Source organism: Amblyomma americanum, chromosome 4 (assembly GCF_052857255.1).
Source record: "Amblyomma americanum isolate KBUSLIRL-KWMA chromosome 4, ASM5285725v1, whole genome shotgun sequence".
NCBI lineage: Eukaryota > Metazoa > Arthropoda > Arachnida > Ixodida > Ixodidae > Amblyomma > Amblyomma americanum.
Genome location: NC_135500.1, coordinates 105,689,499 through 106,266,214, shown reverse-complemented (window position 1 = coordinate 106,266,214; position 576,716 = coordinate 105,689,499). Strand labels below are relative to the sequence as shown.

Below are 576,716 nucleotides of genomic sequence, written 5' to 3'. Positions count from 1 at the left end.
CAAGCCTGGGTGCTCTATATGGTGTGCGCATACTGACCTCGAAAGCCGTGTCCGACTGGCGCGCCGGCGTCGACAGTATGCTGCGCTGGTAACTCTTGACATCTCGAAAGCATATGACACTGTCTAACATGGGCCTCTGATGTACAGACTACGTGCTCTGGGATTGCCAAGTTATTTTGTGGAATGGGTGTCAGCTTTCCTGGCTGACAGAGAATTTTATTGTTGTCAACGCGGAGTTTCTACAAGGAAATTTCATCAATCTAGAGGTGTGCCTCAAGGTGCAGTTCTCTCCCCTGTTCTATTCAACCTCTTACTCAGTTCGATTCCGACTTCCCCTGACGTGACTACGTACGTGTATGCAGACGATATAGCTTTCTTTGCTGCTGCGAGTGATTTACATTCTGTGTATATGGTTTTACAGTCATATTTAAATTCCCTTGACCGATGGTTATCTGAATTACACTTAAGTCTTAATGTAAACAAGTGCGCTTTATTACCTTTTCCGGTTACTCAACAGGTACACATTTCATTGTCTTATCGTCATCATGTCATTCCTCAGGTATGTTCCCTAAAGTATCTCGGGGTAACTTATGATTCCTCTCTCTCTTGGCGGCCACATATAGATCAGGTTGCTGCGAAAGGGATTCGGGCGGTAGGCCTTCTGCGAAGGATGAGTAGCCCTCGCTGCGGTTTGCGCAGACATGCTCTGCTGCTGATTTACAAAATGCATATCCGGCCAATCTTGGAATTCGGTTGCGTTTTGTTTTCTGGAGCAGCTGCATACAAAATGCGCCCACTTCTGCTCTTAGAGCGAGAAGCTCTGCGCCTGTGTTTGGGCCTCCCTAAATACGTGGCAAACAATGTTTTGTATCTGGAAGCGCGGGTGCCGTCTCTTACTGCAAGGTTTCGCCTTTTGACAGTACAAACGTTTTTAAAGTTTTGCGACTCGGACCAGCATGCATCCGCGTTGATCTTCCTAAGGCAGCGAGCGGAGTTCTTGGGTGTCGGATGGTCTCGCCTTCAAACTCCCCAAATCTGTTTCGTTGAATCTTTGCTGGGCCCACTGAATGTGCGAATACCTGAAATTGTTCCGGTGCGGTCCATCCCTGCAAATGTGTCTATCATCTACGATGATATTTATCCACGTAATGCAAAATTACTGCCTTTCTCATGGTTAAATGGTATGTTGCAGGATTATTTGTCGACCTTCAGCTCACATGTTGCAATTGCGACTGATGGCTCGGTGTGTGCAGAAAAGGCAGGTGTAGGTATTTACTCCCAGTCCCTTGACTGGTCTTTTTCTCTCCGTCTCCAAGATTTCACTCCTATCTATCTGGCTGAGTTTCTAGCAGTGGTTCTCGCTTTGCGAAAGGTACCAATTTCTTTATCAGCAGTAATAATAATTACGGACTCGTTATCTTTATGCACTTCCCTCTCGGCGTCCACTGAATCGCAGCTCTTTCGCATTCTAAAATTCCTGATCCCTCCACACATCACATTAATTCGATTTCTTTGGGTTCCTGGGCAGAGGGGTCTTCTATTAAATGAATCAGCTGATGCTTTAGCGAAGGCAGCCCTGAGTGGACCGATTGTTGACCCGCTTCCAAAAACTGCTTACATCACGGCGGCACGCTTTTGACGGTACACCGTAATGAACGAACTGGGTGCATCAGCGCTTACTTCCTTGGACGACTTCCAGCACCTACTGTTCCCATGGAGAAGCTCAGTCTGGCGATCGCGCAATCTTGAAGTTTCCTTCACGAGGCTTCGCTGCCGAGTACCGCAACTAAATTTTTACCTATACAGGCCTGGTCTGGCGATCTCCCCATTGTGTCCGTATTGTGCGGAGCCGGAAACAATAGAGCACTTTCTTCTTTTTTGCCGTCGTTACTCATCGATTAGGAGGCGACTATTAGAAGTTCCAATACAGAATCTCAGTTTGCGCCTGTCTTCTGTGATTGTTCTGTCTCTTGGCGCTTCTATGCTTGGCCATACCAATGGGAATGTTTGCTCTGCCGTTCAAAATTATCTACTGGAATCAAAACGTCTACCTTCATGATCTTTCGTCCTGCCCCTCCCATTATCAGCTTCTGTATTTCGGTTTTTACAACCACTTATAGTAATCCCTACCCCTTCTTTGCCTAAATTTTAGTTTGTATGCCCCCCTAACCTCCTGCAACCTCCTCGGCTACGAAAACTGTGCGATCCAAATTTTGGTAGGTCATCCCATGCTTGCCACATGCAACTGGTCATTTAAATAGCCACCGCCTGGTTATGGCCAATCCCCCTTGTGGGTATGTGCCATTGTGTGAGGTCAACAACAACAACAACAACAACAAAAATCGCACACTAAAAACAGAAGCGAACAGCAGTGTGCCCCATTAAACGTCACAATAGAAGGTTTGAAACAGCGACTCAGCAGCACAGCGGGAGCATGTAATCAGTTCCATCTGCACCTCTTCATTAAAAAAAAGGAAAAGGAATTAGCTACCATATCACCATATCACTGTACATTCATTATATATAAATTTGTATTTTTTCGCCGCAGTAACACCGCTATGGCGGTACGTTCACTTCTTGCTGCGGTGTTTAGGCATAAGTGAATTTCCGAGAAGGAACAAGGAACCGGAGACCAAAAGAGACGTGATTCGGAAGGATAAAATAGTTAATTATATTTGCATCTGCTTGCATTGCGGAACGGGAATATACAGAGTTGCTATGAGATTCGAAAGGGGAAGTGGGGACCGATCAAAAGCTTCGACGGTGTTATACAGGATTTTCTGGCTTCGTCCTTATTTAATCAAATCAGCAGGTGTTCTTGTTAGGAACCACTTGAATCACTTACTCTCGCCTGCGCCGATTATTCCAGTTTCTGTTAAGCCAGCATGTAATGTACAGGAGGATCTCCTTTATTCGACCGCAAGGCAAGAGCCATGACGTCAGCGCCGGCAACGAGTATGAACACGAAGCAGTCTTGCTTGGGGCCATCCTCGCTGCGACAAATTTATTGCGTGCTTGTATAACTGAACTTATTTGTTTGTGGAATCAAACAAAGCTACCGCGAGTCAACGTTAGTTACGCGCTTAGCGCGCTCCCGGGAGTTCGAGCCGATCGGCAGGCAGCTACGGGTGCTACGCCAGCGGGACAAGGGGGAGGGATAGTGGCGTGCGGTGACAGCAGCACTCCTTCCGGGAAGTCCAGAGGCGTGCGTCTTCTTGTAGGCTCGGGCTGCACGGACATTGCGGCGCACACCGGAAGCTAGGGGGGAACTGTGGCATCCGGTTGTCCAAACAGGGGAAACCGAACACCAAGCGTCATTGCCTGAACACTGCGGTGATGTGCTGCAACAGCGCTTCGGAAACGGCACTCGTCGGAGTAAGACGTGGCAACTGCAAAAAGTCCCGACCTCAAAACATCGACCTCACTGAATTACGACCTCACTCAACTTCAAACTTACGCGTGAGGTTGAGGTCTGATTTGCTGACCTCACTCACAAAATTTCGAGCCGTCGCCGACCTCACCTCAACCTCACCTCATGACGTGAGGTTGAGGTTATTTTGACGTTGAGGTCGGCCTCATGAGGTCGAAGCCTCATGAGGTTGACCACCTCCGGTACTAGCAGGCGCGCCGCCGTGTGACCTGTTCTGGCAGGCGTAGCCAGCGCTCTCACCGACTCCGCGGTTTCCGTTTCGCCGCTGGCGGTCGCAAAGGCACTTGCGCTTCACTGAACACGCGGTTGCATTTTATAAAATTCAAAAGGTGATATGGATATCGTACTTACAGTTGGCTACAAGCAACTCAATAAATGAGGGGGCTTCCTCTAATAGTTAAAAGTTAACCATTTTAGTTAATCAACCTGCTAGTCAACGCGTCTTAGCTATTTTCCGATGCACAGCACCGTTCACAATGTATTACCGAGGAAGGCGCGCTCTTATAACTAAAAAAGCTTACTTTAAAACAATTGCTCTCAGTCTTAGGTGAAAAACTCTTTATAGGGGTGCACTAGGCAGTCCAAAAGCCCCAATATGACCCAAGTTCCAATTTCTAGCCCGTGAGCATCCGCTGCCTTATTTAGCATACTGCTGGGTGGAAAACGATTGGCTATGAATACCTATCACATATTTCACCGTTTTTTTGTCAATTACCAACGAAAACCTTCCCTGGTTTAGAAGCTATTGTAGCGGCAGCAAAACTGCAAAATTCTTAAAGTTCAGTCAGCTACCTGTCCCCTTGAGTCACCCTTGAACTAGCCGCTGTGGCTATCGCTTTCTTGTTTTCGACAAGAAGGTGTAGCAGAATAATGTTCCAAGTGTCATGTGGGGAATGTGGATTGAGCGAAACATAAACTGCGTCATCCCGCGCAAATTATGATCACCTGCAAAATGTACGTATAGGTCACTTTAAAAAAATACTAAGTGCAAAACATGTTCACTCCAATTAACTGTACAATACTTGCCATTTGTTGAAAGATGCACAAAACAAGGGAGTACAGAGAGAGGAATTAATGGAAAAAATCCTCAGGAATGGGCCTGATAAATTTCGTTTGCTCCGTCCGAGCGTTGTGAACAGTGAAGGGAGTATCAATTGTAAGCTGCGACCGAATTTGCCGAGTAATAGAATATCCGGCTCGTGTGCAGGCTCTATTGGGTTCCAGTACGGCTACCGTCAGTCACCCGCCACTTTTATATACCGTGTCAAAACGCTGTCAAGTAATCATGAGAAGCATCCGTTAATAGCGTAGAAATAATTACATCCTTGGATACTTAAGTTACGGATGTAGAGTCCAATGCGGTTTAAAGGTGATCAGTTAAGACTTAACCTAATCAGGTAATCAGATGAAACTACACTAACACATATTCTTTTCGCAAGAACGGTGCAAAGAGAAAATGAGCTTAGCTGGCTTGAGAACTACTCTATCCTATACAGTCATGTTTGTTGCAGACTAAGTGATCGTGAGGCCGAGAAAAATTTTTTAGTTCAATTCAACCGTAACGATTGCGATAACTTTCAAATCGTGCTGGGCTATATAGTCAGTGGCGGTGAAAATTGAGCGTCGAGCGAGCTCGCTGCAAAATGGGCACCAAACTGCAGTCTTGGCTGAGGGGAACCTAGTGTACATTCGAAATATTGCGGCTACTAAAAATTTGCGAGCAGAAATGATCTTTTCAAGCGTCAGAATGAAGACTGAAAATTGAGCGTTTTAATGTGCAAAGTATTACAGGGCCTAGGTGGCATAAATCTACCGTCGAGTAAGTCCGCACAGAGAGCGCCGAGAGTGGAGAACGAGCAAGCGAAGAAAAGAGAACGCGTGCTCACGAGGGAGAGGAGGGGAGGCTGCAGGTGCGTAGAAGTCCGGCCTTGGCCAGTGTTAGAGCCTCGTGTGCTTCCGGCACCTTTAACTAGTCTGTAGCGGACGTGTTGGATCGCGCACAAGGGGTGTGGCTGTTCGTGTGTGGCAAAATGAATGTATAAAATGTTTCCGGATATATAAACCTTGCGTGTGTCACGCATTCACGTCGGATCGAACCATCGATCGGCCCGAGATTTCTTGTCAAATATGCCGGATGTTGTAGGGAACAGTTTAAAAAATCCACACACACACACACACACACACACACACACACACACACACACACACACACACACACACACACACACACACACACACACACACACACACACACACACACACACACACACACACACACACACACACACACACACACACACACACACACACACACACACACACACACACACACACACACACACACACACACACACACACACACACACACACACACACACACACACACACACACACACACACACACACACACACACACACACACACACACACACACACACACACACACACACACACACACACACACACACACACACACACACACACACACACACACACACACACACACACACACACACACACACACACACACACACACACACACACACACACACACACACACACACACACACACACACACACACACACACACACACACACACACACACACACACACACACACACACACACACACACACACACACACACACACACACACACACACACACACACACACACACACACACACACACACACACACACACACACACACACACACACACACACACACACACACACACACACACACACACACACACACACACACACACACACACACACACACACACACACACACACACACACACACACACACACACACACACACACACACACACACACACACACACACACACACACACACACACACACACACACACACACACACACACACACACACACACACACACACACACACACACACACACACACACACACACACACTTGCCAGCGCTGCGATTCCATATATAGAAAACGTTACGAATCAACTATGTGATTGAATTAAAACAATTTATTAGCTCTTAAGTTATCACTGTTTGGTGGCAACTACTAACCATGAGTTCTTAGCCACGACCAAGTCGATCCCATAACACTTTTTAAAACACCGAAAAAGCCATTCTGTAACGCCTTGCAGCGCGACGATATGCGGTGTTTTGTTTCGCACAAAACCAAAACTGACTGCATGGCGAAGGTATAAACTAGTCCAAACGCAGCGTCCTCTGGGAACGTGTTCTAGTGCCTACGGCGCCCAATTTCGTACTTCTCACGCCACTGTACCAGGACCGTTACATGTACTTCCACAATGAAAGGGAACACACTGTGAACATTAAACCAATGATTACTGTTCAGGTATCAGTCCGAGGATTTTTTTTTTGCTTTAAATAATTTTCCTCCGAATCAAGAAAAGCCATACACGGTCCTCAACTTCATTCCCAAAATAAGAAAAGGATTTTTTCTATTGGTCAAAGCCAATTAAGGTTCCCTTTCAGATTGTAGCTACCCGAACATCATTTTTCTTCGGCACTTGGTGCAAGGAAAAAACAATCATCGCCAACTACGTGGCCGCAGTTTTTGAGAGCAGGAAAGAAAAGGAAGCTCATGCCGTAGAGCAGTATAGCAGGCAGTTTAAATTAGGCACCGGATCGCAACACGTCATTTGTGGGTGTAGGTTTTGCACTGGACTTGGTGTGCGCCTTACGCCCTCAAGTCGAATTTGTGAGGAAAAGAACAGCGGATTTTTAGCACTCCAGTACTTTGCAGAGAGGACGCCACGGTGGCTAAGTGGTTATGGCGCTCGGCTGCTGACTCGGAAGACACGGGTTCGATCCCGGCTGCGGCGGTCGAATTTCGATGGAGGCAAAATTCTAGAGGCCTGTGTACTGTGCGATGTCAGTGCACGTTAAAGAACCCCAGGTGGTCGAGATTTCCGGAGACCTTCACTACGGCGTCCCTCATAGCCTGAGATGCTTTGGGACGTTAGACCCCCATAAACTAAACTAAACTAAACTTTACGGAGTGCTTCTTCTTTGTTTAAAGAACTGAGAATCTAGTGTCTAGTAGTCTATGGATACGAATTCACCGTTGCCATTAACCACCGCCCTGTGCCGGTTAAGAATATAACTTTGAATACTAGTATTCAACTAACTAGTAGCGGTGATTTTTAGGAAAACTGACGTGTGTCACGGCTGAGAGTTGTTTCCTGAAAGCATTTTCTTTTTATTGGCATCATCCTAGGTTTAGGGATTTCTGAAAGGGCTCGATGAAACACTCGGTATATAGGCATCGGCTTCGCAAGTAGAAACGTTTTATTGAGCTGTTGGGTTATATTTCTGTGTGCGGACCCCTGAAAGAAACTTTAAAAATTGACTCTCCGTGCAAACAATGTACGTATCTCTTGGAGTGGCTGTTGGACGGCCGCTCATGGTTTCCCATTCTTTTCACTTAGTCACCTGAAGCGAGCTGGATATTAAATGTCCCGTCCGTCTCGGTGACCGTGGATCAAGGCGGATTTTTCTCTGGTTTGAATATGATTTATCGATCACATTCCATGTTATGAGTAGAGAAAATATATTTTTATGTTTTTCAGGTATGTCGTTTTGAGCACTAATAAAGTGCACAGTTTGAAATGATATTCTGAAGAAAACCAGAGATGGGGGAAAGGAAGTCCTTACACAACAGAAACTTTTTAACTAGTAATTGTTAATCCTGAGCTGAAAGTTACGCCTCAGAAACTTTCGGTAAAGCTTGCCGGTAATGGGGAAGAATTGCTGTATGCCCTCTCGACACAGTGCACTCACGGGATGCGAATTACTTCAGATGAAAGCTGCACATCTCAGGGACTTTCTTTTGTGACCTCAAAACACAGAGGAAGGTTCATGTGGCTACGCTACCACCGGCACCACCGGCGGCTCCCCTGTGGCCACCCTGGCTCACAAGGCCCAAGGACCACTGTGCTTCACAGCCTGGTACCACCAGTTCGGCACGGACATCAGACCTGTCTTCTTCTCCATTCTGAGTGACAAAGGCATGTGCAGTGACTTCTACGCCAGCCAGCCGGAGGCTGGCGGACGATGGCATCGCGTGCGTTATTCGGAGAAACACACCGGGAATGTTGAGGTGAGTTCTCGCGATAAACGTTGCGCAACCGTCTTGCACATGATGTTGACCGTCAAGGAATTCGATAGCGTAGGAACGACACACCTGAGAAGGATAAAAGAACGAGGATTCTCGAAATTGTTTTCACCTCCGCTTTCGTTGACACATGTCTCGTCTAATGCGAAGTTTTTTTGAAGGCTTTTTTTTACCTGCTGGTATATAAACACTTGATTTAGCAGCAGTGTGCAGCGGTGCGTTGGTTCAATACCGCAAAATGGGAGTTGCACAGGATGTGCGACCTAATGGCTAGTCAGAAGTGCAGAATGACGTTTGTATGGCGCGACATCTAGAACTGATCCTTGTCTCTAGATGAAGTTAAGCTTCTTTTTCCCTGTGCATAACAGGCTATCAAAATACCGAGCCCACCTGCAGCTAGCTAGTTCTGTGGCATGCATCTGTTATGGAGTAGTGCTCGTGACTTTGGGGGCTGAGAGACTGCGGCCATTTGCCCCCACTGCGTGCGGATAACTAAGTTTTAGAATGCAACGGATCATAAAGCATAGCGCATTGAACAATTTCTAACAACACCGTCAGTACGTCACAGCGAGGCTCGCATTCAGCAAAATGGTTTTTCTCGGTACTTTTTGCGTGCTTGCGCGATAATCTTTATGCCGTCTATCGAACAAAGTTGCGTTTAAGGCGAGCCTCTTAGGGGGGACATAGGGATAAAATCGCGAAAAGCGAGAAGAGAATCGAATTTTAGAAAACACCAGATTTGTAATTCATAAAGTCTTTTAAACTGTATCCCGAGGAAGTTTCCCCGAAAACAGCGCAGAAGAAAATTAAAAAAAAATATTTTTGTGACCACGAGCCAAAAAAGAATAGGCTAAAGTCGGCGTGTAAATGCCCATATTGTTCGGTGCGTCCAAAGGCCTCGACCGTCGGCTACTGGCGACCTGTGGCCCGGAAGCTTCGATCAGCAGGAATCATTCGCCCATCTCTTTCATCGTGGCAGCCAGCACTTCACCACTCTCTCATTACTCTTCTACCATCTTCTCAAGCCCATCACCATTTCGCGCGTATCTTTGTCAACGATCGGGGCGATCGCTCGGCGGCCGCAGGCAGTGCCACGAAGAAGACGAAGCTGGCAGTGGCGCGGGACGGAGCGCTCGCGCTAGGGCGGCGGCCATTGAAGTCGTCTCATTGCTATCGGTCATCTCGTCCCATTTTTGGCTGGCCGCCACGTAAGAATATGACGATAATGAGTGCATTATGCAAGCGTGGATATAACATTCTGTATAGAAAAAATTAGGCCGCTAAGATATGCGGAGAATGTCACTGCATCAATCATTACTTTGGGTAAAACTTAAAAGTAACTGCAAGCTCCTACCATGCTTTGTTTTCACGCCATGCTTTGTGAAAATTTGGTATAGCAATTAAGCCTATAAAATTCATAAATGTCTGAACTTCTGAATGTGCTTCAGTGAAATTTTACATTTAAGCATTCAGTGAACTTCCCAATAAGCGTGCCAAATCTCACTGCTCTGACCCCCTCCGCCCCAAAAAAAGGAAAAAAAACCAGATTGGTTTGAGCATGGCTTGAACCTAGTTGTGCGAGCGAAAGCTCCGTAAAGCATGGTTAGCCTGTTGCCTGCGGCGAAAAGTTGACGTGCTCGTACAGGCGGGCGCTCCATCCAAGGCGAGACTGTGCGACAAGCGCTGGCAAAGCCGGTTTTAAATCCCCCTAGTCACGTGGTACCGCAGCGGCAATTCTCCGAGTAAGCGCAGCTGCGACGCCTGTCCGCATAGGTTCACGTGGTGTGACGTCACAGGACACACCACCGCTCCACCGGCTGAAGGTCAAATGTGCGCCAGTTTTGACCTTGGGAGTTTGCCTCAAGATGTAGAGCTTTCGCTCTGAAACCAACAATTTCTCTTCCGATCCCTGCTTCCATCTTTAACAATCTGCTGTACTCTACAAAATGAAGGCAGACAAAACGGCAGGTTGTATTCTGTTTATTACTTCTTCGCGCTGTTATCCTTACTCTATTGTGGGCGCTCTTTACGACATGAAACAAAGAACAGAGAAGAAACCGAACGGCATTCGCGGCAATTTGACTCGTCCAGCTTATGTTCAGCCACTGGCTCGAAACGCTGAGGCTAGCGAAAAGCCGTCGAATTTGGCTGAAGAAAGTGAAGCGATTTAAGGAAGAAATAATGGATGGGGTAACGCCAACAGGTAGAAAGATAAGCGTTTATTTCTCAGCTTGCTCGATTTAATAGTATCGTAATAGAAATCGACACGGATCCTCTGATAAGTTCGAGGAACACGTAGCGATGCCCCTTATAGCGACAATAGTTATTTTGAGAGACAAGCATCTGTTCATCTAGCCTAGCCTAGGCCAGCCTAGAATCAAATGTGGAGCTGTGTTAAAGAAGTTGGCAAAGAAAGGGTTTCCGCGCCAGGCGCAATACAGGGAGAACTGGATAGACGTCACCGCCTTGCAGTGTACGCGACCTGCTTGAAAATTGCGATCAGTAGGTATTATTGCGACACTGAGGAGAAATTGAAGTTAAGTTATATCGACAGACTAGCAGCTCCTAAGCACAAAATCACCACTCTTTCTGAAAATAAAGCTCTTGTAAGCTATAAATGACCAAGAACTAAAAGACAGGTATCGCCTCCACAGCCAGTCTCGCAAGTACAAGAACTACGATGAAATAGGTGATAAGCGCCACAGATCTCTGAGGCTGAAAAAACCTGTATGGAGGTTACGTGTTTGATAGATATTTAAATATATAAGCTTCGGTTTGAAACCACCAGCGCACTTTTATCACACGGGGAAGACGGAAGAAAGAACCTGAATGTTGGAGAACAGGCGGCCAGCTGAGTCCAGGCATGTTTTGGGGTGCTTCGTGGCTATGCGTTCTCCGTGCCCGCATGGTTTCGTTATGCGTCTTAATTTACAAGGGCGGAGCAGCAGAGGACCTACAAGGGCCTCTCTAAGTGCTCCTCGGACGAAGTTCGTGCAACTGCACGCAACTGGGACAAGGAAAAAAAGCTGTGTATAGCCAATGTTGAACACACCTCCACGTTAGCAAACGCACCGCTCGGCGCGTTCGCTTTGTCAACATACTACGACGCTTGGCTGCATAACCAGCCCTACGAGGACATTTATTACAGAATTTAACTATGCCCGCACGTACCAATTGCTACACATTAGTCGTGACGGTGGCTGGGTGGTGACAGCGACTTTGCCGACTCCTCGGCGCCTGGCATACTTGCAAGACCCGCAGCCTCAGCCCTCAAGAGCATCGCACGCCGGGGGTTGAGGTCGCTGAATGCAGGCCGCAGTTATTTGTGCGAAATTCTTTGCCGGAATTGGGAACGGGATCTATCGTAACGTTGGTGTAAACGTAAACGAGGCGACGACGGCTGATAGAGGCCTTCAACGTCCGGCCGGCAATAGTTTTGATTTCGGCTGCTGCTAGGCGGGAGCACAGCGCTTGCCGTCAGAAATAGAAGAGTACTTGTTTCCGTTTCCGCCGCTTTACGTCACTGTTGTCCTATTTCTTCATTACAGAATTCCGAGCTTGAATTGTAGTGGGGGGAAAAGTTTTTAAACTTAGAATAGAAATGTCTTTGCAATAAAAGCAGCTTTCCCTGCCGGACAAGCGGCAACAAAGCCATAAAATAACGAACTATCGGACTTTACTAACAACAAACTTGACAGTGTTGTCCTCAGGGCCCCTTTAAGACAGTTGAGGTAGGATAATAACAACTATGCAGCATAAAATTTCATTAGATTGAGACGAGTGACCTGTTGTCAAATTTTGGCTGAGATAGGTTCTTCTAGATTTGTTATCTGCTCAATCAACATGAACACTCCAAGTGCACCTATCCCATGTTCGAAATATCCTGCGTGCTTACCCGCTCTCGATAATTGTCGCGAAGTGATGAAACCTGCTTCCTCTGCGAGCTGGCAGTTAGCGCATGATGTAAGAACTGTACAATAATAATAATAATTGGTTTTTTAGGGAAAGGAAATGGCGCAGTATCTGTCTCATATATCATTGGATACCTGAACCGTGCCATAAGGGAAGGGGAAAGGAGGGAGTGAAAGAAGAAAGGAAGAATGAGGTGCCGTAGTGGAGGGCTCCGGGATAACTTCGACCACCTGGGGATTTTTAACGTGCACTGACATCGCACAGCACACGGGCGCCTTAGCGTTTTTCCTCCATAAAAACGTAGCCGCCGCGGTCGGGTTCGAATCCGGGAACTCCGGATCAGTAGTCGAGCGCCCTAACCACTGAGCCACCGCGGCGGGTCAGTACTGTACAGCAAATTGTAAGCTGAAGATGATATGGCACCACTGTGTAACTATGAAATGTCCTACAATAATAACAACAAGTGTACGATAAATTTAACTCCAGGAGGGACCTCAGCGGGGTTTAACTAACTTCCAGGGAAGGAACTCGGTGCGGCTGTATTTCAGAAACCTTTGATTACATGTCGGGTCCACGCGCCGTGAGCATCAAGGCAAGGAAGTGTAACGTTCATGGTGGGTGAACAGCGCAACAAGGCGGGACAAATGCAAGACAAAGGCTTTATCCCGCATTTGTAGCGCTGTACACCCACCATGAATGCTTACCAACTGGCTCAAATCTCAGATTTACTCGAAGTGTAACGTGGCGATCAGCGGCGCTATAGGCCCTGTTAGACATTCCGATGTGCGCCTTCGGTGCGTTCGGACGCTTCTTTGGGTTTTATCTCTTAACAGGCTTTGCGCGTAGCCATATGCGCATTAGCATGCAATAAGAAATAAAAAATGAGCTTCTGTTTCTTCAGCCGCCCTGAAATATCATTCATGGACGGCTATACTGAGATGAAGGTGGGAAAAAACGCGCTTTCATAATTTTCGAGCCGCGTCTTGCCAACACGTTGACCTCTGTCGCCTTTGCTGACAGAAAATCAGTGTTTGAGCGGAGAAAACAGCGAAGTACACGAAATGTGTTGTGTGCCGAAGCCGATACTTTGTTTCTCAAAATATGCAGATTCATCTGCGGTTCCATGTCAGTAACAGCTTGGAGAAAGGTGTCTTGGCCGTTGATGATTTGACTGTGGAAAGTGGGGAGTGTCCGCCAGGTAAGAGCTGCCAGCGAAAAGCGTGAGACAACGTTCTTACGTTGCAGTCTGCTGAACATTCACCATTCATTTTTTTTTGCATTTGAGAAATTTTCCGCTGTTATAGTTTAAATGAACACATTGTCGTCATTGGCGGAGTTGACGCACAGTTACATGGTGCTACAAGTTACTTCACACCATTACCCTTCAAAAAGAGTTGTTGGCTCTTTATAGCTGCAGTATGATGACAAGTTACGATAGTTGGGCGACGTTCATTTTTTTAGGAGAATACTCCGCTCGGACAAGAATGCAGTGCGAAGAATTAGAAGTGTTGTGTACTTCACATTTTGCGTCCTGCGATCTTGTTTGCGCTGGGTTGGTTCCCTCAATATCTTTAAAAATGGTTCGGTATCAAATAACAAGCTAATTTAATTTTGCTATTCACTTTTTCTCGCTATTAGTCCTACGATACTGGGCATTGACTGTAAGTCGAACAACAATTTCAGCGCAACAGAGCGAAAACGGTACGCAGAGACAGGTTTACATGCAAGCGCTTGTGTGTTAATTTGTCTGCTTGTGCCGACTGTTAAGTGTTGCGTAGCAATTCTTCGTCATGGATCAACAACTAGCCCGCCCCCTTACCCTAGTGATACTAAGTCCTCGTGGTAAGTTTGCAAGTGCGTTGAATAAAAAATTCGGTCCAAATAAATTCCTTCAGAACCGAAGGATGGTTCCTGCGACTTCGACTGGGGCGAAACTTGCGGCTACTCCTTCGGCGAAAATGGCACCCTGTGGAAACTCGAAAACCGTCAGGAAGGGTCCTCTCTGCGCGACTACTCTTCCGGAGGAATGCTTGGTGAGTACGCACGTGATGAACACTCAAAATGAATGCTTTTTCCAATCTCTATTGTTACCCTCCCTCAAAATGTGTCCAGCAGTCTCATCAAGTTGAAATCACCACCTAGTTCACAGCACGTTTCAGGAACGTCACTAAGGCACACCTTGGTAGTATTAATGACGGTAAAATTGTGGCAGCATGGCAACTAACAGCAAAGGAGATTTCGGCGACATCTCCGCCGGTGCGCTTTGGTAAATATTCGCGCCTATTTTGGTTTGTCTCAAAGTCCGCGGCACATATACATCTGAATTATAGCACTCCCTCGCTTGCGGCCTCCGTTGAAAGTATTGGATCCCCCAGGGCTCGGCACTTTCATTCGCGATGTCGTGCCGGCCGAAAAGCTTCTGCGAAAGCAGGGTCCGGTGTTTCAATGGCGCCTGGCGGGCTGAGCGTCTTTCAAATGGGTTTAGCATTGGTGAAGTGGTTTTTAGTTTTTATAGCGCGACACGTCGTGAACGCTGGGCCGGAGGCCAACCGCACGCGCCGAAGAGAAGGACGAAGGGGCTCTCCCTTGCCAGCGCTGGCACCGACCAATGGGCCGCTCATTTTCCAACCTCTCCCTCTCCAATTGCGGCCTGTCAACATCCCGCGGCTTACCTCAGACGCTTCTCCTCTGGTTCCTCGAAATTCATTCCTTTCTTTTCATTCCTTTACTTCTCGCTGTCACATTTACAAATATAGTAGTACCCTTCTTAGACGAGCGATATCAATGCCCATTGAGTCATGCAGTGGCTATCGGGATTTCCGACCGCCATCCTGATGCACCGCTGCCACACGGCGAATTTCAATTACAATTGTATAGTGAGCATGCGATGGGATAGATGACGCTAGGGGTAGCAGAACTGAGTAAGCATACAAAGTGATGCGAAGTAAAACGAGTTAATTTTTTTAATTGTAACTTTGCTCGGAAAAAAAAAAGTACTGCAATTCATAACTGTTCGGCACAGTCCAGGGACAGCGATGGCAGAGTGACGATGGGTAAGGATGAAACCTTCATACCATTGTCCCAGAAGCATTCATTTTTCGCTGGCGAAGCTGCCACGGATCGCTGGCCATCTTTGTAGCATTCATAGTTATTATATTGTTTCAGCAGTTGTGGGGAACTTCTTGGACACGGTTGCCGCAAAGCGCACTAGAGGTGAAAACGTGGGAAACAGAGCGGCGCGCCGCGCAACGTGAACGGGACTGGTTTGTTTCCTTCTGATCACCGGGCTGTCTGCGGAGCTGTCACTTAGGCTCTCGAAAATTATTTATTTGTGAACTGGTTATTATTATCTAAACCTTTGAAATTAAATAAAGGGATATTGCTCTTTATTTTGATTTTTATGGGTTACTTTTTCAACATATGGCGAGTGCGACGCTGTTCTCAATAGCCGTTGAGATTCCAATGGGCAATCGCGAACCTGTATTGAGTCGATGCTCATCGAGTTCAATGATCATTGAAAACAGCCGTGTGACCTTGTGTGGCATTGTGTGACATTCATTTCGATATTTAAATGATTAAATGACGATGGCTAAATGGACATTGAAAAAGCCCGTACGACAGGGGTACATTACTGGCACTAGAACAATCATAGGCCATTTTCTGCAGCCGTTTCTTTCATTTTCGTCCTTATCATGACGTCAATCTTTACGAAAGCAATAGGAGGTAAATTTAGATTCAGCATCGCCGCGAGCCACCCTACTGCCACCGGATTCAGTACAGGTATGCTGTAGGCGCCATAATCTGAAAATTGGTCGTTACAACAAGCGCGAACCTTTTCCCGAGGCGGACGCAGCGCAGAAAAAGTTTGTCAGGCATTCGAAACGTGTCACCTTGCTCTGTCACTCGTCAGCGGCCACGCAGGTCATACATTTTGTAGCGAGAGCTACACTGGGCTACCAGTCGAGCATTTCGCGGTGCACGGGAGCGGCCAGTTGTGCGCACGCGCAGTTACCATGGCAACCGGAGAGGAGCATGGTACAGCTCGGGCTTCGCCGTCGCCGCGGCCACGCGCCCGCTCCACCGTCGGAGCCGAGCGTGACTTCATGCGGATGAGTGGTTGTACGCATGCGCCGATACCATGCTAACTCCGAGAGACCCCTCGGCTGCGCCCCGTTTTTCGTTGCCGCCTCGCCGCATGCCGCTCTATTACCCGAACCGCGCTTCGCATGCGCAGCGTTGCGTATAAGAGGCGGATATGTAGTGGGAGTATGTATCAAAACATGACATGCATACAGAGAAGGAAAGTCCAGCCGCTGCTAAACGGCGGTATAGGAAAGAGAAGATTAACTCTTCCGATCTTGAGATAATCACCTGGCAGTTGGCTTGAACCAAATAAGAACGCTGGAGTCTATACGTGAAATAAGGTATCGCCGCCTTCAGACATCTCCCTTCGATCGCGGCGAATAATGGTGAAGTCTGCTGTGTTCAGCTTCTGGAGAACGGCATTATCATCCTAATCTACTTGGCCCCGGGAACATCTGTGAAGCAGACGATTCATGTGGTTGCCACGTGTATACCAGAATATCGGCACGGTTTCACAGCTGTGTGTGACTTTGGGTGATTTCAAAATGAAACAGGACTCTCTTAGTCAGGGTATGAAAGAAAAGTGACCAATTTAGCTTCGAACCCTCCAGTCCAGACTACACAATGGGGAACTGCTATAGACATTGTATACAAAAGAGACTCTACCAAAACGAAACACTGTATAGACAAAATTGAGACCAATGCATGCTGCTTCACAGATCATCGGGCAGTCTTCGTCTCTGTCAAGCAAAACGAATGTTTTGTTTATAGAGGTTTAACGTCCGAAAGCGTCTCAGGCTATATGGACGCCGTAGTGAAGGGTTCCGGAAATTTCTACCACCTGGGGTTCTTTAACGTGCACTGACATAGCGCAGTACACGAGCCTCTAGAATTTCGCCTCCATCGAAATTCGGCCGCTGCGGTCGGGATCGAACCTGTTTTTTTCGGGTCAGCAGCTGAGTGCCATAAACACTGAGCCACCGCGATGTGTATACAAAATGCCTCTCATTTCTAAACATAAAGGGGCCACGACAAGCTCAACCAGGGAAACGTACCTCTCGCTACGTGTATCCTGGTATAGCCGAGCTAAGCCGCTGCCAATTTTTTCCCCGGCAAACGCCAGCGGAAGCACATAGCCACAGCAGTGGGTCAAATGAAAGAGAAACTATACAAACCTTTATCAAATACGGTCTCTAACCCAGCCTTCTAGGATTAGAACAGATGAATTAATTTCAAAAGCTTTTATTACATACTTGAGGCCGTGCAGAAGCTGCGGTACACAAGCATATCATGCAGTTTCTTTGCTTCCCATTGTTGCCGTGAAGCAATGCTGTCGTCTTCAACTTTCCTAAAAATTTTCGCCGTGCCAACAAAGGGACACTATAAGCTTATACAACGTCTCGGAGTCAAAGTTTCTAGTTCAGAAAAATGCTTGTTTTATAATGCACAGACCTTTCATGCGGTAGAAAAAACATGTCGAAGCAAGGCCATTCTCGATTGTCTCCTAGCGTTCTGATAGCTAAATTAACCAAAGTTTTTCCAACTTGTTTGGACACATCAGCCATAAGTGATCGTTTTTACAATTCTAATTCTCAAGTTTAGGAAATGCAAGTTGTAATCAGTTGAGGCTTCTCAAGTAAACTGGAGTTCAAGCCATTTTCGAAAGCTATCAATTTAATAATCCTGCACCATGTCAAAGAAATTAGGTCCTGGAAATCTGAAATAAAAGATATATTATTTGCCGAGAAATAATAGAATAATCTGATTTTTATAGAGGCGTTTCAGTGACTTCTAAGCATTAAACAAAACTTAGTTTTTCTGTTAAGCACGCCTAAATGGAAATTCGGTTATCGTATTGTGTTTTTGCGATTATTTTAATAACCAAAACAAGTCTTTATGTTGCATTTTTCGTCGTAAAAGACTGTGTGTTATTTCATATCATTATCATTCCTTGTTATATGATGTCGAGTACAAAGTTACAAAATCACTGCCAAGGCGCTGCAATGTACTGCATAAATATTACGTAAGAATCGAAAAGCCATGCATTAACGATATTCGAAGATAATAATTTCCTAAAGGATTTCACGCTTTAGACCAACTTTCACTGTGCTCTTGCTGATGGGGTAGGGAATCCCAGAAAGAATTTTATTAAACTCTAGAAGAAGGGAATAGGCAAGTAGTATCAGAAATTTGTTTATGTACAATAGGCATGATGGCATAACCATGCTTAATCTACCCAGTGCGTAATATATTTGGGCACTTTATATAAAAGATAGTTAAATATTCTCACAGTAAAAGGTATTTTCTAAGAAAGGCGGGGAGTCGGGCCTGGTAAATAAATGACGCGAAGGCTCCTGAAGGGTATCAGTGCGAGGATTGTGAAATGATCATTCTCAAATGACTACATAATTTGGCAAGTGGAATGTCAAATACTGATACAATATATTGGCACACTACTTGTGTACTATCAGCTCCTAGTGCTGAAATTTCTGTAAATGCTGCTGCGGTTCCGTTTCAAGACGCTGATAACTGTGGTGAGGATGCCTGCGTCTGAAGGTCCGAACACGAGGCTCAATTTGAAGTAGGTAGAAGTTACAGTTACTGAGGCTGTTTGCAAATATCACGAACCGACTGTTACTTTTCTCACCACTACCTAGGCGCCGAAATGGCATCGTTGAAGTTTTGTGGGGCAAATACTTGGGCTCATGTGAAATCGAATTGTTTTACAAGGGGCTGACAACGAACGGCATGCGTGCATGGTGTGTTAGGTACAGTCAGCACATTTACCAGGACAAGAATTTGGTTGATATAATCCTTAGTAGCTGCTTTATTATTTAAATTTATGGAACCCTAGTACAGTGAAGAAACGACTACATGTTTTTGGTTTAATCGCCTCTTGCTTGTTTTCTTAAAATAGCATCACAACTAGTAAGGACAAGATGTCACAAATATAGATTTGATGCTACAGAAATATTTGTTTAAACTTTTTTCTTAGGCGGTTTTGCATACTTAGAAGCAAGTGGAAAGCATCCTGCCGAGAACATCCTGAAGGCACCGAAATTGCCGGGTCGGGCGGATGTGCAGTGCCTGCACTTCAAGTACTACATCTCAGAAAGTGCATCGACTGCGAAGAATGACTACCTACTAAAGGTCGCGTTAGCAGGTACCAGTATTGGAGCTTTAAGAAACAGATGAGAAATTCTTTTATTTCTATCGCTTATTCGTTTAGATTTTTTTTTAAACGCGAAAGGATTATATGTCCCATTAGCACAAAAGCAGCCGTCAGTCGCCGTCCATGGCAAAAAATTCAGATGACGTCAGAATATCAGTGTACGATTTAACAGCACATGTAAGCGAACATATGTGTAGTCATGAATGACGAAATGTGACGTATCAAAATCGACTCATGAATCAGCAATTCTGCAACGTCATGACTCAGCACTTTAGGAGTAACGTAATCTTAAGTGTATAGAGTGTGTACAAAGCATGCATAGACATGACCCGTAGTCGTTCTGTAACGTAGCATGATTCAGCACAAATGCTTTTGCATTCTCACAGAAATGCAGTCTCAAATGTCTCTCTCCCATTTTCTTCAGTACTCTTATAAAGACTTTTTGAAAACTTGTCGCCATAATTTGAACACGTTAGCATTCTTAAAGGCCTTTTGGAGGGCAACCACCTAAAATCTACGCCACTGTTGCGTCGTTAACTTGCCGTCCTTCTTAATGCTCACATAACTGAGCACTGCATTATGGCAGCTCTCACTATGTTGCTTGTCTCTCCCAGCTGGCCGGGAAGCGCATCAGCCGATCTGGCAGCGGTCGTCCAAAGAGTTGATCCGGGGTGTCTGGACCGCAGCGGACGCAGTGTTCAAGGAGGAGAGAAACTTTAACGTGAGGACCTGAAATAGGGTCAACTTGAGGGCGATGTGTGCGCTTTAGAAAATACCGGGAATCAGGCTCTCATCGACTGGTTGCACAATGGTTTATTGTGGGTGCGATTATGCTCTGGTTTATCTCGCACTGCTGCGTGCCAGAGAGTAGAGTGCTGAAGGGCTTTACAATACTTTCTTCTACGTAGTTTTCCTATGGCATTTAAGCAAATGACTCAAAGCGACTCCTTAATGCGGCTACTGTTACTTGGATGAAATCGGTCGCGTGCGAAAATGCGGGCATTTTTGCCTAGAAATCAGCATTCACAGACGAAATAAGCTGCTCGAAATAATCCGCTTCGTCAGTGGCAAGAGCGGGATAGGCTGCAGTGGAGGTACTGAATAATGAACTAGACGCGATTATATCAAAAGTGCCCTTCGCTTCTGATGCTCGACTGGCGTTTGTTAAAATACACCGAAGACGTGATCGCAAAGCACTTTCCATCTGGCACGTAGTCAAGGGGAACGCTTGCCCGACCCATTGGTTCGGTTGTATGAGTTCCGCAGCAGTGAACTAGCTCCGTATATTAATAGAATGGTGGCCGCGTTTCTCTTGTAGCTATGTCATGCATAACCCACTATCAAGTAAAGAGGCGCTGTAAATTAAAAACCGTAATTACCATAGAATAACATAAGGAAAAACAATTTACGAAATTATTTATACCGAAAATCTAGAACATGTCAGGTAATGCACCTACATTAAAAAAAAAAGATGGTTGATTGTAAAATTTGGTAGCACCGGCTCATTTTGAAAAACAGGCATATTGCAAGTTCTCCACAATGATCATACAGTAAATTTTGTGCAACTAGCAATACCTATGAAAAAAAAGGCTAACCCTGAGGGCTATTTTTTCGCTGGAAACCTTACGGACAGCTCTTCCTGCTGAGTTAGACGTTCACACTCGCGGATATCTATTTCGATGGTGCTCTGTGATCGCTCGCCCTTTGGTGCAGTGGCAACCGGAACTTCTCGTGCTTGTACTCTAGGCAAGTTAGCAAGTTATGATCACGCTTGCGCGACATTTGGAGTGCGTTACTTAGTTCAGAGTTTGTGCCGGACACACGAAGCTACCTTTTGGTGCCAGCACTTGAATTCCAGGTGATGATCCGGTAGCTTCGCAGTACTTGAATGAATGAATGAAAAACTTTATTGAATTCTTTTGGTCAGTTCCGGAGAGTCTCCTTGCAGCTGCGTCTTGGCGCTTGCCGCAGCCGCCGCCGCCGTCGGAGGCTCCTTAGCAAAGGTGGTCCCTCATTCCAGGGCTCCACTGGTCCTGGCGACCTCGCACGCGTGCTGCACCAATGCCCTTTGGGCGGTGAGCTCGCTGCTGGTGAGCAGGCCCTCCCATTGCTCCGCACTCGGGTTAGTCTGTTTGTGGAAGGTGTAATTGTGTTTACACTCCCATGTGACGTGGTAAAGTGTCGGGACGTCCCCGCACCAGGGGCAGCTGTCGCTGTACTGGGTGGGGAACATTTTGCTTAGGACGTGTAAGTTAAAGAAGGTGCCAGTCTGCAGCCTCCTCCAGCTGACTGCTTCTTGCTGTGTGATGAGTTTGTGGGGCGGGGGATACTTGAACCTGCAGCCTCTGTAGTGATTTAGGATGTCTGCGTACGTCGGGTCCACCATCGAAGGGTTCTCGAGGTCCTCCGTCAGCAAGGCTCGGTGCGTGATCTCGCGAACCTGGCTGTCAGCCCTCGAGTTGACCTCGACTCCGGTGTGTGCCGGTACCCAGAAGACCTTTTGCTTCGCTTTGAATCCCGAGGCTCTCGCGCCGAGGAGGATGCGTAGGGCCTCCCTGCAGATCCTTCCTTGCTGATATCGTCTGCAGGCCGTTTTGGAGTCCGGTATTATAATCTGTGGCTTGTTTCTGCGGTAGCCTTCGACCGCTGCAAGCGCCACAGCGATCTCCTCCCCTTCTGCCACCGTACGTCCTCTCGCGGATGCGCAGCTGATCGTGTCGCCCGTGTGGTCTACGACCGCCACCGCCACTCTCGTGATGTTGCGTCTATCCCTCGGATATAGTCCTGCGTCCGTGTACACCGTGTTTTCCTGCGTGGCTAGGTGTCTCTCCACGTATTCTGCTCTTGCTTGTCTTCTGGCCGCGTGTAGGTTGGGGTCCATGTTGCGCGGCAGTGGGCAGATTCTGAGGGTTTGCCGGATTTCGTCCGGAATGTTCTCGTTTGGATCTGCTGTGGTTTCCACTCTGTGGCCAAGTCTTCTCAGGAGTTGCCTGCCTGTTTCTGTAAGTTCTAGTCTTTCTAGCTGTGCGTTCAGCTGGGCCGCCGCCAACTCCTCGAAGGTGTTGTGGACTCCCAGCTGTAGTAGTTTGTCGTTCGGGGTGTTTCTCGGTAGGTTTAGTGCGGTCTTGTAGGCTTTCCTTATTAATGCCTCGATCTGTTCTTTTTCCCTCTTGATCGCCGGGTGGTAGGGGAGGGAGTACGTCACCCTACTGACTACCAGGCTCCTGACTAGTTTGAGGGTGTCCTCTTCCTTCATGCCGTGTCTTCTGCTGGAGGCTCTCTTTATCATTCTGCCGACTTGTTCGGTCGATTTCTGTAGCAGGCTGATCGTGTGGCTGCATTTGCCGCTGCTCTGCAGCCACATGCCCAGAATCCTTATGGTGCTTCTTTCTGGTATGTTTTGGCCTTCGAGCTTGATCTCTAGGCTCGCCTCCGTGGGTTTCCTCGCTAGACCCCTTGCCTTCACGTATTCTTCTATGCAGGTCGCGGCTCTCTGTAGTCTCTCTTGTTTTTCTCCTAGCGATCCACGGTTGGTCCACACCGTGATGTCGTCCGCATACATGGCATGTTGTGTGCCTTCGATTTCCCCCAATCTTTTGGCCAGGCCGATCATGGCTAGGTTGAAGAGCACGGGCGAAATCACCGACCCCTGTGGGGTTCCTTTGTGGGGGGTGTTAAAGGGTTGGCTTCTCACGTCTCCCAGCCCCACGGTGGCAGTTCTGCCAGCGAGAAAGGCCCTCACGTAGTTGTGAGTTCTTTCTCCGCAATTTATGTTCTGGAGGCCCTCCATTATTGCCGGGTGGCTGACGTTGTCAAAGGCCCTCTTGATGTCTAGGGCCATGACAACATTCTCTCCAGCCTTCGGGATGTTGGCGAGAACGTCCTCCTTGAGTTGTAGGAGAACGTCTTGCGTAGACAGCTTTGACCTGAATCCAAACATGCTGTGGGGATAGAGTTGTTCTCGCTCCATCCATAGCTGGATTCTTTTCGGAATTATTCTTTCGTACAGCTTTCCCAGGCACGAGGTGAGGGAGATCGGTCGTAGGTTTTCGATCTGCAGCTTTTTGCCCGGTTTGGGGATCATCACTACCTCCGCGTGTTTCCATTCGGCCGGAATCGAGCCCTCGGCCCAGAGTTGGTTGAGGTAGTCTGTCAGCTGGTTTACCGCTTCCTCACTGAGGTTGCGTATGAGGGAATTGCGTATCCTGTCTCCCCCAGCTGCCGTGTTCTTAGTGAGGGCCCCCATCGCCTCGTGCACTTCTGCCAGCGTGATCGGCCTGTCCATCTCGGGGTTTTCTTTGCCTTGATAGGTTCCTCTATATCCTTCGGGGCGTTCCTTCCCATAACACTTGCTTTTGAGGTCCTCTATCATTTGGTTCTCCGTTCCTTCGTACTGGTGGATCAGTCTTTGTATCGTTTTACTGCTTTCGGTCTTCGTCTTTCCCGGATCCATCATCGCTTTCAGAATTCGCCACGTTTTGGCCGTGTTCAGGGTGCCGTTTAGCGAGCTGCTGAACTGCTGCCACCCTTGCCTTGCCAGTTGTGTAGCGTATTCTTCTGCCTTGGCCGTGATTTCCGCTATCTTCTTCTTTAGCTTCCTGTTTAGCTTTTGTTTCCTCCATCGTTTGGTGAGCCCGCGCCTTGCCTCCCATAGCCTGAGCAGGCGCTTGTCCACCTCCGGTATTTGCTCGGTTCTGTCTACCTCTTGCGTGTAGGTCTCCTGTATCTGTTTGAGCTGTTGGCACCACTCTTTGATGTTTGTGATCTGCCCGGTCAGATCCCTGCTTCCTTGCCGAAAGGCGTCCCAGTCGGTGAGGCGCGCTTTCCCAAGTTTTCGTTTGGTGGACTCCGCTGCCATCGTGAGTTGGATTATGCAGTGGTTGCTCCCCAGGTTTTCTAGGGTGTTTTCTCACTCTACTTGGCTCGTGCCCTTCAAGAAGGTGAGGTCCGGGCACGTGTCTGCGCTGACGCTGTTGCCTATCCTTGTAGGTTGGTCTTCGTCCGTTACTAGTTCGTACCCCAGGTTCTCCGCGGCGTCCCATATGCCTTGGCCTTTGCGGTCGGACGATGGGTATCCCCAGTTCGGACTCTTGGCGTTAAAGTCTCCCGCTACCACGAGGGCGTTCGTTTTGGCCATCTTGCTTACTTCAGTAAACAGCTTTCCAAAATCGCCGTCCTTTTGTTTCGGGGAGCTGTATAGGTTCACTATGTACGTGCTCTTCGCGCTGAACTTCTTCTTTGGGATTATTTCGGTGATTACGTGTTCTATCCCTGTGCCCTCGATCTATTTGTGTGCTATGGTGGCTATTTTGTTGTTTACGAGGGTTGCGGCTCTTTTCCCGCCTTCCTGACATGTGTATCCCTTTAGCGTGGGTGTGCTGTTGGTTTCTTGTCGCAGAATTACGTCTGGCTGCTTCCCCTGGGAGTTTATGTACTGCTGCAGGAGGTTCTGCTTCCTCTTGTACCCCCTGCAGTTCCACTGCCAAATGCTTAGTTGCTGATGTCCTGCCATGATGAGTTACCGTTGTTGTTTGCCCCTTGGTTTTCTGATCCGCCGAAGCGTCTCTCGCAGAATAGTCTGTCTCTGGCCTCGTTAATGGCTCTGCTGTTTTGATTCTTGATGTAGCTGCGGAAGCTTTGGTCCTGCATAGCTTGTTTCTGCTGGAGTTCGTGCATTTGCTTCTGTACGGTCAGCATAAAACTTTTTATTTCGTTCCACCTTTGTTCTTCCGATTGTTTCTGTGCCTCCTCGGGCGGTGGCAAAGGGGGGGTCGGCCTGCTGTTGCCTGCCTCACTTCTGCCCTGTCGTTGCCATTGCAGTTCTCTGATGAGTTCGTCTAGCTTCTGCTTAATCCATCTAGTCTCCTCTCGGCTCTTTTCTAGCTCCTGCCTCAGAGCCCTGTTTTCTTCTTCTAGCTTTTTCTCTTTGCGTGAGGATGTGTTTGTGTTTGAGTGTGTGTTTGAGTGCGGAAAAAGCGACATGGGGGGGCTCGCTCCCCAGCTCACCTTGACTCCGCCGCTCTTCTTCTGCTGTTGTTGTTGCTGCTTCGGTCCGGGTCCCCCGGGCTTCACCAGCGGCGGGTAGGACTCGTCCCGCCGTCCGTCCCGGCTCTTGCTTCTCCCCCGGCTCCGGCTCCTCGACTTGCTTCCTCCGCTCCGTGGCTGGAAGGAGGAGTCCTCTTCCTCCCCAAACCACCTTGGCACGCGGCCTCTGCTGCGGCTCCTGCTTCGTCCCCGTCTCAGCAGCTGCTGTTGCTGCTGTCGGTTCCTGAAGGCAGGTCGCCCCCGCAGTTCCTCCGCTGACTTCAGTCTTTGTTTGCATTCCTTGGTGCCTGTTTTGTGGCCCTCGCCGCAGATCAGGCACTTCGGGGTGCATTGGTGTTCTTTGGTTGGGTCCTGCTCCCCACACTGCTTGCAGGCCTTGCTGTCCGGGGTCGGGCAGACGTCGGATCTGTGGCCCTGCTTGCAGCACACGTAGCAGACCTGGCGGGTGGGGAGGTATGGGTAGCACCACATCTCCCCTCCGTAGTACAGGACTTGTCTGGGCTTCGTGTGGCCGTCAAAGGTGATTACTGCCGTGCTCGACTTGCCCAGCATACGAGCGCTGTGGATCTTGACTTCCTGGGTGCGCACCCTCAGGTTGGCTTTCATTTCTTCAGGCGTCGTTCCGGGCACGATGCCGTGGACCACCCCTCGTATCGTGTCTTCCGGTACCGCCACGTGTGCGTTCACCGCGTAGGACGTCTCTCCGAACGTGAGGTGGGAGATGCGCCTCACGTGTTGGGCCGCCTCTTCGTTGTCGGTGCTCACGATGATTATGTTGGAGCCGTTTCGTAGTCTGATGATCAGGTCCTCGCCCTTGCACCTCGAGCCGGTCGCCGCGACCACCGCCCGAGCCACATGGTGGGTCTGCAGGTTTCTCACGGTGAGGCCTCTGGGTCTCCGAACGATTTTCAGGTCGTACTTGGGTAGGGGAGGAAGTCGTTTCCTCGCCGCTTCCCTGCGCTTCTCCTCGGCAGTGGCTTCCGTGTCGGGCCCGCTGACCGCGGGTCTCTGCGGTCCCGCTCGGCTTGCCGCTGCGCAGGCCGACTCGCTGGCGCCGCCGTTTCCTTGTTGTTGCTCTCGCAGGCGTCTCGCTTGCCTTCTCGACATTGCAATCTCCCAGTTTTGGTTGTCTTCCTCTTGTGTGCTTGGGTCGGATGAGGGGCTGCTTCTTCTCGGGACTTCGTTGCCGACCGAGCCGGTTAGGCCTAGGCCCTCGGCCTCGGTCGCCACGTGGTAGTCCATTTCCTGTGCGTCTGCCAGGTCCCTGGGTAGTCCCTCCATATTCTTTCTCGGTTCAGGGTGTTCGCGTGTCCGGGGGGAGGTCTCTTCGGGCCTCAGGTGCCCTCTCTGCCGCGGCCGGGCCGCCCGCAGTCCCCAGTACTCGTTAAGCTTAGGTTAGGCTTAAGTCTCGGCGGCCACGTGGGAGCACCAAAAGTCCGATAAAATCCAAAAAAGTGGACCCACCGGCTTGCTTTTGGTGTCCTTGTGCTCCGCTTCGGTTCTTCCTTTCCGCTCGAAAATTTCGGCGATCCGGTCGGAATTGTGGGTCAGAGACTTCGAAAATTGCGGAGTGCATGTGCGCACGTCCGCTCTCCTCGACAGCTCGCAGCGCCCCCCGCTGTACTTGAAGATAATGCTGCACTCATCGCTGAATCCTTAAGTAGCATGCCCGTGGCATCTTTCAGCTATGAAACGATCGTGGTCTAGGTGGAGCCGCGTTCACATAAAATGAATCAGCAAGGCACGTACACACACAGAAAACGATTATACTGAATTAAATGAAGTGTGAGACGACGTAGGCCTCCATTTCCCGAACCGAAGACCGAGAGGAAAACAAACGCTTTCAGCACGAGCGGCGCGCACGAAGCAGGAGCTGAACCACGAGGCCGTTTCTTCTTTTTAGCCGCACCGATGACGCTTGCGATGGTGCTGCTGCTTGGTAAATATCTGCGATATGAGGCAATACCGGCATGATAGATTCCTGGCAGATCAAACATAACAAATTTTGCAATTCTGACTTGCAGCTGCCAAATCTTGCATGTTTTCGAGAGGTTGTTGCTGTTCAGCGGACATTTGATGTACAAAGTGGTGCGCACTGCTGAGCTGAAGTTGCCTCAGTGGTGAATGTTGCCCGCTGTGACGATTAGAAATAGGATACGGCGGTGCTTGCCGGAATAACCGAAACGCCACCCGAACTGGTCGACATGGCTATGGCACCTGTTTGAATGTCAGGTCGGTAGCTTCCGTTCTCAAGTAAAGTTAGCCAGAAAACCTGCTTTCCTTTTGAGAGTTTCATTTCACTGCTTGCATTAACATGGTCACAGCGGAGACTGATAGGAACGATTGCGCTTTATCGTTCCTGTTGGTATTCGCTCTTTCTATGTGAATAGAAGCAGTGTAGCTCTCGTTAAAATGAATTTCCGACTAACCGAATTACTTCATATACTGCTTTTGTACATTCTCTTAAAGTGTCTCCTTGTGGCCAGCACAGCAAAGTATGCTGCAGAAAGGCATGAAGTTACCAGGACGAATTATTATCGGACAGGGCCTCACTTACATTAATTAAGAAAATAATTTATTCAAGTTGTGTGATATCGCCTGGCCATAAATGGACAAGAAACGAAAGACCAGTAGCTTATAAGTGAATGACACATTGTTCATTTTTGCTGTGAGGCATTCGTGCCATGGTCGCGACGACGTGAAACTATGGGTGTAACTGCCATTTGAAGTCCAGTGAAAATACGAGGGCATGCCGTGCCTGGAGCTCGAATGCCGATAAGATATGATATAATAGACTGGTACCAAACCAGAGCATGTATTCGAGGCGATCCGAAGAAACACATGAGCGTTTACTTCGAAAGCGTTAGAACGTATGGTAAGAAGCCCCACGGCGGGCTGCAGCGCTGATGAGATGCATTTGTTTCAGTGAAGTAGCGGCGGTGGTTTATTATAACACAAAAATACACATGGAAGTAAAAGATGGTACTGTCCAAGGGGATTGCTGTCTACTGACTTACACAATTATGCTGCAGATGGATCGTCAGGAGCGACCGCGTAAAAGGACGTGTAGATCTATATACGCTAGGTAATGTACATAATCACAATAGAAAAGGTGAGAAGGTAATGTAGCTCGGCCGCTAGTGTTCAGGCACAGTTGGGTTCAGTACTGCGCGTGAGGAACCGGTGCAACTACATGCACAAAAATATTTATGCACTGTATTCACAAACGGCGGGCTTGTCGTGTATTGTCACTTGTTCACGTGAGGGGTATACTACACAAGCAGACGGGTTAGGTTGCCAGAGGGAAATTAGTCCCAAAACAGCGCATTCTCATTCCTGGACACATTTCTTAGTGTGTAAATAGTTTGTGTATATTACCTCTCCCCCTGTCCCCTCACCTCTTTCATTTCATTTCTCCATTCTGGCTGCTATCCTTTATTTCCGCTGCCCCAGCTCAGGTGCTTCAGTATCGATGGCAAATGCCAGGGCTAGCAAAAATCTGTTCCTTCCTTTTTATTATTATTGTAATAAAAGAACAATTATGCGTCTCAGCAATAGCACGTACGCATTTCAAGAGCTACTACGCAAATCAACTCTCGTACTCTTAGGCTTCTTATTGAAAAAAAGGTCCCATACGTGAGAAATTCTTCCTACCTATAACAAGCAGCCAAGAAGAAAGCAATTAGTTGTGGTTAGCAACGCAGGTGTTGCATGAAAAGTGCCATTTCGCTGGCGTGCTTGGGCTGCGAAGGGATGTCTTATCAGAAGTCCGGCGAAAATTACACCAATCATTACCTCACGCATATTAAAAACAATTCCAGCGTTATGCACTCACCCGAATATGCTGTTAAATCAGGCTCTTGCAAATATTTGTTGGTATCTCCTGCGCAGATGTCATTTATATGCTCCACGAGGCCTGAGAATAAGGGAGAGAGATCCTTCTGTGCAATTGACGACATAAGGCTGGACGACTGCAAGGGCAAAAGATGTAAGTCCAAGTCTATACTTTTACTGTCCATTAGCTACGCAATCAGTCATATTGATAGACGCATTCTAGAGCTCGTAAATGGTGATAATTCTCGGCCAAATTATAAAATCGCGCAAGTGTTTGGTTTGTTAGAAACTATAGGTACAGGACTTTTCGTTATATAAAGTGGCACGGGTGGCTATTAGATTAGCAAAAAGCGTCTCAGACGGATTACAGAGTGCGTAGTACAGTCGTGAGTAAAATTGCGGAGTCAGTGGGAACGAAGGACTTTATCGTGCAAAAAGAAAGACAGAAGTCTGTGAGAGAGGAGGTCAGCTTACAAGGCAGGGCAGCCTCTGCCTATCTCAACAAGCGCAGTGCCGTCAGACACTGTTGGTATTCGGTAAGTACCCCCCCCCCCCCCTCGCTTGCTCTCTCCACTTTTGCTAGGCATCCAGCAGGGCTACGTCGCACTCTACCCAATTATTGCCGCATGCGAGCTAGCGTTAATTTTTCGCGTGAACAATTATACAATCGCCATAATTGTTTTGCCCCATGGTCAGAGTACGCATGTGGCCATGATGGTCTTCGAGCGCGTTCGAGAAATATCTTTACCGGGCTGGCAGGCTGGAAACACTGAGTGCTAACCTAACCGGACTAAGATCTAGTATCAAATATAATACTAATACACCCTTTGCTAAAATCCCGCCATCAGTTGTGCATAGTTTCATGTCACCGTACATAAGTGGATGAACACGCGCCAGGTTACTGCATTATTGACCACCTCTGTTGAAAAATTACAGAGGGAATCACTTGTCCTGGAATATACTGAACCGAAGGTTTTCTTTTCGGCTTTATTTTGCTTGAGATCCCGCATGAGCACTATGATAGACGGTTTTTAGTTCAGTGCAAACTTACTTTAGCATGTTATTAAAGAGGCAGAAGTGCTTGGCCCTGAGTTTGCACTGCATTACCCGTATTGCAGTTCAATGTTGTGCCTTTGACAATATTTTCCAAGTGCTGATGATAGATTAAAATTAAGTAAAAAATAAATAAAAGAAAATGAAATAGTGAGTATGACAATATTCTGCAATGATTCCCACTTAACCCCACTACACTGAGTATGCAGCGGGGCATAATTTTTGTTTCTGAATATTCCTGCTTTGCCCGATTTTCTTTCTTTTATGGTCGTTGTTATGTGACGCACCCAACAATTCTTTTGTAGTTTTATGGGGTTTCACATCCCAGAGCGACTCATGCTATGAGGGACCCCGTAGTGCAGGGCTCCGGATAATTTCGACCACCTGGGGTTCTTTAACGTGTACCGACGTCGCTCAGTACACGGGTGTTGCATTTCTCCACAATATAAATGCGACCATCGTGGCAGGGATCGAGCTCGCGTCTTTCGGGTCAGCAGCCCAGCACCATAACATCCGAGCCACCACGACACACACAATAATAAGAGACGCGCAATAATTCCTGCTTATTACCAACCTCGAGGCCCGATGAACGAAGTGAGAAATTTTTCACACCCGCGCGGTGAACGGTGCTGTCGTCCTACAACTCAGTGCACTCAGGTGCACACTACCTATGCGTTCTGCTGGTTACAGTGACTTAACATCACTCAAGTTTCCTAGCTCGAGAGGACCGCGGGGAGCAGCTTACCCGGCCTACGCAGATCTTAAATCTTCTTTCGTCCTGAAAGCTGTCACCTTCCACTGGCTATTTTGTTTGCGGAACGGAAAGAAAAGCCGGCTCACTCATTTCTGATTCAGACCACAACACTGTCCATTTAAAAAAAAAAGAAAGAAATCTTCGGGTTCAATAAGCGGCAATCAGAGTGGTCTTTCCATCTTCAGCGCAGTTTAATCGCGCCCATATGAAAGTGTTTCTCTCTTATTGGGGCAGCACAAGGTGACCGGAGTTGTGACTTCGAAGATGGCTGGTGCACATGGATGAACCGCCATTGTGCGGCAAATAAGTTTACCTGGCTTCTAGCCGGAGGAGATGTGAAGACAACACTGGCAAGGCCTAACCAGGACAAAACCTTGGGAAACGCCAGTGGTAAGATAATTTAGCGACAAAAGTTTAGCTCTTCGTGTACGAAGGATGTGGCCTTGATTACAAGCTCGTTCATTAGAAAACAATCATTTAGAAGTGCATTGCTCAGAATATAGCAGTTGTATTGCAAGGATTCAAATAACGAAAAAATTATTTTAGCTTAGGCTAAAATAGCTGAAAGAAGGGCCGTTTAATTATTACCCCTGTCACACGGCCAATTCTCTATCGCTATCGAACTCGAAGGGGTTGTGTCGTTGCTAAACGGTAAATTTCAATGGCCATTGAAATAGTTCTCGTATGTTGCGCCAAGCTTGAGTGGAGCCAGAATCGCTAGTTTAGATTTTGCGCAAATAACCAAAAATATTTGTTTTGTACACTTTTTGCGAGTAATAAGGGACTTTTAGTTATTAATAAAGACCAGTTGCGTTGTCTTGAAAGATACTGTCTTTATTACGATTTGATGTCGCAGTTTTGTAACGCTCTGGCAACACAGATACTGCTGGAATTTCCGTCGTCTGCGATTTAGAGTATAAAATTAATGCGCTTTAAACCAGACCGATATAATTTCTAAATTTGTGCAGACAAATATTTTACTGCTTCTATTAAAGTTTGAGATAATAATGTTTCTTCATGCTTTTGAATCCTTAACGTATCCGCTCGAAGCAACGCTAGCAACCTTGGGCAACACTCTAAGGCTCTCGAAATCTGGATATAGTTCCGCGCTGCTGCATTGACTCGATGGCCATTGAAACTGCCCGTGCAGCACCGCTCAATGGCCTTTGAGTCGATAGACTGTCTGTTCAAGGGCCTCTAAATGCCCGTGTGACACGGGTATAAAATAGACAGTGAGATAGATGGATAGATTGGTATATCTTATATGTGCCTTTCTTTGCCTATGCTGTTTCTGAAATTTCCTGAATGGCGTAATTGGTTCGCGAGGACTACCGGCAAATTACTCTGTCATTTTCCACGAAATTACGCTCTCCGAAAGCGGCAACCGCACAGCATCATCCAGCCTTTGTTCGATGCTTGTGAACAACTGGCAGTAATGTACGTAAACAACAAAATACGTTGAAACAATGCCGTATCTTAGGAAAGTTAAATAGCGTTCTATCATAAAACCATGCCTCGCATCAAAGTTCAGTATTCTGCGTATTACCAAAGCGAAACGTGTAATATTTGCAGAAAAAATCAGTACAGCCATGAATTAATAAAAAAGAACATTCTCTTCTCTCAACATCCGTTTGAACTACTACTATACCCGTACGGACGACATCTGCAGCTGTGAAAGGCGCTATTATTTATTTTGTGCGGGCTCTTAAGAAAACACGCAGCATAACTGAGAGAGTGGTGTGCGAAGCTATAGTAAAGAACAAGAGGCGAACCAATGTCGTGGACGGCGGCAGGAATATACTGTAAAATGATTGTTTGAAACTTTGCGCAAAATGTCAATGTGAAATTTAGTGTCAAACTATATAGTACATATACGTTGAAAGCGTATTTACAAACTCTAAAATGAATAAAGACGGCAAGGCAGCCCTAGAAAGAGCTACTACGATTCAATTCTTGGCGAAAATGTTTAATGGAGAGCGGCTAACAACTTTTTATTTTTTTTTGAGGTCGACGAGTTCGATGATGAGGTCCAGATAGCCAAAACTCGATGGCCAATGTGTATCAAGTCTTTTTGTTTCGCAATTCTAGACGTGCCTCGCACTACAGAGGCCATCTCCTAATAAATGGTGCACTAGGTCTCTCATTTTCTTTCAGTGTAGACGCAGCACTCTTGTATGCCCAGTGCAGAATTAATGAGCATAAGCATAACGTGCATAAGTTCTATGCATGACTCACTCACAGTGCTATGCATAGCAAGCTGAATGCAACGCATGGCAATATGACAAAGAGCTGGGATAAGGCGGCCGCAGCTGGCACAGGACCGGATTAACTGAAGAGGTATGGAAGAGGGCTTTTTCCTGCAGTAGGAGTAGCTAGACTGATGATAATTACGACGATTGGAACCAGTGGTACGAGTGGTCGTGACTGACGATTATCTTAAACCGGGCACAACAACTTTTTGGGGTGGTTTTAGAGGTACGTATCGGAGTAAAGACTTTTTGGGGCGGTTTTAGAGGTACGTATCAGAGTAAATAATTTTTTGCGCTATATCCGGCGAACCCCCGACTTCACAACGCTCAGTGTGTACAGTACAGTTTTAGAAACTGTAATTTCGAGGACGCTCTAAGTATGAACTGCCTAACAGAGAAAAACAACCCTGTTTCCAGAGAGGGCACTATGTAGCTCAAGAATTGTGCGCAGGCGATCATGAGTGAGGAATGTTTTCTTTACATAGCACTAGTGCATTAGTGGTATGCGTGCCAGGATTTACGCTCCTACACATTGCTTGAGTCCTTTCAAGCGCTGCTTCATTGCGTCGCGAAAAAGAGGAGTGTGGGCTACGGCCGATTTCGTTCTTTTCAGGTTCGTACCTGTTACTCAGCAACCACGAACGGAACGACGGAGACAAGGCTGATCTCATTGGCGAGATTCTGGCAAAGCACTTCATGCTAAAACAGTGCCTTACGTTTTGGAGCATAGTCTCTGGTGATGAAGACACGAGTCTCCAGGTACGATTGGGCTATCAACATCATTACCTCTTTGTCTGCTCAATAAACAGCAGGTAGCGCGTAATTTAGAGTCTATATAAAATTGATGGTCGATTTGCCCAGTTAGGACAAATGCGAATTAGGTTCTCTAGCAGTTCGGTTTTCCATACTGTTTCGGTGCTCAGATCCAGTGTTCACGAATGGCAACTGCAATTCATGACATTAAGCGATAATGGCTTAATGTCCGTATATGCTGAATTGTCATTTTTTTCCATTCTGTCCATTCATAGATCCCTAGGAGCATTCCTACCACTATCAATTATGGATTATGATTTCAAAAGCATTGTGTGGCTAATCGGCAACGAAATCCGGCGGCGTTGACCAGCAACCGTCGTATGAAAATTACTAAGTTACGTCCCCATACTAATGCATGCCGCAAGCAGTGCATTATCAGATAGAGAAGTTGAGAGCAAAGAAAAACAAAATTTATTGCGAAGTTGCGGGGAATTGAAGCCAGGACTTCCAGATTGCGAGGTGAGCATGTAACCTATGGGCCACAAAACCGCGTTTCTTCGATCGAACAAAGGTGAACTTTGCATATGCGTACCCTTACGACTTTATTCTAATGAGTGGGCGCGTCATTAGCAAGAAAAGAATCATTAGCGACCCTCTCAACAGAGCTCACGATGAGAGAATGCTTTCGCATTCAAAGCAAATAAGTAGTCTTAAATGCCTGCGGTATTTTTTTTTAAAGTTTGCAGAATTTTATTTTGAAAACTGTGAGACTTACGTCTGTGAAGTCGCTGCAGGCGGATCTTACAGCAAGCGCGGAAATCGCAGAGCTTAATAATTGGACGAATAATTATACAAAGTTTTCTTTTCTTTGACTTTGAAGTTTCTGTGGAAGCTGTAAAACTTTCCTTTGTAGCCGCATGGCTGCGCTTGGATCGATAGCAATGAGTAATTGCTTCCATATAACAAATCTACTCAACCTTGGGGAATTCCCGTAAACATCTGACCAAAGGAAATGCCGTATTTTGAAATTATTCTTATGCTATGCTGATAATGGGCTGATAATTATAATGTTTATAATGTGCCCTTTTTCATTGCGAGATCCCTGTAAATCACTATTGATGAGAGGAAAACTATTTATGAGCTTATTATACTGTATTTATAAGGGTTAGTTTGTTATATATTGCTGAAAGTAAGGCACAGAAGAAACTTGACAAAAACAATAATGAAAACATTGGATGCGGATAATGTGCGACGTAATTCCGCAGATGGAGCGCTTTTCTGGAAGCTCGCACGCGTGATTCTTGCGGGGCGACTGACGGAACTTCTCATATCACGAAGCATGTTACGCAATGGTTTCTTTTTGCATACCCAGGTGCTGACAACAGATCCAATGCGGGCGTCCCGCGCAGATGTACGGCTGTGGACTGTGCGGGGAGGTGGTCAAGTCTCTTGGGTGATGGGTCGTGTTGCAGCTCCTGCGGCCACTAGGGTAAACCAAATGCATCAACCGAGCTTTTATTAAAAGCTTGCGGATGAGCGACCTAAACGTCGTTTGATGGGTGGTCATGCTTCGTTTGTGAAGTGTAGCTATGTCAAATAAATTTCCTCGCGCTTTAAAATGCGATAGACGAGCGAGAATTGAATCTCCGAAATTTTTTGGCTTACATTATCGGTAAGAAATTCCGACATGGTAACTAGCGCTACGGACACGGACACAGAAAGAAGCAACAGGATACACGATAGACTTGCAAATGATAATTTATTGCTGAACGGGAATATTGATACCCTCGCACAGCTGGTGTCACCTATCCGCTGCGGTTGCGTCAAGTGATGATAATGACAGGCAACAATAACAAAAGGAAAGCCCAAGGTGAATGAAGAGACCAGTATTATACGCGAACATGAGTAAACCTGATAAAAGAAGATCTCCCCCCTCCAAAAAAAAAAATCAGAACAGTAACAATAAATGAACCTGTGAAATGAAGGAAGGAAAGGAACTCCTAAAAATGGGATAGAGGACTAGGTAAACAGTTAAAAACAGCGATAGAACTGAAAGACCATAAATTATGATTCGATAGTAGACTATAAAGGTCAGTTTTAGACATGTGTAAACGCTAAAAGCAATGAAGTTGTGCAGCAACTGAAGGTGGGCTCGGTGGAACATGCCTTCTTACGCACTAAAAGACATGGCGTTAAAAAATGACAAGGTAAGAATCAGGAAGCAACAGGCACATACTCCGTTTAAACACTCAACATGTGTAAAAATTAAAAGCATGATTCAAATGAGGTGCAACGAAACAATGCTACAATGCACACAGCATTGAGAATAAAGGCAGAATTGTAGTGGAAAGAATGAACGCCAAGAAATTGTTTTAAAACCAGGTGAAATAAAGCGACAAGACGGACAGGAAAAGCGCTAAGCTTTTTCGTGCTAAAACTTTCGCACCTACAGTATGAAATGACTTCGTACTGCTAAAGATATCGTGTTTGTAAGGATTTTCCTCTCTTTTTTCGTGCTCATCCTTCCCAATGCTACCGTATTCTGCCATTCAAGTGTGTATGCTGGTTTGTAAGAGCACCGCTTGCAGTGTTTGGCCTTGCAATCTTATGCCACCGCAAAGGCGCGGCGAGGATAAAGTTCACGAACGAGCTTCTCCTCGGCGACTGTTTTCAATTCCTGGATTCATGCCTTTGACTTGATGAACCTCAGCTGTGCTAGATGTATCGGTCCCGTTCAAAAAAAAAAAAAAACCTTATTCCTAGGCCCATTCCAAATTAGTAACAAATGAGCATAGTTTGGAACTGTATGCGAGGCACTCTCAATAAGTCTTGTTCTCGCAAGATTCAAGACAACCTCAAAGAGCACGTGGCACGGCTGAGAAAGTCAAGCTACCCTATGGCTGTTGTAGCCTTCATAGCCGAGGGCCTTCTAAAAGAGGTCTACAATGGCGTTAGCCCAAATGACACCGAAAGGACCAAGCCAAACAAATGGCGCGCAGCCTTTCCGTATATGTGCGGTTTTCACACCGGCTTTAAAAAGTAGCTGGAAGAAACGGCATCTCGGTGGTGCTGATTGCACCTAACAAGCTGGGTAAGCTGTGGCAGGACGTCAACGACGGTAAGTGTCTGCAGTATAAGACACCGGGCCTAAGCCGTCAAGTGACAGAAAGACGTCGTTTACAAGATCCCCTTGACCTGCGACAAACGCTGCCCGGGACAACCTGGCCGTTGCCTTAATGAAAGAGTACAAGAGCACCAAGTGAATGTTTCAGCCGTAGCTACAGATGGCCGCCTGTCCGAAAATCGCAAGCGGTGCCCTCACAAACCAGCATGTACATCAGAATGAAAATATAGGTTGGCATTGGGAAGGCTGAGCCCAAAAAGAGAGAGGGAATCCCTGCAGCCCTTAACAGAAAGGAGGCTGGTGACAAGTGCGTGAGCACGCCTTCTGTTGCACTTACAAAGAAAGAAACACGATATATTAAGCAGTACGTAGGTCAATTCTTACTGTGGGTGCGAAGATTTTAGCAGTAAACAGCGTAGTAGTAGTTTGTTTTTATTCTATGTCCTGAGGCTTTATTTAACCTTGTTTTAAACCTTTTTCGTATCTTTCATTCTTTCCACTTCAATTCTGCCTTTAGGCTATATACTGTGTGCCTTGTTGAATTGAGTCGTTGCACCTCATTTGAATGGAACCTGTATTTTTTTACACACGTTGACTGTTTAAGCGGCGTATTTACCTGTTGTTGCCTGTTTCTTACCTTCTCATTTTTTAACGCCATGTCTTTTAGTGTGTAAGAATGTATGTAATCCATCTTTAGGTACTGGACGACTTCATTGCTTGTAGCTTTTATACGTGTCTTTTTCTTCAAAGTTTCTTCAAATGCTATAGTCGGATACAACTTAAGTCTGCTGTGAAGCCCCGCCTTCATCCAAGACCTCGCCAGAGAATTCCTCCACGACGAAAAAGTAGTTCACCTTTGAAAGTTTTCTTCCTAAATAAGCAAGAAGCTTGTAAGAAGAATATAAACATAAGCTCTAGAATTTTGATGCTTGGCTTCTTCATTGTAGCCAGACATGAAAAAGATGATTCCGTTTACTGTAGCCATTGGCTAGCGGAGTAATACAGGTCGCTGCGGACCGTGGTCCAGCGTTAGCAACTGCTGTTTACTTAAGTTGTATGCAATTATAGTACACTGTCTTCGAATGGACTTTTCATTTGATTGCAATTTTCTGCTTCCATTAAAAGCAATTTTTATAACAGAACAAATGGCGATGCCTCGACGAGATGTCGAAAATAACCAGGTTTTGAGGCTCACGACACTGCCGCGCCAGGCTTGCCGTGAGCCTCCACACCATGCGCTGTACTGGAAGGTGGCGGAGCTTTGCAGTTCTGATTTGCTCCGCCACGCATTCCAGATCCCGCAAATATTCGCGGCTGACAACAGATGTAGCTTACGTAGGTAACTTCGAGGGAAGAAAAATGTGGAAAGCCACGAACTTTTAAATCCTGTGTAATTCTACTAAAACAATGCGTGCATTGTGGCGCATTAAATATTTTCTCGCTCTGCTAGCACAACCCGTAAACCTTCAGGCAATGCACCGTGCACATTTTCTCTTCTTGCGAGAAAATAACATTTCCCCAATCAATTGAAATTTCCCGAGCCTAGAGCAGGAGCGTCCAGTGGGGTTTTGCGCTGCAGACAGAAAAACAGAACTGCTGCAATGACTTAGGCACGGATTTTAGTGTTGTTCCATAATTTTCTCATTTTGAAACTGATTATTGATTTCAAGGCAGCATGGTTATGTGAGCAGTTTTGGAATCCTTTGCCTTCGATTAGGTCTTTAAAGAGTGTTTAATACGGTAGATTCGTGCTTGTTGCTTGGCCAAAAATTGGAAAGATCCACAGTGTCATAAACATTTTCTAATAGCATGTTATGAGTAAATGCCCCAATGGGTGAACGCGCTAAGTGTTGATTTTTTGGGAACACAGTTTAAAATAGCTAACAAGAGTGCCAACCGCACGGCGCTCATATTGCTCCGTGACCACAATGTCGCTCTCATTACCGAAATAAGCGAGTGGCGCGTAGCACTACCTTAATATGTCATTCGCCACTATCAAACATTAGCTTAATTCTTTGCACGAGCACCAATGGCATGTTTTGTGGCCTCTGATTCTCGTTATTTCAAACACAAATACGGCGGGAAAGATTTGAAAGGAGGTGCTTTACTGATTATGTGAAATGAACACAAGCCGCGGCTTAGATTTCCCTCATTACAATAATTTTGAGCTCACTGCATGTGCAGACTCACTTGTGTCGGAAACATAACCCTTCGCTTTGCTACGCTATCTTCTCTCTTGAAGCCCATTTTTCGTGGAATAGTTGGATCAGCGTCAAAGTCAGCCTATATTGCCCTTGACGACATCACCGTTTCGGAGAGCGACTGGTGCGACATCCTTCCGCGTGGCGCCGATGCCTTGGACGTAGGTGAGCTGTTCTGGGCGATGTTGGTGTGTCAGCAACTTGTGCTGGACTGGTTATTTATTTGGCGTCCGATTCGCGGGTGGTGCGGTGAACGTAGCGTGGGACTGCAGGGTGGAAGGATTATGTTAAGTCGTTTTGAGGTATAGCGGGGACAGGACTCACTCAGGAGAGGGTTAATTGGAGAGAATCGGGAGATACCTTTTTCATGGAGTAGATGCAAGCAGAGTAATGATGACAATAAATAAATTTTTATTCTGAACGGGTGAATGACCTGCTACGCAAAGTGAACCCAACACGTCCAGCTAGAGCCGAAAGAGAACCAGCAGTGGAGGCCCTGCTGATCACAAACCATCTGTTGAGGTACGGATAGGGACATACGGGCCTTCCGGGGATGTACGGACAGGGGAGCGAACGCTCTCTAGAGTAAACCATCGACGGATTTGCGTGCCTCGAAGGGGTTTTCTGTGACTTATGGCTCAGTCTGATCGGGATTGTGTTCGGGCTGCATGGCAGCACTGCAGTTCTTCATTACAGAACACTCTTTTTCTAGAAATCACGCACTATAGTTCGGTCTTGTAAAGGCGTAATTCCTCCATTCCATGACTCAGCTCGCAGGGCCCCACACGAATGAATATTACCTCGCGAAAGCGCGCAAGTTTGTGGTCTGCAAATAAAAAAAAGCTCCTGTTTTATCCCCGCGTCCTATACCGAATCGTATGATTATCAGTTACAGCTCATGTAGACCCAGAAGTTTGCTCACGCTGAGAGCCTCAAGCCAATTCCACTCTGCTCTGAATATATTTGAACGTATATAGCTGATTTCTATTTGCGTAGTTGAACACAGATTTCAACAGTTTTTATCTTCTGCACAGTGTCCCCAATAGCAAGCACTTTGCCTACGACCTTTGAGGAGCTCCTTCAGAAACTAGGATAAGTCGCGAAACCTGTTGCCATCTAATGATTTGAAAGCGAGTTTCGGCGATAATAAGGTTCCGCAAATGCAGTAGGTTTTTCACTATTGAATTTCGAAGCCTGAAGTTAATTCACAGAGTTAGCCTAGCATTCGCTAGCAGTGGGTGAAATCATGTAAAAAAAGTGGGTCGATAGCCTCAGCAACTGCTCTTATGTGTAGAGGTAATGCGATATTAGGGAGTTTTAGAATCGGGGGCCCCAAAGTTAGGGGCGTCAAAACGCGCATGCTCGGAACGTAAGGTACGCCTCGCGTCTTGGGTTAACGTTAACGGCGAACTCTATTTGCCTAAATAGCGTGCGCCCAACCGCCGCTCTACGTTCAGGCAACATAGCGGCGTCCGCCGAGGCGGGGACTCTCGCTTCACCGCCGATTCATCGTTGCCTCTACACTGTGTCTCACGTTCACAGCAAACGAAATGCGCACGAAGCTTTCGCTTCGTCTGAAATTGCCCGAACCACAAAGTGGCGTTATTACTTTCCCGAGTGTCGTGACGCACTACTGAGGCCCAAAAATGCAATGTTGAGCTCGGCCATCAGCAAAGTGTTCAAGGACCAGCGCAGTTTCGCCTAAAATCCTAATTTTTTTCTTCTTTGCACTCATAAATTAAAGTACCGGGTAAAACAAGCACGGTTCTATTTGAGAATGCATGTTAACCTCGTTTAAACATGTGTTCATTTAGGCGACTCAGGTGGAGGAAATTCCGCCAGACCACTGTAATGCCAATGCCACTTGTACATAAACACAACCGCACTGTATGCCAAGCTTGAATCAGAAAAACTGTTTTGTATGTTTCACCGTCGTTCTTTCTTTTTACCCATTCTAGGTGAATTGCTTAGCTGCAAGTTCGACAAAGGTGACCTCTGCCACTGGACCTCTGAGGGTGGCCCTTCAGGAGGGTGGATACTAGGGCCGCCTATGAATTCGACACTGGGCCCTTTGCAGCCGCCATACGGCACTGAAGGTTGGATTCCGCAACGATTCTGGTTGCTGGCCTTTTATTTCTATCTCTGTGCGAAATTTCTAGGAAAGTTCTTTCTGGCAATATCAAGCTACTGTTTACCAAGCAGCAAGAGAAGTGAGCACTTTTCTAGGACGGAAGAGAGTCATGTGGATGGTCTGTAATGTAGTTGCCTCGGATGGAGTAACTACAACTGGCCCGCAAATTAGCGTGGACTCCAATGAGTAAAAACTTCCTTAAGAAGACGAAAATCAGACTTCTAGGCTGGAAAACTGTGACTGCTCGAGGTCACCCAACGCCAGGCTTGTGTTAAATAATTTGCTGACAACCTCCCAAAGTGGCGAGTGAAGCAATACCTCACATAAGTGATGGGAAAGGCATAATTCAATGTCCTCCTGCCACTCCCTGTGTCCAGTTTCTGCATTATGATTAATGGTGTCCAGAAATTTATCGCAGGATGCGTTACACCCCACTTGTCGCACGCATATATCACGTTATTTTAAAACGCAGATAGTAATTGAGACAATTCGATCTGCAGATACGCGGAGCAGTGCAATTGAAAAAAGAATAGTAGTGAGAAATAAGTTTGACTGTATGCAGTCTCTTTAGTTATTGCTGCGTATCACCACTATACGCTTTGCGAATTTAGAGAACGAAGTATTGTGCTGTACAGGCGATACGCGAAAGGAATGCCTCCATGGTGCATTTTTGTAGAAAAATGAACACTACGCCTATACGTACACGTAGAGCGGAGTTGCAAGCGTTCTTAGTTACTGGTTTTTTTGCGCAAAAGACACGACACAAAAGAAACAAGGTAGACAGGACAAGCGCTTACTAACAACTCAGGTGTTTATTGATGGAACATTTGCTTAAATACAGCAGCTGCTCTTATCAAACAAGAAGAGGGAAAGAAGAGCCTTCGCATACATACATATCAGATCAGCACAGATCCCATCATCGCACGAGTGAAGGCATGTGTCGAGCTCCAATTCTGCGCAAGATAACTGATTTCTTTTTTTGAGAGCACAATTGGAGGATTGCTGACACACGAGTTACCCGATTTTCCTATCTCATTAGCCTCAATTATCTCTCTTCCAAGTTGTGTCTTGCACCGACGCAGTACTGACGTTTTTTCGAGCGCGGGAGTGCAGTTGCGGCAATTCCGAATATGGTCAATCATTTTGCTACCTGACTTGTTCTTGACATCTCTTGCGTGATCCCTCAGCCTTTCATTAAGGCACCTGCCAGTTTGGCCGATGTACTGCTTACCACAGGCAAGTGGTATCGAGTACACAACGCTCTTTTTACAGGCCACGAATCGCTGCTGGTGCCGCTTCGAACAAGCGACGGCCGCATCCTCCGCATTCACTCTCTTGCAAATCCTGGAGAGTTTTTCAGGAGCGTTAAAAACCACTCTAACACCAGCCCTAGCACCAATTTTCTTAATATTATGCGAAATTCCGTGAATGTACGGAATAACCGCCAATTTCGTCCGGTCAATTTGATCGGGTATGCTGGCTGGTTTCTTCAGCAGGTTCTCGGCAGTTGATGCCAGCAAGGCCGGCTGGCAGCCTGCGCTCGAAAGGCGCTGCAACTGGATGTCAAAGCTGCGTCCTACCAAATGCAGGCAGGATTTGCTCAGAGCGTTGGAAAGGCACGATTTCACAATGCCTCGTTTTACGGCTTTGGAGTGTGCCGAGCTGAAGGGAAGCAGGGGCTTGTTGCCTCTGGGCTCAAAGGCCCAACATACGTGTTCACTTGAAAAATGATGCCCTGTATCTAAAAACCTGATGAAATTAGCTTCCGGTAACTTCCGGTCTACCTCGTTTCTTTTGTGTCGTGTCTTTTGCGCAAAAAACCCAGAATGCTTAGGCACCAACTAGCCTGCAAAAACATACTCGCAAGTTCTTAGTTACCCCATAAATTCCTCTTGAAGAAGAGGTCGAATCCCTGTCCTTAGTTACACTTCTCGGCAGCGCACTTCGCGATTACAGCGACAGTTGCGGACCGCTATACAGGCACAACTCCAATGGGAGGGAAAAGAAATGCTGGACAAACGCACGGCCAATTTGTAATGGGACTAGGCTCCAAAGAGATAATATGAAAACTCGCCGTGATAGATCAGTGGCTTTGTCGTTCGGCTCGTGATGCCAAGGCTGCGGTTGCGCTCCCGCTTACGGCGGCTGCATTTTGATCACGGCGAACTGCGAAGATGTTTCACGACAGTCTGTTGTCAGCGCACGTTAAAAAAACACCAGATGGTCTAATTATATCCAGCAGAGCCCTTCCATACGGCGACACACATGGCCCATGTGTCGCCAAGGAACGCTAAAGCCCGGAAATTACAAGTTTTAGCTCTTTCAAAGTTTACTTGTCATGAGAACTTTGAGCAAAACAATGTGAAGCATGCAGTTTAGACTTTTCTCGACACGAACCTTTGTTGATTTGTCGCGCAGTCTCTCAATTCATGCCGGAAGCTGCTTTCAAACAGCTTGCTATATGTGTCATCGCCGTGCAGCCTTAAGCAAAAAGGGTAACTGCGAGAGAAACTCAGTCGGGTGGGTTCAGTGGATAGTGGTTTACAAATTGTGCGGAACGGAATTTCAGCCCAGTTCGCAAATCATGCGCCTAGACGGCACTAGTGGCCAGAAGATATCCTCCCTTCTTTGGCACTCGTGTAATGTGTCGGGGGTATAGCATATTTATTGCTACCAGCATGATTTGTCTCTTCATTTAGTATATTATGCCCTTTATATCTTTTTAATGCAGGATGGCATGGAACTAAGTTGTGTTAGGCCACAAAATATTCTAAGAAAATTAGCCAGAAATGTGTTCTGCTCGGCACAAAAACGTTACCTTGGACGACGTCTCTCGCATCGTGTACCCTGAAGGCTCGCGATCTGAGCTGCGATTAGTGTCGCGGTCACTCTTGAAGATTTTAGAGGGCACTGGCCTTATGGCTAATCCCACCTGCACATTTAAACCACCACCACCAGTACCGCTACGAAAATTAGTGTCATGACAGAGGGTGGGGTGATGTCAGGTTGTGCAGTTGGAGCGTTGGAAGTCACAGGGTACAGCCTTCATAAAAAACATACTGCACATCAGATAGCGTTCAAAACCATTTAGAGCAGTTCTTGTAGCGGCCTTGAAATTCCAACTTTGAAGAGCACTGAGGGGGATAGTTCCTTGGGACTTTGTTTCTAAAACCGCCGCTTGCAACGATTTGTAAGGCCGCCGATTCCAAACAAGCCTCACCCATGGACCCACACGCCGGTGAGGTGGTCTTGAATATTTTCGAAGCCACCGCGGTGGCTCAGTGGTTGTGTAACTCGCCTGGTGGCCCGAAAGACACGGGTTCGATTCCGGCCGCAGCGGTCGAATTTCGTTGGAGGCGAAATTCTAGAGCTCGTGTACTGTGCGATTTCAGTGCACGTTAAAAAACGCTAGGTAGTCGAAATTTCCGGAGCTCTTCACTACGGCGTCCCTCATAGCCTGAGCCGCTTTGGAGATCAAATCAAATAAAATATTTTCGTCAAAATATACAAAATAACCCAACCTGCATGCTCCTTAACATGACTGGCCCACATTGCAAGTGAACTTAGGTTTTGAAATATTACACGAAGGGAATTAGATTTGCTTCAGATTCACGATTTTTCACCACAGCGGAGGCTCTTGTGGAAAAAAATCAAAGAGAAAAGAAATTGTATGATGAGTTTTGGGTTTCCTGGGCAGTACGGTGGAGCGACCGCCTACAGGCCATAACGCTCGCTTTGAGGCTGCGTGGTGCCTTTAGGCCACAACTTTCAACGAAAGCCAGCAAGAGTACCGCTCTAGTATCAATGGTATGATTATCGCACAATACTGCAGAATGCTTGCTTCACACAAATCGTTACACTCGTGCTGCGTTTTCTGCCACAGTCATGTTCACCTTGAAGTGAGGCTTTTTCACAGGCTACGTGGTCCAACGTCTAGGAAATAAGTGCGTGCTTTATGTCTTCGTCTATCAAGCGTGCACACAATCGGGAGATCATGTTCGCGCCTTTAAACATACAGACAGGGAACCTCCACACAGTCCCTGCTATTAATAAAAATTGATTCTATGCCTATTTGTGGCTACCTTGATGTCTGTTCGGGAGCAAAAGCGCACTTGCTGTGGATGAAATTGAATTTAAAACAAAGAGCATTTTTACCCTCCATTCGATCCGAAAGTGTGACGATAAGAACGAGAACTATATGAGCATTCCTTGAATATGAATGGCTGCGTAACGTAGCCCCAGGGTGCCACCCTCAAGAACTGTCTCATTTTGTTAAAATTTGCTTGATAAAATATGATAGCTGAAATTTTAAAACGTCTAAAAGCTCTGTTTTATTCATGGATAACACTGTTTTCTCCAGACCTGGCTAATTTATCGAGACAGGCTAACTTCAGTTTATCCTCTGTGTCCTCTAACACCAAATTATTCAATTCCTGTGCAGGCGGCATGATCCACATCAATGGATCTGCCCTTGTGAAGAACGGTGGCTCCCTGCGGCTCTTTTCGCCCAGAATTGGCCGGCAAGCAGCCGCTTGCTTCTCGGTCTGGTTCCACATGTTCGGCGCCCGAGGAGTGCACATGAAACTCAGCATTAATAAAACCGATACTGCTGAGGGCTGGCACTGGCATTTGTTCCCGCTGCTGGAGCGCGTGGGCCGCACAGCGACCGACAGATGGTACAACGTGCGCCGGACAGTGAGCAGCCTCCACGGTCGGCATCATGAGGTACGCCAGTCTGCGTCAAATTTTGATACAATCGATCTATGACACGCTTGTTATCAGCGCGACACGGATGTCGATTCTCTATATTTGCAGTATACGAAGCGTTTATGAATATCAGGGCTTTCGACTAAAAGTTTAATGCGTTATCGGAGTGCCCTACATGCGGTTGAATTCGAAGTGCGGGCGCCCAAGGTGCACTGGTCAAACTCAGGAATCTATAGTCATATAGACGTTGCGAACACACTGTGATGAGGTGCCAATTATAATGGAGCAGGAAAGCCAACCTAGTACAACAAAAGGAATAAAAGAACTTTAAAGTTGCATGTTGTACATACATATGGGTCGTACCAACGTGTTGCCGTCGTTAAGCACAGATAACTGGATGAAGCCGGAGCTGGGCATGTAGATAGTGCGGTCCTTCAGCTATTTCTTCGCACCGTGCACATGTATTAAAAAAATACGCAGATATTGCGGGAGCTAGGCTTAATGTTTTGTGTCTAGAATCGCGCGTGAAATTGAGCATTCTACTGCGAGATAGTAACAGGTGCGTTAAACTTGAAAAATCTGGCTGCTCGCCTGGGAAATATTTTTCGCTCAGTGTTTAGTCGAGAAACTAATGACTACTTGGACACACAGGTGAAAGCGGTTTGTTTTGCACGTAGGGTGATAGCTGCTTTTCAATCCTTCTAGAAATCCCAATCAAAATATCCTGTTCACAGAAGATACAACAAAGAAATGCTGATTTGTGACTTTTCATCCTTGGCTTTCTCGAATGAGCCAAAGACATCAATGCGCTTACGGTTGTATTCGAATGCAAGGACAGTTTACCGAATACGAACGAAAAAAAGCTTCACAGGCCAGCGCGTCTGTTAGGACCATTGATTCAAGGGGGATGTTAGTGACTGTAAGCCTGATTGATGACTAAATTTTGCACCTTGATAGCCAAAAAAAAATGCACATTGCAGGTATAAGATAATCTTTGAATTCCATTGCAGTTTGTATTTGATCTGAAGATCACGGACGAAAGTCAAGACGCAGCGGTAGTGGCTTTGGGGCCACTAGATTTCAATATTGGTGCGTGCGACGTGCTGACGGATGCGAAGAGTAAGTGGAACCACTTTGTTTTTTTCTCAGCAGGTTGGCTGATATTGGCTTGAGCGACATTCTTCTTGGACGGGTGTTAAAGTCATAACCAAAGATGATCACGCAAACCAATGTGCAAACAAAAATTTCAGCGTTTCTTTATAGGAGAAATGAAGTAAATCGTAAAATATGTTGAGTGTTAATGAGGACTCTTTTGACGCGTTTTCGCATTAGAGCAGAAAGGCTGAGCGGTTAGACCTGAGAAGCCAAAGTGATATAAGATAGATAAACGGTTTTAGCATCGTCGATAGGCCCGTATTCCTCCGGTAGGCGCCAAAGATAAGCCAGGTGCCAATCAAGTCTTCTGCGTACAGCGCGAAAAATGAGCGTTTGGTTCAAGTTCAGTTTATTTGTTTTTTTGTAAAATTATAGACAAATTGTAGCAACATGAATGCCGTAAATATCAAACAATATGTGTATTCTGTTGCGAAATCGTCATTTTAAGTACAAACAGTTATTTTTTATCGGTAATTTACACATGAAATTCAAGATTTTATTGAAGTTTTGGCGAATACTTCTAACAGGGTGCTTATGACTTGAAACAAAATTAAGTTATTCTGAAAATGCAAAAAATGATGCCTTAATTTCGAAACCTACTGAGAGTTTCATTCCAATGACATAATAATAGTGATACCTACAAAATACCTTTGGCGGCTGAATAGAGAGCAGCTAAAGTTTGGGCGGATTAGGAATGTTGTTTCTCCAAAAATGTTCTTTGGAAGCACTAAAATATCTACACAATTATAAGAGCTATGCTTCCGAACGTTGAAAATTTGAAGAGTAAATATCAAATTGTATTGGAAAAAAGAATACTTGCATGAAAAAGTAATGAACATGACAGCAGAACATAGAAAGATGGGAAAATGTCTGAAAAAAAGGCAAATATATTTAGATGGACTGAACGTTTAGAATTCAAGAGGCTTACGGCTTTGCATAGAGGTAGAATATTTCTTGAAATATGCATTTAGTTGTGAAAGAAGATTTTAAATGTGAGATGTCTCACGTGCATGCCTGAAAAATTTAGTGCCAAGGAGACAAAGACGAAAGCAAGAGCACATGGACGAGCGCTCGCGTACCACTGACAGAAAAAGACTCTTAGAGAGGGAGAGAGAGAGGAGGTTCTTAATTGAAAAAACAGAAAATTTAGTTTACGTTTAAATCCGCTGACTCGCTACTCTGGGTGAAGAAGGGATTCGAAAAGAGAAAGATGGAAGAAGAGAGGTGTATGAAATGGGAAGACAATATTCACTGCATACAGATTGCGCTGTGAGAGTGCTGAACGGAGGGATGAGAGTTTATCTAGAGGACGAATGTCATTTTAATAATCAAATAAAAAGTCCATAGAGCATCTATGCTGCCTATGGGAAGCTAGGTGTCCTAATACACAAGAGAGTGTTAAGGCGCTTGAGTGAGTGATCCCATAAGATGATCATAATATGCGCGCTTTTCAGCATACGCTGGGCATTCTAGCAAAATATGGCCCACTGTTTGTACTAAGCCGCTGTTATCGCAATACGGACTTTTCGCCGGACCTAAACGGAACTGTAAGGGGACGCTTATTGTAACAGACACACAAACGTTCATATGCTCACAAGAGCACTAAACAGTGTCATGGACAATAACATGAGAAGAAGGAAGCCAGAAAACATGACTCTTCACTCCAGCAGAATTGGAGTCGCAGAAGCTCCACGATGCCCACGTAGACAAGTAAGCTGGGAAACGATTTGTGTTCTACGCGATCTCTTTTACAAGTCATTGTCTTTGGTATAAGGTTGCTTGCTGACAATCAGCATCTAAAGGCACATATTCATGGTGACTAAAATAATTGTGCATTTACTGAGACAGAAAGACCAAAAACTTCGATTTATCCTGAAATATGCTTAGTTTTACAACATGGCGCCCCAGCATTCACTGAAAAGCGCCAGCCATGGTTGCAGGATTCTTTTCTTATGCAGAAAGAGCATGCTTTGAAGAGAAGACATCGCCATTCCTTCACCATGATGACATGCTGTTATTATTACACATATTACTGCTAGCATCCCGAACACTTAGGAGAATCTTGTAAAAAAAATCAGTAGATTTGCTTCCCGAAGCTTGCCTTATGCCTTTGCCTTAGCTTGCCTAAATATTGTCAGTGTGCACATGTTATTCATTTTAATGCTTTAAAAAAGATAACTTGATCAATGCTGCGCAGGATACTGCGACTTCGAGGTTGACCTGTGCGGCTGGGTGGCCACCAAGGGCTGGAGCGTGAAAACAATTCTACATTCCTTTTTCGACCGAGATCCACATCTGCACTCCGGACCTATCACTTCAGGTAAAGAAACCTATTCAAATGCTTTCCGTTGTTTGCGTGCCGTTGCGAAGAGAAAAAGTAGGTGAGCAAGAGAAAAAAAAATCTCATGTAGCATTGCTAGCCCAGCCGTTTACTGGTCTATCTTGTGGGGCTGCACTGAACAAGGTTTCTGGCTTCTGGGAAGACACGACTTTTCGAGAATGCTCATCATATTAACGGGCGTTTTGATATATGTGCTTAAATCTTATCCGCAGTTGAAATGCATCGGCACCGGTTTGGCCTGTAGTTGTCATCCAGTTCTATATAGACGGTTGTGCCTAGCGTCTCAGTGCATGCCTCTAAAAGCACGGAAGACCGTCTTCCCCCTATTCCAGCTCTAATAGCGTTGAATGGAAAGTAAAGTCTAGCATAACTCAAGATTTCTGCCAAAACTCCTGAAATAAGCTTGTTTTCTATTTGCCTTCAAAGGGCATTCGTTCTGTTCGATCGCAGCAGCTCTCCCGGAACCATCCTGTGTCCCTTGTAATGTGTGCGCCTTGTTCCAACGTTTTTCAACTGCTATAGCTCATTCTCTTAATAAAAATGCTTCCTCGGAATGAATAAACTTCGATGAAAATAAAGCAATACTCCGAAGACTAATGTTACTTAGGAGCGAAGGGCGCAGATAAAAAGGAAACGAATGTTTAGTTATCTGCGTCTTGTGGCAGCGTACGTTCGCGGAAACGGCGATACCTTAGCAAGCCTCATGAAAGAAGGACGCGAATTCTCATTGCTGATATGAGATTTCCACTTTGTTAAATACACGCCTATTGCTTATAATTAGCACAGCATACTCTACGTGCCTAATGTGCACACTTCTTTGAAAACATAGAAGGAGAAGGGAGGTATTGATCGATGGCACCGCGGGTGCCCCCCAACGATCTGGTGACCCCCTGTGAATATCAGGGACGCTCGTATAAAAACTTGTATAAAACCAACTATGCCCTGTATAAAAACTAAACACCCAGCTAAGTACAAGGCGATATCCTAGTATTCACAGGACACCATTAACACGAGCTCGTGGGACAGGTCAGGAATCTTCAGCGCCTCGAGAGGACCAGCCGCTTTTTACGAGATTCCTTGGAAGTATCGTAGCCGCATGTGTAAAAAAAAAAAAAGAATCTCAGGGATCCATCGCTCACTGCAACATTGGGCGTTACCAGCGCACAGCGGCGATTTATAAAGCGTCACACGACATGTCAAATCTGTAAATAAGCCATGCAAAACTTGGTACGTGAACATCCCTGCACACACATGGGACCAAGTTTCGAGAGCAGGCTGCCGACTGTCACGTAACGATTTAATAGATGAATGCTGTCAGTGAATATTCAGCGTTAAGAGCACCACTGGCATGCAAAAAAGAACTTCAGTGGCTGTTGGGACATATTAAGGTTTAAGCTCATTAATAGGCGGCTTCAAGGCAGAGTCAGAAAACCCTTTTCCGCTACACCTTCCGCAGCTGTGAAGAACCACGCAGACGTTCCAGGTAATTATACTCGGCACGCAAAAAGCACCCGATTCTAAACTCGTGTCGCGACCTGTGGCCATCTCTTTTCGCTGTTTCATTGGTGCTTCTTTATGAGAAGTGGCAAGTCACTCTTGGTATCACCGCAGCATGCCTAAAACTGCTTGCCTTTAGTAGTTAATTTCTTGGATCCCTGAATCATAGATGCTTCATGAGGAGACCGCTTAAAAGAATAACTTAGCTATGCCGTCGAGTAAACAGAGGTGCATTTTGAGAATTCCAGCAATGTTACTGCGCACCGCTGCTCCTGTGCACGATAGGACAAACATGCCGCGTGGAATTCATGTTAAAGAATAGGCAGAAGTTAGTGTTCTTAAGAATATGGTAATGCAATCGAAAAAAAGGGATGCTTATACTGAGGGAAAACATACTGGACTTTTATTATATCGTTAGCTTGTGCTGGAATGTCACTTAATGAAGCGAACTCCGAGCCTGCGCATTATGTTAAGGAAAAAGCAGCGCTTGTATCGGCAACAGGCCCTACTCAAACCCCTCCACTTTTACGACAGCATCACCGAGGGCAGCAGTCTGAAGTTAGCTTGCGCTGGACTGTCATATGATGAAGGGAACTCAGAGCTCACGCATTACGTTAAGGAAAAAGCAGTGCTTGTAGCGGCAACAGACACTACTCATACCTCGATTTTTAAGAGAGCATCCTTAAGGGCAGGAGTCTGACGATAATAAAATTGTTTGGACTGAACATGCGAATGGTGCTGCTCGTAAATTTTTTGTTGCCCTCGTAGAGTACGGCCTGGTGACAAACCAATACTCTTGCCCCAAGTCAAACTGCACAGTGAAGAGCCCCATGTGGACGGGTCAGAGCGGTGCGCAGTGCCTCGAGTTCTGGTACTTGCCTGCCGAAAACGAAGACGCCCACCTGCAGGTAAGCCTAAAATCGTAAAGAAAACGCACTGAACTGCATCAGTAATAAACGAATCGCTGTGGAGTCGGTTTAATTGTGTCGGAGCAAAACTTCGTGAACACATCGCAAGCACAAGTTCATGCACGTCATGCAAAGGACCTCCATTTTTTTTTCGGCGCTGGGTGGCGCTGACGAAACCTAAACAACGAAAACATCTGGAAGGCTATTGGGCCTCATTATAACTTACTGTCTTGTTTCTTGAGAAATATGCGCCCACCAGGTTGATAAATATGTTCCTAGTAGGAAGCGTCATAGATCAGTACCCAACACAAACACAAACGTCATGGATCAGTGTAAGGGATGCTGTGAGCGTTCTGAAGAAATACAGACTCACTTCAAGATAAAAATGATGTATCAGACACAAGAAACAAACACAAGAAATTGAGAAATAGGTTTATGCGAAAAATATTTACAGTTTTCTAGGCGTCCATTATTAGCGCTCAAGCCTGTCGCCTGAGCGCAGGCTGTGCAGTCACGTATTTCTACAGAATACAGTTAGCTTAACACGCCTCGTCTCTTTTAATCTGCTATAGTGCGCACATGTGCTCTTCTGCTGAGTGCCATAAACGGCATACAATTCTTTTCTCTCAGGCGGAAGTGCTGGCGAACGGCAAGAGCAAAGTTCTGTGGAGCAGTTCAGTTCATTCGGACAGAGAATGGACGCTGGTGCGAGTGCAGTTCGTTCAGCAGGATGACTATGAGGTGAGGATAATTGCAAGCAAAACATAAAGCCACCCCTTTTCCGGGGTTTCTGTTTTTGCAGCGCAAGCATTCACGCGCAGGGAATGTAGTTGTAGGCGGGTTGATAAAACTGCCCCCTCCCCCCCCCCCCCGCAAAAAAGAAAAGAAAAAGAGGACTGAAATGAAGGCTGCCAACAAAATATGACAGGTTTTTGGTAGGAGTTCCTATAGCTGGAACAAGTGGTCGTGCCGGGTCCTTGCCGGGTCATGCCGGGTAGAATCGTCTTGCTAGCTCGTTGAGCGGAAGAATGGAACTTATGTCGCTTTAAGCGCTGCTTCTATCAACAGTTTTGCGGGAGCCACTGTGATAATGATGTGAGCTGTGCATCAGCCTCCTCTTCAAGTTCTTTGGAGAGAATAAGGTCAGCCCATTAAAAGCGTTCATCTCTCCGCGATCTAATCGCTCTTATAAAGAATAATGATTACACCATGACGCGGGCTGAAGCAATATTTTAGTACTGTTCCCCCATTTTACACTGACTTTTCTTTCTTTAACATAAACAATGTGCTTGAGTTGACCTTGTCTCTTACAGGTGTCAAGTGTCTCGCGTGGGAATGGCTGTATGTAAACATCAAAGCGCTTATAGCACTGTTTAGGAACTGGTATACACATGTGTAAAAATGAATTAGGTTAGCTAGAATTTCACGGCAAAATTCATCTCCTGCTAATGAGCATATTTCCGTAAAGACGGCGTCTGGCAATTTAAGATACATATATCTGTTTCAGATTTTAAAAAATTGTATCTCTGCACGCCGCTGAAGAAATTCTGCCTCTTCAGGCGTGTTAAACCGACTGAAGTGTATAGAATACCTCCCTACTGCGCAGTAGAGTGCACTAACAACATTTTCTAGTGTTGTTACCACCACCAGAATGCACTATTTTTTCCAGAGACTCTGGGCCGAGACGTGAGAATGTTCACTTTCTGTCGTGTCATGATAAAAGCTTACGGTACCCGTGCCTTCTGTGGAAGGGCACTCAGCCTACATATTGCCTACGCATGCTTGCAAAGTCGATGGTTGAAGGCGCCAGGTATAAAATGAATTTAGAATGTCAGCCATCTCTACGTTTGCGCGAGCGATACCCTTGTGCGGTGAGATGCCTTCTACATAAGGTTGGTGTGCTGCGCCTGGAACAAAGCTTTTGGACTCGCGAAGGAGTTCTTTATATACGGTCATTTTCTTCTGCGTCAGAAACGCTCTCGTCGGCTTCATTTCTTGAGACATCAGAGAAGCACTTCTCGGACGAGATGTTCGGCGGAGAAAAGGGCAAAACTCCTGAGGCTCACGGCGGCTGCTATAGAGTGCGATTTGAAGGTCGCTTCAGAGGTTTGAATTAAACACGTCCTTTGAATAGGACCAGTGGTTTGCGGGTCCATCTGCAGTAGCAGGACTGGGGTGCTGGCTCGCAATGCCAGTTAAGATTTCTCGATGATAGTAGCCTTTCCACTGTACCATCTTTAAAACAATGTGACATTCCTTGTGTGCTACGAGGTACATTCCTTGTGTGTGCTACGAGGTACATTCCTTGTGTGTGCTACGAGGTACATTCCTTGTGTGTGCTACGAGGTTCCGCGTTCGACGGCGCGGCGTAGACGGAGACCCAGATGACAGCGGCATCATCAATTACCCAGTCATGCTCTTTGAGTGACGACCAGAACGAAGGGACCCGCCGCCGTGACAGCGGCATCATCAATTACCCAGCCATGCTCTTTGAGTGACGACCAGAACGAAGGGACCCGCCGCCGCCGCCGCGGGGAAACAGGCTTTTATCCTCCCCAATTGGCGTGGCGGTTCCAGGGGCGGCCCTTCCGAGCACATTCCAGGACAAGGGAACTGTCAGCGATCCAGAGCGCGCCTTACCTTGAGGAGCGAGTGTCAGTTGATGGATGAAGAATGGAGGCCGGTGACCCGCGGGAACTGTCAGCGGGCCAGAGCGCGCCTTACCACAGCCGACGCTATGCGCTACCTCGAAGACAACATTCTTTCCCTCGGACTCAACACGTGAGGGGGGCGAGACAATAAGTGCGTTGGTATGTTTGTGCGCCCAAGTGAAAGCCCTAGCCCCCCTCCTTCCCCTCCGGCGTGGGCGTCCTCACCCTAGGGGGTGTGGAGAAGAGGATATAAAAATCGAGAAGCAGTACGGAAGGGAAACGCTCAGGACGACATCGTTCGCCAAGAGGGCCTTCAGCGCCGAAGCCCGACGGCGTGCAGCTTCTGCCAGCAACCGCTCGAGCCCAACTCCGGAGCCACTCCATCGCCCCCATGAAGTCGTCGGCACGTAAGCTCGGACGCCCCAGCCTCTGATGTATAATCTTAATCATGTGTAATTATTGAATATATCTGTTTGTTTAAACTGAGCCATACGGTGTCTTTTTGCCTCTCCGTCCCGTGTGGACCTGCGCATTATGGGGGTCATCACACTGGTGTCAGAAGTGGGGTCTCAAAGCAAATGTCCTCTGAATGCTGCGACATTCATGACTTCAAAATTGTAATCAAAAGGGAATCACGGGACTGATTGTGGGACTCTTACCCCCATTTGAGAGGCTTGAGGCACCGGAGGGCTTGAAAAAAAAATGTCTTTATCTGAGGGAGCTCCCACTCCACAGCCGTCGCTCGGAGCAAGCATGCTGGCATTAGGAAGCGTCATTCCGACGTTTACGGGAGATAAGACAGGGGTTCCAATCTGCGATTTCTTTTCCATGCTAGAAGAGATTGGGAAAATGGGGGGATGGTCCGATGCTCAAATGCTGGGAATGGCGAGGTGTAAGATGGCAGGAGCTGCTCATGATTTTGCATGGCGAGACGAAAAAGTAAAATCCACAAAATCATTTGCGGAATTTAAGAAGCTCGCGTTTGAGCATTTTGACACTGAACCACGTCACGTGCGAGTACAGAGGTTCCGTGACGCCGGACAGATGGTAGGGGAGGACGTGCGAACGTTTGCGTCGCGGCTTCAGCGCTTAGCGCGCGATACGTTAAGCAGGGAGGAGGAAGGAGACCAGCTTAAGAAGAAATACGCGGAGGATATACTTAAAGAGGAAATGACCGCTTTGTTCGTGGCTGGTCTGCAAGACCCCGTGCGCCGGTTCGTGCTCTCGCGCAAGCCGAGCAATTTCGACCAAGCCGTGGAGGCCGCATTAGATGAGGAACAAAATGAGGCGTTAACGACAGCCGCAGCGAGAGTACGCGTCATAGAGAGAGCGGTGCTCAACCCTGAGGTTGCTCTCTTGACAGAGCGGTTAGATCGCTTAGAACAGCTGCTATCTCAGCAGGTAGAATGCCAGGTTGAAGCGCGCGCTCAACAGCGCCCATTCGCTGGAAACCGGAGACCGCCACAAAGCTACAGGCGCGGTATGCGAGATTTTGAAGAAATCGTATGCTTCGCTTGCCAGGGTCGCGGACACATCGCCAGGTTCTGCCAAAACGTGCGCCGTGGGGAGCCACAAAGAGAAGCAGGCGAGACACGCCCTAAGCAAGCCTACAGCGGGGCTCCAGATACCGAGACAAAAAACTAGTTAGTCCTCCCCAGCCTGAGGAGCGTGGGGAGGGAGCAGTAGATGATGAGGTGGTGGTAGTTTGTGTGGCCGACGAGGCATGCCCTGTTGTGCGTTGGAAGGAAAATGGTTGTTGTATGGAATTGTTGATAGATACGGGGTCAAAGGTGACATTGCTTAAGGAGAGCAGTTTTAACACGCTTCGAAGGAAGGGGGACCGCGAGGTGTTGGAAGCGTCTGGTGGTATGGCAACCAAATTTGTAGGCATAACGGGGGATCCTCTTGGCATAAGTGGACTCTACCGGTTACACTTCTCTCTCGGCGGAATTGCATTGGAGCACCCCTGCTACGTATGCCCGGACACGGTGTCTCTGCCAAACGGAGTGTCAGGTATATTAGGGCAGGATTTTTTGAGAAAAGGGAAGGTAGTAGTCTCATTCTCTGAGGAAGAGGTTAATGCGGGCGGCTCAAAAGTTCCGTTTTTGAACAGGAGAGGGGCTGAGATTCGCATTACCGATATTGACACCCGTCAAACAGTGGGATCATTGGAGAAGTTATATTCGCGGGTTGCCGTCCGGCTGGTCGAGGAGGCGGTCGTCATTCCTTGGTCGGAGCACATTTTGTACGCGTTTGTGCCTTCAGATGTAGAGAGCGGCGCCGTGGGAGTGCTTGAGCCGGTCGACTCTCTCAGCAATGGCCTGAAGGCAGCCGCGTGCCTCGTGACAGTTAATGACAACCACAGAGTGCCCCTACGGGTGGTTAACTGTAGCCAGCAGCCACTGAGCCTTCCCAAGAACAAAACATTGGCTTTCTTCACCTCTGCGATAGAGCAACGTGAGCCCACCGATACGGTACTCGCAACTGTAGAGCATGCTAGTCCTTCGGCTGCTCCAAAGTTGTCGTTCGATCTTTCTCACGTAAAATCCAGGGAGAGGGAGGCTCTGGCTGGTTTGCTGAACGACTACTCGGAGGTATTCGCCGCGTCCAACCTGGATTTGGGCTGCTGTGGCGTTATAAAGCACAGGATAGAAACCGGCACTTCATCGCCCGTTTACCAGCGTGCGTACAGGATTCCTTACTCCCAACGTGAGGAGATGGAGCGGCAGGTGCAGGACCTGATTGATCGCAGCATTGTCGAACACTCAAAGTCACCCTGGGGAGCACCAGTACTATTGGTGGAAAAGCCAGATGGCTCGTATCGATTGGTAGTGGACTACCGCAAACTAAATGCCGTAACTCGCATCGATCCATACCCCATCCCCAATATACAGGAGACGCTTTCTCAGCTGGGCTCTGCCAGGTACTTCACGGTAGTGGACATGGCGGCGGGATTCTGGCAGATAGCAATGGATCCGGCAGATGCCGAGAAAACGGCATTCAACACGCCCTCAGGGCACTATGAATGAAAAAGAATGCCGATGGGTCTGGCCAACAGCCCTGCTGTCTGGCCGAGAACCGCTGATGTTATCCTGGCAGGTCTTCTGGGGAGGCTGTGCTTCGTGTATATGGATGACATTATCATATACAGTGACAGTTTTGATAACCATTTGCGCTATATTGAGCAGGTTTTGGTGCGACTAAGAGCAGCGGGTCTCAATCTGAAGCCCTCTAAGTGCCAATTCCTCAAAAACGAGGTGAAATACCTCGGGCACGTTGTTTCAGCTGACGGCGTGCGACCGGACCCTGAGAAACTAAGGTGTGTCTCGGATTTTCCATCCCCGACTAGCGTCCGCCAGGTCCGGCAGTTTCTCGGCCTGATCGGTTACTACCGAAGGCACATAGAGGAGTTCGCCAAGCTCGCTAAGCCACTCACCGCCTTAACAGCCAAAAATGTCGCCTTTCGCTGGGACGAAAACGCGGAGAATGCTTTTGGGGCCCTGAAAAGGAAGCTAATGAGTGCACCGCTGTTGCGCCACCCAGATTTTAGTTTGCCCTTCGTTATGGCCACAGATGCGTCAAAGTTCGCAGTTGGTGCCTTGCTATCTCAGGTTATCGAGGGCAAAGAACATCCCGTTGCTTTTGCTAGCCGACAGCTGAGCCCCACAGAGCAAAAGTACGGAGCTACGGAAAGGGAGTGCCTCGCCGTTGTCTGGGCAGTAAAGCACTTCAGATGCTACCTTTACGGCCGCAAATTCAAGCTAGTCACAGACTGCCATCCTCTGAAATGGGTGATGAGTGTCAGGGACCCTAGCTCGCGACTCGCTAGATGGAATCTACACCTGCAGGAATACTGCTTTGAAGTTGAGCACAAGTCAGGAAAGACACATCTGAATGCTGATGCACTCAGCCGCACAGCTGCCGTGGCAGCTATAGATGAGTTTGTCCCCGTAGTCGACCCCGCCGAATTACGCACAGAGCAGTGCAAAGATCCTGACCTGAAGCGAATAATCGAAAGCTTAGAGGGCGCACCGTCTCACCCCGAACAGCTAGGTTATTTCATTGGCAAAGACGGCACCCTGTGTCGGCGCACGAGGCCAACCAGGAAAGGGAGACCAGAGAAAACCGCTTGGGAGAGAGTCGTCATACCTCGGTCGTGGACAGAAAGGGTTCTTCGCGCGTTTCACGATGCGCCATGCGCCGGTCATTTTGGCGTAGCGAAGACACGCAGGCGTGTGGAGCGTTTGTACTTTTGGAGTGGCATGCGACAGGATGTTAGAGACTACTGTGCGAAGTGTCATTCCTGACTCGAAAGAAAAACATTCAAGGGACGAAGACCAGCTCCAATTCAGCCGTTCCCTGAGGTTTCGGCTCCCTTCGAGCGGACAGGTATGGACATAATGGGCCCATTGCCCACGACCACTTCCGGAAACAAGTACATTTTAGTATTTGTCGACCACCTTTCAAAATACGCGGAAGCGGTAGCACTCCCAGATCAGAAGGCAGACACGGTTGCAAGAGCATTTGTCGAACAGATCGTGCTCCGACATGGACCCCCGAGGCAACTCTTTACAGATCGGGGAACGAACTTCGTGTCGCAGCTAATGAGGAGAGTTTGCGAGCTGCTTAAGATCGCTAAGAAGCAGACAACACCGTACCATCCGGCTTGCAACGGCGCGGTGGAGCGACTGAACCAAACCGTGGCCGGGTTCCTGTCGCATTTTGTTTCGCGCGACCAGCGGGACTGGGACTTGTGGCTCCCGTATGCAATGTTTGCCTACAATTCCGCAGCACACGAGAGCACGGGCGAATCGCCATTCTTTCTTCTCTACGGCCGAGACCCGGACCAGCCTAGTGAAGTGCCAGAGGGCCCCCGTCGTGTCCCATACGCTTCACTGGGCGACTATAAGGTTGAGCTAGAATCGCGCTTGCAAGTGGCGAGGGACATCGCAAAGGAGGCCTTAAAGAAAGCGGCGAAGCGCAGGAAGGAGGTGCACGATCGCAGTGCTAGAGACGCGCCGTTTAATGTGGGGGACAGCGTGTACATTGAAAACTGCCAAAGGCAGATTGGGCTAGCTCGTAAGTTCCAGACGAAGTGGAGAGGACCGTGCGAGGTTGTCGAGAAGCTTTCTCCGGTAAACTTCAGAGTCCGAGACGTGAACCGGCGCTTGATAAGGATACACGCAAATCGCCTCAAGTCGGCACCGGTTCAGTATTCACGAAATGAGGAAAGGGAAAGCGCGGATTTTGATGGGGACAGAAGTGAAGCGGAGCGCGCAGATAGTTCGCAAGAAACGCCCTCTCCTGCATTTGTTCGGCAGGCGCCAGAGGTGACAGCCGGAATGCCACCGGATTTACTTCATGCATTGCTAGAAGAAGAAGCGCGCGAGGTTGCCGCGCAGATAACGCCAGGAGAGGCTCCTGCCACGAGCCCTCGCGAGTCCCAAAGCAGACAAAGGGTCACAGACTTACTTAGTATGACTCATGAAGGCCGATATCCGCTGCGAAATCGGAAAGCTAAGTCGGAATAATGGTGTAAACAGAGCGGAGTTGTGAACTGGTCAGAATTGTGTAATGCCGCAGCTCATAACATTGCTATATGCGTATGTGTTAAGGTATCGGAGTTAGTAGTTAAACCTTTCTGTCATTAAGTAACACCTTCACAGGAGAGCATGCGGAGCGCATGCAGAACCTGCCCTACTTCCTTTCGTTATCTATATTTTTGTCTGTGCCGTGATCGTGCTAGAAGTGGGAGCTACTTTGTAACTGTGGTAAATTTATTTCGTCCAGTTTGGACTAGAAAGGAGAGGCTTGGGTGCTGAGTTTCATGTTTATCTGTAAAAGAAGATCAGTGCTGCCCCTGGAGACGCCAGTTATGACAGCGGAGGCATATGGTGTTGTGCAGTGATGTTGAGTGCAGCGAAAAGTGTTTTGTCGGACGCACTGTGCGAGGCGATTCAGAAAGACAAGGGGAGCTGCAGGGACTCAAATGTTCGGAGAACATTCTTCTGGAGGGTGAGCGAGTGTGACATTCCTTGTGTGCTACGAGGTACATTCCTTGTGTGTGCTACGAGGTACATTCCTTGTGTGTGCTACGAGGTACATTCCTTGTGTGTGCTACGAGGTTCCGTGTTCAACGGCGCGGCGTAGACGGAGACCCAGATGACAGCGGCATCATCAATTACCCAGCCATGCTCTTTGAGTGACGACCAGAACGAAGGGACCCGCCGCCGTGACAGCGGCATCATCAATTACCCAGCCATGCTCTTTGAGTGACGACCAGAACGAAGGGACCCGCCGCCGCCGCCGCGGGGAAACAGGCTTTTATCCTCCCCAATTGGCGTGGCGGTTCCAGGGGCGGCCCTTCCGAGCACATTCCAGGACAAGGGAACTGTCAGCGATCCAGAGCGCGCCTTACCTTGAGGAGCGAGTGTCAGTTGATGGATGAAGAATGGAGGCCGGTGACCCGCGGGAACTGTCAGCGGGCCAGAGCGCGCCTTACCACAGCCGACGCTATGCGCTACCTCGAAGACAACATTCTTTCCCTCGGACTCAACACGTGAGGGGGGCGAGACAATAAGTGCGGTGGTATGTTTGTGCGCCCAAGTGAAAGCCCTAGCCCCCCTCCTTCCCCTCCGGCGTGGGCGTCCTCACCCTAGGGGGTGTGGAGAAGAGGATATAAAAATCGAGAAGCAGTACGGAAGGGAAACGCTCAGGACGACATCGTTCGCCAAGAGGGCCTTCAGCGCCGAAGCCCGACGGCGTGCAGCTTCTGCCAGCAACCGCTCGAGCCCAACTCCGGAGCCACTCCATCGCCCCCATGAAGTCGTCGGCACGTAAGCTCGGACGCCCCAGCCTCTGATGTATAATCTTAATCATGTGTAATTATTGAATATATCTGTTTGTTTAAACTGAGCCATACGGTGTCTCTTTGCCTCTCCGTCCCGTGTGGACCTGCGCATTATGGGGGTCATCACAACAACCTGCAACCTGCGAAGAATTTCTTCATGACTTCGAATAGGAGCGAACATGCGCGAAGCTTAATTTTTCTCCCGTCATGCCTTTTCCACGTTCTAGCACAGGACCACTTCAGTCGTACTTTATCCAGTTAACTTTGGCGACTGCACGTATGTCGTGTTCTAAAGGAATCTTTGATATTTTGTGTAAATTCAAGGTGGATACTGTTTGATGAGATCCAGGGATGTTCATTTTACGAGGTTCGTCAGTGGCAGAGTAGGAGCGTAGAGCACTACAGGCGCAGCCGCACACGAAGGTTAGGCTACTTAAGCCTCGACTGTTTTGAGTGGTAATAGCAAAAGATTTTTTTCAGCTCGTTTTTACGTGTTTGATAACAAAAGTACTCTAAAACAAATTACTGGTGCTTACTGTTGATGCTTAAGTAGGAAAAATCAGCAAGGTCTGAGATCTCGCTGGCCCCACAATGTCTTATACGGAGCATGAGTATTCAGTGGATAGTCAGGCAGGTTAGCACAAACTTGCATGCTGCACTCTTCCACGACACAAGGCCACTAGGAGCCGACGTCTGTGCCCCGGTGGCAGTGGAAGACGAAAGAGCCATTGGTCGTAGTGTTCATTTTCCAGACGCTTCAATCTGCGGATCTCACATGCAAAAGAACCTTTACTGACTAGCACTTCGATATCACGAAGCCATTGTTGCCGGCACTCGTTAGGCTCTCAATGCCTATATGCCCTGCGGTGAGTTTCGATGTAGACGGGAGTTGCACGGCGACTTACACCAGGCTACAATTCCATAGCACACTGTCGAGCAAAAACATGCTCAGCTGTCTGTGTGCAGCACGGGAAGACCGCGCTATGCAAAGAGTGTTGCTTATATATCACCGCTAAACGACAACTCGATGCGCAACGGTTGGACAGCGCCACCTCGAAACCCGCAGCGGTGACTCAGTTGTTTACACGCTTGGCTACTGATCCGGAGTTCCCGGGTTCGAACTCGACCTTGGCGGCCGCGCTTCGATAGAGGTGAAACGCAAAAGGCGCCCGTGTGCTGTGCGATGTCAGTGCACGTTAAATATCCCCAGGTGGTCGAAATTATTTCCGGAGACCTCCGCTGCGGCACAGTTTTCTTCCTTTCTTCTTTCTCTCACTCCTTTATCCCTTCCCTTACGGCGCGTTGGGGTCTCCATGCACCGACACAAATGAGACAATTATTGCACCATTTCCTGTACTCAAAAACTGATTTTCATTTTCATTTTCACCTCCAAGCTTAGCATTGTATGCAGCAACCTTGTGTGTTACGCGTCCACTGTGCAATGTAGGGTCAAGTGGATGAAAAATGCGCCAGCGCAATCTGTGGTGGATGAATATATGGATAGATTGATGAATATTCGGAGTGTCCTTTTTGAAATGAGGTGGCGACACGCGCTACCACGCACTGTATATTTTTGCTTTTATAATTTAACCTGTATGTCAAACTTACAGGTATTCCCTAAAATTTCTAATTTTTCTTCCAATGAAAATTATATCGACTTTACGCTTCAGCAGTTTTACCCTCGTATTCACAAACTGGTCTTACGTTTACCTTACTTTAACACGCAAAGCGACTTGCAGAAAGGTTACTGAACGTGAAAGGTAAGGGAAAGATCAAACGCGCTTCACAAATCCATCTTTCGGCAGCCTTACGAAAAGTGCCGTTACCCGCAGAAGTAAGAGGTATGGTAACGAGCATAAAGAAGTAATAATGCTTCCTTAATCAGTGAACGCACTAATTACTTGTTTGTACACTATAGAAAGTAGTTATGAACATTTATGTTGTAGCATATAGTGAGCAGTTATGGAACATATAATAAAGCTGTCATAATCATTCAATAGACAAAACTAACTAGCCTGACTCTAATTTTCGGCGTGCCGCCGAAGTTTTCGCACACATGTCTGCTGCTCTAGTTCGTGCCTATCTTCGGCTTAGGAAAACTTGACCAATGCCTGAAACAATGTTGGTGCAATGACGGCGGATACAGTCGATACCGCTGAAAATTGGCTTCCACTGACGATGTAGCCGGTGACAACTTGGAAGGTTCCCGCGCCGTAAAACCAGAGGGCGGTAAGCAGTCGCAGCCGCGGCGGCACGGGGCAACCTCGTCCGTCGGGGTAGCGGTGCAGAACAGCACAGACAAGAGTTTCAGCGCGGCAGGCTTCGAAAAGCGGTACCTAGTGAGTTACTCGTCGTCAAGCAGCTCCGTCGGGTACTGGTGATCCATGAGCACTCGCCGTCCCGGCTCCCCGCGATGGTTCACTTGGTCCTGATTGATTTCTTTCTTTAAGTCAGTTAACTTTATAAATCGGAACAGCGGTTGCCGTACACGGCTGCCATGTTGAATTGACGAAAGGAGCTCCTAAAGGTAGGCCAGGGGCTATCTTTGAGAACGTGCCCTTTCAGAGACCGACAGGGCAGCGAAAGGGGCTATTTAAGAGTAAGGTTGGTTTCTTGAAGCCGGAAAGGCGCAGCGAAGGTAAGGACCTTGAAAGGGAAGGTAAAGGTTGGTTTGTGATTACGGGGTCAGTCCTGAACTTCTGGAGCCACTAATCTTCCAAACATTTTTCGATAACGTCTGCCGCAGACTCAAATTACCTTTTTTATCGCTTAACCCTAGGGCCTCAGGGATGGTGACTGCGCTTGTGTCAAGATCTGGATTGGTACTGTTGCACTCCAGTAGGATATCTTCAATTGCTTCTACTGAGTTGGATTTGAAGATGACTAAGACCCCGAATTGCGAGGCTTTCAAGCCGAAAAAACGGCAGGAGTCGCCTGTTTACGCTTTCCGATTGCGGCGACTGCCCTCACTAAAATCACTTGTACATTTCGTGGAGGTGCGAGATTTTTATCCACCTCACACCGGAGCTTCAAAGCCGCCCCCTGCCGCCGCCATTAGCCATTCCCGAGGACGCCAGCCCGATTACCGCCCAGGACCCTCCACCTATCTTCTGTTTTGGTGCGCTCCGTTAGCCCAATTTTAGGATCTTTAGCGGCGTTGACAACCACGACGTCGACAGCTGGTAGTCATGCTATGAATACGTAAGCACCAAAAACCAATGGGACGATTCGACGTAGCTCGGCAACGTCCTTTCTATCTTGCTGACGTTTGCAACTTGTGGTTCCGGAACCATGAGGCAACCACATTGGCTTTTTTCAAGGCCAGTTTCTCAGGCGTATTTAGCTTCATTGCCTTCAGTAAGCTGCACGCAGAACAACGCTCCCATGCCCGCTATCAACAGGCTGTAGAGCCATTTATCAATTACATCGAGGTTGTTGTCGATCTGTGTAAACACATCTCAAGCCTCGATGCCTGAAGCTAACAAGAGTAACAATTTTGTAACAGAAATATCTGATGACACCTTCCACATGTTACTAGCCAAGGGTCCCTATACCACCGCCAATGTCATTAGGTTTTGTAAAAACTACGACGTCCTGAAGAAGCTGATGGCACCTACTCGCCATTCCTGCGTTCCTGACGAGTTCCTTGCCTAGTTGGCCTTTGGCGTTCTCCGCGGCGATCAGTCCCCGATAATCGTGGAGATCCAGTGTTGCATATGTGAAGAGGGCACCAGCTTTTCTACTGCCTGTTTCCGAGGAGTCTACGCCATCCTTCGCTCCCTCGATCCGGCGCGTCATCCAGGAGCAGGCATCACAGGCTTTGCCTTCGAGCCCTCATCAGTTATCCGTGGCTGCACCTTACGTACGCTGAAGCAGACGCCAGACCGACGTACAGGGCGCCGGCACCCCCCTTCGTTCCCCAAGCGCCGCCACCGTCTGCTTTTCTCATTTAACGCTTTCACGTCGCATTCATCAGAAAATCTGGCATTGGCATATTCGGCGTTGTGAGCGAAAAATCATGGGCATGGCTCTGGCCGGGGGCAGATGAAAGCTGACATGGCTGGACACAGATTTTCTCGTGAGGGTGCGCGGCAACGCAACAGATAAGCTTCGCTGGTCACTGCAAGAGACCACTATGTTATCTCCGCTTTTTCTTCTTTATTGCCGACTTCAATACGACACAATACTATCGCCACAGCCGATCACGCCTCGTGTTAAACTGATGCTGATGTCTTCAGGTTTATTGGCACATAACACAATCTCACGCTGTGCATTGCACATCGTCGTCTTTATCAACTTCCATCTGCGGCGCGAACAGATAAGATCACTTAAATCAGAGCTTAATCTGAGCCTACTATCGTCGCCAGACGTGCCGACGACCAAGCAAAGCAAGAACATGAGCCAACCAGGCTGAACACAGGCTTTCGCACGTCTACTCGGTTTAGCTACGTTAAATACCTACCACCTTTTTGCAGTAAAAAAGCTGTTTATTGAGGCAGTTTTCTCACGTATCGCAAGACTGCACCATAACAGTCAGTATATCTGCAGATGACTCCTCGGGGCGCTTGTAGTTTTCTGCTAGTTATGGTAAAAAACGCGCGCCATTGGTTTTCTATGGCACGCCTCTTGTGTTTGCACTACGCGGTGCGAACACAAGAGAAACTTTAAAAGCAATATTTTGATCCGCACCGGAAAGTTATAACCTATTCTCATCAGTATGTTCAGAACAATGTCTTACAATAATCCACAGTTGCCTCACAAATAAAAGTGATTACCAAGAAAGCTGGACTTTTACTCGTTAGTCGTTTGCGGGCAGTGTGAGTCAGAGTTTACAACTATTTAAGTACTTTTTATGTGCATCTGCTGAGCGGAATTTCAGCGCCAACTCGCGCTAAGCAGACTAAACTGGTGGCATGACGCTGCTCCGGATCTAAACTGTCCAAGAAACGGCTGTAGCCGAAAAACTCAAGTGCATGAAGTACAGCGGTTCAAACCAGCCTTCAGAATGGCAAACGGAACGGGCACTGGTCGGTAGGGAGCAGGCAAGTAGCTTGCGTGTTTCTCTCTCTCCTGGGCTACAACCGTAGCCATGGTGCAGTAGCTGCTGCCGCCTCGCCGAGCAGCTGTGATGGAAGTTAGTCAGCTGCGTCGAAGACATACCTTCTGTTCACGCAGCCCTTGTAGCCTTCCTTGCTGGTTGGTGGCTGCTTGCTGCGGTAGGGGTGCCCTGTTAAAGTGAAATCAAGTAACACGTAGCGCAAGATAAACAGGAGCTCGTGGCTGATAATACGGGCGCAATTTGACCGCCATGCTCTGCTTTAAAACGTTTTTTTAAAGCAGGAAAATTATGGATATCTACAGCCGGGGACAAAAATCAGAAGAATGCGTGAACGTGGCAACACAGGCTGGCATGGTAGATTTCAGCCAAAGCGTACTGCGGATCGCCAAAGAGCCGTAGCTTTGGTAGGTATGAAGAAGGTGTATCGATTTCATTCGCAAATGCAATATCTGCAGAGAAGAAATGTTGCCCCTTGAAGCTTATGTTGTGCCCCAGTAGCATTGGGTCGTGGCGAGTACCTTGTGAAATCAGAACTTCCGATATTCAGACAATAATATTTGGTTCCGTCTAAATGGTTCTTTTAAGTGTTTGATTATGACAAGCTACCTGACCTGCCATTTCAAATTTAGGCAACGAGCTTGCAATTAATGATTTGTCATCCTTCTCCTACCCATCCACTGGAATGAAGAAAGCCTCCTACCTCCAGAAGCCTGCATTTCAAAGTTTTTTAAACCTGGTCTGAAGCTTCTTGCGTATGCGCGCGTATGTGCGTGTGTTTGTGAGTGCGATAACGGGCCCTGTCTCTACATTGCTCAAATAAAAACTAAGCCAAGCACACGCAGAGTACCTGAATTCAACCTGTGAGTACAGTGCATTTCCGAGTTTGCTATTGCATCAGTTTTTTGAACAAATTTTTAAAAGTGTTTGTGGCACTGCACTTTGTTGCACTTGAGGCAAGAAACAATAGCGCCTACAAAGACAAACACAACGAAAAAACGACGCCGGACAAGTGAACGCACGATACGCATGAACTCCCTTGAGGGAGCGCAGTTTTTAGCTCTTAATGTTACCGAGGGCGAAGGTCATGTATATTGGCAGTATGCACTGCGAACACGGAAGGAGCTGTCACCTTACAATTCGGCTCATTCAAAAACACTAAAACGTGCCTTTGCTAGCCTTTGCCTGGAGTTTGCTCTAATGAAATCGTGTCACCTTGTTATGCAGGCGAGCTTTGACAAGCAAGTAGAACGGTTGGGGTCGGCAGGGTTCTCATGCTCGGTCATCACAGTTGGTGCTGAAGCCCTCCTACGAAAAATGGAAGGTGCCGTGTTTCTAAAGCCTTGTGAGCAAACAAATCAAGTTGAGGAAACAGAAGTCGTTCTGTATGTTCACAGTGTCGGCCAAAATGTTAAGAAGGTGGCGAATAGGCATGGCGTGCCAGTCGTGTTTTCGGCTCCATGACAGCCTGCACAGCTCTGCGCACGCATTGTGAGCGAGGATACGAAGAGCGGTTGCAATTGAAAAAAAAAACAAAACATGGCAAGCCGTTTGCGAAGTTCTCCACCCGTGTGGTGCATCAGATAGTACTTAATTTCGGGAAGGCATATGGGGTCCAAACGAGGCGTTGCGTGAATGAATGTGCAGCTGGACACTTGCGGTAACTAAAAGAAGTAGGAGGCGCGCACATTTTAGACCACTGTGCAGAATGTGATATGTGTCAGGACATTCGCCACTGAAAAAAATGCTTGCACTTCGGAAAGTGTGAACCACGGTTTTGTAAGATAAAGATTCCGGGCAGGAGCAACATGCTAAGGTACCGGAGGTTTTGGAACTCTTCCACAGAAGAGAGGAAAAATTGTGTTAGCAATACATTTGTGACCCCTTTTAAGACCGTGTTATCATATCTTGAACGGTTTGGTGGATTTTGTTTGGCCTTGGTTCAGCGCATGCCGTGGTTTTCCTTATATTTGCTGGCTTCGCAGCGAATGAAGTTAGATGAAGTTAGCGCTTGGCCTGCATCGTTCTTTCGTTGTGTGTGTCTTTGTAGGAGCTATTGTATCCTGTCTCAAGTACTATGCAGAATTTAGCCCAAATTGGAGTTCTTCTAAATTACTGCAAACGTCTTTGCAGTAATTACAGTTCCCATCAATTTGTGACATCGTTTGTCCTAGTTAACGGCCGTCAGTATAACTTCATGGATACCACTCAGGTACTGAATTTTATAAGCGATCTGCAAAAAGAAGCTCAACAGATGGAAACGTTCGTGCTCGATGATATCTGTCAAGGTAGGCTGCATTCTTACATCGTGCTTCGAAGATCCACTGATTATGAGCTCCTGTTGCCTTCTACCCCCTGCCTTCTTTTCTTTGGCATTGTCTCACACAGGTCGTGTTCCGAGCTGTACTTCCTGTCGAAGATTACCGTTCTTTGGCTGTGGACGACGTGTCACTACGACTTCAGCCATGCGTCCACCTTGTCGAGTGCAACTTCACTGACGGCTTTTGCGGCTACATCAACAAATTTACAGACGAATTCCGCTGGCTTGTCGGCAAAGGTCGTCTCGAAAATCCCAGTCTCAAGCCCAATGTTCCAATTCCTACAGGTATAAAAAAGCTTGAAACGGCTCAATCCATGGCGATGCAAGTACAGCGAAACGAAAGGCGCTTAGTCGACTTAGGAGCCACTGAATAAACGAACACTTTAAGTGAGACCAATTTAGCGGGAACTTTTCGGGGCCACTTCCGACGGTACTCTTCTTTTTCATGATGTCCACTTTGACACTTAATGAGTTTGTTGAGACTGCTCACGCATAATCAATACCAATTTTTCGTAGCTTCTCTCAATGTGTAGCTTTGAGACCAGCATAATCAAGCAATATTTGAATAATGTAAGATAAAAGGCTTCCAGTTGAAGATAATGTAATCAGTAACGTTACGTAAGTAGCCAAAACGCGCCATTAGCAACATAAGACAGCGCGCTTTGTTGTTCATGCAAGCGGTATTCTGCGCACTGTAAGCACGTGGAACTGGTGCAGATTTCTGGTTAAAAGCGAAGAAAAATGTAGACTGACAGCCACTGGAACTTATTTTCCTGGCTGAACTTCTCTAGTTACAGGTTCTGAATAGTGTTCTTTCAAATATGGTGATGGTCCTACAGCACCTTCAGTTCTCTGACCCAGTGTCGGAAATCAGTAAGCAAGCTTTACCCCTGAGCCACTGTCGAACCGTTAGGCCGAAAAACTAGGCATTCCTTAATCTTACATGAGCTCATCGATGCCACACCAGAGGTTTGATGCATGTCCCGCTAGCCCCTTTTCCCAATGAAGTCAACCGTGCACGCCGAACACTGCTCGAACACAAAGAAGATTTATGAGGGCCGCAATAGTTTTTCGTAAGGAAGTTGCGTTGGTTGTCCTTTTTTTAGACAAAGAAAGTTCGAAGAATGTATTCTGCAAATATTGCACTAGCCTGCTCAGGAGCGCCGCGTACATCCTTTCCGGACGGGTCCTTTTAGTACAGTGCAACTCAGTCCGTTATGGTGCGCAACGAAACAAACTATCTTGGGAAGAATTATACATTTACTTGGACATCAGGTGCTGATGTCGTAGGCAGCATTATTATAATAAAAACCATCAGCCTAAGAACATCCACTGCAGGGCGAATGCCTATGCTAAGGACAACACAACAGTGTCCTGTACCAGTTACTGCAGCTCTAAAACTGCGAATTTTTCTTCTTGACTTAATTATCTCAGATATCAGTAACTTCACTTTAAACCATTTGAGTTTAATGTGTAACGTAGAAAACTGGGAAAGGGTTGGAACAATGCAAAGTTAACTTTTGAAACACTATGGGCGCTAAAGAGAGTGTGCAGGGCTTGATGCTCTTGCGGTGTGCGGGAAACGCGTGAGACAAGTGCAGCCTTGAAAGGGGTGATCTGTGTCTGAGTCCACATTCTGCTGTGCAGACCAATCATCGTCGTTTGCATACCTCGACCTGACAGCAGGCAGAAAAACCGACCGGCTGGTTCCGAAGACCCTTCTGGCGAAGACAGTGGGTCTATTGAGTTCCCCATTTGATATCACAGATGACAAGATGAAGATTGTCGTCCAGTACTTTAGGAACGGGCCAGGTGAGTTGACTCCGTCTGATTTGTCACGGTTAATAAAAGTGTAACGATTGAAGAAATCCGTTGCACCACTGTGAGAAGCTACTCGTCACGATCTGTCACTGAAGCCGATCTTTCGGAATTTCGTGCGGTCCTTGACAATCGAAAAATCTTTCTTTGTGTAGGGCTTATTTTAAGCGACAACAAGAAAGGCTGCAGATCGTGCGAGTGGGCGAAACGCCATTCCTCGCACTCATTCGTTCAAATTATAATCATTGATTAAAAAAAAAACTATTATTGCCCTTGTAGGTAAACTGTGCTCGTGATTGAACTTGACCAATGAGGAGTGCGATTGCATGAACAGTACCGCTGCGAGGATTGAAATGTTATATTTGCTCATTTTGGCACCACTCAGTCACGTTATTCCAACTACCGACAGCGCAAACCGAGAAATTCTTAAAGATATACGCCTCAACTTCAGCGGATTATATTTTTTAAAATATTTCATATATGAAATGTTTATTTCACAGAATTGATAATAAAGCTTTTAGTCATGAAAATCGTTTTCCCAGCATCGGCTTTTGCGCTGTCTTATTTGTAGGGCACCTGGCAAATGCACTACCTATTACATGTGGTAAAGCTTGAGAAATTTGTCGTGGGCTCTAATGCCATATTTATAATCACGCTTTGTGGTCCTTTTATTCACAATATTCGAGTTTTGCTTGTTTTTCTTGCGCAACCGCAACGCAGTCGATGCGGTCGAATGTACTCACTACTTCCAGAGAAGAGTGGAAACTCTTTCGGGACGCACACAGTGCACAAAATTGAGCGCACACAACTCGAAGCTTCCACGGGAAACATTTAGAGCCTCTTGAACGTAAGATGGCGGCAAGAAGCTTATATGCACTAAATGTTTCAGTTGTTGTTCAAAAATGCGGTGTTCTACATATTGGACACTAGACATATGTGCATTAAGGCCATCATGGGCTCAGATCAATTAGTAGCGTCCCTGTTGATGTGCGCACATTCAGCAGTAACGAATTAGAATATCACATCTCCTGCTACGCTTGAGCTAAGTGCTTTAGGCTGTGAATAAACACCAGCAATTGTTTCCATTATTACCGGCAGGTAAAGGTTTTATGCCAAGAAATACGGAGAGGTCCGCTGTGGGAACGTCACTCCAGCCTACTACATCACCCTAGGCGAGAGAGGAACGCGCAGAGAAATCAATACGTGAAGATGCGAGGTGATATCACAATAATAATCACTAAAATATGTTTCCAAGACATAATGCATCAAAACAAAGAACGGCATGGAGGGGAGAAATTTCGTCGAGGTCTAAAAACGTGAAAAGCATCGTGAGTTCGCATCCACTTGCGATTTGATAAGGTAATTACGTTCAGTACTATAACTATTGATAACGCAATAAGGCTTGGGTCTTTAGCTACAAGGTATGATGGGAATACTAGTTCTTAGATACCTAGAAGAAAAAAAAAAGACTCCTGTAAGGTCCTATTGTCAGGAGAATTTTCTCGAAAGTGAGAGAGCTGGCAACGGGAACGAAGCTTTCAGTTACTTTTTAGCGCACTTTTAAGAGTGGACGAGAAATTACCTCGTGAAAACCCGTATGTGCTGTTGTCCTCAACAGCAGAGAAGCAGCCGTTGAGTTAACACATTGCGACACGCCTATAACTAGGCCTAGAAGGATGGGAATTTATTTATTTCAAGTACTCTCAGTATTGTACCGTAAATCAGTACTCTAAATAACCCAGTGGGAGGTGGTCTTACTCCAAATGATGGTTTAGTATCATTTCTTTTCTGTTAAGAAAGGGATAGCTTCACAAATATGCGCTGTGAGCACTGGAAGCCCTGATATATGTCGAGTGGCGCTGGAGGTATAATGTAACAAGAAGCTTCGACAGGAAGCTTCTGTTGCAGTGTGGACATTTTTATTGTTTTGAGAGTAAAAAATTCAAGAAACTGTTACACTCTGACAACACAGTCGCTTGTTGAAAATCATTTCGCCATTTGACAATGCGTTTTTTTTTGAGCAATGCCAAATTGGTAACGACGCAATTTGAAACAATGTATTTTCCAGACGGTCGCATTATTCGCAAGTAGGCGTTTGAATCGTTTATGCCAGTACTGTGATTTGCGCCCTTCTATCAAGAGAGGAGTTGATTTAAGAGTTACTTATATGTTATGATGCAGGAATAATTTTATTGCAGGGAATTAATTATTGGCTGCAGCAGAATGCCCTTATAGGAGTACGTTTCTACCTAGGCAAATTGATTTGCATGAACAAATAGTTTCTAACAATGCACGTTCCTAAATAGCTTTGAGTGTGGAAATTAGTCAGGAGCAGGCCACTCCAACGTGCGCCTAACAGCTACTGCCTCAGGTTTGCCAATTAAATACTGAACGCCGTTGACAGGACCGGTATCCATTCTTACAGTTATGCCGTGTTTCAATATTTGCAGTTTCAGATATCCTCACCTCAGAAAGTGTGAGAAATAAATTTACAGAAGCCTTATTTACGCGTATTTGCTCACAGTAGAGCACTGTTGTCCCTGGAGTTACTGTATTGCAGCTGCTGTAATAGTACCGCAAAGACCGTACTGCCTGTTGAATGCACAGCTGGACAGGTCATGAGCAATATATCAAGACTAAAAGGCAGTGCTGGTTTGAGCAAACAGATTGCTTGACAAACTTTGATTCACATCTGATCTTTGTGATAGTTTGTACATTGATTGTGTGCGCATTCCGGTATACCACTGATGCTTCAGAGAACTTGTTGGGCTAGAGGGTAACTGATCATTGTAATGTGGTTTTTGGCGCCTTTAAGTTACAATGACCAATAATGCTAGCAGCTGTGGAATCAAGTGGAGTCGAGATTGCGTCGAAGTGTGGTGTGCTTATACGGGGTGCTTCGTCTAAGATGTTCTGCAAATTTTAAAATGGCGATTTTTTTTCGGCATCAGAATATAGCTATGACGCGCTCAGAGGCCGGTTGGTTAGCGAATAATACTGAATAGTTAATTTTTAACTATTACTGAGCGGCTACTTATTTATTGGGAGGCATACAGCCTACCGTAGGTGATATATATATATATATATATATATATATATATATATATATATATATATATATATATATATATATATATATATATATATATATATATATATATATATATATATCAGTTATATCAGTTAAAAGAGTTCGGGAAACGAAGTTACCCTCGGAGCTGTGGCCCAACGAATATTTCCTACATTGTGCCAAAATACATGCGCTTACGAAAGCTTGCAGGCAAACCATCCCTTCCAGTGCCCGTAACTGGTCGAAATAGCCAAAATGTGGTTTGGCTACACGCCTCTCAATATACAAGGAGACTAACTGTAATAGTTGAAAACTTAACTATTGAATATTAGTCAAGCAGCATCAGCATGTTTTAGCTCTATTTTGATAAGATATATTTCTGAAAATGCTATAACGAGAAGAGCCCGCCTTGACTCAAAAAGGCAATTTTTCGAAACAGCAGAACATCATATGTGGAACACCCGGCATAGTTGAAAAGAAAGGTGGAGTGCTCATGCTTCGTCGTGCAACAAAACATGTTAGAGCTGCGCTTCCTCGAAGCTGACTTGTCTAGTAATTAATTACCAATTAAAGCTACTCAGTAAGCTATTAGTGTTCCCCGCTCTTCTTTTACATTCTACAGACATCGTAGCCGCAAAACTGTCCGTGGTGTGCTACGGGCGCGGCGCCTCGGTGGAAGGCGAAACGCAGTATTCTCGGGAGTTAGACGAAGTGTCGAAATGGACAGCGTTGGACGTGCCGCTCAAGCGCGGTAAAAACTGCCGGTTGGCAGTGGAAGTCACTCGAGGTGAAGGAACTAACGGAGCGATGGCCGTGGACAGCATCCAACACACTTCAGGTAACAGAGTTCATTTCTATAGCCTGGGCCTCTGCCGTATCCAGTAGCACTGCTCTAAGATGCTTATTGTCCAATCGCATTCATTTCACATTAGTTGCCCGTTATGCCTCGAAGGCCAAAAAAAAAAACGCTTATTGTGGGAGCTCCACGCGATTCTCGCCTGTACGTAAAGAACTGGAACTGGACCGCCAAAGAAATAGTTAGATAACGGTGCTTAGTTGCTTTCTAGGTTAAAAAGATACACTCTGGGGGAATGCGGTTTCTAGTATTGGAAAGTAGAATGCTTGGCACCATTCCGCCTTCCAGATCGCACAAAATGCTTCATGTTCTGCCACAACAGCCAACAATGCTATTGTGATTGCTGTATTTATTTTTGCTTTCTTCGTTGCTTACAAAGCTTGCTCCTGCAATGTTTTCGAAGTTTGCTAACGCACTTTCCTGGCTGGCACCAGAATGGCGTACATCCCCGTCAGAAGACGCTACTACTTCAGCGGCGACCAGTACGGCTCCCAGTCCCTTAACGCCGAAGCCCTCGGTGGAGTGTTCCCGCGGCCAGTTCAGCTGCCGTGACGGGGCGACCTGCATCCCAGCGGTGCTTCAGTGCGACGGCGTGCAGGACTGTCCCAACGGACTGGACGAAAACTGCGGTACGTAAGCGTCGGCCAAGAAAAAGACATTGTTTTTCATGACAGAGGTTTCTAACGCGAAAGTGCTTCGAACAAAGAGTGTCGATCATGCTGTAAAGGAGAACGAGTGCATAGAAAAGCACAAATGAGCACAGAAAATTACCCGGCGCTTTTTTGCCATTTTTACCAATGCTAGTTCAAGGTTTGCTCTGCTCACGCGGAATCTTAAGAACGGTACATTTATTTTAGTTTTTCGTTGTTTTTATACAGACCGCATTATTGGCGATGAAAGCCAGAGGGCGCGTTTGTGTTCGCGCGATAACACCCGGTTTCTGGCAAGAGGGAGATGCATGAGAAGATTTAGTTGTGTAAAATGCACAGTACTTTTCCGACTCTCTGCACTCCTCAAATGAATCAAGAGGGAACGTACGAAGCAGGGAGCGAAACAAAGGCAGAAAGAGATGTATCAGAGGGTTGTTGAAAATCTTCCCCCTGGGATACTTTAACGCTCACTTAGGTACATCGCAAAGCACTCGGGTGTCTGTTGTGCTTCACCTTAAAAGTAACATGGCCGTCGCGGCCGCTATTTTGTTCAGTAGGCGAACGCCGTGCAAGTCTGAAGGCGAAGGCGTCCGCTTCCGTCCTCACGCTCAGCAGCTTATTGCCGTAGAAGACGCTGCCTTGATGACAGCCAATAAGTTCGCATATTAACAACTCTGACACAAAATCAAGCACCAGCAATCAGACAGTATTGGACTTTAAAGGAACTCCGTAGTATCAATTGTACAAATTTGGTTATCACACTTGGGTTATCATGCGCCTATTAAGTGCAGTGAGATATTTAGTATGACGCCCGGCTATGTGTTCCGGCAGGGTGACTGTATAGCCTTCGTGCAGTGCCTGGGTTGTCGCGGGTATTTCTTTTCAGGAGACTGCAAGGGACAATAAATTTTGATCGTTGCGTTCAGGTGCGCTCGCTTCATTCAGCTTTGTGAACCAAGCGAATATAGGAGCTGCTTTTACTCTGGAGATTTCCGACTACAGCGAGCGGTTAATGAACGAGCAATGCGTCTTACTTCAAAACGCTTAGAGATGGCTGTTTACAGCGACCGAAGCAATAATATTCGACTAATTTAGGCCAATAATATGCGTAGGCCTTGATTCACCTGACTGTAAATAGCATAGCATCTGTGAGGAAATATAAATCGCACTGTAAGTTAACTAAACTACCAGTGGAAAGCTGGACTGAAACTAAACTGGATCACATAAGAAAAAAGGAGGAGTTACAAAATAATTAAAAATTAAAACACATACGTACTTCATACAACACATGCTAAGTGGGCCATCTGCAAGGTGCTTGGAAATAAGCACAAGTTTAACGTTATTTAACTTATTATATCGATTGCAACGACGACAGACGGCGCTGCGAATACCAACTGCCATCGACAAAGAAAAGACTCATGCTTGAAACTTATGCTCGCTTTCATGAACGCTAGTCGCAGGCAGGCGCAAATTGTCGTGCATCTGCTTTTAACGCCACAGCGTGAAAGGTCCCGCTCAGCTTAGAACCCGACGTGTCCATCGTCGCTAGTGTGTGTGGAAAAGCCGGATTTATTTAGTCGGTCGTGACGCCACGCGTGGAGCTGTAGAATTAAAAGCTATTAAAAACATTAAAAAACTGCTGATTAGAAGGTCTCACTATGACTGAAATGTCATCACGACATGCAAGTATATAATATAAATTATTAGTGCTGAAAGATACTTGGGGTAATTACGAATTGATCCCCTCATCCTTGGGTTGCGAGTGAGACACTCTTCCCCTAGTCCTCGCAGGCAAGTGTGTACGGCTTGGTTAAAGCTGTGCTTTACACGTACGACATGCGGTTTTTCACCTAGTGTGGAAAAGTGTCCGTGTCTGCGTGGGCAAGAGGGGCCATTGACGGGACCCACTAACTCTATCGCTTAAGGGCGGAGTTTAGGTGTCCCTCCAGATTTTCCCGTCTACCCCATAAATTTATGAACGGATTTCTCCACAATAGATGTCTCCTCTTCTCTAGCAGGTCGCAGCCGAAAACCTGCTACGCATTTCCCAGAAACAATGCTCTTCAGGGAGAAACTAGCATTAATGATACAAGCGCTGCTTTCGATAACTTGGCACCAGTTTTCATAAGTTTATGACGGCTTCGAAGTAGGCTTAGGGCCTTATATAGATAATGTTTTGAGTTCTTTGTTTAATGTTCGAATACGAAGAAAAGTTTGTTTTCTAATAAAATTTATTTTGATTAACCCATCAGCAGCGATAAGTATCGGGGTCTCTTGCCTTATCATGCAATATCTACCATCTTGAGGAAGTCACTACAAGCTGCTTCAAAATAGGTCTGATGGTTTTCAAGAGTGCGTGAGCTGTCATTATTGTATAATGATGCCGCAAAAAAAAATTGGGCTGTATAAAAAGACATTACCAACATGCCGGATCGAAGCCACGGGTCGAGGCCAGTGCTGCTTAGCAGGGTACTCATAGCAGCACTACATGCACAAATTGCCAAGCCTCGGCGAATTCTGCAGTATTATATTCGCTGATAATAGCTTAGTGTAACAAAAAAAAAATGGCACGGAAGTTGGTAATATCCGCATTTCGCACGAATTAAAGTTGCAGATATTAGCTTTAGGTAAGGAGAATACGTTGCCTGCACCACTATTGTATCGCGGGTAGAAAAAAGCCGATCATAAAATAAGTTAAACGGGTCTAGTGCCGAAAAGGATTATTTGAGAGAAAAACAATTAACCGGGAAGGGGGAGGGGAAGATGTTACCATCAGCAGCGACCCCAGCCAAGTGAATGGCCAGCGCTCAGGAGCATCTATTGATTGCCTTTTAGTATAACTTACTTGACTTTTCTGTCTTCTTTTTTTCCTCTGGTTCTTGCAATCCCACACCGTGGGTACGTGCCATCTTTTTTGAGACAACATCTTTCTGTTTATATGCGAAAATGGGATCATGGTTTCACGGCTGCGGCTCGAAGCAGTGCTTGTTGAACGTGCACAACCAGTCACATGAAGGTACCGCCGCGTTAAAAGCATGCCTAAAATAAGTGTATGCATAAGGGTAGGGCAGACTTTCAGTAGCTATGGTTGCTGCAAGATCTTGCCTTCTTCCGAGTCTCTTGACGATTTGCAGCGTTTTCTTACCCGAGACAGCACTGTTACAGACACGGCCGCTAATCATTTTTGGATTCTTGCGAAAACTTTGAATATGTCAGGTCACTTGGAGATGGAGGGTTATTTTTTTGATAGATTTTTCTTAAAATTTCTTCGCGCGTATACGCTGCCCTTCGAGTGCGCGAAAACCTTCAGGACGCCTGAGCAACAAATAAAAAAAAGTTTTTGTCATTAGCCGGTGCCTCGAAACCACATTCCACAGTCTGATAGTTCCCCTCTGGGACTTGAGGTGGTCCCTGGCAGGCTTGGGACCTGTGTACCGAGATCACTTTTTGCGCGTCCCGGGGAGTTCTGCCCCGAACAGCACAAGTGCACCAATAGTTCTGTTGAAAGTTCGTTTTATTGAAGCAACCATGACAGCTTCTTGAGGGGCACGCATAAACACAAAATCACTTTGTTTGCACATTTTTTTTTAAATTAGGACTAGGATGCCTTATTTTTTTGTTTCAACTTTAAAAGCGTGTTGATAGGCACTGTGTCCATTTTTCATACATCTATGCCAGGTATTAATTTCAAGCAGTATAATTGAAACTGCATTCAGAGGCTCTTACATTTTTACTGGAGCACTGCAAGTTTAAACGCATGCCGCTATAGTTCATAGTTTTAAGGAGAGACTGGAGGTCTTCGACATTTGCTTGGAAAAAGCACGACTGACATTTGCTGGCTGCTGTTGTTCAGTAGGAATCAAAAACTGCTGCTGTAAGATTAAAAATAACCACACCGTTGTGAATCTGTTTTTAATCTTCATATCGTTTAATGTTCTGTACACAGGAAGCGCCGACAAGTGCCAGGAAAACGAATTTTTCTGCGCTGGCGAAACATCCCCTTCGTGCCTTCCGCGTTCTCTTCTCTGCGACGGACAGGATGACTGCTTCGGCGGTGCGGATGAGTTCCTGTGTGGTGGTGGGTAAATAAATTTTTCTTTTGCAACGAGAGTTGGATTTAACTCCGCGCAGAAAATATTTCAAAGCACTGACTTGCAGGAACTCATTAAGCCTGAGTTTGATATTATAAATCATTATTAATTGCTAGCCCACTTTTTTGCGAAAATAATAATGACCTTAATAGGGACGGTGCTGTTCAACTCTGAAAAAGTTCTAAAGTATCGTCAACGTCATTTTCCGAATGTCCTACACTCAATGTTGATATTAATTACATGCACCTTCTCGTGCCTCCTTGTTCCAAAGTTTGTCTGTAAGGATCCCATATGTCATAGGATCCCATACAGCTCTTGCAAAGGAATTTTTAGCATTTTCACTGCGCTGTGACGTTAGTGTAACGCAGATCGCAGACTCGCAATCTGCCATTTGTGATTTATTAATACATTTACTTCCGGCTGCCTGTTAAATAAGATATTTAAAAATTTGGGTACGCCAACTGTTGCCCTTTAATTAGGAATGTTCTTGGACGCTTGGACTGAGCAGACCAAAGAAAGGCCCGCTCAATCGTGAAAAGGCTCCGAAAATATAAGCGTAAACATTGCAAATTCCTTCTATATTTTTCTTTCAAAACCTATGTTCTTCACTGCTGTTTTTAAATGACATATACGTTAAAGATATGTCAATGAATTTTAAAGTATTTAGGTGATAAGATTTCAGACAGCGCGAAGTGCAGTATTTGTGGTTGTAGAATATTAGTTTTGAAGGCTGAATACATTCGTATTTAACAGGAAGATTCGTGTGTTAAAATACAGAATTTTGAGCTTAAAAATGGCAGTGAAAGTTGCATAAGAAAAATATGACGCCTTCATAACCACAAGGTTAAAAAGAGAAAATGCGATAGACTTTGAAGTTCGCCCACCGCAAATATATCCGAAGGCCCCTAAAATTTTCGAAGTAGGCCGACCCCTGAAAACGGATTAAGATTGCTTGTTGCATGGATTAAAACGCACTATTGTGTGCATTGAGGTGGAGTAGTGGGGAGATTTGTGGGGATTTGTGGGTGGAATAATGTTGAAGAGTAAGTCACGTTAGTATACTCCCACATGATAATGCAATGAAATGTAGTCGAACATTCTACTCATCAGAGTTTCTAATTTGCCGATGCCGCTCACGTCACTACCCTCTCCATCAATCAGGGAATTTCGTTACAGAGAAGCCGAGTGTTTTTTTGCAAAACGGCAACATCAATCCTATCACATTTATAACTAGCCGCACCCTAGAATAATGGAAAATGCCGTCTAAAAATTTCAATGCATGTCCTTGCTAGACATTTTAATTTATTCATAACTGATGGTCTATTCAGATGTGCGGCGTCTAGTACAGCAGCAAAATTATGCGTCTGTGTTTTTAAATCATATATACAAATAAATATACCAGTTGCGTAACCTCGTATGTTCTACAGTTTTCAAAAATAGGCTTTTTGAGTTAAAAGAACGCTTTTTCAGCAGCGGTCTAGAGGTGCTGACTAGTAGGCTTGTTAATTATTATTGAACTTTCTTAACAGTTAGTCCCCTTATTTATTGAGAGTTGTGTAGCATACCGTTAGATTTTAGAAATTTGGGAATGAAGTTATCCTCGATGATGTGGCGCAACAAATTTTGCCTACACTGCGCCAAAATGCTTGCGCTTCCGAAAATCTTGTTGGTAAAGCAACCCCTAAAGCGCACGTAACACGCAGAAATGGCCAAAATATGTTTGTCCACAGCGCCGAGGGTAACTGCGTTATCGTTATTTTGTAAACTGATAAACATATTACTTACGGAGGGCTACCCACCTCCCGATAAGATTAACAGTTATAATAAAAAAGTTAAATATTCATTATTAGTTAACCAGCCAATAAGTTATCACGTTTTAACTGCGCTCTGATGTGCTGCACAGCTGACAAAGCTGTGCTGAAAAAAGAATGCGCTTCTAATTAAAAAAGTATATTTTAAAAAAATTGCAGAAAATCTTGGGTGAATATAGTATGTATATGATATGTAATATTTGAACTGTGGTCCAAATTGCCGCAAATATTTCTTTTTAACCGCTTTTCGATGTGCTTGGGCTTATGCGTTTTCTCGAAAGTTGCATAAAATTTTTTTCCGTGCAAAGATGTCGATGAATTTTATTTTGGGCCGTAATATGATCGTCAAGAATGGACCATTAAATATTTGCTCTTACAGCTTATTTCCCGTTTGAGATAAAGACCTCGGAAGTCAGCACACGAACTTTCCCCGTGATAAGTTCGCAAAATTTCAGTAAAAGGGGAACAATATTTCGAAACCGACAAATATACTTGGGCGAGCTCCGCGGCCTTCGCAGTATTTTTTTCTTACCTGTAAATAAAATTCGCGAAAATAATAACGCTCGTAAATGCAGGTGCCCACGTTCTAGTGATTTCGAGATATTTATTTCTGCGCAAAAACAATTGCAGATCTTTCAGATCTTTTTTTGCCACTCGTCAGCCAGTGAAATTTGAAATACTAGGTAAATCGAACATGTCGACGAGTGGCTGGGCTGTCGATCCTAACGACGTGGGTTCGATCCCGGTCGCGGCGGTCGCATTTCGATGCAGGTAGAATCTCAGTGACCTGTAGACTGTGCAATGTCATTGCGTTATAAAGAATCCCAGGTGGTCCATAATATACGGAGCACTTCACTACGGCTTCCCTCATAGCCCGAGTCGCTTTGGGAGTTTAAACTACACAAATAAAACAAAATAAATGAGATGGTGACCAAGCATTCAATGCATGATCTAATCTTGAATGCCCCTTAGCTAAACCGCGTTTCATACATCATGCGCAACGCTGTGAGTGGTACAGAAGCAGCCCGCATTGCAAAATGAAGGAAGGCGTGGTTCTCCGTTCTCGTTTTGTGGCGGCCGGGTGGTCTCAGGCCCGATGAAGCGGCAGCGTGCTGTCAGCAACAAGAGCCGACTTAATCAAGCTCATGAAAAATATATCATGTAACAAGCCTGGAGGCAAAACATTTACCATCTTTCGCTCGCCACAAAGTACGCACTACTTTTTGAAAAAGCGAAAAACAGTGCTAGCTTTGACGGCGTTGCACGTGATGTAGGAAACGGAGTATAGCCATGCTGGAAGGCACACACTGCTCGTTAGGCCGAGCTGTTCAAAAAACATAAAAATAACTGATATCCGGGATGTTGCTACAGAGCACGATATGCACGAAGTAGCGTAACAGTTATCCCCAACGGCTTCCTGCATTTCGGCGTACCGTATTTACTCACGCAATGAACGCGCTTACATAAACAATGAACCCCCCATTTTGGATTTCGAGAAGTGCATTTTTTTTTTCAATCGCGTACTAAATGTACTTTGCATTTTCAGCAAAACAACTAGGTAATACTACACAATTCTCTAAAGTGTCATCTGTTGAAGGCACTTGTTGCGATTTGGCTTCGCCTGAATGCAGTGAGCTGTGCTAGAGTTATGTTTTGTTCTGCTCTGTTTGGACAACATTAGGGACCACGAAGCAAGTTATAATTTCATGTTGAAGAGGAAAGTATTTGTCTATGCTTTCTCGCCCGAAAATCGCACTGAAGAGTTCGTTTCGTTTTGTTTATATATATATATATATATATATATATATATATATATATATATATATATATATATATATATATATATATATATATATATATATATATATATATATATATATATAAGGTGACTCGTGCCGCGTGAATCCTTCATTCCGTACCCTACTTTTTGTCCCTGTTAACCCGCTTCAAAATTTGCGCCGAATCTTTAACCACGCGCATTGAACGCACTCCCTTAGTTCTGACAGATTTTAGAAGAACGAAACGTGCGCTCTTTATGTGATTCAGTGTGGTATTACAAGCACGGTTGAACTCTTGAAAGGCTGCTCGGATTCCTCAATCGTCAATCTGGTGCCATATTTTGAGCCATGCCAGCCTGGTGCCCTTTAGGATGATCTTGTATCCTTGCCGTCCTCACCATTGTCGGAGTGCGTTTCGAAACGGCCAAGCGGGGGGAGTAGAATTTAGCGCTCTTTCTGCGCCCTCGAATCTCAAGGGCGAATCGGAGCTCATAGGAAGTCACTAAGCGCGCTTGTGCGCAGTAATGTACTGACAGTTAACAGCCGGAGCCACATGTTGCGTAGATCACTTCTTTTTAAAACTTAGTATTATGAGGCAATCATTCTTTTTTTTTATTTTGCTCTTCAGTTCAATTGCGAGACGAGCCTGGGAGCAAGCACTGTAGAGCGGAGTTTTGCAGTCTGAGCCTCAGTATAAAAACTTCTTGACAGGTCCTTTCAGCTACACCTGAAGAGTAAAAACTAAAGTATCTTAAAGAATGGTTCGCACGGCAGTTTCGAGTTTTATCACCTTGTCTTTAGGCTGCAAATTCTTATCCAACCAGGACTGATTTCGTAGTGAGATGGCTTTGGCAGTAACCTGATGTTCAGACATAAAACACACAGTTGTCAGGCTTTAGTTGCTGGTTCAGTGTTGGCCGCCATGTTTTGAACAACTTAAACTTTCTCTATAAGAACAGCATACACGAATCCAAGCAGACACGATTATGCTCCGAAATGTGGGCCGGGTAAGAGGGGAAAATGCAAGAACCTTAATTTAACGCAGTCGGCATAGCTGACGCAACAGCAAGCAGCGCGTATCTTCGGCTTAACCGCGGTCACGTTTTTCGTAGGCTATTGTTTGGCATAGCATATCTTGCCGTATCATTCCAGGAAGCATTGATCGTGCAGTAACCTGCCGGTCCTAACGCATGTGCTGTGATGCAGTGACGTAGATAAGGAGCCGGAAGCGGAGCCAGCTAGTCATTTGATCACACTTAGGTATAGATTGTTAACAACGTTTCCCAGATCTCGTATTTTGGGGATAATGTCTCGGATCACGGGGCTCCTATGGAAGTCGGTTCTTATTTTTAATGGCTGCACACAACGATAAATAAACTTGTTGGTACCTGCAAATCTTAGATAGAAAATGTTGAATACCTTAGAAGTGTTTCGTCAGATCTGTCTTGGTTCCAGTAAACGCAGCAGAACAACTTTTTTAGTTGGTGTTAATAAAATACATATCTTTTTCCTTCTCGCCTACCCACCAGTATGCCCAGACCGGCTGTGCTTGAATGGAGGCTCCTGCACATGGACTTATTATGGACGGAGCCCCGTATGTAACTGTTCTGAGGGCTACGCGGGCACGCGCTGCCAGCTGATCTCCAAGCCAGCAAGAGGCAAGGAGGCCGTCACAGGTAATATGACCACCATAGGATAGTCTCTTATCCCCAGTATTTCTTAAGGTCATGTTTTAATAAAGAACGCAGGGAGTGAAAGCAGAATTAGCAGGACACAACTCAGTAAAAAATCTTCCCCTAAGATAGCACGGCTCTCATGCAACTTTCTTGACTCCCACGCAAAGAACATGACAGGCAGTTTAAAGTCTTTCTCTTTTCAAAGCTGAAGCTTAGCGACGGCGCTCGTGTTTCATCTTCCAAGTCAGGCTTGACAGCCTCGGGAAAACTTCTCTAATATTGAACGCTCGCTGATTAAGCTTCGTGAATACAGAACAAAACCTCGGCGGAATTTGTTATACCTAGGATATTTATAATACAGTGATCTCTTTTATACTCCGGGCAAGCCTCACGCACTGATTTCATGTTATACCGTAGCTACTCTTGCACGTGCGAGCATGCAAGTCCGTCCATCATGCAGGCAAGTTTAACTCAAAACCATCTGATTTCCTGTGTCTAGTGAGCTGTGGTGTAGGGGGTGAGTAGAATAGGAAGAGAATAGAGGGAGGAGGGAGAGGATTAAGGTGGGGTTGTCATCTAACTAGTCGTATAAAGGTGTATTTTTCTCAGTTTTTTCCTACTGCTGAAACGTGGGGTGACCCTAATGATGTTCATTTACTCTCACAGTGCCTGTAACGCTATCCCATCATTTATTTCAAAATGGTTAACACGAAGTCATTTTTGGTATAACTGTCACGACTTTCAATCTGGTGTGTGTGTGCGTGCATGGGGGGATCAAAAATGATGTCTTCTAAGTAATGCAAGATTTTTTCACTGGGACCAATATCAACCTGGCCAACATTGGTAGAAACAGCCGCATGTCATGTTTACTAAGAACAAAATCTGTAGAAATATGTCCTCTGTCTTTTTGAGCGCCACTTGCAGCGGGCTGCTTTTCGGTAAAATAAATCTGCGATGTTCGTAAGGATGACATTGTCGATACTTGGCGATTGTTTCTGATCTTGCGCTCTTCAAATGAAGTTGTATTTTGTGTAAATATGATTTCATTGCTGCCGACAATATTAAATAATTTCATAACTTTGGTTAAAACACGGCACCTGACGAGTTTCGATTGGGCCCACCGCTCAGCCGTGATAAGAAGAGTCAAGTTGCTCGTGCAACAATCTGAAAGCCACCCTTAGTAAGGTACTGTGTTTTGTTAAAAAAGTTTTGCTAGCGATGCTAAATTTGCTTCTTCCGGAAATGATAATAATGTCGCGGGGTAATTTTTTTACGACCCTATGAGATGAAGGTATAAGCGGTTTTCGTATATACCGTGAAAGCGCAAAGATTACATGCGCTTGCAGCTGTCTTCCAAGCATCGCATGCACGTGCGAAACTTTTCTTTGTTCGCTTATTTTCTAGGTTCCAGCGCTACGACTCCTATTGTGACAAGCATTGTGGCGGTGTCAGCTGTGGCCGTTATCGGAGCTTTACTTGCTTTTTTACTCCTGAGACGCCGTGCCCAACATCGGTGAGTGTTATTACCACAGTGTAACACGTTATTCGCAGAGTTGAGGGACAAGATATTCATCACTTTTCATTATAAACACCGTTCCCACTTCGAGTTATCGAATAATTCGCCCTCGCCCTAGCATTTGCTAGCCGCCCTGGTGATCTCAGTTGGTAGAGCGATTGCTTCGGTGAAGGGTGGTCTCTGCTTCGAACCCTCGACCAGGTGGAATTTTCCTTGAACTACGAAATTTCAGTGGCAGCTGTATAGCTTTCTTTTGTAGCCGTATGGTTGAGCTTGGGTTGATGCAGATGAGTAATTTTCTCCCTTTTTACAAAAATAATCCGCCTTGGGGGATTTTTCCAAACAGTTGACCAATAATTTTTAATTACTGATTTTAATTATCGAAAATAATTACCTAATTTAAGTTCAATTATTATTTGTCCGCTTTCGGCCTCGTGGCTGTTGCTGACTTTTAAAAATGGATGGTGAGGCCTGTCACGCAGTCTATAGCTCGCTGCATTTTCTTCGCTACCCCCGTTTGTATGCAAGAACTGACATTTAAGACCTACTGACTCATTGAGCGATTGACTTATTGAGCGGTTAACTAATTGATTGTAATTTTTCGAGGAAATATGCCACTTGTAGCGACACTAAAACGCTATTAGACAAGAAGCGCTAGGTGACATAGTAGCAAAGAAAAGTCACGTCACCTCAAGAAGGATTTCTCATCAGCAGTGAGGGAGCGCTTCCATGTGCTTGCATGTTTACACCCGAATGGCCCCTGACGGATGGGGGTGTAATCAATTTAATCAGCAGTTTGCGAGAAGCGGTGAACAGGTACACGTACCTGCAATATAAAATGAAACATCAGGTATGCCCAGAATAATGAACAGTTCTGGTACTTTTGCACCGCAGAAGAAAATTCCTCCCGGGTATTATTGTTCCAGAAGAAAGCTAGTCACAAAAAAAGTTGAAAGTGTCGCTTTGTCTAATATATATATAGTGTTATCATTGGTTCAATGCTAATCATGTGTTTTTTTATGTTGTGGTGGTCTGAAAATTCTAGTGTTTCATGTTTTTATGCGCTGCCTTCTCGAGGTAGGCGGATTTATCTTGGAGGAAGAGGGTGGGGAGTGCCGCTTCAAACGTAAGCTACAGGGCTCCGAAAAGCTTCAGCTCGCAGCTTCGTGGTGTGCTACATTTTCAATATGTGTTTCGCTTCTTTTTTTTCTGCGCACAGTAAATATGAAGAAGTCCTCTTGCGTTATATGCAACTTTTAAAATCACATAGTTGATTCATCGAGACTTCTTCAAGCACCAGGGCCGATCGCAATCCTGCACGTTGGACTAATAATGCCTATATATCTGACGCCAGTGAAGGATCATTGTAAACCAGATATTACTTACATGTCGTTACACTAGTTAGATATAGCCTTTCCGTTAATAGTAATTGCAGAAATACGTTGAATTTTTATGAATAAAATTCAAAACGCGAAACATTGGTGTGCCACGAATGCGTCCCTCGAAAATTATGTAAGTTATCACCTTTCATCGTTATAACTGCATTCCCTGGATGCAAACAAGGCGTGAATATGGTGTTGGGTGTTAGTAAAAAAAGACATATTGTAGCAGGTATCACTTATTTTTACTCTACGCTCAAGCTTTCATTCTACATTGACTTTATTAACTAAAGTCCCAGTTAACGTTAGTGTGTACCCTATATTGAAAAAAAAAATGTGTTGCGAGGCCAAGTAAGCACGAAGTAGCTTTCAGTGGGTATCGGAAATCACAGCACTGTCTTGAGGAAACAACCGCAGTGAAGCCAACGGAATTGTGCGACTCTATAACTGGTTTTAACCAGCGGTTATAACCAGCGGCTGAGCTCATTCAGCCCCGACTTCTGAAGGTGATTGATCTGAGCAACGAAGAAGCTTAGGACGTCGTTTTCTGTGTTTTGAGGATGACAAGACAGATTTTGGGCCTCCGGTTTGGCTCAGTACCCAGGGCATTGTTGTGTTGGGAAAGAGTTGGGAAAGAGGACGCATGTTCAATACCGTGCACACGCGGTGAAGTAGAGAGCGAGGCAAAGCGATAAGAACAGTTGTGTGCACAATTGTTGGTGCGCGTTAAATCATCCCTTACGTATGAGATAAGGCGCATTCACACATGGCAGCCGTGGTCTTTATGCAAATGGCTTGGGCGATTCGTTGTTCCCTTACAAATGGTCTATAGACGGTCTGTAGACTTCTTATAGACTCTACTGAATTTCTATAGATATTTCTTTTTGTCTATTGATAGTATATAGACAGTCTACAGACCAAAGTCTACTAAAAGTGTATGGCCATATATCTGTAGACGGTCTCTAGACTGCCTATAGAAATTGTAGTGCCTATAGACTGTTTTCTGAGGTTTGTCTATTGAGACTCTATAGACTTTATGCAGAGAAGTCTATGGTCAGTCTATAGACTGCCTAAAGAAATTTTTGTAAGGGTGTTCGATCCTCACATTTCTAGTGCTCGAGGAGCGTAACCAATAGTCTGAAAGCGGCCAGGCGACGTCCGCGAACGGCTGTGAATGTGCTCTTAGTTAGCGGTTTTTGTACGCCTTACAAGCCGAGGGCCGATCTTTAGTACTTAAAAGGGAGTAATTATTCCCAGGCTTCTATGCTACCACCAGACTTCACACTGATGTCCTCAAATTACTTCTCCGAGAGCGGGAAAATCCTGCGTGCTATCTCAACAAGCATACATTGTCCGCTTTTAGATCAACCATTACTCCACATTGCACGACTCGCGGGAGGATAACTCGAACTGACGCTATCAGTGAATTAGAATCGTGTTCCTCCTGATAGTTTGGCTGGATGTAAACCAACTCACTGCATTTGCGCCGCCGCTCTACCACAGAGCACGGGCTCGGTGCACTTAGAGCTACCTCGGTGACTTTAGGATGGTTGAGGATCAAATGTAAAATTAACCATGGGTCATTCAGTGCCACTCCAGAAATAAGGACAGCCAGCATTCATTACTTTACGGTAATGAGTATCCAGCTCCAACAATGAAGGATATATTTTGAAAATCATCACATGAAAAAAAAAACACTGAAGCAACCAAAATTTTTCTCTTCTACCGCTATTCATTGTGCTCTGAAAGCCGGATTGCTACCAAAGATAAGATTTTTTTATTCAATGCGGAACATCCCGGGGTTGTGTCCTGCATAATCCACATGCAGCTTCAATCCAAGTAGACCATGCTGCGCACAAAATCAAGGTCGTCCATTTTAAAAAGCGAATTAATGTTTCCTGCGTTTGCTTACGGCGCAGTTAATTTCAGAAGTAGCGAATGAAGTAATGTGAGTGGATGTATTGTACACTGTTCGTCGTTCTCTTGCAGGCGCTCGGAAATGGTTTTCAGTGCAGCTGCGTATGATGCATCCATGCAGGAAACACGTGAGCGCTTCTGCCTATCGCTTTTCTACATGCCGGTCAAGTCGGAAAGTACAGAGACACTACTTTTACTACCAATGATATGTTGCTACACAAGCAGTACTACACTGAATTGCTGAAAGCAGTTGCTTATCTTTAACACGCATCGGTTCATTCGGCTTTGTTTCCTAACTATTGCACTATTTTCGGCACTATTGCATACGGCCCTTACTGATGCACTCTGTCAGCACCGGCTGATCGCTGTCAGCTGCCCGTGTATCATTCCGTAATCTCTCTTTCCTTAACGGGCCTGCCATCGTTAGATTCCGATCTAAAATATGCGCGAGTTGCGATAAGCATGCATTGCATCTTAGGAGGGTAGATGTGTAGGCCAGTTGGTGAGACATGAAGGAGCTAGACACCGCAGCGGACACGGGACACGGGACGACACACCGCCCTGTGTCGTCTTCTTTCTCTGTCCCGTGTCCGCTGCGGTGTCCAGCTCCTTCATGCATTGCATCGTTTGGTGAACTGAAGAATGTTTTTATAATAAAATAACCAGAAAAGCTAGAATTTTGCTTTCAGATTCCGTACGGCATCATTGTATCTTCACGTATATAATTGAAAACTCTCTTATAATAGTAATGTTGATTTTATTTCCAGAAATATAACTTTAGTATAAAGTTAATGTGCCGCTTTCTTAAAGCCAATCAGAAAGGTATTCGTACTGCTTAAACTAAACAGCGCGCTTTAAGCAACGAAAATTATTTTCAATTCCTCACGAAGTAGGGCAGTGAGGTGCGAACAATGCAACTGGAGGTCAAGAGCGTTTCTCGTGCGTTCAAAACTCATCGTAGTAATTTATGCTATCGTTTGATTTCTTTGCAGACTTTGCCAACTGACATGAAGGATCTGTATGCCACAATTATATTTCTGGAAGCACTGTGGCGTGTAGCTTGCTGAAAATCCAAACGTTTTCCTGGAGGAGTAAATTGTACAAGTTTATGTGCGCAATAAAAAGGATTATTTAAATGTTTCTTGCTTACATTCTTCTGTTCTGCTCTAGACCTTCTAAAAATGCTTCATATGTTCATTTTTAATGACTGAAAAAAAAACATTATCGGAGTGAACTCTTTGCTGTGAAAGAAAGGAACGACTGGCTTAATACAGGGGCGTTCAAGAAGCAAGCAATGTTACCTACGTGAGTAAGGTTTTTTCTTTCAGTGTTGCGAGTTATAAGAACGGGGGGAGCACATGTGGTAGGTTCTCTCAGGTCCGAATGGCAGTTTACCAATATCCCTTAAAAGTCTACAATATTTGTATCTCACCGGTACTCACCAAAAGGGCAGAAACGTGCGGGCTCAAAAAGGGTTCAGCTTAAGTTAAGGACAGCACAGCAAGCCATGGAAAGAGAAATGATAGGTGTAACGTTAACAGACCGGAAGCGGGCCGAGTGGGTGAGGGTATTAACACGGGTTAATGATATCCTAGTCAAAATAAAGGGGAAGAAATGGGCTTGGGCAAGGCAAGTAGTGCGAAGGCAGAATAACCGCTAGTCCTTAAGGGTAACGAAGTGGATTCCAAGAGAAGGTAAGCATAGCAGGTGGCGGAAGTAGGTTAGGTGGGCGGATGAGATTAAGAAGTTTGCTGGCAAAGGGTGGATGCAGCTGGCAAAGGACAGGGTTTATCGAGAGACATGGAAGAGGCCTTTGCCCTGCAGTGGGTGTAGTAAGGCTGATGATTATGTTGTGAAGACTAATCCTCTATCGCGAATATTTAGGGTAGTCAACCGGAATGCCATTCTGGTTAACCTCTCTTCCTTCTTCCTTCCCCCGTCAATGTCAAGCAACCTTTTCGCATAGCATTTCTTCTAGTGCCTAAAAAAATCGGGAATATAATTTGTACAACTTGGTTCAATTTGCCATAATTTCCCACAACATTTAGTGGTTGATGATTATATAGAAGAAGACTTGGTAATTTATACTCAACCCGTTTTTGTACGCTCACATTCAATTGCTGTATTGCATTCTGCCTTTGCTTTTCTGGACATACCGTATAAAATATAGAAGATCCTTCTATGCGAGCAAAATTGCTCGAGCTACATCTTTTTTTTTATAAAAATACGTTTACGCAGCGGGACTAATTCTTTAATATCAATGCATTACTTTTTTGAACAAAAGCTCAGGAATGAAATTCTTTGTTCTCTAGAATTTAATAACTATGGAAGTCAATGGCCACATGAATGTTTGCTTTGACAACTCCCCGTTCTCATATGATGCCGTACGTACTGCCTTCCACCGTGTCAAAGAAAGATAGTTAACAGTGTCCAACTAATAGGGACAGAACGACGACACGACAGAGATGAGCCCAGATACCAGTGTTAGTGATTCACCACACTGCAGAAAATGCTCACCGAAGGGAGACATATCATTGTTATTCTTAATTTCTGAAAAAAAGATCCTCTGGCCAGCGAATTAAGAGCATATGTGCGATAGATTAAGCCTCCGTGCGAAGACTTAGACACTTTACGAGTAATGAAAAGGATAAATAACTGCCCAAAAAGGACGAGACAAGAACGAGCGGAAGCGAGAGAGAGATTATCGAAGCATTGAAAATTTCGTGATTACGGCCTGACAAACGTGCTAGCGAGGCTTCTATACACCTGTACCGCAAGGAGTTGGAGTTTCTTGATTAGACGAGATGATTGGTTGGTGCGCATGCGCTTTGTTGTTGAAGAAAGGAGGTGTTGGTGCAATAAATCTGTTGTTAGCCTGCTTTTGTCCCGTGTGGTTCTTCTCTCTTGTCCCGTTCTTTCTGCGCAGTTATTCATTGTCTTCATAACGTGGAACCAACTTGCCGCTCACCGCACTCTTTCAGAGTTCACGGGTACTGGGCAAAGTTACTGATAATAAAGACATCTTTTGAGATTCTGCCGGTGTGCCAGTTGTTATGACCGGTATTGGTCGTCAAAGTGCAAGTTCGGCCCTCACAACCCAGGTGTTAGGGGCAATTCGCTGGAACAAGGCTGGGGTAGGCGCTGGTTCCTCCCAGAGGTCACTGCGCCACGATAAAAATTTTACGCCAGCACTAAGTTTCGCTGTGACAAAGATAGAAACTGATTTTACGAATTGGAAAAACAGCGCAATCAAAGACGAGATTGAGACGTCTTTGATTGCGCTGTTTTTCCAATTCGTAAAACATGTACCAACCAGCCCGTATTTGCCCTCTTCTGGAATAGAAACTGACACTATCTGGCACACACAAGGCCGCGAAGACTCAGCATAGGTAGCGCAGTAAGGGCACTGGGCGGCCCTATAGGACCATGCTGGTCTTAGCGCACTTGGCGAAAAAGACGTGCCAGTACGAGTAGCAAACTTCAATCTCACACTTTTAAAACACTTTTTAAATTTTGATGTGAATACTTAGCAAGCTACGTCTTATATTTTTGTTTTGTCTTTACAAGTGAACAACGAGCTTATCTCGTACTCGCATTGGTACGGCAAAGTTCCGTGACTACCCTGCCACAACCCAAACACCTTAGGAACCGTAGGAAATACATGACCTCGAAAGGTGAGTTGTTCTTTCAGAGCGCCGTGAAAAAAGATCAGGTGACTCATGATGAAGAGGTAACTTCACGCGAGAAAGCGGACAGTAATACCGATGTTTCAGAACAACACGCGAGGCGATCAACTACCAGACAAATAACTAGTGCGAGCGCTTCAGTTTAACCCTCAGTGACCTGCTGTCCACGTAAGTTAACTGCGACAACCCGAACCGGAACCACGCTCTTCTCTTCGTCACATACGTTTTTAACACTGCTACTAATATCATAACTGGATCCTCCCCGTTATTTGTTCTCTACGCACGTGAGCCAACCTTCACAAGAGATGCGTTTTTCGCTACCAGTCCGACATTGTGGAGGCCCGTCGTTGGCACTAACGCCACGACATTGTAGAATGCCGTGAGCTCGGCCGCTGGTTAACGGCCCAAAAAAAGGGGCACCAACAACATAGCCACGACCCCTGCGACACCTCCTCATTCAGATTCGCTTGTGTGGTTCCAAGTGCCTTCCCCCCTCCCCCCAAGATTTTTCAAAAAAGTTGCTTTCTGCCTCGTCCGTTAGCAAACCACTCTAGTAAATTAATAACTTGTCCCAGTCGTGTCCTTCCCGGACTCCCACTGCCTGGTGGCCGAGAAACTAACCACATCCAGCGCCGAAGGCGTTACTATGATCCTAATCTTTTTAATTCCACATAAGTCGCCAAGCTGCCGCCTTTTACAGTTGGTGTATTTTTCATCACGGAATTTTTCGGTGCAAACTTGACAAGCACAGAGAAAAAGGAGACAGAGAATAATAATAATAATAATAATAATAATAATTGGTTTTGGGGGAAAGGAAATGGCGCAGTACCTGTCTCATATATCGTTGGACACCTGAACCGCGCCGTAAGGGAAGGGATAAAGGAGGGAGTGAAAGAAAGGAAGAAAGAGGTGCCGTAGTGGAGGGCTCCGGAATAATTTCGACCACCTGGGGATCTTTAACGTGCACTGACATCGCACAGCACACGGGCGCCTTACCGTTTTTCCCCCATAAAAACGCAGCCGCCGCGGTCGGGTTCGAACCCGGGAACTCCGGATCAGTAGCCGAGCGCCCTAACCACTGAGCCACCGCGGCGGGTCAGAGAATATGCGCCGTTCTCAAAACTAGTTTGTTGGAAAGGCCGCGATTACTTGAATATGAAACAGCAACAGCAAAGGCGCTGCCCTCGACTAAGAGTGGGAAGCTCAGCCACAAACCAGCAATTGTCTAGGGTGGGGGGGGGGGGGGGGGGGGGGTAGCCGTTTGGTGCCCATCTTTTGCCGGTCATAAGCCAGAGCATAAGTCGGAGCCAAAGGTTCCCACACAAAACAAACTTGATATAGCAAAGGTATGATACAGAGGCTTTTCTAATCACTCGTAATAAGACATAGAAAGTGATTCCACAAAACAATGCAACACAAGCAAAGTAACACAAGAGGGAGACTACAATACAAGAGAGATTGCACCTAAAGTGCACTAACCCAAGAGAGAGACAAACAAGCACAACGTCATTTGTTCTCCGGGCACTGCGACAGTCCGATGACCGGATGATGACGACAGAACCGTCCCGCAGGCTGGCGCACGCTGCTTCGCTGGTGCGTGGCTGGCGAGTCGTCCAGGAGTCGTGCGGAGCAATACGGAAGTCGTGCGGGTGCGTTTCGCCGAAGCTTAGGCGGCGGCACGGGATGGAAGAAAGCGCTCAATGTCCTTTATATACATATTGGCGCGCGCCGTGTCTGTTCGCTTCTTCGCATCAAAGCAGGCGCGCACATGCACACAGCTTTAACCGTACATTTGCGCTCTCATCCTCGCGCTGGGTACGCTTCGCCATTGATCAAGCGTGTAGACTGGTTTTAAGAAAATTTCAGTTCTTTCTTCCGACCCGGCTCCGCCAGCACGCGAGCGCAGTAGAAAGGCATCGCTCAGCACGCCCAAGGCTACGCCCCTTCTGTCGGAAATGAGCAGTTGAACGTAATTGATTACTTGCTATTAATTATATTTTTGTGAAATTCTGTAATCAACTGATTACTTTTTTCAAACGGTAACGATTTCGGTAAGTCAGTTATTGTTTTTGTGTAATCGATTAGTGGTAATGAATTACCTCTTTGCAAAAAAGGCTACTGGTGCGAAGCGTTCGTGACGATGTGGTTGCGTCAAATATAGTCTGAATGCGTCAAACATAGTTCGGCCGCGCGCGAACGTGGTTGCGCTTTCCGCGGCATTAGTTGCTAGTGTTAACATACTGCCATGTCTGCTAAATGCGCTTTCTTTTAAAAATACTGCCCTAACAACCACCTCGTGCAAGGAGTTGTTATAATACTGTTTACTAACTCACCATTGCGCTTCTGAAGCAAATTAAATTTATTATTCCCTTGTTTAACTCATGTATGCATTTTTTTTTGTTACGGGAAGTACTTGTTGTGATCGTGTGTAATATTGCTTACCACTTATGTTTTGAAAGTCGTGTGACCCACTCTTTTGTTGCCAAAGTTAGTAACTGGGTGTCCGTGGCCTAGTCAAGCTGTCCAAGAGGCAGCTTTTAGTGTGGACATCCTGCCACCATGTACAATTGGGTGGTGAAATAAACATTACTATGATTATTATTATTGTTGTAGTTCATTGTAGTTTGTGTGAGTTTGTATTATGGTAATAAAGTTCAAAGAAAATTGGTAATGAATTACGGCTCTGTAGTTATTCAGTTACTTTCTGGGGCGGTATTTGAGCGCTGTAATCCCTTACATTTAAGATGTAGTAATTGTAATTTTAATCGGCTACTTATTTTCTGTAACAATTGTACAAGACTGGCAATGAGTAACATTTACTCCAAACTTCTCTAATTATCGATGGTGGGCGTGATCCTTTTTCCACCGCACCGGTGAGCGAAGGGGAGAAGGCAGCAGCACACACAAGGTTACGCGCACTCCAGGGTTCGTTTCCTCTAAAGGGCGGTTCACATGGAAGCGAATTCGCGAACAGAGCGAACTGCGGCGCGGCGGTACGAAGCAGTTCGCGAGCTCTCGTTTCACATGCTTCGCCGCTGCGCGTTTCCCACCGCTGCGAAAACCAATGTTGCTGGCAAAAGATATGCTCTTGCAACCAGTTTTGGTGGCCTGCAAACACAAAAAAGCGTAATATATAAGCATTATTTTGTCATTTCTTTTTACAGTTTATTTAAATAAATATAATTCTTGCGTTTTAAGCTTTAAACAGCCCTTTACATAATTTATTTTTTAAACAAAAGTTCATACGTGCGGCGTGCAAACTGGCGTGGCAACGCCGGGCCGTCATTTGTTGAGGTGCGGTGCTGCCGCGTCGCCGCCGCGAAAATTTCCAACTTGCCCGAACCTAGCCGCTCCAGCCGCTGGGGCTTTCTCCGCCGCTTGAGAGAGGGTGCATTCGCCGCGACGGCGGAATTCGCGAGCGGTTCGCTTGCATGTGAAACCAACTTTATGCTCCAGTACTGTATACGGCACGCGCCTGTGGTACCGCCTCCGCGCTGTGCCAGCCCTCAGAATGTGCGCGGAGATTTGTGACACCGCAATTCTTAGCGTGGCAACCGTCACCGTTTACACAAGCGGTGTAAATGCGCCGACGCTACGCGTGCTCCAAAGTCAAAGCACTTTCACTGCTATTTGTGTTGCCTAGGATTAAAGGCCCCTTCACACTACTGGCGGCCTGCACCGGCCAGACTGCTCCGATGTCAACTTTACGGTCATCGCCGCCGGGCGGCGAGTTCCGCGTCCCAGACAGAAAAGCTCCCCCCCCCCCCCCCCCCCCCCCCCCGCCGCAGCGCTGGTGAGCTGGAAGGGAAGGTGACCGTTACTAGCGTTCGGCTGCTCACAGACGGACAATACTAGTCCATAAATGCTATGACGAGAAGCATGAAACTTAAAATTGTTTGCATAAAAATAATTTGTCCACCCTAAGCTGGGGTATGCCTCTGCCATCTTGAACCCTGATCAAGTATGCTTGACGGATTTCTTAGAATCTGTAGAAAATGAAAGCGCCAAAGAGGACAACGCGGAGGAAGAGGCGACGAGACAGGCCCTACTTGCAGCGGTTTACTGAAACCAGAAGTGGCCGAATATGTAGAAATTAGGGGAGGGAGGCGGGGTGAAAAAATAACAGGTGCCTGATCACGCGCGGGATCATGGATAAGGCATGGTAGAAACACATGGAACACATACGTATGATCAATGATTTCTAAACCTATCTAACAATACACTTTGATTCGTGTGGATTATTAGAGATGGGGCGCTAACACATGGTTTTCCACTTTTGGTGATCTGGTGCGCCTCTACTTACAAAAAAGGGGTGACGCACTTAAAAAATAACGACACTTTTTGTCCTTTCGACTGTGAAGCTGTTTCTCACACTCGAAGGCGTCGACAAAGTTTGAGATCTCTTCCGGCGTCAGTTTGCTTTTTATGGTTAGCGTTCTGTCTAAATTAAATTGTACTTATGCCAACCAAAAAAAACAACAACAGAAAAGACGCGACATTTCGGAAGCTACTCAGTTCCCTATTCAGTTGTGACGGCGGGCGAGTTGCAGCCTGCCTTTTTAAGCCCTTGTTTAGTAAACCACTGAAACACTGCTGAATATGCCATGACTCAAGTGAGAGCCTTCTGTGCAGGCGCGGCTCGGTGTCCAGCACAGCTGTTCCCTGGAAGTCAGTCTTGTGCTCACATGCCTGGCAGTGTTCCGCCACCGCGATTCGATCCCTGTTAATTTGACAGCCGTTTTGTGCTGCTCCCTTCTTTCGGGGAATTTCTTGGTTTCGCTAATGTACGACGTCGAGCGGGGGACATTGTATATCACGCCTTGAGACTCTTCTTACGGGCGACGGGCTTTTTCTTTTTTTTTTCTTGGGGGGGGGGGGGGAAGAGGCGTCCGATGGTGGAAATCTGTTTATGTGCCGTTTGTGCCCCTTCCCTGCAGACAGCATGGGTCATGGTTTCACTGACGCCTTCTGCATAAGGACTGAAAATGCTGACGGCGTATTCTTTGGCCAGAGGTGAAATTATTTTTGCTTTCGATGAGTCTTTTGTGATTTTGAGTGATGCGCGAATGAAAGAGGTGGGTTATACGTTATTTTGGAGGTCCATGACAACTCGCTCATTTTCCCTCCTTTTTTTCTTCAGGACAGGCTGTCCACTGTCTTCAATAAAGTTCTTGTGACAGATGCCTTGTGGTTAGTGCAGTGGGTGCAGCCAAACTGGAGACACCTTCTCCTGTGGGTTGGCTGTATGTACGTACACCGAGAACCGTAAGCCTTTGTCGTGTATTGTGAGTAGAACGTCGAGAAATGGAAGGCTACCCTGCTGTTTCCGCTCGACAGTAAACTGCATTGGTGGTTAGGTTGGATTTAGAAGCAATCGTCTAGGAACATCTTTGGGTAAGGTTTGAAGGTGCGAAGCGTCGTGTTTTATCCTTTTTACGGTTAGGATTCTTTCTAAATTAAATTGTATATATGTATACAGTTGAGCCTATTTACAACAAGTTTGACGGTTGTGCGGATAGCGTCCGTTGTATCTGAAGTTAGTAGTTAGTGAACTTCCTATATTGCAGCCATATATGCCCACTCACAGAACTGTGACGTTTATGTTTCTTTTAAAGGCGCGCTGAGGAGGATCTGAACTCGTCTTTTTACGGCGTGAACTCGATCTACACGTTACAATCATTCTTAGAAACTGCAAATTATTGTCCACTGCGGCTGATTTCCCCAATTTAAATGGGCTTAAATGACCCTGCTCCCGCCTTTTTTTGAACTCCACGCGGTAGTTAGGCAGAGTCAACCAACGCGTGGAGTGCCTTGCAGCCAGTCCCGTAGCGGCTTCGCTTTCGCTTTTATTATGTTTTTTATGTTTATTTGAATAAATAGTTATAGTCGCAGACATCATAGCCGCAAATCAGGCCCACGGAAATAAAAATGCGCATAGAATCTTTGATTTACGTATCACTCCACCGTTGGCAGAGCGCCAAGCCCCACAGGACTCTCTGAAAGGCCCTCAACGCGTTGGTTGACTCCTCCTACCTTCAGCGTTGAGTTAAAAAAAAAGGCCGGAGCCGGGACGCTTAATTCGAATTAAATTAGGGAAATCGGCCGCATAGGAGAATAATTCGATGTTTCTAAGAATGTTCGGAACATGCAGATCGAGTTCCCACGGTAAGAAGACGAGTTCAGATACATATTTAGTGCACCTTTAAATCCGTTCAGGGTGTCAGTTTCTTGAAAACATACCTTAGCACTGGGCTTTAGAAGCTCTACAGCATGACCATATGCTCTTCGCCGAATTCCTTGCTGAAAAAAGCAGCTCTAGAGACGAAGCAGATGTAATTGCCGTTGATGCATTCACGGCAATGGATGGTCGTCGACTCTCTCGTCATCTTCATCATGAGGTAATTAGCAGTTGGGGATTGCTCGTATTGCATGTGGTTTCGTCAGTTAGTGGTTGTGCAATGTCGGCATCGTCATCCGCACGAATGAAATCATCTCAGGTGATATCAGGTCCGGCCAGCTCTGTTGGAAAGATGCGTTGTTACATTATCACACGCGTCATATCTTGTGATGCGCAGCGGATGTGCGGGCAGAACGCATCGAACGCCTGGTATTAACTGCCCTGTCTAGTTCAGGCTTTTGCCTGAAGGCGATGACAACGCAGAAGGTGGAGAAAAAGGCATGCCACGTGACTGGCTTCCGAAGGTTTGGAATGACTGACTTTGGTTGACCAATAATTGTGCGACTTAGTTATACTTTCAATGCTGTCGCTGTCCCACACCAACCACGCTTTTCCGTGCAATTCAGACGCTCTGCCTGCTAGGCACACACGGATGCAAGGTTTAACCGTTGACGCGCTTTTGGCCGGCAGTTACCAATAGTGTTATTCTGTCTATTAATGCTTTTTTTTTTTGGAAGGGCATGTTCTTTCCGGGGTTGTGTCACGGGTCCCGGGAGACGCAATTGGGTCTATGCGCTTGCAGGAAGCGAGAGTTTTTCTATGATTAAGGAGAACTATTGTTAATGCTTCACGTTTTGAACCGATTTTTGCATCGCTTCGCATCACTCTCCTTCCGCAAATCATTGAATCTATACTATTGAGGCGGTATAAAAGAACTATTCGACAAAATAATCCATTTATGATGCACCTGTCGAACTTAAAATGTAAAGAACGGAAGTATGCCACCCGTACTCGATTCACATGGTTCGTGCTAAAAACTCGAACGAATTCTGGTCGCCAAATGCTTTCATCCACTCTTCCGTGCTCCTTAAATAAGGCATCTAAATTGATGTACACTTAAGTACCGTCGGCACATCGAGCAACTGAGATTTATACTTATGATTTGTTTTTTTTCTCTTGTGCTTAGATGTCGCCTTATTTCATACCCATATTCACGTAGTGATCCTGTTATGAATGTATGCCACACGCTGTATGCCATTATGATGCTTTCAAGTCATTGTAGGGTGCGTCGACCCCTGTCAAGCCTTTTCTCTGGCTTTTTGTCGACGCACCCAACATCCTCAAGATGTTGAATAAAATTGAATTGAATTGAATTGATGGCATCTCTTCGTTCGCTGTATTCAAGTTTTGCGGTCACAGTTGTTCGATACGCCCGAGGGCTAGTGCCACTGCCGTAATTCATATGTTAAAGTAGCACCCCCTCGCTCAGAGGACGTGAGCTTCCATTTTCGTAATAATTACGGCCATTGTAGTGAGCTCGACTGTACATATAACATGACGCCCACAAAGAGGCTTCGGCAAACGCGACGACAAAAAAATACAGGCTCATTCTCGAACACGTACGCAAGCGGATCCAGCTGGCATCAATCGGACGTCCTCCGTTCAATAAACCCCAGCTTGTAACAATTCAGTGGAGAGACGAGTGTCGATCGCCGTACCTCTCGCACACGCCTGATACCAGGGACCCGTAGTCAGCTCCCTTACGCCATCTTTTATCGGCATCGAATAAAAGCGTGACGCCACCTCCGACTCACCGCGAGCACCGACCTCCATCTCCCCCGTTGTCGTTCCCTGTCGCTTCCGCCGGAAAGCTAGTCGGCGCGAGCAAGGGGTGACGTCGTTGGATGTCCGCTGCACGGTACTCTCGTCTGTATAGTTACATTAAGGATCAAAGTTCATGTGCTCGTTGATGGTGTACGTGCCAGTTGAGTCTGAAGCCACTGTTTCCTTTATGAGCTCCGGGTGTGAGCGCATTCTTGAACATAAAGTAGCATTTCAGTCGGACAAAAATGTAGAGTTTTGTGGAATGATCGGCGAGCCGTTGTATCCTGTTGAAGCTTGTAGTGTCAAATTTTCCTTAGGTTGTGAAGTATTTAGCACAAAATTGGTGGTGATCGCCCGATCTGCACATGACGTCATTCCTGGCACCTATATGTCACTCCCACTCGGCAGTCGATGCCAAACACACATTTTTAGCTTGTGAATCAAGCATCTGGAAAGTATCAAAGTAATTAGTCAGAGAGAATAAAGAAGGCTTATCACTTTAAAGAAATTTAAGCAAAACAACAAAATTATTAATCGATTCTGCGTCATTTCCCGCCCGACGCAGGCGTTCATGCAGGTTCTAGCAGCGGAGTAGTAAAATTTACATAAAAGCACTCCAAGACGATACGATATACTTAGGTCATTGACTCCTCACACCATTACCTAGACAGCCAGGCTTGAAGACCAAATGGGCAGCAGAGGCCCCGTGGAGAGATTTGGCGCCTTCCATGTAGATCGCTTGCTGTTCGTTCGTTCTCAAGCCGACGCAAAGGGCAGAGATTTCTGTTTCTGCCATCGTTACTGAGCAAAGTTCTGCTGCGAACAAAATGAAAAATTTTGTAGCAGAAATTATAATAAAGTTGGCTTGCTTAGATGGGGAGGATATCTTTAGCTGCTTGTCAAATACTGATTTTGTTAGGTTTTTACTCAGAAAAGGCTTCTACAAAAAACACTTGCGCAATGATTATATCTGTTAGTTGAGGATTTTCATGAGACAGAAGCAAATTCCGTCATCAAAAAAGCTATCCCTCCATTACTCGGCATCGTCTTCAAGGAAGCAGCATCGAACACTAGCTGTGGAGAAAACGGCAATCACAGCAACTTTTTATTCAAAATATATTCGTGATTTATCACAAAAACAATATTCGCGCTTTATTGTCACCAAGAGCTAGGTTTAAACATTAAACACAATAAATCCTAATGACAAACAGGAATGCATTTGACTGAGGAATATCAGAACTCACTCTCCGAGAAACAGCCCACACGTTTGTGACGTACCAGTGCGAAGGAGGAGCATGGCGAACGGCTTAGAGTTTCGCATCTTTTATTAACTCATGTCATGCTGGTTTCAGTGCGCAAAGCCGTTGTTCGCATTGCGAAACGTGCCGTCTTGAAGCTGGCTGAAAGATCTGCGTGGTAACCTAGATGAGATTGCGTGGGTTGCTAAGGGAGAACTGGGAAGCGCCGTCAAAGACGAAGTTTCGAAAAAAAAAATACAGCTTAAAATCTTGTGCATTAGAACAATACATTATTGAGTCATGCTGACCAAGATAAGCGCGTTTATGCGGTATACTGTTCCAAACACGATTATGGGCAATACCGTAGTTTTTAATTAAAGGTAGTAGGATTTGGAGTCAATTCCCACGCCCGCACAAAAAGGGATATCTTCACAGTTTGCAAAAAAAGGAAAAAAAGTGTGAAGGTTTTAACTTGGTTATACACAGCGCGAGAACGAGTTGCAGTTTAAGAGGCCAACAACAACAACAACAACAACAACAACAACAACAACAACAACAACAACAACAACAACAACAACAACAACAACAACAACAACAACAACAACAACAACAACAACAACAACAACAACAACAACAACAACAACAACAACAACAACAACAACAACAACAACAACAACAACAACAACAACAACAACAACAACAACAACAACAACAACAACAACAACAACAACAACAACAACAACAACAACAACAACAACAACAACAACAACAACACGAGGTGTGGGTATGTGGCCTCGTTTTGGAGGCAACCATAAAAACAACACGAGGCGTGTTCCGCTGCGGCCATTGCGTAAAAAGTCCAATCAGCATCAAGAGATCCCGTAGTCTCAGAACACGCAAGAACCTTATTGTGTAAGGTGGCACCTCAATGTCCTTTTTGATTGTCCGCTGAGGTATCTCCCAGAAAAACACTGCGCCGTGGCACCACACAAAGCAATGATCGTTCGTCTCTGGTTGGTCGCACAGGCGACATATCACCGACCGTGGCACAAAAGTTCTTTGACGCGAAGTCAGGACTTGACGGGTACAGTCGAAGAGCGGAGTGTAAAAAAAAAAGGTTTTTGGAGCTGATTGGAGCCATTAATTTTTTTTCTGATTGAATATAAATTCATTGAGCTCACTTCAATACACTAGAATCTATAAAACCAAGGTAAGGCTGCTGATTCGTAAGGAAAGAGAATAGATATTCCATTAGTACTTTTGTCATCTGCCTTCTTGAAAGGTCGAATAAATATTGCAACGAAAAGCGAACAGTCAGAAAATCACAGGTGTCTTCAGCAATCTCCTTCAGGACGCCCCACAAAGCTGCCTCACAGCCGCGAGCCGTCAAAGCCGCATGATGGATCGATACGCAGAACCCCCTCATTCATCTAAGTCTCTCTTCAGTGAACACTGCGCTTTGGTGCAGGCAGTTTATGCCCCGCAGGACCGGTCGCCTGAATGGTTGCCGGTTCTTGAAGCATATGTATGTCTCCCGCAATTTTGATGTAGAGATTGTTGTACAAAGACATGGAAGTGTGTGTCTGCATTGCGGAACAGTACACGTGTAGGTAAAAAATTTGGTATCTCAGAGGCATTTATTTCCATGCACTAAAAAACGAACTGCGGCGATAGCTCAGTGCTCTCGTGTAAAGGCCGGCGAAGATTAACGGTTCGCGCCGCAGCGGCTGGACTCCCATGCAGTCATGTATATTGATTTCATTTCTTCTTAATTCAACATGGCGTCGCGCTGTTCCCAGGCAATGCACAAAACCTTACGATGAGAAGATTCTTGGTCGGTGTTGGAGAGCGTATGAGTGCGCTCGTCCTGAATTGAAATGTATCAGTTTAGCCGTGCTTAAAGGCGCACAGACTCTAATATTTTGGGTGTCTGTCTTTTGCCTTGAAAGAGGCCTGCGGGCTAGTAATGACGGCAGTGAGCTCTAAGAACCGCCGCGCAGAGTTAACAATTGAATTACAAACTATTTTGTTCCTGCAGTTACGGTCTTGGTCGGCACCAGCGCTGAAGTGCGCATTGACGCCCCAGTTCACCCGCCAACTTGGACGGCCACGTTCCCATGACGTCGAGATCACTGGCAAGCACTGGTTGTTCCTGAGAACAACCAGCGTGTTCGGTGACGTCAGAGTAATTGGGGAAAGTGAGAACTGCACTTTGACGTCACTCGATGCGAGTGGAAATGACTAGCGGCTCTTAGAATAACATTCAAAACCATAATCACAAAGTAAGTAAGGGGGGAGGGCACGGAGCAAGACTATATAGGACGTGAAACTCCCGTCAGCGCGAGCGTGCGCAGGCGACCAGATAAAGTCACATTTGTATGCGCCGTATGCAGTGGCGGCGCCGTGCGGCGCCTCGTAGAAGCCACAGGGAAAAAAAAATCCAGCACGCGCTCAAAGCAGACGACAAGCAGGCGACACGGGTGTTGGCGTCAGCGGGCAAGCCGTGACATTGTATTTCTGTGCCCTTAAGTCAAACAGCAACAGTTCTTGTCGGTGTCTGTGCTCAAATGGTTGAAGCGTAGCACCAGTTGCTCTTCGGGTTACCAGCGGTAAAGAAGCGCGCGAGAGTGCCCTCAATAGAAGGCAGGCGCGCGCGGCCGAACGGGAGCAACACGCTGGTTGCCTTGGCAACCGAAACGGCAGTAGTTTCTTTCCAGGTCGCCAGGCGCCGCCAGCATGATAGAGGCTCCGCGGGCTTGTGGCCTTTTCTGGTCGCCGCAAACAGCGGAGTTTCCACTCCTATATAGTCTTCCTCCGTGGGGGAGGGGGAGGAAGGCTCAGTGTGCTTGCAACAACAAGAGAATTAACATAATCAATACTACGTTATGTTACACGCAAGGTCTGCGACTGGAACCTGCTTGAAGGCATCTCCTTAGCCCTTGAATAGATCCTATAGTCGGCGTTCGAAATTTTATGTCTGTACCGCATTAACTCAGAAAACCTTTGGGATGCCGAGATCCGCCCTCGCGGTCATAGCATGCTAAATCCTTATGAATGTCAGTATATAGCAGGCGACCACAAATTCACTTTTTTCTTTTTCGCAAGCTTGTCTAGTGTTTAATTTTTTTACGCTCTTCTACGTTTTCCTACTCGTCGGTACTGAGGCAGCGACAATTTATTCTCATAATAATAATAATTGGTTTTGGGGGAAAGGAAATGGCGCAGTATCTGTCTCATATATTGTTGGACACCTGAACCGCGCCGTAAGGAAAGGGATAGAGGAGGGTGTGAAAGAAGAAACGAAGAAGAGGTGCCGTAGTGGAGGGCTCCGGAATAAGTTCGACCACCTGGGGAACTTTAACGTGCACTGACATCGCACAGCACACGGGGGCCTTAGCGTTTTTCCTCCATAAAAACGCAGCCGCTGCGGACGGGTTCGAACCCGGGAACTCCGGATCAGTAGTCGAGCGCCCTAACCACTGAGCCACCGCGGCGGGACATTATTCTCATTTAATTTCTTTTTTTACCGTGATTCGCATTAAAACCATACAGACGGGAGTGGCGTAAGAAAATAATGAACAATTAGACGCATACGCGGAAGGAACACAAAGGTTATGTTTACAAAATAAAATTATTTACAGAGCTAAAATACACGCTGTCGCGTTCACACATCTCACTCGCTTATTGGCACACTCGACGACTTTACACGCACTCTCCTCTAGAACACAATGTTAAAAAGAGAGACAGTAGTGGGCCCTGCTATAAGCACGATAAGAGATCCGCTGAGAGAGAAAATATTTAATGCGATAACGTATCTCATGCTGACTGCAGAAACATCGACGTTTGCTGAGTTTCACCCTTTTTCAGTCAATTTGCAACAAAGGATATAATGCTAAAGGCAGCAGCATGAAAGTACATTGACACCAGTACTGAGTGATGTGATCCCGGATAAAATGTAATAGCACCGGAACATATAACCTTTTGGATTTCTGAAGCCAACGACAGAATGCTCTAGTACTTTCATCACATCGCTAAGGGCAGAGAATAATCACATTCCAGTGGATGTATGATCGGATCTCATGATGATATGAGTCCACATACCGCCGACCTTCCTTTAATGCCTGTGCCAGATGAGCCGCGACTGCAAGTTTCTGAATGCCAAAGAACAAAAGAACGGCCTGCGCGAAAAATTGCAGAATAGTAGAAAATTGCAAAAAAAAGTTTCCTAACCACGGCCTAGAAAAACTGAACTGCGTGTCCATGTTCATGGGCCGTATTCGGATTGCAGTGCTGGCCATTTGACGAAAAAAAAATTGTATTGTTTTTGTTTACATTTTTCACTCACAATAAACGAATGCACGGTGCTTAATTAAAACCTAGTCGGAAGATGCTCTTTACTTGGACGTTGGGCATCTTCTCATACGGTCTCCTTGCTCAATCGGCGCGTTGAGACCAATATGAAGTCAAACGAACTAGCCCCGTTTGAAGTCGCACTTACCAATCAAAATATCTTGCTGGTTTGCAGCCTTGAAACCTGCCAACCTATATCATTTTAAACCAAATCGAAACTGAGGTACAAGGCTTCACCCGTCATGGTTTATTTTATTATAGCCATATGAAGAAGATGGTATATGTGCCACTGGGCATGGTGGCGTGTAAATATGATCCGAAAAGAAAAAAAAATTGGTGAACGCAACGCATACAAGTGTCTTTGCGCAACGCTTATGTTTTGCTCCTAGCGGGCTGTGGACAATATTACATCCTTTGCATTCTATTCAGTGTTACACCTCTTCCGTTTTGTTGTCATGCACGTGCACGCAGGGTTTTAGGTAAACAGATCTTTATGCGCTCATTATGTTGCGCCTGTTTTTTCCTGCCGTCGGCCTGGACGGTCACTATTGATCAGCGTCAAGTGAATTGCCGTCTAAGCTTGCTTCTTAGCCAAGTGCAGAAGGGCGTCTTGAAGACTTGGCTGGAACACATGCAAAAGAGGTCATTAGCGGAGTTTACATGGCTCCGGCAGAGTCGCAGCCCAAACAGTTTTCATCGCGTTTACGCTATGTACATTATTATTATTAGCGGCTTTTCTATTATAAAATAACAATGAATGAAAAAGACGTTGCTCGCCGCGGCACCTATCGCCGAAATGTGAAGTACCTGAGCTGCGGCTACAGTGAGAAAAAGGACAGGGACAGGGAAAGGAAGGATAAGGGTAGGGCGCCAATGTACATTAAATACAAACAGAATATGCAAAATACATGTCGGGTGCGGCACCCGAGCATGGCTGCCGGCTCAGTTCGCTACGGTGTCGTAGCGGAGTTGCAGCGGAGTGGCTGCGCAAGTAAGTGATAGATCGACTCTATACTGCGCCTTTCAGAAATGCATCTATATCCGGATGTGCATCGCAACGAAGACAGGGACGACTCGGGCTATTGTGGGAGCGATGGACTAGGGTAGAAGCCCTTGTACGCACGTAGTGGTGTTTTCAAACATAGCGGGCGTAGTTCGTAGGAGCCTATGTCTGCGCAAGGGCGTCGGCATCAAATGCCACAGAGAAACCGAAAAACGCAGACACCGGAAGCAGAAGGGGACGAGCCGCAGCGGCCTAACTTCCTGCTCCGACAAAAGGCGGTGGTTTTGCTATCGTGTGCACGTTTAGGTGGGCAAATATTCACCGACACGGTGAGGAGAATATCCAGGCACTATTTTTATTCCTGCACTAAAATCAAACCAACAAAGGATCTCGAACCGGTCAATGAGGTTTTGAGAACGAACTAAGCTCGGAGTAAGAAATGATGTCCCTGTCGGGTGGTAGTGTGCTTTAAACACATCTCGTGTTGGTGCCTTCACCGGCAGTTTAGAGGGAAGCTACCAAAGGCTGCAAAGACATTTATGACACCAAACGTGCACCACATATGTTTTTGCGGCTACCATGTCTTTTAGAGTTCCCTCGAGTGGACAGTTTTTTGCACAAAGCACAGAGAAGCACACAAGACGAATGCTTAGTAGCGACTGTTTATTTTTCGAGCGGCTAAAGGCATTTTGTTTGAAAAAATGATGGGCAGATAAAATGGCATTGTTTTCCAGCAACGATTGCGTGTGCCTCTTCCGTTTTCTGATAAAGTGCCTTTTTCTGCCCGAAAAATAAACAGTTGCAGCTAAGCACTCGTCCTGTGGTGTTTATCTGTAGTTCAGCTAAAAAACTGTCCCTTTTAGTGCCGTCGAATCGCCCCAATCTTCAATATTGAGTGACCTTATCCTTTCACCGCCCTGTACAATAATACTGGCAGGCTGATCATTCTTCCACTAAAAAAAACTCTGCATGTTGGATGCTGCCGCAAATGAATTTTCCAAAGTATTACGAAACTGTTTCGTTCTTTTACCTCCAGAGACCATATTTCCATCTTGGTAGTTGGCGACATCCCGTATTTTCGACTGCATAAGCCGTCGTGGTACCTCAGTGGTTATGGTGCTTGGCAGCTGACCTCAAAGACGCGGGTTTGATGCTGTCCGCGTTGGTCGCATTTCGATGGAGGTGAAATGCAAGAGGCCCGTGTACTGCCCGACGTAAGTGCACGTTAAACAACTCCAGATGGCCGGGGTCACCCGGAGCTCACCACTACGATGTCTTTAGTCGGTTTGGGTCGTTGAACTTCATAAAACCATAAAATCGTATTTTCGGCTGTGAAGTGAGAGCTGGGAATATTACACAAATTTTCTGATTTGTTGAGATCTTGTTCACTGCTCAAGAAGGGTTTATATCGTGAACTGCGGAGTACAGAAAAGACCGGATGGACTTAACAGCGTCGTCATCCTATTGTCAATCTATCGCAGATAGCTAGAGCCCTTGAGTGATGGAACATATTGCGCTTTTCTGTGTTTTTGGCAGAAAATGGTGGCAATGATACAGTTTTATAAAGCCAGCGCAATGCATAACAATATTCGAGCTTTGGCTAAAACGCTCTCTTCCTGTAGAACAATGTTTGCGTCGATGTTTTTAAGTGCTGCACGTTGGCGTCGCCGATTGAGAAGCCTTTAACAGTATCCCAAAAGGCGCGATTATATTATTACCAATTGCTCCCAGCTTTTCGCTGTGGACTCGGTTTGCGCGTGTTTTACGGCGTGAATTTAAGAAACGCTTCTAGTTACGTCTTGACATGTTTCTAATCATGTACAAGGCTTTTGCAATGCAATAAGTTCGCTTTCCTATGCACTCGAAAATTCATTGCGCGTCATTCTTAGTGAAATTCAAAGGAAAATTAGACTGAATAGATGTGGTGTGGCGCTGGGAATACTAGCCAGTTATTCACTTGGTAGCATGCGTAACGCAGCAGTTGAGGTTGGTAATGAAAACGGGCCATACTATTCGCTTGATATCTACACTTGGTGACAAACGACTACGGCAGAAAGGAGACGATCGAAAAGGGACAGTGAGCAGAGGAACCTCATCTGTGCGAATGTTTTGATCGGAAGTGACATGCTTAAAATGTCACACTTCTTTGTCAAATTATCATACCATACCGGGAAACGCAAGGCCAATTCCAAGATTCTCCGCCAAGTCTCTGATGTAAAAACGCACCTGATTGCGCTGGATGCTACACCAGCACAGCAAAATGCCGTATTCGGTCTACGGGATGTGGGCCGTATTGCATCTGTTCGATAAGGCTGAGTAACTTCTCTTACGTATTTCGGAAGCTGACGAAATGTGTCGGCTCCTGGCGAGAGTAGGAAGTGCACAAAAGAAGGCAGAGCGGGACTTCCGGTGGGTCGATGCGCAAGTATATACGCTACTCCGGATGCCCGAGTATCGAGACACCGTGCGCCACTGCCCCTGTAAACGTTGCGCGTGAGAAGAACTGACGCCGGCTACGATCAGGGCACGGGAGAATGAAAGTTTGAACGTGTGAGTACATCACAGATGATTTTCCGCAGCACCGATGCCAATTTGTGCAATGGAGTGCCATTATCGAACAACCGTCACTAGCGGTGAAGGCTTGCAACTTTAAATATTTTTGTTCTCGCTTAGAAGAAGAAGGGCTCAGAAAAAATCACTGAGCGTGATTACTATCATATTAGCTATGCAATGCCTGACATTTTCTATTTTTCACTAGCACTAGTTCATTATAGCTTTTAAGCTTAATACACGAAAAAGCGCACTCTTTGCAACTTAAAATTTTCTTTCCTTAACTGATTCTATTCCATTCAAAATCTAACTTTCTCGCCATGCAATACGTCTTGACAGCCTAAGAAGCGTTTGATACTGCTCACGAAGGTCGCTTATGTTTTTCCGAAAAAAATTGTAAAATGACACCTTTCGGGCAGAACTAAAAAAAAATCCAAAACTTTCCTACTGGCAGTTTTTTCTCGTCTAATAAAAAGTGCAGTGCTTTTGTATTGTTCAAAATATTTTAAGCGAAATAAAGGAACAAATTTTTGATGTTATTCATGTGAACTATTTTTGCACTCGTCTGGAAAACTCAAGGCGCTGTCACATGAGCGGACAATTTTTGTTTTTGGCAAAAATATTAATGAAAATTACTTTCAACAGTGCGCCAAACTGCCATGAATTTTCAATTAGAAATAGGGGAGTGTCGAGAACACACTTAGGCGCGCTTGCCATAAAGTGACCCCTACAAAAGCCCCGAGCGCATTTCCTTTTGCTCGAAAAAAATTACTTCACCGCTTTTTTCTTCGCAGAACGAATGAGTGTACCTGGTGGAGCATGCGCGACCGTTTGGAAATATTTGTTTGCATCTACAGCTGAAGGTGGCAGTTCGCTATATAAACATATAGGATGACTATGCCAGTATTGTGTAAAAACTCGGATCACCAGATGCAATTCCAGAAACTAACGAACATCTTACACCATTCCCAATAATCATCAATGCATAAAACCTTTCTGAGGGCGTCATCGGCCTCGTTACTTAACTTGAGAAAAAAAAATCGCGGAGTTTGACTCTCTGCACTTCAGTGTCCATAGGAAGCAGCGATGAAATGCTATTCTTGGGAACTTTAGGAACAGATTCGACTAGGTGAGAGACAGGCTGGCGTAAGGTTTGTTTTGGAATTGCTGTCAAAGAGACTTCAGGATTGTCAGAAAGAGCGAATGCAGCTTCCCCTACCTCCAAGCCGCGTAATGTCTTGGGTTCCATGTCAACGTTGCGGCTTAACTGAACGCGAGTTGCGGCTATGTATGCGCCTGGCATATTTGTTACTTTCTCTACACGGAACGTGTAAAGGAAAAAAAAAAATATGCGCCCACTGAAAATAAAAATTGCACCCTTTTCGCTAAACCAGATGAACACCGGTATTCTCGATGTCTGCCTTATATTTGTTATTGCTTTTATTGTGAAAAGTGCTTACAAGCTTAGCCTCAATATCGAGAAAGTCGATAAGTTTTGGTGGTTACAGAGCGCGAACGAACCAAATTATGCGCACCTGACATTGCACGCCTGCATTAGATTTGGGACAGAAACTATCTATGGTGAAATAAAGATGCGCTTACCAATGGGCAGAAATCCCTGCTTCTGTTAAAGCACGGACTTCGCATGCAATAAACGCACGATATGCTCCTTCCGGTCATGGCCAGACATCCTGCTGAGCAATCACATTGTTGCGATAAGAGGCGGTGCAATTACATTGAGAGAAGGAAAATTACATTAATCACTAACAAATAGTCTCCGGCGGCGTCGTCTGCAGTCCCATGAGCCCTATCTCTTTATCGTTATCAAAACAGGGGAATAATTTAGCTGCCCAGACAAATATGTGGTACAGTTCCAGGAGACCAGCGAATGCCATTGTTTCACACAAACGACATTATCAAGTGCCGCTCCCTATTGGCACTGACTTCATCATGATGCCCGTGTTTGAACTAAAGATGCGACAGATACGCCATCACGCTTTGCTTATCAGTGAGGGGTAAGCAGCGGACGCCAGGGCTGACACGTTGTATATCTACCGTCCTGCGTCAGGCGCCCGGCATACCATCCACGTGTTGGGCAGCTGGTGACGAGAAGCCGGCGAGTCTGTATGCATCAGGCGTTGTGAGCCACGCAAAGTGCGGCAAAGATGTCGCTCTGCATACGAACGTTGATCAGCGCTTTTCTCCTCCTCTGGGCGGTGACCTCGACTGCCTCAGCAGGTAAGTGTCTCATGGTTAGAGAACTCACCGCCGTTTTTGTAAATAGATATTGCGAACTACTTAGTTGTGTTATTTCTTTTTAGTAAAAAATAACGCAAAAAATTGTGGCCTCTCGGTTTCGCGTTTGATAGTCAGCCGACCCACGCATTATAAATTGCGGAACCGGTCGGTGATGGAAACACCTGCATTCCGTTTTCTAGCATTTCAGAGCTCATAAAAGCCAACTGTCCGGTAAAAATGGCCTCTTGATTGATTAGAAGATTAGATCATGGGATCTTCTCAATACATCCCAACTTCTGTTCGTACTCAGCGTTCCTTTAAGACTGAATTAACCTTATCCACTACGTTGCAAAAACCTATACTACACATTCAGACACGGTTTTTTCGGTAGTTGCATGAGGGAGCACTTAAAATTTCCAGCGAAACCTGTCTATGTGGAGTGATCACCGCGAGCATGGCATTCAAGGTGGATTTTTCGTCTAGCGCCGACAATGATCAGCGCCGGTGGTGTTGTCGCGACTCCGGGACATCGGCACTATACTTAGTAGATGCAAGCGACAGCTTTGTACGCAAGGATAACATCGATTCATCAGATTTTTGTTCTGAAAGAGACCAGTGCTCCGCGGGCCTAGCCAGGACTATCGGCGGGTGCCCGTCCGTAACCTTCGTTTTCGGCGTTGTAAAGCAGATTCACTACGTTCTGAGCTCCTCTGATGGTAGCGGGCATGTTGTTTACAATTCCGTGATACCAGCACTGAGCGGACCGAGCTTTCTCCAAGATGGTCCGGAATCGACCTCGGCTCGGCACTCTGTTGCACACCAAAGGGCTTCACGCCAGCATATCTGTTTTTTTTTTAATCGGAAAGTTTAGCACGAAAAGCACTACAACTGCGGCAACAACAGTACTGTAACCCCTTAAAAGCCAGACACTAAAATTCTCTTTGTCCTTAAAAATACTCCCTTTTCCCTCACTCGCCACATTTGTGTAACGCCACTGGCAGCAACACGTCGAGCACGGCATCGTCACGCTGACTTTCTCTCAGCAACTGCGGGACTAACGGTTGCAAACAATCTTTTTTACCGCGCACTATTGCGGATTGGATCAACTTACCCGAGAAGCTACTAATCAGTATTGATTCTATACAACAAATGAATTGTGGACATCACTGATATCTAGTGAAATATTCTTACCCAATTTGTCATTCCATTATTGTTTGCATATCTCGTTAAACTTTATTAATGGTTCATTGCTACACGTAATCTGTTCTTTGTTTAGTGGGCTCTTGCATTACTTGGACGATTAATTGCTTTCCTTGCTTTATTGTCACAGCTAGTAGACCTGGTTCGTATTCTGTGCTCTGTTAATGTTGTTTTTTGCGTCCGCTACTGTCATTGCGTTGTTTTAATATTTGTATGCCACTCCTGCTTGGGTACACCGTGGCCCGTAGTATTGTGTAAATAAATCAATGAATGAATAAATAAATAAATAAATAAATAAATAAATAAATAAATAAATAAAGAAAGAAATAATAAATAAATAAATAAATAAACAATAAACAAATTGATAAATAAATAAATAAATTGATAAATAAATAAATAAATAATAAATAAAAATAAAGAAAGGAACTTTCGGTAGCAGTACCTGACATACAGACACGTAAAACATATATTCTGGACAATTTATTTTGTTATTTACTAACAGAATGTATTACATATTGTCGGAAATTTTTGCAAGCGTCTCTCAGACGTTGGTATGAAAGATTTTTCTTCTCTAAGCAATGCATATCCGCTTTTCTTCTCTTTATGCAGTTAAAAAGGGATTTGTTAGCTACCCTATGATATGCTAGCATGTCATAGAATAGCTAAAAAAAGGCAAATGTTTAACATTTATGGGTGAATGAATTTCTTACGAGCATCACTCTGAAATTGGTTGGTTTCCCGCGCTGAGCAGAGTTAAGCCGCATATATTTTCAAGTGAGTTGAGATACTGGCATCACGAGAAAACGCGCAATCAAGAAATATATCTTCCCGCACATTTATTCTTATTGTCAAATTTGTATGTTTTGCCGAGCTTACTGTGTGCAGCATTAGAGGGCGGAAATCGATACTTACTGTCCAAGTCGTAGTGTGCGAGCATACGTCTTAACTAAAACGACCATTAGAAATTCCTAAAGATGCCGTCGTTCTGTGACAGCTTTTAAACCTAATCCGTCCGGCAGAAATACGTGCTTTTAAATTATCGTGAAAAATGGGCTATCCAAGCTTAATTCTGAGCACATGTGGCACAAAAATATCCCCAGTCTCCACTCTCCCACCCAATTTTTACGTACTGGGCGTCGTGGCTCGCTCAGGTGGCTCCCGTAGACTATAGTCACCCTTCATATTCTTATCTGATTACCATGTCTAGGGTGGTTATTTGATCGCCGTGAAAGTATTCTTCTTGCTACTTTGTTTTACCTACAGATGAGCCTGAAGTTTTAAGTTAAGGACTTGAGTTAGTGATGTTGCTGCCTATACAGTGCAAAGAGAATTTTTTTACTTCAAGGATTCTGTTAGTCTGACCATTCCTGTGGAGTACCCGCTTTCTCTACTGAGAAGGAACTTGAGGCTAAGTGACCTGACTGCATGTGATTTCCTGTGATCACACCCTTTAAGCGAAGGACTGCGGAATCTGCATGCGAAAATGTCAGTTCGTATCATGCTGTAATAAAAACCACCAATCCTTATCACATAATCCATGCCACTGATCAGAAATAGACTTTGCGAATAGTATCCTAGAGTATGTGCTGTCACATGCGGCAGTTATGCCATCGTGACTTCTGCGTTTCCCATAGAGCTCAGGGATCCGAGTAGCTTTTATAGACAACGAAAAATAAATGCCCTCAGACTACATCTTCCCGAGCTAACGGCTGCCCTTGCCAGCCTCGATATCAATCGAGATGTGGAGCTTTGTTAATGTTATTTACTAGGAAGCGCAAAAAACAAAAAAAACAGACGATGGATGGAGTAGGGGACACAAAAACAAGTTCAAAAGCGCTGTCCCTTACTCCGTTACTCGTCCGTTTTTTGCTCTTCCTAGTAAACAACATGCATCACGAACTAGCCTGGCAGCTTGCTTTTCTGATTTGTTAATGCTATTCTACTTTGTTTCCAGTTTTATTTTCACTCCAAGAGGCGAATAAAAGTTTACAGCTTTGAATCTTCCGGATCTGATGCGCCTTTTGAGTTTTTACCCACGAAATTTGCTCAAGAGCATTTTTTTGTTTAGTAAATAGTTATCATCGTCTTCAAGGCCGCTCTTGCAATGGCCGCATTTCATAAACGGGGACGAAAGACTTGAAGGTACGCACGACGAGCGCTTGCGCTCGTCACGTGTGCCTTCAGGTAACTGCTCCAGCGTCTTTATGAATTATTTCTAATATATTCATATTCAATTGAAGGCACACACCCACAAAAGTCAAAAACGAAACCAGGATTGTAACCATGAGTATGCTAGATCAAGCCACGTAAATATGAACCAGATTTTATACAATTTAAGTGGGGTTGCATTGCTTTTGCTTTATAAAGAAAGAAAGCGAGTTTTTTAGAACCCCTTTCGTTATCAATCCTTAAGTGCTGCAGAGAACTTTGTCCACCGCAATTCGATTATGGTTGCGCGCACACAGGCACGCACACACGCTGTTGAGCTTTTGATTACCTGGCGAGATGTGCTTTTCTCCCATTTTCGTTTCAACTAAACAATACACGAGAGGTAGGACTGTTCAGCTTTGTCGGGTTTGGAAAAAATGACAGTTTTTAAATGAGTTTTCGAAAGCGGGAAATGTCATGCCTGTGTAAGTAAGTTTAAAGCCCCTCGTTTGCTATACAAGTGCTAAGCATGCTCTGACAGGATATAGTGCTATTTAGCCTGCCTGTTTCGTACCAATTTCTCAAAAAAGAAAGAAGCCGGCAGGAAATGCAAGTCATGCAATCTTTTGAATCATAAAGGACAGGGCGAACACATATGCTTGAATGTTGTTATTCCAGTCTTACAAAAACAAAGCTGCCTATTCCTCGAATTAGAAGGCGTTCATTTGACCAGCTTCAGGCAGAGGCATGCGCTAGTGCCGTTGCAGTAGAGAACAACGCTTATTGACGAAGAACATGACCAGAACACAAAAATTAGGCCATACATGGAAAAGGCGACAAGCGACACTGATCGAACACAATGCATCTGAGTCGCAAATATGCACAGATTTATACTGAATTTAATGGTGCGTGATGAAATAAAGAAGCCAATGTAACGCATATATCTGGTGGGAGCGTGTTCTGTGAAAATTCTAGCAAGCAATGAAGAGCGAACTATAAATACTCTAATAAAGCAAAACAGTTTGCACTCACTATACAGTGCTTATCGACCCCTGCACAAACTACTTCAGTTTCTCACGTAAGAGGACGCCTAAGTTAAATGATGAGTCACCAGGGTAGCTCAGTGGTAATGGTGTTCTGCTGCTGACCTGTAACACGCGGTATCTAGCCCAGCCGAGGCGGTCGTATTAGGATGCAGGCGAAGTGTTAGAAGCGCGTGCAGGGCGATGTATTTGCGCGTTAAAAAAAACTCCATGCGGCCGAAATTATGTGGAGTCCTCTACTACATCGTCCCTCGTAGCCTGAGCTACTTTGAGACGTTAAACCTTGTAAACCAAACAAAAGCGACTGAAAGTATGCGCAGTCTCTCTAGGATACATAAGCACAGTGTTTCTAGCCAAGAATAAAATAAACCGTGCCACGCCCATGCAATTAAACAAGAGAAGATGAAAATTTTTTAAAGCTCTGCGTCGTGACCCGTGGCTGGAGGCACGTCTCAGTGGGATATAAGGTTGTGCGACTAGAAGGAGAATGCGATATACGCTTGTTGTCTTAGGAATCAAAGGAAGAAATGACGCAGGCTTTGGGGCCTGCATATTTGACAAATAAAAAAAAATGAACAAAGTTGTTAGCCAGTTGGCAGGCACTATCCATTTCTGCCAGAAATAGTGATCAAATACTGATTGGGTGTCTTAAGCACACCATCGTTCCGGCAGCTACAAACAAAACGGGACACTAGCGCTCTCGATTGCTTTTCTCCAAGCCAGTGAGAGTGAAGTCCATCCTTATGAAGGAACACAGCGCTAAAGGAACGGGACAGAAAAGAACAAACACACTCTGCCCTGTGTGTTCTATTCGGTCCCGTTTCCTTTGCGCTGTGTTCCTTCATAACGTTCACTCACCAACTCGCCCAAAAACATACCTTAGTGCAAATCTGTATTCGCTTTTTATTTCCCTCTTTTCCTTATCTCTTGTCCTGAGTGGTTTCTTTTAAACGAACAATGTTATCAGCGCTGACCTCTTAGACAGCGTGCGATCATTTTATCAGCTCTCATTCTCCTGTTGGCATGATAAAAATACGAAGTGATTCATTCATCTGTCAGTGCTGATATTTTTGGCTTGCAATACATTTATATAGCATGAGACAAGGATCCGGTATGCATCTGAAGAGTAAAAGAGACCGGAAATGGTTTACAAAACATTATAAATGACAAGATGACGTATGTTGAGCTATACAGAAACAAAGTGAGGGATTTATTTTTGGTGCCCAGCAGTACCACGCAGTAGTGTGCGTTTGTCTCGACCAGTAGCGGCGCCGAGTGGAGGTAGCATGAAAAGCATTGATAACCCAGCTGAGTTGGAAAGCTGCAAGCGGCGATACCCACGGCGAGCAGTCAACACTCGTTGATGAGCGTCTATTTCAGCCGCACACGCCGCACGTTGAATACAGAGTGTGTCTGAGGTGGGCGGAGCTCTGGACGTCATGGAATTTTGTAACAATGTGGCCACGATGGCTATGAAAAGATTGCAGCTGTTCTTGAGAAACTTTATTTCGAAATAAGAAAGAGAAGCAAAAAGAGAAATGAACAAAGGCTCGATACAAAATTTTTACTGTAACGCTGATCGCCTCATTATGCATTCTGAATAGGGACAGCACACCCGGTTAGGTATTGAAAGCAGCGTAGAAAAAAATGAATAATCTGGAATAATTTTCACCTGCTGCAACTTGAGAACGCGCAGCAAGTGTTGCTTAAAGACAACAAGTTGCACCCTTTTCATGCTTAGCCATCTGGACCACCCCTGAGATCTTTACCATGGCTAAGGAATGTTTGCTGCCTTACATGGGTGCGCATCCAAAATATGCCTTAAAGAGAATGCCCAAGCGGTTTACAAAATCCCCTACTCGGAGCGCTCGGTTCGCTAAATAAAAAATTTGCGCGAAAGAATGAAGCAGCACGAAGCTGGTGACAGACAAATGGACAGGGACCGAAGCGCGGTGGCCGAGCGTAGTGAAGAACGTGACTGCAGGATTGATGTATTTCTACAGAACCATTGTGCTGGAGACTGAAGAGCGCCTGCACATGCGGCTCTTGCGTTATGTGGCTCATTCAACGGACGCGGAGGATTGTTAGCCGCCTACCGGAACGATTACTCATTCCTACAATCACACTTTACGTTCAATGACCCGGTGGTTGGCTGTACTACAGCTTATAAAGCCAAGCTGCAACTCGCCCGCTGTCACACCTGATGGTGGAACCGAGTAGGTACCAAAGCGTCATGTTATCTGAATTTAGGATGGAGTTCTTTTCTCACTACACTTAAACTCACTTTCCCATCAGGGAGACCTCTGTCGATTGTTTTCTTTTCAGCGCGTTTTTCTTTACCGCATCTATTGCAAAGAAATTCATCATCATCAGCCTGACTACGTCCATTGCATGCAAAGGCATCTCACATACCTCTCCAAAAAATTATGTTGTACATAGCTTCTAGAATGCTGTAGAAGCCATGAAGAAGCGACATCAAATTGAATCGCATAAAACAAACCTCTCTCATCTATCGCCATCAGGATAATACCAGTCTTTCTAACAGGTATTTCCATGCAATACCTGACTGCCATCTCCGCAAGAGCCACCCGCAAGAGTGCAGGTCGTCACACTGAAAACATGCGGTAGTTTAAGCTTAAAGGACATTGCTATACTAGGGGACAGCTTCTGGTGGCTCTGCAGTGCAAGCTACGAGCGCGCGCCGCTGGCTCACCGTCTCGTGACTTTGGATCGTGCGCGCGTGCGAACAGCACGCTTGTGGAATCCAGCGTCTGAGGCTTCTTGCTTCTATTACTTAGCCACTGAAAGCTGTCCCCGAGTAGAGTGACTATGTGGAAACTCAGGAGGCGAGGGTACCACTTCATGAACGCAAAAGGCTTAAAATATTCTAATCTGTTGCGGCCCTCCTGCATATAAGGCACGACCATCCCGCGCGCCAATGTGCAGGGCGGTCGCTGTACTCCGCATGCTGACGAGGGTAGGTTTATTAGAAAGCTAGCAAGGGTCTCTCAAATCAACTACGCTACGTCGACGGGACGCTGGACATTAAAAGAACTCGTGGTAAAGGGAACGACCGTTAAAGATGTCACATTGAATGCTATCGGGGAGAAACAACTCGGTGGTGTCCGGCACCTGTCTTAAAATTCGCTGTATGGTTGACAGATTGTGTGAGGTCATGAGACCACGTGACAAGGGCGAGTCTGCCGGTGTATTTAGTTGTGTGCAGGCGTGTGTAGAGAACTTCGCGTATGAGGTAGCAATGGAGCTACAATAAACTTCGTAATGAAAAATCCCCGCAAGCGGCGAGGGAAACCACGGAAGTGTGTCACTGAATGGGGCGTATTGGCCACCTCCTTTTTCCAATGCTGCATTCGTTACTTTTTAAACCTAAATTCTTTTTGTAAATTGCAGCCTTTGGCGCGTGACAAAGTTCTGAACGAAACTACCTTGAATGACGTTTACGAAAAGGCTGCACATTCGCTGTTGCGCTTTGGGTCTATGAAAAGAGGTTTGCCACCGGAAGGTTTTCCAACGCTCTAAGCGTGTTTGAAATCCAGGATTCGATGTTCGATGGAAACCCATTTGGTCGGGTAGGTTCACGGCGGAAGTGCTTCAAGCGCCGGCCAATCGTTTAAAAAAATGACGTTTCGGGGGCCTTGTTCACTAACAAACAAGGACCCCGCCGGGGCCGAAACGTCATATTTTAAATGATTGCCGGCAGAGGTAAGCAACCTCATGATGTTTCGACCTCATGAGGTCGACCTAGAGCTCAAAATTACCGCAACCGCACGTCGTGAGGTGAGGTTGAGGTGAGGTCGGCGATGGCTCGAAATTTTGTGAGTGAGGTCAGCAAATCAGACCTCAACCTCACGCGTGAGTTTGAAGTTGAGTGAAGTCGTCATTCAGTGAGGTCGAAGTTTTGAGGTCGGGACTTTTTGCAGTTACCACGCCTTACTCCGACGAGTGCCGCTTCCGAAGCGGTGTTGCAGCACATCACCGCAGTGTTCATGCAATGACGCTTGGTGTTCGGTTTCCCCTGTTTGGACAACCGGATGCCACAATTCCCCCTCAGTTTCCGTCCGGTGCTGCGCCGCAATATCCGTGCAGCCCGATCCTACAGGAAGACGCACGCCTCTGGTCTTCCCGGAAGGAGTGCTGCTGTCACCGCACGCCACTCTCCCTCCCCCTTGTCCCGCTGGCGTAGCACCCGTAGCTGCCTGCCGGTCGGCTCGAACTCCCGGGAGCGCGCTAAGCGCGTAACTAACGTTGACTGACGGTAGCTTTGTTTGAAGCTGCCAACAAATAAGTTCAGTCCAACAAGCACGCAATAAATTCGTCGCAGCGCGGATGGCCCCAAGCAAGATTGCTTCGTGTTCATGCTCGTTGTCGGCGCTGACGTCATGGCTCTTGCCATGCTGTCGAATAAAGGGGATCCTGCTGTACATTACAAGCTCGCTTAACAGAAACTGCAGTAGTCGGCACAGGCGAGAGAATGTGATTCATGTGGTTCCTAACAAGGACACCTGCTGATTTGATTATAAAAACACGAAGCCAGAAAATCCTGTATAACACCGTCGAAGCTTTCGATCGCTTCCCCCCCCCCCCCCCCCTTCCCCTTTCGAATCTCATACCAATTCTGTATATTCCCGTTCCGTAATGCAAGCAGATTCAAATATAATTTAACTATTTTATCCTTCCGAATAACCTCTCTTTTGGTCTGCGGGTCCTTGTTCCTTCTAAGAAATTCGTTTATTATGCAGAAACACCACAACACGAGGCGAATGCACCAGCATAGCGGTGTTGCAGTGGCGAAAAAATGCAAAACTATAATGAATGTATGGTGATGCGGCAGCTGACCTTTTTCGTTTTTTTCAATGAAGATATGTGAATGGAACTGATTACATGCTCGCGCTGTGCTGCTGAGTCGCTGTTTCAAAACTTCTAATATGACGTTTAATGGGGCACACTGTTCTTCCCTTCTGTTTTTAGTGTGCGATTTTTTGTTTGTATGTTTTTAATCAACCTCTTTTTTTTTCTCGTATGAGATCAGTTAGGTTTGCGGCTTGCCTTGCAGATGACCAGGCACTACGCGTTATCTTTCGTGCAACTATTTTGCAGAGACCCATCGTTCACCTTAAGCGGCTTCGCAGAATGCTCGCGTGGTGCTCGCGGGTAGAAAACATCGAGGATGCTGGCGTACCATTGATTAATTCAGTTTTGAAAGAAAACGAGTGATTGACATTAAATCAGCTTGTCTCAGACTGGTTGACGAAATGGTACCCAGAATTCGGTTGAGACATATGAGTACTTAGGTGTTTTTTTCCCCCCGCGGTGGGGAGGGGCTCGGAAAAAGATTTCGCCTCGGGAAAATTTTAGCGGAGAGCCATGGTGCTATTGGCAGAGAGAGGTTCACGCTGCCCACTCAAGGCCAGTTGTTTTGACCCATGTGCTTTTAATAGTTGGCACAGTGTTCAAAGACATAATCTAGCCCTTTCTTCCAAAATGCCGCGGGTTCATCGAGTCATCGGAGAATTCGCAGTATTTCGAAACCATTGCCATCGCCACATGGATGGAAGTGGCGGAAACGGGGGAGGGTCTTGACCTTCCAGTAACATCAATATCATCATCCTTAATTATTAGCTTCAGGAAATCCTATTTTCCCGCATATATATTGTCTTCGGTTGCTGGGTTAGGTAAAATATTTAATCAATATTCTGACAACATTTAATTTGGGAGCGGTATATAAGGTTTCCCCGGGCTCATAACGGTGCATCATCATCGCCATCATCTCGAGAGTCAAAGGCATGTGTCATTGCATGATCTTTGCAGTATGTCATACATGAGAACTGGCGGGTTTACCTGCTGGACGATCTGAATGTCGTTAATGTGGACCGGGTTGTGAGCACTCTTTGTAATGCGTCATGGGCGCATGTGCAGTAATGACGGATCCATATGAACCTTGAGGTGGGGGTGGAAGGGGGTGGATGGCGGTCTGGTATGACGAGAAATTACATCATTGTCACGTGAGTTGGTGTGATGTCATATTACAGCGTCGTCACGTGAATAGGTTTGATGGCACATTACATCGTTGTCATGTGACCTGGTATGACGGCACATTCATACTAATTAATCTTAGTGTCATCTAATTATATAAATTAGTATTAATTAAGTGCTTGATGGCAGCATCATCGTCGCGTGACACGTCGGCTCGTGACGTTGCTTGGCGCTGTTTCTTTCCGACAACTTTTTCCGGATATAACCTTGAAAGTGACCATCTAATGCTTTTGCAATAATAAAAGAAGCCGCTCGCTTCTACACAGACATGAATACAACGTGCCATTGTTGGTGTGCGACAGTCGCAGTTAAGTGTTTTCAACATACAGAGGACTGAAAAGAGAAGTTTCGCTATGCCGGATAGAGCTAGAAAATGGAAATATATACTGATATGTGTCTGCATAATCATCACATTGGAAAGTATATCGACGACCAGTTTCTTTATATTCGGTAACTATTCTCAAACCTGAAAAAAGTATCGTGACTATCTCCCCCCCCCCCCCCCCCCCCCTCCTCCCAATTTCTGGTAGATGGTGTAGAACGTCTGTGTTGGTGTATTGCCGGTTCGTGCGTGAATGAGCGAGAGGCTTCCAATACGAACAAGTATACACGAAGCAGGCTACCAAATATTGACACATATAAAGTACTCACCGACCTACTGATGGTAACCACGTATGGGACACCCCTGCCCGAAGGCCATATACTCTCTGAGGGTTCATACCAGATTATACGCTTCTCCTATGGCGTGCACAATAATAGTATCTGTGCACACCTTATTACAAATACCATCATTTTATCTTCCTGTCTGACAGGAATCTCGGAATTGTTTTTAACTGAAGAACTTCTTAATCGCTTTTGTTTCTCGTTTTTTTTTTCTGAGGTCAAGCACCGACCTCAACCTCACAATTTGAGGTTGAGGTGAGGTTGAGTGAGGTCAGCAGTTGCCTCAGGAAAAGTGAGGTTGAGGTTGAGTGAGGTCGGCAAATTCTTTTTGAGGTTTAGGTGAGGTCCAGATTTTTGAGGTGAAATTCCCACCTCTGTTGGTCAGCGCTTTAAGAAATTCCGCCTCGGCGTGTTTGCCAGAATCACGCTTCGTCAGTGGGAATAGAAATGAAACTCTATCATCAACCGGCCTGATCCAAGAGAGAAAATATGTTGAGCGCAAGCGAGGCAAATGAAAGTTAAACTGAAAATCCTATTGCAGGAAGTCGCGGGGAAAAAAGATTAGCACTGTGACTTGCCACCGGAGCTGAAAATAGCAACGCTCGGCGCTGCGATTACGAACATGCCGATAACAAATGCGCCATGCGTGTTCGCCACACATGGCCCTGCTCCAGACGAACGGCGCGATTTTCTTTGCTTCGTTGACCTCATTGCGGCAATATTTGTTCGTGGCGACGGTACTTGTTTAACTTTAAGAAAGGATTCGCAAATATATGCCGACAGTATAGAGACCTTAAGCTGCTTCGGTTTAAGGAATTTTCAGTAATTTATTTATTTATTTATTCGAAATACCCCCAAAGGCCCTCATTCGAGGGTATTACATGAGGGGGGGGGGAAGTGGGTACAAGGCATTGGCTACATGTTATAATAATGCACTAGAATAAGACAAAGAGGAATCACAAATATTAATGAAAAATAGGCATCCAAAAAAGAGTGTAAATAATGTACATGTACATTGCTGGAAAATTTTAGGAGTAAATGACACAACACCGCAAGAAAAAGAAAACGTCGGAAAAAGTCCGCTGAAGCAAAAGTTAACAAAAAAGGAAGACAAGGTCGGAAAAGAGTACGCTGAAATAAGTACAGCCGAAAAAAAAGCCTTTTCAGTAGTTAAAAGATGAGTGAATAAAATGTTGGAATTTACTTATGTCAGATTCTGTGGCAATGTCTGATGGTGGACCGTTCCATTCAGTTATTGTGCGCGATAAAAAAGAATATGCATAATGGATGACTTGCAGTTTATGCGTTGAACTTTCTATATTTTCTATATTTTCAAGAAAAGCGGTTCTTAAACTCTAATTACATTTTCTTTAAAATTTAACGAAAGCACATTTAATGTATAACATACTGTTTCATTCTTACCGAGAAGTGCCCAGTGCGCAGGATCGATTAAACTGAGCCAGGTCTCGTACTGTGGGTGCGAAATGTTTTGCGCAGACTGGATTCAGTTCTCATTTCACGTGCTCTTAGAAAGTGGCATTACACTTTGAAATCACCACATATATGAGCCGTACGAAACGAACGCCAAAATGTAACACGATAGCAGGTCGATGCCAGGAAACATTAAGAGACAAAGCAGACCAAGATAGGCAATATATTAATTTTACTGAATTTTTCAAGTTAACAAAAATAATTGAAATTGTTTATGGCGTGCGTGCATTAGTGCTGTTTCTGCTGAAGTCAGAGCCGACCGCATTCACACCTATGCAATTACCCTGGCATTAGTCAGCGTCCTATTGTCCCCTATTCACTGGCAGCGGCAGTAGTGCGAATATCTTTGGCGAAATCCTTATCGCTCTAACTGATCAGGGCAATGAAAAGATATTTCATGGCGGAATATGAGCGATAGTGTTATTGCAGGGAAGACGTAGGAATGCGAGTTTTCTAAGCTATCTTCATCAGGTTCATCGTACTTTGCCTCTCGATGGATTTTATCGTGGGGTCGTTTGCTTTTGGTGTTTGAGTGAACAGCAACAAGAGAAGAATATTTTTATGAAACAAGATTTTTATGAAAGCTTGTTAAACAACACCCAAAGAGTATAAAATCAGTGTACGCCTTTCGGGTGAATAAGCAAGTGGGACTATTATACGGGGTGTTTCACTTAACTTGATCCAAGGATTTAAAAAAATGGTAAACCGCAGCCCGCTGAAATCAATGACACATTGTTTGCCATCATGTGGCGCTCCTCAGAATATGCATTTATATTCCTCTTAATTAGGGAATCAACTAAAATGAATTATGCAAATTTTCAAATATTCAATTCGCTGTCAAGAGCGTTACGTAAGGTTGTAAGCAGGTTCAGAAACAACCAATCTATTTTATTGTACCGTTGTATTTCCTACGAGGTCCTTTTTTCGGCATCTAAAGAAAGCCACACACACACACACACACACACACACACACACACACACACACACACACACACACACACACACACACACACACACACACACACACACACACACACACACACACACACACACACACACACACACACACACACACACACACACACACACACACACACACACACACACACACACACACACACACACACACACACACACACACACACACACACACACACACACACACACACACACACACACACACACACACACACACACACACACACACACACACACACACACACACACACACACACACACACACACACACACACACACACACACACACACACACACACACACACGCACACACGCGCGCGCACACACACACACACGCACACACGCGCGCGCGCACGCGCACGCGCACACACACACACACACACACACACACACACACACACACACACACACACACACACACACACACACACACACACACACACACACACACACACACACACACACACACACACGCACGCACACGCACACGCACACGCACACGCACACACACACACACACACACACGCACACACACACACACGCACACACACACACACACACACACACACACACACACACACACACACACACACACACACACACACACACACACACACACACACACACACACACACACACACACACACACACACACACACACACACACACACACACACACACACACACACACACACACACACCTCTCTCTCGAACAATAACAGCCAAAGCCTCCCCCTACCCCATTAATACCTGTTCAGAGAAAAGGCGGCAACGTGCAGAAAAATTGAAGCAAATTCATTGCCAAACCTTTATAAGTACAGTAGAATGTACTCAACACATTACCCGTGCGCCCGCCTCTAGTGTAGCGGCCGACCCACACTGTCCCACATTTCGTGGGGTGCGGGAGCAAACCCGAAAACCTAAAGACGCCAAACACGTCATTTGAGTAGTGGGAGGCACCGCTGACCTGTGACATCCTGGAGGGTGAAGAGAACCACATCCAGCAGGTTCTCCAGGCGGCTTAGTCCAGTCGAGTCGTGGAATGAGGATGAGGCTGCTTGGGAAGAGCAGCCTGGATCGCAACCCAACTCAAGCAACCCATATCCGACACATGGTAGCAGCTGACATATAAGGCAGTGGAGCATGGCTTGACTTGCAGCAGGAGCGGTAGGAAGACTCCCAGGGATCTATGAATGAAGATAATCACCAATTGCGAGCACAAGGACATTAACCCATTATCACAATCGCAAAAACTACCATCCGTGAACACTGCATCTAAACACCGGAACCGAAGTGAAAACCGAACTGCTAGCACACCTAATTCGCATTTGGCCTAACTACGCAAATCAACGATCTGTTTTTGTAGCGATAGCTACATTACGGTAGCATTTAGAACCTTCACCGTGGCGGCGCCGCCATGCTGTCACGTGGTTGGTCACGTGACCAAGTTCCACTTGGCCAGCTGTAGCTATCGCGTCACTCCAGGTACAACCAGAGCTAAACCACCGTCAATATTTTGTTTTTCTTTTTATTGCTGCTTGGCAGAACCCCTAACAGCAATTCAATAGAGTACGCATTACTCTATTGTGTGTACTTTCCCAGATACGTGCACATTCGAGAATGGCCACTGCGACCAGTGGGTCTCCAGCGACTGCAGCCAAGGGGCTTGCTTCGAGGTACGCAAGGTGTCCGAAATGAGCAACGGTCCCACTGTAGACCACACAACACACACAGGTGAGTATGCTAAGGCAGCAACTTTCATATCTTGCGTACCACCATGGATACAAGGGATAAATGTGGACGCAACGAAAGTTCTTATTCCTCAAAATAATCTATTCATTGATTTTAATTTTTATAACTTGATTCCTTGCAGCTTCCTCAGCTTTATTTAATTTTTGTAGCTTGGTGTTCATTAATCTGAAAAGGAATTAGAGTAATTCGCAAAAAAAAAGAACACCGAGCACATAAATACCGGACAAGATTGTATAATAACAACTACAGAAAACTGCACAAAACATTGATGCTAGAATGATTAAAAACCGACGCTTTGTCTATAGCATGCCCCAGCTAAAAATTACCAAACTTTAGAAAGCGAAAGAGTGTCCAATGCGAGTGAAATCAACTGTGTGCTGTTATTTAAAGAACCGTGGCTTCATCAGCGATATTTTGTCGGTTCTGAAATTGTCATTGCTAGGTAAGACAAGAAAAAACGTCTTAAAAGCCGAAACTTTATTTCTCTAGAGACATCTCAGATAGCAAAGTATATACGCTTTTGTCCAGAGCGGTGTCAACGACGGGGCTCTGCGTGCACGTGGACTGGGCGCCAGCAGCTGTCAAGCGGTAGCTGTTGTATATTGTGAGGTTTATTACGGCCGGTGAATAAATATGTGTAAATTGTAATTGATGCAAAAATTGCCGCAAGCTGTCTTTCAAGACGACCTGTACTATTTGAATTAACACTGTTGGACTTAGTATCGAGGAGGTTAAGGAGGCTCCCAGGAAGTGCTGCGCCTGCCTGGTAAGTGTAGGGGCCGCATGAGATGCGATCCAAAGTTCACGCGTCTAAATAGCGGATGGGAATAGCTTCTCATATGCACCAATGTCAGTCCTCTCCCCTCGATCGGTCAGAAGTACTTCTTACGAGGTTGAAAACCAGCACCTTGACACGCCGACGTTGTTGACACATTGGGGATCCTGTTTTTTGTGCACCCATTACTTCGCTTAAGACAGTGCCGCGTTCAGTCACGTCGCATTTAGCAGCACCGGAACCAGTGTGCAGAGATGAAAAGTGTTAATATAAATCCTCGCAGTTGTCTATTTGGGCTTTATTTCTGAAGCTACGAATGAAAGTGTCGACACAATATCAGTCAGAATATCTGTGCAGAAGAATTCAGAAAAAGGATAAATCGAGAATTCAAAATTTACTCACTCAACATGTGGGCGCTACTGCAGTAAACTCAGTAGAATTTAAAAGCAGACTATTTGAAGACCATTTTCTTTCGCCTAAAAAAAATGCAGAGGAAGGTTCATGCGCCTACGCTACAACTGGCACCGCTGCCTCCAACGGCTCCCGCGTGGCCACGCTCTTGCACAAGGCCCAAGGACCGCTGTGCTTCACGGCCTGGTACCACCAGTTTGGCACGGACCGCAGCCAGGTAGTTTTCTCCGCAGAGGCAGACGACGGTGTCCGCACCGACTTCTACGCCACCCAGCCCGAGGCTGCTGGCCGGTGGCATCGCGTGCGTTACTCGGAGAAGAACGCAGGCAAAGTTGAGGTGGGTGCCAGTATTGATGGCGTTTATCGCACACTGCATGCCACCACTGCGCGCGGAGAAACACGCAAAGAAATTCGAGAGAGAGAGAGAGAGAGAGAGAGAGAGCAATCGAGCGAAGGATTGGATGTATTATATGAAAGAATGAAGGAACTTGATATTTTACACCTTGTTTTTTCATCTCTACATCTGTGGAGGCCTGGCGGGGTCTATGAGAGCAATGAATCGCAGATTTTGTTTCCCCTGTGGAGCAAGTGAAACTTGAGTTTTAAATCGGAGGACGCCACATTGACAATGGCTTTCTATGAGTTTGAATGCGTTGGGAAAGGAAGAGGCTCTTACAGACCGAGGCCCTGTGGGCGGGACAGGAGCTGAGGAAAGTCTGCCTGACGTTGAACACTCAGCATTGCTGCAGGTCGTGGATCCGGTATGAGAGAATACGGTAAACAAAGCCCACGTATAACAAGCGTTGGTTTCTTGATTTTGACACGCTTATTCAGGGCCGTATACGGTGTAATTTCTATATCGTTCTTGCGATTAAATTTTATACCCTTCGCCATCAGTATTTTATGTACACGCCAACAAAAACAACCACTTTAGAGAGACACCGACATGCAGACTCTTAATCCGTCAGCTCCCGGAAGACGGACGGTCGGCGCCCCACCGGCGCACTAATAAAATCGTTTCCCGCCAAGAATCCCTTGAAACATGATTTTTTCTACATTTTAATACACCCCATGTTTTCCGGCCAGAAAAGACTGAAGCCGGAGCTTCCGTTCCTTTTCACATCCCGCCACTTTTCGCACCAAAACTGCGAATTCACCCAATATGCCAACTTTATCTATGTCAGAGGGCCTATAGTCAAATTTTGGGGGCGAGCCAAGTGCCAAATTTTGGTTGCGTTCCTGTTCTCATCACACCAATTTTCGCACCACTTTATCTATGTCAGAGGGCCTATAGTCAAATTTTGGGAGTGGGCCAAGTGCGAAACGTTGGAGGCCGACCAAATGAAAAAATATGGCTTTAGTCCAACTGCCAAATTTTGGCGGTGGACCACCTGTTACATTTTTAGGAGGTGGGCCAGCTCAGAAAAGTTGAAATGTTCCAGTGCTAAATTCTGTTGGTTGGTCAACTATCAAATTTTCCTAGCTTCGCCGAAAAGCCAAATTTTTGGTGTCTCTTTGGAATTTCAAACTTGACGGTGCTCTATGCCAGTGTAGCAGTGGCAAATTTTTGGAGTCCATCAGAATTTCAAGTTTGACAGTGCTGTCTGGTTCCTAATGATTTACGCGACTCGTATGACATCAGCTCCCAACTGACCAATCAGAGAATGTCCTTACGAAGAATCCGGGTGGTTTTTGCAAGTCTGCCACCTCATGCGGTCGCATTAAAGATGGGAAACCCAGCATGTTCCGGACAGTACATTATCTGCGCTAAAATCTGAAAAAATTGATGCCTTGTGCAAATATCTGGAGACCAAGAGTTAGTGTGCGCTCTTTTATGAGGTGTTGTTTGCGACAGCCAGGAAAGACCTTCACCATGATGTGAGATAGTGCTGTGACATTCCTTGTGTGTGCTACGAGGTACATTCCTTGTGTGTGCTACGAGGTACATTCCTTGTGTGTGCTACGAGGTTCCGCGTTCGACGGCGCGGCGTAGACGGAGACCCAGATGACAGCGGCATCATCAATTACCCAGCCATGCTCTTTGAGTGACGACCAGAACGAAGGGACCCGCCGCCGTCGCCGCGGGGAAACGGGCTTATCCTCCCCAATTGGCGTGGCGGTTCCAGGGGCGGCTCTCCCGAGCACATTCCAGGACAAGGGAACTGTCAGCGGGCCAGAGCGCGCCTTACCTTGAGGAGCGAGTGTCAGTTGATGGATGGAGAATGGAGGCCGGTGACCCGCGGGAACTGTCAGCGGGCCAGAGTGCGCCTTACCACAGCCGACGCTATGCGCTACCTCGAAGACAACATTCTTTCCCTCGGACTCAACACGTGAGGGGGGCGAGACAATAAGTGCGGCGGTATGTTTGTGCGCCCAAGTGAAAGCCCTAGCCCCCCTCCTTCCCCTCCGGCGTGGGCGTCCTCACCCTAGGGAGTGTGGAGAAGAGGATATAAAAATCGAGAAGCAGTACGGAAGAAGGACGCTCAGGACGACATCGTTCGCCAAGAGGGCCTTCAGCGCCGAAACCCGACGGCGTGCAGCTACCACCAGCAACCGCTCGAGCCCAACTCCGGAGCCACTCCATCGCCCCCTTGAAGTCGTCGGCACGTAAGCTCGGACGCCCCAGCCTCTGAATCTTAATCATGTATAATTATTGAATATATCTGTTTGTTTAAACTGAGCCATACGGTGTCTCTTTGCCTCTCCGTCCCGTGTGGACCTGCGCATTATGGGGGTCATCACACTGGTGTCAGAAGTGGGGTCTCAAAAGCAAATGTCCTCTGAATGCTGCGACATTCATGACTTCAAAATTGTAATCAAAAGGGAATCACGGGACTGATTGTGGGACTTTTACACCCATTTGAGAGGCTTGAGGCACCGGAGGGCTTGAAAAAAAAAATGTCTTTATCTGAGGGAGCTCCCACTCCACAGCCGTCGCTCGGAGCAAGCATGCTGGCATTAGGAAGCGTCATTCCGACGTTTACGGGAGATAAGACAGGGGTTCCAATCTGCGATTTCTTTTCCATGCTAGAAGAGATTGGGAAAATGGGGGGATGGTCCGATGCTCAAATGCTATGAATGGCGAGGTGTAAGATGGCAGGAGCTGCTCATGATTTTGCATGGCGAGACGAAAAAGTAAAATCCACAAAATCATTTGCGGAATTTAAGAAGCTCGCGTTTGAGCATTTTGACACTGAACCACGTCACGTGCGAGTACAGAGGTTCCGTGACGCCGGACAGATGGTAGGGGAGGACGTGTGAACGTTTGCGTCGCGGCTTCAGCGCTTAGCGCGCGATACGTTAAGCAGGGAGGAGGAAGGAGACCAGCTTAAGAAGAAATACGCGGAGGATATACTTAAAGAGGAAATGACCGCTTTGTTCGTGGCTGGTCTGCAAGACCCCGTGCGCCGATTCGTGCTCTCGCGCAAGCCGAGCAATTTCGACCAAGCCGTGGAGGCCGCATTGGATGAAGAACAAAATGAGGCGTTAACGACAGCCGCAGCGAGAGTACGCGTCATAGAGAGAGCGGTGCTCAACCCTGAGGTTGCTCTCTTGACAGAGCGGTTAGATCGCTTAGAACAGCTGCAATCTCAGCAGGTAGAACGCCAGGTTGAAGCGCGCGCTCAACAGCGCCCATTCGCTGGAAACCGGAGACCGCCACAAAGCTACAGGCGCGGTATGCGAGATTTTGAAGAAATCGTATGCTTCGCTTGCCAGGGTCGCGGACACATCGCCAGGTTCTGCCAAAACGTGCGCCGTGGGGAGCCACAAAGGGAAGCAGGCGAGACACGCCCTAAGCAAGCCTACAGCGGGGCTCCAGATACCGAGACAAAAAACTAGATAGTCCTCCCCAGCCTGAGGAGCGTGGGGAGGGAGCAGTGGATGATGAGGTGGTGGTAGTTTGTGTGGCCGACGAGGCATGCCCTGATGTGCGTTGCAAGTTAAATGGTTGTTGCATGGAATTGTTGATAGATACGGGGTCAAAGGTGACATTGCTTAAGGAGAGCAGTTTTAACACGCTTCGAAGGAAGGGGGACCGCGAGGTGTTGGAAGCGTCTGGTGGTATGGAAACCAAATTTGTAGGCATAACGGGGGATCCTCTTGGCATAAGTGGACTCTACCGGTTACACTTCTCTCTCGGCGGAATTGCATTGGAGCACCCCTGCTACGTATGCCCGGACACGGTGTCTCTGCCAAACGGAGTGTCAGGTATATTAGGGCAGGATTTTTTGAGAAAAGGGAAGGTAGTAGTCTCATTCTCTGAGGAAGAGGTTAATGCGGGCGGATCAAAAGTTCCGTTTTTGAACAGGAGAGGGGCTGAGATTCGCATTACCGATATTGACACCCGTCAAACAGTGGGATCATTGGAGAAGGTATATTCGCGGGTTGCCGTCAGGCTGGTCGATGAGGCGGTCGTCCTTCCTTGGTCGGAGCACATTTTGTACGCGTTTGTGCCTTCAGATGTAGAGAGCGGCGCCGTGGGAGTGCTTGAGCCGGTCGACTCTCTCAGCAATGGCCTGAAGGCAGCCGCGTGCCTCGTGACAGTTAATGACGCCCACAGAGTGCCCCTACGGGTGGTTAACTGTAGCCAGCAGCCACTGAGCCTTCCCAAGAACAAAACATTGGCTTTCTTCACCTCTGCGATAGAGAAACGTGAGCCCACAGATACGGTACTCGCAACTGTAGAGCATGCTAGTCCTTCGGCTGCTCCAAAGGTGTCGTTCGATCTTTCTCACGTAAAATCCAGAGAGAGGGAGGCTCTGGCTGGTTTGCTGAACGACTACTCGGAAGTATTCGCCGCGTCCAACCTGGATTTGGGCTGCTGTGGCGTTATAAAGCACAGGATAGAAACCGGCACTTCATCGCCCGTTTACCAGCGTGCGTACAGGATTCCTTACTCCCAACGTGAGGAGATGGAGCGGCAGGTGCAGGACCTGATTGATCACGGCATTGTCGTACATTCAAAGTCACCCTGGGGAGCACCAGCACTATTGGTGGAAAAGCCAGATGGCTCGTATCGATTGGTAGTGGACTACCGCAAACTAAATGCCGTAACTCGCATCGATCCATACCCCATCCCCAATATACAGGAGACGCTTTCTCAGCTGGGCTCTGCCAGGTACTTCACGGTAGTGGACATGGCGGCGGGATTCTGGCAGATAGCAATGGATCCGGCAGATGCCGAGAAAACGGCATTCAACACGCCCTCAGGGCACTATGAATGGAAAAGAATGCCGATGGGTCTGGCCAACAGCCCTGCTGTCTGGCAGAGAACCGCTGATGTTATCCTGGCAGGTCTTCTGGGGAGGCTGTGCTTCGTGTATATGGATGACATTATCATATACAGTGACAGTTTTGAGAACCATTTGCGCGATATTGAGCAGGTTTTGGTGCGACTAAGAGCAGCGGGTCTCAAGCTGAAGCCCTCTAAGTGCCAATTCCTCAAAAACGAGGTGAAATACCTCGGGCACGTTGTTTCAGCTGACGGCGTGCGACCGGACCCTGAGAAACTAAGGTGTGTCTCGGATTTTCCATCCCCGACTAGCGTCCGCCAGGTCCGGCATTTTCTCGGCCTGATCGGTTACTACCGAAGGCACATAGAGGAGTTCGCCAAGCTCGCTAAGCCGCTCACCGCCTTAACCGCCAAAAATGTCGCCTTTCGCTGGGACGAAAACGCGGAGAATGCTTTTGGGGCCCCGAAAAGGAAGCTAATGAGTGCCCCGCTGTTGCGCCACCCGGATTTTAATTTGCCCTTCGTTATGGCCACAGATGCGTCAAAGTTCGCAGTTGGTGCCGTGCTATCTCAGGTTATCGAGGGCAAAGAACATCCCGTTGCTTTTGCTAGCCGACAGCTGAGCCCCACAGAGCAAAAGTACGGAGCTACGGAAAGGGAGTGCCTCGCCGTTGTCTGGGCAGTAAAGCACTTCAGATGCTACCTTTACGGCCGCAAATTCAAGCTAGTCACAGACTGCCATCCTCTGAAATGGGTGATGAGTGTCAGGGACCCTAGCTCGCGACTCGCTAGATGGAATCTACACCTGCAGGAATACTGCTTTGAAGTTGAGCACAAGTCAGGAAAGACACATCTGAATGCTGATGCACTCAGCCGCACAGCTGCCGTGGCAGCTATAGATGAGTTTGTCCCCGTAGTCGACCCCGCCGAATTACGCACAGAGCAGTGCAAAGATCCTGACCTGAAGCGAATAATCGAAAGCTTAGAAGGCGCACCGTCTCACCCCGAACAGCTAGGTTATTTCATTGACAAAGACGGCACCCTGTGTCGGCGCACGAGGCCAACCAGGAAAGGGAGACCAGAGAAAACCGCTTGGGAGAGAGTCGTCATACCTCTGTCGTGGACAGAAAGGGTTCTTCGCGCGTTTCACGATGCGCCATGCGCCGGTCATTTTGGCGTAGCGAAGACACGCAGGCGTGTGGAGCGTTTGTACTTTTGGAGTGGCATGCGACAGGATGTTAGAGACTACTGTGCGAAGTGTCATTCCTGTCTCGAAAGAAAAACACCCAAGGGACGAAGACCAGCTCCAATTCAGCCGTTCTCTGAGGTTTCGGCTCCCTTCGAGCGGACAGGTATGGACATAATGGGCCCATTGCCCACGACCACTTCCGGAAACAAGTACATTTTAGTATTTGTCGATCACCTTTCAAAATACGCGGAAGCGGTAGCACTCCCAGATCAGAAGGCAGACACGGTTGCAAGAGCATTTGTCGAACAGATCGTGCTCCGACATGGACCCCCGAGGCAACTCTTGACAGATCGGGGAACGAACTTCCTGTCGCAGCTAATGAGGAGAGTTTGCGAGCTGCTTAAGATCGCTAAGAAGCAGACAACACCGTACCATCCGGCTTGCAACGGCGCGGTGGAGCGACTGAACCAAACCGTGGCCGGGTTCCTGTCGCATTTTGTTTCGCGCGACCAGCGGGACTGGGACTTGTGGCTCCCGTATGCAATGTTTGCCTACAATTACGCAGCACACGAGAGTACGGGCGAATCGCCATTCTTTCTTCTCGACGGCCGAGACCCGGACCAGCCTAGTGAAGTGCCAGAGGGACCCCGTCGTGTCCCATACGCTTCACTGGACGACTATAAGGTTGAGCTAGAATCGCGCTTGCAAGTGGCGAGGGACATCGCAAAAGAGGCCTTAAAGAAAGCGGCGAAGCGCAGGAAGGAGGTGCACGATCGCAGTGCTAGAGACGCGCCGTTTAATGTGAGGGACAGCGTGTACATTGAAAACTGCCAAATGCAGATTGGGCTAGCTCGTAAGTTCCAGATGAAGTGGAGAGGACCGTGCGAGGTTGTCGAGAAGCTTTCTCCGGTAAACTTCAGAATCCGAGACGTGAACCGGCGCTTGATAAGGATACACGCAAATCGCCTCAAGTCGGCACCGGTTCAGTATTCACGAAATGAGGAAAGGGAAAGCGCGGATTTTGATGGGGACAGAAGTGAAGCGGAGCGCGCAGATAGTTCGCAAGAAACGCCCTCTCCTGCATTTGTTCGGCAGGCGCCAGAGGTGACGGCCGGAATGCCACCGGATTTACTTCATGCATTGCTAGAAGAAGAAGCGCGCGAGGTTGCCGCGCAGATAACGCCAGGGGAGGCTCCTGCCACGAGCCCTCGCGAGTCCCAAAGCAGACAAAGGGTCACAGACTTACTTAGTATGACTCATGAAGGCCGATATCCGCTGCGAAATCGGAAAGCTAAGTCGGACTAATGGCGTAAACAGAGCGGAGTTTTGAACTGGTTAGAATTGTGTAATGCCACAGCTCATAACATTGCTATGTGCTTATGTGTTAAGTTATCGGAGTTGGTAGTTAAACCTTTCTGTCATTAAGTAACACCTTCACAGGAGAGCATGCGGAGCGCATGCAGAACCTGCCCTACTTCCTTTCGTTATCTATATTTTTGTCTGTGCCGTGATCGTGCTAGAAGTGGGAGCTCCTTTGTAACTGTGGTAAATTTATTTCGTCCAGTTTGGACTAGAAAGGAGAGGCTTGGGTGCTGAGTTTCATGTTTATCTGTAAAAGAAGATCAGTGCTGCCCCTGGAGACGCCAGTTATGACAGCGGAGGCATAAGGTGTTGTGCAGTGGTGTTGAGTGCAACGAAAAGTGTTTTGTCGGACGCACTGTGCGAGGCGATTCAGAAAGACAAGGGGAGCTGCGTGGACTCAAATGTTCGGAGAACATTCTTCTGGAGGGTGAGCGAGTGTGACATTCCTTGTGTGTGCTACGAGGTACATTCCTTGTGTGTGCTACGAGGTTCCGCGTTCGACGGCGCGGCGTAGACGGAGACCCAGATGACAGCGGCATCATCAATTACCCAGCCATGCTCTTTGAGTGACGACCAGAATGAAGGGACCCGCCGCCGTCGCCGCGGGGAAACGGGCTTATCCTCCCCAATTGGCGTGGCGGTTCCAGGGGCGGCTCTTTCGAGCACATTCCAGGACAAGGGAACTGTCAGCGGGCCAGAGCGCGCCTTACCTTGAGGAGCGAGTGTCAGTTGATGGATGGAGAATGGAGGCCGGTGACCCGCGGGAACTGTCAGCGGGCCAGAGCGCGCCTTACCACAGCCGACGCTATGCGCTACCTCGAAGACAACATTCTTTCCCTCGGACTCAACACGTGAGGGGGGCGAGACAATAAGTGCGGTGGTATGTTTGTGCGCCCAAGTGAAAGCCCTAGCCCCCCCTCCTTCCCCTCCGGCGTGGGCGTCCTCACCCTAGGGAGTGTGGAGAAGAGGATATAAAAATCGAGAAGCAGTACGGAAGAAGGACGCTCAGGACGACATCGTTCGCCAAGAGGGCCTTCAGCGCCGAAACCCGACGGCGTGCAGCTACCACCAGCAACCGCTCGAGCCCAACTCCGGAGCCACTCCATCGCCCCCATGAAGTCGTCGGCACGTAAGCTCGGACGCCCCAGCCTCTGAATCTTAATCATGTATAATTATTGAATATATCTGTTTGTTTAAACTGAGCCATACGGTGTCTCTTTGCCTCTCCGTCCCGTGTGGACCTGCGCATTATGGGGGTCATCACAGTGCACAGTCGGGCAAAGTAGTCTCCCAGTAATTAAGCTTAACCGGCCCTTCTGCCATCGTCTTGCAGCTGCAAACTTTGTAGCCTCATCACACTATTTAATTCTCCGCCGCCACCGAGTACTTTGAATTCCCCGGTCTTCTGCGTGTCCTGAGCTGTTACTGCACCTGTACAAATCCGGCGGCAGTACAACGGTTTTGCTCTGCGCATTGCACGTGTGACCTATTTCCCATCGCCCTCACCTAAGCTAATCATTTTACATGAGATAGCTATACTGACTAAACTTTTTCCCGCAAAAACTGTCCAAGACATGAATGATTCACGTGGGACCGGCCCCACAGCTACCGCCTCAAGGACACAACCATATATCCCGCACTGCTGCAACACCGGCATCAGCTGCACAAGGCTTCACGGCCGTTTATCCGTACTTTCGTGCCCCTCTATATTCCGTCGCTCTCCACACGCTATGCTGGCACCGGAGTGCAGATCCGCATGTAATATTGCTGTGCTTCTGGGTCGCAGTCTCTTTCTCAGCGTAGCTCTAACCTTACAGAGAAAAATGCACACTGAGATGTAGCTTTGAGCTATCAATATTAGAACACTGTCGGCTTTATAGTCGTCTTCGAAACGTTTATTTATTCCTCTCAATTGTGCTTGCCAAGTAACAAGTGGCTCTAATTGTTCTGCGGCAACATGTTGTAGGCTAGAGGAGTACTGTCCGCTGTTAAAATCTTCCTGGATTTGGTCGCACAGCAAAGCCAACTCTATTTTTCTTCAAAATGCGCAGATAGATCCAATTACGCTTCCCCGTGAGTGACACCTCGGAAAAGGCATCTTTGGCCGCGGATGATTTGACCGTGGAAAGCGGGGAGTGCCCAAGCGGTAAGAGGAGCAGGCGGAGAATGTGATGCACTTGAGATTATCTTACAGCAACTGAAGACTACTAGATACTTCCGATTTACCTGCATTGTTGTGACATTTAGTACTGCTCCTTTAACTTCTGAACGTATTTTCGACAGCAGGCTTCCAAGACTATACATGCTGTAGTTTAAGATCATTACAAACCTTGTTTGGCTTGCTCAGTGTTTCTATATCACACGTCAGCGAGTTGATTAACGAGTGATATTAGCCTGTTGTCATCGCCTTGCTAGTGCCCTCAGTAATTCTGATTTCGGGATTAACTTCAGAGCCACAGGACGGTTCCTGCGACTTCGACTGGGGCGAAACTTGCGGCTACATATTTGACAAGCCTTCCGTGTTGTGGAAGCTCGGTGATCATCGAAAAAGGTTCTTCCTTCCCGACTACTCGTCTGGCGGAATGCTTGGTGAGTAGCCTCTCCTCCTGAATCACAAACAGCTCGTTTTTTGGCATAGTTATAGTTTTGCGTTGGTGCGCATCAGTGTAATATTGTTCCTTGCGAGTCTTACTGCGGCTGTAGGGTACCGCCAGACTCTATAAAATGCCTCTAGGACGCCGCTCGTAGCTGGGTCTGCAGAGCCCGGAAACATGTGGCAAATAACACACACACACACACACACACACACACACACACACACACACACACACACACACACACACACACACACACACACACACACACACACACACACACACACACACACACACACACACACACACACACACACACACACACACACACACACACACACACACACACACACACACACACACACACACACACACACACACACACACACACACACACACACACACACACACACACACACACACACACACACACGCACGCACGCACGCACGCACGCACGCACGCACGCACGCACGCACGCACACACACACGCACACACACACACACACACACACACACACACACACACACACACACACACACACACACACACACACACACACACACACACACACACACACACACACACACACACACACACACACACACACACACACACACACACACACACACGCACGCAAGCACGCACGCACGCACGCACACACACACGCACGCACACACACACAAAGGGCGTTGTTCCTGTTGCTCCAGCGATTGTTGCTCTTTTCACGACCTTTGTTTTTTTGCATTGACAATTCACTTCTAGGGATATTTCGTGGTGAACTACTCACTTTCAATACATCCCGGCCGCGGCGGTCGAATTTCGATGGAGGCGAAATTCTAGAGGCCTCTGTACTGTGCGATGTCAGTGCACGTTAAAGAACCCCAGGTGGTCGAAATTTCCGGAGCCCTTCTCTACGGCATCTCCCATAGCCTGAGTCGCTTTGGGACGTTAAACCCCCTTAGACCAAATCAAACCAACTTTCAATACGCCGTAAGAGTTCAGGTGGCGTTGCCTCAGTGCAACGCGAGATGAGTTGATGGTGCTGAGGGCGATGCAGGTCTGAAAGTGAGCTGAGGGAAATGGTACGTGACATTGTGAAGCCATTTGACCAATATACATAGTAACTATTACTTGTCGCTGCTTTTATCTCTGTTGCCGCAGTGTTGCTGAAGCGCCGTGCGAGACTCGCTTTTGCAAAGTAGAGAATCTAATGGCATAAATAAGCCAAAACCAAATATTAAGCGCTAGTAAAACATTGCTGTTATATTGTGAATGTTTTTAAGGAGAAAATTATATAAAAAAGAAACGCTTAGATGTGACTGTGCTGTTTTCATTGAATCGTGGTATAGCAGGTGTGCTCTACAGCTTTAGATTTTGACAGGGAACTATTTGTTAATGCACAGCAATATTCCAAAGCAGTCAGAACTTATATTACAAAATATATTGCCTCTAATTTCAGCTTTGCGGATATGTATTAATATCGCTCCACGGCCATTTCGGCGATTTCCCGTTTCTTGCTGTTATAATACGCTTTAATGCCTTGCGATTAAAGGTCGCATGGTATAAAAAACCGGTAGCCTGTGCAATATATTTCCAAAAGCATAAATTATGTATTGGGTGCTTGGCGATTGATTTGTTCTCCCCACAGGTGGTCTCGCATACCTAGAAGCAAGAGATCGTGCGGTCGAAAGCATTCTTTCGTCACCAGGGCTACCTGGCCGGTCGGCTGTACAGTGCCTCAGGTTTCAATACTATATTCCCGAAAGTCCACTCACAGCGGAGAACTACCGAATGAAAGTCCAAACAGCAGGTAATGACGATACATCTGGTGACATTCATTCGCAAAGTCCTTTAATATGATAATTTCTTTTCTGGTGGTGTTCATCTAGGGTCCATCGCTTTCGGGTGAAACCCGATTTTACCCAATTCTTGCACCCCGAGCATATTGTTTAAAAATGGGTTACACCCGATTTCTACGTCTAAAAAAGGCCTTGTAGGCGATGCTGGTTTTCTACTGAAAAAAGAAGACACCGCAAGTTCTTTTGGGATATCTATTGCTTATTCCAGAGGGCGCATTCAGTCAACGGAGGATCATAAACTTCCTTTAACCATAGTTTTCTTGAGGCGGATGAATTGGGGTATACGCCCGAAAAGGACCGTTTAAAGCCAGACGGTGAATCATGGCTACAGACGAGATGTCTTATAAAAGTCACCATTAAGCACGATCCACGCCAACGACACCCACATCCAAGGACCTTGTGCGTTTGAAATGTTCGCTGTGATGGTGAATGTTTTCGTTTTGCACAAAAAAGAACAGTCCTGTCTTGTGAAGATGTGGAAGGGCCTCACAATAAATTGATATGGTATGGAATGCAATATTTGTAATAAATTAAAAAATAAAATCTTAATCGGTAGACTATCTTTTAGGAACCGGCGATTTTAATGCTTGTTTTGAAACAATGAGCGAAAAAAAACAGCATTTTCTGTTGAGGAAAAAAAAAGAGCTGTTCTAGTTAACTGTAATGTGCTTAAAAGATAACCGAAAAAACCCACTCTACATAAAAAATTTTCTGAATTGAGCTTAACCCGAATTTGAGCTCATAAAATATCCACTGAAAATACCTGCGGTGCAACGACGACAACAGAAGAAAGAAAAGGACAACGCATGCGCACACTAGCGCCTGCTCATTTGAAGAAAAGGTGCACATTTATAACCCTCACTCATGCATGTGACAGCGCTCTACTACTCTCAACCCAGCCAGTAACAAGTAATCTGTAAATGACAAGGCTACACACTAATCCAAGAACGCTCTACCCAGCATTTAGAGCACTAGCTTCTATCAAAGGTTATGAAAATAAACCAAACAAATCTTGGCAATAGCAGAGTCAGCCAACGTAGCAAAAGCAATATTGACTGCTATTGCTTCGAATGTATGACAGTTCTTTTGCTACGTTTGACTGACATTGCTATTGCCAAGATTTGTTTGGTTTATTTTCATAACGTTTGTTAAAAGCTTGTACTTTAAGTGCTGGGTAGACGCGCTCTGGGATGAGTGTGTGGTCTTGTCATTTGCAGATTACTTGTTACTGGCTGGGTTGAGAGTGATAGAGCACTGTCACATTCATGAGTGAGCGTTACAAATGTGCACCTTTTCTTCAAATGAACAGGCGCTATTGTGTGCCATCTGTTGTCCTTTTCTTTCTTATGGTGTCGTTGCGCCGGAGTATTTTCAGTCATGCACCAACTTGCCCCACAGGCTTTAATTCTAATAATGAAGGAATATCGCCCGATTTCACCTCTAAATTCCAGAAATAATCAAAACCGTAAATGAAGGGGCGTGTGGTTAATCAGCATAAGTTTATAAACGCCTTATTCCTAGAAACTACCACCATGGATTAATGATTCAAAAAGTTGTGATACGACTTTCTTGGCAACTGTTAAAACTCCGTGGACACCCAGCTGCTTAAAGTGTCTAGAAAACCCGGTTGTCAAATATAACTTTGTCCATTTTGTCGGCTGGCTTACAGCTGGCCCAAAATATTATCAGACGATTTGGAAGCGGCCCTCCAAAGAGTTGATCCGGGGCGCTTGGACTGCAGTGGACCTCACGTTCATGGAGGAAAGACGCTTTCACGTAAGTATCCGTCCAAGCCCAGCTTGATGAAGGCCTTTGTAACTCAGAAAACTCCATGATTTACGAGACCTCTCTCGCTCCCCAGGACGAATTTTAATAAAATTATTCATTTTTAAACGGTGGTGTCCGTCGGTTTACTACCCAGAAAACAAGTATTAGAGTAATATGTGAGGATGCTCGGCGTGATTTGGGGCCCAAGGCTGGTTGCCCGGGTGAGGCAAAAACACGTCACACGGATTTCTCCTAGTGACGTAAAAGTTAATGGCAAAAAAGTTGGCGAAACCAGTTAGTGCCTGCCGAGGTAGTACGCCGTAGATAATTTTATTGAAATACTTGAATCCATTAAGCATAAGGTGGCACCAAAGATCATCTGACAAAATATGGAATACTTGCGAACATAGAAAACAGAAGCAGTCTGAGGAAGAAACCGTTGTGCATGACGCTGGAAGTCTAGGATTTCTCGCTGCCTCCTCGTTGCCAGCTTGGGAGTACTGATGGTTGCTAAGACAGTACCTTGAGAATTTCTGCAACGTCGATGATTTTTGGGCCAAATTTCTCACATGCAGCAGACCTTACGAACTACCTCAAAGCATATGTATAACGGACGGTCAGTACGTGAAGTTTTCTTTTTCTACCTCTTTAAGTGTGCGGCTCATTAGACTGACATCTTTGTAAGCTGTACTGCCTTTCCCAAAGCTATGTTGGTCTGGTATGACAGGTAGACTATAACGTCAAGATGTTATGGCGTGAATCACCATCCGAAATGTTTTTGGAGAGCAAAGAAGACATGCAGGCCTCTAATTTTTGTCGTAGGGGCTCTGATCAGACTTGTCAACAGGAACGACAATAACAACGTTTTGCTTAGTATCATCTTGACGTGTTTACGCAAGAAGTATGTACTGAAACTGATATCGCTGCAAGGACCGAGTCGAAATGATTGACGATAGCCTTAGCAATTCATTTCGGGCTGCAAAGTATGACGTAACATGTTCATGAGTTCCGGTTCCTCTCCGCTAAACGAAAGCCTGCATATTGCTGGGTCCAATCAATGTCCAGGTCCTCCCGTCTGCGAAAAAAGAGTGAATTTGGATTTAACGCTCTTTTTCGACAACTTTCACTATGTTTCTGGTGTATAAAAAATATTTTCCTTTTCCGCTGCTTTTTTCTTAGTGTTACATATCTATATCAATTGTAATCTCCTCTAAAACAGTTGTGACAACCATGTAACAGAATTAGAATGCATTCTCTAGTGCCCAAGTCCGTACCTCCTTTCTGTTCAGTAACATCGCATCCTTTCAACATTCACGCACGTCAAAGAGTTCCGTGGGAAAAAAGTAAGTAGGAGGTCCTGATGATATTAATGGCCTAGTAGCTGTCTCACTCTCAACGGATGGTTCATCCTCGCAGCTAGATACGTAGTAAATAGGGATGAATAAAAGCAAGAAACAAAGTAAGTAGCAGGTCAGAAACCACGCATGACTGGGAGCATAAGTTATACCGCATGGGACGCCTGCACGCTCAGAAACCACGAGGAAGAAGAAAGCACCAAACACTTCAAAAACGGGGCCAGCGAGCGGCTGATGCCGCAGACAAGTTACTGTTCAACCACTTTTGGTCTTTTAGTTAAGATTGCTGCAAGTGAAGATACAAATGTAAAAAATAAAATATTGAGTACAGAATTAAGGTTTCCTGCCAACCTTGGGTGAAATCGTTTGCGCAGTTGCTCTTCACATGCTACATGAGAGGAAACAACATCCCAACAAAATCCTTCTGTGCCATAGATGATATCAGGCTGGACGACTGCAATGGCAAAAGAGGTAAGTCCTCATCAACACTCTCCTTCTGATAAATTCTTCAAGAAGTCGAATGCAGGAGTCTGACATATTTACTATAGAGCTGGAAAATAACGTTACTGACCGATCCACAGACGCACCAGAGGGATTTTGTCATAAGGGGCTCTCATCTAAAAGCCTACCTTGTGCTAATAAATAGCACTGACAACTCCGCTCAGGGCTGTCAAAAACCTCCTGTGTATGTATCACAGACAGTTCACATGAATATTTTGTACAGATGGCTATAGCGTCCGTTGACCAGGAAAGTTTCCCTACTTTTCTTCAACCTATGTTTTCTGGCACTGGAAATGTTTATTATCCCTTTGGTTCTACTGAGGCGTCCTCCCAAACTATGCAATATTTATTCTGCACTGAGGTAAATTTCCTCGTGCTCATTTTTAGTGATTTTGCATTCGGGGTACAGCATACCCAGGGATTCTTGAAAAAAAAAAGCTTTTTTGAGCGGGAAACAGTTTATGAACGCATTTTTGTCATATAATTTAATATTTCACTAAAAAAATCAACAGGTCTGTTCATAACCCGACTGAAGTTTTGAATTTTTTTCTGTTAACGTTCTTGCTATCGTCAAAAGCTTTCTCAGTCGGTTTCTATTGGAGTCTTAAATGTTCGATGCGATCGATGGATACATTTTAAAAGGAAGATTTTGTTACATATCAGAAGAGTGGACCATTATCTTCAATATTAGTGTAAAATGATCCTACAATTTATCAATTTTCAAAAGTTTTCTACAAAATTGCTGGACATGGTTCGTTTTGCAGCCAATTTCAGGTGTAGAACTTGGGGAAAAGAATTTCTATACCGTTCCAGAGTGTTTTGAGAACCAAAATGGTTTGACGTTCTTGGCGATGTTTCAGGCTGCTTCTCGAAAAAAAGGCTTCAAATAAAAATTTTACGCTTACTTTAGGAATTTTGTCGCGGCATGAAAAATCACTGGCTTACTTCCTCTAAATCCCTATTAACTTCAATTTATTGTTTAGCCTACGATGTCCGTTTTTTTTTTGCCTTCTCTAAAGTTTGGTTAATTTTCTCTCCTTTCGTTTCTTCGATGATCTCATATCCTATGATTAAGCAAGAGCGGCTTTTAGCTCCAATTAGCGGAAAATTTTGGTGAACATCGGGTGGAAACCACAACAAACATGAAACTAAACATGAAGTTGAACGTTCTTGCGGGCTAGCTTGTTCATTGCGGATATAAAGTTGGACTGCGCGAATGGGCCAGGATAGCTGATGAGGAACGAAAAAGACAACACAGGTGCAGACTCGTACTTGTGGCGGCACTAACTTGCGTTTTAAGCAGGACACAGGACTGACATGTGATCAGAGCGATGAGGTTTATACACATAAATGCAACGTCATGTTTCGTTTCCACACAGAGAGTAGAGCCCACGGTGGAAGCAATGTGATGTAATGGAACGTTATTGCGGGCTAGCTGGTTCAACCAACACGCACATATAACATCTTAAAATCCCCAACGTCTAGGTTTGATGTCGATACATAAACTTTCACTTGTATCATTCCGTGCCTTTTATTTGCCTACAACGGCCCTCACTTTCCTGCAAATGCTTAGGGTTTCTTCAGTGCTGCTAGCTATATCTCGGCCAGTAATGAACCCTACATGTCCTGCTTCGTGTCCTGCATGGCACCAGACCAGCAAGTAAACCAGGTGTATTGATCTCAAGCCTTATAAATTACTTACCCTTCCAAATTCGTTCAACCTTAAGTCACTCAATTTTATTAACGGCTGATAGCATAGAAAACGACATGCTCAGACTAGCTTTCCTGGAAAAGGCACTTGCATTATTGGCTACCAGGTTCCTTTTAGACTCTATTTCACTACCATTCACCGAGCCTATTTTCTACGGTGTTTTCATTTATGCACGAAAACAGAAACATGGAAAGATTGAGAATGCCCAAAATGAAACAGAGACGCGATTTGGAGGTCCCTCCTTTTGATTTATTTCGCTTATTCAAGGAATAAGCAAAATATTAAAGCATCCAGCCAAATATGGGTGCAGGCTACAATGTCAGTGCATCGTTAGTTTTGTTTGGTGCGCATCTGCCGCACTATTCGAGCTATGCAGCATTCGCCTGCATCTTTGAGTCCGCTGCATTAACTCGATAAAAACAAAAAATCCATTTCTAAGTTCCTTAAAACATAACGAATTTGCTTTGGTTCTTGGTGAGCATTTCAAATGTGTTGTTATATTTTAGGTCTCAGCTCAGTGCAGTTTGGCTAACTTTAAAGAACCGGTGCAGTATTACACCTGCATCAGCTTGGGCACATCATTTGAAGATCCTCTCAAAACAATCTTACAGTTCCAGCCTATGTGGGCCTAATTCCTAACGGGATAATTTTTTTATGCAGAATGATTGAAAATCTTCTTTTCACGATGAGTAATTTAGTGAAACGTACATCCGTGTTGTGGATAAGTTGTCTTTTTGCCAGCTTTGAAGTGGTATTCTACTCTTTTCTTGCAGTGCCAGGTGACCGACGCTGCGACTTCGAAGACGGCTGGTGCACCTGGAAGAATGTGCAGAACTCGAGAAACCAATTCGTCTGGCAGCTCTTTGGGGGAGATTCGAAGACAACGCTGCAAAGCCCAAGCCGAGACAACACGTACGGAAACGCCACTGGTGAGAAATTGCTGTTTTTAGATGACCAGCTTGCATTAAACATGTACAAAGCATCGTATTCGTCGCTTTCTGTAAAATGTTAATTTAGAGAAGCATATATTGCTTTCAATATTACTTGAAGTGACACTAATGTCAATAGCAAACTACACTTCAACTTCAAATGTAAAACTTCCTGACGAGCCAATCAGAGTGCAGAAAAAAGGTTTGTTATCGCTTCCGAAAAATAATGAGAAAAAAACCCCACAAAAATATCTTTATCCAAAAACCAAGTTTATGTGGGTGAGCTGTGGTCTATACATAGGTTTTGACTTAGGAATTATAAGGAATTTGGCGCTTTTATTCGAGCGTTACAGCCTGGTTGTAAAATGAATACCTTAGCTTCTGAAGCAATGCTTGGAAACCATACTTAAAGGATATGATTTCCAGCTGCATCGAAAGTGCATAAAGCCTCAGTATATTGCTCTAGGGTTGCAAAGAATGTACAGTTAAAAAAAATTAACACAACCGTTTGAAAGAACAAAGCACACAGTGATAAATAGTATGGATCAGAATTCAATCCATAGGATGAAGAAACATCAGAAACTGTTCAACAATCCAAAAACAATCCAAAAAAATTTTGGAAAACATTATCACCTTCCGAAACTTCTTCAGATTTTACGTTGATTGATGAGGCTGGAGACCCCATTGCTCAAGACGAACGCCCTCAGACTTTCAATAACTTTTTCGCCAATATGTTCACGAAGGAAGACTATTCCAATATTCCATCGCCATCAGAATATGACTATGACTACATGAGCCCAATAGACGTTACTGTTGATGGCGTTGCGACATTGATTAACAATCTGAAATTAAGTACTTCATGTGGTATTAACGGGATTAATTCGAAAATTTTGAAACATACCGTGGCTCATTCCAGCGTCATACTCACTTATATATTTCGGCAATCACTTTCAACAGGCGAGATACCATACGAGTGGAAAATTGGAAAAGTTATTCCAATTTTCAAATCCGGTGACCGAACTGACGTTGCTAACTATCGCCCAATATCTCTGACATGTATATCTTGCAAACTTCTCGAACACATCATTGCATCTAACACGGCATTACATTTAGAAGGCAACGGTTTCTTCTTTTCAAAACAACATGGGTTCAGAAAAGGGTTATCATGTGAAACACAACTACTCGAATTTACTAATGAGCTTTTTCACGGTATGGACGAAAATCTTCAAATCGACTGTATATTCCTATACTATGCTAAAGCCTTTGACCGCGTTCCACACTGTCGTTTAATAGCGAAACTCTCATCATTGCGCCTCGATTCATTAACAATTTCTTGGATAAGAAACTTTTTATCATTTCGAAAACAATTCACTTCTATTGATAACCATTCATCCCATTTAATTGATGTAACATCAGGCGTACCGCAAGGTAGTGTAATAGGCCCGTTACTTTTTCTGATTTACATCAATGACCTCCCATTAGGCATTACCTCAACACTCAGAATGTTTGCAGATGATTGCGTTATTTATCGCAAAATCCGCTCCTTTAATGACCACATCGCCCTTCAAGAAGATCTACATCGCATTAATAACTGGTGCTCATCGTGGCTAATGTCCCTTAACACTGATAAATGCCAGTTAATGACATTTAGCCGTAAACGGTCTAATTACCTTTTCACTTACTCGCTTAACAACAGTCCAGTCACTCTTGCGTCATCGTACAAGTACCTTGGCGTTCACTTTTTATCTAATCTCTCATGGAAAACCCACATAGAAAAAATTGCTGCCAAAGCTAGCCGTACATTAGGTTATTTAAAGCGTAACCTCAGAGGTGCGCCTTCTTCCACACGCCAGCTCGCATATCAGACATTCGTCCGCCCTCAAATTGAATACGCATCTTCCATTTGGTCACCTCACCAACAGTACCTAATTAATTCCCTAGAGCGCGTACAAAATCGTGCCGCTCGCTTCATTTCTCGCAACTATTGCCGATATTCCAGTATAACTAACATTAAGGCTTCGTTATCCCTTCCATCTTTAGAATCTCGCAGAACAATAGCACTTATCTGCCTCTTCCATAAAATTGTTTACAGCCATCATTCCTTCACACTACCCCTTACAAAACCGGCCCGCACATCTCACCGATTGCATAATCACCTCAGTTTTAAGCGCCTTTCGGGAAGGACCACTGCATTCAACTCATCAGCCCTGCCCCGTGCAATCATTTATTGGAATAGTCTTCCTGATAACATTGTTCACATCTCAGATCATGTTATTTTCAAAGAAAAATAAGTAGCATTTTCTTCTGAAGTGTGTTCTGTAGGGCGTTTTTCAATTTAGTTTTTCAATTTAGTTCTATTTTCTGGTTGGTTGTTTGTTCTTTGTATAACGATGTTAAAAAAACCATGTTCTACTTGCTTCTTTTTCCCACCCCAGTTATGTAACCCCCCTCACATAATACTCCAGTCGCAGCCCGTGAGGTATTTGAATAAATAAATAAATAAATAAATAAATAAATAAATAAATAAATAAATAAATAAATAAATAAATAAATAAATAAATAAATAAATAAATAAACATATGGCCGAGTAAGAAAAATCATGTTGTAAAAGCAGACAAATGAACTCATCAAATACCCAATACTGTTGTTGGCATGAAGAGGTCAGATTATTTAGTGCATGACGCATGGGTTAAGGAAAGTAATGAACGCAGCATACTATGCTGCAAATTTTAAAACGCTCCGTAACTCACAGGTTCTCTCTACCTCAAGGGAGGATTCCTACATGCTTCCTTAACTGAATGAAGCATTTAAGGGAGCCATGTGAGGTAAGAAGGTGCCCAGAGCGACGAGGAGCCGCTTGTACGCGTCTGCTGACGAGAAAATATACCATATACCAGATATATATACTTGCTTAAACAAAAAAGAAAACAGGCACAGAACTATCCCAATTTGGTTACAGCTACGTGCGCCTATGTGTACACGTTTTGCATTTTTTGCGGGTTATTTCAATGAGCTATATGACTTGGCAGGAAAGCATAGGTTATTTGGCAACAAAAAATTGTTAACAGAGAAGCGGCAGGATTTACTGCTCGCACGTGATGGTCGGAGGCGGATACGCACGCACATCGCCATTTGGAAACTCAGCCCCACGGAAAACAAATCTAACGAAGTCATCGAAACTGCACGCTGTGCATACGAAGAGCAGCATGGCGGAGGCCGGCGTTTAGATCTCAGCGGCTGGAATAGCTCTACCGCGAAAACGCAGAGCGTCTGGTTGTGCAGTAATGCATGAGTTCAGATCAGGCAGCGCGATAAGGAAATGTGAAGGTAGCTTGGGGCCTACCCCTACAACAACGACAACAAAAATGATCTATGGGAGGCCTCACTAATAGGTGCTTTGTACGGCGTGTTCAAAATTTACCTATGATAGTCGAACCGATTTTAAGGCATCCTCAGTGAGGGAAGAGGCGCACTAAGCTTTCGCCTCGCATATTTAGATGTATTACTTGTTCCTTGACAGTGCCATCTTACTGGTTAGCGTAGTATATGTAACGCAATGAGGTGCACGCGACAAATTGAATCCCAGACTAAAAGTACAACTGCTTGCATTTCCGCGGAGACTCCGCAATAAATTAACGTTTCTTGGATAAATGCAAGTTTAATTCAAAAACATCTGCGTTGTCTTTGGGATGTACCCGAAATCCACAGAGCCTAGTTACACCACGTGTACGGAAAGAAAAGCAACATAATCGTCAAATAACCGAAGTAAATGGCTTACGCGCTCCTTACTACAAGTTCACCAGAAAAATTGGTATCCCATTTTTTAGATTATTTCCTGAATTATTCCAATAAATTCGTGCAATGAACGCTGAATATACCATTTATTACAAACCTCAATAACGTAAACTTGCGAACAAATGCTTTATACTGCAGCATCAAAGTTAAAAAAAAAACCTTGTGCTACTCAGTTACCAACAAACTACATTCAGTTGCGACATTTCGTCGAAGACAACTACCGAAGTTCATCACATGTTACTTTGATCAGAAAAACCGAACCAACATTACTTCTAAGCAGATGACCTGGAAGAGTTCATTGTTTACAGATATAATTCAAAAAATGGCCTGCATGCAGGCATGCCTGGTATGTAGTCTGCAAGACCTGCGTGCGCTCAAATTGGAATATCTAGGAATTTAAGCCATATAAAATAAATTCAGTGCTTAAATGAATCGACAAATACTAGCTCATTTACAGCGCAGAAGCCCGAATTTGATACCAGCGTAAAAGGCGTTTACTTTGATGCCAAAGCTGTTTTTTTTTACGATGCTTCTTGTCTTCTGCTGAAATCTGCAGTACAGATACAAGCAAGATGCACTAAGGTATGAAAGAAAAACATACATTCATGCGCTTTCTTGCAAAATGATAAGTTGTGTTTGCACTGCGGTCGTTTCTGGCACTGCACTTGAAGAGTTAGGCTACTGTTAACGGAGCACAAATACCTTGAAATATGCAAGCAAGGACGGTCGCCACCGTAACTTGGTTGGCACGGGACAACATGCTGCAAGGGGAAAACATCAGGTCCTCTTCGGACAGCACATTGTTGCCTTTCCTGCTTCTTTGTTAAATAACTGACCGCCTGAAAAGATCACCCGGCAACTTTCCGTCCCTGAAAGAGAAAGAACAAACGGCATAAAAATAGTGGTTTTTGAGGGTAGGAAATTGCGCAACTGTCTCACTATTCGGTAGAGACCTCAACCGCGCCGTGAGGGAAGGGAAGAAGGTGGGAGTGAAAGAGGAGAGGGAAAACGGTCCCGTAGTGGAGGGCTTCGAAATAATTTCGACCACCTGGGTACCTTTAACGTGCACTGACGTCGCATAGCCCATGGACAACTTTAACGTTTCGCTTCCACCGAAACGCGGCCGCGTTTCACTCCCACCTTCCTCCCTTCCCTTACGACGCGCGTCTCACTACAGCGTTGTAACGGTTTCCGATAGGATTTATTTTCTGCAACACCAGTTGTGATTTCTCGCAGGTAATACTTTATTCGCCCCTCCATAACATACAGTCGGAAGTTGGGGGTAAAACTACAGAAGCATTATATTGCCTACTTATCATCTCGAAACATGAACAAAAGAGATTGCAGCCAGGGCGGTACAGTGAAAACGCTTGAACAATTCCGCCTAATGCTCTGTGCGGTTATTGGATAAAGTGTGGTCAACGTTGTACTCGCAGCCTTCGAGGTTTTTTCGATACGAGGACAGCCCACATAGTAAAAATTTTGCCCCACATATTCTCCTTCGGGTATTTGTCTTAATACAGGGAATCAATAATCGTAATCACCTTTTTTTTGTAATAAACCAGGCACCCCGAGTGTCACGTTCCTTTTGAAATTCTGTTGCGTTCTCAATGCCGCATGTATTCAGTGAATTCATTAGACACAATGCATAGTTAAGAGTAATGAATAGCGCAAGTGCTGTGTATACTAGAGGCGTTCAGAAATAGGATCTACGCAAGTGCGAGAATGAGTGCGACGAGAAAGTGTCGCAGAGATCCTGGCGAGCGGAACTTTTATATTTGTCGGTCCGTATCAGAATGAACACTGGTGCTGGGACAAAAGCCTCTGCACTGCTTATACTATGTGCAAAATGATAGGTGCAAATAAAGCGTACGCAGAACACAGAATAGTTAAAACGGATAAAAAAAACTTCAGTTGCCACCTGAACGCTGAAGATGTTTTGGGCAGACGTGTGTACTTGTTTCCGAAGGTAATGCTTCCTGATTAGTCACGTCCGCACCATGCAGCGGGTGTCGCTGCGCAACAGGTGAATTCTTTCATGCACGCCGTAATAACGCCAACAGAATAAGATGACTTCGGTCGACTGTTTACTTCCAGGCTCGTACCTTTTCTTGAGCAACCACGAGCGGAACGACGGAGACTCAGCCGAAATTATTGGCGACATTCTACCCAGAGCCAGCTGGAAAACGCAGTGCCTTACGTTCTGGAGCATCATCTCCAGTGATAGCGACACGAACCTCCAGGTATGGGTTGGCGGTAACCGTCATTATTTGTTTGCCTGGTTGACAAAAAGTATAGCATTGCCCGCGCAGATATCTGTAAGGGCGCACCTATTTGAAATCCTCGCTCGTCGACTTTGAGTACTCAATGAAATGTCATCAGTAGGACGCCTTATATGCATTTGGTAAGAGTTACCTGGGTTAAGGTCATCCGGCGCTAAGAACAAGCGTTAAGACGAACTCGACCCAGTAAAGCCAACCTATTTGAGATCCCAGGCAGCACGTGGCATATAAGGAGGCAACACGAGCGGCCTGACAGGGCCTTCAAGATAGCGCCGCAGTAGGGATCTTCAGAAATGCAGTCGTTCGAGTAGCGCAGAGGTCCGAGCTCCTTTGTCCACTCGTTTTAATCTTCCTGGAACTAAAGTGCGCGGAACCTGTCAAGTGTTTGAACGTATAGGCACCGCTGGCTGTTTAACAAATTCGGCCCCTCGAATTGTGCCCTGCTTTAGCCGCGAGCATTTATTTACGTGATACTGAAAACTGGTTGTTCAGTGAACACAAGCGCAAAAGAGCCGCCGCGGTGGCAGAGTGGTTACGGCGCTCGGCTCTTGGCCCAAAAGGCGCGGGTTCGACCCCGGCCGCGGCGGTCGAATTTCGATGGAGGCGAAATTCTAGAGGCCCGTGTGCTGTGCAATGTCAGTGCACGTTAAAGAACCCCAGTTGGTCGAAATTTCCGGAGCTCTTCTTTACGGCGTCTCCCATAGCCTGAGTCGCTTTGGGACGTTAAAACCCCCATAAACCAAACAAGCGCTAAAGTGAGCTCGTTCTTATCGGTGTAAAAAGAACTTGGTCATGTTTTGTTTGAGCGAGGCCGTGCAAAACTGAAAGCTAAGCTCTACCTTAGGTTGTAAGGGACCGGTTTCAGAAAGCTAATATCACGAGATAAAATATTCTCCGTTGTGCGGAGTCGATGCGTTTTCTGAACCAGTATATAATCAATAGATACCAAAGTGCCAAGACAGCGAACATTGGCAAAATATTGGTGGACTTGTATATACGGGTCCTGCTTAGCTGTAGCCACGAAGGCGACAACTGCTTATTGTTCCTTTCGTTGCCTGCCAAGACTAAATTATCATGACTGCTTATGCAAGGGTACTTCATGACGGGACTTATATACATCAGCTGAACCGGCGGCAATCATTAGCTTCGAACAGGTCATTGAACTTAACGTCTCCGGTTTCACAGAAAGAAAAAGGAGAACAAAGGACTGCTGACAGTCGTTAATTTGAATGACTGAATTCATTTAGGCTCTGGTGGACGATGGGAGTGATTAACAGTTCGTTTTTACACCCAGGTGCTGAGCCTAGATCCACAGCGGGAGAACCACAGGAGTATGCCCCTCTGGGTGGAGCGCGGTGGTGGCCGAGTCGCTTGGAAAATGGGTCGCGTCGCAGTACCTCCCGGTAACAGGGTGAGTCATCGTGCAGTGAGTACTGGAAGCCCCAACTGCTTTGATATGAACACCGTTTATCAGGTAGTCAGTTTTCGTTACGGCTGCAAGGGTAAAGAAATTAGTTAACAGCTAACTTTTCGATAGGAACGCCCGCAATAATTCAGTATCTGCTAGGGCATAATAGAGATTATTGGAAAAGATTTTTAACCATATATTCGTGCCTCAGCTTTGACTCTTATCTGCAATGATAACTATAACAACAAAGGTTTCAGAAAAGTAGGTTTTAAAAACAATTTAAACAGACAGTGTCCTGTCTACTTCGAAAAATTCGACGGAAGGTCGAATAATTACATTGTGGACTTGGCTGTGATCCTGACTTTATTATTAAATGAGCTTCGCGGTCTTACGTAAAATTATTATCCCGACAGCGCGAGTAATTCTGAATCATTTTTATCTTGACAGCCCGCCGGCAGGCCCAAGGATTCAAAATGGCATGCACATTCAACGTAGATTTTGAGCTAGATATATTTTGCAGATACCCCAGGACAATGGTTCACCCAAGATCACGCCAATATAAGGCGTTCTTGGAGAGTATTATTGTTGGAGGAAAACTTCTGCTTTACGGAAAGGTTTTGCAGGAGGAAATGTTACCCGCCGCGGTAGCTCAGTGGTTAGGGCGCTCGACTACTGATCTCGAGTTCCCGGGTTCGAACCCGACCGCGGCGGCTGCGTTTTTATGGAGGAAAAAACGCTAAGGCGCCCGTGTGCTGTGCGATGTCAGTGCACGTTAAAGATCCCCAGGTGGTCGAAATTATTCCGGAGCCCTCCACTACGGCACTTTCTTCCTTTCCTCTTTCACTCCCTCCCTTATCCCTTCCTTTACGGCGCGGTTCAGGTGTCCAACGATATATGAGACAGATACTGCGCCATTTCCTTCCCCAAAAAAAAACAAGTATTATTAGGAGGAAATGTCTTTCCCCCTGGAGCTGGAAAGGTGGAAAAAATAAACATTTCCGCGTTTCCTCTTGTATCAATCTTGTTTTAGACGCCCCTCTTGAACACAGCGTAAAACACCTCTTAAACGTGGACCATACGATAGCAGTAATTCATAAAAAAGGAGACGTCAAAAACTTGAAAATTACAACCCGATCAACTTACAGTACGTTGCCTACAAGGTATTTACTAAGGTAATCACTAATAGAGTCAGGACAACCTTACAGTTCAATTGACCAAATGATAAGGTTTCAAGGGTGCCCAACATTATACCATATTCACACTATCAATCAGGTGTAAGAGAAATGCGCAGAAAATAACCCACCCCTATATATAGCCTTCCTTGATTACGAGAAAGCGTTTGAGTCAGTGGGAACCTCAGCAGAAGCATTGCGGAATCAGGGTGCATAAGATTCTTATGTGAAAATACTAGATGTCTATAACGACTGCCCAGCTAGAATAGTCCTCCATAAAGTCAGAAATAAAATTCCAATAAGGAAGAGCGTCAGGCAGGGAGACACGATCTAGCCAATGCTATTCATAGCCTGTTTACGGGAGGTCTTTCGAGGCTTGAACTTGGAACAGTTGGGGATGAGAGTTAATAGAGAATACCTAAATAATCTACGATTCACTGACGACATTGCTTTGATGAGGCACACAGGAGATTAACTGCAAAGCATGACCAATGATTTAGACAGGCAGAGCAGAATGGTGGGTCTAGAATTTAACATGTAGAAAACTGAAGTAATATTCAACAGTCTAGCAAGGGCATAGCAGTTCACAATTGGTAGCCAGGTGCTGGAAGTAATAAGTGAATACGTCTACTTAGGGCAGGTATTGACCGCTGATCTGGATCATGAGAGGGAAGTAACTTGAAGAATTAGAATGGGGTGGTGCGCATATAGCAGGTTCTCTCATATAATGAATGGCAGTTTAGCAGCGGTGGCTCAGTGGTTAGGGTGGTCGGCTACTGATCCGGAGTTCCCGGGCTCGAACCCGACCACGGCGGCTGCATTTTTATGCAGGCAAAACTCTAAGGCGCCCGTGTGCTGTGCGATGTCACTGCACGTTAAAGATCCCCAGGTGGTCGAAACTATTCCGGAGCCCTCCACTACGCCACCTCTTTCTTCCTTTCTTCTTTCACTCCCTCCTTTATGCCTTCCTTTACGGCGTGGTTCAGGAGTCCAACGATATATGAAATAGATACTGCGCCATTTCCTTTCCTGAAAAAAAGAAAACAATTATTTTTATTATTATCCCTCCAGAGAAAAGTATACAACAGCTGTACCTTAGTGGTACTTATTTATGGGGCAGAAACGTGGAGGCTAACGAAAAGGTTTCAGCTTAAGGACAACGCAGCGAGCTACGGAAATAAAAATGATGGGTGTAATGTTAAGAGACCGGAAGCGGGCAGAGTGGGTGAGGAAACCAAAGCGGGTTAATGACATCTTTGTCGAAATCAGGAGGATTATATGGGCTTGGGCAGGGCATGTGATGAGAAGGAAATATGAGTGCTGGTCCTTAAGGGTAACCGAGTGGATCCGAAAAGAAGGCAAGCGTATACGAGGGGGTGGCAGAAAGTTAGGTGGGCAGATGAGACTAAGAAGTTGGCGGGAATAGAGTGGGACCAGCTGGCAAAGGACAGGGTTAATTGGAGAGACATGGGAGAGGTCTTTGCCCTGCAGTGGATGTAGTCAGGCTGATGATGATGATGATAATCGAAAAGGAGGCTCACAGAGAATCGTTTCGCGCGTAATTAGGCTTCGGTTGTGCTCGTTTATTACACGACCTTCTTTTAGCACCATTTTGATCCTGTTTACGTCCACTGGAGGACAAAGCCTTTTCCCATACCTTTCCTTATTAACCCACCCCTGCGGCATCCATGGCCCCAATATGTCAATGCTCTTCTATTCGCCAAGAGAGGGCAGAGTGTGACGCTGCTGCCTTCTACTGCGCTTATCTGCACTTAAAATTCACTCCTTTACCGAAAAGCACTGTCGAATTGCTTACCTCGTTTTCGATTTCGGGCTCATGACCATTTCCTCTACTTAATGTCAGCAATTTCAGCAACTCACATTCCTTCTTAATCGAATCTGCTCTGTTGCTCCTTAACGTTTCATGCATCATTTTCATCATCATAGCCCGAAGCGTTATCTAGAAATGCATTTCATGCCTTTTCGTTATCCTCAAAGCTGCATCGACTAACAGTCTGCATCAAAGCGTGCTTAAATTGGCTTACGAAATTGTGCATTTGTGAGCCACAAGGTCGCCGAGTTTCGAAATTTAGCTACATGTGCGCATAAAGCTGGCTGTCTGCCGTCTCTGGTGTTCTTGCTTCACATATAGCAATGATGAGACAGGCAATGTCAGGTCGCCTGTAATTTTTAAGGACATTGCCCTTTCACTCGTACTCAAGCGCCTTGTGTAGAACATTCTTCAAGTGCTTAGTGGCGAAACGATACCATCTTTATTCGTTTTTCACTTCGCCTTTCACCTGTACGTTTGATTGAGCTTGCGCATATTATGATAGGTATTTGTTCAAACTTACGAAGAGAACAAAGTGTGTCCGCGCAAGGGTGCAATGAAAGGAGGCGAAGAATCCTTATTGTCAAGCATTTTCTGAACGTTGGGCAGTGGAGGCACTGAACTGGAAGGAAAATAAACAGCGCGGCAGAAGAGGAAAACAAAACACGCTAAAAATTGTGAACGGCGTTCATAGTGGATAGGCTAAGCAAGAAAACGATTAGTTGTAAGGAATAAAAAGCAGAACCGCATTGTATATATTCCGTGGTCGTAAAGAATGCGCTTTATGAAATGAAACGCTCTGATACTCTATAGCAGAAAGCGAAATTTTGCCCTAACCTGGACAACAACGAGACGCCTAGACGTGCCCATACGTATAATTCGCGTGGCTGGCCGGAATGTACCAGGGCGGGATGTGGCAGAGTAGCCTTGTTTTTCATTAGGTATCTGGTTTGCAATATGTGGTAATATTCTGTTTTATGTGTTTATTTCTTCTATAGACTCAATCACGGCCATGAATTCATAAACTACTATGCGGCCACAATCTTTAGTTCTGCAAATATGTATATTGCAATCCTTGCTCTATTTGCAGTAATTTAGTCCTGGGTGCATGGCGGCTTCACCTGCTCATGGGGCGTAAAACGAGACACAACATGAAATGTTATTTTATTGAAACAGAACTTTTGGTAATGAAATGGAAATTATTTAGCATGTGTCGGCCACACGAATTGTTTGCTTCTGCTCTTTCTGAAGGGTGCACGGACTTCAACGCTCAGCACAGACACACACGTACTGCTCACCATCTGCCTATATACGCTGTGCAGAAAGCGTCAGGTTAACGCAAACGAGTTTTCACATCACCCGACCAGCCCAGTTTTAGTGCCGAAATTCTACTCACTGCGTCAAGTTGCTGGAGAAATCCAGTTGGCTGTTGCATGGATTATTAGCAAGGAGTACTCGCGGGATAACCACAGCGACGTTTCCAAATGAGTGAAAGCGTTGGTATCACAGATAAATTTAAAACGGCCACAAGAATGACACAAGGCGTTGTGCTGACAGCCTGTGCCTGCAGATCAGAATCACATGGGCATGCAGTTCGCCCAGTGTGCCGTCAATGGGCTGCACAAGCGCAGATATCTATCCCACTATCGCGGCCGGCTTTACTGAACCTCGACAGCAAACGCTGCATGCGTGGTGCCGAGTGTAAGAATTTCTCGCTCGCTCCTTAGTGTAAACATTTCTGTCAGCACGTTAGAGAAATGCTATAATTTGTTTAATACACATTAGAGAAGTTGTCAACTAAAAGCCGTGTGTTCAAGATAGGTTGCAATTTTTTAGGCATAGTGTTGCTGAATGTAGTTGTTTACCGCATGGCATTCACTTCATTCACAGAGAGAGGACGCCAGAATAAGCGGTCTAAAAGTTCATCTGCAGATCCCGACGCCCCTTCCGGAAACTAGTAGGATATTTTTAAGACGTAGGCTTGCGGAAAGTGGCGAGCGTGCGAAGCTAACCACCTTTCCAAACTCTCTGGCCGTAAAATTTTCGGTGTTGGGCTTTCGACTCAAGATGTGCTGCTGTATTAACGCTATAAATATATTGAGTTAGGCTATGTTCATTGGAATATACGTTTAATACCTCGTTACTATAGTTTATAGCTGCGTTCCACCACATGGACATGCTTACCTATTCCATTTTTGGAAAATTACATCTGTACGAGCAAAATAAACTCCCGACGGCACAACGCGGGTAGAGCTGGGTTGGCAATTATGGGACATTTATTTTATCAAAAGCACAATTGTGAGTTCATTTAAGCTTCGCGCTGATTTTCAAGATCACGTTCTATGACAGAGCATTACTGATAAGAAATCGCGGATAACAAATCGGTTCAGATGATTTTTTACTTTTATATACTCTGAACTCCGGTCAATGCAAAATTCGTCTGACGCCAAGCGAAAGCGCTCACCTCTATTTTTTTTGTTCTTTTTTGAAGATCATATTTCGAGGCACAGTCGGACCGGCGTCAAAACCAGCCTACATAGCACTTGACGATATCGCCATCGAAGAGAACGACCAGTGCCGGATCGTTCCGCATGGAGCCGATGAATTACCTGCTGGTGAGTTCACCTTGCTTGCGTTGCCTTATCATCGCTTTGAACTGGCTTTCTTTCGTGCCTTAACGTGGTGGTTGGTGTAGGCAACCTGCAGAGCCCAGGCGGAGCTGCAATTGTTTTAATCAACGCCAAAAAACTGCTGCCGTCAACGGCTGGTGGCCGCTAAAGACGTGACAGCACATTTTTAACGATTAGAGGGGCGCGTTTGGCTGACAACACTCCTTGCTTTGTCTTGACGTGGCGTATAGCGGAAGCACGCCACACGTGGCTTTGACAGAGCCCGGAAGCCCAAGCTTATAAGCGCAGGCAAGGGGGTGGAAAAGCACTACGGGAGAGCCTAAAAAATGCTTGCTCCTCTCGCTAGCCTGTGTGTTGCGGCGCTACTACGATCGGCTCGGTAACCTTCATTGCAGGTTGCCGATATCTCTGAAGGCTTTCAGTACTCGGCTCCTGCAGAAAGTACTGTAAGCCTGACATCCACCTGGTGTACGCAGCGTGCAATACGGACATTGCGGTCGCTGCGAGGCTACCTATACTTTGGCGTGACGACTTGTGTCCAACTCGGTTTGCCTTGTCGTCCAGCAGCTGCTAGGCGCAATGGTCGCACACAGTCGCTTGGAAAATTGCCAGCGTTCTCTTCACTATCAAAGCAACGAAAGATAAAGCAGATAAACGGCTTGAATGAAAGCGGCGTGTGAAGGGACTGAAAGACGAAGCAGCCGAATGGAAGCAGCCAGCACATGCTTGCACGCACCTCGCGTTAAAAGCGAGGCGTCGCAAGCCCTCTCATCTTCTCGAAGCCTTCCTGTCTCGAAGCCTTCTGCACGTGACCGCAACCGAGGCCTGTCGCTCTGAGCCACTACTGGTTACTTATGTAAAATTACAGCAGTATAGCGAGCTCTCTAACAATTATTAATGGTCCTCTCAGAGGGCAAACACTTTGGTGTTGAGTCACTAAAGAAAGTATGCTCTTATTACATTCATAAAAGACGCGAAATCGTCGATTGATTGGTAGTTTTTAGGCCGGATTTACTGATCTTTCATAGCCTTAACGTGGTTAACAACTTCTCATTTTTCACAAGCATAAGTACTTACCAGACAGGTGGGCCTGTTTTGTGGAGCAGTGAGTTGTAGAGTTACTTCTGCCGAAAGTTTTGTTGAAGATCCTTTTCAAATATTTAGACACTTTACGAGCTTTGCTTTTTGTGAATGATGCACTGTCAGCTTGAAATGAAACGCCAACAAATATAGAATACTCTTCGACATCTAATGCTTTGTAAACTCATGACGCGTGTACGTTTACCAAACATAAGACTGCTGGACAAATGCAAGTGCGACTATACGGATCTCATTATGTGTGCCTACGGTAGAACTAAAGTCCCCTGCATTAAGAAACTGAAGAAAGCTTGCATATCCTTGATCATCCACTGTTTCAAGAGAAAGTTCATCATGCAATTATCATTACAAAGCAACGAGATCTCACTGGTGAAATCTTTTATATCAACATTGCTATGAATGACATATATGACTGCTCGATATCACCGCCAAAAGGAGGATAATTTCCTCGGATCGACTCACAAATTCTAAAGCTATAAATTTACACCTACGTTTATTTTCTACAAACATGATTTGACGTCTATATATTTAACAAACCTCACCCGACTCTTCAGCCTCGCGTCGTGTACAGGGTGTTTCTCGTAAGACTTCACAGAATACATAAAAATGCACTTTTCGAGATAAAAGAGAGCTTTTTTCGGCATGGTATTTTCAGTGGAATAGTACGCAACATCGATGACGTTGTTGGTTCCGAGTCTCGCTGCGCACACTGCCACGTCTTGCTTGATTTTATCAAAGAGACAACCGCGGATACAATGATGACAACCGCGGCATAAATGTCCGTGTACTTTGAGCTTGCAAGGAAGTGATACCATTGTATTTTTTCGCGGATCGACCGGGTAAATCCACGTCCCGATAGTTGGAGCACCAAGGTCCTAACGATGGATCTTCTCTGGATGAGGCCTTTTCTGTGTGCCCATTCGTATCCGACTTTGAGGACCGGGATGGCGGGAAAAAACAGTTCGTTAAAGTTTCACATAATCGTTCACATCTGTCTTGGTAGCGAGAAAAGAGAGGACGAAGAAACGTTGTTGTGGTGACATGATTGGGAGCGGACTCTGTGTACGTAGGCAGCGCGTAGCGAGAGAGCTCTGTTAAGGATTATCCAGCAGATGAGGCCTTTTCTGTGTGCCCATTCGTATCCGACGTTGAGGACCGGGATGGCGGGAAAAAACAGTTCGTTAAAGCTTCACAGAATCGTTCACATCTGTCTTGGTAGCGAGAAAAGAGAGGACGAAGAAAAGTTGTTGTGGTGACATGATTGGGAGCGGACTCTGTGTACGTAGGCAGCGCGTAGCGAGAGGAACTTGCCACTGATAGCTATAGCGCTGTTAAGGATGATCCCAGCAGTGGCGTTGAGTCATGTGGTGAATTGCCTGACTCGCACACCATCTTATTTACTTTTTTCACGATGTTAGTGGGCGTCCGTGGGTTTTTGGATTGCTTTTGCAGCAGACGCAGACCACTAGTCGTAGTATTAGTGCTTCCTAGATCACATTCGACTGTTTCGACATTAACGACAGTGCAGGGACACTATTTCTTCTGAATGCTGTTACGAGCATAGCGCTCCACTGTATAAGGGAGTGAATATCTCGTTGCTTTTTGCAATCGAGAAGGAATGAGATGCGCAGTGCACGATCCATAATTATTTTAGGTTCCTCTTTGCACATTCATAATAAAACCATAGGTTAAAGAAGGAGGGCGTTCTACCAGTTGTTATTTCGTATCGGTAACGCTCTGCTGTGGCTCTCACAGGCTCAACGTATTGTCGTTCCGCTGTTCACCCATTTCAGATTACCTGCTGAGTTGTAAATTCGACGAAGGAGATCTCTGCCACTGGACCTCCGAGGGTGGCCTGTCCGGAAGATGGACCCTGGGGCCCCCTGCGGGCTCAACTCTGGGACCTGTGCTGCCCCCAGACGTTGCTCAAGGTTTGAAACTTCAGAATTCTTCACCATTGAAAATGCAGTTTTAAGCAAAATCAAAACTAACACATCAGCAGCGGACACAAGCCTGAAAACACTGGGGGTGTCAAAACAGAATGTAAGAATTCTACGAAACAACTCAGAAATTGAAACAACATAGCTTATGACGTAGAAACAAAGCATCTTACAATGAAAAAGAATTATGATTGCAATTAAAGTTCAAAATGTGGGAAGTAATTATGACTGTCGCTTAAGTTTACAAGACCATGCGGCGCGAGCCAACGCCCCGATCTAAAGGGGATGCCAATAAGATTAATCCATTCGTTGAATGTATCACTAAGGGCAGTCCAAAGCAAAATGCTCTTCCAGTCCATTTTGGAGTGAAACCTTTGGCTGGTGCCCTGATTTAAAGCTCTCTTTATACAACATACCCGTAAAAAGCAGAAAAGAAAAAGAAGTGCGGTCTACAGCGGCTATGAGCTTGATGAGTGAAGCCACTTGGTTACAAAATTTGGTGGCCGTAGGCAATTAAATGGTCTTTGGTTGTCTCTTTATATTCACTGGACACATAAATGTATGTCTCATTCGACAAGAACTACAAAGCAAACAGCACAGTTCTTGAAAGATGAATTAAGATTGCATATGTTACCCAACCCAGCAGTCTCCGACACTGAAATGCACGTGAAAAGTCGATTGTGGGCTCATTTGCTGGTGTAATTTCTTTGATAAAATTTCACTCTTGAAAAAAAAGAAAAATATTGTTGAGATTGCTTGCCAACAAGGTAGTGCATGGCGTTCTGAGCATTATTCAGTGGAATGCCGTAAAAGTTGCTTTCGTTACCAGTAAAGAGCACCCAGTAGGAAATTATTTCTAACGATTCAGTTCCTTGAAGCTTCCGGTGGTACAAAGATGATTTACCAAGGAAATGGTATTAAGAACAAACTGACGGAATCTTGGAGAAGTAGTAAGAAATAATATTACTAGCTGAATATTGGTGGTATAGCGAGCTCTATACTTATTCCTGTGCACGCCAAGACAAGGTCTCTTTCTAGTTTTGCGAGTTCTGTAAGGAGGAGTCCAGCTAAATTGGAAATATGCAAGCCAGTATCTCCATAGAACACTTTAGCGGAGTGGTGAAATCGCTTTCCAGGGAGATAGGTCTGTAAGAAGACAAAAGTAACGGAAAAAGAGGAAGATTTCAAGAAAACAAGCATTAAAACACCGGTGGTGAGGCTGCTATGTTAAGAAGCAGGTAGTGGCTACGATGGGGCGCTATGGTCGCTGCCCATATCATAGCCCACTTTAATGACGAAGAGCGCCTACAATGCGAAATGCAATACATAGAGCAGCTCCGGCGGTCCTAGAAAAAGGCTGTATTTTGGGAAGAGGCTTTGAGAAAGTAAAGCAATGATTCGTTAGCGAATAGGGAGGACAATTCAGTATATACATACTGTATTTTGCTGACGAGGGCGGTTCCTTAGGCAGTTTTTAGCAGGGTAGTTTAGAGGATACAAGGATGAAGATTACTTCGTGCTAGTTAGATATATGTGGGTTCGAGGTGGCTGATAGCTGCAGAAGGGTCGAGTTAAGAGGCGGGATAAATGTGATTTTCTGGCAATAGAAACGGGTTTTTCGAAGAGATGTCGTGAATGAAGGCACGTGCCTCTTCGGTCCCTCCGCTAATCGCATGACTCGGGCGCCTTCAAGAAAGACGCGCATTTAGAGGTGCTCGAGATCTAGGCCTTCAGGTTTCTATACAGGTGTGTCAGGAACAAACAGGTAATACACTTACAAAGGGCACCCTGGCAGTTCCTGCAATACGTGGTGATTTTTTATTTGTGACGGTGGAAAACGACAGCTTCTGCTTCGGTTGCTGCGGAGCTAGGAATGCCGGTGCGACGGTGACCACTCTGTTACTTTCTAGTGACTGCTAGTCTATTAGCGCTTCATCGGTCAGAGCCACATCAGTAAAGTTGCTCTAGGATCCCACTCATTGATCGTTGTCCGTGTGCTTGCACTCCACTGCGAACGCCCTGAGTCTAATTAATCGCAATGGTTCTCGTTCTTGGTGTGGATGACATCCGTTTAAATGGGCACCCACTTAGCTTGCTTGTAATGTTCAATCTTCGAGTACCTTTCTGATCTTGCGAAACAAAGCAAATTGCAATCTGGCTTGAAATGCAATGACTTTCCCAAAAGCTTTTTCTTTCTGTAACAGAGAGCCTAGCAGTCCTCCTTGCTACGCGTGAAGCGGCAAGAAGGCCAGAGACCACAAGTTTTTCAGCTGCGCATGGTGTAGCTCACAAAGTTGGTCGCGTTCTAAAGGAATGCCAGGACTGGTGGGCCTGAACCAGCCACTGTTTGAGATAGCATATCCATGCTGCTCTGCCTACCCACCAACACAAAATGATGCAAAGGCACGCGCGCTGTTTCTAGAGATGATCGGCCTATCAGAATCAGAATCCCTTAGTTTTAAGCTGCAAAATCGTGAGCGCGTCTTTGAACAATATGTCCTTTCTCACTTTACTTTTTCATCCTTCATGCTATGAAGCCGTGCAAACCATGCAGATTCAAATTTTCCCAGCGTCTCTGCTTTCTTGTTGTCTCACTTTAATGCTATCTCTTTACAGTTTCAAGTAAGCTTCAAAAATAAAAAAGTTATGATACGGAAGGAAGGCGGTGGTTTTTTCCGCGGATTGGTGTATAACGCTAGAACTATGCTCATTTTTCCTCTCAGTCGAATACATCACATGCCTTCCAGAGGCCCCTAGGTCGCATCAGCAAGCATTATGCATTTATTCGCGGCAGGTGTTTTTCAGCTGGCACATACAGGTGGCCTGAGTTTTTGAGCGAGCATTTCCTCTGCGTTGATATAAGCAGTAATTGATGCCCTGCAAATATTTTAATGAGCGAGGCAATGGCTATAAGCGGCGGTTGCTTCCAAAACAGGGGGAGAGAACAGACGTGCATTATGGCGCCGAAATACGCTGTGGTATAGAAGCGATGAAATTCACAATGTATGGTAATTTGAGAGCTGCGAGGGTGAAAAACAGCCTGCATATTTGGGCAACAAGACTACATGCTACTTTGGTTGGGATTTGAGCCGATTAGCAAAAGTAACAATGGGGACGTATATAAATTTGTCTAAGTTTCCATGCAGCCGGTACGCTGAGAAGCATAAAAAAGTGCATTTTTCTGCTCAAAAAGAGGTTCAAAATACTTGCAGCTTTAACCCTGGAAGAACTAAATATGCGAAGGTGTACGTAGATGGAACGTTGGAGTTAGCACCTATATTCGACCTCCTCCGCGAGAGGGAGGGAGTTCTGCGAATAAAACTCCAGCCTTCTTCAAGAAGAAACACCGAACTTACCAGAAGTATACGATCGAACAGTTTAATGAGCAGTGCAAGGACAAAATCTATGGCACGCTGTGTCGGATCCTAGTACCAACAGTACAACATATGCAAAGGAAAAAGAGGAGACTCAACTGCGATACAGTGCTGCTATTTCATTTTACTCGTGCTTGCGCTTGAAAACGTAACTATGGGGCATGTTTTCGTCACCAACCTACCACCCTGTTCTTGTGCAGGCGGCGTGATCCACGCCAATGGTTCTACCATTGCAAACAACGGTGGCGTTCTGCAGTTATCTTCGCACACGGTGCGCCGGCAGGAACCCGCTTGCTTTTCCTTCTGGTACCACATGTTCGGCGGCAAAGGAGTGCAGCTGGTGGTGAAAGTTAAAGCAGCGGACAGTGGGCCGTTCAAACACTGGCGTTCGCTGCAGCTGTTGCAACGCGAGGGCCGCACAACGACCGACAGATGGTACAATGTACGCCGGACCGTGTACCTCTACGATGTAGAGAATAAGGTACGCCAGATTACATTTTTATGCTCAATAATCTTTAATTAGGTGCCTTTAGCATTATACCCTCCCGATAAAGTTTATTTCCGCCTTTTGCGCTAGAGCAGTGCTCACGAATATGCATAGTAGCGCACATCGCAGTGTAGGTTATGAATACTGGAGCTAGCGAAGACAAATGAAGTTTTATGATATGCGACTAATTGTTTGCTTCTTGTTTTACCGTTAAGTGTATAATCACTTTGCCGAATGAATTCTTATGTTTTATGAGGCCTACAATTGTTATTGATTTGCTCTCATACGTAATTCGTCTTATGTCTCCTTTCCTGCACTTCATAGTATTACATTCAATGAGCCATGCTCTAAGTAGCGTGTTAGATGGTGTACGCATTTTTCTTAATTACAGTTTCTTCATGCATGCTCCCCTTTCATGAAATTTACGCATGAGATTGCGTTAAGGTAATGTTGATTAAATAAGCAAAGAAGTAAATAAATCTTTAGAGAAGTACCTACCATTCGCTTCCACTGAAGGCTGGGGCGCCGAATTGGCGCCGGCCAAAGGTGTTTATCATTTGTTTGCAAGACATTGCCTTTGTGAAGAGGCCACAGTCAAGACGGCTTTAGGTATGGCGGCACGTAAATGACGGAGAGCGTCATGAAGCGATTCAGGAAGAAAGCAATCCAGCCACAAAATATAGGCTTTCGTTCGAGGCATGTTACAAAAAACACCACGGCATGTTTTTAGCCGAGATCATGCGTCACATCTGCAGCACCAGTGCTCCGCTTGAGGAAAGTGAGAAAAAAAATGAGCACATATTTGGTTCTTAACTGGAGTCTATACTTTAGTGCATGCACATTAAGTAAACGAAGCTAAGGTTGAAATCGCGCAGTCTATTCGCTGACTTGCTCATTCTGCACCGCCCTCGCTACTACTTTTAAAATCCACTCTTGTCTAGCCGACTTTGAGCATTTCAAAATGGAACAAGAATGATGCCGATTTCATTTCAAAACCTTATTAATCGGCTTTCACGTTCTCAGCGTTTTTAATATACGTTTCTCGTGGGAAATATTTTCCCATTCACGACATTTGGTAAGTTTCAGTTTGAGAACATTTGTACACATAGGACAAAAGCCGTTGTGCGACGTAGTTTTGAGGGTGACCGCTTGCACAATGCAGTTCTAAACATGTATTCTTTAATCGGCGTGTCAAATACGAATTTCCGCCTAATTAACGCGCTACCACTGGCGTTTCATAGGGCCCCGTAGTTAAAGAGTAATTTCCTGAATTATTCTGTAGTGCAAACGTGATGATGATGATGATGATGATGATGATGATGATGATGATGACATTCGTGGTGGATTTTATTGGCTCAAAGGCCGATCCCGCACCAAGCGGAACGATGGAAGACATATTTCATCTACACAAGGTATGGTTAAGCACCCATTTTTCAAGCCATTCACCGAAGACAAGTCGAGAACTGTGCCAGGGTAAAGCTTCTACCTGATCGGAACTGTTGGGTACCCAGAGGCACTGGGCGTGGAACCCCGCACCTTCCGAGTACGAAGCGGATGCTGTAAGCCACCGCAGCGGTTATATAAACATGGTAGTTCAGGATGCAACGTGTGCAGTTGAGTTCGCTCCCCGCTACCGAAGGAATAATAATTTTATATCAGACGTGAGGTAATACTTACATGCACTTTTATTCGCAGATTGAATTTCAGTTGAAGAGCACAGATAACCGGCAAGCTGCTGCCGTAATGGCTTTGGGACCAATAGATTTCACACCCGGTGCATGTGATGTGCTGACGGACGCGAAAGGTGAGCCTCGGTGGATTGTTTTGCTTCTTCAGTTTCGATTGCTTGTAATGTTTACGACGTAGTTAGGGAATTATGGAAAAGATATGCTAAGGAAATGAAGGTGGTGATAGTGCGAAAACGTTTAATTTAATGACAGAACCTGCTGTAACACTTTCTGGCGGGCTTGTTGGTTCATGACAGTGAAATATGCATGCCCTAACTCGGCGACGTGACAGGAGATGAAAGATGTCCTCTCATTTTGTCACCTTCATTGTCGTTATCCCTTCAGCGCATGCGCATTTCATAGTCATGATGCCTGTTTACGAATTGCCTTCTGCGGAAATGAGGCTGGTCACATCGTACCTTGAGGTGGGCGGCGAATTGCCGTCTTAGAAATGATGTCAACACAGTTATATTCGGCCGCTATATGAAGGCAAATTTGAGCGGTACCACTAAAAGGAATAATGCACTAATTTATAAATTTTAAAAGTAGATATTAACGTACCGATTGGCGGGACAAGATCAAAAAGGAGAAGGGAAGAAAATAGCCGGCTGGTTATCAATGACCTCTCGCAGAACATGTCATGACGTCCCATCATTTTGCCTACGTTTGGTTTGTTTTTATGCGGTTTAACGTCCCAAAGTGACTCAGGCTTTGAGGGACAGCGTAGAGGGCTCTGGAAACTTCGACAACCTGGGTTTTTTTTTTTAACTACCACTTACATCACACTGTTACACGGGCCTCTTACGTTTCAACGAAATTTATGTTACGGTGCATTTAGTCCAAACAAAGCCTAGGCTTTTCTTCTTTCCGCTCGCGTGTGCCTGTGCCCCATTGTTTCAGCCTATGCTCACCTTCTGACCGTCGGCCGGCGTCCAGTTTTTGCACAGTTCAGTTTTCCTAGGCATACGGAGTCTTTAAAAAGGACTGGTCCGAAGAGAAGGCATACCGTTGGCACGATGGCATATTTTAGAAGTAGAATCTTGTCAGAGTGCAGTTTTTGTAGAAATTAATCAAGGTCATTTGATTTAATTGGAGAAAAGGCCAAACAGCATCGTGAATAACACTGGTCGCCTACATCAAGTCGGTGCTACGAGGTTGATGTTTCCTAAAGGACTCAAAAGAAAACATTTGACAGAAGTCTTTCTGGTTGGGAAAATTAATTTATTAGAAAGATGACTGACGCCAACCAGGTTAATTTTTGAAAAACATGACGTTTCGGGACCGGCTCGGTCCCTTCTTCACGGTGTGACTACGGGCGAGGCGCAGCTTGGCTTTTTAAGCCCTCGTGTTGAATACCTCCGGGTCAATGGCGTAAACCATGGATGTAAGACGAAGGAAGTGTCCCCAGGGAGCGATTAACATTCCTTCGTGTCTGTTGTATGTGCCACGACACCAGAAGAAGCCTCCTGCGCTGGTTAGCTTCGGTCTCCAGTAGAATAGTGGCGTCAAAGTCAATTCGGTGGTCACATTCCTCGCAGTGTTCGGCCACCGCGCTGCGCTGACGGTTCATTTGTCGGACGTCCTCTTTGTGGTGCCTCATTATTTCGGCGACGTTCTTCGTTTTCCCCACGTACGAGGCCGGGCAGACTTAGCAGGGAATCTTGTATTTAACTCCTTGGGCTTTTTCTTTTGGGTGACGGTCTTTCAGGCGGGGGAGCAAGCGTCCGATGGTGGTAGCCGGTTTGTGCGTTGTTAGCACCCCTTCTTTACCGATAATTCGAGCCAGTTTCTCGCTCACGCCTTTCACGTATGGTATGCAAACACGTTTCCGGTTCTGGCGTGTGCTTGCAGAAGGAATAGAGCTGTTTTTGTTTTTTCTTTTTTGCTTTTGGCTGACGCGTCGGATGAATGAACTGGGGTACCCATTTTTTTGCAGATCGGAGACTACTCGGTTGTTCTCGGTTCTTTTTTCTTCATGTGGAGAACATATGGTATCGGCTCTCTTCAATAAAGATGTAATGACAGATGCCTTATGGGGAGTGGGATGATTCGAGTTGAAATGGAGGTACCGCCCGTGTGGGTTGGTTTTCTGTATACCGAGAACCGCAAGCCTTTGTCGTGCCTTGTGACTAGAACGTCGAGAAAAGGCAGACTGCCCTGCTGCTCACGTTCAGCTGTAAATTGTATGGCCGGTTCAGTTGAATTTAGATGGATTAGGAGGTTTTCTACTTCTGACGTTTTCCCCACACAAAAGCAGTCGTCTACATATCGAAGGAACAACATTGGCTTGGGATTGAAGGTGGCAAGCGCCTGGCTTTCGACGTCTTCCATGTTTAAATTAACCATTGTGACCGATATCGACGCCCCCATTGCAGTTCCGGTTGTTTGCTTGAAAAATTCTCCTTTATCGGTGAAATAAGTACTGCGAAGGCAGAAATCAAGAAGGCGGCATACCTCTTCGACACTGAGTGGCGTTCTCTCGTGCAGGGTTTGGTCGTTTTGGAGTGAGTGGTGAGCAACGGCCACAGCTAGGGGCCGTTGCTCGAGGGCTTAAAAAGCCAAGCTGCGCCTCCCCCGTAGTCACACCGTGAAGAAGGGACCGAGCCGGTACCGAAACGTCGTGTTCTTCAAGAATTAACCTGGATGGCGTCAGTCATCTTTCTACTAAATTCCTAAAGGGCTGTATTCTGGTATAAGCGCACGGAGGCACAAGTTTTTCATCAAGTTTCTCGTCGAGCAGCCTCATTGTGCACCCGTTGCTTTAGCCAGCAATATGTGGTTACAGCCATCTGTCAGCACTCAGTAATGCTTCCAGCCTGGAGGACATGCTGACGTTAGCAATAGTATGCTACGTGTAAATAAAAATGGTTCCTGAAGATAAGGTATCGCAGAAAAAAAAAACTGTTGTTCAGATTAGAAAGGATAACCGCTGTAAAGGCCGAACATTAGGCTGAAAAGAGAGCATGTCATGCAAGAAAACATTCCAATTAATTTATTCATTAAGTGTAATTCGTCCGTCAATGCCCAGGTTACTGCGACTTTGAGTTCGACCAGTGCGGCTGGGTGAACGCCAATGGGTGGGACCGAAAAACGAGGCCATATTCATCTCACGAGCCGGATCAACATGTTCGCTCTGGACCTGTCAATTCAGGTAAGAGAATACGTCGATATTCTTCAATCCCTTTTGTCGTTGTACAGGAGGAAGCCATGCCACCGCTTAGAGGAGGGAAGTAAAAGAAAGATAGAAATGCTAATCCAGTGAAGGGCCGGATTTCTAGCCGTGCGCAAATGGCGTAGACAGAAGGAGGGATGAAAAGAAAGAGGGAGAGAATAAAAGCTTAGCAAGCACTGATGGAGCCATGTACTCATTTGAGATCATTCGTTTTAAATAACTATTCACTGTAAGCGAAACTGCTTGAACTTGGTTGAACTCTGTAGAATCAGCACAATTTTGTTCCTGTTGATTCTTCAAAACCATTAACGCAAGGAGGAAAGTCTTCTTTTGGGCTCCATCATTCGAGCCAAATGGAGTATCTTTTTTTCCCTTTTCTTCCATACCACTGGAGTAAATGTTGCATGGAATGCAATCTCCATCATTCGAGCCAAATGGAGTATTTTTTTTCCTTTTTCTTTTATACCACTGGAGTAAACGTTTTATGGAACGCAATCTGAGGAGAGATGGCAGCCATTGAAACTCACAGTCTGAGTGAGCTTTTTTTTCTTTACAGTGTAGCCGGCAGAAAAAAAAAAAACCAGCCCCGAGCAGGACTCGTACCATCGCACGGGCGGAAAGTGCAGTTTCATTTTCTGGGGCTTTTAGAGAATTCTGCCATCGTCTAAGCCTTTCATGTGGAGTGTTAAAACTGGTCGCTCATCAGATTCCCAATTGCAAATTGGCTTCTTCATCTATTTTCCTTTCATTCGGCGCTTTCAAACGCTTTCGACGTGTTCGTGCAAGCAAGACGGATTATCTAAAAGACAGAAATACTGAGCTATGTCGCGAATGTCAACTTTATATAGACGCACAATTATGTGAGAAGGCGTCCAAGCCAACTAAGGGCGCTGCTAATGAAAGCCGAACAGGAGTCCACATGGGAGACAACATCCACATGTGGTACATTTGAGCTTGAGCTTCAATAATCCTGTTTGGTTTGGAGGGCAGCTTGTCTAACAGCTGTTACCCGGATCCCTCTGAGTGCTTCCGGTCAGCTAAATTAGCAGCGCTTCACGAGTGCGCGGTGACTAGTAAACAGTTACAGCGCACCTGGTGTGCTGAGCCTACTCCTGGTCAGGCAGTAGATCAGCCACCTGGTCCCAGTCGAAGATGAGCAATTAATTGCAATGCTGAAGACATTCTTTAACACTATGCTTGTGCTGGTTACCAGCTTGCACACGCCAGCTGCACAGAATGCGCAGCAGGTGCTGGATATCTTCAATCCAGTCCTTGAAGCTCTCTCCTAGCTGACGCAATGCCTTCTCCAGTCTCATAGGTCTGAGTAGAAGTCGGGATGTCTTACGTTGTCATCCACAACATCAACCGCAACGACAAGCAGCTTTTCTTCACAGTAGAACGTCTGCGCTGCGTGACTGCCCTGTGTTAGTCATGGAGGCCGGTCGATGTGTTCTACCAGGTTGAAGCGTTCGGCAGACCTCAAGGTGTGCAGGATATAGCTGCAGCAGCCTGTGACTTTCTGGGCTTTTGTCATAACCTGTCGTGCTCGCAACCGACCGCATTGCTCTACTTCATCTTGTCCTTGTACGCCCCCTCATCCCTCTCCCCCGGTGCAGGGTAGCCAACGGCAAATCTTTTCAGGTTAACCTCCCTGCCTTTCCTCTGCCAGTTTCCTCTCTCGTTCACTAGTCCGCACGACCAATTTCGGACATGAATTTTTCGATGAGCCACAGAGCATGAATTATATGGAATGGTTTTCTAACAATGTACTTCCCAAGCAGGGTTGCCGCATGAGATTTAAATCGTTATTATACACCGATCCGTGTTAGTGTACACGAAACTTCAGGGCTGATCCGAACAATCACATTGGCAACGTGTTGTGCTGACTGGCAGAACATTTTTTTTACGTGTGGGTGTGTATTGAAACAAATAAAAATAACCCTACATATGAGATCTCTGGCACAGGCTTGCTTTCATGCATAATCTGTACGAATTACTCATGACCGCAGACTGTCAGGTGATGAAGCAACAGAATGGAGGCGATACTAGCATTCCCCTTTTGGTTTTAGTCCTGAAAGTACTTCGCGTGCGTGATGTAAGTCGGATAATCTGAAATTAATAAACAAGAAAAGTCTCCTAACGACTATGACTTAATTAATTAAGATCAATTAGCAAAATAAAAACGAGAATATGCAGCAGTGCCTATTGAAGTGGTTGAGTAAAATCTACAGTCTTTCTGTAACCAATTTCATTTCCCCACCCTGTCACCGGTGGCTTCATAGGCGTAAGCATTCCTCAACACTAATATAGATTTCAAGGCTGCCAGTTTTATGAAGTAATAAGCTTATTTTCTTTCTACTTACCCAGGATGCATAAAATTGCCGGGCCACCGATACGCTTTTCTCGTGTAATCATTTGCCTGTTCGCTTGAAATGTGTGTGCTTCAATAGCTGCCATAAAATGTAGTAGTTGCAAAAAGGCCAATCGAACAGAACTGCACTCTCCCAGCTTCAAGAAACCTACTGTGCAACTCTGCGCCTTTGCATGTTGCAAGATAAGATTGGAAATACTGAAATCCAAAGGAAACGCAACGTGTATATCCTTGTAATCGATAAGGAAGTAATGTATGGAAGAATCCCACAACTGCAATGCCAACCGTTACGTTCACAGAAACCGGCATATCCCTTCTAATAGATAAATTAAAATTTTCTTCATCCACCGGCATTGATGGAATTACCACAAAAGTCCTAAAGAACACTCGCCATGCATCTGCCAAGTTCTTATGCTTACTGTTCGCGCAGTCCATTTCAACGGGTTTCATACCTCACGACTGGAAAGTGGGGAAGGTCGTTCCAGTCCACAAGTCGGGTAAAAAAGATTCGCCACTTAACTACCGCCCCATATCACTAACCAGCATACCCTGCAAGCTCATGGAATACGTCATTTACTCTTTAACAATGCAGTTTCTGGACTCAAATAATTTCTTCCATTCATCACAACACGGATTTCGTAAAGGATACTCCTGTGAAACGCAATTAGCTATCTTCGTTCATGACCTGCATGCCAACCTTGACGCTAACCTCCAAACCGACGCAATCTTCCTCGACTTTGCTAAGGCTTTTGACAAGGTACCCCACAACCGCCTATTTCTGAAACTTTCCTGCCTAAGCTTGCATCCTGACATACTAGCATGGATAAAAGAATTTTTGACTCACCGTTCCCAATCAGTCGTCATTAATAATCAAATGTTTAACTTATTACCAGTTTCCTCAGGGGTGCCCCAAGGATCCGTCCTAGGGCCTCTTTTGTTTCTAATTTATATTAACGACCTACCTCAGAAATTAGATTGCCATATTCGGATGTTTGCCGACGATTGCGTTATTTACAAAACAGTTACTGACTCCGTTAACCAGCAATCCCTACAAGATAACCTAAATCTGGTACAAAACTGGTGCAACGACTGGCTAATGACACTTAATATAAACAAATGCAAGTATATATCTTTCAACCGTCGCAGTAATCCTCTCCTGTTCCCCTACTCTATCTCTAACGTTCCTATCGACCCTGTCCAATCATATAAATATCTCGGTGTTCATCTTAGTCATGACCTCACGTGGAATAGCCATATCGCGAACATAATTTCATCTGCTAACAAAACGCTTGGCTTCTTGAAGCGTCATCTCCACTCTGCCCCCCAGCATGTTAAGCTACTCGCATACAAATCACTAGTTCGATCAAAATTAGAATACGCATCGCCCATCTTGTCTCCGAAACAAGTATACCTTACTAACTCACTTGAATCAGTTCAAAATAGGGCAACTAGATTCATTCATTCCTCATACTCTTTTGATATCAGCATATCAGCTCTGAAATCGCAGTCCAATCTACTTACTCTGGCACTTCGTCGCCACATTGCTAGTTTATCCCTATTTCATAAATTCTTTTATTCCGAGCTATCACAGGAACCCTATATCTGCCCTCCCCCACCGCGCTTTTCTCTTCGCACCGGACATCAGCAGCAGGTATCTCGGCCACGAGCACGCACAACTTTTTCTTCATCATTCTTTCCCCGGACTGCTAGCGACTGGAACGGCCTTCCCCATGAACTTGCTGCCATCACATGCCAAACTATGTTTCTTAACCAAATTACGCGTTTGCTTGCATCACGATAATCATTTTTCTTTGTATAACTCGTTCAAGTTTTGTGTACTTTTTCTGTTGTTAATCTATATGTGTCCCACCCCTTATGTAATACCCTCACACGAGGGTCTTTAAGGAAATAAAGTGAAGTGAAGTGAAATCCAACACTCACTGAAAAGAAGGAAGGTAAAACAGAATGTGTTTGTTTACATGTAGGTAGTAATCGGAGTGGATAATTATGTGTGGAATTATTTCCAATATAACATACTTTCTGAATTACATGAATACAAAAAAGCGCTGGTGAACACATTTAAGGTTAGGCTACACCATCATAAATATTTTCGTAAGACGATAGGGCGTGAGCCGCAGCCGCAGCTTAGTTGATAAAGCACCGTATGCTACATAAGAAGGCAATGAGTTCGAGCCTCACCAGCGGCATTGGGTGACTTTATATACTTTCGTAAAAAAACTCGTCCACCTGAAATTATTATTGCAGTTAATTTCTTACTGAGATCAACACCTCTCAAAACACAATTCCGCGGGATTTGCTTTATTTCAGTGGTTATTAACTTGTTCTCATATGTGTCTTAGCTATTCTCAATCTCCCTGCCATCGTCGGCTTATATAACCGCAATATGATACCAAGACACGTTTCCAATAGGATGACTTTACAAATTATTCTTCGGCGCTACGTAGGATATTAGCAGAGATGGTGGTACTTGCACCTTTAACCGAACTAACAAAATAACACCGCGTTTAATGGCTATCAGAACACGCGCATTCACTGTTTGCGATGGTATGCATTTGGATGGTAGTCTGACCATGAGAAAATATTTTGCCGTTGTCACAAGACAACGGCACTGCTAGCCTGTTTTTGCCGTTTTCCCGCAGCTTTCGTCTTGACAACCAAGCAGTCCTCATGCGTCGACTCTGACTGCACGGTAAACAGCCCCTTGTGGACGGGACAGAGGGGGCCGCAGTGTCTCGAGTTCTGGTATCTGCCAGCCGCAAGTCAAGACGCCATACTAAAGGTGAGTGTAGTGCTTCATAAACTACGGCAGTAACGTAATCGGGTAAAGTTCAATGCTGCGTGCACCATTGTATTCTTTCAAGCAAGAAATGAGGATAACTTTTATAATGTTTTTAGTGCATCAGCACTAAACCTCCCACTCACTGATTTCGCCACTGTAAATCTGACGATGGGGGTTGCTTAAGAAGAACAACCTGGGTCGCACAAGCACCACCGGTGGCAGCACCTGCCATGCAGGGCAGTGGTGCGTCCCTAAACCGGTGCAGCATTTCCCAGGAGCCGTATGAGGACTCCAAGCGATCGATGTATATGAAGTTGAGAATGACCGATTCCGAATAGATGTCTATTATTCCACTAGCGATATCGTGTCATTCCTTTAAGGAGAAGCTAAAGTTTCCATTCTAGCTTCAATGCGCTAGCACTAAGGCCCCTACTCAGAGATTCGCCGATCTTTGAAGCGTGCTTGACCTTGAAAACCTAGCCTGTAACTGAAACCGAAGTGAAAGCCGAAGTGCTAGCGCACCTAATTCGCACCTGGCCTAACAACGCTACATAACTATGTCTTTTATTTCTACGGACGTTCACTGGTGTCGCGTGCAGGTGACTGAAACATGAAAAAGGAAAACTAAGTGTGCCCACAGGAACGAAATTTCACTGCACGAGCTGCTTTAGCTTAGGCCAACACGATGGCAAGACGGGCGAGTTTTCATCACTGTGATGTATGGTACAGTCACCCAACGCAGTTGACTAGGGAGATTATGGAGGCTCTCTATATAAAGAAAAAAAACTAGATTGTGCGTTAGCAGCCCGTCGGTTTGCCTGCATGACAGTGAATTTCGTTTCCTCGATTCCATGTAGCTACACGTTTTTTTGCTTTGTTATCTTGTTTGTTCGCGCGCTTTATATTCCTTGCTTCCTGCGAATAAACCTTGAGTTGTGAGTTAGCGCTGGTCCTGTTGTTTTCTTTCCTTGTCCTCGTCTTTTGCGCTATTTTCGCTTAAGTTAGCTCAGGTTCCATGTTAAGAGTAGTTGGCACCGCCCGTGCACAGGTAGCGCAATACACGTGGCTGGACTAAGGCGATGAAGTACGAGAGTTTGACCAAGAGCAGAATAATTGAAGGAGTACAGTCCAGTTCGGGCACGCTCAATGGTGGCTCTTGCTAAACTATAGGGGCGTGTTCCAGGGGCTCAACGCGTGACGAGCAGCTGCGCGTGCACAGTTGAAGAGTAGAGGCCTCCGCCGTGTCGGTAAATTAGCAGGCGATGACGTCGCACATCAGTTGCGTTGAAATTGGACCATGACGAGCCCACGGATGCAGCGTAGACGGAACGGCGTGCTCAGAAGGCTTAGCATATGCGAGAGGCCAGAGCCCACACACTTGAGGCTGCTGGAAGAAAACGAACGCGTTTGTGATGCTGGCGGCGAACGCGCTGCGCGAGAAGTTTGGCCTTAGTTTTAAGGGGGTTTAACGTCCCAAAGCGACTCAGGCTATGAGAGACGCCGTAGTGAAGGCCTCCGGGAATTTCGACCTCCAGGGGTTCTTTAACGTGCACTGACATCGCAGAGTACACGGGCCTCTAGAATTTCGCCTCCATCGAAATTCGACCATCGCGGCCGGGATCGAACCCGCGTCTTTCGGCCCAGCAGCCGAGCGCCATAACCACTGAGCTACCGCGGCGGCTCACTGCGCGACAACATCCGTTGGCTTCTTCTCAGTCTTTCGCAGATCACAATGCCCACACTGTGACCCTCCCATAACGGTCAAGAAACACAGCCTTGGGTGTTTATGAATGACATCATCACTTCGTTAGCCATTTCGTGGAAGAGCTAGAACAAATGACTTGTCGCACGTTTGTAGGAATCTTCCGTGTTTTGTTTATTATATTCTAAACAAAGATAAGTTTTTATGAGAGTAAAATGGATAAAGCTGTTTTCTAGCGCGCTGTATTTTATAAATTAGAGTGCACTAGAGGGACAGCTTACCCCCTTTTTACACCTATCTGTTTAGAGTGTACTTATTGCGTGAGAATGTGTTCTGAGTTGGTTTATTGAAAGGAAAACTCTGTGGACAAAAAGGAAATAGTGTGCTTTTGGCTCAAAATTGGTTCAATGCTCATAATATATCTTCTTTTACATTGCTGTTATCTTCACTAGACCTCGTTTTATCATCACTGGTAAATGTTTCGTAGTGTGAATAAAATAAACTAGTTCTTAATAAATTTTCATGGAGCAGTTAAACATTATTTGAAGTCTTGCGTTGAATTCGTTGGCTGTGAGGGAAGGAACATTGATGGACTTCGAAACAAGAAAGGCTAAGAATATAAAACATAAAAATCAAGAATAGAATTCACTGCTGATGTTTGCACAAAAAACAACATTAACTTCCGTTTAAGCGCCTCCTCGTTTATTAGAGATACATGTCTGCTTAAATAGATGTTTCGTAATCAGCTACGCTTAATTTGTATTACGTTGGCGCCCAATGAGAGCAGTGAGAGCTGTATGTGTTTAGTTATTCTCTTTATCTGGAAGAATGTCACCGGCGTGCTCTTCTCTACACTCAGGCGGAAGTGCTGGTGAATGGCAAGACCAAAAACCTCTGGAGTATGCCAGTGCATTCGCAGAGGGAATGGACCTTGGCGAGGGTGCAGTTCTTTCAGGAGAACGCGTTCCAGGTAAGCATCACTACAAGGCGAAAGTGGGACTGACCCTTTGCAATTGCTCCTATTATGGAGGCGCAAATATGCCTTCAGTCGGAAAACACACGATCATCTTTTGCTTGCAACCACGCCGAAAAAATTTTAGTATCAGTTTTTTTCTGCTTTGTGTTGTTACGTCTCGATTGTTCGGTATAGTCGTCGGAAAGACAGCTATCAAAAATGAAGCGTATACGTGAAGGCTTCCTACATACCGTAAACTCTCTTCCAATCTTGTCTGTAACAAGACAACTTCTGCTATGCTGCAGGTAGTCCGTCGCATTCACGGCGCGTCAGGAAGAAGGTCTCAACATTACCAACAACCAGACTGAGCGGAACTTTTCGTATCCGACTATTGGATGAGTGTTTTTTTTTTGTTTATGGGGGTTTAACGTCCCAAAGCGACTCAGGCTATGTGGGGCGCCGTAGTGAAGGTCTCCGGAAATTTGGACTACCGAGGGTTCTCTAACCTGCACTGAGAACGCACATACACAGGCCTCTAGAATTTCCCCTCCATCGAAATTCAACCGCCGGGGCCGAGATCGAACCCGCGTCGTTCGGGTCAGCAGCCGAGCGCCGTAACCACTGAGCCACCGCTGCCAGCTCACTGTTATTTTTCTTCTCACATGCGCAATTAATTCGTGAGCCTATTCAAAAGCTTGCGGAGTCAGGCAGAACGACTGAACGTTTCAAATAGCAAAAAGCGTGCGAGAATTGGCACAAAGTTTGAACATTTAAGGGCACATAGATTGCGTATATCTAAGTAATTTATACATGAACTACCAACCTTACGATGGCGCACACTTCAGTCGATGGCTGCACATTCATGTAACTCGTCGACATTATTCGAAGTCTCCAAAATTACACCACATAGACGGTGCATCTGCAGTTACAATGTTAAGAAGAACGTAGTAGGGAATAAAGATACCGCTGCTGTCGACATAGTTGCTTTGTACGTGTGGATTTTCGCAACGGACATCACGAGTTTTTTCGGGTTTCACGTTTCATGTTTTACTGTACGTACAAATGCACGTCCATTGATTATCTACTAAGACAACATATTTATGTTTCTAAACGTTTAGAAAGATTATTTCGTGTTGTGCGGTCACTGACGCGGACGTCTGAAAACAAGAGGCTTGGTAGAAAGAAGGTTGCAGGGAATAAAAATACCGTTGCAGTCATCATAGCTGCTTCTTGACTGTGGATTTTCACCACGGAGATAACAAGTTTCCAAGCTTCGTGTTTCAGAGTATACTGTACGTATAAATGCAGGATTAATGCTTTTGTGCCCACATAAAATAACATCCAAATTTAACTTTCGAGGCCTTTAGACAGATTGATTCCAATAGTGCGATGACAGGTTACGGATGTCAGAAAACAGGCAGTCTGCTTCCGCCTGGAGCTGCATGCAAGGTTCGGTTTGGCTTTAGTGTCACGGCCCCTAGGATAAGGAAAAATTAACCAGGTAGAACTTGGCCTGGTTGTGCTAAATGTCTCACCGATTGTGTGTGCTTGTGGTGTTGGGGAAGGTAGAGCGCTGGCTGAGTGGTATGTGTACATTTAAAAAATTCCCAACACTGCATTCCAGAGAGAGCGAGAGAGTGAGAGACACCTTTAATAATAAAAACAGAGAATTTAGCAGGCGTTTCAAAATCGCTTGCATGCTACTCTGCGGGGGGAAGGAAATTTGGGAGATAAAGGCGGAAAGGGAAAGGACGATAAGGGCGATAAGAGCTTTAAGGGCGGAAATGAAAAGATAAAAAAGAAATAACAACGGGAGAATATAAAATGCAGAAATTAAATGCGTACTATGCTGCATCGGCGAGTAATGATGTTAATACGAAATGATGAAGCGCATATTCCGACAAAATGGCCTAACAAAGCGGACTGCGTGAAGAATGTATGATAGCATCTAAGGTCAGGCAAGTCGCGTTGCCCAAGTCTGAATCCACGTGTGGCTTTAAAATAGGCGCGGTAAAAATCTCTTATTAAACATGAGACGCAAATTTATAGCTCTAATAAATAAATTTTACTGTTACATGAAATTACACGACTTTTTCATAGTATCTCGAGAAATTTCTTTTCTGGGGATGCATTTTATAAGGATCCATTAGCCACTTTTCATTGGGACGTATCTGCTTCTGTGGCGCTGGTTTATGTTGTTCAGTGGCATAGCCGTTGCTTTCAAGCTACCGCGGAAAGGCGGAAAGGGACCAGACGTTTTCTTAGCAGATCTCACTAATGGCAACATATTGCAGCCAGTGGTGATCCAGTGCGTACGGCGAGTGGCGAAGGCTATCGTCAGCGTGAGACGCGCTACCTTGTGAATTCTGCGATTGTCCGCTTGCTGTTTTCATTTGTTGCTGGCGTCACGACAGATGGAATAGAAAAGGAGTAATGGGTGCTTATAGAAATGGCCCATGGTTAGCGTCAGGAGGTAGTTCTTACCGCCCAGTCTAGGCTGGTGACGCTTGCAAGTCGGCGAAGCAGGGCGAGAATTCCACAAAGGAGGCGAAAACACATGTTAAATGACGAAGCTTACATGTTCTAAACTGTGATCACAAAAAGAAGATTAAATGTTGGCATTCAGCATATTAACACAGGAGGCGTTCCACTCATTAGAAAAAAAAACAGGACCATGCTTACATTCCTCTGTTTTTCTTTCTGCATATCGCCTAATGTTTTTTTTTACATGAGCCATAATGAATACACTCCTATCGTGAAATACTGGCATGTAAAAAATGTGCTTATAATTATTTATATCCGTTATGGACAATAGAAACCAGCTTTTATTTGTTACAAGCTACGATTTTTGCAGTGACGGCAGCCACATGAAGTGGAGATAGTTTTGCTTTACCTCGAGATGTCTTCCTTTCATTATATATGTAATTGTTTTTGATATCTTGATTAGTAGTCTGCGTCTAAAGACATCGCATATATAGGACAGAGTGCTTGCGTGCTTCATTTCAAACTGGAGCAGTATATGGGGCCTCTCTTATTTCAATGTTGTGTTTAGAGAAAATAATCCATCTTTTCTGCACTGTGTGCCTTGACCGTATTGCTACTCGCATGTGCTGTTTGCTTGTTGTCGTTATTTGTGGTTCTGTTAGCCTTAGGTAAATATTCTAATGTGGCTTCTTCCGAGAACGTGCGTCATAAATGATTGATTTTAATGGTGTCACGAACAAGTAGGTGCATAAGTGACAGCGCCCTGGAACGGAGTAACGTTAGGCCAGTCTGTGAGTTACGTTAATTTTAACAACTGTTGCAAAACCCGTTTTTTTAACACTTATTTCGTACCTGGACTGCAAGTATCACGCATCACTAGTAGGACATAATGTCCTACTACGCTTCCGGTCGATCATTATGCCCTACAACTGCAATCCCTTTACTCATTTTACGCTGCACGATTTAACAGGCATTGCTTGTTCTTGACGTATGCCGACAGTAAAGCAATTTTGATGGCGCTGAATTACGGAAAAGTTGTAGGAGATACATTAAAACGCCCACTTAAGCTTGTAGCGTTACTGCTTCTGACGGCACTCCAGATGAAAAGTCTGCTTCATTGGAAAGGTATTTTGCCATAAGCTTAGCGACAGCTCCGAACATCTTCTGTCCTTTCGCCATCCTTGTCGTATCATCCGCACTCGCAGGTTGTGTTCCGAGCAAGACTTCCAGCGCAGAAAGTACAGTCCTTCAGCCTCGATGACGTAGCCCTGCGACCCGAGCCATGCTCCCACCTTGCCGAGTGCAACTTCACTGACGGCCTCTGCGGCTACGTCAACAAATTTGAGCGCGACTTCCGATGGCTTGTCGGCACTGGTCGTCTCGAAAACCCAAGTCTGCAGCCGGCCATTCCAATTCCTGCAGGTACACATGCACTCTTCCCATAAATGGGTCAAACCATCGCGAACATGTAAGGTAGAAAAATGAAAAAAAAAACACCATTTCTATGAACAGCCCACGCATTCATAATTTTTGCCCGGGTTAAGTACACAGTAGATCGTTATGCTCCTTATAACAAAATTCAGTCTATATAAAGACGGCCAAATTTAAGCAGAGTAAAAATTTTTTACCATTGATGTTTAATGAACAAAGCCCACACAGCGGTTGCAGTCAGTGGCTGTGTAAGGAAAACATTAGATTTATTTATATCGACAGGAGACTGCCAATGTTGGCACTGTATTGGAAAAATTAATCACGTCCATATTTTTGAGATAAACGGTAGTATACCATGCAGATAATAGTTCGAAGAAATGATAGAAACTAATCTGGAAAATGAAAAAAACAAAAACCGATGTTCACTTGGAAAATTAGCAAGGGGTAGCTGGCTAGTTCTGCGTTCTTCTTTGAAGCGAGCTGGTTAGCCATTCAGAATTTTGGAGGACTATCCGGACTTCTCATGGGAAATTCGAAATACCAAGTTGGCCTGGTTGGGGCTACAAATTATATCAAACTTTACTCCTGCTGAAACTCGCCCTCAGACCACGCAGCACCCTGGCTAACTTAATGTCTGAACCATTTCATGTTGAGCCAGTTCGCGCGCGCCCACTTTAATACGTCATGCTGACAGCGAAGTTGCTTTAAACGGGTGAAGGGAGTCAATTCTACTATGATCCTTGTTATGCTTTTTTCCTAGTTTACTTTTACATACATCGATGTTTTGTCAACTCCTCATCCATGGCCTCCTCCTAAAGCGTCTTTGAACTCGACGTGCTTGAATGTAAAGACAGAAATCCTTTTTAGAAATCTCAAATGAAGGAGACGCGGAATTAGCTTCGCAAGAACGAGATATCGGGATCGTTGGTACTGCATAACGAAGAAACCAGCGCTTGGAGCCGGGACAAACAAGAATATTGAGAAGAAAGCGAGCCCTGCTCTCAAAGGGGCTCTGAAACTTTCCGAGGAGAGGACACCAACTCGCTCAATCACTGCATTGTGTTGTCATGAACACTTGAGACAAATAATACATTTCTACAAGCAGCAGACAACCCACAATCACGCGCGAAAGCTGGCGATCCCTTTCCGACGACTTTTTAATGCTCTCACCCTCCTCCGTCGCTCGCATCTACGTATACAAGTTGAGAGATGGCTATTGGCTGGATTCTTTCAGACGTCAGGCGGCTACCAAAGCCGCGGTCAATAAGCCGCGTAGCTCCGGCGGGTCAGGAAGCTCTCCCCCAGAGGTGGGGCCGGCAGAGGAGCGCCGACCTTCCAATGTGCAAAAAGTGACGAGAGCACAGGCAAAGGCGCGAATACGCTGAAATTCAAATTTTGACTTCAGGTAACTCTGTTTCTACAAAGCGCATTAAAAATTCTTCCTGGACAATATTCGTGAAGCGGCGTGCTTTAACATCCCAGGCATACAGCAACTTTATTAGAGCCCCTTTCAGAGCCCCTTTAATACTTGGGTCAGAGGCTGTTCCTCGCGCTGTTTTGGTCGTCATAGTGTCAGCCTGGCGTGCTGAAGGTGCATTGTTGAAGACCGAATGTATCGCTGCTATAGTCAGATAGAAATTAAGAACGCAGCGGCTTTTCGCCGTCACAGGACCCCCTTCCAGCCAGTCGCGTTGGCCTATTATCATGACCCTGCTAATGTGGCAAAGAAGGGAGTGGCAGATGAAAGGAGGCAATTCCTTCTCTGCAGGGTCAGGGACGTACCCATCTTTTTATTATGGTGCCGCTCCCTGCATTGTAACGGGTTATGAGAATCGACTGACGCCATTGGCAGGAAAAGGCTTCTTTGACGGGGAAACGCCGCTACGTTTTTTAGTTGTACCCGACTATAGAAAGGGTAATAGTCGCCGGGACATCTATTGTGAAGCAATATTTCGATTACTTTCCCCAGAAGTTTCCATCTTTATCTGCCGTATCCCGAAGTGTTTGCAACGAGTTCTGCTGCCTCTTGATTGGCTACAGCTACAAAAGAAGGCATCCGGTGAAAACCTTGCTCGACTGACGCATAGCGTAGTAAACCAACGGGGTTTTAAGTTCCTCAGAGTGTAGCCACTACAATCAATTTCCCCGGCGAAGGACAACGTGGTGAGCAGCTGTGCATCGGCGAGAATCTTGGTGAGATAAATTTTGGGGAGATCCCTGCAAAAAAAAAAAACACTAACGGAAGGAAGCGGCTCGCCAAATAACTAAGCACAACCCGGACAGGCGACGAAATTATTAAACAAATACCTATCTCTTGTGAGTAAAACCAAGACCCTGTAAAATGTGCGGCGATGCATCCTTCCATCTTGATTGGAAAGAAAAATAAAACGCAACGAAGGAACGCTGAGTATGAACCACCCGTTAAAGTGATTTAGTTCACTGGGATGCTGGACAGAGAGTTAACGAATGCAGACTTCCAGCTCTCAAAGCATGTTAAGCCTAGTCGGTCAAGCTTCGCACAGTGCTACTGCTGCTAATGAGAAAAATGGCATAAATTTTCACTTCTTTGCGCAGATGCAGCTTCGTCTTTTGCCTACCTTGACCTGACAGCAGGCAGGAAAGATAACCTGCCGATTCCAAAATCTCAGCTCGTGAAGGCAGTCACTCTACACAGCGCTCCGTTTGACGTCAACGACAAACTGAAAAAAATTGTCGTCCAGTACTTTAGGAACGGGCAAGGTGAGTTGACCCTGTGTCATTTGTGCTTTTATTGATTTATGTAAATGAAAACAGAAATGTATCGGCGCACCTGCATAAGGAGTGTTCTATAGGGCTCATTGTTTGAAGATATTCTTGGGGCCGCTTGTGTACTCCAAGGCATTCGGAAGTACTTACCTTTTGCAAGTATTTGTCCCTGTATGGAATAATGGCGCTTCCGCTCTACAGTGTCGGCGTTCATTATGAAGTTAAAAAACTAGGCTATCTTTTGGCGAAATGTTGTACTTAGTGTGTATCTTGATTTGTGAGGCACACGACTTAATGAGAAATTCTATGTGGTCGCGAGAAATGTGAGAAAGAAAACAGTTTGAGCATTCATGACTTGAGTACTTCATACCTATGTGTAGCAAGCCCAGTTTTTGTTTTTCTCTACCGAATTTTTTTCTTGGCGTATAATATCAAAAATTGTTGTCCAATGCAAATCATTGTCCAAGCATGACTAAACTGTATTTTAGAAAAGTACTCGGATAACTTAAAATTGCCATCAAATGGGGCACGTCATGCAGTTAAGCCAGTAGCCTTTGCAAGAAGAGTCGAAGTGAAAAATGCGATTAAAAATTATGTCCTAAATATTGCTCTAAAATCTCTGTCAAATTTCACGAGAATGTGTGGCATGGACCATAGTACTTTGCATCATAATTAAGCTGTGGAACGCTTACGCAGCGTAGTAGCTGGGCATGCGCAGCTGGTGCTTGCTGAAACCAGTACGCCGTGCTGTACTACTTATTGTTTTCGCCATCCGGGCATTTCCTGTTTACGTTTTTGGTGGTGGTAGTGGTTGTTTATTAAAAATAATAGTAAAAAGGAAGGAAAAGATTTTTGCTAGCCCCGGCATCTGCCATCGATACTGAAGCACCTGAGCTGGGGCAGCGGAAATAAAGGATATCAGGCAGAATGGAGAAATGAAATGAAAGAGGTGAGGGGACAGGAAGAGAGGGTAGGGGGAGAAGTAATATGTACAAACTATTTACAGAATAAGAAATGTGTCCAGGTTGTGCGCGTGATTAGTTCATTTTAGAGGAATTAAATCACACACGCGCACAGCACTGTATTAGTTCATTTTAGAGGAATTAAATCACACACGTGCACAGCACTGTGTTGGCTACAATGCTGTGCGCGTGTGTGATTTAATTCCTCTAAAATGAACTAATCATGCGCACAACCTGGACACATTTCTTTTTGTGTAAATAGTTTGTACCACTTTTTGTTTTAATGTCTTCGAGCGCAGAAAGCGTAAGCAATGATTTTGCATGAGCTGCTCTCGATTACTATAAGTGAAGTTCGACTGCCCATAATCTAACAACATACCTGTTCATAATACACGGAGCCGAATGCCCCCCTTAAGTTTTATGGTTCCTGCAAAACAAACAGCAATATAAGTCAAGTGCGGCACCTGCAGATTTTCGTTTGAAATAGGATAAAAATTATTATTCCACAAAGAAAGTAATGGTAGTAACTATATACGCTGCGAATCTAACTAACCCTTGTAAATGTACTCGTACAGCATTCTAGTAGTGTCAATGAACTGCGCCATACAAGAAATGTTCACTGCAAATGATGTCACGAACGAATCGCTGAGGTCCTCTTAAATATTCGCTGTGCTGTAGTGCTTGACAGACTGGAGTGGCTCAGCGTAGTATGACGACTGTTCTGCTCTTTCATGAAATGTTGCAGATATTGTGGCGGCCAACTTGTCGGTGGTGTGCTACGGGGACGGCACCTCACCCAAAGGCATAACCCAGTATTCTCAGGAACTGGCCGAAGTGACGGAGTGGACAGCGCTTGGCGTGCCACTCAAGCGCGGTACCAACTGCCGGCTCGCTGTGCAAGTCACTCGCGGGGAAAGGACAAACGGAGCGATGGCCGTGAACAGCATCCAACTCGTGTCAGGTACTCTAATTACCATCCATTGTCAATTGTTTGCGCCGTCGCCGTATCTTGTAGCACCGCAGCCAGATGCTTATCATCCACTAGCGCTCAAATGAAGCAAAGCACAAAGTTCTTACTGCGGGCGTTCGAAAGCAATGTGCATCAGGCGCGCATGGCAATAACTAGGGAACGGAACAATCCCGAGCTTTCTCCGCATGGCCCGTCCTCTCCCCCACACCTGCCCCCGCTTCCGCACACACACACACACACACATGCGTGCACGCGAACACGTACGCACGGAGGAACACGCATATATGGAGGGCTTTTATTATATGCAAGCAATGATATCGCTTCGGCTTCCTCGTATTTAGTTATTTAAACTTGAATCGCTATTCGCAGTTATGTCTGAATATCATAACATAGAAATTCTCTCCCCGACTTCTTGCATGTTCAGAAAAGGGCTGCTTTTGATGCAGCTCGCTGTAGCGCCTCCCTTTCTATTTATATCAACCTAGCTCAATGTGCGTAGTAAGTTCTTGTACGGTACTCGTTTGAGACATGGTTTTGAGGATAAAAATAGTGTATTTTCAGTCACTTAAATTGCCCTGTCATTTGGGCAACGTCTGGTTGTGCTCGGGCGGGTAAGGCCTAACATAGGAAAAATGAGTTTTATGCAGTATTGGTATAAAATGTTAAAATAATACATTAGTGGAATATCTTGCTTTTGCTGAAAACGGTGACTTCTAGGAAGAGATAGATGGCATTTTAAAGTTTTTTGAAGATTCCGGACAAGGCTTAAAATTCCCCTTTGATACACTGGATCAGAATGAGCTACAAAATTCCTAGATATTAGGTTGGTTTTATAGCTAGACCATGTTTGTTGTTCTTTCGTTCAGCGATCAAAAAACAAAACCCTTGCTCAGTTACCGTTCAGGGCATTCCAAGATAGTCATATATGGTACAGCTCTTTGATGTTTAGGTTCTGCGATTAACACGCCAAGTGTGCATGCGCTACACGCACACAGGTTGAAAGGCTAAGGTCAGCAGGCTTTCCGGATGAGGCTATAATACTTGCATGTAGTGAGATAATAAAAAAAGATAAAATCATCTTGTAAGCATGAGCCACCAGGTCCTTCAAGTAAAGAGAAAAAGAAATTTGCTGTCTCGGCCTACGTTCACAAGTTGTCCAAATGTTTAAAGCAGGTAGGCCGCAGATATGGGCTTGATGCACTTTTTTCTGCACCTATTAAGCTTGACAAAAGTTGCACCATGGTGGATAGGAAGACCCGAGAAGGAAAACAAAAAGACAAAAAGTGCAACTTCCTCTTTTTGAAGAAAAAAGCGTGCCAAGTATATTATGACTTGACATTCATCCTTTGTGCAAAGGGCGTGGTGTATAGTGTTTCCTTCATGTGCGGGAAGAGCTATATAGGCCACACGGGAAGGTGCCTGAATACCCGCATACGTGATCGCAACCCTTATTTGGAAGCGGCCCCTTCTTCAAACCTAGCCCTGCACTACAAAGAATGTCACCGTAACACTTCAAGGCCTACTGAAGAACCATGTACTCCGCTTTTTAACGATGCTAAGATCTTGCACAATCACAGAGATAAACTAGCTAGAGAAATCAGCGAAGCATTTCATTTCCGCAAAATCCGCGACACTTGCGTAAGCACACCATGCGTCCTCGTTCATGACTGTGAACTATTGTGTCTAGATCACCATGACTGACGCTGTCAGCTTAACAGTGTTGTTGGCGCAGCTAATGCGCGCCGTTGGTTGTAAAGATAGTATATTTTACCTGTTCCTTTTCAATAAACCTGCAGTTGCTAGTCAGCGCTTATCCCGTCTTCTTTCTTGTCCCTGTTCTTGCGCTGTTTTGGTTCAAATAATAGAGGAAGTACTGGATGGAAAAAAGCTGGCAGCCGAGTTCACCATGTCATGCACTAAAATTTCTTGCACTGTATTTATACTCATTATTTTTCTTAATGCACAAAATGATGGCCGCAAAATACTTTGTGTTCTTCATCATGTTTACAACATTAAACTGTGCGGCAGAGCGAAATACATAATCTTAGGTTCAGTCTATAGATAAGCGTATGATAATGAGTAAATTATTGGAAGCCACCAAGAAGCCTGTATAAAGCACAGCGCTGAAATTGTAGTATAATATCTACACTAGAAACATCGCGCAATTTGTTGAAGACCGAAGGCTAAACACTTAATGGACCAAATTAAGTTTCTCTCGCTCTCTCTCATGAACCGCTAATTCAACGTCTTAACTTTTGCCTGTCCCTTATTTCCCTTCGTAACTAGGATTGCTGGCCCTGCTTAGGAACCTAACGGGTTTAAAATGAGTAAAATTATTAGCATCGTCCACTTCAATTAAAATGTCTATACGTTTGAATGTATGCAGTGAACATAAGATGCACCAACAACCCCGGGGCTGTATTCCACAAACTGTTCCTTTTTTGTTCTCCATTTCGTATCCATTTGGTCCTCTGGCTTTGGTCGCTCAAGTACGCCTGCGGCTTTCAAACGTCTGTGGGAAGCGACCCTGCCATTGGGCGGTTGGCGACCGGACCTGATCATTGGTTGCTATTGGCTGCGATATGCAGCCAGTGGTGAGGTGCATCGCCGCGCTCTGTCAACAGCAGGCGACATAATCTGACCACTGGCTGCATTGGCTGTGATATGCAGTGAATTGTGAAGTCTGGCCACACACCACCCAATGGCCGGGTCGCTGCCCAGAGATCTTGAAATCAGCGGGTATATTTGGGTAACCAATGAAGAGAGACCAAATGGTTGCGAAATGGACACCTGAAAATGAACACCTTATAGAATACGCACCTGCCTGGGAAATAGGTCTTCGATCCCACTTTGAGAAGACGAAAATACCTTGTGCCATGGCGATGTTGGGCCCTAGATGCCGTTGGGCCATAAAAATCCATTGTCATTATATAGAATACGTACCCTGCCGACATCAAGTCTTCTTAAAACGTTTTACGAAATATCGCGTTCATTATTACAAATAAAGCTTCAGATGTGCTCGCATTGGCTGTTACTCACGTGATTCTTTTGTGTTGCAGTGGTGCCAGATGTCCGACCAGGAGCCGAGAAAGATTCAGCAAGTGAGTGTGCGTTTGTACAGACTTCATGCTTTGGATGTTTAGAGAATCGGAAGTTTTTTTTTTTAACTGTTAAGAGAGCCGTGTTTAAATGAAGAGCACTTGCTGGCAAATTAAGTTGTTGCCACTCTGCAGCCGCTTCGTATGCCTTCTTTTTCGCCATTAACTTTGCGCGACGGAACATAGAGTGGTTTGCAAGTTCTTTGCACCAGGAAATATTAAAATTCTAGACTTGTCGGTTTAAGGAGATTAAAAATACAGTTTCATTTATATAGCCTGCCTTCCGGAAAACTAGGGATGCGACTTCGCTCTCCCTCGTAACATTTTGGGATCTGTTTCGATGGCTCTCTGCCTATGTCTTTTTGCTGCTGCTCCCAAGGTCGGAACAGCGAATCGGAGCTGCGGCTGCTGTATTGTGATAGAGGTGAAATTCTATAACGCCCCGTCTTCTTTACGATGGCAGTGCACATTAAACAACCCAAGGTTGCCGAAAGTAAATTGTAACTCTACACTACGGCATGCTTCCTATAGCGTAAATGGATCTTCAGAGCGTTAGAGAGCCTATGCTTAAGCATAACAGTTTTTTGTTTACGCCAGCCAAATTTTTCTTTCAGGCACAATAATTATTCCCTTATGCTGATATTAAACACCAGTGATAACAATTTTCAACATGTTTTGAATAAAATCCAAGTGAAGAAATTGAGACTTTTGCCGCCGCGATGTCTGAGCGGTGATAGTTCTGGGGTGCTGACCCGAAAAACGCGGGTTGGATCACGGACGAACCGGGAGCATTTAGATGGAGGCGAAATGCTAAAGCACTGTGTAGTGTGAGATTTCAGTGCATGTTAAAGAACCCCGGGTGGTTGAAATTACGGGAGGCTTCCACTACGGCGTCCCTCATAGCATCAGCCGCTTTGGGGCATTAACTCCATAAACTAAACCAACTAGATTTAGACTTTTATACACCGGGGCTAACAATGCTTTTAGCTATAATGGGTCAAGGTGTCTCAATGAGCAGCATGAAAACTTTGTCTTGCCAGCGTTCTGAAGGTAACGTAAAAAAATGAAGTACAAGTAATTATTACGCTCTCTGAGTAACTAAAGGTACAGGGCAACAGACTTCTACTCCTGTTTAATGAAAGCTTTTCTGTCAACTGAAATGTTCTAAATAAAATGCCAACACGCTAAGCATGCAATAAATTACAGTTTTCGGAAGAGGATGGTTCACCGCTTTTTTTTCTGCATGCGAGAGCGGGCGGAGTGGGCAAAATAGATTCCAGGGAAGCAAATGGACCGCTGCTGCAGCACTGATAGTTGAAATGCGACCTAGAATGCTAATTTTTAACCTGCTGCAAAATACAAGATTCACTTTATTGTCTCTTTTAACGCTGTAAATTGAGATGAGACTTTGAAAATGGTTTTCAAAAGTTGGGTTTTCTGAGTTGTAATAAAAGCTATAAAAGGCTGTAAAACTCTCAACGAATCCTAAAGATACACGCAGCTTGCATTAGAGCTAACAACTAGATTGGAATTGTGTGCAGTATTTTTACTTTTTTGTACTAATGCACTATGGTCTACAAATTTTCTGTGTTCAAAGTGTTGAAATTTTGTGCGATAGTATTAATAAAAGCTTAACACAACTGGTACAAAAATTATGCACTACAAACAAAATGTTGATTTAATATGTTTTTTTCTGTCGGTGCAAAAAATGTCGGCAATGAATCATTAATTTTTAGTCAGAAAAATACTAATGAAGTTAGGCCATTGATTCGGACACCAGTGATGTAAATGGCATTTATTAACACCTGTGAAGCATTTTGATTGCTTATACCTTATATTGAGAAAAAGATACACAACTCCAAAAAAATGTTTTCTGAAGAACGCCAACAAAATTTCTGAAGGCCATTTTATTTTAAGAAATTTTTCTTCTCGAAAGAGCTTTAGGTAGAGCCGTAGTGGCCGAGAAATGTTCTACGAACAAGGCCAAATTCCAACACAAAACAAAAGCTAGTTTTTATTGTGAGAAAAATTTCAGAAGAATGTATGTTTGTAATTATAAGCGGTCAGCGTGAGGACGCAGCGTGAGGACGCGGTCAGTGTGAGGAAGAAAAAGGACCAAAATTCATTTGTTAAAGCGCGAATACCCAAGTGCGAGATATTTTCTAAAAAATAAAGAAAGTTTATATCAGGTAAACTCAGAATCTCAAATCCGAATGTGCTATACCATGTTATAGACTGCGCACTCATTGCTGCATAGATCTTGGATACCAAGTTGGATGTGACCATGTTCTCAGCAGCCAGCGCTTTCCACTAAAGATATCTGGCTCATTCTGACCAAGCTGGGTGAAGAAAACGGGACATGAATGCGCGAGTTCTTGCCAGCATCAAATTCCTAGCTCTTTTCTCATTTTCTGACAACTGTCAGAATAAGAACTATAAAAATAAGATCGCATTTCTTCAATTAACTTTACGGTTTCAACACCTTTGAGTTGGTTCTAGGCCTTAGATTTTATTCTTTAACGCATCTCAGAAAAAGTACGCAAATTGGGTAAAAAACTGATCGCTGTTAATTGGCGTCATAGCGATGAAATTTTACTCGCTGTAGCAAAGGTTTTTAATTTAGCATTTGAAGCCGGCGCACTAGGTAGCATAAATGTGGAGCAAATATTTTTTTTTCCTGAATTCCTTCATGATTCGGTCACTAGAAGGGTATTTGTTGTAAGTACTGCTGCACGTGCACAGTCGGGAATACGTGCTCTTCTTTATATTTCTTGTCGAGTCTACATGGCTACTATCTGAAATCGCAGTGCATTGCACCTTCGAAGACGGTACCATGTGCGGTTGGAATTCAGACGGCACTGCTCTGGCATGGACGCTGAACGATCCGGCCAATGGTATTCCTGCCTTTCCCCGCTTCGACCACACTCTGCGGGCCTACAGAGGTGAGAATCATCTAAACGATGATTAGAACACGTGGGAGTGACCGCCGATAGTAGCACCCTTCTCGAGGTCGATTGGCCACTTGAGAAAAAAAAAAGTATTGTAATGAGAACTATTTCTACTTACGGTGGAAAAAAAGATATACACGGGGTTAAATACTTGCATCACCATCGTGCTTCACACTGGAAGGACATGACGTTGGTTCACAGGTGGCTGTGGCACGTAGTCATATTGCCCAGTTGAAAATAGCGTTGTTTTCGAGTAGAGGTAGGAATTTGGTATTGCGTTCAGTTTCACTCAGGGACAAGATATCTGAAGAGAACAGGCTCAGTGTGCGGTTTTCTTGATTCTGAAATGCGCCATTTAAGAGGACGATTGAAATAGAGCGCGAAGAAAACAGTAGTGACCTCCGTTTTAGGTGTTGTTCATTGTTGACTAGACAATGTATACACGCGCTGAAGGGTTATAATGAATCGTAAAAGGTCTTAAAAATGCAGCCTTGCCTCAGTATAGATTCCCCTTTTCAGGAATTTAAGACTGCAGGCCAGTTTATGAAATTGTACCCATGATTGCTGTGACATATATCGTCTCTACGAACTCATCAGACATCAGCGTGACTTAGAACATCGTAGACGCCTTCCTGGAATCTCGAATAAGTAGAGAATAGAGATCATTAGTGTCCCATTGAGCACCCTGAAAACCGATGAAGGGTGAAATATTTAAATCAAACTGTTATATCGAATGTGTAGAGAATAGAGATCATTAGTGCCAAACTGAGCACCCTGAAAAGCGATGAAAGGGGAAATATCTAAATCAAACATAATTTCTTCAATAATGGCTGCATTTGGGCGAGTTGGTTTTCCATTCTGAACGTAAAAGCGCAAAAAACACAAGGACACAGACTAAGCGCTCGTGTTGTCTGCCTTAGTCTGTGTCCTTGTGTTTTTTGCGCTTTTACGTTCAGTGTTCATAATTTCTTCACAAAAATAATCATGTCACTCAGAATAAGCGAGAATTTATAAATATTCACCCTGAACGCTGCCTCCCATTCTGCTTTCAGAATACAAGTCAACAGCGAAAATGAAATAAAAATAGGGAGATGCACACAGTAATCGTTATTCTGCTTGCGGCGGATACCGCACATGCTGAAATTGTTCAGAAGACAATATGATATCTCTACAGTTTTTCTCTTCCTTTAAATTATCAGATTCTTCAAAAAGGCAATGATTAGAGACAGCGTATGTGGAATGTTATCTGCTACCTATGAGCTAATTTTCCAAATCCGTTTATTTTATTTATATCTTTATTTCGTTAATCTGCAGGCTCAAAACTGGAGTTTACTGTGACATCGCTCCTAACTGAGGGGAGTTGCTTGAGATTCTTACGAACGACGGAAACAATTTTTTTTTCAAATAAAGTCAAGGTTTATTCAATCCAGAATTGCTACAACTTGTCAACTACATAGGCGAAGGTCCTAGAGTCCAACGGCGGTACCGGGACTCTACAATGATTATCGCAAAATAACGAAACAGTAACACCAAAATCAGCGCATTGGATACAACCACGGCTTGAACTTTTCGGTTAAAACCGGAAAAAAAACGATAAAAGTACGCCAAATTCACTTTTCAAATTTCGGTTTTAATCAAAACAAGTCAGTATTTTTGCCTTGCACGGCATAGCTAGCTAGCTGGTGAATGCGGATTACACTCACGTAAAGCTGAAAATTCACTAGAAACAAGGGACACAATGAGACGATGGTATTTCAGGATAAGCAGCGCGGCTGTGAGATTTGAGGTATGGCTCCGTTAGGTTACGTACCTCTGCTGAGGTGAAGCATGATATCCTCGCCGTGTACTAGGTAAGTGCTGTTTCTTTACCATCATCACCTGCTCAAAGCAGATAGTCAGTTTATGAGGTTAATAAAATGCATGTAGGACATTTACACTAAAACACGAATGGGCGTCACGAACAAGTATGTTTTGGCTACCGCAGCAATTGAGCGGCAGTTCCATCGCTGACATCAACAAGCAGACCACGGGATGCCATGCCCTCACGTTCAGCGCAGCGTGGCAACAAAACGAAAACATACCAACTTAGTTCTTTGGCGGCCGCGTTTCGATGGAGGTGAAACGCTAAGGCGCCCGTGTGCTGTGCGATGTCAGTGCCCGTTAAAAATCAGATGGTCGAAATTATTCCGGAGCCCTCCACTACGGCATCTCTTTCTTCATTTCTTCTTTCACTCCCTCCTTTATCCATTCCCTTACGGCGAAGATCAGGTGTCCGCCGATATGTGAGACAGGTACTGCGCCATTTCCTTTCCCCAAAAACCAATTTTCATTTTCCAACTTTGTTCTTAGAAGCAAACTTCCACTTTCGTTTTTGTCTGTTGTCTATCTCATTTAACTTCAGTTCCTGTTTTAATAACGGTAGCAATTTTTTCCACAAAGCTCCAGGAACTACCATTTGCATGTTAATTACTGGCAAATACACTGTTCACGATGTCAAAAATACCGAGATCGACATTAAAGGATATTTTTGAGCATACAGATTTGCTACATTTTGTGACCAATATGGTCAGTATTTCATTCGATGAAAATAATACTCGCCGAAAAAAAACCGAACTTAGCGCCATGAAATAAAAAGGGAAAAAATTCTGCGGAATTTTCAAAATAGAAAAACCGAAAAGTTCATCCCCTAGTTACAACGAACAAGAAGCGGGGCACGAATAATAGCACGTAGAAAGGGAAATTTCATCATGACGCAGGTACTACAATTATACAGAAAGAAAAAAAAGCGACGCTTTTCAACACAGACACCTTCAAGCGTATTCTTAAAAGCACGTAAAAATAATGAGGTTTTCAATAAAAATGGCATGGTATTCCGAAATGAAATGGTTGCAATAGATGGCGTCATTTTGCGTAATAAAGAAAGGCTTTATGAAGCAGAAAATTTTGTCTAGCTGCAAACCTAGTAGAGTTGAAGTTAGTGAACAAGATGAGATTGTTAAATTGTAAATGCAGTGTGTGATTTAGTACCTTTAAGAACATGGTGCCAAGGAGATACTGAAAAAGTGGTGGGCTGGTAGGGTGCTGTGGTCTTGTAACAAGGAACAAACATTTTAAGAGAAAGAGCTATGTCTGATGGACGTGCATGGCTTCATTTTGCGAATGTTTTACAGACGGGAAGGAGCACTGATAAGTATTTTCCCATGCAAGTATGCCATATGTGACGCGGCTATGAACGAATGCATAATACAAAAATAATATGTTGTTTAATATGCGCTCTGATTCCGACCTCGGATTTAATTTTTCAGATAAGCGACGCTTGTGGAGAATCAAACTGTTGAGATGTGATGGCCGCGAGATAGCTAGTGAAACCAGATGCCACAATAATATTCGAACAAAGAGCTAAAGCCGGTGTCGAGAAACGGATCATGTTACTAGTTTTAAAGAATACAAATCTGGGTTGGGAGGGATCCATGATTAACTGACTCAGCACCATTATTGGAAAAACTTGAACAACGGACAAATCAAAAAACACTTGAAAATGAGACACTAGTTTTAAATAATGGGGTCCTTGATGTGGACGATGCAGTCGAGAAAACAATTACGAAAGCTGGCTCTTACGTGCACAGTAAAAAATCCGGGGAAACTCACCGAAGGCTAAGTTGCAGGTTGAGAAAATTCTGAAAAGGCAGAGAATCGATAAACAGCCGCAAAAATTTGGAAACTAACGGTGTGCGTGGCAATGGCAGTCGCTGCTAATAGGAAACAACAATGGTTTGGTGATGGAAAGAAAGACTGTCGGAAGCCAGTGTACAAACCCGCAAAATTGGGGCAGAGAAAGTAGTCAAGCTGTGAGAACAGTGTCAGTTATTCCTATGAATGAACGTGAAAGCAAATACGCTTTTGTTAGACGCTTGCTGCCAGAACATCAAGCAAGCAATCTGGTTTACTGTGCTGGTTTACTAGAAAAGGTGCGAAATGTGCCTCTTAGAGTATTTATTTGGCGTGTTTTTCTCCTTTTCTCGCCCGGTCAGTTCCCTTCTATCTGCTGTCTTTTTCACCCAGACAACTAGAGACAAGGAATTTTACATGTGTAGTTCACTGTTAGAGCAGTCAAGCTATAATGCTCGTTTTCTTTCTCTGTTTTTAAAGACTAAATGTGATACTCAGCTTTGTCCAAGAACACTCCTTAATAGAATACCACACGGCTATTACATATAAATTTCGATTGATACTTACGGGCCTCCATTGTGAATGAAAAATAGTCGGCGACACTGAGCGGAAAAAGAGAGAGAATGGGGCGGTTAATCTCAGATCTGTTATTTTTTACTTTTCGCAGCGCCTATGGTGTGTGTGGTTTTAAATTAAAAATAACGTATATCCGTTATGCAATCCTAAAAATTTTAATGCCAAACTTAGAATGCAAGCAAGAAAACCAGGATGAGAAGGTTTCCTTTACAGCGGTATAAATACCGTCGCTTATCACTTTGAAAGAACGATAACTTTTCTTTATAAACAATAACAGATCAAGCACGAAATCTACAGTAAGAAGGTTCAGTTATAAGGAATTTACACATTCGCGTACATCCATTTTTGAAAGCGGTAACAAACATCTGTTTTGTTCTACTTTCGATTATGATTTAGTTTTGCATTCAGGGTTTAATTATGAGATTCCTATTATCATTGGCATCGATGGAACACATTATATAACGACACATTATAAAACTTTTGGATGTTCAGAGTGTATCTAAAAATATGACATTTTTTTCTCCCTTCGTCAGGCCGCTTCATCTTTACTGAGAACAAGAGCGCGAAGACAGGAAATGTTATTCTCAAGAGCCCAAAGTTGAATGTGAAAGAAACGAGTGGTCTCTGCCTCAGTTTTTGGCACTTCTCCTCCAACGGAGCACCTGTCGGGTAAGTTTGCGGAGACACACAGATGCATAGTGAAAGTCTCTTCACGCTCAAATCTCTACATTGGTTGGTGCCTCACGCTGCAAATTCGAAAACATTATTCGACGATTTTTGCATAATACATAACGGCATGAGTTCGAACCGGCCTAATTAGGAAACAATATATGTCATTCGGACACTATCTGCAGCACCTGAGAAACTTAATTGCAGAGCACCTTTTTTAAACTGTAGAAGAACGGTAGATTGGGCGAGTTGGAAATGCTCCATAATATTAACAGAGCTAAGCAACAAAGACCAAGAACGAAGGGAACACACACAACGGCGCTGATGCTACATATTGTTGATGCTACATATTGTCGAGCTAATCAACGCAGCGCAGTGTCAGGATGACCGAGTGGTCTAAGGCGCCAGGCTCAAGGTTAAAAGCCTTTCCCACGATGTGGGATGAAAGAGAATTCTGGTCCACATTGGTGGGCGTGGGTTCGAATCCCACTTTTGACACATCTTTTTATTTTAATTCTTCGAACGGTCAACGGGATGCTACATAATATTAAAAACATATTAAAAACAGCGCTAAGCAATAAGGACCAAGAACGAAGGCAAGACACACAACGGCGCTGATGCTACATATTGTCGAGCTAATCAACGCAGCGCAGTGTCAGGATGACCGAGTGGTCTAAGGCGCCAGGCTCAAGGTTAAAAGCCTTTCCCACGATGTGGGATGAAAGAGACTTCTGGTCCACATTGGTGGGCGTGGGTTCGAATCCCACTTCTGACACATCTTTTTATTTTAATTCTTCGAACGGTCAGCGGGATGCTACATAATATTAAAAACATAATATTATAAACAGCGCTAAGCAACAAGGACCAAGAACGAAGGGAACACACACAACGGCGCTGATGCTACATATTGTTGATGCTACATATTGTCGAGCTAATCAACGCAGCGCAGTGTCAGGATGACCGAGTGGTCTAAGGCGCCAGGCTCAAGGTTAAAAGCCTTTCCCACGATGTGGGATGAAAGAGACTTCTGGTCCACATTGGTGGGCGTGGGTTCGAATCCCACTTCTGACACATCTTTTTATTTTAATTCTTCGAACGGTCAGCGGGATGTTCATAATATTAAAAACATAATATTATAAACATAATATTATAAACAGCGCTAAGCAACAAGGACCAAGAACGAAGGGAACACACACAACGGCGCTGATGCTACATATTGTTGATGCTACATATTGTCGAGCTAATCAACGCAGCGCAGTGTCAGGATGACCGAGTGGTCTAAGGCGCCAGGCTCAAGGTTAAAAGCCTTTCCCACGATGTGGGATGAAAGAGACTTCTGGTCCACATTGGTGGGCGTGGGTTCGAATACCACTTCTGACACATCTTTTTATTTTAATTCTTCGAACGGTCAGCGGGGTGCTACATAATATTAAAAACATAATATTATAAACATAATATTATAAACAGCGCTAAGCAATAAGGACCAAGAACGAAGGGAAGACACACAACGGCGCTGATGCTACATATTGTTGATGCTACATATTGTCGAGCTAATCAACGCAGCGCAGTGTCAGGATGACCGAGTGGTCTAAGGCGCCAGACTCAAGGTTGAAAGCCTTTCCCACGATGTGGGATGAAAGAGACTTCTGGTCCACATTGGTGGGCGTGGGTTCGAATCCCACTTCTGACACATCTTTTTATTTTAATTCTTCGAACGGTCAGCGGGATGCTACATAATATTAAAAACATAATATTATAAACATAATATTATAAACAGCGCTAAGCAATAAGGACCAAGAACGAAGGGAACACACACAACGGCGCTGATGCTACATATTGTTGATGCTACATATTGTCGATCTAATCAACGCAGCGCAGTGTCAGGATGACCGAGTGGTCTAAGGCGCCAGGCTCAAGGTTAAAAGCCTTTCCCACGATGTGGGATGAAAGAGACTTCTGGTCCACATTGGTGGGCGTGGGTTCGAATCCCACTTCTGACACATCTTTTTATTTTAATTCTTCGAACGGTCAGCGGGATGCTACATAATATTAAAAACATAATATTAAAAACATAATATTATAAACATAATATTATAAACAGCGCTAAGCTATAAGGACCAAGAACGAAGGGAACACACACAACGGCGCTGATGCTACATATTGTTGATGCTACATATTGTCGAGCTAATCAACGCAGCGCAGTGTCAGGATGACCGAGTGGTCTAAGGCGCCAGACTCAAGGTTGAAAGCCTTTCCCACGTTGTGGGATGAACGAGACTTCTGGTCCACATTGGTGGGCGTGGGTTCGAATCCCACTTCTGACACATCTTTTTATTTTAATTCTTCGAACGGTCAACGGGATGCTACATAATATTAAAAACATATTAAAAACAGCGCTAAGCAATAAGGACCAAGAACGAAGGCAAGACACACAACGGCGCTGATGCTACATATTGTCGAGCTAATCAACGCAGCGCAGTGTCAGGGTGACCGAGTGGTCTAAGGCGCCAGGCTCAAGGTTAAAAGCCTTTCCCACGATGTGGGATGAAAGAGACTTCTGGTCCACATTGGTGGGCGTGGGTTCGAATCCCACTTCTGACACATCTTTTTATTTTAATTCTTCGAACGGTCAGCGGGATGCTACATAATATTAAAAACATAATATTATAAACATAATATTATAAACAGCGCTAAGCAACAAGGACCAAGAACGAAGGGAAGACACACAACGGCGCTGATGCTACATATTGTTGATGCTACATATTGTCGAGCTAATCAACGCAGCGCAGTGTCAGGATGACCGAGTGGTCTAAGGCGCCAGGCTCAAGGTTAAAAGCCTTTCCCACGATGTGGGATGAAAGAGACTTCTGGTCCACATTGGTGGGCGTGGGTTCGAATCCCAATTCTGACACATCTTTTTATTTTAATTCTTCGAACGGTCAGCGGGATGCTACATAATATTAAAAACATAATATTATAAACATAATATTATAAACAGCGCTAAGCAATAAGGACCAAAAACGAAGGGAAGACACACAACGGCGCTGATGCTACATATTGTTGATGCTACATATTGTCGAGCTAATCAACGCAGCGCAGTGTCAGGATGACCGAGTGGTCTAAGGCGCCAGGCTCAAGGTTAAAAGCCTTTCCCTTGATGTGGGATGAAAGAGACTTCTGGTCCACATTGGTGGGCGTGGGTTCAAATCCCACTTCTGACACATCTTTTTATTTTAATTCTTCGAACGGTCAACAGGATGCTACATAATATTAAAAACATATTAAAAACAGCGCTAAGCAATAAGGACCAAGAACGAAGGCAAGACACACAACGGCGCTGATGCTACATATTGTTGAGCTAATCAACGCAGCGCAGTGTCAGGATGGCCGAGTGGTCTAAGGCGCCAGACTCAAGGTTGAAAGCCTTTCCCACGATGTGGGATGAACGAGAATTCTGGTCCACATTGGTGGGCGTGGGTTCGAATCCCACTTATGACACATCTTTTTATTTTAATTCTTCGAACGGTCAACGGGATGCTACATAATATTAAAAACATAATATTATAAACATAATATTATAAACAGCGCTAAGCAATAAGGACCAAGAACGAAGGGAAGACACACAACGGCGCTGATGCTACATATTGTCGAGCTAATCAACGCAGCGCAGTGTCAGGATGGCCGAGTGGTCTAAGGCGCCAGACTCAAGGTTGAAAGCCTTTCCCACGTTGTGGGATGAACGAGACTTCTGGTCCACATTGGTGGGCGTGGGTTCGAATCCCACTTCTGACACATCTTTTTATTTTAATTCTTCGAACGGTCAGCGGGATGCTACATAATATTAAAAACATATTAAAAACAGCGCTAAGCAATAAGGACCAAAAACGAAGGCAAGACACACAACGGCGCTGATGCTACATATTGTCGAGCTAATCAACGCAGCGCAGTGTCAGGATGACCGAGTGGTCTAAGGCGCCAGGCTCAAGGTTAAAAGCCTTTCCCACGATGTGGGATGAAAGAGACTTCTGGTCCACATTGGTGGGCGTGGGTTCGAATCCCACTTCTGACACATCTTTTTATTTTAATTCTTCGAACGGTCAGCGGGATGCTACATAATATTAAAAACATAATATTATAAACATAATATTATAAACAGCGCTAAGCAATAAGGACCAAGAACGAAGGGAAGACACACAACGGCGCTGATGCTACATATTGTCGAGCTAATCAACGCAGCGCAGTGTCAGGATGGCCGAGTGGTCTAAGGCGCCAGTCTCAAGGTTGAAAGCCTTTCCCACGTTGTGGGATGAACGAGACTTCTGGTCCACATTGGTGGGCGTGGGTTCGAATCCCACTTCTGACACATCTTTTTATTTTAATTCTTCGAACGGTCAACGGGATGCTACATAATATTAAAAACATATTAAAAACAGCGCTAAGCAATAAGGACCAAGAACGAAGGCAAGACACACAACGGCGCTGATGCTACATATTGTCGAGCTAATCAACGCAGCGCAGTGTCAGGATGACCGAGTGGTCTAAGGCGCCAGGCTCAAGGTTAAAAGCCTTTCCCACGATGTGGGATGAAAGAGACTTCTGGTCCACATTGGTGGGCGTGGGTTCGAATCCCACTTCTGACACATCTTTTTATTTTAATTCTTCGAACGGTCAACGGGATGCTACATAATATTAAAAACATATTAAAAACAGCGCTAAGCAATAAGGGCCAAGAACGAAGGCAAGATACACAACGGCGCTGATGCTACATATTGTCGAGCTAATCAACGCAGCGCAGTGTCATGATGGCCGAGTGGTCTAAGGCGCCAGACTCAAGGTTGAAAGCCTTTCCCACGATGTGGGATGAACGAGACTTCTGGTCCACATTGGTGGGCGTGGGTTCGAATCCCACCGCTGACACATCTTTTAAATTTAATTCCTCGAACAGTCAACAGGAGGCTACATAATATTAAAAACATGATATTAAAAGCAGCGCTAAGCAACAAGTACCAAGAACGAAGGGAACACACACAACGGCGCGTTGTTTTTATTTGATGCGATGTTTATTGCATCAGGGCATAAAACTATGAAATGAGAGGTGAGTAAGATACTTAAATAAATGAAAAAAGGTTGGCTGATCTGATGAAATCAAGAAGCGAACGATGATATGGACCTTGTGTCCAGTCAATACAGGAATCCGGATTGTCCGGTGAGAGGCCCACTGCCGCCAGGTGCCGAACGCTCGTCGGCTTCAGCACCGGGCAATCCCACAACAGGTGGTGGATATCCGCCTCACAGTCTCTGATCTTGCAGACTGGACACCCGGGGCGGGGATAAAAATCTTTGAAATGCGGCCACTTGCGTGTCACCCTGGAGTTAGGGCAACCTCGACCCGTATCCTCCGATGCGCAACCTCCTCTGCACGGGTAAGACCACGGGGGAGGGTTACCGCACACGGAGGGATTAGAGCACGTGTGTGGCGCCGGAGGTGTTCCTTTCTTGTTAAAAGGAGGGTGGTGTCATCCAGAGTGAGGACTCGAGGCAAAGACGAGGTTGGGGTTGAAAGGCGGGTCGCAGAATCTGCGCGGCTTTGTGCACTGAGGAGGTAACGCGGGACCCACTCAGTACGAATTTGCTGCGGGATGCGAGCCGCTAGACGACGGATGTCTTGGCAGATTTCTGGGGTGCGAATGACTCGTCGTAGTAGGCGTTTGACGTGGAGGGCGTCGGTGCGAATGACAATGCGGGTCGTAGGTAGCATGGGAACGGCGGCCACAGAGCAAAGTGCCCTTTGAACCACAGGCATCTCCGCACCGAAGGAGGAAGGAGGTTCTGAGAGGCGAAACCTTGACGTTTTGTTCACGGCAGTCTTGCAAGGACAGTAAACTGCCATTGTTGTTTCGCAGGCCTGGATGCTTGCGTCAACGAACATGACGATGGAGCCATGCGGCAGATTTGCGTCTTGCTCTGTAATTCGGTCGCGAAATGACAATGCCGCGCGGGTAGATGATGACCGACGTAGATCAGTTGGTTTGTTGTCGCTTAGCTGCACAAAACGCCAGGGAGAAGAACTGGCGGTGGCGGCTGTAGAATGGAGTGCGATGAAGCATATGCCCTGAGTGCACACGTTGTGTGTGTAAGGTTTGACTTTAGGCGGTGAGCATCGCGTCGTTGCTGCACCAGCTCATCTAGTGTGTTCAGCTGCGCATGTTCATGGAGCGCCACGATCAGGGTAATTCGGGGAAGGCAAGTGATGACCCTCATCGCCTCTTGATTAACAGCTTCTAGACGATCCCATTGAGCCCTTGTCAAATGCTGAAATTGGGCTTGGTAAACGAGGCGCTGTTGCACAACCGCCCGCACCAACCGTCGTGCAACATGAGAGTGGGTTCCGCCTGTTTTAGGAGCAATGCATCTAATCAGACCCAACGCCTGAATTGCTTGCTTTTTAGCCCGAGAAAGTCAAGCAGTACCTGCCCCTGACTCGTGTATTGTCAAGCCCAAGATTTTTACGGTCGAATTTTCAATTGGAGTTCCAGATAAATTTAGACGAATTGGTGTTGCAGCGAGTTTACGTCGCCCCCAGCGGTTGGCGACTGACACGAACGTGGTTTTGCTCACTGAAAGCTGCAGACCAATTGAAGAAGAAAAAGTCGGCCGTAATATCTATGGCTGATTGTAGGCCTGCTGCTTGAGTGATCAGGTCGTTGTGAGTGCTCCACACCGTTATGTCATCAGCATACAATAAGAACTTAATCTTAGAGACATCATGTAAGCGCCAAGCAAGGGAGATAAAAGCAATATTAAATAATGTTGGCGATAACACCGATCCCTGGGGAACGCCGCGAAGACGCACAAATGATCCGACGGCCTCCCCACTGAGGCGTATGGCAAAGTGTCGGCCCTCAAGGAAGGATTTAACAAGGCGCGTTGTTGGTCCTTGTTGCTTAGCGCTGTTTTTAATATTGTTACAGGTTCTATTTACAAATAATGTTTACAAGGCAGGTCGAGAGGAGCCTGGTGCGCCGGCGGCAGGATACTTGACTTTCTCTTCTACTTCCAGCCGCCGCACGTCTTCTTTATTCCTCAGAGCCCATGCGCAGCACGTGACATTTCCCCGTTCGCAGACGAAGCCCTCTGGGCCAGTCAATCAATCGGGGTCCCGAGAGTGGAATGGCTTCAGCCGTGCGACATGCACGACCTGGGTTGTCCTTGAGCGGCGTCCTTGCGTTGATTGGGGAGAGATGACATAGTTGAGGTCATTGAGGCGAGCAACAACGATGAACGGGCCTGTGTAGTGGGATAGCAGCTTTTCTGATAAGCCACGCTTGCGTAGGGGCGTCCACAACCATACAACGTCACCGGGCAGGTAGGAGACATCCTTGCGCCGGCGGTCATAACGCTGCTTAGAGCGATGCTGTGATGCCAAGGTGCGTATCCGGGCAATCCGACGGGCTTCTTCAGCGCGACATAGTGTTGGCAATAGAAGGCTCGGTGTCGAGAGAGAAAGGTAAGATGCTGTCGAGGGAGCTTCGAGGCGGACGGGCATAAAGAAGGAAGAATGGGCTGTAACCAGTTATTTCATGCCTCGACGTGTTATAGGCGTATGTAATGAAGGGAAGCACGTCGTCCCAGTTCTTATGGCGGGAATCGACATACATGGCCAGCATGGTCGTGAGTGTCCGATTGGTACGTTCAACCAGTCCATTAGTCTGGGGGTGGTACGGCGTCGAGTGGCGAAAATGGCATGAACTAAGACGCAGAAGCTCTTCCACAACGTCTGCCGTAAACTGGCGACCGCGGTCACTGATAACAACTCGAGGAGGTCCATGCCGGAGGATGACAGCACGAAGAAGGAAGAGCGAGACCTCAGCAGCGGTGGCGCAAGGTAGGGTGGCGGTCTCACAGTAACGGGTGTGGTGATCAACGCACACTATAATCCAGCGGTTACCGTTGGACGAGCGGGGAAACGGGCCGAGCAGATCGAGTCCAACTTGTTCATATGGCGTGCTTGGAGGTGGCAAAGGATGCAGGCGTCCAGGCGGAGAAGTCGTGGGAAGCTTGAACCGCTGACACTGCACGCAGGTGGCCACGTAGCGTTGAACCATGTGACGCATTTTTGGCCAGTAAAAACATTCTTTGATGCGGTTAAGGGTCCTGGCAAACCCCAAGTGCCCAGCCGTGACGTCATCGTGCATTGCCTGCAGAACAGAGGAGTACAGAGTAGCCGGAACGACGAGGAGAAAGCGCGCACCTCCAGGCGAGTAATTCGTTCTGTAGAGTAAACCGTCGCGAACGCAGAAAGGGCTTGCGGATGTCGGGTCACGGGCTTCGGCAAAAAGCGGCGCCAAGTGCTGATCCTTGCGTTGTTCCATCTGGAAAGTGCCAAGATCTGGAAACTCTTGGGAAATGGCAGCGAGATAGTCATCGAAGTTTTCATCATCGGAAGTAGTAACCGTGAGCGGCAGCCGCGAGAGGCAATCTGCGTCGGCGTGTTGGCGGCCACTTTTGTAAGACACTTTGAAGTTAAACTCTTGGAGACGTAACGCCCAGCGGGCCAACCGACCGCAGGGGTCGCGTAGATTGACCAGCCAGCACAGAGAGTGATGGTCTGTGACGACTGTAAAAGCACGTCCATAAAGGTACGAACGAAACCGTTGTACGCCGAAAACAACGGCGAGACACTCTTGCTCTGTTACAGTGTAATTGCGTTCCGACTTGCTGAGGGTGCGACTTGCATAAGCGACAACGTGTTGATTGCCCTCATGGCGTCGGATAAGCACAGCACCCACGCCGATGCCGCCGGCGTCAGTGTGGAGTTCAGTCGGTGCTGTCGGGCAGAAATGACGCAATATTGGCCGCGAGATGAGGAGAAACTTGAGCTGCCGAAACGCGGAGTCGCATTCGGGAGTCCAGTGGAAAGGGGTGTATTTCTGCAGGAGACTTGTAAGCGGGTAGGCTAAATCAGAAAACTTGGGAACGAAACGCCGAAAATATGAGCAAAGTCCTAGGAAACTCCTGAGCTCTTTCACTTATTTGGGTTCTTTGACACTGCTTACAGCTTCAACCTTCTGCGGGTCGGATCTGAGGCCATCCTTGTCAACGAGATGACCAAGCACAGTAATTTGGCGTTCACCAAAGCGACACTTCTTCGAGTTCAGCACGAGGCCCGCTCTCTCTATGCAGTCTAGGACAATGGCTAAGCGGCTGTTATGTTCGGCGAAGGTCCTACCAAAAATAACAACATCGTCCAGATAACACATGCAAACTTGCCACTTCAGGCCACGTAAAAGCGTATCCATAAATCGTTCAAAAGTGGCAGGAGCGTTGCAAAGGCCGAAAGGCATAACATTAAATTCATACAACCCGTCAGGTGTCACGAATGCTGTGTTCTCTTTGTCTTGCGGGTGCATCGGGATCTGCCAGTACCCGGACCGTAGATCCACCGAGGAAAAGTAGGAGGCTGAGTGGAGGCAGTCAATGGCATCATCAACGCGCGGGAGCGGGTAAACATCCTTCTTTGTGACAGTGTTAAGCCGGCGGTAGTCGACACAAAATCGCCAAGTGCCATCTTTCTTTTTGACAAGGATCACTGGAGCAGCCCACGGGCTTGAAGATTCCTGAATGATGCCGCGGTGCAACATGTCACAGACTTGTTCATCGATTATCTGACGTTCGGAAGGCGAGACGCGGTATGGCTTCTGGCGAATCGGCTGTGCAGATCCAGTATTGATCATGTGATGGGTACGGGAAGCTGGAATCGGCGGTGGTTGGTCGCGACCAAAGTCAAACACGTCCGCATGCTTCATAAGAACGGCCACTAGTACCTGGCGGTCGCTAGTGGGTAGGGATTTGTTGACCATGGCTAGGAATTGAGAGTAGCTCAGATCGCGTTGTCTAGTTGGACGAGACACGTTGTCAGTGATCGCGGCAACTGGTACAGAAAAACGTTCTTCAAAGCGAGCAAGTTTTAAACCACATGGCAATACTGCAGGTTCGGTGGAATGATTGACAATCCAAAGAGTGGCATGGCCCTTGGTCACATGGACGACGCTGCGGGGTACTAGCACACTTTTCTTTGCACAGTTAAGGGAACAAGGTTCCACCACAGCATCGAAGGCATCAGAAATCGTGCTCGAGGACACAATGGGAACGAATATGGCAGACATTGCTGGAACGACGGTATCTTCAGAGACAGAAAACACTTGGGCAACCACTGGCGAGTCTTCTATGAGAGCTGACCGAAGGCCAGGACTTAACGATATGCCACCACTGCGGAAGTCGAGAGTAGCGCCGCACTGGTGCAAAAAGTCAATACCGAGGATGATGTCATGCGTAGAACGAGGGAGCACCGTGAATTCAGTTCGGAACATGTGGCCAGCGATCACTACATTCACAAAACAAATACCAATCGGAACCAATGATTCTCCCCCTACACCCCGGAATATAACAGCACGATCCCAAGCGAACATTATTTTACGACATTATTGCGAACATTATTTTACCTTCAGTGGTGGAGGTGCGGGGTCGATCACCATGGACCCCTCTCGCAACCGCTGCAGCCGAAGAATCGCCGGATTGCCACCGTTGCCCGTGCAAATGCCCAAGGAAGCCGATGCACGTCCGACCGGCGCCGCAACGCCCGCTTGGCAGCACTACCGTGAGCCGCGGACGTTTTCCGGGAAGGCTGGCGAAGACGTGGATGATTGGCTCACCAATTACAAGCGGGTGAGCAAATACAACGGCTGGGATGCCACTCTTCAGCTGGTCAATGTCGTCTTCTTTCTCGATGGCATCGCGCTAACTTGGTTCGAAAACCATGAGGCATCAATAACAAGTTGGGACCGCTTCATGGAAGAGCTCCGCAGCTGCTTCGGGGATACTGTTGCCAAACGAAAATGCGCTGAGCAGTCTTTGCTTCAGAGAGCGCAAGTGCCTGGAGAGACCTGCACGACTTACATAGAAGAGGTCTTGAAGCTGTGCAAAGTCGTTAATCCCAGTATGTCCGACGAAGATCGCGTTGGTCATCTCCTCAAGGGCATCGCAGAGGACGTCTACAGCTTTCTTATTAGTAAAGAAAATTTAGACTCGCCCACGGATATCATCTAGCACTGCCGCACCTTTGAAGCTCTAAAACTGCGTCGAATTACTCCCAAGTTCGGTCGCCTGCCTAACGTCACCACCGTCGCCAGCGTGGATTTCCACGAGCCTGTGAATGCGGCGACTCTCCCTGACGTCATTCGTCAAATCGTGCGTGACGAACTCTCCCGGCATCAAGATCTTGCGCGCCGCAGTGATGTCTCGTATGGGGGCTGTTCTCTGCAGGCGGCTCCCGCCTACCGCTCCTCCCCTTGGAGTTTGTCTACCCAGCACCTCCACCACACTGTTACAGGTTCTATTTACAAATAATGTTTACAAGGCAGGTCGAGAGGAGCCTGGTGCGCCGGCGGCAGGATACTTGACTTTGTCTTCTACTTCCAGCCGCCGCACGTCTTCTTTATTCCTCAGAGCCCATGTGCAGCACGTGACAATATTATGGACTTTTCTTAGTATAAGTGCATAATGATAAACCTACTAAAAGCAGCATTAATTTTTTTAAATTCTGAAAGGGGAAAACGACTATATTCTCATAGATGCTAGGGCTCCTGACAGCTATTAACTTTGCAAGCGCTGTGTTGCGTAAACCTACCAAAGCGGCGGCATAGGGGTTTGAACATGGGCTTCGTATGTGGATAGAAGGGGGCCGATTTAAAGCGCCACAGGATAGGCACCGAATTTTCAGTGTGTACAAGCTTACATGGGTTCTAGTGTTCGTCTTATGCGGTGTGAAACTATTGAAAAATTGAGTAACTATTTAAATTCTACTCAAGCTAACCAAAAACACGTTAGCGGTTGCGTTCCTGGGCCCAAGCTGCACTCTTTGCAATTAAAATTGAATCGCCATATTCAGCATTGATTTCGTGATGACGCTCACGTGATGAAGAACGCTCGTTTTGCGAGGAATGTTCGGTACCATTTAGACCAGTTGCACTTTTTTCACGTTAGTAAAACTAAAAGGACTCCAAGTGTTTCTGGCGTTGTCGAAGAGAGCTGAGGTATATATCATGCGTGATTGACGACTGTAATGCACAATGCAGCTGCTACCTACGAATTTACCCGAGATCCTCAGAAGCGTCTCACGTGTCATACTCCCCTGAATTTTGTAAAGGTTTCAATAAAATATTTCCTCCTAAAAAGCCTTTGTTGCCACATTAATTTGCCATATACTTTATCTGAAAGATTCAATAGCAGCTGAACGACTGCAGCATTCCATATCCGTCAGAAGCGGACTGTGTATAGTTGCAATTTAGTTCTCTCTTTTAACGCGGTAGCGTTAAGGGTCCCTTTGTGTAAAAGCCGCTCCCATGTCTCTCCAGTTACTCCTGTCGTGTGCCAGCTCCGGCCACCCTTTTTTCCGCAAACTTATTAATCTCAGTCGCCCGCGTAACCTTCTCCCGCCCCCTACTAGCTTGCCTGGTCTTGGAATCCACTCCGTTACCCATAAGAGCCATCGGTTATATTGCCTTCTCACTACATGCCCTACCCAAACCCTATTCTTCCTCTTGATTTCGACTTGGATGTGATTAACGCGCATTTGTTTCCTCACCGATTCCGTCTCTTGGCTTTGCTTAATGACATTCTTCCCCCCAGGTTTTAATGAATAAGCAGTGCATTTCGAATGCATGTTCGATGTTAATTGCTGAAATTATATACTTGGAAGCAGATCATTACGCTGAGAGCGAAAGCATTTTTCCGTTCAATTTCGACTGTAACGAAATGATTATTCTTGCCCGCAGCCTATCTGTCATCTCCGGGCAAGGTTCCGTCTTGCAAGCTTCCGTCGTCACAAAAATTCAAACCAGGCACCGATGGGATCACGCCTTATTTGACATCAAGGGACTTTCCGAACCATTTGAGGTGAGGATGGGTTTTATGAAACTAGGAAGCTTCTAGTTAATTTTCCTGGAAATTTAACTGTGAAGCCTTTAAACAGTGGTCACCGTGAATGCATTTGTGCCTTTATGTATGTGTGTGTTTCTTTTGTTCAATGTAATATGTGTATTTAAGAAAAAGAAGGAAATAAGAACTCGCCCTATCAAAACGTGATGATTGCTGGTGCATTTTTGTGTCAGTGGATGCTTCCTATTGTGTTTAAAAGAGGAAATGTCGGCATGATGTTAAGTGCAGTTGCGTAAAGATTTTCGTACCGAAAGCGGGGCTGGATCCTCTGCAGTCTCATTCCGTGCATGTCATAAATGTTATAAAATTGAACTGAACTTGAGGATAGAATACCGAGACCAAAAGAAAAAGACATTACAGGCGCGGAACTGGGCGAATTACGCTGCAGGTGGAGCCGTTTCACTTCAGACGGTGCTACTGTTGTGTCTCCTTCTGATTTCTATAATTTTCTTCGATGACTTTCTCATGCGCATGATGGACTGAAATGGACTGCTAATAATTCCATGTATGAGGCCGTTTCAACATGGTTAATAGATTTATAGTTTTATGGAGTTCAGGTTGACTGAAAGCTATCTGTCGCTCACATTAGTGTCTCAATAATCATTTCTTCAATGAGCTCAAAAATGATGCCTGCCTGAGTGGGGCCGATGGGCGCATCAAATTCTGTTGCGCCAGAATGCCGCCTCAATTCTCCTTTCAATGAATGTTACGGGTCATTTAGGCAAAATTTCACAAGTCAGTACAGCGATGCTCTTCCTCAACATCGATGCCTTTTAACGATGCTCTCCGGAACATCCGGTAATCTCAGACGGAATTTTACGCTGACTGGCAGCTATGATGTGTGATGTTTCAAGCCCATCGTACACATGTGTCGTCCCTGATTAAGGTTTCATTATTGAAAAACAATTTTTCCACGATAACATTGGTCTTTCTATTTCGCGGGTATGCACCGTCGTCTATGCGTTCATGAGTCTATGAAAATGTAAATTAGGCATTAATGCCTCTCGCAATCCTGGTAGGACAGGACTCGCAAGTCTTTATGTCAAGCTTCGATGGTTGGCAGTTATGATCCGAGGGAGCCAAGGCTACTGTTTGTCAAAGAATGCCTTGATTGGATTGTTTGAAATAAAAGAGAAACATCGGCAATTTTTATAACAACATTGAGTTCATTTATATATCTGATCGTGCTGACGTGTCACCTATTTCTTTCATGTGTATCGCAGCTCCAGATCCGAATGACTTTGGAACCTGGCCTTCTTGCACTGGACGACCTTCAAATCACCGCTGGGACATGCCCCGAAAGAGGTTTGTTAAAAAAAAACACACCCTTCTTAGGCGCAAAATTTACCAAAACAAGTTGCAAGTATTAACTTATTAGAAGACCATAATATCTTTTTCCCTTTGCTCCAAAGTGACCTGTCTTTGACCTAACCATCCTTTGTTCTTGGATGCAGTAATGCAGTTCCAAATAATAATGGAAGGAAACCAGTCTTCGTGGTGTCTTTTTATGAAATCGTGTAGAGACGTATGTAAAGTGTTTGTCGTGCTGTGACTCCTTTAAATTTTTAGTGCTGCAAGGATTGTGAGGAAAGATAAGAGATGGCAGGCTTAGAAAAGCGAAATGGTGGAGAAAATGCGGGATATCTGGCGTATTTCTTCACTTACGTAGCAACGTAGTATTAAATGCTAGAATAATGTGCGCCATTCAAAGGCGCCAAGCGCCGAGAGATCAGCACGGGACACTTTTACGGTGCAATCGTGCTACAATTTTGTCGAAGAAGCAGTGCGACGACGGAGACCCGTTGATTGCCAAGAAACAAAGAAAAAATGTAAGGGGTTTAACCTAGTGAAACCGAGTAGACATGAAAAAGCATGTGTTCATTCTTCAACTGGAGGGCGCACTTGAGCTCCAGCTTAAGGATGTGACATGAGAGCTTTAGTTGGTTAGCGCCCACACATGCAGAATTCCAGAATTCGTAATTCTCTACTTAACATTCATAGATCGCGGGAAGTCCTCACACCCCTACTAGCGCAGTGGCACAGCAGTTAAGCGATGCGCCATTGCCATCGCGATCAATCAATAGTTTAGCTGCCCCCTGCCAAATTTTGATGAATTGCAGAAAATAAGAAACCGTCTACAACTGCAATAACTCCGTCATAAATTGTAACTTGCTATGGTGATCAAATAAAGCCCGAAAAATTGTAACCGTGCAATTACAGAAAAGTAACCCATTACTATCGCACTATTTTCCTTCTATCTTTTATTGCACTAACACGAATTTATTGTCTAAAATGAACTACTGGGAACTGCTGTATATTTTCTTACATGCTAATGTTTGCAGAGGAGCTGTTTTCCGAAACTGTCTGATAGTTTTCCCACATTTCCTTGTAAAGAGATCGACACACATTATGAACTCTCTCTCAATTTGTGCGCTGGAAGGAATGGCGGCATTTTTACGTGAAAGCACTTTCGCACCAGCCCGTACTCGCACGATGCTTCGATGCTAGTGACCGGAGCACCGGAATTGAAGTGAAAAGAAAAATGCTGGCGCACCTAATTTGCATTTGACCTAACTTCGCAAATCGACAGCGAATTTTTTCTTGTTCAGTCACACGAACGAAGATGGCCTGCCTCTGAATTATTCGCGGACGGTCGTCGTCGTAGCGGAAAGTGCACACCTGGGTATCTAATAAAGTCGGGAATATCAACGGCAGCAGAGGCGGCTGCGAGTTGACGCGAGACATGAGACTGTGTCAGTAAATACCACCGCTCTAGTTACCGTGCGACGAGGTCACGCTTCTGGTTGCGACTTCCCATCCCTACTTGTTTTTCGCGATAATGGCTTGCAGAATCACACTCGTCCGCCTTGCATTGCCTTTCTGTAAATATGCAAGACTGTAAGGGACTGTAAATATACAAAGAAGGTGCAGAATCACCCTGGCTTGTGTGCGGCAGCTGTTGTAATTCTTGCGGTCCTTTTAGGCTCGAATCTCGAGTTTTTCTGGCCACAAGTACCAGTACAATTACTCGAGTATTATAGACATACTAAAAGCCTCTTAAGTGCGCACTTATGGTGCGGTAGTGCTTTTCTTCACATGGGTTCTGGAGCGGAGCTCCACCGCCAAACAAAATTCAGGGGTAAGAAAAATGACATGATCGCTGTCACGGTTTAAATTAGCTGGCTTTGATAATATCTGCTTATATGCGAGAATAAAAATATTGGAAGCTGAGCTGCGAGATTCTTTAGTCCTCAGTTGAAGCTGTCTTGAAGTAGCAAGAACTTTTTTCGGGAAAACATTTGTAACTTTCTCTTGGGTATTATGAGACCACATTCGTGCATGTTCAGAGCATGATGCATGGTGAAGCGCTTACTCTTGTCCTTATCTCACGCTCAGACTTCTGCTCCTGGGAGAATGATACCTTGTGCAAGTTCTACCAAATTCAGGGCAACGTGTCCCCGTGGAGAATTCGACGCGCAGACAAGGTCGGTGTGCCGGACCATACGACCGGAACTCTTCAAGGTCAGTGGCGTCTGTTTGTGTTTCATATGGGCTGGTAACGTGGGGTTGCTTGCTACGTATTTGAAAATTATGGATACTACAGCGGGCTTCATTGCTCTTGTAAGATTCCAGTATCGGAGCTATGGCGAAAGGAAAAAGGGCCACGGAATCTATGGAAAAGAGACTTGCATTTTAAATGAAGTCCAAAAAGAAAGAAAATTGTACGTCTAGGAAATGAGGGATTGGGCCAGCACATCTTACAGTCGAAAGAGGTTGTTTAACCAGTCACTTTTTTCTGGCACGGTGCTCACTCAGATGCATTCTTGCTTATGCACACGAATTAAGAGAACCGTTGCAAACATGAACATACCCTGTAAACAAATAGGGGGCCGCCTCTGTGCGCTGTTACACTAGTGCGCGGTGCAGTTATTTGTTTGGCGCTCTGTAAACAGCATTCTATGTATTTGGATTTGGAAAACGCCACAGTGACGATGAACTGAGATGTGTTTATATCCGCAATCGTATGAGAGAATATATATTACTCTGCTCTGGCATGCTACAGTGTAAAATACTAAAAATCGGCCATGACGGTCTCTTTCGTTGCACAAGGCGTACATAGAGAATTAAAAACCTAAAGGGTGATATATGAACAGTTGTGACTGAAACAACAATTGTAGCATCTGCGACTGCCCAACAGGCTCGGAAGGTGGTAAACATGCTCATATCGTAGCGACCACTTCCTCGCATGTCACCTATACATAAACTTCTGCGAAGTTTTGGTCTGTGTTATGCTTCGGTCGAACTCCTCCCAGTGCATTCGTTTGTGTACCGAATACCCAACAGCAGAATATCCTGCACAGTACTGACTGCCGGTGGTGTGCCTCTTTTGTCTTTCCTGCAATAGAGCTTCTTCCTGCCTCCGTCTGCTCATATTGCATTTTTCGGCATCGCAGGTTACTACCTATATCTGAACACGACGACACTAGATTCACACCACCCGGTGTCGAGAGCATTCATGGGACAGCGGCCACCTACGAAGGCCTCCTGTGTCACCTTCCGATGGCGGGGACAAGGCGTCCCAAGTAAGCTCAGCGTTTACAGGTGAGCAGCCCCCCCCCCCCCCCCCCCTTAAATATAGAAGTGGTCCTTGAGTAAAGATCACGATTCCTTGACTACTACTTTCTAAAAGCCAATGAACTGAAGTATTGCACATACGTCACTTTAAGCTATCCACTCAGTAGTGTCACCGAGAAGGTGTGCTATTTTTCCTTCTGTAATTAAAAGTGACTTCTCACATTACATCACTTGCGAGGAAAAATGTATTGGCCGTAATAACAAATATATAACAGTATCCGGCAAGATATTTCAGAATTCAGTGTAATCTAGGTAAACATAGGAAAACAGCAAAATTCTGACAAAAACATTGAAATTAAAATCGGTTTTCGGGAAAGGAAATGACACAGTAATTGTCTTACATATATCGGTGGACAGCCGAACCGCGCCGTAAGGGAAGGGTTTATATAAAGGAGGGAGTGAAGGAAGACAGGAAGAAAGAGGGGCCGTAATGGAGGCCCCCGGAGTAATTTTGACCACTTGGGGATCTGCAACGTGCACTGACATCATACAGCACACGGGCGCCTTTTGTGTTCCGCCTACATCGAAACGCGGCCGCCGCGGTCGGGTTCGAACCCGGCCGCGGCTGCCGAAAAGACCGAAATCGGGACACTCCCAAGGAAAACAGTAGCCCACTCCGTCATTTGCCGCTTGGAAAACGGTTGCGTCGTCATGTCTTCCGTCAGATTGATATATTTAGCCATCAGCAAAAAGCAGAAGCTGCGTTCCGCCAAAGCTCTGAGCGAGTCTATGGCGAATTCTTCTTCGACCAACGAACGCGACGCCTTGTGCCGGTGTGTGAAATCTGATGAACCTTCTCCTCTCCGCCTTCTTGCAAGCATCGTGATAAACGCTTTGTAGAATTCCCATGTGGGCTTTCATGAAATCTAAGGTTTGACGAGCCGCGTATGGCCGAATAGTAGATTAATGCCAATAGATTTTTCTTCAAAATGTTAGGCGCTTCGCCTCTCGCACTGAAGCCTTGTCCACTGAACGGAAATCTTGGAGCACGAAGCTTAAGTACGTCGCAGTAATCGTCCCAGGCATATTGCGTACGTAATCGGACGATTTCAATCGTTGCAGTTGAGGATTTGTTCTGTTGCCTGTATTATACCAGTGACCCCAGATATCGGCGTGAAAGTCAATTGTTATCTCGGCCGATAATTGAAGTTCCCGCTAAATGATGCTGATGGTGTCTTTTATAGATATACTTGCTTACCCTTTTATTTATGTTTTGCCGCGTACGAAAGTAGCGGAAGATTTTAGCAGCGCTCTTGTTATTGTCGCACTTTTTCAAATTAACTATTATATGAGGAAGCTTACATGACCTGCACGCCATGTAAGAGCGGTATTTGGGGGTATCTGTTGCTGCTGTCATCGATTGGATGAATGCGGTTGCTGCTACGAGCCTACTATTTTTTTTCTTCATTTTTTTCGAATCTATCTATTTTCGCTCCATTCAGTCTGCAGGAGGCAGTAATAGTGGTTCAGTTGGCTATTGCGGGTATCTATTGCTGCAGTTACCTCTTCGGCGGTCGTCGTTACTGCGACCAGCGCATTCTTTAAATTTTTATTTTCGCCTCTATTAGTGGGAAGTATTACTAGGCTCAAAGGGAAGTTTATTGAACAATGCAAAAAGACAAAACGTTGTATACGCACTCATGGCTGAGGGCACAAGAAATGCATACAAAGCCGGTGACCACCCATAAGCACTGTTACCTTATTGTTTTACACACTGTACATGTCACAAATACATCCTGTTGCATGAAACGAGTGCTCAGTAACGAAGAATCAGCCCTCCCGAGGCCAACGAGGAGGAGTGGGGGGATGAATATTCTCAGGGTTATTCCCTCACAAAATTGCAAACAAATATCCAAAAACAGCAAAGTCGGAGAAAGGGGGGGTAGGTTCGGCCAGGTTAATACCGTAGCGCCGGCATAGCCAGCCGACCTTCCTGCACAACAAAGAAGCGTGTGTGCCACCGTCGCAGAAACCGCGCCTCTCCATCCGCTGCAAGCCTGTCAGAGAGGTACCGCCGGATGAGGAGACGTAGGCGCAGCAACGCGGGGTACACAGCCGTTGCCGGGTGACGCCGGGCTTCAGCCAGACAGCGGTGACACCAGAGAACAAACATAGCATATATAAATAGTGATTAGAAAAAAAATTATTCACATATGTACATATGCCAAGGTTACAGGATACACTGATATTTAGAAATTGACCTGACGCTAAGCATGTAAGGCGAGCTAAATAAAGAGGTACCATAAGAATCTTTCCGTAACAGGAATTGCTCGTGGGCGATGGAAGACGGGTCTCATTGGAAATATGATTGGAAAAAAAACTTATTTACATATGTACACATGCCAAGGTTACCGGATACTTTGACATTCACAAGTAGACAATATTAGACTGACTGGAAGCCCAAAACCGCTATTTCAGACAATCAGAAACAAGCCGTTCATCTATATATATATATTGTGCACTGGCGCCAATGTGGCACCAGTTTCCCCGGCTACCATCGTGCCAAAATTCTTGGTGGTGTCAGACAATTTCTTGTTGCAAATAGCTTGCATGTCCTAGTGAAGTTCGAAGCTAGCTTGCGAAAGAAATTCATAACGACGACGTATGCACCTTCCGTTGTATGCCTTCCGAGACTCTACCTCCTCCCTTAAGGCGCAATTGATATGTCCACCGAGGTGTGAGAGAGTTACTGCGCCATTTCCTTTCCTGAAAAGCTTTTTTTTTAAATATGACGCAATCGTCGTGCACCCTAGCCGCGGTGTTGTCATGCGATTTCTCGTTGAACATAGTATACGTTTAGCTCGCGATAGATATTCGAACTTAGTGTCGTAGTGTTTCACTCAGAGCTTCGTGGATCAGCGTTTGTGAAATCAGCGTTCGGAGGCTTGTCTTCGTTTCGTTTCTGAGTGCCCAAACTGCGTCGAGGTCAAACCCTCACAGTTACATACTAATGATTTTGCCTTCACAGCATGTAAGCAGTGTTTAGCGGCATTTGAATTTATTCTTTCAATTCGCTTCTGTCTGTACCGGCTGTGGTTGGTTGGTTGGTTTTTTTATGGGAAAGAAAATGGCGCAGTATCTCTCTCATGCATCGGCGGACCCTTGAACCGCACCGTAAGGCAAGGGATAAAGGAAGAAGTGAAAGAAGAAAGGAAGGAAGAGGTGCCGTAATGAAGTGCTCTGGTTGCGGATCTTGCCCAGTTGAAGGCAATCGTTTTTTATTTTCGTTTTTTCGTGGTGTGGACGAATGGACGGACGAAAATCTGCGTCCAAGGAGAGGTTGAAGCATAGCCGTTATAAGCCGTCCTGCATAAATACGGTGACGTGCTCGAGGAGCGACAAGGTTCAGCGCAGATTTCATTTGACTAAATCCGTAATCAGCATCTCCTTCTGCGCCCCGCCGCGGTGGCTCAGTGGTTAGGGCGCTCGACTACTTATCCGGAGTTCCCGGGTTCGAACCCGACCGCGGCGGCTGCGTTTTTATGGAGGAAAAACGGTAAGGTGCCCGTGTGCTGTGCGATGTCAGTGCACGTTAAAGATCCCCAGGTGGTCGAAATTATTCCGGAGCCCTCCACTACGGCAAATCTCTCTTCCTCTCTTCTTTCACTCCCTCCTTTACCCTTCCCTTACGGCGTGGTTCAGGTGTCCAACGATATATGAGACAGATACTGCGCCATTTCCTTTCCACCAAAAGCCAATTATTATTATTATCTCCTTCTGTTCTGTTCTCGCCGTCGCCTCACAGGTTCACCAAGGAGACCGCGTTGCGAGACGCCCTGATCACACTGCATACCGAACAACAAGGTGACTGGTGGAACGCTCGCTCCGTCAGTGTGTCGTCCAAGAAGAAGTGGAACGTGAGTTGGCCATCTGTGCTTAAATGAAACCTGCAAAAAGAAAAACAAAGTAGAGCACATTGTTTTAAGGTACACAGTAATGATCGTCGCCATGGCTAAGCAAATCGGCAGCACAGCGCTGGCAGGAGATATCGTTACTAAGGATTGTTGCCAGTAATGTCTAGAACAGGAATTCAGCAACGACGAAGAACAATCCGGACAATCCGGATGCCTATATTGCTTGGAGACAGGGTCCATATCATCTCTCACTTTTTGATTTTACTCATCTCTCACTTCATAGTTTTTATGCCCTGAAGCAATTAACATCGCTTAAAAAATAAACAAATAAAATCGTAACAAAAAAGGATAATGAGACTAAAATATTCCTCCTTCTTCTTATGCATAAATTCAGTTTGAGGGTGGGCACTTGTTTTGTGTATTTCCTGCTGTACGATTGTGTGTTTGGGGTCTCTTTTACAATGTAATGAGGTGCAGCAGGTTACCTAGCTATTTGAAAAGCGGGGCGTTTAAGCTTAGTGAATGCAGACGTGTACCTGGAGTCCCATTTAGCATGATGAAAGGAGTATTAACGTAGCGCTGCCCAATTACAATTATACATTGAAGTAACCGAGCAGGGGTTTCACTCGAGGCTGGCAGTTCGGTTAACATACCTGCGAAGTTCCCTTGCCTAGCGGTGAGAGGCATACTTCCTCGTTTTACTGGCCTTGGCGTAAAACAGCGCCACATGAATTGGCCACCATTCAAAGCGCTGCGCAGAGGGGTGGAGACCCCGTTACGTTAGGACTGATAACATACTGATTTCATGCGCACTCTTTTAGACCATACGACTGGTAGAAATAAATAAATAAGTTTATATGCTCGTCACCGCAAAAAGCTGTCGCTGATTTCTGCCTTACGCAGTCGTAACCGTACAGATATTATTTGCAGCGATAGGTTCATGTGAGACGCTCGTTGGTTAGGCTTGAAACTCCTATGCCGACGGGTGTACCCTACCCTAGGCAGTATGTTGGAACTTCCTTGTCTGCCTCCTGGCCAAAAGGAATAGTATCTAGGAGGGGTGAGACTATGATGGTAGTTTGGACTCGGCTGTGGGCGCTCTTCAGAATGTGCCCTCTTGATTCTCATGTTCTGGAGGTGCCCTTGAAGTTTGCAGGAAAAAGGGGCACCAAAAGGCAGGAGGACAGGTGGAGCTATTGCTTCGTCGCTGCGATCAACGGGCAGAAATCTCTGATGTTTTCGGCAGTAGACACACAGCTGCAAACATGTTAGGCGCGGCGAGTCGCACAAGCTTCGTTTAAATACAGCAGTATTCACTTCTAAGTGCGTATGGGGAAGGAGGTGGCCGTTTACGGCGCCTTTTGGTAGCAGTCTCGGAGTAGTTCTTGTTCATTCCAGTTCAAGTGTTTTCTGCACGTACGCAAAACGAGTTAAGCTGGAGAAATAAGCAATAATAAAGTGCATATAGCGCGTTAGATCTTGAATTCGAGTTGTGGTGTCGAGAGGTGATTTCAGTCCATTTAAGTTTAATTTGCTTATGGTTGTAGATATTTCAAAATTTAATAGTTTTATCATATTGTCTCTTTTAAAAGTGACTTTTAGCAGTGAGGCGAATGAGCCGGCTCTTGTGCTACAATATCAATACTTGGATTTAGTTTCTCAACTCTTTCATGCGCAGCTTGTATTCGAAGTGATAGCCCCAGCTGGAAACAAGCGCCCGTCTGGAGTCATGGTTGATGATGTCGAGTTCACCGAGGGCGAATGTCCCCCTTACAGTAAGATATACTTGTATAATTGTGGTGTTTATGAGCAAAAAATTGTTTTGATTCTTGATCTTGGACTATTCATTTTTCTTACCTGTTAGACCACAATTGATAATGTGGCAGTTGCTAGAATGATATAATATGTTATTTTTTTTCGCACTCGTGTTTATAAGGGAGCTCTCAGTCCCAGAACATATCTTTTGCACCTGAAATAGCCGCAACCGAGACTAAAGGGAGGGAACAGAAGAATGTGAGGATAAAATGTTCGGGCGCCTATATGTGCCAGCGTACATCGTCACTTTCTATTTCACTCTTCTTTTCAGATTTCTGCACATTCGAAGACGAATGCCTACCGTGGCGAGTTTCAACTGAAGGCAAGCTTTCCGTTAATTCGTAGTATAAATATTTGGCTCTTGACATACACCTAATAGTAAGCTAACCTCGCAGTTATTCGTTTCATTTATCATTGGCTATAATTTGCCTCAGCGTGTGCAACGGCGCACACTGAGGAGGATGTGCGCTCCTGCACCCTGCAAATAAAACTCATGAAAAGATAATCCTATGCTGTCTACTGTAAACCTACGAATGACAGCTGTGCCTTCAAAATTTGGTTGCTGCGATGTAAGAATTCGAACCATGTTGAAGGATTCACCAAGAACGCTTTTTCTCGCGTTAGAAGTTGTGTACGACTTGAAGCAAACAGCCTTTTGAACCCTGCCATTGCATGTAAAGAAGAATTATGGAGTTTAATTGCAACATTTTTCTTTCTCCTTGTTTTCTTTCTGGCAGAAGATGAAGCAAAGTTCGAGGTGCAGCGCTCCGGATCGTTCATCAAGCTTCCCCACGACCATACAACTCTGACTGAGGACGGTGAGGCGCTGAGACAAGCAAACAAACACTGATGCAGCAGGTTCACTGCAATAAACCTCCGTGAAATCATGTGTTTCATAGCTGTGCAAGGCTCGAGAGCTTATACGCTTTATACCACGAAACAGCACCAAGCTTTTTATATTTATAATTACTAGCCGTCAACATTGCCAATGAAAGCTGTAAATTCAGTTTCTTTCCTCTTGCTTTCCATTTTCTGCGACAGTTCTTGCAGCAACATTAATTTTCTGGCTTTTAGCACAATATAAAATTGCTTTTGTTTTTATTTGTCTGTTATATATCTAAAAACCGGAGCCTGAATACTCGAGTTGTCCTATATGCCAGCGCAGCCAGTTTTCTGCTTTGCCTAGTCATTCACGAGTGTTCTCTCAAACAGGCTCCCGGTACGGAAGAACTATTTCACAAATCCACTGCTAGCTCTGTGACGCTGATGTATGTTGGCATTGTGTTACATTCGGCTGTATGAGGAGTGGCTTTGCATTAACTGCAATCCTTTGCTACATACCTACTTGAGATTGCTGGTATCTGCCGACATGTTACGTTAAGGCAGAAATAGACGCAGGCATAAAATTTAACAGCAACATGTCGCCTTTCGTCATTTCTTTAGACTACGGGAACCTTGTCTGTTTATTTTGTTTCAGCAGATGCTTGCTGCAAAAGAGCAGAGAATGCCTCCGGATATTTACATTTATATTTTGCCGCTCTACACCGCTATAGTTAGCCAAAATATCTCGTATAATACTCTCTGCTTCGGAGATAATTTGTCGTCAGCAGTATTCATTACCTAGTTAAGTCTGTCATTAGAAAACTTTTCTGAGTATTGTTTGGCATTCTGGTAGTTTAGAGAGAGAATGTAGAAATAAAATAAAGCGAAGTGAAAAGTTAGCCTTAACTGAATTCATGCAGGGTCAGAAATTGAAATGTTTGCAGGCCATTCGGGAGATCAATCGTTGTATAATAGGTTAGGTTCACAGCAAATGATTGCTGTCTGTCGACATTGCGCTCAGGGCCACATTTGCGAGCTTTTGAGAGGTATTGACATTATTTAGTAGGAAGTTGTTAAAGCACTGATAAGTTCAGAATAGAGTGCTCAAAGTGATAATATTTTCCACAAGACAACATGGTTTTCCGTAACCTTCTGGAGGATTTTTATTTAAAAATCACTGAAAAGCGCTGAAATTTTCAAAGTATTTCCGGCAGGGCAATACACTTAATATTTCGAGCAGAGAGGGGCCGCCGCTGTTATAATTTTTTTTTTACAGAACAAATGTAGTTTCATTTTTTCGGTGCACGTGGATAAGGATCGACTTTTTTTCCTCTGCGGAATCACAAATATTGCATGTGAAATTCACCTCTGGCTTTTCATCCCGACAGGCTATTACCTACTCTACAAAAGTCCCGGACTGCAGGGCAACCGGACGTCCCTACAGCTGCGCGAGCCGTCTCTATACCGCTGTGTGTCACTGTGGTATTACCAACCTACGCTCTCTAATGGAGTTCAGTTGCACCTAGAGGGAAGAATCGCCACTCCCGAAAATGTTTGGAAGAAACAACAGTTCCGGCCATCATTCCGTGGAACAGTAAGTTGCAGATCTTCCTTCCTTGAATAACACAACCTTGCTTTTAACAGTGAGTTAAGCATGACCAGAAACTTGGATTACCAATCTCTTATTAAGTCATGTAGGAACCTGCAGAAAATAAGGGCTACCTTACTGATGTACACGTTACCTCATAAACCCTAAATACACAGGATATAATTACTCCTGGGTGTTCCCATCTCTGGCAGTGTTTAAATCTTGAAGATAATGATTGACTTCATGCCTCAACCTTTTGGTGCTGAGACCTATTCTTTTGCACCAATATTTCCTTTGCATACTTAGACACTACGCTGCTATTTTGTATTTATTTGATCTATCTTTTGATATGAGTATGTATCCGTTTCAAGTTTCTCTTTTTCTACTTTGAAGAAACAAGGCCGTTTGTTTTCAACGCCTGCTTCCTCAAGAAAACTTTCGTGTGTCTAAAATTATTTTGGTTCAGTTGGAATCTAAACAAACCTGTGCACTAGTTCGTCACCTCCGGATAACTTTCCATTTCCCGATAACTACTCGCATATGCGTTTAAAAAAAAACAACCAGAAAAGCATGACTTCTCACGTCCGTACGCAGTGTAGGGTTTGCGAGCAAACGGTAATTAATCCCCCATTCTAGTTGCTAATGCAGAAAAAAATCAGGAGGGCACTTAATTTACCTACAGTGTGGTGAGACAAAAGCCTTTAGCTTCGTGTTGATGCTTGTGTCGCTCATGTATGGTGAATATGTTGATTAAAGACTACACAATTGTTCTCTTCACGACACTTTCGCTGATGTTCATTAGCGCGTGTACGCTTTGTTGCTGGAGACACAGGAGGGCTTGTAGGAGGCATACTTCCAGATCGACGTTCAGGAGGCGTCTGGCAAGATTGCCTGGGGAGCGCTCAATGACGTCACACGCGTGCGCAGTTGGCTTAATTGCAGGTGCGCTGTCTGCCGGCGCCTTGCGGATGCGCAGCGCATTATCGTATACTTAATTCCCAGTTACGACATACTACAGCAACCACTACTATTCATAATTACCTAACCACAATTTACTATTTACTCATTATATAATCCACTAATTGCTAATTAACTACTTATTATTTACTATTTAACTTTGAGGACACTTGTCTGCTTATGTGGAGGAATGCAACCGCCCGTTTTTTGGAAAGGAAAGGTTTTTTGGATGAAAGGACGCAGTAGCTCAGTTCTCGAAACCTCGGTGGACATCTCAACCACGTTTAGTTGGCAGCTATAGTGTCTGCGAACCTCCCCGCTGGTGAGTCGTGAGCCTATAAAGGCTTTCGCCTGAATACTGCTGTCTTTCACATCTCTGAGAGTAGAAGCTCGTAGGAAACGCTTTGCAGCGCCGGAACAGAGCAATCTATTGCGGGCCATAGACAGGCAAGGTTCATGCTGTGGATCGGTTGGTACCTGCTTAGTGCGGCGTTCACTTCAATTTTTTCCGCCATAGGAACGCGTTCGGCCGCCTCATCAGCGCTTAAAAGTGGTGTTGACAAATGAGACGAAGGCGTCGCAGCTCCGGCCTTCTAATCCGCGTAGGCTAAAATACCCCCAGGACCTTCCCAGTCCTCCCCTCACCTGGCTGCAATACTATTAGCGCCCCAAGTAAACAAGGGCGTGTCCTACGAATGTTTGAGTTTCAGTGAGAAAAGACTAAATCGTTTTTGCGACCAATGCACATCACGACACAAATAGCATCTCCTTGGGTGATTGCTGCACTGTAAAAGCATAGGCGTTCAGTCGAAGAGGCGATGCATGATACTGAGAGCTCGCCCAACTTTATGGTCGCTGAAGTGAGCCCACTCTGTGGGAGCGTTCGATGAAACGGCTCGGAGCAACACGTGGACAAGGATAGTTCGTTTTTTTTTTTGCATGCTGTACGTGGAGGCAAACTTTCACTTTTTCTGGGCGTTCACAAAGCATCGGCAACATTTGACGCGCTTTTTAAGATTTGGCGTGGTAGTTTATATGTGAGGGACTCCTTGCACCATGGACCAAATTTAAATCGGTGTGAAGGGCAGATTGTCGATCAGGTTCAGCACTAGCTAATAATGAAAATGCTGAGTTTTTTAAAGGGCTCTTTAATAAACTTGCACCCAAAGTGGTGACACAGTTCGCAAAACTGGGTTTGAATCTGCCCTAGGCGCCTTTTGAAAGCGACGTTCACTCTATGCAAGACAGATTTCGTGCTCCCTTAAAGTGTTACAGTGAGGAAGTCTGGCCAGTAATTTTTTCCAGTAAAATAAATTACTGTCTGGCTCTTTTCTGGCTATGTTGGCACTATATCTATACCTATGCAGCGCATAGTCTACCATGAATTGTGTGTCGCTGTTTTGAGACCAATTGCAGTTGACATGATATATTTCGAAAATGTTTAGACTGCATCTGTCACAACGCTTAATTTAGCATTCATGATTATACTGGTGTTGTGAATGTAATTTTACAAAGCTATAAAATGGCTTACAAACTGTTGTACCGCATAATCGTACGACTCTCAGTGCGTTAATGCTGCCTGCTGCCATTGTTACTGTTCGATTTGTGTTCATATTTTGCAAATTTGTCCCAGGATTAAAAATCACCTGTTTAGAGGCGGATTGCAAAAGGGGATCTGCTAAGTTGATACAATAGCCTCTTTAGATGATGTGCCCCATTTTTGCAGTGGCCAGGAAAGCGCGAAACATGCTCTGACAGTTGTGGGGAGATATTCGACTTCACGAACAGTGCATTAAGCTACGACAAATTTGTTGATATTTTTGCGTTCCAAAGAGGGCATCACCAACGAGATTACACGCATGTCTGTGGTATGTGAATCTCAGAAAATGCCTAGGCGTGCCCTTCGACAGGTATTATGTGAACACTCAGCAGTGAATTTTAGGCTGGGAAATTATGATGACCTATGTTCCAACTGGACAAAAGGTTGTCGATCGTTTCGCGTGCAGCAACATGCTAAATATCTTCTGGTATCGTAGGCGTATGTGCGTGCGTAATATTTTCGCAACTTTAGTAAATCATTGCCTTAAAAAAATGTTACCATGTTTTTTTTTAATTTTTGCACGGGAGTTTGTGTAGGCAGCAGAGGAATAGAAGAAATAGACGCTTAGCGTAGCGCGTACCTCCCGCCCTCACTGCACACATGCAGATGGTCCTGGCGCGGCAGTTGAGCTTGCAACGGGGCAACACGTGGCGACCTAGGGAGATCTGCTCATGTCCTTTTATAGCACTGATAAAGCCTTAGCGGTGGCGGTACGGACTATGCTAAACGTATCTAACCCCTGTATAAAACAAGTCGGCAGAATGAGGGCAAAGCGATACCTGCCTTGCCTCATATCTATTTCAGAAAAGTTAATCCAAGATTTTTTTCTTGATGCGATGAAAGCAACTTTTTTTTTTCATTGCTCAAATTTGAATTCAGTGTCTATAGCTATAGAGACTTGTTGTGCTCAAATTTAAGAACATTATAAGAGCTTTTTGTGGCCTTTTTATTGTTGGATGAGAATTGGACTCAGGATACCTGTCCAACATAACTCTTTAAATGTTCGGTTATTTAAAACTGCATTCTTCTGGTGACGAATGAATATGTCGTTCAGAACATTTATTGTGGAAGTAAGGCGTTTTAGAGGATGTTTAAAACTATATTAAATTTTTTTCGCTCATGCAGGCACTGTTGCTCTGATGACGCGCTTTTGTAATCCATTATAAGAGGTGCGAAGTTTTTTAAAAATCTGCCTGGAACTTTGTGCCTGGCTCGTGCATTTTTCTACCTGAGGATCCAAGGCTTGGTGTTTCATGTTATTTTTGTTGATGATGGTTATAAGTGCAGTACGGAATTAATGAGAAAGGATTGCACCGGGGGCCATGTGGTTTACAACGTCACGCCCGGTAGCATCCTTTGCGGCGGAATAACGTCCGCTCCAATACAGTTTAAAGCAGGTTTTGGCTTGTATTCTTGGACTTCAGATAAAGATTAGGCGTATGTTTAGCATTGGTTTCGGTTTTGGCTTTCCAGTGGACTTTGCCGTGATTTTGAGGTGGTGTTTTGACCCAGATTAACTAGAATAGGAGCTACAGAGACTGCATATTGCTTTGAAAGGTTTTCAGAAAACACACGCAGAAAAATATACTATTCGCCCTTTGGAGATATTAAAAAAAAATCACGGCAACTCTACAAAAAAGATCCTTTTTCTTAAATTTAATTTGTACACTAAACAAGCGATAATATACAAACTGCGCTATTAACGCATCGCGTGAGGTGACTATGCATTAGTCCTATCTAGCCACATTTTCTGCTGGGCCTCTCTTAGCTCCCAACATCGCTGCTGCTTGAAATGGAAAGCAATACGAAAATGTTTCTTTCTTTTAAATGAGTCAGCCAGAAACACTAGCATTATTAGCAAATAATAACTGACTGACTTTGCTCGCAATCAGCACCGCAATGAAATTAATGAAATCACCTTTACAAGAACAGTCGGTTTTAATGCTTGGCGATAGCGCCTATGAGATGTCAATCATTCCCTCTCAAGCAAGCAAGCAAGGCCAACTTTCCACCTTATGTAATGTGGATGACAACGTCAGACATCCCGACTTCTCGGAAAGATGCGGCTGGAGGATGTGTTTTGCCAGCTATTGGAGAGCTGCAAGCCTTGGAGGGAACAAATCCAGCACATGCAGTGCATTCTGTGCAGCTGGCATGTGCAAGCTGGAAAGCAGCACACGCATGGCATTCACGATTGTCTTCAGCATTGCAATTACTTGCTTGTCTGCGAACTTGGCTGGTTACTGACCTGCTACCCGACCAGCAGTAGGCTCAGCACACTGGGTGCGCGGTGACTGTTCCATCACCTAGGGTGTGCAGTGCTTCCGGAGCGATGGCCATGTCACTTGCCGGTCCCGGTTTTGTGCCTTGTCTTGAGCCTTGTCCTGGTCTTGTGCTGTTGGGCCTTGTTCTTGATTAGCAATAGGCTGAGTGCTTTAGGTGCGCGGTCACTGCGAGTGTGTTTAGCTCAGGCAGGGATGTCCAAGACCAGTCTGCGACAACCGTCCCTGCTTCGCCAGTCATATGGCTCCCATTCCTTAGAGTGGTATGCGGAGGGAGAGGACAAGTTACATAAATTCCTAGACGATCCTTTCCAATGCTCGCTACACTCTTAGAAGGCCTGTGACGAGAGTGACACAGGGCAAACAGCCTTTCTTCACAATGGAACGTCTGCGCTGCCTGACTGCCTTGTGTTAGTGATGGACGACATTTGGTCTATTCTACTGAAGTCGCAGCGCTCGCCAGCTCTCAAGGTGCGCAGGATACAGCTGTGGCAGCCTGTCATTTTCAGTGCATATGTCATTGCTTGTCGTGCTTCTTTTTATTCCTTTACCCCCCCCCCCCACCCCCCCCCCCCTCATCTCTCTACCCCAGTGCAGGGTAGCCTACCGGAACATTCTTCTAGTTTAACGTAACTGCCTTTCCTCTACCACTTTTCTCCATCTTTCTCTCCACCTTATGCAAAAAGTGTCATGTGGTGAGAAAAACAGGTGCTATGAAGAGCGAACTGCAGAGAACCATGCCTTGCATTATAAGATTACTGCTTTCGGGCGCTTCGTTAAATTTTGCTTTCCTGAGCAGCAGCCGGCTCTTTTGCAATACCTTAACTATACCCGTTAGAACTCCTCTAAGTGCCTTGTATGGTTTGCTCTCAGGTGATTCCAGTTGAAGCCGTCTCCGGAAGTAGCGCTGAAGGTTTTGTTGCCATTGACGACGTGCTCATTGATGAGAAAGACTGCAAAAATGGTATGTGTGAAACTTTACGACAAAACTTTGTGTCCACGAACTTCATGCTCTGCCAGTAAGAAACCAGATGTGCCCGCAAGAGTGTAGTTCACGTTTGAGAAAAGGAACCAAAAGCAGCTTCAAATTTTGAATTCGATCGTAGTGGTTGTAGTCTTGTATTTTGACGTAGCTGCACTTGACGCGGCAGGTATATGCACACGATTTTTTGTAGCATGCTAACTGCACTGCATCTCTAAATTGCTGAGCAGTGTTCAGTAAGTATACTGATCACTTCCTAGGCTAAACATTACCGATTCCTTAGAAATGTTTAATATTTTCAAATTATTACGAAGAGCATGCCAGGACTCCAAAGAAGAGCTTTGCGCCGCCCTGAACGACTCATTATTCGATTCCGTTCGGAGCCTCATGTGTCAGTGTCGTAATTTAGCATTGCTGCACAATTAAGTTTTTTGTGTCCCGCTTCTGTCATAAGAAGTCGTTACGGAATTATATCAGCACATGTTATTTCTTCTTATGTGCTCATGCTTGTAAAACGATAAAATAAAAGCACGCCATGACTGGAATTAAGCCACGACTACCGACAAACACTGAATGGGTTAAATTTTCTGCAGTCATTCTAGATGCGAGCCTTGAAAATGTTCTAGGCTAGATTTTTCTGATGTCAGAAAGTTTTAGTGTGATCCATAACTGCGGACTTTGCGCCTTATATAGGACGACATAACAGGCTTCAGGTCAAGTGCACAAATGCAGACGCAGAGATTGAAGGTGCTACAATACCACTGGTGTGAGAATCGCCTCTGTGTAGCATATCGTATGAGCTCAGCGTGGCTGGGTTTGAACACCAGTGAATGGATGTTATCGCGCTCATTGCAGGGAGTTGATTCCGTGGACGCCATAAAACTGCAACGTCTGCTGCTGATTACTTTATTTGAACTGCACACGTAGGCCGGTACGCATGGCCCACTTCATGATCACTCCATGCAGAGCTCCCAGCACAAGAGTTCCAGTGCACGGCCAAGCAGGCGGTGCCGATGGAGAAGGTGTGCGACTTCGTGCCGGACTGCGACAATAGCGCTGACGAGCGCAAGTGTGGTGCGTGCGATTTCAGCGTGGACGCCTGCGGGTGGAATCTCGACGACGCCCGTAATCAAGGCGCCACGGCGTGGCGCTTGGAACGAGTGGGAGATGTGCCGCAGTCCCCGATGGAGAGAACCACCGGCTCAAGCTCTGGTTAGTCAGCGAAACTCTGCACTTAAATGCACAAACCACGATACGGTGCCTTTCTTCTGGAAGAAAGTGGTCTGTTTGTCTCATAGGATGCGAACTTGCTGTGGTTGACGGCGCACTGTGAGGGCCGATGATAAAAGAAGTTAGACTACAACAGCGTTAGCAGAGTGTACTCGAACGAGGAAGTTTTATTGTAAATTATGGTCTAGATGTGGACGGAGCAAAAGCCTCCATCTCGGAGCTACGGATTTGGAGAAGGGAACTGCAATATGCTAAAATGATAGACAGAGGAGACTGCAGGCAATGATCGTATGTTTTAATGCAGTGCGCACGCGGTGGCACTGTCGGATGCACACATGCATACGTATGTGAACAATGCACATATTTGAAACTGGAGTCCAGACTGGTAACGAGAACAGTGCCAAAGAGAAGTGGCCCAGCCTCCATTTCCCGCTGTTTGGATTGATTATGTCGTCCAGGCGCCCAAGATGGGAGACCCAGAAACGGGTAGGATCCTAGGGTGGTGACAGTCACTCGATTCAGCCTACCGAGGACATATCATAGTGAAATGGTCAATAGTGCAGCATAAGAAGATGCTGCTGTTCGAGGAGGCAGCAAGAGTACTTTTGGTCTGACTGACGACGACTAAGCGTTGGGAACGTTAAAGTAGGAGTGTTGTTTCGGTTTAGAACTTCGTCCTCCACTCCGGGCTCCAAGAGATTCTTTTCAGAAAGTTGCGACGAAATGCCATGTACGCTTAGAGATTGATGACACGAGAGGCTTTTCACAAAGCCGTAAGCAGTGTAAGCTTGCTGTTCGCCAACAAATGTGCGAGTTGCGATCCATGGAATGGGGTGAGTTACAAAAAAAAAGCATTTCCCATGCCTGAAGGACGGTAGAAAAGAACTCAATACAAACGTATGTCTGTTTCCGATGCATACATCATGGCTGATATAAACCATTTTTGGAAGTGGCATTCAAGGGATGCTTTCGGACGCTCTGGAATGTGCTGTTAAAGACATTAAAACTACAAATCTAGTGATTTGAACATTTCACAGTGTCCAGGCCTCTTCGAAACCACATAAATATATTGTCACGAGGTGGTGACGGGAACTCCGCCGGGGTCACGTAGCACCGACTGGGGTCCGGTCTTGAGGAAGGCACAGAGAAGCTCGTAAGATAATACTTTAATAGGCTGGCTTACGCCCACTAAGAACAGCTCTGAAAACTCAGCGGCGGCGATAGCAGCGAACGTGCTCGGCGGTCGTCGACTAACAGAATGCCCGCCGCTCTTAGCCGTGCTCGATTTTAAAGGCGGCAAGGAAAGTTCCACAACATAGTAGGCACACTTGCGCGAGGCTAGAAAAAATCGAGATAACTCTGGTCGCGTCTCGCGTCCCAGAAAATTGATAATGCGGCGTGCCTGCCGCGATAAGAAGATCAGACAAAAAGCAAGCTTCGCGGCATTACTCCCCACTTAAAGAAGCATCGACCCGATGCTTAAAAACAGGGATAACGGACATAAAGATACAGAGCATACAAAATAAATACTCATAATGTAAACACGAAGAGTCATTAGCGCGAATAGTAAGGCTTCAGACGGGCGACGTGGACAACTGAGCGTGTGCGGCGTCTCTGGGATGCTGTAACTCCGTCAGGGACGACCTCATAGTCCAAAGTACCCAGTCTGCGAAGAATCCTGAACGGGCCGAAATAGCGGCGCAGAAGTTTTTCACTCAGTCCGCGGCGGCGAATCGGCGTCCAAACCCAAACTCTATCGCCTGGCTTGTATTGCACTGCGCGTCTTCGAAGATTGTAGCGTCGGGCGTCGGTGCGCTGCTGGTCTTGTATTCTCTCACGGGCAAGTCGTCGAGCTTGTTCTGCGCGCTGCAGGTAGGCGGCGACGTCGAGGTTACTTTCGTCGGTAACGTCGGGCAGCATGGCGTCGAGTGTGGTCGTGGCCTCCCTCCCGTGGACGAGACTAAATGGTGTCATTTGGGTGGTCTCTTGCACAGCGGTGTTGTAGGTGAACACCGCATAGGGAAGAATGACGTCCCATGTCTTGTGTTCTGCGTCTACGTACATAGAAAGCATATCGGCGATGGTCTTGTTGAGGCGTTCTGTAAGCGCGTTTGTCTTCGGATAGTACGCAGTTGTTCTCCGGTGACTTGTATGGCTGTGCTGCAGAATGGACTGGGTTAGCTCCGCCGTGAACGCTGTCCCCCTGTCTGTTATCAGTATTTCGGGGGCGCCGTGTCGTAAAAGAATGGATTCGACGAAGAATTTTGCGACTTCTGCTGCTGTGCCGTTCGGGAGGGCCTTTGCTTCGGCGCACCTGGTGAGATAATCGGTCGCCACAATAATCCACTTGTTGCCCGTCGTTGATGTTGGGAAGGAGCCAAGTAGGTCCATACCGACCTCCTGGAAAGGTCTTGATAGCGGTCGAATCGGCTGCAGGAACCCTGCTGGTCTTTTCGGTGGCGTTTTCCGGCGTTGGCATTCACGACAATTCTTAACGTAGTGCGCGACGTCGGAGGATAGACGAGGCCAGTAATATCTCTCTTGGATTCGGCGGAGGGTGCGAGTAAACCCGAGGTGGCCAGCCATTGGTTCGTCATGCGAAGCCTGCAGAATTTCCTCCCGAAGGCTCTTCGGGACGACGAGAAGGTAGGCGGCCTTGTTCGGTGAGAAGTTCTTCTTCACGACGATTCCTGTTACAGACAGTAGGACGATAGTCCACGCCTGAAGAGGGCAGGAAGTGAAGGAGACTTCCCCTCAAGATACTCGTGCAGGCGCTGTAGGTCAGGATCAGATTGCTGCTGTCGTGCGAAGTCGCTGGAACTTAGCAGTCCAAGGAAAGCGTCGTCGCCATCGTCTTTTGGCGGCGTGTCGACAGGGGCTCGTGACAGGCAGTCAGCGTCGGAGTGCTTTCGCCCAGACTTGTAGACCACCGCGACGTCGAATTCTTGGAGGCGCAAGCTCCATCAAGCGAGACGGCCAGAGGGGTTCTTCAAGTTAGCCAGCCAGCACAATGCATGGTGATCGCTCACAACCTTGAACGGGCGTCCATACAAGTAGGGACGGAACTTCGATGTAGCCCAGACGGTCGCAAGGCACTCCTTTTCAGTGGTCGAATAGTTCGCTTCTGCTTTCGACAATGAACGACTTGCATATGCTATTACTTTTTCGACTCCTTCGTTTTTCTGGACGAGCACGGCGCCTAGACCAAAGCTGCTTGCGTCGGTATGGATTTCTGTCTCGGCGTTTTCGTCAAAGTGCCCTAGCACCGGTGGAGACTGCAGGAGACGCTGAAGTTCGTTGAAGGCTTCCGCTTGTGCCGAATTCCATGTGAATGGTACGTCTGCCTTGGAGAGCTTGGTCAGAGGTTCCGCGACGCGCGAAAAATTCCTCACAAAGCGTCTGTAATAAGCACACAATCCCAGAAATCTGCGGACCGCCTTCTTGTCATGAGGCTGCGGGAAATTGGCAATGGCGGCTGTCTTCTGCGGGTCGGGGCGCACGCCGTCCTTGCTGATGATGTGGCCGAGAAACAATAGTTCGTGGTAGGCAAACCGGCACTTTTGAGGCTTCAGGGTAAGTCCGGATAACTTGATTGCGTCGAGTACTGCCTTCAGCCTCCGGAGGTGTTCCTCGAAGCTCGCTGCGAAGACTACAACGTCGTCTAGATAGACGAGACAGGTTTGCCACTTGAGGCCTGCCAACACTGTGTCCATTACCCTTTGGAAAGTTGCGGGTGCGGAGCAAAGCCCAAATGGCATGACTTTGAACTCGTACAGTCCGTCCGGTGTGATGAAGGCAGTCTTTTCCCTGTCTCTTTCGTCGACTTCAATCTGCCAATATCCACTCTTGAGATCCATCGACGAGAAATACTTGACGTGGCAGAGCCTGTCCAGAGTGTCGTTGATCCTCGGGAGGGGGTAGACGTCTTTTTTCGTAATCTTGTTTAGTCGCCGATAATCGACGCAGAATCGAAGAGCACCGTCTTTCTCACTAGAACGACCAGTGCCGCCCATGGGCTCTTCGAAGGTTGGATGACGTCGTCGCTAAGCATTTCCTCTACTTGGTCCCGGATGGCCTGTCGTTCTCGCGGCGACACACGGTAAGGGCTTTGGCGGAGATGTCTGGTGTGTTCGTCGGTTATAATTCGATGTTTGGCTATCGTCGTTTGTCGAACCTTTGATGACGAGGCGAAACATTCGCTGTAACTTTGAAGAAGAAGGGTGATTTTCTCTTGTCGGTCCCGGGGTAATGCTGGGTTGATGGCGAATGTGGGAGCATGGTCTTGCTTTAGGCTGTCATTTGCAGGTTCGTCGGAGATGATGAAGGCGTCCAGTAAATCAGTTGCTTCGTCCAAGAACGCAATTGTAGTGCCTCTGTTGAGGTGTCGGTATTCTTCGCTGAAGTTCGTGACCAGTACTTCGGCTTTTCCATGCCGCAAATGAGCGATGCCTCTTGCGTCGCCAAGTCGTCTGTCTAAGAGCAACTGCGTGTTTCCCTCGATGATGCCTTCTGCGTCTTCGAAATTTCTTGCACAGACGGGGACGATGACGCTGGACCGGGGTGGGATGGTTAGTTCTTCATCGAGAACACTGAGGGCCTTTGACTGCTCTGGGGTCGTTTTCGGAGGTAAAGCTTCGTCCGTCGAAAGCGTGATGGACTTGGACTTGAGGTCGATGACTGCGCGGTGCTGTGTCAAGAAGTCCATCCCCAGAATGACGTCACGGGAACATTTCTGAAGTACGACGAATACTGTCGGATATGTGTGTCCGTTGACAGTCAGTCTCGCAGTGCACCTTCCTGATGGCGTGATGAGGTGTCCGCCTGCTGTGTGTATCTGCGGGGCATCCCAAGTCGTCGTCACTTTCTTGATCCGGTCGGCGAAGGAACCACTCAGCACGGAATAGTCAGCTCCCGTGTCGATTAGAGCAGTATCGTTTCGGCCGTCGACAGTCACCTCTAGATCGGAAGTCCTTGCTCTTGCGTTGCACGTAACTTTCGGCGTCGGGTCACAGCTTGGTCGGTGATTGCGACTGCGGCTGCAGGGCCTTGTCGATGTCGGTGGCCTGGGGGTCTCTAAGTTGCGTCGTGTCGTCGTCGGTGTGGCGTCGCCGTGAGTTCTCGTCGTTGGAGGGTCTTCGTTTTTTTGCCGGGAAGCAACCTCACCTCCTAAGGTTGCTGTTTTCAGTTTCCCCTACGGGGGCTGGGGGACCTTCCTCGCACAGCCGCTGCGTAGCTGTGGCAGGGCGACGTGAAGCGCGAGGCTCACGGCGAGGGTGAGCGGGAAAATCGGCTCGACACGTATTCGTCGCGGCGCAGGTAGTCGTCGATTTCTTGCGGATGTTGGTCGAAGCGTGGTCGTGGTGCGTCAACGGCGAATCCGCGAAGACCGATGCGTCGGAACGGGCAGTGACGCAGGACGTGACCTGCTTCACCGCAGTGGAAGCACAGCGGACGGTTGTCACGGGTTCTCCAGGTGTCGCATTTCCTTGGGCCCGAACGTTGTTCGTAGGTCGAGTGGGCGGGGCCCGGAGGGCGGCGGTCCAGCACTGCTGGCTCACGTCGAATAGGGCTTGGGGTGGCACGTCGAGGCGCGGGCTTGCGTACTGCAGCGACGTAACTCATGGCTGGAGCTTGAGGTTCAGTCGTCGCAGAAGGGCAGCCAAGCGCATGCCGCACTTCTTCACGGACGACTTCCGTCAGGCTCGCTACTTGAGGTTGTGAAGATGATGGCAGCAGCCGGCGTAGTTCTTCGCGGGCGATTTCACGGATGATGTCCCGCAAGTCGCTGGTTGTAGTCGTCGTGTCCGGAAAGCTGGAGCAGACCTGCGGTGGTCGGTTGTACTGCCTTGTGCGGGCGTCCAGGGTCTTCTCAATCGTTGACGCTTCTTCGGCGAATTCGGCGACAGTCTTGAGCGGATTTCGTACGAGGCCAGCGAAAAGAGACTCCTTTACGCCCCGCATTAGATATCCGGTTTTCTTCTCCTCCGTCATATTCGGGTCAGCTCGGCGGAAAAGACGCTGCATTTCTTCGACGTACATGCTGACAGTTTCGTTTGGGTGCTGCATCCGTGAGTCCAGCAGCATCTGCGCCTTTTCCTTCCGGAGAATGCTGGTAAACGCCTTCACGACTTCAGACTTGAATAATTTCCAGGTCTTCAAGGTAGTCTCGTGGTTTTCGTACCACGTTCTTGCAGGACTGTCAAGGGAAAAGAAAACATAGCGGAGCTTCATGCCATCTTCCCAGCTGTTAAATGTAGCCACGCGCTCAAAGTTGTCTATCCAATCTTCCGGGTCGTCGCCAGGGTAGCCGTGGAAGGTTGGAGGCACCCGTGGCTGGTGGAGCATGACAGGGGTGGACGTCGCTGGCTCGGTCATGGTGGGCGCTGGAGCTTGTTGTCGTTGTCGAGTAGGATCCGGTAGTAATCCGTGCTGAGCTTGCAGGCCTTGAAGACGGCGGCTGTGTCGTACCTCAGGATCTTCTTGGCTCTCGTTCTCTACGGTGGATCTTCCAGGTTGGGTTGGGTGCATTACCCAGCCCCTCCACCAGATGTCACGAGGTGGTGACGGGAACTCCGCCGGGGTCACGTAGCACCGACTCGGGACCGGTCTTGAGGAAGGCACAGAGCAGCTCGTAAGAGAATACTTTAATAGGCTGGCTTACGCCCACTAAGAACAGCTCTGAAAACTCAGCGGCGGCGATAGCAGCGAACGTGCTCGGCGGTCGTCGACTAACAGAATGCCCGCCGCTCTTAGCCGTGCTCGATTTTAAAGGCGGCAAGGAAAGTTCCAGAACATAATAGGCACACTTGCGCGAGGCTAGAAGAAATCGAGATAACTCTGGTCGCGTCTCGCGTCCCAGAAAATTGATAATGCGGCGTGCCTGCCGCGATAAGAAGATCAGACAAAAAGCAAGCTTCGCGGCAATATGTTAGCAATTTTTGTAGGCTAGGAGTACCAGAAATGTTCTGTGCGCAGATCACCTATTGCGTTTATTGTACGTTTTATTGCAGGCAGTAACCTCGCTGCAGCTTTTGCTTGGAAAATTTGTACCAGAAGGAAACTTTTGTAGGGGCTCTTTCTTTTTGAGATGAACATGTCAGCTAAGTGGACGAAAGGCCTGGCTCTCAAATTTTATTTTTCAGTGTTGGTTGGCCACTCGGAAATCGTTACCTGCTGCGCTAAATTCTAATAGTCCTCACATAAACGTCGTAAATTTACACTGCTTTAAACTATTACAAGAGCTTTTTCCTTATATAAAAAGTGTAACACCAGTCATGGCTGACAGACACGTCCTGTATACTGGAGGACGAGGTAGATTGATATCCTAAACAAGAGTTTTTACTGCACTACTGAGAACTATTGACGCGCAACCCATAATGTTTATTCCGTCACTCAAGTACAATTAGCAAAATATTTTTTAATTGGCAGGCCATCGAAGAGAAAAAATACGCTTGAGAGAATGTTATCTGTCGTTACCTATCACAGGAAATAGAAAGCGGCATACCAGAGAAGGCTATGAAAGACTCATACCGAAAACGCTTTGTTTTGTGCCCTTTCTATTTGCTTCGTTTTCGCGCTTTTCTTGATTTACTCACAAAGCTGTACAACCAGGCAATGAAGGCAGCAATTTAGCTGTCTACTGCAACTACCATATGGTGTGAATTTTTTGTTCGCTTATATCTGTGATGCTAGTGATGAATAAACACTTCAGGTTCCTTTTTCTCATCAACCTTCAGGTTGAAGGCACCTTTGAGGGCTAGTATTGGTAGTCAAGAACTTTCACTGCAACTGCCTCCTGCGAGTGTTACTTTTTCGCTGTGCTTGCAGGTACAGCTTCCGATGTGATACAGCATCGCACGCCTCAACTTGCGCCAACCTTCTTGTTTCAGGCAACTACTTACTTCTCTACGGCAACAAAACGAGGTCCACAGAACATGGTCGCGCCAGCATCTCCTCTCCCACGATCAGGAACACAAACAAGCTCTGCACACTAGAATTCTGGTACAACTTCGCGAAAAACGGTAAGGTGGACGTAGTGCGGAAACCAGTCTAGTCTCGGCGCACATGAATTAAATTTCTACTGGCATAGAGTTCGTTTAAGAGACGACTAAGTATACGTATTTTCATGAGCTGATTAATTGATTGATTGATTCGTTGACTGACTGGTGGTCAGTTGTTTGTCGGTCTGGAAGACGGCCGTGATCTCCTGGAAGTGCCCTTCAAAGTAAGGGTATTAAAGGTGTCGGATGAGAGGGTGACTGTGGCGTAATACTCATCTTCAGATGCACGCCGAAATTAAATACAGATGTCTTTTTAGGCACAATCATACTGTTCTGTTCCCTTTTGTATATGATTCTGCGTGCCTAATTGAGCTTGTAGGGATCATTTCCTCGTGGACTGTGTGGAACGGGCGTAGTGATCTCGAGTGACTACATAATAAATTCAGGCGCACTCTACTTGAGCACAAGAGGAAAAAATGGCGGGCGATCGGTAGTCTGACCCGCGGAAAATACACAACAATAATTTCTGGCGTCCTTGCATGTCAGGCCACATTCCGTACACTTTTTTACATGCACCGTTACTGCACACTTCTTTGTAGTTCTTTACACTTGACTCTCCTGCATATTTGGTCTTCTAGACCATGTCTAATCTCCAGTAGCCATCGAAACTGAGTTCTGGAGACCGCTCGCTCACTACTACTCCAACGAGTGGTATCCGGCGCGCGCGCCACTCTCCTATATGCGGCCACTCCTCTTCATATCTCACTTTCTTCCTTACCTTTCACTTTCCACAGTAGCCACCCTTAGGTTACCCATTCCTCCACCCGCGTCAGAACCTCCTCCGCCAGCGATACCCTATCCCTTGGTTATTCCTATGCCATGGATTTCCCTCTCTCCACCTTGCACCTGCCAATCGCAGCATGTGGCACGTGGTTCTTCAGGCCCACCTGGCAGGTTGAGGCTTCAGAGAAAGACGGACAATCATCTTCGGACACAGAGGCTCTAATGTTATCGCTATGCTAATGAATAACTCTTCGGTTGTATTAAAGATTCGTTGTATTCGTTGTATTAAAGACAGACAGTTTAAAGTTGGCTATAACCGAGGTGGTATACTAAGGTTAGTTCTGTCTGAGGTCTCGAGAAGAAAAATCGTGATATCCGAGGTCAGCACATGGAAATCTTTATATCTGTCGTGGCACGCTTGAGTTCGGTATGTCACAATAAGTGTGTTCGTAGCCGTGGCACGCTTGAGTTCGGTATGTCACAATAAGTGTGTTCGTAGCGCGGTGGGCAGGCTATCACCTGGTAAACACAACAGGCGGACCACATGCCACTTACTGATTGACTGCAGTCGCCATTTCCGCTTGCACACAAAGCTCGCACAGAATCCAGAAAATCTACTGCATTGAAAACTCTGTGTGAGCAGACTTGAGGAATATTCCAATCTTACTTTAAAATTTAATGATGAGTCTGGTGTCTAGAAAACCCGCAAATGATTGAATTTGTACCACCAGCAGCAATGCTAAACTCAGCATGCCTGCGGAATGTCGCTGCCCGGGCAATGAGTTTGGTGCTATAGCAATTAAATCGGCATTTCGCGAGAGATGGTGTTTTCATTTTCTCAACAGTATTCCTCTCACCTGTGGTCTGTTTGCAGGGGCAAGCTTGGACGTGGAATTATACATGACTGTGGATGGGTTTACCATGGCTGTCTGGTCTCTCGGCGAGTTGAGCAGGATTCCTAAAGAGGGCGTTTGGACGAGGGCTTCCGTTGATATCGGGCGGTACCCAAGAGAAGTCAGCGTAAGTGATACAAAATACAAATTTTTGAGCTCTTTGGACTCTGATGATACTTCAGCGGAGTAATGGTGGACTTGACTGTACAATATCATTAAAATAAGATAATTAGTGGTAGAACATATGGCTGACTGGGTGTGCAATCGAAAATTGCCTATGGCTCTGCTTGTGGCGGTTGTCCAGTGTGTTAACTTAAGACACGACATAGGATCTTGAAATAAAATCGCCGATATCAGATAGGGGGGAAAAGGAAGTTGTGTAAGGGTTAATTTCCAACTATTTTTGTGGAATCTCTATTCGCTAAATCTGTTAAGATATGCGATTCCCACCCTCAATCCGGCTCTTCCTAACTGCACACAATACATTTTTAACAGCCCGGATTAAAGGGGGACCGGGTACTGAGATCGCAAAAAATTCAGAGCTGAGTCGATTTTTAGAAAAACAGGTTTTGCTGCTAAATATACTCATGAATATATCTCCGAAAAATTTCAACTTGCAAAACAACTCCGAACTTCAAAAAAAAAAGAATATTTTGAGAGTCGCGCGGCTGAAAAACGAAGCGGGAGCGACTAAAGAACGTGCCATTTCACACGATCGCCATTCCGGAACCCCTTCCCATTACCACCATTCTGCCACCGTTTGAAAGCTCGTTTCGCGCCCTTTCATTTGCAACTTCTTTGACAGTTCTCTTCTTTAAGGGCTTCTTCCTTGGTTTGGATTGAGCAACTGAAATGAGCTTGGCTTCTATTCATTTGGAAGCAGAGCATCAATGAGAGGATTCTATTTTTAATGACTTTTAAAATCGTGCATTAAATTTTATTAGTTACTTGACAGAATTCCTAGCCAAACAATTTTTTGTTTCAGCTCAGAGATAGTTTTGCCAGTGAAGTTTCGCTCACACAAGTGTAAAAAGAGAACCGCCACAAAGCTCGTCCTAAGTGATGCACTTCTTCCATGATTTCTAATACTTTGCAAGCGATTTTATGTTAACGGCTTGTAATGAAGGCCACATTTAAAACCACGAAACTCCTTATTACTGATATAACAATTAAGCTATCCAAAAACTAATTACGTATTTAAATTGTACATAAAACCACATTTTAGTGATAATTATGATATGAATTGTACCACAAATGAAACAATAGTCTTGAGACGAACGTCCCCCCTTAAGCACAGTTAGAATTTAAAGGCAGTGGATCGTGTGCACAAGCACACAGAACTGAAAACTTTTCGTCGGTAATGTTTAGCTGGCATGACATATCCGACAGTGCGCGATTACATGTGTTTTGAAAATTTCACCAACCAAGCGCATTAATATCGACGGCATACTATTCTGTCCGCTTGGCTACGTCGCAGGACGGCAGCAGCCGTTGAATGGTTTCCACCATATGAGTGAACTCAATATCAGGCTCTCATCCTGCAAGCATTCTTGATTTTTCCGCCAAGTATTGGGGATTACTGGTTACATTGCTTTCTAATGAAGTCATGAATGCGGTAGCGATTCAGTTAGAAACTTTGTTGCATGTTCTAAAGCTGTATCTCTGGCAATTCAAAGGAAATAATGAAATAATTTTGGAAATCACTGCGGCAACCCCCACTCGAGGAAAGCGAAAGCAATGACGCCTCCAAGACACACTTTGCCCCTCTCTGCCCCTCTTTTATTCTCTTTGCCCCACTTTGCCTTATCGACTGATTGATTAGTGGTCGATTGGTTGATTGCCTCTATTGATTGCGATGCTCGATGTTAATTCATCAATTTTCCCAATTGCTGTAATCATTTGCCTTAATTAATCACATCTACTCTGATTATATCTTCTTTTCATTTCAATCGTACATTTCAATTTTTGAAATTTGGCACCACGATTCTTTTCGAAATTTGGCGCCATGGTCGTTCCCGCCCACTTACTTGTTTTCACAACCATTCGCTATATTCACTACCATTCTCTACATATGGGACATTTTTGGCTCAAATTAATTAAGTAATAATCTGATTCACATCAAAATTTTGCGCATCATTTTCACATCGTCCTCTATCGATTATAACCATTTGATTGTTGCTATCTCTTCTGAGAACGCCATAACTGCTGCTGACACATTTTGCGAACACGAAACCACCGACATAGCCTAGAAATACTTTCGCATTACAAACACGCGGTGGTCAGTTTGTGAAATGAAACACTGTGATGCTACTTCTTCCGTCCGAAACTAAGACGTTGGAGTACGGAAGGTTTTGTGCCTATGCAAGAAAAAAAATCGCCCTTGATTGGAAGTGGCAACATCTTTTATCACCAGAGTTAACAGATACGTTTGTACCGGAAAGCAAAACTAAAGAAATAAACACACGCGGGCACGCACACGGGCACAATCTCAAAACCACGCATCTAGGCACCTGCCGAAGCGCTCAAATCATTTTACGCCGAGGTCCGGAACGCACCCATCGTCAATGTGAATAAAGCCATTAGAGGTGAGTAAGCTACAATGGGAGTGAGCTGTTCAAGTACTGAATAAGGAATATAGCCTGATGTGCGACTCATTTGACTTTCACGGCTGTTTTAGATCTAACTGTTAAACACTGCACAGGGTAAGATATAGTGAACATAGACTGAGCTTAACTTTTTCTCCCGGGTATTTATTTTTCCTTTTGCTGCTTAGTTTGCCGGTACTGAGAAAAAAGCTACAGCAGGCACCCGCAAACAAACAGGCAGTTTGCAAAGTTCCTGTCGAATTAAAACGAATGGTGACTGGCCAAATCCAGCCTAATAGTGTGGTGGTCCAATTCATGTACGTGATAAGGACTTATTTATTCCAAACTTTCTCATATTATGATCTCGGGTACTACGACTAAAAGTATTTACTACAGTTTTTTTTTTCATGCTCGGAAGAAGACCCTAGGCGTGTTCGCAGGTTACTACGCTAATCCGCAAGTCTTGGGTCGAGCGCCTCTCTTCCCCAGTTTCCTTAATACCAGTTTTATTTTCACCCTTTACTTTAGCGTATCGAAATAAACCGACCGAACTGCAATGTCCTGAACTATTCCCTCTTGTCGTACTACCTTTGAACATTGAGAAACCAGGTCAATAAAACATAAGCTATCAATAACCTTACCTGCCTAAATTTTCCTTTACAGCTTAAATACAATCGTTCTTCGAAGCATTGTAGATAATATATCAAAAAGTACTTGATAAATAACCTTGTACAATTATTATACCGGCTCTTCGTTGTCTTTCGACAATTTCATATTACATATATCATTTTCTTCCCTCACTTCTGCCACTTCCGTCTCTATGTCACTTCTGTCGCTTTGTCTGGAAGCATTTTTTAACTGTTGCTGCAAGCGCAAATAAAAACCATTTTTTTGCAAAACTTTTGTGCTCTGGTGTCTGTTTTTCCGGAACTGTGCGAGCCTTTTCAGTATAGTTATGCCTGCTTCTTGATCCTGGCTGCACTGTACTGCGAAATGTACAGGAGAGCTGTGCTATCTTCAGCCATACGGCTTTCCGATAGATCTTTCTCTTTCCTCGATAGAGAGAAGTAATAGAAGTAGACTTTACTGTCACGTATATAACTATGGTTATCACAACTCTGGAAGTGGCAAGATACCAATATTCTTCATAAGGTGGCGCTGAACTTAGAAGGCAGCGCCATTATTCTATGGTGCCGCCGTCTTTCACACATTTAGGATTGTTCATTTTTCTTCCCTATCTTTAAACTGGGCACTCTCACCGTGTGATGCACTGTAGGGCTAGCGGTCGCCTCATTGCATCAAAAGGAGCTGAAAAATGGAGCATGAGCACAAGACTGGCATGTCGTAGCTGATTAAATGATCTATGGCACGAATAATTACTCACTGTGAGTAATACTTTATTCACAAAACTTATCGCGATGTATTATCGAGATGTAAAAAAAGAAGGCTAACCTAAGCGCTTGCTTTTTACGTTCACTAATTCCTTTTACCCTTTTCAGAACAATTCCATGCAACGATGGGTGAGAATCTTTGAGCACGAATTCACGAGGAAAAGAAAATATCCCTGCCTTCTCAATACAGAGGGACATTGTAGCAGGCACCGGAAAGTTCTTTTAGGATTCGATGCTCGATATCTCGCCGCCCACTGCAGTTTTCTTTTCAATGCGAGCTATGTGTGAGACATAACATGTGCCATCTTTAGCGCCGGCAATTTAGGAAGTAGGATCAAAAGGTGGTAAGGTAGAGGTCATTATATTGAAGCAATTCTGTTACACAATTATGGTTATAAGTTTTAAATTATGTTATCCCCTTTCAGTTCTCCTTCTCAACGAACCAGTATCCGCAATCAAAAGCTATGTTCGCAGTGGACGCCATATTGTACAGCGGATGTGCCCTGCCAGGTGAGTGGGGCTGAGATGAAAACGTGATAATCTCTGGTGCCCTTCTGACCTTCACACGTTACTTTTGGACTTTTGGTCAGTAACTATCAGGCATGAAGCCAGGAATTTTTTTCGGCGGGGGGGGGGATATATTTTTATAGGAAGAAGCCCGGGGGGGGGGGGGGGGGGCAGGGCCTATGCCTAACAAGAACACTGCTGGGGCTGGGGGATAAGCGTGATTTCGGGTGGGGGGGGAGGGGGGGGGGGTATCGGGCTTCTCCTTGGATGCTTGCCTGGTAAGTATTCTGTTGTTGTAAAGGAGCAAAGGTGAACTTCTGTCCTGCTTCGATAACAGAAGCAGTCTAACGTATGGCGGTGTTTACTGGCAGTAAGCTATTAAGATAAGCTATCACTTAGTGAATGCAGAAGTTCTGTGCAGCTGGAAATAGGTGCATTTGAGTATTTACGAAGTTGAAATTTTCTGTCTTATTCACAGGAGTACGTAATAATTGAACTATACTTTGGCATTGTATTCTGCATATTCAGCAAGCAATAGCACGGATGAGATTCTAAAAGTTTAAGCATATCTGCATTCTTCTGCACATTCAGCGTAAAAAAAGCACAGAATGATGTCCTGAAAGCCTAAACATGACAGCTACATTGTTTCTGTCTCTAGGGGTTTTATGGCGTACAGAGCCAAGATGTTCGGGGAAGGCTTGTTTGTGTTCACTTAAACGTTGCACTGGCAGTAAGCTATTAAGATAAGCTATCACTTAGTGAATGCAGAAGTTCTGTGCAGCTGGAAATAGGTGCATTTGAGTATTTACGAAGTTGAAATTTTCTGTCTTATTCACAGGAGTACGTAATAATTGAACTATACTTTGGCATTGTATTCTGCATATTCAGCAAGCAATAGCACGGATGAGATTCTAAAAGTTTAAGCATATCTGCATTCTTCTGCACATTCAGCGTAAAAAAAGCACAGAATGATGTCCTGAAAGCCTAAACATGACAGCTACATTGTTTCTGTCTCTAGGGGTTTTATGGCGTACAGAGCCAAGATGTTCGGGGAAGGCTTGTTTGTGTTCACTTAAACGTTGCACAGACCGGCTGCAAACAATAAGGCCTCCAAATCTAAAAATGTCATAAACCTCACATTACATCAGTTTTTTTGTCCAAATTACACATTTAAATAGGCGTACTCGCGGAGCGCAAAAAGGAGCGCTTGTGTGCGGAAAACGGCAATCATCCGTTAATTCTGCTACGTTTGACTCTTATAGCATTAAAATTATATTTTTATCTGTAATCGTAAGCACTGCCGCCACCGCAGCCCTGAGGCTCGGGACTGGAGCAGACTTGGCCACGTGTCCAGCTGCTCATGCCTTAGACCACTTTTTCACAGCACGAGTTCTGATTTCATCTTCACCTGTCCAGGCAGGTATTGACAGCGATACTTACTATCAATATTTGCTGACTGACGCCGCCTTACAATGCAGAAGCTAAACGCCGCCACGCCGTTTGTTTCACAGTCAAGAATGAGGCTGTTGGTATAGGGATGAACAGTCGTAGCGCGAGAATGAAGGATATCACGTGAGCAAGCAGCACAGTGTGGAAGCCTTTTTCACATAATTTGCAAAAATGCCTTTAGATACACGTAAAGTAGCCGACGGTTCATATTCGCGAATTCAACTAAATTGAGATTTGACAGTCTAATGATAATTCACGCTTTAAAATGTTTTGCAGCAGTTCAGTGGAGCAGGAATTTTCAGCCTTGTCTTCAGCAGGGCTCTGGAGCACAATAAGTCCACCTGCTTGGTGCTCTATGTAAGCTGCTCGATGCTCTATGTAAGCGGCGTGTGGAGATTGTTCTTGTACGGAGCAGCCCGCAGGTTTAACGTCTACGCGGCCCATGCTCGTGTATGCGTCTAAAGTCTATGCAGCCCAGGATCGTGTGTGCAAACTACTTTTTCGATGGGTTACAAGATCATAAAATTCGCGCCGTTCAACTGTTGCACTACGATTTTGAGCAGATTCGTTGTCTAATTAATCGCACTATTCCCGATTCTCTCCTATAAAGGGACAAATTTATTCTGTGTTTTCGGCGTAAGATGTGTTACTCCACATTATTCTGCGCCTGCATCTTCCCGTCCCATTAAGCGCCTCTCAATACTTAAACAAGGAAAAAGATTAGCGCATCGCCCGCACCAGCCGCTCTATATTTAAAGCAAACATTTTGTTTCTGCCTATTTCGACGCATCCCTGATATACATTCTTGATGAACTGTGACCCTATGTAAAGCACAACTATTGATTGCGCATATAATAGTAGTCTGCTGAGTTCAGTTTTTTTTTCTAAAATACTAAGGCGTGATGTACTTTTTCAGAATCACTCTTACTGAACAGCCGCCGTGGTGGCTGAGTGGCTAAGGCGCTCGGCTGCCGGCCCGAAAGACGCGGGTTCGATCCCGGCCGCGGCGGTCGAATTTCGATGGAGGCGAAATTCTAGAGGCCCGTGTACTGTGCGATGTCAGTGCACGTCAAAGAACCCCAGGTGGTCGAAATTTCCGGAGCCCTTCACTACGGCGTCTCTCATAGCCTGAGTCGCTTTGGGACGTTAAACCCCCATAAACCAAACCACTCTTACTGAACAGCCATTCGGTGTAACACCGAGACTTGGTGCAAAGCAGCGCGCACAATCGCTGCTGCGACATGAAAGTAAATATTGCTACATTAGTTGATAGAAATATATTTTCATCCTAAAATAAGTAACAGAAAGTGCAGCGTGCTTCTTCAGTGCATTTACTAATGCTTTCGCTGGTTTGGTGCTGCAGCTAAGCAGGAGGAATGTCCCGACAGCAACTTCCATTGTGCTAATGGCGCCTGCGTAAATTCCTACGATCGCTGCAACTACGTTGACGACTGTGGTGACAACAGCGACGAGCTGAACTGTGGTGAGTGAGGCATTTCAATCCGTGCAGTCTGTTAAGAAGTTTCCAGCATCCCAAATCACGTGGGAGACGCATGCAAAGACAAATCTTTGTCTGCCTGTCAATGTCTGTTGCCGGTAAAACAATGGTGTGAATGAGATTAGCGACAACGCTGGTCTGGTACATGCACGGTAGCCACACAAATAAAATCACATGTGAATAAGTGTGGCTTATGTATTTAAAGAAGCTGTTGGTATAGCGGTCTCCGAGTAGCTGATGAACAGTGGCAGCGCGAGAAGGAAGGATGTCTTGTGAGCAAGCAGCACACTGTGGAAGCCTTTTTCACATAATTTGCAAAAATGCCTTTAGATACGACAAGTAGCCGACGGTAAGACGGTAAGATGTTTCATTGAGTCCTTCTAATGACACCTAAAATAGAGGCGTAGAGAGAAGAAAATAAGCGCGGAATGCAACTTTTAGCTGCAGACGCTTCTGCAGACACAATATTTTTGTTGGCATAGTTCCTAATATTTACTGCAAAAAGCATGGTGATATTTCAAGCTCTGCTTGGAACAACTGCTCCGCAAGGCGTGTCATCTTATATTTGGCTGATGTGTAGAGTGTGCTCCTTTCATGGTATTTTTGTTGCTTTCCTTTCATCTTGAAGTTTCTTCGCAACGCCACTGGGGAGCTTACTCTGCGCACCGCAGGCATCACACCACAGAGTAGTGAGAACCTGAAGTCACTGTCTTCTTTTCGAAGAGACGTCACAATTATATAGCAACGCATGAGACTTGACAAGCCTGAGAGGTCATCGACTTCGTTCTTAATTACCTAGAATAGGCACAGGCGCACTGCTAAAAAGGCGAGCTTTTTTGTATGCGTCTGTACACGCCAGAAATATGCTCCGTTATCTAAACGCGCTTCTTCTGCACTCACCTTAAATAAAGCACTTCTTTATACCATTCCTTGTGCAGTTAAATTTGACCATATCCACGGCTTCTCACATTAGGTCTGGTGAGGACGGTTTCGTGCCATTTTCTTTATGCTGGTGTATATATTATAGGCCGGTTTGATTTGTTACGAACATATCAAGTTGTAATCCGTGAACCCCCATTAAAATACCTTGTATGTGATTTAACTGGCGTGAATTGCTTTCGGATATAGCCGGAATAATTTTGGTAGCAGAGTTAAGCTTTTAGGCTTTTATTTATTATCGCCAGTAACCTAATATTGACGATGTGACACTTTATTGGTGCTGTGAGAGTAATTTTTTTCTTTTGCATTCGTGCATAGTCATCGTTGCTTTGGTTTCAAGAATACCGACTAATGTAATAGGCTGGTTGAACCATAGCCACAAAATGTGATCCACTTAGAAATTGTCCTGACAAGGCAACAGGCAGAATACAGTTCGCATAGCGGGCGTTCGCAAGCATAACAGGTTTCTATGGAATTTTCATATCCATCGCAGAAGCAAACTACATGCTTGAAATTTGAAAAATTTAAATATGTATGCACTGTAGTTGATATACAGCGAAAGAAGGGATTCAGCGTGCTTAAGAAACCTAAGAGGTACTGCAACTTCCCTAATTTCAGGCGACCACCGACTTGGCTGCAACTTCGACACATCCTTCTGCGACTGGACACCAGAGGCACCGTCTGAAGGAAACTGGGCTTCGTGGTCCCTGAACAGTCCCTCGTCGTACCTCTCAGCGGGACCAACACGGGATCACACAACGGGCACCCATGAGGGTATGGATGCTTCTTGAGGGGATTAACGAAACACAACTGCAAAATATGAAGCAAAAATTACTTTCTTTTAATGGAAATCGTGTATCTATAAAAGAGGCAAATCACTCGTGCAAACGGCCTCTTTGTGTCAGAAAATATTCCTTACATGATTCGGTCTACTAAGTATTTCACTGTCGGCTGTGACAACATTTCTGTAGAAGATTAATCAGTTGTTGAGACTCGGCAGTGTAGTGCAAATTAATTTCCTCTCTCTCTCTTTGTGTTCGTATACTTAGTTTGTGTTAAATTTTCTTTGCTTCTCATAGGAAGATACTCTCGTTTCGAACAATTTCTTTCCGTTCTCGCTTTTTTGCTACACTTTTCGAGCGACGATGAGACAGGGCTTTGCAGTCTAAGGATTTAAGGAAAGCGGTGAATTTTGAGTGCCCGAGTATCACAAAATACACACAATGTGAAGAATGCTACTGAAAGAAAGCCTTTAGAATATTGCTTAGGTGACCAAATTTTCCGAAGAAGGCTCTGTTTGTGTAAATATAGAACGATGTTCACTTTCCAAGCAGAGCAGTATTTTGTCTTTATGCATTAATTACGACAGTCAGTTGGAGAATCAGTGATCTTCGATTAGCTTGCACCCACGAAACCGTTTTTCGGTTGCCATTAAAGATGCATTGAGCTTTCTTCTTGTTTTTCTCTCTGGCAACCCAAATGTGATTGTGTGACCGCAGACTATTTTAAGAAAAAAATCGGTGATTTCGTGGAACACCAATAGTGTCCTGACTAGAGGGAGAGTTATGTGCACTAAGTGCACTAGGGTGTGGCTTCTTTCCGTGTTCAGTAGTAATTAGTGCAATTGTTTTAGATTGACTGTCTCTCTGCCACTGTTTGTCTAGACCAAGTTTTTTCCACACTAAGAAATGACAGCTTTAATCTGTTGCAAAGGAAGTTTTAGCAGTTCATGTCACCGTATCGTCTGCAGGCGAGCTGCCGCACAAGTGCTATTGTGCTGTAGAGTACTAACAGTGCTGCACATAGCAAAACTTCAGCCAATCTCTGAATCAAAAAAGCCAGTAATAGTGTAACCCTGTAAGACAGGCTGCAACACTTATGCACTCATGCACTGTATAAAAATAGAAAAATAAATTCCCGCACTATTGCTTCTAGTTTTAGTTACCTACATTTACTTTTTATCCTAATCAAGGATGCCTAAGGCATTCTGGATTAAATTTTGTGTAAAACAAATCGTAAAAGAGAGCTGAATTGTGATTATGAATTATTATGTGGAAACATATTGCGAAGGATATCGCGTTTTTCGTAAGAATGGTCATTATGATTTGGGAGGTTTACAAATGCTAATCACGGTTTGCGATCACATGCCGAGATCTTAACAGTACAGACATATTAGTTGGTTGCTATTGCTTAATTTTAGACTGAAAGCAGCGCGAAACACAGAAGAGGAGAGAGAGAGGCGACACAGACATATCGCCGAGTAAAGAGGAAGGAAAACGCCAAATGAACTCGAAATTCTTAACAGCGCAGTGTGCGCGCGTGTTGATTCTCTGTCAGCTTTCATGCGTTAGGCGTTGTGTTCGAATTCAAATTTAGAATGCTGCCCTTCAAACGAACCAAAAAAATAAATTCTGGTTACCATAAGAATGTAATGCGATAGCATTGCTAAGAGGTGGCCGCATAAAGTCTCTGAAATATTGCACTGAAAGAAAGCACGTCCATCTGTGGTAGAGGGATAACGGTTGGAGTCTCGACTAAACCGTTTTTTTTTCACTGCAATTGCTTTTCTTTACTCAGAGGTTCTGCATAATGGAGGTGGTATGACGGCACGACCCTGTAAACCGATAAGTAATTGCATGGTGATGTCATCACTGTTGTACTGTGTGATCATTGTGGAGTAATCTAATTACCAGCTCGAGGTTCCGTGATGGTTACATCACGACCTTCTTGACCAATGCAGGGTTTCTCGGTACGCCGACGCCATCTACCACGCTGAATTCTCAACTGGGTTCTAGAAAAACACCCAACTTTTGGGCGCGTGACTTCTTTCTTTCAATGATGCGTAATGTAGTAGTTTACAGTTTATAATAATTTATAATAAAATTTCACCTAGGGCTGTTTTGGTTTCGGTTTCAACAATCGAACGATGGCTATAGCGTCAAAGTTGCATATACGAGTAAGCGAAACGAGGCTTGAGGAAAGGGCGATATAATCGCTCGTTCGTCGCTTTACTTCGCTACATTCCTAAAGCCATCTTGCCTTAGGAGCTGAAATGATAACGAATGAAGAATCAGCGATTATATTGTATTTTTAATGTGTCAGGTGATGCGTACAGAACTTTGACTTCGCAGAGCTGTTGACACCGAAACGCATGAATGAAAAGTTCGATTATAAGCTATTTAGCGCTAGCAGGCGAATACTACGGGCTGACCCATCCAAAGAAACTTTTTACGCATTACTTGAAATAAGAAGAAAAAGTGACACCAAAATTCGACGTCTATACTCCTTTAACACTATCGCGTTCAAAGAAAAGCCTTTTTGTGAATTCTATAGGGATTTGATGGGGCTGAGTAGTCTTTGTTTTATTTCCTGTCTGCCGCCTCCATTCTGCGGTGTAGCTCGCGTTGCAGTTTATTTATTCATTTATTTATTTCGGAATACTGTCAATGCCCTTCTAAGATTTTTACAGGAGTGGACAAGAACTACGGTATAAAAATACAGTTTCACTGAGTAACGTTTGAAGCTTAACAGTAGGATAATACACAGGCAACTCGTGCGGCATGCACAATGAATAATAATATTAATATGATAATCGATCATTTTCATATTCATTTGCTCTGAAGATTGGTATCTGAAAGTCATTTGCTTTATTGTTGAACTAATTCCCTGGGGATTTAATTCTCACTATATTTGTCTCCATGCTGCCTCCTAGGAAAATTCCTGATCTTCCAGTCAAGCCTGTCGAAGACAAATGCTACTATAGTCGGCCCGACTCTGGATAATAAACAAATGTGCATGGTGAGTAGGCAAATTTCTTAATTTCCGGCTATTTTAGTTGCGAGGTTGTCTATGCACGACCATTTAGCGGTTTGGACATGAGTGTGGATTCAGCTGTTGCACAACAGGGTAAGTGTAATGCTAACGAAGGCATGAGCGATGCAACGGGAGGCAGTGGTGCTATTTAAGGTTAGACACACCGATCAGGTGAGCAGATGTGGTAATCTCATAAAAAGCGGCACTTAGTATCAGATTAGCAGACAGTAAAATGCGGCATACAAGACTCGTAAACACAGTGCGTCTTATGTGTGTGTTTTCAACAAACCGAACTCGAATTTACATGCCAGGGTGGCTGGCTTATAAAGAACAGAAACAAAGCGACCAAGCCAAGAGGGAGTCTGAGAGTCCTTAGCGAACGCTGCGACAAAAATACAAGAGTTATTATCAAAACGTGTGCTACGTAGCCTGATGCTCCTCCTTTCCTTGTTCAGTTTGTGTTGTGAAAAACTCATCTTCCTCCCCTCATGCCTTAATGCGTAAAGGTCGCCGGTAAGAAAATAGCAGCGTCAGTCGCCCTCATAGCCAGGCAGCGATCGACAAGCACCAAGAGAACGCCCTGGCCAACACGCGCTGCCTAAGTGAGAGCAGTTTGAGTCCCAAAGAAAGGCTGCCTATATGAGAGCACTTGTCAGAGTACTGCGCTATGGTGCTTATAGAGGAGTAATTTTAGGTAGAGAACCAGTTTTATTAGGTACTGTATTTGGGACTGGGAACATTTCTGAATTATTCTTTGCTGGCACGTCCGGCGGCGGTGCAGTTTCTGGAAAGTAATCCTTAAGGCTGGGCGGTCTTCCAGTCTAGATATGTTATGTACCAGTGCCATTGCTACTTCTTACAGATTTGCAATATAAATATGAAGATGACAGCTACATTAATGTCATATCATTTTTTACAAGTCGCGACAAAAGAACAATATTTTTTTGTTTTTCACCAACCAGCTCAAGACCGAAAGCTAAAGGATATAGGTAGCAATGTGCCTGCCTTTTGATCTTTGCGCTTCGAGTTCCATATAATGCAGGATAAGAGATTTTGCTAGTGACCGAACCTGTGTGATATTTATTAACATAATAAGCGCAGTTTGTGTCAAAACTCGTGAAAATTTGGAAGGTGCGTCTTTTACGGTGCAAAATTGACACTTTCTAATATTGGAGCTGTCTGTAGATTTTATGATCAATATTTTGGATGTGTTTGTGAAGAGAGTGCATTGTTCATGCTTATGCGCATATGTACGCTATTTTTATTCTATGTTGCAATGCATGCGCGCTTAAAGTGCTTATTTATAAAGGCACGGATACTAAGTGGCACATTAGAAATAATTCAACTGAATCAAGATGCAAGTAGATCACACTTGAAGCGATGAAAAGGTCCCTAAGCGTAGCAACCAAAGCAATGACTCCCTGGAGGTGCCGGCAGGAAAAATGGGTTCCTTCACGCAAGAGCTACTATGTTATGAACTCGAGAATCTTAAAAGCGATTTGTTGCTAAAACACTGGAACCCTTTTGGAGAGCTCGGCCGTTCACTGCTCTAAGAAATTCCTGAATGCGGTACGTTCATCACGCCTCTTTGATCACTTTCACTAAACATAACGAACGTTACACAGAAGGCGTCTTCTCTGCATCTGTTTAGCGGGCGTGGACGGAGCTTTGCAGTGGCAGCGTTGGAGGAAGGGGCTCCGAAACCAAAGACTTACTGCGCCAGACAACATTGTGGTGGAAAGATGCAACTGTGGGAGAAATAATAGCAGCAATATGAATAAAGTTTCATATAGTGTACGTGAGTCTTTTTCTGCTGGCGTTAGAGAAAGGTCAAGCTGTCCACTACAAACACTTCACAATTACACCTCTTGAAAATAGAATGAGTCTAGAATGACGAATTCATGTTTTGATGAAATCTTGCAGATCACGTTCTTCTACACAGTCCAAGGCAGAAGCGAACCACTGCTCTCACTGAATGTGCGTACAACCAAAGACGGACAGTGGAAATCCGTATGGGAGCAACAGAGGACGACCGAGTTCTTTCATTTCACGGCTGCCAACGTTATACTTAAACAGAGTGAACCATATCAGGTGGGAGCACCGGTGTTAGAGGTTTCATTGCTTTGCAATTATTTCGACTCCCTGTTCGCTAATGATAACAATACAATTTCTATACGAACATTGCTGGCCCGCTGATGCGTTCTCGTCACATAACAGAAAGGAGGCTCTTTGGCTATTAAAAAAATGCTACAACGGTTGGCATACTTTCTTTTTATACCTGACGGAAAGCCTAAAACATGTGCCCGTTTACGCTGGCCGGCCTGCGTCAGGTTTAAAGCACAGAAATACGAATGGAACAGTGCAAAACCTATCGAGAGAAAATATATCTGCATTTTTAACGAAAGTTGGCTGGAGACTTTCAAAAGGAGCCTCGCACGTGGGGGCTTCCGCGACGCTTGCAACGCTCGTGGCGCATTTTTCAGAGTCGAAATCGACGACGCTTGAAGCGTCACCTCGGCTGTGAGTAAAACGTGGTGCGCACTAGGACAAGGTTATACCAGTTTCGCTCATTTCTAACGCGCGAAAGCCTTTGATGATTGTTTTGTCTTTTGCTGCTGCCAGTTGCAGCTCGACTCAGGCAGAGAAAAATGCAAAGCCCACTTTCCACTCTGCACATTTCTCTTGCTTTTATTTTCGGCGTTATTCTGCACCTTGTGCTTAGATAAGTTGTTTTTCCAGCCATTACTTTCACGCCTGTGAACATGGACACCAATATTCAATGCGCGCTAGACAGGCAGACCAGCCATTACTTGTCACTTTATGAGCTTGGGGAGTGCGAGGGTTGAAGGGCGAAGACGCTATAGTACCTAAAGGCAGCCAACTCTCCGTTCAGTCTCTATCCAGCATTTCTACAAATTTGTCTTTTCTCCTGAATCAAACGCACAAATTGGTGTTCTTTCGGCGAATTTTACTTTAAGAGTGTACAGCGCCCGTCTCTCACACATCCTCTGTTCCCCTTCAGGTTGTCCGTAGGTGGTCAGCGGAGGTTTCGGTGGGGAATTGGTGCAGGAATTTTACGCCTAAACATGTGCCGTTTCACTGGCGCCGAAACGTTGGGGATTCAGCGTAGGCAGCGTGGTGTTCGAACATTCACAGTGAGCGGCAGTTTAAAGAAACGCGCGATCAGTAGCATGTTGATTGTCATCTTGATAAAAGCGTCTTTCACGCATTGTTCTCACGTGAAAGTTCAAGCAGAAGACGATTTTAACTCACACGCTAATTTCCAGAGCAAAAATTGGAATACAACTAGCAGGAGTCTGTCACGGAGAGAGAAAGAGACAACTTTATCTGCAACGGGTGTCGAGAATTAGGGCTGCCGTCGCCCCCATGTGGGGGCGATGGTGGGATTCGCTGAGCAGCTATATCAAACAACCTTTAATTGTTGCGACCTCCGCAAATCAACAAGCATCAACAATACATTCGCTTTAAGTTGTTGGGACCATGCCAGAATAGTAATAAACATATACTTGCATACATACGTAAGAGGGCGAGATGCGGCTAAGGCAGTAAAATGGCTGTTCACAGAAAATTAAGATGCAAAGAGCGGTAGATTCAACTTGCATTAGGGTAAACAATACTAACTTCCCTAGCTTTTTACGCACAAAAATTTAAGCTTAGAGGAGCATTAATTACATTGATGCACAAGTATCTAAATGATCATTTCGGCACAAATGAAGTGCTTGAACAAGTAACCCAAGCTTGCTTCTCAGTATACCAGATGTGTACTGTGTCCTCAAGCAGCTGGCCGATGATAATGGTCACGTCCACAAAATGTGTAATAAGAGAGTATGCCTGCATGAACAAATCAAGGATAATGAAAAGAAGAAATAACAAATAAGCCACATCGGAGCGCCGCATGTATTGCATTGCTGCATGTATGGCGTTCTTTTGTCAGAAGCGCAATAAATTCAAATTTAAAATTCAAACGTTACCAAACCACAGATGGTTCAAATGGATTCATAGCTCTTTCATTCGGCAACTCTTTCTATCTTTCTTTTCCTTCCTCTTTCATGTGTCCCCCCACTGAGCGCCTAGAGCATTCATCGATAGCGAGATTACTGCTGCACTTCTTTGATCGCAAAAACATGTGTATATTTTACTTCTTCTTCAAGGTTGCCTTCACTGCACAGCACAGAATAGCCAGGAAGCAAGGCTACGTTGCTATCGACGACGTAACCTTCTCGGAGAGCTGCGAATTGCACCACGGCGGTGAGCATACTATATGCATGTGATAGCGTGGTGTGTTTGCGGACAAAAGCTTACATAGGCTTGCAATCCATGAAAGACACAAATTGAAATTTTTTGGTAGGATGCAACACGAATAACTGACCTTTCTTATCATATCTTCTTAATGAGAGCCTGAAAGAAACAAATGAAAATTGTTTTTTGAAAAAGTAAATGGCGCAATATCTGTGTCACATATCGGCGGACACCCGAACCGCGCCGTAAGTGAAGTGATAAAGGAGGAAGTGAAAGAAGAAAGGAAGAAGAAAGAGGTGCCGTAGTGGAGGGCTCCGGAATAATTTTGATCACCTGAGGATCTTTAACGTGCACTGCCATCGCACAGCACACGGGCGCCTTAGCGTTTTGCCTCGAACGAAGCGCGGTCGCCACGGTCGGGTTCGAACCCGGGTTCTCCGGCTCAGTAGCCGGGCGCACTAACCACTAAGCCACCGCGGCGGGTCCAGGAGGAATTACAACTTCAGTTTTATCAATTCTGCAGAATTTTGAAGGCAGTAGAAAATCAGCGAACGATCGAAAACAGCGTGCAAAGCTTCCAAGGCCCAAATACTATTCCCATATGAAGCAGTTGTATTAGAAGTTTAGATAGGAGAGAATTCGAAGCTGCGTTGCTGCTGTAGCAAGAATTTCATAATCATTTGGCTAAAAATGGAACGAATGGTACTAGAACATAGATGGCCGACGGTTTCGTCATGGTGGCAGTGTCTGTCCTTAATGTCTCAATGTTTTTCTCTGCTTATTCTCTCCTAAGAGCTCCATGGTTTCCGCTCGCGCAAGAGAAGAAAGGAATGGCGCTTGCCGCCAGTGTTGCTATTCTCGCTAGAATTTCATAATCTTTTGGCTAAAAATAGAACGAATGGTGCTATGAGCATAGATGGCCGACGGTTTCGTCATGATAGCAGTGTCTATGTTTAATGTCTCAGTGTTTTTTTTGTGTTTATTTTCTCACAAGAGCTCCACAGTTTCAGCTCGCGCAAGAAAACAAATAAAAGGGTGCTCACCGGAGGCGTAATATAAGTACGCTTTATTCACTTGGAAGGGTGTCACGCAGGGAGACACGATCTCGCCAGTGTTATTTTCAGCCTGGCTAAAAGAGATATTCAGAAGCTTGGATTGGGAACAGTTGGAGATAAAAGCTAATGGATAAAAGATAAGAGTAATCTGCGATTCGATTATGACTTTGCCTTGTCAAGTCAGAGCATGAATTCCAAAGCATGACGAAGGATTTGGGCAGAGCAGAACAGTGGGTCGAAAAGTTAATATACAAAGAACGAAAGTAATGTTCAACAGTTCCACAAAGGGACAGCAGTCTAAAATTAGTAGCGAGGCGCTAGAAGTGGTAAGCAAATACGCTCACTTAGAATAGGGAGAGACGGCTGATCCAGATCACAAGTGCAAAAATAACTAGAAAAATAAGAATGGAGTGGGGCGCATTTGGGAGGTTCTCCCAGATCATGAACGGCAGTTTACCGATAATACTTAAGGGGAAAGTGCACAAAAGCCGTATTTTACCTGTAGTCACCTATGAGGCAGAAACGTGGAGGTTAATGAAAACAGTTCTGATTAAAGGGCTATAGACATCAAAATTTTCCTCTTTTGGTTTATTCTTCCAAACGATGTGTTATGCATGGAGCGCCCTGTGATATTCGCTTACGACCGGCAAATAATTCATAATTGGAATTCTTTTCTTACACTATTTCGGTTTCATTTTCATCAACCGAACGATAGCTGTGACATGTAGTTGAATTCTAGGTCACCTGAGGCACGCAGAAACGGCATTATAACTGCTGATACGTCGTTTGTTGTATTCTAGGTCTTGAAGAAGGCTGGTTTATGTGACCTAGTGAGTTAAAACTACGTATTACCGTTTATAGTGGAGTCACCTTAACGTCACCTAAAGTTCAACTGCATGTCACAGCCATCGCTCGATTGAAGAAACCGAAACCGAAACAGCATGAGAGCAGAAATTGAATTACAAATTACTTAGCTGTCGTAGGCGAGTACCATGCGGTGATGCATATACTGTATTCTAATGTGTAACGCGCCATTCTAAAGAAGAAAGCATGCAAGAAAATTAGATGGCTCTAGTCCTTTAAGTTGTGGACGAGGCAGCGAGCTATGGAAAGGAATTTTATAGGTGTAACGTTAGAAGACTGGAAGAGGGCAGAGTGGGTCAGAGGAAAAACGCGGGTTAATTACATACTAGTGGAAATAATGAAGAACAGTTTGGGAAGAACGGCATTTTGGGTTTGGGCAGTGTGTATAGTGCACAGGAAAGATAACCAACGGTCGTTAATTGTTACGGACTGGATACTAAGAGAGGGCAAACGTAGAGGGCAAGCGTAGAACCAGAAAGTTGGGTCGGCGGATGAGATCGAGAAGTTTGTTGGGTAATGTGGCGGCAACTGGCAGAAGACTGGCTTACTTGGAGAGGTATGGGAAAGGCCTTTGTCCTGCAGTGGAAGTAGTCTGGCTGACGATGATGATTATTATCTTCAGCCATGAACGCAGTAGAAACTTTGGACAAATCAGTTTAATTTATCAAGTTTTACGTCTTGGGATGGAACTCATCAAGGCTTAAACTTTAACAGGATGTGTTCAATATCGGGTGACAGTTTGCCTTTCAGTCGCCCGAATACTGGCTAAGAGAAGGCTTTGTGCTATGCAGAGCGACATTTATTCTTAAATTTATTATAGGTACGGCATCGTCAGGGCAGAATATAGTATGGATTATAAATGCATTCTGCCGGATGCTCGCATTCCTATTCCTTGTGGCGAGAAAACCTCAAAATTAATACAAAAGACAAAACAGACACGCAATTAATTGAGCAGTAAACTTGCCGTTTAATTTTCAGAACAAGCTATGTGAAAATTCAATTATAAGTTTTTTTTCTCATTTTTTTTATTAGGGACATATCTATAAGCATCTTAGGACATATGCTCACAGTATCTTATACAGTCACCTGATCTTCCACAGAAAAAGGGGCCAATCACGAACTCACGCGCTAGATTTTAGGACTGCCACGAGTGTTCTTGCACATGCAGAATACGCACAGTCGGAAGTCTCACTTTCAGCTGTGATCCACGGGATCAGAATAGTCGGCACCCGCAGCTTCGTGTTTCTCTTGCATCGAAGGGAACTAATTCAGGTTGAATATCAAAGAAGCGCTGCGCAAATATCCGTATTCCGATTCTGTGTGATCATTAACAAGTGCAAAAGTTGAAGAATACATTGTCAAAAGAACTGAAATGCTCTAGGAGTGGGCGGAATTGCAACCAACTACCTGAAAACATGCGATGCTTCTGTCAATCTTCAATTTTTCGGTATAACCTGGCGAGGGTAATAAATGCAACGATCACATTGAGCATTTTCAATACTCTACAGGTTTAAACTAACAATACAGAGAGTCACTGCCATTCTCGCTAATACGCGCTGATATTCTTTCTCATCGTTCACACTCGTCCTGAAATGAAAGCATTAAAGGAGTACAGACATCTAACTTTTGGGTGCGCGTTCTCTTGTTTGGAATGAGGTGTAAGACATTATTGTACATGGATTACCACCTCGTAACCTGCTACGACCGCTAAATAATTTATAATCGCATTTCTTTCTTGTGCTGCTTCGGTTTCAACAGCCGAGTGAGGACTGTGATGTCAGCGTCTGCTTACAGGTCACGTGAGACAAAGGAAAACTGCAATATAATCGCTGGTTCCACATTCGTTGTCATTCCTGCTCTTGAGGAATGCTGGCTTCATCATTGTATTAAATTAAAACAATGAAGCAACAATGGTATCGACTTTGTTCAATGCTTCACGTGATATAAAACCATTCTTTGACGTCACAGTTATTGTTCGGCTCTTGAAACCAAAACGGAAACAGCATGAGAGAAAAAATTCGGTTATAAATTATTTAGCTGTCGTAGAGGAACATCATATCGTGATTCATGCGTAGTAGTGTCTTCCGCATCAATGTAAAGAAGAAAGCATGCCACTAAAATTTGGTGTCTATACTTCTTTAAGACCTATTTCTGCTCACTCGGGCACACGCTCCCGGCTAGCTCACTCAAGAACACATTAGCAGCCAAATGCGATTTTCACACCGTTCGAAGGTTAAGATTTTAGACGTGTCTAAAAACTATCGCCGAGAGACACACAAATTCCCGATTGCGTCTGAAGAATTGGGTGCGTGCACCAGCGCAAGCATTTTAAAGGTGTTTTACTCGGTATGAAATCTGTTTCCCACAGCCTTGCCACCGACACCCACAGTAACCCCGGCTCCATTCACATGTGGCAAAGGAGAATTCCAGTGCGCGGATAGCATGGAGTGCATTCCACTGACGAAGGTGTGCGACTTCAAAAGCGACTGCTCCGACGGAGCTGACGAAGCCCGTTGCGGTGAGTATTGGACGGCGCGTGTTTCTCGATTATTGCTTGGTTGCGTGACTCATCCGGCTACTAGACTATCAACTGTACATTTGATATCCAAGAGGAAGTGATCCTTACTGAATCATTTTGGATCCTGCTTTTCAATGAAAAGACCAAATTTTTCTTTCACGAACTTATAGAGCGAGTTGTAAGGGCTGAGTTTTAGCATATTCTGACTCCTATTCTTGTTATACTCTTAATATATCTATTATGCATGGCGGTGTTACTGCGCTCAAGCCATTTTATCCATAGAGTAATGGCAAATTTGCTTTTTTTATGAAACAAGATTACACACCTTCTGGCTGCAGACGGAGAAGCAGCATGTATCGTTTTCGCACTTTATCTTTGAAAAATACTTTTGAGAACGATTATTTTGCGCGAATTGACAAACATCTCAGAAAAGCTGCGAATATACATAGGTATATACATGCAGTACGTTTATTCTTTTGTTCCGGTGGACATTTCCAAGATCATAAATTTGCCCGTAAGTTCTAAAAATTTATTCTTTCGGTTAACGGTTCGCATAAGAACGGCATCACTAGCGTGAATCTTGAAAAACCATTCATGATTTCAAAACTTTTCTGCAAGGCATACAGTAATAGAGGATCAGGTACATCGTGCATCTTTAAGGTGTCCTCAAATCTGTGACCCCAAAGGCCGCGCAGGTGCGGTACATTGCGTCATCATCGTCGTTTTTCATTCAAATGTTGCCACGTTTTAATTCAACCTTAAACGACGATGCTGTTTTTTTTTTCGCCCGGAAGTAAAGTCAAATGTTCACCCTCAGTGTTCGCTTTCAATATTCGTGTCGGGATATACTATAGGAGCGCATTCACGTTTTGGGCACTGTGTTAAACCTGTGCCTTTGCCACTGTCGGGTGCAGCCCACCCTGGAGGCTGTTTCCACGACTTGGCCGGGAAAGATGAAATAAATTTGTGAATGACTTACTCCAAAATGAGGAAACGCCACAGATCACATTGTTTTAACGTGCTAGACTCAAACAGACCTTGAAGTTAGCAGCAGCGCTGCTTAGTGGCAAGAAGCGGCAATGGTCATACCTGCCAGCTGCGATAAGTATGCTAGCACCCCAAGAGCCTCATTCTCTCACAGCATTACGCCAAGCTTCATGTGCTGCACAAAATTCTTATTCGTCATACGGAGAAACCATTTTGTGCCATATTATAATAGCGTTTCCTAAGTATATTGGCCCCATATTATCCCAGTAATCATAAGCGATACGGGCGTGGGCGTGTACGCAACGGATGTGGCTTTCATAGTGATATCTTGCTGTGTGCGATACTTCTGAAGACACGCTATGTTTTTTCTCAGCTTGTATTTCTTTATTTACTAAATTGGCTGCTTTGTTGAACATGGAGCAGCCATTAAACTATACAGATATGCTTTATTCTAGGTGCCTGCGAATTTGCAAGTGATCTGTGTGGTCTGGAGAACGAGTACCCTCATGCCCGTTTCGGATGGAACTGGACCAAGGTCCAAGATGCTAAGCGCAACAAGTTCTTCCCGAACACCGACAGCCGACTGAGCGAGGACGGAGCATACGCGATGTATTCGTTGCTCAATCCAGGTAAGTGATATGCATAAGCCTTCCATGCCTTTGGATAGTCGACTTACGCTTTTGTGGCAATTGAAATGAAAAGCCGTGCAATAATAGTCTCATGAGGTACGGTCTTGTAAAACTTTTTGTCAAGCAAAACTCGGCCTGTTTCTACACGACCCGAAGTATTGGATAACGAGGGAGACTGCAAGTAGACTGAAATTTATTTCCTGAGCTCAGTGGGGAACATTGAAAAAATTGCAAGAAAGTCAGCAGCTGAAAAAAGAAAATTGGGCGAGATCATTGAATTGGCGGGCTAAGTACATTTCGCGACTGGGAAAACAGCACGCATCTTTGCAGATCGCACTCTCTGGCTCGAGAAACATTTAAAAATTTGGTTAATAAGATAGCTGAGACCCTGCAAACCAATTACGCGTTACTGGTTCTCATTTTCAAGGTTAGGCTTATTTATTGAATTTGAAGTAGTCAGAAAATGGGCTGCAATTAACGGCTCTAATTTAAGGCTAACTAGTGCCTATGAGGTTGAAAAGCTGAATTTATACTCTCTAATCAATGGTGCACACCACCAGATATGTTTAGGCGAAGGTATAAAAGATTGAGTGTTATCGTGAACCTGTGTATTTGTACCACAAGTGGCCTTGTTAGTGCCAGCCTTACATTTAGCCGCCTGCAACGGTTGTCGCCTTTATTTTTTACTGCAAGGAGGGTGAGTAACTATTTTTTCCTCAGACTTACTTTTATTTGCTTTGCATTTAACACGGAATATTTACCTGCTGACTCGGAATAGCATGATCTGTAGAATTGGGCAAGAAACATTGCCGACGATTTCTGGAAGAAAAATTCTTACGGATTTTAAGCTGAACGCGTATTTGACATGACAGATAAGCGCAGAACTTAAAAAAAATGTGCAGATATTATGACGGGAGTCTTTTTCAATATTCTGACGTAGAGTAAATTATACCGTTCGCTTATCGATGTGTATGCCAACCTGTTCAAGGTAAGAGTTCGCGATAGCTTACTGCTCGTAATCCTTACATTCAACAACTGACACATTCGTGGAATTGCGAGCTACTTATCGTACCTCGGCGTACCATTCATACGGCTGTCACCCTCACCAATGTGTTACTTTTCTCATTTGCTTCCCCTCTCCCCTTTGTAACGCCCCGCTGAGAATTTAGGGTACTTAAATAAATAACTAAATCTTTGGTACTTTTGAATCCACGATTAGCCGGCACATACGGCTTATGTCGATGAAACGGTTTAGCGTGCTCGAGAGAACCATATAACCCTCTAGAGAATGCGCATATATCTTATACTTCTCAATGTCGATGCAACTGCAGAAGTGCCACATGGAGGGATTGACAAGGCAATGATCACTCCGCGCCTGGGACCGATTGCACGCTCCTGCGTCGTCACTTTCTACGCCTTCGTTCCTGATACTCGTGAGTGCCTTGTGCGTCTGATGCTCTGAATCGGGTTACATGTGTCAGCGGCTGGATTCTTTGCGCGCGTGGTAATGGATGAGCCGCTATCAATGCCGTAAAGAACATGGAAAACGAAAAATATATCTTGAAATTTCTTAAATCTGCTCAAAGCACTGAAGTATTTTGCGTACTTTCAAAACGACCTGAAGAAAGAAGACTTGAGCACTTACAGTTGTGTATTTTGACCCAAGAGCTAAATAATACCGAACAATATTACTAATATATCGACAGAGAAGCAGTACGATGAAAAACGAGGATATAGTGACCTAAAAAATGAACAATGTGAAATTGTGCACCCTTCGGGACTTTATTAGGTATAATAAAAAGGAAACTAACTTTTTTAAAGCAGAGGAATACATCCGTATTGCACATCTCATGAACTACCAAAATTTCATGCACACTTTATTTCTTCGGCATTTACACTCGCAAATTCAGCGAATGATTGCTCTGTGCCAGCATAGAATGAATGACCAAAGATGTCGATAGCAGACATTCGAAGTTCGCTGTGATTAAGTTTGAAAAATCAGCAGAGATTGTGTATATTCGCCTACTGCTCTCGAGCCAGGGCATCATGCCTGAGGAAGTGGCGAGCTAGCTACAATGGTGCCATCTGTCGGCGTCGTCGCAGAAAGACGTGACGACCGCTGATATTAGGCCTATTGGTCGGAGGCAGTTTCGAAAGAAAGGAGGGCGTCGTTCTGCTGTTCCGAGCCAGTGAAAGCACCCCACAACTCCCTTTACGGCCAGCCGCTGACAAACGTGCATTGTTTTTCGCGCATATTTCCTCTTTTGCGCAGCTCCAGCGAGAACAACCTCGAAGGTCGTCGTGTATACATCCGTGTATGCGGAATTAACTTTGCTCCGGTGTTTATGCGATGACTTCGGGGCTGAGGCGCACAAGACCCGTGCATGTCCACAGTGAGCATCGCAAAACGCAGCCGCCTTACGTGGACCAGTGCGCGCATTCACTGCGTGCCTTTTTACCTTTTTGTTCCCTCGAAAAGACCTGGGAGACACTGTGCATAAACTACGGCTGCCTCCCAATGACTGCTTTGTTAAAATGTCGGCTCGGGACCCAAACGCTCCGGCGGCTAGCCCTGTCGGTGGTGCATAGCTTAAATCATGGGAGCGTGCCGTTCGGTAGTGTGGGAGCGTTATCCCAGGAGTTGGGGCTTAAACGTAGAGCAGGCGACGACCGCGACACGCGAGAAAACAGGCAATTCCGACTGCAGTTCAGGAGGGCGCGGACGTGGTCCCACAAGCTCCCTTAGGAGAACGGACTCTCATACATCTAGCAAGCGGCCAAGCTCAACTATTTATTTATACAATACTGCAAGCTATAAATGCCCAAATAGGGCCGCGATCTTTTTCAATTTGCAATGTTCTATTTTAGGACAAGATAATGAAACCAATTTCCTCAGTTCAGTCCTTCCCAATAGGACGGTTCTAATCGGCCAAGCAAGGAGAGGGGATCAATCTTCAAGCAGAGACAAGAAACAGCCACTACATGAAAACGAAGAGGAGAAATGTTCAACTTTAGAGTCTCTGGCGTTAACTTTCCTCCCAGAGGCCGCTTCGCTGTGCCATTGCGTTTTCAGGTTAAACGCACTAGGCTTACAGCGTAATTCAATAATAAGCCTGATGTTTAAGATATTGCTCCTGCTGCACGAGAGTGGTCAGCGGGTATTTCTTTTTTCGGATTTCATCCGCTTCGGTCAGGAAGCGCTAGGAAATATGCCACAGAAAGTAAGTTAAACTTGCTTAATACAGCTTCACGCTGTACCTTTTACGTCTTCTCAAGCAGAGTTTTAAAACGAATTTCTGATCTTCAGCACGTTTAGTTATTTAGGTGATATAATGAACTGCACAAAGCGCCCTCTACCAGACTTACTTTTCAATATGACCACCACATTGTCTAACATCTGCCGTGCTACATTACTACGATGCACATATAATTTCGGGCTCGAAATTTGAGAACCAATCTTGAACAACTACAGATGTGGGCTCGCTGAAACAACGAGTCGACGAAGTGAGTCGCTATATTTTTTATTTTTTATGCTTGTCTGCAGCGTCTTCAAAACTGTTTTTCGGAGTGCTACCTCCGTCAGCGCATTCCACCATCTCTACTCACATCGCTCTACTGGCAGATGTGCGAGGAAGCAACCTTAAAGGCCGGTGGGCTGCGGTCAGCGTGAAGACAGGAAACTGGGCCGCGGGGGCTCGGGTGAGTATTGCTTGCGTCGAGTAAATGTAACCCCACGGCACTAAAAAAACAAAACAAAAGAAGCTGATTAAGTTATTCGCGACTGTAGGCTTTTTTCCAATCACTGGCAAAGATATAGTGGTGCGCAGAAAATACTATTCTCTCGAGAGGCTCACCTGCATGCAGATGCGTCGACTTGGGGTTTTAACTTCATTTCCTCCCGTACACTTGTGCACATGCCTGCGTATTCTTTCAGTCATACACACATGTAAAGAAACATTGTAATAAGTGAGTAATTACTCACTGCCATCCACCCTAGCGCAGCCATACGCTACAACGAAAAGCTATATAGCTTTCTCAGAATATTCGTAGTTAAAAAAAAAATTCGCCCTTGTCCTAAAAGGTTTCGCCAAAGAAATATTATAGACACCCCTAAATGGTGTTTCAAATTAGGTTTTCACTAACGAGAACACGGTCGGATATATATAAAACCATTTTTCTCTCTTAGGTTCTGCTATTGTTGAAGTACAAAGTAATTGAATAATTGTGATTGTTAGTCTCTTAATAGAATAACATCAATTAGAATTTTTTATTAATTAAAACTTGCGGGCATGTTTAATTCGAAACTTAAAGGTGGTTACTTTCCAAAAGTGCTCCGTTCGACAGAATTTTCGTTGTTTGCCCGTGTTCTGAGATATATTGGGTAACAAAAGTAAAAACAGCGCTAAGTTTTACAGAAACCACACAGAAAGACCAGACAAGACGGGCGCTGTCCTGTGTGGTTCTAGCTAGAAGCTCGAAGCAAAGATAGATTAGTTCGGGAACTGGCAGGAGCCTTTTTTTATCAAAGAGAGAGGTGGCATGTGCGTCAGCACCACTTCTATCTCCCTACGAGAAAGTGAGCACATGGGGCTAAAGTATAGGAGATAATGAGTAGGTTTGGTCTGAGTGTGTTTTTGTTGTTGTTTTTTCTTTTTTACCATGTAAGAAATGCGCATGCGTTCACCTTCTTCGGGCTATATATACGCAACATGTGGCTTTCAATAAACATAGGTGGAGTGAGCGCCCGTCCTGTCTGGTCTTTCTGTGTGGATTGTGTAAAAATTAGTTCTGCTTTTACTTTTGTTACCCAATGTTACACACAGTTAGTCCAGCAAGAGGTACTGTTAAGCAGACTTTCTGAGATATATGCCTGCAAATTTTGAGTTAAATCCTCGAAAGTGCACGTGTAGGGCGACTGCGATCGGCCCAATGCACGCGCCACGCTGTTGAAGCTTTTCCGTTCGGGCTTTCGTTATAATACGGGGTGGACCAATATACAGAGATGATAACCGTTCCCATTTAGCCTTTCCCTAGTGAAATCTCGAAAACTCAATGCGTCACACCAGTGTCACACTGAAATGTTTTTTTTACTTTCTTGTATGCGAGGTTTTAGGACATTGCGTTAAAAATTTGCACTCGATTGTATGAAAATACAGGCGTGCTGGCAGAATTATATCATAGGGACTAGTTTAAGAGTGTTATCACCTCTTAGTTTCTTATATCAACTTTCACAGTAACATCAGTTAATGAAATGTGTAAACAGGTCTATTTAGTTAGTGTCCTGATAAAGAAAATATAATCGCCTTTTTTTCGGCTTAGTCACAGAACCCGAGGCAAGAACAGATTTCGTGTGCTGCTGAGAGTTTCCTGATAAAAATTCTGAAAAATGGCCTTTTGGATAAAGCTGGCAGGCACATTTACGTGCTGTAGTCATTGGGGGAAGAGAAGAGATTATCACTCTTTCATCGGTGTGACCATTATTACGTTCGATTTATTTTATTTATTTTGCGCAGTTGAACAACCCTTTCGGTACTGCGAACTCGATGGCTTTCGAATTTTTGCTCCTATTTTGAGCACTTTTCTCAGCAGTTTACCATCTCCCATCGTACTGTTTATATTTTGCTTTTCATTTCCATGCAGTTCGTCTACATTGCCGATACGCCGGGTATTAGTGTAGACCGTCCGGAATACTCAAACTGCCATCCAGATGACCAAAGCGAAGGATGTAAGTAAACAAGCTACGCATAAATTGGGTGTTTGGTTCACTACTTCCTGAAATCTGCACTGAGTAGTTCTATAGGAACTATTTTGTGTAGCTCTGGGTTAATATAAAATAGCTTTAACATGTTACGTTATTGATGTAATTGCTCGGCGCATACTCACATAGAACACTACATACTTGCAAGGTTAGCTTGTTAGCATGAAAATAGTTTGAGACTTAATGCTGGATGCAGCAATACACACCAAAGCCATTATTGTGTGTACATAACTTGCTGACCTTCAAATCATTATATGCGTGCATGACAAAATAAATTAGTTGACATCACTTAACATCAGTCAATAGGACCACTGGCTGCTTAAATGACGTTTGAATTGACAGTGCCAGTGCCAGCGTGCTGTCAGAAGTGTAAAAGAAGAACCGGGCTTTGAAGAGGAAGAGCAGTATGTGATTTAGGCTTTCTCTAAGTGACTGGTGATATCACCTTTTGTTTTGGCATTGGGCAGCAAAATGACGCACCGTTAGGTCGGTGTTGTGTTTTAACTAAGACTGGTGCATGAATGGGACTACCGCGGGACAGTCCAGTTCATGGTTATTGAATTCAAGATCCGCCTGCCCAAGAAAAAGTTGCGCTAAACACTTAAGGAGAACAGACTTGAAGACTACAGCTAAATATTGCCCGCTTTCCAGGGGAAGCGCGCCTTCAAGTCAGCTGCGACTTTTCGAACCCGAAGGACTGTGGGTGGTTTCCTGAGCGCAGAGATGCCGACGTCGACTGGGTTCTCCACATCGGCGCCAATGACACCGGAAATTCAAGTTTCAGGTGGCAGCCCCCAGACAGTGCATCAGGCAATGGTACGCAGTGGAGCTAAACAAATCGGCTCAGAAGCGCTGTGAGGTAGTGGGACATCTATAGCGTGGTGCGCTGCTCACAGTCGACAGAACTTAACGAGCACAGAACCGAGAAAGGGGCGAATTTCGGAGAACACTATTTCTTCGCGCGCATAGGTAGACAACGTACACAAGCGCAGTGAGCAAGACAATTTTAGTATTCACGCATTAATCGCATCGCACGGGCAAAAATCAGTCAATGAATCGATAGTTGAAGATTGTTTGGTTACAGCAAAGCTCATAGTATAAAGGTTGGGTGTACATGTTTCACATTCATTGATGGCAAAAATTATCTTCCAGTGATGTGCACCTATGGAGTATCCGATAGCACCAATAGGCTATCCTGAGAACGTTCTGTTGCGCAGCAAACCAACTCGAGCTTCAGTGGGCGAGTTGGAATCAGATCCGGGGACCCATCATCTGTCAGGAGCGACTCACTACGCAGCGAGCCCCCCTTGCCCTGTGCAGCCATGAGTGCGATTTTGGTTTCTGTCGTCGATTTAGATGTAGTGATAACGCGGCAGATATCTTGCTGTTTCGCGGACACAAGAAGATGCTCCGAATAGCCAGTTACAGTACTGTTTCAATATAAAGGAAAGCGGATCGGATGAAGGCGCTGATGCACTCCGATGCGCGGGTGAAGGTACAGCTGGACGCACTATGAGAGGGAACACGGGAGCGAGAGGCCTCCCTGCTTCTCAAAGCGCTGTCGCCGACAGAAGACGAGAATGGGTGGCACCAGGGCCATGCGCCTCCAACAGAGGAAAACAACAGCAGCAGCCGGCCATGCTTTCTGCGCATGCTTACTGGGCACCTTTGCCGCCGATTTTCGCTGCTGTCGGTGACAGCTGTCTGCGAAGTGCGGTGGCCACGTGCTCTCGTGTTCCCTCTTATATTGCTTCCAGCTGTACTTAAAGCCATAGTTTTTTAGATACCATAAAATTTAACCGGTTTCCAGTAGCGAAAAGCGCAGGAGAAAATAAGCAGGGTGTTGAACGCAATGGCAATGGCAACAAGCCAACGTGCGCACTGTAGACCATGTTTAGGTGCGAGGACACCGCTGGTGGTAAGCGGCGTGACCTTTCCGCACATAATCATCGGCGATAATGAAAACTCCCGTGCGTGCTCAAAGCCACTGGCGCCGCGATAACAATTCGCTCAAGGCAGGCATGCAATCAGCAAATGTACGCTTGTGCACTCCCCACTGGGCTTTGCGGGTCGGGGTGGTTCGGTTGCGCTACCAGCTTGAGTCCGCATTTAGATAGTGTCACCAGTTCTAATGCATGAAAGTCCCACTCGTACTACAATGTACGTCCCTTTCATGGAGCCCGGTTAAGCTTGAAGTTATTACTATTCCTGTATAACACCTAACATTTCCTACATACTAGAATAGTTTTTCTAGCTTTTTGTTTTTCCCATTTAGGTTTTCATTACATCCAACGTTTTGAACGCATTACCTCTGCCACTTTTATAGTTAATTTATGAAGCTTGCGATTTTTCTTCTCTTCGGAACTGGCCCATGCAAGCATGTTAGGAAATCCATCATTCCGAATAGTATTCGAGAATGAGGCTTTAAATGCACTCAGAATTGTTTAGAACCAGGAAAAGTGACTGGTATGCAGGCTCATACTGAGAAGTAGCCAAGGCTTTTTTTTAGAGCAGTTTCACCATTTTTTAATAGTGTAGCTTTTTGTAATTTTGTATTTGTAATCCACTGCAAGATATCCCGTATCTTTTAGTCTTCTTCAAAAAGACCAGATGGCATCCACTTCCATGCCTAGGAGGCCATTCTTGTGTCGCTTCCAAAAGCATAGCTGGCTTCAAATGGCTTTCTTGCAGCTGAAATTGGCAAAATTCGATGCTGCCGCAACTGATGGTTGCACTAGCAGTTGAAGCGTTATTGTGTCCAGAGAAGAGAGAAAGCATGAGTAGAAAATATTCAAGATTTGCACCGGAAAGTGCCTGTAATCAGTTATATAGCTTCCAATGGGTGTCCACCCGAAGATTTTTTTCTTTTCTAAATGTGCCATGACAGTAAAAAAATAAGCAGCTTTACCTGAGGCAGTTTCTGTAAAGCGAAATTCTCTAGTCCATTTCCCACTGACATGCGGCCTCGCAAGCAACACATCGTCTCCCAACTTCGCGTCTTGTTCTCGCTACAAATTTAACTCTGCTATCACCGCTACGTTTTGGAGAAGAGGATTGAGTCGAATTCAGAGACGGGTTGAGCAATAATGTTTTGATAGGCTTTGTAGAGACGGAATAATCTAAATTAGAAATTTACACCCTTTCTTCTTCACAACCGTAAACACAAAGACCTTATTTTATGTTTTGTTCCTGAGCACGAAGCGCCACGCAGAGGTATACCACTTCGTTTAATGGTTCAAATCGACGTTACTTTCCTCTGCCACTGAATTTGTAATGTTGCTTTGTTGCGCAGGTGCTCTGTGTCCATCCAGATCTTTTCTGTTTCGTCTCCTTCAAAAGCAAATGCCGCTTAATTAGTCGTAGAAATCCTTCAACAAGTTTGGTATTCTCAGCACCCATTCTATGCCACTGTGTAAGACAAAGCTGTCTGAAAGAAGACACGCAGAAAGTCTTCAATACTGCAGTGAAGCCTCCGTAAATTTTTTGACAGACGCCATTTCAATGTTTTTTCATGCAGGGGTTTATATGTACTCCCAGAACACGCTGCTCACAAGGAAGACTGCCCACCTTGTCTCCATCCGGATTGGCCCCACTCCGGATGACGGCCGCTGCTTTACTTTCTGGCAAGTGTAGACCTTTTTCGTCGAAGTTTTTTTTGGGCGCAAGAATAACTGCTTGTGAAAATCACCTGGGGCAATATGAAATAGTGTCATGAACATGAAACCTACATTTCGATGTCTTTTGTTAGACAAAAAGGTCGTGAAATGAAATTTTATTGACGTTACTGCTTCTTAAGTCCACACCAGCATTAGGAACGAAAAGAAGCGGCACTAAAAAAGTGAGAAAGTTATACTTCCGCAAATCGCCATTCTGGATATAGCCACCTACCACGACCCTATTAAGGACTCATGGCGGGTTTCTATTTTTACTGTTACTTAATGGCAGTTTTTCTGACTACACTGGTTAGTGAGTGAGCGGTGAAGTGGGAAAGGTTAGCACACTAATTGCAGCCTATGTCATTAAGAAACCATGACATATTTTTGCTACTTCTTTATTGACCATAAAGATATGTGTCCTGCTCGGCTTGCTTATGCAAAAACGCCTGGATTTTTCCCACTTATAATTTCGAACGCAGATTTTCTGCGATGCTCCTTGCTAAGTCATTGAAACGCCTTAAAGAGCACTAACGTCTAAGCCTTTCGCGCTCTAAGCATCTCGCACACGCGTCTAAGCCTCATTTTATAAAATTCCTTCCCATAAATGACATTGTTAGTAGGGCTTCCAGTCTGAGGAGAGCATTCTTTCAAACCGTCTTAATCATTTCTCCTACATTTATTTTTTGTGCAAATATATTAAGGTCTTTTGCTGATGTATGCTCTTTTGCTGATGTATTCTATCCACGTTGACGATAAAGTGTTACGGGAACGTGCGGAAATTTCACACGCTGTTTTCTTGCAGCGTGTATGTCTGGTTCAATGGACCTTTAATGAATGCTCTGTCATTCAACAATCGTGATGCGCTGGGCGGCTAACACTGAAAGGAAGGTACGCTTGTCACCCAGTGCGTCTTGCAAGACTATTTTCTCCGGCAGGTACAACATGTGGCATCCAAACCGTGGAGACCTGAACCTGCTTCAGCGCGTCGGTAATGCTTCGACTACATTACTCTGGAGCCGTACTGCACCGCAGGGCAAGGAGTGGCAGCAGGGGCAAGTGCAGCTGCGCAGCGATGAACCGCACCAGGTGGAAGGCTTGTTTACTCTCCAGAGATAGCATTTCCAAGAACAGCCGGCAGTGGAACTCTGCATGGGAGCTAGAATTTTATATTCGTGAAGTTCTTAATTTTTCAGCATTTGAAAGCTTTGTACCGATTCTCAAACGTGCCTTCAGTAATGGCTACTTATACGGCCCGGGATACAAGCTATCTCGTCTTTCACTATGACTTGAGTGACACATATAACCTGGTTTTACGACTGCCAATTTTTCTGGGGTATTTTCATGAAGACTTTTCACGAGCTTGTCTTCAGGTAATGGCAGGTCTTCAGCATACAACAGAGGTGACTGGTATGGCTTGAATCCCCGTGTAGCATCTTTTCCTTAAGCTGCACGATTCGTGGTAATCGACAAATTTCTCCTTTAGACTGAGCACCCGAACTATGTTAGTATAATTTTAGATGTGATGTTTGTGGGGTCACAGGGGCTTAATGTGTACCTTCAGAGTTCACGGTTCTCAAATTTTGAATATGTTGCTATGAGTTCTTGCTCTTAGAGATAGAACACTTTGTATTTTGCAGTGACAATCTTTTGCTGCACGGATATTATTCCTTTCCATTCCTATTTTCCGTTTTCATTTCACGTAAAAGTAACCCTACCCATCACTGCTTTGGTTACATCATACCAGCCGCGGCGGTAGAATTTCGATAGAGGCGAAATTCTATAGGCACGTGCGTTGTGCGATGTCAGGGCACGTTAAAGAACCCCAGGTGGTAGAAATTTCTAGAGACCTTCACTACTGCGCCCCTCATAGCCTGAGCCGGTTTGGGACGTTAAATCCCTATAAACCATAAACCATCGCTGCCTTCAGTGACACTCAACGCAGAGAGGGGCTACATGTCCAGCATTCTGGACAAAAATTTTTGAATATTAGAAAATTGTGGGGTACTGGTGTAGAAATATTGAAGGCAGTGACTCATTCTTTCGATAAGTAGCAAAATATTTTTTACAGTGTTTTCATCGCTCGCATGAAGCAGTTAAGACTGCCGTAGAAAACCAGTGGGGAAAGCTTTTTACGACAGTAAAAATGTTAAGATCAATAAAGTTCAACCCTGCCGATGGAATATCTGTGAATATATTGGTTAATATAGTAAGATCTTATAATTATGAAAAACTGCGCTCATAGGTTTTTTGCCCGTTTAAAAATAATTTTGTCCATAATTATTGGGAATGTTAGCTGCTGCTCTGAAAAACCTTGTGAAGATATAGCTGACGTACGTTTTGGAGCTAACTCTCAGTACGTTTTTATTGAACTCATTTTCATGCGATGAAATCTGGTTATTGCTAGCAACACGCCTACGCTTCTTGTCGCAGCTTGCACTAGGGCAATGGAAGTGTAATTATCTTTTCGTAATTGAGTTTATTAGTTGTCATCGTTGTTTTTACTCATCAAGAAACATAACGGGCGAGAAACATCGAAATTGTATGCGAGAGCCATCGCTACTTTGGGCGTGACAGTCAGGATAAAAATTCTGTGAGAATGAAGACAATCAGAACTTGGGCACAAGCGTGCAGTTGGGCATGCTTTCTGTTAGTGCGACCACTCAGTCACAATAAAAACTATAGAGAATGTTTACTACATTCAAATCAATGCTAAAGCACAGATTTATGCGACGTAGAGGACGACGCTGAGCGGGCAGCGCCGTGGGAAGATGCGCTCGCTCTAGGCCAGCTGCGGACACGCGAGAGACGATTTTGCTCGGGTCACAACCACAGGATTAGTGCCGCTTAGCAGACGACAATGAGCGGGCAAGTGAGACGGAGCGGTCGCACTAGTCCAGCTGCGAACAGACAACCGAGGATTTCGTTTGGAGTTGGTACCCATTGGATTAGTGCTTGCACACTAAACATTTTACGGGATGCGTGTTCTCAAGAATGAATGTAGTGCAGCGCTCTCTTGCGAACCATTCGCCTGCTATTAGCACAGTGGATAGAGCATGCCTGACCTGCTACACATGCCGACATTCCAGGTGACTGGCTTGCGTGACGGTGCTCAAGTAGTGTTTTTCCCTCGCACCCGCATTCATCAATTTTAGTGAGGGTTGTGGATGCCAATAACTGCAGAATGTTGAGTAAAAAATAGTATAGCTTAAAGGGTTTCCCTCAAATTCTCTTTGGGGTACTGAAACTGTCAGATGTAATGGCTGCGAAGGCTTTGCCAAAAGGAATAAACAAATATTGTGCGTCCCGATCAGCTCTTGAAGCATGTAGAGAAACGTTCTAGCACGAATTTTGAAGCGAATCGCCTATTCGGCCGCATTAACGTGCAGGATAACTTTCACTATACACAACCCACCAACAATAAAAAGCAGAAGCAAAGCCAAGGGCTGTTCGCTATGTCCATCAACCGCACTTGGTGGTTAAAAAATGAAAGGGTAGGTTGAAGTGTATGACATGGCAGAAAGCAATGTTTAGAAACGGGACCAGAAAGGGACGTCTTTGTCGAAAGAGACGGCACAGCAATTTGTCGACTCTTTCTTTTGTTATTTATACCTGCATTTTTTTTCAATCGTTTCAATTCAGCAACTAGCCCAATGAGGCGCTGTTATTAACTGACGGATACCACTCCAGGGTGCGGTGATAAAACAGAGGTGCACAAGATGATATGCCTGTAAAAACAAGAAAAGAATTTGTGGAGGGCAATGAATAACGCCTGCATGTTCGTGGATTTCTATTTTATACCCTAAAACTTAGCACTCTGCTGAATTATCTAAATAGCATTGCGCAAATGCTTGAAATGAAGCTTTGAGCCATCTGGTTTTGTTTTATAGGTGTTTAAAGTCCCAAAGTGGCTCAGGCTATGAGGGACGCCGTAGTGAAGGCCTCCTGAAATTTCGACCACCTGGGGTTCTTTAACTTGCACTTACATCGCACAGAACACGGGTGTCCAGAATTTCGCCTACATCTAAATTCGACCGCCGCGGCAGGGATCGAAGCCGCGCCTTTCGCGTCGGCAGGCGAGCGCCGTAACCACTGAGTCACCGCGGCGGCCTTTGAGCCATTTCCCTTGTAATTTTATAATCTCAGCAAGCTCCCAGACGCATCCGCAACCTCTTTCAAACTTTTGTGGTAATAGCAGCAAGGTTTTATTAGCTAATAGTACGACCACTGTTTTTTTTTATTGTACTTTGAGGAATAAGCTCTCATTGACTTGCGCAATGCATTTACTGACCTGCCTGTGAAGAAGTGGGGGTCTTTCATTTTCTCTACTTTATTTCCAGCTCATGTTCGAGGCAGTCCTGAATCCATTCACAAGTGGCATAATAGCCATTGACAACTTTACGCTGAAGGATGGGCCCTGCGGCTCAGGAAAAGGTTTGAGCATTATAGTTGGCATAACTATAATGTAGAAATATGAGATCCTCTATCTCACGCTGCAGAGATCAAACGTTGCTTGACGAGAAGCTAAGGAATAAAGAAAACCTTTGCTAAACATTGGAATAGTGCTAACTTACGTCAACACGGTTGGCTTTATGAAGGGTTTTGAATATTATAACGCGGATCACCAATAACCAGAAAAAAAGACAGGCATGACGCCTAAGGAATATTACATTAAGACGTTTTGGAGGATTATTCGGTTCGGAAGCATAAAGAAGCGCACAACGCTTCCGGAGGCTCGCGCAAAAAGGACGAAGAAACAAAAGAGAAGACAAAGCGCTGTTAAAACAGTACGTAAAACTCATTACCAGAGTCAGGGCGATTCCTCACCAAACTGGTGACCTTCTCTGGGCACATTATGTTACCATCGGCACTGAAAACAAACACCAATCACTAAGTTGTGGACTACAAGGCACAAAATCGATCGGACTGGTGCTAAAGTACCAGACGTTATGTATGACCACGAAAGCCGCATTTTTTTTTTGCTGCAACAACAGTACTTGAAGAGCCCATCACGAAAATCTTCATAGGGCAGAACTGCATCCTGTCGGAAAATAAAAAAAACGGTTAATTTGAGACAGTTAGCTTGAGGCCATGGTTGCGCACTTTTCGTCTGCTTCTAAAATAAACAATGAATAATTTAGATTACACTTTTCTTACGGGGGTTTTTGTTTTGTGCCTTGAAACACAGTTTTAATTTCAAATATTTTTGCAATATACATCAAGATGAACTCCTGTGTTATTAAGAATTCGCAAATTAGCTTTTCTGTACTCTCATTAAGTGACAATAAGGCAATTTTAAAAAACAAGCCAAGGTATGGTTTGAATATTGAAGGGCAGTGCTTCCACGAATCTTCACCAGTCTTATGTGTTATATGGTTTTGTCAGAAGTGCCGTCATCTGGATTCGAATTTTACGCTTTGTCTTCCGGATATCGTTCCTTCCTTCTTTCCTGATTCCAAGCACGCTCAAAGCTGGGCAGAAGTGCACTTGCGTCTCTCAGTGTAACGTCACCGTTTCGCGATAATATGGCCATGACTGATTTAACGCATCGAATTCGCAGGATAATGCTACACATCAGACTTCTCTCATAATTTTGTGCGTAGGAGTTAAGCCGCGAATTACTTGAGCAAAACTTTCAGCACAAAGGTACCGTGTTAACCACGAGAATGAAATCCCATATTGGTTCTTCCGAAGAGCTACACTTATACTTTTTCCTTCAGCATTCGCCACATGAAATAATTTCGCGTCTGATTATCCTATACGGTAAAAACGTTTGATATAGCTGCAGGGTTGGAGAGGCATGTTCTGTAAGAGTAGTTTTTTTTTTATGTAGGTGCTTGACGGTTTTATCACGTCCTTTTGTAAACTGTGCAGAAATTTGCGAGGATTTCTGGCGCCACGCCATTGCCTGAAGAGTTTTGAAAGAAATATCTAACCACTTCCGTGTTCTCATAGCACTGCCCTATGAAACAGTAAACATAAGCAATACGTAGGCTCTAAGTAGATTTCAGTTTCCAGCTGAACGAAATTAGCTTTTTTTTTGCATTGACCAACCTCAGTTATTTTTTTCAAAATGGCCCAATGCACTTATGTGCTTCTTGGTGTTCATACGTTTTGCTATAATAACAATACCCTCTTTCGTGGCTGTTGTTAACAGGGTGTACTTTCGAGAAAGACGCTTGTGGGTGGGAACTCCACAACTGGGTTACTGCGGAAAGCAGCAGCGTCAGTTTGCCGCAAGGAGACCATACCACTCGGGCCCCATCAGGTGACGTTATTATGTATTTAATGCCTTGAAGAAAAACATTCGTGGCCTTTTGTTTTTTTTTACGCTGACTTTTGTTTCCTTTCGCACACAGGCCGCTTCGCCTTGGCCCAGCCTCCTAGTGGCCGCATGGTCAGCCCTCGGGGCTGGTATGACCCGTCGCAGAACAAGTGCCTTCGCTTCTGGTTCTTCATGGCCGGCACGGCTGCCGAGAGACTAAACGTAACTCGTGTGCCAGAGGACAGCCAGGAGGAAGAATCTATTTGGTTTGAAACTGCAGCTAATCTTCGATTGAACGACTGGTACTCGGCAGCTGTCAACTTGATCGGGCACAAGGGAAACGCTGTCGTGAGTGGATTTAGTGTTTCTAGCTATGGTACTCGCATTTTGGAGGCAGCGCTTTCCACTTTTTAAAGAAGTGATTCGACAAAAGTTTAGCGAGATCTACCGTTTGACATCCTCTCTGTCTGCTTCTAGAACCTTGTATGCATGAATGTAACAGGAGGGAGGTCAGACAGGCTGAGCACGGTCACCTAGGCTCGACAACCACGCGTGCGCATTGTTGACTTCATATCTTGGAATAAGAAACAGCCTTTCTGCAGCAATGTAAAGCGTCAAACGGGGCAGGGCGATCATGTAAAAACAAGCCCCCAAAGTAACGCCCAGTGCCACTCTCTCGGAAACGAGGTAGCGTCAGTGCACTCTTAAACACATCTGTCTAAGAGCGCTCGAACGTCTCAGCGGGGAGTACACTTGCGACATTTACGGGTGGCCCAGAGCTAGAAACTTTAATTATCGGGCATGGGCATTCCTATAGATCGTGTTCAACTACTAATGTTTTTTAAAACCTGTATCGGGCCCGCTAGGCAGCGGCTATGCTCATATATGCACAACATATCAAGCCGCTCGAGTGCTCTAGGCAAGTGTGCGGACGACTGTACAATTGAAGTTTCTGTTCGTCTTCTTCCCTTGTAATACATATACTGCATTAATCTAAAGCCCTGATTGCAATCGTCCGGTTGCGTTAAGTGAGTCAATTCACCCACCCCTAGATACTGTTGCGGCGGCTTGGCACGACTCTTCAGTCACCCAACCTGACAATGATTTACTAACAAGGGTGAATTGAACCCGTGACAACTCAACAGACCATGCCACGTTAACTTCAGACGAAACCGTGAAGTTGGTACCTTGATACATTTGAGCATAACAGATAGGTGTTCTTACTTTTAGAAACTTACTTTATTGCGCAAGGTGTGCCAGAAATATTATTACTCCAAATCACCGGTGCCTGTATTGTGTCCGTTAGCGTACAGCGACGCAGTGATCAGTTTCAGACGTACTGCTCGCCTACATAATGTCGAGTAAGAATTCCCTGATCGCCCGCAAGCTCCCGCGTTCTAATAATGGAGCCGTTTCACGAACTTGCACAAACGTGCTCGAGCTACGGGCGTGTCACTCCGGAAGCATTCGCAACTTCGGCTTCAAGCAATCATTTTTTGCCGAGGAGGGCTACGCTTACAGTTCACCGTTGTGCTACGGGAGAGCACAACAAATAAATGTGCACAAACGCTTGCTTCGCCTACTGGATGCGTGGCCGGAAATATTTCAGTAGAAAAATCCTCAGAGCATTTGTGTGGGTTAAAACCTGGAGGCACGCTAACGCTCAATTGTTTTCGTGTTCTTTTAATTAACATATATTATACAGACTTCGCGACTACAAGTAGCGTCTGTCATGCCTAATTCTTACAACGTGCAGACGGTATTCGAGGCATCGGCTTCGGGGGAGCCTGGCACCGCAGTTGCTGTAGACGACATCACCCTTGGTGATGCAGCCTGCCCTCCACCAGGAAGCTGCTCCTTTGAAGAGGACATGTGCAACTGGCACAACAATAGAGGACCAAGCTACGCTCAGTGGTACCGACAGAAGGGACGCACTGCTTCTTTGTACAGCAATCTCGAAAAAGACCACACGCTGGGCACCTCCGAAGGTCAGTACGATTGCTTAGTGGCTGGTTGGAAGCTATATGACAGTGCGGTTTGTCACAGGGTAAAAAGTGCACTGATTAACCAAGGTACTAGGAAGGTAGAAAGCAAGTGCTGCGCCTTTCGTACGAAATAATTTTCAGGAAGATGTAAACGAATGCATTTTTGATTCAGACATTCAACTTACGTTCAGGGGCACAACATTACCATGGTTATTTATGGCCACATTCCACATTAAATTATAAAAAAAAACATAGTTCTGAGATAGCGTAGGTCTCAGTGCATGAAATTTTTTTCCGAATTTTGCATTCACATGATGACCATAAACATGAGGACCATTAACTAGTGTCGAGCATGCTGTTCTTGGCTTTCTGTTCTCCTGGGCTGTAAAGTAGCAGCCGCTTTATACCCTAGGCAGCTGTTTCGCCTAATAACAAAACGGTTAGAGACCTAACACTGCATTTCAAAGGGTCACAACAAGCTCGCAACTTTGTCGCCTTCTTTGCTGCATGAGCTTTCAAAGCCGCCTCACAAGAGCACAAAATGCTTTCGTCACGGGAAGTTTTTGTTCGGAAAAAGAAGAACCTTAGACTTCGTTTCTGGCTCATTGATTGACACTTGCAGGCATCGTTTCACATTAACCTTTCAAACATGACAGTTACCCAGAACTTTGCGACTAAAAGAACGTTTTTTTATTTTGTTATATAGCATGGTGAACAGTCTAGTGAGTCCCCTGACTGAGCAGTAATAACCATAAAATAAACATAGGAGACAATCTAGCTCATAGAAAACGAAGGGAACAGAGGTAAAAAAAAAGACGATTCAAGGTGCAGTTTATATATAAACATTAAGAAGATCCGCTCACTTTATGAGCGCAATGAACGACTAATAGTGCGCCATACTTCACTACTAAGAAAACCTTAGAACTGCGTCGTAATATGCGCAAGCATTCGGTGCATTATAAAGATACTCGAATTTTCCCCATTGGCACCATTTATGTACCCCGCATCAAACGAGCTGGGAAAAGAGAAGCTATCATAACTGTCTACATATGTATGCGATTTGCGGTTCAACGTCCCGAAGTGACATATCAGCTCTGATTCACCGTGTAGTAAAGTACTCTGAATTTGTAATAAAGAAGTAATTACTCACTGGCACCCACCCAAGAGCAGCCACACGGCTGCGCTCCGATTTGCAATATTTGACCAGCACTCTTCCCACTTGGAGTTATTGATCGATTCGCTCTCGCCTTACCTTAAGGTTGCCGTCCCGGTTAGCTCAATTATAGCCACTGCTCCGATGAAGCGGTGGTCCTTGGTTCGAACCGCAGACCAGAACGAATTTTTCTTTAACTGCCAAGTTTCTGAGAAATCTGTTTAGCTTTTGTTTGTTGCCGTATGGCTGCGCTTGGCTGGATGGCAGTGAGTAATTACTTCCTTATTACAAATATACTCCACCTTGGGGGATTCCCCTAAAGATTTGACCACCTCTGAGTATATATAATAGAGATCAACTGAGGTTCTTTAACGTGTGCTCCTATCGTGCAGCAGACAGGAGTTTTTTCATTTCACCTCCATTGAAGTTTGGCCGGTGTGGCCAGGCCTCATACTGCTCTGTATGAAATTACTTACACTAATCAAATTACGAGAGTCATCCGAAAATTAAGGTCTCCAGTTCCTTTATAAGTCGAAAGAAATGCTTATTTTAGGCAATTTACAAATAACTTAAAAGGAAGACCATTCTTCTACTTTTTCACATTATTGCTGTGGCGGTCTATGCATTTTTGCAGACGCTGGGGCAGTTTTTTATGCCCATGTCATACCAGCTCGCCACCATGCCGTTGAGGAAGCGTTTGACGGCATCTTTCACTTCGTCATCATATGTGAAGCGCCTTCCAGCGAGATGTTCTTTTAGCTTTGGAAACAAATGGTAGTCACCTGGTGCCAAGTCCGGACTGTAGGGTGGGTGACTGATGACGTCCCATCCAAACTGTGTCATGAGAGTGACGGTTGGGCAGGCAACAGGGGGGCGAGCGTTGTCGTGCAGAAGACCCACGCCCTTGCTCAGCATTCCTCTTCTGCGCTTTTGAATAGACCGCCTGAGTTTTTCAAGGGTCTCACAATATCTGTCCGTTTTTACTGTGGTGCCAGCAGCCATGAAGTATAGCAAGAATACCCCTTTTCGATCCCAAAACACAGTTGCCATGACATTGCCAGCAGACTGTGTTCGCTTGAATTTTGCCTTCGACTTGGGCGAAGAGGAGTGCCGCCGCGCACGTGATTCCTTGTTTGGTCTCACGTATGAAGTGGAATGCCCAGGTTTTGTCACCCGTAACAATGGAATCCAAAAAGTCTCCTTTTCATCTCCATAACGCCGAACAAATTCCCGGGGGGAGTCAACGCATTGCCGTTGATGGTCGCGTTCCGATATTTCCACTTTGCTGTCAAAATCCTATAAATATTGCTTCTAGAAACGCCAGGAACCAAAATGCAGAGTTCGTCAAGTGTGATCCGCCGATCATGCCGCATCATTTTTACGACCTTCGCGAGTGTCTCATCAGATATTGACGGTCTCCCGCTTCTTTCTTCGTCGTGAATTTCAATGCGACCACCTACGAACTACCTACCCCGCTTGCGGACGTTTTTAACATCTATGCACAACTCTTCATACACTTCCGTCAACTGGCGATGAAGTTCGATTGGTTGAACGCATTTTGCGTTCCAAAATCGAATAACTGCGCGAACTTCGCTCCTGGTGGTAACAACAAAAGGGCGCTCCATTTCAAATGGCTGCCGTGCCAAGACTGCCAGTTCCTTTCGGGCTGAGTCATGGCTTGTATGGAAGACGAGGAAGTATGGCGAGCAGCCACGCAAAGAGATTCCCTACGGCCGCAGCGTTTTTGAAACCTTACTTTTGGCATTACCCGCGTATATGGAGTGTGGAATTTCGAATTTAGTTAGCGTTGTTTCTTTAAATGCAACCACCGAAAGAAAACTGAGTAAAGAAAGAAAGGCTAGCGCTCTGTACATGTCGCATGTGCACCTCGTTTGTCCGTGCCTTTTTCGCGGAATTACGTACATTTTTGAAGAAGCCGCGAAGTCCTTGTTGCACACCAAAATCAACAACCCACAAATCTGCGCAGTGCCCTCCAAAAGCAACGTATTGGAGTAAAGTTTTTGCGTAAACCTCGAATCAAACGTGATGCCGCAATAAAGGAAAGGCTGTTAAGCATCCAGCACGGCTCAAGAAGCGGACAACTCAGCGATGTTGTTTTGCCTGTGTCCTCCTAGGCCAGAGGTAAACAGGTCAACATCGACACTATCGGGGTCTGTCAAGCGACAGTGACTGTCTTACTAACTCGTGCTCATAAAGACTCATCGCACGTTAAGTCGTCTGGTGCAAAAGAATCAACTGGTTACAAATTTTTAGTTAGCCAGCCTTAATGCAGCTCTCCTTGTGAAAAAAACACTTGTGAGCAATCTGCAAGTCGCCTCCTGCGCTTTTACGAACCCCCATCAGCGGCTATCCGCATTGTTTTTTCTAGAACAATACCAAATACACAGCAAGTTCTCTTTGGCAGCAGTGCACCATAATAGTGTTCAAGTTTCTTTTGCAAAAGCAGTCTGGAATAATGATATTCTATCTATGGTAGCAGTGAAGCGGCGAGACAAAATTCCTTATTCTAAGCATGCTACAACAAGATAGAATTATTTGGCTAAGAACCGCATGTTAATAAAAGATCGTCGTATTCAATAATGTAATCACTGCAGGCACTTCTCCGAGCCCCAGGATTGGCGGAAATAGACTCAAAAGTCATTAAGTTCTGCATGGGACTCTGTGCTCTTGGGATATAAATCTTGTGTCCAGGCGAGGCACAGAAGGAGATTCAACACTTCACTGAACATGCTAGTTTTGAGTTGAGTGAACGCTTTGCGTATAAAACATGTGCTATTCCTTTCGGCATCAGAGATGACCGGAATAGTTACTCCGTCTCGTTTCTGTATGAATTGATTTATTGGCTTCAAACACAATATAGAGAAAAAACAAAAAATCAGATTCGAAGCGAAACTTCGAGCGAGCCTGCGGCTCCCAAGATTTAAGATTAAGTTGGATGATGTAGGTTTGGAACCGTGATCGGTGGCGAACGAGATGGAACAAGCTAGGTGTCTGGAACTGGTAAAGGGGGCTGCCGAACTATATGAAGCACTGATAAATTGATGACTCCGAGTTATAAGGCAGCTAATGTTATTTGTCACCACATGGTGTTAGATATTCGAGTCAGATTTCGCGCTTAGATCCGCTATATTGAGCCAGATATTCCGGAATGTTTATATATTAGCGCAAATCAGCTTCTCTTGATTTGAAGTTGTTTTAATGCTGTCCTCATGTTATTCCAGGATACTACCTGCTGCTTGACTCTGAAGACCTATCCAGTATGGCCTCCGGCAGCTTACAGAGCCAGACTCTGCACTTGGGCCCTCTTGTCTGCTTCCAGTTTTACTATCACATGAAGAAAGGTAGATAGCTGATTGTTAAGAACACGCCTAATTTTAATTGTAAATGCTTTTGTCGCACATTTCCATTTGATAACTCAATTTTCATTCATTTGCTTTTCGCCTTGCTGATATTTAATATTGCATTGCTCTCATGCGCCAATAGCCTGTAGATCAAGTTGCGCCGACAAGCTGCTAGTCTAGCGCTACTTTCCTACAAAGATTTCCTAATAATGAAACACTTGTAAAATGTTCACTTTGTCAGAAGGAGCATTTGCTGACGCGACAAAAAAAAGACATCCTAATTCTTGTGCCAATGGTCGCTTTGAAGAAGTGGGCGTGAATTGGCTTGAAGACAGGTACCTTTCATCTCGCTCATTGTTAATCTGACCCACATGACCAATTTATGTACTTCGCATTACTGCAAGGCGAAGAACTAAGATAATCTTTGTTGGGAATGATCTAATTTTTTTTGGTAACAGATCTGCAAAATAATGAAGTTTTACACGTAAAACTTGCATTCCTTTCCTCCGCTTCCTCGACAGCGTCAGCCACTTTGAACATCACGTTCCTCGACCCGTCTGGTGTCCCTACTGGAGAAACCACGATCGCAAGTGGTCCGAAGTTCTCTGAATGGACGCTGCTCTCGCTTGAACGCACCGACTTACCACCCGTATTCTCGGTCAGTGCCAAAACTCTTTTTCACTAAACCAGAGCGCTAAAACGGTGCCATCTTAGCGGGGTACTGAATGAGAAGTTAAACCAATCCGGGTTTATCAAACGCCCTGACTCTGTTTCTGGGGTTGGAACAGATATTCCTTTGCAACGTTTGTTCGAAAATTAGACTAGTGTTACGGTCAGACGTAAACGCCTGAAATATTTTACAAAAGGTTAGCAAGAAGCGAATTCAGCTATAAACGAAAGTACAAAGGTGAAAGAAGTGCCCTATCGATGCCATAGCTTGAAGACTTTCCGTACGGCCGCTTTCAAGCATTCTCACAGATCGTCAGTTGCTGCCACTGCTAAAGCGTAAATCGCTAACTTGGCTCTTCTTTTCAATAGAGGAACGAAGAAGATTAAAGGAAAAGGCCGACAACGCCACAGGGCCGTCACCACCCCGATACCGCTGTTGCACAAGCGTTCGTTCGTGGTTCAGTAAATTAATGCCATTCATGTGCGACATCGGCGAAACCGTAGGCGAAAAGAAGACCTGCCGAACTTTAAGTGCATAAAAATAAGGCGCATATATCCCGCCTCCGATCTGACGCTCTCCTGTACAATGGGTACCGGTAGAAATAAGATCTGGCGTCACATTAAAACCGCTTTTGGCGCGCCACCTTAGAGTAATGTGAATTGTGACGCCACCTGTTGTAATTTTTCTGCACTTGTTCAAAAACCCTCATATATCGCCCTTTGACATTCGTAACTGCACTGGTCACAAATGCGGCACTGTCTCTAGTGAGGCGTTAGTCACAGCGCCGCTGCAGTCGCCATATCCAATACACTGTTTCCAACCACCTAATAGCTTTTCGCAGTTAAGTGGTTTTGTTTTGTGACATATAAACAATACAAAAGCTGCATTATTTTTTTCTCGTTTGCAAAATTTGCTGTCTAGTACACAACATGTCGCATAATTCGGATGTAAATGATGTAACAATGTACGTGCGCTAACCTGAGTGCACACGTCATACACAAGATAAGAGTTTATGCTAGTCATTTACTCACTTGTTTTCTCTGTTTGGACTCAGAAATGTATTTGATAAGAACGACTTTTTGGGCTAGTTGGTATAGATTCATTGCTACGAGGCAGCGCTCATGCAGAGACGACGGACAGCGCTTGGCTGTGTGTCTTTTATTGTCCGTCGTCTGTGCGCGCTGCCTCGTAGCAATAAAGCTTGTTACTGGATTTTTAACGCCATTTCTCTTTAGACGCTTCCTTCGGTGGCATTAGCGGCGTATTTTGTTTGCTCTCAGTCGCAGCTACTTGGACTGCGTGGTGGATCGGGAAAAAGAAAACTTGAACTTGTGGAACAAGCAGCATTGGCAAATTCCTGCACTTTTCTGAACTTATTGTCCCATAATTCATCCCAGCAAACGGCAAGGACTGACGAAAACATGCTATAAAGCAATGCAGAGATTTTACACATTGCGGCAGGAAAGACAACTTTGGGGACTCTTGATGACTTGTGATAGCATTGCAATGTGACAACATTGGCATGTGATAGCATTAGAATAAGTGAATTTATCAGATAGGCCACAACGCCTGGTTTTTTCCGCGTTGAAGCTGCAGTTTGCGGCGGTGCAAGTGGAGATAGGCGACGAGGAGGGGGGGAGGTGTCAGGTGGAACATCACGTTACCTGAACACGTCGCAACTTTCTCGACAAATGAGCGAATAGAAGAAAACTAAGGGTTTTTTCGCAATTCCATGACGTACCACAACGCCGTGTGTTTTTCCATCATAAGGCTTTCAATGTTATAGCATTAAAAGTGCCCCCCCCCCCCAAATGGCTGGGATTCAACGTGACTTGAAGCTAGTTATACGAGCTAAACCTCTGTTAAGCATGGTCTCCAGTGTAACAAATCAAATGTCAAGGTCAGGGTCAAAGGTCAAGTTCAGGTACCAAATACTGGGGTTGCCGTGCGGGAAAAGAGGGCTGGCTTTCTTTTGACACTAGGGTACCCCGGTACAGTGTCTGTCTGTAAGGAGATTTTAAGTTACAATATGAAGCCCCACTCAGCAACACCTAGCGCGCGCGCAAAGGTCGATAAGAACGAGACCCGCGTCTCGTCCTCTTCAGCGCTCGCTGTTTCGGTGCAGCTCTAGTAGAGGGCTAGTCACTTTGTTATAAACAATAAAGAGGTTCTTGCTGTAAACGCTTCAAGGCAGGCGTGACTTTTATTCATAGAGATTTGTTCGAAATGTCGAAGAAAGAGCCTCGCAAATGGCTACCTTACTGCAAACAACCGAATGTGGTACTCAAGTAACACTTGTTGCTGGGCTAGTTGGTGCATAGTTCTATGTACAAATGTTAGCGCAAAATAAGACACATTCACAAGAAAGGTGGACAAGACAACGCACTACTGACAACTGATTTTTATTGAAACACATAACACATAGGTGGTGTGACGGTGGTGATAGGTGATAGGTGGTGTGACGGTGAGCCTATATAATATGTGTTTCTTTCAATAAAAATCAGTTGTCAGTAGCGCGTTGTCTTGTCCACCTTTCTTGTGAATGTGTCTTATTTTGCGCTAACGTTTGTACTTAGAACAGAATGTAGTATCTGGTAACGTGGGTTGAAACGTTAGCATTTATTGCAGTGCCCTGGTAAATTTGCCCATTTAATTTTCAATATTATATGAATCAAGTGCAAGACAAAAAAGCGGTTATCACTACATTGACGTCTATTTTCGGCAACGCCTGTCGAACGGCTGCGGCGCTCAGCATTTTCAAAAAATATGGGCAAGATTACTTGGTACATTTGGTTTCGTTCAAATAATTATATTTACCCAATGCGCACCTAGATTACAGGAAAAACTGCCTGTTGCTTATTTAAATTACTCATGATCGCAAAGACAGGCATTTTTATTCTGCCAAAAAAAGTTTAGCAATCATGATTATTCCCTGACAGGATGGGTCCTTGCTCTGCAACCTTCTTTTAACGTTGAGATGTGTGTGCATCGGTTTTTCTTGCCTTCTTGAGATCAATTTGCTTGAATGAACATGTATTTTTTATTGAAACATTATAGCAATATTGTTACGCGGCGGCCAGCCGAAGAAAGAAACGAGATGACTGATGGCAATGAGATGATTTACGGCCGCTGGCCATTGCGCGAGCTCTCCGTACCGCGTCACTGCCAACTTCGTCGTCTTCGTAACACAACTCGGGGCCACCGAGCGATCGTCCCGATCGTTGACGAAGAGACGCACGAAATGGCGATGGGCTTTGGTGAAGCTCTGGCTGCCACTTTGAAGGAGATGAGCGAATGATTCCTGGTCCGTGAAGCTTCCGGGCTACAAGTCAACAGAAGCCGACGGTCGAGGCTTTTGGGCGCACCGAATCACATTGGCAGGGGAGCGGTGTCCTTGCATGTGGGGAGCGTCTCTGGTTGGTGGGGTCATAGGTTCGAGTGGCGGCAGCGTCGTCATCTCGTCGTGTCTTCTGGTCGGGGCGGGGGACGGGGCTGGGGTGAGCGGCGAGGTCGGTCAGGTCTACCGGGCTGATGACCACGACAGCCGCAGGACGCCGAAGCTCCGGGACCAGGATGGCGATGATTACCTAGCACCTCACGCCAAATGCTACGCTGCGGGCAGCCGAACAATGATGGCAATTAGATGATTTAATGCCCGCTGGCCAACCCCGAGCACTCCGTCTTGCGTCACTGCCAGCTTCGTCTTCTTCGTCATAGTATAACGCTTCTGGATTTCACTGTACCACGTTATTCCCCCAAAATTGTGTTTGCTGAATAACGTTAGATAAAAGGTGTCCAGTACTGCTGCCTATCTTAAACTACTTTGAATGATTTGCGACAGTGAACAATACTGTTTTGAGGATAGCTATAGGGTTGGAAGGCATTGTCAGACGCAGGTATAGTTTTCTTTGTACCTTGACTTTTGATTTACTGGTTTGGCAAATCTTGAACGTTTTTGCAATACATACAGGTGGGACGCTAAAATTTCTAGCAGATTTGTAAAATGTGGTCAGCGTGGAGTGGAAAAGATGTCCCTAGAAATGCTTGCTATGTTTGTGTGTCGTGAAACTGCTTCTTTGAACTGTTCGTAAAGTATAGCTGTGGGATGGAGTTTTTCGGTTATCATTTACAGCGCAAAAATTAATTCGGAGCTTTCACCGAGTGTGTCTTTCCAAGGAGACCATTATTGAAGGCCACATATTTAGTTGTTAAACTTGTCTCTCAATCATAAGTACGCCCAGAGCTGCAATTCTCCTGCGCTCTCATGATCGCAGCATTGTTGCGCAAACCAACTTCTTCACTGAGCACTGCCGTGTAAAACTACTGAAAGACTATTAAAAAATGTCTCGTGAGGCCATGTCCTACAATGTAAAATCCGAATTCTTGTTCGAAACGTTGACATAGCGAGAATGGGAGCACAAACTTCAGCCGTTATCCTTGAGTAAGGTCACAATGACCTGTGTACATTCAAGTTCAAAAGCATTCTTTGCTTATCTTAATTTTTCTATGGTATTTGTTTTTATTGGTGTAGTCTTCACGCTTACATTCGTCATGGTATAAAAGGTTTGAACTGTATTGCCAGGAAGTGGTGACTGCAATCTGAGGAGCAGAACAACAGCGAAGATGGCGTCTACACAAAACTTTATTTGGGGCTGACTTGCGCCCACAATGGACTGAATCACTCGGTGGCGGCGTAGCAACAAACGAATGCCCGCCGCTGTCGGCTGTGCTCAATTTAAAGCTGATAGCGAACTTTTTAGACAAAGCGTGCAAAGTTACTAGAAAATTCTGGAACAACGTAGAATCAGCTCTGCCTGGCTGCGATCAACCGAGATAAATCTAGACGCGTCTTGCGTCGCAAACAAAGCGATAAAGCAGCGTGGCGGCAGATTTAAAGAATGAACATGTACTGCAAAGATTCACAATATGCTTTATTTTCTTGCACAGAAAGAGGCTCTGTGCGACTGGCAGATACGATCCCGATATTTTTTACACTTTCGAAGAGGATTTAGATTTCATCTCGTAGAGATAGAATTCGCTTGAGAAAACCATCGAAGAATATGGCGGATTAGAAGCCAGAGGGAAAGTAGAAAAGTTCGGGAAACATAAAGCGGTTTTGTAGTTTAGGTACTAATAAATTAGCGATCATCAATTAATGACACTGGCGCTGCTTACGCTGATATATATGTGGGATACGCAGATATTGATCACTGCTCCCGCCACGAAGTTTACGGGAAGCATTGCCATCGACGACATCGACGTGAGACCGGCCAAGTGTACATCAGATACGCCTGCTACCACAACCGTTCCACATTCCAGTGAGTGTGCCTTCGTTCATAGAGACTGCTAGGGTAGAAAAAGCATGTAGTAGAAAGCAACTAAAAGGAACTCAAATGCCGAAAACATCCTCGAAATTTGAAAAAGCTTCCCAATGCTCTGATTGTAGCGCGATCTAAAAGCCATTTTTAGCTTTGCAACTGCACAGCAAGTCTTGACATAAGGAGCATTTGTGACGAATGCACAGATATTTATCATTGAACATTTGTGTGGATGCAAAAAAGATACAAAAATAATGCAGTCGTGAAAAGCGTGATGTGCTTTCTAGGAACCATTGTGCTAAAAATTAAAAAGAAAAAAGCATCTCTTCCAGCAATGTCGTCACGAATGCCACCAACGACGGCGTTTCCAGTCGAGCCTACTGCGGCAGAATGGACAACAGAATATGACTCAGGTAACTGATGTTGTAAACGTTGCTGTTTTTCATTCTCTTGCCTTTGACTTTCACAATTTCAATTATTCACAGTTTAAATTTATTCGGATAATCACATCTGTACATGGACAATAAATGTCCACAGAAAGACTTCCAGTAGTCAGAGGAGAACTGGAACCAATATAGGGAAAGAAATAAGACACGAGAGGTCAATAGCTATAAAATAGGGATTGCGGAAAAAGGCAGGCAGTATTAAGGAATTTGACGGAAAGCGAATCATATCGCAAAGTCGAAGCTGATGGCGAGCAGTCAAGAGGAAGAATCAGCAAACTAAACAAAACGGAGATGTAAATAAACATAGGAGATAAAAACGTACAAACGTACAAATGTACGTAAAAACGTACATGCATACGTACAAACTATGGCACGCAATACTTAAACCACCAAGTCCCCCTGTTTTTAAATAACCTAGGGAACAGGATTGATTTCAGGGCACATATTTCAAAGAAGTCACTGAGAAGATTCCTGCTGGAAGTGAAATAATAAATGATTAACTTTATATTTCTCCTTATGTTGTATTGTTAAAATACAAAAACTTTCTTTTTAGACGTGTGCTACGTATATTTGATGTATTTTATATGCTTGCTAGTGTTTTTTAGTATTATTTTATGTTCACGTTTGCTGTCTGTACAAGATGTATGGTACATGCTTTGAAGTTTTGTTTTAAAGTGCACCTTATCCGCCGTTCCTGCTCGATAGGGGAGGAGCCCCTGTCTGGCTAAGCCTTTAGCTCCTGCTCTATTGCGCGTTTGTTATCTGTTACCAATGAATGAATAAACTTCAAAGTTGAAACTTAAAAAAAAATGGCTACACTAGGCGACTTAAAAAATCCCCCCCCCTCCCTCTAGCGATGCCTCTGTGTCGCCACAGAGGTCGATCTTCACCCTGCTCCGGCCTATTCTGCGCGGCGGCGTCTACTCTTTAAGCATAAAGGAATAAAAAGGGAGTAAGCTGTCCTCTAGCGCACTCCCTTTTATAAAAGGGAGTGCGCTAACCTCGTAACTAACCTCAGTACTATATTACTAAGGTTAGATACGATAACCGCATCAATATTAAAAAAAAGCCGATCGCTGCAGCTGTTCTAAAGGCCTCATTTTATTTATCTGAAAAAGCAAATAAAACAGGATTAGGAGAAGAACTAGAATGGCAGCTAATTTTTTTTTCTACGGGTGCAGTACGAAAGTGTACAATGACAACATTGAACACGTTTTCGTGTTCTGGTGATAAAGAGAGCAAGAACGTAATCAATACCGAGGCCTTTTTAGGCACCGATAAAATTAGGCTTAGTCGCTCATGTTAAGACAGGATAAAAGGCCAGAATACTGTATTCAGAATTCCATCATTCACAAGTTAGAAGATGCCTGGGTTGTCGAAATTAATCCGGAGCACTCCACTGCGGCACCTCTTGTTTTCTTTTTCCAGTCCCTCCTTTATCCATTCCCTTACGGCGAGGTTCATGTGTGCGCCGAGATGTGAGACAGATACTGCCCATTTGCTTTCCCGAATATCAATATTCCGTTTTTACAGTTCGTCTTTTAAATAACTTTTATTTAACGTATGGTTTCACAGTCAAACGGCGAGTTTTGTGTGTGTGGGGGGGGGGGGGGGGGGGGAGGTGGTAACTACTTCACGCTCAAGGTTTGAACTCCTGCTCATTAATTCTGCAATGGTGTGTATTATAAAAGGATCGTCAAATCCTGTTGCTTTAATTTCAGTATTTCTGACGCTTTGAACCCGCTGGTTCCAGAATGGCCGACATTCCCCACTGAAGATGTCATTCCGCTAACGCCGACGACAGCGCCTCGTACTGCGGCACCACCGAAGCCGAAGCCTTCAGGGAAGTGTTCGCGAGGCCAGTTTGACTGCCGAGATGGCGCCACCTGCATCCCGGCGCTGCTCCTGTGTGACGGCGTTCCCGACTGCCCCAACGGGCTCGACGAAAAGTGCGGTGCGTAGAGTCAGGCCAGAAAACGTTGGCATATCGTTTGGCATAGGTCTTGAGGAAATCGTGTATTTTAACATGACAATGAAAAAGTGCAGTATTCAATCGCGAGACACCCAGAAGATGAAAACTTACAGCCACATCAGTGCAGCGTTTACGACCTTCAGCAGACACCACTGCTAAATGAAAAGGAACAAAGTTTTGCCGTTCGAATATTTGTTAGTGGATGATTATAAGTGAGAGGCACGCCTTTTATGTTTTCTAAAAAGCTTTCCTCATGTCTTGTAATATGGAAAAGCGATTTGACCTCTAGTATAGAAATAACAAAGAAAATCGTATTCTGTGGAAACCGTACCGTATTTTGTATCTTGTATCGTATCGTATCGTATTTTGTGGCAACTGTATCTTATTTTTCCACAAAATCGTATTTTGTGGCACCCTTTCATAATCGGAGGTAGCTGACATACCTAGCCCATGTTTTGGTTCATGTCCCTGATTTGTTTTTTCTGGTTGTGCTTGGCTAAATTTTGAGAACATTTAGTTGGTACTGACAAAACCTTCCACAATATTACGATCTCATTTAAAATATTTCTTGCCATTGAACTGAAGACACCTGTAAGTTGTCAACTCAGCTAGAAAAACACCAATAAGCCAACATTTTAGGCATACATCACTAAGAGCCTCGACGCGACAGCCATAGGTGCGCTTTGACCAAAGTAAAACGTTATGTAACACTTTTGTCGTCATGTAAGAGACTGCCTGTCTTGTTTGTGAGTGTTTCTATGAAATCGAACTTCCAGAAAGTTTGTATTTCAAATCTAGGCTAAGCAAGTTTGTCTGAAAAGAAGTTTCCGCTGCACAGCACCAGCATAAAAATGGTGGTTCTCTTTTATAAAAGTGCTAACAAATTTGATTCAGTCATAAGCCACACTTCTAGCTTTAAACATGCCGCCGACATCAACTCCAACATTGAAAATTTCGCTTACCAAAGCTCATCTTTTCACAATAAAAAAAAAAGCTATGCCTGGTTGAGAGTTACTTGCCATAGTATTCAGCGTCGCCACATACAATCGGCTCTGCAGTTTAAAAAAATGGGTGCGCTCAGATGTGACCAGTTACAGCGGTTCCTCGGGGCCCACTCACGTGCTCTTGACACGATCGGATTGAGGATGCAGATGTGCTCATGCATTCTGGAATTTCAGAAAATATGCCGAGTGACTTCACGAAAATAACGTTTTTTTTTTCTGTGAACTCAAATCCAGTTATCGTTCTGTATAGAGCGCACGACAGAGCTGGCTCTCTCACTGAAACGCTCCTCACATGCTCTAAAAAGCCCATATGGGCCTAACATTTACGGGAACCGGTGGGGAAAAGAGTTCATGCTCCTAAAATATGTTGAACGTATTGATCTGGTTCAGACAATCCAGGGAATAGGTGCAATTACGTCAGGGAAGTAAGGATAATGTGTAGAGCTACTCCTGTCATTTTGCTGGCGCAGAGCAGAGCGCAAACATTGGGAGTTACTTTTTTAATAGAGTGAACTAGGGTTCCCCGATGTTTTTTGTGGCACTAAACGCTTTCTCGCTTTGTCGATATACTACCTGAATAAAATCATTGCTCTGATTCTGAACCGTGTCAATGCAATTGTGCTGCGGGCTCTTTGGTTCCTCGAATGATGTCACATTGGCAAAACGCTGCATTGAGTAAAAACCGGCCCAGTTTTTCTTTTTGTTCTCGAATTAACAGTAGGAGCACAAAGTAATTTGAGAGCCATTGACGACAAAATTCTTCGAACAACCTCTTGATCAACGTTGCAGTAATGGAGGAATGAGGAAGAATGGTAGTTTTCTTAAATATCCCTTTTAAAATTGCAAATATTCGAAGAAGAACCTCTTGAGGAATCATTGTAGTAATAGAGAAACCGTTCATACATCTTTTTAAGAACAGTGGTTTCCCTAAAGACTAATTAAAAATTCTAAATATTGCTTTTAACATGGTTAAGGAACACATGGACTCTGACGGATACCGTGGTAGAGGGCTCCAGATTATTTTAGAATGTCATGAGTTCTTTTGCGTGCACTCACATTGTACAGCACGCTTACATTTTTCAAGATCGCCAGCATCGAAATACAACCGCAGCTGCCGGGATCGAATACGCTACCTTGGGGTGAGAGGCAGTACGTAAAAGCCACTGAGCCATCATCGGGGTTCCAAAGAGCCGAATTCACGCAATAGATGTCGCTCGCTATGCGGCGTTGTGAACACAACTATTTGAGCAAGCAGCAGGAGGAGGCTAGCGGACTGAGGCTGCCTTCTAGCGCCCTGATTAATTAGGTTAGCATAGTCAACAATTCCGTCCTCCAGCCTCTATACCGTAGATACGGTGCAGTGGATATATGCTAACCATGGCTTAATAAATCTACTTTTAAACAATAGCGTTTTTCATAACTGGTTTGCAGGAACTGATGCTCACTGCGAGGAAGACGAGTTCTACTGCGCGAGCCGAGATCCCTTTGTGTGCGCCCCACGTGCATTCCTCTGCGATGATCACGAGGACTGCTTCGGTGGCGCAGATGAGTTCATGTGCGGTGGTACGTACAAGAAGCACAAATCCTTGCTGAGAAGATCTACGAATATCGACAACATTTCAAACTATGTTTTGCTGATTTTTTGTATCATGTTCCAAAATGGAAGTCTTTTTTTTTTCTGCACATTCCATTGCGAACAATTTCATCGCGGTAAATAAAACAGCAGATTGTGTCGTTTTATTGAGCTAGTTTAAGGATTAAATGTTTAAAAATTTTGCAACATTCCATTGCGGAGAGTTCAGAGTGTTCGGATATTTGCCGAACCCGTCTTTGCACTCTTTAATTTTGTCGTGATGCAGCCTGATATCACGCTTTACGGTCGCTTTATCAAATGGAAGCGCAGATCGTCCCCTCGTGACCAGAAAGTGTGATTCTGGCCTTCGCCATGTTGAATTAAAGTGATCTCCCTTTAGAAGATGCCATCTTTGGCAATAATATTGGTGGGGCCTGGAAATCTGTACTAAGCCTGGAAAATAATTGCCAGTGTTGGGGGAAAAATATTTAGGTGAGAGGAGGTGTGAAACTCTTAGGGCTGTCGTTAAGCTCCTGTTGTCTTCATTTTAATGAAGTCGGCTGTTTAACTGCGCCCTCTCATGCCGGCTTAGCTCACGCATTGCTTATGGAGCCATACTCCAGCGAAAATGAAGAAAATTACGACATTTAGCTTGTAACTTTATCATTTTAGCTGTAACTTGATTTAGTTTTAATTTTACATTGTAAATTTTAACACGGCGTGAGCAATTCGATGTAGCGCCGCTGCTCTCAGCACTAGCTTCGTTTTGTTTTGGCATATTCAATAGAACAGAAGACTATATAAAGGTGTTGGAGGATGTTCACTTTGATTATGTGCGCGCAAATTTTACATGTTTCAACTTTCACTTCTCGCAAATGCGGGCGCAACTATAAGTCACTCCTGCACGACGTCGTTTTAGTACCATTCAGAGGAGGCTCTAGTAACCTGAGGTAAGAGGTAGCGGGTATTTTCGCCGTGAGTATAATGACGAGATGGAGGGACGTGAAAGAAAACTGTCTCTGCTACATTGAAAAAGTCGTGACCAAAATTGTCATATTTGCAAACAGAGCTCCTGATGATATTAGAAGCGCCAGGCCACTAGGAACACAAGCACGAAATATCTACACTGATGACCCAAATAGTTACGTCCTACGTTTGTCTCTGGATTTTGCTTTGCAACTAATTTTCAGGAAAAGGCTAACCCGCCTAACGCAAGAGAATTTTTCGAAGGAGAGTTTAGTGCGTGATAGTATTAGCAGTTTATGTGCGATAAACAAAACAGAACACACGTTTACAAGGAAGTCGCGGTGGTATTTCGCTATTCAGCTTAAGTGGCAGGACGCAGATAAAATAGAAAGTTGTTAGCAGACAGCAGCGCTTTCCAGATACAGCATAATGGGCTACTGGTATCATGGAATAAAGTGAAGCTGTGTGAAACGTTTCACATTTTCGTGACATTGAAAAAGAAGCGTGTTGATGACAATCTTGTATTAGTCACCGTGCAGGAATTAAATATGCGAAAAATGCTGTCACAAATCACGTGTGGACATGGCGAATAAGGACGGTGTAGTGGCGGTTTCAGATGGCATCATGATACACTAATCATCCTATTTATTGCTTGCCCAACAGTGTGCCCGGACTTCTTGTGTCTTAATGGTGGCTTGTGCACGTGGACTGAGTATGAACGGAGCCCGGTTTGCAACTGTTCTGAAGGCTACAAAGGAAGCCGCTGTCAGCTAATTTCTGCTCCGGCTTCGGACCAGGAGTACGTCAGAGGTAATGTCCTTCCTTCCATCGCAGTGTTGAGAAAACTGAAGTATTTATTGAAGGATCATACAGGCCATTATAGAAAAGCGGTTATACCATATTTACGTGAGTGGAAGAGGAAGGGCACAATAAGAGTCTAGCCTCTTAACAAAGGGATCAATATCAAAGTGCTTTCATGTTAATTCCCTGAGTTTTAGCCATAAGCTGCAATGACAGCTGCGTACTGCACTGCCTCCTCTTTCCTTCTGTTGAAAGGCAGTTCTGATAGCCATTTATGTCAAGCTGTATATTCTGCTACAAGTGTCACTGCTTCAACATAATCCCCACAAAGAACCCAACAACCAATATGATCAGTTGTCGTTATGGGCGCATATGATGCATGTATAGTGAAAAAACCATGGCATACTGTGAGGAGAAAGCTGCTTCTGAAAAAAATGTTCAGAATAGAAAGAGAAGCAATACACATCATTGCAATACTGAATGGAAAGAACTACCTCACTAGAACATCTTATAACTCAATGCTGAAACGCTGGTTTGGGTCACCAGAGCCACCTAATGTTCGTAACTTTAATGGCATGATATTACATGCTAATACCTCATTTTCCCTCTCGTTTAAAAAAAAAATCAAAAAGTAATGTTTGGTAATCACTGCAGTGTGCATTGCACATAGTTGACGGTAAAAAGTCACAAACCTGAAGCTGCAAGAAGAAGTTTTGATGCTGAGGCTGGCAGAAAGGTTCAGCATGCTCTTCACTTGCAGCAGGCACGTCCCGAATGCTAAATGGTTGTTTCACAGATGTAAATAAGTGATACTTCGTAAAAACCCACCGTACTCGCTTAGCTGTAGTTTGCTTGCTGCATCGATGAAATTGAATGTTGGTGTGACCCAAGGAAAAAACTAAAAAAAAACATTGATCACGATCATGGGAAAGGTTCTCTTATTTCGAGGCAGGTGCAGATATCGTTGATGCAACGTGCCTGATCTGGCTTACTGGAACTCAGCAGCAGGAGTCTGTGCGCTTCCGCAGAAGGAAAAATACCTTCTAGGAACGGTTGACTTCTGAGGTCATCTCGCAATAAGCGCAGCCGCAAATCTTGCTTGGAACTGAATTTTTATGTTTATAAGATACTTTTGTTTTATTAGGCACGTAGAGCTCCGGGTCAAGCGTTTACGAATAGCCGTCTGGCTTAAGCTCGGTCCCACATAATTGATATCAGGAGCATTGAATGCTGCCATTCGAGAAACTTTCAGTTTCTTCTCGTTTATATTTATTGTCATATAAGAAGTCTTTTTTGCATAGCTTTTACTGCTAACCATCGCCACCTTAAAACATCTCACGATTGTTGTATGGCGAAAACGTTTACTATGGCAACAGTTCCTTTTCTCATCGGTCTTCCGCTCAATAGCAAAAAAATGAATTTTTGAAAGCATAAAATTGATTTTATGGCATAACAGTATTCTGACATTTTACTAAGAAGGAATGGCTTAAACAAATCTGGAATTAAAACGCATAAAAAATATGAGATAAGTCTCATCACCGAAACAGCTATTATTGCAATATAAATAGTTTTTATCGCAATATGAGTCAACTTATGTATATGTATGGACGCCGGACATCCTCGTGTCCCTCCCCCCCCCCCCCCCCCCTTTACGTGGTATCCTTAAGGGTTACACAGTGTATGTCTTGCACTCGCAAATGCAGGGCACTCACAGATAAGATGAGCGATGGTCTCCTCACAACCACAGCTCTCACAGGCAGGACTGTCGGCCATCCCCATCCGGAAAGCATAGTAATTGGTAAATGCAACACCGATGCATAAACGGCATAACAGTGTTGCGTCGCGACGTTCTAAGTTACGTGGAAGACGAAGGCGCAGTTCAGGGTCCAGTGCCTTGATGCGGAGGTTGCAAATCTCGCCCGTGTTCCACGCTGAAATTGTGAGCTCCAGCGCCAAAGGGCGAAGCCCACACGCACTGTGTTGTGCCCTGGACCGCCTCGATCCTCGCCCATTAACAGAGCAAAAGATCCTCGGTCCGTGGCCACAGCAGTCGACTGCCCTCAAGGCATACAAGGCACTCTTTGCCTACTTGACAGCGACTGGATTGAGTGACAAATTGTGACAGCGTTGTGCGTGTGTATGTTATGCCTTTTTCCTTTCTCTCTTCCTCCTTTTAGTCCCCTAATCCCTCTTCCCCAGTGCAGGGTAGCCAACCGGAACCCCTTTCTTGTTAACATCCCTGCCTTTCCCTCCTCCTCTTTTTTTATCTGTCTATCTTAAGGGTTAATTATTTATAATGATGATGATGAACTTGTTTTCGGTTTCCTTGTCCAAAACCAAGGTTGTGGGATAATAGGCTTGTAATCGCTACGAAAAGTGGACGAGTTGTGGTTATTATTAAAAAGGCACGTCTGCGGCCGCTACAAACTCCACAGTGACGCTTAATGCAAACTATCTGAGCACCTCCTCTGATCGCATGGGATGCCGACATCAGCGAAAGAATTTTACTATCCTCGTTTAGTGTGTTATCCACCTCGCCTTTCACTTATTTGTGAAGGCTAAAAGCCAGAATCCTGTGCTCGCAGCCAAAATGTCCGCGAGCAAACAAAGCGTGGATGTTTGAATAATTCTTCATCTCCTCTCAAAAACGGGTGTCGTACTATTTTGGCTTCAGCACATTCTATATATATTAGTATGGAATCATGGGCGTGTTGGTAAAGATGCATAGTGGAAAAGCTCAGCCAGGCGAATGACAGACACAAGGAACCAGCGCTCGACTGTGTTGCTTCCTTCCGTCTGCCTTTCGTCCGGCTGCGCTGGTCCACCCGATAAGCTTTTTAGCTTCCCTCGGGCCGTCTCGCTTTAACCATACGCACTGTTAGGGTGCGTAGAAAATGGGTCGGAGTAGGTAGGTTTTTTCTCACAAGGTGGTATGCGGACCCGATATACGCGGGCTTGATCCCACCCATGGTGATTGTAATTAATAAAGGCGAAATTCTGTAGGCCAATGCACTGTTAGATATCAGTGCGTGTTAAAGAACCCCAACTATTTGAAATTATCCGGTGGCCTCCATTATGGCGTTCCTCATAGCAGGAGTCACTTTGGGAAGTCAAATTCCGTAAACCATGATCAAACCTTCGTATTAGTACCTCTGCTACCAGTGCTTAACCTAAGCGCGAAAATCAACGCTGTAGAGTTCTTGTTCTTCTCACATCCGAGTCGTGTCAACCGAATAGAACCTTTTTCTTAGCGCTCAGAAAATCACAGTGTGGCTTGGGGTCTATTGTGTTATTGTTCACATATAATTTTCTAAACTTTCTTTCTCACATAAAGTTGAATCGCGTCGGCACGTAATTCCCCTTCCAGAATATAGAGCATAAAGTTTCTCATTACGTTCGCTGTACGAAGAGGGCACAAAGATGCTGCAGTGTACTAGCTCAATGACACGTTGCTTGTAACCCTTTAGTCTTTATTCAAGGATTCCTGCCGCGCCAGAGTACATTATTGCAGGGGAGATATACAAAGAAATCAAGCACTGCAAGTTCCATAGTCAGATGATGGGACTATTCGAAGAACACGTGCAACAGCCATAAACTCAACAAAAACATGCACACACTCGCGTATATTTAATTATGAAATCTTAGAATAAAATCAATTTATGAATAAATACATGAAACGCTTCCACAGATGTGTAGTAGACCATGTTTTCGGACGGTTTGTTCCACACAGATATGGCACGTGGAAAGAAAGAATTCTGATAAGCTTTAGTTCAACATCGGATTTTTTTTACATGAAAAGCGTGATAGCAGCGTGCAGATGCAAAATGTGACAGGAGAACGTACAGAACTTTATTAATCCCAGCTTTATCGAAATAGATGCAGCTAAACATTTCTAGTTTACGGCGCAGGCGTGTAGTACTAAGAAGTCTCCAACCAAAACATTCCTTCCTTGCTCCTATTACGCGACAGCATCTACAGCTCGCTCGGTTGAAAAGCCGACGGCGTAGCAGTAGTCGGCACCGCGTGTCGGGACTCGGGAATAATCGAGGGCGGCGTAAAAAAAATCGTATCATAGTAAATTTTGGTTCTAGTCATTGATGATTGATTGGTGTGATAGCCGATGAGGATTCAATGAAAACATTGACATTAATTGATTAATTAAATGAACAAAAAATTGGAAAACAGGTGCCAAGGTGTCTAAATGCTCAAAAATGAAATATCAAGTAATAAAGATGCTAATTAGGAAAGTTTAGCTTGTGTAATTGATCAGTTAATTTATTAAAAATGAAAAAAATGCGCTAAACGGTGTCAAACTCCTCAGAATGAAAAGCCTAACCCACACACTATCGCGGCATACCCATAAGGTGCAGCTTAAGGGTCCTCTCCAATTTTTTTTCTCCTTATTTATTTCCTCAGGTGCTGGCAACACTTCTCCCATTGTGACAAGCATTCTGGTTGTGTCGGCACTGATTGTAACCGGAGCTGTCGCCACCTTCATCCTCCTGAGAAGACGGCGTGCTAATCAACTGTGAGCCCTGGGGATGACACTTATTTAATTGTTTAGCAATGTCGATGGGCTACTGAACAATTTTTGATGTCGTAGAATGCACCGTATGAAATGTCTAATCCTTTCCTAGCTATATGCAGTGGGCTTCATTGAGCACGATAGCGAAAAACCTCTGCTGTTACTGCGTGCTGCAAAATGTGCATAGCAGTTAACAGCATCGACTAAATTGATCTGTTGCGGCCACTTTGCTATGCTCTCCTACTGGTCTTTAGGGCGCCAAAGTCCAATTGAGAAAACAATTATTCACTTTATTATATTACTAGACTTTTTTCAGTCACTAGTGAGATCGACAAGAACGTCTTTCACGATTTTTCTCAGAATGAAAATCGCATAACGCAACACGTTGCGTCTGTTGAGCCGAAGTAATGACGAACAGCGTTTCATGGGCCCTTTAATTGTTTACAAGTTGACTGAGCGCACGTGCTTTGTGGACAAAGGTCCGCGCATGCTCAGTAAATCGCCTATGTCAAATCCACCAGTAAAAAGGCCGCAGCCGTAGCCCAGTGCTGAGAACGGTTACTGACGGGTTAATTTGAAAAGTATATCGAAAACTTTGATGACAAGCTAGCTAGGAAGTTCTGTAGAAGATGGCGGCTAAGCGATGTGATTTCTAGCATCTTCTGAGCGGATATGTCAGGCGACTTTTTTCAGAGCATTTATATAAGTTTATTGCAGCCAATTTTTGTGCAGAAAAGAATATTAAGAACATACTTCCACAATACTGAACTTTCAGGCGAATGTTCGCACGGAACCATAGAATCTACAGGAATGTTAAAATAAAACGCTTATTGTTAATTGTACCATTGACTTTGCAGTCATGGGCATTTGGTTTCCGCGCAGCACTGCCGTGGTAACCATTGTTGGGTGCCAACAGTATTGCGAGTAGGTAAAGAGGTAAAATGCGGAATTGAGTTTACTCAAATAAACTTTCGCATTGACCCACTTGCGCCGACTGCACTTTTATTTCACTGTTTTTTCAAGGACACAGCAAAATGTTCCTGGGAACTCGAATATGATTCTTTACTCAAAGCAAGTGTTGATCTTTCAGAGTATGCAGTTGCGCGAAAGCGATACATACATGCCGTATTTGTTCCTTGTTCTTCCGTGTTATCTTTGCGCAAGTGAATAGTTTTAGGAATGAAGCAACTCAACTAACCTTAAGTAATAACTGATGTTCTTGGAGTGGCCACAAAGTAAATGGATTTGGGTAATACCCTGTACAGCCGATGCTAGAAGCAGACGTGCAGATTCTCTGAAGAATCGTAATGTTTCATGCAGCATTGCTTCTCAAACAAAGAAGGCTGTTGTAATCAATTTTGAATCCACAATGATCATTTAATGAATTATCTTTGGTTGCAATTTCACAGTTTTCTGTCCTCACTGCAGGTATATTGCAATATAAGCAACATACCCATTGGCATTCCAGTAACCAACATGCCCAAGCTGCTGTCCTCGCTAATTTCCACATTGGCACTGAATTTGTTTTACCAAACGGCGCTCTCACGCACAAGTGATTCGGGCCACCCTCGTAGACTATTCATATGCGCAAACGCGGGTTATCGGCAAATATGATGACGTAGTACCTTTTGGGCACAGCTAATTTGCGATTTTAGATTTCTAAGGGCGGAAAAATGCCTTCCTCTATTTTACAAATTTTCCAATTTAACATAATAATTAGCGGCTGCTCATTAATTCCTTAAATCGTGTTTTAAATGCATAACTGTTTTGCATGCAATCATTGATCTGAACGTTTATGAGATATCTAATGCGTCCTGGTGCTAACGACAATGGATGGGAATTATGGAGCCATAGAGGATCTGGAAAAGAATAAAATATATGTCGCATTCTGAATAACAAAGAGCTTTATATTAAAGCTGATCACCAGCTATAGCATGTAATCCCAAATTTGTGACCCTCTTGTATAATTATTTATCCACCTTTCTTTTTAAGGCGTTCGGGAATGCTCCTGAACAATGCTGCATATGATTCTTCGGCCGAAGAAACACGTGAGTGATTGTTGGCAGTCATAAATTATTGAATAGCATCTAAATCGATGGAATACAAGAATGCTTTGCTTACAGATAAATGTTTCTATAACCATTAAAGAATTCCTAATGATGATAACATTCTTGGTGCTACTTTTTTCTGTTGGTTTTCCTCTCACTGAGGTTTTTGAGTGTGGTGAATGATATTTTTGCTGTGTTTTTTTTCTGTCAGCTAAATCGATTGATGTGTACTTGTTCTTCATTTTTTATCGCTTCCAATATATGTTTATTCTTCATTAAAGTGCTCATTCGGCCCCTTATGCCGAACAAATAATGTCGAATACTAAAAAGTGCCATGTACGGCGAAAGTTGTATTCTTGTGTAGAGATTCAATATTACGTAAATACGTTGGGTGAAACGTATTTCACTTACAGTTGAGATCGCATAATGGAATAGTTTCCTTTTTCATATCTTGCACTGTAGTTTATAAAATGCAAGATTTTGATTGTAAAGGATACACGAATATAAATACACCATATATAGTTCGCAACTAAGTAGCCCGCACAGGTGCGTTTTCGTGGCATTATCCAGTACCCAGTTCTTTTTCAAACTGGCTAAAAGACCTTGCGCGTGAAGACCATGAAGATTTTTTGCCTATGTAACCTAACACGCGCAAAGCTTCGGTTTACATGTCAATACATTCTTATCCCCCCTTATCCCCCTTCCCCACCAAAAAAATAATCGATATACATGAGTAGATTAACGACGAAATAGGATGGCTTTACTACAGCAGTCAGGAGGCATTTCATGACACTTGAACCCCTGCTCTTACATGCTGTGCGTTTCTCTTTTCTTCGCAGACTTTCTCTGACGGGAAGAGCGCCTGCATCCCAGTTAAGCTGAGAGAACACTTGTCGGAATGTAAAATTTGTAAAAATTTAAGCGTTCTTTCAAATGTATTGTGTAAATAAAACACGTGTATGCAAATAAATTATGAACATTTCAGTTACCAAAGATTTGTCATAGTAAACATGTCTGATTTCTTTCCGTGTTCTCGGAGCAATCAGTTGTATCCATGCTGATCGTTAAGACAACGATTCTCTAGATAAAAGTGCTCGCTGTGAAAACATTCATATATCAGAGTAGTTACCATGGTAGCTAAAAAAGAAGCTCTTTCTTCGTCGTAAAAATATATTTTGCTGTTATTTGTTTACAAGTTGTTTGTTAAGAAGTTGTATACCTATATTTTCTTGAGACCCATAGTTATTTTATGGAGGAACTGAAATGCAACTTCTGCACTGCGCATAGTAATATGGTAAGATATTTCTCGCCATCTCTAACTTTGGTGTAAATTACTAACTTTGGGACGAGGCAGCCCTGTGCAGATGTATAGGACTAAGTATACTGACCTCGGCAGCTAAGAGAAAAATGAAGGAATGAGCATTAATTTCCCTTACCGCACTCTTGCTCTGTTCCGCTCTAAGCCACCAACTTTGATGGCATGTTTGCTACTTATGAAATTGCATGCTTTTGTAACCAAACTCTGCGATGGCATGCGTGGAGTAAAAATAACAACGAGATAAATTTGTTCATAAACAGGAGGACCACCGTTATCCATGCAGAGGCAAAGACTGCTGCTTCAAGAAAGCCTTAGTGGCACCGGAGCGATAAGGAGCTGAAAACATATCACGCAAATGTACGCTCACCAGGTGTATGCTGGTGGGTCTCGTGGTGCGCGTAAAGGATATGCGAAACTCTACTTCTTTGCTGAAAGTGTGCGGTTTCTTATCGTCTAGCAGAAAAGCGGTGCTTTGAAGTGGGAAACAAACCAGTCGTCCCGGCGCCGTGCACTCCACGGTGCCTGGCGCCGTCAGTGAGTAATTACATTGCCGTGCTCGGGGAAACAAGAGACTATACGCCCACGCGGAGGTGTAGAAAACAGGCAGCGCCGACACCGCAGCGGGAGGTATCGAGTTGCAAAAGTTCACACGGTGACGGTAGAGCCAGCTGCGAAGCCCTGCGCGTCAAACACGTACGCCTCGATGATATAGAGTGTGTGAAGAAAGTCGTTTAAGTGCGTTGTCTCCGTTTTAAGGCTCAATAAAGCCAACCCTTTCATGCGCCAATTAAACCTGCTGAAATAAAAAATCTTTTTTTTCATAAATGAAGAACAGTAGTCTAAGCAGACGTGATGTGCAAAAATTACGCAAAAATAATCATATTTAAGAATATTTTATTCGCGTCCACATTTGTGGACATAGCGCCTTAAACGTGATACACGAATGTAAACATTACTACATTTTCTTGCCTTTTCTAACTGAGAGTTAGACATGAATAAATGTTTGGCTGTTTGTACTTACGCTTCAGGCAATTATTCTGTAGTTCATGACTCATAAAACAGATAAAAGCAGTCATTCTGTGAGGACAGGCAGAGGAAAATTCGGTATTTAGAGCACCGAACGTGGCTTTTACATGTGGAGCCTTCACGTCGGCACCGTTGTGTATTTAACGTGTTCAGAAGTTGGGCCAATGGTTGCTTCCATCATAAGTAATGCTTCAAGCCCGGCTGCATCGAAGGGGTCTCGAGTGATCTGAGCACAGGTGGAAAGAGAGAGAGAATCTTGCGGCCTGTTTTACACATGATTTTTGCAAAAATGAGAAATCATTTTTCAAGTTCGTTGTTTGCTCAATTTATGTCAGAGACCTGAAACAAACTGTCTCCTCGCTCTTCCAATGTGCTGATTGTTGTTTTGTAGCCTTGGAGCTCAGCAGCCAGCTCTGAACTGACAATGGTGTGAGGGCACGGGTTCCTCTTTTTCATCCCCCCTTGTGTAGCGATGCCAATTGGTGTTTTTCTCCGTCCTGGGTTTCTTACAAAATGCAATGATTCTTGCTAAATACCCCAGCGAAATTTTCAAAACGATAGAGAACAAATTTTCTGACAGCCAGTGAAAATGGTTGCTTCCTTAGGATTCATGCGTGCTACCGTCTAGCACAGGTGGTCCGTGATCCTTTTTTGAATATCTGATCCTTTTTTTGGTAGGGGGCCTAAGACCCTCCCAGACCTCCCTGACTTTAAACACTAGTCATAGTGCGCTGTGTTTGTCGGCAGCAACCCTGCTAAGTGCGGGTCTTCATTGCTGGGTCCGCTGCACTTCTTTGGAGGCGCTTCTCCACCGGCCATTTTCATGAAAAACACTTCAGCGCTGGAGTCATCCAACGGTTTATTTCTACAAGCATAGTTTCCAACGCTCGTGAGCAGTAAGCTCATTTCGTACCACAAGTCCACAGAAAAAAAAAACGGTGCGTTGTGGGGAGAAAACACCACTTTGATATTGTCGGCATTAAGGCACAATGTCCACAGTTGTTGTTGTTGTTGCCTCAAATACGACATGGCACACATTTCTGTCCACATTTCTGGACACAACACTCTGAAAGTACACCGCAGCACTTTTTCTTCATCTATGGCGATGAAAATTGGTGTACCGTTTCGGCATTAACCTATCGACACATTCCGAGCCCTAAATTTTATCATTCACGACCGTTTGCAAAGCTAGAATGCAAAAAGAAAAGTTATTTACTCGTGCTGCCAAAAAAACGACGTCAAGCACATATCTTCCTTTTTTTTTACAAACGCATTTCTTTGTAGCTGCAAGAGATGACGCCCCAAAATTGACAGCAAGGGTCAAAACAGTAAGAGTGCGGTATTGTAAGGTGGAAATTCGCCTTGCGTACGAAAATATCAGGAGGGTTAGGTTGCGTCCACATATGTGGACCCAACGCCTGAAGGGATTAAAGCCTGATGCGGCAGCGTATCGCAATGAAATAGCCATACACTGCACCAATAGCAGCAATACTTCATATATATCGAAGCTGGGATACACTTAGCTCTTTCATGCTTCATATATAATCCCATATTCGGCAGGTTGAGTCTGTTCTAGAGGTGGTCAGTGAGGCCATTCTAAACGGGCGTGTCTTGAAGTGCTTCCAGCGTGAAACAGTGCGTCAGTCGATATCCGAGGTCCTCCGATGACTGGAATTGCTATGGACTCGTGCAAAGTAGTTCTCCCTCGAATTCTAACCGGAATTGTTTTTCTCACTATGGTTTTCATGCATGCTTACTTCAAGGGTAGCCCGTTTCGCGCTCCCGACTTCCGAGACACACTCGCGCAGGATTAGACGTTCGTGAAATTCTGTGCATTGAGAAGTACCAAATCAACGATGCCTGGATGGTTACCTCTGAAAGTAGTTGTTTTAAGCAGAAGATAGTTGAAAGAGCAAAGATTCTTTTCAAAGGACTGAAGAGCATGGTGTTTGACCCGGATAGAAATTAAACTCGAATTTGCTCTGAGTTTTTGCCCTGTAAGTAGCACCGGAGGACTCGAGAAGCTTTGGAGCCTCTTGGAACTTTTCAACTGCGTAGTGAGAGAAGTGGAGGTGCCCTGGGACGGAGTGAATTTAGACGGCGAACCCTGAATTCTTGTTTCACGTGCAAGGGTGGAATGTCAACAAGTAGCATTCGTCTCACGTTTAGCGTTTTTGAAGAACAGGATTTAGTTGTGATCCCTGGGAGGCCTCTGCTGCGGCCTCGGTGTAGCCGGGCTGGACATATGTACTGCGCGAATATCGTACACCTCGGTGCACCCACGGCCATTGCTTTGTAGATAGAGTCGGAAATTGTGTTAGTAGCTGTGTTTTCAGGTTGCGTAAGGGACACCGGACACATGAGGATGAGGGGGTGTCCGAACACATCATGTATGTTTCAGATGTTGTGGATGTGACCGGTGTGCTTAGTGATAAACTAGCGACAGAAGCGGTGCCGAAGTCTTCTGCACTTAATAGCTGCAAAGGAAAACCGGCAAGGATGGTCAGCTACGATCGGGGTCTACAAAGCCGAAGCCACCGGACCCGCGTCCGGCTAAGCACGCTGCTCAGAACTATCTGTCACCTAAGGATCACGCAGATCGACATTTCTCCTTTAGAGTCAGTGGACAAGCTTAACCAGTAAAAGGGCACTAAGCCTGCTATGTCGTTGATGATCCTCTGTCATCGATAGAGTGCAGCATAGTGCCGAGTGAAGTGTCAGCTTTTATTGTCTTCGGTGCACTGTAGGTTACCAGCGTGGTTACCAGCGCCGCACTCCACTCGGCTTCATTGGCTGAAGTGTCGGCCGCCTCGGATGAGAACATGGACAGCAGCGTCTTTGAAGCGTCCTAGAGATGAGGCGGTGTGTATCGGTGGCGATGACGAGCAGAAGACATCCGTTGTGGGAGCTACGGGAAGGGCGACTTCACAAAGAAAGGCGGTCTGCCCTTCAGGACGCTGGCTTGCAAGCGGGCCACCCCTTACCAGTGCATGACGTAGATACATTTACACGCATAAAGTTGCGACCGTTGCAGTATTTACATAGTCTGTCCTAATGTAAGGGGTATGCGGAATCGACGGCGGCAATATCAATTAAGGCACCATTTAAAGAAATGAAGCGTGAGTTCGGCAAACATCCAGGCAACCAAGCTGCCCTTTGATGAGGAGACGGAAGCTGGTCTCAAGCTGTTTTTGCCAGAATATACCATTATCATTAGCCATTCGAGAGGCTTGTACAGATGGTGCATGCTATTCCAGGGCAAAACACTAGAGATGACTACCATATCGTGATGCATGGGTAGTGAGAGGCTTTAATTCTAGGTAATTAATAGTTCAATGATTACGCTCTATCAGGTACATGGTTTCTGGCTTGCTGTACAACCCACCTGGACAGACGACACAGACGTATCGGTCTGGACAGACGCCTGGACAGATGCACAGACGTTATACACCGTCTTTTTCACTGTGCCAGCAATACAGAAAACACTTGAATGGTCAGCTCCTGCACGAGGGCAAAATGTACTTGTTTTTAGCCTTTTATAGCAGTTTCACGTGTGTTGAACCGATTATAGTTTGCATGGCAGCTGTGCCTCAAACTTGCTTCATTGCGACAATCCCTTTTGACTCTGAAATTCGGATTTATTACGAGTAAAACGTACACAGTCTTCCATGAAGCCAACCTCACTAGTAAGGGAGAGATTTCGCACTGTTGTTTGAGTCGCTGAAGCCTGCCGTGTGTTCCAAGCACGTTGATTTGAAGAGCGGCATTACGTCCGAGGAGGTTACTGTCGGAATTGTGGAGGAAAAAAAGCTAGGTGGCTCTTGCGTGGTGTCTAGTGGCGCCCAGAATCGTTCGGAACGGATCATACGCCTTATCCAAGGCATGAACGAGGACACACGCGTAAACGCTGTAGGTGTTAGAGGCGAGGTGCATGCGTAGTTGAAGGCGGCGATGCCCAGCTGCACAGTCTTTCCCTTGCGGTTCAGTCCCGTTAGAGGCCCGCCGGAGTCGCCCTGCGGTGATATCAAGAATCGCCTTATTCAGGGTACCATTGGCCAAGTTGTTCTGCGTGGTAGAAAAAAAGCATTGAAGTAACTAATAAACGAGAAATACCGAAGGAAGTATGCAAACGGCGTTGTTGTTTACCTCAGCCAACGTAATATTCATGCACACGAAGCAGAGTGGCACGAGCAGAATCACTTGTACCGGCGACAAAATTTTCGCTCCTCGGTGTGAAGTGGCCGATGCGAAAAGCAGTGCGAAAATTGGTGCGACAATATCACTGGTTGACATGTAGGCACATGCTATTTTGGACACGTCTTGGTAAAGCTTTTGGTACCGTTATAATACTGGAGTGCGACTACATCCAAACACCAGGATTCTGTAGGACCAGGGGGATGGTCCGCTGGCGCGGGATATGTTTAAAAAGAGAATGACACAGGAATTTTTTTTCAAATGGATGTGGGCAGATGATAATAAACTTGCAGTCCCACGCACTACGCGGATGCCTACTTTGAGTGCTATAGTTAAACGTAGCCACAAAAAAAAAAAAAACTACGCGCAGCTTCGTTTAAAAAGCAGCGGACATCAACGCCACTATGTCAGGTAAGTATCAGCGACAGCATGTGAGGCTCTGCCACGGTTGAAGGTCGAAGAGTATGCCATGGTAGAACAGGCACCTGTGCCAGTGACGCTTCGACTTTTAAGTCCACGCAGGGGGCTCCCATTGCCGGTGGGCCTCCACCACCGGCAATGCTAAATATTATCAACAGCTTTAATTGTGCTGGCGCAAATCTAGCGATGTTTGCTCCTAGATATACTCAGGAAAATTTATGTTTGTGTTTATTGATAAGCTACAAAATTTACCACAAAGACAGAACCTGCATTAAAAACTGAGCTGTTATAAGCCAGAATGTACAAAGAACGAAAAACAGGTACCGCCACCACCGGCCGATTTCGCAACTGAACGGTTTGTGTCGACACCAATTTTTCACGCTGACCCCGAAGGCTGTTCTATAACGCCATCCACACCAAAACGTTGGCGACAGTCCTTGCTTATGTAGAAATCACAAGTTTGAATCAAGTGGTGGAAAAAATTATGGAGGACATCTAAGACTACTTACATGCTGTGAAGCGAAAGCATTGGCTTCTTTTTAATTCACCCACAAATGCACTGCAATCACGTTTAATGCACCCTAATTCCCCTTATCTAACCTATTTACACCTAACTCTTAATTCGCAGCAGTCATCAAGAAATCAAACCCTAAGGCACCGTAATCCAACTTGCTTAACGTATTCATTCTTAATCAACCACATCCCACGAGAATTCCCGTAATTTGCTACAATCAACCGCAAAAGAACCTAAGCCAGCCTACTGGAGCCTAATTTAATGTAATACACCCTTCTTTTACCAAAACCTACTGTAATTCAACTTACTCTACCCTACTGCAACTTTATCCAATGTAATACATTATTAATCAAACACAATCCGCCGTTATTGAACTAAATCCACCCTACTTCAACTTACTGAATCAAATGTATTACACTCATAGTTCAGCATAGTCTACTGTAATCCAACTTAATCCTATATAATCCTACGGTATCAACTCACACCGTCTGGCATGGACAGCACCCCCTATTTTTTCTGCTCTCTCGGTACACATACAGACGCCGCCAGCTTTTCTGATAATGGGGCTAGTAAGGCTTTCGTCTAAAACCTTCACTCTGCTCAGCCATAGACGTGTCTTTCCGTGCTGTTATAAACTCCTTTATACAAAAAGAAACCGGGACTCAATTTTAGTAAGAAAAATAAATTAATAGCGGGGTTCCAGCATCTCTTTGAAGTCTCCACTGGCGATTCCATTAACATGCACCGTTTCGCATTGCACACAAAAGCTATTAAAGGCAATTCAGAAGGCAGGTGATAGAGAGTGTAACGACGACATCCCTTGTTAACCTCTCTAAATGTTGCCAGGGAACCAGATTTTTTATTTATCCCTTGAAAATATGACTGGCTGAACCACTAAAGAGTCTTATTGTGCAATAAGTGATCAAGGCTAAATGAGGGACGAAACGTGCATACAAAAAATACGCCTTTCTATCCGCATACTTAGTTCCCTAGGAATATTTGATTTAAGACAAAGAACAGCCTAAAAGTCTGCAATAATGCGAAATTTGAATGTCATGCCAAATTCTAAAACCAATTTTGTTTCTCAGATCTCTATTGAGCCAAATCTAAAGAAGAAGGAATTCGGGTTGAGGCGGCGTTTATACTGACAGCCACGTTCAAGGATGGCGGAAAGCAATTTCGATCAAGGCTGCCCACCTCCACCTTATGCGAGTGTGAGGCTCGAGGTAAACCTTTGGGATATGGTATGAAAGTACATCTCAGAACATCACTGGTTCGGTGCATAATCCTGGTCTATGTGTCTGCTGGCTTCGACTGTTGCAGATATGCGGGGATTCCCAAGTAGCAGCTTCTTTTTTCTGCTAATGTGCCTCTTGGCGCCTAGAAATATCGACTATTACCACTTTATTTTTCACAGCATGCGGCATGGTATATAAATAGGCCAAAGACGAAAAAACGGGTAAATCAAGACATGCAGCCCAGTTGTCGACAAATAATCGCATGAAGTGCGAAAGAAGGCGTTTCCCACTATTCACAAGCGGAAAAGGTCATGATAGTGCGCGCACAGCCCAGCTTCACGAAGAACCCAGGTGCGCGCTGCTGAAGTCCCAGGGCATGTTCATAGGAGATGGTGCGCGTCGATCTCAGAGCCATGTGCTGCATAGTGAGGAATTCGTTACATAGCTAATTAAAATGTAATTACGTAAGATAAATAAAGTAGATAGATAATTTGATTTCACTGCTGGCGGCAAAATATTAGGTATGGTTAACTTCTACCATTAGCCGCCTCATGAAAACCTCTTTGACCCGAGAAAAATAGTGAGGATTGAAGACGCGGTATGCTGCCTGAGGGAAGCAATGGCATATAAATTGAGAACGATTGATCAGCAGGAAGGGAGAATGGTCAGTGAGGTCAATGATCTTGCTTTTGTGTAAAAATTATTAGCTTCAATAATAACCAACTTGATCTCAGCCTGTGACAAATGAATACGTATGGGCACATATTGCGAACGACAAGCAACATGGATGAACTGACCGACCTGAACCGTACCGCGGACTTACATAAAGCAGTTCAGAGCCTCTTGGTAGACTGAAATATATTAACCTGGTGATATGAAGGCTTTTCAGGCAGACATGTGACAGCGTATTTAAGGCTTGTAGTTCCAAGGCAAGAAAAGTGGGTGCTTTGATGTAGTAAGTTATCAATCCGTTTAAATGAGGGTGGGTAGTGATGACAAGACCTGTAAAGCCCCCAGAAGTGGAGAGCGTGGCATCCATGTATAGAATGCAGCCGCCCTCTAAGGATTAAGGAGGTGCTGGAAACCTTTGAGAAGACGATGGTGAATCATTTCAAAGAATAGTGTTAATGATTTGTCAGCCCAGCGAGTTGGTTCTGGTTTCAAAGTGGGGCGCAGGAAAGTTTTGCCTTTTCTGTTCGTCTCGACCTCTATGATATTTCTGCTGAAGTGTTAAACTGAGCACATTCCTGAAGTACAGAAACAGGAGTTGCCCAAGCACATCTGGTACGGCTCGAAAGACCTCGATATTAAGGGCCTTAGTGATGGAGCATTGTCGTGGGGTGACGTGATGAAACAGGGCTTAATAAAAAAAGAAAGACTGGAAAATAATCTGAATGAGACGTCGAGAGTCGTCCGAGTGCCGTCAAAAGAGCTGTGACGTCTTGACCAATACACTCTTGCGAGAAGATGGTAGCTGACCGTGCCAGAAAGCAAGTGCACAAGCAAGTCTGGAGAGGTTGAGAGAGAAGCCGGTGTTGGTATGAGAGTTTCAAGAAGTTTGAGGAATGCTAGTAAGGAGCCTTGATGCACCTGAGCGCAGACGTTGGTAGACCATGAAAGATATCGTCTTCATATTTTAGACATGAACGGTGGGTCGAGAGGAGAGGCTGTGAATAAGGGGCACGAACAAAATAATAAAAATGGCCGGGTTTTAACATAGTTAAGCCGAGCAGACGTGCGAAAGCATGTGTTTGTTCTTTCCCTCTACTTTTTGGCCTCTGCATATGAACGGAACCGCCTTTCTCACCCTCCATCGTCACACCCTTGCTCTGCTCATTGGCAGCTCGCGCGACGCCTCCTCCAAAATAACCCGAGCTTATGCGAGTTACTCCGATGCTTCACACAAGACAAGATTCTTGCTCGGGGTGGGTACGCCTGTAATAGTGATTTCGCACTATTATAGTGGGAGCTAACACTGAGCCTGGAAAACCCCACAAATGGAAATGAGACAGCCCATGTCGAGATCGTTAACACGGATGGTAAACGGTCTCAGTGAAAGCAAAGGATGATTAGAGCGACTAGCAACAAAGTTGTAAAAGTATGCCCAATTAAGTCAGTCTCAGCATAGGATTATGCCGAATTTTTCAAATGCCTTGGAATTAGCTGGAGCAACGATTGTTGAAAAGACGTGGCTGTGAGGCGACCATTGTTTGAGATTGTCGGCAAACTGGCCAAAGCCTTCTTCGGAGCAGAAGCCTTGGAGAATACAAGTTGGGATTGTGACTATTTTAGGGATGGTTGGAATGAGCGATATTGGGCACAGCGCTTGTACGGTGGAAAGTGATTCGCTGCCATTTGGTGTTAGGCTTACCACAGAATGGTCCCAACCTGTACGTCGTCTAAACTTGGTTAAATACATTAAGAAATGAAGTGAATAACTGGACGCATAGCCTTTCTTCGTCACTTGGTTTTGCCCTTGCATTTCATGTCAGTCTTAGAATCAGGTCGCAAGTTTCAGGGCGTTGAAATTGTGGTTGGGCTTCGTTGTCTTCTTGCTGGGCGGCGGCATAAATTTAGAGTTCGGTCGCACAACTGTCGAGTCTTGGCAGGTAAATGATATCCATGACCCAGGCTATCGGTCCTCACACACCATTGTTGGCGGGGGAGCTGGGTTGTTTCGCCTTTATGCAACGCCATGCCCACGTGTTGCTACTTTTATTTCCTTCCACAGCCCTTTGCAATCTTCCCGGCATGACCTTCGCTTCAAAGCGGCCCGGCGGCCCGAAGGAATCTCTCGGGATCGTTGGCCTCGTTTTGGCCCCGTCAGCCCAGACGAGAAGGGATGAATGCGAATCCCGTTATACAGTCCATATCGAAAGACATAGCTGTCTTCATCGCACAGAAATCAAAAGGCAGGTTTGTCAAAGGCTTTTAGATAGCATCACTTCACAGGCTTATAGGGCTCTCATAGTTTTGGTGAGTCGGCGGCCGGCGTCGTCGTAGTACAGTAAGCTCTCAAGACCAGCTGAAAGGTTGTGCTTGGCTGCTCACTGCTGTTGCGTCAACGAGTCTGAAGATCGGTGGTCGTGGTCATGAGTTCATTAATAAACACTTAAAGGTGCTTCACTATATCACTAACCGCGCTCGTTAGTGCAACACGTGAAGCGTCGATCGCAGTGGTCGGCCCTCCTCTCAGAAAAATCTCCTGTAACTTTACCAGATGTCTGTTGCTTGTTGAAGAGACATACAGGGGCCGGTGGCAAAGGTTGTTGAAGGTCGTATTGGCAAGCTCTGGAGTATACGATATTGCATATATTGGACGCTTCCTGGTTCACGTCCACCACAATTATGGCGACAGTTTTATTTTGATGTTGGATATGCGACCGGTCTAAGATGTAAATATTTTCAGAGCTCCTTCCTGAATCGCACTAGGTTGTAAGGGAAGCTGTATAGTTTTTATTCCACGTTCTCGCCAATATTCAGAGCGTAAAACGAAAAAAAATACGCATAAACGAATCGTCTGCCCGTCCTAGCTATTGAAAGTAGCCACATGGTGAATTTTACTCAGTTATTCGTCCGGATTGTTGCCAGCGGAATATTTTAAGGTTGTGGGCCCTCGAGATGTAGGGGAATGAGGAGGCGCGGAAGTCGGCGTTAAGGTGGATTTCACTTTCGCAGTCGTGTGCGCTCCGATAGGGCAGCTGGGGGAAAGGGCCGCACGTGGGCTTGCCATGAGTTGTAGAAATGATCATTGAAGGCTGTCGACACAAGCTTACGAAGATTGCGTTGAAGTTGATAATTATATCGATCAATGAACTGGCGCTGCTGTCCGCTTTGCATAAACACTTACTACCGGCACGCCAGTCCTATTGCTAGGGCAACTTTAAATACCGCTGTTTTTTTTTTCCTTTCAACTGTGTTTAACTTTTGATACAGAGGGTAATATCAAGATCCTAGTACTGTTTTTTGTGAATAGTGTAATTCCTGTTATCTCACAAGCTTTTTTGGGCAGCATGCAACTCTCGTTCTAAACCAACTCAACATATAAGAGAGCTCCTGCTATCAGATGCTCTCCGTTTGGGCGTCCAACAATCAGGTATTCCAGCAACGATGATGAAGTCATATACGAGATGCACCGTAAGATGCCCCCCTGAATGCCCCCAATTTGGCACTTGCAACGTACGTCGCAGATGTCCTTCTTCTTTGTCCAGGCACAAATGATTGTTGAGATGTTGATTCTGGCTGCCGTAGCGGGTGGGATTAGCTTTTTGCACTTGCCCGATGGCAGCCGCTTTAGCCGTACGTGGAGAAGGTCTTCGGATGCTACACCGCCTGCATGCAAAGGAATTAGGAAAATTCGAATGTTTCAAACAAGCAAGTACACAAAGAAAAATATTTCTTCATATTGATCTGTACACGACTTAATTTTCCTACCGGTATCGTGTTATATTCCTTTTCGAGCTTCGGCACATGGCATTATGTTGTATTGTTGATATTATACAAGTAGAATGGGAATGTTATTTGCAAATAAAGTGGAATACAGAATAAATAAAACAGCCCTAGGTTTTCTCCTGACTAGAACTGAAAAAACATTATTCTTTGTTGTGATTTCGTGTTTTCACCACTGCGAGTCCAGCTCGCATAGTTGTACACAGTGCCTTCTATATTAGCATTCATATTTCGCTGCAATAAATGCTCAAAGAGCAATAAATATCTTGAATTATTTTATAATACGCTATAAGTCGTTAATAGGATAGATTGGCATTTACGCACTGTAAAAACAATCTCCTTCTTCAAGCATGTTACAATATGTCCTCTCTTTGCGCCCTTGCAACCTGAAAAACTGGTGTAAACATAACTGACTCAGCCTTAAACTGAGTGTTGTATTAAAATTTCCGCCTATTTACTGCAATGTATACTGCGGGCAAGTTAGGACTTTCCTTGAAGAGTCTTGGGATGCTCGTTACCTGGCTGCCGCCGTGGCCATGGATTAGAGCCGGTTGACTTAAGACATCTAAATGCTTGGCTATACTGCCAATGGCAGCTTTATGTAGCTCCACACTAAATAGAGAGGGCGGCCAAACGCATTGATAAAGTCGATACAGAGAGAACGAGCACTATGGGGCGTTAAAACAGAGAAAGGGGCGAATGACACTGAGCGCTCAGCACAGCACGGGAAAAAGAAGGAAGTCAAATCCGCTTGTCCCGCAATGGAAAGCGGCTGATCGCGGATGCTCTTCAAGCCGCGGAAGAGAGCTGGAAGACCATGTGCGCTGCCTACAGCGAGAATACAACGCACTGTCAGCAGCCAATAAACGGGGTGGATACCCGAGCGCGGCTACCAGCATCTATGAGCCGTCCTGAACCCCCCTACGCCATCCCAGCAATGCATTTCACAATCAGGCCCACTTTCGGAGAATTACATAGACTGCCAGTTTTTGCTACTGCATGTTTCTCGCACAGGAATTGAATGCCTGTTATTTTGCACTTACTTTTCTTGACTGTGCGGCTTCATATTGGAACGTCGCTTCTCCATATATCACGCTAGTCAGAGTTCGCAATATGAAAGTGAGAACGCATTTTCAAACGAAGGTGTTCTGCAATCGCTTATGCTGGACTACCCGTCAGTCTCTGGTATTTAATAAAATGATGATTATTTGGTGATGACTACGGCAGAATCATTTACACCGTGTGTAGTATTTATTTTTGGTTCTCCGTCAGTCACGGCGGCTCAACGCTGAAAATACTGCTAGAAAAGCACTTGCCTTCCCTTGTAGAACCCCAACCGGCGGCAATCAGGCGTCGCTGCTTTACTCTTGTCCATTTTGTCGGCAGGCATACAGGTCTTACGAACTTGTCAATTTTCAGGGGTGTTTCCAACTAGAAGGTTAAGAAATAACTTAGTACTCTAACTTTTCTTCTTCGGCGGACGTCTAAACATGGTATACTGAGAAGTTTATCAGCTGTCTTTGGAGAAATCACGCTATTATCTTTTTCTGAGTAAGCGGGATGATCAAAAAATAGACACATTATAGCATAAAATTTGGTGAGACTTCTGTTCTGTGTCATGTAAAGACGTATGGAATAAGAGAAGAGCCGGATCTGCTAATAACAATTATCTTCATAAAATTATTTCTAGGTATTTTCATTTTTCATCTTGAGTTGATTTCTGAGAACTGCCTTTCTCATAATTTTTTTATCTGACTTTATTGCCCTGTGCAAAAAGAGTGAATTTACTAGGGCAGCTACTTTAGCAGGGTGAAATCCAAGAACTGCAGGGACAGAAAAAGTGTTTAGACAATTTTTGCGTAGGTATAAAATTAGTACCCTCATTGCTTAGGTTAGGAATGGGTTGCAGTGAGGGACTTCACCAGAGGGACCATTTTTTGACATGAGAGAACGAGAGGCGTGCATACACACAAAATTCGAAAGAGTTAAACACATTTTGAGACGGAAAAAGAAAGTATGAAGGCGTGGTAGACGAAATTATTTATCACGGCTAGGGGTAGATACATTGAGAGGTAGCTCGTCAATAAAGTGCCATTATTTTTAACGCCTATGAGCAGAACATACCAGGCAGAATTTTGCAAAATAGCCTGGCGCGTTATGCGTGGATAAAGCATTCACTTATAAAGCCACGGCTTTGACCAAAATGCTATTAACTCTTTGCTTCAACCAAAAATCGACGCGTTCAAAATCTGGAGAACAGCTGGGCACTCGGCAGTGTAAAGAAATATTTCATCAGACTTATCCCTTTAAACGAATTTTGATAGCCTACCAAGCCCAAAATGAAACTATCGGCTTCTGCCAAAAATAATGTTTATCGTCCGACATCGGTAAGTGAAAGACAACCGAGGCTCTATAGGGCGCGTATCGACTGGAGTTACGACACTGTGCACTCATGTGCGTTATGCGCATTCTTTTTGAACTCCCTTTAACGTGGTGCAAACGGTATCGACGCTCTGGTTAGAGCTGTAGATCGAACCTGGCAGCAGCTTTCTTCAGTAGGTGGCAAAGTTTCTGTACGCCACTCCGGAATGGCTGCTACTTCGTTTACGCTCCGTGGGGACCCTTCCAAGGTGTCCGGCTATATTCGTTTTGTGCATAAGCAGCGATCCCCCTTGGAAGTGCGCGAGATTCTCTTCTGGACATCCTGCCTCTCTTAGTGCAAAATCTTCAATCTCTTGCGAGAATCACCTCTGGAAAAATGATAACAAACAAAAATTGTGTACTCTCATTGATAATGCTCGAATGGATTTAGGCGTTGCTTAAAAGCGGTTTCTCAGTTTGCAGAAACCACTTCCAGCAAATATCCAGCAAATATGACCCTTCTTCAAGGACACTTAAATGTCCTGAAAAGGAGCCTTGGTGCCGGTCTTCGGCAATTCATAGGCAAAATTTACCCACTTTCTTGTATTTGAAGCACATGAGGATGTATCTTCTTATGAAAACAACTGCCGACGTACCCCCATTGATTTGATCGCAATAACCTTGACGTCTAGTTCCCGTGCCGTGTTGACAATTTTTATAAGAACGTAACATTTGCGCGGGGCTGCGGCTGAACAAAAGGAAACGCTGAACAGCTGGACGTAAGTTTGATGTACCCGTTTTACGAAACTCAATGTCACTTAAAGAGAAAAGAAGCTCAAGGACACCTATAACCGATGTCTTGCACACATTCACTAATGCGACATTGTTTTTACTATCTGTGGCGCACTGTTTTTAATTATTCATCTCGCGGAGGCATGCATGCGGTGGCGAGTAACACGAATTCTACATCCTAGTTGAGCTTGGAGGATGCACATGGGTTGTTTTGGGCGAAAAATTGAACTGCACGTTTGCAAATGTCAACCAGGACCCGATTAGTCAGCCTGAGTGGCCTGAAATCTTTTGCCTCCAAGTCGAACGGTGAAAGACTTCACCCTCGGTCAGAATGTATTTCTCTGGTCTCTTGCGCACCATTCATTCAGGTCAGAATTAGGTAACAATGCGAAGGATGGGCGGTTGACAATGGCTGCGTTGAGGTTCATTTGTTTGCAGCTCTTATCTGCCCATTCCGATATGGGTTATCTAGCAGTCGGCCTTGCAGAAAGGACTCGAAAAATTCCTCTTTGTAGCATACCAGTGCTCTCCACTAATGAAACCCAAGTGTTCCAATTCAAACCATAGACGTCCTTGAGAGCCCAGACTACGTTTGTAAATTGCGGCAACTTTCCAGACGCAGCGTAACGTCTAGTCCTCATCTATCAGCCTTGGAGCTCATGATGAATCAGTCGAATCTTGGTGATTTCATGCAGATGCACCATCTAAATACAGAAAGCCTGAGGAATTGGGCGTCTAAGCATAGATATAACTTTTCAATATTTAAGCATATTTAAAAGGCTGCTGGCGATCAAGAGCACAAAGCCGATCAGGTTTGTGTTGACTGCTCCCATCAAGTAATATATCGAGGCGAGCATGATTTCATTTCATTGGTGATAGCCTTAACGCTTTGTATCTACTGTTCAAGGCATTTTTGATGTCAGTACTTTCCAAAAATACAGCAGAGAGAAAAATGCCTGCCATTGCGGCCAGAGAGTAATTAACGCCGGACGGAACACATTAGGAGTGCCTAGAAATTTTCAGCTGCATATTTACTATGTTGAGTGTGCCATTAGGGAGCGAGCGTGAAAGAAAACAAGCTATCGCATGCTAGATCCATCATGCCAGTTCTCGCCTTCCTGTGACGCCAAGATGTTAGCACTTCTATCGCGAGACATGGGAAGCATTCTTGTGAGCATGCGTCGGCTGTGTATTTGCATTGTAGCCATGATAGCAGCTGGTCAAATTGCAAGATGCAGAAAAAACCCACGTAAGTATTGTAGCATAGTAGCCTAGTTGGGCATAGGTGACGCAGAGTGGAACGCGTAGTGCGATCGAGGAGCAAAGCGAGGACACAAGCAACGAGAAACAAGAAAATGTGTGAATTAAACCTTCAGTGGAGGCCTGCTGATGCCATTGACTCAAATTTGGTGAACGCGCAAACCGCGGCTGTGTGCGCGGTTCCTGTCCGCCGCCGTAGACACCGTTAGTATGTATGTATGTATGTATGTATGTATGTATGTATGTATGTATGTATGTATGTATGTATGTATGTATGTATGTATGTATGTATGTATGTATGTATGTATGTATGTATGTATGTATGTATGTATGTATGTATGTATGTATGTATGTATGTATGTATGTATGTATGTATGTATGTATGTATGTATGTATGTATGTATGTATGTATGTATGTATGTATGTATGTATGTATGTATGTATGTATGTATGTATGTATGTATGTATGTATGTATGTATGTATGTATGTATGTATGTATGTATGTATGTATGTATGTATGTATGTATGTATGTATGTATGTATGTATGTATGTATGTATGTATGTATGTATGTATGTATGTATGTATGTATGTGTGAATGAATGACATAGTGGAGTGCGGACGAGGAATTGTCCAGGCTTACAACTTAACAAAAAGGCTTATTTGACCGCTTCCTTTTCACATGCTGCCCAAGACGAAGTGTGATGTATCGTACAATCTGTCAGTGACCTGTTGCCCTGTCTTCCCTGACCGTATCTCTGTCTCACCATTTGATCACGTTCCACATGACGCACGCGGTAATATATGACGTACTACGTCCGCTGCTATAGACGAGAGTGGCGCTAGTGAACACTCTCAAGGTTAGGTTACATGCAACAGAAACACCACCGAAAGCAGAAGATTGCTCAGCCGCCACCGAAGCAGAGCAGGTAGAATACCAGATGCGAAATTCGGAGGTCGCGGTTTCGGACCCCTTATGCGGCATATTTTTTATTTTTATTTATTTATTTATTTAAATATACTGTCAATCCCCAGAGGGATTGTAACAGGGGTGGGTATAGAAAAACAATTTTACAGTATTATTAACAAAGAATTATACCAGAGAGAGCGGCACAATCGACTGGTTACATTAATACAGGACGTGTCAAGGGATATGTGGTTGTTTCTTCGACGGGTTTTTAATCAATTATCTTTCAGCGATAAAATAACTACACTGGTAATCTATTATTGCTTAAAAAGCACAAATTACGGAAAAGAATGGGAACATTCCCTAAAGCTCTTTGGCTTCGGTGACTGTTGGATTCCTTCATATGTATATCCGGTAGATGTTAGAAATGACGTCCGCTACTTTGAAACGAACGGAAATCTAGCGGCTCCAGATGTCAAATGTCCAAGAAGACGTTCATGGGACACCTTCTTCCTCCTTTACGGTTAATTTTTGTGAGTGATTCTGGGGTGGAGTCAACTGCTACCTTGACCTTGAAAGCGCTCAAGTACACAAGGTTTTCTCGAAAAATGTCTCATAGGCACTTTGGTGTGCAGAAAGTGGAGAGAACGCTTATCCATGCTTTTTTGGTGCCCACGTAGTTTTCTCGTTCATTCTTTGGTTATCATTCGAAAGGGCATGTATGGAGGCGAGGGAAGTAACTCAGTAATTCAGTAGTAACTCAGAAGTAACTCAGGAAATTAGTTTACATCGTAACCGCCGCTGTGGCTCAGTGGTTAGGGCGCTCGGCTGGCTACTGATCCGGAGTTCCGGGCTTCGAACCCGACCGCTGCGGCCGCGTTTCGATGCAGGCGAAACGCTAAGGCGCCCGTGTGCTGTGTGATGTCAGTGCACGTTAATGATCCGCAGTTGGTCGAAATTATTCCGGAGCCCTCCACTACAGCACCTCTTTCTTCCTTTCTTCTTTAACTCCCTCCTTTATCCCTTCCCTTACAGTGCGGTTCAGGCGTCCGCCAATATATGAGACAGATACTGCGCCATTTCCTTTCCCCATAAACCAAATATTATTATTATTTTTGCATCATACTATAAAAGTAGCTTGTATTTTCACTTAAACACAACACACTGCCCGCTTTTCTCTTACCTTCAGAAGAGCGATGTCACTGCTGACCATGTTCTCCCGATAGCCAGGGTGAATAACGACAGCCTTGGCCTGGATTGATGGGCCTTCAGATAGTTTCGAGCTGTTGTAGAACACCTCTACCGACTCGATTCTTCAGCAATGGGAAGAGAATAATAATAAAACCATAAAGCCTCAATACTTGCTCAAAAATTATAAAAATGTCATCTTTCGGTTGTAAAATTAAAACTTTTCAGCTTAAATATTTCATCTGCCGATTATCTTTAATCTGCACATAATAATTTACCGATTAACAGTTGGACTGCAATTTCTCCATTTCAGGGCTGCGTTTTTTGCGCTTGCGTTCACAGGATTTGTTTTAAAGACCCAGTGCGTTCGCTGAGTGGTTACGGCACTCGGCAGCCTAGCCCAAGGATGCGTGTTCAGTCGCGGCCACGACGACCGCATTTCCAGGGAGGCGTATTGGAAGATAGCTATTTAGGATTTTGCGGTGCCAGTCCACGGTAAGGAGCGCTAGCTGGTCGAAAGTAATCTAGTGTCCTCCACTACAGCGCACCTCATACTGTTATGTGATGTATGGCTTTAGTACATTAAATGTGCTATAGAGCACTAGGATCCGGAGAACAGAATTACCTGTAAATTTTATTTTTCAGAAATATTTGTTTATTTCAGAAAAAAATTCTCTCCCTTGGTCACGCTGAAGAAAAATATATGGGGCGCTCCATGGCTGGTAGATTTGCATATATACCTAAATTAAAAAAGTTACTAAGCGAAAGTTACTGGATAGAGGGTCTTTAACTTCAAACTCAGACAGCAGGAGGTTAACCCGGACTCTACTAGGACGGCAGTGATACTCGGTAGTGCGTTTCGATGTTGAGTTGTGGAGGGTTTCGAGCCATGTACCTAACGCAGCCGATGCGCACCCCCAAGCCAATAGGCCACCCATATCTCCCCACCCTTTCTCCCTCTTTCCTTTCCTCCTTTTCCTCTCCCTCCTTCCTCCTAAATGTGCAGAGGACTTCTTTTTCTCCACTTTACCACTTACAGGACCGCCCTCTCTTCCACTTCGGTGGCACGAAATGGAGGAACGAGCTAATAAGAGATGGTGCCGTATTCTATAAGCTGTCCATTTCACTTTATTAATTTCGCATCCATTCGGCCCTTTGTCAGTGGCCGCTCAGGTATACCCGCAGCTTTCAAGCATCAATGGCAAGCGATCCGGCCATAGTATGATTGGCGACCAGACATCACCATTACTGCATACCGCACCCAATGGCAGGCAGTAGTCAGGTCCTGTCGCCTGCTCTTGAGAGAGCGCTGTGATGCACATAACTATTGGCTGAATATTGCATCCAATTTCAGCCAGTGATGAAGTCCTGCCGACAACCATCCAATAGCCGGGTCGCTTGCAGATACGCTTGAAGGCGATTGGTGTACCTGAGCGACCACTAAGTGAGGACCGAAGAGACAACTAAAAATGGGCAGCTTATAGAATACGGCCCCTGGTTCTGTAAAATGTTAACTTGGGAAGCAAGAACCTACACATCTTCGTGATCGAAGAAACTTTCTCCCCCTACGACTGCAGATTGCGTGACCTGTTTCAGCTTGCATTTTTCGTAGACTAAGCAAAGCGATGTGCATTATGACATTAACACAGAAATAGACTCGTTAGAAGTCATCTACCGTGTTTCAACGCTTTGAAGTAACTTGCCCGAAAACAGATTCCAATGTTCTTTCTTCCGACTTCGGTTCAATAAGGTTAGCACATTATGGCAGTGAAATTATGGCAGCAATCAGCAATCCTTCCGGTTGGAGACCTAACCCAGACACTAATAATCAACAATGTAGAACCGAACCAGAGCGGCCCCTAAAAGGAGCCTTTTGATTAGGGACAGGAACTCTGAAATATATGCAATGACACTTGCCTTTAGCTTCCTCGCACGTAAGCAACTACGAAAACTGAAACGCATAAGGCGTTTCGAAAGCGCGTTATAGTACAAGTTTCCTTTCCACTCCAAGTCTTCAAGCGCTTTTGATGTTATTCACAGCAACATAAAGTTCCACGGAATTTATAAAGAGTAATATTAGGGCAGAGGTGGCTTTGAACATGGTACAGAATACAACTAAAGGCACGCTCCTTTTTCCGTGTTGCCAGCTACACCGTTTTTCATTAGCGGCCGGTATTTTTTAATTCCTCGGCGCAATATACAGAACCACTTCAATATGGCCAATCTCCGATTACGCTTTAGGCAACTACCTTAGAAATAACTATTAAAAATATTTTTTCCGGAAGAACTTTTGACGAATGGCACTTGGACTCTATTCGGGCGGCTTGAGACTAATTGTACAGCACCTCTGCACACTCTTCAAAATTTAATGTCGATAAATAATTTCTACAGTAATGACTATGATGGAGCTAATGAGTAAACTGACAGTTACAATATAAGAGAATAGTACCCTGTGTAGATGAACGTAGGTACCAGGATGCCTTAGACGGCACGTTACAGTAAAGACGGCCCGTTACACAGTGCTATATTTTAGTGGCTGCTACCAGTGAGGCAAGAAATGGAGCGTAATCCCTGCTGCAACGACCTATTGATTCGTCTTTTTGTGATTGGCTTTTCTCGAAGGGATCGACTTACGGCTTCTCAACGCAGTGTGCGGCGGTGAGGATGATCCGTCGGGTAATGATGCTCCCTCCGCATAGCAGCTGGTAGGGGCGATTCTGTGGAGAGCTAATTAGGCGCACCTGCAGCGAGAATCACAAAAAGTCAGCAATAAAGGATAACCTCAAGCATCACTAGCTGAATTTAGCGCACGTAAAGTGCACGTGTTAACTTGTCGACAAGTGGAGATACCTCTCAGACTTGTTGCGAATGCTGGCCAGCCACTTTATCAAGAGCGTGCATAAGCAAAATGTGCACCTCTTGCTAGTCTGATATGTGCGGAACAAATCCTCTGCAATTCAAACCTCAGTTGTCACTAGCACAGCTAGAAGTGAGAAAGTTGTGGAGGTTTACCGGACTGACTTTATTTTACGGGTAGGAACAAATACTCTCTTTATAGACGCATGCAGTCGCTTAGTGCAGACGGCAAAGACAAAACTAAGTCATTGGACGGTTAGAAAAGAACGGTTAGTTTCCTCCATTCTTTTCCGCTCTGAATAGAATGTTACTCCGCGCTGTCCGAAATGATCGGGGCTATGAGCCAGTCTGTCCGTGAACATAATGGAGAAATTTCTATACCTCGCTCTTTGACATGAAATTCAATAAGTAACACCGGGGACGTTCGTGGTTGAGAAACAAATTTAATCGAAAAAACACATGTAGATCATCTCACTAATATTACATGTCTTGGATCTGCATTGGAAAACTAGCTTTACAAAAAAAATTGGCGGTGGTTTAGCTCTGGTTAAACCTGGAGTGACGCGATAGCTACAGCCGGCCGAGTGAAATTTGGTCACGTGACCAACCACGTGACGAACCACGCGATCAGCCCCTGCGCCGGCACTGCTCCGCACCACGTGACTAACCACGTGATAGCGTGGCGGCGCAGCCATAGGGTGGCAGCGCAGACACAGGGTGGCAAGGCCGCCACAGGGTAGCAACGCCGCCACAGGGTGGCAGCGTCGCCACGCTAAAGGCTCGAGATGCTACCGTAATGTAGCTATCACTACAAAAGACTAAACTCCCTAAAGACACTTGAAGTCCTAGGAAGCGTGCGAGTGTCAGGAATTATTTCTAGAAAATATCGAGACTGCAGCACAAGATCGCATGCACATATTCCTTGTTGGATATTTTATCCCTGTAATCAAAGGAAAGCGCGCTTTTTGAGTAGACCTAGCCTGGAAAATTTACCTTATTTACCTATTATCATTGAAGAGTCAGCAATCATGGCCCCACGGTGAGAAAAGACGTATTAATGTCATGAATAATTTTAATAGTATAAATTACCAGCGCATAATTGCAATATGAAAGCTATCCCGTCTTTAGAATACATTACCCCATGGACGAGGTTCTTCCGGGTGCAGAAGTGAAAGTGAAAATTTGGGATGCAAATATGAGACATTTTCGGAGCTCAACAGCAATTGAAGCTCCACGTTTGAATGCTTTATCAAAACTGGAAAGTTCAAAATCAGGTCATTTTGGCTCGAGCAATATTTACATAGCATATTCGTGTTTAGCAGTCACAAGGTTATACAAATCGCACAAAGACTTCCCGCCACCTTGATTGGTTGTCGCATTCATGATGTCTGTCATATATTGACCCTTTCAATAAGGAGCGCCAGGCGTGTTGAAATTGTGCCTTTTATGCTAAGGAGCTGACTGGGTGAGTCCCCATGATCTGTTTAGGCTTTCATTCTATGATGTCAGCAAAAAGTGGTAGCGTTTCAGCGTAGTTAAACAATAGACGTTCGAAAGCCTGTGTTTAGCCTGATTGGTTCATGGTTTTGCTTTGTTGGGTCTTCGGCAGGTCTGGCGACAGTATTAGTTGGATACTGGAGTTCGTTGACGAAGAAGACGATGTGCAATGCACGGCGCGAGAGTGCTCCGCTGCGGCGATAGCCTAGTGCTCTAGCACAGCGGCCTGCAAAGCTGCTCTGGTCGTGCCGCCGCGGGTTCGACTCCCCGCTGTGAATATTTCGTTGACTTGTTCTGATGTCATCATGGCGTAGCTGTTGCTAGGCAACAGCACGAGAATGATTTTACAGAATATTTAGTCAGTGTTGGTGAGCGTATCAGTGCTTTCGCGCTAATAACTAGAACTTAGGCTGAGCTCCAGGCAAGGTAAAAGATTATAAAATTATTTCGAGGACTCAACGTTTTTGGCTACTATGGGCGAACACTGGAAGACCACGAATACAATTCAGTCGGTTGTGTCTTGGTGTGGCATTTAGGCATCACTATTCATCGCCACTAAATGCGCGATGGAGGAGCCAGTGTAAACTGTAGAGAATGAAGCCATACTTTGCGCCCTGTATTCGGTAAAGTAAAACGGGTAGAATGACAGTCACTTGACGAAAAACAGGATTATTGGGCAGAAGGTTCTGAAATTGTCTGTACAGAAGACGTATTATACATTACTTTCTTAGTGGAAAGTAGCGTTTAATGATCAGACTGCCACACTGCCACACTGGCACATACTTTATTGTTTATTCTTCACTTCTACATTCATTATTGTTCACTTGCTTTATTCTTGAATTTGTCCCGGTCTTCACTTTTCAGCTTTTTATTTTTCTTTTCTTTCAAACAGACATAGCAGTTAACAAGGCTGCTTTTGCTCACTCCTTTTGGTCAAAAAAAAAATCTACGATATCTTAGTATGGCAACGTACTTTCTAAAATCATAGAACGGTTAGTGTAAAGAATTACGAGAACTTTTTGAAATCAACGTAGACCATGTTACTCGGAAATACGTTTTTTAGCTTTCTCATAATTATTTCTGGTCTATTTGTTTTAAAGATACTCTTTTAGTGGCATTTTGCAATAGCACAGATCTGTAAGTTCATGCAAATTAACGTGTTCAAGCTACTTACAATCCAGGGAACCTGAGTTTTTCGTATTTTTTTTCCTCGAATAAGTCTCGCAAGTGGCTCCGCCTGGCCGCAATCTGTAATGAAAAATGGCGTCAACTGTATAACTCTAAACTAATGAAATAGCGGCTCTCTTGACTCACTCTTACAAATTGAGACAATAATCACTCCAGTTAGGGCAGAGTGGGGCAAAACGGGACATTTTGTTAGTTGACACAATTTAAATTTTCAATGGGCATTAATATTAACTTAATATTTAGCGGCTATAACTCACCATATGTCCACTACAACTGACCTCAACGTTGATCAGCCTCTTCTAAACACAGAAAAAAAATTGCGAATGAGCCTTGCTGAACGAGAAAATGGTCGAAAAATTGGGTAATTTTCTGTGTCAAATTATTCAGAACTGTGCAGCTCAATTTACTGCCTGTCCCACATTCAAAAAAAACAATTATTGCAGTTGGTTAATCGTATTATTTTATGCAAATTTTAAATATTTTTGGAGCAGAGGTTTTTAAGAGAGAACTTTTTTTAGCACACATACTTCACTTGGCACTAAACTCGACATTATGGTGTTCCAGAGAAACTATAGTAAAGATTACTGTTTTATTGCTTGCTCTTAAGCTCTCTCTTGTTTTGCCGCTCTCTAGGTTGGTCAAATTGTACAAAAGGAAAACACTGAATGCCGCCTAACGCGTAGAAGGCATTACGAAAGCTCTTGGTAGACGAAAGCATTGCGGGCGCCATCAGGCGTTTTGGTGTTACCCAAAGTGCCCACTATAAAACCATAAGAAAAATGCGAAAAAAATTAAAGCCAGTACCCCAAAAAAATTATCTTACGAACCTCACTCTTTCCAGCGGGCAATAACCGCTACACGTACAACGCATTCCAACATAGGCGTAAGCTCTGTGCGTCCTGGGTTTCAATCACATTCAGAACCACTTGCTCACGCGGTACCAATGAAACCAAGTTATTTGTCCATTGAGCAGAGATGAGCGAGAGAGCAACTGTGGTAAAACACCTAACAGAATCGGCAAAGGTAAAAAATACAAATATAAATCGTAGCCAGGGTACACGTGGAGCCCCGCTGAAGAGCTGCCAATAGGATGCATTGATATGGAACAAAGTTCTAGGTCCGGCCCGGGTACAGTGCATCTGTCCGTAGATTAGGATCCCGAATGTTGTCTAAATGTTAATGCAGCCAACTTCATGTGCATTCATTGCAAGGATGAGCGATTTATTACCTTCCGGTGTGCATCTCATTTTTCCCTGTGCACTGTCTCAATTTGCCCCTCGGGGTGAGGTACAATGCGCGCCATTTCGGTTTTTCAATCATGATTAAATTTAACCACGTTACCCTTCAGCTCGCCTTTACATAAGTGATCAGCATGACACCAAGGGAGTGGGATATATGGCTGCATCTGTTTTTTTTATACCTTTGATAAGTAGCAAGATGGTGACGATTTGGAAATTTTTGTTGCGTTTTGCCCGAATCTTTCCTAATTCTCTCGAGATCCCCTAACCTAGCTGCTACGTCTGTGAACGGTGTTCATTGAAAAGCACAGCAGCGCGGCTGCACTACACCGCCAGCTGTAACCTCTCCTACATTTGAATGAGCCATCACACAACGTGCCCGCTTCATCTAAAGTGCCGGCGAACTCAAGCGATATGTCCACTCCTGCTTCGTTAGCCAGGGGTACGGAATTCTTAAAAGGGCTCCTGTGGACTGAGTACGAAGATGGTTTTACTACCTTTTTTCGAATAATGCAACTGAGCTGCACATCTCGAGCAAATTTTTCGTCCTTGATTTTACAGCCTGTGAACAACGTGGCTGAATAAATGGCGGAACAATTGGCGGAATAAATGGGTATGCCCAGAAAACTGCTGGCAACAACTATCCTGAGCCAAGGAAGGCGATTAGTCTACATAAGTTTTAACAATCATATGTCCTAATTGTAGGCGTTTCTGAAAACCTGTTATTGCAATAACTGTAATACATGTTATGGTTGGTCGTTTTGGGAGACCAGCCCAGTTGTGAACAGAAAAGGAACGGATGTTTATTCAGGAAGTGTAAGGAAGGACGGCCCAACCGAAACAGAAGAGGGGCTGCCGATGTGCGTATGCTTAACAATACAGATATTTCTTTTCGGCTAAGCGCCCTTAGGATAATCATATTTTCGTGCATCTCTTTTTTAAGCATACAGCCTATACTTATCTAAGGCAATGCACTTTTGTTATTTGCTGACATGTATTCCCGAATCACAGCGAAACCCCCCTAAAGGCATTTAGCAGTGCAGTGAAATACTGGTGCGACGCGCGACGCGAATGTCAGTGAAGCAGCACGAAATTTTGCATAGAACGAATTTTATGCCGTAAGCGAGCGTTTTCAGTCCACGAAGGGTAAATATATTGCATGCGAGAAATGTTTGTTACTGAACGAGGGTTTTCTTTTCTAGTCAGCTGTTTTATCAGTCAACGCTTCATTTCGGAGCTGCTCTCAGCAATATTTTGCGCGGATGAATCCCGCAATTTCGGAAAATAAAAATTAGAAGTGATCAATTGGATTGATCACTCCCCTTCCACTTCTATTCGAATTCTTAGTGTGTGTTTCACTTCCCGATCTATTCCAATTCTGATTCTGTTACAATTCAGACTATGCAACAAAGGAAAATGGTGTAAATTGTTATATCTCGGCGAGTCCTTTACCACTACAGGTGGCTACGAGATGCGCCACTGCACTGGTAGACGGTTGCTTCAAACATAGCCACGGGTGGGGCTTGTGGAACCCAGGCTGCTCTTCCCAAGGAATGAGAGAAGGAACAGCTCCAGGAAGCATCGTTTTTGCACATAGAGTTCTTTGAGAGGTTGTATATTTTGCACGTGGACCTGCTATTCTCTGAATCATTTTATTCTTAGTCATTTTCATCTTTGCGTCTTCCTCCTCTCTCCTAGAAGTGGAACGGGAGAGCAGGATGCTTGACAGGCGGCAAGTGCAGAGAGACAAATCCCACTAAACACCACCCGGCAGGTGGACGCTTCACACGACGCCGACGCTGACGCCGACGCCTCCGAACAGTTTTCGCCTTCATGTCCCTCCTACTGCGATCGAGTGAAGTCACGGAGGTGAGCGTAGTTCACAATGTAAACTAGACCCTGTGGCGACAAAGTAATCAGAGAGAATAATATCATGTTTGAAGTTCGAATTTTGGACACAATGTGTCGCAGCAGAAGCCCCTATGCTTAGTAAATGGAATTATTGGCTAAATAAAACAGAAACACGAACACGCAAAACACAGGCGCCTGTCCTGTGTTTTGCGTGTTTCTGTCCCTGTTTTCATGAGCCGTTATATTCCATTTACGGTTTCTGTTCACCAACTAGGTCAAACTGCAGTCCTGTTGAAGCCTATTCTTAGATTTTGGCTCGGAACTCTTTGTTCCGTTCTATGAATCGTAAAAATCAGGGAAAACGTGCGGTGGTCCGACGGACGCAGTGACTACTATTTGTCTCTTTTTCATCAGCAGTTTTATACTGCATAGTGTAAAAAATAGGAAATTAAGCTTTATCATAAAGAAAGCATCGCTGCCAAACACAGGAAGGCGCTAAAATGATTTGTTTTGCTTTGACAAAAAAGATAAATGTTGATATACTTTGCATAGTACAATGAGCCTTCGCGAGATTTTACACGTTCTTCGTGTTGTAGGCTGCTTCAGAAATAGAAAATGATATATCCTTTGCAAAACGACCACATTTTTCTTGTCTGGGGCACTCGAGGCTGCGGCAGATGTCGCCGTGGATGTGCAAGAGTCTGTTGCTAATTTTGCTCCTGACCCTAACGTGGACGCTGGTGAGGAAAAAGGACACAGCGGCAGTACGACTGATATGAGCAAGGTCGTAAACAGCCTCTCGGGTGTGTGTATAGATAGCTGCTGAAATCGTATGCTCCTTGATTATATTCTAGAGACACTAACCTGTATTTTACTTAGGCACACTGGTGTTACAGTGGGTAATCTAGTGACGATGCAAGGCCGCGCACCAATAAGCAAAGGTCCAGCGCACAGCTTGGTAGAGAAGTCATTGAATATACACTTGGGCTACCTCGATTAATGCCACTGAGGAGAGGCAGTTAAGCTAAAGCCTGAGTTTTTTGGAAAGTCACCGAGTGCAGTGTGACTCACATTGTGACAAAAACCGGACGTATGCGATGCAGAACAATGAGCACGGTTTTGTCATCGGCACAGAGGCCGTGAAGAAATGCATTGGAATTCTCTTGCTTAGTGTGTTTCACAAGCTGCCCAGTCAGTGTTTCTACTGGCCCTTCGACCAGGACGCTGCCGTAGCATGTGTTGCAAACTACAAAACTCGACTGCGTTTTCAAGAAATTAACCGCTTTTTACACCTAGCCGACAATGGGCCTAGCTCTTCGATTTATGGCGCTCGGACAGCCCGCTGGCTGCCAGGAAATTCACTCTTGACAGGAAGGCCCTCCGTTGCGTCGCGTGCTGCTGCGTCTATGCGTTCGTAATATGAAGCGAGCATTATTGCTTGATAGGTGTCGAGATGATCTATATGCGATCAAACACGCACACACGCAAAATAAAACAAAATAGCAGCGAGAAGAGCCACTAAAGATGTTATTGCAGGCGGCACAGATGGTGTTCATCGTGGCCTATACGTAACGAGCGCCCGTATTGCGCTAAACATCGAACAAAACTTCGCCTGAAGAACCGCTGTCCATCTAGGTCATAAAAAAATGGCCAAGTGCGCTTGCCACATCCATACCACCTATCCGTCATCTGCTAGTCGCCCGAGCGCAACCAGCAGAAATTGTCGTATCAAGTCTGGCTGCCCGCGGACAATATACAACAACCCAGCCAGAGAAAAACGAACGGGTTATGGGCCATCACCGGTAGTGCTCGGAGCCACGGGAGCAAAATGAGCTCCTGGCTCCGTGCTCTTGCAATCCGCGGGTAGCCCGTGGGCTGCCGAAAGTGGATAATCGAAGAGGCCCAATGATTTCCATCAGGAAAAAAAACTGACACAATATTCAATAGAACTCTTGAAAAAAAACTAACTGGCCGGTTACTACTGTGTAACGCGAGATTCAGCAACGTTTGTTAAGGTATTCATGTTTTACGATATTTTGAGGTAGACAATGACGACTTGACATCAGTATCGTTCTAGAGCGCCCGCATAAGTGTGTTTCGACTAGCTCGTCTCTTTATTCCGCCCCTCTACGCGCGCGGCGTCACCGATGATCCTCTCCCCTGGCGGCGCGTTCCGCAGCAGCTGCCGCAGATGGACCATGCTACATTCCCCGTTCTCCCCATACTCTCCCTCCTCCTCCTTCCACGATAACTACTCTCCGGTTGCGCCTTTCTAGGCTCCCGCCGTACCCTACTCTTTCCACAGTAACGCTCCTCATTCCAGGGTAACTGCCCTCCGGGTGGTTTCCTTGCCAACCACCCCCGGTTGCGGCTTCTTATGCTCTCATCAAACGCTCCTCCTTCCACAGTAACCACCATCTAGTTATGAATTCCTCCGCTCTCCCAGCACCCTCCTCGTTCCAAGGTAACAACCTTCTTGACGCACAGACGGCGACATATTACTAGCGTTAATAAACGCAAAGGACAGAGTTTCTGTCCTTTGCGTTTATTAACTCTAGTAATATGTCGCCGTCTGTGAATCAAAAGCCCCAACTAGCCCAACTTAATTCTTTAATAACGCTCCTTCTTGACGATACCTGTGGTAACAACCTACCTCCTCCTGTACTCTTGCCATCGCCTCCTTCGCGGTAATCCTCCCCTATCTACGTGCGTAACAATCCTCAAGTTGGTTCTCGGGACGACCGCCCAACGATTAAACCTTTTCACACTTTTACCAAACCCTTCTTCTTCTTCGGTAACCATATCCAGCTGAGGATTCCTCCGCGCTCTCGATATCCCCCTCCTTCCAAGGTAAACTGTAATAATCATTTCAGTAGGAACCATCCATCGGTTACGATTTCCTCCACTCACGTCACAGCCTCCTCCTTCCACAGTAACCAATCTCCGAGTGGTTCCCATGGCAACTCACTGACAGGTTCTGCCGACGACTACGACATACTACTGCTACTACGACGCAAAATTTAGGAACGGGCGCTTAACAGTTCTCGCGGCAATAATTCATACAGCAATGCATTTTTCAACCAATCCTATCCGTAGATGAATCAGTTATAAAATATTTTGGCCATTACTCACATAAATAATTTGTTAGAGCGAAGGCGATACGTTTCGGCTACAAGGACTGCATGCTGTGCAGCACGGATGGGTATCGCTATGTATTGGACCCGCATCTTACACAGGGCCACTGGGATCACGTGTTGTTCTTTCTTTTCTTGAAGTTGGGCCAATGCCCAGCGACAACGCTGTTTTCTTTGATAGTTTTTTAGAAGCCGCATCATTCTTGTTTCTGTGCACAGGCTCTGATTTCGAGTAACCGACACTATTACAGAGAACCTTCTCAATGAATGGCCTCTGCTATTGAAAACTAAGATGCAGCGAAAGGAACGTGGAAACGACTGCTGTTGCATTGATTCGAAAACAAGGTTTTTTTTTATTCTAAAGCAGAAAGACAATAGCAGAGCAACCATGAAGACGAACTACGACACTGTGGAACCCCTTTGATCTATAAACATATGGTTGTCTTCAAAGAGGAAATGAGTCGAGGTGCCACGACCAAACCTCTTCAGCAGCTACAACCGCGGCATGGGAGGTGTGTGTATTCACGATCAAAATACAAAAAACATTGAGAAAATTACAGAATACCTAAAAATATCAAGCTACGATATTCATGGTGAAGTTAGCTTTAAAGAAGACGATTCGTCTCATGTCTTACTTCTTCCTTTCGTCCTCGTCTTAGGCGCTACCTTCTGAACGAATCCGTTTCAAGTCGCCCAACTTCCGGCTGAAGGAAATTCTTTGCACAAGATGGGACGAAGGATCAGGATAAGACACCGCTGAACTCACGACCAAATTTTAATCGACGAAGATACGTCTAAAAAGTACAAAAAAAATCGAAAAACGTCGCAGCAGATGCCAGGTTGTGAAAAGAAAGCGAATAACCAGAAAAAAAAACGAATTTTAACGACCGCTAGGTGTACATATCGGGTTTTTTCTTCCTTGCGCCTGATTTGCTGAATATGGGCCAAATTTTTAAAGCGAATTGGAGCTGCAAGATAGGCACAGAGCAGCTAGTGCGTGGAAAAAATGTGGGCTTTTAAAACTATGCGCAGGGCTTTCTTCGGCAGTTGAATAGGCACTGCTGCGCTTGCTCAATATATTCAGTACTACATAAGAACATATTGAAGATTATTGTAGGTCAGGTGTCATGAGCACTTTTTGAGAGTTGTGTAAGGATGTGCAGATTTTTACGACGACACGCTGATCGCAGTCAAATAGTTCAATGCATGCGTTCTGAAAAAGTTCATGTGCGTTTAGCAAAATGGTCTGCACTACTTAGTTGCCATACTGAATAGATATCTAAAGTGCATTGAAGTTTGAGATGCGGCTTTTACTCTGGCGTCGTCCACCCAAAGCAGTCTTCGCTTTGTTTTTGAGGCGCATAGCATATATAATAACCAAGTTCTGGGTATTTCCTATGCTTGGGAAGTGATTGATGTTTCAGTAAGATAGCGTGCATATGATGGAGATCATATGAACGTACAGGTCGATGCGCCAACAAAAGGACACTTCAAGTTGTATTATGGACATACCAATATTTCTTACATGTCAGCCAATAGAAAAACTAAGTCACAGTGAAATTTATGACTAGTTCACTCAACTAATTGCCCCTCCCAGCAGTGGCGATCGTGTTAAAAAAAAACGAAACGTGATAACACGGCGTTAAATTTTAGTGCATAACAGAAACGTGAATTGTTTAAGAATTCTGAGGTGGTCTCCCGTGATTATTCGTATGCACACACCAGTAGTTTCTCTCACAGGCTGCATTCCTTGTGTAATTAGGATAAAGTCGTCATGCAGTACATGAACATGCGCTGTCGTTATGAGCTTACCTTTGGAATTGATACGGTCTGGCGAACCCTGTAAAATATTCATGGCAATTAAAATGTGCAGTATTATAACCTATAGATTATGCATAATCTTGGCACCATGTTCACAAGGGTATCCTTATGCCGAAAGCAGTGTTCGGGAGAAAATTTGCGAGTTTGCACCCAAAAAAGAAAATACCGAGAATGATGACAATGACGATGTCTTCGCCATACTTACTTAAACGCTACAGGTTTTGGCGTTTTATACTTAGTGGTGTCTTTTTGTGCCAGGCTGCGAAAACGCGTATTCAACATGCGGTCGGTGCACAGCTTATGCACGTTCGCAGACCGTTAGATTTCGTCCACCACTTCAGGTTTACTATTAACCCGAAGAACATTTCGTTTTTATGCTCCTCTCAAGACCCGTAAATTAAGCGCGCTGCCATCGCCATCTGCCGAAAGAAGGTCGATCGAGTACATAATATGAAGGCGGGTCTCATTGACACAATTATCTTTTCCACGGTCGGGTGGTTGGAAGAGAGAAACTGGTCCAGCGAAAAAATTACAACGTGAACTAAGGTAAAAGAAAATGTTTAACGAAAGAATAAAACAAAACTGAAAATGTTCAAACGCTCTGGCGAAGAACGGCTCTAGCCACTCTGGCCCTCTTTTCTATTTCTAATGACGTTTTTTTTTCTCCAGCAAGAAATCATTTTAAATCGTTATCACGATAAGCAAGCTACTGAAATAGGCAAAAGCGACCGCACGTCGAGGGACCAATTACGTTTCTTGATAATCAGAGAGCACAAAAGGGGGAACGAGTGAGGTTACTACAGGATAAAAGCTCTTATACTCCACACCAGAGGGATGTATCATTGTAACCCTGTGATTTATTCGAAGAAAAGAAGAAATGTGCGAGTATTAATATATGCCGTGATCGCTTAAGCAGGTAACTGTTTATTGTTTATCCCTGAATGCCCTTAGCGGCATTACATGAGGAGCGGGAGGTGAGATTATATAAACGAGTAAGAACAGTTCCTTGAAAAGAAACTCGCACAGAGGAGAAAATGATTGAATTTAATAATGTCTTCCTCAGTTCGCGGTGGAAGTGGCATTTAAGATAAATGCAAAACTTTCAAAGTGAGAAATCATAAAAAACAACATTGTAATGCTAAATAACATTGCACAATCTTAACGAAGTCAGCACACATGTGGTGGCAAGCTTCTGCACCTTGAGAGGAAGAGCTTCATCGATTTGTTAAAGTTTCACGCGGAACGATTGGGAATAGGTTTGTGCTTTTGCGTTTTACCGAAACACTGTTTGAGGACTTTAGTATTTTGCGAATATGCATGAAATTAGTACAAAGTTCGGTGAGTGAATACCTCAAGATTTCTTCCGCATTTTTTTTTGCTCATGTTAAAGATTATATTAATAGCAGAAAATTTTGCGCGGTCATTTGAGAACCTTACCTCCACCTCGTCTCCACATGGACCTTCAGTCTACAGTGAACTTTAAAGCACGCCTAGCGTCAGTTTCCCTATGCACAAAGACGCCTAAATTAGCGTAAAGCAGCAGAGAATTGTTAGCGACGCACTCCCCTCTGCGGTGTCCCTGTTTAAAAATGCATAATGTTTCCAGTCTAGCTCTGAATATGTCGTGGTGAAGAACGAAAAATTGGGACTAATTAGAACTTACTCGCTGGCAGCAGAAAATTATCATGACGACTAGAATGACCGCACATCGCACCATCTCGATATTACTGCTGCAGCATTCTGCAGCCTATAGAAGTTGGCGGGACTCTATGGCAGCTGCGAGTAAGCGAAAGCCGCCTCTCCGGACGTCTCCGGCTATTCACTCAGAAATGACTAATGGTTTATTGCACGGGACTTCGTGCATTGCAAAATGATGTACATAACGAACCTCTCAGATTAAATAAATACAGCTCATACTGAGCTCTTTTAAAATATATGCGTTATGCGGCTTTCCTTCGGGCAGCTGCTCAATAGAAATGCCAATTCTCGAATTTTCGCAGTGATTTTTGTATTTATTACCTCCTCAAGTATCCTCCTTATGGTGACGACTTGATTAATAGGACAAGCGCTCAAGAGCCGACTCCTTCAATGGGGGCACTAATTTGAAGTCAAAAGAAGCGGGGTACAGCGTCGACGGACACGTTGCGCCAGCTTCGAATGGTGTTAGCGGGAAACGAGGGACCTTTGTTGAGCACAGCACACTCTTTCGATGTAACTAAGCATTCGCATAAAGGATTAGTGACGTTGGTAAAACGACGGCAATAGGGGATTTTTGCGTATACTGGGACATATATTGAACTGAAATGTTTAAAAGTATCCGAAACATATTGGACCAATAAATGAGACGCAAATATTAGCACAAACTAAAAAACAACTCCAAGTTAGGTTGGTCATTTGCTTTGTGAAGATTACCTAAATTAATGCATAAGTGGATCTTACCAGCTTCCCTTTTGAAAAGGGGGTGGCGGAGGGTGCTACTATGCTTCGTATTTCGTTAATATTTTTCTTGCCAGTCTCTCTAACTAAAGTACTATAAATTTTATTACATATTTTACCGTCTTCTACGCTGTAGAAATTTTGATGTCTGAACTTGTTTGTCAAGGTCGCTGCTCTGTTTTGAAGCCATCAATCCTCAAATTTTCTATTACTAATGCATACGAAGGTATGCATTCAGATAGTCTTCGCTATCAATAAACCCAAGCGCTTAGGAGATTATGGCAGTGCCCACGTCGACATGTCGATGTATAGACCTTCTTCATCCCGCGACGTCACGAAGATGCGGTGGCGCTGATGTAAAATGTGTGTTTAGCTCGGTAGGCAAAACAGGTTCCGCCTGCACGCGTGGAGAAATGAAATGAAAGATGTCCCCCCACCTCTTTCATTTCATTTCTCCATTCTGCCTTCCATCCTTTATTTTCGCTGCCCCAGCTCAGGTGCTTCAGTATCGATGGCAGATGCCGGGGCTAGCAAAAATCTTATACGTTTTATAGATTTTAATATTATGCGAAGCATACTAGCCGCACAACCGAGCTCTTCCTTGCTGCGCCGCGCGCGGCCGCGTAGCTACCACTTGACCTACGTCGGCGCACCACGTGATATGAACTCCCGCTCCTACCGCTAGGAGATACTGACGTCACGCAATTGTATAAAAGGCGACGCACTCGTTGAGTCAGTTGAGCAGCGAGATGTCGGCCAGGGAGAGGGCGGCTCGCCAGACCGCAAAGCGCAAGTTACAAAGGGCCACGGAAACGGGAGAAGAACGAGAAGTACGACTTGCCAAGCGACGTATGCTTCGCATCCTAGGCTTAACCATAAGCTAAGCCAGGCCATTTTTACTTGGAACTTTTTCTTGATATGGACCGACGCAATTATTTGATTCGAGTAGAAAGAAGTCTGGTAAGTTGTGTCATTGCGCGGTCACGTGGCATGCTTAGAATAGCTTACAGTAAGTGTGCTGAAAGCCACATGCTTTTTCATTGCATCATGCATGTGTCAAACATTTTCATGAGGCAGTACATGATCAAGCAGCTTGTTTGGAAAGAAGCAGACGCAGGCGGGCTACTAGCATTCACATGGCGATATTGAGAGGGGCGCCGCAAAGAAAAGTGTTTTCTTTATTTATGCATGCGATACGTAACCAAATTTGTTGCAAATATGACATTCCTACGCTAATATCAGAATGCGTTTTATTTTCAGCTATACTTGGTACATTTTTTTGGGTAAATATGATAAACACCCTCGCCAAGTCACCCTTAGGTCTTGAATATTGAAGTAAAAATTGCGCAGATTTTTTTATGCCAGCATGTTCACAAATCCGCGTTCTGTATGATGACGCTATTGGTTTTTTAGATGCTGAGTACTTACGCATCCATAGTTACAAAAAGACGTTTCTTACAAAAATTACCATGATATATACTACTGCACGTGTACGACTCCTCAACGTCGCAAGAATCGTTCGCGACAAATAGAATCATTCTATTTTTCATCGTTACGAAATTACGAAGGGCTGAGTAATGCCAATCGCAGAAAATGTTGACTGTTAGGAAGCTAATATTTAAGTTTATTTTCTTGTTTATGGACTCTTCGCTTTCGCTTTGGAAAAAGAAATATGTTGTTGAAATCAGCGTAACCTCTGATGTATCTTTATGGCAGAGATACTAAGATGGTGGGGCTCCGTCGTTGGAAACCCGCGTAATTCGCGACATGCCACGACCATCAGAACCGCCTTTACCCCACAGTTTTCGACGACCACACGTCCAAAAAGCGCAATTTTATAAATTTCAACTGAATATTTTGGTATAATCTTTTGTCACAAAACAGAAGACATCCGGGGCTAGGAGAGAAAATAGTTCTAGAAATAACAAAATTTAACCAAATCGACCAGTTTGACAAAAGAAGTCAACCTAGTTTGTGCGCGATCTTGCGGCTAAAAACAGCGCTTGCGCGAGGCAGAGGAGATCGGGGACACGACGCTGTCCCCACTTTTTGCACTGGGCGACACGTGTGTCAGCCGACGGTGAGAGCACGTCTGCTCCGCCAAAAAAACACCAGCGCTTCCCCTGACTACTGTCCCGAAGCAAAATCATTCCGGCTAGTGCATGGTGTCAAAACTTATTTTATTCAATGCCTAGCGTAGAAATCAACGGCAGAAACGCTTTCCGTATATCACTAACCCTATACAATAAGCAATGGCGAACGATTTCTCTGAATACGCCGTACGTGGCCAACGCAAGCTCGTTTACTTCGAGAAATTATTAAGTTGAAAGCATCAACCAATGCCGTGGTTCGCCGAAACTGGAAACGAGCCTACAAGCCTTGAAAACCCCGCGTTCAACACCTCTCCGCGACGCCACTCCCTGGCCTCATGCCTATCGCGAGCCCGCTAGCAACTGCAACGCCACCTCGTTTGTTTGCAAACATGCGGGAGGTCTATAGTGCCACATTCTGGCAGAATATGCTCAACTGTTTGTGCCGATGTACTAGAAACCGCACATGTGGTAGCAACTTGTTTAAGTTTTTTTTGTAGCTTTGCTGTTACAAATAATACAGTAGGGCATCTAGAGCAAATGGTTTGCCGATTTGCATGTTCTGCTTGATACAGAAGTGCAGATTGATTTTTTTCATTTAATAAATCCAGATTTTACCATCTGCCTGCCTGAGCCGGTATTAAAAAATCTTTTTTTTCCCGTTCATGTTTCCTGCATGATTACTGGATAGTCTTCTACTCATTTCCTGCCAATGTGAGACAGCGCTCAGTCTTTACAAGCAGGTAAATAGCTTCCCTGACCATTTGTTTTCCTTCAGTAATACTCTATGCTCCTCGTATTAAAAACAATTACCCTCCATGTCCCACTGCATTGGTGGCAGATCTCAGTAGAAGGCCGCTATGTTTGCTGGGTTTTCTTCTAAAGTTTCGGCTTCGTGTACCAAAAATCAAGTTATAATGTAGGACACCCCCGCCGCGGTGGCTCAGTGGTTAGGGCGCTCGACTACGGATCCGGAGTTCCCGGGTTCGAACCCGACCCCGGCGGCTGCGTTTTTATGGAGGAAAAACGCTAAGGCACCCGTTTGCTGTGCGATGTCAGTGCACGTTAAAGATCCCCAGGTGGTCGAAATTATTCCGGAGCCCTCCACTACGGCACGTACCTCTCTCTTCCTTCTCTCACTCCCTCCTTTACCCTTCCCTTACGGCGCGGTTCAGGTGTCCAACGATATATGAGACAGATACTGCGCCATTTCCTTTCCCCCAAAACCAATTATTATTATTAATGTAGGACACCGCAGCAAGCTACAAAACGGAAAATGATAGGTTTAACGTTAAGAACCACGAAGAGGGCAGAGTGGGCTAGGGCGCAAAGACAGGTAAGCGATATCCTAGCTGAAATAAAGAGGAAGAATTAGGCTTGGGCAGGGCATGCAAAGCGATGGCAAGATAACCGATGTTCTTTAAGCGCAACGGACTAGATTCCAAGAGAAGGAAAGCGTAGCAGGGTGCGACAGCATGTCTGGTGGGCGGATCAGACAAAGATGTTTGTGGGGATAGTGTGGTCGCAGCTGGCACAGGAAAGGGCTCATTGCAAATATATGGGAGAGGCACTTGTCCTGCAGTGGTCGTAGTCAGGCTGGTGGTGGTGACGATGAATGTAGCCTTGACGCCTTGTCTAGGATAGAAGTCACTTCGGCGGCTGAATCGGCACTGGACGGAGACGCAGTTTTGTGGTGTTGTTTTGTATTACGAAAGAACTATTTCAAGTAGCAACTGCTGATGATGCAACTTTACAGACTGCGGTTAAATACATGGCGCCTGAGAGCTCTGCAAAAGTCTCTTGGCTTCAGAGCTCATGCGCTACAATGAGGTGAAGAAGGAACTGTCAGAGACAAAATTGTCTGTAGAGACGGCAGAATTGTCCTGCCTCCAACCTGACATTAGAGCAAGTGTTGTTCGGACATGACATGGACCGAGGCACCACAACAACGACGCAAAAGTTTGGTTTGGTTTATGGGGGTTTAACTTCCCAAAGCAACTCAGGCTATGAGGGACGCCGTAGTTGAGGGCTACGGAAATTTAGACCACCTGGGTTTCTTTAACGTGCTTGGACATCGCACAGTACACGGGCCTCTAGAATTTCGCCTCCATGGAAATTCAACCACCGCTGCCGGGATCAAACCCGCGTCTTTCGGGCCAGCAGCCGAGCGCCATATCCACTCAGCCACCGCGGCGGCTGACGCAAAAGCTTCGAGAAATTATTTACGGCCACGATTGGACGGAGAGCTGTAACAGGCAATGAGTTTTTTTTGTCATGTTTCTCAGGGAGCTGACAAGGCGGCATAGAAGGCTCACGCAAGCCTGCAGCCTGTTGCGTTCTCCGTGAATGCGCAGCATGAGCTGCCAATTGACATAGTAGTCCGAAGGTCATAATAAATTTATGATTATCATTCCAAGTGACCAGATGTTCATTTCACGAGTACGTTAAGTCTGAAGTAGACACAAGATTTTTATGCGCTCTCTTCAAACCTGAGGGCTACCACGATAGACCACGATGAAATTGCCTGAAGCAGAGGGGCATCAAACATTGTGTTTCCTAGCTATATTGTGTTATCCCCAAAGCATTGGCTTGACGGACGTGTTTAAAACACTCTTGAATGACTTCACTATGCTTTCTGCCTTGGAGGGCTGCTGCTCAAGTAGGCCGTCGTTAAGTACTTGGCTGTATATCTGGCGCCCCTGGACGCCACTATAGGAGCCTCCGCGGCTCTGCTAATTCATCGCCGCCAGCACAGGATTCGCCTCGACATTGTGGGCATGACGCTCGGGGTCTACTTCCGGCAGCCTGCCTTGGCTATTTGCCGGTTGCGTGTCCGCGTTCGGGTAAAACACTATACTGACGAAAGCCAGCATACCGACTGGAGGCGAAGTCGCAGGCCAGCGTCAATTCAGACGTTTCCTGAGGTTTCAGCTCCCTTCAAGCGGAGAGGTATGGACATAGTCGGCCCATTGCCCCAGACCATTTCCAGAAACAGGTGCTGTAGCCAACGAATGAAACGTGAACAAGAAAACTGAGGTGGAGATAAAAAACAAAAAACATAGCTCCTGAATAGGAAATACAAGCGACGTTGATTAACACTTCTGAAGAACGATCGTGCCTTTGAAGTTGAAATAGCATGCGTTAGTTTTGAGCTTGCCCTGGCTAAGAGCTTTTTGTTTTGCTGTTCGTGGCTCAAATGTCTTGTTCACGTTTCATTCCTTGCTGATAGTACATACTGTTATTTGTGGATAACCTTTCAAAATACGTGGAAGCGGTGGCAATCCCAGATCAAAAGGCCGACAACGTCGTTGCGCGAGCGTTTATCGAACAGACCGTGCTCCGACAAGGCAACTTTTAACTGACCAAGGAATCAACTTCGTGTAGCAGCCAATGAGGAGAGTATGCAGCTGCTTAAGATAATTAAGAAGCAGACAATACCATACCAACCTGCTTGCAACGATGCGGTGGAGCGACTAAACTAAACGGTGACCAGCTTCCCGTCGCATTTTCTCTCGCGCTACCAGCGTGAATGGGACTTCTGGCTCCCTGATGCAATGCTTGCATATCATTCCGAAACGCACGGAAGCAGAGTCGACACGCCATTCTTCGTCCCATACGGCAGAGACCCAGACCAGCCCAGTGAAGTCCCAGAGGGTCCCCGTCGCGTCGAATACGCCTCACTGGACGACTGCAAAGTGTAGCTGTAATCGCTACTGCAGGTAACAAGAGACATAACAAGGTAGATCTTAATGAAAGCGCTAAAGAAAATGAAAGAGGCGCACGATCGCGGTGCCAAAGATGCGCCGTTAGATGGGGACAGCGTGCACATCGAGAAATGCCAAGGGCAGACAGGGTTAGCTAGGAAGCTCCAGGTAAAGTGGGAAGAACCATGTGAGGCTGTCAAGAAACTTTCTGCAGTAACGTTTAGAATCTGAGATGTTAACCGTTGCGTGATCACGCTGCATTCAAATCAACTCAGTTGGCATCAGCTAAGTATTAACCAAATGAGCGAGGTGAAAGCCAAAATATAGATGGGGACGGCACTCAGATGGAGCGCACAGATAGTCGACACGAAACGCCCTCTGCTGCATTTGTCTGGCAGGCGCCAGGGGTTATGGCAGGAATGCCATGTGATCTATTTCAAGCATTTGCTGGAAGACGAAGCGCGCAAGGCTGTAGCTCAGGTAACGCATGGGGAGGCCCTTGCCACGAGCACCGCTGAGTACCAAAGCACACAAAGAGGTACAGGCCTACCCGGTGCGACTTCTGAATGCCGATGCCAGCTAAGAAATCGGAGAGTTAAATCGGACTAATGGCTCCTACCAAGCGGAGTTGGGAAATGGTTAGCTCTGTATTATATTGCAACAAACAAGTGTTAATCTTTATGAGCTAAGACACTGGAGCTGCCAGTAATGTCTTTGTCTCAACGAAGTGGTACCGTCACAGGAGAGCAAGGACTGTTCTAAAACATACTTGGCCTCCTTTCGCTATGCCCACCGCTTTTTTTTTTTTGTTGTGCCGCGATCATGCTGAAAGTGGGAGCTCCTTTGTAAATGTGGCATTTCTATTCTGGACTAAAGCGAGAGGTTGGGGTGCTGGGTTTCATGCCTTTATCTGTGCAAGAGTTTCAGTACTGCTCTGCGACACGCCCAATCGCGACTGCAGGAGCGTGGTGTTGTGTGAAAATGCTACCTGGAGTGAAAGTGTGCTTTCGGACCCATCGTACTGCGGCGAGGCTCCTTACAACGACTTCAGTATATAAACCTCAAATATTCAGAGAACATTTCTTCGGAGGGTGAGTAAATGCGACAGTGCGCTGCGTGTCTCTGGAGGGCCGTTATCTTGGATGGCATCTTCCCGCTGTGGGAACCCGGAGGCTATTGATCAAGAGACTGAAAGAACCAAGAAACATCGGATTTCAGGGGCCGATGCTCATTAGGGGTCCGAATGCCGTCAGCTTGGCCGTCATCTTTATTCTCTCGCCGACAAGCAATGAACTGGTCAAGAGATCTGGCGGGGTTATGTTTTAACTTAATGGGCCCATTTTTAGAGCCGACAAAAAAAAACGCAGCTCCTTCCGTTTTCCCCTGTCCCCTGCCTTCGGACTAAGCTGCCCGTGTTCGGCAACGCTGTGGACATGAGCGCCTGCACCGCATTGAAGAGACCAGCCCAATGGGACGCAACGGTGGCTGTACACCCGGCAAGAGCGACAGGGGCGCCGGGAGGAGGGGAAAAAGGCCCAAGGCGGCGGGATGTCCGGGGAAGACGGGGGAATGCCGCAAGCTCTGACGCTGAGAGTGTGACGAGGGATACACTCCAGCCTAAAAAGAGGAATAGCCCGAATGTACTGGGAAACAACAAATGGGACGCAGTAGAGAGAAAGAAAGGCCCGAAGAGACACCGCTGGTGAGTCGGTCCTCCGGCCCCCCCAAGCGCCCAACTCCACCAGGGAGAAGAGGAGCCTGAGCGAACTCCTGTGCCGATTCTTTCCTCCTGACGAAGACTCCGACGCCAACGCAGCTGCATGCAAGCTTGGGCACCCAGCTTCTGCATCATGTACTCAATAATATGTAATTCCTGAATGTATGCGTTTTGTTCTCAGTCTATTGTTGTCTCTTAGCCTCTCTGTCCCGCGTGGAACCGGGCAGTACCGTGATGTAAATAAAGTTTTATTCTATTCTATTATATTATTTATGGTGTCGTCACAGTGCGTATCTTTCAGAAATGCAGATTTACAGCAATCGCGGCAAGTTCACCGTTTTTCATGCCATCATTTCAATGTTGCTTTGTTGAGGCAGCCGCAGCCGGTTGCATAGAAATGCAGCGTGCCACCAATGAAGGTGTGGCGAAAAGTCGGAAGTTAAAGTTTAAATTGTGAAATGGTTGTGAGTGCAACGCGGAGAGCGGAAAGACAGCGAAGGTGGATTCTAAACGAAACTCTTTTTTTGGGTTGACTTGCGCCCACAATGGACTGAATCACTCGGCGGTGGCGTAGCGACAAGCGTGCTCGGCGGTCGTCGAACAGAATGCGCGCCGTTGTCAGCCGCACTCAATTTTAAGCTGATAGCGAACATTGGCGATAAAGCATGCACAGTTGTTACCAGAATATTCTGGAATGAGGTAGAATCGGCTCCTCCTAAATGTGACCAATAGAGATAAATCCGGTCGTGTCTTGCATCCAAAAAGCGATAAAGCGGCGCGGCACCAGCTTTGAAGAAAGAACAAAGACTACAAAGGTTCGCGGCAGTATGATGCTCCCTTGCTGCCTTTTCAGGTGTTCTTCAAAATTCCAGGCGAAGAAAACGACGTCATCAAAATATACCAGACAAATTTGCCACTTCGATACTGACAGCACAGTATCCATTACTCGCCAAAACATCGCTAGTGCGAAACAATTACCCAAATGGCATCCCCTTGAACTCGAAGAGGCCATCCGGAGTGATGAATGCGGACTTCTCGCGATCTCTCTCACCGACCTTGATTTTCCAGTAGCCGCTCTTGAGATCTATCGATGAGAAATACTTTGCGTTGCAGAGCCAGTTCAGTCTGTCATCGATGCGGGGGAGAGGGTAGACGTAGTTCTTTGTTATGTTGTTCAAGCGGCGGTGTCGGGCGCGCGGCCGCATCGCATGCGAACGTATAGCCGGAAGAAACGGCCGCCGCGGTTATGTGTGTGTACGCGCGGGAGATTCGGCGCTCCCAAGAAACAGCCGGCGCTTTGTGTTTTTTTATGTGTGTGCTTGCCGCTCACGACGGACGAGAGACCCCCCCTCCGAATAGCTGTTACGGGGGCATCATCCGATAAGACCAAGGTCTGCGCGTCGCCTCCGTAACGACGGAAACCAGTTAAAGATGCCTTCCTAGGGAGCCGACCGAAGGGAGATGCGGGGAAGCAAGGACTAGGGAGGGCAAGCTGGAAAGGAGGACCGGGAAGAGAGGAGAGACGACCAAGAAGGACGGGGGAGACGGGTTGTGGATGCCGTGACGAGAGGCCGCATACCGACGGCAGAGTCGTGTCACCGCAGTTGTGAATAGTTGTAAATAAATTCGGCACTTTATAATCTGAAGTCTTCATGTGGTCTGGCTGAATCGGGAGAAGAAGAGAAAGGAGTTAAGGCAGGAGAGGATTCTGCCTGACTGGCGCAGTCGACAGGATCTCCCGACAGGAAGTGGACCAGCCATGGGACTCATCAAGACGGCAACAAAAGACCCAGGGCTGAGCGACCATCTCGGGCGTGGACCAGCAGGCCAAGCCATCTCCTACAGTGAAGCAGGTTGGTGTCTTGTAGGTCCTTCTGCTGGGCACTGTGACAGTCGTGTGAGCGGGGAGGACGGGAACAGACGAGTAGGATCGAGGCAGATGGAGCTGGTTGCGAACGCCGAGGTAGCACGCGTCAGCGGATGGTCAGTGTTGTCTTTCACCGATGAGATGGCGTTGTTGAAATTGGAAATTTCAGAAGTAGAATTGGCAACTGAAATATTGCGGTACGAGAGAGAGGTCGGTGAGGCGGTGGCCGGTGTAATACAAGAGGGGGTGCGTCCGGAGAATGGGGCGGGCGTCGCGGAGCATTTCGAGGTAAGCCAGAGAGCGGTAAAGGCAGACCGCAGACTGGAAGGCTCGAGTGGCGACACTGAGGTTGCAGCTGTGGGACAGGAGGTAGGCCAGAGAGCGGAAAAGGCAGACCGCAGACTGGAAAGTTGGTGTGCTGACACAGCCACCGCGATCGAGAAACAGGAGGCAAGTGTCAACGTGTCAGAGGAGCGCTCTGACAATTTGAAGGAAGCTGATGAAGACAAGTTTAGCAGTGGAAGTCTCTGCTCTGCGGCGAGCAGGCGAGCATCCGGGAAACATGCGGTCATCGAGGATGTCAGACTTCCGGAGCGGTTGGAATTGGAAGCCGCAGTGTCAGTAGTGGTGACTGCACTGAACGAGGATAGTGGCAACAAAGAGGAGCGCGCAGACGCAGCTGCGGCTGTAACGGTCACCGCAGAAGGCCCGACCGGTAGCGCTGGCGCTGAAAGAGGGTACCGCAGGCATACAAATGCTCCAGAGCGCGAAGAGCCCAGGCGCGAGCAAACTGGCGGCGCTACATCGAGGGAGACTGGCGAACGCTCGAGAGTGCGCGCTCATTATGCGGTAGCAGGTGAAGTTTTGCTTGACAGTGGAGGCGAGATCGCGGGCCGATCGTGTGTGGAAATGACGTCGCGGGAGTCGCAACAAGTGAAAGCGACGCGACTGGCGAATGAGCCTGAGTGGGCAAGTCACCAGGGCGGCGGAAAGACTAAGCTATGCTTCGCAAAAAGGTCAATGGGGAGAACGCGTGGTCAAAACTGTAACTCTTGTCAGATGGCGCCCCGTCAGAGGCCGTACGACAGGGGACGGCCAGTTGTACTAATCGTCAGGAGGTACGCGCCGTGGCAGATGACCAGTAAGGGCGATTGCATAGAACCGACTGACCGCCCTCCGCCGCAGGGGGTTTAGAGCACACCATGGCGTTCGAGATGGGAATTGTGCGCAGGAGATAGCGACGCCAATGCTGACAAGCTGCCGAGCCTTATAGCACCAGCTCCATTGGTAAGGGGAGCGGGGTGAAAGGGGTAATGCTATTCCATAGTACTTTGTTTTAATGGTTTCTTAGTGCCCGGGGGAGGACCGTGGGACACCAGTCGCGCGCGGTTGTGGTGTGAAGTGTGATGCGTTCCGTGGAGGCACGCATCACAGTGGCGGTGGAGGTGTCGGGCGCGCGGCCGCATCGCATGCGAACGTATAGCCGGAAGAAACGGCCGCCGCGGTTATGTGTGTGTACGTGCGGGCGATTCGGCGCTCCCATGAGACAGCCGGCGCTTTGTGTTTTTATGTGTGTGCTTGCCGCTCACGACGGACGAGAGACCCCTCCCCCCTCCCCCCCCCCCCTCCGAACAGCAGTTACGGGGGCATCATCCGATAAGACGAAGGTCTGCGCACCGCCTCCATAACGACGGAAACCAGTTCAAGATGCCTTCCTAGGGAGCCTACCGAAGAGGGCAGCGGGGAAGCAAGGACGAGGGAGGGCAAGGTGGAAAGGAGGACCGGGAAGAGAGGAGAAACGACCAAGAAGGACGGGGGAGACGGGTTGTGGATGCCGTGAGAGGCCGCATCCCGACGGCAGAGTCGTGTCACAGCAGTTGTGAATAGTTGTAAATAAATTCGGCACTTTATGATCTGAAGTCTCATGTGGTCTGGCTGAATCGGGAGAAGAAGAGAAAGGAGTGAAGGGAGGAGAGGAACCTGTCTGACTGGCGGTGTGCCGCCTTTCTTTCTCAGTAGAACAACCGGTGCCGCCCATGGGCTGTTTTAAGGGTGGGTGACATCGTCGCGAAGCATTTCTTCCACTTGGTCCCGATGGCTTGTCGTTCTCGCGTCGACACACGGCAGGCGCTTTGACGGAGAGGTAGGGCGTGCTGGTCGGTCATAATGCGATGCTTGGCAATTGGCGTTTGCTGGACCTTCGGCGATGACGAAAAACACTCTCTTTAGCTTCGAAGCAGATTGCGGATCTGGTCTTGTCGGTTACGGGACAGGGCTGGGTTGATGCCGAAAATGGGAGAGTTCTCTTGGTCGGGAGAAACTTCTGCGGATGGGTCGGAGAGGGCGAAAGAGTGTCATACGCCGGATATTTCGTCGAGGAAAGCAATCGCCGTTCTTCTGTTAATGTTCCGGTATTCTTCGTTGAAGTTATCAGCGGTACTTCAGCCTGGCCATTTCGTAAATGTGCGATGCCTCTTGCGATGCTGATTCCACGGTATAGAAGCAACTGCATGTTCCCCTCGATGATGGGTTCAGTGTTATTGGCTTTGGTGGCGCCTTCAGTGACAATGCCTCTTGAACGGGGTAGGACGCTCACTTCTTCCCCCGGGACACAGAGGGCAAGGTGATTTTCCAGAGTTCTCATCGAACGGATGGCCTCGTCCGTCCAAAAGTGTGACCAGCTTGTATGGCAGGTCGATAACCGCCTGATGATCATTAAGGAAATCCATACCCAAGATCGCTTCGCGAGAAAATTGCCGTAGCACAACGAATGTCACAGGATAGGTATGTCCCTTGACAGTCACTCGCGCGGTGCATCGTCCTGGTGGCGTAACGAGGTGGCTCCCTGCGGTGAGAATCTGTGGGCCATCCTAAGCGGTCGTGGCTTTCCTCAGCTGCGCAGCAATGTTCCATTCATCACCGAGTAATTGGCTCCTGTGTCGACCAGAGCGGTAACTTTCGGCCGTCGATAACCACTTCTAGGTCGGATGTCGTGGTTCTTGCGTTGCACGTCGTTCTGGACATCGGGTCAGGGCTTCGTCGGGTATGGGAATCGTGGGTAGGGCGTGTCGTTGAACAGAATGCCTGCCGCTTTCGGCTGTGCTCAATTTAAAGCTGACAGCGAACTTTCGAGATAAAGCATGCAAATTTACCAGAACATTCTGGAGCAAGGTAGAATCGTCTCCGCCTGGATGCGATCAATCGAGATAACTCTGGTCGCGTCTTGCATCCACAAAGTGATAAAGCGGCGAGGGGGCAGCTTTGAAGAATGATCAAACACTACAAAGGTTCGCGGCCATATGTACACAGTTCAGTGAAAAGTGTGAAGCGACTTGCTTAGATCAGTGATTAAGTACTGCATAAAGGAATATTTACCTTTAAGAAAAGCTGGTAGTGCACGTGCACTAGCCTGCCAACATGTCGGGCTCTCTGCAGAGGAGTCTTATCTTGACAGGAATATAGTGCGGCTCACACTGCGATCCTGACGACTCGGCGCACACAGCTGCAGAGAGCAGTCATTTCGGCATTGTCGTTATTGCACTTCTGCAGCCCGATTAGGCAGAAGGAGTTGACTGCTATAATCCACTCTCCTTTGATTAAACTCCGTGATTCCACACTACAACCTATAAACCGAGGCACAGCAACAATCGAAAGTGCCCAGTGAAACCTGATAGGAGTGCCGTCTTTGTTTACGTTCTGCAGTGTTGCTAAACATGTCGTGTTTTTCGGATCTGCGAATTAACGCAAAGCACTCTGGGTGTGGTGTTGTTTGTGTGCGTGAGATCCACATCGCAGCGCCCACTCAAACACCCAACACTTTTTCTCCTCACCTTTAGGCCGCCCGAACCTAAAGAAAATGAATAAACGTTCTGCGTGAAGCTCCAACCAGCCGTATACTCTCCGCATCACAGCCCTCTGAGGCCCTCATTGTTGCATTATAAAGCCCCAAAGAACACCCACATTCAACTACTGCTCTCAGTAAAAATTGATTCTGCGGCTTTTCCGGCAGCGAAAGACGAATTTATGGCTGGGAAAATTGGATTTAAAAATTTTCTCGGTTCCTCCTTTAACCTCATCACCACTACACCGACGTTTGGCCGATGTTTTGAAATACATGGTGTTGTGGTTCCGAAATCGTCCGGTGATGAAAATGCCATTATTTAGTTTCTCGCTTTTTATCTTATAAAAGCTCCGTTTTCAGTCAAAAGTGGTTAGTTTGTTTGTAGATTGCCGCAGCCCATCAATAAAGGTCAATTTTAGTCTGTTCTCAGTGTGTGTCTATAGTTATCTTATCGACAATCACATCATATGATAACTTATGTGCTGTGCTTTTGGAGACGTGGATCGACTAGGCTGATCCACTCGAAACCACCGGGTACCGCTTCGTCATCGGGAGCAAGCGCCCCGTCTGTTGCGCCCTGGCTGTCGCCATTCATCAATGTAAGCCTCCAGGACCACAGAGACATGCGCCCAGATGAACTCTGAAGAAGCATAATCTTCGGTTTCGTTCGAGTGTTTCCCAGCACTTTGCACTATTAAATTTTGAGACTCGTGAAGGCCGCTTCCAGCAGCCCCTGTATAGACCTGTTGTGGTGCCGGCGATGAATTGTGGAGGACACCGTGACTGTTGAGAAACACTTCAAGGACCACAATCTGGCCCTGATCACGCTTGAATAAGGTGAATTCCTCATCAATTACTATTCTATCGAACATTTTAGTCCTGAGTTAGAGCTATCATTTCCTGCACCGAAGGACGAGTGCCGGACATTGCATTAATATGCTTCGGCTTCAAACTAGCAATGCCTTTCAAAGTGGAACATAATTGCTGGCCCTCTAGTTACCTGGCCATAATGAAGCGAGCTTGATTGTGCGTTCGTGTGCTCACCACCAGTTTTACACACTGCACTCACAACAAGCATTTGGATACTGCAGATAATTGCAGCAGACATTAAAAGCAACCGATGTAACCTTAATCTTCTGTTTGAAATTTTAAGGGCCATAACCTTTTGTCTTCCGTATTGGCCTCCCTCTTTATAGTTTTAAATAAAATTTGCTTTTTGTACGTTTTTGTGCGCCCTGGGAGCAGTTTGCTGGCTTGATACAGCAATTGTAACACCCACATACCGTCAATAATTACGCTTCTATTTGCCTCTCTGCCAATTTTTAACCCAATACGATTGTGATATATCTATGAAAGAGTTTTCAGGACTACATCACGGATGTAATATTTATTTCAGCCTTTTATGTATATACTTCTGTCCTGCCTGTGAAATAGGGGGGCTTTTTGGGCTTTTTGGTCTTGTTGGTCGTACATAGACGAGGACAAAAAAGAACGGAAGGAACACCACGAGCGCACGTGGTCTTCCTTCTGTTCGTTTTCGTCCTCGTCTTTGGTTGCGGTACAGTGTTTTGAAGCTACCTATGAAGTGGCCACCACGTGATAGTAACTGATGTAGTGAAGTCTCCAACGCCCATCATGCGTATGCGGCCTTCATTCACAACTACCCATACTCTGCGACGTTACAATCAGGCTTTTCATATGGCTCTAATTGATTGTTATTCCAGTCTCGCCTATCCTTGTCTAATTTCGGCACATTCAGACTTTCACATGAATTTTCTGACATTACGGAGTAGTTTAACCATGTTACCGTGATCCTGGTTGCTAGTGAGCGCCGCCCCACTTATTTGCTAGTTCAATTGTTTGGATGTTCTGCAATTGTCGGGACTGAGAGCCGCGGGTTATTGACCTAATCATACAGGAGGGAGTGATTAAGTGCCACACTCGCGCTCCGGAGCACATCATGAGGGAGAGAATTTTAAGAGCGTTAGCTCTTATTCCTCACGTTGCTCAATTTCTTGGGTCTGCTACCATCCCCCTTCGGCGTGAAATTTTCTAAGACCGAGCAATTCAATATGGCGGCCTCTATAGTAAATCGATAAAGCAACCCAACTAGTGGTTGACTGGTGCCATCATTAGTATACCAAATTGGTGATTGATTGGTGAGGTCACTGATTTTGTGACATCATAATTAGCTAGTCACTTGACTGTGTTTAATCGCTTATTACTCAGTAATAAATGAAGTAATCATAAAAATAATTAGATATTTGGAATACTCTACATGATTAGAATGCGTTATACCCCAATAATAACTAATGAAGTTAATATTTAGTTATAGGTAGGCTTACATTTAATTGCTCTTAATTAACCGATTAAGTCATGATCTAACTAATGGCATTTTCGTAACGGGCTCGATAAGTAGAACATGTTAGACACCAATATCGTCTAATTAGGTTAATATTTAAATATCGTTAGGCTTCACATGGCGGTTGTGACTTCAGCACTCGGCGGCTCACAAGGCGGTAGGCGCCCGCTCGCCGTGAGGTATGCAAAAGTAGCCTAATCCCGTGGTAATACATTGCATGGACGATAGATTGCGCTAACAAACAGCTAACGCTCGTTACTACAAAGTTTTCCAAGACGGTGGCGGCATTTTTTTTTGCTTATTAGCTTAGCAGGAGAGAGCGTGTGGTATGTAGACACTGAAGGCTCCTTGGTGTTGCTTTCAAGAATCATGAAACACCTCTCCCATGTTGTTGTTTTTAATTTCGTCAACACCATCATTTTTTTCTAATCCGGCGTGGCTACGGCGACACAGGAAGTTGACGCACTGCCACCAACCCTTCAAATAGATTCTCTCGTCCGACTGATTCAGTGAAAGGTGTGAGTTTCTTGTAGACCTATGTCCGATATCTTGTACAGCAAACCGGCTGCAGGCAGACGTGTCTTTCTTAAAATTGCGACAATTTTTTCTCCGGTAGTTGAATTCTTCACACAACTGACCGTAGCGCTCACAGCGCAGGAATCCTTCGATAAGTCCTAAACGAACACGAAACAAGACGAAAGGCGTCATTCACTCCTCCTCTATTTTGTTCTTTATTTTCTTTTCTTACATTGATTGCAGAAGCGTCGTGAAAATAAATAGCGAGTAATTTACCAATTCATTACAGTATGTCTAATATGACGGTAGTTTAGTTCCATCTTGAGTCCGTCCGTAGAGCAGGCATTTTATCAGGAAATTTCTGAAATGAGAGGAACCTTTTTTACGGCACGCATAATAACGATACATTTCGATGCACTTTCGTATGAACACACAGTACAAATTCAACCGTCAAACTCACACCTGTCTCCTAAAGAAGGGAATTCTTATAGCGAAGTCGCGCGTTTGGCGCATGATGAATTTTGTTGCCCGTGTGCCATAAACCCGAACACAACACAACCCTTATGGCAAAGCATTGGAGACAGCAGGCGTTATTGTCTGACCATGTAACTTATACACGAACAACAGAGCATGCAAAAATTCAAATTGGTTGCATGAAACTAGCCATGGATTCGCTGTTCAGTAAAGGATATAGTAATAAATGAATAAACTACGCGGCCGTCAACACAGCCATCTTGGCATGAAGGAAGCAGCGCTTCGCCGAAATTGCGGGTGAAAGCTGGGGTATTCAGGTTACACACAGAAAGCGTGTGACTAAGTAAACACGCATGAATAAACCCGGCTTTGCATTATTACCCGCTTTAATTCATGATCTTGTACCACTTTTTCTTTTGCTGTTTCAAATTTAAAAGAAAACGGAAGACGTTAAAGCAGCTTCTTACCTACTCTTCCTTCTCCTGATGAAGCGTCGTATGTTGGGTTGTTGAGATAGAGAGGCGAGCTCCTAGCGTTAAAAGAAGGGTCACTGTTAGCAAAACCTTATACATCTTTTAATTGTGAGGTTTAACAACTCGAAGCGATGCATTCGCTTTGCGAGGTGCCATAGTGAAGGTCTTACGAATAGTTTACACGAAATGGGGTTCTTTGACCTGCGCTCACATCACACAGCATACTGGCGCCATTTGCGCTGGTTCCATTAGCCTTACTACAGATTTAAAACGACAAGAGCTTTACTCATGGCAGCTGTTTGTTCAAAATTATTCTAATTGTTTTCAATGTAAACACATGAAACAGGAAACATGCAAAAGCGACAAAATAATTTTGATGATGTATTGAAAAACAACTTGGAACTACCATTTACGTTGAAAACTACTACCTTCTTAATTACGCCCAAAAAACAATGACAAGACAAAAAACCAAAAACAAGGCACACAATAGCTTGCAGCCTATTATTCCGGTCTTGCACTTGTGCTTTTTTTGTAGTTAGGGTGTCTTAATTACGTCAGTCACGAACTAGCCCAATTAAAAGGCTTGAAACGAATGGCTGCATGGCCGATACATATTTACTTTGAACTCGAATATTATAGCCCCAAGCAAAAAGACATAATCCCTGTACGCACTTACGATTTACATTTTCGTTGAAATGAGCTCATTTACATTGTCCTGACAAAATATTCAGTGGAACATAACACAAGTAATGCGCTAACGATGGGCTGGCAGTTCTCTTGTAACAAATTTTTTCTTGCTGTTTCCAACGAAAATTAAAACCTTGTTTTTCTCTTTGCCAGAACAAAATACGAGTATTCAGCTCATTTCTTACTTAAAGTGCAATAACTGGACTTTCTGTAAAACTGAAAAAATATACCCTAGTAATGGAGGCACAATATTGGCTTACCACAGTATTGGCTTCAGACAAACAGACAAACAGGCAACGGCTAAGTGCGGGAAATGACCACTATAAGTGCTAGCGCAATAAATAGCGCGTTAACATCGTCTGTGACGTAAGAAAGATAACGACAAAGTGGGTGCCCTTGAAGTGCTAGAAGCCGCTAGGATTAGCGGCAGTGGCTGGGCGCTGTTCTGAATTCCTGGTAATGACAAGGATAACTGGCGACATTTCCGGTGCTTGCCATTTTCTGGTATCAACCTTAGGCTAGTGTGCAGTATCACTTTTTAGTCTACTTCTTGGTCCGATTACGTTTCCTGCCGTTACTATTCTGCCTATGAAAAACAAAAAACTACACCATTGCAAAAACGTGCCTCAATTTGAAGTGTATACACGAAACCATTACAAGCGAACGGAAAGGCGGCACCTTTCATAGACTTATATACGCCGGAGTAGTGTCTGGAAAATACGTGAATAATTTGGAAGTAATCTGTTAAGCGTACGCGGCATTTTCCAGAAATATTATCAGATTACGCTTGTCATTGTGCGCAAAGAAAACCTAGTTACGACATTTTGCACGCGAAAGAAAATAACAATAACGTTAATCGTCAACAGCCTTCAGGAAAACTGCGAGGTGTGAAAAAAAAATTGGAATGGAACTTACTTAGCTGCTTGTCGCCTTCTGATAATGACAAATGCAACCACGGCTACAATTACTAGAACAGCCGTGACGACGAGTAGGCCAGCTGTAAGCGGCCCCGTCGAACCCACATCTGGAATAAAAACATTCGCATTATATATTCAGCGGAACAAAACAAGCATGCTGTTTACGGGCTGTCGATTTTTGCTATAGAGACAGGAAGTAGTTCTGCTGCAAATTATATCTTCAAAATTTCCGAAAATTTTTTAAAGTATAAGGCAAGCAACGGGAATATCTGAATTTTAAAAGGCGAAAATCGCGTCCTTTTCCACCAGGGGTGTAAGAAACCAGGTCCAAAAAATCAATAGAAGGTTGAGCTCTTATTTACTGTAGCCAGCACAGAGGAAAAAAAATATAACTAATGAAATTCAGGAGGGAAATTATCAAGAAATGATTCTAAATCGCTTTCATTTTCTTTGCCTCCATAGTATAACAACGCTGAAGACGAGGAAAAACGAAAATACGAGCGCGGTTGTCGTGTTGTTTGGTTTTACAGCAAGAGCTGTTAGGCGCCCATCCCTGGTTTTCTCGTCGCCGTCGTCGTCAGCGGCGTAACCGGTGGGTGCCTGCGCCGGACAACCTGAGTCGCATAAGCCTACGGGTGGCTCTGTTTGGAACAGCCGTCTGCCAAGGCAGTGGTGCATCACGTGACCACCACAGCAGTGACAACGTGACTAAACGCCTAAACAGCTGTCGCTGAACATCGGGTTACACAGTCGTAACCGTCCTGTGAGTTTTTTTCCTTTGTCCTCGTTTTCCGCGCTGTTATACTATGAATCGCAGCAAACTTGCCCAGCTTTCTGCCCTTTCTACTTTCAGCCCCCACTATTATCTTTACCTCTGTCGTTCTAGTTTTTGTAGCTAGCTGTAATCGTCGCAGTTTTATGCAGGCGTTTTTATTCGTTTCCTAGTTTTGTGACCGTGACAATATTGGCATTAGGAGACCGTCATGTGGATTTTCTGCAGGAATATCTGTAAGCTCCCATTAAATAAATTTCAGGGACACTTACACTGCGGCTTAAAAGTGTTACGCGATAGGGTTAATTTTTGGTTTAGGTTTATGGCAGTTTAACGTCCCAAATCAATTCAGGCTATGAGGGACGCCGTAGTGAAGGGCTCCAGAAATTTCGACCACCTGTATTTTTTTGACATGCACTTACATCACACAGTACACGGGCCAGCTAGAATTTCGCCTCCATCGACATTCGACCACCGCGACCGGGATCGAACCCGCGTCTTCTGGGTTAGCAGCCGAGCGCCGTAACCACTGAGCCATCGCGGCGGCCACGTGTTAATGGGTCGCCACCGTGGCCTGGGGCCCACTTTTCATATCACTTCGCAGAAACGGATACTGTCGAACAAGACACACAAGGTAGCCCTTTAAATAGGTGGAGCGGCATAGGGATGATGTGTCTGACACGCGACTCACATCTAATTGCCCCAATTTTCTTCTGAGCCCAAATAATTTACTTTACAATCTGATCTGTCAGAATGACTTTTAAATTCTTCACCTCCACGTGTGACTCCACGACCCGCTCGACCTATCCGGATTTTCGAGGTGCGCCAAAAAACCCGGGACGATCGCTGGGTTATCCGCTGAACAAACCCTTCAGCTATCGCGTTAAAATAAACTTTGCATTGGAATGCAACGGCGCCAGAGGAACAGACAAATGAATGGTGTGTTAGATGTAGAGGAAGTTAGCTCGGAGCTTACCTTTGGCTTTTTGTTCGCCACTGTGAGGCTCTGCCGTCTCCAAAGCCTGACATCTTCGACCCCCGTGGCCCTCAGTGCATTTACAAATCGGGTACGGTTCTCGTACCGTCCATTCACAGACTCCATCATTGAGGCAAAAGTTGGGTGGGCACGCTAGTAAAAGCAAATAAAACTCAATGAAGATGTACAATAGAGGACATCTTCGGCTCTGGCACTGAAACCTGCCACTGAATGTGCAGTCTAAGTGAAAAATAGTGGTGGTGCTTTAAACGAAACCAAACGTTTCCAGAAACCGATGGAGCTTGGTGGAATTTAGCTTCCTTTCGCTTCACGAAGTAGGGGAACAAGAGAGCGCTGTCACTCTTGTCCCCCGAAGGCGGTAAAATACAGGAGAGGTGTTGTAGAAAAGTCTGTGCCCGAGCCCCATTGGAGATTACAAGGTTGCCATTGGCGCGGAAACAATGTGTATCATGTCTGCCTTATGTAAGCACAAGAAACACTGCTCTCTATTGATTAAAGTTCTACTTAAACCCATCGACCTCTAACGCAGCTTCCCGTCTCTTGCATCTTGGTACAAGGAAAGAGTCAGGTGTCTATCAATATGCATTCCTTCGAAAAGAGAAAAGATTGCAAACAGTAAATGGATGACGCTGCTTAGACGTCTTGATAATCCGCATAAAGACAGCCTTTTGTTTTTTCACCGGCATTCCTTGCAGGTCCTCATCACGTCGCTATATGTATGTTGTACTCTAGATATCTAGGTAGGATTAACATGTTGTAAATACTTTAAATATTGAGGTATTAGTATAACCAAGACAGTGGGAGGAAAGTATGCTTACAAATGAAAGGAACAATGCTAAGCATAACTAATGGCACCCAAGGATAGACCCACCTGCTCATCAGCGCGCTTGTGCTTTTGCTGGTGTCATGGCAAATTCAACTTTTTTTCGAGCACACGTTTTTTTTAATGCAAATAGTCCTCTACTGTTTAGTCATGGCACAATTTTTTTCTGTCTTCAAGAAAAACTTTGCTGCATTGAAATCCTTCGGTGAGGCAAACTCTGCGTTTAAAACAAGTCCGAGACTCCTGCGCGCATGCTTAGGGCGCTCCTAAACTGTGCTGAGATGCCCTCCTGAATGTCTCTGATCATAACTTGGTTCCATTAAGCTTGTTTTTATGGGTGTAGAGGGTCTTTACCTTTTGTTTATGTTGCACAAACCGCCCGCTGCTGCGTGCACTGCGTGCTGTAGCCCGAGATGTTTCTAGCAGCAGGCGGAAGTGTCGACGCGCAGTGACTGCTTCTCCACCATGCGCGAAACAAGCCTAACGTTTCTTTGCATGGCAGTAGTTGAGAGAGAGCTTGCGATTTCGAATTGAGCTCAGCGAAGCTGAACAAAGGCGGGGCGTTGAAAAAGAAGTCAAGGCACTCACCAAATGCCAATAAAAAAAACTATATCGAAAGTAGAGGAGCACGGTGATCACAGTGGCATAGTGCGAAATATGTCTCTTGAGTTCTTTACTGGTTTGTGGATTTGTATGCGCTCTGTTTAAAATTTTTTAGGACTATCTGGTAAATCGCAGCAGAAAAGGGTTTAATATACGTTGAAAGAAAAGTTTTGACATTGAAAGGCAGAGAGTATATCTTACTCTAGCGGCCAACACCATGACTAAAAATTCAGACTACAAATTCAACGCTTTGTCAAACAGGGCATTGTTAACGATAGAAGCGTTCAAATGGCATGAGAACCTGCCACAATAAGGCCGCGGGTTTGACCTTCTAGCAAATGTCAGTTAGGTAGTTGGTCACAGATCTCCAATGACTGTTTTCATGATACTGACTGTGGTTACAGTAAAATTTCATTCTGCGTGCTCTTGCATCAGAGCAGACAAAGGTGCAGGCGTCTTCTTTGCGTACCTTTGCACAAGGACTCGTCCGAACCCCCGACGCAGTCTTCTTTGCCGTCGCAGACCATGGAACGAGGAATGCATGTTCTAGGCGAGCGGCTAACGCAGAAGAATTCCTCTGGTGGGCAGAAGATTCTCTTCCCTAAGACAAAAATGAAATTCATTCAGCTCAACGTGAAGTATTTATCTAGTGTTTCAACGCCACTCACGCACATGAAGCAACAGAAAGCAAAAAGAAACAGCTAGTTGTCTACAAAGTTCTAAGAAAAGAAGATGCGGTGGGGCCATTCTTTGTATCACTAGCACTTAAATGTATTTTTAGTGAACTAATGAAGGAAGTGTGGGTTGTATGCGCCCGGCCAGGCGTGGTGTGAGGGAAATGTCATCAAATAGGCAGTAGGCAGTTCTCGGCTCGGGTTCGGGTTCATGAAAGCGCGAGCATGAACCAGTGGTATGCGCCCCGTGCCTGCAGGGGATCTGCTGCACCGCAAGAAAAAAGACAAGTCTTCGTCCTCTGTAACCGACGCCTGTAGTCAGCAGAGACACCGCCAGCAGCAGCAACAGAATGCGCCCGCTCCACCGCCGCTCCGCGGAGGGTGGCGCCATTATTTGAAGGGATCATTGCCGCCTCCGTGGGGACGGCGTGCTACATATTTGTGACCACTCCGCGCTTCGTTTGCGCCGGTTGCACATGCAGCGTGCAGCGTCCGCACAGCCCCCGTTTTCTTCGGTCGCAGGCCTGGCAAAATTCCGTCGTGGCGCGTGCCACTATGAACGAACCACCCCAGAAATAGCTGGAGATTGACTTCTTTCCCAAATGATTTAAAACAAAGCTCATCTTTACTGCAAAGACAGACCGTAGCAGCTGGCGAACACTTGACATAAATGCAGTGTAAGTACTACATTCTTTAATTGCGCTTATTGAGATTTCTCCGTAGTTATGCCTGCTTGCCAATGCTGACTAATACGCAATGTTTGTGCAAGAAGTTGTGTTAGTCTTTCTGCAGGCATTCATCAGCGCTGCCGCGTAAAACATCCCATGCAAGCATATCACGCGGAGTCGTGTGTTTTGTTGCAAATGCTTATCAGAGAATAATTTTATAACAGGCAGATGGTGACGTATATAATGTTTTTTTTTCGTGCAGAGACTGGCGCAAGAGTTCTCGATCTGAACTCAATGAGACATGAAATAAAAGTGCGCGTTGGCAACAGCGCCCTTCCGTTTAATTGGTAGTGCACTGCTGTTTGTAATTAGTTTGTCTAGCGCTGTAACTGTCGTTATTAATCGTTCAAATGGGCATGAAAAGAAGCCCGTCAGTGGCCACTGACCATTATTTTGGATGGCAGTTTTGTCATAGACGATTATTTTATGTGGGCGAAAGCCGTGAGACGGAATAAGTAAATGTAACTCTCGAACTTACGTTGATGTGAAATTAGGTATAGTGGATATAGAAGGCTTTGTACTTGTGGGTTACATTGTTTATGTCTTGATTCAAGTTTGCATTTCTAGTGCTCATGCACTGAATTTTCACAGTGCTCTTACTGCACATTTCTCATTCGAGTCAACAGTGACATTATAGGGGCGGCCAGTTGCGTTCGTTTGCCTTGTCTGTCGACCATTTCCTCCTTGCAACAATTTATTAGTAATTTCTACTCTCGGAGCTGACAAAATCAAGAGAAGGTGCTTGTCTCCTCAGAACATCAGAGGCAGCCGGAGTTGATGCTTATGAAATGTAATGTGAGAGGAGCTGATTTCATTCCTTTTTTGTCCACATAGAGTGCCCACATTTTATTTATTGAACATGTAGGCCCATCTTGAGGACAGCTGCTCTGAGAAAAAACGGGCAGATGGGAGGCATGCAGCCGCTGCAGGCAAACGGCTGTTCTAACCATGCTACCAGGCGGCACAAACACCTGACTCAACTTGAAGGAAAAGAAGATTATGGCCATGGATGTAATTAAAACATGTGGTGGGATCAGCTTGCAGTGAATTGAAGATTTTGAAACTCCTGTAAATATATCACCATATTTTGTTTACTTTATTTTGCTTTCTTTGGTGTTAACGTATTTCTTTAAAATATTAATTATTTAAATAAATTTTTGCGACAGAGCTGAAGAACTTGTCTATATAACTCCCGAAATTGTGCATTCTATTTAGTAAGTTGACCACTCACGCTTCGTAGTACTTGAAAATTAATAGGTCTCCCGTGGATGCAACACGCGCACTCTGTCGATGGTTATTTCTTGCTTTCGCCATATCGCCGAACTGCAATCCCCAACCAACCAGGAGTCCCGGAGCGACGAAAGTATTTGTTTATTATTATTGCTTGATAGTCTTATCCCACACAAAGTAAAGGAATGTTTGCACTTCTCGTTCTTACTACAGAAATAGTATATTAGCAGGTTAAACATCTGGCAAAACGCGACCATGTGGTGCGCTTTAGGACTTAAAGTAATGATAATGGTTTCATTCCTTGCTCCAAAGCTCCGCCTTTGTTTTACCGCTCGCAAGGCTGGTTAGAACCTGAAAAAAAAACCACTACTTTGCGAATTGCGCAGAGATTACACTAAGAAAGCGCTGGAAAGCGCTGGAAAGTGGCGGTGCTACCACACGTTTTGGCCTCCCTAAAGATGCACACGCCCGTGTGCTGTGCGATGTCAGTGCACGTTAAAGAACCCCAGGTGGTCGAAATTTCCGGAGCCCTTCACTACGGCGTCTCTCATAGCCTGAGTCGCTTTGGGACGTTAAACCCCCATAAACTAACTAACTAAAGATGCACACCACGAAAAGTAAATGAAGTGATGAATAATGAGGAGAACAAAATGCACAAACTTTCATCAGAACCTAAGGAGAACACTTATTCCTACGAGAGCAATGACGGCTGTTTTTACATCAATTTAACGCTAGACCAAGGTCTGTTCCGCCTGACATACAACCATGTGCAGAAGCTCACGTTCAGGTACTGTAAACAAAATCGCACATTCATTCGGCAAGTAGGCGGCGAAAGAGCAACAGCCGTGACAGCAAAAAAAAAAAGCGTTTGTGCAGAAGGCAGGTAATAGGAAAGAGCCGCGCCGCCAGGCTACACGCAAAGCCTGGCTGCAGAACTGCGGCGCCTGAAGCCTGTCATGGAAGAGAGAAATGCCGAATTCTGACTGGATTCAGACTTTTTTTATGCCGGTAAGCTCAAAACGGTTCTCTTAATACCTTGGAGCTAACTTCGTATGCGTTCACTGCAACACTGCATAGTATATTAATTATGGAAGGGCGGTAATTTTGCCCCGGTGCACTGCACCGTATGATTTTGCCTGAGAAGGTGGAGCGAAATAGGACAGTTTGAACTTTTTCAAAGTATAAAGTTTGATTGTTTTCAGCTTCGGCTGGCCGTTTCTAGTCTACTGTGTTGGATGTCAGGACGGTAGGTATATTTACGAGTGTGCTCTATGTGTTTGCTCATATCTATGAATAATAAAAAGAAGGCGATTATTTGCAATTTTGTGTAGCGTTTGAGCCACTGTACCGTATGTATTTTAAATATATGTGAGCTGGTGACCTCAAAGAAGTAGTGGCCGGTGAGTTAATATTTTAACGCTGTCATAAGATAGCTCAAGTAGCAATGAATTACCGATCGGTTCTTGCGTAAATGCGCGCTGCAGTCTATCGTTTTACCTAGCTTACTGTTTCCTTTCCTGTTATAACCCTTGGTATTTTGCTGACAAGTACATAATGAGATAGCTCGTGGAGGCAGTATAATTTTAAGTTACAGGCTACCGATCAGCGTCGACCATTGCATATGAACATAGTAATATCACAATGCTACATACCACACTGCTCGTCAAGGCCATTCGGGCAGTCACGGACGCCATCACACAGAAGCCCGGTTGGAATGCAGTTAATTCCATCACGGCAGTTGAAATGATCCTTTGGACATTCTAGAGACGGAATGGGCTTGGGAGGAGCCGGTGACACGGTCGTTGCGGCTGCCGAGGTGGATGTATCTGCATGGACAATAGAGTCTTCGTAAATGCAACATTAATATGACTGCATAGACTAATCTCAGCAAAAACAAGAGCCCAAAACATGATTTACATGGTTTATGTTTGTTGATTTCTCAGAACTTTTACGGGTAATACATTGCAATATCTCATGTACCTAAGGCCAGTACAGTGTCAGCTCAATCACTCGTGGCACATTCAGGCATATTCAGCAGGAATTTTCTAAGTTAAGAAAATAAAAAGGTCAGTTTTCTGCTTAGGGTATTAATTACTTGCAGCTCATATTTTTCTTTCGCAGCTATGTGAGCTGAAATATTAGCCGCCCTGACAGAGTTGCTTTCAATGATCAACTGAAAACAGCATGGGCATTGGGGGCAGCCATCAAATCGTAAGTACACCAGCATTCACCTCCGGTTCGTTTCCTCCAATGCGCAGAAAGAGGAGGAGCACTTTGCCAGTAAGCGAAATTGACATAATAGGGAAATAATTGTTAGTTCATTAATTTTTTGAACGCATTAATCCCATAGAAATGTAAATGAGTATATTGGCTCGCTGGCCTCTAGAGGCTGTGCCTGCACTCAGCAAGTATAAAAGGTGGAGATTCGTCTCCACTATAAAATGAGTGTGTAACCGTCCTTGGGGAAAAAAGAGAACATACACAGTTATATTTAATCCCTGCTATAGTGGATGATTACTCATACTTCAACTAGACCTTTGACTGTCATTTTCTTTTTTTTTGTTCATGAAAAAGATATTGGTTCAGGACTATACCACATGTAAATTTCGAAAGTGATAGACATCTGTGCGCAGTCTCAGAGTATACCAGCTGAGACGTAAGTGATGTTAAATAAACACCCAAAACAGGAAGGATTAAAAAGGGAGTAAGCTGTTCTCTAGCGAACTCCCTTCTATAATAGCGAGTGCGACAGCTTACTCCATTTGGAATCACCGCAACAGTACGTTCGTTGAAGCTATGAGTAGCTTGGACGTTATCGGAACGTTGCGCTAGTGTTAGAGCTTTACTTTGTATGAACCAACTGCGGATTACTTTATTTGCTTATACATGTCATTTCGTTAGCGCGTAATGAACGGTGTTTTGTCTGCTGCTACTTGGCGGGCAATGCCATCCCCAGCGAAACACTCCGAAGAGGGAGAGTTCTTCAAAAAGTATGCGTGCGGAAAAAGATACCTCTGCTTGGTGTTGCCGTAGTCCCGTCAGTTGAGTGCTCTGCCGGTAGTGACGATGACGCAGGTGTTGGAGTGGTAGTTGCTGCGAAAATTCGGGTTCAGAATTACCAGAGTGTGGAGCATGCTTATGACTATATTCAGCGGTCAAAACTATCCGGACAGCTTCATAGCTGCTCTCTCTGCATATTTTTTTTGCTGCCCTCCATCGGTTGCACTTCGCACAAAACCATCGACAGGCCCCACAAACAACAAGGAAGGAAAACTCTTCAAAGGGATGGTCCATACTCTTCAACACCTTTTTTCCTTTGAAGTATCGACGAAATTTCGAAACTTCATTTGCTTTGACAATTGATACTAGCGTGACAATTGATACTAAAAACTCAGCTGAACTCTTCAAGCGAACCACCAACCACCCCTGCAGGCTGAGATGTTCAAAAGTGTTTTTGCCATCGCAAGGGCGCCGCATGGTTTACGGGTCCTCTTTCCAATGCACAGACCTGGGGAACAAGGGCGGCGGTATCTTTTTTTTACCGGTAGACGGACGGCGGTGGGCTTCAAACGAACAACTTTCCGCAGAAGCGCATGTAAAGCTGCGTTTCTGTCTAAACTATGTGGGCCCTGAACAGCTTTTGCTGATCGACCTTCTACGTGATGGTTTCTTTCGGGAAACTGTACTACAATTTTTTCTTAACGTGCCCGCTTGTGGTAGAGCTGTTTTTATGGCTCCACTAAGTTCCCATTAAATAATTAATGAAGTGCCCCCATTAGCGGGTCTCTTCAGAAGAGGTAGTACAGTTTTCTTATAACCTAATAGCTAGGTACCTGTTCTTCTCTTGCTCCATGACAATATCGCCAATGAGCTCGTATCGGCGCGATTCCACACCGCCATGGCATGACATTAGTGGCGTTTATAGAAGTGCTTGGGATGGGGCTAGTTGGAAAATTTGATCATATGCAAGACGTGCACTGCTTAAGTTGACAAGTACAGAGTTAAAGACAACGCGTACGGTTAAGCGGAATCTACCAACAAAGACTTTATTCCATTCCAGTGGGGAAAACAAAGATAACACGAGTACGTGATGACAAACTTATAAAAACATAATAATTGGTTTGGGGGAAAGGAAATGGCGCAGTATCTGTCTCAAACATCGTTGGACACCTGAACTGCGCCGTAAGAGAAGGGATAAAGGAGAGAGTGAAAGAAGAAAGGAAGATTTAGAGGTGCTGTAGTGGAGGGCTCCGGAATAATTTAGACCACGTGGGGATCTAGCACTCACATCGCGCAGCAGATGGGCGCCTTAGCGTTTTGCCTCCCAAAAAACGCAGCCGCCGCGTTCGGGTTCGAACCCGGGAACATATAAAAACATAAGTGGGGAAAAGAAGACAGCTCGGAATCGTTGTACCTGATAGCAAAAAATGACACAAGAAAAATTGAAAAAAAATTAACTCGCCTTGTCAATCTAAGCAGCGTATGCCTCGTATATGAGCGCTTAGAGAACCTGCCAAAAGTGGGCCGAGTTAGTTCTGGAGCTTTATTCTTTGAGGCACATAACGCGTTAAGGGGCCTACTTAAGCAAACGTAGGACTGAGATATGGGCCTTAGTTAACCAGCCACACGATATTTATACACTAAGCACCACTCCCGCGGCGAGGTTCATGCAGGTTTGTGAAGTTGGGTAGGCGGTTTTTCCTAAAATCTGAGCCCTAAACGCTAATCGCGGCAAATGGTCCCCTGCTCTGCTTTCTAGATTGGATGCTAGGCATTGTAGAATCACACAAAAAAACAGCTGGAAATAGCATGTGTAAAAGCCCTTACAGCTGGCTTTTTAGGCTGTGCTTGTTTGACGGACTGTACCCGACGGACTCATGTTAACGAGCCTAGTGAAGAGCAAATTTAATGACCTTGAATTTGAAGTGGTTAGGTACAGCAGCTGGCGTTCAAATATCTTGACCAATATGTGTTTTCCTCTGCTTTAAACGGTGAAGTATGCACAAAATATTGAACTTCGAAACAAAAACTAGAACGATTATTCTGGTGCAGTTTAAATACGAACGCTAACCTTACCAAAATGTGTTGCGCATACATACCTGGTGGTGGTGCGGCTGTCACAGGTGGGGCACTATTGCACCTCCCCGGGCGTACGTCGATATCGTCGATGGCCACATCAGTTGGAACCTTGCCAGTTTTGCCCGTGATTACAATCTGAATGGTTTGAAAATTGGGCATAGTGGGGATTACATCAAATAATAAATATTGTTCAATGAATGCAAGATAGTACGAAGTGGTACCAAATATGTTTTCTTTTATATCTACTCAAAGGTGTCTTGGATGGAACTTTTGTGTGCGTATTTGTGCGCCTTAAATTTCACGCATAGTTTCTAAGTTTATGATTTCAGAATCCTAATCAGTGTGTATATTCTGTGTAAAATCCATGCATAACAGAAAGCATTACCTGTACATAGAGAGGTCATACACAAAGTGAGTGAAAAACCCTGACGTTCTTTTATATCGACTGGCCTAAAAAATGAGAACCGATCAAAGTATTTTCGTGTGTGGGCGTGCCTTTCATTTTTACGTATGTTTAAATATTCCACTGCTATCAACGCTTTGAAGTGAGCGAAAATGTTGTGCAACATGACATAGTGAAAACATGTTGGACACAAGAGGACAAGACGCAAAATATTAGCCATGTGTTGTATTTTGAAAGCCTGCAATATACAGCCACATTCAAGGAAAGAAAATAATCTGCAATCCAACTATGTCAGAGGGTGCGAAAATTTTGTTTTAATTGCGATGTAAGGGGCGCACTCGTGCATTCGTCCCCACTCTTTTGAATCCCAAAAATTTAAAATATATCTCGCATATTTGGCCTTGATAACGTCCGAGGATATCTCATATCTTTTGAAGTCGTCACGCAGCAATGTTTTTCCCAGCTCACGGCCATATTACTCCAGACAGATATTTGGGGGAACAAGGCATGGTTGTGCAACATATAATAATGAAGTAGCCAGTCAGTCTACCGTGCTCCTCGAACAAAGAGAGAGTCTTGTAAAGGATGAGCGTGAGGCGCCAGACACCGCACATTTTTCGGAAAAAAAGGAAAGAAATTATCACATCTAACTGCAGAAGCTATGTGCTGTGGGCGAAATGAAAGAAAGCTAAAATTCTCGTGCACTATTCGTTCGCTCCAAAAGGGGATTACTAGGGGATCCTGAAGGGAAATTCTCCAAACGCTTGCATTTTGCCTTGAAAGACTACGTTTCTATCGCAAGAGAACGGTCCTGGGGTGAAAGTTCTCCTCTAAACTTAATCTGAAAAAACAGCAATTTCAGGTATCGCCACTACTGCGCCACAAAAGCTGTCCGGCGGTCAAAATTGACAAAGGCAGATTTTATATTCTTCATTCTGCTGAAATCCCCGCATGTGGTAGAAACCATTATTTTCATCGCATTTTCGTCCTTATTTTCGAGGTACTGCCTACAATCTATTTATAAGCTAGCTGAAGGCGGCTAGGGGCGGCTTTCCACGCTTGTGGATGGTATCTTATCATTTTATAACCCTGATTGTGTCATTGCAATCACTGTATCGTGCATTTTCATGTGCGAGCAAAGATTTTCCCAGCTTACTTGAGTGCAGTTGCCTAGGTTACATGATTGCAAAATCTACTGTTGGCCATTATCACATGCAATATTTTGGTCACACTGCGAGCACACGATAAAGATGAAAGGTAAAACTGTGGGTGCATTTTAAAGAAAGATGTAGTTTTGCTATCCGCTCTTTTGGGAAGGAATATAATCATTCATGCTGAATCATTAAAAAGACTAGTACAAAATATTTTTTGAATGAAATGTAGCTTCAGAGACTAATCAGTTTTTTATATACCTTTGGGAGTAGCACGAATAGATCAATATAGAAGCAAGGTATAGACAGCAAGACGGATTTCAACCCACAATTAACAGGTGTTTTCATCTAATTAAATTGTTCCTGAGAGCCATGCGTTTCTCCTTCTCGACAGAAAGCGCCTTAACACTATGGAAAGGTGCAGGAATGGATTGGTTAAATTCTATGTTCGATTTTGTAATAGGCCTACATAAGTTTTTGTTTCATGTGGCTACTGTTACTCACGAAAAATCGAGAAGGTAGGTCAGTGCGTTCAACAGAAAGCAACGTCCATCCAGTGGGACTGGTTGCAGACACTGTCGTGGAATTGCCAGCTGGAGCTCCGGAAGCGTCCATAAATGTGACACGCAGCGATGCGCTTGCTGCCAAAGAAAAACGCAACAACAGAATTTTAGGCTGTTTCAGGCTCCTCTGAAATGCATTTCTAAGACAAATAATGATAGTGCATAAAGTAGCATAGAGCGATCCATAGCATAAGAATGCTATCACTCGATTTCCCTTTCAGAGGACGGAAAAGTTATAATTTATCTTTTGAATGAAATATTATGTTCATTATCGAATTTACTGTGCTGAGCTGGCAGAAAGTGAAATATGAACACGCGCTCTATCTGCAATACTTGACTAAATTCGGGTCAAATAAGATTTTTCCTTTCATGTTCAGTGTGACTGGTTACCTATCTTAAGCAGGAAAAGACAACAATTATCCTGCTATTGAGGTGTACTGCATGAACAGCGTTGGAAAACCACCTCTTAATCTAATCAAGGTAGGGAAAGTGAAATAAAGATTCATCAGTTATCTTTCGAAATCGCTGAGACCAAGCACATACATTGCTTACATTGTTTTTTACTTACATTGTTCTTTCATATGATAATACAGCTTAAAACAGGCCAAGGGACCATAAGTGAGTGTCTGGCTTTGAAGACTTGCAAGGAGGTTGTCAGCCATGTCTTCGGCATCCAAGAGCAGGTAAGATCCTGGAAAATAAATGATGAAGAAATGATATCTTATTTCAGGAAAAGCGTGCTGCTATATTATCTTATTGGGAAACTATGAAATTGCACTTTGGTGTGCTCATATTCGATGCAAGGTGTTTGGCCTCCAATTGAACGGTATGTATAACGGTGTTGCAACAAAAATATATAACTGATGAAGACAAGCGGTGGTTCCAGATTCGAGCCCTGAACCAGGCTAGAGTTTTATTCAACTGTGACGTTTCTTTGAAAGCTCTGTATCTTTCATTTGAACTCATATGGCTGCACATGATTAGATGCTAATAAGTAATTACTCCATTATGATTCAAACTGAAATCCTAGGATGATACAAGCATATACTTCACCCTTGCACAATCGAACTCTAAAAGCTCTTCCCGTTCTCGAGAATTAAGCATACAGGGCACACAGGGCACAAAACAAAAGCCAAAAGCCAGTGCCTTGGTCTTGTGGTTTTCATTTTTGCTTTATTTAGAGTTTCCTAGTGGTAGCGAGTTAAATCCTTTGGCATGTGCAGCCAACTAGCCTCCTTTTCCACCCTTCACTTCGAGTTCTTCCTGCAGAAACTGGCCCTCTTCATAAGTAAACTTGGAGCACTGTTTCTCAGTGCACGTGGTGGTATTAATACTCCTCCTGCATCTCAACACACGCAGAACCAAAAAGATGTCGCTATAAGCATTCTGCAATTATTTAATTAAATGACGATCACAAAGCTTAGAAACACAAGACTAACTGGTAGGATAAAGTTTTGGCAGGAATTAAATGCTTCGTTTTATCGCAAGCAATAGTTTTTATATGCCCGATATGTGCTCCTCTTTGCAGAGTGTATAAAGGCCTCTTGACACAGCGCACTCTACTAGTCAATTTAGGTCAGCACAGTACTTTCGCGCCTATTTTTATCTTTTTATTCATCTTGGTTTTATCTCTGTTTATCTATCAACCTGTCACAAAGTTGTACTCATTCGGCTCATAATAGTGACGAGTGCTAAGCATGCCAGATCAAACAAGCTCCGGTCATAGTTTGCGCATATTCTTGCAATATGTGCATTGTCTCGCTGCATTTTTTAGCATCGGTGTCTCAGCCAAGCACACTACCTCTTCTCAGTGGAGCGCTGCCCAAATTTTACAGATTCACTCATCTTACGTGTCAAGCCATCTAAAAAATCAGAAAATAAAATCGTGTGCTGCAAGTATTGGCGTGAAATTTTAACGTACATATTTGAGTTGAGAGATCACGCTACTTAACTTAGAGCGTACCTGGCTTTTTGCCTCATTTCAGAAGCGACAAAGAACCACTGCTTGCAATAGTAGCAGTTATTAAAAAATGCCAGATGCATGATAGAAAAACAAAAATGAAGTGGAGCAGGCAAACCAGTGTAAGTGTGCTAGAGAGGCCAGGAGTAATAGCATAAGTAGCACGTATGCGATATTATAAATGTAAAAAATATTTTGCGGTAAGAAAAAGCTCACAAGAACTGTTTCTCTAAAAATGATGCGATCCTAGGGAAGCTAGAACATATGTTAAGTTTCTTTCAACACAACACCCTGATAGTTGCCAGAAGAGGAACAGCGCTACTTCCAACAATGTTATTGATCTTCGACACAGGCCAAAATGTAGATGTGCGCTTGATTGCGGTGACGGGAATTGTTTGTTTGCTAGGTGAACCATTTCTTGTCTCGACTATAGCCCGCATCTCAATATATACTGACTGAGAAAGAGCTCTAATTTACAAAATGTTTATAGAATTGTACGCAGCTAAAACACGAAAGTTCGCTTCCTCACTGTTGATAGCGGTTTGCAGCGTTCAACGTCACTAAGCTGTATGTGTGTTATAAGCAACGCTGTAGTGGAAGTTTCCAGATTAATTTCGGCCGCCTGGTGTCGTTTAGCGTGCAGTGACATCGCACAGTGTCAGGCCGTTTTTCGTTTCGCCTCCATCAAAATTCTTCCGCCGCGGCCAGGAACTGATCCCCCGGCAGTGGGCTGAAAGGCTGAACACAACAGCCTCTACGCCGCCACGGCGAAGATGAATTTTAGACTCAATTCAGGTGCATTTATCTCATCGTACTGTTTAGATAAATATCATCACAATCAACATCATCATCAGCCTGACAGCACCAACTGCAGAGAAAAGGCCTCTTCATGCATGGTTTTGAACTCAAGAATAGCAGACCTTGTACCTGGATCACGAAATTAAGCGCGTCTCACCTTCAGCTGTGCCCAAAGTATGGTCCTTGTCGAGACCCGTTGACTGAGAGACGGTTCGGCCCTGGCTTCGGTACCACTGTGCGTAGTTGAGTTCCTTGCTGTTGTACCAGTTGCACATATCTTCTTCGAAGGAGCAGCTCCCAGCGGGAGGGCAGGCAGCGTCCCCTAGGGCGATATCGTCGACGGCTATGGCGGTGCCTGGCGCACCGGAGATTACTCCCTCAAACACCGTCTGTGGAGGCCAAAACAGTTAATCGAATTCCATTTGTGTTTATAACAGAACATCAGCCAGCTAAGATTGCACAATTTTAACATGAGCGTTCATGATTACCCAAGATTGTTAGTAAACTAACAAAACTTTGAGAAGGAGACGCATATGTGCGCAGTAATGTTTGATTCTATGCGGTGTCATCCCGTCAATATTACGCTGCTCTTGATGAATCTTAAATCTTCATTCGAAGGTGAGATGCCTAAATTTAGGAAACGTGCTGTAATTCTCAATTGTCGTAATTATTAACTGCCCATATTATAAAATAACTTCGTTGTCTATTTTGATTTAACATCTTAGTTTTCCTTCTATTCCTTTGATTTTAAATTAAAATAGAATACGACGACCAAGCAATTCATAATCAAGGCAAGGCTACGGTTCTTACCGAAGGTTTATGGTTTAACAGTAAATGTTACGTGCAATAATGGGCAGGATTCTCCGATGTTCTGAAACTGTATGAAGCGGAAGAAATGAACTGAAATCTTAGCGCAGCTTTTTTGCTCTATCTGTGGTGCTTGTGCCGATGCCATTTGTATGTATTTACGGATTCTACAGTTCGCAAGAAAATTAAAATTTCATTTTCTTTGTTCGCAGAGCATTGCTTGAGCACATAAGCCATCTCATATCAGTACATCACATATTCAATAAGACCTCCAACTAAAGCCAGCAGCGCGGCCAGAGCGTACACCAATAAGCTGTGTTAGTGGTCGAACAGATTGCAGATTGGCGCATTTGGTTGTCGAGGTAGCAATTACCAGTTTAGTAATTTTGACACCCGTTGCATTTGATTCTTGCTCAGAGGTAGAGACTGTGATATGCTCTCCGTTGTTCCAATTCCACGTAAACATTTCTGTCTACTCGCGACTGTAGCAAGGGGATGGTAAAAGGCGATTGATGAGTGCTCAATTCGATTCCTCAAGCTACAAGTGACGTACTTTCCTAAGGTATCAGCCATCGTATCACAACTACCAATCAAAAGAAGAGATCTCAAAAATAAGTGACTGAAGATACTGCTCCAGGTTCATGAAACTGGTGGGAAAAAAAAAACTTTTTTCACTCTTTTAGATACTGTGCGTTCCAAACACAAATAATTTCGAGGCTTGAAAAAGTACAACTTCAGATCCGCTTTTCTTTTATTTCTCGTTATTAAATTCCGCGAGCACGTCAATGCTGACTATTAGTGCAGGTCATGTCCGCTTACTGGAGTTCAGTGCTTTATCAGAAGTTCTGGCCACGAATTGATGTCATTTTTTTATTAGCGGCGAGCTGCCGTTCCTTCTCTGGCCCGGAACTTCATGGTAAGAATTGTCATCATGAATTTTTCGCCACATGAATTTTTGCTTTCTCAGTCACTACCGTTCACCATCTTCTGGAAGTATTGAAACTCGCTGGAGCATACAATGCGAATTGCATTCTGGATGCTTTTACCATTTTTTTTTTTTTTCACACCGGCCATGGGTTTTATGCCATTGCCACAAAAAAGGTTGGGACCAGTAAGTTCACTTTAAGAGTATGAAGCGATAGGGTTAAAGGGTACTTATCGTTGTTTGGGGGTCGCAAGGCTTTAAGAATGACGACTATGATGGGAATGCGGGGGAATCAGCGTTAGAGAAATATTAGCATACCCCGTCGCAGGAAGTACAATCCAACGAATAACCGCTCGCGATGAATGTATAACGACCGTACTAAGGGTAGGAAGGAGATACAATAGCAGAAAAACTGCGTAACGACTCAAAAGGATTCCTGACTGAAAATCTTCGCTCTTAATTGAAGACTTGTTGTAGTCTAGGAAAGTGGCAGTGCGACGATAGTTTCCTACCTGGTTTTAGTAGGAAACATAGTGAAGCCAGTATTTTTCAATGCTATTTGAATAATATTTAATATAAACGGCATGAAAAACGCGCCTCACTCACCGTGACATCCCCATGGTTGGAGGCCAAGTCGACAGCAGCCGAGTACCAGCGCTGCTTGCTTGCTTCAGCTGCTGTTGCGAACCATACCGACTCTTCCTGGTCCTGACTGAGCACTCGAGTGACGTTCAATGTTTCGGTTGTGCCACCGGCGACGAAGAACCAGAATCGGAGGCACTTCGGCTGTGATGTGTTGTACCAGCCTTGAGGGCTCACCATGCGGCCACTGGGAGACTTCGCCAAGGCAAAGCTTCCTGAAGGATTGAAATTTGATAGTCTTGTTTCCAGAACAAATTATTCGACTTAGGGCTAAAGACAAATGGCTATTATTGTTTTCTGAATATTGGCGTTGTTCAGGAGGAGGCAAACAACGTGCTTTGACTTTATTAACGGCTAGTAATGAAGACAGCACCTGGTTGGTGGTGGCTCCGGCTTGTTTCGCAAGATATATTATGAAGGTAATGATTTCAGAACAAGTCTTAAAATATATAATGTAGCCGCAATTACTATGTTTAGTGTTATTCAGATCTGCTAGCGAGGGCGCCTGCTGTGATCACATTAGCACACAACCTGCGTTCCATCACAACGACGGCGAAGGGATGAGGCGTTGCATACATATTGTCCAGCACACCCTCCATCCCGTGGCCTCAAGTGGAGAGTTCGCAGAATGAGATTTGTTCAGGAAGGGGTAGTACAAGGAAATGAGGCAGAGGAGACCGCGACTCCCTCATATGCCATCGTCAGCGTTCGCTGGGGTTTGCTTACGGCATTCTCACGAAGAAAAAATTACGGCTGATGTCGCAGCGATCGCTGATTTTACTAGTCACATAACCATCTTTCTGGAATCATACTTCCATGCTTGCTAACAATAGGCATGTTCACTTCAAACTTTGCTACCTTTGTGCGGTATGTGAAACGATTGTCTCAATATCGCTGCGCAAATTTACCTGCTAGTGATGAGCACCCTTCGTCAGCAGTGCCGCAGCTGGCAAAGGACAGGGTTAATTGGAAAGACATAGGAGTGGCCTTAGTCCTGCAGTGGACGTAGTCAGGCTGACGATCATAATCACCCCCATTATCGTTCAAACCATCTACACTGGTTCTGTGACAAGTATGTTCAAATTTTAGTGTTCGCTCAAGCTATAACGATTCACAGAATAACGATACAATTATAAAAATAACAATGAAATAAACTAGCTTTAAAATATTTTGCGGACTTGTTTAAACTTTTCTCAATTACAATACTCAAAACCCTTATGCGAAAGATGGGTTCCTCTCCTGAAAGTAACATAAAGATGTGTAATTTATGTCGCGTTTCCGCATCAGGCCAGGCAAAGCAAAAGCTATATATCTACACCACGTGTTTCTGCGAAGTCCGCCAGTACATAAAAAAAGAAGGCTCAGTAACACAAGTGTTGGCTGGCGTCAAAAACCGGCGAATCATGCCGATTAGTGAAGTGAATAACTAAATTTTAAATTTTAACTTTTTTAACTGTTACCGATTGCATTTAGAATTTGTTGCCAACTGCTAGTAATAGCCGTATCAGATTTTAGAATTCCGAAAATGCCATTATTCTCATAGGTGTGAGTCTGTTAATTTGTTCCTTTTCTCGGGCCATTCGAAAATCGCGCGCTTGCTGGGCGCGCAAAGCGGCTTCATTCAAATCGCGTCACCACGTGAAGCTCACATCACGCGACAGTCTCTGCCCCGCCCGTGCAGTAACAGCGAAGTGGCGAGGGGCGAGGCGAGAGAAAACTTTTTTTAGGTGATGAATTTGCAGGAGCCGGGTGGCCAATTAATGCAGGGCACTTTGCATGCATGAGTAGTAAGTGAGAGACTTTGCTCAGAAATATTCTGAAGTTTTGTAAAAGAAGTGAACAGGTGATGATACGATTCGGTGTGACTAATGTGCGTTGGGAGCGTTGGTTCTACATTTGGTTTTCTTTGTTGACCTTCACACTGCGCCTTTGAATTTGCTTTCACTGCGGAATTGTGATAGGTGCCGGCTTATGAAGGGTTGGTGGTGGTGGGTAGAAGCATCCGGAGGGCAATATTTGGTGGAGGTTTGTGCGTGGGGGAAGGAATTTTTGGAAACTGGAGGTGGGTGGGTGAGCAAATGCTCGTAGGTTGATGACCCATCATTGGCGATTTAATAGAAGGTTCGCCGAGAAAGCGCTTTCGGAAGGACGGACACCATTTTTATCACCATTGCTGGATTACTGCTCAGACACCGTGAGGCATGTCGCCTAAATGTTCACAACAGCCGTAAACACGAGAATAGTAATATCTGCACCCCACTCTCTACTGCGCTTTTTTAGCTTTGTTGTGTGGTACCCGGAAAAACACGCCGACAATAGGTAAAGCCTATTTTTTGACAGCGGATATTTATCATTTTTCTTCAGAAGAAAGGCCGGGTACTGATAAAATTTCTCCCAGTCCCTACTTCGTTAGCCTTGTCGTATGCATCTGCTTTGCACTGTCTCAAAAACAGTGTGGGCCGAATTGTTCACGGACTTCAAATTATCACGACAATAATGTCCTGTGCAGACAAAACGTCTTATCGGAGGTTCCGGCAGCTATAGCAGACTGTCAGCCAATGCGGGGGGTGATGATTTAGTGTCTAATGGCAAAAACACGCCGCGTAGTAAGTTTTACATGGTTTATTACTGCTATGGATATATAGAGATGGCCGTAGAGGGTTGCGGTGCTTCTGAAAATGGGCTATAGCTTCATGAAATAAATGGCGTTGTTACGGGCGAAAAAAAAGCAAGATGATATTTCTTTACGTAAGCATTGCATCTCACCAGAAGGGCCTCCGCTACTGTGATCCATAGCAGGCAGCATCACGTTGTTGCCCTTTAAGACTTCCCAGTTGTGCAGCTGCCAGCCACAAGTGCCGGAGTCAAACGTACACACTGCCACGAGATGAACAGAGAGAAAGGACAATAAGGTACAGGCTAAAAACTTAATGATAAACTTGCCGATGCTTGAACTCTCCTAAGAGTGCAATGACACAACTTTAGAGGTCCCTCCCGCGCAAGTGCTTCTTCTTTTCTCTTTAGCTTGCACTGAACGGAAGCTCCTCAGCGGTGATTGCGTCCGTATTACCAAATGCGGTCGCTGAGGAACACTCTGCAGATCTTTGAATCGTCACGGCAACATTTACACATTTCCGGAGATCAAAGTGCCGATAATAGATTGCAGTGCGGTGGTGCTGAACTACTCATGAGAAACTCTACGTCTTTAAATAGCGACCCCTACTTCAGAAGAAGGTTTTGAAAATACGTGAGATCCTCCATACAGTATGTATATTTGTGCGTTATGCCTAATTCGCAATCCCTTTGTTTCTTTTGAGCCGACGCTCTGTATTTTGTAAGTGCCCTGATATTTTTCAAGAATCTCAATAAAGGTTTGCAAAATTTCGTACAAGTTACATGAGTAAAAAAATACGTACATTTTGTAGTGTCACATTGGCCGTCTGTGAGCTCGAGGTGGTCGATTGCAATCACTCCAGGAGAGCCTCTTTTCAGTTTGGCCTCGAAAACAAACTGAAAGAGTACACATATACAAAACAAAGTTGCAGATTTAAACGACTGGACGCGAGAAATGCTAGCCTAAGCAATACAGTTACTTTAAACTCTAAAGAAATGCTCTAGTGACACTACAGAAATTGTACTTGCTCCACTGTCACAAATCCTTGCCAGGTCTATAACGTAGCCTTCTTTGACGTGCATGTCCCTAGACGGATTTATGAGTTACTCCTGGAACAGGCTCTCTTACTTGCGTAGTGCATTTCCCGGATTTATCGAAGTCGGGAAGGTTTCACGGTTCATTATCGCAAATCTTCCGGTCACGGCTGGGCTGAAGGGCGGAGGGGGGGGGGGGGGGGCAGCTGCCCTTTGCCTAAATCTGGAATTATTTGGTCCACTTTGCGGAGGTGACCTTCGACACGGAAAGTTTCCGTGGACTTTAAGCAGCATGTAAGCCACTCAAAGATTTAACATGGTGAGGACCTGCTGTAACCATTTTGTTCATTCACTTCACGAAAGTAACTTCGGCCTCTGAGGCATACTTTTGTAAAATTTATTGTCGTAGTGATAACAGCATAGGTGTAGCCTGTAGTCAAAGTTTTTAATGTGCCGATCACCTCCTTTCCGCATTGAGCTGTTTCTCCATGTAAAGCGCTCATTGGAGCTATGTACAGTACAGAGTTTTACCTAAGGGAAGAAGGACACTGAAATTTATTGATAAAACTAACAAGTTCTTTACTTTTTGTAAGAGGCGTGGAGCATCACCACTGGCAGTGAGGGTGGCCTACAATGCTCTTCATTAAAGCTGTGGTATGCCTGAGAGATGAAGAGACGGCGATTCACAAATATCCTCTACCAAGGATTCTTTGAATGCGTTTTGCGGAACGTGAGTTACTTGCAGTAAATGTTTGAATTTCAGCGTCTTCGCGCCTTCCTCCCTCTTGTCGTCACTTTTTGCGCGCTCAGAGGTCGCTGTCCCTCTGCGGACATCACTGTCAACGTGCACGGGAATTCCCCAAGGGTGGCGATTCCTGCCGCGTTCATCCGACGCGGCTGACCGCCTGCGGTAGCTGCATCACCTCTCAATTAAACTAGCCAATAGCCATTGCCTAACCGACATACGCAGACGCGTGCAGAGTATGAGGGCGCGAGGTTTAAAAAGTCGCCGCAACGGGCTAGCGACTTTACATCGTGATTGTGGACTCTCAGCTGCGTGGAGAAGTGTAGTATTTCGCTCAGATGTGCAGGACAACATAATTCTACGATTGAGCGAGCTCATTTACGCTGCTCAAAAGAGCTTGCAGGTCCCCTCTAAGGAAACTAAAGCTGAGCTGTGAGCAAAAATGGAGCCAGTGGTGAGTAATTTATTGCCCCGACTTTATCAGCTTTTCTAAAGTCTAACAGGCCCAATTTTGGGCATCATACGACTGAATCTGAGCAAGAAATAAGATGTTGGCAATGAGATTATTATGAAGACGGATAGAATAGCTGAGAACAAGTTATTGATGGGGTATTCAGAATATTATACAAAAAGGATAATAAAAGTTCTAATTTCAATGACGTTGAAATTACCAGCCCAGGTGTTCTGCCGATGCTGCTAAAGCTGGACATTAAATAATCCCCAGAACCTGACTGTCTCCAGAATGCATTCTTTAAGGCTATCAATGGTATGTTGACATTTACTGACTTATTTCATTTACATGTAGTTGTTGGAAACCTGTTACCTGTTAAAAAAGTGTTACCAGCTGTGTCAGTGGGTTGCAGTCTGATCGCACTCTTTGTCCGAGAACAAAACTGGTTCAGGTTAGTAATGTATACTCGCACTCAGACTGGTTTGTGCTTAAATTTGCGCGTTTTTTTATATGTCATGACAAGCAAACGTATGCAGTTTTACTTCAAGAAGGCTTTGATAAGGTACCACAGGGTAGATGTTTGTGCGGCAGTTGGGATGCATCGGTGCCCTTTTTTATAATATCCGGTGGATTCAAGCTCACCTTATAAACAGAGAACAGTAAGAAAAAATAATGATGAATGTTTAAGGGAACTCAGTGCCGGTTTAGGAGTTCTGCAAAGAACAGTGCTGAAACTGCTGTTGTTCTTATTCATAGGGACTACTTAGATGCTGTTTGTGTGAAAGTATCCATTAAGTTACTTGAGGAGGATTCTGCTGCATTCAAGCGAGCTTCAACTGAACGTGAATAAAAGTGTGTGCCGAAAGCCCTTTTTGATTTTGATGAATTGTGTCCAAAATGGGGTACGGTTATGAACACAGTAAAAAAATAAAAATTTTCTTTTGGGTAACTAAAAAAAAATCTCATGGCTTGTTTCCTTCCTTTCTTCACTAAGTTTGAATTTATGAGTATAGAAATATGAGGTGCCTATATTTATATATATTATTCACTTGGCAGGTTTTTACAGTTTCTTATCAGGAAAAAATAAAGTTTCCGGATTGATTAAGCGTCCTCAGGCGAGGACTCGCAACGTCAACGAACGTTCACTTGCACCAATTTTCGCTGAGTACCTTCACCCACAGCAGTGGACGATTCTAATGTGCTACCATCATGAGCGTTTTTCTCGCGTCATTTTATGGCCAAGTGAACCATTTTTTATTACCTGCTGGCAAATTTGTAGGTTTTGAATGACAATTAAATCGAAAATGTTATTAACTTGGGCTTTTACGAAATTCAAAGCCCTTCATTGTCCTGAAAAATAATACATGCAAATAAACACGTCATTGCTACTTTCCAAAGATAAAAAGCGTAAAAAGTGTCATTTCATTAATCGGGCAAGCTGCGTGCGTAGAACTAAAAGCACACGTCAGAACTCATTGAAGGAATTAAAAACGAAGCGTTTTATTAGATAAAAACGTTTTATAGCCTCCTCTGCTGTCCGATCACAATTCATGATAACCGGGAACGTTCTTTGATGTGTATAATTACGTGGCATACTTGGAAAGAAAATAGCGAAATGTACTATCTTGATATAAAATTAGGTAAGAAACTGATAAGAAATTTGCAGCTTGTATAAGCGTATACTTTTTTTTCTACAGAGAAACGCTAGGCTGAAGCTGCTTGTATTGTTTGGTGATATCAATAATTAAAAAGACGAGCCCGAGCCCACCTGGTGTGGCTCGTCGCAGTTCACTTGCACTTGTCCCTGCTGCCAGGCCTTCCCTTGCGGTCCTTCACGTGTCCACAGCAGCGTTGTGGATGCGTTGTTCACGCGCTGAAGCAGGTTAAGCTGACCGCTTTTCGGGTGCCACATGTTGTACCTGAAACATGATCACCAGCGTGTGCTTTACAGTTTCGGATAGATCGTCATATCCAGCTTTAACGAAAAATGAGTGTCAAAGAGTTGACGCAAACGAAATTCTCGAGCAAAATTCTCCTAACATGCATGTCAGTAGTGAAGACCGGCCATATGTATTGTTTTCCTTGTAGCCGTGTAGACTGTGTATTTAAATTACTGGTCATCGGTAATTTGTTCGCAAGCAACGTGCATTTATAATTTGACGGACTAGAACAACTCTAAGCGGGCAGTGGAGCTGGTAGAAGTGCTCACGCTGGGCCCTAAGTCATTAAATTATGCTGTCACAATCCTTCATGTCGTCCTGTTTTTATCGGCTTTCCTTAAAGGGAACCTGAAACGGTTTTCGAATCGCATGAAACGCTGTGGTTGGGAAAAAGGACCTTGAAAATCATGTGTGTAATTTTTTTTCGATTCTGTCCGCAAACAGAGCTGCAATCGCTTCTTAACAACCAGCCACTGGCACGCCCTCGTCGCTTCCGGAAGCGCCGGGTGGGGGGACGGCAGAGACGGAGAACTGGCGGAAGTGACGCCATTCACGGAGAGCCGGCCGGCCGTCCGGCTGCGCTTGCTTCGCTGCGGCCCGCGCTTTGGCGAACCAGACCAACGTAATATTCTGCCAGTTCCGTTTACTTTCTCTCGTTCGGGTGTTCCGTGTAATGCTTGAAGCCTGTATATTAACCACTTTTGGCATGGTACTTCTTTCGAACAGCGCTCGGCACACAGCTTGGTAGAATCCGTCGGTTGTTTTCCCCCAGCCTCTTCCACGTTAACCAGACAATCTGGTGGTACGCAGCATGCCGAAACTGCCTGCACAAAATATGTGCGGCAATATTTCTCTTTTCGTTATATTACTTTCTCACCTGTATGTTAACTCTTTGCCTTATCCAGGTGGTTCACATTCATGCTGAGCTAAGGCCACTTCTAGCATTGTATTTCAGACACACAGTCTTGAACTCTTTTGAGCTCGTTACGCACTGTGTTCCTTTGGCTTTTACCTGACTGCTTACACCTCATGGCAGCACAAGCAATTCTCTTAATCCTTCATCAGCGCGCAGCACATGCAGCTGCACCTAACTGAACAAAAATACCGATTATATAAGCCTAGCATACTTGAGCAAAGCAAACATTTGCAATCATGAGTGCTTGGTCATGGCTGACGATCGGTAATGGAGCCAGAATTCATGCAAATTTGTCATTGAGTCAGAACGGCAAAGTTGTCGAGCCGCGGTACGCATATATCTGTCACAAGCAATCCTGCAGGTTATCTGGATACGCAACAGCAGCAACTACATCTCGCAGCACACAAGTTTTGATGAGCAACACTGCACTGCGAGCTCCGAAACGCAGCCATAATTATTTTTCAAAAGCGTATTCAGCATGCAAAAAAAAAAAACAACAACGTACGGGGGTAAGTGCAGGAGTTTCATGGTTGAACAGTAGCCCGAACATGCGACAGAAGGAAAGCTCACACGGGAGCTTCCTCCCGGTCACCTCGTCTCTTCGCGCTGCAGTACCGCCGCGCACCCACTCCAACTCATCTAGTTTGGCATTCTTTTGTAGTTCTAAAAGGCATTCGGGAGTAATTATGCAACTAACTATAAATAAATGAAAAAAACAAATGCTTTACCTCATGCGACTCGTGACGCTTGCCGATGATCTGAATTAGATCATGCTTACAGGCGTTACAAGAAGTTGGTGGCCAGGCTTTTATGAAGCAGCGGTACACAAAAACGTTTCTACGCAATTTATTTTTTTATTGCCGCTTGCACCTACACAAAAGATATGCACGTGCATGCACCTGCACAAAACATACGTATCAGTCGAGATTTGGTTTCCGTGTTACCCTGGTAGGGCGTGAAATACACGTACTGGGTTAACGAAATTTCCGGCTTGCAGGCGCTGTTATGCGGTCGCTTCTTTATTACTTATCTTCTTATCTGGCGGTGGCACCAGTTTTTTGTTTAGTCTGTAGTTCTCAACGATTTCGGAATACGTTTGCGCGCGCTCGTCCAGGTTCCGACTGTCCGGCGGTTCCACAGTTACCCGGAAGCAGAGAATATGGGAATGCGCCGACTACCCAGGAGTCTACGCAGATATTGACAGCAGAGGAAGCTAGGAAGCCCTGCTGCGCAGCGAAGAACCCGCTCGGCAGAAACAAGGCAATCCGCCTGGCGTCTGATGCCGCGAAGAGATAAAATCTCTTTGTTAGCATTTAGTCACGGAGGCTCCGGCCTCCGCCCTCCAGGCCTGCGTGCCGGGGCGGTGAGTAGTAAGGGGTCTCTATTTCCCGTGCAAATAAAAGCTGCCATCCATCCATTCATCCATCCATCCATCCATCCGTCCGTCCGTCCGTCCGTCCGTCCGTCCGTCCGTCCGTCCGTCCGTCCGTCCGTCCACCCACCCACCCATCCATCCATCCATCCATCCATCCATCCATCCATCCATCCATCCATCCATCCATCCATCCATCCATCCATCCATCCATCCATCCATCCATCCATCCATCCATCCATCCATCCATCCATCCACCCATCCACCTCCATCCATCCACCCACCCATCCATCCACCCATCCATCCATCCATCCACCCACCCATCCATCCATCCATCCATCCATCCATCCATCCATCCATCCATCCATCCATCCATCCATCCATCCATCCATCCATCCATCCATCCACCCACCCACCCACCCATCCATCCATCCATCCATCCATCCATCCATCCATCCATCCATCCATCCATCCATCCATCCATCCATCCATCCATCCATCCATCCATCCATCCATCCATCCATCCATCCATCCATCCATCCATCCATCCAGTCGAGATTTCGAGCACGTGAAAATATCGCGACTTGACTTTCACTACCGGCGCACTCCGCGGCCTCGTTGGTTCCGCCGTTTTCTGAAACTGCTGATGGCTCGAACATGTATGGCGAAAGCACAAACTGTTCAATACTGCTTGAATTATCCATAATTTCCAAAACGTAGCCCTTTAAAGCTAGCTGAAGCAACGCGCTGCGCAGCAACGCCGTCGGTGCCGGCTGGTGATCCCCGTGGATGACGTCACGACGGTCCCGGCCAATCGTGGGCAAGAGCGGCGTTCGCTCGGTGCCCTGAGGCGGTGGGGCGCGTTTTCTTCTAAAAAACAACTTTTTGCGTTTATTTCGGCTCTTTTTGAATGAGATATTCTTTTTCAGCGGACTAAAGCCTATAAACTGTCGTAGAGAACTCATTTTTTCCGAAAAGTGCTTCAGCTTCCCTTTAAGCTGAGCCGGGGGACGGGGCTGGGTTGAACGGTGAGGTGGGTTCTGGTCTGGCGGGCTGAGGTACAGCCGGGCGGTGCGGACAGGAACACAAGGCCGAAAACCACGGCAGTCGCAGGACGTCTAAGCCCCGGGGATCAGGGTAGCGATGATTACCCAGCACTTCGCACCAAATATTACGTAAGGCAGGTCGAGGAAAACCGGACGACATGAAGTATGGGGACGGAATAATTTAACGGCTGCGGGCCTATCCCGAGCGCTTCAGCCCGCGCCACTGTCCGCTTCATCGTCTTCTATTCGGTGACAATATTAAACGCCAATTGAAGCGCAGATTTTTTCTGTACGCAGTAGTGAGCCTCAAATTCTTCGCCTTTCAAAGGAACCATCTTTTCGCAACTTGTTAATCAGCGATGTATTTTAACATAAGTTTTCGAACAGTGTTTCCATGCACTGAAGAGAAAAAAAAACCTTACCAAAATGTAAAACATCGTCCACGGTCAGGAGTAGAACCCATTCGCACCGATACAATATGAGCAGGGTGCAAATTGTCGGCGTACATGTAGGCACCTGCATACGTAAAGGCATCTGTCACATCCAATATTATCAATTATACGATTACAATTGATGTTGCTCAATACACCTCATATTTACAATCCGGTAACTGATCTTCCCACCCCAGTGGAAGGATATGCACTCCGCAGCTCGGCAGCTGGCTAAAACCCTGCAACCGGATCGGACACATCTCGTTGCTCGGCATTTCTTCAGCTTTTCTTAAATGTTTCCGAGTAATGGTGTGCACAGAGAGTTGCGGACACGCCGATCAGTGCCCTGCCAACTGTACCGAACGGCGCTCAGTTAGTACTAGGGCCACCCAGACTCGTAGAGAATATTCGAGCCAGCTCTGACGCTCAGCTCGCTCTGCTGGAGGGAAAAGAAATTTACAGCTGGCACGCGCGCCACGGAGTCACGCGTTTGGTTGACATCGCTGTTCGCTCTATTAAGGCACGCAATTTTCTAATTACGCCAGAAAGTGCGCGGATTTTTTAGCCACGGCGAGAAGTGTAATCCCGTTTTCAGAATTTCAGAAGCTGATGTGGCCATTAATACGGTGGGCTACACTCTTACTAATGTAATACTTATAAAGTTATAAATTCAGTATTATTTAATTATCATCCTAGTTAGTAGGACGGGTAACTCATAAACGGTAGCTCGCGTAGAAATTTAGGAACCTTAAGCTATTACGACAGCAGAGCGATACAGAATATGAGAGGAATCATTGGTTGTCAATGATAACTTAGTGCCCAAAAAATTCAGTACTGCCGAGCATGTTGCGTTTCAGAAAGAACTGATAAACAGAAACCTTTCAATGTGCGTCTATCAAGACGCAGTAACATGTCTTGGCCCATAGGCAATTTGTACAAAAATATGTACAATAATCAGGCACTCTGTGTACGATACCTAACCACCGGGCGGTAACAAGCACCACAATAGGAGAAGCACGATAGCAATTCCAGCAGCTGCGCCGTCAATTGATCTCCCATAGAAAATTATTAGCGAGTATAAAAGGTTAAACATACTATGGAACGTATGAAAATAATTTCGTTTGAAGCGGCTCGCAATTTTTCTCTCTAGTAACTCGTTGTGCATCTGGTTAGAAATTTATTGGCTGGCAATGTTTAACAGCAGATGAAGCTCGCCAATTAAAGAAATAAACTTGTTTTTCTCGCAATTTCTGCGATGCCTTAGCTTTCCAACCTGCCGCAAAGGGAGGTTGGAATACGTACCACTGTGCATTGCGCCATCCATGGGCTGCCATTTGAGCCTGAACCTCTCGGTCCCAGAGTGATGCACCCACCGGGAGTATTCTTCTGAGCGCTCGGGAAACCAGCCGCAGTCTTGGGGCTGGGAGAAGTTGCAGCTTACCTGCCGTGTTGCCTCCCCTGAAATGTGAGCACATACTTTGAATGATTTCGTGTTTATTTTATAACATTGCTCAGACTGCGCGAATTATTTTACGTGTCATCAACCGGCCAGAAAGTGCGCACAGGAGATTAACGAACGAGATATTAAGGGTGCAAAAGCAGGAAAGCAAGGGGAAAATATAGGAAAAAAGCTGCTCTCGTTATCTGTTTGGAGTGGTCTCACGTGCTGCGCCAAGCTTGCATCAAGTGGTTAGGTGATGTCTTCAAACGAACGTGAGAGTGAGCTTGTCTGGTGACAGCTGTCTAGCTTTTGAGATTCCTCCTGCCAAAGTGATTTGGATGGAGGAAGAGAGTCGGGGCTGGTGAGACGCAGCTGCTCTATCGCCAAGTTGCCACAATAAAATCCGTTTCACATTTAATTCGTAGTTGGAACGAGCCCCTGGTTGCTTTCCTTTAGCTTACGAATAAGCAAGGATACTTAAATTGAAGCGAATAAAAATAAAATAAATATTATCTGCTTTTTTTTTTCTTCCTAAGGCGCTTCGAACTTCACTCATTTCTACCTGTTAGGCTCCTGGGCATACAGACAGAACAGCAGCGTGTATATAATAAAATGTTAATGGCGCATAACAGCGTGATTTTCTTCTGCACCAGTGAAAGCAAGATTGAGATCTTTGTTCTGCTAAAACAACTGTTAATCCCAAAATGACACAAAATATATCATCTTTTTTTTTTTCGGATGACGGGCTTAACAACAGTGGTATCTCTCGCAACTTGCACATAGCCTTGCAAAAAAAAAAGGGAATCTTCCCGGCTGTAGCAGCAATTATGGATCATCTGATAAAGATGCTGGCACTCCTTCCTATTTCTTGAAGCGTAATACAAATTTTTACAATATGCGCTATGCTGCAAGGATCAGGAACAAAATTTAAAGCCCAGCTATTAAAGCGCTCATTCCAAGAATGGGGCGCATTGGGCTCCGTTGATGTAGCAGTAACAAAGCGAGAAGGAAACCGGAGGAGGAGATGAGCGGGTAAAATAGGCACAGAGTGCGAGCGCTCCGATTGGTCTTAAAGGGGAAGCACGGGGAGCAGCGTCTCCGATTGGACAGAAAAGACAACGTACACACAGCTCGTCCCTGTGGAACTTTCTTCGTCGTTCGAGCAGGTGGAATAGTGCTTATATACCCTTCCTGTTGGGCACGCCTACAACGTGACCACGGCGGAGAGAGACAGAAAGCCCTTCGGTGAACGTTGACTATGCCCAGCAATGCACGGTCGCTATTGCACCTGGATGATAGGCCTCGCGGTCTTTAAAGCGAACGCTGAAGAAGGCCGGTCACATATAACTGCACAAATCCGTTGCGCGTGGGATGCTTGAATTACTTATACTGAAAAACAGCGCACACAAAACAGAGACGAAGAAAAGAAACCACAACACGTCTTCGTCTCTGTTTTGTGTGCGCTGTTTTTCAGTATGAGTACATACAAACTTGCCCAGTGTTCTACATTGGCATACTTTGAATTACTTGGCCGCCGATGCTTCTACGCGGCAGCTGTTTACATCGAAGAAGAGGAGGAGGAAAAAGAGGAGGATTGATGAGCGCTAGGGGAATGGGTTTAGACTCTGCAATTAGTGCCCTGTAATTTGCTCTCGAGGGTGCTGCTTTGAGCCACTTACTCCTGCATCCGTTGTGCTTGCAGTCAGTGGGCAAATGCAGCATACCGCACCTGTCCGCGAGCAATATCCTACCTCAGCTACGTTTCTCCATTCGTAATAGGAGGAACAGCAATTTCACCTTTTTTGCCGTTGAATAAGCAAACGCACTTGAATACGAGACAGACTTCTACTTTTCCTGATGCAGTTTGCTATGTGTGCAAACAAATGTGAAATTTGCTTTTATTGTAGTACGTGCGAAAGTAAGTGAGAGGCATAATCCATGTCATGACGTCACTTCTCACGAGCAGTTCCTATTGAAAAATGTGCATAGGTTTGAATGGGTCAGGAAATATGATCATGACGCTTTTGGTTTGTCGTTATGGGATTGACGTCCCAAAGCGACTCGCGTTCTGAAGGATGTCTTAGTAGACTGCTGCAGATAACTTCGACCACCCGTATTAATTAACTTGCACTCACGTCACACAGGGCAGGAAAGTCACGTGTGCGAACCCGCGGGCAGCGGTAGCATTTCGATAAAAGCAGTGTTGAGGTCCGGTACTGTGTGGTGGCAGTGCGTTAATTAACCATGCGTGGTCGAAATTATCCAGAGTCCTCCACAACGGTGTCCCCATAGATTGAGTCGCTTAGGGATGCTAATCCTATGACGCCAAACCCAATTTGGAATAATCCTACTTGTTGACCTATTCGAACCTATCTAATTTTTTCGTTAGTAGGGGTGTTAGACGACAAATCATCAGAGGCGCGTATCGTGTGTACTTACATCCTTCGGTTTGAGTATCCGGATGACAGTTGCTATAGACGATGTCGTCGATGCTCACGCCTGGTGTCGTTGCCTCGTAAAAGAACTGTTAACACAGAAAAACTTTCCATTAACACCAGCACCAATTTGTGCTCATTGCAGTATGGATGTCCTTTTTTATATAAGCACCTAAGGATGCGCATTGTCTATTTATTATACCTGGAGGCGTTTCTTTAAAACACCCTACGTCATATTGTTGTTCTCACGAAAGAGGCGCCACGGTGCGGCTGTGCTTCGAACTGCTCCCTCAAGAATCAACGCACACGAAAAATCGCCGTTAGCACCGCTGCCTGTGTGGTTTGCTGGTATATTCAGGCACTGTCTTTAAAGTTTTGCTGCAAAAATATACTTTACGACAGCTAATACACGGATGCTGGCATGCCAATGAGATAAAAGAATCGCTAGCCTCGCGGCGTTAGTTTTCCGATGCCAGTGTTACAGAGATACCATGGGAGCAGGGTGGTTCCAAGCTGCGGTGTTACGCATTAAGTGCAATTAAAACGCAATTCATACATGGCGCCAAACCTATTGCTGTAAACTGATGGTATTGCCAGAACTAGAAGGGCCTATGCAAATACGCGGCACTGGTTGTTATGAAGCATCACTGAGCTCACATGAATAACATGCACCTTTGAAGTGCGAAGTGATTTGTGCCGACTGTCTTTGTGATTGCCGTCGTGATTACGACATGCTGGTAAGAAGATATAGTCTTTCATTATCCCTGGAGAGGGGAGGCGAGGGGGTTGTGTGGGGAGGGGGGAGCCAAGATGATGTAATGATTTCATTCGAATTTCATTTAATAATGCGATCGCATTAGATGTCCTGTTCACAAGGAAATCGGGTGTCCGTGCGCGCGTGTCACAAAAAATCAGAACGCCAACCTGTTTTGGGCCCTTGGACGACCCTTAAGCTACCCTTAGGAGTACAATGTGATGGCAATATAGATCACTCTCACGCAAGCACTCCTTATCTTTCAGTGATTGCTAGATCGTGGGGAAACCTCATACCACTACTGGCACAGTCGTGCAGCTGTTAAGTGATGCGCCACTGCTCAGGAAGGTAGCTGTGTCAAACACAAACACCGGTGAGGCTGGTGAGGCCCAAATCGCTCTTCGCGAGCTGCAGCCACACTCATTTTGCACACACTGTTTTTAAAGAGCCCGTCTACATTTCGTCGAATGAGCTGACGGCCAGCGCCGCGGTGGGCAGGTGGCAACTACATATTATTTACTTGAAATAACTTTATTGCTCACTGTGACAGGGGGCCCGCTGCTGTGCTGGGACATGTCCGGACGAATGCCGACTATTATCGTCGCGCTGGCCATACTTTCATTCCATGCCTTCCATCCGCTACTTACGAACAAACCGAATGGACAAGGCACGGTTAACTGCTCCGAGAAGAGAGTGCGCAGAGCAAGGGGACCTATGGTTCTTGTTTTCGACTTGTACAAGCAGTTAGAATTCTGCATTCCTATTTTCTGTACGACGTGGTTCATAAAATTTATCAGCAGAGTAATGCACTAAGGCCGTAAATTTGTCAGTTAAATCTAAGCCAAAGTGGCACAATTTTAGGACTGGTGCATGAAGAAGCATGAAATATCGACGATCACTGAGGCCACAGCTCTGAAACCTTCTTTACCTCAATAACGAAGCCTTCACTGCGACGAAGCCGCCTTAGGTCACTCCCTAAGCTTCCCTACTGAGGGGCCCTGTATGAAGGCTCACATAATGCTTCCTGAGCGTTAGGTCGCATCGAGTGTAAAATTGACGCCTTGCCGCCCCTTAAGTTAATTTTCTGTATTATGCACATGTTGGATTTGTGCGCAGTAGAAGAGTGATGGCAGGGTTCAATTATATGCGTTACTGGTCCATTGTTGGGCAGTTTAAACGTATCCAGAGGACCCGGCATACGCTTTCGTTGATATTGAGAAAAAGTTACAAATTCTCGCAATTTACTGATGAGATCGCCTCTTTTGTCTGCTTCTTAGGGCACAGCGTTAATGAACCAGAAACACTCCTGGATAATGAGTTGCATATTAGCACAATAAAGGTAGGTAATTATGTGACTTTCCGAGTTTGACTGTCAGCAAGACACCTTACTTACATTTGCAGTAAAACATAACAAAAATACGAACTAATTGTATAGAATATGGCGGAGGCATTTTTAAGAGCCGTAGTAGTGTTATAGTTCTCTCATGAGCAGCATTTAGGTTTTCAGGGACAGTGGCTTTATGGGGCACTAGCAGACACACACTCACTCAAATAAATGCACCTGGCAGGATACTGTAAGGATAATCCCGCCGACACAAAACAGCACACTACCACCAGGTACTGGATAAATCATATGAACAATATCGGAACTTACCCTGGCTCCTGCATCCCAGTTTCCTATTTTAACAGACTCCTTAGCCCATTTGTCTTTGACATTGCTAGCTGTCAGCGAAGCCAGTATGTGTGCTGAGGTTGACGAAGTGCTGGAGGCCGAGCGGTGCATTACTCCGAAGTTTAGCCGTGAAAATCCTGCAAAGGGAAGTTTGTTGATATTCACGTTGATTTCTGTGCACTGGTGTTCTTTGACGTTGAGCTAACAAAAAATCTGAATGATATTCCAAAAAAGCTCCAATAAAACATATTTTCAACCTATCTCAAACGCAGCATAGAAGACAGGATTTTCTAGTGGCACTGGAGCGAATAACGGTTAATTAAGTTGTACTGTGGAGTCCCTGCAAGGCATCACCCGCCCCATTACCCATCTGCTGTTACAGAGTCCTTCAGAGTCCACGAGTGCCGCTAAAAGTAGCTCGTAAATGTTGGCATGGTCATGTCAGCGTTTGATGAATACAAAACCCTTTGTAGACTCGTTGCCTTGCCGTGTGCACAGTGGAATATCGCTGTGCACATGTTAGGGGCAATTGAAAACAAGGCAATATTTCTTATCCATGTGAGCTGTTTGAGTCGTTCGCATGATCTACCTTAAAGCATGCATGTTGATCTGATATCTAGGCCACGAGCGGAAGAATAACGTCTTTCTGTGAACATAAAATACCAATACCATGCAAGTAACAAAGAGTGATGGCTCAAAAAAACTTCTCTTCCAATGTATTTTGTGTTCTAGATCTGCTACAAATATTGAGAAAGGATTTTATCTTATTCTAGCTACTATGTGCGCTTTTCTGTCACGGTGCGTACGGCATCCAGTAGCAGATTTGCATAGAATGAAAGAAAAATTACTCACTTTTGTCCGGAATGTAGTAGAAGAAATTTACGACGCAGGAGTGAGCTATTGCACCAAGTCTTGGCGTAATCATCGACTTCGGCATGCCGAACGGATTTTCTGCAAGTTCGAGAACAATATACCATATAGCTGCAGAGTAAGCATGCAAATCATTCCAGACGTCGAAAAATGGATTATTAGTATGCTAAACTATTAGAAAATATGATCAAGCAAAATTGTTATCCAAGAGTCTCTGCATGCTATGTCAGAACCTTATAGTTTTAGCAAACCAGCCTTGCTTCAAGAGTTTGGTTTCAGCTTCCGGCTCGTAATCCTTATTCTGCCTAGTGGTACATGCAAGGGGAACATCGCTGTACCGATTGATGATTATGTTTTGCAACATGAAAAGTTATGAAAAAAGAGGTGCGCACTTTTTACCAAAGACAGCACAGTGAGTGTAATAGGGAACCCAGGTCATGTATAACATTCGGTGGCCCATTGCCAGCAGCTTTCCAAACCTGAAACAACATGATGAGATTTACCCTCGTACTTCGCGAGCCACATTTTACAATTCCTCGTAGAAATGCATTGCCAAAAAAAAAATGAAGGTCCGCATAGTAATGCGACGAACTGTAGTGTGATGGCACCGCGCAGGTCTATGTTAACTCATCCTGGACATGCAATTTTAGCGCTAGAAAGGCACCGAAATTTGTCTTCGATCCTGATGTCCGCAGTTTTTACCGTAGAACCCAGGACATAATCTTTCTTTAAAATCAGCTTCAAGAAGTTTGCAAGTAGCTCAAGGGTTCTAAAGCACAGTAACATTATTTTGGTCGGCATTAGTTCGATGCTTACTCGTACGAAAAACTCCGCGGGGGGAATGGAAATATCACGTCTAGCTGCAGGTGACACGGACCGCAACTCTACGCCGTGAAGACGGCTTCACACAATTCAATTAAATTTTCGTGATGAGAGGTATGATGAGAGGAGCAAAAATCAGCGTTAGCTTGACTTCAAAGAAAAATAGCCAACTCGTTTATCTTTCAGGGTAGCGAATTATTGTTATTACTTGCTACACGTTCGTTTTGAGATAATTAAGAGCCTTAATTGTAAAAACAATAAAAGCAGTTTTTTTCGTACATCATCTTGTACACTATTTTGACCTTCGTGCATTTTTGACGCCTATGCCAAGCGGATGAATTTGTGCCTCGCCCCATCTAACGCAGAATTGGCAAAAACCTCAGGGAAATGTTTGATGGGGAAAAAGAGGCATAAATCTTTACCGAACGCGGCTGGCTTATAAATATAAAGAAAACCCGTCTTTCTAACTTTATGTTATAATGCACTTAGTTATAATGATTTAAGTTATTACGCTCGGATGCTGACACAACCGACGCGGGTTCGATCCCGGCTGCGCCGGCCGCATTTAGATGCAGGCGAGATAGTAGATGCCCGTGTGCTGTGTCATATCAGGGCACGTTAAAGAACCCCAAATGGACGAAATTACCCGTAGCCTCCCAGTACAGCGTCCCTCATTGCCTGGCCACTTTAGGACATTTGTCACCATAAACCTAAGCCAGATATTTTTATTTCATTCATGTATCCAAATTACTTGCTTTTGGACACCTTGAAAGCCAATATAATTAGCTGCCTCTCCTGGCTAGACTTTTTATACTTGGTAATGAATAGACATGCACTACATACTTCAATAGTTAGAAAATGGCAAAGCAAATTATGACAAACAGGTGGCAACAAAGAACAGTCACTTGTAATCTGAGAGAAAACATTACCTTAAGAAATCACCCCTCGACACACATGAAGTTCTGAGATGAAATAACAATAAAAACAACTTTACGGCAGTCATATCAAATGATCCTACTTTCATTTTATTCACCCATAACTAATAGCAAATCTTAGGTGTTTCTGTGAATCGAATTCCAAGCGTGCCACTGGTGGGGTTGGAATTTTTGGCTTCTTAGTTTTTGCATTCATAACCAACGTCCTTTTTTTAATGTTGGAGCCATTTACCTCGTTTAACTGCATCTGACATCGTTCCAGGAAATAACTATTTCTCACCCCAGTCGAGCACCGATAACGCAGCATAGGCGCCGTCATCCCTGAGCGTGCTGTCCACCTTAGGGAATTTCGGTTTGCGGCTGCCTTCCTGTGCTGTCGTCCACTTCCATCCGAGGCGTGAATTGCGGTGTTCGTTCTCCAGGCCACACATGCCATTAGAGAAGTCGCAGGCGCCTAGAATGAAGAACGTACTTTCAATATAGACAATAATGCTGTGGTGTAAGGAGACATGCTAGACGAGTAGTGAGGGAAATTACTCCTGCAACGTTTCACTCTACTGTTTCCTGTGAAGATTGGGAGTGTATATATTGAAGAACGCATTTTTTTTCGTTTCTAACCGTCGCGTTAAAGATATCCAAAACACAATAATAATAATAATAATTGGTTTTTGGGGAAAGGAAATGGCGCACTATCTGTCTCATATAACGTTGGACACCTGAACCGCTCCGTAAGGGAAGGGATAAAGGAGGGAGTGAAGGAAGAAAGGAAGAAGAGGTGCCGTAGTGGAGGGCTCCGGAATAATTTCGACCACCTGGGGATCTTTAACGTGCACTAACATCGCACAGCACACGGGCGCCTTAGCGTTTTTCCTCCATAAAAACACAGCCGCCGCGGTCGGGTTCGAACCCGGGAACTCCGGATCAGTAGTCGAGCGCCCTAACCACTGAGCCACCGCGGCGGGTATCCAAAATACACTAGCGTTGTTTTTCACTAACACCTAGATCTAAAGTGTTAGCACAGCGCATATATAATCAAACATTTCACTGATATTTTCATATAGGCATTATGAAGAACAAAGAAACCTCAAAAAGAAACGGAAAGAGGAAGGCGACAACACAGGGCGTGCTTAACAGGTCAACATTTTAGTAAAATGTTTCGTTGTTAGTACCGCTTTTTTGTCTGTCCCGTGTCATTTTGCGGTTTTTGTTCTTTATAACGCCATACGAACTAGACTGTAACGGTGCCTCCCAGTTTAGGTAGCCGGCCCGAAAATTCTCTTTTAAAAGAACGCTACAGTGTCGGATCGGTGTAAAGCATACTGGAATACTCTGGAAGGTTTTCATATGTGGTGGTAGAAGAAGGGAAATGCAGTTTTTGCTGAATTTACATTTTAGATTAACGGTGAATGAAAGGCCGCATGCAGCGGTGTCGCCATGCTGTTTGTAAATTTGTTCCCTCTACTGGTAGCCTGGCTACGTCACATGGCGGGGATATACTGCGTTTTACGAAAACCACTGTGAGCATAATCAGTGTTAATTCAAAGAAACTTTGGTTACTTTAATATTATTAGTTGGACACTAATAATAGTTAAACACTGGGCACCCGCCGCGGGGGCCCACTGTTTATAGCGCTCGGGCACTGATCCGAAGTACCAGGGTTCGAACCCGACCGTGACGGCCGCGTTTCGATAAAGGCGAATCGCAAAATGGCGCCTGTGTGCTGTGCGATGTCAGTGCGCGTTAAAGATCCCCAAGCGGTCGAAATTATCCCGGAGTCCTCCACAACGGCACCTCTTTCTTCCTTTCTTCTTTCACTCCCTCCTTCGAAACCACTTTTTTTTAACCAGGTGTTTTCATTTTTTTAATGTTTTCAAAAAACAGATGAACACAGATGACAGTGGCACTTACTCCGGCAGGGGTGGTAGCGGCAAAATACTGTTTCGGATATCTATGATCGATACCTTCAATCATTTTAGGTTACCTTATTACTTCAAAAATGATTGCAATACAGCCTCGAACCTGAAATAATCCACCATCATTGTAGCCTACGTGGAGAGCGGTGCTCTTAGCGTCTCTAATGTGAAGCGTTGCAGACACCGACTTGCAAACGGAAAACTACATTACCATGTCAAAAAATCCCGTTTTAAATTTTTCTGTAGCCTTTCTCGGCCTACGAACAAAGAAAAGGTTTATTTAGAAAAGGTGCTTTTGATTTTTGCAAAGAAGTATGGTCGATAAAGCTTAGTAGGAAGTCTCTTTTAGTAGGAATTCATACATTAGAGTGTAGTAAGCTCACAGAAAAGGCCGGAGTCGCTGCAGCTCAAACTAACTTTGGTATTTGAGCAGAGAAATTAATAATTCAAGCAGTTTCAAGTTCATGTTGAGAAAGGCAAAAACCGTGAAGTCATGTGCGTTGTTCATGTCTTGAAGCTTTGGAATGTTGCTCTCTTGGAATACTCATCCTGACCATCCCAGTTACATATCTAACCAGCAAAAGTTCCCCGAGAAGCTCATTGGACATTTTACGATTCACTGCACAAAAAATGTTGCGAGCTTACTTTATTTTGTCCTATATTCCTGGGATTACGTGAGAGCCTGACTTCCTTTTAGTTTTGCATAAAAATGTGCATCTCTTGCCGCTCATATTTCTTTCCATTTTTCTTTTTGCTTCTGAAATTTTGTTCATTAAAATCATATAGCCAATTCATTTAGTAGCAGAGTGAGGAGGTTAATCAAAGTAAATAAAAACGAAAAAATATATTAATCTACGTTGAACTGTTTTTGTTGCTTTCTATTTTCATCTATGAAATTTCACTAATACTTTTTCGAATTTCTTTTAGGTTACCTTTACAGGCTTCGAGCGCAGACTGCCTAGAACACGAGAGAACGTTGAAAGTACACTCGCGTCGAGAATTTTTAAGCAGGGAATTCTGTGCTCAATTCAGGGTAATCCCTGTTAAACGCCACCAAGCTTTCGCGGTGCGGTTGATGACTCAGCTCATTAGAGGCTAATGCCGTGACATGAGCAACAAAAGCACCCGTAAAGCCTCGAAATTTTTCTTCACTGTGCGATTAGGCACATCGGGAGAATATTGCTGATGGTATATTCAGGCGAGTTTATTCAGCGTAAATTGAAGAAAGAGGTGCGATTGCTTCCCCAATGCATCAGATGCGCAACGCATTACAAGTCTTATAGGCCTGATAGTTTTTGTTTTCCGTCTGTCTAAATGTCTGTCCAGCGTTCCTTCTTCTCGCGATCATGAACGCTCAGAATGAAATAATTTAATTACAATCATGCCCCCACTTAAGCGTCACATTTCCATGGGCACCTTACTTCTGGATAAAATTGTTCCGGTAAATAATAAGTAGCTATTTGCAAATAAGTAAACCCTAACTATTCATATCTTAAACCAAAATTACAGCAAATATCACCTAATACTCACCGCACAGGGCTTCGTCAGCCCCATTTGTGCAGTCGCTCTTGAAGTCGCATACCTGAGTGCGCGGAATACACTGTGTGGCAGGCGCGCACTGGAACTCCCCATCACCGCAAACCGGTGTGGCTGGCGTTGTCGAGGTAGCTGCTGGCAACTCTAAGCCGGTTACAGGGAAAAGAAAAACAGGAACAGGATAGGTTGGCAAGCAATACTTTTACTTTCGGGCTGCGGCGTAAGCAGATACCTTGGTACATGTCTTCGAGACATGCGTGGACAGGAATCAGTCGCGATGCTTCCCATCATCATATTTCCGGAAAGCTTTTTAATGTTTTTTTTGGTGTTCCAGCTCCCGGAACACGTCTTTACCGCTATGTTTCTGACTTGAGATGCTACCAGATTTTGTGCGAAATGTTTGTAGCCCGCTGAATGTATTCCAGGTGGTTCGACATTGGCGCAGGTGACTCCCGCGTCTTATCTTGAAACGTCTTTGGCAGCTTTAAATTCAGTGCACCCGAGAGCGATGGCGGTTCTCTTCGACGACAGCCGAGCACGCTTGTTACTATCACCGACAAAGAGTTCTCAGTTCTTTGTGAGAGCAAGTAAGGCGAATAAAGAGTCCCTTTCGCTGCTTTCCTGCCTGCTAGGTGGCCTTCACTGCCTCTTGACAATACGATCATTTCTGTTAACCTAAGCGTATCATGAGAGTGTTTATACTTTAAGGACTCTTGCTGACCCACACAAGAATTCTGCCCATTATTCAGGTCAGGTAAGGGGACATATGCTTCCTTAAGCTTCTAGCTTTTTAATTTCAAATCTAAACAAAGCCAAGGCACAAAAAAATTTACAACAGTAAGTACATGAGCAGTGAGGTAGTGAGGAGTAAAATTATGGGTCCTCAAAAAATTAGAAGCAAATAATCAGTATATAAAGTGAAAATTGGGCGCACACACAAAGAAGTTAATCTGCGCTTGTATTTATAGTTTATGCTCATCCGTTCTCATTGTGCGCTTAGATATTGTCTCTCATAAAAAAACCAATTTCCGAAGCATAGGTTTTTTCTCTACCACTGTGGTGCTCTTATAGTTGGCACAGTAACGCTTTTTGCATTAATATTTTTGAAGCGCATTAAGCTTTATTACCTCTTCAATTCTACAAATCGATTTCGGTGCATTGTGACTGTGCATGACATGAGCTCCAAGCTGTAGCTTTCTTTGACGCCCATAACCCTCGTTAATCAAGAAAAGTAGCTTCAATGAAACATACTGAGCGATGTCGTAATACTGTACGCATTTTCCACAGAGATCGTTTCTTTCTTCCTATCCCGCGCTGTGGATTAGCGTTATGGCATTAGGATCCTGAGGCCCACGATAGCTGCCGCACTTGAATGTAGGTGAAATGCAAATTGGCCTTGAACCATGCAATGTTACTGCGCTTTACACAAACTCAGTTTAATCAAAATTAATCTGGAACCTTCTAAATTGCACGTTAACTCTGTGTTAATGCTTTAATTTTGACGAGAGTCTAGAACGGTTTCACACGGAGAAAACAGTGATGAGAGAAAACTTCTCGCCAAACAAGTGGTTGTCATTGCTAGAAGCTACTTAATCTAGTGCTGCTTTATACGGAAAAATGACGGTTCCAGCGGTGATACAAGAGCTGCCCCCACCTTCCGAGAACGTAATGCTCGTGGAAGCTGACGTCAAACGCCAAAACATGTCTTTTGCCGTTCAGCTCAGAGCAGAAACAAGAGGACACAAACAGCGCTCGAATGTTTTGTCTGCTTTTAAACATCCTACAGCGTGACGATTGTAGACGTGAGTCCAGGTGATGTCATACATGCTAGCAGCAGCTGATTGTCGCCGTCTTCAAGTGCCAGGACCAAAACTGAACCTTTGTAGACGTCACCACATTGAAATGGCATTCTTACAGAAATTAACAAAAAAAATATAAGTAGCCTCATGGAGGCTATGCAGCAAGCAGATCTATAAATGAAAGTGCATTCGGTATGGATTTTCAAACATGCTTACCAAATGCACTTGTACCACATTCGCAAGAGCGTAACGCAATAATTCGGTTGAACTTCATTTCATGTGAAGCAGATTTTGGTACTTGGTGGCTTAACACATTGAAAAAACACCTCAATATTTCTACATAGAAGTACGTAGCGGTGCGGAACAATTTAGTCGAAATTTGTTATTTATAGCAAATCTTGGAATTGGTGTTTAGAAGTAACCTGAGTTCTGTGGTGCAAGTGCCATGAAACGGGAGAAACACAGATCTTGTATTTGTTTCAAAACTATTATATTTATGCTGACAGGACTGTGTTTGTTGTGCATGTATTAGGTAGACTAAATATATTTTGCTAGAGGAAATAAAAAACGTAACCTGAGCGTACTCCAGCTGCCTGCTGCAGGAACTGTGCCCTAATTAGCATAACAGACTAACACGTAGAGGAGCTGCTTTTCTTAAGGCTGTGGTTTACTTGCATGCAATTCCCAGCCGCGCTATACAGTTCTGTTAGCAAAGATGCACGTTGGTCATGACGAGATCTCAGAAAGGATTCATTAACAGGTGAAGAACGAAACACGAAGTGTGAATCAAAAACTGCAGCGACACCACTCCTCATTTTCTTACTTTTTGGCCCCTCTTGTGATCATCTCCAATGTAGACTGGAGTGTAATTTTACCTACCGCGTTAAAATAAGAATGAATAAAGACTGCTGAGTCCTAAGAGATGAAAAAAATAACACTCCTAATTTATTGCTTATCACTGAGTAAATATGAGGCATTTTGTATACTGTCAGACTAGTATAAATATAGACTATGTACACGAGGACGGCTTTCTTCAAAATGTACTGAGCTTATTTATCAGTTTTGAGGCACCTCCTACAGCTTTAGATAAAGGCGTTCAGAGGCGGCCGTTCTTTTCACGCTGTAGCTCACCTTTGTCGTAGGTGTTGCAACTTTTTGAAAACGTTACGTCGTCGATCGCAACGTAACCATCATGGCCAGCCTTTCTGTGTTCTCCTGAGAAGGCAACCTGAAAATTGGTGCAGAGAAAATTCCTTTAGGAATGGCAGAGACTTATCTTTGCACTCGTTTTTGCTTTTCGTTAGGCTTGACAGGAAGAGCAGAAAAGCAAAGCGCTACAGAACGCACAAAAAGTTCCAGTAGAACACATTTAGAACTAGGTGTCGACATTTCGTTGTACATAAAGTTATTTGATGACTAAAGATTACAGAAATTGCGTGTGCATGCAATGAAAAGATTTTCCCTGAAAAAAAAAAGGCATCGTGATTTTTAAATGGGAAACGAAGGTTTCTATAAGTAAAAGAATTTAGGTAAAATTCTCATACCAAAACAACATTATCTGAGATTCCCTGCAGAACATTTGAATTTTCCAATGGCGTTGACAAGCTTTCTTTTTTAACTTTATGGAGGTACGATTGAGGTATTTTTATGCTACACAGGGTCTGTTTTAACGTATTGAAGAATCACAACTGCTTTTACTTGCAGGAAAGGCAGTCACTGGGAAATCGTAAGCGTTCTTCGCACAGTGACAGCAGCTGCATCGGACCGTGGGTTGAGGCAGAAACTATACATGCGCACGAGTTATGCTCGGAAAAAAAGAAGAGGGCTTTATTATCAATGAACGCTCTTAGGAATTCCGTTTTTGAAAATCCTCTCGCTCAATTAGGGCTGCCGCTTACTCTTCCTGTCCTGCTCTCCTTCGGTGCAACCGTCAAAGGGCATGCCATTAGGCAGGTGTGTCAGCTTCTTCACAAGTATATCATTGAAACAGGGAGATTTGTGTGTTAACTTCTCGATGCCACTTTTCCCCACCCATAATTATTTTCTTTGATTATTTTTTTTAAATTTAGTTATTCAACCCACACTGCTTTGTTTCCTCGATGTCATTCCGATTTTCTCAAGATCTCTCAAAATTCATTATTTTCTTTTTATCTCAGATTCCTCTACATTTATGAGCCGCTTGAGGTAAACCAGGATGAGCTTTTTCTTGTTTGGATCTGCACTAAACCCTGGCCAATCCCCCCCCCCCCCCCCCCCCCCCCCCCCCGTGGGTATGTGCCATCATATTTGAGGCAGCAACAACAACAACGCTCTTAGAGCCTCCCTCTGAAATCTCTTAAGGATGCTGTATTGCAGTGAGCTACAGTTACGCACTCGCGTTTGAACATATTTCTAATGCACATTTTTAGGGGTGCAATGGCGCTATCATGCTTATATTCAGCAGTGTGCTGTATGCTCGAAATGATTTTTTTTTGGAACCCACGCCTATTCCATTAGCTTACTTTCATAAGTAAAAGGATAATTTAAAGTTGGAGGGCACGAAACAAGTGTAATGAGCAACCTTTCTGAACTGCTGTGCTACTTAAATAATAAGGTATACTGCAAGAAAAGCTCGTGACCGTAAGGGCCATTTATTAACTCCCTAATTAGGCACTGCCGTAAACAAGTTAAACGTATTAGTATTTCACTGAAACAACCTATGGAACAGAAATTCTTAGGTTAATGACTTCATCAAGTGAATAGCTTGTGAATGTAAGCATTCACAAGGGCTATTAGCGTGTCGCCGAGGAGTAATGACGGCGGTCGTGTATGCGGGTTAAGCTTCACTGTAGACTGAAAAGTAATATTTTTCTTCACCTGCGAGGAATGGCGTACATTTCCTCTCTAGGCACACGGCTTCACTCAGCTGGACTGTAATGACTAATAAAAAAAATATTCTAGTGTTTGTCAGAACTACTATTTCTATAAATGATTTCAAAATTCCTTCCCTGAATAAAATGAACTCTCAATTTTAGCAAAACAAGAAAAGGTTATGGCTTGCACGACGTTAAAAACGCAAAAGAAATGAATCTGAATTGTATATCTTGCTAGGCTACAGTCGATACTCGGCGCTTTCGTATTTTTCATCCCTAGATGAGGCCGACATAAGACGTGAGAAAACAACGACATTGTAGAGCAGCACCACAATATTGGCAAGGAGAACGTGGAACGCATTTTCACAAATCCTTAAGAGTCAAGCAGGAGTCAAAATATCTCGGGCCTTCTCTGTTCTCCTGATATGACTCTCTGCCCTATGAGTGCTTCCATGTAACTAAGCCCTTAAAGAATCAACTGTAAATTACAGCAACATGGCACGTGACTAATAGTTCAGATGCTATCTGTCCTACCTACACTGTTTCAAGCATGCTCTAAGTGTGCTCGTCACGGGCGGAGCTTTAATAAAAGGGGTCCAAAATAGCAGCGTCACCTGGTAAGGCGAGGTCTCCGCTAACTCGACTGTCGCTGCAGTGAAGTGCATAAATTCTGTTGGGCCACTCTGCGTCCACACAGGCTTCCAAGATCCGTCCTTTGTTGTACGGACATGAAGTGTGAGCTGCGGCTCACTTTTTCCTCGGGATACGTAGAAAAACGTAATCTACAGAAGGAGAAAGCATTGAAAAGCACCATAAAGTTCTGCCATACAATGCCAACTTCCCTACACGTATAGCTTTGACATAACTTTTTTTTTAATTATTTGTGTAATAGTTACGAACAAGGAGCGCTCTTTAGAAAGTGGCTTTTTGAGATCTAGGCTCATGAACAAGCAATTCTTTCCTCTTTATTAATCATTACACTACAGGACTGCATAATGAGGGCGCTGGAAAAAACATGCGTTCGCCAGTAATAACAAAAGCGCCAGATGATATTAAGTTATCGAAGGAATACTCATAGCAGATGAAGGCGAAATACAACACGCTCCTTTGCTCAGCGTTGTCAGCATATGTTAGAAAAAAATTAGGATGCTGAACTTCTTCTCGAAGCCTTCTCTGCGGTGTTCCTTATAGGCAGTGTGTGGCTTTGAAACCATAACACCAGTCTAGATAGTGAATATTTACGCGCAGCCAAAACCTCGGCCAGCTTTGTGGATAGTGTACATCTAGTGTTTCTAACCACCTGAAGCAAAGATGGTGTTTTGAATAAGTCGGGCTGGTGCAGAAATGAACTGCATATTCATTCGTGACCTCTGGTGGGCTTTGTACAGCTTCACTTTTGGAACAACTTGGCTGCTATGTTACACAAGCGTTTAGACAGCCGTTTATGGTCGCAAGTGGAACGCATGGGAGTTTACGCGCTTGAGTTAATCATGAAATTACCTTCCCAAACACAATCGTATTCGGTGATCCGATTTTGGGACGAATGTCTTTGTTTTTCGTAATATGATGGCATCGCTTTGTTGGAACAAGGCGGGGGACATCAATTATTTCCAGTATCCAATGTGCCCTTGTAGACACTCTGAACACAAACTGAGACAGTTATTCTATTTGCGAGTACTTTGACGAGTGAATGCAGAATTATGCACTGAGCTCTGGTTACAATGAACGACTAAGACTGACGTACGATGAATCCGTGATACCGCACAAATATTTTACACGTTGCTGAACGCTATCGTCATAAATGAAGTAACTGTAAGTACAAAGGGTAACATCAGGCTCTTAGTACCGTGAAAACTGACGCAGAAGCTGTGTGAAAAGAGAAGAAAGGTTTGGTGCGCTACGATGTCGGCACCCCTCGCACCCAGGAAAACTGCTCGGCGGCAGTAGAACTGGCGAGTTAATTCTTGTCTGCGGTATAATATTCACCAGAGCACTAGTGTCACAGTCGGGTATTATTAATAAAGCATTTGAGTGTTCTGGTTTACATTACGTTAACCATGAGCACTGTCATCGTTACGGCATGAGCAGATGATAGTGTGATAAGGCTACCAATATCCCCTCTAAAGCAGATAACTGAGAACGCCTGCCCGCAGAAAATGTGAAGCAAATTGAGAATACGCGAGATAACATGTGCACTGGAATACAGAAGCGCGTGGCTAACATGCTATTAACTAAAATCTGCGCTGTCACTTCAATTGTGTGCATTATTTTACAGGTTTAGATTAAACGCTAATCCGGTTTCACTACGTAAAGTATTCACCTGTACACTGGTGAAATATGCAACTGCCTGGATGAAGCAACCGTATTAAGAGCAGCACTTCCAAACATACTCGTCGTGGGTATATCATTATAGTGTTTCTTTTTAAGGTTCCCCTAAGGCAAGGTAATAGACAGCTGGAGAAGTATATTTGAAAATGGTACCATGGTGAAGAAAATGAGCTCTAAAATGCGAAAAGAGAGGTGCTATTCAGGCCTTCTTGATAGAATTTAGCTTCTCTGAATAGCGCTTTGATGTCGTTGTCAGTATGAAACATTGTGTTGTATCTCTCTTCAAAATGTTCTCCTCGGCAAGCACAAATTGAACGCACAAAATCTGCAGTTCGGAATGAAGCATGAAACGAAAAAACAATTTTTCACTAGAAATAGTCACTGATGAGACAGGGCTTACCGAACAATTGCCTCCGGTATCAAGTATCGGTCCCAAAACCGTAGCTTTCACGGTCTTCTTATCAGAGGGAAGGATAATGAATTTCCCTGAAATAGGACAAAGAGCAGTCACGCAATTAAAAGGGAATACGACCACCAGGTATAAGGGCGAGAAACCTTCGAATTTGCATTTGAATGAACTGCTTCTATATCAGATTGTCAGAGATACGTTTATTACATGCATGATTTAAAAGACACTAGTCTAAACAAAAATTTAGGCATCCGCACACTTGAAAAAATAATCTAAGAAGCGCACATGTTCTAGCAGGTGACTTGAACCACTGATGAGGATGCTCGTAACATTGCTGACGATTTATATAACATTATTAATTATTTGCTCATAGGAAAAGAGCTGCATTGTGATAACTGAAACCAACTGAAGTATGAAAAAAATGTGCAACGGATGTGCAGAAAGCAAGCGCACTAAGGCTGTTGAAATATCCGTAGGGTAATGCGCTTTGGTCGTCTCATTATGCCTCGTCGCATTATTTCTCATTATGAAAAATAAAACTCAGAGAGCAGTTTCATCTCACTGTGCCCAGCTTAGTTAATTTCTTTAGCTGGAAAGCGCGGTGGTTCTGTAAGATGTAAGCAAAACAGAACAAATATCGTTATTGATGCCTATTATTTTAATGTGGCAAATGTGAATGTCGAAAGACCGACGTATTCCATTGTGCTCCGTGGCGAAGAAGAAAGGGCAAAAGATTGATCTCTACTCTTCCTTGACGCACCCCGAGTTTATAATTGAGAGTGCCATCATGAAGGTTTTATGAGGTCAGTTTTCATTTTCACTTTCAGCGCCACTGCTTTTCTTTCTTCAAAAGTGGTGAAATGTTGTCATAGAGGTGGAAATATGTCACGTCCGTGTATACCAGTGACCAATTGTGTAGTGACGTCTTGACCGTTCTGCTCTGTGACCTTTGTGGGGTGTTTGAATTACCCGCGTGATGTCGTGAGGTTGTGATACCAGGACCCTCTCGGCCAAACCCGATTTTCTCGAAGCGGGGAATTCGGCAGTTTCTCTGCTGAATGACACCCTTAACGCTATTGGGTTAACATGACACAACATGACACAAACAAACAAACAAAATCCAAGCGTGTGTTCAAGATTTCTCGAATTTCCATGCCAGCTGCTTGCATAACCCCACCTATGATATTACTGATGTATACCTCAGTTAAGCGTACTGCTGCCACTGAAACTCGCTGCATTTGTCAGAGTCTACCACAGACCGAAACGCTGAAAATATGGGTTGACGTTGAAGTGACGCTTAATCGCCGGAGTTCAACCACAGTGATTTGCCTGCTTCTTGCGTCTGCTGGCCTCGGCAGCGCAGGCACGCACTCGATGAGCTGGGCGTCGCTGCCTCATCTCGGAATCACGAGCCTGCAAGTAAGTGTCTGCTCGGGTTTCAAACTTAGGATCCGCTTCACGGACATCAAACTCCAGACTCTTTACATACTCGTTTTCGAGGCGTTGGTTGCTAAGCTCTTCTGGCTACTGCTTTCCGAATGCGTATTCTCTGCCACGAGAGCGAGCGACTGAGTAATGCTGCCCTCACGAGCTGTGCTCTATGCGCTTGACAGACTACCACACGCAAGTACTAACGCACTCGCTCCAAGTCAAGCAAAAGCTGCACTGCCACACGCTGACGTCGTTTTATGGAAGGCTTCACTTTTTCCGAACAACAGCGACGAGGTTCCAACGGTAGTCCAAGACGCGCCATTATGCTTGGACGGCAAGAACAACAACGAACAGCTAGCGTTGCAGAGATGGAAAGGATCACCCTTAATGGGCAGCTAATGACAGCGGAAATGTCATGCCATGCCGGATCCAGGAACCGGCGGCGCCTCGGGTGCTTACAGCCAGCGTCTCTGCTTTTGTGGATGAGAGCAATTTTTGTTCATACGGCAATTCGCTTCACAAGGGATGAGTAGGAGCATCTAAATTTCTACCGCAACTAGCATTCTGATCTAGTTCCTCTAGAGCATGATACGGTTGCCTAGACAGCCAAAAATGTGACTTTTCGAAGCAGAGGAACCCCCTACAATGAATTTGAGACATCAAATTCGCGTAATTCTCATATGCCTGATAGAAAAGCTGAACACCGAGAAAACCTGGTTGCTCGCTGTACCTCCCTCACTGCCGCGGAGCAATACGGCGATGCGAGAGAGAAGTGAGAGTATGTCGTTCCTTTTCCCTCTTCACAACTTCCCCCTCTTCACAACTTCCCACTCCTCTCAACAAAGAAGCAGGTTCCTCTCACTTCATGCTGGCAACAGCTGACGCCATTTTTTCCTAGAGAAAAGCTATAACAGTGAGCGGTAAATTATACTAGTTTCAGCCTGTTTTCAGTGAAAACATTTTGAGGCGAAAGGTAAACCATACACACTACATGCCCACGACTTAACTTCGCGGAGAGACATTCCCTGGACCAGGACGAATTTTTCTTTAACTACGAAGTTTCTGGGAAAGCTGTTTAGCTTTCCATTGTAGCCGTATGGCTGCAGATGGGCGGATGCCAATGAGTAATTACTCCCCTAAACAACTATCGGTGCCGGAGTATGGCTTAGACATGCGGATTATGTGGCATATTTGGATCATTTCAAAGCAACACCTACTATTGAGAAAGGGTTCTTAACCTATTCTGCTTCAATTGTTTGCTCGTAGCTCTTATTTTTTCCTTGTTTATACGAGCGTGCAAGTAAACTGTTCGTAATCATTTCCAGGACCGTGCTATGTGCACTGCGTAATGTTTTCCAGTGTGCGGTTCATACCATCGGGGGTGCCCGTCGTATGGTCTCGAGTCGGTGACTTCAGCAGCGCTGTCAGTGGGCGCATCAAAACCCAGTGCATTTTTGCTTTGTCAAGAGGGGCGTCAGGCAGCCAGTCACAGAAAGAAGTGTCGAAGTTGCAGCCAAGTCTGTGGTCCTCTGAAATTAAACAGATGGCAAGTGAACATCCCTTGTGTGTGTCCCACATCGTTTTTAGTGCCTTTTTTATATCCAAGATTGCATCGCCGAAGAAAATTATTGCTCTCTATTTTCTTGTATGATTGATTAAAATTTGCTTTATTTGAGTATACTTAGAGCAGAGAGAGTCTCAAGGCTAATACAGCCTAACTAGGGAGCTGCCTACCAGGCATGACAGTTTACATGCGATGAATCGGCAGCTTTCATGAACTCCGAAAGCAGCTGCTCACGCGCTGGACTTGCGGACGTAACTATGCTTCTTCTAGAATAGAAGCTAGCCGTAATACTTGAAAAAAGTGCTACGAAGAGAATTCATGGTGTTATGTGTGTATATGGAAATTATGGGCTCATTTCTAAAGCCACGTGCGAGACAGATAACGCAGGAGATCACTTAGCAGAGGCAATTAACACATTTTGATTAAACTGAAACCATTCAGGTGTGGTAGCATGCGCGCTGGCATATGATTTCTGGCACAAATAACATAAATGAAAACAAAAGAAAACTGGAAAGGCGGGAAAGGCCCAAACATGCATGAGAATGCCGTTTGAGACGCAGTGATTATAATTTTATCGAAACACGCACGAAAAAAGCCAGAGAAAGTGCTGGCTCGGAGCCACCAGCTATTTGTTTTAAATAACTGTACGTCTATGTCTCCTTGTGTCTAGTCTTTGCGTGTACAAGTGGTCTGCTTTTCATGACTTTCAAAATCTGATTCATCAAGAGAGAGAGAGAGAGATAAAACATTTATTATTTCATCGAAGTGTTCTACGAGTCAAGTAGGCGGACTCCTCAGTTCAGGACTCCAGTTGCTTGGGCGGATCAAGCAAAAAGGTTATACTCAATGACGTACGTCGAGCCACTTTCAGCGATATTTTAAGCGTATTCAGTACGCGGTGTGGTACTTTAAATAGATCCTACAAAATGCCTCTTGACAATGTCATTTGGCATTTTGACCTCAAAGCAACTCTCCTTTCGAATAAAAATATCTCTGAGCTATTCATCCTAAACTAAGTAGGTTCTCTTGGTGATATTATGGGAATGCGGAGTCCATACGGCATGGAGAATATCTGAAAAGGCGTAGGCTTTCTACGTGCTTTCCTTATCCTTTCTGTCACGCCTGAGTGCAATTTTTCATTGTCTTCATATGATGCGCATAGCGTCATAAAGTGCCTAAATGAATTTCGACTTCTTGATGTGCATCTTTGGTATTGTCCGTGTAAAATTCATGACTCCCTGATGGTTTTCACATGAGCCCTACGGAAAGCATAGAGAATTTTAGGAACCCTAAAAAACGCGTCAGCAGTGAAGACGTTTCCTCATTTCGATCAAGCAAAGCAAACGCCTTGCAGCCTATTGCAGTACGTTATTACATCTTTCAAACCGATAATATCCGCACGCCTACGATTCTGAAGCGCCGTGCGTGTGATAGAAAGCTTAAGAGAGACGTATATGGATCAGATACATGTCCCTCTCCCCAGATTGAAGCACACCGTCTTTGCCCAAAGTAGCCAGGCTGTAGTGTGCTCAGTGTAATATTGCGGCACCAATACCACCCCAGCAATTTTAAGTCCCTGTATATAAAAAGAAGGTTTTGACCTCACTTTGAAGTTAAATCTCTTCATCTCCGGGGATGCCATGAAGACTCCAATGAACGAGTGAGAAGGAGACCATGCACCCTGGTTACTCATACCCAGCAGTTCGTTGCAAAAGCATTTCTGAAGGAGAAACCATTTATGAACGCAGTTTTGGAGCGATAGCGACATTACGGTAGCATTCCGAGCTTTCGGCGTGGCGGCGCCGTCACCCTATGGCTGCGCTGCAACCTTGTGGCAGCGCTGCCACCCTGTGGCGGCACTCCAACCCTCTGGTGGCGCCGCCACCATGCTGTCACGTGGTTGGTCACGTGATGCGGAGCAGCTGCCGGTGGCGTGGCGCCGGGGCTGATCACGTGTTCGTCACGTGGTTGGTCACGTGACTAAGTTCCACTCGGCCAGCCGTAGCTACCGCGTCACTCCAGCTTTAGCCAGAGCTAAACCACCGCCAATTTTTTTTCATTTAATGTAAAGTTCACATAACAGTCGATATATCTGTAGATCACCCGACGGCAGCTCTGAATTTGTTTTTATTAACGTTTTCCATATCGTCAAAAGCGTTCCCCATTGGTTTTCTGCGGAAGTCTTAACTGGTCGATGCGACAATTCAAACAATTTAAAAGAAAGATTTTTTTCTACATATTAGAAGAATAGACCATTAACTTTAACATTACCTTAAAGGTATCTGAAAATTTTCTAATTTTCGAAATTTTTGTCCGAAATTGCCGCACATATTTCGCAAAGACGGTACAAAGAGCGAGGCGTTTACAAATAGGTGCTAAGACAAAGAAAGTAGTGATCAAGGCCGGTGGTTAAAATCTATTGCTACCATGCAGAAGCATACAATCGCGGGGAGTGATAAGAAAGATATGACAGGAATTTTGCGCTATGTGCAGTTCTCCGACTTCTCACGCATGCCATTCCCTCAGGAACATCAGGGGATTTACCCAGAGCACCCACTGGCCCGAAACCAGTACTCCTGCTCTGAGACATGGCCCATTCCAAAAAATCAGCGTAAAGAAAGCCTGAGGGTTATTTTTTCTAGAAACAGTTTTCTTCTGAGCCGATGTTTATTAACCTGTGTGACTGGGCTCTAAAAGGTGCTGCATAAAATTCTTTGCGCAAGGCACAAAGGACGCACTGAAAGAACTAGAGCCGCTATAATCATCCCCTATACTCAATGTACTTATGTTACACATGGAATCCAAGCTTCAGTAGCACTTTGAGTGTTGCTCTGGAACAATGTGTGCGTACAGCAGAAATCCGAGAGAGATGTTCATTCACCAACTTACATTCTACACCGATAGAAAAAGTCAGATATTGCATTCGAGCCCACTGTCACCTTGGAAAAATTAAGAAAACAGAGTACGAAAAGTGCCGTGCTCACCACATTTCATTTCATCGCTGTTGTCTCCACAGTCGTCTACGTAGTTGCAGAGCTCCGATTCCGGCACACACACTCCATTTCCACAGCGAAATTCCAGATCAGTGCAATTACCATTTTCAACTAAAAATGACAATGAGTTGCGCAAATACAGAATAGATTAGCGAAAGTTTGCTGACAGCACTCTCATAACAAAACTCAGCTTTATGCTTTCTTAACTTACTTGTTGCTTACTGTTATCAAAATCCTACACTTAGGTAAAGCATGCGGTTTGGTAGAAACAGTCTAATATTAAACAATTTGAATGCATCACAAACAAAAGACACTAACACATTTCTGTTCACTTTATTTCTGCGGTAAGAGTGTTTTTGTTATGAGTTAAAGTAAAGTGTTTCACTTAGCTCTTTCTTTACAGCCTTCACTCAACTTGTTTTACACAGAGAGGTCTAAAGCTCACCTGGCAAAGCACATCCTGTGTAATTTATCATGTCCACAGCAAACATGGATTGTTGGAGCAGATTCTGTGTACTTTCGAAGTACACCTGAAAGGAAAAAAAATCAAGGACAAGCAATCGAAGATGCCATTATTTAACTAAGGTCACAGCTTCCCCCGTCCCGCTGAATTATAAGTGAATGTCTATGCATAACTGAAATCCAACGCACAATCAGTAAGAGTAGCGTTGCGGCGCTTTCTCGGCGCATAATGACCTACTGCTCCTATAGCAGCGGACACCAGCGCAACACTCCTTCCTGGCGCGAAGCGTACACTGCCGATGCTGCGCACCGGACGCGACAAGTTCCACAATCATTCTGGACGCGAAAATTGCCATTTCTGCACACAGGACGCGATCGCACATCTGTTCCTTTGACTCGTTTCCAAACCGCGCGATCTCGCTGACTCCTTTGATGTGGCCCCCTATGTCGACTTGTCTTCGGCACTCTCTCTAGCCTCTTGGTGACGCCATTCTGTCAGTTGAAAACCGCCCCGTCAGCTGGAGAAAGCTACTCGCTTTAAAAAAAGGTTCGCATTCTAAACACAACAGCTGTGGTCAGCGCTAAGTTAGGCTAGTTATTTTTGCATTACTTAAGAATTAGCGCAAAAAAAGAGGATGCACAGAAGAGGGGAGACATACGAAGAGCTACTAGAATTGAAGCTTTTATTGCAAGCGGATGTAGAAACAGGAAGTGTTGCAAACACGAAAATTGAAAGCCCACAGGTGAAGATATCAAACAACGTAGGCCCACTCCTTTGCTAGCTCAATAGTTAAGCCAAATCCTTTGCAAACAATCTGACTAAGGATGCGCTAGCAGAATCAGCACCCCTTTTGCCTTTTTACACGGGAAACAACGGGTTTACAATCAAGAAAAAAACCGCAGAATGCGTTAGCGCAACATTTCGCAGCAGCTGTTCGATATCTTCACCCGTGTGTGTGTGCGTGCGTGCGTGCGTGCGTGTGTGTGTGCGTGCGTGCGTGCGTGCGTGCGTGTGCGTGTGCGTGTGCGTGTGCGTGCGTGCGTGTGTGTGTGTGTGTGTGTGTGTGTGTGTGTGTGTGTGTGTGTGTGTGTGTGTGTGTGTGTGTGTGTGTGTGTGTGTGTGTGTGTGTGTGTGTGTGTGTGTGTGTGTGCGTGCGTGCGTGCATGCGTGCGTGCGTGCTTATGTGCTTATGTGTGTGTGTGTGTCGCAAGTGCTGTAGCCCAATAACGTCCAATGCGAGGGGGCCCGGGGTGTCGGTCGATTGCGAAAGCGCGGTGGCGAATGCACAGCCTTTTTTATTATTCGCAGCATACGTGAGCTTCCACATAAGTACACCACATGAAAAGGCAGGTTAATCTGTCAGATAGGAAACGAATTAAATATGAGCAAAAGGAAAATACAAAACATTTCGACTCACAGTGACAGGTGTTCTATACCGTCCAATGTCGATATGTGCTTCATTCCAGATTTCTGGTTGCGCCGGCCTGCTAAGCGCACTTAGCGACCACACAGTCATAGTATAGCCATCCACGTCAATTTTCACCTCAACATCCGAATGATTTCCTGCAGAAAAACAAGAGAAAAAACAAAGGAGCATTTCTTTATTAATAGTTCCCAATGATTTACAACGACAGCGCGATCAGCAAACCATCTTTTTTAGCGTAGGTGGGCACAGAGACAGAAATTGCAGAGCGGGAAGGAGAAAAAAGATCTTCATTTACCAAATATAGGAAGGCTACGACAGATATAGTGGGTAAAAAGAGTCAGAAATGCGTTCCTAGCAATTTTTCCTGCTAAAACAGCAGGAAAAAACAGCACTACACAAGCAAAAACAGCACAACACAAGCAAATTGCAAAGACAGCAGAAGACAAGTTGGTATGCGAAACTTCAAAGCTTTGATTTCTAAAAAAATTTACAATCACTGAAGCGGTAACCATTCTCCACGCGTTTATCCACCGCAGTGCATATAGCGTTATCGATCTTTATACGTGAAGTGGGTTTTTAGTACGTTAACGCTGTAGGAACTTAAGTTACACGAAGGGACTGAATGAACATGTATTCGGTCACAATATGCCTAGTGCAGAAATACTTGCGAAATGGTGCATTGCCGAGAAATAGCAGCCAGGGAATTGTCCCGACATCTGGAGAGATTTTCTAGCAGTAGCTGTAAGATTACATTGTATTATAATTGGTTTTTGGGGGGAAAGGAAATGGCGCAGTATCTGTCTCATATATCGTCGGACACCTGAACCGCGCCGTAAGGGAAGGGTAAAGGAGGGAGTGAAAGAAGAAAGGAAGAGAGAGGTGCCGTAGTGGAGGGCTCCGGAATAATTTCGACCACCTGGGGATCTTTAACGTGCACTGACATCGCACAGCACACGGGCGCTTTAGCGTTTTGCCTCAATAAAAACGCAGCCGCCGCGGTCGGGTTCGAACCCGGGAACTCCGGATCAGTAGCCGAGCGCTCTAACCACTGAGACACCGCGGCGGGTCTGTAAGATCTCGCATTAATATGTTGAAGGCATACATTTTTCTTGGAAAACTTTTTCGCGCACATCTGTAACTGCCAACAAAATAGTTCTTGAATTTCGTCTGTCATAAAGGGCGTTATTGGGCTTTGCCACAGTTGCATGTGTTTGCTATCTTTAGCAGCTGCTCCACCTAGCTTTCGCTTAAGCGTGCTTGTTTAAAAGGCCACTCAGGCATCACAGGACCAACTGCTTCCTGTTAAGTTTTCATGTAGTCGCAGGAAAGTGAGGGCAGATGGTTTGTCGATGGATTCATGCTAGAGTTAGATATGATGATGGCGGCTCTTACGCGTTACATCCGGTAATATGTGTGTGGACATCACACGCAAAATAATATACTGGATGTTTCAACTAACATGAACCAAAAATTAAAGAAACGTTGCGCACCAAAGCTGGGTGAATCCAACGACATATTGTTTCCCGTCGTGTGGCGCACCTCAGAGTATTTTTAAATTCCGCCTAATCACCTAAATAGCCTAGCTGAATATGCACTTTAGGGTCACGTGCGTTTGGTTAAGCTGCTGGTGTGATTACGAAACAATGGGCCCAGTTTTTTTAGTAACGTATTTTCTACATGCTCCTTTTTACAGCATTCAAAGAAATTCAACGAAATATTAAAAAATATACATGATTGCGCTTTTGCGTTACCGTACTGTAAAGCTGCAACTGCTCCTGCAAAAAATAGTGCATGTTCCCAACTACTCTATGCCGAAGAATAGGCCCATTTTTGTCGGAAAATTTGGTGCTTTTATTTCAGTCCGTTATATCCTTAAGAAGAATACGAGGTAATACAAAATAGTGAACTCCTCGCCTTTGTGTACCGCATGAGATAATCGCTTATCTGGTAATGGGCTTAGACTGCGCTCATATCGGAGCATTGCGATGGCCTGCTGTTCTTTAAAGGGTGGCCCCTCTTTATGGTCAAGTACTACAACCAGAGGGCTAACTCTTCTAACGGGGTACGTTAGTCTATTAGATGGCATTCCAAATTAAGGAAAGCCTGAGAGGGTGGTGACAGGCATTCAGGTGGGAGAAAATGGAAAAGGAAATTGGCTTGGATAGTGACGGAAAGTGGAGAGCGCAGGGCAGAGAGAGCTAGAAATCAATGAGAGAGAATTTCGCCCGACAGTGCGCGTAACCTGGCTGCCGTGATGATTACTGAAGCTCAGCTTTCTCGGGCAAAAATTTTGAAAATTTGAAAACAGTAAGACACTCTCAGGGAAATATTGAAAGTAAAGTCCATTATTCTGATATGTAGCAAAATCTTTCTTTTAAAGTGTTTCCAGCGATCGCATCGAACAGTTAAGACTGCCATATAAAACCAATGAGGAACAATTTTGATGGAAAAAATGTGACAAGAAAAAATACAAGACTGCCGTCGGGTGATCTGCGGATATATTGATTGTTATAGTGAAATATAACACCATATGAAAGAAAAAACTGCGTTAATGTACGGCTTCTCGCTCAAAAATGCTTTTGTGCAGAATTGCTGGGTAAGGTTATGCTGTGCTTCCCTGTTCAAAAGCTTGCATTTCTTATTGCACAGAGCAGACGAGTATTAGAAAAAAACGAAAAAAAAATCTTGGTGGTGCTCACCGACATTCGCGTAGTTGAACCAAAACTGCATCGTGCACAACTTGTTGGTGTTGCGGATTGAGCGCGAGCTGATTCTTGCTCGCTGTCCAGAGTATGTTATGTTTGTTTTTGAATACAACAACAGGTAGTACCCTGAAAAGAGAAAAGAACAAAAAAACGCGAATCATGTGAAAGAACCCAAACATGAACCTGCTTGTAATATGTAACATCGGGTGTTCGTGTGCAGGCATTTTTATGTCTTAACATTCGACTTTTTTGGCCTTTTTTGTTCCTAATGGTGGAATCTTCCAGGCGACAAGTTTTCACTTGCGTTCTGTGTTTACATATTAGCTTTTTATTTACATTGAAACCACAAATAAATGTGCAGCGAAAAAAGAATAGGAGAGAAAAATTGCTGTTCTCGCAAAAAGCAGTCATTTTCCGCCCTTTGTACAATCATGTGTGAAGTTAATAGAAATACAGGTTATTCTAGTGCGTAACAGTATTTCGCTGTTGCCAGCGATGTGCCTGTTTTATGTGCCCCCTTTTGGTAGCCCTAAAGTGATGAGGACAAGACGCGGTTTACATCATGAAGCTTATGGCCTACAAAACATTTTTGAAGCGTTCGACTGCAGTTTCAGAAGAACAGAGAAAGAAACTGCGTTTCTAAAACAAAAACAATTAAACCCATGTTTGCAAAAGATGACTGCCCTGGATAGTTAGCAGGGAACAGTAGTCTGATGAAATTAACTTTGTACTGACATCTGCAACTAGTCATCACGGCAAGGAGTGCTGTTGTAAATCACTTGTTGCTAAAAAAGCAAAGCTACCAGGGCATCCAGGCAATATGTTTTAGTTTCTTTCCGTTTTTAGGTGCCGTATTTTGTTTTTTCTAATTAAAGCATTCTTAAAAGTCGGAAAGAAATTCCAATTAATCAGATAATTAAAGCAGCTAAGCACATGTAGGAACCATTTGGATTGTCACAATTATCGGGGCCATGCGTGCTTAAAATTCCTCGCTTAAAAAATCCTTTGCCAACCTCTAGTCAAACAATTGCTATGCTTCATCGATAATGAGGCATCATTTCTTGCATCTGCAGTCACAAAATTTTTTACTGCCTCATTAACGCTAGAGTTACAGCAGCCACAAGCAGACAATTTAGCAACGGTTCCGACTTCCGTGCCTCCTCCGGCGCATTTTCTGTCTTCCGCCCAGTGGGCAAAACTACCGAAAGAATTATTTATAATCTTTCCTCCGCTATAAGGAAGAGGCGTTGAGTACCATACCGCACTAGATGTTCAGATATTCACAGCCGCATCTTGCGAGGTATCCGTTATAGCATTTGTTTTCAAGGTGCATTCAAAGAGGTTCTTCAGTGACAGTTTCGGATTGAACATTTCGTCTCGAAATATGTATACATGTATTTAGCGCCATGTGCCAATTAGAATCATCAAAATTTGAAGGCGATTGCTTGGCACCGCGCGTAAACTGGAAGAACAATTGAGCACTGGCAGAGCACAGAGGTCGAGCATGAACTCATAAAGACGTAAACGTAAGGCATAAGTCAAAAGAAGTAAACTGATCTCAACATAAAGCTATAACGCTTGTTTTACTTTGTGCATCTGTGCACGTATACGAACGTCGCAGTGAAAGAAAGAGGGCGTAATGAGGCAACTCGGACGTTTTCGCGTGAATAGGAAGGAGGGGTCAATTAAATGCTTGACGCCTCTTCCATCACAGGCGCGCCTCGGATGCGACCAGAGTGGACGGATAGAGTGGCTATGTCGATAAAGGAAGCGATTTGACTTGGATTTGAATTTTCAACCCCTTTCGCTTTGCTCGTGGCTTCAATATTAGTCAGACACGATCACAATTCCCCGAGTTACGCACTGGGCTTTTTATACGCAGTGCCTACTCCTCCTCATGTTATGTACCTTATGAACCTTCATATGCTATGGAGAACATTTGAATATCTATTTTTATTTAGTTTACCTAGTGCAACAAGGTTGCACGCTTAGAGCGCTTATTTTGTTCGGTCTTGTCGTGAACAAAAAAAAAAAGCGGGCACGGGAAGTGGTCTCTTTCGGCCGGGTCTTACCGCTACGCCGGCCGTCCGATCCTGTTGGCGGCGATCTTGGCACGTCTCCAATGAGCGTCCTTCTCCAGGCCCTCGCTCCAACGTTCATGACTTCTTCGAGGTGCCATCCGCACGAGCTTTCGGAGAAGTCGCACTGGCCGCAGTCTCGCTCATCGGCTCCGTTGCGGCAGTCGGGCACGAAGTTGCACACCTTCTCCAAGGGCACATTCTGCTTGTTGCCGCAGTCGAACATCCCCGTGAATCGGACTATGCAAGTAGGGCGACAACACTGTTTATGAGGGTCGCTTTTCTGCTCATTATTTTTTGAAAAAGTATTGAACTTCCACAAGATAAGAGAATTAATTGTTCCGTATGCTGTCCAATTTTTGTGCCAACTCCGTGCTTTTCGAATACTCTCAGTTGACGGCCCCATATTTGTTCGATGTGTTTTGCCGATACGTCTGCATTTAAAACACATAGGGATATATAATTAAAGCGTGAAAAACTTCAGAACAAAAGCTGAACCTGGGATGCCGCCAGGAGGCTGTGATAGCATCAGGTGGCGATGATAGCGCATGCGTAGTCGGAACTCGTCTCTGTACTCCGGACAACTAAACTCGCTTCTGTAAACAACGGCATTATATCTAATATGTGAAAATTCCAGGGGACAAGCCTGACATTTTTTTAGGAAAATGTAGGTTAGGGAATCGACGGATGTTTTTTTACGCACAGCAGACAGTTCTCTGGTAGATACAGTGGTGTTATCTTCGTCGCTGTTGTTGTTCACCCTCACTGATAGTGATGAGGCGGTGACAGTCGCGGCTGCTTTTGCAGGTTTTTCGAAATAAAACTAAAACAAAATCAAACCTAGAGAAAAACACGAGTTCCGGCTGCGGCAGATGTTTAAGGCAAATAGATCACCGCATGTGAATAGCGTCTGAGGACCGCAGCCCAGGCCAAGCTCTGCGAAGAATGCACTAACTTGGTTTTAAGCCAGTCGCAACTATGTTGACGTGTCCCTAGCATGAGGTCCCAAGTAGCCATTTCCAAGAGCTTCGTTCCCAAATGCGCTCAAAATGAGGGCCAGGCTAGAAAACACTGCTACCGTGTGATAGCAAGGCTATAAACCCTGACATCAGACGGCGCGTCAGGGCACGCGACACGCACGCGTGGTCCAGGTCGCTGGACCCATCCAGGTGCCCTTCGCTGCCTTAAAGCAATTATTTGGACAAGAACCGCGCACACAGGTAACGCCGAGAATTTTATTTGCAGTTACTAACGAACAGGCCGAGGAGATCCCACTGAAGAGAATTCAGGATTTATTAAACAGACATTTGCTTTCTATGCGAGTGCTGTGGTCTGTGAGGAACTTCCTGTTTCAGAGGTAAAGAATAATTTTGAATAATTGGGGTTGTTTAGCATGCACTAGCTTCACACAGCTCATTGGCGCCTTTCCATTTCGCTTCCGTGGAGAGGTGGCCTCCGCGCCCTGCTTCGCTCTTGCCGCGTCGTATTTTAATAGTGAAATCTCACGGACGCTGAACCAGCGCACAGTGAAGCAAGAGTGCGGTCTAGATGAGTGAATCTGCTGGAAATCACGGAGCTTGGCATTAAAGAGCAAGACGGCTGCAAACGTTAGATTCATTTGTGAGAAATTATCAAATTACCGCGCAGAGAAAGGTCAGACATAATGTGCAAGAGCGTGCACCATTGTAAATACACCTGTACGCATGAAATCGTCTCCAAGTAAAACTTACTTCTTTCATCGCAAGCCAGCTCACTTATCTGGATGTCGTCAATAGCCACGAAACCATTCTTCTGGCTTCCAGACAGCGCTGTGATAGGATTAAGCTGCACAGATATGGATTAAGAAAAGGGACGGTGTTAGATGAACAAAAAATTGTCCTCTCCAGTCAGCATGAACAACTTTCACGTTTCCCAAAATGTATATATTGCTGTGCCTTATTCTTCATCTGTTGTAAATGGGAGTGATATACAAAAAAAAATATTGTGCACAATGGTTGAGCGTTTCCAGTTACAACATATTATGGCAACACAGACGCCGTTTATTGTGCAGAAATTTCCCCGTAAAACTAGCCTATTAAACTATTAAGCGCATAGCCCGTCCTTCAGTCACCCCGCGAAAACGAAGCTCACTGCGAAGACCACATGCACCAGCCTCGCGTGGACCACAGGACCGCACAGGACACATTCTTCATTCCACTAAAAACAGCGGCACACGCTGAGGCACGCGCAGGTGAGACACACAGAGCGCTAACTTTTATCTCAAAAGTTAACAGAATAGCCACATGCCGCCGGTGCGATCTGAACCCAACGGCAGCGTGTTGTTGCTTTCTTATCTCAACAATTATGTCTAAATAATTGCCCTATTGATCTCCATATTATCAACACCTCAATTAAAAAAAAACATCCACATATGGCTCTTGGTTACTTTTACCTTTTGCTTCCGTCATATCTGTCATAACGAGTCCGTCTTGTCGCTTTATGTATATATATATATATATATATATATATATATATATATATATATATATATATATATATATATATATCGAAGTATACGCTTCATTTAAGGAAACATTTTGACTGTGTGTGTGTGTGTGTGTGTGTGTGTGTGTGTGTGTGTGTGTGTGTGTGTGTGTGTGTGTGTGTGTGACGTTTCGATCGGAGGACCGATCGGTCCTGCGATCGAAACGTCACACACACACACACACACACACACACACACACACACACACACACACACACACACACACACACACACACACACACACACACACACACACACACACACACACACACACACACACACACACACACACACACACACACACACACACACACACACACACACACACACACACACACACACACACACACACACACACACACACACACACACACACACACACACACACACACACACACACACACACACACACACACACACACACACACATACACATACACACACACACACACATACACACACACACACACACACACACACACACACACACACACACACACACACACACACACACACACACACACACACACACACACACACACACACACACACACACACACACACACACACACACACACACACACACACACACACACACACACACACACACACACACACACACACGAAGGAAGCCAACCGTCACCGAAACGTACGAAGGCGCACGAAAGAATTTTGCCTTTTTATTTTTTGTTTTAATTTGTAGTGGCAATCAATGGGAGAAGAATGCTTCGAATAATCTGTCGCCTAAAGAAGATTACTTATACAGCAGCAGAAAAAACAACCATGCCGCCGGTGGGATTCGAACCCACGTACACCGAATATCGCGTCCGGTACTCTACATAATTACTTATGGCGCCGGCAGCCCAATCTGCTGCTTTCGTGGGTATTTATGTTTTCGCGTGTAAGCGAACACTCTCAAGCTTCGCTTACACGGGAAAACAAATTCCCACGAGAGCAGCAGATTGGACAGCCGTCGCCGTAGCTCATTTGGTAGGGCACCGGACTCGATATTCGGAGGTCGTGGGTTCGAATCCCACGACCTCTAAAAAAAAAAAATATATATATATATATATAGCAAAGAAGGGAAGGGAAATGAGAGGATCGTTTAAAGAACTTATGAAGGAAGCCAACAGACATCCAATTCAAGGTTGATAGGGGAATGTTTTTTAATATATTTTTTTAATTGTGGTACTCAACGATGAGAGAATAAAACTTCAATGAATTCGTTACTGAATGGAAGTAGCAGAAAAAACAACCATGCCGCCGGTGGGATCCGAACCCATGACCTCCGATTTTCGCAGCAGTGGATTGGACAGCCGTCGCCGTAGCTCAGTTGGTAGAGCACTGGACGCGAAATTCGGAGGTCATGGCCGGGTATGGATTCCGCCGGAGGGATGGTTGTTTTTCTGCTGCTTTATAATTATTTCTATTAAGAAACGGATTAATTGAGGTATAATTCTCCATCGCTCACCACTACAAATTAAAAAATAATATAAAACATTCCCCTATGCACTTTGGTTTCGGTGCCTGTTGGCTTCCTTCATAAGTAAATATATATATATATATATATATATATATATATATATATATATATATATATATATGGTTTATGGTTTATGGGGGTTTAACGTCCCAAAGCGACTCAGGCTATGAGAGACGCTGTAGTGAAGGGCTTCGGAAATTTCGACCACCTGGGGTTCTTTAGCGTGCACTGACATCCCACAGTACACGGACCTCTGGAATTTCGCCTCCATCGAAATTCGACCGCTGCGGCCGGAATTGAACCCTCATCTTTCGTGTTATATATATATATATATATATATATATATATATATATAGCGAAATCTACAAAGCAACAAATGATTTTACCCTCGAAGCGCACAAGTAGAAATCACAGACCAAGATGCTCTGTGTTTCCCTTTTCTTGAGGAGTCTTTTTCTTTTGCAGATTATTTAAACGTATCTTCAGGATGTTGCACTGTTCTTATTCAATTGAATGTCAGAGCCTTATGCGCCGCGTCTGTGTCATTGTCTGTGTCTGCGTCTGTGTCATAGTGCTGAACATTTTCTGCATGGTTGAACCAACTATCCTGACCGCCTACTGAAGTGCAGTGCACTGCAGATAGTGCTTCTGCTAAGCTTTAACTATGTGGGTGCTATCTGCATCGATATGCTCTGAGCCTGACTTGATGGTTGAGACATGGTGACGACGGTGCCATTTAGATCACAAACAGTAGCGTACAGAAATGATGTCTTTAAAATCATAAGGCGGTACCTTAAATAAGAAATTGGACCATATATTTGAAGGCCGCTGAGAGCACAGTGAAGCTGACCTGTATCGGCTGATTACTGCATTTTAATGGTGAACAGCCTACTTTGGCTTCAATGAGGCTTCATATAAAAGACCAGGACATTTAACTGCCAAAGGCGACCGAAAAAATGAAAATAAGCTATCTCCACAACAGGTTTTGGTCCTCTTCCCTCTCTTGTTAAGTTCACCTCCCTATTAAATGCGGCACGTGGTCTTCCCCGGCCACATTGGTTGGTGCAGGTGCTCCCCAAAGGGTGCTTTGGTAAGCCAGCTCTCGAAACGGCACCTGATGCCGGCTTCTATCTGTGCAATTGAGGCACACGTAAGATAGGAGGGAAGATACAGAGATGCTGGTGTGGGACGAGAGAGCTGGCGCGTGCCGTTAGGTGGCGTAAAACGAAGTTTTGCAATGCTCTCTCGTATCCTGCTGTATACTGATCGTGGTTGAATCTGTTAAGAGCGTTAGTTCTTACTTATCAAGTTTTGAGATTTCGTAGGGTCTGCTACCACACTTGACCACAGCGCCATCTGTGGCAGCAACTTCTCATCACGTTTCGAGATTTCGTGAGGTCTCCCACCACCCCGAGATCAAAGCCTAATCTGTGGCTGCTACTAGAAAACACCACATCTCGCATTGAGACTTGTAGCGCCTTGTGGAAACAACCACCTGCCGCGTGTCAATGATGACGTCACAATCCAGTATGGTGGATACAGGTGGAACTATGTGAATATGACGTCAGGGGACGAAATGGCGGCATAGTTTCAGTTTCTCGAATCAAAGATTGCGATCATTACAATTGGTTGTGCCCTCTCATCCCTTTCCCCACTCACCAAGAAATATCCTAAAACGGGTAGGAAAATTGTCCCGTTACGGGACCGCTATACATGTATAGGTACATTCATTCCGCTATATATATATATATATATATATATATATATATATATATATATATATATATATATACCCCGACAACAACGGGCACCCATCCGCCCATCCGGGGACAGTTGTATACCGAATTTGGTAGGCAAATAAAACTCTATAGGTTGTGGTATAGAAATAAAACCACAATTAAATAATAGGTAAACATTGCATAGATGCAAGTTTCAATTGAAGCGTTACCACATCTCAATGCAAGACGAATTCTAGGCCAACCTTGACCCCGCAAACAAAGCAAATTCCGTTTGGGACGTATTTTGCGGCTGCGTTTTTATGGAGGAAAAACGCTAAGGCGCCCGTGTGCTGTGCGATGTCAGTGCACGTTAAAGATTCGCAGGTGGTCGAAATTATTCCGGAGCCCTCCACTACGGCACCTCTTCTTCCTTTCTTCTTTCACTCCCTCCTTTATCCCTTCCCTTACGGCGCGGTTTAGGTGTCCAATGATATATGAGACAGATACTGCGCCATTTCCTTTCCCCAAAAACCAATTATTATTATTATTATTATTATTATTATATTATTATTATTATTATTATTATTATTATTATTATTATTATTATTATTATTATTATTATTATTATTATTGACGGGGTGCAACTCGGCATTAGATAGACATGCATCGCAGTTTCTCTGATAGATGGCGCTAGGCGGCGATCGTTGTGCTAGGCGGCGTGCGTGCACGCGCATCCGAGCATGGTGGCAATCCACACCATTACAAAGGGTATTACATTCCGTTTCTCGACACGAGCGGCGCGTTCTTTTTCACTTTATTCATCTAGTAAACCAAACAGCTAAAACTTGTTACTGTAATGTCTTCCAGACGGTGGCGGCCTTTTTTTTTCCTGCCTATTATTCTGCTTTTGTCAAAACTTGGCTATTTTTCTTGAGCTCTAGCTCGTACGGCGAACGTTCCCGTACTGGACACTGTGGTAGCTGTCATGACCATGCAGTGTACGCTGTTACTTAATCACCCTGTACATATTGTCATGTGTCACGCCTCGGGACATTTGCGTCGTCATCAGGTTTGACACAGAGCGGAAAAAAGACGCCGCCATACGCCCTGAAACGCATAACATCATGCACTGACTGGATGGCGCGGTCTCCTGCACGCTTATGCACTGGGGCCTGCCACAGCTATGATACAGCCAGTGGCAGCGACGTGGAATATCAGTCACGTTGCGGCAGGGTCAGGGATGAAAGAAAGTGGATAGTCGTGTTCTGAACGCCTCTCGTACGCGGGAGGCCATAGCCAAAACTCTGCAATGGGGCAAACAAGAGCCGAAAATTTTGGGGCTGGTCACCGCTAGCGCGCTGCAAGAGAATATGCTGCCTCCTTGCCAACACTTTTCTCTTACCACAATCAACTCCCTGTAACCCACCAAAAACAGACCCTCAATAGTCGAACGCTTCTGCATGGCCGCAGTATTGAAAGAAAATGCAAGAATTGCCGCAGTTGCGAAAGTACATGGGCCAGCAACCACGCTTGTGAACGTTGCCATGGTTGAAGGCCGCATATAATTTCTGACTCTGTAATTTTTATGATATTTCTTCCATTCATTTAGTGTTGCAATCACTATAGTTTCTTGTTTTCGCGCCTGTTACCCTTTCTTCGTTCCAATATATACACACTAGGGGCGATTTCGCGTCTTAGCTATACCTTTTACCTTCAATCCCGACGATTGATCACCTTTTTTGGGACTGCGTAGGGCTGCTGCAAATCTCCGCCCAGCACCTGACCCCGGAAGTTTGCAGCTTACAGACAGGACTGGATCGTGCCCCGGAATTTCACTCGCGCAAAAGACACTGTGCTGTCCTTATGAGCTTTTTGCGCGCACCCCAGGGGACAAACAACGCATGTAAACTTTCCTTCCCTTTTGCCCATCCCAGTAACTATGCAACAGAGCCACTCTTTTTTTCCTCTTTCCCAAATGCGAAAGTGTGAAAAGAAATGACATTTTGTTTTTGTTAACTTTGCCTAGAGATTCTTTTCTTTCTTTAATACTCAGGCTTCGTGTGCATATATTTCACCACCTTATTTCTAAGTTCGTTGTTTGGAAAACTGATTGTTTTTCTTAGTACGTGTCTGCTGTGGCCTGTTCTCGCCTTTGAGCTTCTTTTGAATTCGATAAAATTATGCGCTTCAGTATAGTTGCAGTAAAGAGGGCAGCGCCGTCAAGAAACGAAAAAAAAAATTATACTTGAAAAATAAGTAACTTTTTCTTCAATTACCGACAAATGGGCTAAATATGAGAGAGTAAGAAGTAAAGGAGCTTTTTGGTGACATACCGAGCTCCGCGGGTAATTAAACTTTTGGTGCCTCCAGGTACCCTTTGTCTCGTCCACTGATTGGCTTTTCAGAAAAAGCCGGACGCCATTCGTCAGGCGGGGCAGGTAGTACCAGAGCGAAATGCACTGGTATCTAAAGGGCTCGCGCAGCACTACAGACGACCGGTTTCCCACACTCCCTGGACTTTTGTAGAGCAAGTAGTAACCTGAAAAAAGCAAAGCAAAAGAATAATTGTGTTCAGTGCAATTCCATTTCATTTCTTTCAGCATGAAAAAAAGGGAAAAATGCAGTTGATGCTGCGGGGTGCTAGCAAAAAAGACTGTAATGGCTTGACAATGGCCTGCAAACCAGTTCACAGGGCAACAGCATGAAACAGCACAATAAAAAACATCTATATGAGAGCCTAATTTGTGCAATAAAATAATGTAAGGTAAAAATAAATATAAGTATAAAGGGTCAACAATTACGAAGGTCACATTTTCAAAAGAAGTAAGCAGACTGGTAACTACACATGAAATAGAACGTTCCGACTCGAAACTACACATGGACTAGAACATTCATTAGCTAAACACGTTAACGGTGGGGTAAGGACTTGTCAAATTAAGTATGAAAGCACTGCTTGTCCATAATTACTACCAGTGAGGACAATCTTCCAACATGTTGACTCGCGTATTTGTTTTTGTATGTGTATTTTTGAGGACAATCTTCCAACGTGTTGACCCGCGTATATGTTTTTGTATGTGTATTTTTGTATATGACCCGCCTGAACTCCTTCAAGTTCGTTCAGTTTTTGTGGATGTCATTTTTTCGTAGTTGACATAGAACGACGGAGTATCAGTATTACTTTAAACACGCGAAACTTTAAAGGTTCTTAGAAAAATTCGCTCATTCGATGAGCTAACCCTGTGTTATAATTTGTGTATATTTTTTTCGCCCAAGTTTATCATGTGGGAAAAATTGCTAAACTAGCCCCACAATTTTGCCTGCTTAGAGAAATGTACTTGCTTAGGTGGAAAAAAAGGACCAGTTAACACCTTCTGAGTGATTTTTGCCTCTGGAAAATGTGTCTGTCTTGCTGTCGGACAGGTGTCTACGCTTTTTTACAGCGGCCTAAAAACAGATAGCAGCTTGGCTTTGTTCCTTTTTCTCTTTAAGACGCACGATGCGCGTCCCGGTCAAGTCAGACTCACCGTCTTCAGCCTGATTCGTGTGGTCTCGGGGTAGTTCGGAGAAAGATCCAGCCCTCTCCACTTGGAATCTTGACTCGTCTCCTGCTCAGCACACAGAGGATGGATAAACGGCTAATGAATACTGAAGTGAAATGAACTGAGCATCACCTGAAATCTAGGATTGCAGGAAACAGTTACAAGGCGACAAGCTTCTGTCCTAATACTGTGAAATAATTTTGTTCCGTGTAATAAAATCCTTCCAGATATATGTTCTCTTGTGCCTAATGCAGAACAAACTGCGAATGTCTCGAAGTTTGTCATAAAGGTCTTACATAAGCACGCCGCAAGCTCTACGAGCATGAAATACCATGGCAAGCGAAGGTGACGTAATGCTATGCTCAAGAATCATAATCAAATAGGTGAAATGACACATTCAAAAAGGCCCTTACGACTGTAAAATTCACCACGCCCGTTGCGCGAGCTACATAAATCTCTAAAGTAATTTTTTTTTTGCTACAGAATACTTTCTAACAGTCACTCAGTGGTAGCTAAAACGACATGGGGACCTGCGTCGTTCTATTTGAGGCGAAGAGTTCGGCTACCGTATTAACGGCTTATGTTCAAGCGGAGTCAGGTACCATAACTTTCTGTTACGACTGACTAATAGGAATTAGAGGTCACGCTGTTGCTGTCATCACATGAAATGGACCGTTACGTGCAAAAAGAATGCGCACTATTTACTGTCAACCAGTCGCAGATACATTTCGGCTAGTAAACTCGTTAATTACAGCCAGAGTTTATCTGATACGAATGTATGGAACGAGGGACGCACCGATTTGTGCTGTGTTTCGTGCCTGAATAGCGTGAAGTGGCATAGGCACATTGTTATGTAGTGCGGCTAGTGATAATGCCTCGTCTCAGTGATATACCGATAAAACTGTAGGCATCTCAGACAGTCACTACCTTTATTCTACTGCCCACATATTTGCTTAAACGATGCTGGTATGACCAAATTGGGATGCTCATCCTCAATCACGTGTTCATGTTCAGCACATCTCGCTAATACTCGCAATGAAGATGAATAACGGGACTATTAGACTCATGCATTACCTGCATTTGGTCGCTGAAATCGAAATACGGTCTGCGTAATCTATCATTCCTGCGATGCACAAAATTTTAATTTCCGCACTTCATACGAAAGCGTTCATCTGCGTATCTCCCTCACGCTTACCTCACGAACCGGAGACCCTGTTGAAGATTTACGCTCACATGTCCGCACCCCTCACTTTTCAAAATCATTAGCTCTCAGAGTGAAGTGCGACTGGGAGAACGTTATCGACCACATTGCGGTCGTTAACTGTCATTCTGGAAACATCTGCGAAATTTTGCCACAAATATTAACCAGAAATAATCTTGTTTTTCGTGTTCTGCGGCATGAAAAATGAATGAAAACAAAATCACACTTCGTGCATTACCTCATTCGATGTTCTTTGGTCGCACTCTTTAGTTTAACGCCACCATGCCTTCAATTCGACCCCAAATCACCCACCCGGAGATGCTAATACGTAGGGGTACTAAAACTATTAGAAACTCACCAGTACGCTTCTAGTTAATTTGAGGCAATGCACATGGTTCTTCACTGCATATAACTACCAATCTAGCACAACAATACTTGCAGACAAGTTGTATTGCATTATAATTTTCACGACGCTCACAGTGTCCCTCGATTTTCGAAGGCAAAGTTGCTTTGGTGGAGCGAAAACTAGTCATTTATGCACAGCCTAATAAAGGTCATCTTATGAAAAACAAAACACTTCCATGTAAATAGGTTGCTTGTTGTAATGAAACGAAAGACGCGCATGAATAAAGATTTTTCACACCAGACTAACAGTGCATACATGGCAAAAAAAAAACTTGCCTGGGTTTGTGACACGCCAAGGTAGACACTCGTCTTCAAATGTGCAGAAATCTGTCAAAGAAAGCAAAAAATCAAACTCTAAATGTGTCTGTTGGCAGGAAAGCAATGCCCTTCATGCGAGAGGCAAAAAGTAATCCAAGTAGTCGAAGAAATCAACGTCAGCAGCAGCTAAATATCTTGCTGCATCACTAGCTTGTAAATAACGATTGTAATAAGGCTAGAAACATACGCTCTTGCCCATAATTAATTCTGCCATAGATGAACAAACACAAAATGCAAAAGCAAAATGAATAAGCTTGCCCGATGAACAAAGAATAGGCGTGAACCAGCGCACCCCTTTCGTCTGCAGCACTGTTCTTTTGACCAAAAATCATGAGTTTTAAATCACGTTATTGGACCAGTGCGCTGCACACAAAAAAGCGGAACATTTAACTTCATAAGAAACAAATGTTAAGAAAATGCAGTATTAAAAGCTATGCCTTGTTTTAAATCAAGTCGAGAAGCATTGCCCGGGCACGGAATAACTGAAATGCTAGGAAAATTATAGCAAAGGTCAAAACTATTGTGTAAGTGTTGATCAAAGTATGTTAAATGGGATGCCGAAGTTGTGTCGCAGTCTTTTTACCTCTTATTAAGTCCTTCAATTCTAACGCTGTCTGTGCGAACGGTCAGTGCAGCTTAAACAATATTTGATGACAATAGCTAAATTTATCCTACTGCATGACGGCTGAAAGGCTCTTTGAAACTCTTACTCTACACCAGGCCTCATTCTTTATCGAATTGACATTTTTGGTTGCATCATTTAGGAGGCCAGAATACCTCGCACGCTTCTTGTGGTATAGACAATGTTTATGTACTCAGATGATTTTGGAACGAGTTGAAAACTTCCTTGGAGGTTATTTTTTCTTTTATCACCGAACTGCGCAAGATACTTCACTGGTGACAGGCGCCGCGCACTCTAGTCGGGTGTGTTATGCACGGAAATCGCAAACACTTGTGCCGATTGCTGACGTCCATCTAACTCCATTTTTTGAATAAATTTTAGGTACAGAACCTGCGTCCTTCTCCTAAACTATTTCATTTCACCTGTGTTCTTCTAGTTCCTCGCTATTTATTTGTGAACAATATTTTTATGTACACCTGCTTAAAGAGACACCACCTGGGGCCGTATTCTTTAAGCTGTCCGTCTTAAGCTGGCCATTTCGCGTCTACCTGGCCTTCTGCCATCAGATATATGCACGGCATTCAAGCGCCAGTGGAAAGCGACCCAGCCATTGTCTGGTTGGCGACAGGACCGCACATTGGCTGGCATTGACTGCATTATGCAGCCCTTGGTGAGGTTCTTCGCAGCGCTCTGTCAGCAGTAGGAGAGAAGACTTACACACTGGCTGAGCCAACGGTGAGGTCCGGTCGCCTTCTGCCCAATAACCGGATCGCTATCCACAGACGCTAGAAAGCCGCGGGTATATATGAGTGACCAATGACAGAGGAACAGACGGACGTGAAATGGCTAGTTTAAAATGGGCAGCTTAGAGAATACGGCCCGTGGTTTACTTTAGAGATGTACGAATTGTGAAAATATTAAACTTGGAATTTGATATTAATAAATATCACAAAGTTATTCGTATTCCGCAAAAGAGCTCCCCCTTCAAAAACATTATATATTCGAAAGCATTCGAAAATATTCCAGTATTTGATGTACATCAAATATCTTCGAGTGCATTAGCTTTCTTGTTCGTGGGCCATGCATGACAAGATTCACCATCTACAATCGAGAGTCATGGTGCTGGGTGCTGTGCCCTTTTCGCATGACACATCTACATTATATGTTAATCTCCAGAGGACAGAACCGAATGAGATTTGAGGTCTTATCTGTGTAAAAATAATTTCCCCGCGGCGTCAACGTCTTTTGCAATAGTCAGTGGACGGTCATTGTGTGCTCGCAAAGAATGCGCTTCAACCGCTGACCTTACTGACTCAAATGATCCCTTTAGATGTAAGACTCAATTCTTCAAACAAGCGGATGTCACAACTGGAGAAAAAAAAATGATATTTTCGATGCCTGCATGTGTGTTTCATTATCCGGTGTTAGAAGTTAGTGATACGTTTTCGATTCACATTAAAAAAAAAACAAGATATTGCCACACCCCTCTCATGCTTTTACAACCTTCGTAAAGAACTCAAACGTATTGATAAATCGCGTTAAAATCAACGTTTTCTAGCATATCATCTTACCGTACGGCGGGCATTCGCCGTCGCTGAATTCTACATCATCAAGCATGACTCCAGAGTCCTCCATCACCCTCGAGGCGGCCACCACTTCGAACACGAGCTGCAAAAAAAAATAAAAAAAAATAAAGGGCGGGGGCGCAGTAGTTGTGCTGAACTAAGAAACATCATAAGCCGTTCAGAACCATGTGCTATTTCCAGACAAAAGCTCTTAGTTCGGATTTCCGGGTTACAGCGAGAAAAAGTCGCATAGAACTGAAACAGCTATTGCATTTCGCGCAACACCTATATACCTGAATACCAATGTTCTTCGCGTTTTATGCATTGCTACTGGATTCAATTAGTTCACGGTAGTAGAATAAGGTCAATGCAATTTAATGCAGTGCGGTAGTGGCCCGGAATGATTAGGTTCTCGGCGAGGTCTGCGAGTGCGACGTGTCCCGAAACCGACGCAAATACCGCTCGGCAGTCTTATGACCATATACGTGCGTCGCGCTACCATTCTCGTTTTCCTGCGGGACTAGTGCAGACCTATCGTCACGTGACCACGCCTATGTTGTGCCTGTGATCAGGCGACCACGCCGTGCACACATGCGAGTCTCACACATCGGGCGTCGTTTGTTGCCGTAGGGTGGGATGCGAGGATGTTAGACGCCGCCAAACGCTTCGACACGCCTCTGGAGACTGATTATTAGGAAATTAAGGGCGCGGTAACTATCTCACTTCTCGGTGGACACCTCAACCGCGTTGTGCGGAAATAGCGAAAGGTGGGACTGACGGAAGGGAGAGAGAAAAAAGCACCGTATTGATGGGCTCCGGAATAATTTCGACCACCGGGGGATCTTTAACTTGCACGGACTTCGAAAAGCACACTGGCGCGTTTTGCGTTTGGCCGCCATTCAAACGTTACCGCCACCGTGGCGTTCGAACCCCGGTATTCCGGCTCAGTAGCAGAGCGTGCTGACCAGTGAGCCAGATAGCGCTGCTGAGTCACACCTCAGCGCGTATGATTGTTTCGTGGTATACCCAGGTAGATGAACTTGCCTGGGCAGCGAACGCAAAGAGAATTTTTGCGAAATGAAATTGTTCGTAAAAAGACAAAAATAAAGTAAACACTTCAAGTAAGCAGTCAGTACTTATCAGTGGCTGCAGAAATCACAAAAGCGCTCGACTGTCAAGCTGAAATTTGCTATGCGTTGTAGTCAACGGCGATACCTTGACGCCTTCATGAGCATTAAACACCAGAAAGACTTAGTGTCCACATACTCTCTATAACACTCGAACTGCGTGCGCCCTACGACGATATCAAGTGCAACAGTGTAGCGCTGCTTTTCTAAATTACCTGAATAGATCCTGTAAGAATGCAAAAATTATAGAGAGACATGCGCGAAAACACTAGCAACTTCCAGGTGTTCAGAGCCAGAAAGTTGAACGTCTTGTATTCGTCTGCATTTCTGTGTGTGGTAAACAATGCAGCAAGTTCCACACATGCAACATCCACTTTTTGGATTCAATGAGACATCGACTGTTAGTATCGCTTTGTGCTTTTCCTGTATAATACCGTACTCTCCGGACTGAAGTCCGCACGGTGCATAGTCCGCCGAGGCTAATTTTGACTGAAGATATAACGTTTTTGCTTAGATAACCTGAAGGCGGTGTATAGTCCGCAAGGAGAAATTTATGCTGGAAAAAACGGTTTAGTATGTCCTCAGATGTTTCAGGGAAGCAGCCCAGATTTCCTTTAGACGTTTCAGGATAGCGGCCAACACACGCGCAGTTGTTTCATTCGATCGGAAATTATTTAGCCCCTGCTCAGTTTTCCTTCATTCCTAGCGCACGCTCGACCAAAACTGAGCTCGAATGCTGCCGGAAAGGCTATTTCTCTTTTCGGAGCTACTGCAACTACTCTTCAGAAAACACTGCGGTGCGCTTGGAGTTACTTCTCCCCTCCTGGCGCTATTCATTGACATTTTGAGCGTGCTCTCACCAAGCACTAAAAATCAGCTGCTCCAAGTGCCGCCAGGGACATTTACTTACATACAGAAGCTGACTGCATACCGGAGCTGATACCGAAATGTCACGGCAAAATGCCGCGCTAGGCCTCTTCGGCTCTGACAAAGTAGCTTAAAAAAAAATAGTTCTTTTGTAGTTCACACACGTAGTTGGCGCGAAGTGAAATTTCAGCTTTTTAACATGTATAGTTGGCGCACTACTGTCCAGAAATTACGGTAATAAAGTATTTAAAAACGTGAGTAAGATACAATATAGCTTTCAAAATTATGTTTGCGTAGTCACTACCGAAGCCAATACGAATTGGGTGGCATCACAGTAAGATTACAAATTCCCCTAAAGCATTCGCGTCTATAAGCCTTGACGCAATGCAAAATGTGCTACAACCATTCATTCCTTCGCTTTGGCTGCGGTGGGTCAGATGCAAATATAATCAGTCAATGTATGCCACTTCTCAGTGTGGTCTGCGAAGACGAGTCTTATAATGAATTAAGCCAATGGATTAAGAGTGCAGCGTTAGAAAATCGCACAACGTTTCTTAAGAATGTCCAAAAACGTCTGTTGATGACCTGATTTCGCGCTCAGAGGATTTTTTTCGCTTTCATCCTGAAATAACTACTTGCTGTGCGGGTTCATTTTAATATCAGGGAAGTTTGAACTGTGCTTCTACCACTTGCATATTAAGGCTTTTGCTGTGCCTGCGCAACTGCACAGCCCACCCGTTCTGTACCAAAAAAAAATCAGCCTCACATTCCATTTGCTCCTAGCAGAGACGGTGACCGATCGCACGTTCCACCAGTCCTCTGTTGGAAAGGTCTTCGCTGAAACCAGAGGATCCCGCATAGCTGTTTCTTTCGTAAACCTGTGAAACAACACGACAAGATTGGCCGACCACTTTGCGAAGCGCGAAATAAATTAAACTCAAAAAACAAGAGATACAGGGAGTCACTTCTTGCAGCAAACATTATCTTTTAAAAATGAAACACTACAAAAAACTATATGCTGCAGCAATATGTTCACCTGTCGTCTGCACAAATAGTGATTTCAAGACAAATGAATCAGCGGGGCTAGGTTGAATTGTGAACGCCATCTATGCCGCAAATAAGCAACCACCTCAAAAGGTGCCTGCTCGGCCGCAAAACTTATGTTTTCCTTTTCAGCAATTTTTCTATGGTTTATTTTGTAAACGCTGTAAAGCTCCACTGCACACTTGAGGTGTCAAGGAAATAAATACTGTTAAGAGCAAGAGCTCCAACAGTTTATGGTATATCGGGGGCAAGCGTCGTAATTTACGCTGAGGACATCTGCTGATCGACAGTCCCCACACGTGAACAGTACGAACAAAACAAACAACAACGAGAGTCTTTAAATTGTCTCTTCTCTAAATATAATCGTGCACTGAAAAAAAAACAGTTTTCTGGTATCAAAAGAAAAAGAAACCACTGTACACGAAGGAGATGTAGCTACACACAACGGCATCAGTGTCAATGACGATAACAAGAAAAAAAAAACAGCCATCTCAATTCACCTATACCGTTAATAACACGCCTTTTTCGAAGGTCGATCAACATAGAGACTTAGGCATAACATTTACATCAAACCTCAAGTGGGAAACACACATAACTCATGTTACAGATTTAATCTAATATATTTAATCTAAAAAGACGCCTAAAGCTCACTGCAATGAATATTAAGCTTCTGGCGTACAAAAAATTTGTGAGACTTTTTTTTAGAATACGCTAACATAAACACAGCTAAATTTGAAGACGTACAAAGAAAAGCCACAAGGTTCATTCACAGCAAATACCATCCTAATGACTCACCCTCACGTCTCTTAGCCTGCTCAGGCCTTAACACACTATTGATGAGAGCAAAACAAGCTCTACTTGAGTTCCTTTTTTTAAATTCTGCATCGTCAGTGTAAAATGAATACCACGCAGTACATTTCATATTCGCAAGCTAGAAAATCACGGCATCAACACGAGCATACGCTGAGTTTTGTATCTCTAACGACACATTCAGGTACTATATTTTTCCTCACGTAATCATAGGATGAAACGAACTTAGCTCATCATTAACAACGACAAATTCATTATCCAGGTTCGTTTCACAGTTAGAGCTTATCAGAAAAGATTAATAAGATCTTAAAGACATAATGATCCTTGAAAAAGTCAGTAGGAAAGCGGTTAGGTTCATATACAGAAAAAAAAGTCAGTAGGAAAGCGGTTAGGTTCATATACAGAAAAAAAATCAAAAGTGAAGACTGTCCCTCGCAGTTAATGATCTCAAAAAACATTCATACACTAGAAGCCCGCAGAATGATTAATAGATTGATATTCTTGTTTATTAGTTCAACAGGAAAAAATAAACTCAAGCTTCCAGAGTGCATTAAGCGTCCTCTAGTGAGAAGGACTCGGAGCGTTCTTGAGCATTCACTTGCTTCCGTTTTCTCCCAAACTAACAGTTTTAAATACAGTCTTTTCCCTAGAACAGAGCAAGATTGGAATTTGTTACCGGCATTTGTTTTTTCCTCACAAAATTTTTCTGATGCGTTACAACGTCTACTTACCTGCTAATATTGTTTATATATATGTTTTGTATCCGTGTGCTGCTAATATTGTATAATTTTATTCTTTCGGTTATGTAAAAATGTTAATTCATTCCTTCTTGGGCCAAGCAGTGGCCTGCAGTATTCTGAAATGAATAAATAAATAATTCTAATGGTTGTTCCCGAGCTCTTTTATGTAGCACTCTCAGAAGTAGAATTGAAATGCAGTTGCTTCTTTAAAATTTCCCGTTTTTGGTTATGTCTATGACGTGCACCGCTGTTGTTCATTATATTCGACGCTGTTCTGTATTGTATTTTTGCATTACCTTATCGCTTGTATTTTGATAAATTTTGTCGTTTCTTCGTTATTTGTGTCAGTCACAGGTATACTTGTACGCGAACAAGAAATCATTGTTCATGCCCTTTTGCTAGGCTCTCGGCTGAGAGCGGCAGTATTGTAAAATAAATAAATAAATAAATAAATAAATAAATAAATAAATAAATAAATAAATAAATAAATAAATAAATAAATAAATAAATAAATAAATAAATAAATAAATAAATAAACCTGTAACTTCGCCCTTCATTGGCATCCTTTGTGGTTTATTGAAATATTCAAATATTCAACGGCTGGTTTTTAATCGGCTCTTTTTTACCTTTTCCCTTTGCCGAGCCACAAGACGCCAGACATGAGTCGCCCGTAGAAATATCATAGAACCGCTGGTCAATCAGCCTACAACGCAGCACGTCTTGCCTACAGCTAATTCATCTGCCCCTTGTGATGTTATTTAATTTATACCAAAATAACATAAGTTATCGTGTACATGCTCCTTTCTTTTTACATGCTCCTCCCTTCTTTCTTAGAAATATTGTTAGGTTTTTACGCACATTTTTTCTTTATTTCCGCATTGCATGGTACATGTTTTTTGTGTCCCGAAGCTTCACATAGGGTATATGATAGGACCCGTAGTGCAAGGCTCGAGATTAATTTCAAACGCCCAAGGCTATTCACGTGGAATGGCGCCGCATAGAACACGGTGACGTTTGCAATTTGTAACCATTGACATGCGGCGGACGCAGCAGGAATTCTACCCCGCGACCTCTTCCTCCACTGCTGAATGCCACGGCCATCGCGCCACCTGGGCACATACGGTACTTGCCGGACCTGTCAGTGAGAGCTAATTAGAGTAGCTAAACTCATTTGAAGAGGGGCTCACCTGTACACGTTTAGTTGGCTCACCGCTCCACGTCCCCTCCACCAGAAAGTGACGCATGTAGCCTCAGTGGGGGGTCGCACAGCCATAAAGACCCTTGAAATTGGGTGGTGAGAGTCCACCGATGTTGTGTTCAGGTACAGGTAGCTGCCTGTGCAGGAGAGAAACAAATGTATATTTTTAAAATTTCGGTTGCTTGCATAGCAAATATGTCGAGATGCAGGCACAGGTTCTTCGACCTTTGCACAGGCTTTGCGACCTAATCCAAACTCAAGAAAACTCGAAGCTATACATACGAGGTCCGTGGGCTTGTATTGAAAGAGGTTAAAATTCCCGCTGTATCGATAACATGTTCCCTTCACGTCATTTTCCTTGTACGTGGTACAAATGAGCGCTCCAAATGCCCCTGTATGAATCCGAGCTTTTTTGAGCACAATGACCACATTGTACAAACAGTAGAAGAAACACATAAAGCTGACGTTGCTTGAATTATAAATTCTGTGATTGTGGGGAAGCTATGAGAGCATCTAATAACCTCGGTCGCTAACTTAGTTCCTCCGTTCTCGATTGGTTCGGGCTGATCAGGAAAGTACGATGCCAGCCACTGCTCTAGTTTAAGGACGGCGTCTTCAGAGTGACTTTTGCTCTTATTTAATATGTTTGCATTGTATAAAAATACTGAAAGACAATAAGGATAGTCAGTAATGCGAAATTGGAGAGCAGCGCTTCAAGGCTGGCAGGTGGCATGTTACGCTTCTGGCCACCCTCCGGGGTCTTCCAGTGTCAACCACCTTCCAAGTGGTGCGGCGGCAGTCTGCTACTTGGACAATCGGCCAAAGCGGTAAAGCCGATGGCTATGACGTGGAAGGCAGCAACGGACGCCTAAGAACTGCGCTCTGAAACGTGCTCTTCTTCCGGTTGCCGCTTTCACTGCACATGTGGTTTATCAGAAATATGAAAGATTTCTACACCATTCTAGAACTTTTACGGAAAAATTATGTTGTGTAATGAGGGTAGTCTCCAGGTGAACTTGAGGATACGTTCGCTTTGTGCTTGACGAAGTTTTTAATCCCAAACTCGAAAGTAAATATTTGAATCCAGGTGATACGACAAAAGCTTGATCCGGATTGTTACGGAATGTCTCAGGAGAGCCCTTATGCTTTTTTTTTCGTTGTTAGGGATCTCTTAACTACAATGCAAAAAAAAAGTATGATGTAACCAACATGAAAATCTAAAGGCCTGGGACGCAAGCGAAGATGCTTTTTTTTTTGCCTTTACCAGCCTCTGGTACGGCGTACCCGATTTGCAGCGGCAACATTTGTTCCAAAAGTGTGCAAGAGGATGCGACACTCACCGCATAAAATTTTTCGAAAGTTTGGCTCAAGGCGCGGAAAGAGAGCCTTCGCTGGAAAATTCGTCTCCCGAAGCTGTGCTGTCCGGCGTCCTCCACAAGCTTTGCAAGTTTTACCAATAGGTCAACATTATAGCTATTCCTCCGCAATGAACTAAGGCAAAGAAATAGGCGTCAAAAAAATCCTGCGTGAATAATATTGCCGGTACGTTTTCTCTCGCAATAAGTCTTGGAATAGATCCTGAGACGCAAAACAGAAATATAGCTTTCATTCATTGTTCGTGTCGCGTGAGGTGATTGGCGCGTATTTCATACGCACTACTCATGACTCTCGGGTCTATTGGTTCCTTGTGGTCTGCTGGTGTGGATTAGAGTGGTTCGAGCAACGAAACCTGCAGACTAGCGCTTCCTGTTTTTTTTAGCTGTCAGCAGCGGATATTGGGAGGAAATTGCACAGATAATTGAACGGGGCATCATAACGGTCTCAGAGGGCAACAAATTTGCGCGGCAAGAAATCGGAGTCACTTATCACCGCACACCGGTTTCACGGAGTTTATAACATTCTGCACTCACTTTGCTTGCAACTTCAGCACCATTTCGCCGCCCGTTGGTAGCTCACTCGCGTACACCCGCGTACAGCAGTTCAATGCAAATTTGTTGACAATATGGCAAGATATTGACGCCAATAATTCATTAAGGAGTTACAGCGTGCTGCAATAGGGATTCGATGTGCCGGTGACTTACAACGCCCAGTCGAATTAAAATACGCATAACACAAGCTGAGAAGTATTAGACAAAACTTGGATTGAGTTTTATACGCCTTCGGAGGCTGATGGGTACTCATCAAGATTGCCATGAGACGGCAGTACAGGAACTATATAACTTTAAAAATAAAACGAACACCACTGACCTTTGAGGCTTTTAAGCGTGTGGTCCGGGATTCCAAATTTTTTGGCGAGTACCTCTTTCCAAGGGGCGAAGCTTCCTGGGCCATTGTGGAAGCGGCAAGTGTAGGCCGGCTCAAAAGGGCAGAGGTCTGGTGGTTGAAGGAAGAATAATGCATTTAATTTATGAAGGTTAGCATGAGTGGTTCATGATATTATCTACTGCCATCTGTAATTTGCGAAAAGATTCTAATGAATAGACTAGTTAGAAAATTCATTCGTCCAGAGTCTGCAGTCATTACTACGATACTTTAGTGATGTCTCAGTTGCATCGAGAAGCTGTAAAAAGTTCATTGTTCATGGCAGCGTGCTTTAGACTAACACTAGCGTCGCTGAGCGTTAGCCGCTGGGTCCGAGACCATACCAGGCTGATTGCAGGGAACCCGCTATTGTCAGCCGTCGCAAACACACAATGAAGCATAATCTCGCACCCAGTGACCAAAGCTCCGCGTCGCTAAATTGTGAGACCAAGGGGCGCGATCAGGCATTCCGGTTTCGTCTGAGAATGGCGGTACACTACAAAAGTCAATTTTCTTTTGTTTTAGGAGTTTAAAAAAATTCAATAAAACACTTTGGACGGTATTCATATATGTGAAGAACGAATAAATACAAGTAAAAGAAACCGCGGGAGTATACTAAGAAATTGGAGAAGTTAACGCAGTGAGACCTCATGTTTCTGTTTCTCGGCCCTGCGCTGCTCTTTCGTTATTACTTGGCATTGAAAAACGGACCCTTGATATGCACGTTACTGAGATAAAAACAGTCTTCGTGTAGGCAAACTCTGAAGCATAGACTTTCTCCACTTTGAGAAACGCGAGCGTCTCTTTGCTTGCCGAATCAAGCAGAGACAGTAAAATCTGTGTGTGGATGTCACTGAACAGCAGTTAGCTCATAATGAAGCACTTGGTTACCATACACTCGATATTTATTTCCGATGTGCTAATGCTGTGAAAATTCCGAAAAAAGTTTCGAAGACATGCACGTACGCAGGCAAAATAGGTTCAGTAAACCACACGGCGAATCGCTTTGTACTTTTACTTTATGAATAAATACAAATCCGTCTGAAAGGCAGGGAACCTTATTAGGACCTATGGATAAATACAGGACGCTTAGGTTGTTTTTGGTTGCTCCTGCCATGATTCGGATGTTTAACACATGTCTAGCCGCCTTGCGAAGGCCTAAAAGCACATCAGGCTGCGGGCTTTCCACATTTCTCTTCTAATTTTCCTAATTTTTTTCGCATCAGGGCGTGCATTATCTGTCTGTGATTGGTCTTGATTTTTTTTCGTACCAGCATAATACTACAGTGTTACAAGCAGAAGGAAGGGTTGAGCTCTTTATCTATGCCATATTAAGAAAACTAAAGATGTATGTATATGATCTGTTTGTCTTTTATAAAGACTGTTCGGCTCACTGACTGTCTTAAAACTCTATGATGTGCTTGCTTGCAAATTTCACTGCATTAGGTGCACAGGGCGTGTTTAACGCGGTTACCAGTATGAGAAAAGTCTATTTTACTCAATTAAGGGTTCTTTGAGTTTTTTTCAGTGAAAGCAGAGTACCATTTCACAATCATTTACTTGTGCTTATCACTATATCTTTTGCATTTAAATTCTTAAGGGCCACTATTACGCGCTGAACACTTCGTTCATATTCAAAAAACAACAGTGTGGCCACGCTGCATCACAGACACAGTGTTTCTGAAGTTCTCAGCTTTGTAATAAGATATAATTCTAGCTATTACCGGCCAGTCAACAGCACTCAGGTGTTCCGCTCATGGTGCAATAAACTGATTTCCAATAATGCACACTGGCAAATTAACACCACTTTTTTCTCTTGCGAAAGCAGAGATATTTCGCTTGTAATCCAACACAAACATCCAAAGTACGTGAAAACGCGCCTGGAGATTAAGAAACAATCGCAAACAATCTTGATTGTAGCTCACCTCTGTCTGGACATTTCCCAGGCGTTACTTCAAGGTCATCTAGAGCAAGTATGCCAACGTCCAAGTACACTTGAATCTCTAACTGCAACGGAAGCGAATATATACATGCACGTGACAAAGCAAGATTAGCAAAGTTCAGCGATATACCCTATACAACAAGGGGTGAAGAGTTTTCACTGCGATTATGCCGGGATTAAGCTGCGATTATGCTGCGATTATGCGATTATATTTCCATTGCTATATTTGTCGCCTGTGCTTTCCTGCTCACCTAAATCCATGGTGTATTCATAGCCTCTGCATGATGGACTACAACGCAAAAAGCTAACAATACTCTGATGACAGAGAATAATGAACAAAGGAGGTCTGAGTGCAATGGTTGTTTATAACAGTCCTATTTTTTTGCGCTCGGATCTTAAAGAAACGTCGATAAGCTAGCATTGACACACCGCGGTTAAGGAGTGATCATTCATATTTTATTGACAAAAAGTGCTAAAGCTGATTAAGGCCAAATATAGAAACTAAACAATCCAAAAATGTTGACTTTCGGTCAAGAGTGCTATTCCAAATTTGTCTCGCAAAATGGCAAATGAAAATGGACTGCTAACTATATGCCTCGCTTTAGTTTCGCAGAGGTATAACCGGCTAATAAATTCGGACAACCAGTACGTACGGTGAAGTTTTCTGCAGCCTTCTTGAAATCTATCAGAATGTGGTTCCATTTGTGGCTTGACCTGGTTGTGAAATCACGCAGGTGTTGCTTGCCGGAGCGCACATACACGCTGTTTAAAGAAACCAGAAAAAAAACAATTCACAAGCAGAAAAACAAAGATTTATTGAGGCAACTGCACCTTTTCGCTCTTTTGTCATTAGAATTGCCTCGTTGCAGTGACACAAAGAATGGTTATTACAAGAGACAAGAACAACTATGTACGTACAGTCTTTGTCAAAAATATACAGCCCAAGGGATTTACCTCGAAGCCGTGCGGCGGTGTTCATAGCGCATTCACAGTACTTAGCTTGGGAGGGTTGAGGATGCAAGTTGCTCCCGCCTTCGTGAGATTAGGGTCCCTGAGTATGCACAAGGAGCCGCGGTCTGAGCTCAGAAGCAGACCCCTTGGAATCTATTCTTTTGACAAAGTCTGTACTTTTAGCTCCCCGCTACTGTGCACATGGGCTGCGAGGAATGTCATAGTGGAGCGCTGCGCTTAAATATCGGCCTCCTTGGATTTTTTAACTTTCCTTCAAATCTCGCGCTGCCCGGAAGGCTTTGTATTTCGCTTTCAACGATGTGGGACAGCTGCATCCGGAATTTGACTCTGTAACCTTTAGATCCGCGGCCAGACGGCAAAGTCACTCAACCAGAACTGTAGGCGTGCAAGAACAGATTGTTGCTTGGTCAGAGTTAACTACTGTTTTACGCACTGTGCATGATACTTCCCTTTCTGTCAGTCGTGCTCGTGAAATACGAACAAAGCCATTTTTTCCTTGGCTGCGAGCCGTAAAACTCAAAAACCGTAAATCGGCTCGTAATAGGATTGTAACTGGGACTAAGCAAGGAGCTGCATCCACGCCCTATCTGCAACATGGGCGCGCAAGTATCTCGAAAAGGCGCATTTCATGGCAGGCGATATAATTCAAGACTTCGCCATATATGTGACTATCCCTTAGAAATGGAGCACACGTGTTTTTAAAACGGAGACGGCTTTCCTTCCCTGGCCATACATGTTTTATTTTTTCGCTCGCACTCTTATTTTGCTAGGAATGAAGAAACCGGGAGCGCCGATCGACTAGCGCATAGAATTCAACTTTGTTATGGGACTCAAGATCAGCGATACAGGCTGCCTCTTTCCTCATAGCAAAACCCAACGATGTTTAGACTCCTGAAAGGTGTGTGAGATAAAACTAGGAAGAACTGCAAAGAACTGAGATTGTAGTGTGCGCTGAACATTACCTGCTTTTGATTGTGTGCACCCAGGAAAGCATGTGGATTGGGAATTTTACTAGCAACTAAAAGCACCACAGACCATTTGATTGTGCGTAAGGTTTTCAATGCCGAATCAGCCTGTAGGGTTTGAGGAATGCGGTTTAGTTTCGGCGACATGCGGCTCCTTGATGCTTATGCACATCGCCCAGCACGCAGGAATTTTTGCATTTTCCCTCCACCCGAAATGCGGCCTTGTTTCCGGTATTCGACCCGGTGACTTTAGGCTTAGGAACCGAACGCTTAAGCAACTGAGCCACCGTTGTTTGTGGCATGCTTATCTTGACCTGCGCCAAAAAAATTAAACAAAAGTTAAGGGGCCAGTACAAACACACTTCACGCATGGTAGGCTCAACGTATTTGTCGTGCAGAAAATATGTATCTTCATATAAGTTAGTTCAGCTTTAGTGCTTCGCGTGTCTGCTTTGATTTCCTCATGCCTAACAGTGCTGCTATAAGTTAAAAGACAGTTTTTTTACTTTTCTTCCTTGTTGTTTCATACATTACATGACGTTTACAAACGCTTCAGTTTAGTGAGGCGTCTGCGCCCCGTCACCTTTCTTTTTCCTTTTTCAATCCTCTCATTCCTGTTCCCCAGTGCAAGGTAGCTAACCAGAGCACTATTCTGGTTAAAATCTGTGCCTTCCCTCTTCGTCTATATCACTCTCTTTGTGCGGTTGGATGATATATGGCAGTAGGAATGAGGCAGTGCAATGTGCACGGATGACGCCAGCCTCCACCAGGATACGATGTCGGGGACCCACACGTGCAGAACTATCGCTGTAAACAAGTAGCAGTGCATGTGAGGTAAGGATCAAAGATATAACGTTTCCAACTTTAGAAAACTATGACAGTGTGCAAATATTAATATCCAACAACCTCTTTAGGGTGGTAACAAACGTGTTGTATTGTTAACATCATAAGGTACTGCATTACAGATTCGAGCTGCGCTAATAAATTTTTTCGACAGAAGTAGGGCCATGCAGGTGCGTTATATTTGTGATGTCATGCTGCACTAGCGTTTTTTTGTAGTAATGTAAAGAGATTACTGGAAATCATTGATGTATTTCATAATGCAAAGAATGATTTTCACAGTAAGCCTCTCAACGGCCGAACGTCATATGATAATAAGTCTGCAATGTACTGTGTAGGAATTCATTATGTGGAGTACTTATTGAGTGAATCTATACGCTTATAAGGGGATAAAAATAAGTCGGACATGTACTACCCCTCTTTCTATGCAGTAGTACTGTTGGCTGTGCAGTAACTGTAAGTATAAAATGAATACGTAAAATCAGCAAATGAAAATAGCCAGCTGCTCTAAAGAAGACGTAACATCATCGTGAAAACCCTAAACCCATTTACGCAAATGGTCTTTTAGCTAACTGAAAATAAATATTGGCATACAAAGCAGACTCTGAAACTTCCACCATTTGATACAATATAACGCGCGATACACTTTTAACTGCACTTAAAGAATCCAGCCACAGTCACCAGTTTAGGCATCACTTGCTAGTGCTCTAACTTTAGTTGTAGTGCTGGAAAATGCTCTAACCTTAGTTGTAGTCCTGGAAAATGGGGCGGATAGAGCATAAGATCAGTTGTATTTGTACTCACAGTGTATGCTCGTCGTGATTAGTGAACTGCCAAAAGCTGAAGCAAGCACCATTGGTTGCGTTGACTGATAAATCTGGGCTTTTGAGGACAGCTTTCACGTATTTATCTTCGTTGTCGTTGGAGACGAAGATGAAACGACCTAAAAAGCAAAGTGAAATCAGCTTTTAATTATTTTAAAATACATAAATTCATTGCAAATATAATAACTGCCTCCGGTTCTTACATTATTTTGCAGATTACGGCAACCCGTCAGCCACATGCAGCCTTCTGAGTGTTGCGGTAACTAAACCAGCAAGTTTTTCCCTGCTGCCATGCGTTACCTTATGGCAAACCCAATGAAATACCAATATAGCATTTCTGCAGACAAAGTAAAAAGTTTGAGCATGCCTTATACCCCTGTCACACGGGCACTTGTAAGGCCTTAGAAATTAAGGTCCTTTGCCCCAAAGGCGCGTGACGCGCATCTACACGGCAAAGCGTCGAGACCTTTGCGATAAAGTTCCGTAGCAATAAAGGCGGCCGTCAGCGGCCTTAAAGTTGCTTAAAGGAGCAACCCGGACGGCAGCACCAGCTAGCGAGCTCAAAGAATAAAAAATCGACGCAATTTTTAGTTTTGAAACCGTAAAAAAATATCTAATTTATCTTATTCAATGGTTAATTTTGCGTTACAGTGCACTTAACCGTAGAGGAGGCTGTGACTAAAGACATCCACACTGCTAAGAAAGGACTTGAACGCTTTTCAGCAGCCGCATCGACACACACGTGCTTGCGAATCTCGCTTTGCTGTTTTTTCTTCGTTTGCTCTTTGTTGTGTTACCCGCCGCGGTGGCTCAGTGGTTAGGGCGCTCGACTACTGATCCGGAGTTCCCGGGTTCGAACCCGACCGCGGCGGCTGCGTTTTTATGGAGGAAAAACGCTAAGGCGCCCGTGTGCTGTGCGATGTCAGTGCACGTTAAAGATCCCCAGGTGGTCGAAATTATTCCGGAGCCCTCCACTACGGCACCTCCTTCTTCCTTTCTTCTTTCATTCCCTCCTTAATCCCTTCCCTTACGGCGCGGTTCAGGTGTCCAACGATATGTGAGACAGATACTGCGCCATTTCCTTTCCCCTAAAAACCAATTATTTATTTATTTACTTTGTTGTGTGCGTGTTTTGAGTTTGCTTGTGTGCACAAAGACACAAGCAACAAAGCACGCTTCTCGAACACAACGAGGAGCCGAACGGAAAAGTGCGCCTACCGTGGTCGGACCGAGAACGATGAAAAAAAAAGAAACTTTGTTTCAAAATATCCGTTTTTCACCGTCAGAACGCTCGTTTATTATCGTGATAGCTACTTTTTCCAACATAAACGAATGCACTCTTAGCTGAAGTGCTACCGTCTGCTTTAATTTCATAATGTTACTAGCGCCGCTTCACACACAGCGGTGACTTTTGGCATTCACGGAGGCCGCGTTCTAGCTCCTTTGGATTTGCCGTGTAGCAGCGTCGCTGCTCCTTTTCGGTTTTGCTCCTTTAGTGCAATAAGACAACTTTACGGCAAAGGCCGAGAAGAAGTCCCGTGTGACAGGGGTATTAGAAGAGGCCCAAAAGGGCCACTTAAGCCCAGAAAGGACCATGGCTGTCGTGGGGTATGAACTGCGCGTGAAAACCTCTGCATAATTCTTCTTCTGACTTTTTCGAAAAGTTGCCGAGACATGATAGTTCTCAAAACAGTGAACTCCGATGGTCCCTAGTCGCCGCGGTGGCTCAGTGGTTAGCGCGCTCGGCTACTGATCCCGAGTACCGCGTTCGAACTTGACCGCGGCGGCCGGGTTTCGATGGAGGCGAAACGCAAAGGCGCCCGTGTGCTGTGCCATGTCAGTGCACGTTCAACATCCCCAGGTGGTCGAAATTATTCCGGAGACCTCCACTACGGCACCTCTGTTCTTCCTTTCTTCCTTCACTCCCTCCTTTATCCCTTCCTTTACGGCGCGGTTGAAGTGTCCACCAAGATGTGAGACAGTTACTGCCCATTTCCTTTTGCCAAAAACAAATTTTCCGCTTTCCTAATTTTTTATGGTCCCGCAAAGTATCATCCTTTGTGATGCGCACTCACTGTGTTTCAAAAATAATATTACTTAATTTAATGCTGCGTGGCGGCGACTTGACATATGTTATATAATTTGCATGAGATGCGAAAAAACACAAAATAGATAATATGAACTTATCAATTTTTTTTCGCTGGAAGATGGCTGCTTGCGGCCCAATATGATATACATCTTGTTCTTCAGTAAGAAAGAAATTCTTAAATAATCTGTCAAAGCTCACCTCTATACGCCCGCAGTGTGTGGTCAAATCGTGGAAAGCCGGGTACTTTCTTGGCAGGATCATTCAAAGCCCAGGCCACGTCTCCTCCGTTTGGATTCCAGCCGCACATGTTCCCCTCTTCGAACGTGCATGCAGCTGCGATTCAACAGCCTTCATCATGGACGTCGTCACCGCACTCAAACTATGTCTTGTGCACCATCAAGTGTCTACTGACTGTCTAGGCTTTTCCCAGGAATTTCAAGCTTTAATTACCTATCCCGCGCACATTTTGCTCTCATCATGACTACACTTCGTTACTACCCTCTCCGCGAAGGTTTTCCTTTCCTGGCTACCCATTCTGCCACTATAATATCCTCGCGTGACCCGACTGTGGAAATTTCTACAACATATTCGACAACTGAATTGCAGGAAGGAGATGGATGTAATTTGGTTCTATGATGTGTCGATCTCTCTTTTACATTCTTTTACAACCTGCACTTCCTGCTATTGAGCATGGGGAAAATATCATTTCCTCTTCCACAAAGCTTCCACAAAAAGTCTATCCAAGCTCGTTCAGTAGTTGGAGTGAAAAACAATCAGGCGGATTCATGTGCATTTGAATAAGTGTCAAAGCACCTTTAGGGCTCAATGTCACTCGGAACAGGTCAAAATATAAAAAAGCACAAACTGGAGCGAATAGGGTGCTACTATTTTTTTTTGTACTCCGGAAATGTCATCAATATCAATAAAAAGATATAAAAAGATTTTGGGAACCCTGGAAACGAGGCTGACGATAAATTGGCCCGATGTCTGATTTGCCGGGCTCAGGACAGTCTCGATCCAGGATTTGTGCCTGGGCTACTGAGCTTTTTCTCTTTTTTCTGTGGCCATCACAGTTTTCTCCGAAGATATGCCCTGATAGTGTTTGCTTTACTTGCTTCCTTCCGTGAACATTTTCCTTCATTCGGCTGTGCCCTATCTCTATGTAATAGTATTTGTAATGATTATAGCGCGGTTTGGTTTTACTGCGCTCTTTAATTTGATGTTATTGATATAAACATTAACAACTCGTATACTTAAGAGGTGTCATCTGTTAATCGTTTCACAGAGTTACTTCTCCTCTACACCACGTCAGTTTTAGACAGCTATCCAAGAAGTGGAGGAAGCAACACAGCGGTAAGACTGGATTTGTTAACGCCCTACACAATAGGCATCTATCTGCCCATGGAACGAGATCATTTCCCTGTGTCTGTGTAAGCACGTTTCGACACACTAGCGCCGGCTCTGTCATCACCCGAAACCGGCAATTCTTCTACTGCTACAGTGTCTGGGTTTTATTATTAACCTTTATTGTGACTGGCCACATACGCTAACTCACAATATCACACATAATTTTCTGTTTCAAAGGGCTTTTCACTAAAGGCAGCTTTCACAGTTGATAAAAAGTGATTGATTACATTGTTTCTTGAACATTAGGCGCTAAACCTACGGGTATTTCCTTTTTAACTGTCTTGACAGTGCCTATTTTTCGTTTAGGCTTAGCTTTTTCTGAAGTTTCTGGCATAAAGGACATCATTAAGCACTGAGAGTAAAGGCGCGCCAAATTTATGAGCTCAGTACACAGCCACTTGTTCTTTTCCTGGATGTGGCTTCACATACCTAAAACGATGCTAAGAGGTGAATCTTTCGGCATAGCGGTATTGCTGTACTAGTGCCAAGACGATTTAACAGGGCCAAAGTTCTCACGAATTTGACTCACCGAATTAATTTAATTATAACAATGTGCGCATCTTATGCTTTTTATTAAGACCACTAAAATGGAGAATCGCTGTGTAGTGATCATCACTGACTTACAATAAAACAAAAACTGGTTATGAGAGTGACGATAGCGTACTTACCTGATGCGTTGTAACTGGTTCCTGGTTCCTTATCTGGAAAGGTAAATTTAAGTCTAGTGACTTCGGTAACTTTGACACAAGATCAATGTTTATTACAGCTCCAAACATCCGACCGCTCATACAGCTACGTTACTGTTGTGCTTCTAAGGCACGGTTAGCATGACGTGCCCGTCGCTATTCCTGTTGGACCGTGGTTTATCGCATTTTCACTGAAAGCCAGATACACTGCTGGCCGCTTTCTAGATATCCACGGATGAAAGAGCTCTTACAAAACAAAACTATAAGGAAAAGACGAACACTGTCTTTGCGTGAGTAACACTCGTCGCATGCAGTTCGTAGCAGAACTGTCTTCGTATGGGATTCAGGATTAATTTATTTGAGGAATTACCTAAGAGAGTAGACTTGCTGTGTGCTGTGGTGTTCCGTCCTTCTCATTTTCAACCACAGGTGGCAAACACAGCCGTAATTGTTCTTCTCTATACACTCATTTCATTCCGCATAGACTATTATTACTGCACGAAAAGATGTGCACATCTATGGTGCAAATCGAATGATCAGTGACTGAATCGGAGGAGGAATTAGAAGGGTCTGTGAATCATCACGGAAAGAAAACTGCGTGTTTCAACAGGCATCTATTCCAGTAGCCACTGGCCGTAGTATGTTGTAACGCTTAGAGCACGGCCGCAGCCAGTTGCCTGGAATACCTGATTGTGATGTGAATATTTGTATTGCTCCGATGGCCATTGTTCCATTGGTCCCCTTGCCAGCTTCCACCCGCACTGCCAGCTGGCAGTTTGAGGCCTTCTTGAGCGTGAAATTCAAGGTCGTCCACTCGGAAACCTCGGCCAACTCAGAAGAATGTTGCACTTCACCCTTCGGCGACGAACCGCCCTCGTAGCACGACACAGATAAATTTGCCGCCATGATATCTGTGGAAGGTAAAAAGCGGTCATGTGGCACAGTTTACACTTTATGTAAAGTGGCAGACAGTCACGTTCAGTCGATCGCAACAAAAAAGAATTCAATATGTCGCATAATCGCACACTGGCAACCAAGTCATAGCTTTATTTGTAGGCGCCAATTGTTTTCCTTCTACGATACTGGGATGAAGCCGACGTTGTGCAAAATCTCTATGAACCGTAGCGCATTTGTAGACTAAACTGAAACATTTTGTCTTTGACAGAGGCGGCCAATAAAGAGTACTTTCTCGGCCTGTTTGGGAATTTACACTTTTTGCACATGTAGGATAAATGTTACAAAAAGGCTGTCCAACGTTTCTCATAATCTCCGACAAAAAATGACGCCTCCTTGATATCTTTTCAAAACGTTACGTTTTGCTTGCTTAGCTTTAGTTTGAAATAAAAATTTTTAAATGTCAACTGTAAATTCCGGGGTTTAGCATCTCTAAAAAAACACATGGACTATATAGGACGCCGTACTACAGTGCACCGGAGTAATTTAGACTACCCGGGATTCATTAACGTGCCCTCACACCAGCACCAGCCCTGACACCAGTATGCACCGGCAGCATATGGTTAAATGTATTAGAAATATACTATTTCCTGCTTCCCAAGTAAAAATTTCTGCGCAGCAGTAGAACGAGTTCGTTCTGAATCTTAAACACATCTATGTTAAAAAATACCCTGGAGCTTATGGTAAACACATAACGTCGAAGTTGTACAATGGGAATTCACAGAGTGTTTCAGCTCAGGTATTATCAACAATTAACAAGCAGTGAATTACGAACAGCGTTTATCGGCTGATTGAACTAAACCCCACCAAGTTCCACAACCGCAGAGTTGAGGTCGTTGTGGTTTTTACAATTTGCTTTCCGCCCACCCTGCTATATTCCAAAATGTGAGATTGCAGTAGGTGTAAGAAAAAAAATAAAAGAGAGGACACTACTAAACCATCGATGCAAATGGACGTGCCTACAGACCAGTAATGAAGGAGGGATAAGCTTCAATATTCTGGGTATTAATCTGCTCGAGCTGCTCGCCCGGTTTTGTGGAAAGCGCTTCTGCGTAATATGTTGCAGAATACAGGCAGTAGGGTGGTGTAGATACGAGTATGAAGTACAGTTTTCCCCCACTCGCGAGATATATGATACAGAACAGTGTCATACCGTGCACAAATATAAAAGATTTGTTCACATGTTGTTAAGAAAATATTGCGATTGCTATATTGGGAACAATGCTCTACACAAATGAATTCAACTGCTTCTAAATAGCTGCTCATCATTTTCAGTTTCTATGACGTCTTAATGCGTAACCCGAATAATATTTCACTTATGGTAAAGAAAGAAAGGGGGTTTCTCAAGGTAGAAATGCAATTGCTATTTTATAATTGGCATATAATTGTCCATATTATTGTGCTCAATGGCCGTAGGATTAGCTTTAACGATTATTAAGAAACAAATAGACCTGAGAGATTTATGTTTTGGATGCACTACATATGAGTGGTGCTGCTTCAAATGATAGTGTGATAGTGTAAAACAGGACACGAGACATGACTAAGACATTAAGAAAACTTCCAAGGGAATTAACTTTCTCCGTGCGGCATCTAATAAAAAAAAGGCCCAGCAAGAATCGACGGGGAAAACAATCTCTTACCAAAGGCCGATGACGCCTTAGGCTATATTAAGACAGAGGGCAGTCAGAAGGAAGTAAGAAAAATTGGCCATGATTGATGGCGCTTCGGTTGGAAGCTGTCAGTGTGAATGGGGCGGATTTGGCATATCAGAGCTTGTCCAACAAGTTCTTTTTGAGCATATGCTACGGAACTGAATGAAGCTCTTGGCCGTCAAAAATTAAAGGCCCGTTAATTCGAATTCCTTGTAGCATCACGAAGCAATGAATTAAGGCCGCGTTTTAAGGAAGGAGAAACGCAAACGATGGCCGTGTGCTATGCGATGTCAGTGCACGTTAAATATCCCCAGGCACCTCTTTCTCTGTTTATTCTTTTACACCCACCTTCCTACCTTCGCTTAGGGCGTGATTGAGGTGTCCTACAAGAAGTTCCGCAGTTACCGAGTCGTTTGCATTCCCCAAAACCACAGAAAAAATGCTTTAAACAGGGTAGAATTGAAGACTGTCTGGCAAAAAGTGACAACTGCCCGCACTACATTCTTTACTTCTTATGTGAGCGCCGTTTTACGTATATAGGCGAACAATTGTCATGATCCATAGCGCAGCAACAAAACAGGGGACAAACACAAGCGCTTGTGTTTGTTCCCTGTTTTGTTGCTGCGCTATGGATCATAACGCATACCCACTAGCCCGAACCATCACCTTGAACAATTGTCATAGGTTATCGCTTTCTAATGCGTAGGTCAGCAGGAACTTGAATAGATTTGAGTAAAATAATATTTTATTTTAGGCTGTCCCAAATATTGAAAGCACATATTTAACTTTGCATGTTTTCCCATACATTCCTTCATTGTTAGCGAATTATTATTTTTAAAAATATGTATCGCTATTCGTTTTCACGCAAAAATTGGTGACATAGTGACCTTTCGTACTGTTGGATTTGAAAAGTAACGACAAGTAGGTAGTTCCGAAAGGATAGAATACAGTCACTCAATGAACGAAACAATGGTGGAAAAAGACAGAATAGCGCACATAGACTTAGTACCATGATGATCACTCGCAAAGAGAAGTCGGTTGGAGCTTCTTTTTATTTCATATATTGCGGTGCTTTTCAATTAAATCAGTTCACATTCACAGGCGTGGCTCCAAACCCACTGCAGTGAAAGTGAAGATCAGATTTTAATGTAGGGGTTTATTTTACGTTTACCACTTTACCTATCTTTCAACGCAGTTTTGTCTGCATGTCTGCAGATTAAACTTGAAAAATTGAAACACTACCCAATAAGACAAAGTTACCTCAAAAAACCAACTTGTGGGGCTCTAAATGAGGCCGTAAATTAAATTTGTTTTACGAGACCAACATTTTTTGTTTAATTCCTTTGGGTAAAGAGACGCAGGTAGGTAACGTCACCTAGGATGATAATATTTGGCGCTAAAAGTAACTGCCACGAAGAAAATATCAGTTGTTAGTTTCTAAAAACTATGTTTTTCAGGGCGAAGTTGTGTGTGCTTACCTGCGCCATCTCTGAAATACTTCACCGTTATATCGACACCGTGATCGGGGACATCGAACAAAGGGCTGAGCAGGCCAACATTGTGGGAAGATTTCATCCATTCCCTACTGGTCATACCCCGAGTAGCACTTGACAAGTCGAGGTAGGCGAAGGTAGAATCACCATCTGCAAGTAAACACACGCGATACATCGTGGCGTTTGACGTGTTTTGGGGACCCCATTTGCACATTTGAATGCGTAATATGCGTAGTTATGCTTACACCTCAAGAGGAAAAGGCAGCTCAAATTAACATGTTAACCCAGAGTCGTTCGTGATGCTCTGTCCTTCATGTAGTGCAGAGGCTTGCTGCTCAGTGAGTTTTAAATCCTGGCCAAATCGTTTAGTTTCACCTATTTTGTGGGTTCTCGGAAATTTTCTGAAGAGTCATTTAGGATTCGCTGATTTCAATCGGGTCCAAAAGTTGCAATTTGATAACAGAAAGCAGGAGGCCTTTTTCAAGCGTTCCACCGATGGGATCTTGACGTTCCTACATTTTAATCTCTGCACATGCAAAATAAGAAACGGATGTCCTACCACTCTAATATCGATTTGTGATAAGATGAGCTTTTTTTCAGAAACAGACGCCTTCGGAACATGTCAAACTTTCATTATTATGCGCGGCACCGAAAGGATGTTAGTAAGTTGATTGCAGTATAGATTGAAATGTGCTCGGAAAGGTATTTTCTTGCCAATAAAGTGCTCTAGCCTTGTCTTTCCTTCAAAGCGCAGAAAAACTGGGCCTACCCTAATATTTGCGAGCTGTTCTCTTGTGTCTAACTTAAAAGCGATTGCTTCAGATAGAACATAATTCATGCCTTTGCCCGGGACCAGCAAGTTTTCGTTTAGCTGCAAAAATTTTCAGCAAGCTTTGTAGTAGTCTTCTGTACTCTTTTGCTTCGCGCAAGTCGACTCTAAGAACAAGATACTGTTAGATTACAGTGGCCTCAAACAATCTGCACTTTCCTTTGCTCCTTCTTCAGTCATTTTCTCCAGCCTTTGTTCTCACGTGTATATTACTTTGCTATTGAGGCAAAAAAAAAGCTGTAGGCAGACTTTAACCTGAGAGTAGGTCGGCACACTTCTGAAGCATTGGTCGCGCCAATCGACCAGCAAAAATGACAAATTATTTTTCTGCGGTAGGAATCATTAAAAACCGTGCACAAGCTTTTCGCTAGGAACGCTTGTATAACATTTCTTTTTTTTTTGTTCATGGTGTTACCAATGTTACTGTTTTTATACGGAGAGAAGATAGTTGGATGAAAGAAACTTCTTTTACCTCTGCCGATAAATAAAAAGCTATTTTCTATGAAATTACTTGCCCCCATCTCCGCTTTTTCGAACATGCCAGGCAACACAGCTTTATGCCTAGCACATGAGATTGTTCTTTATATATTTTAGAAGAATATCTCAGCACATCTCTCAACGAGAAGTTTTTCGAACGTGTTGGCCAATTAATAAAGTGAGTTAAGCTGCAAAAAGTTTTGTTTCAACAGACGCAGACGTTATGTCCTCCTTTAGAAAGAAGCTTTTGTCATCATTAGGTGCATTCCTTCAGCAAACGATAAATTTGGTGAAGCTAGCAACAGATGCATCCTGGAATCAAAAACAGCAACTGCAAATGACTAGAAACTTTTTAAAGAATTTCAAAATATGCCGTTTGCTTTAGTACAGTTATTCTGAAGATTTTTTCCCTGGTGTAAGTTTCGACCATGGAACAACGATTAATACTGAATGTAGACTACACTTTTTTCTCAGCAAAGGTTTTGTGTCGATTAAATATGCTGCACGACATAGGAGATACCTTATATAAGCCTTAGTGCTTGTATGCAACGTGATTCGAATTTTATATACTTCATAATCAGAGCATCTTACAGTACCCGTGAGTTGTTTGCCTGAACTCAGAAAGGTCGGTTCTTGTCAGAGTTACATCTCAACGTGCATTTTTAGTTTCGGCAAGAATATTATTGCTCAAAGGCAGCCAAAATCTCGGGGAACCTTCACAGCTAGAATGGAGACAAACTAGCAGTGGCTTCGGTGTTCGTTTTTTGTATTGAGCAGCACACTCCCGTCGTTTCTCAGACAAGATGGTCATTAATTGCATTTAGCACTTATTGATAAGTTGGAATAATAATAACGTTAAAGGCTTCAACATATTCTAGGTTTGCTTAACGCCGATGTCTGGTCGCAGTGCTTAAACTGCGACCAGTCAGAGAAGAGAAAATGCTGCTTCCCACCTGAAGGAACGGGTGAGCCTAAGAACTCGGCTGGCCTCTCCAGGCGACCGGTGCCAACCAGCCAGCGGAAGTCTCGCATAAATTCATTCACATAGCCGCAGAGATCATCCGAAAAATCACACTGAGCCAGATGGATGCAAGGTCCTGGCCTCAGCACCACGTTGTCGACGCAGAATGACTTTGTCTCGCCTTCCGTAAAGTTGGCACGAAGAAGCACCTACGTAAACGAGGGTGACCAAAACGCATTTTTCAGAAGGAATGAAATTATATTATGGTAGAGCCAACAAAGTCCGGCATTGCAAAATCTTAAGACCCACTTGAAGAGCGGAGAGGTGCCCAAAGCGTATGAACCTAGGTTAAAATAGGGTAGTTTCCTAGGCCAATATTTAAAGGAAGTGGTTTCCTGTGCTCTTTGATAAGTGTGCGTTGTGTTTCATGGCACGAAGGCAATTAAGACCATCATGCGCCAAGCTGAAGGTATAAAAAAGTATTACTGCAGGAATTTTATAGAAATGTGAAAAATCATCGCTGGTGAAGAGGGCCTAAAACGTTAGTTTGTACTACTATAGTTATGGGATAGTAAAGAAATTTTACAAATGGCTAATATTAAAAGCTTGAAAGAAGGTCGCGCCACTCCAGCGACCATAGTCGGCTGGGCAAGGATCTTGAGGCTCCCAGCCAATCAAACAAAAACCTCGGCCTCCTTCTCAGGAATGAGAAACTGGTTGACGTTGTGGCTTGTGACGTTAAAGCGAGAGAAGAGGAATTCTCATAAGGTAGATGGCTGCCACGGGAGGAATCCAGGTTGTGGCTGCCGTGCAAGCAGGAGGTTATGACGAGGACGGAGGAATGCGCAATCTGATGGTGGTTCCACGGTATGATTCAGGGCTATAAGGCCAAACCCATGCTAGAGAAGATTTGGCTGATCCATGCGCTTAGCGGATAAGCTTAGATCTACAATTTTTTTGTCCTTTTTGAACTATTCTCTTAGGCCCGTGCAAGGGGAATATGTTCATCTTGACCGACTGCCTTTATATTTGTTTCTTCTGAAACCGAAGCCCATTTTGGATCCAGCTTCGTCTTTGGATTCCAAATGAGAAGTCTCCAACATTGTTCATGGCCGCCATGTGGATGGAAAATAAAACGGCCCTTTGCAGACCTTATGAGAAATATGAAGAACATTCTTGTATAAGAATATAAGATCAGTAGTTCGGAGTAGCACAGATGAAAACCCATTAGGTGAGCATTCTAAACTCTAGCTATCTCAAATGTGCTAATAAAATTTTAAAATTACGTTCCTTCGTTTCCTCGAGCGCATGGGGTGGATGCCGAATGAGCGAACAAAGGCTGTGATATAGCGCAGTCTTGAAAGATGCTAGCAATCTGGCTCAGGCGCGTCTGCATGCGAATGCTGTAGCGTACAGAGGACAAAACGCTTGTCTAGAACATGTTCTGGGTGTGTTTCGGGCTGAAAACTCGATATCTGGCAATAACACTGTTAAAAATGGTCTGTATATAAGCATGCGCAGTTACACTCATATGATTTCATCGTCATTTTTTGCCTTCCTAGTCGTAGCGGCTTTGGGAGCTGCGGAACACACAGTACGGTCGTTATAGGCATGTGTTTTGCCCTCTGCACATACAGCCGGTCAAAGCTTTGGCTTGCGTGCGCGACGGCGGCTTTTTCTGCGCTCCTGCGCTTTGCGACGAAGCAAACTTACGGAAGGCGCAATATTAAACACTCGCTTAGTAAGCCTGTGCTTATATTTGATATTCTCGCAAGTTTGCTTCATTATAGGCTGCAGGAGCACAGAAAACGCGTCCGTCACGTACGCAAGCCATACGTCCCATGCATTGTCCGTAATAGGTATAGAAATTTTCCACAGCGATATAACAATTTCCTCCAGAAGTGAACAAAAGGAATGCGCATTAGTTGTCATTTTTATATTCCACAAATATCGCGATGTTTCGTGCAGTGTTTTTTGTTTGTGTCCCACCGGTAGTTCTCACCTTGAATCTTTTCTCTTGTACAATTTCCACACGCCCTAGCATCCAGGTATCTGACTCCGGATAGAGGGGCTTTCTCCACACAACTTCATTCTTGCCGTTCCCTACCACCTCCGCCTGCAAGCAAAGAAAGGTGCGTATGCAAAAAAGACGGTATATTGGCATACTTAGGGAAAATCAGAATTAGGTGTGCTGGAGCGGTGTGGCTACTGTTTTGCATTTTTGTCGTACACCTGCCACCTAGCTACCATACGTGTCCTTGTGATACGTAACGTCTGTACACACGTACCCCCTCCCCCCCCCCCCCGCACACGCACACACCAGGGCAATTAGAAATGGCGTTCCTACTTGACTATTAATATGCGCCAGGAATAACTTCGACTCACAGTTAGAAAAGAAATGCGGTCAGTAAACGCACTTAGCTGCCGTAATGATGCATCTTTTACGAGATTTCATGTACATGCTTACAAGCGACACCGTAGCCGAATTTTAAATAACATAGTTTTTTATCACATATTTGGGATCTTTTATTTAAAGATGATGGAAGTGCACGTCACACTGGTTTAAAGCAAAAAAAAATGCATGTTGTGATGGAGGAAGCGAAAAAAAACGGACGAGGACTGCAAAAAAAAAAAAGCATGGGATCGCCTACGCTAAATGTGCAATAGGTGTGGTGTACTGCATTTCCCTCCCATGTGGGGCTTCATACGTTGGCCAAACTGGCCGCTGTATTAATGACCGGGTACGGGAGCATGCCAGAAACATTGAAAATAATGACACTAGTGCGAATCTCGTGCGAATCTCGTGCGGTACCTTGTCTCGTGCAAGTGTAGGTCAAGTCTAAAGAAGACCACGATTCTTGGCAAGAGCGGTAATGATAAAGCTAGGCTTGTTCTAGAGTCTTATTATATCACAAAGCTCTCCGATCTTTGTGTCAGTGACACGTCTGTGCACGTATATTGAGCTGAATGTGTTTTTTATATTCGTTTTTTGATTAACTTGAGCGCTTGATTGATGTACGGCCTTTGTGCTTTCTGAATACGCATAGTCGATATTCTGATCTTATATATCCCATCTACTACAGCATGAATAAAAGTTGGCAGTGAGTGCTCGTGAACGTGTTTTTGTGTCCCCTGCTCCGTCTCTAGGCCGTTTTTTGCCCTTCCTTTTTCACAACATTCATCACCAACTTGCCCGGCAGCTTCCTCTACCGGAAAAAAAATGCAGCATCCTTGTGATCTCGCTCACACTGCATATTTTATCCCTCCCTCTCAAAAATTACGAGAACCTCAACTCTGGAGGTTACTGCGTTTTTAAATGCAATGGGATAAATTCCAAGTAGAAAAAAATCAGTTGTGCCCCGGCTCTGTCTGGGCAAAGCTGCCATTGCTCTGAATAAATTCATCGCGATCATCTATTTTAAGTTCATGGAAATGTGGAAGGGAACTATAATTATGTTTTCTTCTTTCCAACCAGAGGCTTAATTGCAAAGTGGCTACCGCATTTTGTCCAACTGGTACCTACGGGTTGACCTGAGTGCAGTCCATTGAGAGAAATCTTTGGAGCTGAATTGGGTTTAATGAGTACTGTATAAATATTAGAAGAAAAGGGGTAATTACCAAGGATCATTGGTTAAAGATTAATAACTCTCCAGATTACGCCCTAGAGGACTAAACAAAAATGTTCAAATATGGCTATGCTGCATCGTAAAAACTAAGAGAGCTGCATCTCATTGAGCTGTGCTAAGCAGTTCGCAACAACTTGTTTTATAGTGCTACAGTGCAATCATAGTTGTGTTGATGCATCAGTGTCCATGACAATCATCAATATCTCTAACCCGTTCGCACAGAGGCCAAAACCTTGTCCGAGTTACTCTGTATTTCACCATGGTATTTTCTGCAACATTTTCATATAATTTAACAGTGTTTCTATGGCCTTCTGAAACATCGTTTTGGAAGCGAAAAACTAGCGAACTGCCGTATTTTTAGCATATCTCTAAGAGAAAATAGCACAGAAAAGTAACCTTAAGACACGGCAAGCTATTTGGACTCGATGGCAGTCCTCAGTGAAGGAAACATTGCTGTCGTTGATTGGCGATCCTTGGAAGAAAAATATACACACAGGATTACGCCAACAAACGCCTATCTAACCTTCGCGAAGAATAACAAGGTGATACTGCCGCCGGCATGGGAGATATATTTTGTTTTTCACATCCCTACAACAAACGAGCGATGCACTGAGTAACAGTGAAAAAAACTTCAGCGACCGTATCTTGCACTCGGTGCCTTCGGACTTGCGAGCATAACAATTGCAATGAACAGCTCACCTGAAGTTGCGCTCCGCTTTCTCCAGTCTGCAAGTACCAGAACTCAAAGCACTGCGGTTCACTGTCACCTGACCACTCCGGACTGGTCAGTGTGGCGCCGGCAGCCGATGAAGACGACTTGCTGGCCGTCACAGCGTACGCTGTAAGCAAGCGGAACAAAATGGAGTGGTTTTCAAGTCTTTCGCTCATCTTAGCAAAGTAAATAATACTTCTTAAGGACTCTGAAGTGTGAGGAGAACGTAGTTTGAAATTGAAGGAAATAAATTTTTCAGCAGGCCCTTTGTTACTGTTACGATGATCGTTTTCATTCTATGTACGACAAGAACGAAGCCGCACATGATAGGCAGGAAAGGAAACTTCCTACCAAATAATTCTGGGCAAAAGCATTTTCAACGTGAAAGAGTTCTTGGGCGGAATTTTTTCACGTAAATTAAGCGCTCACTGTAGCAATCAATATACCTGCAGATCTCCCGTCAACAGGCTCCGTTTTCTTGCTATTAACGTTAGAGCGATCGTCAAAAGCGTTCCCTATTGGTTTTCTAAGGCTGCCTTAATTGCTCGATGCGAGCGATGGAAAAGCTCTGAAAGAAAGATGTTGCTGCACACCGGAAGAATGCATCATTACTTTTAATATTTCCGTAACAGTGCCTCACAATTTTGCAATATTCAAAATTTTTGTTCAAAACTTTTGGACATGAAAAGGACGCCTTCAGTAAACCATGAAAGAATGCCTAGGAGATCTAATTGTTTATTCGAAGTCCAGGCATTCATCACAAGCAATATTTTGTTTCCTTTTATATGACGCGACTCCGTATTGTTACGCTAGTAAGATCAGATAGGATATCAGAGAGGAATTTTCATGGCTACACTTTTCCGGTTTGGATTGTTGGACTTAACATCGCAAAGGGACTTATGCTATGAGGGACGCCGTAGTGGAAGGCTCCACATAAATTCGACCGCGCTTGGTTCCTTAACGTGTACTGGCATCGCACAGTACACGGACCTCTAGCATTTCGCCCCTATAGCAATGCGACCGCCTCGGTCGGGATCGCACCCGCGTCTTTCCAGCCAACAGTCGAGCACGGCTGTACTTTTATATAAGTAACGAATTATGGCGGCAGAACGTTACCGTCCGGCCCAGCTTGAATATTTCGGCGTCTATGGGATGCATTTGGCTGGAAAAGTCGCTGTGAACTCCTCTTGTAGTGGTTTAATTATTAAAAGAAGGGTAACAGCTGACATGAGTGCCACATCACCCGTGGACGCTGTTTGCAACGCGCAAACAAGCGCTAAGCTTGAGTTTTTTTTTCCGAATTGAAATAATGCTTTCATTACTGAGGCGTTAACAGCCTCTCAACTCCGGCCGAGTCGTTTTTTGGGAAGCCTTTGGACCAAACATCTTTCCGCTCATTCATTCGTATCTCTAATACCGCGCTGTGAATATTCAACAGCATGTTTTATTATGGAAGCCGACGATCTCGCCGGCCCTAACAACAAGCGCAGCTAGCAAATATTTGCACTAAAAACAGCATCTGTATGTGAGTTCACGACTAACGACGCAGAAATTCAAACACAAAGGACAGCTGATTGTAATGCGTTGAGCCGCATACCACTCTTGGGGCAGTGGTGCAGCGGTTAAGCGATGGCCCTGCGATGGAAGGTGCTCCCAGCGGTTGGCCTTGTGCGGGCCAGGTTACTCTCGCCGAGCGAGCAATTCTTAATTTAACTCTCACCTGCCGCAGCGGGCAGTTTCTCACTATCCTGTGGGCAGGTTGTGATGACGCTGCAAGGACACATGGCGTAGGTGACCCACCTGCCTCCTACAGATTGCTCTCTGGAGACCTCTTGGCAGAGCCATGCCTGTGATTTTTCCCTCACAAAGCTCACTCCGACACCAGATTTCCTGGTGAACGGGGCCTAAACGCTATCGCGGTAAAATTAGGATGCTAGCGCATGAGTTCCTTTTTCGGCAAGTTTGCAGATCGTACCGTTTGCCTGCGTGACACGCCATGCAGCAGTAACGACCAGTTGGCCATGCGTGCCTCACGCACCTGAATTATGCGGTCCAGAGCGCGGCTCCGTTTTTGAAATACTGGAGCCACTAATTTCCCGCTTCCATCCGTCGGTCGCAACCCAGCCACACAGGTTGAACTCGAAGTCGCAGTAGCCTGAAAAGCATCAACTATATCAATAAACGGAATAAGAAAAAGACGTTTCCACGAAAAAGAAAATAAACGAATGAGGTATGCGCCTGATATTGGCGTCACGTTTTTGATTCTGTCTGTCGTGGCTAGCGACAGCTTACGCTAGCCCCGCAGCCATAATTACATCCGGCAATAGAATTTAGCATTATGCTACTGTCATATTTGCATGGAGTGTCTGCTCAGGGCTCAGTACGAAATTAAGTTTTTGATTTCCACTTCTTTATATACAGACTGCTGTATCATGACTTCACACGCGAACTCAGCAAGGCAGGGCCAGGGACCGCATTCTGTAACTTTGCATTCATTGTCTATACAATTTGGCCGTGACGTCAAAGTGACGAAAGCAACAGCATGTAGGAAAACAAACAGCAAGTCGCAGACACAGCCGGTCTGGTAAAGGCGCCGCCGCTAGCGAAACAACTGTCGCTGCATCCAGTCAGTTTGAGGCACGCGAACCTTTCTCTGCCGCTTCGCCGCACAAATGACGCCAATTTTATTTGCCGAGACTGAATTAGCGCCAAAAAGGCTCGTCAGGTGTGCCAAACGCGTCGTCATCCCCAGTAATTCGTAGGCGTCGGCACTGATTCGCGAATGGGACATGGGCTCGAGACGCATTTATGCAAGCTGGCTGCATCACGGGCATGTTTATGTGGCGACCAGCGTGACGTCTTCTCTGACGTCCTACGGGAGGAGCGACTAACGGCAATCGAAGAAATGGACTGGAATGGCATTGGATTGTTGCAGAATACGGCCTCAGAACGACTTTATTTCATCATCAATATTGGCATGCGCTTCTATAGTAATGATTATCATACTTTTGGGACATGAAAAGAGACCGTTCCGCGGTCTCTTCCAACAGCCTTTTATGAAGAATACATCTGAATAATATATACCTTGTCCGTCCGTCAGGACGTCGCATGCCCCGGAAGTCAATTCTAGTGGTCCAAGAGCCAACACTGCATCTTTTGCAACGGATTCACGGGATTCCACTTCAAAAACGAGCTGCAGAAGAAAAAATATTCATCAGCAAATTTTTTAAAGCGTTTATTCTTTAAGCTATCACAGCGCAAATACTACTTCTAGACAGTCGCAAAGTATAGAATGAAGCACGTAGGTTAATTTTGGTTATTTCGACTAGTTACGTGCACTGGACAGGTCGCTTTGCCACCATTCTTTTCGAAAGCGCATCTATATTCACACGATGTGGACAAATTTCGTCGAGCTTCAGCGGCGCGGGTAATCGCGTTTTCGAAATTCTGAAAACTGATATGGCTTTAACTAATGACTGGCTACAAATCTCTAATTGCAATCAGGTGCATATTGGTAATGGCTAAAAAGTTATCTATTTGATTTTAGATAATAAGTTTACTAATTGGCATGCCTCACCTGTTTTTGATGTCCTCCGACACCGGTATTACTACGCCGCTAAAAGCTTCTCTATACCTCAAAAAGGCAATATTAAAATTAATGATCCCCTTCTCTGAAACATCTGCCATAAACGCTTTACATGTGGTTTTCAAAAAAGAAGAAAATAGTAAAACAACTTTATCATGCAGATAGAGGGCGCAAAATGGCCCGTAAAACTGCTTTTTAAGTGGCAGCCGTTGTCAAGCCGACTGGTGTGTCAGTACCTGTCGGATCCCGATTATAACTGAGCGGAACATACGTAAGCTGGACGGCTTTAATCACTTGTGTGAAGACAGCTACCAGTTCATACATATATGCTTGGACACGGCACCTAACGTCATCGTCGCCGTGCATTAGACGCGGCACAGGAAAGAACCGGAAGTGCAGAAGACCGAAGGAGGATGTCACTATCCGATTCCAAAATCATCAGTGATGCTTTAATAAAGCATCAGTGGTGAAGACGCTGTTCAGAAGAGTTGAGACACACTGCAGCACAGAACTTGACAGAAAAAAAGAACAACGCACGATATTCAAAGAACTTATCATGAACGGCTACCCAAAAGACTTTATTCAAAAAACCATTCGACGACAAAAACACAGCATTCGTCAAGTAATCAACGCACAAAGACCAACGACACCACCAAAATACGTCACTTTACCTTATGTCGGAGGTGTCAGCGAAACCATCGCCAGAATCCTGAAAAAATCGGGTCTCCAGGTTGTGCACAAACCCACAAACACTACTGCGCTTTGCCTACCTGTTCCCAAAGACCGGCCACCGAGAGAAAGACCCCAAGGCATTGTCTACAAAATTCCATGCGCCGACTGCAACGCAAGCTACATCGGCGAAACCAAAAATTTCAAAGAAAGAATTGGCACCATAAGAACGACGTCCGCAAATTCGCAAGAGAGCGCAATCCGGTAGCCGAACATTCCAAGGACTCTGACCATAGAATCAACTTTGAAGAAACCCGCATCCTCAGCACCGAAACAAATTACCACAAGAGGTTCCTTCTTGAATCCAGGCATATCCAAACCACCCCGAACAATATCAACCGCACAAAAGGAAACCTGCCCCCAGTATATGCCCATGGACTTCGCTCTTCAACGCAGCGAAAAAAAGTCGCCATTCAGCACCTCCCTGCAGTGCGCCAGCGTGACTAACAGCCTAAACCCCCTCCCCCTCCCCCGCGCCTTTCGCGACACAACTGTCGTTCTTTTCACCACCACCCCCCTCCCTTCCATACTTAAAAGACGCTAGCTACTGCCCTCAGTCACCCCTGTTGAAGGAGCCGAGTCGGCTTCGAAACGTTGGGTTAAAGTTAAAATTCTGGTTGGAGATGTGCAGTTTATTATAAGTCTTCAAACCCAACCAGACAGGCAAATCTGTCAAAATGTTTAGTTTTCAATCTATCCAATTAGACGTACTTGGTACGGACAATAATTTTCCTCATGGTTGCATAGGATAACAGCGTGTTCACATTTATTTTTTTAAGACAAAGGGCAAGTGAACAGAAGCGCATTTAAAACCACGAAACTAACAACAGCCGCCAGGAATGTGTGCCATGCGCGCGCACGTAAACGTTGCTGGCTACTAGACGACAGGAATGGGGATCCACACTAAGGACGGTGCGCCGCTGCGGCGCAAGTTAGTGACTCTGCTCGGTCCTGTGACCAATCGCAACTGTTGAGATATTCTGTTCTTAGTGGGCTCAAGTCAGCCCAATAAAGAGCTCGATTATCCACCACTTCTACCTGTTGGTTCATTGTCCATATCGTTATCATCAACACGTGGCACAATAAACGTGCGCGCAAAGCGCGACGCTGTGTGTGCGTTGTCGTGTCTTCATTTACTGCTGCCTGTGAGGGCCACTTGCATCTGGCATTTAACAAAGAAGTTGCATAACTTGACACAGACCAGCCAGCTTTCTAAACAGTAGATGCATTGTTTTGCAACATAAAGTAGCAATAGAGTACGCATACTTCTGGCATGTTTTATTTAAACCGTGGTTGCATTCATGAATAAAGCCACACCTTAGTGTCCATGCCTCAAAAAGAATTGCAACATGCATTGATCTTTGGTACAGATTTGGCCTAATACCTTTGAAGATTAAATCTCTCTTCCTGTTTCGTATGCGGGAGGGTGTACTTGCTGCAACGTCGGTACTTTATGAGTGTGCGTCTTGATAAGCTCGGGTGTTTTTTTTGTGTCAGGGCAAATTCCGGTTCTATTTGCACACTGGCGTGTCAGCAGCTACAATTGGGCTTTCCGCGATATTGAAATTGAGCCTCCATAATAAACTCTTACGTGAAAGGGTATATCCAATCCACCTCAAGATTAGAAGAGCAAGTTTTTTTTTTCTGAAGAGGCAAAAAAGTTAATCCAATTTAGACACATGCGAGAAGCCTGCTTTCTCTTGGCGCTAATCGCCGGGCGTCTCTGATTGGTCACATGCGCTCATTTTCATTCTTTATTTTTTATGCTTTCGTCTCTGCTAGTGATTTTGTGTCGGCAGTAAAAGCTATCATGATGCTCCGCGCTCTTGTGTCGTTGTGTGTTCTAGTGCTTATCCTCTAATAACATATTTCATATTCGTGACGGCCACCGTCTTACACTAATGGCGGGCACTGAAGACAGAGATGAAAACCAGGAACTGTATATGCTACCAATTTGAATATAATGTAAAAGTGGTATCTTCACCTGGTTGTGAGCTCCGTTGAGGAACAGCGTCCTGCGCACGTTGTACCAGCGGTCTGCGGTGGTGCGGTCCCTCTGCTGGAAAAGGAACGACCACATCCATCCAAAGTTGGCTGTAGGCTGCGATTTGTTGATGCCTAAAGTCAGCGTGACCCGTCGTGCACCGAACATGTGGTACCACGTGGAGAAGCAAACGGCACCCGACTCCTCATTGACGATGGCCGAGGAAAGCCGCAGTGAGCCACCGTTGCTTCTGAGTGCGGCTCCGGTTATATAGATCATGCCACCTGCGAAGCCAGCAATGGCACAACGCATCTATCATTCAAGATGAACGCGTTGGCGGGCATCCTGATCAAGGCCCACAATGCTGCGCCTCTTTCCTTTCAAGAGAGGCACAGAGAAAAAGAAATAAATTAAATCTTGCAAGGAACACAACGGTTATATCAAGATAGCTGCCCTCCGCTGGGCAAAAAGGGTTAAAAGATAAAAAAAAATTGGAGGACTCTTAAGCTTCGTCTTTAAGAGTGAGACGCGACAGCGTGTTGCAGCGCTGCCAAGGAGTCCACGAAACGCCAACGCCCGTTCGGCGCGACGCGTGGCCCGTTGGACAATTTAAGGAAAGGACGCCTGTCTCACATATCTCGGTGGACAATCGAACCGGGCCGTAAGGAAAGGAAATTGAAACGAAAATTGGTTTTAAGGAAAGGAAATGACACCTGTCTCACAATTCTCGCTGAACACCCGTACCGCGCCGTAACAAAAGGAAAATCCCTTCTCTTACGGCGCGGTTCGGGTGTCCACCGAGACGCGCCATTTTTCGCTCACGGCCAAGGACGTTGACGACACCGGCTTTTCTGGGACACGAGCTCCTTAAAGCTGTCGCGTTAACATATTGCAACGGGTATTGTCAATGTGTCTCGGTGGTGCGCGTGTTCTGGGCTTGGGTGCCCTGTTCTCTTGGCCTGTGTGCTGTTCCCAGGTCGTTCTTTCGTCGTTCTCACCTTAGGGCACGTAACATCTTTGGTGGAGTTGCGAGGTTTCGGCCCCTCTACCTCACCCCCGTACAGTATCAAGGAAAGAGGAACGGTCGCAAAGACCCCAGGGACCAACTCTCTTACATGAAGCCCACAAAGTTCTTCTGAGACCGATTAGTTTCCGTCATGGTTTGAGGCTGTACTACCTTTCTTGCCATCGCAAGCCGAAGGCTGTCTCCGCCTGTGAGAACCTGCCGGCATCCTGCCCGCCAAAAGGCTGGTAATTGCGCGCTTAATTTTTTTCATGCAAAAATATTGATCCCTGAACGATCTTCTTCTTCAGGGAGATAAAATTATGATCCTGACATCGTCAGTCCAGGTTACGTCGGCTATTTAAATGTCCATTCCGTTCATCGCCAATGAGCCCGGTCCTCTGCCAGCTGCGGACCTCCATTTCAGCCACTGTCTGTTCCTCATCCTTAAATCTGCCGCTTAAACACGAGGCTAATCATAACTTATCAGATGCGCCTGATGTAAAAATACCAGAAGGTACCTATAACAGCTGTCCAGCCACTATAGTCGTCCATAAAGTTACCAATAAAATTCGAATAAGGAAGCATGTCAAGCAAGAGACGCGATCTCGCCAACGCTATCCATCGCCAGTTTACAGGATGTATTGAAAGGTCCCGATTTGGAACATTGGGAGATAATAGTTAATGGAGAACATTTTATTATTCCGCGTTTCCATAATGACGTTACTTTAATAGGTCACTCTGGAGATGAACTGCAGAAAGCAATCAGACTTAGACAGGCAGAGAAGAACGGTGGATCTGGAAATAATATGCAGAGAACCAAACTAACATTGAACAGCCTCGGAAGGGGACAGAAGTTAACGATTCGCAGCGAGGCACACGAAGTAATAAGAAAATTCATGTTCCAGGTACTGACCGCACAATCCGACTCACGAGAGCGAAATAACTAGAAGATTAAGGTAGTGGTGGAGCGCATTTGACAGGTTCTCTGAGATCACGAATGGCAGTTTACCCATATTTCTCAACAGAAAATCAAATAACAACTGTGTCCTGCCGGTACTCACCTATGGGGCATAAATGCTGAGGGTACTGAAAAGGATTCAACTATATATTGAGGTCAATTCAGCGCGCTATGGAACGGAAAATGATAGGTGTAACGTTAAGAGACAGGAGGAGGTCAGTGTGTTTCAGGAAACGAAAAAGGGTTAATTACAGCCTAGTCAAAATTAAGAAGTTGGCTGGTGCAAGACATGTAATATGAAGGCAAGATAACCGTGGTCGTTAGGGGTTACGGACTGGGTACTGATAGAAGGAAAACGTAGAAGGGGGCAGTAGAAGTCTATGTGGGTGCATGAGATTAAGAAGTTGGCCCGTAAATTAGAGAAAATAGAAAAAAGTGCGTGCGCAAGAAACACTGGCCCGGTTTATTACGCCCGGATGAGCCGGGAGAGCCTGGTTTTGAAGCCGAGGTTGCCAGGCCCAGAATGCAAGCGAAGTTTATCTATACCACACCACCCTTTGAGCAGCAATTCAATGAATGACTCTACCTTGGGTTGCTCGGCTAAAAAAGATGATGCGGATTTACACTAAATGTGTGTCGTTAACGCGTCTTTACCACAATGCGGCCTGCCGGCCATTCACTAATAAATGTTAGTGAATGTGCGAAAATTTTTTTCTTCGTGATTTTCAGTTCCACTAACGGAGTCTATAATTTTTATACTAGGATACTTTGTTTGCTGCTGAATGTGTTGCCTTTCACTTTTAGTTAAATAAATATTAATTGTTTGTATTTTTCTTTCATAACTGATTCGATGCTTTCGTTCGCGCTCTTCTTAATACCTTTGTGTTTGCAATTAATCCCCTTACGGGTGGTGTAGGTATTTGTAATAAATAAATAAGAATATAAATAAGTAAATAAATAAAGTAAGATGGCAAACGGGATCATTCATGCTTAAGTTGCGTGTTCCTACGACTGATATCTGCATCTTCATGGGTGGTTACATGGATTCATTCATATTATTTGAAATTGAATGCGTGAAATAAATATGAAAAATTGGCGGTGGCTTAACTTGGCCAGCACCGGAATCCAGCGAAACGCAAGCATGCTTGCTAATCGTCTGAGGCTCCTCCATGGCAGCTCAGCTACACGCTGGCTACGGTCGTTCTATACATGTATACCCACACGATCACGTGACTCTGACGGGGTATCACATGGTGTTACGACAGACACCCCCTTCGGATGTCATGCCGTGGCTTTACATCACCCCATCGGATGTTTTGAAGGTCAACCCAAAAAAGGAACCCAATGTCAAAGCTCAAAGGCGAACTAAAGGTAATGGTTCAAGATCAGGGGTCAAAGGTTCGACACCATAACTCTAGACGCATATGATCAAACGCGGCTATCCATGTGTAGGCTGAAGGTCATTCAAGGTCGTTGTACTCGCTACCCGAAGGCTGCTTAACCTAGCGCAATGAAGCTTTTCGCTTCAAAAATGAAATTTCTAATCCCTCCTGTTTGCAGTAGCTAGCGCTATTACTGAGCGAGGGAACAACTTACCACTGACTCCTGGAGGTGGGTAAGGACCAAGTGGAAAAGAGAACGCTGTCCCGAACCTCCAAGCGTTTGACGACACTGCTTGGGTAGACCAGTGGCACAAGTGGGGATATTTGAAGTTGCAGCTGAGGAGGTCCACTGCAGGAAAAGAAAAACAGTTTCGTTTGATTGTATGAAAGACACTGCTGAATACCACTAAGGCTATGCTTGATATTATATTTCTTAAGCACCTTAGTGTACGGTGGTACACCGCAATAAGAAAGCAAAAAAGCCAAGAAAAGCCATGGCCAGTGATGCCGCAGACGGACACTTGTCAATGGTTTTGCCCTTTCCAAGACCACTTCGCTAATAAAGATTAATGCGCACATGCATTTTTATATTCTTTTCATTTATTCTAGTTGTCGCAAACACATGAGGTTTCATCCAGTCTCCTTACAATGTGGCCAGCTAATGGCGTTTGTGTTCTCTGCAGAGTGAAATATAGAGCACAAAAACGCCGTGCGTTACGAACGCTGAAAATCGCTTTTCCACATCTCGAAACCAGCGGAGATTGCCTAATTCCAGCAGCAGAAGGAGTAAGGACATGAACATGAGCAATGGTACGAACACGAAATTCATGAGCTGCGACCCCGTCATTCCCTAGATTTCTTGACCACCTTCATCTTGTCGCGTAACATGTGATGCACTTCGAAGGAAGAAGAACACTCATGAATATCGCAGGCAGAACGATGGCTGGTTAGTGATAAGCCCATAGTGCGTAAGTCCATCAACTTTATTTAGTGAATGTCGGCAACTAAAATTGATTTTTTTAATGAGAGTGAATGCGCCGCTACGCCGCGCTAGTCACATAGCCCTTTCGTGCTTTGTTCGATTATGGCCTAAAATCCCCGGTAAAATTTAAAATCTTGACTGCAGCGTCATTCTGAAACCACTTTACTTTTGGTGTGATTTTTAAACCGCAACATATAACAGCACACCGCCGCGGTGGCTCAGCGGTTGTGGCGCTTGACTGCTGACCCAGAAGACGCGGGTTTGATCCCGGCCGCGGGGGTCGAATTTCGTAGAGGTGAAATTCTAGAGGCCCGTGTACTGTGAATGTTAGTGCATGTTAAGGAACCCCAGGCGGTAGAAATTTCCAGAGCCTCTCACTACGGCTTCCTTCATAGCCTGAGTCGCTTTGGGACGTTAAACTCTGATAAACCATGTAGCAGCACAAACGACGGGTGACGGAATGAATTTCCCGATCGTAGAAGTATGTGATACGAATTATGATTTACTTCTCGCGCGTTATTATCCCGGGTACTCCAATATGCGGAGGGAAATTAAGCTTTATAGGGATGTTATGCAGTGTTCAAGTTAGCAATAGAAGCATTCGCTGAACCATACAAAAGTCAGAACAGGCGGAAAGGTTCACGCTTAAGAAATTAGAACCAAATGCATAAATCAACCGGGTGAAATTATGGTGTATTCTCCCAAATGCGTACGATCCGCACTGCACCTGCTGCAGAGAAGTGCTTATTTATGTCATATGATATGGAAATGCTTATTGCTAGGAACAATGACCAGCATTTGCGGACGGGGAGGAAGCGCACTCCCACTAAACAACGCAGATTTATTTTGGTCAATAAATGTTTTTCAAAGAATCACGCTTTTCCTTTTTTCCTCGAAGCTGAGGAACAAAATACGCCACGAAATGAACAATTTTACAATTTTCATTTTAGTAGGCTGATAAAGAAATCGCCTGCTCAGTTTTGGAGATTCATGTTGTCAAAAACAGCTCGTGCTGATACCTCATCAAAAACGACCACTCGACGTCTGACGACATAAAAATGTCAGATGGATTCAACTAATATTTCAGATTGGTCTTCACTTGTGGTAACGAATGCTTACCCCATTTTGCTAAATGAAAAGGCTTCCTGCCACTCATGATTTGGATACGACTGAACCGGGCGTCTTTAATCTTTTTATTGAATTTAGACGAGAGAATCTTCTATACGCGATGAAACACATAATCCCTTTTTGAAGAGATTGCAGAATGGTTGTCTACATTCCTAACGGTCATCTTCAACGCATTCCTGTCGTCTGGTACGTTGCCAACGATAGGAAACTGTCCAAAATAAAATAATTTTTTAAAAGTGGAAATAAACAACTTATTTCAAATTAAACGCCCATAGTCCCAACCTGTTCTTGCTCTAAGTTACTTGAGCACATCATTCACAAACATATTACCATACTTCTTGATACACATTCTGTTTCAGCAGCTTAGCACTGCTTTAGGCATGGCTTCTCAACAGTGACTCAAATTGTTGAAACATTTCACGACTTTTCCTCGCTATAAATGACTGAAGCTCAATGGTCGAACTCTTCCTAGACTTAGCCAAAGCATCTGACAAGGTTTCGTTCTCGAAAGTATCAGTAAACTTCGTGGAATACTAAAAAATATAATTATTTGTAACTGGCAGCATGCATAACTGACCTCTTCACATCAACACGTTGCTTATAGAGAACTTCTTTTTAAACTCTTATCTATTGCATAAGTGTTGCGCCAGGGTTCGGTAACCGGAGTTTTACTTTAAATGCGAAAGCATTAATAGTCTTAATACTAGAATACCCGGCGGCGTGTGTTTTTCAGTGTGTGTACTCGCAACTGGTACAGAAGGTTCCAGCGATAACAAGGCTAGCATGGTGACGTCAGGCTGCCGTAGTACGCACACAGTAAGGCTAGCACCGCCATTTCAGGCAATAATATACACGTCGTTCTTTTGTATATAACCCAGTGGGTGACCTCAGTGCAGCGTCTGTTTTTCCAACTACATTCTTAGAGAAACTGTGAGTAACCGTTTATGATACAGCGTTCCGGGTGGTCTCATACGATTTCTTTTTGTATATAGCTTACGTATGCTAGTCAAGTTGGGGGGTTAGCTTGCGACAGAGACTCGAACATATGAACCTTCAATTGCACGCCTTCCCAAACTCTTTACCTCCTACCTCAGGCGCGGTTGAGGTGTCTACCGAGATTAGAGATAGTTACTGTGCCATTTATACTCCCCATAACAAATTTTGCATTAAAATCGTGACGCAACCATTCATCGTACACCGTTGCGGCTGCTGTCATACGATTTCTCGTTGCATACAGCATACGTGTCTTAGTCAGGTTGGAGGCCAGCTCGCGACAGCTATTCGAACAGAGCATCCCGGTGTTTCACTCGGACCTTTCTGGATTCAGCATTTGTAGAATAAGCGTTGAGAAGGTGTCTTCGTTTCAATTCTCAGTGCGCAACCTGCGTCGAGGTTGAAAGCTCACGATGACAAACTGATACTTTCGCCTTCACAGCACGCAAGCAGTCTTAAGTGATATCTGAATTTTTTTGCTTGATATAATGGCATTGTTGATGGTTGTAGAAGAAAATTGCGCCTGTATGCTGACGACTGTGTGCTGTTCTTTGTTATAAGTTTGCATGATGATCAAGTTAAGCTGAATGTTGAGCTCAGTCGCCTATTGGAGTGGTGTAATACGTGGAAGATATATGTGAATTGGTTTAAGAGTGGCTTTAACCATTCCAAATAAGAAGCGTCATTTGAATTTTGACTAGTCAGCAGACGGAAACCACCTTCTCTGAGTTTCAGAAAACAGGTATCGAAGTCATCACATAACTCGTGATCTGCGTAGAGATCACCGTATTACCAGCATTGCTAATAATGCCATGGCAAAATTACATTATAAGCGATGTCTTCGTAAGTCATCAAAGGATGTCAACTTTCTTCCCATCAAGTCTGTCGTTTTACCTCTTCTGAAATATGGTAATATAATGTCGGACCCATTTCCTTAGTCAATATCAATGAAGTTGAAAGGATTCGAGACCATGCCGATAGGTTTGTCTTTAATCAGTATGACATTACAACCGTTATTGAAGTCTGGGATCAGCAGGTTTGAGGGCATTATCTGATATAAATAAACTTTCGCGCTTGCGTTTCCTGTTTACTGTTCAAAAGGTAAGTTGAAAAACAACACATATTATGTCACATTTCCTTTTGACTACACTACGATAGGTAGAAATTCTTTAATTCTGCTGCCTTTTCAAAAAAGAACAATGCTCTTAAATACTGATTGCTTCGACGCTCGGTAGTCGAGTGCAACGGCCTTGGTAGTATGTTTAGTGAAGAGGATGACATGGATGATTTTCAAGCGTTGGTTTAACTTAGTCTGTGAAATGTGTTGTCTATCCTTTACTGTGTTTCAAAGAATTGTTTTTCCACTCAAGTGTAATATATCATGTCGAGTATCCTTTTACAAGGATGTTTTTTTAACGGTGTGCCGTAATCATTTGTGTTGATATATTTCCCACCCTGTCAAGGCGCCTACCTTGGGCTAGCAGCATTGTAAAAAGGCTACAACAATACGCAGGACTTGATGAAAAGAAGTCTTAGAGGCTGTGCGATTTCCCATAGATATATGCCTCAAGATGTGCATTGCAAGATTTAGTAGTTTAAGAAGTTTGCACTGCCTTCAGAATAATTTCAAAGAACTGTTTGTTGAGAAAGATATCTGCACTATCTGAGAGTGTTAGCGATACTTAAAATTACTTTAACGTTTTCGCTTGAAAATGTACGGAAACACTTCTAAGCGTACTCTGGAGCATACTCTCGAGCATAATCTGATATTGATGACCCGTGCTCGAAGTGCATGCACAATCGACCGTCTCTCTTGTGACACGACGAAAACACTGGCGCGGCATGAGTTCCTATATATTGGAATGATAAACACCTTTTCTTGGCACCGCTAGGGAACCAGAGAGCAGGAAGCGCCACTTTGGCTAATAAATAAAAGTAAAGTTCGATTTTTAACTTCAATGTTTAACTTTTCGTAAAATTGTGGTTCTTTACCAATGTAGGTTATCTTCTTGCTTCTTTCTGAGGTGTATTATTGTGATTTCTGTGACGGTTCGTGTAATTTTTCTATTCTCTTTTTTACGCAACCATCTTTTCTTGCTCTTCTACGATACTGCTGTGTTTGGTTTCCCTTCCCCTCACACCCGCCGCCCAAAAAAAGCTGATCATAACCGCTTTGATATCGGAATGGTTAGGTTTTCCTTCTAAATGGGCCAATTCCTCTAGGTCTGCCTAGTGTAAAAGGCACAAAACTCACCAACAGGCAGGGCGTTGGCAGTCTTCGGTAAGGTCTCGCATAGGTCTGTTTCGTTTATTGTGATGTCGTCGAGAGCAATGTAGGCTGGTGTAGATGCCGGTCCAACAGTTGCTTGAAAAATTAGCTTGAGAAAAAGTAAGAAGAAATACGGTTAGGCAATTGTTTTCAAACAACGCCATATTTTTGCGTGCTCAAGTGAAAGACCAGACAGGTTCTGGATAAAAAATAAATCCTGCCTGAGTAAACGGTAACTGATCACGCGTGCTACCACTAAGCCGACATTTGACATAATTTGATTAGGGAAAGATGTGCAAATGTCACTTTAACGCTTCTCATCTCTGAACACTCTCATCTTTACAGAATTGGTTCGGCGAAGCCTGGTTCAGCCGCGCCAGGAAACACGATGTGTGGTGCCAAGATTCGATGCCCACTCTAGTGCGTCAGCAGAGTTTCACCGGTAGAGGGTGGACGTTAGACGGCGAATGTTTGGGACCTATCTGAAGCGGCTGGCTTTGTCATCATCATCATCATCAGCAGCAGCTGTCCTGCAGTAGCCTGACGCCCACTGCAGGACAAAAGCCTTTCCCTTATCTCTCCAATTAACCCTGTCCTGTGCCATCTGCGGCCACCTTATCCCCGAAAAATCCGGCCAAAAGTTCATTCCCACGGGATACATGTAATATATCCCTGATAAACTAAAATACACTAATGCAGACACCCCATCAGCACGCATGCTTGTATGACAAAGTTTTGACATGCGTAAAATGCGAAGAAAAAAGTTTACATTCGTTGTTATTAAACCCGAGCGTGAAAGAGAGAGCGATGGGCCCACTGAGTTGGTAGAGTCCGATTTCTGGTATTCTCATTATTGAGAGCCGCAATTTGCAGCGGCGCAATCGCTATTGAAGCATTGTAACGCTATATTTATGCACTGTCGAGCCGGTGCATATAGCATCCTGCCCTTGGCAGCCGGAATCTGCATATGTGCTTTTAAGGGCCTTTGCGTCTTAGGAACAAACACAAAGCTGTATCGCTTATATATTACGTGTCATATGAGTAATTCTCGCCATGAAATAGGAGACCAGCGAACGTAGCGCGCACCTTTTTCTGCCACCTGCTACCGGTTGTCGTTGATAAGAACTAAGTTGAAGAGTTTGGAGAGCCTGATTGAATGGGATAACTTTCTTGTGCTAGCCATCAGGTGACGATTTTTGACGGCATTTGTCAGGGTTGTGGTCGCGTGAACGACCTAGGCTAACTACTGCGGGGGAGAAGGGGGGGGGGGGGGTCTTTGACTACATATTCAGAAAAGCGCCCGTCAGCCTTGTGTTCCGAGCAGGAGCGCCGAGCTTACATCGTTACGTTACCGCGGTTGACGCGAATGGTACCACCCATGTCGAAATGCTCTTTACAGGCGCAGACGTTTGTAGGGTTAAAACAAGAGGTACCAGTTTTCTATCGTAGCGTAGCGCAATTCACTAGGCCAGGCGAGTAATGACACTTTCTCCTTTGTCTTCCTAAGTGTGACGCGGAAACAAGGTACATATCGTAATCAATGGCATGCATCGAAGTACTATGCAAAATGTACCGTACATGTTGTGATCCAGTCGGTCAGGATATCAGTCCATCGCGCTCCCAGTCATCTCGATGACCCTCGATGATCGGCAGCATCGCGGTGCAGTAATCGTAATATCGTACAAAACTGTTCCGTAGCGTCAGGTGCAAGCTATACGAGCAGTAAAGTATTTTAGCATCCTTTAATATTACTCCACTTCGTACCGCTTGCATCATAAAGGGAGATATCAATGAGACTTTACAAACGAATTTAAGTGGCGCCGTGCTCAAAAATTATCCCTTTTATCATGCGATGAAGCCAGTAAAAGTTCCTGAAACGCCCTGATATGTTTTTCCCTCTATATCACGCCACATGGCGCTGCGTTGCAATAGGAAAGAAAAGCTCAGCTTTTGGGATCATCAGCCAGAAAAAAAAAACAGAGACAACGGAACGAGTACGCTGCCTGCGCCTATAACTTAAAGTGATATGACCTTTGGATGACAGTGCTCGTGATTACAAAGTAGCGATTGGACAAAGGCCTAATAGCTCTAGAAATATTTTCGAGAAAAGTTCGAGAATAGTTCCTAGAAAGCACTCCGGATCGAATCGCAGGTTTGATACAACGACTGGCAACAAACTCATGGCACCCCCCTCGACCCCACCACCACCGGTGGTGACGCAGCCGTGATGGCGTGCAGCCTGTGCTTGTCTTTATCTTAACGCCGGTTCATGATTCACGAGCTTCACAATACCACTGTCATATTTTAATAACCATTCTGTCATTTCAGGCCACCTTGTCTATTACAGCACATTGATAGCGAGTTTAAACCAAATTAGTATGCGCCATTCCATCTTAACCTATAGGTACCATTCAAGTCAAGACTGCTCAGGAAATGTAGCTGCAGCCGATTTCCTTTTTTGGCACTTTTGTCACACGCATCTGCAACCATTGCCTCTTGTACGGATTCCTCATGTTTGTTGTCTTGCTATACGCTTTTTCTTACGATCTTGCGCTTATTGGTATAGGAGTTAAGATGTTTCGAGTTTACTTTCACAACGTTTACCTCTCTATTAGGAATTTTCTCGTTTTTCGGACTTCTTTTCCGCAGCACTCGGTCCTGCTTTGCTCAGGTTCTGCTTGCTCAACCGCAAAAAAAAAAAACGTGCGTAGGTGAGGTAGGCAGTATGGATTGACCGTAAACCTAGGAAAAGTTATTTTTGTTGTCTTTAAAAACTAGCACAGTATCAAATTGTTTAAGGGAATATTTGGAATATAAAAAAAAGTTTAATAACATTCAGCTCCCTGACTGCCCTATAAGTGCCGCCAAGTTTTCAGTTGCACTCAGCTCTGCGATTAGTTAGACTTTCATAGTTTTTAACAACACATATGTCACGCGCAGAACACGAGGCAAGAGCCTTGGGAACCATCTAGCACGTAGTTTCACGCGCGCTTTCTTGCACGCGTACTCGCAGATAAAGACAAAAAGTAAGCACGCGAAACCTTCCGAACACCTCGAACTGTACAGCACAGAACGCAAGTTTTTACAAAACCTTTTCTGCTCCTAGGATGCACCATTGCTTTGAATTTAGGACGCTTTATACGGGAGCAGGCTACCGAACGCAGACCTTCGTGCAGGATGCCACAACAAACTCAGGCGGGAAAAGGTGCATTACGACCGTGATTTAAAATGCTACGGTGGTAGTTTGCTCTCGGCCTCCCAGAAGATAGCGATAAAGCGTCAAACGAGGCCAAGGCATTGATTGCGTATGAAGGCATGCTTCCGATTTTTACACCTCCTGTTCAGAAGTATATTTTTACGCTGCCTCTTCAGGACAGAGGTATCTGCTCTTTAACCCGGCGTCGTCACTTCGGCGGACGCGGTTTTGCGACGCGCATCTCTTGTTTCAATCTTTGCTCGCACTTATCTTCAAATTCTTTCTCTTTTGTATACGTGGCAGCGACTGTGGCACAGCTTACGCCAGTGAGCTGTCCCTTGCAATTTCCTTTGCATTCTTCCTACAGTTGGAAGCTGTTATTTATTCCTTGCTAATGTGATGGCGGACGATTGTTCACTCACCCTGCTATCATGCGGTGCAGCAACTTGACCCTGGAGCCAAGTGACAGGACCGCCACCACCTTGCGTCCAGAGAGGCATTTGAACGCGATTTCCTTGTGCCGTGTTAAGGGCGCGGACCTGTAGGTAAAGGGGCGGGTCGGTGGAGAAGTATAAATTAAAACCAATCGTAGGGTGGCTGAAATCCTCGAAATGGCGAATTCTAGAAAACTGGACCTGAGCTTGAGTTTAAACCCTTACGTATTGCTCGTGAGGTCATCATTGTACTCATCGGTATTTACTTTGACGCGAGCACCAGACCTACCATACATATTGGTCATTCATCAAACAAGTTATGTTGAACATATTGTAATCAAGGACCGCTTCAAATTTTGTTTTTAGAAAAAAAAATCACTGACATTTTTAAGATGAGTCGAACAGAAATATTTTTGAATATCTTGTTTAACGCAGAATGCCAGCTATGGCGCAATTGTATATAGAGGTCTGCGTGCCATAAAACTGAAATATTTATGCTCAAGTACACGACTTTGAATTTTACTTGAAGGCAGTTAAGAATATTTCGAGCACTTAGCAGCTCTACCGACTAAGTGGACAGTATCGTAGTCGAAAACAACATGCATCCATTACTGATGGCTTCCCTAAGGGGGAAATTGTGGTGTGCAAATAATAAGGCATATTTTGCAACAATTCATCCTGCGATTCAATATTTTCGTTCGGTTATATCAGTCCGACTCGCTTTTGATCCAGGAGACGGCGACACACACTGTTTGCTAGATGCCCACCATGGAACCACATGCCCACAACTATCAAAGATTGAGTGGCAGATGAATACATCGCGCGATCGATTTTTACAAAACAGAGCCGTGTTATTCACTGCAAGGCAAAGGATAATGGTAGTGTGAAGAAAGGGCAGTGCATCTGAGATGCAGTAAAGTTTCCCTGCAAACTATGAGGCTAGGCAAATATGAAGCTAAGGAACAACTTCATTCAGTTCCATTCCAGGATCATGAAGCCCTTTCCGATGCTGGCGCAGCCAGATTAAATCGAGAGGAAGTGAGAAACGTGCTTCATATGCCATCTGTCCAAACAATCTTCAGCCAAAGATTAAAAATATACCGAAAGAGGATAGACACAACTTCTGTCTTGTTGCTGACCTTTTCACGCAGTAATACTCATAGTATTTTTGTGTTTCGTTCAACTTAATATATCACAAAAGGAAAGAACATTGCTTCTTCGCTACTCTGTTTCTTGCGAAAATGCGGTGCCAATATGTACAGCGGGTCAAAAATCGTTTCAGTGAACTTTTTATTTCGATGTGTGCAGTAGATGAGTTTTTCCCGCGTTGAAAAGGAAACGCGCGAATTATGATGACCGCAACCCCCGCCACTGTCACGGCCACACCCATGTTTTTTTTTTTTTGTGTCGTGTTGCATTGCAGAGCACACGTCGACCGGCATTCTGCGTGACCACGCGCGTGGCGCCGCGACTGCAGCGTTATGAAAAGCCGAATTCGTGAACACAGCCGCGTGCGATGATGCCACGTATGCGACGCGGGGTCAAAACGGTGAAGTGGGTGCTGGCGCCAACATTGAAAGCAACACTTTCGACCTGGCCGTGCTGAGTGCGGAAAAAGAAGCGAGTGCTCTAGTTTCCGGTGGCTATACGCAGACCGTAAACCTACACAACTGCGTTCCTAGTCGGCGGCTACCGTTTCGCTTCTGGCTCCTCACATGCGGAATCTGCGTGATGACACAGTGCTCTGTTTCCGAAGTTGGCGGTTTTCTTCCGGCCAGACGAAAGAAACTTCCTGGCGATGACTAGGAGCGGTGATTATCTACGGCCTGCGTATAGCTTTGGACTTTAGTAACTTAGTGAACACAACCGCTTCAAATTACAAAAAAAAATTAGGCAAACGCACAAAGAGTAGAGTCCACATGGAGTGGCATTCTTACATTGAGACTGGTATCCCTGTGTCCAGCAATTTGGTACCAGAATACCACGCATTGTGTTATTTTCCGGTTCATGGGGAGGCTCTCTCCTATGAGCTCGGCTTGGTCTCCATTCATCCTCTCGAAGTTGCTTACAAATATATAGAATCCTGTAAAAGAACAAGGCAAAATTTCTCTTCCCATCAGGAAATAACAGCACGGAGTGTGGTCTTTAAAAATATTGACTGCTTTGTGTTCCACCCGCTTTAATTGCTAATTACAAGCATTATTATACTCAAGCTCTGAAGTTGGTTTGGCCATAAACCCTTGTTTACTAAAGAACACAGCAAACATGCCAAAATGGGCTCCCAAGAAAATTCTTCCTCAAGAGCAAACTGCTCAATAAAAAAAATCTCGATAAACTTCATCTAACCTCCAGTCATTATGCATATCAACTATAAACTTAATATGGCTTACTGCGCAGTAGCGAAAGAAAGGGAGCATGCTGAAAAGCTTTTGCTGCAGGAACCGCTGGAATCTCTGCCCCTGCTGTATTCTGCGCTGACATCTTGCTGACAACAAGCTGATTGTGGACAATTTATTGACGACGACACGTGACGCTTTTAACCTTCCAAATTTCACTTTGATAAATTCCTTAAGCTCCCTAACCACATGAGTATTCGGAGAAGACGTCGAAGCCATAAGATGTAGCCTGTTCATATCCGACTCAATCGCACCAGTACATTTGCTTCGAAGCGTTGCCATGGGAAACCTCTTCTGGCAGTGCTTCCACCTCTGTCGTTTCCTTTCTTGTCGATCGCTTTCAAGTTAATTTAGACCCGCCGCGGATTGTGCTCGGCTACTGATTCGGAGTACCCGGGTTCGAACCAGATCGCGGCGGTAGCGTTTCGATGGAGGCGAAACCCAAAAGGCGCCCCGGTGCTATGGGTTGTCAATGAAAGATAAAGATCCCCAGGTAATAGAAATTATTCCAAAGTCGTCCAGTTTGGCCCCCTTTCTCTCTGTTTTCTTTCACTCCCACCTTCATTCCTTTCCTCCCTGCGCGGTTGAGGGGACCACTGAGAAGTGATACAGTTACTGTGCCATTTTCTTTAATTAAAAGCTACTAATTTAATTAGCGGAATATACACAATTTATTTCATATCGATTACCTGGGCCACCTCTTCATAACATTCGTTTTGCTGGAAGTCGAGAAAAACTATTGGTAAGATTTCAAGGATCGTATTCAATAAGCCGCCCATTTTACGTTGTCCATGTCACATCCATTCGGTCTTCTGCCAGGGGTCACTCAGGTATAGCCGCGGCTTTGAAACGCCTGTGGCAAGCTACCCGGCCATTGGGCGCTTGGCCATCGGGCCGCAGCTTTGGCTGCATATTGCAGCCAATGGCAACCATTGGACAGGCTCGGTTGCCTCCTGCCAACAGAGCGCTGCGATGCACCTAACCATTGGCTGCATATTGCATCAAATTTCAAGCAATGGTAAGGTCCAGTTGCCAACCACTCAATGGGCGGGTGGCTTGCCGCAGACGCTTGAAGGACGCGGGTATATCTGTGCGACCACTTAGAGCGGACCGAATGAACACGAAAAGGACAGCGGGAAATAGACAGCTTGTAGAATACGGTCCCATATGTCTTGTAGACACGGTAGTAATATTAAGGTGTATTGACATGAGCATTAATGCAGCAATACACAGAGGTAATGGGAAAGCAGAAAAACGAAGAGCTAATTTTATCTTTACGCTGCCAGGGCAACATGCTTCTTGCAAAGTTACACAGAGGTTGTTATATTCTATTGAAATCCTTACTAAACCTAAGAAACCATCGGCGTAAGGATTCATAATGCGCGACACAGAAACGCGTCTTTTGGATATGATGACCAGGATATGAGCTTCACTATTACAGACGACCAGTGACCGGCCGCGGTTGCCGCGACGTATGCGACACTTCGTCGCTTTTATGTTGTCGCTTTGATATGAAATTTGAAAGGATTGTAGGCGGAATAAGCTTATAAAGAATATCTTAGATGACTCAGCACAACGAATTTCTTTCTTACGGCGCGAATAAGAAGTGCTCGATGTGAAGCACTTTCAAAGTCCACATTTTCGTCTTACCTTACTTCATTGAAAGCTGTGCTGGTTACCTTGGACATTTTACTGCATGCAAGAACCGCCAACATCGCCATTCGGCGAAATATTCGTTCTGCAACATTTTACGGAATTAATCCACTGCTTCGAAAAAAGTTGGTTTTCGGGGAATAAAATGGCGCAGTATCTGTCTCACATCTCGGTGGACTCCTGAACCGCACCGTGAGGGAAGGGATCAAGGAAGGAGTGAAAGAAGAAAGGAACAAAGAGGTGCCGTATTGGAGGGCTCCGGAATAATTTCGACCACCTGGAGATCTTTAACGTGTGCTGACATCGCACAGCACACGGGCACCTTTGCGTTCCGCCTTCATCCGGGTATTCCGGATCAGTAGCGAAGCACCCTAACCACTTAGCCACCTTGGCGGGTTCCCGCTGCTTCCGTGGTGTCGTAATAGTGATTTTATTTTAGTAAAAGTGATTTGAGTGACTTCACGAGAAATAAAATTGGTCCCCATTGATGTAATTCAAATATCCGTAGACCACGGAAGGCCTCTTTTTTTATAAGTGCACTACTTTTTTGCTCTACATGAGAGCTTACCTGTGGCGTTACCGAAGGTGTGGTCCCGGCGCGGCCTGAGGAGTGTAGTTTTCACTGCTCCCCCGCCAAGCATCCAGGACAATCGGTTACCCTTGGGCCTGTTACCTCTGCCAGTAACGAAATTCTGCCAAGAACACCAGCCATCTTCGAAGTCGCAGTGTCGGTCCTCTTTGTCTGTAAGATGATACAATGAAACATTATTATGCGACCCGGTGAGTATTGCCAAGTTGATTTTGCGCCTTTTGAATCCATGGCCCCAGTTGTCGAAGTGTTGGATTTCAATAGAAGAACGAAAAGAAGAAAAGAATGCAAGAAGAGGAAATGTGAAAAGTATTGCTTTGATCCGACTAATATTAACCGGAGCACTGAGAATTAATTGGAAAAGACCCAGCGCTATAATAAATGCATGACTTCGTGTGAATAAAAGAATGAACTCTATGGCAATCCTTAGGAGAATTTTAATACGTTCATAGGTTTATCCTTCTAATTCAAACATCTCTCATAACCTGTCAGCACTGTGAGATTCTTTCTGACAAGACCTCTCGTCATGCGACAAGCCTTTAATAGGGCTGCCCCAATCTCAGCTTGAGAGAGCCCTTTGATCTTTTGCTCCAGCATTCTCTCTCTCTCTCTATTTGCAATAATTATCGTTTTGGTTTTCTTCAGACGACCTCATCTCACATTGTGAGTTGCTCTATTCTACGGCCGTGGCGAGCAAAAAGGAAGAAGGAAGCCAGTGAGATCAGAAAGAAGCAAGCGCCGGTAGGCTTATTTGAACTGCAGGAAAAGGAAGAGAGGGATTGGAGTGGTGGGAAATAAGAAATGGTACCAAACAAGGTCATACGTGCTCAAAATGTTCATGCTAGAGATATAGATTTCTTGTACATTAGTTTTAATTGCGAGAAAACTGTGTAGTTTTCTAAGAGGGTGTTATAAACATAATCATGAGAAAGGGCTAATCTTTCGATGCGTTGCAAATACCAACTTTTAAAGTATGTCCTGCGCTAAGGCGGCCATAAAAACCAACGGGGTGTGTTTCCTACAATGAATAGCAAAAGAGTGCAAACGTTACAAGGCAGAAACTGCTGATAGATTGGATGTAAATGCTCAATTTTGTGGTATGTGAAAATAAAAAGGCTTCCTATACAAGCTCCAGTTTAAAAATAGGCTTGTTTAGAGTTTCTGGGTACGTCTCTGAAATGTTCATGCATCCAAACAACTGATTCTAATCTCCATAGCTTCCGTATACAAGTTTTTCGAACAAGTTTCATTACAGAAAAATATCATATGATTGCGGATATTTTGGTAAATGAGAGGACCTTATTAAGCATCATGCAAGTTCCATGGTGGGCATTTTGATCTTTTACAAATGACGGGGTTGTGTATTCGAAATCTGCTTCGGAATTCGGATTTATGATGACTAAAACCAAAAACAGTGCGGGAGCAGATAGGATCTAGGTAATAAATACTTTATTTTTTTCTGTGTGACAAGAAATGCGCACCAAGGGCTATGTCTTCAGCATGACTTCTTGGAAAATAGTTCCCAACGTTGCGGTGATGCTAATACACAAAATATTCAGTTGTGACACTTGGTGTTTGAAGTTGAACGAAGTGCTCCAAGATTTTAATGTCGAGCTTGACCAACTAAACCACACAAATTTTCGTCTATTTAACAGCATGAATAGCTCGAACCCACCTCTGTTCCCCTTGCACTCCTGGAGTCGGATGCCATCAATGACGCAGAATGGGTTCGCAACATATTTCTCTGGTCGTAGACTGCAGGTGAACGCGAGCTGCGCAGACATAATAAAGAGTGGCATACCGGCATATAAAGGATACCTTCTATATGTTTATGATATGCTTGCAATGCTCCCTGACATATTGGAGCAGGTGTCCAAATAAAAAAAAATGAAACCGTTTGGACAGTTCGACGGTTGTATCACACTGAATCGCACGTTCTTCTACAAATGAATTGAACCTCCGTGCGATCATTTGTTGCACACACTAACCTAATGCTACCGACCAGTCGTTCGACGGTCCAGTCTAGACAGCAGACCGTCAACCGCTGATCAGCTTCGGGCAGTCAGGGAGACAAAACGCCAGATGTGTACGGTGTTGTGATCGCGCTTCCTTCCTGCTGTGGAATTCGGCGCAGAGACGTGACTGCAGGACTGCCAGAGGGAACGACAACAATAGCGTCCCCACGTGTTCGAACAGGAATGCCGGAAGCAGCGACGATAGCGTCCCCATAGCGACGATAGCGTTCAACAGGAATGCCAGCGACGACCATAAGCGTATTCGTTCCGGTCCTCGCCACGACGAAGTGCCTTATCAGTGTGGTCCCCTTCAGTCACGCTGGATTTGAACAATTGCCCAAGTGCCGCCCCTTCGACAGAGCTTCCGCGTTCTGGACACCAGTACAAGCTCTTTCGACACCTTCTGGGAGACAGCCTGCATTCCTGTGTCATGCAGGTGCCCTCCGGACGCACTTGCGCGGCCACCTGGAAGCCGCGGGGACGACAACGTGACCGGGTCCTGTTCCCTTTCCCTCGACCGAGCTGCGAATAAACATCAGGACCGCCCTGCCGTGGGTGGTACCATCAGTGCCATCGTGTGATTGGACATCTTTCTTCGAACTGTATTCCCCAGCTAGGGATCTCGGGAATACGAAGAGTATTTAAGGAGCTGCTGGTTTGATGCCTAGAGAGAGCCCCCCTTCTTGAGAGGTATCAGATACTCCCGACTCCTATGAAGCTCTCTTTACTGAGAACCACTCTCAGTTGCCCGTACTTGTACATAATGTAAATAGTCCTTGTATAAAGTTTTCCAAGTTTTCTTCCTCCGATCGTCCTCGTCTCTTCTCCTGCCCAGTCACGCTACCTGAATCCCAACAACTGGTGGCAGCGGTGGGATGCTGCTACCTGAATCCCAACAACGGACAACATAAGTTGTCACTAAAATAGAGATAAGGACGGAGGAGAAGACGACGTGGTTTCTGTGTATTGGCTGTGGTACGCAGCGGTGAATACAGCCATCCGCAACTACTTACCCCCCCACGTTTTCGTTGAGCAACGGTTGCCGGCAAAGATCACGCGAGTGCACTTTTACCGTTTTTTAAAACCGGTTGATTTTTGTGTTCTTCTCGCCTCATGTGCACTGCCAAATGAACCTATTTTAGATCAAGAGGCAGTCCATACAGCCGACTTGAGACTGTAGGCCTCCACACGGCTTAGTAAACTCCTCGTTGCGTTGAGTGCGACATAGCGAACTTGCTCTATAGGCTGGGCGTTTTTTTTTTTAAAAGTGTCCCCTAGAATCATGCAGTGTGGAAGCAAAGGAAGCAATATTCTGGTTCTATTTTGATTGAAACACTGGTACTAGCTTAGATTCAATGGAGGCAGACTGGAAGACCTTTCTTGCCCTAGTATCATGCTTAAATTGCAACGCTTGGTGAGTCACGAGTGTAACGTTAAGGCACGACAAGGTATCCGGGTATCCAGTAGAGAAAAAGAAAGCAGCACCCTGTAAACTAACGCATGGCACATCATGAAAAGAGTAGCTCTTGGTTTGAAGAACAGCAGAATCTTGTTCTACATCTCCCATTACCTATTCGCCGACGACCGCGTAATATTCAGGGAAAGCACATGCGATGGGGACATATTAATGCATCAATCCGACCTCGACTCCATCTCAACCTGGTGTTAACCTTGGCTAATGGACCTTAACGTTCACAAGTGCAAATTCATGCGTGTGTCTTCAGTGACTAATCACTTGCCCTCTTATTACCCTAACGGCTTGTCTCTAGGCTCTGTACACTCTTATAAATAGCTTAGTGTTCGCATTACTTAAGACCTTACCTGGAGTGTTCATATTACGTATGTCGTTAACAACGCCAACAAAACACTTGGATATCTTCGCCGTAACTTTGGCAAAGCAACTTCATCTCTGAAACTTCTACAGCACACAACACTCGTTTTACCTAAACTCGAGTACGCAGCACCAAAATGGGATCCTTATCACCAGAACTTAACGGACTCACTTGAGATGGTTCAAGATACAGCTGCTCAATTCGTTCTCTCTAACTACAAGAGAACTGGAGGCATAACCAATTTGAAAGCTAGTAGTCTCGGCCTGCCATTCCTTGCGTCTCGTCACAGAACACTTCGACTTCGCCTTTTTTATAAACTTTTTCACTATTCTTACTTGCGAAAAGACTAATTTCCCCCGCACATACATATCACCAGGACGGATCACGGCCACATAGTTGGGATACCATTCTGCTGAACGAAAACCTACTTTCAATCGTTCTTACCCCGGACATCCGACGAGTGGAATCACCTTCCAGCCCCACTGGCGTTAGTTAATGATCACTGTTTATTTCAATTACGCAGTAGCTAACATTGTATAACTAGCAAACGTCTGTAACTTTAAGCTCATATTTCTATGTTTCTGTGACCCTGAGGTTAGCTAAATAAAAAATGAATAAATAAATATAATTTCCAAAAAAAATGAAGCAGTTGCTTCCTTTTTTTGATCGGAAATGAACTAATGTGACTCCTATTCATTTTATGGCGCGATGAACGTCGCGGATCAACATAGCGCCAATGTTTCCAGCTCTAAGGAAAAGGTCACTATTCATAACAAGAATATGTTTAGCTGGCTTTCGACCCTAATATAAGAAATATGCTTGAATATAAAAGCAATGCACAGCGAAATATGTAGGCCTCGCTTAATCGTACATGCATATATATATATATAGCGACTGAAACGCTCTCGCAAACTAAATATATATATTTTCTCACTCTTTACGAGCTGAACTGCCGTTTGCCCTCCAATTGGCTGGTATGTTTACACTGAGTCGCTTTGGGACGCTAAGCCCGAATAAATCCTAAACAATTTTTGCGCATTATTTTTTCGGCAATTTGACATGCTATGCTGAAGATACGTAAGGCAAAAATATTGGCGCTGTCTTAGTGTAGTTACTTTCAATGACAAAGAAGGCCCAGCAACCGGCTATGTTAGTTAAGTTATAATATGGCTGAAAGTTCAGATGGTTATTGCTGTTTGCATTAAGATTCGTAATGCAAATTGCCCCTCAAAGGAGCCTACAGGCAACTTTAGCGAACTGCTACATTGTGCATCTTGATTTCGCCGCGAGTTACGGAAAATATCCGTTGTCGCAAAACAGCATATAGCTGACGGCTGGTAATGGCAGTAGAGCCGTTGTTGCTTACTTGTTGTTTACATTCGAAAAAATGAAATATTGTGTTTTTATGAATTTTTCCCTTTTTGGCCCCAGCAGTCAGTGCCGCCTAGTTCTAAACTTAGCATATAACCTGGCATCGCAGTCCGAGTGGCGTAGGGTTTTCATTTTAAGGTAATAATGTTTCAATGGAACACTTGCCTACGACACAAAAACAATTTTCTTCCAATATAATGCTTGGTACAAAAAACAGAAGCGGTAATTCTACCCTTTTGGTTTTGGCTTTATACTGATTACTGCAAAAATTTTTATTTGCGGGACTTTAAACAATATGACTTCACTGTTATGCTCAAGCTAACCGTCAGCAGGAGCTCCCAGTATATTGAAGAGGTGTGATCGCATTTCCGTCTTTCCTAGGAGGCAGTTTTTTCTGCCACAGCAAGACTAGACATTTGCACCGAGGTGTCCTTATCCTATTGTATTTACATTGGATATGAAAATCGAATTCAAGACCGCCTATATTTTCAAATAAAACAGCTGGCAATGTTAATCTCTCTTTTTAATTGCTAAACTAGGAATTTGCGTGCCAAATCACAGATGGCGGCTATGACATCAATAAGCCACATGTAGATATTTATGTACTTCCCACAATAGAGACATTACCTTGAAGTCCTTCTCGTCTTTAAACGCCACATCCACAGATGTCCAAGCACCTCTAACCAACGTTTTGGAGGACCGGTACCACAGCGTCTCGAACGCATGCGATCCTTCTGGAAGGCAAAAAAACAAAAACAAATGATCGTTTTTTAAATGACCCTCACATGAATTAGTGCAGAAATGCTCACACTCGCGTCATCTTAGAACGCCTGCATGGGAGTAATAATTTGATTCCTACTGCAATGAAAAGGACTTACTGCGACGGTGCTGCTTGCTGTTAGCAAGCGTGCTTCATCGCAGGCTGAATTTTTGCGGCCTCGTAGCTCTGCGGTGGCGGACTTCATGTCGCACCCAGCACTTCCATCACATGGAGGAAGGCTTGTTTAGCGCGCACACAAACATGCAAGCGAGAACGCAGGCTGAAGGAGGTCGAGTCGTAGAACGTAACACCAGGCCTAAACAGAACTGCTCGAGCTCTGCTCGTGTACGAGTCGACAGCGGGTGCCGACAAACCATATTAGGAGTCTTTCGCGTGAGCTGTTTATCGTCACCATTATTGAAGTTCAAAATTAGTACAATACGTTTATACTAGAGCAACCACGACGGCTAAGGAAAGCCGCTGTTTGAAAATTGAGCAGTGGTTGGAACTGACTGCATGCACTGTAGTGAGAAAGCAGTACTGGCAGGTTTATATTTCTAGAATAGCCAGCTTTGGTGGCATTGGGGTGAAGCTCAAAATCAATGCAATGAGCCATCATCACGGTGTCTTGGGGGGATCCTTTCTGTTCACTGTAACCATGGATACAAAAAAATTTACTACACATAAATGCCGGTAGAGAATGGTCGGCACCTGTTTTGTTTTGCATCGTGACTTGTGTGTGCGCGGTGCTTTTTGGTCAGCAAGCTGTGAACACGACCTGTTTTCATAAGCTGAACACCTCAAGCTCCACGACTGGAGTGTATATAATGCAAATTGATTTGGTATTATTGCGTTAATTTATATATCGCCTTATATGAGATTTCATGTCTTCAGTGACGCCTCTAGTATAGTGAGCTTGACAAATGCAGGCCCATAAGGAAAAAATTTTGCGTCGAAATGTGAGCCGAGAAATTAACTAAAATGGCACTCATGCAGGTGCGTTGCTTGGATCCACACACGAGCAAGGAGGAGGCTGCCGTTGACCGGTCTGCGTTTGGCTTGGACGTACGTAAAATGGTGCAAGGAGACTTATCCGGCATGTCACTCCGCCCTTGCGTGAAATTTCTCCCTTGGGTACCGCGAGTGCAGTTGTAGGGGCATACTGTTCCGCGTGTCGTACTCTTCTTGCCACTATCGTGTGCGTCACAGCTCTGTGTTTGACGCTTTAAGACAAACGCTGTACGTTGTTGTGGACCACATCAATCCTTGCTTTTTGGCACAGCCTCAAATCCTCGAATAATGGCCTCACTTATCGGCACCACTCAAGGTATTCAAAAAACTGTTTTCATTTCGGAGACATTCATGTTAGCGTGAAGTATTCGGACTCTGCAGCGTGCAGTCCATTATAGGTTGCCCTTATCTTTTACCCTATGCTTCCCATCACTCTTCCTATTTACTTGCCCTCTTTTCTTTTCCCCAGTGGCGCATAGCAAACAAGAACACCCTTGCGCTTATCCTCCCTCTTGTCCGCTTTTCAAATAAAGTGTGAGAACCTTGCACCTATATTTCTAAGCACCCGCACGTCAACCTGATTATATGTGGAACCTCGCAATGATTTGTCCTATTATGCGCTATTTAAATTATCAAAAGTGGTCTCGTGCTTTCCAATCTGTAAGGCATATTGACAAAATTTACGGTTTAACATATAATTTTTTAGTTCTCATTTAAAATGGTATGTTTACTATTTTGTCATTTGTGCAGATCTTCAAAGAACCGCGCCTCATGGTCTGAAGGTTTAGGTGTTTTTGACGGATGGGTCCTTAGTTTCGTTAAACGGGAAAATATCGCTTGATTTTTTTTTGCATGAGGCTTACGCATTCAAAAAGCTAATATTTCAGAACAGCTCCTGTACAGCGGAACGTGACGGTGAAAACTGCATGAAATATTTGAAGAGATGAATAAACGTACCTTTTGCAGTAACAGTAAGTTGGTAGGCTTGCTGTGGCACCTGCTGAGTCCACGGCAGGAAGTAGTGAAACTGGAGGCACTGGACTCCCGGTTGTCCAGGAATTTTGGGTGACGTTAGGGTCCCGCTCGTGTAATTACCCTGCAGACCCAGGTAGGCGACGCCACCTGTGGCAAAATCACACCCCTGGGGTTTGGTGCATTTTATTCTATGACGGTTGTTGAAACTCGACCGGACCTCCAAATTAAAGTATGCCTGTGTGCGCTCTCATTGGTACACACAACATTATGCAAGCGATGTAAGCGTGGCGCCAAGCAAGCATATTACATCCTCGAATTTGTGTCCCTCCTCCTCCATTCCCTCTCGTTTGACTACATCCGCTTTTTGGCCACTAGCAATGGTACAAAAGTTCAAAATCTGGCTTACAGTATAACAAATTATTTGCCATCAGTGTGACTGGAACTGCACTCCTCTCTTAAATAGCAAGGAGATAAACGGATAAGCAGTGACAAAACGAAATAGGAAGAAAATTGAACTTTGTAAAATGCCTGGCTATTTGTTAAAATCAGATTGGCTAATATGTTCTGTATGCCGCAGTGCGTCGCTTTCGCAAACTTCCAGTACAATAGCGGTGAAAATTTACTATTAGCGTTAATAAATTAAGCATTTTCGATGTGAAAGTGACACTCTGACCGATATTCAGTGATCCCAGCGGGATTCCCTCCATAAAGACTTTCGCTATAAAATAATGGAGAACACTGCTGTTGAGCAGCATCGCAGGGTGCAAACAGTTTACAACAGGGAGCGAAGTATTTTACGCGGAAAAGTAATATGTGCATTTGGGCAGGTACTGGCCACAGATGCACTCCATCAGAGGGAAATGGCTAGGAGAATTAGGTTGGGTTGGACGGCATTTGGCATTTACACACAGGTCATTAACTGCAACATACCAGTACTTGTCAAGACAAAATGCTGTAAGCTTTGAATCTAGGTAGTATGTTCTAATATGTGCAATGTCCTGCCAAATCTGTGGGTCCTAATATTGTGTTTAGTTAGAACTCTTGCAGCCATATGTCGGTTAAGGGCCGTTGTAGCAGGCTTATTGGGTTAAGCGGTTCACTACTCTTAAAGCGATTTACAAAATAAGGAGTTAAGTGAAGAAGGTCGGCCAAATAGACGCAGTTCATTGAATAATAGGAAGTATGGTAAGCGGAGATCTTGATGGAAGAAATGGGCTTTTCATAGATAGATGAAAAAGCAAAACAACTCGTAGTGAAATGGGCAGGTAAGTTGTATTCTCACCAAACGGCGTGCCAGTCGAGTAATCATCTTCAAAGAAGTTTTCTCTCCTGCTTCCTTCCAGTTTCCACTGGTTGTTTCCAGTCCCAAAGCTGTAGCCACAACTATCGTCCCAATCGAAGTCGCAGGAACCGTTGTTCAATTCTGTGGAGGTGAGAGCGAGATAATATATCAAAATAGGAATGAGAAAACGTACCTTTGCAAAGGGAGTATTGTAAAAGGATGCACTCCAGACATATGCCCATAAAGCGAACGATAGTATCCTTATTGTATTGCAGCAGTTTCAGATGCATTTCTGGTGTCCGGTTTTCTTCAGAATTAATTAAGTCATGACATCTAATATTTTGTTGCAGCTTGAAAATTTGCCCTGTTATGCTTTCTTTTGCTCTGCCAGCAACACGTGCTGGCCTTGTACTGATAGAAACGTTCTATTCATACAGAATGAACAGGAAACAAAAATAAGAAAGCTGTTTAAGCCCACGTGTGAACGTTAAACTCAACGCGCGTGGCTCCTCCAACTACAATTTATATTTAGAGTATTATAAGGGCAGCATATCTTACGTTACTAAGAAAACAGGGCAGAATTCATTGACTTTAATTGTGCAGCATGCAGCGTCCACTCCCTTTTCCTGCTACTCTCGTCCCGGAGATATTTCACATACTACATTATTTTCTTATCGTCGTGTCTCATGAAAGACTGTACACAAATAAAAAAAGCGTTTTTGAGTGAGAACAACGCTTTTTTGGCAGTCCAGTGGTGTAAGACATCAGTACATAGCTAAGAAGTGCTAACTAGCAGGCTTTGTAATTATTACTGTTAGGCTCCTTTATTATTCAAAGACGTTTAGCCCACCGTAAGTAATATCCATATCAGTTTTCAGAATTTCGAAAACGCTGTTACTGTCAGCACTGTGTCCAAACAAGTTATGGCTACACAGTGCGAAAATACATGCGCATTCGAGAAGCTGGCAAGCAAACCAACCTCTCCAGAGCAAGTAACTCCTCAAAATAGCCAGCGCAGCAAGCGTACTAATCTTTTCCTGGGTCATTTTTAAGTACACAGTGTTGAAAAATGGCACCAATGTCATGTGAAATCAAAGTAAAAGCTTTTTATTGCGAAATCACAAGTTCCCCATGTCCAACCGACTCACCGAGTTTGTTTGAAGCTCGACATTGAGAGTGACTTTGACCAAACCACAAATAAATAAATAAGTAAATAAATAAATAAATTAAATATTGGCGCGAATGGGACACGAACCTACAGCGGCGCGAACAGATCAGTCAAGCTGGCCAGCCACTGCACGAGAGCGCTATATGGTATCGCCGCAGCCGATCACGCCTTCTGTTAAACTGCAACACATTCTCGCGCTGTGCACTGGAGCACGTGATCGTCATCAACTAATACTACTATCGAAGTAATGTCGTCGCCAAACGTGCCGGCGACCCAGCAAAGCAAAATCATGAGCCAACCTGGATAAACACGTGCTTTCGCCCGTCTATACTCGGCTTAACTAAGCCAAAACCTGGTGGTATTAACTCCTTGTACACTGTTGATCATTTCTGTTCTGATTGATTCTGCTCATCTGTTCTCCCCCGTCTATTTGTTATGCGCTACTACTGGGCCGAAATTACTGGTCCGTAGTAATGGGAACGAAAATGAATGAATAAAGATCCTTACCTGAACCGCATTCACCACTGTCCACTGTAAGGTCATCGACGGCAAAAACAGCCTTTTCATAAAGGTCTTTAACAATGTATTTGATACTGATCTGGAAAGAAAGCGTTTGTAGCTAGTAACACGTCATATCTAAAGAAATACTGAATAAATAAACGCCTAGTTATGAGATGTGATTTAATTCGGTCTGACCTAAGTCATATACAAGCCTTTTTATAGCAGCCGCTGACTGACGCACTTTTTCAGGGCACTGAACTTATGATTAAAGATCGAGGAGTTCACTGTGCTCGCATCAGGCATTTTATCCACATTCCCTACTTTAACGGCTCCTTTGATTCCTGCGTTATGAATCCTATCAGGATCCTTGGTATGGTGCAGCGCAGCCCTGCTTCGGACTTGTCTAGAGTTATCATTAGGCCCACAACGTAGCTAGGTTCCCGCGTTTGTTTTTCGCGCGCCGCTACGACCACCCGGCTGCAAAAAAAAAAACAAAGCCACATCCAAGCCCCCGCAAACAAAACACCTCTGCACTATTTCGCCATTATTTCTACATTTGAATTTCGATAACTGCCTAAGGTGTACTCTTTAACCTTCTGATCTCTCATTTCAGAGCTTTTTGTTTGCGTGAGTACACACTCTTTTACTGACAGTATTTTGCATCTAGAAAACACAGGTTTACCGCAATTTTCGTGTAATCTGCCAAAAGCCAGCGTGTTTTGACTTCGGCTACCTAAAAAAAGATGGCGCCACTATTCAAACGGCGAGTGTTTCCATAATAAATCGGTGATATACAGGTTTTCATAAGCGAGCAAACCACTGATAAGGTTTGTCGCTCACTACCATACCATTTTTCCTCCAATACAGATGTCTTAGTAAAAATGAGGGGATTGAGTGAGCAACTGCTCCAACCACTTCGCCGTGAATAGCTGCTGCATGCAGTAATGGCGGTTTTCCATCGTAGCATAGATACTTTAGACAGCAAGATGGAGGGCCATCCTGAAACGCTGCTAAGCCACCATAACTCTGCTCTCCCAGGGAACAGATACACTAACTATTGGCTTGTTTTGCAAGAGGCGCAAGATAGTGGTCATATCTGAAAACATACCCGACAATTCTGAACAAAAGCATTTTTGAACGGGAACTAATTTATGAGCGGAATTTTTTTCTTATAAGACTTAACTATAACAGTCTTTATATCCGCAGATATCCTGTCGGCAGGCTTGTATTTTTTTTTTGCCATTAGAGTTTTTGCTATCGTAAGAAGCGTTGCCCATTGGCTTTCTACGCAAGTCTTCACTGCTGGATGAAAGGTATGGAAACCATTCAAAATTTATATTTTGCTACAGATTGTAATAATGGAATATTACCTTCACTATAACAGCAACTTACATTTTTCAAGTGAAAAAAAATTCGTCCAAGAATGTTGGACACGCTTGCCTGTCCGCTTATTAAGGCCAGATCTGCCGGCGGAGTTCATACCTACCATTCTCGGTCGTGGAATCTAGAAACCCAAGCACGTGAAGAATAAGCCTATCGAATTTCACCTTCGAAATTTCGATGTTTCACGAGAAAAAATACGCAAAAGTCTCTTAGAGGTTTTTCACGACACCTTTGGCCTGCCAATACAACGACACAAATTCTCTTTTGCAACCTCGGCATCTGTAACGACGTGGAAGGTTTTTATGCGTTCATTGGCGCTATCAAATGTTGCAACTATTCGTAGGGCACCTACGGGCTGGGAAAGGACGATGTTAATAACAGTGCGTGTTCAGCTTAGAGGGTGCCCTGACAAAAACATCGATAACGCTAACCGCTCAAGTTTTCGTAAGAATTCAAACCAACGGCAAACACCGTTAGCTGGCTTTGGATTTTGACATGCTTGCTTCCATGGCTGCCAATAACTTCTGTTCATGCGCTTAAAATAAGCTGAAGCACATGATATAAATTTTATGTAAGTCTTGTTTTTGCTATCTATGCGCAGTGCTGTTCATTTTGAATACGGTTCGTCAGCATTAGAGTAGATGTCGGAAAGCCGCTTGAGTGGGTTTCCACTTAACATGATCTCTGGAAACTTATAATAAAGAAAGCTTCATTTGCTTAACCACAGGATATTGCACGCATTTTCCCGCTAAAATATACTAGAATTAGGCATGACCATACCCGAGCACTCATCAACGTGCGTAGCTCGCACCGAAGGTTAGCAACGAATCGGCACAGACTCACAACACAGAATGCTGTAGCGCTTACCGTAATGCATCTGCATAATGCCAAATTGAGGTAAGAAAGAAAAAATTGGCTGCGGTTCAACCCGGCTGAACCTAGCAAAATGAGCGAAAATCTCGGCTGCACCTGTCCTTTGCCAGACAGCCACTTTTTATTTTGTCCCTCTCCACTCTGCGCACGTGATTCAGCGAGCGGTGGCACAAGTGCTACTCAAGAGGAGGAAGGCAGCGGCGAGGAGCGAGCACAGCTGCGGAGCGACGGCGAGTGAGGCACGTGATCTGACGTCACAGCCGCACCTCCACCTTTCCTCCTGGTTGAAGGTGATTGTCGAGTAGTTTTGCCCTTGAGCTTTGCATGCAGAGGGTATAGATTTTCACTGTATATGATACGAACTAGAAAAACCCCTGCCACTCGCAGCCGTGAACTAAACTACCGTGAAGCGCCGAATCTTTCCGACTAAAGGCAGCCATGTTAGCCCCGTCCTTTCAATTTTTGATAACGGTAGGCAAGTTGCGAGATCCTGCAGCCCTCGATTACGGTAGTGGCATAGTACTTAAGATTGCCGGAAATGGTTCGTTGGGCATCTGCTCGGGCATGTGCTAGCCTTCCGTTCAGTAACTGCAGCCATGACGGCAACATGTACATGCCTCTAACACCTTTTCCGGTTTCTTGCTGATAGGGGTGTGCCTGGTAGGTTAGGATTGTGGTATAATGTGCAAAATAAAAAAAAAGTACCCCCTTATATGAGTTGTGCTCTCGGGTCTAAGATTGTGTTGAGTGTGAAAATGTGGTCTTAAGAGACCGGACCGGAAGTGTGCCGTCTTAGTCCTAACATAGGACGCATGAATACGCAAGCTTCCTTTCATGCACCAACCTCCAAGGTGTCGTTGCGTTTCTCGGAGTACCGCACGCGCTGCCAGCGCCCGGCGTTCGCTTGTCTGGTTGTGTGGAAGTTACGGTTTACGCCACTGGAGCCCGCCACCGAGAAATCGGCGGCACCGTGCTCCGTTCCAGACAGGTGATACCAGGCGGTGAAACAAAACGGTCCTTCGGACTGGCGTGACAGCCGAGCATGCACCGAACGACTGCTTGAAGGACCAGGCGTCGCGTAGGCGCACGAACCTTGTTCTGGGGAGAGAAAAGAAAGCAACACTGACTCAATTACGTGATCATAACCGCTGAAATGCTCGCAAGGTAATGAATGCCTATCCATTTTCGAATTGGACTTTGTGCCCCTGAAACTTGTCAGATTTCTAATGCACATTTTTGCGAAGGCTTCTGACTTAGCAAAGCAAAGTACCTTCTCCTTTGAATAATCTGGAATAAGAAAGGGCAAGTATGTCGTTTTGACATCTCTATCTGACAAAATTGCTTGGCTCTTGCAGCTTGCATTTTACAAGATTTTCCTAACGCGAATAAAGCATTCTGACTTAATGAACAGGGTTGTATGTTTTTTCTTTATTTTCTAGATGTTTTATTCACTGGGCCAACTCCGCATCTTTTGAACAAGGCCACGCTCCGGCCATTTTGTCATTGCACCCTTCTTGAAGTATTTGAGTTCCTTATAATTTAAAAAAAAAGAATAATTAGTCGCTTATTTTTACTCTGTTAAGTAGTGCCATCACAGGTAGAATAAAATGATCCAAACTTCGGAGTTGCAACTCTTCTCTCGCGTTGTGTAACGAATATGAAAAAGTTTGCTGCGTTTTTGAGAAACCGCAATTGTGCACTATATTCACATAAATATCAGGCATCCATTTATTTTCGCAGCGTAAGCGGTCAGAAAATTTCACCGCTGAAGTGGGGACCACATTTTTCCGCCCACCAGTGTAGATTTATGCAGCGCCTAGTGCTGTTCAATGAAGGAACCGAAAGGAGTTGCGCGGGAAGACTGTCAGGCTTTTGCTGTCACAATGGTCGCATCTCCGGATTTTACGCTCGTGCCTTTGCATGAAAACCTCCCCTTATCCGCGTTATGGTTTTAGTTCGCATTATAAAGACTCTCTGAATGGCCTGTTTCTTGTTTCCATGAGTGAAAATTGGAAACACAAGCTGACATCACCTGTGTGTACTCATAATGTTAAAGATTACTTAGAGTTTCCCATGAGAGTTATTTTGGCGTACTCGTCCAGGCGATGTAAGCTGCGTGAGGGCTCTTAGTTTTCAGGATTTGTTTTTTCACCCAATGGCGGGGTGAAAATGTGGCAATATTTGCTCAAATCAAATTCGGCTACAAATTGGGTTGTACTGGAAAAAAGATCTTTGATGCAGTTCTTTCTCTTGCCGGTTCTCGCTCCAAAGAGCAATTTTATTTTTGCGCACGATACAAAACACTCTATAATACCCTGATTCTTGCATGAATATCATAATAATGGTACATTGTACTGAAACGCTGTTAGGCAAACCAAAATTTTTTCCTAATTTGTTATAATGATTTCATCGCGCACATTACCGATCTATTACTCAGTACTTCTGCGCCCAGCCAAGACCTGTCTCTCTTATAAACTGCGAGGAGATCCGTTCATAAACAAGCGGCTTTTTTTTAACGTTCCAGAACCTTGCGCCAGGGCGTCTTTAGCGTGGTTGTGCTCGATACAAAAATGCAAATAAAAATTCGGACCTCTCACTTGTACCAACATTTTGCAAGTTTTTCTTGAACGAAGTTGCGTCAAGAATAGAAGGCTTCAGAAGAGATTTAAGGAAACTAGCTGACATCCCTCTGGAACAAGCGCAGGGTATCCTGGAATTTTCGTGTGTTATCCTCAGTTTTGTGCACTACAAAATGTACAGGTATGAACATAAGTAAACAGAGCACGTTGTTTCGTTCGAAATAAAATTAACCTTTACTATAGAAAATAAAAAAATACAATGTCCGTGATAAAGCGCAGTTGGGTCTACTGTCTGGATGGACATACCAATGCTGCCAGTTTCAACTCGACAATGCATGAAAAATATCAAAAGGCAATAATGTGGACTGTTGCCTTCTATCCGCCCCTGCATATTCTCAAGGTGCACTTTCAGTCAGAAATGGTGTACCCGGCAAGTAATGGCCAACGGACATCTGGAAAAGTGATCATCTCCCTTTGTTCTCTCCCTTTTCTATCTCTACCTCCGTTCCCCTTCGCACGTGTAGGGTAGCATACCGGGCGCTGCCTATTTAACCTCCCTGCCTTTCGGTTTGTGTTTTTATCTCTCTGTTTTCAGTCAGAAATCGACAGGTGCAAAATATTTATATATTCTGTCAGGGCTGCAAGAATAAGGTAAACTCGGCTTTCGCCAGAACACGAAGAGGCTTATATATACGCTGATTAGAGAGTGAATGCAAGGACTATGACAGAACCTCTTTGTTTCCGAGAACCTGAGTTTATTTTAGTGCTCACACCGTATTAAGACGTAATACGCTTGTTTATATCCAAGAAATCGCATTTGAAAAATTTAATATGCAATAAAACAGAGCTTTAGGAGTATGAGAAGGTTTCCTGCGGAACTTGCTCGGTTGAAGCCGGTCTATACCGCAACTCTTTGCCACTACAACGAATTATAACGTGTCCGGTGCTGCGCTGATAGGGCAGATGCCATTCATCTTTGCAGCCTAGAGATGTTTCATACATGTTTCATACCAGCTGAAACATAGTTCAGCGCTCATACTGGAGATACGCAATGTGCTGGACGCCTAAATAAGTAATAGCAATATAACCAGATTCCAGAGGCTATGCATTCAGCAAGGCGGCAATATGTCATAGCTCTTGCAAACCATAAGTGAGAGCAAGAACGTAGATCTGCCTCAGCACCGTGAAAAGTATGCCCAAGTATACTAATAAGACACACAGCTGGCAAATAAATATGCACGGGTCCGTTCATCGCAATTTATATGGTGAAAGAAGCAGTTTTAAAGCAAACGCAGGCTACATTTCCGCAGCGGTCGAGGACAGTCGAGGACAGGGAACAGTATTACGAAAGCAATGCTTTAAAATATTGCAACGTGCAAAAAATAACGCCAGCATGGAATGAAGTAATGTGTAACACAAAAAAAGAACACATGGTTACTTTTCTATGATTTCTTTCGAGTTCTTCGCTTTAATAGTGTTCGTTCCGCTATGTATGAACAAGCGGAGCTGTGCATCGTGCAACGCTTACAGGTATGTTTGCACATACGTATAGAATATTTCAAAGCAAGTGAACCGTGCGGAAACAGCTACCCCTTGGCCGGGTGTGACGAGAACTGATGCATTATGCCTCAGATTTTTGGGCCAGAGCTCCGTGTTAAGCAAGAATTAGTCATCTAAGAGAGCACTTCCAATGACCGAGAGCGGGGAAATTTGACATACAAGGTTGCTTCAGGACTTTTTACACTTCGCGTGAAGGTTTCGGATGTCAAAGGCCCTACCAGGGAGCTTCCAAGAAGATTCTTCACTATTTCAGTGCAAGTGTCGGGGTGCGGCCGCGTTTACTACAAGGGATAAAATTAACACCGAATAAGTGAAGCGGGAATACGAATGCAAAAGCAAGACACTGTTTTTAGGTGGCTGTACATAGACATGTGGAACAAATACCATGCTGCACAAAAACAAGAGGCCTCGGCTTGGAGGGTATAACGTGTTTAGCAGGCGGTTAGAACAATCGCTGGTTAGAACCCTTATGCAGGATTTTTGGCACTTGTTTATTTACTCCCTTGAAATGTACGCAGGCTCTTTCATAGCTATGAGCTTTTTCTTATTCCAGCACGGCTTTTCTCTCCCAGAAGCCAGTGCCGGAAAGTAATACGAGCCATCCTGTACAAACCTGGACCTCTTCAATAATCCTGTTTTCCTGAATTATTTATAAATGTCATACTGAAGTTTTCAGTAGTCATCGGACGTTTATATGCACCGTGTTGGCTAACAGTAACCAGCCAAATGGGTTTATGTCTTAGCTCTACGGCGAAGCGCTTAGGTTATCTCCTGAGGTGTAAATGTGTATAAATTAATGAAAACTCACCCATTTTTATCACCTTGCAGGCCAATTAAAGGGTTCCGTAAGGGCCCTATAATACATCTAAGAACAAAATCTCGTTTCAAGGTTACCTTTGGCAAATACGGAACGTTAATGCGGAATACTGAACTGAATACAGTAGCAATATGACTTAAGTACTGTCTTAATTAGGACAATGAATCCAGCAAATTAAAGTGCTTTGGCTCGCGAAGAAATAAAATATTTTGAGGGTTCTATTTGCAAATCTACTGACACTTCTAATTAAAGTAAACTTGATTCTTGAATTAATGGTCGTACATCCAACTTCTTTGGTTTCATACCCGAGATGAAATTCTTCAGGGAGCCCAAGAAATTACTAGAAATGGAGATAGGCGCTCAGAGGGTGTCTCTGCTTCCGACGGCGCGAATTAACATGAAGGGGGCAGAAAAGACTTATACTTTTATGCCGCAAGAAGATGATGGCCAAAATTGTAGATTGACAAAAACATTAGGTAGATTTCTTTCTTGCTCACAGGCCTACACTTTTCTGCGCTGGAAAAAACAGCATGACTGTTGCCAATTCTCGAAGCAGATTCCCCTTGGACTAGTAATGCTTTAATATAACGTATTAACTGTCTAGTCTCATATGCCGATGAAGCGAATTGCGTATAGGTGGCGGTCACTCCTAATAATAAATAACAATAGGTATTTGAAGCTAAATGACTTTGAGAAAAATGTCTTCTTAATAATGTGCTATATTTTCCTGGCAAAAGATAATAAGATCCTTAATGTTATCATTCTTATGCAATCGCCTTTATATTTTTGATGCAGGCAGCTGATGGGCTGGGAGGCACTTTGCTCCAAAAGAACTACTGCCCGCAATAGCCTGCAAAAAAAAATTGCCGCAATTTGCCGCCTTTTTTTTATTCCAACCATCAGTGTCAGTTCTCTTCGTGCATCAAACTACTACACTGCGTGGTGTACATACCACTGCGTACATTAAAAGGGCTTTCAAGAACAATGCTCGCGCTGGTCGTCAAGCCAGCAGCAAAGATTTTCAAAGTGCTTATAGACTCGGCTTCAACCGCCACGTCTAATCTTTTGCTGCACCAAATAATAATAAATCTCAAACTGGCCTCTGTGGGAGACCTCTGTCAGCTACATGCACTAAATTATGCTTCATTGTACGATATCAAAATAAATTTAACGCACCCTTTTAAAAGGACGTGTTCTACGTAATTTTGCTTACTATAGAGCTAAGGGTAGGAGAACATAACATACGTCATTTCGTTTTTGCAATCGGTTTAATGATGGTGTGTATAGTTTCAAATTCTTCTGCTCAATCTTCCGAATCATTTTATTGAATCAGATTTTATTTAGATCAGCCTAAGTTTCTTCTTATAATAACCATTTTATCTATTTTGTGCTTTGGCGTGTTACTTGGCATATTCGGGCGTTTATTTCGTTTGTAATTTGGTTGGCTGTCATCGAATAAGTGTAAAGGAACATCCATTTTACATGCTTCTCATTGTTCGCCCGCGGGCCTATTATACAACAGATTTATTTTCTAGTTCATCTGTTTTCATTGTAACCAAATAGACCTAAGTATTTAAGCCCACGAATTTACTTAAACAATGACAACCATAATTCCAAACGGGGTAAAAACATTTTCAGCCCAAAGCTAGAAATAATAGTTTATGCATATTTGACTCCCAGAAGCTATGTTAAAAAAGCCAAATTGGGCGTCGAAAACTGCAGTGGAAATTTTATTTGCGCGAAGCATGCTAAATCTATTTTTTACTACTTTTGATATGGTGGTGTACTTCCTGCAACGGACGCGGTGTCCCTCGCTCCCATTCAGATCAAGACGCACAAATATTTAACACATTTGTCTCCTCGTTCTTCTGTGCTTGGTTTGTGTCTCTGTTTAGAGCTTAAGAGGCATGCCGCACCTTTCAGTCTGACTTTCGTTAGCATCCAATTACTTTTATTTATTCAGTGGACTCCGATGTTCAACCCTGTACACATTCCTAGAAGCCGCTTACTAGGAGTTGGTGATCTGAAGGAAGTACACTGATAAGTAATCTAGCTACCAATTTATCCCACCAGCAGTACGTTCCCTTTTCATAGGGGATGCACTTTAAAAAGTAGTGTCATGTAAGACGACCCAACGAGACGCTGAGCGCGACAATTTAACGGAGGTCCTCCACAAAGCAAAAAGTACCGCTAACTGAGTGCTCATAGAAAGTTAACTGGAAAAAAAAATTGTGAGCCATGCAATAAGCTGGCACGAGCATGGCTTTTCTGGAGAGCTGAACTTTACCTGATTCTAGCGTGTGGTCTTCAGCTGGTCCGTACTTCATACTTGCCACCTTTAGCACCTGGAAGCAGGCGTGTTCGCTGCAGTTGGAGGTCGTCCAGTCTTTGCACCAGCCTTCCTCGAATGTACAAGTGTCTGCGATATGAGGGCAAGATAGGAGAAATCTATTTAAAGAGGCTGTGCGCCAAGTGCATGAAAGTATGAGGGCAGTTTGGCAGTCGAGAACAGATCGGTATAATGAGTTGATATCCACGTTAGTTCGGGCGAACGCAGCGGTCGACAATTTCGCTAATCCCACAAAGAAGATATAAGTTGCCGTCGCTAACTACCTCAGGAGGAGTTAGACTGCTGAGTTGAAATTCGCTGCATCGTACCCTAGCCGAGGCAGCCGGAAAGATATCAAGGCGAAGTGCAAAAGTGCTGTGTGTTGAGTGCGCATAAAAGATCCCAGGAGGTTGAAAAAAATCTGAGCCTTTCTCTTTGGCGTTCCCCTTAGCCCACATGAAGGGTAAGCATGCTTAGCTCTTTAACCACCAACCGCGAACTATGGCCGTATTTTATAAGCTGTCCATTTTTCATTGTCCATTTCACGTCCGTTTGGTCCTCTGTAAATGGTCACTCACGTATACCCACAGCTTTCAGGCGTCTATGGGAAGCGACCCAACCATCGGGTGGTTGGCGACCGGACCGGATATGCAGCCAATGGCGACGTCTGGTTGCCAACCACCCGATGGCTGGGACACTTCCTACTGATGCTTGGAAGCCGGGGTATATCTGAGTGACCAATGACACAGATCAAATGGACAAGAAACGCACAACGGAAAATGAACAGCGTATAGAATGAGCCCCTGGGCTCACCAGAGGGGATTGTACTGCGAACAAAATGCGAATGACATTCGAACAAAGAAACTGAGGTGGCAACAAAAAACCCTATATAATAGCTCCTGTTAAGGAAATACAAGCAAGTTTGATTGACACTTCGGAAGTCTTCGCGCCTTCGAAGTTATAATAACGTGACCTAGTACTGAGCTTCCCCTGGAACAGAGCGTCTAATTTTGCTGTTTGTTTATCAATTTTATTGGTTGCAATTTATTTAAAGCTGATATAGTACAGTACCAATATCTCCAATGACGAGTAATACTCGCATAGCCCCATGTTGCGTTGCTCCCACCGCCAAACACAAGTTACGGTCGGCAGTCGCGTTGGTGGCTCAACACTACAGATGGTAGTTGTCAATAAAACGCGTTTCACGCTTTTAGCGTGTGCTATAAGCCTGAGAACAGTCATTTTCTCCCAAAACCTTAAAAAATGCGGCAATTGTAGCATGTTCTTCAAGAAATAATATGGCAGTAAAGAGAATAAAACGTTCAAGCCACATGCCCTTACCAATAAAAATACTGCAAGCGCGCAGTTAAAAAAAGAAGTTAAGCATCGAGCGTCAGGTAAATATCATAAGATGAAAGATCATGTGAATAGGAAAGCAAAAACTTCACTTGTGACTTCTTTCTTTTAACAGAGCACAAGAAAACTTGGTCAAATGTCGACACTAGGGCCCACTGAAAAACAGCGCTAGCTCCACTATAACCCACCGACCATCTGCTGAGCCCGAGTGAAGCCAAGTACTCTACAAAGCAAGGCGTCGGTAAGAGAATCAGGAAAGACAATGGCAGCGTTACAAGAGTCGTGTTCTCTCTGGCGACCTCTTTGCCGCAATCAAAACACCGACAACGGTCCCACAAATACCGGTGATCTTCAACTGTTGAATTTGGAAGAAATAAATATGCCTATGTATTTACAAATCTGCTTTTAGTGCACTTTACTCTTAGCTTGCTTTTCAGTGCACCGCAACAAGGAAGCCAGCCCATTCTTCTTATCTCTCTCCTCAGTGCTCCTGATTCAGCCGGGCCAGAGCAGTTAAATGAAGATTACAAGAATGTATTAACGCTCATTTAGAACTACGGTGACGTCAATTTAGTCGCGGTGCGGGATTTCTACCCGCCAACCAGCTGACTTCTTTCGTTGTTTTCCTTAGTGACCAACGGTCAATCCTCATCGGAGGCACCTAGAATGCTAATAAAGCACCTCCTCGTCCTCATTGTGCCATGTGCTTTACTGGCACTCTCGACGCCTTCCATGAAAGTTGGCTGTTGGTCCCTTTTTGCTGGTTTGACTGTGTCGTTGCTGTCATGGTTCTAGCAAAATTTAGCTGTTTCCGAATTGCTTCCTGATAACGGTTTATTCTTGCTTTCATTGTTTAGCCGCGCTCTTTTTTGGCTTTTCTAAAAATTGTATTACCTTTTATTTGTTTGTAGAATGCGACTCTGCTATTGCTTCACTCTTTCTGCCTTTTTTCATGCCCACTTGCCATCTTTTTAATTGTTCTTTCAACACAGCTCTTTGGCCTCACTATTGTTAACCGTGTAGATGAAAAAAGCCGTTCTTGTCTTCGCCTCTTTTTTTTGTTTTTACCTTTGGATGCCTTCATTAGATCCGTCATTGAGACGCGGTCTGTTTTATAGCTTTGTAATGGGCTGGGTTCCTTCAGAATAAACAGTTGGTAGTAAGCGCCCGTCCTATGTTTAGTGGTACTTCTGTGTTCCGTGTCGATTTGGCGCTGCCCTCCTAGAATTCTGAGATATAGGCCGGCGCATACGTGGAGAATCCCACTTTCATGTTTTCGTGGCGACCTTTTCATGAGACTGATGGAATGCAAAGCAGGGAGAGTGGAAGGACGTTCGAGTTTCCTCAAGCTAAGTTGTAGATCTCTAAGCGTGGTTTCTCTAATCAAGAAGGCAGCCCGTTATCATTTCCCATGGGGGAAATGCGCGCTTTTGACTAACTCTGGTGTCGTGTTTTTTTTTATTGTGTATTCAAAGGCACAAGCGTAAACTCGAGGAAAACTTTCTCTGTAAATGCAGTAAAAGACGCGATTGCGAGCAGTCAACTTGATTGCAAGGCTCCTCGGCGTGTAGGTGCAACACGCTTGTAGAAATCATTGCGTCGCGGTCGTAGCTTCAGCCGCAGTGTCACATTAGGTTTTCCCGGAGTATGAAAGAACCTGATCATTTCTTTACTTCGCCTAGGAAAGATGAGAGGTTAGAGATGCAGTAGTGTCTGCTCTGGCTTAGTCAGTTGTGACATGTATGCATGATGTGTACTGTATCTGATGATTTTTTTCGAGCTTTCAATCGCGCCGTAATTTTCCGTTCACTGAAAAAAACCTTAAATTGGTATTAATTCTAACCATGTTGCCCGGATCTCGTCTTATCTTTCACTTAGATTTCAAGGTGTATCACTAAACAATGCTAGTATGACAGCCTTGAGCTGCTTTCTGGTGTGGCACACGGGTAAGTATTGGGCCCACTTTTCTTTTTAGTGAAATTGATTGACATCCATGTAATAAAAACAGCCTCTCAGAAAAAAATATAAATATTGACTGTGCTAGCTTATGCGAAATGAAAATTAGAGCATTTTTGTGAGAGCACGTCTGCCTGAAATTACTTTACTGCATCTTTACAGGTTTGGTTCACGTGTTTCTTTATTATTTTTTGCCATAGAATCGTTCATGTGCGCTGCTCGTCATTGACCTGCTAGTCGCTGCAGCGTTTCGCCCTTCTATATTACGATTAGTTATTTTCTTTCTACTGTTTTATTTTCGTTGTTTGTTGTGTTCATTGTTTTTGTTTGCTCCGTAGCAATTATCAGCTTGTGTCATAGCTTTTTCTTCTCATTGACCCTTGCATTGTTTGCGTTGTGACACTCTTGTGTGAGCCACTAAAACCACAATATCCTTAACTAAATAAAATAAATATATCGCACGGTATTATTTTTTCTCCGGGCTTTTCCTCCGCTGCATTAACATGAGTTTCATTTTTTTTTTGAACCCTACTCCTGCAATAGCCATACCGGTGCCTCCAGCATTTACGAATAGCGGTGTTAGGTAATTTGTGCTAGGCCTCCAGTTTCAGCCACTAAAAAGGCTTGGGCAAAAGGCAGCGCACTGGCGTCTAGAAGCAGTGGCGCCTGCAGATTGCGAAAAGCTGACGACAAGCTGGCAGCGGATGCTGGCGGCTGCTTGTTCGAATGGAAATTAGCTCTCCTTCGTCTTCAAAAGCACCTCTTGAGGCGAACATTATGTGTTCGGGAAACACCCTGGCCTTCGTCTGAGTGTTTTAAGAAATATTGAGCACGGCTCTGTGTTCGGTTGCTGAGGAGATGAAAAAACCATCCACATAAAAGGAGTGGTACCGACAGCTGTATTTTTGACTGTTCAGCAAACCTATATTTATGAAAGGGGTGTAAAAAACGTCTTGCTTCTTTGTTCTAAAATCTGGTTCCAAGCGGCTAGAAGTATACAGGTGAGCGGAAGTATGCGACATATCTCGTCTGTGCGCAAATAAGGTTGATAAGCACCGATTAGGCACAAAGAGAACGGAAGCAAATTGCAAGCTGGAGGTATATCATTTGCCAGGAATGTGCCGCAAGGATGACACCCGTCCGTTTCACGGGCCTGTGGTGCTGGGAGCTGCCCTAGGTAATCTGCCGCCGATTTTGTTTGCACATATGTCGAAAAAAGAAGCGGTGCCAGCAAGTGAAGGGCCGTACTATCAAATCATGTCGCAGAGAAGAATAGTGCTTTGCTCGCTACCTGCCGACCATCTGACACTCTTGATGGGCCCCCTATCGATAGCATGGAATATGCTTCGTTTGTAAGGCACCCCGCGTGAGTATCGAAGAATGCGCACACGCAGCTGTTCGAGGAAACGAGCGATTGTGATTTTGCTTCAGCAATCTTTCCCTTCTGTGTGTGTTCCATATCTCCTTTTCACAGCCTAAAAGGACTTTTTTAAGCATGTAGGTATGTTCGGCGGTCACTGTGGGCCTTTTCACATTTGCCTTTTTCGGCGCCCCTACATTTTCACTGAGCTGTGTCAGCAGAGTTCTGATTAGAGGATTTTATACAGGCACCAACTGCGCATGCGCCGTCGAAAACGTAATCCCGCTCAACCAAGCTGTAAACAATAGAAAAGTATATACTATCATGCCCGTAAGAATCAAGGCACGGCTGTGTGTTTCGCCAAAATCAGGGACACTCTAGCTGTCCTTTCTATTATAGAGTTACGCAACGCCGTAAGGATTCCAAAAATGCTGCTCTTAATTCCGTTTTAGTGTCGGAGATGTAATTGGTTTCTAACCCTCTCAGAAAAGTAAAATTCCGCTTAGTATCATTTGCAACAGCCCAGTGGTGAATTCAAACCCCTTTGCTTTCTATAACAGATTGAACGTGCCATAAGCACGTCCTGCCCTATGTAAGCAAAACTTTCTGCTTAGATTCGAATCAAGATGCAAGATTTTTCACAGGTTAAGGGTCTTACAGTTTCAGAAAGGAATCTCTATTCCCACAAAGTGCGATGAAAGCCAGGCAAAGCGCGACTGCACATCTCATTAGCTTCCCATGCCTACAAAATCTCTTATGCTCCAGTCTGGCTCCCACATTCACTGAGCAGTAGCTGGAGGCTTCATACTGGAAGGTATGATCTCAACTCGTCGGTGAAATTTTTCTTTCTTCAGGATACCGTTGCCATGGCAACGATACGACGCTCCAGTTGGCTTTCTTACGGCCGCTATGGCAGCAATTGGCGCTGACGTCTGGAGTGGCTGGAGAATGGTGTATAGGAAGTTTCCTAGCCCTGGATAAACTGACGCTCAAGTCTTCCCAGATTACTGATGTCAAGATCTCGCAGCGCAGAAAGACACGAAAACCAAAAACTGTGGAATAGTCACGAAACAACTGAAAGCTTACAAAGAGAATTGGGGACGTAGACCCTAATTTGCAACAGTTGAAGTTTTCATCCATTACGGCCGAGCACGAAATGCGACATGCACTAAGAAGCACCAAGCGAAGTTGATGGCACGTGCCATTTTCTTATACGTATATGGCCATATATATCAAAACGTTGGCACAAGAAGTAGTTTCCATTGGACCAACAGGTAGATTTTCTGAGAACAGGCTTCGCAAACGTCGTGGTTTACTGCAGAAATGCTCAAGTGGATATCCTGTACAATAATTAATGACATTACGATGTCGATCCCTGTTTTAGGAAGCGAACATCTACGTGGGCGCCAAACTGAGTCTTCAATGTGAAATTTTATCGGTATCACAGCTGGTGCACAAATATAAAGGGGCGTTTGGAATATATGGGACCAGGTTCTATGTCAGGATGTGGATGAAATTAAGACGTCAATTTTTTAATGTAATTTACTTGCGTATTCCGCGACAGTCCCCTCTTATTAACATGTGTCGTCTTCGTTTTTTTCAAATGAGAAGGCACGTAATTTGCTGATAGATATTCCTTGTCAAAATTGTACAGCCCACTGGGTTTACTTGCAGGACATCCTTTGCGGCCTGTTTCGCGTCAACAGGATTCGCACCTACTCTCTACAGCTCAAAAACATCTGTATTCACCCCGCCACTAAGAAATAAACGCGCGCAGAGAAGGCGCTACACGCCTTAGATGCAAAGGTGATGGGCTGTATATCTTTCACAAAAGGTGTACCTCGTCACTGTATTGCCTCTCTCGTCTACATCTTGGTTCGTGTATTTTCATCCTGCATTTACATTTATGATGAACCAACTATCCCAGGTGAGCCTTCAGGTACATGAGTGCACAGTTTCTTCGCGCGTAGCTTTAGATGCCACCGGAACCCTGGAGTCCACGAAAGGAAACCAATATACCTGTAAAACTGTTCTTTTAATTTGAAATGGAAATATTTTGATTGATATTCTCTTGCTTTTAGGACGTATGTTAATTAGTGCAGGCCTTCCGGATTGGTTTATTCCAGCAGCATTTAGCGGGAGTGAAACTGACCACAAGTCAGATGTAACAGCAGGTAGGTTTATAGTGTTTTGTTCGATACATTTCTTCAACACTAGAATTAGTGTGCCTTAGAAACCTCGCGTTTGCAAAGGGCGCACTGCTATTGTGTATGTTCATTGTGGAACCATTCAAGGTCAGTCACAAAGGGGACAGCATGTTCTGAAATGCTTTTTTTGTGCTGCTTAGACAGGGGTAGTTGAAGGAGCGCCAAGTAAAAGTCTGGGCGGGAGGGAGTGTTTCTAGGCCCTGCAATTGAATGTCAAGGCCATTGTTATAAATTCTATCCCTTGTCACGGGAAGTGCAACTATTGCGAATGTTTAAAAATTCCAACATTACCAGCATCGCCACGCGTAGATATTGGATCATGTCCAAAAGGTACGGCCCCTTGGTTACATGGCAGGCCTTCAGAGTAAATGGCAATCGAAGATATCGCCTTGTCGCATCACGGTTAAGTCCTCTTGGACTGGGGCCACCGGCAGGTCTCTTCGTACATATCACTCGTAATCAGTGTCCTACTGAGATACGAGGCGGTGCAAGGGAGTACAGAACGAAAGTGCAGAGATCGCCGTGCTTGAGATATGAAACAAACAGCTTCAGTCCACTAGAGTAACTTTCCAGCAGCAGTTCTACCAAACATCTGCGAATATTTAGTGTTAATAATGAGCGTTAACTGTGGGGCCGCAACTGCCATACACACTTTGCATAAGGGTAAGCGTGGAGTGCAATAGCCAAGTGGTTAAAGTTACTGATATAACGCGCACACACACACACACACACACACACACACACACACACACACACACACACACACACACACACACACACACACACACACACACACACACACACACACACACACACACACACACACACACACACACACACACACACACACACACACACACACACACACACACACACACACACACACACACACACACACACACGCACGCACACACACGCACGCGCGCGCGCACACACACACACACACACACACACACACACACACACACACACACACACACACGCGCACGCACGCACGCACACACACAGACACACACACACACACACACACACACACACACACACACACACACACACACACATATATATATATATATATATATATATATATATATATATATATATATATATATATATAAGATTAGACTTCACTGACCGGGAGAGAACATCTCCATTCGCAAGAAAGTAATCAGTCTCTCAAACATCATTTTACCAGACTACTATCCAATGAATATTTACAAGGGCTGTTCACACTGTTGAATTTGGAAGTCCAAGAGAGCAGAGTTTATGCACAAAAATCTCAGTAACACCCGGTTTGCAGGTGTCAGTATTATATAATTGACACAGAAGAGCAATCGCAGGAACGGAAACCACAAAGCACAAGGGTAAGAAAAATATTTATATTAGGAAGAATCTGTATTGTGAAAAAAAAAAACATCCCACATTTGTGAACGAAGGTAACCGTAGATTACGTTAGCCCTTGAGGTGTTGCAAGCAATGAAGAAGTGCATTTCTCTGGTGCAGGTCGCAACCGAAGGTCTGGATGATCAGTAGGAAATAGGTAGATGAGTAAGGATAATGTGAAGAGCGTTTTGAGGCACTCTGAGGTCATGAATAGCGGCTTACCAATAGAACTGAAGGCGAAAGTAGAATTTATTTACTCATTCAGCGTTATGGCTGAACTCGACGGCTATAAAAGAAAGGCTTGAAATTAGGTTGAGGAGCACCGCGCGCCTAGCAATGTGGAAAGAAAAATAACAGCCGTAACGATTCGTGAGAAACATCGCGACAGCTAGGACAAAACTGTAGTGCAAGCGCCGTCGTGTCCTGCGCGTCCTCACTTGATCACGAATCGGCATCGACTCTGAAATATCGATCTTGCTAGAGAGGTAGGACTAAGAGATATGAAAGAACCAGCGTGGCTTACTCGACCAGAGCGAGTTGATGATATTCCAGCTGAAATCAATGAGACGACGTAGGCAGGGATGGTGCATGAAAAGCTAATTAATAATAAGCGAGGCTTAGTTAGGGTAGGGGAGCGGAATCAGAGAACATCGTACGTAAGGACGGCACTGGGTAAGGTGTTTAATGCGATCAGCAAATCGGCGGCAGAAGCTGGTTGATGATGTCCAGACGAGGGCTAATTGGAGATTGCTAAGGGCCTTTGTTCTCCAGTGAACGTACTTGACTTCATGAAGGCGCTGGTCACTCGAGATTCAGCGCTGGAGATAAGCGGTAAACGCACCTTATCACTTGCAGGTTGAGAGGAAACTGTCAGGGAGCCATCCTCGAGATAATAACAAGCGGTCGAAGCGTTCAGGGTGCAGAAATGAGAAATTTAAGACCCGACATTTTCTCTGACACGCTAAGATCACCAACTAATACTAATTTGCGTCCATTGGGTCAACTCCATCGTGACTGTTGCATTCCACATGTTGTTCAGCTCAGCCATACGAGCCGTCTCACGGGCGGTTGGGCAAGGCTGCCATGCGACCCTTCAAACCAAAAAGAATTGGCGCAAGGGCGCTTTCCGGGTTGTGTTTTTTTGCGAGATGCCTGCAAGCAAGAACCAAATTTTTCTGTTTGTTCCCCACATGCTGTAAATATTGGCTTTCGCCGCTTCCTTTAAGGGTTTCTACGAGAGCCAATTCCCTGGAGGACTCACAGTATGTACAGTACTCACGGATTGAAATAGGACATTCGGAGCGCGTGGCCGTCGCTTCATGGAGCGCCGCCCGTAGACGCTCATGGAACCAAGGTGGTGCATTGTGGTATGGCGCGAGAGGGAGAACATCTACAAAGCAGAATTGTTCCTTCCAGTAGCCAATGAGCCGGCCTGTGGTTTACCACATGCCTGTGTGGCACTGCAAGGCTAGCGCTCCGAATGTCCTATTTCAATCCGTGAGTACTGTACGTGACCAGGGAATTGTAAAGCTACTTCTGATATTCGGGCGTCCTTCAACTCCCGGCGTTGCGCGGTGCTGACTCGGAAAACTGGTCCGGCTAACTTGTCGTTGGTTTTCATAAGTTCACATAGTTGTTGTGTCCACATGGCACTCATCATTATTGCCTTTCCACCTCTCCTTAAGTCGAGAAGAGAAGACGAGCAAATCATATCAAGGCATCCATGCGCCCCGATAAAAATGTATTTTTTTTAAAGAATATCGAGCTGGTTTTGGGAAGCTAGTATCGGTTTCTCTTTTTCAGTGATAAAATTCAAAGAGCTCTGCCTTAGGCAAAGCAGTTAGAGAGTTTTTTTACTAGCATGCTTTGCGAACTGCAAAGCAAAAAAAAAAGCCCGCTTCCAGCCATTCCAGAAAACACACTTGAAAAATTAGGGGTTCTTGATTATGTAAACAACGAAGCTTTCAAGTATTATTATGCCAGTTTAGCAATATCACTTTCTTTTTGCATTGGTGGGAGCATTTGTCATAAGCAAAGCTATTTATTTATTAAGGGAGTTCAAGCATTCCCGAATTGCTGTACTTAAATTCCAATCATATCTAGTCATTCAGCGGGAAATGGCTGCTTATGAAGACTGGAGACATACTTTTCTTGCTACTTAGCTAAAAAGGCCCAATGGTGTTGAAAAAGGATCGAAAGAAAGAATAACAAAAACATGGTTAAATTAAGAAATTTAAGCCTAATTTCTAAAGCAGCCTTTATTGGAGTATTCTTATAATAAGCAGCGGCCATTTGGTTAACAGTTGTATCGAAATGACGGACCAGGAGAAATTCATGAAGCTATGAAGATGTTTTCGAGCATAAACACTAACTGTTCACGGCCTGTCAACTCTTTCAGCGGCAACAGTTAGTTCATATAAATGTCATGTACTGCATGTTCTTGCAATGTTATTATTTCGGAGGGATGTTCCGCCAAAGAGACCAATGAAGGATATTTTGAGCGGATATCAAATTGTTCAGTGCAAAGCATAGTTCACAACAGTCATGCTGGGTGGAACTTTATAATCAAGCTCGGTGCGGCTAAGACAAGGAGTCCTCACAGCGTCCACTTCGTTCATTAATGCAAGGTTATCTTAGTCGCGTGCTCACCCATATTCATGTATTCAACGGGTTGACGCTTCACGAATACACATTTTCAAGCATATTTGGATTGAAGTAAAGCTTCGTACAAGGGCATTCCAAAGTACGTGAAGTATTAAAGTGCTGCCATGAACTTCATGAGTCAGAGCCGACCACGAGATATAAGAACATAAATATACCTATGAATACGACAAACTCTGAACAGAGCTGCCAAGAAAATACTGCTAGTGGGATTTACGAACAGCCAAGTGTGAATCTACATTGTGCATAAATATAATCATACAGTGGAAGTACTAGGATAATTAACTGGATGAATATAAATTATCGACTGGTATGTTCAATGGAATGCTAAAACAGAGATTGACCAGCAGTTTGATAAACTCTATGAAAGCAGAATACGAAAGACAAAGAAACAAGATAAACACTACGCGCGTTAATTACAAAGGGTTTTTTGTGTGCTTGTCAATATTGTACTAACAGTGTGTACAAGTCACGCGGCAAAAACTACGTCGTGAATTCCTGCTAATCTCTGAAGAGGGTCCAGTCTTTATGTTAGACAGTCATCGGTAACGGTACCATGCTGTAGTATGTGAGAAAGCTTACTCCAGTGTAATGCTCGCTCATGCAGTGGTGTTTGATGAGCTTGCTATGGATACCACCTGCGCCACATGCGGGCGATTTTTTAGCCCTCGTAATAAGATGCGTGGCGTTAAACGTGATAAAAACTGTACCTGTCAACAAAATCTACAAAATATGTAGTGTTTCACAAGGCGGTGGATGAGTAAAGGTCGCAACCGACTTGTCTCGAGCAGCCACACGAACTTTTACTCGAAAGGAGGGCTATAAGTATTAGAGTGCCTTCTATAATAGTCGGTAATTTTTGCGGTTATTTGCTTGTATAGCGGGGAGGCCATAGGTTAATTGCTCAATGCCCCCTTTAAGCTGAGTACGGAGGAAGGCTAATCTTAGAGACTAACCCAAATGAAATTAGACGGTCATTTTCGAGCCATTTCGTGAACTTTGCCAGCATGGCTCTTGTCCAAGAAACATTTATTGTAGTTGTGGCAATGACTTTACTGTGTGATGCTATTTAATCGCAAACAAATTGGATTGAACTGAGCGTATAGGTAATGTCGAGAAAGATTCAGTAAAGAACTTAGGTATCTTTTAATAATTTATTAGCGTGAAAATAGTTTTCGCGCCATGCTGTTATCTTCCGACCATTACCAGAGAGACAAAGACCCTTATAAGGAGAAAACAATTATTTCATAATGACTGACTTACATCTGGTGTGACAGTACTGACGATGCAAAATCATCGGCCACACAGGGAGTGATAACACCATCCCTGACAATGAATGGCAGCTAAGCAAGGTTAACAAATCAAATATAACCGCAAACTTTATTGAAACTATTTGGATAAAGTTTGGTTTATGGCGGTTTAACATCTCAAAGCGACTGAGGTTATGAGGGAAGCCGTAGTGAAGGGCTCCGGAAATTTCGACCACCTGGGGTTCTTTTAACGTGCGATGACGCCGCACAGCACACGCACCTCAAGAATTTGGCCTCCATCAAAATTCGACCTGCACTGCCGGGATCGAACTCGCCTCTTTCGGGTAAAGGGCTCGAAAATCGACCACACAAGCATTGTGTCTCATTACCACTTGCCTGGTGCACGTATTGCGTTCAATTGAAATGAGGGAGTCAATATTACTTCACAAGTGAGTTGCGTGCACTTCACTTCAAAATTAGAGCACAGAAAGCTTAACTGCGGTCTGTGGGTTGAAGTATTGTGCGCATCACAACCAAGAAAAGGCAAAAACGTGTCGAAATTCTAAAACAATTCACAGGCGACACGCCCTTCTAATACGTGTGGCTTAATTCATATCGGATCATCGAAGTTAGAAGAGAACTAGGAAGCCGTTTCTTCATGGAAGCTCTAGAAAGAAAAAGCGGACAGTGCGTGCTAGCATTCTGCTAGTGAAACGGTGCCTTTCCCGCCAAGTTGCTCCCACTTATTCTGTGCTATTCTGTGCTGGCTGCGTTCAAGGGAACATGGCGTAGATAAAATTATTACGACTGTCGTTAAAATCTTTGCGTTCTGCCAAGCATAGGTTGTACAGGGTATTCGAAGTTAAATTTTCTGGATATTTAAAACAAATTTCACGATTTTCTAAATAAACAGCAGTGCACAAAAGTTGTTTTTGTTTTTGGGATATGCGGCCAGGCGGACGCAAACTGTGAATATAATTGTCGTCACAATATCAGTAATTAACTGAATGTAATAATTAAATTTTATTCACTGCAGTTAGCATGCAAATGTATATTGAAAACTTAGATATTGTGGCATTCGATGGCTATTCTATTTGACACAGTTTTAGTAACGTGCCTTAGTCCTGAGGTGTGCCCCGGCCGCGGTGGTTGAATTTCGATGGAGGCGAAATTCTAGAGGCCCGTGTGCTGTACGATGTCAGTGCACGTTAAAGAACCCCAGGTGGTCGAAATTTCCGGAGCCCTTCACTACGGCGGGTCTCAAAGCCTGAGTCGCTTTGGGACGTTCAACCCCTATAAACCATCCTGAGGTGTCCCGGTCTGAAATTTCAGCCCAATCCGTCTGATTCCGCGTGTGAGACCGCGGCCTGCGGCATGAAGCTCCTATTGGTCTGACGCAGCTGTTGCGTATAATGCTCCGTATAAAAAGAAAGTGGAGTGACAAGCGAAGGTGATTACTTTTCCTTCTTGGCTAGCGTAACCGAAGAATGACTGTGCGGGCGATGTGGGGCGAGCCCCTTTTGTTCAAGTGTTTGCTATTAGAGTGGATGATAAGACCTGGTACCACTTTAGAGTTAGCATGCAGTCAAGCATTGCAATACCGCAATGCTGGCCAAAAGCGAAAGTAATTGCCGTCGCGGTCACTGCACGTTTTCTTCAGACGGAGCGTCATACGAAACAGCTGCGTCACACGAAGGAGGAGCTTCACAGTGCGTGCCGCGGTCTCGCATGTGCAATTAGACGAATTGGGCTGACACTTTAGACAAGCATATCTCAGGACAAAGGCCCGTTACTAAGATTCTACTAAACAGGATAGTCGTCAAATGCAACTCTAAGTTTTCAATATAAACATGCATCAGCTATCTGCAGTGAATAAAAATTTAATTATTCCATCCAGTGAATTATTGATATTACACGAATTTGCGTGCGCCTGGCCGCATATTGCATGCAAAAAACAAATTTACTGTACCGTTCTTTGTATTTTTCAAATCCTGAAATTCCAACTTTGAACACTCTGTATAAGCTATATTCGTACGTGACACTTACCTGCACTACTGGTGGAAACCATGGCCCAAAGGAGAACAATGAGAGCGGCCAGAGGCGAAAGAATCCACCGGAGCGCCATGTTTGACCCAAGCAGTGACGACGCCAAACAGGGGAGAAGGCCACTCGGCTCAAATACGCGGGAGTTACCCTCAAGCGGAGTCCTGAGGCTAGCACATGACCCGAAGCTGAAACGAAACCCAGCGTGCCGCACACGGCCGCAATCTACCGGTGAAAATGGACTGTCTCCTAATTTGTAGATCTGCGGTGGTGGCTGGACTGCGTACAAGTGAGATAACGGCGCCAAAGAAAAGACAATTCAGGCTGATAAGATGCTCTGTTTAAACGGTGCTTACTACAAAGCCAATATAGAGACCTGCCTGTTCTTTCCTATCAGCGCTTATCAGTAACATCGATAGCCAGAAGTGGCAGCCGCTCTATCGCGCTCACGCTGACAGGCGCTGTTTTCGGGGAATAATGCGGCCTCCATTCAGTGCTGCATCTTTGAAGCGGGGTCGAGGCCAGATGAAAGGATACAGCGTGAAGTGTACGCCCCATCCCGCGGTTTTTACGATTAATCATGAGGTTGCTGTGTTCGCTGTTATCCACACGCCCATACACACATTTCAATACTGTGAGATTAGTCAGGAATGTTCAATTAATTGAAGTTGGTGTGGCGTTTGTACAGCTGATTTCCCGTTCACTTTTCTTGGAGAATGAAGGTGGGAAAAGTCAATTTTTATGTGATAATGCGGCTTGCTATTCTGTGCATTCCCAGGAAGCTGATATCCACTGTATTTAAGCACTTCGCAAATATAACTTTGTCGTGTATAAGCAACACTGAGCGAAAAAAACCGTTGGAAGACAAAAAATAACAAGAGTACTGCATTTGCACGTAGTCGAGAAACAAAAGAAGGCACGAAAAATTATCACGGTATTCCGTTGCGAATAACCTGATGCAGTCATCACGTCGGCTTCAGTGCGTATGAAATAAACCTCACAACGAAGGGCTCACTTAAGTAAACAGCCAAATCATTTACCGTTTGTTCTCAGCCGCTTGTGATCGGTGATCAAGGCGATAAAAGAAATTACAGAATAACAAGAAATTAACCAGCTCGCGTCCACTTATGGCAGCTGAAATTAAAATAAGGCATTATCTTTGCCAAAAATTGGTTTCAAATGTCGCAGTCATTGTTACAGCCATGCTGCAAACCAATGCTGGGAGATCGGCCCTGAGATCGGCCCTGCTGAACGGGCGAAAATTTTAGCTTCCGCGACGGTGGCCATTTAGAAAGCAGGATCCCTTTTAACTCGCTGATGTGGCGGCGAAGTCTAGAAAAATTAATTCATGGCTTTTTTAAAAGAATTTGAATAAACTTACCTTCACTTTAAGTATTTAGCGCTCATGATTATGAGTAAACAATGCGAAGACGGGAGGAAAAATGTCTTTCTGATGTGATTGCTCTTACTGCTATGACCTCCTAAAAAACGGCGCTCGCACTGCCTAAGCTTGGCCCAACGATGAATTTGCTATCCTGACGCAAAGTGTAGGCTACAGGCATTCTGATTGACGCTACTTCACATTATTAGCCTAACGTACTTAAGGCACCGTTACATACGCGAATTAATTTTTTGCCCGAACTGCCAGTGACTGGAATTGCCTGCCTATCATATGGCCACCACTAGTGATCTGATACTGATTGTGGCAAGGCACTTCCAGTAACACGTATACTGTGCTAAAAAACAAATACAGGCGTAGTGACTTTATACAGCTGGTGGCAATATGTGTGTGCTTCTGTAACTACCATGACTGATGGCTGTCTACATTGCTAAGACTATGGAAGAAAGAGCAGTGAAAGAACATGGGCAAGTCTCCAAATTTTTGTGCACTAAATAAAGACAGAATGTTTGCTTATGCAGTCTAACGGCACTCATGTGCAGTTGTTTAGTTTGGTCACATAATTAAGGAAATCCCTCAAGGGGGAGTAGATTTGTAATAAGGGAGGAATTACTCATTGGCATCTACCCAACCGCAGCCATACGGCTACAAAGGAACAAAGGAAAGCTATACAGCTTTCTCAGAAACTTCGCAGTTAAAGAAAAATTCGTCCTGGTCTGGGGTTCGAGCCCGGGACCACCACTACACCGGAGCAGTCACTCTACCAACTGGGCTAACCGGGGCGGCAAGCTTATTGTAGGGCGAGAGCGAATTGATCCATAACTCGAAGTGGGAACACTGTTGGGTAAATGTTCAGGGGAATCCCCGAAGGTGGAGTGGGTTTGTAACAAGGGAGTAATTATTCATTGGCTTTCCTTTGAAGCCGTATGGCTGCGCTTGAGTGGACGCCAATGAGTAATCAGTCGCTTATTACAAATCTACTCCACCTTGAGGGATTCCCCTACACATTTTACCAACACTGTTCACACTTCGAGTTATAGATCGATTCGCTCTCGCCCTACAATAAGCCTGCCGCCCCGGTTAGCCCAGTTGGTAGAGCGACTGCTCCGGCGTAGCGGTGGTCGTGCGTTCTAACCTCGGACCAGGCCAAATTTTTCTTTAAAGGGACTATGCAATAAATTAATTGAGATTACGTAAAGCAGATGAGAGATATGCTTTTTACCACTCGTCACGCCAACGCAAGAATTTTTGAGCTAGCATCAATAACAACGAAGATATAGATGACTAAAAATTACGCTCCTCCTCCCCCACCCCCCTCAACTCGTACACGCGGGGCACCAGACAGAAATAAAGAAAACAGGTGTGGGACTGCGCCCCGCTCATAAATACGTCATTCGCTGACGTTCATTTTGCAACTTCCGGTTGTCGGTCCTAGCACCCCAACATCAGCGTCGGTGGCGTAGCTGCATCTCTCCGGTCTCTCTTCGCCTTCCTGGATTGCGGCGCGTGTCGGGTTTCTTTGCTTGTCATCTGTTGTAGTTAGCAGTAATAAACCCGGACCTCGAGGCGCAACTGCTGGCTCATACGGCTGCCTCAGGGAGTAATAAGTCATCACGAACTTCATTCATTCATTCATTCATTCATTCATTCATTCATTCATTCATTCATTCATTCATTCATTCAATTATTACTTTTACAGAAACAACTGAACGAAGTATTTGGCTAAAAGGTGAGTAAGCAGCTTGAAGGGGCGCAGGAGACTGTTACGTGCCAGTGTTTCGAAAAGGAAAAAATAAATACTCAGAAACGCAGCCACATCAATAAGCATACCCCAAAAAAAAAATTTCAAAAAGAAAATCAGACAAAATTTTTATATAAAAATTACCCGATACACCATGTTCGTCACAATGAGGCATGAACACATACAGATCACCAGATAAGTTAATGAAATACCTATTTAAATGCTTGTGCCGGAAGGAAAAGCAAGGCAAGAAAAGAGAACAGATAAAATAGACCTTGGCTATTAAGTTGACTTAGTACTGGTGCAGTTTGTTTGGACTAAGGTAGCTGTGTTTTTGTGCATACTTAGCGCTGATGGATGGTCATCTGCTAATGACTGATTAATGATTGTCGCCTAAGTCTCCTGATAATACCGCGGTTTGGGATTGTTTAAGTGCTGCGTGCTGGTATAATTCACACTGTTAAGAGAACAGCTGCTCGTTTCCATCCAAAGCGAATACAACGAAGAAGCCTGACCCCTTTTTTAAACACTAATCTGTAGCCGATTAGCAGGACCGCTATCCTGCGCACCAGCCATCTCCCACTCATTCTTTCCTTGTTCGTGTGCTACACTCGAAATTCAAGTGCTTCAGTCTCACAGAAAGGATCCGTTTCTGGCCTGCTCGCTGTCTTTGGGAAACGGTTGGGAACCGCTTTTATCTTGCCGGTCGTCCTTCTAGACGGCAACAGCACTAAGGCCACGCCGTTTCGGCGGTCTGTTTCTGCCCTCTGTGCGATGTGTCCGAACGTTGATCGGGGGATTAAAGCACGTAATGGGTTCGACTACTACCCATCAGATTTATGCGCGCGTAGCTTTCAGATGCACGGCAGGAGAGAGTGCTTGCGATAAATGCATGCCGGCCTATCGATACCTGGCGGGAACTTTTTAGGGATCTTTGAAGAATTCTCTTCACTTGTTCATGAAGTCACGTGTTAGTAGCTGTTGTCAGAAAGTCTAGTCATGATTTGTAATTGCTGAAGATCTCGCCCCCAAAGAGAACCTCCACATGGTGCCTTGACAGCCTGAAGTGCACTTCCCACGTACTCATATGGTATCTATCGAAATATAAACATTTAAGGTGACCTTCAAAATCATTTTTGCAGAAGTGACAATTTAACTTCATGCTTGCTAGCTTAGAAAATTTGCATGAATATCTGTAGGAAGAAAAAAAATTAATTATTAAACAGGCCGTCTCTGGTAAGAATAATTATTCAAGTGCGATTTTTCATGGCATGGGGGGAACTTTCGCGTTCGTCGGACTTTGGGTAAAGAGTAATTGCGGGCCCCTAATCTGAAAGTACATTTCTTATCGTAGCTTCGATTTTTTATAGATTCGCTTCTGCGCAGTCCTAAAGATATTTAATCTCAGGGTCTAGTTACTGCAGTCCTAAACGCAGAAAATTGCGCATATACTTTATTTATCCATTCGTTGTACAAGAGTGTTTATCGTTAACGCCATGCTTTTTATATATAATTGGTTTTGGGGGGAAAGGAAATGGCGCAGTATCTGTCTCATGCTTTTTATGTTTATCGAAATTACATGTCGATGATCCATAGCTCGGTTTCACATGGATAGTTTCAAACGCCAAACAGCGATTTATTCCTTGCCTGTGATTTATTCCTTCACAAGAGCGTAAAAAACTGGGCTCGTTGGCTCACAATGTACAGAAGTTGGAACCAGTGAAAATGGACGCAAGACAACATAAAAGAGGCACACAGAACATTTCCCGTCTTACAACTGACTTATCCCAATTAAGAACACATTTATATGTTTTTTCCTGCGCATACGCACAATCTGAACAAGGTGATTGAAAGAATTAATCGAATGAACCGAGACAATTTCCTTTCATTATAAGTGGAATCCCTCCTTGAAATTTTTGAAAGTCTAGTTTAGTTCAACGATAGTACAACATGGCGGCAACCTCGCTGTACAAAAACAGTGGTATCCGTAATGACTCATGTGAGGCCCCAATTCTTCGTAACATTTCTAGCGAAGCTTCGCTAGATGCTAAAGGGCTCACTACAAGACACCTGTGTTGTCTGGGCTGCTAGATTTGTCAAAGATTTTTTAGTCATTTCAAGTTAAACTGAAACCTATCCAACTATTTTGGGAGACCAGATTTTAAACGTTTTAGCACGTGTTATAAGAACCTGACTTTTACCAAAGAGGTACCATGTCAGAATAACATCTCCGCTCCGCATCATAATTCATTTAGACCCCGCAGAGCACTTGAAATTGCGTTCCATTGTGTCATAATTGATACATTGTCTCTCCTCCTTATCTGTGGCACAGCGGTCCTGATTGTTTTGTGGCAGTGTTGCGCTAGTTTCAGCAGCCTTGTGCCCCTGCCATATAACACACTCGTTGCTCTCATCGTAATCTGTGCGTACAGTAATGACCATCTCTTGAGGGCTACTCACATATTTAGGGCGCCACACTGGCGACACGCAAAGAGGACGAAAGATAGGACGAATGCTTACACTATGCTGTAAAAATGTCTGTGAGAAACGCAGCACCTGTTCTAAGAACCTGACTTTTACCAAAGGGGTTCCACGTCACCATAACATTAGGTTCCGAAATTCGAAATATTCACCTAGGTCTAAAGAGGCGCTTTTGCCGTTTTTTGGTGCAGTTGTGGTTGCGACTGCAAGAAAAATGAAAAGGAAAGTGCGCGGGCCTGCCCACTGGCTAAAGCTGAGCCTCCATCGCTGCCACGTGCAGACAGTAGGAGAGTTGAAAGAGATGCGATAGGAAAGATTGAGAGAAAGGCCGCGCGTCGCAACAACCGCGTCATGTGAAGCGACGACGACGGTTTAGCAACAGATACCCCAGGTGACAAGGTGGTGGTGGTAAAAACATTTATTAATTATAGAGAGAGGTGTTCGGGTCCGTGACCTGAAGGGTCACGCCCTTACAACCACTAGGTGGGGATGCCTAGTCAGGCACCCCATTGGCGGTTGCCGCAGCCCGGGCACGCTGCGTTAAGGCCCTCGCCACATGTGTGAGTGCCCCTAGATCCCAGCCCCGTAGTACCAGGAAGCCACCATTGCCCCTTTTGCCGTGCGAATCGGCACTTTCGAAGTTGGTGAAGCGCAGCATCGCGATTTTGTGTTTTGTGAATGGTTTAACAAAAAGTCACTCGCATATAATGCAGCAAAGTCCGGTGAAGCGGGTCGACCGGTTTTAGACTCCCGGGTTAATAATAATAATATTAATAATTGGTTGTTGGGGGAAAGGAAATGGTGCAGTATCTGTCTTATATCGTTGGACACCTGAACCGCGCCGTAAGGGGAGGGATAAAGAAGGGAGTGAAAGAAGAAAGGAGGAAGAGGTGCCGTAGGGGACGGCTCCGGAATAATTTCGACCACCTGGGGATCTTTAACGTGCACTGGCATCGCACAGCACATGGGCGCCTTAGCGTTTTTCCTCCATAAAAACGCAGCCGCCGCGGTCGGGTTCGAACCCGGGAACTCCGGATCAGTAGTCGAGCGCCCTAACCCCTGAGCCACCGCGGCGGGGCTCCCGGGTTTCCCCGTTCGGTTTTGCTGGCGATGAGTAAATTCTTGGGAGAAAGTAATGAAAAAGCATTCCACAGAGTCTGCAAGCCATGTTTGAAATGGTCCCTTACTTCCACAAGACGTTGCATGGGCTGAAAAAAGTGCTTAAAAAGTTTCCGTCATTTTCGTATTTTCTGCTCCCCGGAAGCTTTCTGGTTTACGTGCCCAAACCTGTGGTGGCCAGCTGAAAACTGGCGCTTGCAAAACTAACTACCAGACGATGTTAATTATGTGCGCAGTAGGTGTGGTCTTTTCCATCCCATTGGGCTGTGGAAAAATCTATATTGGCGAAACAGCTGATACTACTCCCTTTCGGTTCGACAGTCCCTACCGAGGCCCACACGGACGCCTGTGCCGCACAGCTCGGCGCATTCTCGGCCAGCAGAAACCTGATTATGTTGTTCTTATTGCAAGCCGCATAGTTTCCCAGGCCGAATAAAATCACACCGTGGCAAAATAAAAGAAAGAAAGAGGCTGGCCACCGTCTCCGCCCACGCGAAATTTCTCTCCTATCTCTGTAACCGTCCTTTGACCTTGTGACAAACCACCATACCATTTTCTAGCTTTCCTCACTAAAACAATCCCCATGGCCCAATCGCTTCGTGTGCTGCTCGTCCCCAAGAATAGGAATTTGAAGATTTTGTCTCTCTTCATTTTTTTTCGCTTCATTCACTTGATTATACTTTCCCAACACTGCCGCATGTGTCAATAAACTGCTGGATACTTCCAATTTATAATCTGTATTTAGTATTCCAAACTTGTTCCTTTGTGTGGTACTATCGCGAACCTGCCATATCCTTAACTTAGAAAAGCAGTATGTACTAAAAAATGAAGCGATGCGCTGCGCGGCATTTTGTGCGTAAGGAATTTGGCGACGCGCAAAAGGAAAAAAAATATTTCTTTTGCAAAGGACACTTAACCCCACCTTGAAGGTATAACGGGATAGCGTTCAGGGGTTAATACCTATATATGCGGAATGGGTCATCCTCAACATTACATTTATAGAGCCCTGGGCGCTCTCATAGCGCTCTGCCTTTCCTTCTTTCTCTCTCTCACTTTCTCTCTCTTGGCACAGTGCTGCAGCGGTTAAGCTACGCGCCAGTAACCTGCGATGACAGGTTCTGCCTGCAGTGGATCTGGTGCGACACAAATTGCTCATCAGCCGCCGCGGTGGCCGAGTGGTTATGGCGCTCGGCTGCTGTCCCGAAAGACGTGGGTTCGATCCCGGCCGCGGCGGTCGAATTTCGATGAAGGCGGAATTCTAGAGGCTCGTGTACTGTGCGGTGTCAGTGCACGTTAAAGAACCCCAGGTGGTCGAAATTTCCGGAGCCCTTCACTACGGCGTCCCTCATAGCCTGAGTCGCTTTGGGACGTTAAACCCCCATAAACCAAATCAGACCAAACAATTTGCTCTTCCCGAGCAACCTCTCGCGACCAGCCATTAATCAGCTGCCACCTGTAACGGTGGTCAGTTTGCTCACAGTCCGCTCGGCAGGTTGTAATGACGTCAAAGGTCAGGTGACCTAGTAGGCCGCCCTAAGTGGCTCACCTAGGCGGCTACCCTGGGTGGACATGTTGCCACCTGGGCCGCCCTCACAGGGTCAATTTTTCGCTCACAATGCCGATGACGACCCCGGATTTTTCGCAGAACGGGAACCTTAACGCTATCTCGTTAAAAATAATACATCGGTTTTCTTAACAATTATTGATTACCCGTGTCCAGAGAGCAGATAAAAATGCTGCGCCACCAATTACATGCGTGTCAAAGCAGAAAGCATGCTCCTTTCCCGCTGGCTTCAGAAAACACGAGGCATGTTGTTACATTCCGTCTCCAGGCCGGCCTATCCAGCGCAACCTTCCAGCCGAACTTCATTTTCGAGCGGGAAGCCCTTGAACATGGCCGAATTTAGCCATTAAACAGAGCAGGTTCACTTCGTTCTGGCTGTGCCGGCGAGGTGAAGAGATGCAAAAGACGAGAGCATTGTCTTTGACAAGTCGCCCGTGCTCAACCGTGAAAATGCTGGTGCACAGCAGTAGAATTCAATACAATGCAGTGCCTGTAGGTAGCCCCGTTTTTGTCAGATTTTCAAGAAACACACCAAAGCTCTGTCGTCGACCACCATGTAGAAAGGCTTCTATGGGACGCTGAAGAGTTTTTCAAAGAGAAGGGTAATGTAACATGTCTTGTATTTGCGAAGGGGCACTTGCTGTTGCAGAAGGAGGCATTTAAACGTGAGAGGATTAAAGGCCCCGTTATCAAGAAAATGCGGCGTCGGTCTGCTTATGAGCGGAAATACGGGTCTTTCCCTGTCCTATGTTTCTCCGCCCATGCTTAAATTTTTTATTTTCGTTACTGTTATGGTTGTTTCCTTTGTTTGCTTCTTTTTCAATTTTTTAAGCCTCGCTTTTCATTCTTAATTTTATTGTCTGTTTTCGTGTTCCCTTTGTATTTATTTTTATTCTTTTATTCAATACTTTTTATTTTTTTGTTTTCAGAATTTTTCCCACTTCGTTTAATTGAAAGGTGGAGAGGGCCTTTTGTACACGATTCCTGCCCACACTTATGATCCAAAAAGGCTTTCTTAAAATCAGGGGTATGGTTCTGCCAGGTGGTCCACAGAGATTAATCTAGGTGGCCGGTGGGTCATTTAGGTCACGTGATCATGTAGTGCCATCTTAACCTGCCCATGGGATAGTGAGCAGACTGCTCACAGCGGCAGGTGGTATTTAAATTAATGATTAGCCGCTGGGGAAGAGTACCATGGGTCGCACAACATATAGTTTCTTACTATTACTTAGAGAGAAAACTGTCGCCCCGCCTTTGGGAGTTTTCATGTAGCTTCCCCGAGACCACGTCAGCCACGATGGGCGCTCAAAGAATCATAGGGCGGAGAGCTACTGACTGCAGAACCACGACTTTTGTCCAAAAAATACTGAAAAAAACAAACGTTGCTCCATAATCAAGAATGTCCTAACATTCAATATCCTGTCTATAAATTGCAACAAATGGGCAGAAAAGCATGCAAATGCAATGTTTGCCCAGAATAAGTGATGTCTTGCTTTCCTGTTGGCCAAGTACTGCAGACCACAAAAGCCAATATTTCGTGCTTAACAGGCGCGCTTTTAGAGAAATATGTTTTTTTTTAATTTTGTCGCTTCTACAATTTAAGAAGTTTTTTCATAGCATTTTTGAAAACAAAAACCTTTTATTGGCGTCGTGTGATGTTGCGTTTTCGCTACAATGTTTTGTTTTTTTGCACTACGTTTGAGCCAAAGTCGTTTGCGCGCGGTGTGCGCCATGGACGAAATGTGACATCTCAGTAACGCCACTCTCTGTTCCTGAAAAAAACCTACTGTCCCGCACCAAGTAGCTCATCGCCCAATGATGTTTTGAGCGCCCATGGGGGCTGAGGTGCAGCGCCGCCAGCTTTCCCTCTAGTTAATGTCGCAAAAGGACCACAGGTGGCAGTGCCTGGTACCGCAGGGCAGTGGCACATCGCTTAACCGCTGCACCACTGCGCCAGGAGTGGTATGATGGATCCCAGAGATCTATGATTGCAAAGTCGCGAATTCCACATATATGGGCATTAATTGACCAATTGCTCCATCGCGCCATACCTTTATGGCGGAGCTTAACTGCTCTCTTTTAATCTTGCCGGACAGGCCGTTTGCTTTACGAACATAAAATTGTTCATTAAAACTAACCTTAGTCTGCTCGTGCAATAAATTGTGATTTGCAAGTATTTTGAAAGTTATGGGTTATTCTTCTCAGTGCTTAGTAATAAACAGCATTTAAACTTGTTTGTGTACTTTATTAAGTAGTACACTTTTTCATTGCCATTTCTTAACTTCCATTAACCTCTTGCAGGATCATGTGGAAGTTCGGTTCATAGCGATGTATTTGTCTTTATCAGCGTAGTATTCTTGCCAGCCCTCTTTTGCTTCATATTTGAGTGCATATCTGGTGTTTCATCTAGATGACGTCAAGTACGCGTATGTTTTATATTCCTGGAAACATTAGTGATGGCCTATGTGTGTACAAAAACCAGTAGGCCTATTTTTTTCGCAGACTTGCAGGCAAGTAGAAAAAATGATGTAGTCGAGGGTTTGACGGCATACCGTCCTGTCAGGAATCATAGTGATGAGGAGTACTGGTCACTGGACAAAGTCAATATAGAAAGACGTTTCGGGAGCACTACGGCTTACTTTGGCCAGTGACTGGTACTCCTCATCACAGTAGAAAGAACTTTAACGATCTCCACGCAGGACTGCTGTAAGATATGAATGGAATTTTTTACCTACGATGACTAGTTTTGTAATCCTTCATTTCTGTTCTGTTCGTCTTGCGGCCGTGTCTGGCTGTCCTGTATCACATAAGATTTTTTTGTATGCCATATGCCACGTTCTTATCTTTTGCGGAGCACGTGCTGCTCATGTGCGCAGAACTTCTTTTTGCACATTGGGCACGCGCCAGTGTTCACCAAGGTGAAGTATGTTATCGAATTCTTCCTTCGTACCGCTTTAGCCAGTGCTTACATAAGCGTTTCATCTATCTTGCTATAGGCATACTGTCTGAATTTGGCCATTGGTCTGCATCCTAATTTAGTTCGACCCCGTAGAGCACTTGAAATTGCGTTCCATTGTGTCATAATGGATACATTGTCTCTCCTACTTATCTGTGGCACAGCTGTCTTGATTGCTTTTTGACAGTGTTGCGCTAGTTTCAGCGGCCTTGTGCCCCTGACACGTTGCCCTCATCGTAATCTGTGCGTACAGTAATGACCATCTCTTCAGGACTACTCATATATTTACAGCCCCACACTGGCGACACGCAAAGAAGATGAAAGATAGAACGAAGCGTACACTATCCGTAAAAATATCTGTTAGAAACGCAGATTATGTAAGAAAGCAGCTCGGGCATAGAATTTTATTGTACGCTAGAAGACCGGAACAGAAAACACCCCTCAAACAACCTGTATGAATCGACAGAGCACTCAGTGACATCAGCATTGCCACCGATGTGGCGCCCTAAAATTTATCTGCATACATTTTATTATGTATGCTTCTATTATCTCACTCGTGGTCTCAAACTTCCATTTCGACTGGACACTTATTCTTCGTAGCAACGAAACGCACAGGTTGCTTTTGCAATGGGCGGACCAGTCTGCTCACTATCCCAGGTTTCCTCTTATCTGCAGCTTATTTGTTGTGGGCAACACCACTACTGTGATTTCACATAACTCAGTTTGTTCGAGGTTATATACAAAGAGTTAATATGACAAATTATGACTTTTATTCAATTTCAAACCTGTTCTCTCGCATAACATACGGAAAACTCCACAGACACATTTCTGCACCTCTTAAAGAGGGGTCTAGCCACACCACAACCATTTCTATTCTCTTCATCCACGGCACTGTTATTAAGCTGTTAGTTTTTTGTTTCTTAATTTGACCTTCATTCTTGGTTTAATTCTTATCATAATTTAGAAACAGGGCTGAAATAACCTGATGAGGTGCTATACTATGAACCTAAGAAAAACGATTCAGGCTTCACTTATAGTGTCCATATACCTTGGTATACGCTCCAATTTCTCAGCATTTCCGCCACGGAGGTCACCATCAGCATCATCATCAGCCCGGCACGCCCACTGCAGGACAAAGGCTCTCCCTTATCTCTCCAATTAACACAGTCCTGTGCCAGCCGCGGCCACTCATGGCACAATATACATGAAAATAACTAATTCGCTTGTTCCGGCATAGTTCACTGCCACATATATCCAGTAAATGAGAAATCACGCCACCTGAAAATAATTGTTCGTTTTGTTCGGCCGGCATGGAATTCAACACTTTCCTATAGGTCCTGACAGTACATCTGAATCTTAGCCTATGCGGGATTTTGTCGAACAGCGGCGCCTTCGTCATGTACTCAAATCATCACTTGCTTCCGAGCTCAGGCCTCCAGCAGATGTGGAGCGTAACAAGCGTTGTATTTTTATTCATTTCAAGGGGGTGCCTCAAAGCGCGACTCAGGCTATCAGGGATGGTGTAGTGAAGGGCTCTGAAAATTTCGACCACCTGGGGTTCTTTAATGTGCACTGAAATTGCGCAGCACACAAACGCTGCCGCGGTCGGGTTCGAATTCGGGTACTCCGGCTAGGTAGCCGAGCGCTCTAACCACTGAGCCACCGCGGCGGGTAGGCCTATTCCTCCAGGGCCGCGTTTCTGCCAAAGCGTTGCGCGATCGGCTGTGGCGAGAGCATAGTGACCTCGTGCAGTGGCCAGAGAAACTGATCTGTTCAAGCCGCCGCGTGTTCGAAACCCGGTCGCGGCAATATTTATTTCTTTCTAGACGTACCTGTGAGGTTTGAGGCACACATTGGCTTTTACAGAATTGCTTGTAAAATAACAATTTCACACCAATAAAGGCTTGCATTCGCACTCGCCTGGCCCATTACCCGCGCGCTAGTTCCTTCGTGCTATTCTTTTCAGTGCGGACAGCGGCTACGCATTGCTGAGAAAACTTGTAGGAGCAGTTATCGCTCTTATAAGAAGTCACGGGATAACCAGACATTGTTAGCTGGGTCATATGAGGCTCTTCTTTCGGGAGAAGATACTACGCGTGACTTTCTTTTGCTGGATGTTTCGCCGTATACCTGCAGCGTTGCCAGACATTTCTTTGTAGCGTCTTAGAGAGGCGCAGAGGGCAGTTCACTAAGAAAGAAAACTCATTGATACCGTCTTTGCATATATGCTTAAGATTTTAGGGCAGCAATATATGATGGAATCGCTGCGAGCCTTCAAGCCTCAGTTGTAAGCACGAGGGCTTCACTTACCTACGCTCGTATTGTAATAACAGGTAAAAGATTTCGGATCCGCCATGCTAACAATGCCACCAAATGACGATTTGCCACGTATCAAGTGCAGTGCTGAGGTGTAGTACTTCATTTTTCACAGCACTAGCTTAGTTCGCGCTAAAGAGGCTGTGTGATGACCTGCTTTTCATGTACAGGTGCATGATGTGCTGACAAAGTGATAGAATACGGAAGCGCGAAAAGCCAACATGGGAGAACAGGGCGACCGCAGTCAACAACTAGGTCAGCACCACGTCGATGCACTCTGATGGCGCACCGCCGATTACGTTAAGTAAATTGACTTGGTGGAATTTATATCTTTTTTACTATTTATGTATTTGCACAGCCTGCCGCCCCTGTCTTACCCTTGCAATACTGGTTACATCAGCGACGTAGTATGACAAACACAGGCAGTTGAGTCACTATAAAGAAACTTGCTATGGAACAATAGTTCACTGATTACCAACGCGATAGTTAAGATGAAATGCAGAAGTTGCTGGGGCATCTCACGTAACATTTTGATTTGCGTCCATCATACGCTCTTTTTTGTAAACTGAGCTGTACTAGAGGGTACGCTACCATTCAATGAATGACACAGCACAGAGTCCCGTATTGTTTAATGGACACTTTTTGATGATAATGTAAGTTGCATTCATCGGGAGGTGAAGCTAAATACTCAAGTCGCAAAAGTGAGGCCTACACGGATACTCCCCCAGTGTGTGTGTATATATATATATATATATACATATATATATATATATATATATATATATATATATATATATATATATATATATATATATATATATATATATATATATATATATATATATATATATATATATATATATATATATATTCTAGAACAATCCGCTGTTTTTTGGGAGAGAGAGATCGAGCCAGTGTCAATGATAAGTACACACCGTTAGAAGATACTAGTCTGGAGCAAACCATTTGAAACCCACTAAATTATTTAGTTTGTTTACAATGGTAACATCTGCGATGAGACTTGCAGGAACGCACGCATTTTAGGTTCCTGTGCCGCTACTCAAGCCTTGATGGCCCTTTTTCATCGTAAATAACTGACATTTTCATTGCGTGGTTTTCTAGAAAACAGAAGTCGCATAAATTAACATTCACTGAATGCAGAAAATTTCTCAGCGTAACTAACAAAAATAAACATTGATGGACACTATCATAGGTTTTCAAAAAGCTGATTAAAGCCACAGAGAACAAAAACAGGCACCATTAAATATGACCTACACTGAGTGAGCTGAAATGAGAAAAAAATTCGATGTTTTTTGCTTTACCTGCATGAAATGCCGAAAAATGCTGAAGATTGTTCAGTAACCTTGAAATTTCTCTGCCCTCAGGAAAGTCAGAACAGCTCTGCTTTCAAAATTAGGGGTGTGAACGGGCACGCCCATTATGTTCTGAGTTTGCACTATCTCGCATTTATGCTTTAAATTACCATGTGATAAACACAACTTGTTTTTTTTTTTAAGCTCCACTGGTTCTTTAGAAGCCATTATGCACACCAAAGAGGTACAGTTCATGTTTCTTGGAACGTACGTACGTCTAGCACTGCGGTTTTCTTACCTATTGTGAGGCGCGAGGTTGTTTCGTTCATCTGTGATTTTTTTTCAAAGTTTTCTTTCACTGGTGGACAGGTGTGTAAGGCTTTTTGGACTACACATTTCCTTGCTTTTCCACCGAAGATTGTGGCTTCGCGTGTTGTATTCGAAAGACCGCGACACTTGGTGTACGTACAAGAGCCACATGACGATTGCGCTTTCGTACACAAATATTCGTGCAGATCTATTCATGGCGTTATTAATTCGGATTTTCTGTGGCTGCACATTCAGAGCTTCTCAAGAATGTATTCACATACGAACGGCAAACGACTGCGGGTCGCTCAGTCATGTAACCTAGAAGCGCACTCAAAAGATACCATCCTTGCAATACACATTCGAATTACCATGTTAGACGCAGCGCAATAAATCAGTGGTGCAACTTGACTCGTGTTAATGTTCTGTGGTATTGGCGGTAATAATCCAGGCATTAAAAGTATTACTAGTGTGTTAAGTTGTGATACGCGTGCGTGAAATGTACCCCTGTTGAGAGTGTTTTAATAAGAGAGGTACAGAAAAGACCACAAAAGAGATTTTACAGAAGGAAACTGAGAAGCAAAGAAGCCTCAAATCGGCACTCCTACTGACTACGCATGTAGTTTCTACGGTTTCAGAAGTTTAGTACAGGTTGTTCTTGCAAAATAAGTTAAGCAGCTATTTTTGTCTTTGGTCTATTATAAGTGAAAATGTCACTTTTTCTTACATTTGAGCCGTTGTTAGAAATCAGGAGAAAAATTAAGGTCGATCCTTTTTCCAACATAATCACCATAGGTATGCAAGGCCTCCGAACTAAAATGGTGCCCATCTATACTGTAGGTTTTCTCTTCTAAAGTTTTATTCTAAGTAAACACAGCACAGAAAATTATTGTTTCGAAGAAAGATAATAGAAATGCAAAATATTAACCGAAAAAAATTCCACTTGAATTTATAGTGAAGAAGATACACAATAAAAAATGCGGAACGTTTAATACATGAATTGTTGAGAATGCGAAAGCAACAGAGTCTGAAGTCCATTCGGCCACCTTCTCCACCTCTGTCACTGCTGCTCGCCGATACTGCATCCTCAGCGACATACTTCAGGGGCCGCCCTCTCCGCTTGCGAAGAATTTTCACAACGTAGACACACGCGGCGTTGACTTCGGCTGCATTCCAACCGATGCTCGAGGCTGGCTAGACACGTCTGCACGAAAACAAACGCAGCTGCAAACTTCCGTCGAGCCCACCACCACGTAGAATCAGTCACGTGACAGCGCCCCTGTGAAATGCATACTGCCAACGGACTTGCAAACTTGGTCACGTTGCGACGGTGGAATCACGACGTCACACACCCTGACGACCAGTCAGCGCTCACCCATATCACCTGCCAACAGGCATCTGCAAGCGCACTTACCGACTCGTCCCTGTCATGTGGTCTCAAGATGTCACACACTCCGGCGGCCAATCAGCGCTCGGCCATGACGCGTGAACATTTGACATCATCGCTGTCTCGAACAAACAGAGAATTTTATGACTTACCATGCGTGTTTTTCCAGTGCACCCTGCACGTCATACTAGTCATGTGGTTTCATGAAGTCACGAGCCCCATGGACTAATGAGCACTTGGGCATGCCACTTGATCCTGTAACGTCATCATTGTTTTCACCATTCGGCGAATTTTATCTCAACCACGCTGTGAATATTTTCATGCAGATGGTTTCAATGCTGTCGCAATAAAATATACCGAATGAAGCAGGTGGTGCAGTTGATGATATGTAGTATATGACCTACCCTTTACCCTTAAGATGAATGTAGCAAAACGGATGAAAAAAGTACAAGTGAACAACAACAGGTACTAAACGCAACAGACAAGGGGGCGCTGACTGACGCGCTGATAACGAACTCTTCATTGTTCTAAAATCTAGCACAATACACGCCAAAAAAACTGGGCCATGTAATTACCACAAAGCCAGCTGTCGCAGTGCAACGAAAACATTTGCTTTTCGAAGAGTCACCCAGGCTGCCGGGTCACCCCGCGATCCATTATTGGTTGATTGTATGCTGGTTCGAAGAAAAGTGATGATTTCTTAGACGGAGCCCATCCTATATTGCGTTTGCCTCTTTTGTCTTTGTTTTCCGCTATTTTCACCTGTATTTTACAAAGTATTGCCCAGCTAAAACCCACATTTCGAACTAGTAATGCAGCGTTCACTAAATCTGCTCGTACTTCTGGGATATAGTTGTTCCAGACTATCCAAAGTGGTCTTAACCGCATGGTTGGCATGAAGGAAATGTAACCGCAGCTGCGACGCAGTAGGAAGAGGACTTCGATTAGTTCTCGCTTGCGAAACCTCTCTAACAACTACTAGAACAGTGCATTAATCTTCCTCGTCTGCGAGCCAAGCCGCATTCTTAATGCGATTATTGAATTTAGGAGATGGCCATGCACCCAGAAGAGCGAAGAGAACGCTTGCCAAAACTCATGCTCCAGTGAATACAAAAGACAGCCACGGTTAATTTGCACTGGATAGGCACAACGCCTTTATTACTTCCAGAACAATTCCGAGCCTTCTGATTGCGAGCGCACCGCAGAGAACAAGCGAAACTGCAATAATTTCAGGTCCTCTAGCTGCAGACATTTCTTCACGAGAAAAAGTGCTCCACCGCGGTTCAGTGACCCCTTTTCAGAGGAAAAGACAATGAGAGATACGGCCTGCTGCGTCACGGTTTAGATCGAGTTGGCGACAACATTGCTTCTTTCTTATCGTTCTCATCAGTGGCCTATTAAGATAAGCGGGGTCAAATGGAGGGCAATGCGTCCATGCTGAATGGAGGGGAGGCAGATGTGCTGTAAACGCCACCGGGTAGCATGAGCAGTTGTTCAGTTATGTTTCAATAAAAATCTGTCGACATTGTAGCGTTCGCATGCTATAAATTATGTGTACTCAGGCCAGCATACCGCGCAGTCAGGCACACATTTCCTTAAAAAAAATTGCTAAAAAAGAGGCCTTTTTGATAACTTTGGGGCTTATTACACGGTAACGCAAACCAAACTGCTGAAGTCGGTGTATTGGTTGCCGGAGTGTTTATGCCTGAAATAAAATTTAAGTATTTTCTTTAGCGTATGTTTTAAGATTTGGATTAAGTAATCCACTAAGGCAACATTTGTTTTGAAAATTTTATCAGATTATCGCGTTTCAGTTTTCCGGCGCCCTTCTGTTAACCTTGTATTCGGCCTAGCGGCCACTGGTTCTCAACTTTATCTTGAGTATCTCGTGTTGCACTGCGTATAACTTTTGTATTTGCGTAGATTGAGGTTGGACATGTATTCCCTGTGTCAGTGGTTCCATTTTATTGCATTTGCGAACACCACAAGTATTAACTTCATTCAGATCACTGACGCTGAGCCACTGAATTGGAGTTTGCTTCATGTATGCGCGTCAAGATTGGCGCTGGCAGAATTCTCGTTAAATCAATCCTCTCTGCGCTGCCATCGAAACAAACTTTAGCTCACAGGACTTAAAAATTTTAAAGGTACTTGATGTGGCCGCTCGGCTCGTGCGCCGTGCGAGTATTACATCCAGAAAACTAGCCTATTCTTCCCGCGATTCCTTTTATGTTCACTGCTTTTATCTCCTCACAATTGCAGCACTTGTAACCCTCCTCTTCTTTTTAATTCTTTTCGTACCGGCTACTAAGACACACAATTACAAAAAATAACAGCTAATCGTTTTTTTAAATAAAAGCCTACCTTTAAAAGAACGGGTAAAATATTGTGAACATGGTCGTGTTGGCTTTTCGAAACTAGGGCTATAGCCTATTCAGCAGAGGCCATTTTCATCGCGTACTTCCTCTTAAGGATGTTCTTGTTTCTTTTATGAGGCTTTTATTTCCAGTCAAGCACTTCAAATTAGCCAACATGTATTGTCGGTGCCATACGTCTCCAGGACACGTCATCAGGAGCCGAATGTGAAAGATCTGTGATTAGCCGCTAACTGGAAACCGCACTTGTCGCGGTGAAGTCGCACGCACGTGCTATGATGTATGCTAGGGAAAGCAGGTGATCACTCGCAAACATCGCAGATTTTATCCTCAGTCGCTTGCCGCCTGTCCTGGAGAATTTTGGCACCCAAGAGTAAAAGAAATTTTTGCAGGGTCGGCGCAGTGCGCAAATGAAAAGTCTTTCACGTGTTGAAAACTTTGAAGCTTGGAAGCAGAGATAAACCGGTATCAAAACAAATGCAGCTCGCTTTCCATTGCGCGCATTATCATGAACCTCGTTTTTTCTAGGTTCGATATCTTCCAGAGAGTCTGCACCTCGCTGCTTGGATGATAGACAGACGACTCAGAAGACTGCGGCGAATAAGGAAATTCCTGCAAAGAAAAGCTAATTCACTTAATATGTTTGCAAGAACTGTTCTCCGAAAAAAATTTTGGAGAACAGTTCTTGCAGTGGTTAGGGCGCTCGGCTACTGATCTGGAGTTCCCGGGTTCGAAGCCGACCGCGGCGGCTGAGTTTTTATGGAGGAAAAACGCTAAGGCGCCCGTGTGCTGTGCGATGTCAGTGAACGTTAAAGATCCCCAGGTGGTCGAAATTAATCCGGAGCCCTCCCCTACGGTACCTCTCTCTTCCTTTCTTCTTTCACTCCTTCCTTTATCCCTTCCCTTAGGGCGCGGTTCAGGTGTCCAACGATATATGAGACAGATACTGCGCCATTTCCTTTCCACAAAAACCAATTTTTATTATTATTATTATTATAAGAAAATTCGCATGGGAATTTATCGCTAGCAAACAAACGCTGCTTTAGTTATCGTCAGAAGAGGAGCAGTGCCCCATGTTAATGAAGGACGTTTTGTTGTGGTGATCCTCGCATTATATACAGTTCTTGCGTGAAAAAATACATTAATGTATCACATTAATTGAGCGAATGATTGAATATTCTCCAAAAATACCTTCCCCATGTGTATTTTTAATATACGTTTTAAACGCTTTTAAAGCCCCAGTTTGAGTAAAGAGCAGCGCCTGCTCGCTTTTCTGACGCCAAGAACTTACACTTGGAGGTGGAAACTTTAACCGAGCTTTGTAAGCGCAGCTGCTTGGCAGCGTAGGTGTGGACGTAGGTTAACGAAACCCGGAATTCCCAAGTGCAGTCAAGCTTTCCCATAGGAAATGAAGGAGCACTGTTTGTCCTTGAGAAAGCGCAGTGGCTCCCCCTACCAGCGTGCGCACACCATGGCTCCCAGTTTCTATTAGGGAACACGTGAAAAATGTTTGAAAGCAATAGTGTGCTCTATTTGCTTCTGACCGCACCAGTACAAACACAGTAGCGTCATCTGATAACAACAGGTCAAAACTCTTCAACGCCTTGCCTAGAAAAAAAAAAAAACTCAGAATTATTGCTAACAGAGATGCGCACTACGCCCGACATTTTTGTAACGAAAAAAAGATGAGAATAAAAAAATACAAAGACCAGCACGAAGGTACTAACGTTTTTGGGCGTGGTCGTTGTTAAGATGAAAACGTATACCATGTGTGCTTATGCTAGAAATCCCAAGCTACCTCAAAAGCAATAGATGCAGTTCTACTTAAACCGTAGTATACTGGTCAGACCGCGCGAATTAAAGCGAACGCCAGCCTTAAAAGTGAGATACCGTGTTGAAGAATCCAGCGTCGACGCTATCTTTGGTGCCGAGCCAGCCGGGAGGGTGCCGCAATTTAGCCAGTACTATCTGTGCAATTTTCGCAGTAGTTGTAAAGCCAATTTCAAAAATTAGCTGCGTAGCCTAGCCGCAAAGCTAGCTGTTGCGCACTGCGCTTATAGAAAGCGGATCGACAAAAAACGAACAAGCAAAACGTTTCAGTAAGACTAGACAAATTCACTGCACTGGCGGCATGAAAGGTTAGTTAAGATAAATGATGTTTTAGTGCCATAACCAACTTATCCAGATAGAGCTCTTTAGTACTGTCATCTGAAAAAGTTTAACTTATGCACGTTACTTTGAGCCATTATCAATTAAAGGCACTTTTTTTATAAGGTTGTAACCGTCACATAGATAATAAGGTAATTATACGGCCTTTAACGTCTAATCATGATAGATGAAGCTTAGACGCAAGCAGAATGCTTCAGCACAATATAAAGGGCAAACAATATATGTTCAGATTTGTGTCTCCCTCTAGTAAATGGAATGAGAAGTATTAGTAATTAGAGCAACAATCCTTTCACGCACATATTGCATGCGTCAATCATAGTGCTTCCTTTGATATGAATCCAAATTAGCGGCTGAATTAGTGACACATGCATTAAAACGCCTCGAGATGCTGAAAACCTATTACTGTTCCGTTATGAGCTGGTCCGCTAAGAGCTGATGTCAGAATTGTGCCTAAAAGGGGCGTGGTGTAATATTCTGCGGTTCCTCAGTAAAGCGACATCAGTGAAACACGCTTAATCTAGATTCCACATAAACTTTTGTGGTTGCACATAAGTGCCAGGTAATACGTCTATTCAAGACGTTTTTTCTGGAACGAGAGTCAGGTCAGCTATTTCGTAATGAACACAGACTCCTGTTGCCTCTTTTTCGCTTTTTTTTAGTGGAATTTGAGTGGAATGCCTTGATATTGGTGGTACAGCCAGCTCCTCGTTTTTCCTCGAAACGTTTATGTGGAGCACGGGTTTCAGTTATTTCATAACGCTTTTCAGGAAGAACTAAGCCGCAGCACAATGGAAAAAGCGGCGTGAGGGGGGGGGGGGACTTTTTTTTTTCTTCCACCATTTGGCACGTAGCCGTGAGCGCATTGCATTTAGACGGTCATGGCCGGCAAGTGAGTTGAATTCTGCACGTACCTCTAACAGCGCCTTGTTCCCTCCAAAACGTGGCCTCCTCTCGTTTCGCCTCCGATCGCGGCGGCAGTCCTGCCATTAGCTTTACATTTTTTGCACTTGGATTCTCTGAAGTTGTATTCAAGAGCTGTGTCCTATAACATCATCCTGACTCCTTTGAACTTTTTGTTCATCGCCGCTCAGTGTAAGCATACCCCCGTGCCGTCGCCCAAAATCCTCGGTAGAAAACAGGCCTTTACCTCGGCCCAGCCGGCTTCTCTTCTGACTGGTGGCCTTCTTGGGATCCCTCTTCGCGCTGCCTCTGCTTCCTCGACTCGTGTTCCTGTGCCATTTGTCGGCCCTCAACCTTATCTACGCTCGCTTTGAGGGGCACTTCTCCTCGTCGAGGTTAGCGCGGCGGCCGCTAGCTCCCGGCAGCCTTCCTGGGCGGTGGTGGTGTTTGCGCCTCCTGCGTTGGCTCGCGGCTCCTGGAGTTGCTGCAGTTCCTCCCAGTGCCTCAGAGGATTGGAGAACCTCGGAGGCAGAAATCTGGGTTTCAAGCTGCAGCTGTCAGTTGACCTTCCTGCTGCTGGTGCATAGCCCGTTCACATTCGTTGCTATGCACCAGCTGCCGGACGCGGTGCCACCGCTCGTCACCACGATGATTGTTACCTTCGATGCGCAGCATCTAGTAGACTCCACCTTCCACTTTCACTTTCCTTACATGCACTCTGCACCTTTTTCCACTGTGTGGCACCTACAGTTCATTCTTTCCTCCTTCCTTCTGTTCACTTCTTTTCCCCCTCTTTTCTGTTCTGAGAAAGTGCTGGCGGAACGACGGCGACATCAGGCCTATTCGCTGTGCCCAAGGGAACACAAGCGCAGAGTGGATTGAAACGAGTGCATTGACGGTCCTGGGACAGGATTATTATAGTGTGGGTACATGTAGTTTGTGTAGTCTTTGCTGCCTCTGTCAGCCACCAGCGCTGCTTATTCTGAGCTTTCGATATGGTTTTTCATGGCGCGGGAATAGGCTCCCTGCGTTCCACGGTGAGAGCATCACTGTACTTACGATGGATCTTTTGTCTTCTTGCACAAATGGATAGTTTAGATAAACACGCATCGTTTGTGCGACTTTAAGCTGTGAGACGCTATTTTTTCTATTGATTTTTTTCTGAGGCTGTTATTAGTGCTATACTGGAAAACGATGGGGTGTTATCCTTAGCTGTTAAGCAGCGTTAAGCACACTTGCAGAGTACTTCACTGAAGAATGATCGAATTTCACTTGTAAAGACTTGCTTTGCTATGAAGCCGCTGATTTCTGCATATGGTTCATTCTTGTTAGCTTCGTCGGTCTGTACCCAGCATTGAAATGATTAAAAGTCGATATGATGGCGTGTTTCCCAAATAATTAAGAGGCGTCTGTTAGCCACAAAAATTTGCTTTCTTTTCCGACTTCGATCAAAGTCATTTCGGTACATATCCAATGCTTTCAGAAAAAATGAATGAACAAATCCTCTCCGAGCTTCATTTTATGAAGAATGTTTGTTGCTAACCGACAGTTAGAAGCCTGTGCCATGTATGTGCTTTCTCTACACGTTTGTTCGTCGAACATTCAATGTCCAAATGTAGCAGCACATAGTATTTAAAATTTATTAACCAGTATTTTTATCGCACTAGGGGCCCCTGTTATTGTATGAGCAATTCTGCTCCGTTTAACTGTCTAAAACTTACATTGCATCATAGTGTAAAGCAGCTTGATGTTCCATTTTATTGAGCATTCGAATTATGTTTGACTGCAGACAAGACGGCTTTAATGCACTGTTTACCGCGTATAGCTCGGCTGTGATATTTTGCTTTCTTTTGCAATCTTTTATCGCCTGAAAATAATGGCATGCAGGAAAAAGAAATGCATTCGGCCAAGATGCAATACTGAAGGTATATTTTAAAGTGCTCTATACGTCGTGCAACAATTCTTATCTGTACTGTAAAGAACTCAATAAAAAAATTGAAACAAAAATTGATTTCGTGTATTTAGTTTGCTGGCTTTCCACGTTCAGCCATGGATGAAGTTTATGGTTTATGGGGGTTTAACTTCGCAAAGCGGCTCAGGCTATGAGGAACGCTGTGGTGAAAGGCTCTGTAAATTTCGTCTGCCTGGGGTTTTTCAACGTGCACTGTCGTTGCACAGTACTCGGGCCTCTAGCATTTCGCCTCCATCGAAATGCGATCGCCGCGGCCGGGACCGAAGCCGCGTCTTTCGGGTCAGCTGCCGAGCGCCATAACCACTCAACCACCGATGCGGCGGCATGACTAGGGTTTAATAAGTCTCAAGCAGTATATAGACTGCGTATAAAAAGATCCACTGACTTCACCATTGAACCAACTGCGCCGTAGTGCGCCAAACCAGATAAGCTGCGCTATCCTGAAAAGAAAACGGGAAAATTGTGCTAAACAGCTCCTCACCCGCTGCTTTCGAATTGGGTGGCGTGCGCTGGTTACCCAGACAGATGTCGCCTTAGTTGCCTCCGCCGTTCCAAATTATGGGGCTTGTTGAAGCCCACTTATAACGTAAACGACTGTCACGTGGCATTCGTTTCTTCTATCCCGAAGTTTGGAAGAAATATAGTAATAGGAACGAACGTCTCAGTGCGGATTTCGATGGTTTACATTTTATGTCACATGCATAGAATCCTTCCTCCAGCCTTAAAAGCAATGAGCGAGTGCCGTTGTTCCTCTTCGTGAGGAATTTGTTACATGCAGATGCCAACACAAAATATCTCCCCTCACATCTTATAAACTAGAAAAGCAGCCTTACAAGTACAACGACTGCCGCAAACACTGCCAGAAATATTACGCAGCAGATACGACTCTGACAATTAAACTGAAACAGCAGTTCTGCGAGAAATTGGTTACATAAGGCGGGCCGACTTCCTTTGCCCCATACATATGTGTAGATTTCTTTTTCTTTCGATTTCTTAGACGGAGGATTCTTTTTTTAGCCTAAGGTTTAACAGAATGCCCGCCGCTGTCGGCCGTGCTCAATATAAAGCTGATAGCAAACTTTCGAGATAAAGCGTGATAAGTTACTAGAACATTCCGGAACAACGTAGAATCAGCCCAGCCTGGCTGTGATCAATCGAGATAAATCTAGTCGCGTCTTGCGTCGCAAACAAAGCGATAAAGTGTTGCGGCGGCAGATTGGAAGAACGAACAATCACTGCAAATCACAATCACTGCGCGAGCGCCAAGGGTTTCGCATTGAATCAAGTTTGCGAATACCTCCACATTTACAAAACAGCTACCGGCTTTCGCATTTAAAACGGCCTTGGGGTATTTTCTTATATTTAATTCTCAGATATTCTCTCCCGATATTTTGTTTCTTCCTAATCTTTTTTAATTACTCTAAAATTTCACCCAAGGCACAATTATTAGCTTGGCATCAGTTCTTTGAGGTCTCTCCTGTGAACCCCGGCCAATTACCCGCCGTGGATATGTGCCATGTCACGAAGGCACCAACAACAACAAGCAGCTGTGTTTGTTTCGTTTTAAAAGTACAAGGCGACCAATTACATTTGCAATGGGATAAATATACGCAATGTTTCACCTAAAATTTTAAATAATTTCTAAAGATAGGCCTTTTGAGTTTAGAACAGTGCGTTTTTCGGCATAGCATTTACCGAGGTGTTGTACGTCACAATGCAGATGAGGTGCCCCAGTTAGGAGACTGGTTAACTAGTATTGAATAGTTTATTATTTAATTAGTACCACAGTCCACGTTATTACTGTTAGGCTTCTTGTTTTTCAGAGGCGTGTAGCCCATCATAAGCAAAATCCATGTTAGTTGTTCCATTTAGAAGGCGATGTTTTCCTTGGCGTTGCGGTACAACAAATTTTGGCTGCAGCGCGCCAAAATATTTGCGCTGTTGAGAAGCTTGCGGGCAAAGCAACCTCTACAGGGCTCGGACCTAGTAGAAATAGCCAGATTTTGTCGGGCCACAATGCCGAATTTAATCGCGTTTTTTAAATTAAAACAAGAAGGTTATAAATAATATTACTCACGTGTGCTGCGCGCCTCTCAATAATTAAAGAGCGTAGCAGGAATTGTTAAAAACTTACAAGTCAGTTTAGTTAACCTGTCTGATATTTAGCACGTCTCTGTTGTTAACTGATGTACTACACCGCTGACAATACTATGCCGATAAAATGCGCTTTTCTAACTAAAAAGCCTATTTTAAAAATTAAGCAAAATCTTGGGTGAAATACTGCATTTCATAATGTGCTACCGAAGCACATGTATTCATGAGTGATATGAAATTGGCGATTATTTTGATAACTTGGCGATATATCTCATGTGTTTCTCGAGTAGCGAGCAGTTTAATTACGCTTCAGATTTTCGATGATAAGAAGACAAAAATTACAACTTTATTGCACAGTTTTCGGAAATGAGAAAACGCTGACTTGATTTCTTAGCGGTCCATCGTTGCTCCATCGGGTCCATGGCTTCAGTCGTAACGAACTAAACAAAAAGAAAATTGAGAAGGCAGCACTCCTAAGAAAAAAATCGGTGTTGGATGTGCATGTAAACATGATATAAATCACTGGCACAGCAATAATCAATAATAAATTAGATTGTTGATCAGAGGTGACTAGCGAAATACGACAATCAAGAGAAAATTGCAATTTCAGCAGCGTGACATCACGAATATACACAACACTCATTACATACAACATGCCGTTCTTGAATAAAATATATTTCATGAATATTTTTTGTCTGCCTAACGGCGCCATGCACTAAATATACGATAGGCAACTCTTTGTCCCAAAATAAATACAACCTAATGGTGATGATAGATTTTTAAGGCGCAAGAGCATCTTTGGCCAAAGAGCGCCATGGCTCAAGGTATTTTTCTTCCTCTCAAGGTAAGGTCTAAGACCCATTTCCTAAGCATTTCACCCGAAATAAGCGAGTACAAGACCAGGAAAATATTGTACACATTGTATCCACGGAGGTATGTGCAGTGGAGGGGTTGCTTTGCCTGCATGCTTTCGAAAACGCAATAATTTTGGCACGATGTAGCCAAACTTAGTCGAGCCGCAGCCCCGAGGATAATCGCAAATTCGGAGTTCTAGAAAGTGATATGGCTCTTACTAACGACCGGCTACGAACCTCTGGTTGCAACTAGGCACCAAACTCTGATAGTTAAAAAGTTGATTATCAGAAATTTGGTACCGAGCTTATTGCTTAAGATAATTCACTAACTTTGCGACGTCCGCCAACACTGGTAATGATATGTCGCAAAGGCCATATCTTTACGCCATAGAGCCTTGCCTGTAAAGAGCAAAGTAAAATATAAATGGTAAAGTAAGAAGTCTTTCTTGTAAACCTGGCATCAACCCCCGTGACAGTGCAAGTTCGGCGGCACGACCGCGTGCGTTTCAAAAGCGGCGCGTCTCCCAACGTAAAAAACGCCCCATGAAGACCAGGCTTAAAAAAAGTACATGCAGGCTCAAAAAGTGCAGGTCGGCTGGAAAAATTGCTTCATGGCTTTTCTTTTAGCAGTTGTCAGAGTCTAGTCTCGAGGCCGCATACAGGCTGTTCCAAGCTAGGTGAGCTCACCGGCAGGTGCGGTCGATACTGCTGAAGATGATCACGTGGTAGCGCCAAGCGACGGCGGCGTGGAAGGCACGTTCGCTGTTCATTGTTGGTAGCAGGATCCACGTGTTCCTTCTGTAAAAGAATAAAAAGGCCTTGTTCAATGGCGGCATGGGGCCACTGCTCACCATGCACAGGCTGTCCAGGACGTCTGTGCAGTGGGAAGCCGGTCACAATAAAGTATGCGCATAGCTTATGACGAGTAGCAGGATCGGAAGTATAGGCCGTGCAATCGTAAGCAGCCGCCGCATTTCCTGCAATGATCGCCAAGCTGTTCGTATGTGAAGGAACAATGCAAAGAAGCAAAAACCAGGTACACCCTGGAAGCCTGTTTCGTCTCTAGCACCACGGTGCGTCGTAGTCGCCCGTTGAGCTCTTCTGACAGCATACGTGAAAAGTGAGTGCGAGAAATGATAATAAAAAATCCAATGAACTGTGGTTAGAGATGAAGTCCGACTGTGCACAAGACTATCTACGGGACAACAGTCGCAGATCCCAAGTTTTATGGCACATAAATGTTCTATTGCGTTCAGTTTCATCGTGCATAAGCAGGTAACATTACCAAGCGACAAGCAGATGCTTAGAGATGCCTATTAATTTTCTGGGTTGAAATTTATTTCACGTACTCCCTTCTTGCATGAAACTAGCAGCACAAAGAGATATGCAACTAGTTTTTCTGCTAAATGCAGGCTAGGGTTGTAAGGAACCTGCTGGACGTGAAACTAAGCGAAACTTCCTTTTCTTATTCTAATATTTTGTTTACCTTGATTCGTGAATATGAAACTTTTTGTAAGGTGTACGACGAGCTCTCACTAGAAGCTCTTCAAACTAGACAAGGGTGCCCGAAATGGCCACAGAAAGGTGCAAGCACAAGATAAGTAACTCTGTTCTCATTCAACCATCAGACCAACTTTTCCTTGAAAAAAGCTAAATGAGAAGAGAGCAGTTAAAGTGTGCGTATCACTCATTCTTGGGGACCAAGAGATTAAGGAAAGCATTTCCTTTTGGGACATTTGTAGCTCTGTAAGACTGCGCGGCTGCCGCCTAGAGCCGACGTTAACGTTGTTTTCGTACCGGGAGTTTTACACTGTACTCGCCTGCCGCGATGAAGTCCACCATGATGCCTACTGCCATGATGCCCACGATGACGGCTGTGTGGTTGCACCTCAGCTCAGGAATGAATTTGTAGGAGCTCCAGCGATTGCTGCCCGGGTCATAGGACAGCACGGCGTCTCCTGCACGTACCGAGTGTGGGCTTGAATAAGCATCCCTTCTTTCTCCTACTTTTCTACGATCACCAAACAGTCGCGAATTGTTCTACCTCAAGGCCTCCTTGCTGCATGTGATCCAGGGGTAAAACACCTGTTATTGTGGGAGGCATGTGCGATGAAACTGCTGAGCAGTTATTTAGGCAGCGTGCTTTTCTACTACCTTGAATTATACGTCACATGGAACTGATTTAGAGATTGCAAAAATGACAATTTTCGATGAAAATAACTCGCTGACTTAAAATATATGAGCAAGGAACGGAGAGAGAAGCGGGAAAGATGCAGCCAGGAGTGATATCTCCACGCTTGCGCTTGGTTCTGAGTGACTAATTCGATGTTATGTTCAATTAAGTAAGGCACATAACTCTCTCAGCAACGGTAATGAAATTGCCTTGGTTGGGTTACTCTCGTACAGTAGCTGGTTAATTAAGGTTTCCATTGCAGTCTTTTTCTCAAATGGCTCTAAAACAATTTATATGTTGCTTGTAAATCGGTTTTTTCTCTGCGCCAACATAAAACTGCGTACCAACTTAGCTTTCAGAGATACATGACTCCGAACCGAATGGAGCTCTTTTTTATGACACACATGTGCATATCAACGCAAGCTATGGACAACTCTATGCCTACAATTTACACTTCAGGGCAGCTTACCTTTAGAATAATCGGTTGGCTGGGCAGGTGATATGCCTCCAAAAAACATGATGTCCCGAGTCACAATGTTGGGGATCAGTACAGCTGCAGTTACTTCGTCCCTGCATACGTGTTGTGAAACAAAAATCTCTCGATTTTTTTCCAAAGCACACGATAAAGATAAACGAGACAGAAAATGTAACGTAAATTTCTCGCCACCTCCTGCCATTTGGTTCATGGTTTCCGGTTTGGGCAACCACACGCACGCATTTTGAAGCGAAAAGGTTGACTACGCTATGGAAAGCAGTCGTCACATAGGCCAGAAAATGAGCTTCAACGACCTTGAGCCTAACCACGTTTGTCTCTTCCTTACGGCGCGGTTCGGGTGTCCACTGATATATGTGAGACAGTTACTGCACCACTTTCCTCAAAGCAAATTTTCAAAACCAATCCAATTTTCTTCGAAAGGAAAGGAAAGGCGATAACTGGCCCCCTGGGAGAGGGAACACCTGATTCGCTTTAACCTACGTAGTGACCGTGACAGATGTGCGCTGCATACGTTGGCATTCACAACATTGTAGCAGAAACGGTGCACTGAAGCCAACGACCGTCAGCGTTCGCAGTGTTCATTGCCGTCGGCGTTCACAACGGGATTATTTCGAGGAAAGGGAGCCGCATAACTGGCTGCAAGGGACAGTGGACGCCTCAATCGCACTTCGAGGTACACGACGGCAATCAGAGAGAGATATGTGGGCTGCATGCAGTCAGCACTGACAACGTTGTGGCGACACGCGCCACTGCAGCAATAAGCCTCAGCGTTCTTGGGGTGATCAACGTCTCGCGGTCAACAATTAATTTAACTACCACCAGGCAGGTTGACCGCGCTGCCAATCCAGTGTGCGGAGCGCACTCAACTTTACATACGGCAAGCCATGTCCGCTTGCCCGAAACAGCAAAGCTTTCCCTCTTTATGTTCTGCAGCAGCTGAACCGCTGCTAATTTTGGTTCAATGGCGTACACTTTTTTTTACTGGTGTACAATACTAGTGAAAAATAAAACCTGAACCTGATGTTGAGAGTTTTACTGCAGAACAAGCAGATTTGTTTCAATCCAACCACACAGGGCGACCAGTTACATTTGCAACGCAATAATTATACATTGTGTTTAACCTAAAATTTTACACAATTTCTAAAAATAGGCTTTTTGATTTAGTAAACTCCTTTATTCGGCATAAAATTGATATTGGTGTTGTACATCACAATACAGATGAGATGTGCAAGCTAGAAGGCTGGTTAACCAGTATTTATAAGTTAATTTTAGCTATTAACACAGTACACGCGATTACTGTTAGGCTGCCTAATTTTGAGAGGCGTGTAGACCATTATAAGCAATATCCATATTAGTTTCTTGCACTTTGAAAGCGTGGTTTCTCGTGGCGCTGTCGTACAACAAATTTTGGCTGCAGCGCGCTAAATTATGTGCGCTATCGAGAACCTTTCGGGCAAAGCAACCTCTAAAGGGCACGTAACTAGTCGAAATAGCGAAACTTTGTCGGGCCTCAATGCCGAGTGTAACGCGGTTCTGAAATTTAAAAAAAATCCCTATAAGAATATTACTTACGGTGTGCTACACGCCTCTCAATAATAATGGAACGTAACAGTAATTGTTATAAAGTTACAGTTCAATATAGTTAATCAGCCTGCTAGTTAGCACGTCTAAGCTGTTCAGTGATGTACTACACCTCCGAAAATGCTATGCCGAGAAAAGGCGCTTTTCTAACTCAGCCTATTTTCATAAATAAAGTAAAGTGTTACGTGAAACCCTATTTCATACTATATTTCTGAAGAATATGTATTAATGCATGGTAAGAATACAGTGATTATTTTGATATATAGGCGAAATATCTTACGCCTTTCTCGAGCAGCGAGCAGTTTAATGACGCGACAGAATGTAGATGATAACAAGTGAAAAATTATTACATCTTTAATGCACAGTTTTCGGAATAGAGCAAGCGCTGGCTGAATTTCTTAGCGGCCCATCGCTGCTACATTGGGGCCATGGCGTCAGTCTAAACAAAACAAAAAGAAAAATGAGAAGACTGTGTTCCTAAGAAAAAAATGGGTGTCGGATATGCATATCAACATGATATAACAATACAACAATCAACAATACAACAATACAATACAACAATACAACAATCAAGAGAAAATTGCATTTTCATCAGCGTGACATCACGAGTACTCCTTACATAAAACATGCCTTTCATGAATAAAACATATTTCATGAATGGTTCTGTCTGCCAAAAAACACCACGCACTGTATATACGATAGGCAACGCTTCGTCCCAAACTAAATCTAACTTGATGATGATGGATTTTATGGCCCAAGGGCATCTTTGACCAAAGAGCGCAATGGCTGAAGCTATTTTCTTTCTCCTCAAGGTAGGGTCAAATACCCGTTTCCTAAGCATTTCAAACTAAATAAGCCGAGTACGGGACCAAGGGAAAGATTGTACACATCGTAACCCCGGTGGGAACGGTCACTGGAGGGGTTGCGTTGCCTGCAAGCTTTCGGAAACGCAATAATGTTGGCACGATGTAGCCAAATTTAGTCGAGCCACAGCACCGAGGATAATCGCATTTTCGAAGTTCTAGAAAATGATATAGCTATTACTAACGACCGGCTACGGACCTCTAGTTGCAACTAGACGCCTCACTCTGATAGTTAAAAGTTATGTTCAGAAATTAGTCACCCAGCTTATTTAAGACAACTCACTAACTTTGCGAAGTCCGCCAACACTGGTAATGATATGTCGCACAGGCCATATCTTTACCACAAATAGCCTTCCCTTTAAAGAACAAAGTGAAATGTAACTGGTAAAGTAACAAGTCTCCCTTGTAAATCCTGGTATAAATGCCCATGACAGCGGAAGTTCGGCGGCACAACCGCGTGCGTTTCACAAGCCACGCGTGTCCCTATGTAAAGAAATGCTCTATGCGAACCAGGCTTAAAAAGTCCAGGTAGGCTCAAAAATTACTGGTCAGCTGGTAAAACTGCTTCATGGCTTTTCTTTTAACAGTTGTCACAGTCCACTCGCACGGCCGCATACAGGCTGTCGCAAACTTTGTATTCGCAGTGCAGGCTAGGAGAGCTCACCAACCGGTGCGATCGATACTGCTGAAGATGGTCACGTGGTAGCGCCAGGCGACGGCGGCGTGGAAGGCACGTTCGCTGTTCATTGTTGGTAGCAGGATCCAAATGTTCCATCTGTAACAGAATAAAAAGGCCTTGCTCGATGGCTGCATGTGGCCACTTCTCACCACGCACAGTCTGTCCAGGCCGTCTGTGCAGTGGGAAGCCGGTCACAATCAAGTTATGCGCATAGCTTATGACGAGTGGCAGGATCGGAAGTATAGGCCGCGCAATCGTAAGGAGTCGACGCATTGCCCGCAATGATCGCCAAGCTGTTCGCATGTGAAGACACATTGCAAAGAAGCAAAAACCAGAAAGACCCTTGAAGCCTGTTTCGTCTCTAGCACCATGGTGCGTCGTAGTCGGACGTTGAGCTCCTCTGACAGTATTCGTGAAAAGTGAGTGCGGGAAATGATAATACAAAAGTGAAATGAACTGTGATTAGAGATGAAGTCCCACTGTGCACAAGAGTATCTACGGGGCAACAGTCGCAGATCCTAAGTTTTATGACACATAAATGTTCTTTTGCGTTGAATTTTACCGTGCATAAGCAGGTAAGGCTATCAAGCGACAAGCAGGAGCTTAGAGATACCTGTTAAGTTTTCTGAGTTGCAATTTATTTCACATATTTCCTGCTCGCGTGAAACTAGCAGCACAAAAAGTTCTGCGACTACTTTTTCAACTAAATGCAGGCTAGGGTTAAAGTTAACTTGCTCGACGTGAAACTATGCGAAATGTGTTTTTCTTTTTCTCAAATTTCGTTTAGCTTGTTTTGTGAATACGAAACTTTACATGGCGTACGTCGAGTGCTCGCTAAAAGCTTTTCACACTACACAAGGGTGCTCGAAATAGTCACATAAAGGTATAACCAGAAGATAAGTAACTCTGTTCGCATTCAATCATCGGAGCAACTGTTACTTGAGAAGAGCTATATGAGAAGAGAGAACTATAACTCATGCTTGGGGACCGAAAGATTACTGAAAGCCTTTTGTTTTGGCATATTTGTAGCTCTGTAAGACTGCGCGGCTGCCACGTAGAGCCGACGTTAACGTTGTTTTCGTATCGGGCGTTTTGCGCTGTACTCGCCTGCCGCCATGAAGTCGTTGATTCCCACCATGACGGCAGTGTGGTAGCACCTCAGCACAGGAATGAATTTGTAGGAGCATCGGCGAGTGCTGCCCGGGTCATAGGACAACACGGCGGGTCCTGCACGTACCGCGTGTGGGCTGGAATAAGCATCCTTTCTTTTTCCTACTTTTCTACGAGCACAAAACACTCGCGAAATTGTCTACACCAAGGCCTCCTTGCAGCAAGTGATCCAAAATAAAAACAGGTTCTTTTATTGTGGGAGGCATGTGCGCTGACACTGCTAAGCAGTTAATTAGGCAGCATGTTTTTCTAATGCCTTGAATCTTACGTCATATGGAAATGATTTAGAGAGTTCCAGAAGTGCGAATTGTCGATGCAAATGACTAGCCGACTTAGAAAATATAAGCAAGGACCGGACAGAGAAGCGGGAACGATATAACCTGGAGTGATTTCTTCGTGCTTGCGCTTTGTTCTGAGAGCCTAATATGATGTTATGATTAATTAGGTAAAGCACATAACGCTCTCAGCCCCGGTAATGAAATTTTCTTGGTTGGGTTGCTCTCGTAAAGTAGATGGCTTATTAAGGTTTTCATTGCACTCTTTCTCTAAAATGGGCGTAGAACAATTTGTATGTTGCTTGCAAAACTGTTTTTTCTCTCAGCCAACATTAAACTGCGAACCAGCGTAATATTCAGAGAAACAGGGCTCCGAAACGAATGGAGCTCTTTTTATGGCACACGTGTGCATATCGAAGCAAGCCACGGACAACTCTATTCATACAAGTTCCAATTCAGTGCAGCTTACCTTTAGCATAATCGGTTGGCTGGGCAGGCGATATGCCTCCGAAAAACATGGTGTCCCCAGTCACAATGTTGAGGTTCAGTACAGCAGCGGATACGTAGTCCCTGCAAACGCGTTGTCAAACAAAGATCCCAGGAATTTGTTCCAAAACACACGATAAAGAAAAGAGAGACAGAAAATGTAACGTAAACTTCTTGCCACCTCCTGCTATTAGGTTCATGATTTCCGGTTTCGACAACCACACAAACGCATTTTGGAGAGGAAATCTTGCCTACGTTAGGTAAAGTAGTCGGCACGTAGGCCACAGAATGAGCGTGAACGACCTCGAGCCTAACCACGTTTGTCCGTTCCTTACGGCGCGGTTCGAGTGTCCATCGATATATGTGGCACAGTTACTGCGCCACTTTCCACAAAACCGAGTTTCAAAACCAATCCATTTTTCTCCGAAAGCAAAGGAAAGGCGATAGCTTTACCCCTGGAACAGTGGACTCCTCAGTCGTGCTTTAATTTAAGTGGTGGTCGGGACAGATGTGCGCTGCATGCGTTGGCGTTCACAACAATTTAGCAGAAACGCGGCACTTAAGCTAAAGACCGTTGGCGTTCATTGTGTTGATTGCCGTCGGCGTTGAGAACGTTGTAGACTCTCATAATTTCGAGGAAAGGGAGGCCTATAACTGCCTCTCTACTATGACAACGGACGCCTCAATCGCACTTTCAGGTACTTAGCGGCAATGAGAGAGAGAGAGATGTGGGCTGCATGCATTAGCGCTTACAGTGTTGTGGCAGACACGCGCCTCTGCCGCAATAAGCCACACCGTTATTGGGGGGGATCAAAGTCTCGCTGTCAACAATTTAACCACCACCTGACAGGGTGGCCGCGCTGCCAATCCAGAGTGCAGAACGCACTCAACGTTAAAGACGGCAAGCCATGCCTGTTTACCCAAAACAGCACACCTTTCGGTCTCTAAATAGGTTCAGCAGTAGCTGAACCGCTCGTAATTTTGGTTCAGTGGCGTATACTTTTTTTATTGGTGTACAAAATCTCGCGAAAAAGAAAAGGTGAACCTGTTGTTGACAGTTTTACAGCAGAACAAGCAGATTTGTTTCACTTCAACCATACACGCCAATCCCTTACATTTGCAATGAAATAAATATACATGATGTTTCACCTAAAATTTTACACACTTACTAAATATAGGCCGTTTGAGTTTGTACACTCCTTTCTTCGGCATAGCATTAACATTGGTGCTGAACATCTCAATACAGATTAGATGTGCCAGCTAGCAGGCTGGTTAACTTGTATTGATTAGTTTATTCGTTAACTATTACAACAGTTCACGTGATTACTGTTTGGCTCCTTCATTTTCAGAGGCGTGTAGCCTATAATAAGCAATATCCATATTAGTTTCTTGCATTTTGAAGCGAAGTTTCCCTTGGCCCTGTTGTACAACAAATTTTTGCTACAGCGCGCCAAAGTACGTGCGCTATTGAGAAGCTTGCGGGCAAAGCAACCTCGACAGGGCAAGTAACTAGTCGAAATAGACAAACTTTGTCGGGCCCCAATGCCGAGTGTAACTGCGTTTTGAAAGTCTAAAAAAATTGATATGGATATTACTTACGGTGTTCTACGTGCCTCTCAATAATTAAGGAGCCTAACAGAATCATCTCAGAAGTTAACAATTCAGCCTTAGTTTAACAGCCTGCTAGTTAGCACGCCACAGCTGTTTTCTCATGTGCTACACCATTGACAATGTTTTGCCGATAAAAACCGCAATTGTAGCTCAAAGCGCCTACTTTTATAAAAAAAAGTTTTACGTGACACACTCTGTATTTCATACTGTATTACCAAAGCATATGTATTCATGGATGGTATGAAATGGATGATTATTTTGATATATTGGCGAAATATCTCATGCCTTTCTCGAGTAGCGAGCAGCTTCGTGACGCCACAGAATGTAGACGATAACAATTGAAAAATTATTACGTCTTTAATCCACAGTTTTCGGATATTAGCAAACGCTGGCTGGATTTCTTAGTGGCCCATCGGTGCTCCATTGGGTATATGGCGTCAGTCTAAACGAAATAAAAAGAAAAATGAGAAGGCGGTATTCCTTAGAAAAAAATTGGTTGTCGGATATGCATTTAAACATGATATAAATCATCACTGGCTCAGCAGTAAAGCAATATGTTAGTTTGTTCACCAGAGGTGAATAGCGAATGCAACAATCAACAGAAAATTGCATTTTCGCCAGCGTGACATTACGAGAACTGCTTACATACAACATGCTTTTCTTGAATAAATCGTATTTTATGAATCATTTTGTCTACCGAAAGACGCCATGCACTGTATATACGGTAGGCAACGCTTCGTCCCAATATAAACCAATCTTCAAGATGATGGATTTTTATGGCGCAAAGGCATCCTTTACCAAAAAGCGCCATGGCTCAAGGTATTTTTCTTATTCTCAAGGTAGGGTCAAAGACCCATTTCCTAAGCATTTCACCCTAAATAAACTTAGTACGAGACCAGCGGAAAGTTTGTATACATTGTATCCGCGGTGGTATGTGCAGTTGAAGGGTTGCTTTGCCTGCATGCTTTCAAAAAAGCAATAATTTTGGCACGATGTAGCCAAACTTAGTCGAGCCACAGCACCGAGGATAATCACATTTTCGGAGTTCTAGAAAGTGATATGGCTATTACTAACGATCGGCTACAAACCTCTAGCTGCAACTCTGATAGTTAAAAAGTTGATTACAGAAATGTTACCGAGCTTATTATTTAAGACTTCACTAACTTGGCGACGTCGGCCAAGATTGGAAATGATATGTCGCAGAGAGCCATATCTTTATCCTAAAGATCCTCTCCTGTAAAGAGCAATGTAAAATGTATATGGTAAAGTAAAAAGTCTCTCTTGTAAATCCTGGCATATACGCCCGTGACAGAGCAAGTTCGGCTGCACAACCGCGTGCGTTTCAAAAGGGGCTTTTCTATTTATGTGAAAATACGCCCCATGCGAATCAGGCTTAGTGCAGGTCTGCTGGAAAAACTGCTTCATGACTTTTAGCAGTTGTCACAGTCTCCTCTCGCGGCCGCATACAGGCTGTGGCACGCTAGGTGAGCTCACCGGCCGGTGCGGTCGATACTGCTGAAGATGATCACGTGGTAGGGCAAGGCGACGGCGGCGTGGAAGGCACGTTCGCTATTCATTGTTGGTAGCAGGATCCACCTGTTCCTTCTGTAACAGAATAAGAACGCCTTGTTCGAAGGCTGCATGTGGTCACTGCTCGCCACGCACAGACTGTCGAGGACGTCTGTGTAGTGGGAAGCCGGTCACAATCAAGTATGCGCATAGCTTATAACGAGTAGCATGATCGGAAGTATAGGCCGCGCAATCGTAATCAGCCGACGCATTGCCTGCAAAGATCGCCAAGCTGTTCGTATTTGAAGACACATTCCAAAGATGCAAAAACCAGAAAGACTCTTGAAGCCTGTTTCGTCTCTAGCACCACGCGGCGTCGTAGTCGTCTGTTGAGCTCCTCTGACAGCATACGTGAAAAGTGAGTGCGGGAAATGATAATAAAAAAATTGAAATGAAATGTGGTTAGAGATGAAGTCCCACTGTGCATAAGACTATCCACGGGACAACAGTCGCGAATCCTCAGTTTTATGGCACGTAGATGTTCTACTGCGTTGAATGTTATCATGCATAAGCAGGTAAAGCTACCAACCGACAAGCTGGGGATTAGAGATACCTGTTCAGTTTTCTGAGTTGCAATTTATTTCACGTACTTCATTCTTGAATGAAACTAGCAGCACAAAGAGATCTGCAAATAGTTTTTCTGCTAAATGCAGGCTAGAGTTGAAATTAACCTGCTCGACGTGAAACTATGCGAAACGTCTTTTTTTTCTCAAATTTCGATCATCTTGTTTCGTGAATATGAAACTTTATGTAAGGCGTACGTCGAGTGCTCGCTAGAAGCTTTTCTTACTACACAAGGGTGCTGGAAATAGTCACATAAAGGTATTAGCAGGAGATAAGTAACTATGTTGGCATTCAATCATCGGAGCAACTTTTACTTCTAAAGAGCTATATGAGAAGAGAGCATTATCACCCATGCATAGGGACCGAAAGATTACTTAAAGCCTTTTCTTTTGGCATATTTGTAGCTCTGTAACACTGCGCGGCTGCCGCCTAGAGCAGACATTAACGTTGTTTTCGTTGCGGGCGTTTTGCGCTGTACTCGCCTGCCGCCATGAAGTCGTTGATTCCCACGATGACGGCAGTGTGGTAGCACCTCAGCACAGGAATGAATTTGTAGAGCATCGGCGAGTGCTGCCCGGGTCATAGGACAACACGGCGGCTCCTGCACGTACCGCGTGTGGGCTGGAATAAGCATACTTTCTTTTTCCTACTTTTCTACGAGCACAAAACACTCGCGAAATTTTCTACCCCAAGGCCTCCTTCCAGCAAGTGATCCAAAATAAAAACAGGTTCTGTTTATTGTGGGAGGCATGTGCGATGGCACTGCTGAGCAGTTAATTAGGCAGCGTGTTTTTGTAATGTTTTTGAAACTTAAGTCATATAGAACTGATTTAGACGTTACCAGAAGTGAGAATTGTCGATGCAAATGACTCGCTGACTTAAAAAATATCAGCAAGGAACGGAGAGAGAAACGGGAAGGATATAGCCAGGAGTAATCTCTCCGCACTTGCGCTGCGTTCTGAGAGACTAGTTCGATGTTATGTTTAATTAAGTAAGGCACATATCTCTCTCAGCACCGGTAATGAAATTGTCTTGGTTGGGATACTCTCGTTAAGTGGCTGGCTAATTGAGGTTTCCATTGCACTCTTTATCTCAAATGAACGTAAAGCAATTGATATGTTCCTTGTAAAACTGCTTTTTCTCTGAGGCAACATTAAACTTCGAACCAACGCAACTTTCAGAGATACAGGACTTCAAAACAAAAGAGCTTTTACAGCCCACGTGTGCATATCGACACAAGCTATGGACAACTCTATGCCTACAAGTTCTAATTCATGGCAGCTTACCTTTAGCATAATCGGTTTGCTGGGCAGGTATATGCCTCCAAAAAACATGATGTCCCGAGTCACAATGTTGGGGATCAGTACAGCTGAAGTTACGTCGTCCCTGCAAACGTGTTGTCAAACAAAAATCTCTGGATTTTTTTCCAAACCACACGATAAAGAAAAAGGAGACAGAAAATGTAACGTAAATTTCTCGCCACCTCCTGCCATTTGGTTCATGGTTTCCGGTTTCGACAACCACACGCACGCATTTTGAAGCGAATAGGTTGCCTACTCTAGGCAAAGCAGTTGTCACGTAGGCCAGAAAATGAGCGTCAACGACCTTGAGCCTAACCACGTTTGTCCTTTCCTTACGGCGCGGTTCGGGTGTCCACCGATATATGTGAGACAGTTACTGCGCCGCTTTCCTCAAAACCAATTTTCAAAACCAATCCAATTTTCTTTGAAAGAAAAGGAAGGGCGATAACTGGCCCCCCTTGGAGAGGGAAAACCTGAGCCGCGCTTTAACCAACGTGGTGACGTTGACAGATGTGCGCTTCATGCGTTGGCATTCACAACATTGTAGCAGAAACGTGGCACTGAAGCTAAAGACCGTCGGCGTTCGTAGTGTTCATTGCACTGACAATGCGATAATTTCGAGGAAAGGGAGGCGCTTAACTGGCTGCCTAGGACAGTGGACGCCTCAATCGCGCTTCGAGGTACGCGACGTCAATCAGAGAGAGATAAGTGGGCTGCGTGCAATCAGCACTGACAACCTTGTGGCCGACACACGCCACTGCAGCAATAAGCCACAGCGTTATTCGGGTGATCAACGTTTTGCGATCAACAATTATTTATTAGCCACCTGGCAGGGTGGCCGCGTTGCCAATCCAGTGTGCGGAACGCACTCAACGTTACAGACGGCAAGCCATGCCTGCTTGCCCGAAACAGAACAGCTTTCGCTCTCTAACTAGGTTGAGCAGTAGCCGAACAGCTTCTAATTTTGGTTCAATGGCATACACATTTTTTTATTGGTGTACAAAACTGGCGAGAAAGAAAACGTGAACCTCATATTGAGAGTTTTACTGCAGAACAAGCATACTTGTTTCACTCCAACCACACAGGGCGACCACTTATATTTGCAATGGAATAAATATACAAGACGTTTAACCTAAAATTTTTCACAGTTTCTAAAAATAGGCGTTTTGAGTTAGTAAACTCCTTTCTTTGGCATAGCATTGATATTGGTTTTATACGTCACAATATAGATGAGATGTGTTAGCAGCAGGCTGGCTAACTAGTACTCATTAGTTAATTGTTTAACTATTACCGCAGTCCACGCGATTACTTTTAGGCTCCTTAATTTCAAGAGACGTGTAGCCCATTATAAGCAATATCTATATTAGTTTCTTGCATTTTGAAATCTAGGTTTTCCTTGGCGCTGTGGTACAACAAATTTTGGCTACAGCGCGCGAAATTGTGTGCGCTATTGAGAACTTTGTGGGGAAAGCAACCTCTCCAGGGCACGTAACTCGTCGAAATAGCCAAAAGTTGTCGGGCCACACTGCCGAGTGTAACTGCGTTTTTTAATTAAACAAAAGCTTGTATGAATATTACTTACGGCGTGCTACACGCCTCTCAATAATAAAGGGGCGTAACAGTTATGGTTAAAAAGTTACAAGTCAGTTTAGTTATTCAGCCTGCTATTTAGCACGTCTCAGCTGTTTACTGATGCACTACACCGCTGACAATGCTATGCCGAGAAAAGGCGCTTTTCTAACTCAGAAAACCTATTTTTATAAATACAGTCGTAGGTGAAACAATCTCTATTTCATACTATATTACCGAAGCATGTGTATTCTTGCATGATATATTGGCGCAATATTTGATTCCTTTTTCAAGCAGCGAGCAGGATAATGACGCTACAGGATGTAGATGATAACAAGTGAAAAATTATTACGTCTTTAATCCACAGTTTACGGAACTTCGCAAACGCTGGCTGGATTTCTTAGCGGCCCATCGCTGTTTGATCGTGTCTATGGCGTCAGTCTAAACGAAATAAAAAGAAAAATGAGAATACGTTATTTCTAAGAAAAAAATAGGCGTCGGATATGCATATTAACAAGATAAAAATCATCATTGGCACAGCAGTAAAGCAATAAGTTTGTTTGTTGACCAGAGGTGATTAGCGAATACAACAATCAAAAGAAAATTGCATTTTCAGCAGCGTGACATCACGATTCACGAGTACTGCTTACATGCAACGTGCATTTCTTTAATAAAACATATTTCATGAATATTTTTGTCTGCCAAATGGCGCCATGCACTAAGTATACGATAGGCGACTCTTCGTCCCAAAATAAATAAAAATTCATGATGATGGTGGATTTTTAAGGCGCGAGGGCATCTTTGGCCAAAAAGCGCCATGGCTCAAGGTATTTTTCTTCTCAAGGTAGGTTCAGAGACCGATTTCCTAAGCATTTACCCCTAAATAAGCCGAGTACGAGACCAGGGAAAAGCAGGTATAGATTGTATCCGCGGGGGTATTTGCAGTGGAGGGGTTGCTTTGCATGCATGTTTTCAAAAACACAATTATTTTGGCACGATGTAGCCAAATTTCGTCGAGCCACAGCACCGAGGATAATCGCATTTTCGGAGTTCAAGAAAGTGACATAGCTATTACTAACTCCCGGCTACGAACCGTTAGTTGCAAATAGGCGCCTAACTCTGATAGGTAAAAAGTTAATTATCAGATATTAGTTACCGAGCTTATTACATAACACAATTCACTAACTTTGCGACGTCCCTCAAAACTGTTAATGATATGTCGCAAAGGCCAATAGATTACCCTATGGAGCCTTGCCTGTAAAGAGCAAAGTAAAATGTAAATGGTAAAGTAGGAAGTGTTCCCTGTGAGTCCTGGCATAAACGCCCGTTACAGTGCACGTTCGGCGGCTCGACCGCGATCGTTTTAAAAACGGCGCGTCTCTCTATGTAAAAAAAAAAATGCTCCATGCGAACCAGGTTTAAAACAAGTCCAGGTAGGCTCAAAAAGTACTGTTCGGCTGGAAAAGCTGCTTCATTGCTTTTCTTTTATCATTTGTCAAAGTCTACTCTAGAGGCCGCATACAGGCTGTGGCAAGCATTGGATTCCCAGTGCAGGCTAGGTGAGCTCACCGGCCGGTGCGATCGATACTGCTGAAGATGGTCACGTGGTAGCGCCAAGCGACGGCGGCGTGGAAGACACGTTCGCGGTTCATTGTTGGGAGCAGGATCCACCTGTTCTTTCCATAACAGAATAAAGGCCTTGCTCGATGATGGCTGCATGTGGTCACTGCTCGCCACGCACAGACTGTCCAGGCCGTCTGTGTAGTGGGAAGCCAGTCACAATCAAGTATGAGCATAGCTTATAACGAGTAGCAGGATCGGAAGTATAGGCCGCGCAATCGTAAACAGCCGCCGCATTGCATTGCAATGATCGCGAAGCTGTTCGTATGTGAAGACACATTGCAAAGATGCAAAAACCAGAAAGACCCTTGAAGCCTGTTTCGTCTCTAGCACCACAGCGCGTCGATGTCGCCCGTTGATGTCCTCTGACAGTATATGCGAAAAGTGAGTGCGGGAAATGATAATAAAAAAGTGAAATCAACTGTGATTAGAGATGAAGTCCCACTGTGCACAAGACTATCTACGGGACAACAGTCGCAGATCCTAAGTTATATGACACATAAATGTTCTTTTGCGTTGAATGTTACCGTGCATAAGCAGGTAAGTTTACTAAGCGACAAGCAAGTGCTTAGAGATGCCTATTAAGTTTTCTGAGTTGAATTTATTTCACTACTTCCTTCTTGCGTGAGACTAGCAGCACAAAAAGATGTGCAACTACTTTTTCTACTAAATGCAGACTAGGGTTAAACGGAAACTGCTTGACATGAATCTATGCGAAAAGTCTGTTTCTTTTTCACACATTTTGTTTATCTTGTTTCGTGAATATGAAACTTTATATAAGGCGTACGGTGAGCGCTCGCTAGAAGCTTTCCATACTGCACAAGGGTCCCCGAAATAGTCACGCAAAGGTATTAGCAGGAGATAAGTAACTCTGTCCGCATTCAATCATCGCAGCAACGTCTACTTGAAAAGAGCTATATGAGAAGAGAGAAGTATAACTCATGCTTGGGGACCGAAAGATTACTGAAAGCCTTTTGTTTTGGGAAATTTGGAGCTCTGTAACACTGCGCGGCTGCCGCTTAGAGCCGACATTAACGTTGTTTTCGTATCGGGCGTTTTGCACTGTACTCGCCTGCCGCCATGAAGTCGTTGATTCCCACGATGACGGCAGTGTGGTAGCACCTCAGCACAGGAATGAATTTGTTGGAGCATCGGCGAGTGCTGCCCGGGTCATAGGACAACACGGCGGCTTCTGCACGTACCGCGTGTGGGCTGGAATAAGCATCCTTTCTTTCTCCTACTTTTGTACGAGCACAAAACACTCAAGAAATCCACCTCAAGGCCTCCTTGCACCAAGTGATCCAAAATAAAAACAGGTTCTGTTTATTGTGAGAGGCATGTGCGATGGCACTGCTGAGCAGTTATTTCGGCAGCGCGTTTCTCTACTGCCTTGAATCATATGTCATATAGAACTGATTTAGAGAGTGGAACTAAATGACAATTTTCGATGCAAATGACTTAAAAATATCAGCAAGGACCGGAGAGAGAAGCGGGAACGACTTAGCCAGGAATGATCTCTCCGCGTTGGCGCTTCGTTCTGAGGGACTAATTCGATGCCATGTTTAATTAAGTAAGACACATAGCTCTCTCTGCACCGCTAATGAAATTGCCTTGGTTGGGTTACTCTCGTACAGTGGCTGGCTAACTAAGGTTTCCATTGCACTCTTTCTCTCAAATGGGCGTAAAGCAATTTGTATGTTACTTGTAAAACTGCTTTTTCTCTGAGGCACCATTAAACTTCGAACCAACGTAACATTCATAGATAAAGGACTCCGAAACGAATGGAGCTCTTTTTTTATAGCACACGTGTGCATATCGACGCAAGCTATGGACAACTGTATGGCTACAAGTTCAAATTCATGGCAGCTTACCTTTAGCATAATCGGTTGGCTGAGCAGGTGATATGCCTCCGAATAACATGATGTCCCGAGTCGCAATGTTGGGGGTCAGTACAGCAACGGTTACGTCGTGCCTGCAAACGCGTTGTCAAACAAATATCCCTGGAATTTTTTCCAAAGCACACGATAAAGAAAGAGGAGACAGAAAATGTAACGTAAATTTCTCGCCACCTCCTGCTATTTGGTTCATGGTTTCCGTTTCCATAACGACACACATGCATTTTCGAGCGAAAAGCTTCACTACGCTTGGTAAAGCAGTCGCCACGCAGGCCAGAGAATGAGCGTGAACGACCTCGAGCCTAACCACGTTTGTCCCTTCTTTACGGCGCGGTTCGGGTGTTCATCGATATATGTGAGACAGGTACTGCGCCACTTTCCCCAAATCGGATTTTCAAAACCAATCCAATTATCTTTGAAAGCAAAGGAAATGCGATAACTTTACCCCTGGGACAGTTGACTCCCCAGTCGTGCTTCGTGCATCGTGACAGATGTGCGCTGCATGTTTCGGCATTCACAACAATTTAGCAGAAACGCGGCACCGTTGGCGTTCATTGTGTTGATTGCCGTCGGCGTTGACAACGTTCTAGACTCCGATAATTTCGAGGAAAGGATTCCCATAACTGGCTCCTTATAACAGTGAACGCCTGAATCCGTTTTGAGGTACTTAGCGGCGAAGAGAGAGAGATGTGGGCTGCATGCATTAGCGCTTACAGCGTTGTGGCATGCACGCGCCACTGCAGCAATAAGCCACAACGTTCTTTGGGTGATCGACGTCTCGCGATCAACAATTAATTTAACACCCCACCTGGCAGGATGGCGGCGCTGCCAATCCTGTGTGCGGAACGCACTCAAAGTTACAGGCGGCAAGCCATGCCTGCTTGCCCGAAACAGAACAGCTTTCGCTCTCTAACTAGGTTGAGCAGTAGCTGAACCGCTGATAATTTTGATTCAGTGGCGTACACTTTTTTTTTATTGATGTACAAAATTTCGCGAAAAAGAAAAGGTGAACCTGATGCTGAGAGTTTTACTGCAGAACAAGGAGATTTGTTTCACTCCAACCATACTAGGCGACCACTTACATTTGCAATGAAATAAATATACATAGTGTTTCACCTAAAATGTTACACAATTTCTAAAAATAGGCCTTTTGAGTTAGTGAACTCTTTTCTTCGGCATAGCATTGACATTCGTGTTGTACATCACAATACAGATGAGATGTGCCAGATAGAAGGCTGGTTAACAAGTACTGATTAGTTAATTCTTTAACTGTTACCACCGTCCACGCGATTACTGTAGGCTCCTTAATTTTCAGAGACGTGTAGCCTATTATAAGCAATGTCCATATTAGTTTCTTGCATTTTGAAAGCGAGGTCTCATTTGGCACTGTGGTAAAACAAATTTTGGCTCCAGCGCGCCAGAGTACGTGCGCTATTGAGAAGCTTGCGGGCAAAGAAAGCAACCTCTGTTGGGCACGAACTATTCGAAATAGCCGAAATTTGTCGGGCCCCAATGCCGAGTGTAACCGCGTTTTTGAAAAAAAATTGATATGGATATTACTTACGGTGTTCTACGCTCCTCTGAATAATTAAGGAGCCTAACAGAATTATCTAAAAAGATAACAATTCAGTATCAGCTAACCAGCCTCCTAGTTAGCACGTCTCAGCGGTTTTCTGATGTGCTACACCATTGACAATGTTATACCGATAAAAACCGCTTTTTTAACTCAAACGGCTAGTTGTATCAAAAAAGTCCTATGTGAAGCACTCTGTACTTCGTACTGTATTACCGAAGCGTATGTGTTCATGTATGATATGAAATGGGTGATTATTTTGATATATTGGCGAAATATCTCATGCCTTTCTCGAGTAGCGATGAGTTTAATGACGCGACAGAGTGTAGATGCTAACAATTGAAAAATTATTTTGTCTTTAATCTACAGTTTTCGGAACTTAGCAAACGCTGGCTGGATTTCTTAGTGGCCCATCGCTGCTCCATTGGGTATATGGCGTCAGTCTAAACGAAATAAAACGAAAAATGAGAAGACGGTGTTCCTAAGAAAAAAAAATGGTTGTCGGATATGCACTTAAACATGATATAAATCATCACTGGCACAGCAGTAAAGCAAAAAGAAGTTAGACGGTTGACGAGAGGTGAATAGCGAATACAACAATAAACAGAAAATTGCATTTTCAACTGCGTGACATCACGCAGAACTGCTTACATACAACATGCTTTTCTTGAATAAAACGTATTTTATGAATCATTTTGTCTGCCGAAAGGCGCCATGCACTGTATATACCATAGGCAACGCTTCGTTCTAATATAAATCTAACTTGAAGATGGACTTTTATGGCACAAAGGCATCCTTGACCAAAAAGCGCCATGGCTCAAGGTATTTTTCCTATTCTCAATTTAGTGTCAAAGACCCATTTCCCTACCATTTCACCCTAAATGAGCCGAGTACGGGACCAGTGGAAAGCTTGTATACATTGTATCCTTGGGGGTATGTGAAGTGGAGGGGTTGCTTTGCCTGCATGCTTTCAAAAACACAATAATTTTGGCACAATGTAGCCAAACTTAGTCGAGCCACAGCCCCGAGGATAATCGCATTTTCGGAGTTCTAGAAAGTGATATGGCTATTACAAACGATCGGCTATGAACCTCTAGCTGCAACTAGGCGCCTAACTCTGATAGTTAAAAAGTTGATTACAGAAATTAGCTACCGAGCTTATTATTTAAGACAATTCACTAACCTTGAGACGTCCGCCAAAATTGGAAATGATCTGTCGCAGATGCCATATCTTTACCCCAAAGAGCCTCCCCTGGAGAGAGCAAAGTAAAATATAAATGGTACAGTAAAAAGTCTTCTTTGTAAATCCTGTCATAAACGCCCGTGGCAGTGCAAGTTCGGCGGCACAACCGCGTGCGTTTCAAAAGCGGCGCGTCTCCCTATATAAAAATACGCCCCCATCCGGGCCAGGTCTAAGAAAAGTCCATGCAAACTCAAAAAGTGCAGGTCGGCTTGAAAAAATGCTTCATGGCTTTTCTTTTAGTAGTAGTCACAGTCAACTCTCGCGGCCTCATACAGGCTGTGGCAAACTTTGTATTCGCAGTGCAGGCTAGGTGAGCTCACCGGCCGTTGCGAGCGATACTGCTGAAGATGATCACGTGGTAGCGCCAGGCGATGGCGGCGTGGAAGGCACGTTCGCTGTTCATTGTTGGTAGCAGGATCCAAATGTTCCATCTGTAAGAGAATAAAAAGGCCTTGCTTGATGGCTGCATGTGGCCACTTCTCACCACGCACAGACTGTCCAGGCCGTCTGTGCAGTGGGAAGCCGGTCACAATCAAGTTATGCGCATAGCTTATGAGGAGTAGCAGGAACGGAAGTATAGGCCGCGCAATCGTAAGCAGCCGCCGCATTGCATTGCAATGATCGCGAAGCTGTTCGTATGTGAAGACACATTGCAAAGATGCAAAAACCAGAAAGACCCTTGAAGCCTGTTTCGTCTCTAGCACCACGGTCGTAGTCGCCCGTTGAGGTCATCTGACAGTATATGCGAAAAGTGAGTGCGGGAAATGATAATAAAAAATAAGGAAATGTGATTAGAGATGAATTCCCACTGTGCCTAAGACTATCTACGGGACAACAGACGCAGATCCTAAGTTATATGACACATAAATGTTCTTTTGCGTTGAATGTTACCGTGCATAAGCAGGTAAGGTTACCAAGCGACCAGCAAGTGCTCATAGATGCCTATTAAGTTTTCTGAGCTGAAAATTATTTCACGTACTTCCTTCTTGCGTGAAACTAGCAGCACAAAAAGATCTGCGACTGTTTTTTCAACTACATGCAGGCTAGGGTTAAAAGGAAACTGCTGGACGTGAAACTATGCGAAAAGTCTTTTTCTCACATATTGTTTCTCTTGTTTCGTGAATATGAAATTTTATGTAAGGCGTACGGCGAGTGCTCGCTAGAAGCTTTTCATACTGCACAAGGGTCCCCGAAATAGTCACGTAAAGGTATTAGCAGGAGATAAGTAACTCTGTCCGCATTCAATCATCGCAGCAACGTCTACTTGAAACGAGCTATATGAGAAGAGAAGTATAACTCATGCTTGGGGACCGAAAGATTACTGAAAGCCTTTTGTTTTGGGAAATTTGGAGCTCTGTAACACTGCGTGGCTGCCGCGTAGAGCCGACGTTAACTTTGTTTTCGCAGCGGGTGTTTTGCACTGTACTCGCCTGCTGCCATGAAGTCGTTGATTCCCACGATGACGGCAGTGTGGTAGCATCTCAGCTCAGGAATGAATTCCTAGGAGCTCCAGCGATTGCTGCCCGGGTTATAGGACAACACGGCGGCTCCTGCACGACCGTGTGTGGGCTGGAATAAGCATCCGTTCTTTCTCCTACTTTTCTACGAGCACAAAACACTCGCGAAATCTACCTCAAGGCATCCTTGCAGCATGTGATCCTAAGGTAAAACACGTTTTGATATTGTGGGAGGCATGTGCGATGGCACTGCTGAGCAGTTATTTCGGCAGCGTGTTTCTCTACTGCCTTGAATCATATGTCATATGGAACTGATTTAGAGAGTGGAACTAAATGACAATTTTTGATGCAAATGACTCGCCGACTTTAAAAATATAAGCAAGGACCGGAGAGAGAAGCGGGAACGACTTAGCCAGCAGAGATCTCTCCGCGTTTGCGCTTCGTTCTGAGAGACTAATTCGATGCCATGTTTAAGTAAGACACATAACTCTCTCAGCACCGGTAATGAAATTGCCTTGGTTGGGTTACTCTCGTACAGTGGCTGGCTAATTAAGGTTTCCATTGCACTCTCAAATGGGCGTAAAGCAATTTGTATGTTGCTTGTAAAACTTCTTTTTCTTTGAGGCACCATTAAACTTCGAACCAACGTAGCATTTACAGATACAGGACTCCGAAACGAAAGGAGCTCTTTTTTTATAGCACATGTGTGCATATCGGCGCAAGCTATGGACAACTCTATGGCTACAAGTTCAAATTCATGGCAGCTTACCTTTAGCATAATCGGTTGGCTGAGCAGGTGATATGCCTCCGAAAAACATGATGTCCCTAGACGCTATGTTGTGGGTCAGTACAGCAGCGGTTACGTCGTCCCTGCAAAACAAGGATCCCAGGAATTTGTTCCATAGCACTTAAGAAAGAGATGAAAAAGGAGACAGAAATAGTAACGTAACTTTCTTGCCACCGCATGCATTCGGCCAGAGTTTCCGGTTTCGACAACCACACCTACGCATTTTGAAGCGAAAATCTTCACTACGTTAGGTAAAAGCAGTCAAGTAGGCCTGAGAATGACCTTGAACGACCTTGAGCCAAACCACGTTTATCCCTTACGGTGCGGTTCGGGTGTCCACCGATATATGTCAGACAGTTACTGCGCCACTTTTCAAAACCAATTTTCAAAAACAAATTTTCTGCTAAAGCAGAGGAAAGGCGATAACTGGCCCCGTGGAACAGTGGACACCTCAGTCGCGCTTTCGCATACATGGCGGTCATGACAGGTGTGCGCTGCGTGTGTTGACATTCAAAACATTGTAGCAGAAACGTGGCACTGAAGCTGTAGACCGTCGGCGTTCATTGTATTCATTGCCGCCGACGTTGACGGCTTTCTGGACACCTATGATTTCGAGGAAAGAAAGCCGCATAACAGGCTCCCTGGGACAGTGGACGCCTCAATCGCGCTTCGAGGTACGTGACGGTGATGAGAGAGAGAGAAATGTGGGCTACATGCATTATCGCTGAAAATATTGTGGCAGACACACGGCACTGCAGCAATAAGCAGCGGTCTTTGGGTGACCAACCTCTAGCGATCAACTATTAATTTAACCGCCAACTGGCAGGGTGGGCGCGTTGAGTATCCAGTGCGCGTTATAGACAAGTCGCGTCTAGTTGCTCGATACACCACAGCTTTCGGTATTTAACCAGGTTTTACCGCAACTAATTTTTCGCGACAGCGTCTACAGCTCGATCGGTCGAAAAGCCGTCTACGTCGTAGTAGTAGTGGTTGTAGTTGCCGTCACCGCGCGTCGGAAATATTCCTTTCGGGTGTCCACCGAGTAAGTGCGACAGGCGTCATATATCCTTTGCTTAAAACCGTTTCATTTTCCTTCCCGGTCCGCTCCACTCCCTCCTTTATCCCTTCCCTTACTGCCCGGTTCGGGTGTCCACCGAGATATACTATGAGACAGGCGCCATTTTCTTTCCTTAAGTTCTCCAACTGGTAACTCGTGGCGCAAAACAGGCGATGGCGTTCCTTGCTTTCCCTGGCAATGCTGAAACACGCTGTCGTGTCCCACTCTTAAAGACGAAGCATAAGCGCCCTCCAATTTTGATTTTTGATGTCAGTGGAAACGCAGCGACGATATGTAGTTACGCTATACTGGGAGAGCTTGATGTTTGACAAGCACCGAGCCTTCGCTTTGCGTCACTTATGGATGCCGCGTGCTACACCACATGCATAGACGGGCAGCGATTTCAACATTTTATTACGGTCAGCGAGCACTGAGGGGCTGTAGCAGATGAAATAATGCTGCCTATTCAATTCGGTGAGTTCCTCTCTCGGAATACCTCTCGGAGATAGAATGCCACAAAGTAGCGTATCGCACATCGACGCTCGATGGGCGAAGCAGGTGGAATCACGGACGATCGTCTGTAGACGTATCGGTGGAGTGCAACGTTTAAAGCGCCATCGTATTTTCCCGCGCATGCATGTGTTATTGGGTGTTAGACGACTCAAGCACTGTTGAGTCTAGATTACCCCAGCGGACAGAAGGCGCACAAGACAAAGTACAACGCCGACCGGGGGTGGGGGTCAAACTGTCGACCCGGACAGTTATGAGGAACGTTCAGCGTTTGCAAAGAAGCAGAAGTGCCTTAGCTGTTTACCGCCTAGCTTTACATTTTGCATCTTGCTGACATATATATTGTGCAAAAAGACAGGCAGAACTTCCATTATCTATTGATTTAAAACGGCGCACAAATCGGCGGCCTTACGATAAACTGCACTCACCGCTCGTCGCCTGTTTTCGGTGTCAGTGGCGTGAAAATTTTGCTCAGAAGGCTTCAGTAGTCCGCGTTGCTTTGCTCACTCGCCACCACGCATTTCAGCGAAGCATGGCATGAGCGAAATTCAGTTTTCTTTTCCTCGCGAGCGGCAGCTTCCAACTGGGTAATGCCGCCCACTGATCCCGATTGCAGCTGCCGGGAGGCTTCGATGGGTACCTCCCTTGGTGGCAGTTCACTAAGCGGCCAAAACGCCAGTGGCCTCGCGGAATTGAGAACACAGCATCGTGGTGCCTGCTGTCGTAGTCATGCGGCGGGAAGCGACCAGCGGCTGCTGCAGCGCCCCTGCAGGGCACCGCCGCGCGGCTGGTGGCCGTGCCGCGGTGATGCGCAGCCTCTGGAAGAGAAGGGACTCTATTGGCGGGTGTTTGCCGGCAGACACTTTGTTTTAACCTTACCCTGAGCATATTTGCCTTCTTTTGCACGGTGTTTGTGCGGTAGGTAGCCTCTATCAGCGCCGCCGCTGCAACCTGCGATTTCAGAGAGTTTAGAATTAGAACTTCCTTCATGACATTCACTGTATCTGATTGCGTGCGTTGCTAAGTCTGCACGGGAGGAACAATCTCGCAGACAGAACACCACATTGAAACGCTTCCGGAGACCCACATTTTAGCCGAAATCAAAAAAAATCTGCCTTTCCGAATCACGCGCAGTGAGAAAAATTGTATTGTATTGTATTGGGTATTATGGCGCATAAACAACTCAGGCTATCATGCGCCAAATGCATGGTATAATTTATTTTAAGAACTTGGTGTCCTCAGTGGAAGTCCTTGTCCGGACAAGGACTGCAAGGAGCCCAACTAATCAAATGCAGACCTCAGTCTTCTCAGGCCTGAGAAAATGGATTAGGTGTATCATAAAATGCGTCAAAGCATGGGGTAAGAATTTTTAGAAATAATAGTTCTGTAATATCATATTTTGTTTAAAATCGCTGAGTCTTTCATAAAACTAAAAACAGATGAAATTCTTACAAGTGGTTTATCTCCTAAAACTAAAGTTGGGTAGTAGAGAATGCGTTCATTGTAAAATGCGCTAAAATATTTTGCCTTAGCCGTTCAAGCTGTGTGCAGTGAGAAAAAGGTTTCCTGTTTCATGCATATGCCATCTCGCGGAAACGACAGATGCAAATCGCCCATATTGTCGTTCGGACAATGCTCATCGCGTTTAGATTCACCGAAAATCGGCAGGTTCGCGTAGTTCTTCCCCCCGCCCTCCAGGAATCAAGGTTGCCCGCTAAACCTGGGCGGTAAAATACGCTTCGATATGTCAAGTGGTCATATCTTCAGCACCTTCCTGCTGGGTGTCGTAAAACGTGGGTTGTTGTTAACTAGGTAATGCTAAACTCGGAAACCACGCCGTAACGAACAGCTTCAGATTTAGACTGCCTAGGCTTCTCAGTTATGCTAGGCACACCGTCCGCATACGTGGTGCAGCGATATCTCACTGCACGAAGAATTTCGCCTTTATTCAAATGCAGGCGTTGTCATTCAGCTCAAACACGCGAAAATTAGAGCTCATTTAGCATAACACCAGAGGAAAGCCATTCAATACAACGCGACGACCCGCCGCGGTGGCTCAGTGGTTAGAGCGCTTGGCTATTATTCCGGAGTACACGAGATCGATCCCAACCGCAGCGGCCGCATTTCGATGGAGGCGAAACGCCAAGTCGCCCGTATGCTGTGCGATGTCAGTGCTCGTTAAAAATCCTCAGTTGGCCGTGTGCTGTGCGATGTCAGTGAACGTTAAAGATCCCCAGGTGGGCGAAATTATTCCGGAGCCCTCCACTACGGCACCTATTCTTCCTTTCTTCTTTCACTCCCTCCTTTATCCCTTCCCTTACGGCGCGGTTCAGGTGTCCAAAGATATGAGACAGATACTGCGCCATTTCCTTTCCCCAAAAACCAATTTAAAAAAAATTATTCCGGAGCTATCTACTATGGGACTACTTTTCTTCCTGTCTTCTCTTAGTCCCTCCTTTATTCATTCTCTTACGAAGCGCTTCATGTTATGTGAGACAGAGAGTGCGCCGTTTCCTTACCCCAAAAAGCAATCTTGCATATATAATACGTGGAGGAAAAACGCTAAGGCACCCGTGTGCTGTGCGATGTCAGTGCACGTTAAAGATCCCCAGGTGGTGAAAAATATTCTGGAGCCCTCCACTACGGCACCTCTTCTTTTCCTGTCTTCTCTCAGTCCCTCCTTCATTTCCTCCCTTAGTGTGCGGTTCAGGTTTCCACCGAGATGTGACAGATAGTGCGCCATTTCCTTTCCCCAAAAACCAATTTTAAATTTTTTTTTCCTGAGGATTTGTTACCAATCCAATGACAACCCAATGCAGTGATTAAGTGAGTTGATGTGCTTTCCTCGGAAGGTGCTTCTGAGCCCCTTTAACCGCCACACCAGTTTAGCCACCGCGCCGCATAGTAGAGAATGATCATCTGCCAACATGAGAATTAACCCATTAACGTTGTCGCGTCGTAACGTTAAGGAGGAGCTTAAAGTGTCCTCTGATTTTTGGGACGCGCATAGCAATGTGTACAAGATGGCCTCCCGGGCAGACGATGGGAGGTCATAGACCCGTGAAGAATGTGTTTGTGTTAGCACACTGTTTAGCGACCAAAGGTAGCTACTTTGAGGGGCCCCAGAGCGGTAGTGCAACTCGAACAGCCATAGCTGAAGTCCAGAAACGACCATCCTTCCTCTGCGGAGGCTGCGTCCTATAGCTTAAAGCAACGAGGGACGCTCAAATGAAAATGCATGCCTGCGTTGG

The 576,716-nt window shown here is 44.8% G+C and overlaps 5 protein-coding genes, 2 long non-coding RNA genes and 14 other non-coding genes across 23 annotated transcripts in view; 16 read left to right on the top strand and 5 right to left on the bottom strand.

The window, feature by feature from the left end:
* The window catches only part of LOC144128190 (MAM and LDL-receptor class A domain-containing protein 1-like), a 118,048-nt gene extending 27,000 nt beyond the window's left edge, over nucleotides 1–91,048 (top strand). Inside the window, exons 3-27 of one of the 3 annotated variants that reach the window (XM_077661339.1) lie at nucleotides 8,292–8,542; nucleotides 13,577–13,667; nucleotides 14,365–14,502; nucleotides 19,548–19,715; nucleotides 20,339–20,445; nucleotides 29,661–29,757; nucleotides 31,645–31,800; nucleotides 34,273–34,418; nucleotides 35,785–35,901; nucleotides 39,779–39,902; nucleotides 41,696–41,833; nucleotides 46,310–46,593; nucleotides 47,586–47,694; nucleotides 49,928–50,050; nucleotides 52,337–52,476; nucleotides 53,107–53,217; nucleotides 69,422–69,638; nucleotides 71,001–71,165; nucleotides 74,864–75,079; nucleotides 75,532–75,726; nucleotides 79,694–79,825; nucleotides 84,954–85,103; nucleotides 86,508–86,616; nucleotides 89,988–90,043; nucleotides 90,908–91,048. In XM_077661339.1, coding sequence (XP_077517465.1) covers nucleotides 8,292–8,542; nucleotides 13,577–13,667; nucleotides 14,365–14,502; nucleotides 19,548–19,715; nucleotides 20,339–20,445; nucleotides 29,661–29,757; nucleotides 31,645–31,800; nucleotides 34,273–34,418; nucleotides 35,785–35,901; nucleotides 39,779–39,902; nucleotides 41,696–41,833; nucleotides 46,310–46,593; nucleotides 47,586–47,694; nucleotides 49,928–50,050; nucleotides 52,337–52,476; nucleotides 53,107–53,217; nucleotides 69,422–69,638; nucleotides 71,001–71,165; nucleotides 74,864–75,079; nucleotides 75,532–75,726; nucleotides 79,694–79,825; nucleotides 84,954–85,103; nucleotides 86,508–86,616; nucleotides 89,988–90,043; nucleotides 90,908–90,921 — 3,554 coding nt within the window. In that variant the 3' untranslated portion in view covers nucleotides 90,922–91,048. The remainder of the gene's footprint in view (nucleotides 1–8,291; nucleotides 8,543–13,576; nucleotides 13,668–14,364; nucleotides 14,503–19,547; nucleotides 19,716–20,338; nucleotides 20,446–29,660; nucleotides 29,758–31,644; nucleotides 31,801–34,272; nucleotides 34,419–35,784; nucleotides 35,902–39,778; nucleotides 39,903–41,695; nucleotides 41,834–46,309; nucleotides 46,594–47,585; nucleotides 47,695–49,927; nucleotides 50,051–52,336; nucleotides 52,477–53,106; nucleotides 53,218–69,421; nucleotides 69,639–71,000; nucleotides 71,166–74,863; nucleotides 75,080–75,531; nucleotides 75,727–79,693; nucleotides 79,826–84,953; nucleotides 85,104–86,507; nucleotides 86,617–89,987; nucleotides 90,044–90,907) is intronic. The other 2 variants (XM_077661340.1, XM_077661341.1) reach the window with 2 other exon arrangements.
* Nucleotides 91,049–110,696: 19,648 nt separating this feature from the next.
* Nucleotides 110,697–307,735, top strand: LOC144128189 (MAM and LDL-receptor class A domain-containing protein 1-like). The gene is made up of 66 exons (XM_077661338.1): nucleotides 110,697–110,744; nucleotides 112,813–112,982; nucleotides 128,162–128,293; nucleotides 129,578–129,834; nucleotides 139,337–139,427; nucleotides 139,733–139,870; nucleotides 141,526–141,687; nucleotides 143,406–143,512; nucleotides 145,233–145,329; nucleotides 147,844–147,999; nucleotides 153,892–154,037; nucleotides 155,371–155,487; nucleotides 160,979–161,102; nucleotides 164,009–164,146; nucleotides 167,730–168,010; nucleotides 169,712–169,820; nucleotides 172,772–172,894; nucleotides 177,947–178,086; nucleotides 180,648–180,758; nucleotides 184,433–184,649; nucleotides 187,233–187,397; nucleotides 189,111–189,326; nucleotides 192,395–192,436; nucleotides 195,241–195,375; nucleotides 200,160–200,295; nucleotides 213,129–213,249; nucleotides 214,515–214,596; nucleotides 216,688–216,813; nucleotides 217,746–217,893; nucleotides 221,672–221,783; nucleotides 223,459–223,555; nucleotides 223,867–223,917; nucleotides 224,333–224,413; nucleotides 225,806–226,011; nucleotides 231,718–231,808; nucleotides 232,793–233,038; nucleotides 240,946–241,077; nucleotides 242,714–242,859; nucleotides 247,134–247,218; nucleotides 250,028–250,147; nucleotides 251,720–251,875; nucleotides 254,814–254,899; nucleotides 256,838–257,005; nucleotides 259,087–259,183; nucleotides 263,462–263,611; nucleotides 265,054–265,227; nucleotides 266,559–266,660; nucleotides 268,772–268,926; nucleotides 270,868–270,952; nucleotides 271,637–271,801; nucleotides 274,503–274,608; nucleotides 275,577–275,727; nucleotides 278,979–279,072; nucleotides 280,796–280,906; nucleotides 280,998–281,251; nucleotides 282,660–282,891; nucleotides 287,284–287,403; nucleotides 287,925–288,061; nucleotides 293,274–293,391; nucleotides 293,724–293,804; nucleotides 295,591–295,791; nucleotides 298,245–298,376; nucleotides 300,016–300,162; nucleotides 304,570–304,681; nucleotides 306,671–306,726; nucleotides 307,566–307,735. The coding sequence occupies exons 2-66, from the start codon at nucleotides 112,910–112,912 to the stop codon at nucleotides 307,574–307,576; spliced, it is 8,658 nt and encodes a 2,885-aa protein (XP_077517464.1). The 5' UTR covers nucleotides 110,697–110,744; nucleotides 112,813–112,909; the 3' UTR covers nucleotides 307,577–307,735.
* On the top strand, nucleotides 200,673–200,793 carry TRNAL-CAA (transfer RNA leucine (anticodon CAA)). The gene is made up of 2 exons: nucleotides 200,673–200,710; nucleotides 200,748–200,793. It is a non-coding gene; the product is annotated as a tRNA-Leu (tRNA).
* Nucleotides 200,950–201,070, top strand: TRNAL-CAA (transfer RNA leucine (anticodon CAA)). The gene is made up of 2 exons: nucleotides 200,950–200,987; nucleotides 201,025–201,070. It is a non-coding gene; the product is annotated as a tRNA-Leu (tRNA).
* TRNAL-CAA (transfer RNA leucine (anticodon CAA)) lies at nucleotides 201,246–201,366 on the top strand. The gene is made up of 2 exons: nucleotides 201,246–201,283; nucleotides 201,321–201,366. It is a non-coding gene; the product is annotated as a tRNA-Leu (tRNA).
* On the top strand, nucleotides 201,865–201,985 carry TRNAL-CAA (transfer RNA leucine (anticodon CAA)). Its single transcript has 2 exons — nucleotides 201,865–201,902; nucleotides 201,940–201,985. It is a non-coding gene; the product is annotated as a tRNA-Leu (tRNA).
* TRNAL-CAA (transfer RNA leucine (anticodon CAA)) lies at nucleotides 202,175–202,295 on the top strand. The gene is made up of 2 exons: nucleotides 202,175–202,212; nucleotides 202,250–202,295. It is a non-coding gene; the product is annotated as a tRNA-Leu (tRNA).
* On the top strand, nucleotides 202,499–202,619 carry TRNAL-CAA (transfer RNA leucine (anticodon CAA)). The gene is made up of 2 exons: nucleotides 202,499–202,536; nucleotides 202,574–202,619. It is a non-coding gene; the product is annotated as a tRNA-Leu (tRNA).
* TRNAL-CAA (transfer RNA leucine (anticodon CAA)) lies at nucleotides 202,776–202,896 on the top strand. The gene is made up of 2 exons: nucleotides 202,776–202,813; nucleotides 202,851–202,896. It is a non-coding gene; the product is annotated as a tRNA-Leu (tRNA).
* Nucleotides 203,396–203,516, top strand: TRNAL-CAA (transfer RNA leucine (anticodon CAA)). The gene is made up of 2 exons: nucleotides 203,396–203,433; nucleotides 203,471–203,516. It is a non-coding gene; the product is annotated as a tRNA-Leu (tRNA).
* Nucleotides 203,673–203,793, top strand: TRNAL-CAA (transfer RNA leucine (anticodon CAA)). Its single transcript has 2 exons — nucleotides 203,673–203,710; nucleotides 203,748–203,793. It is a non-coding gene; the product is annotated as a tRNA-Leu (tRNA).
* Nucleotides 203,967–204,087, top strand: TRNAL-CAA (transfer RNA leucine (anticodon CAA)). Its single transcript has 2 exons — nucleotides 203,967–204,004; nucleotides 204,042–204,087. It is a non-coding gene; the product is annotated as a tRNA-Leu (tRNA).
* TRNAL-CAA (transfer RNA leucine (anticodon CAA)) lies at nucleotides 204,244–204,364 on the top strand. Its single transcript has 2 exons — nucleotides 204,244–204,281; nucleotides 204,319–204,364. It is a non-coding gene; the product is annotated as a tRNA-Leu (tRNA).
* Nucleotides 204,538–204,658, top strand: TRNAL-CAA (transfer RNA leucine (anticodon CAA)). The gene is made up of 2 exons: nucleotides 204,538–204,575; nucleotides 204,613–204,658. It is a non-coding gene; the product is annotated as a tRNA-Leu (tRNA).
* Nucleotides 204,815–204,935, top strand: TRNAL-CAA (transfer RNA leucine (anticodon CAA)). The gene is made up of 2 exons: nucleotides 204,815–204,852; nucleotides 204,890–204,935. It is a non-coding gene; the product is annotated as a tRNA-Leu (tRNA).
* On the top strand, nucleotides 205,092–205,212 carry TRNAL-CAA (transfer RNA leucine (anticodon CAA)). Its single transcript has 2 exons — nucleotides 205,092–205,129; nucleotides 205,167–205,212. It is a non-coding gene; the product is annotated as a tRNA-Leu (tRNA).
* Nucleotides 307,736–312,741: 5,006 nt separating the features above from the next.
* LOC144129738 (chymotrypsin-1-like) lies at nucleotides 312,742–340,012 on the bottom strand. Its single transcript, XM_077663824.1, has 7 exons — nucleotides 339,970–340,012; nucleotides 331,921–331,994; nucleotides 329,028–329,134; nucleotides 326,389–326,518; nucleotides 321,202–321,316; nucleotides 319,620–319,768; nucleotides 312,742–313,083 (listed from the first exon to the last, which is right to left on the bottom strand). Exons 1-7 carry the CDS (start codon nucleotides 340,010–340,012, stop codon nucleotides 312,754–312,756), a joined length of 948 nt encoding a protein of 315 aa, XP_077519950.1. The 3' UTR covers nucleotides 312,742–312,753.
* Nucleotides 340,013–358,699: 18,687 nt separating this feature from the next.
* LOC144129737 (MAM and LDL-receptor class A domain-containing protein 1-like) lies at nucleotides 358,700–501,137 on the bottom strand. Its single transcript, XM_077663823.1, has 63 exons — nucleotides 501,114–501,137; nucleotides 498,290–498,380; nucleotides 496,615–496,755; nucleotides 495,315–495,479; nucleotides 493,214–493,320; nucleotides 489,044–489,140; nucleotides 487,348–487,521; nucleotides 484,668–484,813; nucleotides 482,719–482,835; nucleotides 479,086–479,209; nucleotides 473,943–474,077; nucleotides 470,383–470,666; nucleotides 467,168–467,276; nucleotides 466,122–466,238; nucleotides 464,071–464,210; nucleotides 461,748–461,861; nucleotides 459,738–459,954; nucleotides 457,464–457,628; nucleotides 454,066–454,290; nucleotides 453,362–453,394; nucleotides 451,485–451,619; nucleotides 449,178–449,316; nucleotides 446,250–446,358; nucleotides 445,580–445,661; nucleotides 443,601–443,726; nucleotides 441,343–441,490; nucleotides 438,328–438,439; nucleotides 435,574–435,670; nucleotides 433,339–433,389; nucleotides 431,442–431,522; nucleotides 430,251–430,456; nucleotides 423,923–424,016; nucleotides 422,187–422,432; nucleotides 420,109–420,240; nucleotides 417,401–417,546; nucleotides 415,966–416,050; nucleotides 415,512–415,631; nucleotides 412,337–412,492; nucleotides 409,524–409,609; nucleotides 407,410–407,577; nucleotides 405,075–405,171; nucleotides 402,139–402,288; nucleotides 398,976–399,149; nucleotides 396,921–397,019; nucleotides 396,051–396,205; nucleotides 393,647–393,731; nucleotides 391,069–391,224; nucleotides 389,758–389,851; nucleotides 385,830–385,980; nucleotides 382,634–382,727; nucleotides 381,984–382,094; nucleotides 379,182–379,432; nucleotides 377,001–377,232; nucleotides 374,654–374,776; nucleotides 374,027–374,163; nucleotides 371,989–372,103; nucleotides 369,902–369,982; nucleotides 368,542–368,715; nucleotides 364,727–364,858; nucleotides 362,811–362,963; nucleotides 361,061–361,169; nucleotides 359,453–359,514; nucleotides 358,700–358,872 (listed from the first exon to the last, which is right to left on the bottom strand). The coding sequence occupies exons 1-63, from the start codon at nucleotides 501,135–501,137 to the stop codon at nucleotides 358,862–358,864; spliced, it is 8,190 nt and encodes a 2,729-aa protein (XP_077519949.1). The 3' UTR covers nucleotides 358,700–358,861.
* Nucleotides 501,138–501,371: 234 nt separating this feature from the next.
* LOC144129736 (uncharacterized) lies at nucleotides 501,372–522,261 on the bottom strand. Its single transcript, XM_077663822.1, has 3 exons — nucleotides 522,044–522,261; nucleotides 507,783–507,914; nucleotides 501,372–501,637 (listed from the first exon to the last, which is right to left on the bottom strand). The coding sequence occupies exons 1-3, from the start codon at nucleotides 522,120–522,122 to the stop codon at nucleotides 501,372–501,374; spliced, it is 477 nt and encodes a 158-aa protein (XP_077519948.1). The 5' UTR covers nucleotides 522,123–522,261.
* Nucleotides 522,262–538,221: 15,960 nt separating this feature from the next.
* On the bottom strand, nucleotides 538,222–544,299 carry LOC144130294 (uncharacterized). Its single transcript, XR_013314052.1, has 3 exons — nucleotides 544,078–544,299; nucleotides 538,775–538,877; nucleotides 538,222–538,439 (listed from the first exon to the last, which is right to left on the bottom strand). It is a non-coding gene; the product is annotated as an uncharacterized LOC144130294 (long non-coding RNA).
* Nucleotides 544,300–555,891: 11,592 nt separating this feature from the next.
* LOC144130293 (uncharacterized) lies at nucleotides 555,892–559,873 on the bottom strand. Its single transcript, XR_013314051.1, has 3 exons — nucleotides 559,815–559,873; nucleotides 556,693–556,793; nucleotides 555,892–556,005 (listed from the first exon to the last, which is right to left on the bottom strand). It is a non-coding gene; the product is annotated as an uncharacterized LOC144130293 (long non-coding RNA).
* Between the last annotated feature and the right edge of the window lie 16,843 nt (nucleotides 559,874–576,716).

Bases quoted from the DNA above. Each gene is read 5' to 3' on its own strand.
- LOC144129736 (XM_077663822.1), bottom strand. From the start codon at position 522,122: ATGGCGCTCCGGTGGATTCTTTCGCCTCTGGCCGCTCTCATTGTTCTC. The intron at 507,915-522,043 runs GTAAGTGTCACG...CTCATATCGCAG, and splicing joins GGTTTCCACCAGTAGTGCAG to ACACTTGTACATTCGAGGAA. The intron at 501,638-507,782 runs GTAAAGTTCAGC...TTCTCTCCCCAG, and splicing joins AGACCACACGCTAGAATCAG to AACAAGGTTCGTGCGCCTAC.
- LOC144129738 (XM_077663824.1), bottom strand. From the start codon at position 340,012: ATGAATATTTTACAGGGTTCGCCAGACCGTATCAATTCCAAAG. The intron at 331,995-339,969 runs GTAAGCTCATAA...TTTTCATTACAG, and splicing joins AGACCGTATCAATTCCAAAG to ATTGCGGCCAGGCGGAGCCA. The intron at 326,519-329,027 runs GTAAGTCGATCC...CCATTGCTGAAG, and splicing joins GCACACTGCGTTGAGAAGCC to AATCGAGTCGGTAGAGGTGT.
- LOC144129737 (XM_077663823.1), bottom strand. From the start codon at position 501,137: ATGGCTGCAGTTACTGAACGGAAG. The intron at 453,395-454,065 runs GTATTCCAGGCA...TTACCTTTCCAG, and splicing joins AATATTCACATCACAATCAG to ATAAGGAACCAGGAACCAGT. The intron at 402,289-405,074 runs GTGAGCTACAGC...TAACCGGCTTAG, and splicing joins TTGCAACACCTACGACAAAG to AGTTGCCAGCAGCTACCTCG.
- LOC144128189 (XM_077661338.1), top strand. From the start codon at position 112,910: ATGTCGCTCTGCATACGAACGTTGATCAGCGCTTTTCTCCTCCTCTGG. The intron at 148,000-153,891 runs GTGAGAAATTGC...GTTTACTTCCAG, and splicing joins CACGTACGGAAACGCCACTG to GCTCGTACCTTTTCTTGAGC. The intron at 282,892-287,283 runs GTCAGTACGATT...ATGTTATTCCAG, and splicing joins CACGCTGGGCACCTCCGAAG to GATACTACCTGCTGCTTGAC.